Genomic DNA, 576716 nt, shown 5'->3' with positions numbered 1-576716 from the left:
ATACCATTCTTGCTATACATATAATCATTCATCTATTGTTTGACAATATTTGTGGACTGCCAATTCCTAACTCTGTACAGGCTCTGTACCACTGGAAGTGGTACAGAGCCTGTCCACTCCAGAGTCCAATACCAAGTTGAAGTCCCCTCCTATGATGAGTGTGTTATCTGAGTGATCGAAGAGTGAAGTAAAAAGGGAGTGAAAAAAAGAGGGGTTGTCAACATTTGGACCATATATATTAGCAATGTAAAACTTTATATATTGAATATATAAATTAACTATCATAAATCTACCTGCAGAGTCTATAATTGTGCTGTTTTCAGTAAAATGTACTTTCCTGTTAATTAGAATAGCTACACCTATTTGTCTGGAGTTATAACAGGCTGAGTATACATGAGGAAACTGTGCTGTATCGACTAAATCTATAGCTGCCTGTGATGAATGAGTCTCTTGTAATAAGACCATGTCTGCTTGTAGTTCTTTTAATTGAGTGAACATTTTTATTCTCTTCTCCCTGGAAACAGCTCCACGCACGCGTGTTTTGAATTGTGTGCCATGCAAGTCTTTCTAAGTGCTGTGTATGTTTATATTGATATCATGAAAGGCAGCAAAGATGCAGCTAGTTGGGGTGAAATGAAAGGAAAGGAAAAAAAGGTCAGAAAGAATCAAAGAAAGAAAAGAAGACATATAAACCCATAAAAAACATATTGCATCACATGAGTTTACTAGACAGTCAGGGGGTTTTCTTGCTTAAAGCAATACTATGTAACATTTAAAATAACAGCTTGAAAAAAATTGTGCAGCTAGAATGAGTTTTAATATTACGATTGGCCTGTCTCCTATGCCCTTCGGGGGTCTGAGTTGGAAAAACTGCGCTATGTAACTTTGCTGGACCGGCCCGGGAGCGGCCCGGTAGCTGAGCGGAAGTACTTCGACTTGCTTTCTGGCACACCTACCGCAAAAACAAATAGACCCCTCTCACGCTCCCAGGTACATTTGATTACTCTTACCTTCTCGGTCGACATAGCTTGCACCTTCTGACTCCTCGCCGGTTCGTCAACAAACGTGAAACGTGAAAGCGAAAGGGTGTTGTATTTACGACAGTGTAACCGTACATTACCTCCAAGCCTGTAGGGGGAGCTCCATAGTGGGCTTTTTGAGAAATTACATTGTATTGCTTTAACAGTCGTGTTAATGAATTATTCATCACAGATAACAAAAGTAATGTACAGCATCACCTGAGTTTAGAAGTTCCAAGAGACTCTATCATTGCTAAAAAAAATCAATTTAATAAAATCAGCATATTTTCTGCAGCTTTCTAATCCTCCAAACCAGAGCTATAATATGTTCAGTTGTTTAAATACTGAATTACAGTTCTTAGATATAAAACAGTCAACTCAGCATGATCTGTAGATTTTTTTTCCTTTTAATCTTTTCAGGTTGAGAAGAAAGCTTTATACATTATATGCCTGTTTGCTTGGTATCTCGGTGATAACAATCTTGGCAGATCACTACTTTATACACACAAACACCCATCGCACTTCCTGGGATTAACCAGGGAAAATCCCTAAACAAAACTTCATGCAAATCAGCAGCTTGTGACCTATTAGCAGTTTGTTCTTGAGCTAAAACTTCACTAAACAGTAGAAGGCAGTGACCTTCACCCGCTGTCACAATTGTCTGATAACAAGGTTAGACATTGTCCAAATCTAATTTTGTTCTCTCATATCAGTTTATAGCTAAAAGAATTGTGGAACTGTGAAAACAGCTCTAAACAAAACTCAATGTTGGTGACGAGGAAACTATTCATTAAAAAATATGGCACCATGCTTTGGGGTGGTTTTCTTTACAGTTCTCCAATTCGTTTTTCTACATTCCTTTTTTTTTTTTTTTAATCAATATTTTATTCATTTTCAAACAGACACAGAACAGAGAACATACATGACAGCAGAGGCAAGTAAAAATAAAGTGACATAAAGTGAATAACACATGGAAAGAGAGACAAAAGACAAGTAATAATAATAAAAAAATAAAAATAAAATATAGCTGCAAGCAGCGATGTGGGGGTCCTAGCAGAATGGCCCAATAGGGAAGGCTTGGGCCACTCAGGAAGGCGTCGTGAGTCCATGCACCAAGTTTGGCATCGATACATCAATGCATCGCAGAGATACGGCCAAATGTCCCATTTGCGCGTCGGCATGGAGTTTGATTGGCTGCCGCGGTTACACGGAAGTGAAATAAAAAAATCCATGTAATAACTTATGTGCGGCTTGGTCTGAAGATTCTATGTGCCAAGTTTCGTGGAGATTGGACAATCTTAGTTGCCTGAAATGCGTTTTGAAGGTTTTTGATTAAATTCAAAATGGCGGACAATCCAAGATGGCGCAAATGACGTCATTAAGTGTGTTGACCTTGTCTTTATCCAGGGATTCTATTGATACCTCATTTATGAAATTTGGACCAAGGGGTCCCAAAGATATGAGCAAAAATGTTAACCTGTTACCATAGCGTTCATGGGGCTGCCATAGACTTCAATTGCAGCAGAAACGGATTAATAATAATAATAATAGGAAAAGCTACTAACTCAATGGGTTCCTGCAGCTTCGCTGCTAGGACCCCCAAATATAGCTGCAAGCAGCGATGTGGGGGTCCTAGCAGAATGGCACAATAGGGAAGGCTTGGGCTGCTCAGGAAGGCGTCGTGAGTCCATGCACCAAGTTTGGCATCAATACATCAATGCATCGCAGAGATACGGCCATATGTCACATTTGCGCGTCGGCATGGAGTTTGATTGGCTGCCGCGGTTAAACGGAAGTTAAATAAAAAAATCCACATAATAACTTTTGTGCGGCTTGGTCTGAAGATTCTATGTGCCAAGTCTCGTGGAGATTGGACAATCTTAGTGGCCTGAAATGCGTTTTGAAGGTTTTTGATTAAATTCAAAATGGCGGACAATCCAAGATGGCGCACATGACGTCATTAAGTGTGTTGACCTCGTCCGTATCCAGGGATTCTACTGGTACCTCATTTTTGAAATGTGGACCAAGGGGTCCAAAGTTATGAGCAAAAATGCATTTTTGCTACATATAGCGCCACCTATAGGCCGAACGTCACCAAACTTCTTGGGCCTCTTACCTTTGCAGTCTTGAGTCTGTGTCATAAGTTTGACGTCATGATATCAAATGGTTGCCAAGATATGACCTCACTTCCGGTTTGGGGGCGTCAACCTCGAGTTTGATTGGCTTTTATGGAAAAATGGAAGCCTAATTAAAAATTCCACACAATAACTTTTGTGCGGCTTGGTCTTAAGAGTCTATGTGCCAAGTTTCGTGAAAATTGGACAATCTCTGTGACCTGAAATGCTTTTTTAAGCTTTTTGATAAAATTCAAAATGGCGGAAAATCTAAGCATACGCAAATTGACGTCATGGGGTGCGTTGGACTCGTCATGATCCAAGGATTCCAACGATGCCTCATTTGTGAAATTTGGACCAAGTAGTCCAAAGTTATGAGGCTGAATGCACTTTGAACTTTGGCGTGTTGGTGGCGCTAGAGAGTAAGGTCTTGGGATATGAAATTTCTTGACTTTGGCTTTGGCACTTGGCTAATTACGTGTGCCAAATTTCACAACTTTTTACCATAGCGTTCATGGGGCTGCCATAGACTTCAATTGCAGCGGAAAGTAGAAGAAATATAGCTGCAAGCAGCAATGTGGGGGTCCTAGCAGAATGGCACAATAGGGAAGGCTTAGGCTGCTCAGGAAGGCGTCGTGAGTCCATGCACCAAGTTTGGCATCGATACATCAATGCATCGCAGAGATACGGCCAAATGTCCCATTTGCGCGTCGGCATGGAGTTTGATTGGCTGCCGCGGTTACACGGAAGTGAAATAAAAAAATCCACATAATAACTTATGTGCGGCTTGGTCTGAAGATTCTATGTGCCAAGTCTCGTGGAGATTGGACAATCTTAGTGGCCTGAAATGCGTTTTGAAGGTTTTTAATTAAATTCAAAATGGCGGACAATCCAAGATGGCGCAAATGACGTCATTAAGTGTGTTGACCTCGACCTTATCCAAGGATTCTATTGATACCTTATTTATGAAATTTGGACCAAGGGGTCCAAAGATATGAGCAAAAATGCATTTTTGCTACTTATAGCGCCACCTATAGGCCGAACGTCACCAAACTTCTTGGGCCTCTTACCTTAGCAGTCTTGAGTTTGTGTTATAAGTTTGACGTCATAACATCAAATGGTTGCCAAGATATGGCGTCACTTCCGGTTTGGGGGCGTCGACCTCGAGTTTGATTGGGTTTTAAGGAAAATCGGAAGCCTAATTAAAAATTCCCTTGGATAACTTTTGTGCGGCTTGGTCTGAAGAGTCTATATGCCAAGTTTCGTGATAATTTGACAATCTGTGTGACCTGAAATGCTTTTTTAAGCTTTTTGATAAAATTCAAAATGGCGGAAAAGCTAGGCATACGCAAAATGACGTCATAGGGTGCGTTGGACTCGTCATGATCCAAGGATTCCAATGATGTCTTGTTTGTGAAATTTGGGCCAAGTATTCAAATGTTATTAGGCTGAATGCACTTTGAACTTTGGCGTGTTGGTGGCGCTAGAGAGTAAGCTCTTGGGGCATGAAAATTCTTGAGTTTTTGATTGGCACTTGGCTAATTACGTGTGCCAAATTTCACAACTTTTTACCATAGCGTTAATGGGGCTGCCATAGACTTCAATTGCAGCGGAAAGTAGAAGAATAAATATAGCTGCAAGCAGCGATGTGGGGGTCCTAGCAGAATGGCACAATAGGGAAGGCTTGGGCCGCTCAGGAAGGCTTCGTGAGTCCATGCACCAAGTTTGGCATCGATACATCAATGCATCGCAGAGATACGGCCAAATGTCCCATTTGCGCTTCGGCATGGAGTTTGATTGGCTGCCGCGGTTACACGGAAGTGAAATAAAAAAATCCACATGATACCTTATCTGCGGCTTGGTCTGAAAATTCTATTTGCCAAGTTCCGTCGAGATTGGACAATCTCAGTGGCCTGAAATGCGTTTTGAAGGTTTTTGATTAAATTCAAAATGGCGGACATTCCAAGATGGCGCTGATGACGTCATGATGTGCATTGACCGCGGCTTCATCCAGGGATTCCATTGGTACCTCATTTGTGACATTTAGACCAAGTGGTCCAAAGATATGGGCAAAAATGCATTTTGGCTACATATAGCGCCACCTATAGGCCAAACGTCACCAAACTTCTTGGGCCTCTTACCTTAGCAGTCTTGAGTCTGTGTTATAAGTTTGACGTCATAACATTAAATGGTTGCCAAGATATGACCTCACTTCCGGTTTGGGGGCGTCAACCTCGAGTTTGATTGGCTTTTATGGAAAAATGGAAGCCTAATTAAAAATTCCACACGATAACTTTTGTGCGGCTTGGTCTTAAGAGTCTATGTGCCAAGTTTCGTGATAATTGGACAATCTCTGTGACCTGAAATGCTTTTTAAAGCTTTTTGATAAAATTCAAAATGGCGGAAAATCTAGGTATACGCAAATCGACGTCATAGGGTGCGTTGGACTCGTCATGATCCAAGGATTCCAACGATGCCTTGTTTGTGAAATTTGGACCAAGTATTCAAAAGTTATTAGGCTGAATGCACTTTGAACTTTGGCGTGTTGGTGGCGCTAGAGAGTAAGCTCTTGGGCCATGAAAATTCTTGAGTTTGTGATTGGCACTTGGCTGATTAGGTGTGCCAAATTTCACAACTTTTTACCATAGCGTTCATGGGGCTGCCATAGACTTCAATTGCAGCGGAAACGGATTAATAATAATAATAATAATAAATATAGCTGCAAGCAGCGATGTGGGGGTCCTAGCAGAATGGCCCAATAGGGAAGGCTTGGGCCTCTCAGGAAGGCGTCGTGAGTCCATGCACCAAGTTTGGCATCAATACATCAATGCATCACAGAGATACGGCCAAATGTCCCATTTGCGCGTCGGCATGGAGTTTGATTGGCTGCCGTGGTTACACGGAAGTGAAATAAAAAAATCCATGTAATAACTTATGTGCGGCTTGGTCTGAAGATTCTATGTGCCAAGTTTCGTGGAGATTGGACAATCTTAGTTGCCTGAAATGCGTTTTGAAGGTTTTTGATTAAATTCAAAATGGCGGACAATCCAAGATGGCGCAAATAACTTCATTGAGTGTGTTGACCTCGACCTTATCCAGGGATTCTATTGATACCTCATTTATGAAATTTGGACCAAGGGGTCCAAAGATATGAGCAAAAATGCATTTTTGCTACTTATAGCGCCACCTATAGGCCGAACGTCACCAAACTTCTTGGGCCTCTTACCTTAGCAGTCTTGAGTTTGTGTTATAAGTTTGACGTCAAGATATCAAATGGTTGCCAAGATATGACCTCACTTCCGGTTTGGGGGCGTCAACCTCGAGTTTGATTGGCTTTTGTGGAAAAATGGAAGCCTAATTAAAAATTCCCTTGGATAACTTTTGTGCGGCTTGGTCTTAAGAGTCTATGTGCCAAGTTTCGTGAAAATTGGACAATCTCTGTGACCTGAAATGCTTTTTTAAGTTTTTTGATAAAATTCAAAATGGCGGAAAATCTAGGTATACGCAAATTGACGTCATAGGGTGCGTTGGACTCGTCATGATCCAAGGATTCCAATGATGTCTTGTTTGTGAAATTTGGACCAAGTATTCAAAAGTTATTAGGCTGAATGCACTTTGAACTTTGACGTGTTGGTGGCGCTAGAGAGTAGACTCTTGGGCCATGAAAATTCTTGAGTTTGTGATTGGCACTTGGCTAATTACGTGTGCCAAATTTCACAACTTTTTACCATAGCGTTCATGGGGCTGCCATAGACTTACATTGCAGCAGAAATTGAAGAATAATAATAATAGGAAAAGCTACTAACTCAATGGGTTCCTGCAGCTTCGCTGCTAGGACCCCCAATAATAATAGGAAAAGCTACTAACTCAATGGGTTCCTGCAGCTTCGCTGCTAGGACCCCCAAATATAGCTGCAAGCAGCGATGTGGGGGTCCTAGCAGAATGGCACAATAGGCAAGGCTTGGGCTGCTCAGGAAGGCGTCGTGAGTCCATGCACCAAGTTTGGCATCGATACATCAATGCATCGCAGAGATACGGCCAAATGTCCCATTTGCGCGTCGGCGTGGTGTCTGATTGGCTGCCGCGGTTACACGGAAGTTAAATAAAAAAATCCACATGATAACTTATGTGCGGCTTGGTCTGAAGATTCTATTTGCCAAGTTCTGTCGAGATTGGAACCTCTCAGAGGCCTGAAATGCTTTTTGAAGGTTTTCGATTAAATTCAAAATGGCGGACATTCCAAGATGGCGCTGATGACGTCATGATATGCATTGACCTCGGCTGCATCCAGGGATTCCATTGGTACCTCATTTGTGACATTTAGACCAAGTGGTCCAAAGATATGGGCAAAAATGCATTTTGGCTACATATAGCGCCACCTATAGGCCAAACGTCACCAAACTTCTTGGGCCTCTTACCTTTGCAGTCTTGAGTCTGTGTTATAAGTTTGACGTCATAACATCAAATGGTTGCCAAGATATGACCTCACTTCCGGTTTGGGGGCGTCAACCTCGAGTTTGATTGGCTTTTATGGAAAAATGGAAGCCTAATTAAAAATTCCCTTGGATAACTTTTGTGCGGCTTGGTCTTAAGAGTCTATGTGCCAAGTTTCGTGAAAATTGGACAATCTCTGTGACCTGAAATGCTTTTTTAAGCTTTTTGATAAAATTCAAAATGGCGGAAAATTTAAGTATACGCAAATTGACGTCATAGGGTGCGTTGGACTCGTCATGATCCAAGGATTCCAACGATGCCTCATTTGTGAAATTTGGACCAAGTAGTCCAAAGTTATGAGGCTGAATGCACTTTGAACTTTGGCGTGTTGGTGGCGCTAGAGAGTAAGGTCTTGGGTTATGAAATTTCTTGACTTTGGCTTTGGCACTTGGCTGATTACGTGTGCCAAATTTCACAACTTTTTACCATAGCGTTCATGGGGCTGCCATAGACTTCAATTGCAGCGGAAAGTAGAAGAATAAATATAGCTGCAAGCAGCGATGTGGGGGTCCTAGCAGAATGGCACAATAGGGAAGGCTTGGGCCGCTCAGGAAGGCGTCGTGAGTCCATGCACCAAGTTTAGCATCTATATATCAATGCATCGCAGAGATACGGCCAAATGTCCCATTTGCGCGTCGGCATGGAGTTTGATTGGCTGCCGCGGTTACACGGAAGTGAAATAAAAAAATCCACATAATAACTTATTTGCGGCTTGGTCTGAAGATTCTATGTGCCAAGTCTCGTGGAGATTGGACAATTTTAGTGGCCTGAAATGCGTTTTGAAGGTTTTTGATTAAATTCAAAATGGCGGACAATCCAAGATGGCGCAAATGACGTCATTAAGTGTGTTGACCTCGTCCTTATCCAGGGATTCTACTGGTACCTCATTTGTGAAATGTGGACCAAGGGGTCCAAAGATATGAGCAAAAATGCATTTTTGCTACATATAGCGCCACCTATAGGCCGAACGTCACCAAACTTCTTGGGCCTCTTACCTTACCAGTCTTGAGTCTGTGTTATAAGTTTGACGTCATGATATCAAATGGTTGCCAAGATATGACCTCACTTCCGGTTTGGGGGCGTCAACCTCGAGTTTGATTGGCTTTTATGGAAAAATTGAAGCCTAATTAAAAATTCCACACGATAACTTTTGTGCGGCTTGGTCTTAAGAGTCTATGTGCCAAGTTTCGTGATAATTGGACAATCTCTGTGACCTGAAATGCTTTTTTAAGCTTTTTGATAAAATTCAAAATGGCGGAAAATCTAAGTATACGCAAATTGACGTCATAGGGTGCGTTGGACTCGACATGATCCAAGGATTCCAACGATGCCTCATTTGTGAAATTTGGACCAAGTAGTCCAAAGTTATTAGGCTGAATGCACTTTGAACTTTGGCGTGTTGGTGGCGCTAGAGAGTAAGCTCTTGGGGCATGAAAATTCTTGATATTGGCTTTGGCACTTGGCTGATTACGTGTGCCAAATTTCACAACTTTTTACCATAGCGTTCATGGGGCTGCCATAGACTTCAATTGCAGCGGAAACGGATTAATAATAATAATAATAATAATAATAATAGGAAAAGCTACTAACTCAATGGGTTCCTGCAGCTTCGCTGCTAGGACCCCCAATAAATATAGCTGCAAGCAGCAATGTGGGGGTCCTAGCAGAATGGCACAATAGGGAAGGCTTGGAACGCTCAGGAAGGCGTCGTGAGTCCATGCACCAAGTTTGGCATCGATACATCAATGCATCACATAGATACGGCCAAATGTCCCATTTGTGCATCGGCATGGAGTTTGATTGGCTGCCGCAGTTACAGGGAAGTTAAATAAAAAAATCCATATAATAACTTATGTGCGGCATGGTCTGAAGATTATATGTGCCAAGTCCCGTGGAGATTGGACAATCTTAGTGGCCTGAAATGCGTTTTGAAGGTTTTTGATTAAATTCAAAATGGCGGACAATCCAAGATGGCGCAGATGACGTCATTAAGTGTGTTGACCTCGTCCTGATCCAGGGATTCCACTGGTACCTCATTTGTGAAATGTGGACCAAGGGGTCCAAAGATATGAGCAAAAATGCATTTTTGCTACATATAGCGCCACCTATAGGCCAAACGTCACCAAACTTCTTGGGCCTCTTACTTTAGCAGTCTTGAGTGTGTGTTATTAGTTTGACGTCATGATATCAAATGGTTGCCAAGATATGACCTCACTTCCGGTTTGGGGGCGTCAACCTCGAGTTTGATTGGCTTTTATGGAAAAATGGAAGCCTAATTAAAAATTTCACACGATAACTTTTGTGCGGCTTGGTCTTAAGAGTCTATGTGCCAAGTTTCGTGATAATTGGACAATCTCTGTGACCTGAAATGCTTTTTTAAGCTTTTTGATAAAATTCAAAATGGCGGAAAATCTAAGTATACGCAAATTGACGTCATAGGGTGCGTTGGACTCGTCATGATCCAAGGATTCCAACGATGCCTCATTTGTGAAATTTGGACCAAGTAGTCCAAAGTTATTAGGCTTAATGCACGTTGAACTTTGACGTGTTGGTGGCGCTAGAGAGTAAGCTCTTGGGGCATGAATATTCTTGACTTTGGCTTTGGCACTTGGCTGATTACGTGTGCCAAATTTCACAACTTTCTCGCATAGCGTTCATGGGGCTGCCATAGACTTCAATTGCAGCAGAAACGGATCAATAATAATAAGAAAAGCTACTAACACAATGGGTTCCTGCAGCTTCGCTGCTAGGACCCCCAATAAATATAGCTGCAAGCAGCAATGTGGGGGTCCTAGCAGAATGGCACAATAGGGAAGGCTTGGAACGCTCAGGAAGGCGTCGTGAGTCCATGCACCAAGTTTGGCATCGATACATCAATGCATCGCAGAGATACGGCCAAATGTCCCATTTTCGCGTCGGCATGGAGTTTGATTGACTGCCGCGGTTACACGGAAGTTAAATAAAAATATCCACATAATAACTTATATGCGGCTTGGTCTGAAGATTCTATGTGCCAAGTCTCGTTGAGATTGGACAATCTTAGTGGCCTGAAATGCGTTTTGAAGGTTTTTGATTAAATTCAAAATGGCGGACAATCCAAGATGGCGCAAATAACATCATTAAGTGTGTTGACCTCGACGTTATCCAGGGATTCTATTGATACCTCATTTGTGAAATTTGGACCAAGGGGTCCAAAGATATAAGCAAAAATGCATTTTTGCTACTTATAGCGCCACCTATAGGCCGAACGTCACCAAACTTCTTGGGCCTCTTACCTTAGCAGTCTTGAGTTTGTGTTATAAGTTTGACGTCATGATATCAAATGGTTTAAAGATATGACCTCATTTCCGGTTTGGGGGCGTCAACCTCGAGTTTGATTGGCTTTTATTGAAAAATGGAAGCCTAATTGAAAATTCCCTTGTATAACTTTTGTGCGGCTTGGTCTTAAGAGTCTATGTGCCAAGTTTCGTGAAAATTGGACAATCTCTGTGATCTGAAATGCTTTTTTAAGCTTTTTGCTAAAATTCAAAATGGCGGAAAATCTAAGTATACGCAAAGTGACGTCATAGGGTGCGTTGGACTCGTCATGATCCAAGGATTCCAATGATGTCTTGTTTGTAAAATTTGGACCAAGTAGTCCAAAGTTATTAGGCTGAATGCACTTTGAACTTTGGCGTGTTGGTGGCGCTAGAGAGTAAGCTCTTGGGGCATGAAATTTCTTGACTTTGGCTTTGGCACTTGGCTGATTACGTGTGCCAAATTTCACAACTTTTTACCATAGCGTTCATGGGGCTGCCATAGACTTCAATTGCAGCGGAAAGTAGATCAATAATAATAATAGGAAAAGCTACTAACACAATGGGTTCCTGCAGCTTCGCTGCTAGGACCCCCAATAATAATAAGAAAAGCTAGTAACACAATGGGTTCCTGCAGCTTCGCTGCTAGGACCCCCAAATATAGCTGCAAGCAGCGATGTGGGGGTCCTAGCAGAATGGCACAATAGGCAAGCCTTGGGCTGCTCAGGAAGGCGTCATGAGTCCATGCACCAAGTTTGGCATCGATACATCAATGCATCGCAGAGATACGGCCAAATGTCTCAATTGCGTGTCGGCATAGATTTTGATTGGCTGCCGCGGTTAAACGGAAGTGAAATAAAGAAATCCACATAATAACTTATATGCGGCTTGGTCTGAATATTCTATGTGCCAAGTTCCGTGGAGATTGGACAATCTCAGTGGCTTGAAATGCTTTTTGAAGGTTTTCGATTAAATTCAAAATGGCGGACAATCCAAGATGGCGCATATCACATTATTTGTTCCGTTGACCTCGTCTGCATTCAGGGATTCCAACGGTACCTCATTTGTGAAATTTGGCCCAAGGGGTCCAAAGATATGAGCAAAAATGCCTTTTTGCTACATATAGCGCCACCTAATGGCCAAACGTCACCAAACTTCTTGTGCCTCTTACCTTTGCAGTCTTGAGTCTTTGTTATAAGTTTGACGTCATAACATCAAATGTTTGCCAAGATATGAGCTCACTTCCGGTTTGGCGGCGTCAACCTCAAGTTTGATTGGATTTTATGGAAAATTGGAAGCCTAATTAAAAATTCCACACGATAACTTTTGTGCGGCTTGGTCTTAAGAGTCTATATGCCAAGTTTCGTGAAAATTGGACAATCTGTGTGACCTGAAATGCTTTTTTAAGCTTTTTGATAAAATTCAAAATGGCGGAAAATCTAAGTATACGCAAATTGACGTCATAGGGTGCGTTGGACTCGTCATGATCCAAGGATTCCAACGATGTCTCATTTGTGAAATTTGGACCAAGTAGTCAAAAGTTATTAGGCTGAATACACTTTGAACTTTGGTGTGTTGGTGGCGCTAGAGAGTAAGCTCTTGGGGCATGAAAATTCTTGATTTTGGCTTTGGCACTTGGCTGATTACGTGTGCCAAATTTCACAACTTTCTCGCATTGCGTTCATGGGGCTGCCATAGACTTCAATTGCAGCGGAAACGGATGAATAATAATAATAAGAAGAAGAAAAGCTACTAACTCAATGGGTTCCTGCAGCTTCGCTGCTAGGACCCCCAATAATAATAAGAAAAGCTACTAACACAATGGGTTCCTGCAGCTTCGCTGCTAGGACCCCCAATAATAATAATAATAATAATAGGAAAAGCTACTAACTCAATGGGTTCCTGCAGCTTCGCTGCTAGGACCCCCAAATATAGCTGCAATCAGCAATGTGGGGGTCCTAGCAGAATGGCACAATAGGGAAGGCTTGGAACGCTCAGGAAGGCGTCGTGAGTCCATGCACCAAGTTTGGCATCGATACATCAATGCATCGCAGAGATACGGCCAAATGTCCCATTTGCGCGTCGGCATGGAGTTTGATTGACTGCCGCGGTTACACGGAAGTTAAATAAAAATATCCACACAATAACTTATATGCGGCTTGGTCTGAAGATTCTATGTGCCAAGTCTCGTTGAGATTGGACAATCTTAGTGGCCTGAAATGCGTTTTGAAGGTTTTTGATTAAATTCAAAATGGCGGACAATCCAAGATGGCGCAAATAACATCATTAAGTGTGTTGACCTCGACGTTATCCAGGGATTCTATTGATACCTCATTTGTGACATTTGGACCAAGTGGTCCAAAGATATGGGCAAAAATGCATTTTTGCTACATATAGCGCCACCTATAGGCCGAACGTCACCAAACTTCTTGGGCCTCTTACCTTAGCAGTCTTGAGTCTGTGTCATAAGTTTGACGTCATGATATCAAATGGTTGCCAAGATATGACCTCACTTCCGGTTTGGGGGCTTCAATTTTGAGTTTGATTGGCTTTTGTGGAAAATTGGAAGCCTAATTAAAAATTCCACACAATAACTTTTGTGCGGCTTGGTCTTAAGAGTCTATGTACCAAGTTTCGTGAAAATTGGACAATCTCTGTGACCTGAAATGCTTTTTTAAGCTTTTTGATAAAATTCAAAATGGCGGAAAATCTAAGTATACGCAAATTGACGTCATAGGGTGCGTTGGACTCGTCATGATCCAAGGATTCCAATGATGTCTTGTTTGTGAAATTTGGACCAACAAGTCAAAAGTTATTAGGCTGAATGCACTTTGAACTTTGACGTGTTGGTGGTGCTAGAGAGTAGACTCTTGGGCCATGAAAATTCTTGAGTTTGTGATTGGCACTTGGCTGATTACGTGTGCCAAATTTCACAACTTTTTACCATAGCGTTCATGGGGCTGCCATAGACTTCAATTGCAGCAGAAAGTAGATCAAATATAGCTGCAAGCAGCGATGTGGGGGTCCTAGCAGAATGGCACAATAGGCAAGGCTTGGGCTGCTCAGGAAGGCGTCGTGAGTTCATGCACCAAGTTTGGCATCGATACATCAATACATCGCAGAGATACGGCCAAATGTCCCATTTGCGCGTCGGCGTGGAGTTTGATTGGCTGCCGCGGTTACACGGAAGTGAAATAAAAAAATCCACATGATAACTTATGTGCAGCTTGGTCTGAAGATCCTATTTGCCAAGTTCCGTTGAGATTGGAATATCTCAGAGGCCTGAAATGCTTTTTGAAGGTTTTCAGTTAAATTCAAAATGGCGGACAATCCAAGATGGCGCTGATGACGTCATGATGTGCATTGACCTCGGCTTCATCCAGGGATTCCATTGGTACCTCATTTGTGACATTTGGACCAAGTGGTCCAAAGATATGGGCAAAAATGCATTTTGGCTACATATAGTGCCACCTATAGGCCGAACGTCACCAAACTTCTTGGGCCTCTTACCTTAGCCGTCTTGAGTCTGTGTTATAAGTTTGACGTCATAACATCAAATGGTTGCCAAGATATGACCTCACTTCCAGTTTGGGGGCGTCAACCTCAAGTTTGATTGGCTTTTATGGAAAAATGGAAGCCTAATTAAAAATTCCACACGATAACTTTTTTGCGGCTTGGTCTTAAGAGTCTATGTGCCAAGTTTCGTGATAATTGGACAATCTCTGTGACCTGAAATGCTTTTTTAAGCTTTTTGATAAAATTCAAAATGGCGGAAAATCTAAGTATACGCAAATTGACGTCATAGTGTGCGTTGGACTCGTCATGATCCAAGGATTCCAATGATGTCTTGTTTGTGAAATTTGGACCAAGTAGTCAAAAGTTATTAGGCTGAATGCACTTTGAACTTTGACGTGTTGGTGGCGCTAGAGAGTAGACTCTTGGGCCATGAAAATTCTTGAGTTTGTGATTGGCACTTGGCTAATTACGTGTGCCAAATTTCACAACTTTTTACCATAGCGTTCATGGGGCTGCCATAGACTTCAATTGCAGCAGAAAGTAGAGGAATAAATATAGCTGCAAGCAGCAATGTGGGGGTCCTAGCAGAATGGCCCAATAGGCAAGGCTTGGGCTGCTCAGGAAGGCGTCGTGAGTCCATGCACCAAGTTTGGCATCGATACATCAATGCATCGCAGAGATACGGCCAAATGTCCCATTTGCGCGTCGGCATGGAGTTTGATTGGCTGCCGCGGTTACACGGAAGTTAAATAAAAAAATCCACATAATAACTTATGTGCGGCTTGGTCTGAAGATTCTATGTGCCAAGTCTCGTGGAGATTGGACAATCTTAGTGGCCTGAAATGCGTTTTGAAGGTTTTTGATTAAATTCAAAATGGCGGACAATCCAAGATGGCGCAAATGACGTCATTAAGTGTGTTGACCTCGACCTTATCCAGGGATTCTATTGATACCTCATTTGTGAAATTTGGACCAAGGGGTCCAAAGATATGAGCAAAAATGCATTTCTGCTACATATAGCGCCACCTATAGGCCGAACGTCACCAAACTTCTTGGGCCTCTTACCTTAGCAGTCTTGAGTCTGTGTGATAAGTTTGACGTCATGATATCAAATGGTTGCCAAGATATGACCTCACTTCCGGTTTGGGGGCGTCAACCTCAAGTTTGATTGGCTTTTAAGGAAAAATGGAAGCCTAATTAAAAATTCCACACGATAACTTTTGTGCGGCTTGGTCTTAAGAGTCTATGTGCCAAGTTTCGTGATACTTGGACAATCTCTGTGACCTGAAATGCTTTTTTAAGCTTTTTGATAAAATTCAAAATGGCGGAAAATCTAAGTATACGCAAATTGACGTCATAGGGTGCGTTGGACTCGTCATGATCCAAGGATTCCAACGATGCCTCATTTGTGAAATTTGGACCAAGTAGTCCAAAGTTATTAGGCTGAATGCACTTTGAACTTTGGCGTGTTGGTGGCGCTAGAGAGTAAGCTCTTGGGGCATGAAATTTCTTGACTTTGGCTTTGGCACTAGGCTGATTACGTGTGCCAAATTTCACAACTTTTTACCATAGCGTTCATGGGGCTGCCATAGACTTCAATTGCAGCGGAAAGTAGATCAATAATAAATATAGCTGCAAGCAGCAATGTGGGGGTCCTAGCAGAATGGCACAATAGGGAAGGCTTGGAACGCTCAGGAAGGCGTCGTGAGTCCATGCACCAAGTTTGGCATCGATACATCAATGCATCACATAGATACGGCCAAATGTCCCATTTGTGCATCGGCATGGAGTTTGATTGGCTGCCGCAGTTACAGGGAAGTTAAATAAAAAAATCCATATAATAACTTATGTGCGGCATGGTCTGAAGATTATATGTGCCAAGTCCCGTGGAGATTGGACAATCTTAGTGGCCTGAAATGCGTTTTGAAGGTTTTTGATTAAATTCAAAATGGCGGACAATCCAAGATGGCGCAGATGACGTCATTAAGTGTGTTGACCTCGTCCTGATCCAGGGATTCCACTGGTACCTCATTTGTGAAATGTGGACCAAGGGGTCCAAAGATATGAGCAAAAATGCATTTTTGCTACATATAGCGCCACCTATAGGCCAAACGTCACCAAACTTCTTGGGCCTCTTACTTTAGCAGTCTTGAGTGTGTGTTATTAGTTTGACGTCATGATATCAAATGGTTGCCAAGATATGACCTCAATTCCGGTTTGGGGGCGTCAACCTCGAGTTTGATTGGCTTTTATGGAAAAATGGAAGCCTAATTAAAAATTTCACACGATAACTTTTGTGCGGCTTGGTCTTAAGAGTCTATGTGCCAAGTTTCGTGATAATTGGACAATCTCTGTGACCTGAAATGCTTTTTTAAGCTTTTTGATAAAATTCAAAATGGCGGAAAATCTAAGTATACGCAAATTGACGTCATAGGGTGCGTTGGACTCGTCATGATCCAAGGATTCCAACGATGCCTCATTTGTGAAATTTGGACCAAGTAGTCCAAAGTTATTAGGCTTAATGCACTTTGAACTTTGACGTGTTGGTGGCGCTAGAGAGTAAGCTCTTGGGGCATGAATATTCTTGACTTTGGCTTTGGCACTTGGCTGATTACGTGTGCCAAATTTCACAACTTTCTCGCATAGCGTTCATGGGGCTGCCATAGACTTCAATTGCAGCAGAAACGGATCAATAATAATAAGAAAAGCTACTAACACAATGGGTTCCTGCAGCTTCGCTGCTAGGACCCCCAATAATAATAAGAAAAGCTAGTAACACAATGGGTTCCTGCAGCTTCGCTGCTAGGACCCCCAAATATAGCTGCAAGCAGCAATGTGGGGGTCCTAGCAGAATGGCACAATAGGGAAGGCTTGGAACGCTCAGGAAGGCGTCGTGAGTCCATGCACCAAGTTTGGCATCGATACATCAATGCATCGCAGAGATACGGCCAAATGTCCCATTTGCGCGTCGGCATGGAGTTTGATTGACTGCCGCGGTTACACGGAAGTTAAATAAAAATATCCACATAATAACTTATGTGCGGCTTGGTCTGAAGATTCTATGTGCCAAGTCTCGTGGAGATTGGACAATCTTAGTGGCCTGAAATGCGTTTTGAAGGTTTTTGATTAAATTCAAAATGGCGGACAATCCAAGATGGCGCAAATAACGTCATTAAGTGTGTTGACCTCGACGTTATCCAGGGATTCTATTGATACCTCATTTGTGAAATTTGGACCAAGGGGTCCAAAGATATAAGCAAAAATGCATTTTTGCTACTTATAGCGCCACCTATAGGCCGAACGTCACCAAACTTCTTGGGCCTCTTACCTTAGCAGTCTTGAGTTAGTGTTATAAGTTTGACGTCATGATATCAAATGGTTGCCAAGATATGACCTCATTTCCGGTTTGGGGGCGTCAACCTCGAGTTTGATTGGCTTTTATGGAAAAATGGAAGCCTAATTGAAAATTCCCTTGGATAACTTTTGTGCGGCTTGGTCTTAAGAGTCTATGTGCCAAGTTTCGTGAAAATTGGACAATCTCTGTGATCTGAAATGCTTTTTTAAGCTTTTTGCTAAAATTCAAAATGGCGGAAAATCTAAGTATACGCAAAGTGACGTCATAGGGTGCGTTGGACTCGTCATGATCCAAGGATTCCAATGATGTCTTGTTTGTAAAATTTGGACCAAGTAGTCCAAAGTTATTAGGCTGAATGCACTTTGAACTTTGGCGTGTTGGTGGCGCTAGAGAGTAAGCTCTTGGGGCATGAAATTTCTTGACTTTGGCTTTGGCACTTGGCTGATTACGTGTGCCAAATTTCACAACTTTTTACCATAGCGTTCATGGGGCTGCCATAGACTTCAATTGCAGCGGAAAGTAGAAGAATAATAATAATAAGAAAAGCTACTAACACAATGGGTTCCTGCAGCTTCGCTGCTAGGACCCCCAAATATAGCTGCAAGCAGCGATGTGGGGGTCCTAGCAGAATGGCACAATAAGCAAGGATTGGGCTGCTCAGGAATGCGTCATGAGTCCATGAACCAAGTTTGGCATTGATACATCAATGCATGGCAGAGATACGGCCAAATGTCCCGTTTGCATGTCGCCGTAGAGTTTGATTGGCTGCCGCGGTTAAACCGAAGTGAAATAAAAAAATTCACATGATAACTTATGTGCTGCTTGGTCTGAAGATTCTATGTGCCAAGTCCCGTGGAGATTAGACAATCTCAGTGGCCTGAAATGCTTTTTGAAGGTTTTCAATTAAATTCAAAATGGCGGACAATCCAAGATGGCGCAGATGACGTCATGATGTGGGTTGATCTTGACTATATCCAGGGATTCCAACGGTACCTCATTTGTGAAATTTGGACCAATGGGTCCAAAGATATGAGCAAAAATGCATTTTTGCTACATATAGCGCCACCTATAGGCTAAACGTCACCAAACTTCGTTGGCCTCTTACCGGCCTGGATATGAGTCTGTGTTAGAAGTTTGACGTCATAACATCAAATGGTTACCAAGATATGGCCTCACTTCCGGTTTGGCGGCGTCAACCACGAGTTTGCTTGGCTTTTATGGAAAATCGGAAACCTAATTAAAAATTCCACCCAATAACTTTTGTGCGGCTTGGTCTTAAAAGTCTATGTGCCAAGTTTCGTGAAGATTGAACAATCTGCGTGGCCTGAAATGCTTTTTTAAGCTTTTTGATAAAATTCAAAATGGCGGAAAATCTAAGCATACGCAAATTGACGTCATAGGGTGCGTTGGACTCGTCATGATCCAAGGATTCCAACGATGCCTCACTTGTGAAATTTGGACCAAGTAGTCCAAAGTTATTAGGCTGAATGCACTTTGAACTTTGACGTGTTGGTGGCGCTAGAGAGTAAGGTCTTGGGGCATGAAATTTCTTGACTTTGGCTTTGGCACTTGGCTGATTACGTGTGCCAAATTTCACAACTTTTTACCATAGCTTTAATGGGGCTGCCATAGACTTCAATTGCAGCGGAAAGTAGAAGAATAATAAATATAGCTGCAAGCAGCAATGTGGGGGTCCTAGCAGAATGGCACAATAGGGAAGGCTTGGAACGCTCAGGAAGGCGTCGTGAGTCCATGCACCAAGTTTGGCATCGATACATCAATGCATCACATAGATACGGCCAAATGTCCCATTTGTGCATCGGCATGGAGTTTGATTGGCTGCCGCAGTTACAGGGAAGTTAAATAAAAAAATCCATATAATAACTTATGTGCGGCATGGTCTGAAGATTATATGTGCCAAGTCCCGTGGAGATTGGACAATCTTAGTGGCCTGAAATGCGTTTTGAAGGTTTTTGATTAAATTCAAAATGGCGGACAATCCAAGATGGCGCAGATGACGTCATTAAGTGTGTTGACCTCGTCCTGATCCAGGGATTCCACTGGTACCTCATTTGTGAAATGTGGACCAAGGGGTCCAAAGATATGAGCAAAAATGCATTTTTGCTACATATAGCGCCACCTATAGGCCAAACGTCACCAAACTTCTTGGGCCTCTTACTTTAGCAGTCTTGAGTGTGTGTTATTAGTTTGACGTCATGATATCAAATGGTTGCCAAGATATGACCTCACTTCCGGTTTGGGGGCGTCAACCTCGAGTTTGATTGGCTTTTATGGAAAAATGGAAGCCTAATTAAAAATTTCACACGATAACTTTTGTGCGGCTTGGTCTTAAGAGTCTATGTGCCAAGTTTCGTGATAATTGGACAATCTCTGTGACCTGAAATGCTTTTTTAAGCTTTTTGATAAAATTCAAAATGGCGGAAAATCTAAGTATACGCAAATTGACGTCATAGGGTGCGTTGGACTCGTCATGATCCAAGGATTCCAACGATGCCTCATTTGTGAAATTTGGACCAAGTAGTCCAAAGTTATTAGGCTTAATGCACGTTGAACTTTGACGTGTTGGTGGCGCTAGAGAGTAAGCTCTTGGGGCATGAATATTCTTGACTTTGGCTTTGGCACTTGGCTGATTACGTGTGCCAAATTTCACAACTTTCTCGCATAGCGTTCATGGGGCTGCCATAGACTTCAATTGCAGCAGAAACGGATCAATAATAATAAGAAAAGCTACTAACACAATGGGTTCCTGCAGCTTCGCTGCTAGGACCCCCAAATATAGCTGCAAGCAGCAATGTGGGGGTCCTAGCAGAATGGCACAATAGGGAAGGCTTGGGCTGCTCAGGAAGGCGTCGTGAGTCCATGCACCAAGTTTGGCATCGATACACCAATGCATCGCAGAGATACGGCCAAATGTCCCATTTGCGCGTCGGCATCGAGTTTGATTGGCTGCCGCGGTTACACGGAATTTAACTAAAAAAATCCACATAATAACTTATGTGCGGCTTGGTCTGAAGACTCTATGTGCCAAGTCTCGTGGAGATTGGACAATCTTAGTGGCCTGAAATGCGTTTTGAAGGTTTTTGATTAAATTCAAAATGGCGGACAATCCAAGATGGCGCAAATGACGTCATTAAGTGTGTTGACCTCGTCTGTATCCAGGGATTCTACTGGTACCTCATTTGTGAAATGTGGACCAACGGGTCCAAAGATATGAGCAAAAATGCATTTTTGATACATATAGCGCCACCTATAGGCCGAACGTCACCAAACTTCTTGGGCCTCTTACCTTAGCAGTCTTGAGTCTGTGTTATAAGTTTGACGTCATGATATCAAATGGTTGCCAAGATATGACCTCACTTCCGGTTTGGGGGCGTCAACCTTGAGTTTGATTGGCTTTTATGGAAAAATGGAAGCCTAATTAAAAATTCCCTTGGATAACTTTTGTGCGACTTGGTCTTAAGAGTCTATGTGCCAAGTTTCGTGAAAATTGGACAATCTCTGTGACCTGAAATGCTTTTTAAAGCTTTTTGATAAAATTCAAAATGGCGGAAAATCTAGGTATACGCAAATTGACGTCATAGGGTGCGTTGGACTCGTCATGATCCAAGGATTCCAACGATGCCTCATTTGTGAAATTTGGACCAAGTAGTCCAAAGTTATTAGGCTGAATGCACTTTGAACTTTGGCGTGTTGGTGGCGCTAGAGAGTAAGCTCTTGGGGCATGAAATTTCTTGACTTTGGTTTTGGCACTTGGCTGATTAGGTGTGCCAAATTTCACAACTTTTTACCATAGCGTTCATGGGGCTGCCATAGACTTCAATTGCAGCGGAAAGTAGAAGAATAATAGGAAAAGCTACTAACACAATGGGTTCCTGCAGCTTCGCTGCTAGGACCCCCAATAATAGGAAAAGCTACTAACACAATGGGTTCCTGCAGCTTCGCTGCTAGGACCCCCAATAATAAATATAGCTGCAAGCAGCGATGTGGGGGTCCTAGCAGAATGGCACAATAGGCAAGGCTTGGGCTGCTCAGGATGGCGTCGTGAGTTCATGCAACAAGTTTGGCATCGATACATCAATGCATCGCAGAGATACGGCCAAATGTCCCATTTGCGCGTTGGCGTGGAGTTTGATTGGCTGCCGCGGTTACACGGAAGTGAAATAAAAAAATCCACATGATAACTTATGTGCGGCTTGGTCTGAAGATTCTATTTGCCAAGTTCCGTCGAGATTGGACACTCTCAGAGGTCTGAAATGCTTTTTGAAGGTTTTCGATTAAATTCAAAATGGCGGACAATCCAAGATGGCGCTGATGACGTCATGATGTGCATTGACCTCGGCTTCATCCAGGGATTCCATTGGTACCTCATTTGTGACATTTGGACCAAGTGGACCAAAGATATGGGCAAAAATACATTTTTGCTACATATAGCGCCACCTATAGGCCGAACGTCACCAAACTTCTTGGGCCTCTTACCTTAGCAGTCTTGAGTCTGTGTTATAAGTTTGACGTCATGATATCAAATGGTTGCCAAGATATGACCTCACTTCCGGTTTGGGGGCGTCAACCTCAAGTTTGATTGGCTTTTATGGAAAATTGGAAGCCTAATTAAAAATTCCACACGATAACTTTTGTGCGGCTTGGTCTTAAGAGTCTATGTACCAAGTTTCGTGAAAATTGGACAATCTCTGTGACCTGAAATGCTTTTTTAAGCTTTTTGATAAAATTCAAAATGGCGGAAAATCTAAGTATACGCAAATTGACGTCATAGGGTGCGTTGGACTCGTCATGATCCAAGGATTCCAATGATGTCTTGTTTGTGAAATTTGGACCAACAAGTCAAAAGTTATTAGGCTGAATGCACTTTGAACTTTTACGTGTTGGTGGTGCTAGAGAGTAGACTCTTGGGCCATGAAAATTCTTGAGTTTGTGATTGGCACTTGGCTGATTACGTGTGCCAAATTTCACAACTTTTTACCATAGCGTTCATGGGGCTGCCATAGACTTCAATTGCAGCAGAAAGTAGATCAATAATAAATATAGCTGCAAGCAGCGATGTGGGGGTCCTAGCAGGACGCCACAATAGGCAAGGCTTGGGCTGCTCAGGAAAGCGTCGTGAGTTTATGCACCAAGTTTGGCATCGATACATCAATAAATGGCAAAGATATGGCCTAACGTCTTGTTTGCGCGTGGGCGTGGAGTTTCTGCTGCATTTGGCGCCACCTATAGGCCAGACGTCATCAAACTTATTGTGCCTCTTACTGTAGGGGTTGAGTCTGTGTTAGAGGTTTCACATCATAACATCAAATGGTTGCCAAGATATGTCCTCATTTCCGCTTCGGCGGAGTCAACCTCAAGTTTGATTGGATTTTATGGAAAATCGGAAGCCTAATTAAAAATTCCACACGATAACTTTTGTGCGGCTTGGTCTGAAGATTCTATGTGCCAAGTTTCGTGGAGATCGGACAATCTGCGTGTTCTGAAATGCTTTTTTAAGCTTTTTGATTCAATTCAAAATGGCGGACATTGTAGGCATAAGCCAATGGCGTCATAGGGTGCGTTGGTCTCGACATGATCCAAGGATTCCAGCAATACCTCATTTGTGAAATTTGGACCAAGTAGTCCAAAGTTATGCATTTGGATGCACTTTGAACTTTGACGTGATGGTGGCGATAGTGAGTAAGCACTTGGGCCATGAAATTTCCTGTCTTTGGCTTTGGCACTTGGCTGATTACGTGTGCCAAATTTCACTACTTTCTCGCATTGCGTTCATGGGGCTAACATAGAGAGCGCCACCTATAGGCCAAACGTCACCAAACTTCTTGTGCCTCTTACTGTAGGGGTCTTGAGTGTGTGTTAGAAGTTTGACGTTATAACATCAAATGGTTTTCAAGATATGGCCTCACTTCCGCTTTGGCGGCGTTAACCTCGAGTTTGATTGGCTTTTATGGAAAATCGAAATACTAATTAAGAAATTCCACACAATAACTTTTGTGAGGCTTGATCTGAAGATTCTATGTGCCAAGTTTCGTGGAGATCAGACAATCTGCGTGGCCTGAAATGCTTTTTTATGCTTTTTGATTAAATTCAAAATGGCGGAAATTGTAGAAATAGGCCAATGACGTCATAGGGTGCGTTACACTAGTGATGATCGAAGGATTCCAATGATGTCTCATTTGTGAAATTTGGACCAAGTAGTCCAAAGATATGAGCAAAAATGCATTTCTGCTGCTTATAGCGCCACCTAAAGGCCAGACGTCACCAACCTTCTTGTGCCTCTTCCTGTAGTGGTCTTGAGTGTGTGCTCGAAGTTTGACGTCATAACATCAAATGGTTTCCAAGATATGGCCTCACTTCCGCTTTGGCGGCGTTAACCTCGAGTTTGATTGGCTTTTATGGAAAATTGGAAGCCTAATTAAAAATTCCACATGATAACTTTTGTCAGGCTTGGTCTGAAGATTCTATGTGCCAAGTTTCGTGGAGATCGGACAATCTGCGTGGCCTGAAATGCTTTTTTAAGCTTTTTGATTAAATTCAAAATGGCAGACATTGTAGGCATAGGCCAATGACGTCATTGGATGCGTTGGACTTGCCATGATCCAAGGATTCCAGCCATACCTCATTTGTGAAATTTGGACCAAGTAGTCCAAAGTTATGCATTTAGATGCACTTTGAACTTTGACGTGTTGGTGGCGCTAGTGAGTAAGCACTTGGGCCATGAAATTTTTTGACTTTGGCTTTGGTACTTGGTTGATTACGTGTGCCAAATTTCTCATCTTTCTCGCATTGCGTTAATGGGTTGCCATAGATAGCGCCACCTATAGGCCAAACGTCACCAAACTTCTTGTGCCTCTTACAGTAGGGGTCTTGAGTCTGTGTTAGAAGTTTGACGTCATAACACCAAATGGTTGCCAAGATAAGGCCTCACTTCCGCTTTGGCGGCATCAAACTCGAATTTGATTGGCTTTTATGGAAAATCGGAATACTAATTAAGAAATTCCACACAATAACTTTTGTGAGGCTTGATCTGAAGATTCTAAGTGCCAAGTTTCGTGGAGATCAGACAATCTGCGTGGCCTGAAATGCTTTTTTAAGCTTTTTGATTAAATTCAAAATGGCGGACATTGTAGGCATAAGCCAATGACGTCATAGGATGCGTTGGACTCGTCATGATCCAAGGATTCCAAGGATGCCTAATTTGTGAAATTTGGACCAAGTAATCCAAAGTTATGCATTTGGATGCACTTTGAACTTTGATGTGTTGGTGGCGCTAGTGAGTAAGCACTTGGGCCATGAAATTTCTTGACTTTGGCTTTGGTACTTGGCTGATTACGTGTGCCAAATTTCACTACTTTCTCGCATTGCGTTAATGGGGTTACCATAGATAGCGCCACCTATAGGCCAAACGTCACCAAACTTCCTGTTCCTCTTACAGTAGGGGTCTTGAGTCTGTGTTAGAAGTTTGACGTCATAACACCAAATGGTTGTCAAGATAAGGCCTCACTTCCGCTTTGGCGGTATCAAACTCGAATTTGATTGGCTTTTATGGAAAATCGGAATACTAATTAAGAAATTCCACACAATAACTTTTGTGAGGCTTGATCTGAAGATTCTATGTGCCAAGTGTCGTGGAGATCAGACAATCTGCGTGGCCTGAAATGCTTTTTTATGCTTTTTGATTAAATTCAATATGGCGGAAATTGTAGTAATAGGCCAATGACGTCATAGGACGCGTTAGACTAGTCATGATCCAAGGATTCCAAAGATGTCTCATTTGTGAAATTTGGACCAATAAGTTTAAAGATATGAGCAAAAATGCATTTCTGCTGCATATAGCGCCACCTATAGGCCAGACGTCACCAAACTTCTTGGGCCTCTTACAATAGGGCTCTTGAGTCTTTGTTCGAAGTTTGACGTCATAACACCAAATGGTTGCCAAGATATGGCCTCACTTCCGCTTTGGCGGCGTCTACCTTGAGTTTGATTGGCTTTTATGCAAATTCAAAAGCCTAATTAAAAATTCCACATGATAACTTTTGTGCGGCTTGGTCTGAAGATTCTATGTGCCAAGTTTCGTGGAGATCGGACAATCTGTGTGGCCTGAAATGCTTTTTTAAGCTTTTTGATTAAATTCAAAATGGCGGACATTGTAGACATAGGCCAATGACGTCATATGGTGCGTTAGACTCGTCATGATCCAATAATTCCAGCAATACCTCATTTGTGAAATTTGGACCAAGTAGTCCAAAGTTATGCATTTGGATGCACTTTGAACTTTGACGTGTTGGTGGCGCTAGTGAGTAAGCATTTGGGCCATGAAATTTCTTGACTTTGCTTTTGGCACTTGGCTGATTACGTGTGCCAAATTTCACAACTTTCCCGCAATGCGTTAATGGGGCTGCCATAGACTTCAATTGCAGCGGAAAGTAGAAGAATAATAATAGGAATAAATATAGCTGCAAGCAGCGATGTGGGGGTCCTAGCAGAATGGCACAATAGGGAAGGCTTGGGCTGCTCAGGAAGGCGTCGTGAGTCCATGCACCAAGTTTGGCATCAATACATCAATGCATCACAGAGATCCGGCAAAATGTCCCATTTGCGCGTCGGCATGGAGTTTGATTGACTGCCGCGGTTACACGGAAGTTAAATAAAAAAATCCACATAATAACTTATGTGCGGCTTGGTCTGAAGATTATATGTGCCAAGTCCCGTGGAGATTGGACAATCTTAGTGGCCTGAAATGCATTTTGAAGGTTTTTGATTAAATTCAAAATGGCGGCAAATCCATGATGGCGCAGATGACGTCATTAAGTGTGTTGACCTCGTCCTTATCCAGGGATTCTACTGATACCTCATTTGTGACATTTGGACCAAGGGGTCCAAAGATATGAGCAAAAATGCATTTTTGCTACTTATAGCGCCATCTATAGGCCGAACGTCACCAAACTTCTTGGGCCTCTTACCTTAGCAGTCTTGAGTCTGTGTCATAAGTTTGACGTCATGATATCAAATGATTGCCAAGATATGACCTCACTTCCGGTTTGGGGGCGTCAACCTCGAGTTTGATTGGCTTTTATGAAAAAATGGAAGCCTAATTAAAAATTCCCTTGGATAACTTTTGTGCGGCTTGGTCTTAAGAGTCTATGTGCCAAGTTTCGTGAAGATTTGACAATCTGTGTGACCTGAAATGCTTTTTTAAGCTTTTTGATAAAATTCAAAATGGCGGAAAATCTAAGTATACGCAAATTGACGTCATAGGGTGCGTTGGACTCGTCATGATCCAAGGATTCCAATGATGTCTTGTTTGTAAAATTTGGGCCAAGTATTCAAAAGTTATTAGGCTGAATGCACTTTGAACTTTGGCGTGTTGGTGGCGCTAGAGAGTAAGCTCTTGGGCCATGAAAATTCTTGACATTGGCTTTGGCACTTGGCTGATTACATGTGCCAAATTTCACAACTTTTTACCATAGCGTTCATGGGGCTGCCATAGACTTCAATTGCAGCGGAAACGGATCAATAATAACAAGCAGCGATGTGGGGGTCCTAGCAGGACGCCACAATAGGCAAGGCTTGGGCTAATCAGGATTGCGTAGTGAGTTCATGCACCAAGTTTGGCATCGATACATCAATATATGGCAAAGATATGGCCTAATGTCCAGTTTGCGTGTGGGCGTGGAGTTAGATTGGCTGCCACATGCAAATGGAAGTGAAATGAAAAAATCCACATGATAACTTTTGTGCGGATTGGTCTGAATATTCTATGTGTAAAGTCCCGTCGCGATTGGACAATCTGCGTGGCCTGAAATGCTTTTTGTAGGTTTTCAATTAAATTCAAAATGGCGGATTATCCAATATGGCGCAGATTATGTCATGAGATGCGTTGACCTCGTCTGCATCCAGAGATTCCAACGGTACCTGATTTGTGAAATTTGGACCAAGTAGTCCAAAGTTATGCATTTGGATGCACCTTGAACTTTGACGTGTTGGTGGCGCTAGTGAGTAAGCACTTGGGCCATGAAATTTCTTGACTTTGGCTTTGGCACTTGGCTGATTACGTGTGCCAAATTTCACAATTTTCTCGCATTGCGTTCATGGGGCTAACATAGATAGCGCCACCTATAGGCCAAACGTCACCAAACTTCTTGTGCCTCTTACAGTAGGAGTCTTGAGTGTGTGTTAGAAGTTTGACGTCATAACACCAAATGGTTGCCAAGATAAGGCCTCACTTCCGCTTTGGCGGCATAAAACTCGAATTTGATTGGCTTTTATGGAAAATCAGAAGCCTAATTAAAAATTTCACATGATAACTTTTGTGAGGCTTGGTCTGAAGATTCTATGTGCCAAGTTTCGTGGAGATCGGACAATCTGCGTGGCCTGAAATGCTCTTTAAAGCTTTTTGATTAAATTAAAAATGGCGGAGTTTGTAGGCGTAGGCCAATGACATCATATTGTGCGTTGGACTCGTCATAATCCAAGGATCCCAGCAATACCTCATTTGTGAAATTTGAACCAAGTAGTCCAAAGTTATGCATTTGGATGCACTTTGAACTTTGACGTGTTGGTGGCGCTAGTGAGTAAGCACTTTGGCCATGAAATTTCTTGAGTTTGCTTTTGGCACTTGGCTGATTACGTGTGCCAAATTTCACAACTTTCTCGCATTGCGTTCATGGGGCTAACATAGATAGCGCCATCTATAGGCCAAACGTCACGAAACTTCTTGTGCCTCTTACAGTAGGGGTCTTTAGTGTGTGTTAGAAGTTTGATGTCATAACATCAAATGGTTGCCAAGATAAGGCCTCACTTCCGCTTTGGTGGCGTTAACCTCGAGTTTGATTGGCTTTTATGGAAAATCGGAATACTAATTAAGAAATTCCACATGATAACTTTTGTGAGGCTTGATCTGAAGATTCTATGTGCCAAGTTTCGTGGAGATCGGACAATCTGTGTGGCCTGAAATGCTTTTTTAATCTTTTTGATTAAATTCAAAATGGCGGACATTGTAGGCATAGCTCAATGACGTCATAGGGTGCGTTAGACTCGATATGATCCAAGGATTCCAATGATGTATCATTTGTGAAATTTGGACCAAGTAGTCTAAAGATATGAGCAAAAATGCATTTCTGCTGCATATAGCGCCACCTATAGGCCAGACGTCACCAAACTTCTTGGGCCTCTTACAATAGGGGTCTTGAGTGTGTGTTTAAAGTTCGACGTCATAACATCAAATGGTTTCCAAGATATGGCCTCACTTCCGCTTTGGCGGCGTCTACCTTGAGTTTGATTGGCTTTTATGCAAATTCAAAAGCCTAATTAAAAATTCCACATGATAACTTTTGTGCGGCTTGGTCTGAAGATTCTATGTGCCAAGTTTCGTGGAGATCGGACAATCTGCGTGGCCTGAAATGCTTTTTTAAGCTTTTTGATTAAATTCAAAATGGCGGACATTGTAGGCATAGGCTAATGACGTCATTGGGTGCGTTGGACTCGTCATGTTCCAAGGATTCCAGCAATACCTCATTTGTGAATTTTGGACCAAGTAGTCCAAAGTTATGCATTTGGATGCACTTTGAACTTTGACGTGTTGGTGGCGCTAGTGAGTAAGCACTTGGGCCATGAAATTTCTTGACTTTGCTTTTGGCACTTGGCTGATTACGTGTGCCAAATTTCACAACTTTCCCGCAATGCGTTAATGGGGCTGCCATAGACTTCAATTGCAGCGGAAAGTAGATCAATAATAAGAATACCTACTAACACAATGGGGTTCCTGCAGCTTTGCTGCTAGGACCCCCAAATATAGCTGCAAGCAGCAATGTGGGGGTCCTAGCAGAATGGCCCAATAGGCAAGGCTTGGGCTGCTCAGGAAGGCGTCTTGAGTCCATGCAACAAGTTTGGCATCGATACATCAATGCATCGCAGAGATACGGCCAAATGTCCCGTTTACGCATCGGCGTAGAGTTTGATTGGCTGTCGCGGTTACACGGAAGTGAAGTAAAAAAATCCACATGATAACTTATGTGCGGCTTGGTCTGAAGATTGTATTTGCCAAGTTCCGTCGAGATTGGACAATCTCAGTGGCCTGAAATGCTTTTTGAAGGTTTTCGATTAAATTCAAAATGGCGGACAATCCAAGATGGCGCTCATGACGTCATGACGTGCATTGACCTCGGCTGCATCCAGGGATTCCATTGGTACCTCATTTGTGACATTTGGACCAAGGGGTCCAAAGTTATGAGCAAAAATGCATTTTGGCTACATATAGCGCCACCTATAGGCCGAACGTCACCAAACTTCTTGGGCCTCTTACCATCTTGGTCGTAAGTCTGTGTTATAAGTTTGACATCATAACATCAAATGGTTACCAAGATATGGCCTCACTTCCGGTTTGGGGGCGTCAACGTCGAATTTGATTGGCTTTTATGGAAAAATGGAAGCCTAATTAAAAATTCCCTTGGATAACTTTTGTGCGGCTTGGTCTTAAGAGTCTATGTGCCAAGTTTCGTGTAAATTGGACAATCTCTGTGACCTGAAATGCTTTTTTAAGCTTTTTGATAAAATTCAAAATGGCGGAAAATCTAGGCATACGCAAATTGACGTCGTAGGGTGCGTTGGACTCGTCATGATCCAAGGATTCCAACGATGCCTCATTTGTGAAATTTGGACCAAGTAGTCCAAAGTTATTAGGCTTAATGCACTTTGAACTTTGACGTGTTGGTGGCGCTAGAGAGTAAGCTCTTGGGGCATGAAAATTCTTGACTTTGGTTTTGGCACTTGGCTGATTAGGTGTGCCAAATTTCACAACTTTTTACCATAGCGTTCATGGGGCTGCCATAGACTTCAATTGCAGCGGAAACGGATTAATAATAATAATAATAAATATAGCTGCAAGCAGCGATGTGGGGGTCCTAGCAGTATGGCACAATAGGCAAGGCTTGGGCTGCTCAGGAAGGCGTCTTGAGTCCATGCAACAAGTTTGGCATCGATACATCAATGCATCGCAGATATACGGCCAAATGTCCCGTTTACGCATCGGCGTAGAGTTTGATTGGCTGCCGCGGTTACACGGAAGTGAAATAAAAAAATCCACATAATAACTTATGTGCGGCTTGGTCTGAAGATTCTATGTGCCAAGTCTCGTGGAGATTGGACAATCTTAGTGGCCTGAAATGCGTTTTGAAGGTTTTTGATTAGATTCAAAATGGCGGACAATCCAAGATGGCGCAAATGACGTCATTAAGTGTGTTGACCTCGTCCGTATCCAGGGATTCTACTGGTACCTCATTTGTGAAATGTGGACCAAGAGGTCCAAAGATATGAGCAAAAATACATTTTTGCTACATATAGCGCCACCTATAGGCCGAACGTCACCAAACTTCTTGGGCCTCTTACGTTACCAGTCTTGAGTCTGTGTTATAAGTTTGACGTCATGATATCAAATGGTTGCCAAGATATGACCTCACTTCCGGTTTGGGGGCGTCAACCTCGAGTTTGATTGGCTTTTATGGAAAAATGGAAGCCTAATTAAAAATTCCACACGATAACTTTTGTGCGGCTTGGTCTTAAGAGTCTATGTACCAAGTTTCGTGAAAATTGGACAATCTCTGTGACCTGAAATGCTTTTTTAAGCTTTTTGATAAAATTCAAAATGGCGGAAAATCTAAGTATACGCAAATTGACGTCATAGGGTGCGTTGGACTCGTCATGATCCAAGGATTCCAATGATGTCTTGTTTGTGAAATTTGGGCCAAGTATTCAAAAGTTATTAGGCTGAATGCACTTTGAAATTTGGGGTGTTGGTGGCGCTAGAGAGTAAGCTCTTGGGGCATGAAAATTCTTGACTTTGGCTTTGGCACTTGGCTGGTTACGTGTTCCAAATTTCACAACTTTTTACCATAGCGTTCATGGGGCTGCCATAGACTTCAATTGCAGCGGAAAGTAGAGGAATAATAAATATAGCTGCAAGCAGCGATGTGGGGGTCCTAGCAGAATGGCACAATAGGCAAGCCTTGGGCTGCTCAGGAAGGCGTCATGAGGCCATGCACCAAGTTTGGCATCGATACATCAATGCATCGCAGAGATACGGCCAAATGTCTCAATTGCGTGTCGGCATAGATTTTGATTGGCTGCCGCGGTTAAACGGAAGTGAAATAAAGAAATCCACATAATAACTTATATGCGGCTTGGTCTGAATATTCTATGTGCCAAGTTCCGTGGAGATTGGACAATCTCAGTGGCTTGAAATGCTTTTTGAAGGTTTTCGATTAAATTCAAAATGGCGGACAATCCAAGATGGCGCATATGACATTATTTGTTGCGTTGACCTCGTCTGCATTCAGGGATTCCAACGGTACCTCATTTGTGAAATTTGGCCCAAGGGGTCCAAAGATATGAGCAAAAATGCCTTTTTGCTACATATAGCGCCACCTAATGGCCAAACGTCACCAAACTTCTTGTGCCTCTTACCTTTGCAGTCTTGAGTCTGTGTTATAAGTTTGACGTCATAACATCAAATGTTTGCCAAGATATGAGCTCACTTCCGGTTTGGCGGCGTCAACCTCAAGTTTGATTGGATTTTATGGAAAATTGGAAGCCTAATTAAAAATTCCACACGATAACTTTTGTGCGGCTTGGTCTTAAGAGTCTATATGCCAAGTTTCGTGAAAATTGGACAATCTGTGTGACCTGAAATGCTTTTTTAAGCTTTTTGATAAAATTCAAAATGGCGGAAAATCTAAGTATACGCAAATTGACGTCATAGGGTGCGTTGGACTCGGCATGATCCAAGGATTCCAACGATGTCTCATTTGTGAAATTTGGACCAAGTAGTCAAAAGTTATTAGGCTTAATACACTTTGAACTTTGGTGTGTTGGTGGCGCTAGAGAGTAAGCTCTTGGGGCATGAAAATTCTTGATTTTGGCTTTGGCACTTGGCTGATTACGTCTGCCAAATTTCACAACTTTCTCGCATTGCGTTCATGGGGCTGCCATAGACTTCAATTGCAGCGGAAACGGATGAATAATAATAATAAGAAAAGCTACTAACTCAATGGGTTCCTGCAGCTTCGCTGCTAGGACCCCCAAATATAGCTGCAAGCAGCGATGTGGGGGTCCTAGCAGAATGGCACAATAGGGAAGGCTTGGGCTGCTTAGGAAGGCGTCGTGAGTCCATGAACCAAGTTTGGCATCGATACATCAATGCATCGCAGAGATACGGCCAAATGTCCCATTTGCTCGTCGGCATGGAGTTTGATTGGCTCCCGCGGTTACACGGAAGTGAAATAAAAAAATCCACATAATAACTTGTTTGCGGCTTGGTCTGAAGATTCTATGTGCCAAGTCTCGTGGAGATTGGACAATCTCAGTGGCTTGAAATACTTTTTGAAGGTTTTCGATTAAATTCAAAATGGCGGACAATCCAAGATGGCGCATATGACATTATTTGTTGCGTTGACCTCGTCTGCATTCAGGGATTCCAACGGTACCTCATTTGTGAAATTTGGCACAAGGGGTCCAAAGATATGAGCAAATATGCATTTTTGCTACATATTGCGCCACCTATAGGCCAAACGTCACCAAACTTCTTCTGCCTCTTACCTTTGCAGTCTTGAGTCTGTGTTAGACGTTTGACGTCATAACATCAAATGGTTTCCAAGATATGGCCTCACTTCCGGTTTGGGGGCGTCAACCTTGAGTTTGATTGGCTTTTATGGAGAAACGGAAGCCTAATTAAAAATTCCCTTGGATAACTTTTGTGCGGCTTGGTCTTAAGAGTCTATGTGCCAAGTTTCGTGAAGATTTGACAATCTGTGTGACCTGAAATGCTTTTTTAAGCTTTTTGATCAAATTCAAAATGGCGGAAAATCTAAGTATACGCAAATTGACGTCATAGGGTGCGTTGGACTCGTCATGATCCAAGGATTCCAACGATGCCTCATTTGTGAAATTTGGACCATGTAGTCCAAAGTTATTAGGCTGAATGCACTTTGAACTTTGGCGTGTTGGTGGCGCTACAGAGTAAGCTCTTGGGCCATGAAAATTCTTGAGTTTGTGATTGGCACTTGGCTAATTACGTGTGCCAAATTTCACAACTTTTTACCATAGCGTTCATGGGGCTGCCATAGACTTACATTGCAGCAGAAACTGAACAATAATAATAATAATAGGAATAGCTACTAACTCAATGGGTTCCTGCAGCTTCGCTGCTAGGACCCCCAAATATAGCTGCAAGCAGCGATGTGGGGGTCCTAGCAGAATGGCACAATAGGGAAGGCTTGGGCCGCTCAGGAAGGCGTCATGAGTCCATGCACCAAGTTAGGCATCGATATATCAATGCATCGCAGAGATACGGCCAAATGTCCCATTTGCGCGTTTCGGCATGGAGTTTGATTGGCTGCCGCGGTTACACGGAAGCTAAACAAAAAAATCCACATAATAACTTATGTGCGGCTTGGTCTGAAGATTCTATGTGCCAAGTCTCGTGGAGATTGGACAATCTGAGTGGCCTGAAATGCTTTTTGAAGGTTTTTGTTTAAATTCAAAATGGCGGACAATCCAAGATGGAGCAAATGACGTCATGATGTGCTTTGACCTCGTCCTTATCCAGGGATTCTACTGGTACCTCATTTGTGAAATGTGGACCAAGGGGTCCAAAGATATGAGCAAAAATGCATTTTTGCTACATATAGCGCCACCTATAGGCCGAACGTCACCAATCTTCTTGGGCCTCTTACCTTAGCAGTCTTGAGTCTGTGTCATAAGTTTGACGTCATGATATCAAATGGTTGCCAAGATATGACCTCACTTCCGGTTTGGGGGCGTCAACCTCGAGTTTGATTGGCTTTTATGGAAAAATGGAAGCCTAATTAAAAATTCCACACGATAACTTTTGTGCGGCTTGGTCTTAAGAGTCTATATGCCAAGTTTCGTGATAATTGGACAATCTCTGTGACCTGAAATGCTTTTTTAAGCTTTTTGATAAAATTCAAAATGGCGGAAAATCTAAGTATACGCAAATTGACGTCATAGGGTGCGTTGGACTCGTCATGATCCAAGGATTCCAACGATGCCTTGTTTGTGAAATTTGGACCAAGTAGTCCAAAGTTATTAGGCTGAATGCACTTTGAACTTTGGCGTGTTGGTGGCGCTAGAGAGTAAGCTCTTGGTGCATGAAATTTCTTGACTTTGGCTTTGGCACTTAGCTGATTACGTGTGCCAAATTTCACAACTTTTTACCATAGCGTTCATGGGGCTGCCATAGACTTCAATTGCAGCAGAAACGGATCAATAATAAATATAGCTGCAAGCAGCGATGTGGGGGTCCTAGCAGAATGGCACAATAGGGAAGGCTTGGGCTGCTCAGGAAGGCGTCGTGAGTTCATGCACCAAGTTTTGCATCGATACATCAATGCATCGCAGAGATACGGCCAAATGTCCCATTTGCGCGTCGGCATGGAGTTTGATTGGCTGTCGCGGTTACACTGAAGTGAAATAAAAAAATCCACATAATAACTTATGTGCGGCTTGGTCTGAAGATTCTATGTGCCAAGTTCCGTCGAGATTGGACACTCTCAGAGGCCTGAAATGCTTTTTGAAGGTTTTCAATTACATTCAAAATGGCGGACATTCCAAGATGGCGCTGATGACGTCATCATGTGCATTAACCTCGGCTTCATCCAGGGATTCCATTGGTACCTCATTTGTGACATTAGGACCAAGTGGTCCAAAGATATGGGCAAAAATGCGTTTTGGCTACATATAGCGCCACCTATAGGCCGAACGTCACCAAACTTCTTGGGCGTCTTACCGTTGCAGTTTTAAGTCTGTGTTATAAGTTTGACGTCATAATATCAAATGGTTGCCAAGATATGGCCTCACTTCCGGTTTGGGGGCGTCAACCTCGAGTTTGATTGGGTTTTATGGAAAATCGGAAGCCTAATTAAAAATTCCACACGATAACTTTTGTGCGGCTTGGTCTGAAGAGTCTATATGCCAAGTTTCGTGACGATTTGACAATTTGTGTGATCTGAAATGCTTTTTTAAGCTTTTTGATAAAATTCAAAATGGCGGAAAATCTAAGTATACGCAAATTGACGTCATAGGGTGCGTTGGACTCGTCATGATCCAAGGATTCCAACGATGCCTTATTTGTGAAATTTGGACAAAGTAGTCCAAAGTTATTAGGCTGAATGCACTTTGAACTTTGGCATGTTGGTGGCGCTAGAGAGTAAGCTCTTGGGGCATGAAAATTCTTGACTTTGGCTTTGGCACTTGGCTGATTACGTGTGCCAAATTTCACAACTTTCTCGCATAGCGTTCATGGGGCTGCCATAGACTTCAATTGCAGCAGAAACGGATCAATAATAATAAGAAAAGCTACTAACACAATGGGTTCCTGCAGCTTCGCTGCTAGGACCCCCAATAAGAAAAGCTACTAACTCAATGGGTTCCTGCAGCTTCGCTGCTAGGACCCCCAATAAGAAAAGCTAGTAACACAATGGGTTCCTGCAGCTTCGCTGCTAGGACCCCCAATAATAATAGGAAAAGCTACTAACTCAATGGGTTCCTGCAGCTTCGCTGCTAGGACCCCCAATAATAAATATAGCTGCAAGCAGCAATGTGGGGGTCCTAGCAGAATGGCACAATAGGGAAGGCTTGGAACGCTCAGGTAGGCGTCGTGAGTCCATGCACCAAGTTTGGCATCGATACATCAATGCATCGCAGAGATACGGCCAAATGTCCCATTTGCGCGTCGGCATGGAGTTTGATTGACTGCCGCGGTTACACGGAAGTGAAATAAAGATATCCACATAATAACTTATGTGCGGCTTGGTCTGAAGATTCTATGTGCCAAGTCTCGTGGAGATTGGACAATCTTAGTGGCCTGAAATGCGTTTTGAAGGTTTTTGATTAAATTCAAAATGGCGGACAATCCAAGATGGCGCAAATAACGTCATTAAGTGTGTTGACCTCGACGTTATCCAGGGATTCTATTGATACCTCATTTGTGAAATTTGGACCAAGGGGTCCAAAGATATAAGCAAAAATGCATTTTTGCTACTTATAGCGCCACCTATAGGCCGAACGTCACCAAACTTCTTGGGCCTCTTACCTTAGCAGTCTTGAGTTTGTGTTATAAGTTTGACGTCATGATATCAAATGGTTGCCAAGATATGACCTCATTTCCGGTTTAGGGGCGTCAACCTCGAGTTTGATTGGCTTTTATGGAAAAATGGAAGCCTAATTGAAAATTCCCTTGGATAACTTTTGTGCGGCTTGGTCTTAAGAGTCTATGTGCCAAGTTTCGTGAAAATTGGACAATCTCTGTGATCTGAAATGCTTTTTTAAGCTTTTTGCTAAAATTCAAAATGGCGGAAAATCTAAGTATACGCAAAGTGACGTCATAGGGTGCGTTGGACTCGTCATGATCCAAGGATTCCAATGATATCTTGTTTGTAAAATTTGGACCAAGTAGTCCAAAGTTATTAGGCTGAATGCACTTTGAACTTTGGCGTGTTGGTGGCGCTAGAGAGTAAGTTCTTGGGGCATGAAATTTCTTGACTTTGGCTTTGGCACTTGGCTGATTACGTGTGCCAAATTTCACAACTTTTTACCATAGCGTTCATGGGGCTGCCATAGACTTCAATTGCAGCGGAAAGTAGATCAATAATAAATATAGCTGCAAGCAGCAATGTGGGGGTCCTAGCAGAATGGCACAATAGGGAAGGCTTGGGCCGCTCAGGAAGGCGTCGTGAGTCCATGCACCAAGTTTGGCATCGATACATCAATGCATCACAGAGATACGGCCAAATGTCCCATTTGCGCGTCGGCATGGAGTTTGATTGGCTGTTGCGGTTAAACCATTTTGAAGGTTTTTGATCAAATTCAAAATGGCGGAAAATCCAACATGGCGCAGATGACGTTATTGGTTGCATTGACCTCGTCTGCATCCAGGGATTCCATTGGTACCTCATTTGTGAAGATATGAGCAAAACTGCATTTTTGCTACATATAGCACCACCTATAGGCCAAACGTCACCAAACTTCTTGGGCTTCTTACTGTACTGGTCATGAGTCTGTGATAGAGGTTTGACGTCATAAAATCAAACGGTTGCCAAGATATGGCCTCACTTCCACACTCTGAAGCTCTCATGCTACTGCTAGACTTTTACAAAGCCTTTGTCAACCCTTTATTAATGTAATTCAGACACTTTATAATGACATAAACAGCTCTGTAATAGTTAACCATAACACTACCCAAAGATTTAATGTTGAGTGTGGAATAAGGCAAGGGTGTCCTCTCTCTCCCTTTTTATTTTTATGAGTGACAGAGCTTCTTGCTTTAAGTATACTTAAAGAATAAGACCGGGTTAATGTAATTTTGAATTTTAGCCGAATGAATAAATAGGCAGCAGGTCTGTGGGCTGTCTGTGGTAGAAGCACGACGATGACGTCAGTAACACCCACTTTACCTCAAAAATTCAAAATTACAGTAACCAGGATTTTTTTAAGTAAGCGACGCACCTCCACGTTATCAGTGCTAGTGTAGAGTAATTAATAAATTATAAACAGCATAGTTTGTGCCTGTATAACGTTGCCCATAGGAAACCGTTTCATGGCCGAATATCTCAAGAGAGCAGCCAGACGCCTCTCGAATATCTTCGGAACAGCTCCAAATGACCAACAACAAGCAGGGGTGAGTAGAACATCATGTTATAATGTGAAATCAAGGGCCCAATGTAAAAAAAACGGTCTTATCCTTTAATGATCCTGATTTAAAGGGCCTAACCATTTTTGAGAGGGTAATCAAAATATCACAACTGGCTGATGACATGATTTTGTTTTTACAAGATAAAGTACAACTTCCTCATGTGCTGGCTCTTGTAGAGCAATTTTCTAATGCATCAGGTCTCAAGTTGAACATTTCAAAATGTGAAATATTACCCCTACAGGAATGCAATGACACAGTATTGGATAACATCCCAGTAAAGCAAACAGTTAAATATTTAGGAATACAATTAACTAAGGATCCCAAGATTAGAGAGGAACTGAATTTGGCAGGAAAAATAATAAAAGCCAAGAACATCTTTAATTCTTGGTTACAACGAGATCTAAGTATATATGGAAGAACTTTGCTATCTAAAGCAGATGGTCTTTCTCATTTTGTTTATCCCCCTCTCTCCCTATTTCTGAAGGATCAAACAATAAAACAGATCAACAAAATATTTCTGGATTTCATATGGAGAAATAAACCTCATAAATTAAAGAAGGAAGTGCTGACTGATTGTAAAGGTAATGGAGGTCTAGACTTTTTAGACTTCTCTAACACAATTGATTCCTTCAGGACTGGATGGATTCGAAGATGCCTTTTACAACCTAACTCACTGTGTTTTTTTTATCCCTAATCACATATTCAATAAATTAGGTGCTTTCTTTTATTCTTAAGTGCAACTTTGTCCCATCTAAATTGCCTATTAACCTTTTTAATTTCCATAGGCAATGCCTACTTGCTTGGAGAATGTGCTTTGTTCATAACTTCTCCCCCCATAAAGTGTTTATCTGGAACAATTCTGACATCACTGTAAGAAACAAAACTTTATTTTACCCTTAGTGGTTTGAACATTGTATATGTAATATTTTTTCATTGTTTGATAATTCTGGCACTTTGTTGACATATGAGCAGTTTTTGTCACGGTACTACTTTCCTATACCCTTCGGTCAATTTAACACAGTAATCAAAGCAATCCCTCAAGGATTAGCTCTTGTAATTAAAAGTCACTTATCATATCATTTACCTACTCCTTCTCCCTATTCAGAAATAATATTGAATGGCATTAATATATTTGATAAAAAATGTGACAATAAACATGTGCGTCAGTCTCTTCAGCAAAGAAACAGAATTACTCCTAGAGGGAATTTTTTTTGGAATTCTTTAGTTCAAGGTATCATTTGGAAGAAGGCTTGGTTGCTACCTCATAAATATTGTATAACAAATAAAATAAAAGGAAGTCATTTTAAAATTCTCCACAAGATTTACCCTACAAATGTATATATTTCAAAACACACAGACTTAAGTTTTAATTGTTCTTTTTGTGATGAAGAAGGTGAAACTCTTGTACATTTATTTTTTGACTGTAACATAGTGAAACAATTTCTAGCAAACCTCAGTTCTTATCTTTTTGCACAGCATGGCCATTATGTTTTCTCTCTTAAAGATATTTTATTTTACTATGAAAACTCAATAGATCCATCGTTTGAAATTTTAGTTAACTTTTATATTTTGCAAGCTAAGTTTTTTATTCATAAACAAAAATGGCAGAAAAATCAGCCTTTCTTTAATGTTTTTATGTTAGAAATGTCCTTTCTTTTCAAGTCTCTTAAGTTTGTAAATAATAAGAAAAATGAAAGACTTTTGAATGTTCTTTAATGTATTCCTCTAGTTTTGTTTATTGTTGGTTTTTCTTTTAGTTGTTTAATGTAGCCTAACCTAATCTAAATGGTCCTTTACATTGTTATATCCTTGTTTTGCCTTATTGTCATACCATGTCTCTGTCATTGTTCTTTAATTGCAATAAAAAAAATGATAAAAAAAAATAAATTAAAAAAAGGCCTCACTTCCGGTTTGGCGCCATCTCGGAGTTTCATTGGCAAACGGAATTGTAATTAAAAATGCCAATAAGCAAACCATCAATAATCTAGTTTGCATTCTGTATATTGAAACTAAATAATTCATTGTGTTTTTTTTATACCATAACAGGAAGTTGCATCATGACATAAATTGGGATTAAGGGTTAAAAATATATATATTTTTAAAAGGATTTTAGCAATTATTTTAGCAAGACTGATATACTTCTTTTTTATACTAAGTTTTGTATAATTTGATGTTTTTATGTGCACATTCATGCAGGGATTTTAACGTAATTATTGTGAAGGGTTATCACAGGTAAATACCTTTATTTTGATAAGGTTGCGGATGGCTCACTTTGGAGAATCTTCTTCGCCTTGATTCATTACGGCAGGAGCTTGTCACAGGTGAGGTGCTGCTTATTTGCTGAGCTGTAATAACGTTGTTTTATTTTATCTTGTGGTGTCAGCGATAATGTTATTGAGAAAGCCAAAAATAATGTGATGATATAAAACCAAGCAGAGTTTCTCCGTTACTCTTTGTCACCAGTGCAGGACGACTGAATTTAGAATTGCGTTCCAGCACGTGGCAATCATGTAGCTTAGTGAATGGTGAAATGGCCGACGCCAGGTAAGAATTATGTAGCTGGAAAATGGTTTTTGCGTTGTTCCATAGCGTTAGTGAAGAGCATCCGAGGGCTGGTAGTAAGCGTGCATAATTACATGGTAGGTAGCTGTGGTATGTTGACTGAAAGTTGAAGCATTTTCTACTTGAAGTAATTGTTCAGTTAGCTACTTGCTAATAGCATGATTTCAGGTCGGTGGGACTTGACTGGCATGAAATCCCGCGAGGCTTTGTTGTTTTCGTGATATTTAATTGCAACCCAATCTATTTTAAAAAGTTTTAGTTGTGTAAGAAAAATAACTTGTTGTGAATATGTCATAATTGTTGATGATTTAGTGTGCCTTGATTCATTACGGCAGGAGCTTGTCACAGGTGAGGTGCTGCTTATTTGCTGAGCTGTAATAACGTTTTATTTTATCTTGTGGTGTCAGCGATAATGTTATTGAGAAAGCCAAAAATCATGTGATGATATAAAACTAGGCAGAGTTTCTCCGTTACGCTTTGTCACCTGTGCGGGACGGCTGAATTTAGGAATTGCGTTCCAGCACGTGGCAATCATGTAGCTTAGTGAATGGTAAAATGGCCGACGCCAGGTAAGAATTATGTAGCTGGAAAATGGGTTTTGCGTTGTTCCATAGCGTTAGTGAAGAGCATCCGAGGGCTGGTAGTAAGCGTGCATAATTACATGGTAGGTAGCTGTGGTATGTTGACTGAAAGTTGAGGCATTTTCTACTTGAAGTAATTGTTCAGTTAGCTACTTGCTAATAGCATGATTTCAGGTCGGTGGGACTTGAGTGGCATGAAATCCCGCGAGGCTTTGTTGTTTTCATGAATGTGATATTTAATTGCAACCCAATCTATTTTAAAATGTTGTAGTTGTGTAAGAAAAATAACTTGTTGTGAATATGTCATAATTGTTGATGATTTAGTGTGCCTTGGCTTAAGTATAACATCAGGCGAAATTTGTAGTTTGTTTTAGTATGTAATAACTGTTTCCGGCATAACTATAAATCTTGGTGAAATTTAACGCGATAAAAATGATCGTGACTGTTTAACCTAATGTCATCTTGGTGAATTATTGGGATATGTAACAGTCCCCTGCACGAGTGGCGAGCGACTCACGATGAAGGTGTGGCGTGAATGCGTAGCTTGTAATGTCCGCTTCAAAAATGAAACAATAGTGGAAAGTTGTATCAACCGCTGAGAAATAATCGGGGAATAACTTTTTTGTCTGAGTAATAACAGCGTTGTCGATGCTTGCGCTGGTTCTTTTATTATTGTTACGCTGAGTGTCTTTGTCGGTGTGTCTGTGTCATGTGCGCTCTGTCTGTTTCTCTGTCGCTGTGTTGGTCTCTCTGTAATCATCCGACATGAATCAAAATAAAGTACTTTGTTGCACCATTTTTTTGGAGTAAATTGCGAGTCAGACTAGGTTTTAGAAGCTCGTACATTGGGGGGGGAATTAAAAAAAATTAGAAGACCCACACGGGTAGATTATCAGAGTTGAGACATTTCAGGTGGTCTGTGGAGGTTGTATGCTTCGGTGTCTCAGATATTCGTATTGATGATTAAAATGATTATTTTACAGTAGGCTACAGTAGTTATTTGTAAAAAAAAAACAACAACGTTTATACAGTACTTTTATTTGTTAAACAAATTCTTGGGCCTGTAAAAAGGTTTTGTTCTTTGGTTTCAATGCATTATGCAGTATTTCATTGTATAATAATTGTAAAAAAAAAAAAGGTTTCTACTTCACGGATTTCGCCTATCATGGGTTCTTTTTGGAACGTAACCCCCGCGAAAAACATGGGTTCGCTGTATTCTACTTTTGAGCACTATTGCCACCTGCTAGTGTGTCTTTGCTTTGCTGAAGTGTAACTGTAGTCAGAGTATGCAAAAAGCAAGATATGGCAGTTGGCCTAAGTGACAATACAGTGTGTATAATAATATATATGTTATATATTGAATTGTGATGCTCAGGATTTTTATTACACTTTAAGCTCTGCAGTTGCATTTAGAATCAGACCTATCTTTATGACTAGTGGAATGAAGTGTCAAAAAGCGGTTTGTTCCTGCACAGGTGTGATGGTGGAAACAGGAAAGACCCAGCTCTTTAGAGAGCATCTCCTGTCCTATACTTGCAGTGTTTCCCAACCCTGGTCCTCAAGGCACACTGCCCTGCATGTTTTCCATGTTTCCCTGCTCTAGCACACCTGATTCAAATGAATGGGTCGTCCTCAGCCTTCTGGAGAGCTTTAAGACCTGACCCAATTATTTGAATGCTGGAGCAGGGAAACATGGAAAACATGCAGGGCAGTGTGCCTTGAGGACCAGGGTTGGGAAACACTGTCCTATAGCAATGACCCTGTACTTTGATGTTAGCTGTAATGTTATATCCTCATTTCTGAGTCGCTTTGGATAAAAGCGTCTGCTTAATGCAGAAACATAGCATAAACAATGTGGAAATATGGCAGTTAGCCTATGCCTACCTCATCTTTTTGTATCATAAGGAAAGCAAAAGATTTTGTGAATTAAAAAAATGTTTGGGTTTTTGGATATTTATGTTGCATGTTAGGACAAATGTTTTTCTTTATTTTTAAATAACCATTATCAGTATGTGTAATGAGAGTAATTACAATGTAGAGTAAATTGTTGCCAGTGGCCATCTAATGTGCACCAGGTTTGCAATTTCACTTTTGAATGTGTTGCAGAGCTTGGTACTAATTACTTTTTTATGTTTTAGATACTGATACAGCATACCACTGTTTGTAAAGGTGAGTAAAGGTTATGCACTAAAATGTTGATGTGGTAAAATGCGTTTGTCTTAGATTTTTCTTTTCAAGTCTTTTATGAAAAATATATAGAAAATAGTATTCTAACTTGGAGTAGTATTGCCAGGTACTAGCATGTCTTTGCTTTGCTGAAGTGTTATGTGCAGTCAGTATGTAAAGAGCAATGTACACACTTAAGACGATCCAGACTCTTTTCACGTGTTGTTCCGCGATGGTGGAATGACCTGCTGAGCGCTACCAGAACAGGGGCGTCGCTGAATATCTTCAAGAAACTCTGGAAGACCCTCAGAGATCATCTCATGTCCTAGCACTGACCCTGTACTTCCCTCTATGCCTGCACTGTATTTGTACACTATCACCCTGTCCCCTTTGAAAAGTGGTTTCCTTCTATGTAGCTTATTAGCTTTGATGTTAGCTGTAATGTTATATCCTCATTTCTGAGTCGCTTTGGATAAAAGCATCTGCTTAATGCAGAAACATAGCAGAAACAATGTGGAAATATGGCAGTTAGCCTATGCCTACCTCATCTTTTAGTATCATAAGGAAAGCACTAGATTTAATGAATTTAAAAAAAAAAAATGTTTGGGTTTTTGGATATTTATGTTGCATGTTAGGACAAATGTTTTTCTTTATAAAAACCATTATCAGTATGTGTAATGAGAGTAATTACAATGTAGAGTAAATTGTAGCTAGTGGCCATCTAATGTGCACCAGGTTTGCGATTTCACATATAACTCTGACAATGTTTAAATCCAGGCTGAAAACAGTTCTATTTAGCTGTGCATATGACACCTGAAAGTATTTTATCTGCACTCTTCACTTTTAAATTAATTAATGATTATTTTGAATGGGTTTAATTTTTATTATTATTTTTTATTTTTATTATTTTTTATTTCTTTTTAATGATTTTATTGCCTTCTTGTGTAGCTGTGAAGTACTTTGAATTGCCTTGTGTATGAATTGTGCTCTATAAATGAAATTGCCTTGCCTATAATAACCTTTTGAATGTGTTGCAGAGCTTGGTACTAATGACTTTTTTATGTTTTAGATACTGATACAGCATACCACTGTTTGTAAAGGTTATGCACTAAGATGTTGATGTGGTAAAATGCGTTTGTCTTAGATTTTTCTTTTCAAGTCTTTTATGAAAAATATATAGAAAAATAGTATTCTAACTTGGAGTAGTATTGCCAGCTACTAGCATGTCTTTGCTTTGCTGAAGTGTTATGTGCAGTCAGTATGTAAAGAACAATGTACACCACGCTTAAGACGATCCAGACTCTTTTCACGTGTCGTTCCGCGATGGTGGAATGACCTACCGAGCGCTACCAGAACAGGGGCGCCCCTGAATATCTTCAAGAAACTCTGGAAGACCCTCAGAGATCTTCTCATGTCCTAGCACTGACCCTGTACTTCCCTATATGCCTGCACTGTATTTGTACACTATCACCCTGTCCCCTTTGAAAAGTGGTTTCCTTCTATGTAGCTTATTAGCTTTGATGTTAGCTGTAATGTTATATCCTCATTTCTGAGTCGCTTTGGATAAAAGCATCTGCTTAATGCAGAAACATAGCATAAACAATGTGGAAATATGGCAGTTAGCCTATGCCTACCTCATCTTTTAGTATCATAAGGAAAGCACAAGATTTAATGAATTTAAAAAAAAAAATGTTTGGGTTTTTGGATATTTATGTTGCATGTCAGGACAAATGTTTTTCTTTATTTTTAAATAACCATTATCAGTATGTGTAATGAGAGTAATTACAATGTAGAGTAAATTGTAGCTAGTGGCCATCTAATGTGCACCAGGTTTGCGATTTCACATATAACTCTGACAATGTTTAGATCCAGGCTGAAAACAGTTCTATTTAGCTGTGCATATGACACCTGAAAGTATTTTATCTGCACTCTTCACTTTTAAATTAATTAATGATTATTTTGAATGGGTTTAATTTTTATTATTATTTTTTATTTTTATTATTTTTTATTTCTTTTTAATGATTTTATTGCCTTCTTGTGTAGCTGTGAAGTACTTTGAATTGCCTTGTGTATGAATTGTGCTCTATAAATGAAATTGCCTTGCCTATAATAACCTTTTGAATGTGTTGCAGAGCTTGGTACTAATGACTTTTTTATGTTTTAGATACTGATACAGCATACCACTGTTTGTAAAGGTTATGCACTAAGATGTTGATGTGGTAGAATGCGTTTGTCTTAGATTTTTCTTTTCAAGTCTTTTATGAAAAATATATAGAAAAAATAGTATTCTAACTTGGAGTAGTATTGCCAGCTACTAGTATGTCTTTGCTTTGCTGAAGTGTTATGTGCAGTCAGTATGTAAAGAGCAATGTACACCACGCTTAAGACGATCCAGACTCTTTTCACGTGTCGTTCCGCGATGGTGGAATGACCTGCTGAGCGCTACCAGAACAGGGGCGTCCCTGAATATCTTCAAGAAACTCTGGAAGACCCTCAGAGATCATCTCATGTCCTAGCACTGACCCTGTACTTCCCTCTATGCCTGCACTGTATTTGTACACTATCACCCTGTCCCCTTTGAAAAGTGGTTTCCTTCTATGTAGCTTATTAGCTTTGATGTTAGCTGTAATGTTATATCCTCATTTCTGAGTCGCTTTGGATAAAAGCGTCTGCTTAATGCAGAAACATAGCATAAACAATGTGGAAATATGGCAGTTAGCCTATGCCTACCTCATGTTTTAATATCATAAGGAAAGCACAAGATTTTGTGAATTGTTTAAAAAAAAAATGTTTGGGTTTTTGGATATTTATATTGCATGTTAGGACAAATGTTTTTCTTTATTTTTAAATAACCATTATCAGTATGTGTAATGAGAGTAATTACAATGTAGAGTAAATTGTAGCTAGTGGCCATCTAATGTGCACCAGGTTTGCAATTTCACATATAATAACCTTTTGAATGTGTTGCAGAGCTTGGTACTAATTACTTTTGTATGTTTTAGGTACTGATACAGGATACCACTGTTTGTAAAGGTATACACTAAAATGTTGATGTGGTAAAATGCGTTTGTCTTAGATTTTTCTTTTCAAGTCTTTTATGAAAAATATAGAAAAATAGTATTCTAACTTGGAGTCGTATTGCTAGCTACTAGCTTGTCTTTGCTTTGCTGAAGTGTTATGTGCAGTCAGTATGTAAAGAGCAATGTGGAAATATGGCAGTTAGCCTAAGTGACAACACAGTGTGTATATGTATAATAATGTATATATGTTATATATTGAATTGGTACGTACTCCGTGACCGACTAATGGAAGGAAGTGTCAAAAGCGGTTTGTTGTGCATAGGTGTGATGGTGGAGTTTGAATGTATGAAGTACTAATGGTAGGATTGTTACACAAAGTACTTAGAATTCATTATAAGTATTGATGTTTAGCAAAAAAGTATAGTGTAAGCAAAAATATTTCATGTCTTCACCATGAATAAGTGAAATGCCATGGTCACACTGAATAAAGTTATAGACCAGTACATGATATATACATAGTCAAATAATTTGTGGTTGATATTTAAGAAATGTCATTTTTGAGATGCGTGTTGTTGTTTTTTTTGGGAAAAGGGTCAAAGTGTACATTTCCACGTGTGTATTGCAGATGGGACGTTCCAAAAAATCTGCGGCTGCAAAGAAGAGACTGGCTGATCGTGAGCTCTCAGAGGTGGTTTTTCACACGTCTACAATTTACCACTGATTGACAGGGTCTGGTGCAAGGAATAGTTGTGTTAATAGCACTAACTCAAGGAAAACAGGCAGCTATGCAAAATAAGTGATGTCACTTGTAAATTTATTTATTTAATTACATTAAATACATTTACAAGTGACATTGTAATTTTCCCCTTCTTAGGGAATAATGCAATCTCAGTGCTATGCAATCTTTTACTTTTTTTTTTTCTCCTACAAAAAGCAGCACATGCCAGTTGATGTAGTGAGGTGTAAAAACAGTACGTGAGGTTGTGTATTGACTGTAGGAAAATTCAAATGAGATGTCGGAGGGCGTGATGTATTATGTGCTTAAAAACAGCAAGAATGAGGTGTGTTATGTGTAAATAACGCTGTTCAATTTGTGTGTTGCAGGTGTGTTCCACCAAAAGAGCAGCGACTGGCACCCAGGATGACTTATGGTCTCCTGGAAGCAAGGTTGGGCGTCCTTGCACCTGGAAAGCCCAAACATCAAGCTGGCCTGAAAAGGCGCATGACTTTGATGTTCATGACTTTGATGTTCATGACTTTGATGTTCAAGACTTAAATGTTCAATACTTAAATGTTCATGACTTAAATGTTCAATACTTAAACGTTGCAGACTCCCCACTCTCAAACTCTCAAACAAGTGCTGAAAAGTTCTCTAACAAGTCTCAAACAAGTGCTGAAAAGTTCTCTAACAAGTCTCAAACAAGTGCTGAAAAGTTCTCTAACAAGTCTCAAACAAGTGCTGAAAAGTTCTCTACCAACTTGCAAAAAACTTCTTTCCAAACTGAATCTCCAAGCTCTCTCTCTCTTGACTCTGCTATCAAGCTATCCTCAAATAATGCATCTTGCATGAATGAACCTAATGTTACTAATGAGTGTGTTACTTTGACTCAGCCTGATTTTCCAGAGAGGTCTTTCCTGACGGGCTCCTTTCATCAAGGTGATGTGCGTTTTGGTAACGTGGGCAACAAACAGTGTGGTGCCATCAGTCTGACAGCTGTTCTCAAATCCAAGATGAAGAACGTTTGGACCTGGGAAACTGGAGATCTGGATGATGTTTTAATAAAAGGAACTCTGTTGTACAAGTCTATGAGTGCACATGAACAAATAAGAGACCATGTTGAAGGAAGGGGTTACATTGCTGTGTCAGAATTGCCTAGGCAACACAGGGTGTGGAATTGTGATTTTGCATTAAACTTTGGAGATTCTTACACTGGGTTTGTGTGTGTTGACAATTATGATCCTGCTTTATGTGATGTGGCTTTGCCTTTTGATGAAGCACTGCAGCGTGCACTGTTCACTCATGATGCTTGCTTGTTGACTATTTGTGGAAATACTTGTGCCATCGTGAATGGAGAGACCAGATTTGCCTTTGTTAATTCTCATGCAAACACCTGGGTTAATCACAAAGGTCAGAGGGTAAGTTGCGTTTCATACTTTAGCTCTGCACAGTCACTGGTCAGCTTTGTGTATGATTATGCACAATCGTTTGGCGTAAGTACACCACGGTTTGAGGTAACAGGAGTGAGTGCTGCGGTAACCAGAACTGGCAATGAACAGCGATCACAGAACGTCACATCCCGAGGTAAAACGACACATGCAAAGGTACGTCAGCTGTACAGTGATGCGGTAAAAGGACCGAAAGGTTTGCACAAACACCAGACGGCTACAAGTTGCTCAGTAACGTCAACTACAGTTCCAGGTAATGCAAACAACCAAACTGAGTCCACAAAGACTGAATCAAACCCGAATGCCAGACCTTTGTACAGCGATGTTTTGAGACGTGTTGTGAGTCATGTTTCACAAAAGCCTGAATGTGTTCCTGAAACTCTGTTGGGTAAAGATGACACCAAGCTGAAGGCTACAATCGATCGATCAGAGGCTGCACGTAATGGTACTGGACAAAACAAGGTAAATCAAAAAGAGACTTCTGCAAAAAAGACTAAACGTGCTCACACTAAAGGTGATTTTGGACTGCACGAGACAACTTGCAAAACACAAAGCGATGACGTAATTATCACTGACACTAATGTCCCAAAGCAGGCATTTAAACCTTTAACTCGCAGTGATCAGGATACACTTTGCAAAACTGTTGGACTTTCCAACGAAAATGTTGAAGAGTTAAAGGCAACAACCAGTGTTGATGATATGGGCTGTCCTTGTAAGATACAAACCATTAAGCCAGATGGGAATTGCTTTTACCGCAGCCTTGCCTTTAGCATTTGTCATAATGAAGAGAAGCACTTGAAAATTAGACGGGCTGTAACGAAACACCTCCTGAAATACAGTAATAAGTTTGAGACTTATTTGAGAGATGAATATACATCTGTGCAGGACTATGTGACAAAATCAAGGATACACTACTGTGGGACCTGGGCAAAGGAGATCGACATATTTGCTGCTGCCGATTTATTCCAAACTACTATCTTCACCTTAAATGATGGGAGATGGAACATGCACAGACCTACTGTACGTCCATGCATTCAGAACTGTATATATTTAAATCACACCGCCAATCATTATGAGGTTGTAACATGCGTCAAAAACCGAAATACGCAGAGTCCTTGTGCCGGAACATGCCAGTCTATCAGTGATGGAACGTTAAGACCCCAGCGGAAAAGAAAGTTCACCGAGTCAGACACGAAAGCAGAAAAAGAACGTCTACGATGCAGTGACATCAATGTGAAGAAGCGAAAAACTGAGAATGAAAAGAAGCAATATAATGAATATGAGTGCATTAGGAGTGCCAAACGTGAGACTTCTCTTAAACATTTTCATAAGAACAGCAAAAATTCTGAGTTTCGGAAAAAGAAATGTGATGCTTTCAACACAAACTATGGAACTGATGTGCAGTTCAAGGCACATATACTTGCACAGCGTAAACATAAATATGATTCTGATCCAAATTATAAAAAATTAAAGTGTGAATCTTCAAAAGACACTTATCAGACAAACATCATATTTCAACATAAAGTCCGTGATTATAGTCATAAGAAGTATAAGAGCAACGTTGTGTTTCAACATAAAGTCCGTGACTATAGTCATAAGAAGTACAAGAGCAACATTGTGTTTCAAAAGAAGCTCAAAGAGAATAACAAGATGAAATATCATGAATATGATGAAATTCGTGAAAATAAAATTAAGAGTAGCAGTGACAGTTATGCAAATATAAGAAAGAAGCAACAAGACATTGACTTTGTCATCAGTCAGTTTCGTCAAGACGTAAGCCGTGGTCCTGAATACGTATGCTCAGTTTGTCATCGCTTACTTTTCAGGAAACAAGTGATTGAGTGTAAAAGATCTCATTATGAAAGCAAAAGACCAGAGGTTGCTGCGCTGGCTAAGAGGTGTATAACATTGCAATATTTACACGTTTGTGATATTGAATGTGGGCAGGAATGTCATTTGTCTGATAGTCCTTGTAGCAAATTATGGGTTTGCCATTCCTGTCATCAGAAAATGCTTGGAGGAAAACTACCAGAAGAGAGTGTCACCAACAACATGCATTTGGATGAAATTCCACCTGAACTGAAATGTCTGAACTCTTTGGAGGAACATCTCATTGCTCGTCACATTCCCTTCATGAAGCTGCTGTGTTTGCCCCGAGGCCGTCAAAGAGCTTGCCATGGTCCATGTGTCTCTGTACCTGTTGATAACAGTAGCGTGACAAACATTCTGCCAAGGAACGAGTGTGATGACAAAATGATAAGAGTCAAACTCAAACGCAAGTTGACATACAAAGGTCATTATGAGTACATGTATGTTCACACTGATCGTGTAAGGAATGCACTGAGGTATTTGATGGCAAACAATAAGTGGTATGATGATGTCATTTTTAATGATGAATGGGTAAACACTCTGAATGGAAGTGATCAATGCGAGGCAAATGAGGACACCGAACAGCTGCCAGCTAACAGTGATGATGAAAATAACAGTGATGATGAAAGTAAACTTGAGCCAGAACAAGCAGAGGAGGAACTGACCTACATTAAAGACCAGAGTGGCCTCTTGTCCGAGACATCATTGCAACCTGTCAATCTGGGTTCAGAGATCATTGATCAGAATTTTCAGGATATACTGAGCGTGGCACCAGCTGAAGGCAACAGTCCAGTTCGGTTACTATCTGATAAAACCAACGAGGCCAAATGCTTTCCTGCTCTGTTTCCATTGGGTGGACCTACATTCCACGATGAAAGGGAATCAAAAATAACTCTGTCACGTTACCTGAACTGTCGCATTCTCAACGCTGATGGACGTTTTGGTCGCAACACAGACTACATTTTTTATGCACAGTACATATCAGAAGTGCATCAAGTCATATCGGGTGTATCAGTGGCAATGCGTAAAGGTGGCGGCAAATCATCTTTGAAAGAAGCATCAGACATGTTGTTGAACTCAGATTCACTCAGTAAAATATTACGAAATGATGAAGGGTACAAGTTCTTGCGAGGAATTCGTGGAACCCCACCTTATTGGATGGCAGTACAGAAAGATTTGTTCAGTATGATTCGACAACTGTCAATTCCAACGTTTTTCATAAGCATGTCAAGTGCTGATCTGAGATGGCCCGAAATGCTTGCTTCTCTTTTGAGGGTGGAAGGAAAAGAAACACCTGTGGAGGATCTTGACTGGTCTCAAAAATGTGCGCTGATTGGAAGAAATCCAGTTACTGCAGCGAGAATGTTTGACCATCGATGGCATTGTTTTCTTCGTGATGTAATCCTGTCACCAGCTGAACCCATAGGCAAAATAAAGGACTACTTCTATCGAGTTGAATTCCAACAGCGTGGTTCTCCTCATGTTCACTGTTTGTTTTGGGTGGAAGATGCACCAAAGATTGATAAAGACAGTGATGCTGATGTGGTACGTTTCATAGACAGATACATTTCCTGTGATATTCCACCAGAGTCTGATGCAGAGCTTCATGAGGTTGTGAGCAGCGTACAAAGACACAGCACAAAACACTCAAAAACATGCCGTAAGAAAAATACAGTGTGCCGATTCAATTTCCCACGACCTCCATCAAGCCGTACTTTCATTACAAGAAGTGGGAACTCAGAGGACCTGAATGGAAAAGATGAAAATACCAATGCCAATGCAATCATAAAGAAGGTGAAAACAGCGCTGGCCAATCCTGACCTGAGTTATGATACAGCTGATGCTTTTTTTGAGTCTCTTGGGATACATCAAGGCCTGTTTGAGAGAGCATACAGCATATGTTCCAAAAAGAAAAGCATTGTCCATAAGCGGAATCCATCTGATATTTGGGTGAACCAGTACAATAAAGACTTACTGCGTGCTTGGCAAGGAAACATGGACATTCAGTATATCACCGACGCCTATTCTGTTGTGGTCTACATACTGTCATACATCACAAAAGCAGAGCAAGAAATGGGTTTGCTGTTACAGCGTGCACAGAAGGAGGCAATGAATGGCAATCTTGATGCAAAAGCTGCGTTCAAACAGCTCGGCAGCGTCTACCTGCACAACAGAGAAGTTTCAGCTCAAGAAGCAGTGTATCGATTGACACGTATGCGCTTAAAAGAATGTTCTCGTGATGTACAGTATATTCCTATCGGCGAAAATCCTGTTAGGATGAGTTTGCCTTTGCATGTGCTCCAAGCTAAAGCTCAGCTCCAACAGTCTGATGATGACAGTAGCATTTGGATGACTAATGTGGTGGAAAGATACAAGAGCAGACCCAGATCAGCAGAAATGGAGGAGTTATGCCTTGCCAGCTTTTGTTCTCAGTACAGAGTTCTTTCAAAGTCTGAGGTTTCACCACAAAGAGAATCACAGGACATAATACAACTCAACAACAACCGTGGCTTTATCAGAAAAAGGACCAGAACACAGCCTGCTGTTGTGAGGTATCCCAGGTTTTCACACACAAAAAATCCTGAAAAGTACTTCCATTCATTGCTGCAGCTGTTTTTGCCTTATTATGAGGACTTCCACCTCAGACCGCCTCAGTTTGAAACATATGAACAGTTCTACACAAGTGGTGCGGTGAAATGTGGCTCTGACATCCAAAAAGTGCAGTCAATTGTGGACTCCAACAAAGCTTTATTTGAAAAAGAAAGCGATGAGATTGACAAAGCTAAGCAGTTGCTGGATAACGACATTGATTTAGAAGACGCTTGGGCTCAGATATGTCCGGAAACAGAAAGCGAACGTCTCAGTTGTTTGGATATGAAACACAAAGCTGTAGATGATGAAGAAGGCAGTGATGATGTTGGTGATCTTATTCCTGACCTGACAGCAAACCCGCAGACAACGTGCACTCTGGAAACTAATCACATGACAATGCCCCGAGATGCTGCACTAGGTTTATTGCGAACATTGAATGAAGAGCAGGCAGCAATATTTTATGCTGTACGTCGGTGGTGTCTGCAGATACTCTTTGGACAGAATCCTGAACCGTTGCGATTGTTCATTACTGGTGGAGCAGGAACAGGCAAATCCCATTTGATCAAAGCCATCCAGTACGAATCTACACGACTGCTGTCACAGATTGCTGAAAATCCAGATGATGTGACTGTGCTCCTTACAGCGCCCACTGGTGTGGCTGCATACAACATTGGTGCTAAAACCATTCACAATACATTCTCCATTGGTGCAAATGTTAAGCTGCCATATCAACCTCTTGGTGATGAGAAGGTAAATACTTTAAGGATGAAAATGCGAAACTTGCAGATTTTGATCATTGATGAAGTGTCCATGGTTGACCACCGTCTTTTGTCCTACGTTCATGGCAGACTACGTCAAATCAAACAGACTGGTGATTATTCTTTGTTTGCAAATGTTTCCCTGATCTGCGTGGGTGACTTCTTTCAGTTGAGACCTGTCAAAGGCACACCTCTTTTTTCTGACAACACAGGAGCCAACATGTGGGACAACAACTTTGAAGTTGCTGAGCTTACCAAAGTTTTGAGGCAAGAAAATGCAGAATTTGCGCAGATGCTGAATCGCCTCAGAGTTCGTAAAAAGAATGAACATCTCAGTGGGCATGATGTGTTTACATTAAAGCAACGTGAAACTGGTGAAGACTCTACAGACATTCACATATATGCTACAAATGCAGAGGTTGATAAATACAATATCACTAGACTGCAAAAGCATTGCCCAGATGCAATCAGCATAGATGCCCAAGATTTTACCCGGAGTCCCAAAACTGGAAGAATGGAACCAAAATTAGGCTTCCATACAAAGGTTTTCAACTCGTGCTTGCCAAGGTGTGTGTCTTTGGGCATTGGAGCAAAGGTGATGTTGAAGAAAAATATAGACGTGTCTGACGGCCTTGTCAATGGTGTGTGTGGTACGGTTGTGGAAATTATTAATGGTGAAGATAAGGATGACATTCCTATTGCTATCCATGTTGAGTTTGAAAACCCTAATGTTGGAAAGATGCAGAGGTCAAAATCCAAAAGAAGCTCTGAACGCTCTACAATTGTGGAGGTCCAAGAGGATCAAGTATCAAATGCTGGTGGAATACGAAGGCAGTTTCCTCTCACCCTGGCTTGGGCAATGACAGTACATAAGTGCCAAGGGCTTACTGTTGACAGAGCTGTTGTTTCACTCAACAAAATCTTTGCTGCAGGGCAAGCATATGTTGCATTGAGTCGTGTGAGAACTCTTGATGGACTGATTATTAAGGACTTCAAAGACACAGCTATATTTTGTGATGAAAAAGTAGACACAGCCATGAAGAGCTTGCCAAAGTTCAACTTCAAAAGTATTGGTTCACCTGACACTGATCCGGTCTGCACGATTGCACTCCACAATGTACAGAGTTTGAATGCTCACTTTGACGACATGCAATCCCACAAAACCTTAATGAAAGCTGACTGTATTTGTTTAACAGAGACATGGCTCAATGCAGACACCGAAGACCAGCCACAACTACCGGGGTATGTCTTTAATCACAATCCAAGAGGTAACTGTTACGATGACTCTGACACAGTTTTTGCAGCATTGAAACAACAGCAAAGAGGAGGAGTTGGTTTGTATTATTCAGACAACATTGATGTGCAGGTGTCAATTCCAAAGAGATGCAACTTGGAATGTTTGTATTTCCATATGTCTCATGTCAATTTGACTGCTGTTGTTTTGTACAGGCCATCTTCCTATAAGATTGACATGTTTCGACAGCAGTTATCACAGGTTGTCTTTGAACTTGAGAAGCATGCAGGAAGGAAGATGATCATGGGAGACTTCAATGAGGATGTCTTAGTATCGTCTACTGTGGCAAAATTCCTGGAACAACATGGATACACCCAACATGTCCAAGCAGCTACAACAGAAAGAGGTACGTTAATAGATCATGTTTACTGTAAAGATGCAGGAGATGTTGTTGTTGATGTTGTACAGACATACTACAGCTTTCATGATGCAATTCTTATCTCATTGTTGTAATATTTGTGTTTGCACCGTGAGTTATTCACCATTAGATGTTCTGCACATGTTCCGTCCGCTACTTGGGGCTTGGGTGGGTCGCAAGGAGAGAGCTAAATTGAGGACGGCTCCTTGCAGGGAGTGGGAGGGTATGTAAGCCATTTTCCAATATAAGTTTTGTGTTTTGGAGACCACAGCTGTAGGCATGGGCCGGTATGAGATTCTGAAGGTATGATAACCTTAGGAAAAGTTACAAATTTTGACTGATGCACAACTACGCTGCAACCAAAAAACAGACGGGGGGAAAAGTTTGGGGGGCTCGCCTCCTGCAGCCATCATTCAGCCTGCAGGCTTGTCACTCACAGCAAGCGGCGGTGTGCGGAGGGAGGGGCACCACGCTGCAGCTGCACACAGCATGAGGGACCTACACTTTCCCTCACATAATGTCACATAAAAAAGCGACGTCACTATTATCACTTGGCTGCCACAAGCCAGTTATCCCTGTGGTAACTTTTCTGACACCTCCTGCTTAAAACCCAAAAAGTCAGAGGGATCATGAAGCCCCGCTTTCACGGTCTGTATTCATACTGAAAATCAAGATTGAGTGAGCTTTTGCCCTTCTGCTCCACGGGAGGTTTCTGTCCTCCCTGAGCTCTCCTTAGGACACCTGCGTTACCGTTTGACAGGTGTACCGCCTCAGTTAAACTCCCCACCTGCCACTGTCGCCGGGTGAGTGCTGGGCGCTTGACACCATAAGTGAGAGCCCGCTTTGGGCTCGCCTCCCCGTAAGTGAAAAGAACGATAAGAGAATTTTTTTTTTTAAATACTCATACCGCAGGGACGGTATGACAGAAAATTTTAGTGGTTTTGAAACCTTGACTTTTTCATACCTTGAAACTGGTAACCGGCCCATGCCTACAGCTGGTTGGCATGCTTTACAAGTGTGTGGAACCTCAGTCCCGGGGTCTATATGCAATTTGATGTGAAAGTTATGGGACCATTCACTGCATTGTTTGTGTGCGTGAGCGAGTAACACAAGGCTCCACATTTACCTTTACTTTCTTTATCTGTGTTCCATTCAATATGAATTCTTGTTAGGCTTGTTTTGGTTCATTTGTTGTTTTTTATTTAATCACTGCATATGTAATGGACTTAAGTATGACTTAAGGATAACTCTGTGTGTGTGGAGCAGGATGATTTTTGCTATTTGCATCATGAAATGGCAACAAAGTCAATCACTTTCTGACCAAAAGATTCAATGCAAACAAAATATCCAAGTTTTTATTGGATTTGTTTTTCTGAAGGGAAGCATTTCAAATCAGAAAGATGGACAGTTATTTTGCAAATGCCAACTAAGGAATTTTGCCCTCTTTGAGGTGCACAACAAAAGTATGTTTGTAAGCTTCCTGATGTCAAAGGACTGTACAAATCATGTTTTCCCGAAACTTAAAAAGCTGTGTGGACACAACACCTTGCCTATGGACCTGCTCCAATTCCATGGCATACATTGATGATGAGACCTGCAAAGACTTTTGGACATCAGCAACACAAGCTGCAAAAGCAGCTGTGACTCTTCTGCCTTTTGCATCCTTGATGTTTAGCAAAGCTCAAGTGTCTCCATCTGTGCTCTGGAACTTAAGTAAAAAACTACAACTCTTGGGGATATGATTGTTTGAAACAGTCACGAAAAATGATAAGAGATTTTGTGAGTATCTCTACTTTCACAATTTGAAATTCATGTGTCTTTTACAAGATTTATTTAACAGACATTGTTCTCTGTTTGTTGCTCACATTAGGGTTCCACCTGTGGTCCTTGCCCAATTTGTGTATTTCAAACTATGCCCTGTCGTCCAAGACCCATTTGAAGAAAAAAAATGACAGAAGTCTGACTCAATGTTCCTTGATTTAATTTTATTATGTGAGTATCAATTCATGCTTTTGCTTTACATAAATGTATAACCTTTGTATTTTGCCCATGCTGTAACATGTCCATGCTGTAAAGTGCTTTGTTTTATTCATTACTAGATGGATGTCCTACATCTGAAGCCCACAGAGGGATTTTTCCAGCCACAGAACCTGTTGATGGTCATCAACCTTTACTATCCATGGTCCTACCTGAAGACTGCTGTGTTTCACTGTACCCCTTCCGAACTACAAAAGTCTGATTCCCAGAAATTTTCTTCAGTGACAAAACGTGTAAGTATACACACTCTTCCAAGATACATTTTAATTGTTATTGTTCTATGTTGTGCAACACTATGAATGAAGTGTTTTGTTCTTTTAAATAGCCTGCTGAGGAACATGTACCAACCTATCTAGTATGCATGTTTTGTAAATTTTTCCTTACAACACATTGTTCATTGCCAGGCATTGTACGTGCGCCGAGGGTCGTGTTCGTTGTAACAACATCCATCGAACAACATCCATCGAACAACAGGACAGCACTGTGTTATCAGTACCAGCATGGAATATCTTCTCAACTCAATTTGACTGGCCGAAGCCGATTGATGTGATCTGTGGACGTATCAGCACAGCTCTACAGGTTGATGTGGCTGCTTTAACGTCTGCTGCAGAGACTTACCGAGGCTGTCTGGAGCAGTCTCCCATCTCCTCTACTACTTCTGCAGCTATTAATATTCAGGACATCAACTCCTCCATGCCTGCTTTTATGACTTTCATAAATGGTGAAAGTGGTGACTGCTCCTGGAGTCAAATTGACTGTGCATACTGCACAGTCTCTATGTAATAAGATGTTTGTTTGAAATGAGTGTTTCATTTTACCTCAGCTGAAGTTTTTGTTCATCACAGAGTACTTGCTTTGACGTCATAATTACTCCCCCAATTTAGTTCATGCTTTGATTACATCAAGACTAGATTATTGCAACTGATTTTATACAAGTCTCACTCAGATCACCTTAAGTTGGCCTTACACTATATGTTTTTTCAGTCTTAAGACTCTGAGACTTACTTGAGAAATGCCAAGTAATCATGATAGAAACACAACACACTCCTGTTTCCCCCAATCCCACATTTAGCGAATATGACTAGACAATCTCAAACTAGTGCTGAGATGTGAACTCTTGTCTCACAGAAGTCTTCCACAAATCTTATACAAATCTTTTTCACATATTTTGGTGTAAAGCCAGTTTTACCCACTGTACATCTTGTCCAGGATGCAGCTGCCACAAGAACTAAAACAGGGAATACTTCACTCTTGTTCTTATGAAGTTGCACTGGCTGCCAGTGAATAATAGGATACATTTTAAAGTTCTATTATTTAAAAATAAAAAGACATTGAATGGGTCAGCTCCTCAATGTATCACTGACTTATTAAGATCTTATTCTGCTTCTAATTAGGTAATTCTCCCAAAACCTGCTCTTACCCTTATAAAACAGGGGAACTTTCTCTGTGGTTATGCTCATGATCTGGGATTATCTCATTCATATGTTGTACAACTGTAGATAGTTTTGAGACAAACCTGAAAACACATATTTTCCCTTTGGTCCATAATTCCAATTAATTTCATGTTCTCCTTCGAATCTTACTCTGTTTTTATAATCTTTGTTTGTATGTTTCTTTTGTTATTAAAAAATTGTTTAAAATACTCTTGATCATTTCTCTTTCTTCTATCATTATTATTATTATTGCTAAGACAAAGTACATGCCTACGTAAAATACTTACATCTTCCAAAGGTCAAAGATAATGCCAACTCATGCTGTGTCAAACTATTAGCATTGATTGAACTACCAAACAATTCATGGTTTATCCCGCTACTATCAACATTAGACAACTCACAATTATATACTTATACCTACTGGAAAGCCTCAGCTAACTAGTAATGAAGTCATTTCAGTGAGAGTTACAACGGTTTGGCCACAAATCGATTTTCTCTGTCAGGTGGTTTATGCCGTTTCCAGCAGCTTTCTCTCGCTCTACGTAGCATTATTGTCAGTCAGGCAAATTTTCAAGCTAATCTGACACTATGTTAAAATATTCTAGAAGTTCATACAATATTTGAAAAATATTCTACAATTCTCACTTATCAAGTCAAGTCAACTTTGTTATCAATGCATGTCACATATAGCAGTATACACAGCATGATCAGTATAACTATAGGAAATATAGGAAGATTACTCAACTTTTTTCACCTAATCTCACACTTGTTAGAATATTGTACAATTTCATATGAATTGAAAGTACTTGTCTTACCTACAATTCTATTATTTTTTCATGCAAATTGCAACAGATGAATTGGGCATTTCAGCAGAGGGCACCCAGACTGCACTTTCCGCAGGAAATGCAATTTTGTAGTTACAGCATAATATAGTATAGTATATTATGTGTTGTCCCATTAGAAAAATTAGGTATCAGTAAGAATACGTAACATTTCACAGCATGACATTGAATGCTGTCACACATAACATACACACTGTCGTGGTAGGATTAACAAACACACAAGACAGACTCAACATTGACTAAATTACTACCCTGGCAACATTTGTAGCACTGAGTATTGAGTATACATTTTAATTGCCACAGATTGTGACGGATTCCCAGACTGTGCGACACAGACCCTCTTTGGAGTTAAGTGGTGCACGAGATGAAAAGGGGAATGTGCTTTCACAACCTTGCCTGAAGATCAATGACCGTCAAATTAATTGTGTGGTATCAGCAAGAGGTCCTGACTCCAAATGCAAAGTTCAGTTGAACTGGGATGTCTCAGACTATCAGTCAATTCTGGAATTAAGGTTAAAATACAAAGCAATACGAAGATCTGAGAAAAAAAATGCATTTTTGCTACATGTAGCGCCCCCTAAAGGACAAACGTCACCAAACTTATTGGGCCTCTCAAAGACGTGGTCATGAGTATGAGTTAGAAAGTTGACGTCATAACATCAAATGGTTGCCAAGATATGGCCTCACTTCTGGTTTGGAGGCATAAACCTCAAGTTTGATTGGTTGCTACGGTCAAACAAAAGCGTAATTTAAAATTCCATACAATAACTTTGGTGCGGCTTGGTCTGAAGATTCTATGTATCAAGTTCCGTGGAGATGGGACAATCTGTGTGACCTGAAATGCTAGCAGAATGGCCCAATAGGCAAGGCTTGGGCTGCTCAGGAAGGGGTCGTGAGTCCATGCACAAAGTTTGGCATCAATACATCAATGCATCGTAGAGATATGGCCAAATGTCCCGTTTGCGTGTCGGCGTAGAGTTTGATTGGCTGCCACGGTTAAACGGATTTGAAATAAAAAAATCCACATGTTAACTTATGTGCGGATTGGTCTGAAGAGTCTATGTGCCATGTCCCGTGGAGATCGGACAATCTCAGTGGCCTGAAATGCTTTTTGAAGGTTTTCGATTCAATTCAAAATGGCGGCCAATAAAAAATGGCGCAGATGACGTCATGATTTTCTTTGGCCTCGACTACATCCAGGTATTCCATTGGTACCTCATTTGTGAAATTTGGCCAAAGGGGTCCAAAGATATGAGCAAAAATGCATTTTAGCTACATATAGCGCCACCTATAGGCCAATTGTCACCAAACTTCTTGGGCTTCTTAGAGTCATAGGTGTGAGTTTGTGTTATGAGATTGACGTCATAACATCAAATGGTTACCAAGATATGGCCTCACTTCCGGTTTGGCGGCGTCAACCTCGAGTTTGATTGGCTTTTATGGAACAATGGAAGCCTAATTAAAAATTCCACACGATAACTTTTGTGCGGCTTGGTCTTAAGAGTCTATGTGCCAAGTTTCGTGATAATTGGACAATCTCTGTGACCTGAAATGCTTTTTTAAGCTTTTTGATAAAATTCAAAATGGCGGAAAATCTAAGTATACGCAAATTGACGTCATAGGGTGCGTTGGACTCGTCATGATCCAAGGAATCCAACGATGCCTCATTTGTGAAATTTGGACCAAGTAGTCCAAAGTTATTAGGCTGAATGCACTTTGAACTTTGACGTGTTGGTGGCGCTAGAGAGTAAGGTCTTGGGGCATGAAATTTCTTGACATTGGCTTTGGCACTTGGCTGATTACGTGTGCCAAATTTCACAACTTTTTACCATAGCGTTAATGGGGCTGCCATAGACTTCAATTGCAGCGGAAAGTAGAAGAATAAATATAGCTGCAAGCAGCGATATGGGGGCCAAGCAGAATGGCACAATAGGGAAGGCTTGGGCTGCTCAGGAAGGCTTCGTGAGTCCATGCACCAAGTTTGGCATCGATACATCAATGCATTGCAGAGATATGGCCAAATGTCCCGTTTGCGTGTCGGCGTAGAGTTTGATTGGCTGCCGCGGGTAAACGGAAGTGTAATAAAAAAATCCACGTAATAAGTTATGTGCGGCTTGGTCTGAAGATTCTATTTGCCAAGTCCTGTGATGATTAGGCAATCTGCGTGGCCTGAAATGCTTTTTTAAGGTTTTCGATTAAATTCAAAATGGCGGTAAATCCAAGATGGCGCTCATGACGTCATGAGGTGCGTTGACCTCGACTATATCGAGGGATTAAAATGATACCTCATTTGTGACATTTGGACCAAGGGCTCCAAAGATATGAGCAAAAATGCATTTTTGCTGCTTATAGCGCCATCTATTGGCCAAACGTCATCAAACTTCTTGGGCCTCTTACCTTAGTGGTCGTGAGTCTGTGTTAGAAGTTTGACGTCATAATATCAAATGGTTGCCAAGATATGACCTCACTTCCGGTTTGGGGGCGTCAACCTCGAGTTTGATTGGCTTTTATGAAAAAATGGAAGCCTAATTAAAAATTCCACACGATAACTTTTGTGCGGCTTGGTCTTAAGAGTCTATGTGCCAAGTTTCGTGATAATTGGACAATCTCTGTGACCTGAAATGCTTTTTTAAGCTTTTTGATCAAATTCAAAATGGCGGAAAATCTAAGTATACGCAAATTGACGTCATAGGGTGCGTTGGACTCGGCATGATCCAAGGATTCCAACGATGCCTCATTTGTGAAATTTGGACCAAGTAGTCCAAAGTTATTAGGCTGAATGCACTTTGAACTTTGGCGTGTTGGTGGCGCTAGAGAGTAAGCTCTTGGGTCATCAAAATTCTTGACTTTGTCTTTGGCACTTGGCTGATTACGTGTGCAAAATTTCACAACTTTTTACCATAGCGTTCATGGGGCTGCCATAGACTTCAATTGCAGAAGAAAGTAGATCGATAATAATAATAAGAAAAGCTACTAACACAATGGGTCCCTTCGCAGCTTCGCTGCTAGGCCCCCAATAATAAGAAAAGCTACTAACACAATGGGTTCCTGCAGCTTCGCTGCTAGGACCCCCAATAATAATAGGAAAAGCTACTAACACAATGGGTTCCTGCAGCTTCGCTGCTAGGACCCCCAATAATAATAATAAGAAAAGCTACTAACACAATGGGTTCCTGCAGCTTCGCTGCTAGGACCCCCAATAAATATAGCTGCAAGCAGCGATGTGGGGGTCCTAGCAGAATGGCACAATAGGCAAGGCTTGGGCTGCTCAGGAAGGCGTCGTGAGTTCATGCACCAAGTTTGGCATCGATACATCAATACATCGCAGAGATACGGCCAAATGTCCCATTTGCGCGTCGGCGTGGAGTTTGATTGGCTGCCGCGGTTACACGGAAGTGAAATAAAAAAATCCACATGATAACTTATGTGCAGCTTGGTCTGAAGATCCTATTTGCCAAGTTCCGTTGAGATTGGAATATCTCAGAGGCCTGAAATGCTTTTTGAAGGTTTTCAGTTAAATTCAAAATGGCGGACATTCCAAGATGGCGCTGATGACGTCATGATGTGCATTGACCTCGGCTTCATCCAGGGATTCCATTGGTACCTCATTTGTGACATTTGGACCAAGTGGTCCAAAGATATGGGCAAAAATGCATTTTGGCTACATATAGTGCCACCTATAGGCCGAACGTCACCAAACTTCTTGGGCCTCTTACCTTAGCCGTCTTGAGTCTGTGTTATAAGGTTGACGTCATAACATCAAATGGTTGCCAAGATATGACCTCACTTCCAGTTTGGGGGCGTCAACCTCAAGTTTGATTGGCTTTTATGGAAAAATGGAAGCCTAATTAAAAATTCCACACGATAACTTTTGTGCGGCTTGGTCTTAAGAGTCTATATGCCAAGTTTCGTGAAAATTGGACAATCTGTGTGACCTGAAATGCTTTTTTAAGCTTTTTGATAAAATTCAAAATGGCGGAAAATCTAAGTATACGCAAATTGACGTCATAGGGTGCGTTGGACTCGTCATGATCCAAGGATTCCAACGATGTCTCATTTGTGAAATTTGGACCAAGTAGTCAAAAGTTATTAGGCTGAATACACTTTGAACTTTGGTGTGTTGGTGGCGCTAGAGAGTAAGCTCTTGGGGCATGAAAATTCTTGATTTTGGCTTTGGCACTTGGCTGATTACGTGTGCCAAATTTCACAACTTTCTCGCATTGCGTTCATGGGGCTGCCATAGACTTCAATTGCAGCGGAAACGGATGAATAATAATAATAATAATAAGAAAAGCTACTAACTCAATGGGTTCCTGCAGCTTCGCTGCTAGGACCCCCAATAATAATAAGAAAAGCTACTAACACAATGGGTTCCTGCAGCTTCGCTGCTAGGACCCCCAATAATAATAATAATAATAATAGGAAAAGCTACTAACTCAATGGGTTCCTGCAGCTTCGCTGCTAGGACCCCCAAATATAGCTGCAATCAGCAATGTGGGGGTCCTAGCAGAATGGCACAATAGGGAAGGCTTGGAACGCTCAGGAAGGCGTCGTGAGTCCATGCACCAAGTTTGGCATCGATACATCAATGCATCGCAGAGATACGGCCAAATGTCCCATTTGCGCGTCGGCATGGAGTTTGATTGACTGCCGCGGTTACACGGAAGTGAAATAAAAATATCCACATAATAACTTATATGCGGCTTGGTCTGAAGATTCTATGTGCCAAGTCTCGTTGAGATTGGACAATCTTAGTGGCCTGAAATGCGTTTTGAAGGTTTTTGATTAAATTCAAAATGGCGGACAATCCAAGATGGCGCAAATAACATCATTAAGTGTGTTGACCTCGACGTTATCCAGGGATTCTATTGATACCTCATTTGTGACATTTGGACCAAGTGGTCCAAAGATATGGGCAAAAATGCATTTTTGCTACATATAGCGCCACCTATAGGCCGAACGTCACCAAACTTCTTGGGCCTCTTACCTTAGCAGTCTTGAGTCTGTGTCATAAGTTTGACGTCATGATATCAAATGGTTGCCAAGATATGACCTCATTTCCGGTTTGGGGGCTTCAATTTTGAGTTTGATTGGCTTTTATGGAAAAATGGAAGCCTAATTGAAAATTCCCTTGGATAACTTTTGTGCGGCTTGGTCTTAAGAGTCTATGTGCCAAGTTTCGTGAAAATTGGACAATCTCTGTGATCTGAAATGCTTTTTTAAGCTTTTTGATAAAATTCAAAATGGCGGAAAATCTAAGTATACGCAAAGTGACGTCATAGGGTGCGTTGGACTCGTCATGATCCAAGGATTCCAATGATATCTTGTTTGTAAAATTTGGACCAAGTAGTCCAAAGTTATTAGGCTGAATGCACTTTGAACTTTGGCGTGTTGGTGGCGCTAGAGAGTAAGTTCTTGGGGCATGAAATTTCTTGACTTTGGCTTTGGCACTTGGCTGATTACGTGTGCCAAATTTCACAACTTTTTACCATAGCGTTCATGGGGCTGCCATAGACTTCAATTGCAGCGGAAAGTAGATCAATAATAATAATAATAGGAAAAGCTACTAACACAATGGGTTCCTGCAGCTTCGCTGCTAGGACCCCCAATAATAATAATAAGAAAAGCTACTAACACAATGGGTTCCTGCAGCTTCGCTGCTAGGACCCCCAATAAATATAGCTGCAAGCAGCGATGTGGGGGTCCTAGCAGAATGGCACAATAGGCAAGGCTTGGGCTGCTCAGGAAGGCGTCGTGAGTTCATGCACCAAGTTTGGCATCGATACATCAATACATCGCAGAGATACGGCCAAATGTCCCATTTGCGCGTCGGCGTGGAGTTTGATTGGCTGCCGCGGTTACACGGAAGTGAAATAAAAAAATCCACATGATAACTTATGTGCAGCTTGGTCTGAAGATCCTATTTGCCAAGTTCCGTTGAGATTGGAATATCTCAGAGGCCTGAAATGCTTTTTGAAGGTTTTCAGTTAAATTCAAAATGGCGGACAATCCAAGATGGCGCTGATGACGTCATGATGTGCATTGACCTCGGCTTCATCCAGGGATTCCATTGGTACCTCATTTGTGACATTTGGACCAAGTGGTCCAAAGATATGGGCAAAAATGCATTTTGGCTACATATAGTGCCACCTATAGGCCGAACGTCACCAAACTTCTTGGGCCTCTTACCTTAGCCGTCTTGAGTCTGTGTTATAAGTTTGACGTCATAACATCAAATGGTTGCCAAGATATGACCTCACTTCCAGTTTGGGGGCGTCAACCTCAAGTTTGATTGGCTTTTATGGAAAAATGGAAGCCTAATTAAAAATTCCACACGATAACTTTTTTGCGGCTTGGTCTTAAGAGTCTATGTGCCAAGTTTCGTGATAATTGGACAATCTCTGTGACCTGAAATGCTTTTTTAAGCTTTTTGATAAAATTCAAAATGGCGGAAAATCTAAGTATACGCAAATTGACGTCATAGTGTGCGTTGGACTCGTCATGATCCAAGGATTCCAATGATGTCTTGTTTGTGAAATTTGGACCAAGTAGTCAAAAGTTATTAGGCTGAATGCACTTTGAACTTTGACGTGTTGGTGGCGCTAGAGAGTAGACTCTTGGGCCATGAAAATTCTTGAGTTTGTGATTGGCACTTGGCTAATTACGTGTGCCAAATTTCACAACTTTTTACCATAGCGTTCATGGGGCTGCCATAGACTTCAATTGCAGCAGAAAGTAGAGGAATAAATATAGCTGCAAGCAGCAATGTGGGGGTCCTAGCAGAATGGCCCAATAGGCAAGGCTTGGGCTGCTCAGGAAGGCGTCGTGAGTCCATGCACCAAGTTTGGCATCAATACATCAATGCATCGCAGAGATACGGCCAAATGTCCCATTTGCGCGTCGGCATGGAGTTTGATTGGCTGCCGCGGTTACACGGAAGTTAAATAAAAAAATCCACATAATAACTTATGTGCGGCTTGGTCTGAAGATTCTATGTGCCAAGTCTCGTGGAGATTGGACAATCTTAGTGGCCTGAAATGCGTTTTGAAGGTTTTTGATTAAATTCAAAATGGCGGACAATCCAAGATGGCGCAAATGACGTCATTAAGTGTGTTGACCTCGACCTTATCCAGGGATTCTATTGATACCTCATTTGTGAAATTTGGACCAAGGGGTCCAAAGATATGAGCAAAAATGCATTTCTGCTACATATAGCGCCACCTATAGGCCGAACGTCACCAAACTTCTTGGGCCTCTTACCTTAGCAGTCTTGAGTCTGTGTGATAAGTTTGACGTCATGATATCAAATGGTTGCCAAGATATGACCTCACTTCCGGTTTGGGGGCGTCAACCTCAAGTTTGATTGGCTTTTAAGGAAAAATGGAAGCCTAATTAAAAATTCCACACGATAACTTTTGTGCGGCTTGGTCTTAAGAGTCTATGTGCCAAGTTTCGTGATACTTGGACAATCTCTGTGACCTGAAATGCTTTTTTAAGCTTTTTGATAAAATTCAAAATGGCGGAAAATCTAAGTATACGCAAATTGACGTCATAGGGTGCGTTGGACTCGTCATGATCCAAGGATTCCAACGATGCCTCATTTGTGAAATTTGGACCAAGTAGTCCAAAGTTATTAGGCTGAATGCACTTTGAACTTTGGCGTGTTGGTGGCGCTAGAGAGTAAGCTCTTGGGGCATGAAATTTCTTGACTTTGGCTTTGGCACTAGGCTGATTACGTGTGCCAAATTTCACAACTTTTTACCATAGCGTTCATGGGGCTGCCATAGACTTCAATTGCAGCGGAAAGTAGATCAATAATAAATATAGCTGCAAGCAGCAATGTGGGGGTCCTAGCAGAATGGCACAATAGGGAAGGCTTGGGCTGCTCAGGAAGGCGTCGTGAGTCCATGCACCAAGTTTGGCATCGATACACCAATGCATCGCAGAGATACGGCCAAATGTCCCATTTGCGCGTCGGCATCGAGTTTGATTGGCTGCCGCGGTTACACGGAATTTAACTAAAAAAATCCACATAATAACTTATGTGCGGCTTGGTCTGAAGACTCTATGTGCCAAGTCTCGTGGAGATTGGACAATCTTAGTGGCCTGAAATGCGTTTTGAAGGTTTTTGATTAAATTCAAAATGGCGGACAATCCAAGATGGCGCAAATGACGTCATTAAGTGTGTTGACCTCGTCTGTATCCAGGGATTCTACTGGTACCTCATTTGTGAAATGTGGACCAACGGGTCCAAAGATATGAGCAAAAATGCATTTTTGATACATATAGCGCCACCTATAGGCCGAACGTCACCAAACTTCTTGGGCCTCTTACCTTAGCAGTCTTGAGTCTGTGTTATAAGTTTGACGTCATGATATCAAATGGTTGCCAAGATATGACCTCACTTCCGGTTTGGGGGCGTCAACCTTGAGTTTGATTGGCTTTTATGGAAAAATGGAAGCCTAATTAAAAATTCCCTTGGATAACTTTTGTGCGGCTTGGTCTTAAGAGTCTATGTGCCAAGTTTCGTGATAATTGGACAATCTCTGTGACCTGAAATGCTTTTTTAAGCTTTTTGATAAATTTCAAAATGGCGGAAAATCTAGGTATACGCAAATTGACGTCATAGGGTGCGTTGGACTCGTCATGATCCAAGGATTCCAACGATGCCTCATTTGTGAAATTTGGACCATGGAGTCCAAAGTTATTAGGCTTAATGCACTTTGAACTTTGACGTGTTGGTGGCGCTAGAGAGTAAGCTCTTGGTGCATGAAAATTCTTGACTTTGGCTTTGGCACTTGGCTGATTACGTGTGCCAAATTTCACAACTTTTTACCATAGCGTTCATGGGGCTGCCATAGACTTCAATTGCAGCGGAAAGTAGAAGAATAATAAATATAGCTGCAAGCAGCAATGTGGGGGTCCTAGCAGAATGGCACAATAGGGAAGGCTTGGAACGCTCAGGAAGGCGTCGTGAGTCCATGCACCAAGTTTGGCATCGATACATCAATGCATCACATAGATACGGCCAAATGTCCCATTTGTGCATCGGCATGGAGTTTGATTGGCTGCCGCAGTTACAGGGAAGTTAAATAAAAAAATCCATATAATAACTTATGTGCGGCATGGTCTGAAGATTATATGTGCCAAGTCCCGTGGAGATTGGACAATCTTAGTGGCCTGAAATGCGTTTTGAAGGTTTTTGATTAAATTCAAAATGGCGGACAATCCAAGATGGCGCAGATGACGTCATTAAGTGTGTTGACCTCGTCCTGATCCAGGGATTCCACTGGTACCTCATTTGTGAAATGTGGACCAAGGGGTCCAAAGATATGAGCAAAAATGCATTTTTGCTACATATAGCGCCACCTATAGGCCAAACGTCACCAAACTTCTTGGGCCTCTTACTTTAGCAGTCTTGAGTGTGTGTTATTAGTTTGACGTCATGATATCAAATGGTTGCCAAGATATGACCTCAATTCCGGTTTGGGGGCGTCAACCTCGAGTTTGATTGGCTTTTATGGAAAAATGGAAGCCTAATTAAAAATTTCACACGATAACTTTTGTGCGGCTTGGTCTTAAGAGTCTATGTGCCAAGTTTCGTGATAATTGGACAATCTCTGTGACCTGAAATGCTTTTTTAAGCTTTTTGATAAAATTCAAAATGGCGGAAAATCTAAGTATACGCAAATTGACGTCATAGGGTGCGTTGGACTCGTCATGATCCAAGGATTCCAACGATGCCTCATTTGTGAAATTTGGACCAAGTAGTCCAAAGTTATTAGGCTTAATGCACTTTGAACTTTGACGTGTTGGTGGCGCTAGAGAGTAAGCTCTTGGGGCATGAATATTCTTGACTTTGGCTTTGGCACTTGGCTGATTACGTGTGCCAAATTTCACAACTTTCTCGCATAGCGTTCATGGGGCTGCCATAGACTTCAATTGCAGCAGAAACGGATCAATAATAATAAGAAAAGCTACTAACACAATGGGTTCCTGCAGCTTCGCTGCTAGGACCCCCAATAATAATAAGAAAAGCTAGTAACACAATGGGTTCCTGCAGCTTCGCTGCTAGGACCCCCAAATATAGCTGCAAGCAGCAATGTGGGGGTCCTAGCAGAATGGCACAATAGGGAAGGCTTGGAACGCTCAGGAAGGCGTCGTGAGTCCATGCACCAAGTTTGGCATCGATACATCAATGCATCGCAGAGATACGGCCAAATGTCCCATTTGCGCGTCGGCATGGAGTTTGATTGACTGCCGCGGTTACACGGAAGTTAAATAAAAATATCCACATAATAACTTATGTGCGGCTTGGTCTGAAGATTCTATGTGCCAAGTCTCGTGGAGATTGGACAATCTTAGTGGCCTGAAATGCGTTTTGAAGGTTTTTGATTAAATTCAAAATGGCGGACAATCCAAGATGGCGCAAATAACGTCATTAAGTGTGTTGACCTCGACGTTATCCAGGGATTCTATTGATACCTCATTTGTGAAATTTGGACCAAGGGGTCCAAAGATATAAGCAAAAATGCATTTTTGCTACTTATAGCGCCACCTATAGGCCGAACGTCACCAAACTTCTTGGGCCTCTTACCTTAGCAGTCTTGAGTTAGTGTTATAAGTTTGACGTCATGATATCAAATGGTTGCCAAGATATGACCTCATTTCCGGTTTGGGGGCGTCAACCTCGAGTTTGATTGGCTTTTATGGAAAAATGGAAGCCTAATTGAAAATTCCCTTGGATAACTTTTGTGCGGCTTGGTCTTAAGAGTCTATGTGCCAAGTTTCGTGAAAATTGGACAATCTCTGTGATCTGAAATGCTTTTTTAAGCTTTTTGCTAAAATTCAAAATGGCGGAAAATCTAAGTATACGCAAAGTGACGTCATAGGGTGCGTTGGACTCGTCATGATCCAAGGATTCCAATGATGTCTTGTTTGTAAAATTTGGACCAAGTAGTCCAAAGTTATTAGGCTGAATGCACTTTGAACTTTGGCGTGTTGGTGGCGCTAGAGAGTAAGCTCTTGGGGCATGAAATTTCTTGACTTTGGCTTTGGCACTTGGCTGATTACGTGTGCCAAATTTCACAACTTTTTACCATAGCGTTCATGGGGCTGCCATAGACTTCAATTGCAGCGGAAAGTAGAAGAATAAATATAGCTGCAAGCAGCGATGTGGGGGTCCTAGCAGAATGGCACAATAGGCAAGGCTTGGGCTGCTCAGGAAGGCGTCGTGAGTCCATACACCAAGTTTGGCATCGATACATCAATGCATCGCAGAGATACGGCCAAATGTCCCATTTGCACGTCGGCATGGAGTTTGATTGGCTGCCGCGGTTACACGGAAGTTAAATAAAAAAATCCACATAATAACTTATGTGCAGCTTGGTCTGAAGATCCTATTTGCCAAGTTCCGTTGAGATTGGAATATCTCAGAGGCCTGAAATGCTTTTTGAAGGTTTTCAGTTAAATTCAAAATGGCGGACAATCCAAGATGGCGCTGATGACGTCATGATGTGCATTGACCTCGGCTTCATCCAGGGATTCCATTGGTACCTCATTTGTGACATTTGGACCAAGTGGTCCAAAGATATGGGCAAAAATGCATTTTGGCTACATATAGTGCCACCTATAGGCCGAACGTCACCAAACTTCTTGGGCCTCTTACCTTAGCCGTCTTGAGTCTGTGTTATAAGTTTGACGTCATAACATCAAATGGTTGCCAAGATATGACCTCACTTCCAGTTTGGGGGCGTCAACCTCAAGTTTGATTGGCTTTTATGGAAAAATGGAAGCCTAATTAAAAATTCCACACGATAACTTTTTTGCGGCTTGGTCTTAAGAGTCTATGTGCCAAGTTTCGTGATAATTGGACAATCTCTGTGACCTGAAATGCTTTTTTAAGCTTTTTGATAAAATTCAAAATGGCGGAAAATCTAAGTATACGCAAATTGACGTCATAGTGTGCGTTGGACTCGTCATGATCCAAGGATTCCAATGATGTCTTGTTTGTGAAATTTGGACCAAGTAGTCAAAAGTTATTAGGCTGAATGCACTTTGAACTTTGACGTGTTGGTGGCGCTAGAGAGTAGACTCTTGGGCCATGAAAATTCTTGAGTTTGTGATTGGCACTTGGCTAATTACGTGTGCCAAATTTCACAACTTTTTACCATAGCGTTCATGGGGCTGCCATAGACTTCAATTGCAGCAGAAAGTAGAGGAAATATAGCTGCAAGCAGCGATATGGGGGCCTAGCAGAATGGCACAATAGGGAAGGCTTGGGCTGCTCAGGAAGGCTTCGTGAGTCCATGCACCAAGTTTGGCCTCGATACATCAATGCATTGCAGAGATATGGCCAAATGTCCCGTTTGCGTGTCGGCGTAGAGTTTGATTGGCTGCCGCGGGTAAACGGAAGTGTAATAAAAAAATCCACGTAATAATTTATGTGCGGCTTTGTCTGAAGATTCTATGTACCAAGTCCTGTGATGATTAGGCAATCTGCGTGGCCTGAAATGCTTTTTTAAGGTTTTCGATTAAATTCAAAATGGCGGTAAATCCAAGATGGCGCTGATGACGTCATGAGGTGCGTTGACCTCGACTATATCGAGGGATTAAAATGATACCTCATTTGTGACATTTGGACCAAGGGCTCCAAAGATATGAGCAAAAATGCATTTTAGCTGCTTATAGCGCCACCTATTGGCCAAACGTCATCAAACTTCTTGGGCCTCTTACCTCAGTGGTCTTGAGTCTGTGTTAGAAGTTTGACGTCATAATATCAAATGGTTGCCAAGATATGACCTCACTTCCGGTTTGGGGGCGTCAACCTCGAGTTTGATTGGCTTTTATGAAAAAATGGAAGCTTAATTAAAAATTCCACACGATAACTTTTGTGCGGCTTGGTCTTAAGAGTCTATGTGCCAAGTTTCGTGATAATTGGACAATCTCTGTGACCTGAAATGCTTTTTTAAGCTTTTTGATCAAATTCAAAATGGCGGAAAATCTAAGTATACGCAAATTGACGTCATAGGGTGCGTTGGACTCGGCATGATCCAAGGATTCCAACGATGCCTCATTTGTGAAATTTGGACCAAGTAGTCCAAAGTTATTAGGCTGAATGCACTTTGAACTTTGGCGTGTTGGTGGCGCTAGAGAGTAAGCTCTTGGGTCATGAAAATTCTTGACTTTGGCTTTGGCACTTGGCTGATTACGTGTGCGAAATTTCACAACTTTTTACCATAGCGTTCATGGGGCTGCCATAGACTTCAATTGCAGAAGAAAGTAGATCGATAATAATAATAAGAAAAGCTACTAACACAATGGGTGCCTTCGCAGCTTCGCTGCTAGGCCCCCAATAAATATAGCTGCAAGCAGCAATGTGGGGGTCCTAGCAGAATGGCCCAATAGGCAAGGCTTGGGCTGCTCAGGAAGGCGTCGTGAGTCCATGCACCAAGTTTGGCATCAATACATCAATGCATCGCAGAGATACGGCCAAATGTCCCATTTGCGCGTCGGCATGGAGTTTGATTGGCTGCCGCGGTTACACGGAAGTTAAATAAAAAAATCCACATAATAACTTATGTGCGGCTTGGTCTGAAGATTCTATGTGCCAAGTCTCGTGGAGATTGGACAATCTTAGTGGCCTGAAATGCGTTTTGAAGGTTTTTGATTAAATTCAAAATGGCGGACAATCCAAGATGGCGCAAATGACGTCATTAAGTGTGTTGACCTCGACCTTATCCAGGGATTCTATTGATACCTCATTTGTGAAATTTGGACCAAGGGGTCCAAAGATATGAGCAAAAATGCATTTCTGCTACATATAGCGCCACCTATAGGCCGAACGTCACCAAACTTCTTGGGCCTCTTACCTTAGCAGTCTTGAGTCTGTGTGATAAGTTTGACGTCATGATATCAAATGGTTGCCAAGATATGACCTCACTTCCGGTTTGGGGGCGTCAACCTCAAGTTTGATTGGCTTTTAAGGAAAAATGGAAGCCTAATTAAAAATTCCACACGATAACTTTTGTGCGGCTTGGTCTTAAGAGTCTATGTGCCAAGTTTCGTGATACTTGGACAATCTCTGTGACCTGAAATGCTTTTTTAAGCTTTTTGATAAAATTCAAAATGGCGGAAAATCTAAGTATACGCAAATTGACGTCATAGGGTGCGTTGGACTCGTCATGATCCAAGGATTCCAACGATGCCTCATTTGTGAAATTTGGACCAAGTAGTCCAAAGTTATTAGGCTGAATGCACTTTGAACTTTGGCGTGTTGGTGGCGCTAGAGAGTAAGCTCTTGGGGCATGAAATTTCTTGACTTTGGCTTTGGCACTAGGCTGATTACGTGTGCCAAATTTCACAACTTTTTACCATAGCGTTCATGGGGCTGCCATAGACTTCAATTGCAGCGGAAAGTAGATCAATAATAAATATAGCTGCAAGCAGCAATGTGGGGGTCCTAGCAGAATGGCACAATAGGGAAGGCTTGGGCTGCTCAGGAAGGCGTCGTGAGTCCATGCACCAAGTTTGGCATCGATACACCAATGCATCGCAGAGATACGGCCAAATGTCCCATTTGCGCGTCGGCATCGAGTTTGATTGGCTGCCGCGGTTACACGGAATTTAACTAAAAAAATCCACATAATAACTTATGTGCGGCTTGGTCTGAAGACTCTATGTGCCAAGTCTCGTGGAGATTGGACAATCTTAGTGGCCTGAAATGCGTTTTGAAGGTTTTTGATTAAATTCAAAATGGCGGACAATCCAAGATGGCGCAAATGACGTCATTAAGTGTGTTGACCTCGTCTGTATCCAGGGATTCTACTGGTACCTCATTTGTGAAATGTGGACCAACGGGTCCAAAGATATGAGCAAAAATGCATTTTTGATACATATAGCGCCACCTATAGGCCGAACGTCACCAAACTTCTTGGGCCTCTTACCTTAGCAGTCTTGAGTCTGTGTTATAAGTTTGACGTCATGATATCAAATGGTTGCCAAGATATGACCTCACTTCCGGTTTGGGGGCGTCAACCTTGAGTTTGATTGGCTTTTATGGAAAAATGGAAGCCTAATTAAAAATTCCCTTGGATAACTTTTGTGCGGCTTGGTCTTAAGAGTCTATGTGCCAAGTTTCGTGATAATTGGACAATCTCTGTGACCTGAAATGCTTTTTTAAGCTTTTTGATAAATTTCAAAATGGCGGAAAATCTAGGTATACGCAAATTGACGTCATAGGGTGCGTTGGACTCGTCATGATCCAAGGATTCCAACGATGCCTCATTTGTGAAATTTGGACCATGGAGTCCAAAGTTATTAGGCTTAATGCACTTTGAACTTTGACGTGTTGGTGGCGCTAGAGAGTAAGCTCTTGGTGCATGAAAATTCTTGACTTTGGCTTTGGCACTTGGCTGATTACGTGTGCCAAATTTCACAACTTTTTACCATAGCGTTCATGGGGCTGCCATAGACTTCAATTGCAGCGGAAAGTAGAAGAATAATAAATATAGCTGCAAGCAGCAATGTGGGGGTCCTAGCAGAATGGCACAATAGGGAAGGCTTGGAACGCTCAGGAAGGCGTCGTGAGTCCATGCACCAAGTTTGGCATCGATACATCAATGCATCACATAGATACGGCCAAATGTCCCATTTGTGCATCGGCATGGAGTTTGATTGGCTGCCGCAGTTACAGGGAAGTTAAATAAAAAAATCCATATAATAACTTATGTGCGGCATGGTCTGAAGATTATATGTGCCAAGTCCCGTGGAGATTGGACAATCTTAGTGGCCTGAAATGCGTTTTGAAGGTTTTTGATTAAATTCAAAATGGCGGACAATCCAAGATGGCGCAGATGACGTCATTAAGTGTGTTGACCTCGTCCTGATCCAGGGATTCCACTGGTACCTCATTTGTGAAATGTGGACCAAGGGGTCCAAAGATATGAGCAAAAATGCATTTTTGCTACATATAGCGCCACCTATAGGCCAAACGTCACCAAACTTCTTGGGCCTCTTACTTTAGCAGTCTTGAGTGTGTGTTATTAGTTTGACGTCATGATATCAAATGGTTGCCAAGATATGACCTCAATTCCGGTTTGGGGGCGTCAACCTCGAGTTTGATTGGCTTTTATGGAAAAATGGAAGCCTAATTAAAAATTTCACACGATAACTTTTGTGCGGCTTGGTCTTAAGAGTCTATGTGCCAAGTTTCGTGATAATTGGACAATCTCTGTGACCTGAAATGCTTTTTTAAGCTTTTTGATAAAATTCAAAATGGCGGAAAATCTAAGTATACGCAAATTGACGTCATAGGGTGCGTTGGACTCGTCATGATCCAAGGATTCCAACGATGCCTCATTTGTGAAATTTGGACCAAGTAGTCCAAAGTTATTAGGCTTAATGCACTTTGAACTTTGACGTGTTGGTGGCGCTAGAGAGTAAGCTCTTGGGGCATGAATATTCTTGACTTTGGCTTTGGCACTTGGCTGATTACGTGTGCCAAATTTCACAACTTTCTCGCATAGCGTTCATGGGGCTGCCATAGACTTCAATTGCAGCAGAAACGGATCAATAATAATAAGAAAAGCTACTAACACAATGGGTTCCTGCAGCTTCGCTGCTAGGACCCCCAATAATAATAAGAAAAGCTAGTAACACAATGGGTTCCTGCAGCTTCGCTGCTAGGACCCCCAAATATAGCTGCAAGCAGCAATGTGGGGGTCCTAGCAGAATGGCACAATAGGGAAGGCTTGGAACGCTCAGGAAGGCGTCGTGAGTCCATGCACCAAGTTTGGCATCGATACATCAATGCATCGCAGAGATACGGCCAAATGTCCCATTTGCGCGTCGGCATGGAGTTTGATTGACTGCCGCGGTTACACGGAAGTTAAATAAAAATATCCACATAATAACTTATGTGCGGCTTGGTCTGAAGATTCTATGTGCCAAGTCTCGTGGAGATTGGACAATCTTAGTGGCCTGAAATGCGTTTTGAAGGTTTTTGATTAAATTCAAAATGGCGGACAATCCAAGATGGCGCAAATAACGTCATTAAGTGTGTTGACCTCGACGTTATCCAGGGATTCTATTGATACCTCATTTGTGAAATTTGGACCAAGGGGTCCAAAGATATAAGCAAAAATGCATTTTTGCTACTTATAGCGCCACCTATAGGCCGAACGTCACCAAACTTCTTGGGCCTCTTACCTTAGCAGTCTTGAGTTAGTGTTATAAGTTTGACGTCATGATATCAAATGGTTGCCAAGATATGACCTCATTTCCGGTTTGGGGGCGTCAACCTCGAGTTTGATTGGCTTTTATGGAAAAATGGAAGCCTAATTGAAAATTCCCTTGGATAACTTTTGTGCGGCTTGGTCTTAAGAGTCTATGTGCCAAGTTTCGTGAAAATTGGACAATCTCTGTGATCTGAAATGCTTTTTTAAGCTTTTTGCTAAAATTCAAAATGGCGGAAAATCTAAGTATACGCAAAGTGACGTCATAGGGTGCGTTGGACTCGTCATGATCCAAGGATTCCAATGATGTCTTGTTTGTAAAATTTGGACCAAGTAGTCCAAAGTTATTAGGCTGAATGCACTTTGAACTTTGGCGTGTTGGTGGCGCTAGAGAGTAAGCTCTTGGGGCATGAAATTTCTTGACTTTGGCTTTGGCACTTGGCTGATTACGTGTGCCAAATTTCACAACTTTTTACCATAGCGTTCATGGGGCTGCCATAGACTTCAATTGCAGCGGAAAGTAGAAGAATAAATATAGCTGCAAGCAGCGATGTGGGGGTCCTAGCAGAATGGCACAATAGGCAAGGCTTGGGCTGCTCAGGAAGGCGTCGTGAGTCCATACACCAAGTTTGGCATCGATACATCAATGCATCGCAGAGATACGGCCAAATGTCCCATTTGCACGTCGGCATGGAGTTTGATTGGCTGCCGCGGTTACACGGAAGTTAAATAAAAAAATCCACATAATAACTTATGTGCGGCTTGGTCTGAAGATTCTATGTGCCAAGTCTCGTGGAGATTGGACGATCTTAGTGGCCTGAAATGCGTTTTGAAGGTTTGTGATTAAATTCAAAATGGCGGACAATCCAAGATGGCGCAAATGACGTCATTAAGTGTAATGACCTCGTCCTTATCCAGGGATTCTACTGGTACCTCATTTGTGAAATGTGGACCAAGGGGTCCAAAGATATGAGCAAAAATGCATTTTGGCTACATATAGCGCCACCTATAGGCCGAACGTCACCAAACTTCTTGGGCCTCTTACCATCTTGGTCGTAAGTCTGTGTTATAAGTTTGACATCATAACATCAAATGGTTACCAAGATATGGCCTCACTTCCGGTTTGGGGGCGTCAACGTCGAATTTGATTGGCTTTTATGGAAAAATGGAAGCCTAATTAAAAATTCCCTTGGATAACTTTTGTGCGGCTTGGTCTTAAGAGTCTATGTGCCAAGTTTCGTGTAAATTGGACAATCTCTGTGACCTGAAATGCTTTTTTAAGCTTTTTGATAAAATTCAAAATGGCGGAAAATCTAGGTATACGCAAATTGACGTCGTAGGGTGCGTTGGACTCGTCATGATCCAAGGATTCCAACGATGCCTCATTTGTGAAATTTGGACCAAGTAGTCCAAAGTTATTAGGCTTAATGCACTTTGAACTTTGACGTGTTGGTGGCGCTAGAGAGTAAGCTCTTGGGGCATGAAAATTCTTGACTTTGGTTTTGGCACTTGGCTGATTAGGTGTGCCAAATTTCACAACTTTTTACCATAGCGTTCATGGGGCTGCCATAGACTTCAATTGCAGCGGAAACGGATTAATAATAATAATAATAATAATAATAGGAAAAGCTACTAACTCAATGGGTTCCTGCAGCTTCGCTGCTAGGACCCCCAATAAATATAGCTGCAAGCAGCGATGTGGGGGTCCTAGCAGAATGGCACAATAGGGAAGGCTTGGGCCGCTCAGGAAGGCGTCGTGAGTCCATGCACCAAGTTTGGCATCGATACATCAATGCATCGCAGAGATACGGCCAAATGTCCCATTTGGGCGTCGGCATGGAGTTTGATTGGCTGCCGCGGTTACACGGAAGTTAAATAAAAAAATCCACATAATAACTTATGTGCGGCTTGGTCTGAAGATTCTATGTCCCAAGTCTCGTGGAGATTGGACAATCTTAGTGGCCTGAAATGCGTTTTGAAGGTTTTTGATTAAATTCAAAATGGCGGAAAATCCAAGATGGCGCAAATGACGTCATTAAGTGTGTTGACCTCGTCTGTATCCAGGGATTCTACTGGTACCTCATTTGTGAAATATGGACCAACGGGTCAAAAGATATGAGCAAAAATGCATTTTTGCTACATATAGCGCCACCTATAGGCCGAATGTCACCAAACTTCTTGGGCATCTTACCTTAGCCGTCTGGAGTCTGTGTTATAAGTTTGACGTCATGATATCAAATGGTTGCCAAGATATGACCTCACTTCCGGTTTGGGGGCGTCAACCTCGAGTTTGATTGGCTTTTATGGAAAAATTGAAGCCTAATTAAAAATTCCACACGATAACTTTTGTGCGGCTTGGTCTTAAGAGTCTATGTGCCAAGTTTCGTGATACTTGGACAATCTCTGTGACCTGAAATGCTTTTTTAAGCTTTTTGATAAAATTCAAAATGGCGGAAAATCTAAGCATACGCAAATTGACGTCATAGGGTGCGTTGGACTCGTTATGATCCAAGGATTCCAACGATGCCTCATTTGTGAAATTTGGACCAAGTAGTCCAAAGTTATTAGGCTGAATGCACTTTGAACTTTGGCGTGTTGGTGGCGCTAGAGAGTAAGCTCTTGGGGCATGAAAATTCTTGATATTGGCTTTGGCACTTAGCTGATTACGTGTGCCAAATTTCACAACTTTTTACCATTGCGTTCATGGGGCTGCCATAGACTTCAATTGCAGCAGAAACGGATTAATAATAATAGGAAAAGCTACTAACTCAATGGGTTCCTGCAGCTTCGCTGCTAGGACCCCCAATAATAAGAAAAGCTACTAACACAATGGGTTCCTGCAGCTTCGCTGCTAGGACCCCCAAATATAGCTGCAAGCAGCGATGTGGGGGTCCTAGCAGAATGGCACAATAGGCAAGGCTTGGGCTGCTCAGGAAGGCGTCGTGAGTTCATGCACCAAGTTTGGCATCGATACATCAATACATCGCAGAGATACGGCCAAATGTCCCATTTGCGCGTCGGCGTGGAGTTTGATTGGCTGCCGCGGTTACACGGAAGTGAAATAAAAAAATCCACATGATAACTTATGTGCAGCTTGGTCTGAAGATCCTATTTGCCAAGTTCCGTTGAGATTGGAATATCTCAGAGGCCTGAAATGCTTTTTGAAGGTTTTCAGTTAAATTCAAAATGGCGGACATTCCAAGATGGCGCTGATGACGTCATGATGTGCATTGACCTCGGCTTCATCCAGGGATTCCATTGGTACCTCATTTGTGACATTTGGACCAAGTGGTCCAAAGATATGGGCAAAAATGCATTTTGGCTACATATAGTGCCACCTATAGGCCGAACGTCACCAAACTTCTTGGGCCTCTTACCTTAGCCGTCTTGAGTCTGTGTTATAAGATTGACGTCATAACATCAAATGGTTGCCAAGATATGACCTCACTTCCAGTTTGGGGGCGTCAACCTCAAGTTTGATTGGCTTTTATGGAAAAATGGAAGCCTAATTAAAAATTCCACACGATAACTTTTTTGCGGCTTGTTCTTAAGAGTCTATGTGCCAAGTTTCGTGATAATTGGACAATCTCTGTGACCTGAAATGCTTTTTTAAGCTTTTTGATAAAATTCAAAATGGCGGAAAATCTAAGTATACGCAAATTGACGTCATAGTGTGCGTTGGACTCGTCATGATCCAAGGATTCCAATGATGTCTTGTTTGTGAAATTTGGACCAAGTAGTCAAAAGTTATTAGGCTGAATGCACTTTGAACTTTGACGTGTTGGTGGCGCTAGAGAGTAGACTCTTGGGCCATGAAAATTCTTGAGTTTGTGATTGGCACTTGGCTAATTACGTGTGCCAAATTTCACAACTTTTTACCATAGCGTTCATGGGGCTGCCATAGACTTCAATTGCAGCAGAAAGTAGAGGAATAATAATAAATATAGCTGCAAGCAGCGATATGGGGGCCAAGCAGAATGGCACAATAGGGAAGGCTTGGGCTGCTCAGGAAGGCTTCGTGAGTCCATGCACCAAGTTTGGCATCGATACATCAATGCATTGCAGAGATATGGCCAAATGTCCCGTTTGCGTGTCGGCGTAGAGTTTGATTGGCTGCCGCGGGTAAACGGAAGTGTAATAAAAAAATCCACGTAATAAGTTATGTGCGGCTTGGTCTGAAGATTCTATTTGCCAAGTCCTGTGATGATTAGGCAATCTGCGTGGCCTGAAATGCTTTTTTAAGGTTTTCGATTAAATTCAAAATGGCGGTAAATCCAAGATGGCGCTCATGACGTCATGAGGTGCGTTGACCTCGACTATATCGAGGGATTAAAATGATACCTCATTTGTGACATTTGGACCAAGGGCTCCAAAGATATGAGCAAAAATGCATTTTTGCTGCTTATAGCGCCACCTATTGGCCAAACGTCATCAAACTTCTTGGGCCTCTTACCTTAGTGGTCTTGAGTCTGTGTTAGAAGTTTGACGTCATAATATCAAATGGTTGCCAAGATATGACCTCACTTCCGGTTTGGGGGCGTCAACCTCGAGTTTGATTGGCTTTTATGAAAAAATGGAAGCCTAATTAAAAATTCCACACGATAACTTTTGTGCGGCTTGGTCTTAAGAGTCTATGTGCCAAGTTTCGTGATAATTGGACAATCTCTGTGACCTGAAATGCTTTTTTAAGCTTTTTGATCAAATTCAAAATGGCGGAAAATCTAAGTATACGCAAATTGACGTCATAGGGTGCGTTGGACTCGGCATGATCCAAGGATTCCAACGATGCCTCATTTGTGAAATTTGGACCAAGTAGTCCAAAGTTATTAGGCTGAATGCACTTTGAACTTTGGCGTGTTGGTGGCGCTAGAGAGTAAGCTCTTGGGTCATCAAAATTCTTGACTTTGGCTTTGGCACTTGGCTGATTACGTGTGCAAAATTTCACAACTTTTTACCATAGCGTTCATGGGGCTGCCATAGACTTCAATTGCAGAAGAAAGTAGATCGATAATAATAATAAGAAAAGCTACTAACACAATGGGTGCCTTCGCAGCTTCGCTGCTAGGCCCCCAAATATAGCTGCAAGCAGCGATATGGGGGCCTAGCAGAATGGCACAATAGGGAAGGCTTGGGCTGCTCAGGAAGGCTTCGTGAGTCCATGCACCAAGTTTGGCCTCGATACATCAATGCATTGCAGAGATATGGCCAAATGTCCCGTTTGCGTGTCGGCGTAGAGTTTGATTGGCTGCCGCGGGTAAACGGAAGTGTAATAAAAAAATCCACGTAATAATTTATGTGCGGCTTGGTCTGAAGATTCTATGTACCAAGTCCTGTGATGATTAGGCAATCTGCGTGGCCTGAAATGCTTTTTTAAGGTTTTCGATTAAATTCAAAATGGCGGTAAATCCAAGATGGCGCTGATGACGTCATGAGGTGCGTTGACCTCGACTATATCGAGGGATTAAAATGATACCTCATTTGTGACATTTGGACCAAGGGCTCCAAAGATATGAGCAAAAATGCATTTTAGCTGCTTATAGCGCCACCTATTGGCCAAACGTCATCAAACTTCTTGGGCCTCTTACCTCAGTGGTCTTGAGTCTGTGTTAGAAGTTTGACGTCATAATATCAAATGGTTGCCAAGATATGACCTCACTTCCGGTTTGGGGGCGTCAACCTCGAGTTTGATTGGCTTTTATGAAAAAATGGAAGCCTAATTAAAAATTCCACACGATAACTTTTGTGCGGCTTGGTCTTAAGAGTCTATGTGCCAAGTTTCGTGATAATTGGACAATCTCTGTGACCTGAAATGCTTTTTTAAGCTTTTTGATCAAATTCAAAATGGCGGAAAATCTAAGTATACGCAAATTGACGTCATAGGGTGCGTTGGACTCGGCATGATCCAAGGATTCCAACGATGCCTCATTTGTGAAATTTGGACCAAGTAGTCCAAAGTTATTAGGCTGAATGCACTTTGAACTTTGGCGTGTTGGTGGCGCTAGAGAGTAAGCTCTTGGGTCATCAAAATTCTTGACTTTGGCTTTGGCACTTGGCTGATTACGTGTGCGAAATTTCACAACTTTTTACCATAGCGTTCATGGGGCTGCCATAGACTTCAATTGCAGAAGAAAGTAGATCGATAAATATAGCTGCAAGCAGCGATGTGGGGGTCCTAGCAGAATGGCACAATAGGCAAGGCTTGGGCCGCTCAGGAAGGCGTCGTGAGTCCATGCACCAAGTTTGGCATCGATACATCAATGCATCGCAGAGATACGGCTTAATGTCCCATTTGCTCGTCAGCATGGAGTTTGATTGGCTGCCGCGGTTACACGGAAGTTAAATAAAAAAATCCACATAATAACTTATGTGCGGCTTGGTCTGAAGATTCTATGTGCCAAGTCTCGTGGAGATTGGACAATCTTAGTGGCCTGAAATGCGTTTTGAAGGTTTTTGATTAAATTCAAAATGGCGGACAATCCAAGATGGCGCAAATGACGTCATTAAGTGTGTTGACCTCGTCTTTATCCAGGGAATCTACTGGTACCTCATTTGTGAAATGTGGACCAAGGGGTCCAAAGATATGAGCAAAAATGCATTTTTGCTACATATAGCGCCACCTATAGGCCGAACGTCACCAAACTTCTTGGGCCTCTTACCTTAGCAGTCTTGAGTCTGTGTTATAAGTTTGACGTCATGATATCAAATGGTTGCCAAGATATGACCTCACTTCCGGTTTGGGGGCGTCAACCTCGAGTTTGATTGGCTTTTATGGAAAAATGGAAGCCTAATTAAAAATTCCCTTGGATAACTTTTGTGCGGCTTGGTCTTAAGAGTCTATGTGCCAAGTTTCGTGAAAATTTGACAATTTCTGTGACCTGAAATGCTTTTTTAAGCTTTTTGATAAAATTCAAAATGGCGGAAAATCTAGGTATACGCAAATTGACGTCATAGGGTGCGTTGGACTCGTCATGATCCAAGGATTCCAACGATGCCTCATTTGTGAAATTTGGACCAAGTAGTCAAAAGTTATTAGGCTGAATGCACTTTGAACTTTGGCGTGTTGGTGGCGCTAGAGAGTAAGCTCTTGGGGCATGAAAATTCTTGATATTGGCTTTGGCACTTGGCTGATTACGTGTGCCAAATTTCACAACTTTTTACCATAGCGTTAATGGGGCTGCCATAGACTTCAATTGCAGCGGAATCGGATCAATAATAATAATAATAGGAAAAGCTACTAACTCAATGGGTTCCTGCAGCTTCGCTGCTAGGACCCCCAATAATAATAAGAAAAGCTACTAACACAATGGGTGCCTTCGCAGCTTCGCTGCTAGGCCCCCAATAATAATAGGAAAAGCTACTAACTCAATGGGTTCCTGCAGCTTCGCTGCTAGGACCCCCAATAATAAGAGAAAAGCTACTAACACAATGGGTTCCTGCAGCTTCGCTGCTAGGACCCCCAATAATAGGAAAAGCTACTAACACAATGGGTTCCTGCAGCTTCGCTGCTAGGACCCCCAATAATAATAATAATAGGAAAAGCTACTAACACAATGGGTTCCTGCAGCTTCGCTGCTAGGACCCCCAAATATAGCTGCAAGCAGCAATGTGGGGGTCCTAGCAGAATGGCACAATAGGGAAGGCTTGGAACGCTCAGGAAGGCGTCGTGAGTCCATGCACCAAGTTTGGCATCGATACATCAATGCATCGCAGAGATACGGCCAAATGTCCCATTTGCTCGTCAGCATGGAGTTTGATTGGCTGCCGCGGTTACACGGAAGTGAAATAAAAATATCCACATAATAACTTATGTGCGGCTTGGTCTGAAGATTCTATGTGCCAAGTCTCGTGGAGATTGGACAATCTTAGTGGCCTGAAATGCGTTTTGAAGGTTTTTGATTAAATTCAAAATGGCGGACAATCCAAGAAGGCGCAAATGAAGTCATTAAGTGTGTTGACCTCGACCTTATCCAGGGATTCTATTGGTACCTCATTTGTGAAATGTGGACCAAGGGGTCCAAAGATATGAGCAAAAATGCATTTTTGCTACATATAGCGCCACCTATAGACCGAACGTCACCAAACTTCTTGGGCCTCTTACGTTAGCAGTCTTGACTCTGTGTTATAAGTTTGACGTCATGATATCAAATGGTTGCCAAGATATGACCTCACTTCCGGTTTGGGGGCGTCAACCTCGTGTTTGATTGGCTTTTATGGAAGAATGGAAGCCTAATTAAAAATTCCACACGATAACTTTTGTGCGGCTTTGTCTTAAGAGTCGATATGCCAAGTTTCGTGATAATTGGACAATCTCTGTGACCTGAAATGCTTTTTTAAGCTTTTTGATAAATTTCAAAATGGCGGAAAATCTAGGCATACGCAAATTGACGTCATAGGGTGCATTGGACTCGTCATGATCCAAGGATTCCAACGATGCCTCATTTGTGAAATTTGGACCATGGAGTCCAAAGTTATTAGGCTTAATAGACTTTGAACTTTGACGTGTTGGTGGCGCTAGAGAGTAAGCTCTTGGGGCATGAAAATTTTTGACTTTGGCTTTGGCACTTGGCTAATTACGTGTGCCAAATTTCACAACTTTTTACCATAGCGTTCATGGGGCTGCCATAGACTTCAATTGCAGCAGAAAGTAGATCAATAATAAATATAGCTGCAAGCAGCGATGTGGGGGTCCTAGCAGAATGGCACAATAGGGAAGGCTTGGGCCGCTCAGGAAGGCTTCATGAGTCCATGCACCAAGTTTGGCATCGATACATCAATGCATCGCAGAGATACGGCCAAATGTCCCATTTGCGCGTCGGCGTGGAGTTTGATTGGCTGCCGCGGTTACACGGAAGTGAAATAAAAAAATCCACATCATAACTTATGTGCGGCTTGGTCTGAAGATACTATGTGCCAAGTCTCGTGGAGATTGGACAATCTTAGTGGCCTGAAATGCGTTTTGAAGGTTTTCGATTGAATTCAAAATGGCGGACAATCCAAGATGGCGCAAATGACGTCATTAAGTGTGTTGACCTCGACCTTATCCAGGGATTCTATTGGTACCTCATTTGTCAAATGTGGACCAAGGGGTCCAAAGATATGAGCAAATATGCATTTTTGCTACATATAGCGCCACCTATAGGCCGAACGTCACCAAACTTCTTGGGCCTCTTACCTTAGCAGTCTTGAGTCTGTGTTATAAGTTTGACGTCATGATATCAAATGCTTGCCAAGATATGACCTCATTTCCGGTTTGGGGGCGTCAACCTCGAGTTTGATTGGCTTTTATGAAAAAATAGAAGCCTAATTAAAAATTCCCTTGGATAACTTTTGTGCGGCTTGGTCTTAAGAGTCTATGTGCCAAGTCTCGTGAAAATTGGACAATCCCTGTGACCTGAAATGCTTTTTTAAGCTTTTTGATAAAATTCAAAATGGCGGAAAATCTAGGTATACGTAAATTGACGTCATAGGGTGCGTTGGACTCGTCATGATCCAAGGATTCCAACGATGCCTCATTTGTGAAATTTGGACCAAGTAGTCCAAAGTTATTAGGCTGAATGCACTTTGAACTTTGGCGTGTTGGTGGCGCTAGAGAGTAAGCTCTTGGGCCATGAAATTTCTTGAGTTTTAATTTGGCACTTGGCTGATTGCGTGTGCCAAATTTCACAACTTTTTACCATAGCGTTCATGGGGCTGCCATAGACTTCAATTGCAGCGGAAACGGAAAAATAATAATAATAGGAAAAGCTACTAATCCAATGGGTTCCTGCAGCTTCGCTGCTAGGACCCCCAAATATAGCTGCAAGCAGCGATGTGGGGGTCCTAGCAGAATGGCACAATAGGGAAGGCTTGGGCCTCTCAGGAAGGCGTCATGAGTCCATGCACCAAGTTTGGCATCGATATATCAATGCATCGCAGAGATACGGCCAAATGTCCCATTTGCGCGTCGGCATGGAGTTTGATTGGATGCCGCGGTTACACGGAAGTGAAATAAAAAAATCCACATAATAACCTATGTGCGGCTTGGTCTGAAGATTCTATGTGCCAAGTCTCGTGGAGATTGGACAATCTTAGTGGCCTGAAATGCGTTTTGAAGGTTTATTATTAAATTCAAAATGGCGGACAATCCAAGATGGCGCAAATGACGTCATTAAGTGTGTTGACCTCGTCCGTATCCAGGGATTCTACTGGTACCTCATTTGTGAAATGTGGACCAAGGGGTCCAAAGATATGAGCAAAAATGTATTTTTGCTACATATAGCGCCACCTATAGGCCGAACGTCACCAAACTTCTTGGGCCTCTTACCTTACCAGTCTTGAGTCTATGTTATAAGTTTGACGTCATGATATCAAATGGTTGCCAAGATATGACCTCACTTCCGGTTTGGGGGCGTCAACCTCGAGTTTGATTGGCTTTTATTGAAAAATGGAATCCTAATTAAAAATTCCACACGATAACTTTTGTGCGGCTTGGTCTTAAGAGTCTATGTGCCAAGTTTCGTGATTATTGGACAATCTCTGTGACCTGAAATGCTTTTTTAAGCTTTTTTATAAAATTCAAAATGGCGGAAAATCTAAGTATACGCAAATTGACGTCATAGGGTGCGTTGGACTCGTCATGATTCAAGGATTCCAACGATACCTTGTATGTGAAATTTGGACTAAGTAGTCAAAAGTTATTAGGCTGAATGCACTTTGAACTTTGACGTGTTGGTGGCGCTAGAGAGTAAGCTCTTGGGGCATGAAATTTCTTGACTTTGGCTTTGGCACTTGGCTAATTACGTGTGCCAAATTTCACAACTTTCTCGCATTGCGTTCATGGGGCTGCCATAGACTTCAATTGCAGCAGAAACTGAACAATAATAATTGGAAAAGCTACTAACTCAATGGGTTCCTGCAGCTTCGCTGCTAGGACCCCCAAATATAGCTGCAAGCAGCGATGTGGGGGTCCTAGCAGAATGGCACAATAAGCAAGGATTGGGCTGCTCAGGAATGCGTCATGAGTCCATGAACCAAGTTTGGCATTGATACATCAATGCATGGCAGAGATACGGCCAAATGTCCCGTTTGCATGTCGCCGTAGAGTTTGATTGGCTGCCGCGGTTAAACCGAAGTGAAATAAAAAAATTCACATGATAACTTATGTGCTGCTTGGTCTGAAGATTCTATGTGCCAAGTCCCGTGGAGATTAGACAATCTCAGTGGCCTGAAATGCTTTTTGAAGGTTTTCAATTAAATTCAAAATGGCGGACAATCCAAGATGGCGCAGATGACGTCATGATGTGGGTTGATCTTGACTATATCCAGGGATTCCAACGGTACCTCATTTGTGAAATTTGGACCAATGGGTCCAAAGATATGAGCAAAAATGCATTTTTGCTGCTTATAGCGCCACCTATAGGCTAAACGTCACCAAACTTCGTTGGCCTCTTACCGGCCTGGATATGAGTCTGTGTTAGAAGTTTGACGTCATAACATCAAATGGTTACCAAGATATGGCCTCACTTCCGGTTTGGCGGCGTCAACCACGAGTTTGCTTGGCTTTTATGGAAAATCGGAAACCTAATTAAAAATTCCACCCAATAACTTTTGTGCGGCTTGGTCTTAAAAGTCTATGTGCCAAGTTTCGTGAAGATTGAACAATCTGCGTGGCCTGAAATGCTTTTTTAAGCTTTTTGATAAAATTCAAAATGGCGGAAAATCTAAGCATACGCAAATTGACGTCATAGGGTGCGTTGGACTCGTCATGATCCAAGGATTCCAACGATGCCTCACTTGTGAAATTTGGACCAAGTAGTCCAAAGTTATTAGGCTGAATGCACTTTGAACTTTGACGTGTTGGTGGCGCTAGAGAGTAAGGTCTTGGGGCATGAAATTTCTTGACTTTGGCTTTGGCACTTGGCTGATTACGTGTGCCAAATTTCACAACTTTTTACCATAGCTTTAATGGGGCTGCCATAGACTTCAATTGCAGCGGAAAGTAGAAGAATAATAAATATAGCTGCAAGCAGCAATGTGGGGGTCCTAGCAGAATGGCACAATAGGGAAGGCTTGGAACGCTCAGGAAGGCGTCGTGAGTCCATGCACCAAGTTTGGCATCGATACATCAATGCATCACATAGATACGGCCAAATGTCCCATTTGTGCATCGGCATGGAGTTTGATTGGCTGCCGCAGTTACAGGGAAGTTAAATAAAAAAATCCATATAATAACTTATGTGCGGCATGGTCTGAAGATTATATGTGCCAAGTCCCGTGGAGATTGGACAATCTTAGTGGCCTGAAATGCGTTTTGAAGGTTTTTGATTAAATTCAAAATGGCGGACAATCCAAGATGGCGCAGATGACGTCATTAAGTGTGTTGACCTCGTCCTGATCCAGGGATTCCACTGGTACCTCATTTGTGAAATGTGGACCAAGGGGTCCAAAGATATGAGCAAAAATGCATTTTTGCTACATATAGCGCCACCTATAGGCCAAACGTCACCAAACTTCTTGGGCCTCTTACTTTAGCAGTCTTGAGTGTGTGTTATTAGTTTGACGTCATGATATCAAATGGTTGCCAAGATATGACCTCACTTCCGGTTTGGGGGCGTCAACCTCGAGTTTGATTGGCTTTTATGGAAAAATGGAAGCCTAATTAAAAATTTCACACGATAACTTTTGTGCGGCTTGGTCTTAAGAGTCTATGTGCCAAGTTTCGTGATAATTGGACAATCTCTGTGACCTGAAATGCTTTTTTAAGCTTTTTGATAAAATTCAAAATGGCGGAAAATCTAAGTATACGCAAATTGACGTCATAGGGTGCGTTGGACTCGTCATGATCCAAGGATTCCAACGATGCCTCATTTGTGAAATTTGGACCAAGTAGTCCAAAGTTATTAGGCTTAATGCACGTTGAACTTTGACGTGTTGGTGGCGCTAGAGAGTAAGCTCTTGGGGCATGAATATTCTTGACTTTGGCTTTGGCACTTGGCTGATTACGTGTGCCAAATTTCACAACTTTCTCGCATAGCGTTCATGGGGCTGCCATAGACTTCAATTGCAGCAGAAACGGATCAATAATAATAAGAAAAGCTACTAACACAATGGGTTCCTGCAGCTTCGCTGCTAGGACCCCCAAATATAGCTGCAAGCAGCGATGTGGGGGTCCTAGCAGAATGGCACAATAGGCAAGGCTTGGGCTGCTCAGGAAGGCGTCGTGAGTTCATGCACCAAGTTTGGCATCGATACATCAATGCATCACAGAGATACGGCCAAATGTCCCATTTGCGCGTCGGCATGGAGTTTGATTGGCTGCCGCGGTTACACGGAAGTGAAATAAAAAAATCCACATGATAACTTATGTGCGGCTTAGTCTGAAGATTCTATTTGCCAAGTTCCGTTGAGATTGGACACTCTCAGAGGCCTGAAATGCGTTTTGAAGGTTTTTAATTAAATTCAAAATGGCGGACAATCCAAGATGGCGCACATGACGTCATTAAGTGTGTTGACCTCGTCCCTATCCAGGAATTCTACTGATCCCTCATTTGTGAAATGTGGACCAAGGGGTCCAAAGTTATGAGCAAAAATGCATTTTTGCTACATATAGCGCCACCTATAGGCCGAACGTCACCAAACTTCTTGGGCCTCTTACCTTAGCAGTGTTGAGTCTGTGTCATAAGTTTGACGTCATGATATCAAATGGTTGCCAAGATATGACCTCACTTCCGGTTTGGGGGCGTCAACCTCGAGTTTGATTGGCTTTTATGGAAAAATGGAAGCCTAATTATAAATTCCACATGATAACTTTTGTGCGGCTTCGTCTTAAGAGTCTATGTGCCAAGTTTCGTGAAAATTGGACAATCTCTGTGACCTGAAATGCTTTTTTAAGCTTTTTGATAAAATTCAAAATGGCGGAAAATCTAAGTATACGCAAATTGACGTCATAGGGTGCGTTGGACTCGTCATGATCCAAGGATTCCAATGATGTCTTGTTTGTGAAATTTGGACCAAGTAGTCCAAAGTTATGAAGCTGAATGCACTTTGAACTTTGGCGTGTTGGTGGCGCTAGAGAGTAAGGTCTTGGGTTATGAAATTTCTTGACTTTGGCTTTGGCACTTGGCTGATTACGTGTGCCAAATTTCACAACTTTTTACCATAGCGTTCATGGGGCTGCCATAGACTTCAATTGCAGCGGAAAGTAGAAGAATAAATATAGCTGCAAGCAGCGATGTGGGGGTCCTAGCAGAATGGCACAATAGGGAAGGCTTGGGCTGCTCAGGAAGGCGTCGTGAGTCCATGCACCAAGTTTGGCATCGATACATCAATGCATCGCAGAGATATGGCCAAATGTCCCATTTGCGCGTCGGCATGGAGTTTGATTGGCTGCCGCGGTTACACGGAAGTTAAATAAAAAAATCCACATGATAACTTATGTGCGGCTTGGTCTGAAGATTCTATTTGCCAAGTTCCGTCGAGATTGGACAATCTCAGAGGCCTGAAATGCTTTTTGAAGGTTTTTGATTAAATTCAAAATGGCGGACAATCCAAGATGGCGCTGATGACGTCATAATGTGCATTGACCTCGGCTTCATCCAGGGATTCCATGGGTACCTCATTTGTGACATTTGGACCAAGTGGTCCAAAGATATGGGCAAAAATGCATTTTGGCTACATATAGCGCCACCTATAGGCCGAACGTCACCAAACTTCTTGGGCCTCTTACCTTAGCAGTCTTGAGTCTGTGTTATAAGTTTGACGTCATGATATCAAATGGTTGCCAAGATATGACCTCACTTCCGGTTTGGGGGCGTCAACCTCGAGTTTGATTGGCTTTTATGGAAAAATGGAAGCCTAATTAAAAATTCCACATGATAACTTTTGTGCGGCTTGGTCTTAAGAGTCTATGTGCCAAGTTTCGTGATAATTGGACAATCTATGTGACCTGAAATGCTTTTTTAAGCTTTTTGATAAAATTCAAAATGGCGGAAAATCTAAGCATACGCAAATTGACGTCATAGGGTGCGTTGGACTCGTCATGATCCAAGGATTCCAATGATGTCTTGTTTATGAAATTTGGGCCAAGTATTCAAAAGTTATTAAGCTGAATGCACTTTGAACTTTGGCGTGTTGGTGGCGCTAGAGAGTAAGCTCTTGGGGCATGAAAATTCTTGAGTTTTTTATTGGCACTTGGCTGATTACGTGTGCCAAATTTCACAACTTTCTCGCATTGCGTTCATGGGGCTGCCATAGACTTCAATTGCAGCGGAAACGGATGAATAATAATAATAAATATAGCTGCAAGCAGCGATATGGGGGCCAAGCAGAATGGCACAATAGGGAAGGCTTGGGCTGCTCAGGAAGGCTTCGTGAGTCCATGCACCAAGTTTGGCATCGATACATCAATGCATTGCAGAGATATGGCCAAATGTCCCGTTTGCGTGTCGGCGTAGAGTTTGATTGGCTGCCGCGGGTAAACGGAAGTGTAATAAAAAAATCCACGTAATAAGTTATGTGCGGCTTGGTCTGAAGATTCTATTTGCCAAGTCCTGTGATGATTAGGCAATCTGCGTGGCCTGAAATGCTTTTTTAAGGTTTTCGATTAAATTCAAAATGGCGGTAAATCCAAGATGGCGCTCATGACGTCATGAGGTGCGTTGACCTCGACTATATCGAGGGATTAAAATGATACCTCATTTGTGACATTTGGACCAAGGGCTCCAAAGATATGAGCAAAAATGCATTTTTGCTGCTTATAGCGCCACCTATTGGCCAAACGTCATCAAACTTCTTGGGCCTCTTACCTTAGTGGTCTTGAGTCTGTGTTAGAAGTTTGACGTCATAATATCAAATGGTTGCCAAGATATGACCTCACTTCCGGTTTGGGGGCGTCAACCTCGAGTTTGATTGGCTTTTATGAAAAAATGGAAGCCTAATTAAAAATTCCACACGATAACTTTTGTGCGGCTTGGTCTTAAGAGTTTATGTGCCAAGTTTCGTGATAATTGGACAATCTCTGTGACCTGAAATGCTTTTTTAAGCTTTTTGATCAAATTCAAAATGGCGGAAAATCTAAGTATACGCAAATTGACGTCATAGGGTGCGTTGGACTCGGCATGATCCAAGGATTCCAACGATGCCTCATTTGTGAAATTTGGACCAAGTAGTCCAAAGTTATTAGGCTGAATGCACTTTGAACTTTGGCGTGTTGGTGGCGCTAGAGAGTAAGCTCTTGGGTCATCAAAATTCTTGACTTTGGCTTTGGCACTTGGCTGATTACGTGTGCAAAATTTCACAACTTTTTACCATAGCGTTCATGGGGCTGCCATAGACTTCAATTGCAGAAGAAAGTAGATCGATAATAATAATAAGAAAAGCTACTAACACAATGGGTGCCTTCGCAGCTTCGCTGCTAGGCCCCCAATAAGAAAAGCTACTAACTCAATGGGTTCCTGCAGCTTCGCTGCTAGGACCCCCAATAATAATAATAATAAGAAAAGCTACTAACACAATGGGTTCCTGCAGCTTCGCTGCTAGGACCCCCAAATATAGCTGCAAGCAGCAATGTGGGGGTCCTAGCAGAATGGCACAATAGGGAAGGCTTGGGCTGCTCAGGAAGGCATCGTGAGTCCATGCACCAAGTTTGGCATCGATACACCAATGCATCGCAGAGATACGGCCAAATGTCCCATTTGCGCGTCGGCATCGAGTTTGATTGGCTGCCGCGGTTACACGGAATTTAACTAAAAAAATCCACATAATAACTTATGTGCGGCTTGGTCTGAAGACTCTATGTGCCAAGTCTCGTGGAGATTGGACAATCTTAGTGGCCTGAAATGCGTTTTGAAGGTTTTTGATTAAATTCAAAATGGCGGACAATCCAAGATGGCGCAAATGACGTCATTAAGTGTGTTGACCTCGTCTGTATCCAGGGATTCTACTGGTACCTCATTTGTGACATTTGGACCAACGGGTCCAAAGATATGAGCAAAAATGCATTTTTGATACATATAGCGCCACCTATAGGCCGAACGTCACCAAACTTCTTGGGCCTCTTACCTTAGCAGTCTTGAGTCTGTGTTATAAGTTTGACGTCATGATATCAAATGGTTGCCAAGATATGACCTCACTTCCGGTTTGGGGGCGTCAACCTCGAGTTTGATTGGCTTTTATGGAAAAATGGAAGCCTAATTAAAAATTCCCTTGGATAACTTTTGTGCGGCTTGGTCTTAACAGTCTATGTGCCAAGTTTCGTGAAAATTGGACAATCTCTGTGACCTGAAATGCTTTTTTAAGCTTTTTGATAAAATTCAAAATGGCGGAAAATCTAGGTATACGCAAATTGACGTCATAGGGTGCGTTGGACTCGTCATGATCCAAGGATTCCAACGATGCCTCATTTGTGAAATTTGGACCAAGTAGTCCAAAGTTATTAGGCTGAATGCACTTTGAACTTTGGCGTGTTGGTGGCGCTAGAGAGTAAGCTCTTGGGGCATGAAATTTCTTGACTTTGGTTTTGGCACTTGGCTGATTAGGTGTGCCAAATTTCACAACTTTTTACCATAGCGTTCATGGGGCTGCCATAGACTTCAATTGCAGCGGAAAGTAGAAGAAATATAGCTGCAAGCAGCGATATGGGGGCCAAGCAGAATGGCACAATAGGGAAGGCTTGGGCTGCTCAGGAAGGCTTCGTGAGTCCATGCACCAAGTTTGGCATCGATACATCAATGCATTGCAGAGATATGGCCAAATGTCCCGTTTGCGTGTCGGCGTAGAGTTTGATTGGCTGCCGCGGGTAAACGGAAGTGTAATAAAAAAATCCACGTAATAAGTTATGTGCGGCTTGGTCTGAAGATTCTATTTGCCAAGTCCTGTGATGATTAGGCAATCTGCGTGGCCTGAAATGCTTTTTTAAGGTTTTCGATTAAATTCAAAATGGCGGTAAATCCAAGATGGCGCTCATGACGTCATGAGGTGCGTTGACCTCGACTATATCGAGGGATTAAAATGATACCTCATTTGTGACATTTGGACCAAGGGCTCCAAAGATATGAGCAAAAATGCATTTTTGCTGCTTATAGCGCCACCTATTGGCCAAACGTCATCAAACTTCTTGGGCCTCTTACCTTAGTGGTCTTGAGTCTGTGTTAGAAGTTTGACGTCATAATATCAAATGGTTGCCAAGATATGACCTCACTTCCGGTTTGGGGGCGTCAACCTCGAGTTTGATTGGCTTTTATGAAAAAATGGAAGCCTAATTAAAAATTCCACACGATAACTTTTGTGCGGCTTGGTCTTAAGAGTCTATGTGCCAAGTTTCGTGATAATTGGACAATCTCTGTGACCTGAAATGCTTTTTTAAGCTTTTTGATCAAATTCAAAATGGCGGAAAATCTAAGTATACGCAAATTGACGTCATAGGGTGCGTTGGACTCGGCATGATCCAAGGATTCCAACGATGCCTCATTTGTGAAATTTGGACCAAGTAGTCCAAAGTTATTAGGCTGAATGCACTTTGAACTTTGGCGTGTTGGTGGCGCTAGAGAGTAAGCTCTTGGGTCATCAAAATTCTTGACTTTGGCTTTGGCACTTGGCTGATTACGTGTGCAAAATTTCACAACTTTTTACCATAGCGTTCATGGGGCTGCCATAGACTTCAATTGCAGAAGAAAGTAGATCGATAATAATAATAAGAAAAGCTACTAACACAATGGGTGCCTTCGCAGCTTCGCTGCTAGGCCCCCAATAATAGGAAAAGCTACTAACACAATGGGTTCCTGCAGCTTCGCTGCTAGGACCCCCAATAAGAAAAGCTACTAACACAATGGGTTCCTGCAGCTTCGCTGCTAGGACCCCCAATAATAATAGGAAAAGCTACTAACTCAATGGGTTCCTGCAGCTTCGCTGCTAGGACCCCCAATAATAATAATAAGAAAAGCTACTAACACAATGGGTTCCTGCAGCTTCGCTGCTAGGACCCCCAATAATAGGAAAAGCTACTATTCCAATGGGTTCCTGCAGCTTCGCTGCTAGGACCCCCAATAATAGGAAAAGCTACTAACACAATGGGTTCCTGCAGCTTCGCTGCTAGGACCCCCAATAATAATAGGAAAAGCTACTAACTCAATGGGTTCCTGCAGCTTCGCTGCTAGGACCCCCAATAATAATAATAGGAAAAGCTACTAACACAATGGGTTCCTGCAGCTTCGCTGCTAGGACCCCCAATAATAGGAAAAGCTACTAACTCAATGGGTTCCTGCAGCTTCGCTGCTAGGACCCCCAATAATAATAAGAAAAGCTACTAACACAATGGGTGCCTTCGCAGCTTCGCTGCTAGGCCCCCAATAAGAAAAGCTACTAACACAATGGGTTCCTGCAGCTTCGCTGCTAGGACCCCCAATAATAATAATAATAATAATAATAGGAAAAGCTACTAACACAATGGGTTCCTGCAGCTTCGCTGCTAGGACCCCCAATAATAATAATAGGAAAAGCTACTAACTCAATGGGTTCCTGCAGCTTCGCTGCTAGGACCCCCAATAAATAAATACAGAAATAAATAAATAAGCAGAAATAAAACAAGCAAAAATAGCAATACTATAATGGACCTTTCATGGGAAGTTCTAAGAGAGTTTACAATTCAGACATTATACATGGAACAGGGACTGTGCAGCCGTATCAATAAAACAAAATCAGCACATGAGAAAAAACATTAGGGGGACACAGAGGTGCAAAGGGGGCGCCAATAGAATAGAATAGAATAGCTTTATTGTCATTACACCTTACAGCATAACGAAATTTGGTTCCAGTACACCCATCCGGACAGACAAACATGGAAAACAAGGAAAACAGACAGGGGAGACAGGTGACTATGGCCATGCGCTCACTGCAGTGCGCTGCCAGGAGAAGAGGGCACGCAGCTCATTGAAGAGCGCAGCCGCTCATTTGATAAAAGAAAAAAAAAAAGAAACCACATTAGGTGAGAGGAGAAAAAAAAAATCATACTTCACACTTTACCCTTTATCAGGATACAGTTTGAGATCGCAAAAAAAAACCAAAAAAAAAACATTGCAGCGGCCTCTACGTATTAAGTCTGCTACATCACCCGGTAGGCGGTTTAAGAAGGGAGCCCACAGCTTATCAAAATAACTCTAATTACCCTTTAAAACTGAGCTCAGGCGCTCCATTGGCAGAACTTTAAATATCTCTCCATACCACTGGTTAACAGATGGAGGTCTGGGCTTGATCCACTGAAATAAAATGCATCTCCTAGCTAAAAGAAGTAACTTGTATAAAAGTTTTTGTTGGGCACTTGACAAAAAGAGTCCCTCCCCTGAGAGGTTAAGTAGAAATAAACCAGGATCCATTTGTATGTTCATAGCAAAAATTAAGTTGATTTCCTGTGAGACTTTTTTCCAAAATTTAAATATTAGAGGGCAGCGCCAGATGCAATGTATGTAAGACCCAACCTCCTGCTTGCATTTACTACACAGGGGAGAGACTTCAGGATAGAAAGAGTTCAAGGACTGAGGCGTGCGTTGTAATCTATGAAGGATCCTATACTAGCTCTTAGTTAGTCTATTGCACAAAAAGATCTTGCCTATTGATGCTATTGCATCTGACCATGCTTCCTCCCCAAATTCAGTTGCCAAGTCCCTATGCCATAAACCTTTAGTTTTGTCAATATTACATAGGTTGAGGGACTGTAATTTCCAATAGAAATGGGAAATAATTTTCTTGTTATGTTGACATTGTAACAAAAATAAGTCAATAGCTGATGTTATTGGCTGGGCTTTAGTGAGACCTAGGCTATTAATAAAATGTCTGACCTGGAGGTAGCCATAAAAATGTTGAGATGGTACACCGAATTTGGCCCTTATTTGTTCAAAAGACAACAGTTCATCTCTCTCAAACAAATCTTCAACAATTTTAATACCAAAATCGTACCAGCACTGGAATATATTTGTATCAAGTCCTGGGGGAAAGACCTTATTCTGAATAATAAGGTAAAGAGCCGGTGAGGGACATTTACTTTGTGTGGGCTTAACAATCCTCTCCCATGTCCTGATTGTGTTCATCATAATGGGACTGTCCTTCACCTTGACCGGGAGCAAAGACTTCTCATTAACAACAAGGCTAAGTGGAGACAACAAGGGGCAGTGCCAAGCATCGATGTGGGTTTCCTGTGTAGCATCCATAAAATGTTTCAGCCACCCAAACACTGTACGCATATGACATGCCCAATTATAAAGTTTAAAGTCAGGCAATGAAAGACCCCCACTCTCCGTGGGAAGCCACAGCGCTTTCAAACTGAGACGCGGTTTCTTCCCATGCCAGACAAATTTAGAAATAGCTTTATCAATATCAGAGAAAACAGAATTATTTATCTTCAGAGGGAGCATCTGCATTGGGTACAGGATTCTCGGAAGAACATTCATTTTGATTAAACTCACTCTACCCATCCAGGAGAGGGGGAGGTCAAACCACCTGAGTAAGTCACTTTTAGTTGAAGACAAAACAGGGAGAAAATTTAGCTTACACAGGTTGTCTAAGTTGGCAGAAATCTTAACACCTAAATATGTGAAGCCAGAATCGGACCACTTGAAGGGGAAATTGGGAATTGCACCCCTATCCCCAAAGTCACCCAACGGCAGCGCTTCAGATTTGTCGAATTTAATTTTATAACCTGAAAACTCGCAAAATAATTGTATAGTGGAGATGAGGGCTGGAACAGAAGATTCAGGCTGAGTCAAAAAGAGAATAACATCGTCCGCATTAAGTGCTAGTTTGTGAACAGTTCCACAGAGACTGACACCAAAAATGTTATCTGTACACCTTACTGCCTCAGCTAATGGCTCGATGGCCAGAGCAAATAGCAGAGGGGACAGGGGGCAGCCCTGCCCTTGTGCTTCGACCAAGATGAAAGGCCTCAGAGGCGATGCCATTAACCAGAACTCTTGCCATGGGGGCGCTATAGAGCAGCCGAACCCACCCAATAAATACAGGCCCAAGTCCGAGCCTCTGTAGCACTTCAAACAAATATTCAAATTCCACTCTATCAAATGCTTTAGCTGCATCTAAAGCTACACATAAAATTCTCTCTTGAGTGCAGTTTGCATATTGAATCATATTAAGAAGGCACCTAACATTAGTGTATGAAAACCTGTTCCTGATAAAACCTGTCTGATCAGGCCAGGGGTGAAAGTAGTTTTCATTTCTTACCGGTGCTACAATGTCCGGTGTGTCACTCACTGTATTATTTTTTAACTCCGTTTTACCCGGGGGGGGGGGGGGGGGGGGTTGTTCAGAGGCGATTCACACCAATTTCATGACTTTTTAATATTCTTAACTACTTCACATTCTTGTGGGCCTTCCTAAGTGTTCTATGTGAAAAAATGACATTACAAAATATTTCAGTTTGTAAATATTTTACTGTGAGTACTTTATTTTCAGTACATTTGGAACTGGACTGAAAAATGCAAAATGATGGAAAAAAACATAATAGCATAATGTAGCATAATAAACCCTTATCAAATCTTACCGGTGCGCTGCACCGCCCCGAAATCTTTTACAGGAACGCAGCACCGCCTCGCACCGGCTTACTTTCAAGACTGGATCAGGCTTAATGAGAGCTGGAAGCTGAACCTCCAGTCTCCTGGCAAGGAGCTTAGATAGCAACTTACAGTCAACCCCGATCAGGCTTATTGGCCTATATGACGAGCAGCAGTCAGATGGTTTGCCCTTCTTTAGAATAAGCGATATATTGGCCAAATTGAGTGTTGGCGGTAATGTGCCCCGTTCAAAGGACTCTGTATACATTCTGGTAAGAGGCTCCACCACCAACTTGGCCATTTTCTTATAAAATTCTGGACAGAATCCATCGGGACTCGGAGCTTTCCCACCCGGTAAAGATTTAATTGTTTCAGAAACCTCCTCTTTGGTGACCGGACGGCAAAGGCGGTCCCTGCTCTCAGCTGACAGTGTTGGAAGATCTATATGATTCAAAAATCTGACCTGATCCCCAATGTCACTCGAGCTCTCTGGAGAGTACAAATTTTGATAAAAACCTTTCATGATATTAACCAGATGTTTATTTTCAAAAAATGTAACTCCTTTTTCATCTTTCAGTGAAGGAATGACATTAGAATCAGCCCTGCCTCTTGCCAGACGAGCCAGGAGTCTCCCCGGTTTATTAGCAGACTCAAATAATCGGTGCCTAGCATAAAAGATTGCAGTTTCTGATTTTTGTGTGAGAAGGTTGTCAAGGGCAGAGCGGGTTGCATCTAGCCTCAGCCGGGAGGACGCAGAGATGGACTGTTTAAACTCCCTTTCTAGAACAGAAATTTAGGATTCCAGCTCTGATTGTTGTCTGAGCGTTTCTTTCCTTTTAGCTGAGGTGTAAGACATAATAACTCCCCTCATATAGGCTTTTGCTGTCTCCCATAATGTGGATGCAGAGACCTCAGGTGTATCGTTTGTAGAGAAAAAGAACATCAGTTGTTCCTCCAACATAGATACGAAGGTGGGATTACTAAGCAAAGCGGGGTTGAGCCGCCAGTGACGTGCAGCAGGATCATAATAAGGAGGCGTAAGTTCCAGACCAACAAGAGAATGATCAGAAAGTGCCATAGTCTTTATACTACATGTTCTAACTCTATCCAGTGCTTGTCTTGAGGTAAGAAAGTAATCAATCCTAGAAAATGAGTTGCATAGTTAGCATCCAATGTTCCAGTCTCTGGCCACGACTTCTGGTTAGGAAAGGTCCTCCTAGGCGTAGTGTCTTTCACAACCTTCCTAATAAATCCCACAACCGCTTGCGTAAACTGCTTGATATCTCCAACCGTGCTGTGATTGGTTGAATTTTGAATTCAATACACCCTGCCTCTGATTGGTCAGGGTGGAAATAGTCTCATGTAGTTCAGATAGTGGTTAAAGGCAGCGTTCGGTTTTTCATGGGGTGGAATATATACAGAGCTAATGATAACTGTGGGTCAGGTAGTAAGGATGGCATTTAAGTGTTCGGAGCTCCGGGTTAGGTGAACAGGTGAACTTAAGAGTTAAGATTAATTTCCTACAATCACACCAATTGTTATTAATCATTAGACATACTCCATCTTCCCTGATTGACTCACTCATTCTGCCAATGCAATGAACTGTAAGGAACTCTGCTTGTTAAACGGCATGGTTCGGTACGAGGGGAGTCAGCCATGTCTTGATCAGACGGATGATATCGCAGTCCTGTATTTCCCTCTGGAACTTTATCCCGGCCCCGAGTTCATTCATCTTGTTCTGTTGTGTCTGGACATTAGCTAGCAAGATACTAGGCAGACGCGTATGTGTGCTCTTCACCTCAGCCTTTCTCCAACGACAGCCATTTTCCCTCGAGGCTTTCTGTGTGACCAGACACCTTCTTAGTTTGTGTCAGCCCACTGTCGCAGAATATCCTGAGGCCAAGGCGGATCGATAGAAAAAGGTCTTGAAAAACAGTTTGAGCACTGTGTGGAGGGGGCGTGGTGCATCAGAGAGAGGTGTGGAAAGAGCTCAGGGAAGCAGCATCAGGAGAGTGATTAGTACACCAGCAACCAATTGTCTAATCACTCTTCCCTTTTAAAAACAGTAGTGAGCTGGACCTGAGGTGGAGAGGAAGGAGAAGACAAAGGAAAAAGCACATGTCGAGTCGGACGCACCAACCCCGAAAGAAGGCTGGAAGACTCCACATGACAAGTATTGTGTTAATAAAAGCATTTGTGAACCAAACAAAGAAGGCTCGCCGTGTCCATTTGCTGGAAACGAACCCGCAGTGGCTCTGAAACGCCACACACTGTAATCCAATATTTATGATTGTGTCTGTCATAAGTGGTATAACACAGAACAGGTCAGTTTAAAAGTTTAAAATAAAGAAATATAGAAAGTGTTAGAGCAGGTATGATAGTTGCTGACCTCATCAGCGCCGTCTTGAAATTAAAAAGTACATTTATATAGCAAAATCATTTTCCCATCTATTCATCAATTACCCTCAAATATAGTTTATCCACTGGGCTCATGTTCTCTGAGGCTGGTGACATGCAGGTTGATCAGTACAGCTGAAAACAGAACATTTCCAACTGAAGCTGGCTTCATTATAAGAGGTTGAAGGTCAGCTGGCGGGGCTCAAAGGTCAAGTGTGAGCAGTAAAACTGAATCCCACAATGGCATGTTGAGTCACACTTTATCAAATCTACAGGGCCTGAAAGAAAGTGGCGTTCTTGTGTTTTTTTCCTAGTTCTTGTGTAGGTAATGACTTCGAACACCCAAAATATGCTCTCAAGCATGGTAACAAGTGATTTTTCCATATGTCATTTTTAAAACCTCTGTTAGCCTGCTAGACTCAGAACTAGACCGTACTAGGTCTGTCAGAATCTATTGAAAACAGATCCCCTATGTATTTTTCCTCAAACTTGAGTCTACTGCTTCCTGCTTCGTCCTGCAGACGCTTACTCTATCTGCTCTCTGCTTGCTTTGCTTATTTTATTGATTTTATCATGATTTTTTCCACTTTTTTTCCATGTGAGCTTACCTGCGATAGCTTCTGGACACTTATAAATCTCTGGGATTAAAGTTTTTTAACAGAAACAGCAACATTTCTTATAGTTATTTATCTTCAGCGCTCCGTGTGCGTGGCCTACACACAGCTGAAGCCTAATTTACAGTGTCCGGGCACCTAGCACTCAGCTAAAGCTAAATAGCCTGGAAAGGTGCTAACCGTTAGGCTAACTAGCAGCAAGATGCCTCCCTTCTCCACAGATGACTACTACAGCCTCCTGCAGAAGATTGCAGTACTGGAGACAAAAATCCATCGCTTAGAAGTAAATGTGGAGGTAAATGGACTGTGTGGAAATGAAACAACCTTGCCATTGATTCAGAATAGTGGAGACGACCAAGCTAACACACAGCTAAGGAGCACAGATAACGCGACCAAGAAAGCAGACTCTGTGCACCATAATAAATCATCGAATAATAATCCTCCCTGGAACCGTCTCGGTGCAAAACCAAAAAGTAAATCATGTCTCCTGGAAGTGGGAGGACGTATCACAGGCAGGGCACAGCGAGCTGAAATATGTGAAACCGACTGGCCTTCACTTCTCACGAGACAGAGGAGCTCTTCTACCCCTGTACATGGGAGGAAACAGGACTGGACATCCGTGAATGGGAAGGTTAACAACAAACCTCCAAAACAACCGAGTGCACAGATTTGCTCCACTATCGAAGGACTCTGGATCTCTGGATCTCTATTGGATGACCATCCATCCCAAAGCAGCAAGGCAAGAACTGAAAACCTGTCAGAAAGTAAAAGGCCACAGGGAAAGCTAAAGGCTGGGCCTGAAACGCTGATTGTGGGTGACTCTGCCGTAAATGATGTACAAAGGATGTGCGGTAAGAACACTGAAGTCCTCTGCTTTCCTAGGGATATGGTCAACGATATGAAGGAGAGAATTCCTGAAATTGCAGATGAATATCCAACTGTGACAAACATCATTCTGCTTACAGGGTCAAACGATGTGTCCAAGCAACAATCTGAGGTTGTGAAACGGGACTTTATTGGATTATTAAACGCAGTGAGCTCGCTGAATGCAGCTGTATTCATCAGTGGACCTGTACCACCCGTCAGAGGAGGAGAGGAAAGATTCAGCAGTTTGTTGGCACTGAATAAATGGCTTTTATCGGCATGTGCTGACCACTCAGTGCATTTTATTAATAATTTTAACATTTTTTGGGAACGCAGGCATCTTTTTAAGGCAAATGGATTTAATTTTAACAAGTCAGGGGTGAAACTCTTCACCTCCAACTTATTTTACTTCCTACGTCATCCATCTGTGCTCGGTGCCAAGACTGAGATAAACGAGGAGTTATCTCATAGAGAGGAACAAACAAAGCCCAGCAGAAACCCTGAGGAGGAACTCCATCTGCCTCCACCCGAGAAGAGCTTCGGAAAGGAGAGACATCAGAGGCAAGAAGAGGGGTCCTTATTTGCCCCCAACCCTCTCAACAGCACCAATGACCAGGACCTTCCCCAGGCCCCCAAAGCCCTGACAGGTCATCGCTTTCCTCACCCTCCCTTTCTCCCTCTTTCCCTCACCTGAAATTCACTGAGCAGACGCTGGGCTCAGATCTACCCCCCAGCCCAATCCCTTTTTGTCCCCCATAAACCCCCCACCAGAGTGGCCAAAGGTTCGCCACCGAGCCCCTCCCCTAGCAGAGCAGCCGAAGCCACAGCGCCCATTATAACATCTATAAAGAGAAACTTCACTCTTATAATTTACAACTGAGGAATGCAAGAAAGTCCTACTTCTCTGACATAGTCCTAATGCTCGGGCCTTATTTGCTACAGTTGACAGGCTAACAAACCCTCCTGTGTTAGTAGCAACTGAACTTCATTCCACCATGGCTGCAATGACTTTGCCAAATTCTTCACAGACAAAATCCAAAATATTAGACAAGCAGTTGGTACATCAGCAGCAGGTTCAGCATCTGTATCGTGTCCACCGAAAAACTGTTTAAACACCATGACACAGTTCCAACCCATTAACAGCAAAGACCTGAAGGACATCTTACTCCTCCTCTTGCTGCTTAGACGTCCTGCCAACAGCTTTTTTCAAAAGGGTCTCAAAGATTTTGGAGTCAGACCTGTTGAAATACCTTGTTTGAAACTGACACAGTTAACCTGAGTAGCATGGTTTTTACTGATTCATAACTTTGGATTTTTGCTGATTTCTGATATGCTGCTATTGGCTTACTAGTTTTGAATTAATTTGACCATATCTGCATATCTGTTCAATCTTTCACGTTACTTTAGACTCTAAAGTTAGTTAGAGAAACTATTGTGTTTCTCTCGCTGTATTTCTTTGAGTCAGGAAGGTAGCCCAAATTTAACTACAAGGAGATGAATTGCCTAAACATAATACGCATCTCAGTGTTAAGAAAGAAGCCTTGTTTAAATTACATGCCTGTTTGTTCTCATCTCATAAGGCTGCTATGATCACTTGAAGTTATCCTTTGTAAAACCTTCTGTTAAACTTGTTGACCTTTTTTTTTCATAACCTGCATAAGCCTGAAAATTGTGCTAAAAGTGCTAATTTACTTATTTATTCCCATAGTTAGTTTTGGTTGAGAGCAGAAGAGTAGAGGTACATGAATGTTTGTTTTGAGAGCTTGCTGCATTTTTCTTTAGCAGTTATCTTAGTTTGGTAGGGGCTATGTCATTGTCAGTGCAATTCCATTTTTCCGGTCTTCTCATGGCCCATGAGTTTTATGCAAAGATAGTTACAGTTCCTTAGCTGCAGTGTTAAAAGCTTAAACTACTACCCAATCCAAAGAAAACAGCCTTTTCACACCTCTGACAACTCAAAACAGAAGTAGTATATCTGTGGTAGGCTAGAGGGAAATAAGCTCCAGGTTTGTTCGTGTGGCTGACAGAAAGTAAGATCAGTTAGAGGCCTTAAAATGCATCAGGGAAGAAAGAGATGTGTGGTAAAAGAAGGGCAGTGTGGCCGTATCGATCAGTACTTTTTAAGAAGTCAATCGAGTAAGTGGGATGAAGTCCAGCGGCAGGTAGAAAACCACAGTCCACAGGTTTATAAAAGTGCACCTGATATCTTAAAGTTTTTGTGGAGGCAATTAATAATAGTTTGGGCCAAGCAGAGGGAGCACTTAGGGTAAACAGACTCTTGGAAGAAGCATGGAAAAAAATCCAGGATATATTTAAGTGGAGGGTGTGGCCCATGTGAGCCTTTTTAAACCAGGCGGCCATTTTAAGTGAGTTGGCCTGTGTGGCTTTGTTTTTACTGGCATTTTTAGTGATTGAAGGACTGTTTAGGTGAGTTTGTCTGCTGAATCTGCTAGTGTGTTTTGTATTGCCTCCACCTCTTGCACCCTCTTTACTTTCATTACCCCCTACCCAAACCAGGGTTTGAATCCCATTCCTACTTATCTTTACCTCTTCTATGTCTACCCCCTACCTGAACCAGGGTTTGTATCCCCACCTCGCTGTGACTGGTGTGCAGTTGGTGAGAGGCTGGGGTAGCTTGTGGTTGTGGAAGAAAGATGGTTGTTGTGGTGTGAGGAGCAGTGATGGCTGGCATTAGGGGAATGACTCTGGGACGCCAATAATCACTGTCTAGCTTTCTGGAGGTGTCGTTGGCCCAACTAGACAAAACACTGATGAAAGGAGGTTCCCACCTGATGACCCCAATGACATGTTGGTCAGCACTGCTCACTGGTCTATATAGGGATGATATAGAATTATTCACTGAGTCTGGTCCATTTTCTTTTATCACAAGTTTCTTGTGATTACTTCGAATCTAATTGGCTAAAATGTTTAATTTGAATCATAGTGTGACCTCCAATAAATCTGGTTGTTATCATATTTACTCTGGCAAGCTGTTCGGTTATTTTTCAAAATAATGTGGCTCTTTGTGGTAACACAGTAAAAAATGCAGCTCTTCGTCTCTGACTGGTTGGCCACCCCTGTCAGGGTCTGTGTTATCTGTTCATGGTTTATTTTGATAGTCTTGTCTGCTTCCTGTTTTATTTTCCTTCACTTCCTGTTGTGCGTCATTTTAGGTTTCTTGACTCCCGTTGTGTCTGATTGCCCATTGTTTTCACCTGTGTTCTGTTTATTTATACCTTTGCTCCCCAGTGTGTCTTTGTCAGATTGTCTGTGCATTTTGCTAGCTTTCCGGCGTTCTACTTCTCGAGATATTGATTGCATTTCTGGTTGTTCCGACTCCTTGCCCGTTTTCTGGATTACCCCTTTGCCTAGCGATTTTGTACCTTTGCCTTACTGACTGCCTTCCCGTGTACCGACTTGGAATAAACTCCGTTTACGTCTACCTCGTCTGCCTCTGGTCTGCTCTGTGGGTCCACTGTCTGTCAGGTCGTGACAGTACAATCTGACCAGAACCATGGACCCCACAGTACCAGATTCTTTCCGGGAGGCGCTGAAGACCCAAGCCCAGTGGCTCCGCATGCAGGAGGATCAGATGGCCTCCTTAAGGCAGGAGCTAGCCGACTCCAACAAACGCCAAGAAGCGGTGGAATCGCCGGTCAGCCATTTGTAACTCTCTGCCATTATTTGAGAAGACGTTCACTCAGATTTTTCAGACGATTATTCCCGGCCGTGAGGCTGCTAAAGCCCTAGTTTCTTTGCGTCAAGGGGGACGCAGTGTTATGGACTTTGCTATCGAGTTTCGAACATTAGCAGCCGACAGTGGTTGGAATCAGCTCGCGTTGGGGGATGCTTTCTTTAACGGTCTTTCTGACCGCATCAAGGACTCATTAACACCTTTGAGTTACTGAGTTAGACGCTGAGTTAGACGCATTAATTTCTCTGGCTGCTAAAATTGATAAGAGAATGTTGGATCGCGACCGGACCAGGGGTTTCCTCCCGGGCCGGTACCCCGCTGCCCATTCATCCCGGAGCTCTCCACCTCGACATGCATCCGCGTCCGCCAGCAGTGACACGTCGGAGCCTATGCAGATCGGACGCACCCGGCTCTCTCCTGAGGAACGTCTTCGTAGACGCAACGAGGGAAGGTGCATCTACTGTGCTCAGATGGGGCATTTCCTGGCTAACTGCCCCATACGGCGCAGTGGGTCGACTCATCAGGCTTCAGTGAGGGTATGTAGCTCTTCCAGTAGAGAGAGGTCTATCCGACATTTCTCCCAAGTGACTCTCTCCTCTGATACTATAACCATTCCTCAATCTGTTCTCATTGACTCTGGTGCTGATGCTAACCGGATGGATGGTAATTTAGCCAAGAAACTTAATCTCTCGTTTGTTCCTCTAGACTCTCCCGTGCCTGCCACCGCCTTAGATGGGCACGTTATGTACATTGTGACTCACTGCACTTCTCCTGTGACCCTAACCTTCTCTGATTCGCACACGGAGCGGATTACTTTCCATGTTTTTGATGCTCCCCAACACTCACTTGTCTTAGGATTTCCCTGGTTAACCCTTCACAATCCTCATATAGACTGGTCCTCTGGCACGATCCTGTCATGGGCTAACAACTGTGATACGCAGTGTTTTTCGAGTCCAACAGAATCCGACGGGAGGGGAGGTCTCTCTTTACCTGAGGATGCCGACGAGGAGTTTCCGGACCTGTCATCTGTGCCCTCCTGCTACCTGGACCATAAGCAGGTATTCAACAAAACAAGAGCCACTTCCCTTCCTCCTCACCGTCCATATGACTGTTCAATAGAATTGCTTCCTGGCACCTCACCTCCTCGTGGTCGTCTGTACTCCCTGTCGGGACCTGAACGTCAGACCATGGAGGATTACATCGGTTCAGCGCTCAAGTCTGGGATTATCCGGCCGTCGTCTTCACCTGCCGGAGCGGGCTTCTTCTTTGTGGGGAAGAAGGACAAGACTCTACGGCCCTGCATTGATTACCGTGGACTCAACGACATCACAGTTAAAAACAGGTACCCTCTTCCTCTCATCACCTCTGGGTTTGAGCTTCTACAGGGAGCCAAGGTATTTACCAAATTAGATCTGCGTAACGCCTACCATCTTGTTCGCATCAAGGAGGGGGATGAGTGGAAGACTGCTTTTAACACCCCCACAGGACATTACGAATATTTAGTTATGCCTTTTGGACTCACTAATGCTCCTGCTGTGTTTCAGTAATTGGTTAATGATGTTCTTCGGGATTATTTGAACAAGTTTGTTTTTGTGTATCTTGATGATATTTTGATTTTTTTCACCTGATTTAAGTACCCATAAGAGACATGTCAGACAGGTGTTAGAACAGTTACTAAAGAGTCAACTATATGTCAAAGCAGAAAAATGTGAATTTCATGCATCCAGTGGCCCTCATTTATCAAACTTGCGTAAGACGAAAAACGTGCGTAGGTCGTGTGTACGTTCTTTTCTGCGCAAAGGTTGGCATTTATCAAATCCATCGTGAGCGCAGGATAGATGAAATCGCCACGACAGGTCTGAGGCCGGTGTACGCACTTTTCCATTTTGACTTGCGGTGACTGCAATAGCATACATAAACAGCAGCGTCACTAGTGCGTGCCTCATGAGTCGCAACAAATCCCTAGGTTAAAATTACAGACTTATCACTTCAAAGAAGGCCCATGTTTTATTTGACTTCAACATAAATATAAACATAAACGCAAATTAAATAAATTAAACAAGTACAACTCCGTAATTGGAAGAGTGATGGCTCATTATTCAACCGCGCACCCTCACACCGAACAGGAGAGGCGCTTTAACACTGCGCACTGTGGAGAGGTTAGGGCACCTAAAGGGCAGGTGGATCTGTCTCTCGGCTGCGGGGGGAACCCTTCTATATACGCCCGAAAAGGTATGCAATATTATTATTGCATGCGGGGTTCTCCATACATTGCCCAAAAAAATGGAATGCCATTTCCAGATGTACATCCAGAGGACCCCGTACCCAGAGATCCCTACCACCAGCCTGCACAGCCAAGAGCGCTCAGGAGGAGAGAGGAACTTATTCAGCGATTCTGACTTTTGGTAAGCATTCTGTTATTCAAGGAAAAAAGAAAGGAGAACAAGGATTTCTTTCAGCATTTATTCTGTGACTTCAGTGTTTCATTTATGTCTTTCAATGTACTGTCGATAGATTGCATGGTGTGTGTTAAAGCCATCATCCACTTAACGATCTCTGTTTGTCTTTCTAGGACCTCTGTGGTTAACACGGCTGGCCGGTGTGACGCTGCAGACCGGGGGGCAGAGGCAGAGGCAGAGGCAGACGCTTCGGATGTTGACGGGGCCGCGTATTCGTCGCGCGGGTCAGGTTGCCCGGATGCCACTTCGGATTCATCTGTGAATGAAAAATATTAGTTTGATTAGGAACCTCATTTGTGTTGAATATTAAAGCAACTGTTTTATTTAAACGTCTTGGGTGTGCAGTCATTCTTACCATTCTCGAGCTCTAGCATGGGCGCATCAGTGTCAAGTTTCCCTGGCACGCCCGATGAGGACGTAGCTCCGATCAGGACAGCCACCCTCTCCTCCAAGGCACTCAAATCCAAACCTGGATCGGACCCCCCCCCCTCCTGTTTGTGACATGCTGCGTCGGAGAGCTGCGACCTTCTTTTTTGTGGCCAATTTCATATCGGACCACTTCTTCCTGATCTTATTGGAGAAAAAGTAAAACATCGTTCAATTTTAGATTTAATTTATCGGAGTTTATCACATTTTATGTCAACGCTGTTGACAGCCGCGGCGATCTCCAAGTGCGCGTTTTTTGGGTGCTCTTTATGCCAGCTTTCATACTTCCAAACAGCACCAGGCGGTGTTTCTCCACCTGGGCTGTGAGAGTGTCAAGTTTGGCCTCGTTGTAGTTGCGTTTCTTTGCTGCCTTTCGTCTATCCATGTCGCAAATTCTAGAGGTGCGGCCTCTCAGCCCCCTTTTGTAGAAGGCGTGATTAGGATAATTACGATGGATTTCAGCCGATGGATTTATCAACAGCCGCTCGGTCTTACGATGGGATTGGTGTGGTACGCATGTTCTGTAAATCTCACTTGAGCCTCTGCGTACGACGAGTTCTCCGCTCATATATACGATGCTTTCTACGACGGCTTGATAAATGAGGGCCACTGTGTCTTATTTGGGGTTTATTGTTTCTGAGGGGAGGGTTGGCATGGATCCTGAAAAGGTTCGGGCAGTAGGCTACAGGAGTGGCCCTCACCCACTTCCAGAAAGGAGGTCCAACGGTTCCTGGGGTTTGCTAACTTTTATAGAAAGTTTATCCGTAATTTCAGCCGCATTGCTTCCCCTCTGCATGCTCTAACCTCTTCCAAGGTGCAATTCCTCTGGTCTCCACAGGCGGAATCCGCCTTCCTCAAACTCAAGAGTGGCTTTATCTCTGCTCCGGTGTTGACTTTGCCAGACCCCACGCGGCAGTTCGTCGTGGAGGTCGATGCCTCTGACTTAGGAGCAGGGGCAGTGCTTTCCCAGCGGTCGGGGAAGGACGACAAGCTCCACCCGTGTGCCTTCCTATCTCGTTGTTTTTCGTCAGCGGAGAGGAACTATGATGTTGGGGATCGAGAACTTCTGGCCGTCAAGCTGGCCTTGGAGGAGTGGAGGCATTGGCTGGAGGGGGCAGAACAACCATTCCTGGTCTGGACCGACCATAAGAACATTGAATACATCAGGACCGCTAAGAGACTAAACCCTCGTCAGGCCAGGTGGGCTCTTTTCTTCTCCCGTTTTAATTTCACTATTTCTTACCGTCCTGGCTCCAAGAACATTAAGCCTGATGCCCTGTCGAGACTGTTTAAGGGTGAGGGCAACGTTACTGAGCCTGAGACCATTATCCCCGAGAACTATGTTTTGGGTTGCGTTACCTGGGGAATTGAGGAGCGGGTCGAGAGAGCCAATCGGGGAGTTCAGATTCCGACTAAGGTACCACCCAACAAGTTATTTGTCACCCCTGATCTTCGGGGTCCTGTGATTTCCTGGGCTCACTCTTCTCTCATTTCCTGTCATCCTGGTTTCCGCAGAACGCTGTCCCGGGTTCGTGAGAGGTTTTGGTGGCCGTCTATGAGGGATGATGTCTGTGAGTATGTGGCAGCCTGCACAACCTGTGTGCAGAACAAGAGCAAGAGCGTCCCCAGTGCTGGGCTGGACTGCTTCAGCCTCTGCCTGTGCCACAGCGGCCCTGGTCTGACATTTCACTCGACTTTGTGACGGGATTACCACCCTCTGAGGGTAATACTGTTGTACTTACAGTAGTGGACCGTTTCTCCAAGATGGTGCGGTTCATCCCATTGTCACAAATTCCCTCTGCCAAAGAGACGGCAGAGGTGCTCATGTCTCAGGTGTGTCGAGTTTTTGGATTTCCCAGGAATGTCCTGTCTGACCGGGGTCCGCAGTTCGTGGCACAGTTCTGGAGGGCGTTCTGCCAGCTCTTGGGTGCCACCGTTAGTCTGACCTCGGGCCACCATCCTCAAACCAATGGGCAGTCGGAGCGGTTAAACCAGGAGTTGGAGAAGGGGCTCCGTTGCCTTGCTTCCCGGAATCCTGCCTCCTGGAGCAAGTACGTCATGTGGGTGGAGTACGCCCACAACACGCTTCCCTGCTTTTCCCTCGGCATGTCTCCATTCCAGTGTGTGTTTGGATACCAGCCCCCTCTGTTTCCTGCGGTGGAGAGGGAGGTCAGGGTCCCGTCTGCTGGCGCCATGGTCCGTCGTTGCCGGCGCATCTGGGCTCAAGCCCGCCAGAACCTCATCAGGGCTTCCCAGAGCCATAAGAAGTTCGCTGACAGAAGGAGAAGAGCGGCTCCAGCGTATCAAGCCGGCCAACGGGTGTGGTTGTCTACAAAACACTTGCCTCTCAAGGTAGAGTCCCGTAAGTTGGCCCCTCGTTTTGTGGGTCCATTCCCTGTGTCCAAAGTCATTAACCCTGTTTGTGTGAGACTCAACCTCCCCAGGTCCCTTCGAGTAAACCCCTCCTTCCATGTCAGTGAGGTTCTGCCTGTCAAGACCAGCCCATTGGTCCCTCCTACCAGACCCCCTCCTCCCGCCCGGATCATTGGTGGGGGCCCGGTTTACACCGTTCGCAAACTTCTGGCGGTTCGCCCCAGGGGGAAGGGTTTTCAGTATCTTGTGGACTGGGAGGGTTACGGCCCAGAAGAGAGGACTTGGGTTCTCTCTCGGCACATCATGGACCCTGACCTCATTCGGGACTTCCATCGTGACCACCCCGAGGGTCCTGGGCCTTCAGGGGCCGGCCGTTGAGGGGGGGGGGGTACTGTCAGGGTCTGTGTTATCTGTTCATGGTTTATTTTGATAGTCTTGTCTGCTTCCTGTTTTATTTTCCTTCACTTCCTGTTGTGCGTCATTTTAGGTTTCTTGACTCCCGTTGTGTCTGATTGCCCATTGTTTTCACCTGTGTTCTGTTTATTTATACCTTTGCTCCCCAGTGTGTCTTTGTCAGATTGTGTGTGCATTTTGCTAGCTTTCCGGCATTCTACTTCCAAACATCGCATCAGTGACCCGTTCCTGCCGATTCCTCCTCTACAACATCCGGAGGATTCGCCCCTTCCTCACCGACAAGGCAGCACAGGTGCTCATCCAGGCTCTTGTCATCTCCTGCCTGGACTACTGCAACTCCCTCCTTGCTGGCGCCCCGGCTTCTGCCATCAGACCTCTGGAGCTGGTTCAGAAAGCTGCTGCTCGTCTGGTGTTCAACCTCCCCAAGTTCTCCCACACCACTCCCCTTCTCCGCTCTCTACACTGGCTCCCTGTAGCTGCTCGCATCCAGTTTAAGACTCTGGTGCTAGCCTACAGGGCAGTGGAAGGAACAGCTCCTTCATACCTCAAGGCTATGGTCAAGCCCTATACCCCCGCCCGACCACTTCGCTCTGCGGCCACCAGGCGCCTGGCTGCCCCGTCACTCAGGGGTCCCTGCGCACGATCGACACGGTCACGGCTTTTCTCTGTTCTGGCACCCCGATGGTGGAACGATCTCCCGACTGATATCAGGACAGCTGAGTCGCTGCCCATCTTTCGCCGTAGGCTGAAAACCCACCTCTTCAGGAAAAACTACCCTGATCCGCCCTCTTAGGACAGCACCTGCGCCGTCCTAGTTCCTTACGCACTTATTGTTTCCTCCACCACTGGCACCCTCTATATTTTCATTACCCCCTACTCGAACCAGGGTTTGAATCCCATTCCTGCTTTTCTTACCTCTTTTATTTCTTCCCCTACCCGAACCAGGGTTTGTATCCCATTCCTGCTTTTCTTACCTCTTTTATTTCTTCCCCTACCCGAACCAGGGTTTGCATCCCCACCCCGCTGTGACTGGTGTGCAGTTGGTGAGAGGCTGAGGTACCTGACTTATCGCACTTACTGTAGCACTAGTTTTGCATTTAGCTGTTTGGTATTGGAAGGAAATGCACTTATGATTTCTTGTGACCTGAAGTTCTTTTGCCTACCGATGTTGAACGCACTTATTGTAAGTCGCTTTGGTTAAAAGCGTCTGCAAAATGACCGTAATGTAATAATGTAATGTACTTCTCGAGATATTGATTGCATTTCTGGTTGTTCCGACTCCTTGCCCGTTTTCTGGATTACCCCTTTGCCTAGCGATTTTGTACCTTTGCCTTACTGACTGCCTTCCCGTGTACCGACTTGGAATAAACTCCGTTTACGTCTACCTCGTCTGCCTCTGGTCTGCTCTGTGGGTCCACTGTCTGTCAGGTCGTGACAACCCCTGGTCTAGCTAGTGGTGGTTCAATTCAACCTTATTGATAGACAGCAACTTTGGAGCATTCATAGAGAAGGAGATAGGCTCTATTAATCACGAACATCATGACTTCTAAAAACTCCAATCTAGTGACATGGGATGTCCTTAAAGCCTACCTTAAGTATCAGATAATAGCAGACTCAACACCTGTTACATTCACAACATGTTATGAATTGGTGTGTCGCCATACTTTAACACTACTTTATGTCAATTAAACTTCATCACATTATTCTGTGCTGTAAGGTTTGTAAAGATGTATTCCTACTTTTGGAGGGTACTGTAAATACTGTGGTACCACCCCATTTGGAAACGAGTCAAATTTAAAAGATATGATCAAAAGAACTTTTGACGTTGATAAAAGGCACAAAGATTGGGTTGTTACAGTATAACATTTAACAGACACCAATACTTTAGTCTCCAATTATCAAAATTCAATCTCTATTGTATAAATGACACTGGTCCAAAGTTGCATCAAAGTTGCCTTTCAGACTGCATGACGTCTTGTGGTTTACGAGAACGACCAAATTGCACTACGAAGGTGACAAGTTTTTTTGTCAACATCTGCTGCCAGAATCTGCTTGGACATGGTGTCCATGTTCATATTGTCTGCTCACATGTGTCATCTTGTGGTTGTTGGTGCAAACTGCAAGGAATCCCGAATAGACTCTTAATTCTTAATTCTATTGTGCGACTTCAGCCTCCCTAATGATGATGCCTTTTTGGTTACAAGTAGTCTTTATTATTTGAAAGTAGCTCAACAGGAAAGAGAGTTGGGAATGTTTATGTTTATGCATTTGGCAGATGCTTATATCCAAAGCGACTTACAGTCATATCCCAGAGGTCCGTTTCACAAAGGGAGGTAACTCAAACCCGAGAAAGAGAGCATCTGCCTTCTTTCTGTTGGCTCAGTAGAAGTCTGTGTTAGTTTAAATAGGCTTAATTATTTAACAGAACATGATATAGATGAGAAGACATTTATGTGTGTGAAAACAGCATTATGTTGGGGATAAAACAACTGCACAGTCAAATAGCCACTTAATATTTGCTTTACAGTGTAAAACATGATCAAAATGAGGTACCTCCATGCTGAGGTCTCACCTGTTTGAACAATGTTTTTATATTTCATCTTAAACTGCTGCCAAGTGCGCTTCTCCCCCGCGGGATTGCACCTAAATGAAATAAATGAATGGGTTACCATTCAAGCAGTTTCCCCTGTAATATTATTGTGATTGCAAAGGACTACATTTAAACTTACGCACTGACCCGAGAGGCAATGTTCTCTCACGCCGTCTCCCTCTCTTTTGCTGCTGCAGCGGTGTTGCACGTCTTTCTAAAAACGTGTTGAAACTCGCCGTATGAGCGCACTAAAATTTCTAATTCGATGTTTGTGAAATATGTAGCCCGCCTCTTCCCCGTTGCCATTGGGACTCGTCGAATCGGGGCTCCATTGATGCTGGATTTTTCAAAGTGGTGGTGCACGCGCTAAACTCAAAGTGAAACTACTCAGAGTTGATTAAACTCACTCAAATCAGTTTCTGGAACCGAAAACTCAAGATTCAAACCCCAGTCACTCACATGAAAGGTGGCAATCTTACTACTACACGCACCAGTTGGTTGCTGGTTCACTTCACCAAATTGCATCGAGTGATGTCTGTACATCCATCTTATATAATGTTTTAAAATTTTTATTAAAATCACTGAACAATTAAAATCCCCTCTTTTCTTTTTAGAGGTCCGATGACAGAAAATGAACTTGGACATTTACAATAAGTCCACTTGGTTAGTGGGTTAGTTAAGCCAGATTCCCAAAAGATACCCTGGACATGTTGAACCTGCTTCGTTGCAAAGGCCAAATGTTGTGGAGACTGTTTTTACAGATTCAGATTCCAGTGTTCATAACCTGCCTGATTTCTTGTTGCCGACCCTGCCTGCCTCCCGGTGAACTTACCTGCCTTCTGTCCCCGACCCAGACCCGACTGCAGAAACAAATTAGAGGGGGGCATTACATACTTTTTCAACGTACATTTTATCTGCCTCAGTATGGAAAGTGGCTCTGTGACAAATTATTTTCTCTAACTAAAAATGGGCAAAAAAAAAAAATAATAATACAGGTGTGTAGTGCTGTGTCCATTTATTCAGCTCAAAAGTCAAGCATTTATGACAAGGCGAACAGCAACAGGGGCTGGGGCTTACAGAGAGCAGCACCATACAGCTTCACTTTGAAACATAAGCACTGATTTCAAACTGAACACTGGAGAGTTCTGCATGAAAGGTCTTTGGGGCTTTTCTGTACCAAGGTCACTAGGCTGCAATGGCCTGTTGCTGTTCCTCGCAGCTGTAATGTTGTCATGAACCTCGGTACTTGTGTTGTTGTCGTCACTCACATTTATTCCATGCGGATGAGTCACGCTGCTTGGCGCAGCTCCTCGTGCTCCCTAGCTGCCGTGGCTAACCCTCCTAGCATGATTGTTAACTCCAATGTGACTGTTGACTTCGGTGCTTACGTTTCCAGTAGAAGTGGAGCTGTATAGGCTGCTTCCTCCCCGCTCCTGTCCGCAATGTCAGTTGTCCTTGTTTTTTTTGTGGTAATAATTTCGTAGATCTTGAATTTACCGCTCTGGCGACCGGTGACCATAATCCTTTGTAATTGGCTAACACGTTGCCTTCGTTCGTTGGTTGGATTGTATGATTAACAAATCAAGATAGATAGTTTTAATAGAGGATGGCTACTCAGAAGAAAAAAACAAAACCAAAATAAAATTAAATAAACAGAAAACTTTCCTTTTAGTCGTAAGTGGAGGAAAACAAAGCTTCAGATTCGCTATGAGCTGTACAAAGAAAGCCTGCGTAGTTATAACAATGAGCTGTGCAAGGCCAGACAGCTGCATTTATCTGAAATAATTAATAAGAATGTCAACAATTCTCAAACTCTGTTTGCTATGGTTGAAAAACTCACAAATCCTCCTAAACAGTCAAACCCAGACCTCCTCTCCACTGAGAAATGCAACATTTTTAGCCAAAAAATCAAAACAATTAGACAAAACATTCACGCAACACAGACAAACAAGAAAACTAATCTGTGTCTAAATAACTAGAAAACTAGAAATAACTCTGATGTTATGTCACAATTTAATATTGTTTATTTAAAAATCCTAGAGGAAATAGTTTGGCATCTGAAATCAACAACTTGCACTCTGGACATAATACCATCCGACTTTTTAAAAACTGTTTTTACCTCAGTAGAAAGTGATCTCCTACAAATAGTTAACAGCTCACTGGCATCAGGCATTTTTCCCAAGTCACTAAAGACAGCTGCCATTAAGCCACTCCTAAAGAAGAGAACTCTAGACGCCTCTATTAGGCCCTCCAGAAAAACGCGATTTTGAGATCGCTGATTTTATTGCAAAATCAGCAAAATACCGCTGATTATGCGGGGGTCAATATTTTTCAAAAAAGCCGCATATTCACGGCAATAATCACATTTTCCGCGCAAAATATGCAGGACTCGCTTGATTTCACAATCTCCGCATTTTTCTGCATAAAGTTGGGAAGAGAAAAAAATGTCTAAATGAACAAAATTAACTGGTGACTCGTGGCTTGCGACGTCATTGCCACCGACACACATAAGGAAAACAGCACCGTAGCGTGAAGAGAAAATTAACGAGAGACAAAATGAACCAAAGACGAGGTGAGTAGCGTACAAGCTTGAAATTGGCCAAATAAAGAATAAATGAAACAGAATGAGGCCGAGAAGTGTGTGTGTGTGCGCGCGCGTGTGTATGTATTGTGAAACTGCTCAAGTTGTTAAAATATAAAAACCTTATGTGAAGTAACTTGGTTCCAGTATGCTTGTTTATCATAGGTCTTTAAAATGACTCTTTTTAATTCAGTAGCAGCATATTTTGCAACTTTGCATAATTCACAACTTTTTGCATAATTCGCAAGTTTCCGCAACTTTTCGCAATTTCACGGCATAAAATCATTAAAAAACCCGCATATTCAATCGGAAAATCCAGGATTTTAGCCCGCAAGATCAAGGATTTTAGCCCACGTTTTTCTGGAGGGTCTACTCTATGATGAACAACTACAGACCTTTCTCTAATCTCTCTTTTATATCTAAGATTATTGAGAAAGTTGTATTTAACCAGCTCAACGACTTTCTGAATGAAAGTGGAAGTCTTGATAACTTTCAATCAGGCTTCCGACGTCATCACAGCACTGAAACAGCTCTGGTCAAAGTGTTAAACGACATCAGGTTGAATACTGATTCTGGTAATGTTTCAGTCCTGGTTCTGTTGGACCTCAGCGCTGCGTTTGATACTGTAGATCACAGAATCCTGTTGCACAGGCTGGAAAACTGGGTTGGACTTTCTGGAGCGGTCCTTAACTGGTTCAGGTCCTACTTAGAAGGCCGGAGTTATTTTGTTACAATTGGCAGCTATGAATCTGAGCGAGTGGCCATGACTTGTGGAGTCCCCTAGGGGTCAATTCTTGGACCTCTTCTGTTATATGCTCCCTTTGGGTCAGATATTACAGAACTTTAACATCAATTATCACAGTTATGCAGACGATACACAACTTTGTGTGTCTCTGTCACCGGACGACTGCAGCCCAGCAGACGTACTGTGTCAGTGTCTGGAGGAAGTAAACACCTGGATGAGAGAGAATTTTCTACAATTAAATGAAGACAAAACTAAGATCATTCTGTTTGGGAGCAAAGAGAAGAGGGTCAGCGTTGGTAAATATCTTGAGACTCGGGACCTTACAATCACTGACCAAGTTGGTAACCTCGGAGTGTTGATAGACTCAGATCTGACTTTCAGCAGCCACATCAAAGCCGTCACCAAGGCAGCTTTTTACCATCTCAGAAACATCAACAGAATTAAAGGTTTCCTCTCCCAAACAGACCAGGAGAAACTCATCCATGAAATTCATCTCCAGTAGACTCCATTACTGTAACGCTCTTTTAACTGGACTTCCCAAAAAGAGCATTAAACATCTGCAGCTCATCCAGAACGCTGCTGCTGGAGTTTTAACCCGGACTAAGAGATCTGAACACATCACAGCAGCTTTAAAATCTTTACTCTGGCTTCCAGTCAGTCACAGAATAGATTTTAAAAGCCTGCTGATGGTTTACAAATCCCAGAAGGGTTTAGGCCCAAAATACATACATACTGTGATATGTTCAGAGAATATAAACCTATCAGAGCTCTTAGATCCAAGGACTCAGGTCAGCTGGTCCAGTCCAGAGTCCAGACTAAACATGGAGAAGCAGCATTTAGCTGTTATGCTGCAAACAAGTGGAACAAACTGCCAGTGGAGATTAAACTTTCACCAAATGGAGACATTTTTAAATCCAGGTTAAAAACATTTCTGTTCTCATGTGTCTATGCATGAACTCTGCACAATATCTTTGAACTTATCTGGACTGTTGCTTGTTTTTAAATTCATTTAAATTATTTTATTTGTTTCTCTTTATATTATTTGATGTATTTGTAATGCTTCTTCCACTCCCTGCTGCAATGCTTTTATTTTATGTAAAGCACTTTGAATTGTTTTGTACATGAAATGTACTATATAAATAAATTTGACTTTAGTCCAGGGCGGGCACAGCTGACTCCATGGGCGGAGAATGGGCTGGCTTATCCCGATAGGTCTGGCTAATCTAAGAGAGAGTTCCATTCCACCAACGTGGCTTATTTGAATGCCCGCTGAGTAACCATGGTAACTTATGCCGCTGAACTAGCCTGCTCCTGGGCAGGCTACCGTTGAAGCTTAGCTTAGCTGTGTCTCAAAGAATGTCCGTCTGGCTGAAACAGACTCCCGAAACAAATTTACACCTGGTAGAATTCCGTGCTCCCGCAAGTAACGTCTTGTATAAAAAAACAAAACAAAAAAAAATTGCGGTTACCATATAACCACTTTCACTGTCTCGGAAAATCAATATCAATCATTCAGTACAACTAAAGAAATGCAACTATACAAGTAGTGAACATGAAATTAAATAAAAAGAACATGGAATTCACTGAAACTAATTGATACCTTATTACATCTCCGTCCCACATTTCACAAACACCCGACCTACACCCACCCAGGACCAGACTCAGAAAAATGGGGGACAGGTCCTTTCAGGCTGCTGCTCCACATTTACAGTAGCTGAGGCAGCAGCCTCAAAGGACACAGGTCTTGCCCCCCCCCCCTGACATTCGCAATACTGACACTCTCCCTCTGTTCAAGTCCTTACTCAAAACCCATCCGTTCAAGTGTGCTTACCTCCATTGATTGCTCCGTTCTGTGTATTTTTAATATGGTATGATGTTTTAATTCCTGCGTTTTATCTAATATCTTATTTGTACAGTGTCCTTGACTGTTTTGAAAGGAGCTGTCAATAATTTGTATCATTAACATTATTACCTGTCCCCCATTTTTCTGAGTCTGGTCCTACGTGGGTGTAGATCGGATGTTTGTTAGGTATTGATTAGTTTTAATGAATACCATTTTCTCTCATTTAATTTCATGCTCAATACGTGTGTATAGTTGCGTTTCTTTAGTTGCACTGGCACCGACTGATTGATTTTTCGAGACAGTGAAAGTGGTGATATGATAACCACAGTTTTTGTTTCGTTTTTTAGACAAGACATGAGTTGCGGGAGCGCAGAATTCTAGGTGAACATTTCTTTCCGGAGTCTGTTTTAGCCGGTCAGACATTCTTTGAGTTGCAGCTAAGCTAAGCTTCAACTTTAGCCTGCCCGGGACCAGGCTAGTTCAGCAGCATAAATTACCATGGTATATACCAGCGGGCGTTCAAATAAGACACCTTTATGAAACGGAACTCTCGCTAAATTTAGCCAGAAGTAGCAAAATAAGCCAGGTTTTCCACTAAACCAGCTTCTAGGAATACCCCCCTGGCCTGGTGTTATGATGCTTGTTGCCTCTTTCCTGTCCTCTCAACCGCCAGCCGGGCGACTCTATTATTGTTTTTAAAATACATTTGTTGACATTTGTTGTGATTTGGAGCCTTATAAATAAACTGAATTGAATTAACTGAAATTATTTAAGGTTGATGATGATGACATTGATCAGAGAGTCATATTCACTAACATTTTATACAACAACTTCAAACTGACTCAGCTGAGATTAATTCTTTATCACAAGGCTTATATCACCTAAACTATGCTGTCAATCAGTAAGATCCTGCCCATTTTTCTGTTGTCCACAATCATTTCAGATAAAGTAACATCAAACTTCCCCAAAAAAATCTGCTTTTTAATGACAAGAAGCTAAATAAAAATAATAATTCTCTCCGCACACTAACAAATAATGGTAATCTCCTCACGCCACACACAATAGTTTCCACAATTTTGCAGAATTGTCAGACTGTCAACAGAAAAGCTCAAATGCTGGCAAGAGACTTAGCAACTCATCAATCAATCAATCTTTATTTATATAGCGCATTTCATACCACAGGCAACTCAATGTGCAACTTAGCAATTTTTAAATTTGTTTCGTAGACACTGTTGCCCAAAAGGTTGGAATAATTTTGTTGTCACACAAATTCCTCCTTTTATTCCTATATATACATATCATTAATCACCTTTGACCAGGTGCAATGATTATATACTTAGTCCCAGTTACCCAAGTGAAACTTTATTTATCTTTATTCCAACTTTATGGGCAACAGTGTATATAACACAAACTCCTAGTTTGGAAATCAAACTTGAAAACAAAAATTTTAGATAGATATTTGTATACAGACACGCACACAGAGTGCCAACACTCGAGTGCTGTTCTCAGTGCTCAACAACACACTGCGCCCTCCGACCTCACTTCCTCCACATTTCTACTCCATAGATCACACAATTATCTAATGTCATTCTTCAATGATAAAATACTCAGGATTCACCAGCAACTGACCCCTCAGACCCCCTGCATTCCATCCCTTCCGGTTTTCCATGCCCCCTTCTCTCAAGCGTTCTCTAGCTTCCAACTACCCTCTGCTGCTGACATTTCGGACCTCATCAAGAAATCTAAACCAGCTACCTGTCCCCCTGCCTTCTCCCTTAGTCACTGCCTGTCTCCCCTCCTTGTTACCCCTGATAACTGCCATCATTCACTCCTCTCTCACCTCTTGTACTCGGTCCTATCCTGTTCATCATCTATCTCCTTCCCCTTGGTCAGATTTTCCGCTGATTCAACATCCACTTCCATTGTTACGCGGACGACACCCAGTTCTACTTTTCTTTTTTTTTTTTTTTTTTTTACCCCTTGTCCTGTCTAGCATTATGGCAGCAGAATTGTAATCTGAATACCGTTTATGCCAAACACATTTGCTGTGCCAAGGGATGCTTTATGAATGTAAAGCTCCCCCTGATGCCCATCAACTGTTTATTTATTTATTTTTGTTACAATATTTAACATGTGATAGTGTGATAAACAACCAGAAGACTGCAGAGGAAGCCCCCGGACAGAGTCCCCACAAGCATAGGGCAGAGGCCCCCCGGTGACCAGAGGTGACAGCCCACCAGCCCTGCTAGACCCCTGCCACCCAGACATAAACCGTGTGCTGGAACCGGTCTCCACGAGCCTGAGCGCCCCCAAACCCCCCGGCAGAGGGCGCCCCAGACAGCCAAGCGTAGTGGGCCAACGCATGCCCCAGTGCCCCTGGCCAAGCACCCTGGGAGTCAAGACATGCCCACAGGTGGATTAAGCCGCAAGCAGCAAGGAGAGGCAATGCCCACCCCCCATCAGTAACAGCACAAGCAGGCCAGAAGACAGTAAGTCCCAGACCCAGACCCAGTCACCCCATAAATCAGATAAGAAAAATAATAAATCAATAAAAATAAAAAACTAATAATAATAAAAAATAAATAAATAAACACACATCCACACACACTCGCACAGCACACACATCCATCCCCCAATTCCGCTGGGGTGTGGCGCAGCGGGCACATCCGGGGGCCCCAGCCACCACAGACCCTGAACCAGCAGGACAACTCCTCCTCCTGGACCCTCCCACCCCAGGCAGCAACATCCTTTGTCCTGTATAATGTGTTCTGTGAAGGATTTTGTATTGTATGAGCTGCAAATTAGGATTTCAAGTCATTCTGAAGGTGTTCAAACATATTTGTGGCCTGAAGTTATGGTTAGAATTAGAACTGAAAGATAGATCTGCCTCCCATTTAGAGGATGGTACAGAAATTGTGTCATCCATCTTAGCCAGTAATTTATATATTTTTGATAGCAGTTTTGGTGTGCAGATGCTTAAAAATTCTGCTACCCTAATGGGGAGTTGTAAGTCTGGTTGGTGGAGGATACATTTCTTAGTTATTATAGACTTAAGTTGTTTGTATTCTAGAAATGTATTGCTGCCTATCCCATGTTGTGATATGAGCGCATTGAATGAAATAAAATTTCCATTTGATAATATGTTCCAGATGTTTTATTCCTTTGTTCTTCCATCCTGTCATGGTTTTGTTAAGACCTTTGACCCACGTGCAGAAAATATTCAGGTGACCGGAGATCAGACACAGGGTTCTTTATTGTAAGACAAAGGATTAATCTTGTGGTAATCGGGACTGTAGTGGATTCGTGGAAGGACCTGGAGCTCTGAAAGGGAGACAATATGGTGAGGCTGGAATACTGGATGAATCACTGAAGAGAACGAGAGTTATCTTACAGAAGTGGGAGGGGTCCTCCGCCAGGGAGAGGTGAGTTGGATCGGGGCTTGACTGGAGAGGTCTCAGGCGGCGAAGCTGGAGCGGTGCTGGGCGGACAGGTTTGTGCAGATCAGAGAAGCAACAAGGTGGAGGTGAACGAAACCAGTTAGAGTCTGAATCCAGGAAGTCACGGAACAAATGGAACTGAACAAAGGAACTTGGGAAGTCTCCTCAGAAGGAGGTTCTTGGAGATGACCTGGGGAATGAGAAGAGAAAGTAAGGCGCACAGGGGGAAAAACTCTCAGGAGCTCAGAAGGGCGGCTAGACGTTATCATAATGGTTACAATCCGGCAAAGAATGACTGGAAACCACCTCCTCTTGTACTGCTGGGATGATGAGGCTGATGTACTGCACCTGTGAGGAATCAAGCACCTGGGGCTTGATGAAGTTAGTCCAGCACACCCGTACCCTCTGGTGGAGAGACTTGGTCAAAACCCCAATCCCTGACACCATCGAGTAAAGTTTAGCATTTTTTTTGTTTTGCAGGATGTCAGGATTGTTCCAGAAGGGTGTAAGTTTACACGGGAGAAGTGAGGACTTTGTAATTTTAAGAAATTCCCACCAGGCTGTCAGAGAGGTGCTGATGTTAATGCTTTTCAAACATTTGTGATGTTTTACATTTGGACAGGTCCGAGATTTCCATATTATCACATTAAGCTTGTTCTATATTTATCCATGGTTCATCTAGTGGGCTAGATTTAAACCATTTTGATATATATTGTAACCTATTGGCTAAGAAATAGTGCTGAAAATTAGGTAAATATAATCCACCACTGTCCTTGGTCTTCTGTCGAGTTTTTAAACTAATACGTGGTGGTTTGTTTTTCCACAAAAATTTGGAGGTGCATGAATCTAGTGACTTAAACCAAGTAGCGGATGGTTTTTGGTAATACCAAAAGTTAACTACTACCACCTCTACGTAATGGTAGAGACTCTCCCCATAAGTGATATGGGTAATGACTTCAAACGAGTGAGATCATCCTCTATTGTCTTTTTTTTTTTTTGAACATTCTGTTTATTGGATTTTTCCATATTCAAGACAAGTATTTGAATAACTCATTCTGAACATATTTTCAACCCGAGCCCCCCTCCCACTCCCTCCCCCCATTTCCCATTATGGTATGTATGTCTACAGAAATGTACTTAAATACAAATTATAATACAATAGGAACATAACATAAAATAGGCACACAAAAACAAAACAAAAAAGTAAATAAATAATATAATAAAACACATGAAGAGAAGTACATAGTGAAAATACATAGATAAATATATAAAAGAAAAGCCAAATAAAATATAGATAGTTTCTCTAGTCACCAGCTATATCTGGTTTTGGTGTGGCCCCTCAATCAACCATATCCGCTGTGTTCAGATCTCAATCAGATTACCCCATATTCCCTCAAATTTATCTGGTCTTTGTTTTAGATTGTACATTATTTTCTCGTTAGGGATACAAGAGTTCACTAAGCCAAAGAGAGGGTGGGGGTGGTTGTTCACTCTTCCATTTAAGAGCTATGCATTTGTTGGCTATTGTCAAAGCTATCCTTGTGAATCTGATTTCGTTGTCCTTTACAGGCAGCATCAGCGTGTCTCCTAATAGAGTTAGCCTTGGTTCAAGAGGAATATTTGTTTTTGTTATCTTGGATATGGTTCTAAGTATTGTTTCCCAGTAATTGGACAGTTGTGAACAGGACCAGAACATTTGAAAAAGAGAGCCAACTTCAGATTTGCACCTTGGACAGTATTGAGAGATTGTCTGATTTATTTTGTGTAGTCTTTCGGGGGTGTGATAGACTCTATGTATCAGATTATACTGGGTTAATATATGTTTACTATTAAAGGAAAAGCGTTGGGCCTTTTCACATAGCTCAGTCCAATCAGCATCTTCAAAATTATGAAGCAAGTCAGCCTCCCATTTTTCTCTAACCTTAAGCCCCTCTTTTTCTATCCTCTACTGTCTTTAAGAGTTTAACATAATTTAGCTTTGTTAGCTTTGAGAGCCTGGAGGAAATGTTTATGCCCAAGTATCTAATATTTCCTGACTGTAAGGTGATAGCAGGTATATTCTTGAAACTACAGTTGATGGGCAGAACTGTGGTCTTAGACCAGTTGATAGAGTAGTCAGAAAGTGCTGAGAATTTATTTATGAGTGTGATCGTGTGAGAGATGTCTCTGAGTTCTGAAGGAAAAGTAATACATCATCAGCATAAAGACTTATTTTATGTTCAATATTTTTGGGATGGATGCCTTTAATATTTCCATCTTGTCTGATAGCAGCTGCTAAAGGTTCGATGAAGATGGCAAAAAGTGAGGGTGAAAGTGGGCAACCCTGTCTGGTACTACTCTGCAGACTGAAGCTTGGAGAAATTTGATCATTTGTCCTGACACATGCATTTGGGGAGCTGTATAGTATCCTTATCCAGTTAATGAAGTACGACCCAAACCAGAATTTGTTTAATGCTGCAAATAAAAATTTCCAGTTAACTCAATCAAATACTTTTTCAGCATCTAAAGAGACAATTGTGGTTTCCAAGTTGTTGATGGTAGAATAATCTATGAGATTAATTAGTCTGCGTGTGTTAGTGGATGAGTGTCTACCCTTTATAAAACCTGTCTGGTCAGGATGTATTATAAGGGGAGTTATTTTCTCTATTCTTTTGGCGAGGGCTTTGCAAATTATTTTGAGGTCTACATTTATTAGTGATATTGGGCGGTAGCTGGATGGAAGTACAGGGTCTTTTCCTGGTTTCTGTAGCAGAGTTCATGTTAGGGGATAATCTGCCGTTCTCCTTGACTTGTAAAAATATTTTGTGAAATGTAGGTTCCAAAACAGTCCAAAATTCTTTGTAGAACTCAGCTGGAAAACCATCTGGTCCTGGGGCTTTGTTACTAGGCATTTGTTGAAGGGCTTCATGGAGTTCTCCTGTTGAGAGGGGTGAATCCACAGCCGTGGCCTGTTCGAGTTGTAATTTTGGGAGGTTGATGTTACTAAGAAACTGATCTATGTTTCTGTCCGGTGGATCATTTTGTGATGAATATAAGGTTTTATAGAAGTCCCTAAAAGCATTGTTGATTACATCAGGGTCATGGGTGATATTTCCTTCTGAGTCCCTAACAGAAGAGATTGTTGTTTTCTCTTTGTTCATCTTTAATTGATTTGCTAGGAACCTTCCAGATTTATTGCCATGCTCCAAATTCTCCAAGCGAAGTCTTTTTTATCAGGAACTGTGTTTGTTTATCAATAATTTCATTTAGTTCAAGTTTAGCTTTCCTTAATTCATTCAGTATGTGTTCCTCTTCTAAATTTGATATTCTTGAACTTTCCCTCTTTTTCTTATTTGATGAAAAAGAGATTATTTTGACTTTCATAACTGCTTTTCCTTCTTCCCATGGGAAGAAAAAATAAAATCTGTTGTTTTTACGGAATAATACCGGCAGCTGTGGTTGCCAGAATAATCCAGTTACAAATACGGTGAAATGTAAACGCCATTACGGAATAACTTGTATATTTCATGGGGATTCCATGCGCAATTAACGATAAATAAATGTACATTTTTCAATACACAACTGTTCATTTTACGGATATTCAATGTATATTTCACAGAGATTCCATATAAAATGAACAATAACTAAATGTCCAGTAGACAATACATAGCTGTTTATTGTACATTAAATATCCGTAAAATGAACAACAATTTCATTTACATTTCACGGGGATTCAATGTAAACTTATCAGTTTTAGGATGTAATGTTTACATACAATAACTGTATTTCTAACAGGATTATTCTGGCAACCACAGCTGCCGGTTTTTAACTGTATTTCTAACAGGATTATTCTGGCAACCAGAGCTGCCGGTTTTTTGCCGTAAAAACAACAGGATGTTGTACACATGTATTACAATTTTACTTTTTAAATAGGCAGTGCTTCAAATTACTTCTTGATGTTTGTTAAAAGTTGAAGATGGGCTGTAAAAACCACTCATTAGTCAATGTATATGATATAAAAGAATGCAAATTTATTTTGCTCTTAAACCAAACAAGGGAGGCAAACAGTCGAGATAACGTCCCCCTCTCTGTCACCTGGGGAAATAGTGAAGAAGAAACACATACACAGGAATCTCAATTAGTTTCATGTATAAAGCTATAGTCCAAACAATCTAGCGTTTGACAAAACAAATTGCAATAGAAATCATTCCAAGTTTTTTGGAATCCTTAGGTATATCTAAATAACATTAACTCTACTGATATATATTCAGTGAAATATACTTTTATGTTAGATTAGATTACAGAAGTCTCTTTGCAAAATTTACTCCATCAAGGTTTAACTTTTTGGACATAATTCCAAAGGGTATGTTTGGCGCAAAACAGCACCCAAATAACACCATACCTAAAGTGAAATATGGTGGTGGCAGCATTGTGCTTTTGTGCTGTTTTTCTTCAGCTGTAACTGGGGCCTTCATTTAGGAGGAGGGAATTATGAACATTTCCACAGGGGCCATGGTAGTGGCACAAAACCTTCGGCCCCCTGGTAGAAAGGTGAAGATGCAGAGGAACTTAATCTTTCAGAATGACAATTACCCTAAGCACACGCCTAAATCAACAAAATAATGGCTTCACCAGAATAAGACTGTGGTTTTGGAATGGCCCAGACAGAGTTCAGACCTGTAACCCATCGAACATCAGTTGGGTAGTCTGAGGAGGACTGTGCACAGGAGATGCACTCGCAATCTGTCTAATTTGGAGGGCTTTTGCAAAGAGGAATGAACGAATATTGCCACATCAACGTGTGCCATGCTGATAGACTCTTACCCAAAAAAGAGTGTGCGCTCTAATAAAAGCCAAAGGTGCTGCAACACAGTATTAGATTAAGGGTGTGTATATTTATGCAACCATGTTAATTGAAGTTTTTTATTTTCTATTTTTTCCATTCAAAGCTTTAAAATTGTTTCTCAATTGGATTGTACAGGTTAATAGTTTAGATTGAAGGTGGAAAAAGCTGTGAATTTATTTGTCTTTCTGTCATCTTTTTACATCACAAAACCCTGACATTTCAAGAGGGGTGTGTAGACTTTTGAGAGCCACTGTAGGTTACTATGTTCGGCCCCTTTACTGGGAGGAATTTGAAAAAACGGCCCTCAGTTTTAATTGAATACCCCCGTCATAGATCGTCCCAGTGCCAGTCACGAACTTTCCCGGGACAGTGAGGGACTGTGTCTAACTATCAGGACAGTGACTAGCACCCCTGGACAGTGCCTGGCTGCCCCGGGGCTGTCTCATGATTGACAATGCGTAGCATCATGGGACAGTGCCTTGCTGTCTCTGGACAATTGGCAATGTCCAAAGACAGTCAACATCAATAGCAGCAGTACAGTACAGTTATCATTCCCACTGCCTCTCCCATTAATATAATTTGTAGTCAGTTAATCAAAGTCAATAGTTACACTAGCACTAGTACCTTTTTAAATGGCCCGCCATTCGTGGTCCGAGAGCTCCTGGATCAAGGTCAGGACCTTCGGGTTCAGCTGCAAGCGAGTCGTAGTTGTTCGCTCCACTTTTGTCCCCCTCTCTGGGTTTATAGCGAAGAAACATCAAGGAACACAGTGAAGGCAGAGGAAACGCATTACAAGTCAACAAAGGAAAGGATAAAAAAAGGTGAGAATATAAGTTAGTTTTCCTTTATTTAAAGGCGCACTATGTAGGATTGTGGTCAGATTAGGTTTGCAGCTATGTTGCTCATTGAAACTGTGCTGCCTATTGCCAATTGTTATTTTTTTCATGAATATTTACTAACATTTACTAATATGACCAAAGTAGAGTAAGCTTTGCGGCCAAAAATGTCTATTTCTGGAAATTCAAATTGGCAGACATGGAGAAGATCCACCTTTTCACAAGATCACAAGATCACTTTTTTGGGATGACAGCATTTCCCAAACAGAGGTTGCAAAGGGATCCTCAGCTGTGTGCACAGACAGGAATGTTTGTGTACAAGAAATCAATGTAGGAGACAGTAAAGGTATTTGTGTTTTGTCTCCTCAAAAGATAAATAAATGAAAGGTGTGTGTGTGTGTATGAAAGAGGGAGGGAGGGAGGGAGAGAGAGAGAGAGAGAGAGTGTGTGTGTGTGTGTGTGTGTGTGTGCGTGTGTGCGTGCGTGCGTGCGTGCGTGCGTGCGCGCGAGTGAAGGAGAAAAAAAAAAGAGAAAAAAAGTTCCTTGGCTGTCTTCAGCATGCATTCAACAATCTAATCACCTGGTGGAAGAAACTGCTTTGGAGTCTGGTGGTGCAAGCTTTTAAACTTCTATACCGTTTGCCAGACGGTTATAGCTGAAATAGTTCATGGTTGGGGTGGATAGGATCCTTCAAGATTTTTTTGGCCTTCCTAATGCAGCTTGCCTCATATAACTCCAATATGGAGGGTAGATGATAAGGTCTTACTAACATATTACGCAAACACAGACCAATACCCAAATAATGTTCATCTCCCCAGAGAAGCCATTTTGTGTAAGGATAGTCAATGTCAAAATGAATAACACAAGACTGACTTATGATATACGTGTTCTTCATTTTCAGAGAATGAATGTATGATGCTGTAGTGGCCGCTCTGTATGAGGGTGGAGAACCACTTGCCAAGAATAAGAGAATTAGGCCTGGATGGCATGAACATATGGCCTCATGCACTTTTAAGAAACTTAAAGTACAGGTTTATACAACGCCTGGATGATCCTTCCAACAATATCATGGTGGCACTCTCAAATCCGACTGTGAATAACAAGGTATACATCCAGGCTGAGAGAGCGCACTGGATAAAAATGCCTGTATGAATTTTATTATTTTTATTTATTTTTGTGTAGTTTTTGATTGATTGCCCAGGTCTGTTTTATTTTTACCATCTGTCTTGTGTGTATTTGAACAAGTGTGTGGTGAATAAACTGAATTGAATTAATGGTTTGGTTAGTAATCTCCCTGGAGATTGGCCCTGTTCTGCCTTCTATTAGAAGTCTTGCCTTAGTTTACTATGACCCTGTATTTTGCATGATTAATATCACCACCATGTGGACTTTATGCAGTACTGCGCCTTCAGTATATATTTTTTTAACTTCCTGCCTAGTTACTGTATAGCTGATCAGCTGGATGGACAGGGGCCCTTGCTTAGAATGTTCGACTCAGCTACAGATTGTTGTGTTATGGCACAAATTTCACCAATCAGAGATAGTTCCAGGAGAAGGATGTCTAGAGAGAAAGGAGGCGTCACTTCGCCGGGGCAGAAAAAAAAGTACCTCTGTAGAAATTCCAAGGTTGATGCAAGTCCAGCTGGATTATGGATGTTGAAGCAGTAGTAACTGGCAAACATCATGCACAAGGACGAGGTGAAGGAAGAGATGTTCTCGTTCACGATGACATGATCCACACTCAGCATCATCCTTTTGGAGGATTAGCAGGATTGTCCTTGAAAAAAAAAAGTGAAATTAAAAATAATCCAGAAATTAAATTTGCATTTTCACATGTCAGTCACTAACTCATGTGTCAAGTGTGGAAACAAGTATGTATGACAAAACCCACAAACAGAAAAAAAATGTGTGCATTCATTACACCCAAACAGCATCTATGTGTCAGCCTTTCCTCTTCAATTTAGCAGAGGTTAACTTACCACACACAACAATCGTGGGATTCAAGGGAACTTGGTCCATGACCACTTCTCCAGCCAGGCAAGTGTCCTACACATAATGGATCATCACATCATCTCTCTCGTCAAAATAAGCCAGGAGAAGAAGCACCATCTCTGTGACCTGTGTGCTGCCAGAGTGTTCTCCCATCGTCATTTGTAGCTTTGTTGCAGCTTGATAGAATCTTTTGGATTTGTTGACAGCAACGGTCTTCATGAAGTTCAAGAGCCTTTCCCCTTTCTGTTCCACATTTTTCAAGAAGGTTTCCTTCAGGTCAACTGCAGTCAGCTCCTTGAAGTGAACAGTCATGCCAATTTCTTGAAACCAATATGGCCAGTTTTCCAGGAGGTACTTCATGTCTTTCCCTTGGTTCACGTCTTGTCGCTGGCTGTAGAATGTGGACTTCATCAGCATTTTCAAGGGACCTGGGCTTTGTTCATTCTGGCTAAAAAGATTTTCCAGCTCATCTTTCTGTTGCTGCTGACTTTCAGCTGTTTCCCCAAGGGGCAGAAATTTGACATTCCAACGGAGGCATCCATAGGTGTCTTGAATGGCAGCACGTTTTTCAGGGGGGATTTGTCAGGGTCATTTGAATGTCTTTTTTTAATTTTTGGTGTTGATGGCCTTTTCACATTTTCGATTCGGTTTTGAATTTGTTTTACGAGGGAGCCGTATCCTGTGCCAATGACGTCTCCATCAATTACATCTTGCAGTGACTTGGGGTATTTTGCCACCAACTTCCTAGCCACATCAGTGGCATTCCTTTTGCTCAATGACGGGGTCACCTTCACCATCTCTCTGACCACAATTCTGACCATCTCTTTTCTCATTCTTGGTTGTGGGCGTCTTCCTCTCTCCAAGTCCTGTGTCAAAGCCTCAGGGAATTCTCCCCAAGGTATCATGAAGAAGTCCGGAAAACTGCCACTTGGGCTCTGACAGCTGCTGGGTGATGACGTTGAAATTGGCGACATTGACACCATGGATGGGGAAGGTCCTGGTGAGGCAGTAAGGCTTGAAGAACTTTCTTGGGCCGGACCTTTAAACATACACATACACATACACAAAAAACATAAAATGGATGTTTTTACTTTTATATTCCTTTTTTTTTCATTTCATTATGCAGACATAAAATTTATTTATTTTTTTTAATTTTTTCTTTCCCCCATTTTTTTCCCTTCATTTTAATTGAGCTTTATAGCACTGTTAATAACAACTATAGCAATGTTAATAACTGATCACATCATAAACAATCATGTTAGACTTACATTTCTTTTTTTTTTTACATGTTTTTTTTTTCATTTCATTATGCACACAACAGACATAAAATGGATTTTTTTTTTACATTTGTTCTTTTCTCCATTTCTTTTTATTTTAATTGAGCTTTATAACAATGTTAATAACAACTATACCAATGTTAATAACTGATCACATCATAAACAATCATGTTAGACTTACATTTTTTTTTCATGTTTTTTTAACCCCCCCCCATTTCTTTTTTCTTTTTTTTTTCCTTTTTCATTTTAATTGAACTTTATAGCAATGTTAATAACTGATCACATCATAAACAATAATGTCAAGACTTGCATTTCAGACTCCAAGCAGCAACAAGCTTCCTGGCTTGTATGGGCCTTAAGGCTGACAAAAGATCTTCTTCCTTAACAAACTGCAAATCTTCTTGGTTCTCGACCCCTAGACTTTGAAGCGTTTCTTCCAAGATGTCCTTTGTAACATCTGGAAGGTCAGGCAAGGCCTCTGTGATGACGGAGTGTAGAACTGATTCGGACATCTGTACAATTTGCATTGAAGACATAAGGAAATATTATTTACAAAGTGGAGCTGATTTACTACATTTACAGGCATAGGAAAAAGTTTGTACACCCTTTGAAATTTCTTACATTTCTGTCAAAATTGGTCATAAAACATGGTCTGATCTTCCCGGAAATCACAAGAAGGAACAAGCATTGTCTGCTTTAACTAATTCCACCTAAACATTTACATGTCATATTTTTTATTGACCTTAAGATGTAAACATTCTCAAAAGAGGGAGGCATAAGTAAGTACACCCTTGGCTAAGGATCTTTCAAAAGCTAAGAGAGAAGTTCAGACAAACAAGACTACCACACCTTCACCACAAACCCATCTCCACTGTTAAGTGGTGGCGGGAGCATCCTTATATTGGGACTACCTTTGTGCCTTAGGCCCCTCTCAGTTTACTATTATCAGTGGAACAATGAACTTACAAGTTTATCGAGATATTTTAGAGAAAAACACGAGGTAGTCTGTCACACAGTTGAAGCGCACAAGGGGATATGTGCTGAAACAGGACAACAACCCATATTTTAGAAGCAAATCAACTTTATAATGTGCCCATCTGATCTGCAACTACAGGAAACGTCTGGTTAAGGTTATTGCAACTAAAGGAGGGTCAACACCTATTGAATGCAATGGTGTTCTTACTTATGCTTTGCTGTCCTGTGAATGTTTACATCCATTCACAGGACAGCCATGGCCAATAAAAATATGATGACATGCAATTGTTTGGGTGGTATTTGTTTATTCATGCAATTCTGGTGAAGATCAGACCATATTTAATGACCAATTTAAATAAAAATGTGAGAAATTCTAAAGGGTGTACAAACTTATTCCTATGACTGTACTTCAGAATATTGAATTTACACTGCACTCTTACTCAAACTTGTAGGTGCTTCATCAACTCAAACATGGCAAAGATCACTTTGACAAAATACTGGGTTTCAGTGGGATGACTCTGTGCCCATCAATGATGTATGAGGTCAATGGGTAAAAATCTAGTATGTCATTAATGTTATAACACTTCATTTCTGTACTTTGTTGTGTAGTGGCATACATGTGATATTTGGGGAGACTGTCTGATTTGTGTAGATCCATAAGAAAATACACAGCATTATCCTTAATTAAAATGATGACAATTTTCCCAAATTCCATAGAATCATTCAAAACCAAAAAAATCACCCTTCTTGTACGCTGTACCTTTGTACTGAATTTCTGTCGAGACAACTGTATCATTTTCTGAAAATCTGAATTCACTAGCAGCATTTTTGACTGTGTCACTGTAAAGGAAGGGAATAAAAGCACAATCATTTTTAATTTGCAGAAGCTCACTAGATCCTGGTCCTGCTGAGATATATGCTTGAAACATCTGATGCCTTTCGCAAAGAGTTAGGCAAATGTTCTTAACATTTTTCAAATGCCTGGCACATCGCTTGAAATAGCTGTGTTTGCTCGTCCATACTCGCATGAGGGGGCCAAATTTCAGAATTAGTGAGGGATAATGTCTCATTGTTACGGCCAGTGGCCTTGTGGTGTGTGTGTTTCTCTTCTCCCCCCCCCCCTCTTCATCATGCAGCCCCCCTGAGTCATTGGATGCAGCCCTTCCCATCTCTCCTTCCTGGGTGTCGCCCACGGACGTCGTGACTGGCTGGGCAATTGAGTGCTCCACCTATCCCTGAGGAGGACCGGGATATTTAAACCCTCACTTCCTTTTGCTCGCTGCAGCTGTTCCTCTGGTTTGGAACAGTTTGCCCTCTTGTGTGTTGTGACTCTGAGTCTAAGCTTTGTTGCTTGTGTTGTGACTGATTTAAGCTGTGTAGCTTTTGTTAAGCTTGTTAGCCTTTGAGTATCCTTGATTTTGTGTTGCACCTAGATTTTTCTCAGTATTAGTTGGTTTTGTGTTCCAGAGCCATTTTGGCCTCGCTTTTAAGTTGAGTCCGAGTTTTGTTTTGTATGGAGTTTGTTTTTCATTAGTTTTTGTTTCTCATGTGCCACACTCCTGTTTGGAGGAGATTATCTTTATTTTTGGACCAATTTTAATCCAACAAAATAAACCCTTTTTTCTTTTTCAACATCAAACTTGTCTGGGATTATTAATGTTTCATCTCTCACCCGCTGGCCGAGCCGGGATGTAACATTAAATGGGGGCTCGTCCGGGATTTATAATTAACCTAATCCTGATCCCAGAACAAGAAAAGGAGGTTTAATTAATTGTTTGAATTGGTTTTGTGACTCTGTAAGGTTTGCGCTATGTCTCAATTTGATGTTGAGGGCTTTTTGGAGAATCCGTCTCTCGAGCAACTCGCTAGTTGTCACAAAGCTGACCTAGTCCAGATTGCTGGTAACTTATCCATTATCCATCCCAAACAGTTACTTAAGAAGGAGTTAAAGGATCTCGTCCTACACAAATTGGTTGAGTTGGATTTGTTGGCTTTACCTGTAGGGGTTAAAGGCCCATCTATTGTGTCACCCGCTCCTGTCCCTTCTGCAGACTCACCTGCTCCCGGTCCTTCCACAAGAACTGCAGAGAACCTGCCAAAACTAACGTCAGAGGAGGACAACAAGGTAGGTAATGGGATTGGAACTCCTGTTACTCTTCCTAAGTTTGATCCTCACTCAGCCTCAAGTGGAACCGCGGGTTCCCGTGCTGATGCTCGCCTGAAGGTTCGTCTGGCAAGACTGCAGTTGGAGGCCGAGGAACGAGCGCAGCTCCGACAGTATGAGCTTGAGGTCAGGAGAATGGAAATTGAAGCCGATAAGGCTGTGAAACTCCGACGGTTGGAACTGGAATCTCAGGTAAAGGCACAAACCCACAACCCAGTTTTAACTCCTAGTAGTGGTCTTGGTGGAACCTCACACAAAACCTTTGACGTCACAAAACATGTAGTTCTAGTACCTGAGTTCCGAGAATCAGAGATTGATTCTTACTTTTCTGCCTTTGAACGCATAGCGCAAGCGTTACAGTGGCCACCCAATGTTTGGGCTTTACTTTTGCAATGTAAGATTCGGGGTAAAGCACAAGAGGTTGTCGCTGCTTTACCTCTTCAGGACACTCTTAGTTATGAGGCAGTTAAGTCTGCTATTTTGAAGGCTTATGAGTTAGTTCCTGAGGCATACCGACAGAAGTTTAGGACTTCTAAGAAAAGCTCCACCCAAACCTATGTGGAGTTTGCCCGAGAAAAAAGAATTTTGTTTGACCGATGGTGCACATCTGGTCAGGTAACAAATTTTGACTCTCTAAAAGAATTGATTCTGTTGGAAGAGTTTAAAAACTGTCTACCTGTATCGGTGGTAACCCATCTAAATGAACAGAAGGTAGATTTGTTGTCCGCTGCTGCAGTTCTCGCAGATGAGTATGTGTTAACACATAAATCCACCTTTCCGTCTGTTTTTCCCAGAGCTTTGACCGTTAAACCTGTGCCTAAACAACCATTGACTACTCTGACTGGAGAAGACAGGGAATGTTTTTACTGCCATAAACCAGGTCATATCATTGCAAACTGTTTAACTTTGAAAAGGAAAGAACAGAACTCTTCTCTAACCAAACCAAAGGGGGTGGGTTTGATAAAGAAGAAACTTCTAAATTTAGGACAAACTGAAGTTGACTGTGCCCCGGATCCTTGTTTCAAACCATTTCTACTTGATGGTTTTGTTTCCCTCACGGGACTAGCTGCAGATCAGCGTCCTGTTCGCATCCTCCGTGACACAGGAAGTTCACAGTCAGTCATCCTCTCAGATTCCTTACCATTCTCAAGTCAGTCTTCTTGTGGCTACAGTGCGGTACTACGAGGCGTAGAGTTGGGGTATGTTCCCTACCCCATGCATTTAGTTCATTTTCAGTCTGAGTTAATTTCTGGTACATTCCCTGTTGCGGTGAGCCCTGCCTTGCCGATCGAGGGCATTTCATTCCTATTAGGAAATGATATCGCAGGAGGTAAGGTTACACCAGCACTGGAAATATTAGATTCCCCCTCTTTTCCCAAGAAAGAAGAGCCTGTACAACCTGCTGTCACAGCTTCCTGTGTGCTGACACGATCTCAAAGATTAAAGAAAGCCGCAGCCCAAGATGTAGATCTGTCTGACAGTTTGTTTGCGTCTCTTTTTTCAGATGTGGGAAAATCGCACCATAATCCACCATTTCCTGCCATCCGTGACACATAAACTCTCGATGTCCTGTTGGCTGGTGATCTGTTTCCCCCCCACACACGCGTACAGTTTGGTGAGGCACAGAAGACTGATCCAACGCTCCACCAGTGTTTTTCGAGTGCGGTAAGTGCTGAAAAAGCTAAGGACGAACCAGTGGCCTTCTACCTCAGTGATGGAGTACTAATGCGTAAATGGTGCCCTGTTGTTCTTCCTGACGCTGACTGGAATGTAGTTCACCAGATAGTAGTTCCATCTTGTTACCATCAGCACATCCTTGCTCTAGCCCATGAAAATAAGTGGTCGGGTCATTTAGGTGTCACCAAAACATATCAGCTCATTTTGAAACATTTTTATTGGCCTGGATTAAAACGTGATGTTAGTCAGCATTGTCGCAGTTGTCATGTTTGTCAATTGGCTGGTAAACCCAACCAGACAATCCCTCCTGCTCCTCTCCACCCCATACCTGCGGTCGGAGAACCGTTCGAACGGATCATTATGGATTGTGTTGGTCCACTCCCGCAAACTAGAGGAGGAAATCAGTTTCTGTTAACTTTAATTTGTGTTTCCACTCGTTACCCGGAAGCCATTCCGTTACGTACGATCACTTCCAGTTCTGTAGTCAAAGCCATGACAAGATTCTTTTCCACCTTTGGTTTCCCTAAAATAATTCAGACAGATCAGGGCACAAACTTTCAGTCAAAACTTTTTCAACAGGTTCTGAAAGAACTAAACATTCAACATAAAGTCTCGAGCGCCTATCATCCTGAGTCTCAAGGTGCTTTAGAACGTTGGCATCAGACGTTAAAGTCTATGCTGCGAAAATACTGTACTGAGACTGAAAAGAACTGGGACGAGGGTTTGCCTTTCGTGCTGTTTGCAGCACGAGAAGCCGTTCAGGAATCCTTAGGATTCAGTCCGTCTGAGTTAATTTTTGGTCACACCATTCGCAGTCCTCTCAAGATCGTAAAGGAGAAACTTTTGGAAGTAAACGTTTCTCCTCAGGAGAACGTTATGGATTATGTTTCCAAGATCAGAGAGAGACTTCATCAAGCTCGAAAAGTAGCCAGAGAAACTCTGTGCAATTCCCAAAAATCCATGAAGCGGCGCTACGACCGTTCTGCGGTCCGGCGTTCTTTCACTGTTGGTGAGAATGTACTCGCTCTCCTCCCTACACTTAGTTCCTCTCTTTCTGCAAAGTTTTCCGGACCTTACCAGGTTCGCGAAAAGCTAAGCGACACTGATTATGTAATTAGCACTCCGGAAAGGAGAAGGAAAACTCGTGTCTGTCACATCAACATGTTAAAACCCTACCATTTGCGTAACTCAGGGGCAGTTCCTGGTCTTCAGTCCGACCAACCTCCACCTACCGTTGGTACCTCCGCACTCATTGTAACTGATTCTTACCCCATTGAAGAGGAGGGGTTAAGAGCACCTCCTGCTTCTTATCAGAGTCCTCGGTTACCGAATTCAGAGATGTTGAAAGTTTTGCCTACCCATCTTTCACATCTAACGGAGGCACAGAAAATTGAGGTTGTTCACTTAGTCCATCAGTTTTCAGAACTATTTCAGGATGTACCCACTCAGACCACCGTCCTAAAACACGACGGTGCCCCACCGAAGAAACAACATCCGTATAGAATCAACCCGGTAAAAAGAGCAATAATGAAAAAGGAAATGGATTACCTATTAGAGCATGGTTTTGCTAAGCAAAGTAGTAGTCCGTGGAGCTCCCCTTGTTTGTTGGACACCAAGTCCGATGGTTCCGCTCGATTCGTTTCGTGATTTTCGAAAAGTCAATGCTGTCACTATCATGGATTCATATCCACTTCCTCGTATCGAGGACTGTGTTGACACCATTGGTACTGCTAGGTACGTGAGTAAGCTGGACTTATTGAAGGGATACTGGCAGGTCCGACTTACTGACCGAGCGTCCGAAATCTCTGCATTCGTAACCCCAGATTGTTTTCTGCAATATACAGTTATGGCGTTTGGCATGTGTAACGCACCAGCCACATTCCAACGTCTAATCAATACTGTTCTGTCCGAATTAACAAATTGCAACGCGTACCTCGACGACCTGGTTGTGTACACCGCTACTTGGGATGAGCACATGAATGTGTTAAAACAGGTGTTCACACGGTTGGCAGAGGCGTCGCTAACATTGAACTTAGCCAAGTGTGATTTTGGAAAGGCTACTGTCACCTACTTGGGTAGAATAGTAGGACAAGGACAAGTACGCCCTCTGGAGGCAAAAATAACAGCCATCACAGAGTTTCCTATCCCCACCACTAGGAAAGCACTTTGACGTTTCCTTGGAATGGCCGGCTACTATAGGAACTTCTGTAGAAACTTTTCTACAGTTGCCCATCCTCTTACCTCTCTGCTGAGCCCAAAGGTAGTTTTCGTCTGGACCCCCGAAAGTCAGTATGCATTTGAAAGTGTGAAAACACTGCTGTCTCATGCACCTGTCCTTTCCCCTCCAGAGATATCTAAACACTTCAAACTAGAAGTGGACGCTAGTGCTGTAGGAGCTGGAGCCGTGCTGCTTCAAGAAGGTACTGATGGAGCTGATCATCCCATCTGCTATTTTTCCAGGAAGTTCAACAGGGCCCAGCTGAACTACTCCATCATTGAGAAGGAAACCCTGGCCTTGCTTTTGGCCCTTCAGCACTTCGAAATATACTTGGGATCTAGTCCTGTGCCCATCACTGTATAGACTGACCATAATCCCCTCGTTTTTCTGTCACGTATGTACAATCATAACCAACGCCTTATGCGCTGGGCTTTATTAGTTCAGGATTACAATTTGCATATCGTACATAAACGTGGTTCAGTCAACTTCATCGCTGACGCTTTGTCAAGGGTTTAGGTTTTCATTGACACCAATTTAATAGTTTGTTTTCTTTGAGAAACATTTTCCCTAATCCTCTGGTTTGGGGAAAAGTTTTTGTTAAGGGGGGAGGTGTTACGGCCAGTGGCCTTGTGGTGTGTGTGTTTCTCTTCTCCCCCCCCCCCTCTTCATCATGCAGCCCCCCTGAGTCATTGGATGCAGCCCTTCCCATCTCTCCTTCCTGGGTGTCGCCCACGGACGTCATGACTGGCTGGGCAATTGAGTGCTCCACCTATCCCTGAGGAGGACCGGGATTTTTAAACCCTCACTTCTTTTGCTCGCTGCAGCTGTTCCTCTGGTTTGGAACAGTTTGCCCTCTTGTGTGTTGTGACTCTGAGTCTAAGCTTTGTTGCTTGTGTTGTGACTGATTTAAGCTGTGTAGCTTTTGTTAAGCTTGTTAGCCTTTGAGTATCCTTGATTTTGTGTTGCACCTAGATTTTTCTCAGTATTAGTTGGTTTTGTGTTCCAGAGCCATTTTGGCCTCGCTTTTAAGTTGAGTCCGAGTTTTGTTTTGTATGGAGTTTGTTTTTCATTAGTTTTTGTTTCTCATGTGCCACACTCCTGTTTGGAGGAGATTATCTTTATTTTTGGACCAATTTTAATCCAACAAAATAAACCCTTTTTTCTTTTTCAACATCAAACTTGTCTGGGATTATTAATGTTTCATCTCTCACCCGCTGGCCGAGCCGGGATGTAACACTCATGTAATGGTGTTTTGGTTTGACCGTACTATGAGGAAACAAACTTGTCCGTGAATCCAGATACTCCTGGATTAGGAGATAAGAGATAAGATATCTGTGACACTGAAATCTTTTGCGCACAAATGAGATCATGTGAACCATTTCATCGTCTTGATGAAATAATTCAAGTACAAACCGAGGTCATAGGACAAAACGCCCTCAAAAATGTCATGGCCTAAACATTACATTACATTACATTACGGTCATTTTGCAGACGCTTTTAACCAAAGCGACTTACAATAAGTGCGTTCAACATCGGTAGGCAAAAGAACTTCAGGTCACAAGAAATCATAAGTGCATTTCCTTCCAATACCAAACAGCTAAGAGCAAAACTAGTGCTAGAGTAAGTGCGATAAGTCAGATACCTCAGCCTCTCACCAACTGCACACCAGTCACAGCGGGGTGGGGATGCAAACCCTGGTTCGGGAAGGGGAAGAAATAAAAGAGGTAAGAAAAGCAGGAATGGGATTCAAACCCTGGTTCGGGTAGGGGGTAATGAAAATATAGAGGGTGCCAGTGGTGGAGGAAACAATAAGTGCGTAAGGAACTAGGACGGATCAGCGTAGTGTTTCCTGAAGAGGTGGGTTTTCAGCCTGCGGCGAAAGATGGGCAGCGACTCAGCTGTCCTTATATCAGTCGGGAGATCGTTCCACCATCGGGGTGCCAGAACAGAGAAAAGCCGTGACCGTGTCGATCGTGCGCAGGGACCCCTGAGTGACGGGGCAGCCAGGCGCCTGGTGGCCGCAGAGCGAAGTGGTCGGGCGGGGGTGTAGGGCTTGACCATAGCCTGGAGGTATGAAGGAGCTGTTCCTTCCACTGCCCTGTAGGCCAGCACCAGAGTCTTAAACTGGATGCGAGCGGCTACAGGGAGCCAGTGTAGAGAGCGGAGAAGGGGAGTGGTGTGGGAGAACTTGGGGAGGTTGAACACCAGACGAGCAGCAGCTTTCTGAACCAGCTCCAGAGGTCTGATGGCAGAAGCCGGGGCGCCAGCAAGGAGGGAGTTGCAGTAGTCCAGGCGGGAGATGACAAGAGCCTGGATGAGCACCTGTGCTGCCTTGTCGGTGAGGAAGGGGCGAATCCTCCGGATGTTGTAGAGGAGGAATCGGCAGGAACGGGTCACTGATGTGATGTTTGGCGAGAACGACAGTTGGTCGTCCAGGGTCACACCCAGATTCCTCGCGGTCCGGGTTGATGTCACCACAGAGTCATCCATGGTGATGGCCAGGTCTCTGAATGGGCAGCCCTTCCCCGGGAGAAACACCAGCTCAGTCTTGTCCAGGTTGAGCTTAAGGTGGTGCATCGACATCCACCCCGAGATGTCTGCCAGGCACGCAGCAATGCGTGCTTCCACTTGGGTGTCAGAAGGGGGAAAAGACAGAATCAGCTGGGTGTCGTCTGCATAGCAGTGGTAGGAAAAGTTATGGGAGTGGATGACAGAACCAAGAGATGATGTGTAGAGGGAGAAAAGAAGAGGACCCAGGACCGAACCTTGTGGAACCCCGGTGGTGAGCCTACGTGGTTTCGACACAGACCCTCTCAGTGTGACCTGGTAGAAGCGATCTGTCAGGTAGGATGAGAACATGGAGAGTGCAGAGCCAGAAACCCCCATTCCCTCCAGGGTAGAGAGAAGGATGTCGTGGTTCACTGTGTCAAATGCTGCAGACAGGTCCAGGAGAATCAAGACAGAGGAGAGAGAGTTAGCTCAAGCAGTTTGGAGTGACTCAGTTACTGCTAGGAGGGCCGTCTCAGTTGAGTGGCCCATCTTGAACCCGGACTGGTAGGGATCCAAGAGGTTGTTCTGGTGGAGGTAAGAGGACAGTTGTTTAAAGACAGCATGTTCAAGAGTTTTGGACAGAAAGGGTAGAAGGGATACCGGTCTGTAATTCTGGATCTCTGAAGGGTCAAGAGCTGGTTTCTTTAGAAGAGGAGTGACTTTGGCAGTCCTGAAAGCAGAAGGAAAATAGCCTGATGTCAAAGATGTGTTAATGAGGTGGGTCAGGTAAGGAAGAAGATCAGGTGCAGCAGAATGAAGGAGAGGGGAAGGGACTGGGTCAAGGGAACATGTGGTGGGGCGGCTGGATGTTACAAGGTGAAGGACTAGTGATGTGTCGGTTGCGAACGATCCGGCTCTAAGAGCCGGCTCTTTGAAGTGAACGACAGGAACCGGCTCCACAATGGGAGCCGTTTTGGGAGCCGTTTTTTTCTTTTTTTTTTCTGTATCTCGCTGTCTCTCCGCCTCCCTGACGTTGCGCTTGTGCTCTGCAAGTGCCACAGAGCCGACAGTTTTTTTCCCCACATCGTTTTTTTTGTCCTTCGGTGCCTCACTGTCTCTCCCCTCCCCCTCCCCCTCTCCCTCCCCCTCCCCCTCCCCCTCCCCCTCCTTGCGCGTTTTGCTCTGCTTCTGCCAGCGCTAGACGGAGGTTTTTTTTCCTGGTCGGTGCCTTAATGTCTCCACTGCCCTCATGTCAAGCGAGTGCTCCACACATCTGACCAATCACACGCAGCTTTCAATTAATAAGGTGACAGGGCTGCTTTAATACTTTTTCGTACTATGGTGAGTATTTGTATTTAATACAGTGAGTTCTCCATCTCTAGGCCTAGTAGTTCAAAACTGGTGTTGTTCACATGGTCTTTTTTATCCTTCATAGTTTTATACTTTAATTTAATAGCACTGTATTTGATATTTGTATTGTAGCACCTTTTTTGTTATGAAGCTGCTTTAATACTTTTTCGTATTGTGGTGGGTGTTTGTATTGTATCTGTTTAATTTATTTTAAGTTATTTTTGTGGAAGTGGTGCTATTTTTTGATAATTTAATTGGTTATAATAAAACTTTTATTTATAAAGCATTGTTATGCAGCATTTTTACTCATCATAAGTGCTTAACAATGTCAATAATGAAACAAAATGTTATAAAATTAGGTTTAAGCTATTAATTAATTAATAATGTAAAAATATATATGGGGAGCCATTTGGGAGCCGAAAGAGCCGGCTCTCCACAGTAAGAGGAGCATTAGAGCCGCATCTCGAAAAAGAGCCGAAAATCCCATCACTATGAAGGACCTCATTTGCAGAGAGGGGAGAGAAGTGGGACAGAGAGGGAGGTGAGGGAGAAGGAGGTAGGGAGGGAGGAGTGGGAGGGCGACAGGTGTGGGTGGTGTGGACAGCTGGGAGGTGAGGGAAGGAAGATCGGATATCGTTAACCTTCTTGTCAAAGAAGTCGGCGAAATCGTCAGGGAGGAGGGAGGAGGAGGGGAGAGGGGGTGGGGGTTGGAGGAGGGATGAGAAAGTTTGGAAGAGTTTTTTGGGGTTGGAAGCAGAAGTTTGAATTTTGTTACAGAAGAAGGCAGTTTTGCAGCAGAGAGAGAGGAGGAAAAAGTGGAAAGCAAGGACTGGAAGGCAAGAAGGTCTTCAGGAAGTTTACTTTTCCTCCATTTGCGCTCGGCCGCCCTCACGCTCCGCCTCTCAGTACGCTCTGAGTCCGACAGCCAAGGGGCAGGTGGAGCTGAGCGTGCAGGCCTGGAGGTGAGGGGACAGAGTTTGTCCAGAGAGGAGGACAGGGTGGAGAGAAGAAGATCAGTAGAAGTGTCAGGGGAAAGAAGAGAAAAAGATTCAGGGGCAGGCAGAGCAGAGAGAACAGAAGAGGAGAAGTCAGTGGGGGAGAGAGAGCGGAGATTGGGACGAGAAGATACCAAGTGGGTGGGGGGAGGTCGGTCGGGTCCAGGAAGTCCCCAATAGGGCCTGGTGGGCGATAAACTACAGCGATGGTGAGCTTGACTGGGTGAGAGACAGTGACAGCATGAAATTCAAAGGAGGAGGGAGAGAATTGCAAGAGGGAACAAAGAGAGTATTTCCAGTCCTTGGAAATCAGCAGGCCAGTTCCATAGCCCCCCTGCCACCACTTGCTCAACATGAGTAGAGAGAGAAGGGTGGATGAGGTTAGTGGGGTCCCGGCCTCTGGGTCTGACCCTGTATCTGCGTGGGCGCCAAGACCGAGAGGAGAGAACGGGAATGAAGCACATGGTTTCTTGAAAAATGGTACTTTACACTTACAGGGACCGTCCAGATGAAAATCGTCCTTGAGGAAGTTGGACTTGAAAAAGTCAAGTGCCTTTGTACGACAGCCTTCGTTTGGAGACTGACGCTTCCAACAACAGGAGTTGCTTTGTACTGATTCACTAATTGCTGATTGTCTGCAGGAGTGCAGACCCCTCCCACAGATTAAAAGACAAGTGGCCACTCAGGGCTGAAGCTAGTTTCAATGGGGCTGTTATCACACAGTGAAAAACAAGCCTCCAGCAAATTTACTTTTTAGCAGTCAAAAATCTAGCAAAGATTTAGCAAAGATCGAGCAAAAGGCTAAATGGTACACAAGATAAATGTAGCTTACGAATTCTGGATGAATCAAGAAGTCCACAGCTCTTCCAGAAGGTCAAACAGGGTGGGAGACCGGGTTGGCATACATGAAAGTTTGGCACTTCATTAAAAACTGACCTTCGTTTTATTCCTTTGAATTCTCTGGTGTCCTCTGAAAGAGCGGCAACTGCAGTGTTATAGGTATTAGGAGTTCATTGCCGGCCGCAAAGATTGGGGTCTGTCTTAAATGCCTCTCTGGTTACCTCAGAGTACCTGCAAAAGTAACAACAGGAGAAGCTTTCGTTAAAGCCTCCAATGCCATGAGACCCTAAATTATCCCCGGCTATACAGTACAAAGCCCCACGGACTGTTTCCCCTCCTACAGTAACCCCATTTTCTGCTAAATCTTTCAAATCAGATATCATGTCAGCAAATACTTTAGCACATCCAAACTTTTTTAGGTCATTCTCTCCACACAACAAGACTAGGGACATGTGATCTGTGTTGGATCTCACATGAACTGGCAAATTTGCCACAGAAAGATAAACAGCGAGAACTTTGTGTGTCTTCTTTGCTGAGCCAAGAGGGTTCACTATTTCAAACGCATCTTGGTATAAAATAAGCTGCAGGCCTCCTGGGTTTTCGATGAAGAATGGATTGGACTTATAGGCCTGTCCATCACAAGTGTCACTGAGAATGCATGCATCTGTTTCAGTAGTCTGTTGCAACACAGAATTTTTCCAAAATTGTGATTCTAGCAAGTTAGTCAGTGTTTGCTTCACAGGTATGTAATAAGCATTTCTTTGTCTCATATTATCATCATATCCTAATCTTACTACTTTGGGCTCTACATATTTGAACATGCGTTTGAACGTCTGAGCTCTTGAGTAGGTTGTTCTCAGTGGGCCTTTATGAGATGAGGAGAAAAGATCAGAATCCTTAATACAATCAGAGACCTTCCCCATCACATCATCAGTTAGATTTAGCTCATCTTTCATGAGAGAGTGTAATTTGTTCAAAGTGTAATCAAGTCCCAATTCATGAAGATTTTGCATCTCCTCAACAATTATCTGTATCGTTGACGCTGGAAGCAGGAGCTGTCCTTGAAGTTTTAGATAGAACAGGCAAACGCTCCTAAGAAAGGCTTCATCTAAACTCTGTGTTAATTCAGTACTTACTGGTACTTCTGCACCATCCACTGTCTGCAAAACCTCTTCACAAGCCGTGGCAGAGGACTGCGGTGTGATTTCTCTGTAAAGATAATTTATGTTATTCACTGAACAGTGTGGATGTTTCCTAAACAAGTGTGCTGTAAATGATGACTTCAAAGTAAATGTGCTTTGACAACCTGACACTGGACACTTCACGGATCTTCCCTCCAATAAATGTTTTTTTAAGTGTACAAGAAGTTCCTACACGGTCTGAAATCGGTCTGAGCAAAGTGACACGGCGCACACAAAGTTTGACAGTGTCGGCACTAACAGACGACGCTGGGACGTTGTGCTTCCGATAGAAGTGACACTTAAATGATGCGTATGTACAAAATGTCCGCCTGCAATTTGTACTCTAACACCTGAAAACACAGCGCGGTTCGTTTCTATGAATCCTACAATGCAACACATAACCCCTCAACGTGTGCAAGGTTCTCCCGCAAAAGCAACAACGAATCATGGCAAGGGGAGCTCGAAACAGGCGAAACAGCTATCCGTTACATGGGGAACTTGAAACAAGCAAATTAGCTACCTGCTAGCAGCCAACACCAAATACACCAACATAGGTAGTTGTCTAACAATCAACACTTGTAAAATAAAGACACACTGTTTCGTTTCACAACATTGGATTTTTGACTCAACCAGACGATTGAGTATGATTCAATAGTACTCAATTTGACCAGCTCCACCAAAATACCAACAAGAAAAAAGGCGCCTAAAGCTTAGCTGCTAAAACTCTCAGCTATTAGCGGTTTGCAAATGCAGCAACAAAGTTAACAGTTATCACCCATAGAATAATTAAAAACGTTAACACACACCGTTTCTTCCTTTGGCTTAACCTGACGATTGCGAATGATTCAATGATATTCAATTTGACCCCCTCCCACAAAACAGCAATGGGGGGGGGATGCGCGAAAAGCTTAGCTGCTTGCAAATGCAGCAACAATATTAATATTTGGTGACATAAGGTTGACGTACCACCTGGTTTAGATGACGGCTGTTCAACAAAATAGCTGAATAAACGCAAACGGAGGCTAATTGCTCTGACAAAGTTACCTTATAACTTTGACGGCAGCTTAGGTTGACTGTATAACCAACAGGAGCAAACACTCATTGACAAGAGCCCACAAAACTGTTGCACTGACTGACTGCTGCGCAGCTGAGTGATAACTCGCAGTAGAAGTTCATGTGTGTGAGAGAACACTGAATATTAGCAAGAAGTCGCTAGAGGCACAGCGTTGCCTGTGACGTCACAGCGCTCCAGACGACAAGATCTTAAAACATTCTGGTCTAATATTCCTCTGCATCCGAATAACGAGTAGGCTACACTAGTCTTTGTAAAAAATAAATGACCATGCAGGATTCAACAAAAATAGCATGTTTTTCTTACCTTGAAATTGTTGTGGGTTTGTAAATCCATGAGAAATTCCAATATGTAAAAATAAAAGATTAGCCAATATGCTTTCAGAGTAACGTTTACTTTTAGAAAGTTACATACAGCAGAAGAAACAAAAACAAAAGCAAAAGCAAAACAGCAACAACATTTTTTAAACAGGTATAAGCACAACAGGTTGGTCAAAAAAGTCACACAAAATAGTCACAAAAAAAGGTTTTAAATCAAAGTCCAAGTTGAGGCCTTTGGGTGACAGGGTATTGAGGTAAAATATATAAAAAGCCTCTCTTCTTAGAAGAATACTATTGATATCCCCTCCTCTTCTTGAGACTTTTACATGTTCAATCCCAATATATCTCAGCGAGTAGAGATTGTGTTTCATGGAATTAAAGTGCATGGCAATAGGGCTTTTTTCATCATGAGTTCTAATACTGCTCCTATGTTCTGATATCCGTGTTTTTAAACACCGAGTGGTTTTACCTATATATGCCAGACCACAAGGGCATTTGATCATATATATGACATTTTTACTGTTACAGGAGATTGTACCCTTGATATCAATCTTTTTTCCAGAGTGTGGATGGGTGAAGTAATGACATTTAGTAGTAAAATTGCATTGTGCACAAGTGCCACACTTGTAGTTGCCAGATGGAATAGCAGATAAGAAGTGTGAAGGTTGCTCAGGTGGTAGATCGGCTCTAACGATTTGGTCTCTTATGTTTGGAGCGCGTTTGTACACAATGCGTGGGGGGTCGTTGAAAACTGTTTTTAAATTTGGATCAGATTTCAGAATGTGCCAATGCTGTTGAACGATTTCTTTAAATGAGTTTCCCAAGGAGGAGTATTGTATAGCACAAATTGGCCTATGACGATCAGAATTGGTTCTTCTCATTTGAAGGCAATCTTTTTGGTTGACATTTTTGAATCGCTCAACAGCATTTTGCACCCAGTCTTCTTGATATTGTCTGTCTCTAAATCTTTTCACCATGTCATTACTGTGTTTGGCATAGGAGTCTTCTGAGCTACATATACGGCGCATCGGCCGCACCCTATGAAGTTGGCTAATTGGGAGGCTTTTTTTGAGGGTGGTTGGATGGAAGCTTTTGCCGTGCAGGATGGTATTCTATATAGTGTTGCCAGATGGAAAATGCTGAACTGTACCAAAACCTCAAAATTATCATTTGTGGGGACTTTTTGGGAGGAAATCGTACAAGAACCAAATGGTTGTTTCAAGGCAACTAAATGAACTGAATGAAAACGTTGAAATTATTGTACTTCATGTTTTTTTGATCGTACAGAGAACAAAATTATGGTACAAATGCGGTAATTATTGTACATCTGGCAACACTGCTGCCAGGACCTCCTTTTGACCCTAAGTACAACCCCCCACAGCAAAAACCATTTGCTAATATTTCAAATTTCAGATTCACAATAAAAGTTAATACTTTTATTAGCCATATCGTGATTATTGTTACAAACCAATTTATGGAATTAATCATATGTTTCCCCTATTTTTTAGTGAACATTAGTAACCTCCCTCCCAAATCCTCATACAGTATCGGTAGCGCTAAGCTAGTATGGACCTTTAGCCTCCCAAACTAGAGCGTTGACTGGTGGGCAGCAGGTTCGAGCCCTGAGTGTGAAATTAGCTCAGGTGCGATTAAGGTTTAGCGGGGCGAGTGCAACTGATGCCAACTAGGAGAGTTCAGCGTACAATATTATTATACCTTCCTCCCAAAGCCTCATACGCTATCGTAGCACTGAGCTATCAACCTGTCCAAACTGGAGCATTGGCTGGTAGGCCGTGGGTTCGAGCCCAGAGTGGCGAACTAGCGCAGATGACCGCAGTTACACTGGTGCCGTGACCCGGATGAGAGTGAAGTTTAGCGGGGTGAGTGTAACGGATGCCAAGTAGTTCAGTTTGCCTACGTTAGTAAACCTCCCTCCCAAAGCCTCATACAGTATAGAGCTTGCAAGTGGGTGACATCACTTTGTATGCGGCAGATTAGAAATTTTAACAGCATCCTGTCTGTAAGGAAATTTTTAACATGCTGTGCTCCATAGGGATACTCGTTGAACCAAAATATAAGACAGACGTTAACAACCGATATTCGTGTGTCCCCGCATTCTTTCCCCATCAACAAAAGATACAGCACAACCACATGGGTGTGTTTATTAAACAAAACATAACGATAATACAGTAATCTTGCTAGTACTACCCCTAGGCTAATCTGGAAATTTTGAGAACTATCTCTCACATCTCGCGTGAGCTGAAACGAGCTCCTGCTTCAAGGAAAAGTCACGCAAGCAAACTTCAGCTCGATGGTAAGTTTTGAACTTATATTACTAAACCAAGGCAATCGGACTTAATGCAGTTATGGCATTATTTAAGTATCATCAAAATAGTGTTGTCAGGAATGAAAAACAACATGTATCAGGGCTTGTAGAGAAATATTTCCAAAGTCTCGGACGTGCGTGGCGGTTACCGTGATACAAATTTCCCTTGTGTAGTCTGCCAGTTTTCCCGCTTTAGCAAGTTGATAGCAACATCGCATTTATGTTGCCGTTTGACACCAAATGATCAAACCTGTCATTCCCAGTCTATTTAAAAACCTCTGTAGTTTGCGGGGGTTCGCTACTCGCGTGTTGTCACTCACACCTTATTTGAGACTGGTCCGCGAAACACCATTCATTCTCTCATAGAGAGTCGGACCTTAGGAACCACCATGGCGTTAAATGCTAACAAGAAAAACTACATGCTTCCAGGTGACTTGCTGTGATGGAGTGACCATCACTAGGGTTGTGGGTGTGTTCTGACGCCAATGAGCCTGGCTCTTTGGTGTAGTGGTCAGAGCCCCAGTTTAGTACCCAGAAGGCCGGGGTTCGAGTCCCGGCGGCGCAACTCTACTCCCCTTCGCTACAAATGGTGTCAGAAGTGGGATGGCTACCGTGAGGCCATCGGAAGCGTACCCATTGTGTGTAAGCCGTATTTCCATGTGAGGGACCCCCAGGATTGGTGACCCCGGTGCGAGGGACCCCAGTGATGGGTGAAGCATTGATGATGGGGCACACTGGATGGGAGAAGCATGATGGGCCTCTACGTGAGGGACACCATGAGTGTGTGAAGCGCACCGGAGCGCTTCCCGAAGGGGAAGGCAGTGTGATGGAGTGACCATCACTAGGGTTGTGGGTGTGTTCTGACTGTCACGCCAATTAGCCTGGCTCTTTGGTGTAGTGGTGAGAGCCCCAGTTTAGTACCCAGAAGGCCGGGGTTTGAGTCCCCGCGGCGCAACTCTACTCCCCTTCGCTACACTTGCGAACGCTATTGTAGCGCTAAGCTATCGCCTATACACTGATTTTCCGTGTTTATCAACTTTTGGCTGCGCGCGCAGCCAGGAATCACAAAATGCTACTTGGCTAGGTGTTTATCATTGGAAGTCCCATTGGAGCCCTGCACAGTGTATAACAAGAACCTGCTGTCTGGTCGGCGGGCGGTTTTATCCACTTGCTCGGATTTTGTACTCTCGATTACACCGTTTAGGAGAACATATTGTCATGTCGCTCTGAATTCTTTGGTATGCTCCCTAAATAACGCTATATTGTGTAGCAAAGTGGTAGCCACTGCTGACAAGGCAGGGTTTCGCGATCGGAGGTAGCCTCTGATTGTTTGGGAGCTGCTGTCACTCAAACGTTGCCCTCGTGTGTGATTGGAGTGATACAATATAACTTAATTTACAAAGCACATAAATCGATTCTGATGTACTCACGTTAAGATATGTTCTCCCAGAATGGAGTTGGTAGGAGTACAGCCAGGAAGGAGTACAGACAGGAGTACAGACACCACGGAAACCGCTACAACATCCAGCTGACTAGAAAACAGGTTCTAACCACGCACTACACTGGTCCAATGGAACTTCCAATGTTAAATACCTAGCCAGGTAGCATTTTGGGATTCCTGGCTGCGCGTGCAGCCAAAAGTTGATAAACACGGAAAATCAGTGTATAGGTCTGGACCTTTAGCTCCAGTATGGATAGGTTTCCCGTTTACAAACATTCATGTTGTGAGGAGGGGCAAGATGCTAAGCAGCCAACCACGTGAGCTCAGTTTTTGAGTGACAGTAGTTTCCAGCAGCCAGGGGAGCGCAGCCGTGGGTTTTTACAAACGGGAAACCCATGTATTGTGCTGTCCCTCCCATGCCCGAACTGGAGCGTTGACTGTTAGTTTGCAGGTTCGAGCCCCAAATGGGTAATTAGCACAGATGACCTCAGTTACTCTGGAACCGTAGACCCGGAATAGGAATTAAGTATTGGGGAGTGAGTGTAATGCCACCTGCACACTCAGCTCCGGTACACGGATACGGTACTAATGGAAACCATTCAGGCCCTGCTCACATTGTTGCGGCGACGGCGACGTCCATGCAAAGGCTGCTGGGATTGCGGTACAGCAACTAGGACCGTTGACGTCTACATGAATAATTTAATTATGCAAATGGGCAGTTAGCTACTTTTTAAATCTGGAGTGCTGCTTAACCGTGAGACAAGCTTATGGCGGCGGAGCAGAGCTACAGTAATGTTGAAAAACAATGGTTATGTCCCTCAAAAATGCTTAAAAAACTTAACTTCAACTTTAAAAAAGTCGCCAGATTTGCCAAAAAAAAAATCGCCAAAGTCGCTAGATGAGGTTTTTAGTCCTCAGAGATGGCTAAACGTTGCTAAAGCTAGACAAACTCGCTGAATAGAGTTAACAAGTGGGTGACGTCACGTTATGTTGAAAAACAATGGTTTTGTCCCTCAAAACTGCTTAAAAACTGTAACTTAAACTTTAAAAAAAAAGTCGCCAGATTTGCCAAAACATCGCCAAAGTCGCTAGATGAGGTTTTTAATCCTCAGAGACGACCAAACGTCGCTAAAGCTAGACAAAGTCGCTAAATAGAGTTCGCAAGAGCGACCTATGCTACCTGAGTGACGGAAGTCATTATTTCTCTATGGAGGGTCGGCGACTAAAGCGACCAAAACAAATTTCAGCGATTAAAGTCAAGCTAATATTGGTATATATGGTAATGAGCTATGACGCGGTTCGGCAAAAACCAATTGGAATGTTCATATCTCTGAATGTCCCAGGCTGACAGGCCAGAGCCGTTATGTGATTAGCTATAAATCAAACATGTCAATGTCACATCCAGAGCGAATAAAGCGAATTCATGGCGAAACTTCTTCAGCGACCTCAGCGGGTAGTGTAGGTTTACCAACATTTTACCATCAAACTCTGTTAGTTGACATCCGTTACACATGTTTTGAGTCTACAGAATTAAATTGTATTTACTGTTATTTAATATGCATCACATCCCATAGTTAAGCTGCTATAGGCCCAGACTGCTGGGGGGCCTCATCTGTCACACCTTTCCTCACTTTACTCTCTTTTTCCCCTGTTCAATTTCTCAAATGACATTATGTATATGTGACATTATTGTGGTCATTAACTCGTGTTTCCCTGTTCCAACAGGTATCCTTTGAATGGTGTTACAGTGCCCCCCCCCCTTTCTGTCTTCTCAAACCCCAGCTGGTGGAGGCGGATGGCCACTCTTCCTGGTTCTGGTTCTGCCAGAGGTTTCTTCCTGTTCAAAGGGGGTCGTTTCTCTCCACAGTCGCCTCAGGCACGCTCAGGACGGGAGATTGGACCGAAAAAAAACAAAACAAAAAAACCCCAAAGTTTCAGCGCAATCTGTTGGTTTCCTTAGCTAGGAAATTGTTTTTGAATTGGCTCTATATGAACGAATTGGATTATTTTTTGAATAATTGATTTTGGTGTCTGAAATATCACTCATCAAAGAACTGCTAACTAAGAAATAATCTATTCTTGAATATGAGTGGTGTACTGCTGAGAAGAAGGTGTACTCTCTGAGAGTGGGGTGGTGGGAGCGCCAAGCATCACAACGACCAAAATCATTCATACATTGTTTAACAATATTTGTGGACTGCCAGTTCCGCTGACTTCCTGTAGTACTGCACCTGTCCACTCCTGAGTCAGATACCATGTTAAAGTCCCCTCCAGCTCTACCTTTCTACCAAACCCAGCTCCACTTTCCCGCCCTCCTCCCTCTGTTACTGCTTACAAGAAATCAAAACCTGGCTCTCTTCTAATTTTCTGAAACTCAACAGTGATAAAACAGAGGTTCTCTTACTAACCCTCCAAGTTTTACCGTCCCCATCAATAAGTCCTCTGTTTCCCCCTCCCTACAGGTTAAGAGTCTGGGTGTCGTCCCCCCCCGTCTCTGGAACTCCCTCCCCCCAGCATCAGGTACATTGACTCATTCTCCACTTTCAAATCCCATCTGAAAACCCACCTTTTTAAACAGGCCTACTCCCTCTAACTCTCTTTGCTCTTAGTGATTTTAATTATTTTTGTTGTTGTTTTTGTAAGGTGACCTTGAGTGCCATGAAAGGCGCCTGTAAATAAAATGCCTTATTATTATCACTTCTCAATGTTCCTATGTAGGAACATCCCACTCAGAGAATGGAAAATTAATGAATGTTTGTCTTTTTCATTAAATAGTATTTGAATGGAAAACAACAACAAAAAACGATAACAAAGAGTTATCGAAGTGTTAATATAAATGCATACATGTGGAACATCTAAGGTTAAGCAATGAGTGGATTCCATACTGTAGTCAGATATGGACAAGAAAAGGAACAAGGGGTAATTTGAAATCTTTAACAACAAAACTTTATAAGGAATAACATGAGGTCCCTATCTCTGGAATACCATAAATGAGTCAATCCAACCCCTTTGACAGAGAGAGCAATGCTGAAGACATTTGTAATATGTACAAAAACATGAAGTCTGAATAAATCACATAAATTTGCATTCTGAGTTTGTCATCACTTCGATACCAAACACACAACGCTGATATCAAATATTTTCATCACCTTCAAGCAGTGGAATAATTTATTAACATGATCAAATTTGCAACTTGGATTTTTATGACAGGTATGTCTGGCAGCTGCAGCAGTGTATCAAAGTATCCATCAATCTGAGCTGTCTCCAGTGAGAGTTTCTAAAAGTAACAGGAGAAAAATTAGGTGGATGTTAGTGGTAAACCTAAACTCTATCAGTTTAAACTCTATCTGTACAAAATGAGGGTCTACTGACCATAGTAACTTCTAAAACAGTGGTTCTCTAAATGGACTGTACTGTATTTCAAAAGTGCTTTTCTAGTTGATGACTTAACGCAGTTACACTAGAAGCCACATTCACTCCCAAACTTGTATATTCTAATTCTTATTCTAAACAGTGTTACAGGTTTGCCGTGCTTCTTCTCTATCACACACACATATTCACCCATGGATGCATTGGAGGGACTGTTCAACATATAGTTTGAGGAAGCCAGGGATTGAACCAATGACCTTCTGATTGGCAGACAAGCACTCTTTTACCTAGGTACAGCTGTCCCTGTCTCCCTGTAGGTTTACAGGTGTGCTGCCCTCAAACCTCCAAGTTGTGCTGCTGGTGTGTTTCCAGCTCTGGGTTCTATATTTCAGCTCCACTTTTTCTTATAGACAGCCCAAATTCTGCTAATTCTGGCATTCAAGGAAGACACACTTAAATCAAGAGGGCAGAACATTTAGCTACATCTAGTCAGCCTATTTATCTTGTGGGGTTGAATTTGCTTGTGCTTATATACACAACCCCACTGCATTAAGGAATTGTGATTTTAGACCTGCTCTAGAAAATCTTGAGCAAATGACAAACTGTTGACAAACCGTTTAACAGTCCATCTCCACAATTTAGTAAAACACAATTGGTAGTCACATTAAATCACACCTAAAACATGTTTGAAGCACCTACTGTCTAATTTATAAACTATGTTTCCATGTATATTCGCTTTATGCTGCTTTAGAGGCACTATAAGATATAGGACTCAATTGCCGGAGTGTTGATGTATCAGTATTACAATACACAATGTCTCCATTGTCAAGCACGACATGAAGGTTGACTATAAGTTAGTTCATAGTTGGAAGAGCACAAACATCTTTCAATTCTGTTAAAAGGAAACCTACTATTATAAAAATGATGAATGAACTCAAGCATCTGATAAATAAAAGTGACATCGGCCAAAAGAATGAAATGGACATAAAACTATTAATTAACAAGAGTTTTTTTATTTGTGTATAATGTAAACAATAGTGGACCAAAAATAGAGATCTCTGGCAGCACATGTTTAATGAATCTTCACCAAATCCATCCATACTTTTTTTATACCCGCTTAATCCAACTGTCGGGTCGCGGGGGGGGCTGGAGCCTATCCCAGTGGTCATCGGGCGGGAGGCAGGGTTCTTCACCAAATATCATCAGCAAATATAGTTTGGTTTCTCTCTATAAACATTTTATAGATTTCTGTTATTTTATTTATTTAAGTAAGCCAAACAGAGCTGCTTCTAGTGGTCCATACAATTAAAAACCTCAAATTTTCTACAACAATACTTAAAGTAACTAAAGTAACTTTTCATTGAGAGAAATCCAACAGTTCACTTTGAGCAAGCACTTAGGGATGGTGGGAGCAAATAGTCCCTTTCAACGAGAAGAAATCACCGTCAGAGTCTGAATCAGGGAGGGCAGCCATTTGCTTTAAATGGTTGAGGTGGGGGGACAGCTAAAGGAGAGAGAGACACAATGTTAATGACTGACAGTGGCAGGAAAGCATGGACATTGAGAACAAACAAAGTAAAGGAATGGCACATGATGTGTCATGATGTGTGTGGTAGTCCTCCCATGTTGAGTAAATGGTTTTCGGCTTGCGTGTGCAAACCAATTGGGACTGACATGCAGTTCTATTCATACTACCTTATGGTGTCATCTGAGCCAAAGCTTACCATGGATAGGCAGGGTTAGGGTAATCATTTTACAGTTCACTAAAGAGCTGTAGATAATGGAGATTCTCCTGCAAAATCTCACGTAAAAACAAACTGAAATCTCTAGGGACCACAAATAAACCTGCTGTCTGAGAGTGAAGTGCTCTGTTATGAAAATATTATACAACAAGGTATTTAAGAAGCCAAAGAGATTTTTCATTTAGGTTTTGATAGATTATTATAATGCGGAAGATTTTAAAATCTATTCTGGATTTCATGGGTTGCCAATGAAAAGAAAACTGCAGAAACATAATTTCTAATGCTAGCTTCTGGTGTGACTCTTGCTGCAGCATTTTGAATCGTTCTGAGGCTTTTCAAAGAACTACTTGGATATCCCCGGATATCCTTGGATAAATAAATGCAGCAGTCCAGCTTTTACATACAAATGCATGGACTATTTTTTCTGCAACACTTTGCAACACTACATAAGTGAAAAAAATTGTCATATGTATTTAAGTGCACAGTAAATATTGAAATGGAATGAAAAACAATATTTTACCCTGATTGTCACACCAAAAAGTGTTGGAGTATTGTGTGGGGGGGGGGAGACACGATTCAGAGGCGATTCACACCAATTTCATGACTTTTTAATATTCTTAACTACTTCACATTCTTGTGGGCCTTCCTAAGTGTTCTATGTGAAAAAATGACATTACAAAATATTTCAGTTTGTAAATATTTTACTGTGAGTATTTTATTTTCAGTACATTTGGAACTGGACTGAAAAATGCAAAATGATGGAAAAAACAAAAAATTTTAAAAAAAAAAATCAAAGTAGGCCTAATTGTCTTCTTCAGGGTGCTGGTGAGCCATCAGGGAGTGAGAGGGCTCATATGAATACTTTTTAGGGTGTCAGGAAAATGCGTGCTTACTTTACAAAGCATGCTCACATTTAAATCACAAGCTTACGGTCCTGTAGCCCACTAAAGCGGACATTGGCCTACGCTCTATGCTCAGCTGTGCCCCCGTTACAAACAGCGTGAACAGCCTATTTGAAGAAGAGTAATTTATTATTTGTCCGAGTAGAAGACATGTCTCAGTATGCCACCCAATCACAAAAACATGCAGTTTTTGAAAAGCCGATTTAACATTTCGCTGACACAGTTTTAAAGACGAGAGTCGAGACGACTTCATTCATTAGAACTAACTGCGGAGCAAGCGCGGGCGGGAGATGGAAACAAACGGAACGCAAGCTCCAGAAAGGCACCAACAGAAAGACCAAAATATATGGGATATTTGCAGACGTTTTGAAAACTGATTACCATAAGCTACTGGATGGCTTTCCCATTAGTAAAATTTAGTACCATTATTTCCAAATATTTTTTGTTGGGGTCTGAATAGGGGTGGATTTGAAAGCGTCAGTCAATGCAATTGGAAGCTGGCGCACACGCCGGAGATCCTTGGACTATTTTAAGCAAGCCAAGCTGTTATCTTCATCGGAGCTGGTCAAAAATGACATATTGTGGGTAGCCTAGATATGTTTTCTTCTTAAAAGGCGAGCGTTACTGCATTTTTTGTATTTTTTTTTTGTGTATTTTTTATTTTTTGTTTAATTCAGCATAATAAACCCTTATCAAATCTTACCGGTGCGCCGCACCGCCCCAAAATCTTTTACAGGAACGCAGCACCGCCTCGCACCGGCTTACTTTCAAGGCTGCCCATGGTACATCAGATTCCCATACACCACTGTCCAACAAGTACAAATTAAGTACAGAGGGACTTTCATGCCGTGGCTGGACTGCCAAACATAATTGGAGCAACAGACTGTACACATATACGCATCAAAGCACCCGTGAGCTGAAGGCCAGGTGGGTGTGTCTCCATACAGTGGGGGGCAAACTGCTCTATAGCCCAGAGAAGGCATGCCAGATTTGCACAATATTGCAAAAAAAAAGACCCTCCCTCATTAACCGCCCCATTAAAGAACCATCATGATGAGGCAACAACTGATTGACAGTCTTTTTTTTTGTTTTTTAAGCCATTTTCATATCAAACCATTTCTTCTTTATTTCGGTGACATTATGAACTACAGGTGACACGGAATTAACAGCACTCTGTCAGGCTCTGGAGGCTTGGTTGGGTTTGGCTGCTGCTTACAGTTCTGTTCCAGGAGGTGGCGTCTGACTTCAGGAGGCGCCAGCAACAGGTGCAACCTGTTATCCAGTCATCAGGAGAAGCTTAAAAGAACCACCTTGTCTGCAGTTCCTTGTTGGAGTGTTCACACGTATGGTGTTTCTGGAACTTCTCGCTTTTTGGATCAAGCCAAGGAACTCAGTTGAGAGTATTACCCTCATCCAGGAGATCTTCTGCCAACCCTCTGGAAAGCTTATCCTGACCCAATGCTGTTCACCCTCCAACGCAGCCCATCTCCGGATTCTCCAAGAACCTCACTACTCCTCCCTGGCGGATTTCGTTCACTCACCAGTAAGCCGTTATCCTCTTCACCTTCTAGTATCCTTAAACAACTCTCTGCTAATTCCCTCCTCTTGTACAGTGCTCATCCAGTTCCAGGATCTTCAGTTGCCGACCATCCATTCTTACTTGCAATAAACATTTATTATTTATATTGGTCTTGTGTGTGTTCTGCATTTGGGCTAAGCCATGACACACTCGTAATAACTTCCCATTTCTTGGCTTTAGCAGGTCCCGTAATTCCACTGCTAAAAATGACAGATTTTCCTTTCTGGATCTCTGAAAGCAGAACTTCAGTCTCAGAGCCCCTAAAGTTGTTCTTTTTGTGCCTTGATGCCATTCTCATGACTCAACACTTCCTGGCACAGGAGAGCGGAATCACAGCCTTATGTGGTATCATTTTGGGCGTGGAGTATGCAAATCTACTATCCTTGTGCACGTGCACTTAAATACGCACGGGTGGCATTCATCATTTACGCAGGTCGTTTACACACTTTTTCCCAAGTTAAGAGCGTTTGTTGAATCTGACGTGGCGTGTTCGTATGAGACCTTACGAAAAAAGTGAGAGAAATTTAGTATAAAAATACGAAAATGTTCTTGCATGAGGCCCAATGTCTTGAGCATGGCATGTGGAGGGAATGGGAATTCATCCATCAACTTTGCTGACTTCTGATGTGAGACATGACTGAAGTGTACCTAATTGGTTTAATCTGGCTTCACAGAGAGCATAGTGTCACCATCGAACATATGGACCATTTCCTAATGGTATTGCCGAGGGGAAGTAAGGCAAAAAGTTTTTCTCATTTCACAGAACCTACTGCTTATTTGCATGAATGACTCTTTCCTGAAATTAACAAATTATCTAAAAATCTATCTGATAAACCCGATTTATATTAGCATAGTGAGATTTATTTAATCCCAGAGACATATTCCAGTATTTGCAATAAAATGTTCTAATTAATACTATTCAGTGCTGTATTTGAATTTAATTGCGAAGCAAGTAAAATACTTAAAACAAGCATTTAGCTTTGTGCATTATTTGAAACACAATGAAATCATCAAAAAAAGCCCCCCAAAAAAACTCAAAGAAAAAACCATTGATGGGCAGGAGTAAGATGGAGAAACAGGAGAAAGAAGACATACGGACGAGGTCTTCCCTCGATACTGACAAGGAATTTCAGGTCTCTAGCAAACAAAATGAGCGAGCTTAAGGGCTCAGGAGGACACTTCATGGTAAATACATTGCAACATTGGACTTGACTGAAGCTGTGTCCATGTCGTATTTTCTATTTCCCCTTTTACCTGGATGTAACACATGCAGCTGCTCTGCCCTCCCTCCACTAGAGAAATCCGACTACAATCTGGCTCTCCACACCTCCAACTATATACGTATTAATAAGTGACGACTTGTCACCATACAGGATTTCAAATTTTTTTCTTAGGAGGCTGAAGAAGAGCTGCAGGGATGCCTTGAATCCACAGACTGGAATGCACTGTAAGCCACACAGAGATGATATCAGTTCCATGACTGAGTGTGGGACTCATTATACTAACTTCTGTGTTGAGAGTGTTATTCTCTCAAGGACAGCGAGGTGCTTTCCCAATGATAAATCCTGAATCAGCAATGACCTAAAAAAGGGGCTGAACATCAAAAAGAACGTATTCAGGGAGGAAGTCAGGAAGTTATTTAGAACTATTCCAAAACAGTTAAAAAAGAAGATAACAGAGAGCAAGGAGGTATAAAGACCGTCAGAGATGTGTGGTCAAAAATTTAAAAAAATCACAGGCTTTAAAGGTGAGCAACTGTAAAACTCCCCAGCTTCTGATGGAAATGTTCTGTTGTCGGCTGTACTGATGAGCATGGATCTTCCATCTACCAGCAGCCTCAGAGGATATAAGAGCCCAGTGGAGAAACTATTTCTGAGGCTAATGTTAGCTAAAGACTGTGTATTTGCAGCAACCACTCTTCATCTGATTGTTTGAACAACTTGGTCCAGTTCAACGCTGGACTGAAGAAACTGAGCCATAAAAAAGGGATCAGTTCCAACTCTCAGTGCTTGAACTTCAGACGAGGGAAATGTAAGTATCTGAGAAATAACTCCATCCATCCATCCATTTGCTATACCCAATCCAATTTAGGGTCATGGGGGGCTAGAGCCTGTCCCAGCTGTCATTTGGCAGCCAGTTGAGAAATAATTCAACATGGTTAATTTATTAATACACTTTTTTTCCCTTTAGCAGTAGCTAACACTAACAGGTTAGGTAATGAAGATGACGTACACCAACTTATGAGGAGTTATTGCTGTTACTTTTTAAAAGTTTATTATTACGACATTACTTTGCTAACTGAAGCTTTCTAGTTGAACGGTTACGGTCTGTAATTCAGACAACCTGCAGATGTGTGGATAAGATGTGTAGCAGTCTCAGATAGATGATGGGAGGTATCCACCTCCCGTAAGAAACAGACATCACCTTATTTACAGTCACCTTTGTCTTGGGAAGAGGATTTGAGAAACTTTCCCACACAACCATTTCCCTTTTGGTTTTGTGATATAGCTGGGGACGATTAACACTTTTATGCCAACTAACAAGCTGGCCTGGAATAGACAAAAAATCCTCTTTGATACAGAGTGGGGGAGAGCGACCAGACCAAATGTTGATTCCTCCTTATCTAGACTTGCAAATCAAAAGTGAAACCTATCTGCCGTAAACCCAACCGGACAAGAAACAGGCTTGTAAACACTTCCATTCATCACTCCTTGGAAAATAACAATTTTCCTCGGAGCCATCTTCATCAAGCTTCATTTCAATACTTTTCTTAAGGTTGTACGTTGTCCACCAAGAAAGAGGTCAGTGGTACCAAACTGTTAAACTAAGATAATCATGTCATTACAATATGACCAAAGCTGAAATCCGAACTCGGAAGACAGAGGCACCTGAGGACAACGGAGTGGCGCCGCAGAGTACGGGGAGCAGGAGCAATAGGAAACGATGTGCCCAAAAACAGAAGAGAGGAAAGCGGGCGGGCGCGCTGGCCCAACTAAAGGCTAGCAGACTGCAGATTCCAATCATCTTTCTGGCCAACGTCCGCTCACTGGACAACAAAGTGGACTTGTTACGTCTGAGGCTGAATGTTTCTACAGAGATGAGGAACTGGGCTGTTATTTGTCTCACGGAAACCTGGCTCGACAACAACACGCCACCGCGACCGCTTTGCGTGTACGTGAATGAGGGTTGGTGTACAAACTGTGGACTGGTTAAAAGCTACTTCTCTGAGGTGATTAACTTCTGACTTCTGACTGTGAAATGTCGGTTGTACTATCTGCCACGGGAGTTTACCACGGTGTTCTTCACCATTGTTTACATCCCGCTGGGTGCTAATGCTAACAAAGCATTAAAGGAGCTACATGACACCATTAGCTCGCTGCAGACAAAGCACCCGGAGGGATTTTACGTGGTTGCGGGTGACTTTAATCACGTGAAACTGACGGACACTCTGACGGACAGTGTGGGAGAATAATGTCATGACATTCTCTTGACATGTCAGAATTACATCGTGTGCCTTGTTGACATTTCTTTGAAAATGCAGAGCTATATCCAACACTGCCAGGAGCAGTAAACATACAAGGAGATTCTGAAATAAAAGATCACAAAATATCTTATGAACATCCAGAACCACAAATAGCTACATCAAGCAGTCATGGAGCTCCTGAGCCAGACGCCGTCTGTAATTCAGATCAGGCAAGGGGACAGCTCCCACAATACCAAAAATCACCAGAACTGGCACCTCCAGTTCAAAAGGCATCTTCTGAAGAACATAAGAGTCCAACAGCGTCAGCACCGAGTTCGATAGAAATGACGCAGGGACAGTATGTGCCGTGGCAGACGCTCGTCCTAGGGGGGCTGGTTGCTCGATTGCCGGACATTCACACAGGTGCAAGTAGATGGATAAGAGCTTTTGAACAAGAGACTGTGCATAAACTGTTGTCTGTGGGACACATTAAGGCAGTGTGGGCACTGTGTTTTGGAACTTCTACCATGGAGGGCATTTTGAGACACAGTGAGAATTACTGGATGTTAAGCCACCGAGCTGATGGAACTGACTTTAATGCATATCGAGCTGCACTCTGGAGAGCGTTACGAGCTGAGTTTCCTGTGGGAGTGGACCTCGAAGCATTAAAGGGGGAGCCACTGTCAGGAACAGAGAGTCCAGCTGTGTACATTGCACAACAATTGAAGAAATGGAGACAAGAGTCTGAGGGAGAAATCGAGAAGAGCCCAGCTTGGGTGACATTGTTCAGAGTTTCCATCAAAGAGGCTCTGCCTGCCCCAGTTCAGGGGAGGCTGGAGGATGTGGTGGGGTTGAATTCAATGTCACATGGACAATTCCGAGACCACGTGGTTTACATTGACATATAGAGGTAAGAAGTACACTTACAACAGACGTACTCAAAAGGGTTTAAAAACCGCCCTCAGGTGTGTCATTATTACAAAACAAGACAAAACAAATTTTCTAAATTTAAAATATTTGTAAAATCTAAAACAAAACCAAGTTTCGAATTTAAATTTTAGCATTGATAGCCTAAGGTAGAGTATCTATTTACTGATATCTCTCCATCCCATGTGGAGGGAGTAAGTAAAGCGCCATATCCAAAATAAATAAAGGTATTAATAAAATTAAAATACAACAAGTATGATCTTCTTTTGGGAGGATTATGCAATAAAATGCGCTTCCTCTGGAAGGAATCATGAAAAATCCAAAGATCAAAGGTTGAAAGCGCAACTGGAGAGGACAACCGAGGCTAAGTTAGCTTTTGAAAATTTGAAACAAAATTAGCAAAAGTCATCCAAAACGGGCAACATTAGTCTATGAGAAGCCATTTTTCTTATATGTCTCCAATAGACACCATAAGATTTCAGAACTAATAAATCAGAGAAGGTATGTTGTGACTCGGGCAGGATGTTTGCAGGTTGTGCATCTTTTGACACGTCCAGATGTGAGAATACAGAAGTGTACTACATCGGGATCTGCGGATGTCATTCCACCTGAGTTTGAAGGAGAACCACATGAGCGTGTGGCAGAAGCTGTGAGATACATTAAACTGAGACCTGACTTAGAAGCAACTTCACTTGTGCAAGCTGACGTCACTTATGTTGTGTATGGATCATGTTGTGAGGTCAGTTGGGTAATCATGCAGGTTTTGCAGTTGTGAGACAGGAAGGTGAAAACTTTGTGACGGTGAAAGCTGAGAAGTGTGAACAGCCATGTTCGGCACAGTTGGCTGAACTGAAGGCATTAACGGAAGCAGGTTGATTGGTGAAAGGTAAGGTTACGAATGTGTACACAGATTCTGCATGTGCTCATGATATTTGCTATTTGTTTGAAGCAGTTTTGAAGCAGAGAGGGTTCAGGAGGGCAGACGGAAGTCCAGTGCGACAGGAGGTCCAAATGAAGGAGCGGATTGCAGTCATGAAAATTGAAAATTGGCAGTGATAAAGTGTCAAATAATCGTAAAGGTAACAAAGTGGTCAGTAAGGTAATAACGCGCCTGATGAGGCAGCGAAAGTAGCATCAAAGTGCCAGCTTGCTGTTTTGGCACCAATGGTGTTACTGGAGCCAGAGGTCGCGCCACCACAAGGATATTGGTCATACATATCGGATAAATAGTCGTAAAATTTTTTTTGGTAAGGTAATTGATTCATCTGTCGGTCATTCCATCAGAGATTAGCTCAAATAATGGTTAAGTGTTTGTTTAGAAAAGTGCAAGAGGTATTCTGCAGCAGCTGCGAATCAAGCAGCGCTGTGGGGCCGTTTATCATCCACAAAGTCAAGGGATGGTTCAGAGGATCAATGGAACCTGGAAAGTGAAATTGAATTGAATCTGTGCGTCAACTAAACTAAACTAGATGCTTTGCCGCTTGCACTAATGAGCTATCGTATGCAGACTCATAGAGTCACGCACTAACACCGCATAAAATGCTAACGGGTCGACCCATGCCGGCACCTCAGGGAGAGGTCCCTTTAAAGGGCCCCCACTTGAGCAGTTGAGAACAGAGTGGACCAGGGCTGTAGTGGAGGGTAAACGCACGTAAACGCCGTTTACGCACCTCTGGAATTTAGGAAATAGCGTTTACCCACCTCTAAATAGCGTTTACCCACCTCTAAATAGCGTTTACGCAGTTCTTAATGGCAATTACGCACGTCAAAGTTCCCTGCGCCTTGTGATCTGCCGTTGGAATACAGTGAACCCTCGCTATAACGCTGTTCACCTTTCACGGTCTCTCTGCTTCACGGATTTGCATCGTGCATTGTGTTCTGCATTCTGATTGGCTAAACAGTCTCTCCGCTTCTTCTCTACCTGTGTGTCAATAACGTTGTGGTTTAATATGTACACGTACACGTTCATTACAGTTCTCAAACATAATCGATGGTGGCATGTCGGTATATATAAATATTTTTGCCCAGAAGAAAAAAGAGCGACAACAACTACCGATCTATGTTCTTCTCTCGAAAAAAACACACCTGCACCGCGGGCTTTAGAAGAAAAAAACGCTACAGAGCGGAGTCAGGATGCAGCGGCTCAGTCAGAAGAGCAGTGAAATACACGTGAGTCACTATTTGTCCCACTGTACTGTACTTTGTATTTTTTTTCAAAATCATTTTTCATTTTCTCCCGTTCTGATCCAATGACTCGGGTCGCGGTGGGGCAGTGCTGATCTCCACAATTTGAAGCCTTCAGTTCGTATTGATGATGAAAATGATTATTTTACAGTAGGCTACAGTAGTTATTTGTAAAAAAAAAACAAAAAAAACGTTTATACAGTACTTTTATTTGTTAAACAAATGCTTGGGCCTGTAAAACGGCTTTGTTCTTTGGTTTCAATGCATTATGCAGTATTTCATTGTATAATAATTGTAAAAAAAAAAAAAAAAAGGTTTCTACTTCACGGATTTCGCCTATCACGGGTTCTTTTTGGAACGTAACCCCCGCGAAAAACGAGGGTTCACTGTAATCCAAAATAAATTTGGTGTCCTGGAAATGAAGTCCTGGCTGGTGAAGCACAGGGGAGCCATGGACCCCAGAACACGCCCCTGCAAGGCAGAACCTGACGTAGCGGACAAGGAGGCCCTCTGGGCACTACTTTAAAAAGCATGCATACTAACACACACACACACACACACACACACACACACACACACACACACACACACCATATCTACTGTAGATAGTTCTTACTCTACACATACTTTTCTTTACTGTTGAAATTTGAAATTTAATAAACTACAAACTACAAACACATTTGTTGACTGTCATTGATTTAATATGACTTTAACTGATAACGTCATGGAATATGGCCAGGACAGCCATACAGATTCGCGACACCTTGCGTTGCTTTGTGCTGTGTCGCGTCGCGTTGCGTTGCGTCGCGTCGCGTTGCGTCGCGTCGCGTTGCGTCGCGTCGCGTCACGGTCTGTCTGATCAAAAAATTCATAGTTTACCCACCTCTAATTTGACCACTACAGCCCTGGAGTGGACAGTTTACATGAAGCAATTAACTGCAATCCACAGAACAATCTATCTACAGGAGGAGACCAGAGACTCAGGTCTCAAACAGCTGGTTGAGAGGCCAGTGGTGCCAGGCGACCAGGTGCACATCGAAGTGTTCCGAAGGAAGTGGCTTGAGCCAAGACGGAAAGGACCGTACACAATGGTGCGAGCAACGCCAACAGCAGTTCAAATGGAAGGTAGCAACACATGGTACCATTTGAGTCATTGCACTAAGGTTCGAACTAAAGACACAGACGGAGTCGAGTCTGAGGGAAAGGATGAACAAAAGGAAGAGGTTAAGATTTCTGGCACTGTGAGCATCCAGGTGTGGGGGTTGACTGACAGCATGGGCTCAGGAGAACGAGGCCTGGAGATGTTGGACGGGATCCCGCAAACAGGAGAGACTGGAAGGGTCCCGTGATGAAGCTACCCCGCAGGGAAGTAGCCAGCCTGGGTCAGATGAGTATGATGCAACAATACACACCCACTCAGACCATGCCACGCCACGAACTTTGCCAGCAATACACACTAGAGCTGGTCAGGAAGAGGTATCGGTTAAGCGTGAGTAAGTACGTGGGAATAAAGGTTGGTGGAAGTGTGAGGAAGTGTGAGGAAGTGTGAGAATGGTGAGGAAGTGTGGATCATGGGTCTGGAGGAGGAGACGTCCAAATCACCGCCTCCGGACGCCACGACAAAGGGGCAATCTGGTAAGATCATGTTGTCCTCGGGTCAGAAGTAGTTGTTCACAATGGTTGGAAGGATAGAAAGATTTTTCGGGGAAGGTTAGGGGGATTTGATACCATTAGCACTACAGGACAGAATAATCGTGTTAATCCAAGAACAGACGGAGTGTACATGCACAGGTAGAGACAGGAAAACAGTGTAACTGTGGAAGATGGGTTAAGGCAGCACAGAATATGTGGTATAGATGGGCATGGTACACTACAAGAGAACTGACAGCGAAGGAGTGTCTCATATGTGCAGACGCTCCAGGAGCATTGCCTGTTGTTGTTCCAGAGCCACACACCTTCAGGGACTGTGCAGTGGTCCAGCAACGGGAATGCAGAGAAGGTAGGTTCACATCGGAAGAGGATAAATGGTTATGGTTTCCTATGTGTGGTATTAAGTGCAGATTGATGTTTGGGCCAAATAAATTACGGAGTTGTTTTCAAAATAAGGGAGGGCCACTAATTGGAGTCTTCTTGTGCTGAATTTAATCATAATACATCACAGGATGGGCCTCCGACAGATTATAGAGCAGATTACGATGGTGAGTTTGAATGCTTTTGGAACTCATGTAGGTAGTACTACTGTTAAATGAAAACAATATTTATTAGGATTTATTTATTTGGACCAGAAATGTGAAAATATAGAAATGATCATTTTAACTCTATATGTTTTTGGGGATCAGACACACCCGGTAGCTGAGAGTTACTGGATGTGTGGAGATGATGTTTTGTTAAATGTGTTGCCCAACAGGTGGATAGGTCTTTGGGCACTGGTGAGGAGGAAGACATCGGTTGTGTTAGGGTATAACAAGGTAAACGGGATGCTAGGATTTGATGTGGAAGAAGGGAGAGTTAAAAGATCTAGTGATGACTACATCAGGGATAAGCACGTTTACTTGGATGCAATAGGGCAGCCGAGAGGGGTTCCTTTCGAGTTCAAAGCACGCAGTGAGATCGCAGCTGGATTTGAGTCTATTTTGCCGTGGATCATATTTAACAAAATGGGGAATGGACTAATTACATATAATACAACCAACAGGGAATTCTTAACTACACGAGTAAAGGGTTTGCAGGCTTTGGAGAACAACTACATGAGACGAGTATGAGGGCTTGGTAGAACAGACAAGTTTTAGAATGGATATTCGAAGGGAAAAGTGGTGTTTGCCAGATGGTTGGGGAAAAATGTTGTACATTTATACCCGAGAACACTGCAGCTGATGGGACGTTTACAATGGCCGTGAAGAAGTTCAGAGAACGGAGAGAGGAGCTGACGTGTGATGCTGGTGGAGGTGAACGGTGGTGGACTGGTCTGTTTGTGATTTTGGGAGAAGGGGGAGCGATGACAGTTAAAGTGGGAATAGCAATATTGTTGATAGTGAGGATGGTTTCCCTATTGGTGTGTTGCATTATACCCATTCTGAGAAGGTGTTTGCTGCAAGTGATGTTCAAACGAACAGTGGAAGGAATCAGGAGGCAGATGACCATGCGAGACCAGGTCTGAGGACCAACGCATGGGAGAGCGGGTCAACGAATGAAGGTTACCAACGGACGGTTCACATGATTCTTTCCTCGAGTGTGGAACCAAGTATAGCCTGACAGGGAGAAGAGATGCTGAAGATCTCTTTGATTGGGAGTGAGTACTGGTGACCTCTCCTCCCAGAGTTAGCTTAGCAGTTTCAGACCCAGCCGGACGGATGTTCGGCCAGAAGCAGACGACACCAGAGTACGGGAGATGGGACGGGACTGGAAGAGCTGCATTACATTGCATTTTATTACTATTTGTTGTGTGATAATCCATAATTTTGTGTATTGGACTTGGTACAAATTTGTGATTAACTGATTTGATGGTGGTGTATTCATTCTATGTGTATTATCAATCAGAATGGATCACTAATATGTCCATTGCCAGTTGTGTTAGTTGACTGTTCGGAGTGCGACCTTTGGTAGTGGTCGGTCGCCAAGTGGGGTGGGGCCGTAGGTGAGTTTTCCCAAGATAAGAACATGAGTTACGAAAGTAGCAGCCGGTGGGTTTTTCACACCTATGCACTGCGAACAGTGGACAAGTGTGATGGCAATGTAAAACTTGTAGTGTTGTTGAATTCAATATCGTTTAATTTAATTTAATCATTTAATGTGATTCGGGTGCGTATATATAATCGTTTTCAGTTATTCAAAAATGTTCCCGTTGATTGAGATTGTAGGATTATTAGAATAATTTAATGTTGATTATGTTAATTAATTCTTAATTAACTATGTGGGATGATTTTCTTTCATTTTAGATTATTTCTTTATTAAATCACTGATAAGTGATTTCAGGGGGGACTATGTGGGAGAATAATGTCATGACATTCTCTTGACATGTCAGAATTACATCGTGTGCCTGGTTATATGAATATGGGTAAAGGGTAGAATGCGTGTTTATGATTACAGCAGAAGCTCGGCGCTGCCGAGGAAGATTGTGGGCCGGATGACGCATGCATGTTATGATTTAGACCAGTATAAAGTTGGTTCGCAAGATGAACCTGGCGGACATTTTGTACATTCTGTATGCATATTTGCTGTGACAGTTTGTTCAATAAACTCCCCAATGGACGGCTGACCGACGCGTGATTCGTCTCCTATTTTCTCCACAACAACAGTTTTTACCAGAGTTACATGCCAGGCATGTATGTTTGAGTGTGTGTGTTGTGTCTGTGTCTCTCCCCCCTCCCCTGTGTCTTTTAGGTGCTTACAGCAGAAATGCTGTTCACCTGTGCAAGCAGGCTTGGCTGCTCATTGGCTCTCTACCTCCCCAGCTGGCCTATGGTGACAAGGGAGAGGCCTTAAAATGGAGGACATCCCAGACCTTTGGCCCCTTTTTGGTTTTTGCTTGTGCTATCTGCTTGTGGTGTCTCTGACTGGTAATTTGGACTGTATGTGATGGGAGGTTTTGGGTCTAGGTAAGTTAGGGTACCCTTTACATTTGTCCATGCACGTAGGTGAAAATTGTTATCTCACTAGGTTTATTGGTTGTGCCACTCCTGTAATGTTTTGAAATGTTCTTTTGCTCGAGAAGCCAGTTAGCCAATTTTGTTTGCACTTTATTTTCTTCAGAGGTAGTTTAGGTAGGCCTCCTTTTGTTATATTAATTTAATTTGTTTTGGCACAATCTCTTTATCCCATCCTCCCCCACTTCAGTGTGTCTTTTTGTTTTAATAAACCACGTTGTTCACTTTCACTGAGACTTGTTTGATTTCATTGGTTGTCGTGTTATTGTCTGCTGACTGGGTCACCAAGTGGACGTAACACCAGCATGTCACTATTCCTACACGGGGAGACAACACTCTGGGCTGTGTGTACATTAACATTCAAGGTGCATATAGAGCTCTTCCTCGCCCCCATCTTGGCCTCTCTGACCACATTCCCATCCTGCTGGCGCCAGCATACCGCCCCCTGCTGAGACGGACCAGGCCAACAAAGAACTGTGTGGCCCAGGGAGGCAGCCTCTGTGCTCCAGGACTGTTTTCAGTGCACAGACTGGCAGGTCTTCAGAGAGGCAGCTACGTGTGAGGGAGAGCTGGACCTCATCTCCAAGTGTACTGATGATGTCACCACCACCAGGATAGTAACCTGCTACCTGAACCAGAAACCGTGGCTGAATGCTGAGGTGAGAGCTCTGCTGAAAGCTAGGGACGCTGCGTTCAGGGCAGGTGAGGCATCAGCGCTCAGAGAGGTGAGGAAAGGACTGACTGCAGGCATCTTGAGGGCCAAAGCCACATACACCCAGAAAATTCAGGGTCACTTCACCACCAACGACCCCCGGTGCATGTGGAATGGGATCAAGTGCATCACGGACTACAACACCAGAGATGTACAAATGCACCTCAATGCCCAAGGGACCCCTCCTTGCCAAATGCACTTAACAGGTCCTATGCCCGCTTTGAGAATCCTGACTTGCCCCCCCCAGCAGTAGTGGGACACATCACGAACAATGATGAGTCCAAATACAGAGAGGAGGTGGAAACCTAGTGCAGTGGTGCAGAGAAAACAATCTCTGCATCAATGTGAAGAAGACCAAGGAGATGGTGGTGGATTTCAGAAGGGGCAAGAACCCTCTCCCTCCCTCCCTCCCTCCCTCCTCGCACATTGGAGGAGCAGCTGTGGAAGTGGTCTCCAGCTTCAGGTACCTGGGTGTTCAGATATCCAATGACCTCACTTGGAGTGCCAACACTTCCCGCCTTGTCAGGAAGGCCCACCAGCATCTTTACTTCCTCGGGAAGCTGCAGAAAGCTGGATTTGGGAGCTCAGTTCTGAGGAGCTTCTACCACTGTGCGGTGGAGTGTCCTCTGCACCTGCATCACCGTGTGGCACAGTAGCTGCACTACTGCTAAGAGGAAAGGTACTACAGAGGGTGGTAAAGGCTGCACAGAGGACTGTGGGGAGCAGCCTTCCCACCACCTCGGACCTCTACACATCACGAAGCAGCGGGAGGGCCCTTCGCATCATGAAGGACTCCACCTATCCCGCACACAGACTGTTTCAGTGACTCCCCTCAGGCAGGCAGCTGAGAAGCATTCAGAGCAAGCCTCCTCTGCCTCCTCCTCCAGCCTGTGTGTCTCCAGCAGTCAAAGAAGGCTGGCTCTGGTCTGGGGACTGCTCTGGAGCCTCTTGAGCTGACTGTCAAAATAAGAATACTGCACATTGAACAACACTGCCCCATCCTCTTCATAACATTGTATTAAAACAACTGAATGCATTCAGAGGCTTCCACGGCTCTGCTGCTACACAGAACAGTATATGAGGTCATTCTTGCCAACAGCAATAACCATACATAATGACAGCTTATAATGATTGATAATTATAATTTCTCTTTGGGATGAATGATGTATTTCTATAGTTTGCTTTGCAAACATCGAGAATGTAGGACGATGTTCCTTGAGGGAAAAACACTGAGGTTAGCAGGAATATGAATGATGCAGAAATCTTACACCCTGTTATAGTAGGCATGTCTGCAAGTGTGCAACACTTATGCAACAAAAAGCTGCAGCTTTTCTTCCTGGAGTCAGACAAAATAAACACATATTTCCAAAAAGTGTCTTAATTTGTTTATTATAAGTGAACTATAAATTATTTCAAGTGTCTGTTACAACAATATTACAAAAAAATACTAGCAATGAATAAAGTATGCTGTCCCTCAGAAATAACCAGTTTATATTCATATGCATTAAAGTAACGTTTGTCGTATAATTGCAATGCAGCACAGTATGTGCTGCTTGATTCTGCAATATTTCAAGTTTATTTATCATGTCTGTGGAAACACTGGACCATACTTCTGGGCAATAGTCTTTTGCCTGTACTGACTTAAAATGAGCACTCAGGATCCAAGAGTACACGTTGGTGGAGAGAGAAGAGTGGCAGGGAGAGGGAGAGGAGGAGGAAGGAGAGGAAGACCAAGAGCTGTAGTAACTGATGAGATCCGGGCCACGCTTATGGACCATGTGGTGAATCATGGTCTCTCTTTGACAGAGGCAGCTTTAAGGGTGCAGCCAAACTTGCAGCGTTCAACAGTTGCATCAATATTGAGAATTTTCCGGCAAAACAACAGGTGAGACATGCATCCCTCAACTATTGAATTACATTTTAGAGTACACTATGTTCATATTTTACATATACGGAATCTTTTTAAATATTGATTGTTTTGTGCTCCCCGTGTATGCGTGGGTTCTCTCCGGGTACTCCGGCTTCCTCCCACTGTCCAAAAACATGTTGGGTTAATTGGTGTCTCTAAAAAATTGTCCTTAGGAGTGAGTGTGAGCGTGTGTGGTTGTTTGTCTCTGTGTGGCCCTGTGATGGACTGGTGACCTGTCCAGGGTGTACCCTGCCTCTCGCCCATTGACCGCTGGGATAGACTCCAGCCCCCCCGCGACCCGACCGACGGATTCAGCGGGTATAGAAAATGGATGGATTAATGGATTGTTTTGTGTTTTATGTTACTGTATGTAGGATTCAAAGGTTGCCTCCTACAGGAGGGAGAGGCCGATTTTTTTCAGATGCCCAAGAAACTGCTCTTATTTATATGCTCATTGCAAACAATGCCATAAAACTGAGAGAACTCCGGAACAGAATGCTGGCACACAATGTTACTTTTGCCAATGTGAACACGGTCAGCACAACAATTGCCAGAGTCCTTGCAAAACATGAAATAAGGATGAAGCAGTTGTACACCGTGCCATTTGAAAGAAATGGAGAACGTGTGAAAGAACTCCATCATCAATATGTCCAGGTAAGATGTCTGTCCAAAAACCAAACAGAATACCTACATAGCTAAGCATAATGTGCTGTACGGAACTGTAAAACTGTGGATTTGCTTTATTCTAGACAGTAATGGAGATGGAGGCCAGACCAAATGCACATGTATTCATCATTAGCCGCTTTGGGACTGTAGGAACCTTTGGCAGTTCTAATAACCTTTTAATCCGCGGGGCCGTTTTCTCCCGTGTTCGGACATACAGGAACTCGGGGCTTTCTCCCTTAGTTCCTATAACTATTTAGCTCCTTCTCCGAGGTCGGGTCTTTTCATGGTTCTATAGAACGATCTGACGGAGGTGTTTGGTGGTCGGTAGCTACGCCCCATGTCATGCTATCACGGCTGAAATGTTTCCTCATAGACACAGACACAACCGGCGGGTGTTTAATAAGTTAAACTTACACTGGTCTCATTTGTCTGCAGCGCTCTGCTCTCCTTTCTTCCTTCATGAAATGAAAAAGTATCGTCTCCTGACTCTCTCTGTGAGCTTTTCAAGCCTCAATATTAGACGCCTGATGTGATTGTCCATGATTAATATCACCATCATGCAGACCATAAACACGGTGGCCTCCCCGCTCTCCATATTAGCTTCTTGGTGGTGTTTTTGTCTACTCTCCTTACTTTTACCGTTTTGTTTTTTAATGTAGCGCTAAACGGCTAATGGCTAACACGTCACTGAAGCAGACGGCTGCGCGCGATTGGATCAGACATTCTAAAATATTCTTCCCAAGATGCATTGCCAGAGAAGACATCAGATGTGATGTTGATGAGAACATGTGGCCAAATGCAGAATAAAAGGAGTAAATGGTTATACATGAAGTACTGCAAAGCGCTTACGTACTGTAAAATAATTCAAAAACATAAATGAAACTAAAGCAAATTGGTTATTTCTTCTTGTTACAATATACAATCTAGTACACTCAAAGTGCAAAGATCTTATTCTATAATAAAATACTGATTTATTAACAAAAAAAATACCTCAAATGTCTTTTATGTAATGCTCTTTGTTGTTCGTATTTTGGAATACAGTGTGCTATGAGTGACAGTGTTTGCTTCCTGGTGAGACTTGTTGCCAATGTTGTGGATGAATGAGTTTGTTTTGAGACATGTATGATGTGTTTTGTTGCTAAGAAAGTGTTTTGGAGGAGAGCTGAAATGTTTTGCTGAGATGCATGTTAGGAATGCTGACTGTGTGAAGAGTTTTGAAAATGTAGTTTCAATATTGAACAATGCTTGTTAGCAATCGAAGAAAACAGTGTTTCCGATATTTTTCAGTAAAATTGACAGAAAAAAACAGAAAAAAATGGTTTAATAAAAACATAGGCATGCTAATTCAAAAGATAAGTTTTGTTGGTTTTACCACGTTAACATGTTTTTTTTATTCTAACAAATGTAAAATATTAACAAAACAGCTGTTTGGACCAGACCATTTTTTATTCTTTAACAGTGGAAAGGCAAGGCAAATATATATGTATGTAGCAAAAGGACCCCCCACTTAAAAAACTATTTCTACCCAGCTTCAATCAGGCTGCTAAATAGTATAAAGTGATGCTACTTGTTATATGCAATATAAATTATGGGTGTAATACCTCTCCCTTCTTATTCCAGTTCAGTACCAGCGTGTGCAATCCATTTATTTTACTATTCATTTACTGTGCCATTTTATACACAATAGTTTGTTTTTATGTCTTTCTATTTATTACACTGTTTTTATTTGTGTTTTAATATTTAGGCGTGCTTAAAATCTCATTCTGTTGTCATTGATTCTTATGCAGATGTATTTTCTAAAGGGGCTGCACAGTGGTGTGGTGATTCGCTCTGTCACCTTACAGCAGGAAGGTTCCTGCTTCTAATCCAAACTGGTTCTTTCTTTGTGGAATTTGCATGTTCTCCCTGTGCATGTGTGGGTTTTCTCTGGCTTCCTTCAAGTTCAAAAACACCAATGTTAGTTTATTGGTGATCTTATCTATTGATGCTAGGAGTGAGTGTGCATGTTTGTTTGTGTCTGTGTTGGCCCTGTGTTGGCCCTGTGATGGACTGGTGACTTATCCAGGTGGGATCTGCCTGTTAACCTGGAGCAGCTGGGACAGGCTGCAGCCTCCCCCAACAACCCTGATCGAGTGTAGCTTGCTGAAAAATGAATGAATGTTTTCCAGAATAACTAGAAAAACCTAACAGTTGTCGTTATGTCCATGAGCCACTGTGTTATAAAGAGGACGATGTCTGACTTTGTTCTGATCTCAGGATTAATACACGTTTTCTTAATGTGGTTGAGTTCAAGAGTCTTCACAGTACTCCAGTCTTATTACATCCATTGTTGGGATCTGGATGTTTCTGAGCGTCTGCTTATCAATGCACTTTGACATTTGCTTTGAGCTTGACTGAATGAATAAGGAAATGAAATAGTGCGTCATGGTTACCATCAAGGCAGGAATTTCACGAGGGCCACGAGGGCCATGGCCCTCGTGGCCCTCCCACTTTGGCCTTGTGCCCTTGAAAATTATATCTGCCATAAGGCCACAGTGGCCTTGATGCCCTCTCTGACTAAGTTTTGCGGTTAGCAGTCTGCCTCTTTTCTGACACGGCTTCAATGATCAATTAGCATCTGGTGGAGAAAAAAAAAAATCAGCGGTGCGCTTGATTCGAGCCTGGATTTACACCGCTCGGACAGTCTATGATGACAGTTGACATCAGTCTATCTCCGCCCACCCCCTCACGCGTCCGTGTGCGTAGCCAGCTGATTCTCCGCTGGAGGTGAGGTAAGGTTTTGTGATGATCCTGTTTGCCGTTAAGTTTTTCATTTGTCCATCTTTAAGTGTAATTTTATGGATGACATTACTATTTCTTGCTCGTATGGTAATACATAATTATAATATTTTGAAGTGTTTTTGTTACTACTTGGATAAGTTACATTGCAGTTGTGTTCTTTTATTTTTATCTAGTGCTAGGCAGTTAGCTAACAACTAGGCAGTTAGCGCTGTGTTGTTAGCTCTGCGGACTAGGTTCGTTTGCTGCTGTTTATACCAGGGCTCTAAATTAACACCCGCCAAATGCGGGTGAAAGTTATTTTTGGCGTGTATTAAAAAAAACTCACTAGCCGGCTTGGCCGATGATAAATGAGGAACTTTACCATCTATTTCGCGGGACGCGCGAGCGCAGTTTCTATGGGAACGCATCCGCCGAGGCTGCCGTACTAGGGGAGTGGGTCACTCTTGGTTTGGAAATACGATAGACGCCGGTGTTCAGTCGATTTCTCCTACTTGTCGAGAATTACTACTTTGTGCATGCGCCAAGCCGATTGTCTAAGTTTCGTTTTCACGCCCATAATGTTTTGCTACCCTGCGTCTGATTATTTTCTTTTTTGGAAGACATGCAAAGTAATAAAACACTTAATCGTATTAACAAGCAGTTAGCTTAACATGCACAAATGGGGTGTCATTCACCATTTGATTTTTGTATTTGGGACACTTCTGTCTTTATTTAGTTGACTCTGCTCCATCATTGTGAATGAATGCATTGAGAAGGGGGAGCATTATTTGACAGCGTGTTATTGGTTTTCAGTGCAATCTGTTGGTTTTCTTAGCTAGGAAATTGTTTTTGAATTGGCTCTATATGAACGAATTGGATTATTTTATGAATTATGATTATTATTAATTAATTGAATTCCAATTGGCTTGAATTGGACTTTACTATCTAAGTGCCTTGAGATGACATTTGTTGTATTTGGCGCTATATAAATAAAAATGAATTGAATTGAATTGGTACAAATACAGATGCAAACACTAACAAAATGTGGCGATGGTTGGGACAGCCGGCCGTGAAGAGAAAAGATATGCCTGCCAAAGGAGGGGAGGAGGATGATATTTTGAATATATTGAATCTGGCATGGTGACACTTTGTGAGAAAAGGGAAAAAATGGAACTGATTTAGATGGATCCGAAGACAGTTCAGAGAGCTCGGACGATGTTTAAGCATTTCACAGTATCCATAATTCCATAATTAGTCTCTGCACATAGTTTTGTGTTTAATTGTGTGCATTATCTGCACTAAAACATGGTTAGAAAGTTGTTAAATATTTCCATTTTTGTAGATTCAGGGTTCACATGAATATAGATCAGTTTTAAAGTTATTTTTTTATGTACAAAAAATGTGACCCTGAATAGTCAATAATGTGTGAGGGTTGAGGAGTAATGAAATGTTAGAATAAGTTTTGTATGTACATAAGTTTAATTATTGTAATTATTTTAATTGGATATACATTCCCAATTTCACTGTAAAATGAATTTAAAGCTTTAGTTAATAAATTGATCAAATGAATTCAGTGGGTCTCATCTGTCTGTGGCTAGTGGATATAAATTATATCGCCCCATTTTCAAAACGCAATCAAAATACCCATTCACATGTCTTGTGGCATGCCTGAACTGTCCACAAAAAAAATACATTACATCCACTGGCCAGAACTAGCTTAGTTAGCTTAGCATAGCAACTGCCATTCACTTACATTGTAAGTGACGTCCTTTCAACGTAGGCCCACTACCACAGTCTCACAGTGAGCCAAACATGTCTGTGCTATAAGAATCCTGTGTAGTTTTAATAAAAAATTTGTTTAATTGCAATTTGGTGTCCATTGAATGCTTAATAAGTATATATAAAAGTATTGTAAATGCATATACAATCGTAGTCACTTCATATCATATGTTAAATCATTGTTTTAATTTATGGCCTTGGTGCCCTGGCTTTTGGCCTTTGTGCCCTTAAAAAATTGACAACTCAAAAGGCCAAGTGGCCTTGCCCCTAAAATGACGAAATTCCAGGCCTGGTTACCATATTAATACACTTTTTTTATCATGGACGATAACATTTACTGAAATTGAATATCTGGAAAAGACTCACAGATCCTAGATATTTAATCTTGAAAAAAAAAAAAGAAATCATATAGGCTATACAGAGACATTAAAAGTGCATTTTAAAAACTACATATATAAATTAAAACTACAGATATAACTGTAAAGTATCACAACATCCAAAGGTTTGTTACATGCTACACTTTTCCTCCATAACTATTAGGGGTGTGCAAAATAATCGTCATGACGATGCATCGCGATTCTAATTTTCGCGATCTACTGCATCGATTCTGGACGCCAAGTATCGATTATTTAAAAAAAATAAAAATAAAAAATAATTTTTTTTTTTTTTTTTATGCCTTTAATGATAGGACACATGCAATTGATGCATTTCGCTGCAAGGGATGTTTGCAATATATGTATATATTTTTTATAGTTTTATAAAGCCTATGCACTTTTTTTGTCTGTACTGATCATCCCTATTTTGTTATTTTAAGTTTTATAAATCCTATGCACTTTTTGTGATGAGTGTGTCCAGTAATAGTAATATTTGTGTCCAGTAATATTTGTGTTAATAGCAATACCTCCAAAAGTTGTTTCAATAAATACAGTTATGAATTGATTTGCTTTGAGTTATGCATCAATTGAAGACACCATCCAGATCATACACAGCCAGTCAGCCACTGGTAATGGCTGTATTTTTTTTTTAAGTATGTTCAGTGAAAATATCGCAATGCATCGCGATGCATCGCAATAATTCAAGTATCGTGATGCATCGTGATAGAATCGCATCGTGGCATGTGAATCGTGATTCGAATCGAATCGTGACTTCTTTGCCAATACCCACCCCTAATAACTATCTACACTACCTGTTTGTCTTGACTAAAAGCAAAAAAGCACAATGGAGCACTTACTGTGGTCACTGCAGAATCTCAGCCAACTTTTCACAGTAATACTTATAATTCTCATTACAGTCCTCCCACAGGTTCAAAGGTTGGTCCTCTGTCTCCACAAATGTGTCCCAGGTGTAGGAGAAGTCTAAAGGCTTCATTGCCCTTAGCTTACACCCAGCACTATGCAGGGCCTTCAGCGCAGCCTGGATCTCTGCCTCCTCCCACTCAAAGAGCCGAGCAGCAAAGATACTCAACTTTACATTTTTCCTAGCCTTTAAAACATCAGCTATCTTTGAGGCACAAGCAGAGCAGGGACTGGAGGAAACATACCTGAGGGTGACAGAACGAGAAGAACAAAGATGACTGTCAGAGATCAGTAACTTCTTTGCACATCAGCACAACCTAAATCCCTTTGACTCTGAAGTTGTCAGCTAGCTAACTTAGGACTAATGTTACCCTGATCAAATTTCTTGTTTTTCCACCAGTGCTCATTACAAAATCAACTTTTTGGCATGCTGTCCCATCAGAGGATGTGCACATGTGAGAACGTAATGAGGATTACTAAATCATCTTCATTTAAGGCAAAATAAACCAGTACAGTTACAGTTTTAAAGGCATGGTTGGTAATCCTGTTCAGAAACACATTTTGTAATACTGGGTGAAATGGTCCGTCTGTCCTGAGAGAAATCTATACAAGATGTATTTAGAAAAAGGGACGAAAATAATCAGACCTCTGTGGCAGCTGCAGGACTGAGAAAAAGCTGACCAATCCGAGATCAGCGTCCCGTTGATCTCGGATTGGAGCGCCTACAAAAACCAATCAGATGCCTCTGCTTTCTGCCTACGCCCCCCTCTGCCGGCTCCCTGCTCCGTGTGCGCATGCGGTTCTACCGGCTTTGGATGAAGCACTGACGGAATGGGGAGGGGGGGGTGGAGCTTAGAGGAGGGGACACTTTCGAATCTTGCTAGCTCTCTTGCTAGCTCTCTAGGATTACCTACCATAGCTTTAAGCCATTTTGAGCACTTTATCCAAAATCTAAATATTTTTTAAATCTTGAAAACTCATTTTAGTAATAAAATGTAAGCATTTTCAAAGATTTCCAGCAGAAGTGGGAAGTTTAAAGTCTTCTACTCTAGCTTTTTGCATGGCTATTGAATACATTCTCATGTGTTCTCTCAACAGTTAAATAGTTTACTTAAAGCGGCAGTCGGCAGCTTTTTTTTAGTCATATTAGCTTGAACTGTCATGGGATTCTGGAAGTAGAATATTAAATAGGCTGTTTAGGAAAAATAACGAAATCTGTAGCTCCCTCTGAAGCGGAGGAATCCTACCTGTCAATCACAGCTTGTGCACACGCTGCTGAGCGTGAGTCTGCCCCAGCTTGTGTGCGCTCACACTGGTGTGAACTCACGTGCACAACCTCGTCCACAGAGGGGGAGGGGTTTGGGGGGCGATTCGGAGCTTGTTAGAGGTTGGGGGAGGGACCTGAAAGTTGTGTCAGTTCGAATTTTCCGACTTTAGACTCGCAATTTTGAAAACTTGCCGACTGCAGCTTTAAGAAAAAAATGAGCCAATAAGACTCTATTTTACATAATATATAAGTCCTTACTAGAAAATTTGACTTCTCATTGTGGTAATTTGGTAATTACCAAAATTACATCAAAATGGTAATTTTGACTTGTCTTCGTCCCACCAGCTGGTTGTTACGTTACTTAAATGTTACTTTCTACCGAAAGAGGGATCGGTAGAAACACAGATCAGTCTGTGGTTGAACTATAGATAAGGTAAATGTGTTTTTTTTTTTTTTAAACAATTCCTATTAAGTTTTTTTTTCTTTTAATCAGTTTGTTGTGTGTTAATGTAAGCTCTGGAGCTATATTAATTTGTATGAGCACTCATACAGTAACATAATCCTGTGATGGTTGCTGAGTAATATTTGTATCCATTTATCTAAAAAAAGACACATCCTGAAGAGGAAAGGGGGAGAGTAGAGTGGCTAACTCTACTGCTATGAATGGACTGTACAGTGAGGAACCTTGGAGTTATTTTTGACCAGAATCTCCATGCATCTGTTACTTCAGGGTTGGACTGCTGTAACTCTTTATTATTGGGCTGTCCCACATATTCTCTGAAAAGCCTCCAGCTGATCCAAAATGCTGCAGCCAGAGTTCTGATGAGAACTAACAGCAGAGATCATATTTCTCCAGTTTTAGCTTCTCTTCATTGGCTCCCTGTTAAATTCAGAATAGAATTTAAGATTCTTCTCCTCACATATAAAGCTCTTAATGACCGAGCTCCATCATATCTTAAAGATCTCATTGTAAGATATTTTCCTAACAGAGCACTTCGTTCCCAAACTGCAGGTTTACTTGAGGTTCCCAGAGTTTCTAAAAGTAGAATGGGAGGCAGAGCCTTCAGTTATCAGGCCCCTCTCTGTGGAACCAGCTGCCCATTTGGGAGGCAGAGCCTTCAGTTATCAGGCCCCTCTCTGTGGAACCAGCTGCCAGTTTGGGAGCCAGAGCCTTCAGTTATCAGGCCCCTCTCTGTGGAACCAGCTGCCAGTTTGGGAGGCAGAGCCTTCAGTTATCAGGTCCCTCTCTTGTGGAATAAGCTGCCAGTAAATGTCCGGGAAGCAGACACCCTTTCCACTTTCAAGACCAGGCTTAAAACTTTCCTTTCTGATAAAGCTTATAGTTAGGGATGGCTCAGGTGGTCCTGAAACATCCCATAGTTAAGCTGCTATAGGCCCAGCCTGCTGGGGGGCCTCATCTGTCACACCTTTCCTGACTTTACTCTCTTTGTGTATATGTGACATTATTGTGGTCATTAACTCGTGTTTCCCTGTTCCAACAGATATCCTTTGAATGGTGTTACAGTGCCCCCCCCCCTTCCCCCTTTTCTGTCTTCTCAAATCCCAGCTGGTGGAGGCGGATGGCCACCCTTCCTGGTTCTGGTTCTGCCAGAGGTTTCTTCCTGTTCAAAGCGAGTCGTTTCTCTCCACAGTCGCCTCAGGCACGCTCAGGACGGGAGATTGGACCGAAGACAAGTTTCAGTGCAATCTGTTGGTTTCCTTAGCTAGGAAATTGTTTTTGAATTGGCTCTGTATGAATGAATTGGATTATTTTGAAAATAATTATGATTACAATGAATTGAATTCCAATTGGCTTGAATTGGACTTTATTATCTAAGTGCCTTGAGATGACATTTGTTGTATTTGGCGCTATATAAATAAAACTGAATTGAATTGAATTGAATTAAATTCATAGCATAAAAAGGGGCAGTGGTACTGCAACTTTGAAGTACTTTTGGCCAAAGCGTGTCACAGATATTTAATTAAAACCTAAAGAAAGTGTCAACTTGGAGGAAAAGGACAGAATGTGTCTCCCTTAAGGGTAAATGTTTACATTAAGCAAAAGAAAAACATTATCCACAACCATGTAAAGCTGTTTTGTGAACTGACACTGTCTAGGTCGCATTGCAAAATATGTTTCAAGACAGTCATATACCAGGTAACTGTGTATTGAAGTGCAGGGTCAATGTGTTGAAGACACTGTGTGAAGAAGGCTTCTTCAGCATGAGTACCAGCATGCTCATCTTCAAGATAGCCTCTCAGCAGCCCATCAGCTGTGTTCCCTTTAGCCACCAAATAACACAGGAGGGTCTTGTTGCGGCCTGAGGAATACTCCACATTCTTAAACTGGAACTTAAAGACAAAAGGATCTATCCGGTCTCTGTATGAAACAACAAAGGAAAAAGAAACGGTTCCTTAATGTTCACATCCTAACATTCAAAACACAAAATGGCTTTTTTATTTTCTTGTTTTATTAGATTAATCTTGCTAGGGATAGAAATGGTTTAAAAAAATGTCACACAGAGAACAAAGGCAACAGTTAGGAAATGGGAATCTAACCCCACCCCTACTGGAGTTGAGCCCAGCTCTTGGACTCCAAGGTACACCAATGGGGATGTTTTTTTGCTGTCTCCCTGTGTCCAACAGTCCTCCCCAAAAAACTAATTTGAGTTTTTAAAATGTTTTTTGTTTCTATGTGTGTTTTAACTGGTTTAAGCGTTGTTATTTATTAATAAAAATTAAAGAAAAAAGTAGGATTAGCCAGCTGAATTCAAATGTGGATTTCTCAAGTATTGTTGTTAATGAATATATTGATGACTGATGAATTCATAATAGTGAGTCACAGTTAAAAATATATGTTCTTGGGATGTGGGATTATGCTGACACTTTATTGACACAAAACCATACAAGACACTTCTACAACAACAACAAAAAAAGAAAACTGAGCCTGTGTCAGAACAAAGTTCCAGTGCTGTGGAAGACCTCCTGCCTTGTTCTAATACCCAAAAAATTTCACCCATTTGCCCTCAGTAACTACAGACCAGTTGCCCTAACATCCCACATCATAAAAGTCGTGGAGAGACTTACCAAGATAAACAAGTGAAAACCCTTCAAGACCCACTACAGTTTGCTCATCGGCCTGGAGTTGATGTTGAAAATGCCATCATGTACCTGACAAAATGGTAAATAGACTGTACTTGCATAGTGCTTTTATAGTCAATTTGACCACTCATTGTTTTGACATTACATGTAACATTCACCCATTTACTCACACACTCTGCTCCAGAGCTACAGCCGCCCAAAAGCAGGTGGGTGCCTCCACAATCACCTGGATTATTGACCAAGTCAAAGTCAAATTTATTTGTATTGCACATTTAATGTACAAAACAATTCAAAGTCCATCCATCCATCCATCCATTATCTGCGGCTTGTCCGGGGATCGGGTCGCGGGGGCAGCAGCTTGAGCAGAGAAACCCAGACGTCCCTGTCCCCGGCCACTTCCTCCAGCTCTTCTGGGGGGACCCCGAGGCGTTCCCAGGCCAGCCGAGAAACATAGTCTCTCCAACGTGTCCTGGGTCTTCCCCGGGGTCTCCTCCCAGTGGGACAGGCCCGGAACACCTCACCAGGGAGGCGTCCAGGAGGCATCCTAACCAGATGCCCGAGCCACCTCATCTGACTCCTCTGGATGCGGAGGAGCAGCGGTTCTACTCCGAGCCCCTTCCGGATGTCCGAGCTTCTCACCCTATCTCTAAGGGAGAGCCCAGACACCCTGCGGAGGAAACTCATTTCGGCCGCTTGTATTGGCGATCTCGTTCTTTCGGTCACTACCCACAGCTCGTGACCATAGGTGAGGGTAGGAACATAGATTGACCGGTAAATCGAGAGCTTCGCCTTCTGACTCAGCTCCTTCTTCACCACGACGGGCCGGTGCAGAGCCCGCATCACTGCAGACGCCGCACCGATCCATCTGTCAATCTCCTGTTCCATTCGTCCCTCACTCGTGAACAAGACCCCGAGATACTTGAACTCCTCCACTTGGGGAAGGATCTCATTCCGGACCCGGAGAGGGCATTCGATTAAGATTAAGATCCGATTTATTGGTCATGTATACATGCATACACACGAAATTTGTCTTCTGCTTTTAACCCATCCAGGTTGGCACCTGTTGACACACACATGCACAGGGTCACACACTCAGAGACAGATGCCAACCTGGAGCGGTGGGCAGCCATTCAGCGCCCGGGGAGCATGAGGTTACGGTGCCATTCCACCCTTTTCCGGCCGAGGACCATGGTCTCGGATTTGGAGCTGCTGATTCCCATCCCAGCCGCTTTAGACTCAGCTGCGAACCGCTCCAGTGAGAGCTGAAGGTCACGGCCCGACGACGCTAACAGAACCACATCATCCGCAAAGAGCAGAGACCCGATTCTGAGGTCACCAAAACGGACCCCCTCGACGCCCTGGCTGCGCCTAGAAATTCTGTCCATAAAAATTCTGAACAGAATCGGTGACAAAGGGCAGTCCTGATGGAGTCCAACCCTCACAGGAAACATGTCCGACTTACTGCCGGCAATGCGGACCAAACTCTGACACCGGTCATACAGAGACCGAACAGCCCATATCAAGGGGTCTGGCACTCCATACTCCCGGAGCACCCCTCACAAGAGTCCCCGAGGGACACGGTCGAACGCCTTCTCCAAGTCCACAAAACACATGTAGACCGGTTGGGCGAACTCCCATGCACCCTCCAGGATCCTGCCGAGGGTATAGAGCTGGTCTACTGTTCCACGGCCAGGACGAAAACCACACTGCACCTCCTGAATCTGAGATTCGACTATCCGGCGGATCCTCCTCTCCAGTACCCCCGAATAGACCTTACCAGGGAGGCTGAGGAGTGTGATCCCCCTATAGTTGGAACACACCCTCCGGTCCCCCTTTTTAAAGAGGGGGACCACCACCCCAATCTGCCAGTCCAGAGGCACTGCCCCCGATGTCCACGCGATGCTGCAGAGGCGTGTCAACCAAGACAGCCCTACCACATCCAGAGCCTTGAGGAACTCAGGACGCACCTCATCCATCCCCGGGGCCTTGCCACCGAGGAGTTTTTTGACCACCTCGGCAACCTCAGCCCCAGAAATGGGAGGCCCCACGTCCGAGCTCCCCAACTCTGCTTCCTCATCGGAAGGCGTGTCGGTAGGATTGAGGAGGCCCTCGAAGTGTTCCCCCCACCAACTCACAGCGTCCCCAGACACCATATACGGTATTGGCGGTGCACCGCTTCCCCCCCCGAGCCGCCGGATGGTGGACCAGAAACTCTTCGAGGCTGTCCGGAAATCATTCTCCATGGCCTCCCCAAACTCCTCCCAAGCCCAAGTTTTTGCCTCAGCAACCGCCGAGGCCGCGTTCCGCTTGGCCTGTCGGTACCCATCAGCTGCTTCCCACTGGCCAAAAAGGCCCGATAGGACTCAACTCAACTCAACTCAACTCAACTTTTTATTTTACTTATTTATTTAGCCTTTTAACACAGCCGTGGCTGAAACGAAGTGCTGTACAACACAAAATACAAGGCATAAAACATAAGAACAATGCAAAAACAACAACAATATTAAAACAATAAAACAATAGAACAGAAACAGAGTCTCATGCTGGGTTAAAAGCCAGGGAATAAAAATGGGTTTTAAGACGAGTTTTAAAAATGGGCAGTGAAGGGCCTGTCTGATGTGCAATGGGAGGTTGTTCAACAGTTTCGGACCGGCAGCGGAAAAGGCTCTGTCTCCTCTGAGCTTCCGTTTAGCCCTCGGTACCTCCAGGAGCAGCTGATCAGCTGACCTGAGGCACCGGGCAGGAGCATAAGGATGGATCAGCTCAGAGAGGTAAGGCGGGGCGAGTCCATTTAAAGATTTAAAAACAAATAAAAGAATCTTAAAATGGACTCTAAAATGCACAGGCAGCCAGTGGAGGGAGGCTAAAATGGGAGTAATGTGCTCCCTCTTAAGTGTTCCAGTTAGGAGGAGAGCGGCAGCATTTTGGACCAACTGGAGACGTGCGAGGGAGGTAGTGGTGCAACGGATCATCATTGATCCGTGATCCGTTCGGATCAATTATTTCGGTTCGGCACACACATGATCCGCGGATTGCTTTATGAAAAAAAAAAAATTGTGCGCATGTTCAGTCCTCACACAGCCGTTACCATTCCTGCTAGTTTCCAGGGACAGAGCTACTTTCCACGCTCTGGGTAAAAGTCTGCAACAGTTCCCTCTTCAATAAGCAAACAGTCCTATGGCTCGTTTGTGATTTATTGTCCTCAGCGTAAAACATGTAGAACAGTGGGCATGGAAAATAAAAGTAGGCTAGATTTCGGTGCAGACTTTGCAGCGACATCACCCTGGTGTTTCACTGACAGGAGTGAAACCGAAAGCGGGTGAACAACCGCTCATCACCGCGGCATTTAGGCAGCCGCTTCCTTCACAATCTGACCGGGCTAAAGCGATCACAAACGCTATCGGTGTGTTTTTATGTTGCACTTTAAGTTGTTTTTTTTTTTATTATGTTGAAAAGAAGATGTTAATTGTGCACTTTAAGTTGATTTTATATATTTCAATTTAATAATTTAAAAGTGTTAATAAACAAAAAGACAAAACATGTTTATTTGTCTTTTTTTTTTTTTTTTTTTTTTTGCTGATCCGAAAAATGATCCGATCCGTGACTCTGATCCGAGGAACGATCCGAACCGTGAGATTTTTGATCCGTTGCACCCCTAGAGGGAGGACTGGCTGACTCCAAGATAAAGTGCATTGCAGTAATCCAGCCGAGATGTGATGAAGGCGTGGATTACTGTTTCAAAGTGCGTGCGTGCGACTCCTTCTTCAGCTTGACGGCTTCCCTCACCACTGGGGTCCACCAGCGGGTTCGGGGATTGCCGCCACGACAGGCACTGACCACCTTATGGCCACAGCTCCGGTCGGCCGCCTCAACAATGGAGGCACGGAACATGGCCCATTCGGACTCAATGTCCCCCACCTGCCCCGGGACATGGTTGAAGCTCTGCCGGAGGTGGGAGTTGAAACTCCTCCTTACAGGGGATTCCGCCAGACGTTCCCAGCAGACCCTCACAATATGTTTGGGCCTGCCAGGTCTAACCGGCTTCCTCCCCCACCAGCGGAGCCAACTCACCACCAGGTGGTGATCAGTTGACAGCTCCGCCCCTCTCTTCACCCGAGTGTTCAGGACATACGGCCGCAAGACCGACGATACGACTACAAAGTCGATCATCGAGCTGCGGCCCAGGGTGTCCTGGTGCCAAGTGCACATATGGACCCCCTTATGCCTGAACATGGTGTTCGTTATGGACAGTCCGTGACGAGCACAGACGTCCAATAACAAAACACCACTCTGATTCAGATCGGGGGGGCCGTTCCTCCCAATCACCCCTTTTCAGGTCTCACTGTCATTGCCCATGTGAGCATTGAAGTCCCCCAGCAGGACGAGGGAGTCTCCTGGAGGAGCACTCTCCAGTGCCTCCTCTAGGGACTCCAAAAAGTATGGGTACTCTGAACTGCTGTTCGGTGCATAAGCACAAACAACAGGAGGAGGACTCGTCCCCCCACCCTAAGGCGGAGGGAGGCTACCCTCTGGTCCATCGGGGTAAAACCCAATGTACAGGCGCACAGCCGGGGGGCAATATGTATGCCCACACCTGCTCTGCGCCTCTCACCACGAGCAACTCCAGAGTGGAAGAGAGTCCAACCCCTCTCGAGGAGGCTGGTTCCGGAGCCCAAGCCATGCGTCGAGGTGAGTCCGACTATATCTAGCTGGAACCGCTCAGCCTCGCTGCAGAGAGGTGATGTTCCACGTCCCAAGAGCCAGCTTCAGTAGCCGAGGATCAGACCGCCAAGGTCTCCGCCTTTGGCTGCCACCCAGCTCACACTGCACCCGTGTGCACACAATTCAAAGTGCTTTACATAAAATAAAAGCATTCCAGCAGGGAGTGGAAGAAGCATTAAAAATACATAAAAGAATATAAAGAGAAACAAATAAAATAATTTAAATGAATTTAAAAACAAGCAACAGTCCAGATAAGTTCAAAGATAGCGTGCAGATTTCATGCATAGACACATGAGAAAAGAAATGTTTTTAACCTGGATTCAAATATGTCTCCTTTTGGTGAAAGTTTAATCTCCACTGGCAGTTTGTTCCACTTGTTTGCAGCATAACAGCTAAATGCTGCTTCTCCATGTTTAGTCTCCATGTTTTAGGCTCAGGTGACCCTGAAACATCCCATAGTTAAGCTGCTATAGGCCCAGACTGCTGGGGGGCCTCATCTGTCACACCTTTCCTCACTTTACTCTCTTTTTCCCCCGTTTAATTTCTCAAATGATATTATGTACATGTGATATTATTGTGGTCATTAACTCGTGTTTCCACAGTCGCCTCAGGCACGCTCAGGACGGGAGATTGGATTGAAGACAAGTTTCAGTGCAATCTGTTGGTTTCTTTAGCTAGGAAATTGTTTTTGAATTGGCTCCATATGAATGAATTGGATTATTTTGAAATTAATTATGATTACAATGAATTGAACTCCAATTGGCTTCAATTGGACTATACTATTTAAGTGCCTTGAGATGACATTTGTTGTAATTTGGTGCTTTATAAATAAAAATGAATTGAATTGAATATTATCCACAAGTGATTATTCTAATCAAATCAAGGCTGCCCTTCTCTGCTTGCTCACAATTTGTACAAATTTAATTAAAATTCAATTTCACTCATTCACTCATCTTGCATATCGTTTCCTGTGTGGTAATTCGTTTGGCACATTCGCAACTGCATACGTTTCATTCAGTTCAGTTGACATTGTTTCCATAATCCTCCTTCAATCCGCTAATGTAAGCTTCTTGTTTCAGGTCTCTTAAGGGAGTCAAACAATGACTAAGAAACCTGTTATTCAAGATTTCTCAAAATCAAGAAGCGGTTCGGTTCCTCCTTCAAATGATGTCCATGCATTCCCTTTATCTTTGGTCTGTTGTCATCTCTTTTCTACGTCATTGTTCATAGACAAGTCCAAATCAAGGTTATTATCGTTAACGAAAACGAATGAAATAACGAAAACTAAAATTAAAAAAACTATTTCGTTAACTGAAATAAATAAAAACGAAAATTAAAAGACAAAAACGATAACTAACTAAAACTATATTGCGTGTTTCGAAAACTAACTAAAACGAACTTAAATTATAGATATAATTTCCTTCGTTTTCGTCTCTGTCAATTAAATATAAGCTTCTTGGTATGATCAATTTTTTTCTGGCAGTTTAACTCCAACTGGCAGCAGCAGCAGCACCTTAATGCGCCTCACGGTCCATGACGTCACCCTATTACACAGCGCAACTCATCATGGCTGCAGCAAAAGTTGGGAGAAAACGTCAAAGTCCCATATGGGATTTTTTTTTAATATGACGAGGAGAGAGATAAAAGCAAGTGCCTTGTACTGGAAACAGACAAAATATGTGGCTTACTTCTCAAGGGGAAAAAATCCCACAAATCTAAAAGTCCATTTAAGAAGCTCGCATAAAGCGGCTAATCTGGAGTACCTTGACAAGCTAGCATCTGTGAGTAGCCCACCGCCACCCCCCGAAAGAGAAGCAACATTCCGGCCAGGTAGCACGGGGAAGGAGACCACTTTAATGGACTGTTTTCACCGATGATCAAATAGCTGCTGGTTAGTAAATACACAAGAACACCACAAGCGAGAAGATGCATTGGTTAACGTGTTTATTGAGACTGTGATATCGACACGACTGTGTGACTTCAGTGCTTTCAAAGGGTTCTGCACGTTACTCGAACCAAAATTCAAATCCCCCGGTGCTGCAAGAGTGAATAACCTTTTTGGAGCTAAGATGGAAAAGGCAAAGCAAAAATTAAAAGAGATCTTAACGGACATGAGGAAGCTGACCCTCTGTTTGGATGGTTGGAGTAAGAGGGGATTAACAGCATCTTTCATAGGTCAGTCATTGTTAACTTACAGTACCCTCATATTTTAAACTTCTTAAATCTTTTGTTGAATTTTATTATACAATACTCACTCTGACCTTTTTAAATCCTTCACCTGACAAATAACCCAAAGTATGAAAAAACTTAAACTAAAACTAAAACTAATAAAAACTAAACTAAAACTAAGCATTTTTGAAAATATAAAAACTAATAAAAACTAGCAAAACCACACTAAAAACTAATTAAAACTAACTGAATTGGAGGGAAAAAAGTCAAAACGTAATAAAACTAAACTAAAATGAAAAAACTATTATAACCTTGGTCCAAATGAATGTCAGCAACACATAATCAAGGCATTGTAACATAGGATTGGTTGGAGAGCTAGCCACTTGCAGCTAGCTTATCTTAGCCGTGGAAAGTCATGTCGATAGACACGGAGTTGGAGGGTTTCCATGCTGCCACTTTATTCAGCATTACATAATTGACCTTTAAATGCCAGGTCTTCATGGCACTACATTAATTTTCATACATGAGCAATAGAACGTGGGCCATACAGCCAACAGGAGAAGTTACAGGAAGACACAGTCCATCTTTTCATCTACAGCAGTGTACAGTACAACTCAGCAGAAAGGGAAGTGGCTCCATCTTGGTACTATAAACCAAACTTATTGTTATAGCCTCAGCCACCTCCTCATTCAAACTATACACCATGCATTTTGTGCTGCAGTCACATTCATCATAATCAAAGCATTGTCTTTCTTTTCAAATCCAAGCTGTGCATCCCTGCTTGCTCATTATTTGTACAAATTTTGTGAAAATTTGGTATCTGGGCAGAGCCTTCCCAGAATGCAATGTGACACTGTTTGTGAAGTGTTAATTATGTTTGGGTGTGTTCTCAGTTACTAAAAAGTGTTATCCTTTGTACAGTAATCATTATTGTGTTGTTCATACCTGTTTTATTGAATTACTTTTCATTTTATGGAAGTGAATACTTTGACTTCAAGTGTTCATCCAGTTAGTGAGGTCCAGTCTTGTTAAGAGTATTGGGTCAACCTGGGACTGTTATTATCAACTAAAGAAAACATAATTGTTGAAAACAACTCCTAATCACAGAATTTCGATGCAGTATTAAAAAAAAAGATGCTCCTTTTTCACAAAATTAAACCTCCTTCAAGCAATAAGGTTTATTTTTTACTACATCGGCATTCACCGAGAGGTTCACAAGTCAGTGCACAATAATGACGGGCTTGTGTGCTCCAGCTGTTTCTCCCCTCACCATCATTAATCTGTACATCACACATGTGGTGCTACAAGCAACATCACTTTCAAACAATTGTTTTATAATCAAAGAATTGTGCTTCCCTGCCTTCTCACAGTTTGGGCAATTTTAGTCAAAATCTTACCGTCAATTTTTTCATCTCCCATACCACTCTGTCATTTCACCATATCCATCTGTTGCATTCAGTCTAATACAACTAAAATTATTATTTCATTCAGTCTCAGCTCTGTTACCCTGCTTTGATCCTACTTCAGGTTCTGAAGTTTGGTACTCAATAGTGTTAGTCAAAGCCTTCTCAAAAAAGGGTTAGGTTAGATTTCCCTTTGTTGTCCCAAAATGGGGAAATTCAGAAGTTACGCATGTTATTTCATGAGCAAACTATTACTGTGTAGCAAAGATCAAATGTAAATGAGTCATCTTTTGATCATAACTGACTGGATTAGTCTCATGTAAAGCCTAGAATATTGGTTAACTTAAAACTAAACCAGTAGAACTATACAAATTAGTTGTCACATCGTATTCCTCTCAATGCAGTCTGCGAGATAAATTTTTTTTTTCCTTTTTCTGTTATTGAGTTTTAGTTTAACAGAATCTTACTCCCTGTCTGTATTCATCACGACAGTTAGCAAAAACATTTGACATCCCTTTAAAAATGGAATTAGAAAAAAGTTATTAACAAATAAAGTTACTCTTGGTCCATGGTGCTACTTGGCTCGGATTTACCCAATCATTTTATTGGATGTACTGATGATTTTTCTTTCACCCATGTGAAGTCCAAATTTCGATTGTAATCATGGATCAAGGTCTTCATTGTATCTTGTTCATCATTGTTTGGTTGGTTAATATGAGTTTTTTGCCTTTTTCTTAATCTCATCCCTACATCAATTTTATAAGCAATATTTGCGAATTCAGATTTAATGTATTTCATCAGTCCAAAATATTTTATTCCCAATTTTATGGCCTGTTAATCATTCAAACAATAAGCTTAGCCAAACCTGATTCAGCAGTTTTCAGCCATTCATCAAGAGCTGGACAAATACTATTTCATCTCAATATTCAGCCCATTCAGTTAAGGTGCTGCTGCTACAGCAACTATACAGGGTATTTTCCTCTCTCTTCAGTGGCATCATTGTTTTTTTAGAGTCATGTTCTCTAACATTCAAACGAATTCTGTTTTAGTGTTGGCATAAATCTTTCGGTCCTTAAATTGTGCTGATTCTCTCCTCCTAGCTTTAAGGCAGGCTGGTTCTCTCCTCTCTTCTCAACCTTAACACAGGCTGCCTATCCTCTCAGCCTTAATGGATGGCTCAGGTGATCCTGAAACATAGTTATGCTACTGTAGGCCTAGACTGCTGGGGGACCTCCCATGACGCACCTCTCCTCCCTCTGCTCTCTTTACTCTTTACATTTAGTCAATGACAACAATGATGTCACATATACAGTTCTGTCAGAACCACTCTAGTCAAAACGAGACGAGAAACAGAGATAAATTTCAGAAGCTTATTCTGAATGCATACAATTTGTGTTTGGCGGTATGGCTCTGTTCGGAGGAAGTTCCCGACTTTTCCATGAGCTCCATGGAAGCCAAGACAGGGAACAGCAGCATCCTCAGGTGGAGTGCCTTCCATTTGCTGTAAAGGCAACAACCCCCTAGAACAGAGCAAGCAACAATGACAACAGTATGACATTGTTGGCAATGAGAAGTCGGTGGAGCAGGGGAGGTGGTGGGTGCAAGCAGAAAGCAAAAAGAGCAGTGACAGCAACCAAGTTTAAATGAAGCGCCCCAAATGCCAGCATCCAATTGCGAGCAGCAGCTGATTACCCATAAGCGCAGTTGGTTTGTGGACAGCCATGAGGGTTGGGTCGGCGTCAGCCAATAGGCAAAGGGCGCGTTGACTACGTGGTCTGCCAGAACTATCGCGTTGCTACATTTCTATCAGAACCACTCTAGTCAAAACGAGACGAGAAACAGAGATAAATTTCAGAAGCTTATTCTGAATGCATACAATTTGTGTTTGGCGGTATGGCTCTGTTTGGAGGAAGTTCCGGACTTTTCCATGAGCTCCATGGAAGCCAAGACAGGGAACAGCAGCATCCTCAGGTGGAGTGCCTTCCATTTGCTGTAAAGGCAACAACCCCCCAAACAGAAATATTAGCTACCAAACGTGTGTCACCATTATGATTAGTAGTAGTAGTATTACCAAAAATAATTATTAAACCGCGACTAAACTTGACGTTAAAAGGTGGAACTGCCGTAGGCCTACATTACACAGACTTAAATGTGATACGAGTATTTATTTGGGGCAAGCATTGAACTCAACCACTTAGGTACACCATAGAATATATGTCGGTCTCCACAGCAGCGACAGCTCTTTGCGGCAGGGCAAAGCAGAGCAAGATCCGAGCAAAGCAGAGCAAGATCCAAGCAAAGCAGAGCAAGATCCGATCCAAGAACAGCAAAACGATCCAAGCAAAGCAGAGCAAGATCCAAGCCAAGCAGAGCAACATCCAAGCAAAGCAACATCCAAGCAGAGCAACATCCAAGCAGAGCAACATCCAAGCAAAGCAACATCCAAGCAGAGCAAAATCTAAGCAGAGCAGAGCAACATCCAAGCAGAGCAACATCCAAGCAGAGCAGAGCAACATCCAAGCAGAGCAGAGCAACATCCAAGCAAAGCAGAGCAACATCCAAGCAAAGCAACATACAAGCAAAGTAGAGCAACATCCAAGCAAAGCAATGCAACATCCAAGCAAAGCAGAGCAACATCCAAGCAAAGCAGAGCAACATCCAAGCAAAGCAGAACAGGATCCAAGCAAAGCAGAGCAACATCCAAGCAAAGCGGAACAGGATCCAAGCAGCAGAATCCAAGCTCAACAGAACAGACCCAAGTAAAGCAGAACAGAATCCAAGTAAAGCAGCACAAGATCTAAGCAGAGCAGGATCCAAGAACAGAACAGACCCTAGAACAGCAGAACGAGATCCAAGCAAAGCAGCAGTGTTTATCTACGCAGATCAGCTCTTCATTCAGGGCCTATCAAAACGATGAGCCGAATTAATACAAGCAGAACATACCTGAGCAATAATAATCACAGTGGATCTACATGATGAGATTAATTCGATTATAGCTATAGTTGGGTTATGTTCCCTATTTGAGCAAGGGCAATAACCATCCCCGGACACACGGCGGAGAATGAACCGAACCACAGGCACAAGCACTCCACACCCCGGCACGACAGGTGGCGCCGCACCCATCAGGCTGTAATGCAGACATACCAATCAGCAGCGTGTAGCACCTGTTGGCGAGGTGAGGCGCACGCTCCACCTTAGAAGCATCACTGCGAGGACCCAAACGGACCAATTAGGAGGATGGCTTGTAATCCAAATGCGCCGGCATAAGACCCGCGCCACACAGCTACAGTCACGCAAAATCATGTGAAATCGGTGTAAAATAGCCGTGTGTCTAACCGCGGCAGCCCTGCCACATACAGGAGCCCGGCCGCGGCGCGCTGAGGACAGCCCGCCCGGTGTCGCGTCTTGGCTCGCTGGACTTGGGAAGGTTCGGTGTCCTCCACGGCGTCCATCTCAGCCGAATCTTCCGAGTCCTCCGGCAGACTCTCCGACTCCGCCGGCAGCGGGGATCCATGCCGGACGACAGGGTAAGCAGCAGCAGCAATAATAATACTAGCATCGGCGCGTATGCTGATCGGAGCTACGTCTTGCAAGCAGAAAGCAAAACAAAGCAGTGACAGCAACCAAGTTTAAATGAAGCGCTCCAAATGCCAGCATCCAATTGCGAGCAGCAGCTGATTACCTATAAGCGCAGTTGGTTTGTGGACAGCCATGAGGGTTGGGTCGGCGTCAGCCAATAGGCAAAGGGCGCGTTGACTACGTGGTCTGCCAGAACTATCGCGTTGCTACATTTGTGGTCATGGGCACACTCATACACTCATCATGGGTATGAATTAGGGATGCTCCGATCTGATATTTGGATCGGGTATTGATGCCATTATCGAAGAAAATTCAATTAGGGTATCCGTGACAATGGGCCGATCCATTTTCCCTTGGCCTTCTGCCCCCTCTCGTGGTGAAAAAACTTGTTAAGTTGGGACTACCTCTGATTGTTTTTTTCTTAGTTTTATACCAAGCTAGAGAAGCTATTGTTGTGTTCAGATGCTTTTGTAATGGATGTTAAATTCCCATTTGCACTAAACTATATAAAGAGCTGATTGCTATTTATTTTAAAAGTCTACCAACCAAGCCAGTGGCTTTTTTTTCAATTTCAGCTCCTTTATTATTTTTACATTTTGTTTTCCATTGGATTTTGAATCCCTAATTGCACTGACTGAACCAGTTACACTTGTTATATTTTTATGGTTAATATTGTTTTACTGGTGCACAATTATTAAATAAATAAATAATAAATTAAAGTAATTCAGTACATTTATATCTGTTTATTTGTTTTTTAAAAAATAGGAAAGAAATGTTCTAGTCAAGTCTGATGTTACCTTGCACATAGAATGATCCCAGTCTTTTCCACACAATGGGCCTCATGCAAGAACCGTTCATACGCACAGATTTGTTCTTAAATCGTCCGTACGAGTGATTTAAGAGAATTTGCGCATTCACCAATCTTTTCGTATTTTACGTTTTCTTTCAGGTACGAACAGAATTCACGAGTGATCCAGACCTGTCTTAGGAGTTTCATAAGATAGTCCACTGTTATTCCAATCAAGTTTGCTTGACTAATGGATTGTATATTTAATTACTTTGAAGCAAACATAAATAAATATATACATTATACCCCATAATGATAACAAGGTCAATGGGAAGCGTAACTAGCGGCTAATTTTCTACTTTTGGATGCCTTAGCGCGTCAGGCTCTTGGAAGAGAGCGTGTAGAGACAAACGAATGGCTGACATCGCGATTTAGATTGCCAAGGACTGTGCTACTGCAAATATGCAGCTTGCTAGAGCCACAACTCGAGAAAAACACGCCGATCAAACCCAATTCCACCACACGTCCAGGTCCTCACCACCCTTGGATTTTTGGCCACTGGAACCATTCAGAGGGAGATTGGAGACAGATCGGGGGTGTCCCAGTCCTCTGTGAGTCGTGCGCTCCCCTTGGTCATCAAAGCTCTCATCAGTTTATCACCCATGGTACATCAGATTCCCATACACCGCTGTCCAACAAGTACAAATTAAGAGGGACTTTCATGCCGTGGCTGGACTGCCAATCATAATCGGAGCAATGCACACATATACGCATCAAAACACCAGTGCTGTCGTGGAGCACACTGAGCTGAAGGCCAGGTGGGTGTGTCTCGATACAGCGGGGGGCAAACTGCTCTATAGCCCAGAGAAGGCATGCCAGATTTGCGCAATATTGCCATGAACGAGGGTCTCCTACTACCTGAACCAGCCCAGGCATACCAGAAGGTGTGGTGCCAGAAGACCCCCCTCATGGACCGCCCCATCAAAGTGCCATCATGATGAGGCAACAACTGATTGCACGACTTTAGTTGCAGTCATCGAGCGCCTGCCCATGGCGAGACGTTTTTTTTAAAAGCCATTTTCATATCGAACCATTTCTTCTTTATTTCGGTGACATTACGAACTACAGGTGACAGAATTAACAGCACTCGTAATAACTTCCCATTTATTCGCTTCAGCAGATCCCATTATTATTCCACTGCTGACACTGCTAAAATGACAGATTTTCCTTTTTGGATCTCTGGAAGCAGAACTTCAGTCTCAGAGCTCCTAAAGTATGGAGCTAAATTTGTCTCAATAATATTTGTATATACGCAGAAGGGGATCCACAAATATGTCTTGATTTGCATGTGTGTTTTGATATCTACAAATAAAAAAATCATATTTGTAACTCGTATATTGATTTTTACAAATGTAGATGTGCATTTGTAAATAAAATGCCATTTGTAAAACCAAAAAAATCATTTGTGAAATGTGATTCTGCATTTGTGAATCACCAGCACACAGATTTTTCGCTTTCCACAGTTACGTGTTTTTGAGACGTTCTTCGCATGAAAGTCGCACAAATCCACACGTAAATATTTCTTGACTTGCATTCGTGTTTTGATATCCACAAATAAAAAAAAACATATTTGTAACTTGTAAATTGGTTTTCACAATTGTAGATGTGTATTTGTAAATTAAATGGCATTTGTAAAACTGAAAATTGCCTTTGTGATATCTAATTTTGCATTTGTGCATTAACAGCACAATTAGGTTTCGTTTTCGCATTTGTGAATCAGCACGATCAGCGCACGTATTTTTGAGACAATCTTTGCGGCAGAGGGAGCCACCCAGATTCACAAATAGCCTACCTCTACTTTCTAATCCAGTAGATGGCAGTGTTGTTCTATAAAGCTCATAATGGCTATGCTTCACTTGACTTTCATCGAATTTTTCAATTCATTCAAATTCAACCATGGCCGAACAACGTGGGCATGATGAGCAGCTACCGCCAACTTCAGTAAGTACAATTCCCTCGCCCCAAATTATGATAGTTATGATAGTAAAATGTAAATGTAAATGTAAATAGTTCATAGACTCTCTATTTTTCATATGTTTTATTTTTTCTGACAGTATTCAGAGTGAGAGCAATGTGGTAACACGCAATAGATTAAGTATAGCTAGATCTAGTAGAACTAGCAAAGTAGTCCTGGATAGGCTAGAATTCACATAACCCACAAAGAGCTTTAATGACATTACACATATTCATCCTTTGTTGTGGATAGCATTGAAATTAAACCTTATGAGCCAGTGGAATTCAGTGAGTAGTGGAGTGGCATTTGCTATTCTTTTGACCATAGACAACCTTCAGAAATGGCAGCTTCAAAAAAATACCAAGATAAGAGAGAAACCACTGTATACTGTACAGAAAAACGTTGTTCTGACTGGAAATTCAAGTGGATACCACATTGAGGATTTCCTCGGTGAGGGCGGTTTTGGAAAAGTGGCCAAGTGCACAAAGCTGGATACAGGAGAGATTGTGGCAGTGAAAATTGTACGAAAAGACCGTTTCAGAGAAGGCAGAAGAGAGGCCAGAATGCTGAAAAAACTCAGACAGCTTGACCCTGACAAGAACAACTTGGTGAGGTTCAGGGAGCACTTCAAATTTAAAGGTCACTTCTGTCTGGTTTTTGAAAAGCTGGATTTAAGTATTTTTGACCTAATCAAAAGCAAGAATTTCATGCCACTCCTTGTTTCTGATATCAGAGTGATTGCTCAGCAGATGCTGGTGGCTTTGGATGCACTGAAAAGCATCAGCATGGTTCATGGTGACATAAAGCCAGACAATATAATGCCCGTGAACCATCAGTCTCAGTCCTACAAGGTAAAGCTGATTGATTTTGGATTGGCTACAAAGACGTCCAAGCTGTGGTGGGGAGGCACCCTTCAGGCTATTGAGAATGAGGAGTTGTCGTCATAGTACAGAGCCCCGCCCCTATCCGTTATATTGGCAGAATGCTAGCGAGAAAACGCCATTCTCTCCGTTCGTTTACATTGTACGCGTGTGTTTTTAAATCAGTAAGTTTAAACAGTGCGGAATTGCAAGAACATGCCTGGAAATCACTGCTGTGTGAAGAACTGTTCCAGTACCTCACATAATACGTTTGGGAAACATAGGAACAACGAAATACATTTTTTTTTCGGTTTCCTAAATGGATGCAGCATCAGGGAGAGCAGATGTCTGACCTGACGAGGAGACGCCGGATTGCCTGGCTGGCTGGACCTTACTTTCGATTGCACCCCTCCGTCGATGAGAGTGTGTTCTCTGCATTTTCACTCGGGTACGTTCTCTAAAAATCTCTTTATGTTGCTGTCTCTTAAAGCTACGAAGTTACTTTATGTTGTTGCAAACCCTGAAGTGCACCTGACGTTGCTGCCTAGCTAGCTAACTAGCGAACTGTTGCCTCTTCGAAAATGCTCAATTTGCAAACTGTTGCCTCTTCGAAAATTAATGTTAACTACCCCCTAATGTGGCTAATGTGTTAATGTGTACCCCTTCAGCCCTTTTGTCATACCATGAGCAGCGTTACCCTCTCAGTCTGTATCTTTATTTTGCATGTGTTCTGTGATGGGTTTGCCATTGATTGCATAGATTTTTTTCATAAACTATTTATTCTGTTGTAGGTAAGCCATCATATGAGATGTTGGAAAACCACGCTGACTGGACAAATTCAGATTTTTACATTCAACTGTACCTGTGCACATGCTGCTCAAATGTGAGGGTGAAAACCTAATGCCTTTAGATAAGATTGTCACTGTTTGCTGTGCCTTAACGAACATGTGCAAAAGTGTTGTTTGAGTTCATTCTTCATTGTTCATTACTTTTTAATTTGTTTGAAATAAATGCTTGAAACAACTTGATATGGCTTAACAATGTTTATTAACAGAACAGGAAAAAAGAATAAGGGCGCAAGGTGCAGAATGCAATATACGTCTAGGAAAAGTTAACAGTGCAAAAGAACATGTGTGCATTCAGTATAAAAAGTATAAAAATTTCCAGCATGTAAACATTGACAACAAGCAATAATAAAATAATACTGTTACTAGTGCAAAAGAACAAAGAAACACTATTCAGCACAAGAAGAGCAAAACCATGGCGTGTCAGCGGAGGGACTGTCCACAAGCCCCACACAACTGAAGTGATACCACTGGACTGGGTAAGTGGAGGCTCACAGAGTCTCCGTGAATGCAGGACCTGTAAAATAAATAAAGTTAAATAAACTAAACAGTAAAAAGCATTTATTTCAAGTTACAGTCTACACTTTAGACACATTGATAATGGCTGTAATCTAACCAGGACATGTACACCTTGCATTCAAAATGTTAATGGCTTAAATCTAACCAGGAATGTACGCCTTGCAATCACACATAAGTACCCTAGCCAACCCAGAACTGGTTTGTTCACTTTGCAGCCCCCAACACTTATCCTTTGAATGGTGTTACAGTGCCGCCGTCGCCACGGCCCCCTCCCCCCCTTTCTGTCTTCTCAAACCCCAGCTGGTCGAGGCGGATGGCCACCCTTCCTGAGTCTGGTTCTGCCAGAGGTTTCTTCCTGTTAAAAGGGAGTTGTTTCTCTCCACAGTCGCCTCAGGCACGCTCAGGCCGGGAGATTGGACCGAAAAACAAAAAGTTTTCAGTGCAATCTGTTGGTTTTCTTAGCTAGGAAATTGTTTTTGAATTGGCTCTATATGAACGAATTGGATTATTTTATGAATTATGATTATTATTAATTAATTGAATTCCAATTGGCTTGAATTGGACTTACTATCTAAGTGCCTTGAGATGACATTTGTTGTATTTGGCGCTATATAAATAAAAATGAATTGAATTGAACACAATAACCTGCTACAGTATGTGTCGTTGGGCTAAAATCAAATGACAACTAAATACCTAAACATAAGCCTTAGCATACATCAAAACATTGGAAACGTTTGTGTACAAAGCTAGGAGTAGGCCTATTATTTATAATATCCGCTAATTCAGAGCAATATGTAGGGCTAACAGACAAATCCGTATCATAGCAACCGAAACGTGTCATAGCAAAAAAAAAGTCGGCGCTGAAAAAGAAGCAGGTGTCGTGCCAAAAAGTGATTGTCTGCCAGAATCTGATTTGCCGCCGCGGGCAGTCAGTTTTCACCTGCCAAAAACTGATTGAAGACCAAATACAGTTAATGAAAGGTGATTTCTACCTAAATAAAAAACACTAGTGTTTATATCATGAAGCGTTTGAATTAGATCAAGTCCTATTTAGGCAGAAATCTCCTTTCATTAACTGTATTTGGCCTTCAATCAGTTTTTGGCAGGTGAAAACTGATTGATAACTGCAAAACGCATCCAAACATGGGAAGCAAATACTATGAAGGGCCCAGATCAGATAAAAAACAATGCATTTACGAGGATCGTTGCAAAAGTGATCATATCTTTATTGAAAATCCACCAATAACCTAAATCATATTCATTACAGTCTAATTTCCAAAGACAGGGCTCTACAAAGTCATCAGATATACCGAGCACAGATACATGTTTATCACGTAATTGTCTTTACGTGATAAACGTCAAACTTTCAAAGCTATAATTAGGTCTACATTATAATGCAGTTGTGTGTATCTGCATAGTAAGATTGCTTAATCCAGAGAAAAGCAGACGGTTTTGCGCTACCGCTCAACGGGCTGCTGTGCGCGCTCCCGTCACTTTTTGGCACGACACCTGCACTGAAAATACGCCGGCGCTGGGCGCGTTCAGCTTTTCGCCGGCTAATAAAAGCTCAGGTGGACACACGGCCTAAAACATGGTTCTAGAAATTAGTAAAGCACTCGGAGAGCGGAAGGTCGGTGATTCGCCATGTGGTCAATAGAACGCCACCATTATGACCGATCTCAGGCGCAGGAACACGAATCGAAGATACATATTTTTATATTTAACCATATCGAACCATATCGAACTGTGAAGTCTACATGTACAGTATTCAGTTACATTTCTATTCAATGTCCGACCCACCAACATGTTACTGAGTAGAACCCAATAAAGTTTTTATTGCATGAAGCATGAACTAGGCTACATAGGTCAACTTCACTAACATAACTAATGCTACAGTTTAACTGAATGCTAATCGTTCATGAGTATGGCCTGCACAACCATATTTTTTTCCACATATCTGTGATTTACCAAACTAGCAGTAGAAGATGTACCATGACTCAGGGTGGTTAGGTTGGTAGCTAGCTAGACTAGCAAATTGCTAGCGGATTAACGCTAACAATTAGCGAGCACGATAACCTTAGCTGTGTGCACACATGCTTTAGGTTTAATTTCAATGCTATCCACAACAAAGGATGAATATGTGTAATGTCATTAAAGCTCTTTGTGGGTTATGTGAATTCTAGCCTATCCAGTACTACTTTGCTAGTTCTACTAGATCTAGCTATACTTAATCTATTGAGTGTTACCATATTGCTCTCACTCTGAATACTGTCAGAAAAAATAAAACATATGAAAAATAGAGAGTCTCTGAACTATTTACATTTACATTTTACTATCATAACTATCATAATTTGGGGCGAGGGAATTGTACTTACTGAAGTTGGCGGTAGCTGCTCATCATGCCCACGTTGTTCGGCCATGGTTGAATTTGAATGAATTGAAAAATTCGATGAAAGTCAAGTGAAGCATAGCCGTTATGAGCTTTATAGAACAACACTGCCATCTACTGGATTAGAAAGTAGAGGTAGGCTATTTGTGAATCTGGGTTGCTCCCTCTGCCGCAAAGATTGTCTCAAAAATACGTGCGCTGATCGTGCTGATTCACAAATGCGAAAACGAAACCTACGTGTGCTGTTAATGCACAAATGCAAAATTAGATATCACAAAGGCAATTTTCAGTTTTACAAATGCCATTTAATTTACAAATACACATCTACAATTGTGAAGACCAATTTACAAGTTACAAATATGTTTTTTTTTATTTGTGGATATCAAAATACGAATGCAAGTCAAGAAATATTTACGTGTGGATTTGTGCGACTTTCATGCGAAGAACGTCTCAAAAACACGTAACTGTGGAAAGCGAAAAATGTGTGTGTTGGTGATTCACAAATGCAGAATCACATTTCACAAATGATTTTTTTGGTTTTACAAATGGCATTTTATTTACAAATGTACATCTATATTTGTAAAAATCAATATACGAGTTACAAATATGATTTTTATTTGTAGATATCAAAACACACATGCAAATCAAGACATATTTGTGGATCCCCTTCTGCGTATATACAAATATTATTGAGACAAATTTAGCTCCATACTAAAATTGTTCTTTTTGCTCCTTGATGTCATTCTCATGACTCAACACTCAACACTTCCTGGCACAGGAGCGAGGAAGCACTGCCTAATATGGTATCATTTTGGGCGTGGAGTATGCAAATCTACTATCCTCGTGCACGTGAACTTAGATACGCACGAGTGGCATTCATCATTTACGCAGGTCGTTTACACACTTTTTCCGAAGATAAGAGTGTTTGTTGAATCTGACGTGGCGTGTTCTTACGAGACCTTCTTACGAAAAAAGTAAGAGAAATTTAGAATAAAAATACGAAAATGTTCTTGCATGAGGCCCATTGAAACTTACCGTTTGTTACCACAATCCCGCGCTGTTTTTCTGTATCGGTATTGGCTGATACTAAACCTCAGATATCAGTATCGGAGGTGAAAAAGCGGATCGGTGCATCCCTAGTATGAATATCATATTAATTTGGGACTTTTAATGATTTATTTGAACCGTTCTTTTTCCAGGATTTAATGTCAATGCAACATAGAACTTCAATGCCATCTATCAATAGATGTAATGTATGTAAACTTCTGACCACAACTGTATATGTGACATTAAGACAAGGCAAGGCAAGTTTATTTGTAGAGCACAATTCGTACGCAAGGCAATTCAGAGTGCTTTACAGCAAATAAAATCATTCCATAAAACATCAAAATAATCATTAATTAATGAATTAGTCTCAGGGTGACTGATAACACTTTCTCTTTGTTTCTCTGGGCCACAGACAATGATTTCAGTTTTGTCTGAGTTTAGCTGGAGAAAATAGTTTTGCATCCACACACTGATCTGTTCCATGCAGCGACACAGTGTATCTACAGGCCCGTGTTCTCCTGCCGTCAGTGACACGTAGATCTGAGTGTCATCTGCATAGTTGTGGTAGGACACATTATAGCTGCGTATTAGCTGGCCTAATGGAAGCATGTACAAATTGAACACTAGGGGTTCCAGGATTGACCCCTGGGGAACCCCACAGGTCATAGCCATTTGGTCTGAGACACAGTTACCAATTTCAACAAAATATTTCCTGTCCTCCAGATAGGACTTGAACCAGTTTAAAGCACGAGCAGAGATTCCCACCCAGTCTTCTAACCTCTGTAATAAGATCGCATGGTCAACTGTGTCAAAGGCAGCACTCAGGTCCAGCAGAACTAAGACTGTGACTTTACTTGCATCTGTGTTCAGGCGGATGCCATTTGTCACCTTGATCAGAGCTGTCTCAGTGCTATGGTGGGGCCTAAAGCCTGATTGGAAAGTATCAAAAGCATTGCTAGACAGGAGAAAGTCACTAAGCTGCTGGTATACAACTTTTTCTAGGACTGTTAAGCTGGAGTTACAGTTGACGCGTCTGTCACGGCGGTGGCGGACCGTGACGTCAAAATGACGTTTCAGGCCTGGCGCTTGCCTTGAAAAGACGGTGCAGCACGTTGTCGTGCAGTCGATTTTTGTAACTTGGCTGCGCCGAGAACGACAAACCGGATGGACCGTTGTGAGACCAGGCTCAGTCAGGAAGTGCGTTTGTACAGCACCTGTACGACACTGCAGTGAAACAGCACAGGGACCATGTCAACTCCCAAAACTGGTGGACAGAGATTGGCAGAACTTTGGGGAAAGAGGGAGAGTTCTGTAAGAATGTGTGGAAGAAGCTACAGGACAGATACGTGAAGGCAAAGAAGAGGGCAGAGACTCCAAGTGGTGATGCCGGGGGCTTCAGACCTTCACCTCTTTAACTGAATTGAAAAATTAAAACTATCCGAATACTGCAGCAGTATAATTAATGACAGTATTCCTGCTCTTCAATGTTTTCTTCTCCACTTTCGTGGTTGTAGAGTAGCGGTAACTTTCACGTAGCAGCGACACCTCTGTGACGGAGAAAATTGCAACGACTAGCGCATCAATTTGCGCCACTATATATTGCGGGCACGAAATCGTGACGTCATTAACACTGCTCGCTCTAGCAGACGCGGCAACCATGCTAGAGCCTTTACAGGGTAACAAGGCAAGGCAATTTTATTTATAGAGCACAATTCGTACACAAGGCAATTCAAAGTGCTTCACAGCTACACAATATCACAAGAAGGCAATAAAATCATTAAAAAAATGTTTTAAAAAAATTAAAAATAATAATAATAACTAGAAAATTTCTGAAGAAATTTAGAAGGGGCCTGCCAAAGTGTGCGTATCGCTCAACCAATCACGGCTGCTCAGGAATGGTTCGCAAGGCCCAAAGAAGAAGATTTCAAGCCTAAACGGCATCAAAGCCGTTTAAATGTAAAAATTTAAAGCGGTGAACTGTCCCTTTAAAGAGGCGAACTGTCCCTTTAAAGCGATTAATTGTGCTGTTGAAACTTCAAAGGACTGGCTGGGCCACTAATAGCCTTGTTTCTATGGTAATTAATCTCCCTCAATTAACTGACAGTTAAGCTGCCCCAGCTGCTGCTACACTAATTATATGAGACTCAGGCTTCTCAGAGCCAAAAAACCTCTACGAACAGATGCTTCCCATTCGGAAACCGTAAGAGCTATGGAAAAGATTCTCGCAGAATGAGCGAGGGACGCCTTTGGACTTCAATATTCCCGCGTTTCAGATCTGTAGCACATTCACAATGAAAGCACGGATGAGAGAAAGAAGGGCTGCAGGAGCTGCTGAGATTCTGAGAATTGGATGAATTAAAATGGGGATTTGAGGTCTTTGAGCCCCGACATCACTTTGCTCTGAGGGGCTCTGAGAGCAAACGGTCAGCCCTAGATGAAATATGAAAACATTTTATGAATCCCAACATGCGTGCCTATATTATGACAGTAGATAATGGCATTGGAGCGATATTTGTAGGCGTGAGGGCGATTCGAAAATGAATCTGAGGTCAGAACTTTTGCTCTTCCCACACGCTAATGAAATGGCAGTTGTGCTCTAAAAATTCAAATTTTGCAGATTTTGGCCAAAACTTTGGGTCGCTTGGAGGCATGCTGTGGGAAATCCGTAGCAGGTATCGACATGGCGTCTTCACTTCTGAACACAGCACGGACGTATCTACAAACTGACATTTGAATGGCATTTCTAGGTTAATGCATGATGACACAGTAACTGCTCAAAATTTTGTTTTTTTTAATGATTTTTCCAGGTCATCCCCCTGTTTATTCCTAGGGGGGCTTTGGGGGGCTGTTTTTTGCTTATTACGTCGCCATGGTAACTCCAATCTTCAATAAAAGTAATAGCCCGCGAAAACTCATCAAGCCGGTCGTTTTGATATATATATTGTTGGGATGTTGGGATTAATGTGGACGGAAGAATAAATATAGCCTATAAATATATGTATACATAAAGAGACACATTTTCAATGTTAAATCCCATAGACATTTGCCAACGGAATAGTAATAGGTGCCTTGCCATGCAATGCTATGGCAGGCCCCAATAAAAATTTAAAAAAAAATGAAAAAACCCATTAAAAATAATCATTAATTAATTAATTTAAAAGCAAAGAGTGCAGATAAAATACTTTCAGGTGTCATATGCACAGCTAAATAGAACTGTTTTCAGCCTGGATTTAAACATCGTCAGAGTTGAGGCCTGTCTCACATCTTCTGGAAGACCGTTCCAGATTTTAGGAGCATAAAACTGAAACGCAGCCTCACCTTGTTTAGTCCTGACTCTGGGCACCAGCAGGAGACCCCTCCCTGAGATTCTCAGAGCCCGAGTTGGTTCATATGGCTCTAACATGTCAGAGATGTACTTTGGCGCTTGACCATGAAGAGACTTGTACACAAGCAGAGCTGTTTTAAAGTCTATTCTCTGAGCGACAGGAAGCCAGTGCAGAGACCTGAGCACTGGACTTATATGGTCGTATTTCCTGGTTCTGGTCAGGACTCGAGCAGCAGCGTTCTGGATGTACTGCAGCTGTCTTACAGCCCGTTTAGAGAGCCCAGTGAGCAGGCCGTTACAGCAGTCTAACCTGCTGGAGACTAACGCATGGATCAGTCTCTCTAAGTCTGCTTTAGACACTATTCCTTTGATTTGGATGAAGAACTGTTTATATTAAAAGCGATTTTGAAGATTTGAAGAACGTGCTCGATCCAAGATGGCGCGCCACCCAAGGGACCTTGTGTGAACTGTGTGTGAGCCAGGAGCGATATGCCCTCTGCCGGATGTTGCCTAGTTTACATCTGATCTGGTAGGATTTATCTACATTTTCCAACAAAAAACCCAGTGGATTCAGGATAAGAACAGAGGTCCGTTTCACAAAGCAGGTTTAGTGAAAACTCTGAGTTTATTAACCCTGAAATGAGGGAAACTCTGAGTTTTCATAAAGGGAGTTAACTCAACCCAGAGAAAGAGGGGTAACTCTAGCCTGTTTCACAAAGAGAGCTAACTTAAGCTCTCGGTCAGTTACCATAGTAACAGACTCTATGAACCTAACCTGGTCAGGACCAGGTTTTACTCTCTGTCTCCGCCCTATTTCAGCCATTTGATTTCCTCATTCATTCATTCAGCAGAGCGAGTTCTTCTACTTCTATAAGTCCATCAGGCACAGCAGGAGGCGACTTTTTCCACCAACATGTCCTTTTGACAACGATCCCGTGGATGAAGGAGCAGCATTACTGCACAGAGAATTATTAATATAATATTCATCGGGAGATGGTTATCAGACCGCGCATAGATGTTTTAGCATTTCCAGACAATTATCTTTTTGAGCGGCACCATCAGAATTTTGTTGGGATAAAAGAAAAAAAGACAAATAAATATTTGTATGAATAGGCTTAAAAAAGATATATATAGGCCTATTATATTTTATAAAGGCACTTGTGTCTTGGGGGTGGATTCCCTCCAGGGATTCCCTCAGCCACTGGCCTTCCGTCAGAGGTGGCGGTGCTGGGCAGCACCCGTTTTACGGGCATCTGCCTTCTTTCTGTTGGCTCAGTAGAAGTCTGTGTTAGTTTAAATAGGCTTAAGTATTTAACAGAACATGATATAGATGAGAAGACATTTATGTGGGTGAGAACAGCATTATGTTGGGGATAAAACAACTGCACAGTCAAATAGCCACTTAATATTTGCTTTACAGTGTAAAACATGATCAAAATGAGGTACCTCCATGCTGAGGTCTCACCTGTTTGAACAATGTTTTTATATTTCATCTTAAACTGCTGCCAAGTGCGCTTCTCCCCTGTGGGATTGCACCTAAATGAAATAAATGAATGGGCTACCATTCAAGCAGTTTTCCCTGTAATATTATTGTGATTGCAAAGGACTACATTTAAAGTTCCGCTTTTGCAGCTGCAGCGGTGTTGTACGTCTTTCTAAAAACGTATTGAAACTCGCCGTATGTGCGCATTAAGATTTCCAATTCCAGGTTAGTGAAAAACATAGCCCTCCTCTTCCCTGTTGCCATGGCAACTAGTCGAACCGGAGCTCCATTGATGCTGGCTTTTTAAAGTTGTGGTGCACGTGCTGAACTCAAGGTGAAACTACTCAGAGTTGATTAAACTCACTTGAATCAGCGTTTCTGGAACCGGAAACTCAGAGTTTTCTAGCTCAGAGTAGATCAACTCAGAGTTTGTTGAACCTGCTTTGTGTTTTAGACCCAATCCCAACCAGACTGTTCAAGGAGGTTTTCCCATTAATTGACACTTCCATATTGGATTTGATCAATCTGTCTTTGTTGACAGGATATGTACCTCAGACTTTTAAGGTTGCTGTAATTAAACCTTTACTTAAAAAACCTACTCTTGATTCAGAAGTGTTGGCTCATTATAGACCTATATCCAATCTCCCTTTTATGTCTAAAGTTCTTGAAAAAATAGTTGCAGCTCAGCTTTGTGATCACTTACACAGAAATAATCTGTTTGAAGAGTTTCAGTCAGGATTCAGAGTGCATCATAGCACAGAAACTGCACTGCTGAAAGTTACCAATGATCTCCTCTTAGCCTCTGATAGCGGACTTGTGTCTGTGCTTGTCCTGTTGGATCTCAGTGCTGCATTTGATACGGTCGATCACAGTATCTTATTACAGAGACTTGAACATGTTATTGGGATTAAAGGAACTGCATTAGGCTGGTTTAAGTCATATTTATCTGATAGATTTCAGTTTGTTCTTGTAAATGAAGAATCTTCCTCACACACCAGAGTAAGTCATGGAGTTCCCCAGGGTTCTGTGCTTGGACCGATTCTTTTCACTTTATACATGCTTCCATTAGGTAACATTATTAGACAGCATGGCATAAATTTCCATTGCTATGCTGATGATACTCAGCTGTACTTATCTATAAAACCAGATGAACCCAATAGGTTGGTCAGATTACAAGCATGTATTAAAGACATAAAGACCTGGATGACTCAGAACTGTCTGCTTCTAAATTCAGACAAAACTGAAGTCGTTATCTTTGGACCTGAGCGTTTCAGGGAGAAATTGTCTAGCTATATAGTTACTCTAGATGGTATTTCCTTGGCTTCTAGTTCTACAGTGAGGAACCTTGGAGTTATTTTTGACAAGAACTTATCATTTGACTCGCATATAAAACAGGTTTCTAGGACTGCCTTCTTTCATCTTCGTAATATTGTTAAAATCAGGAACATCTTGTCTCAGAGTGATGCAGAAAAACTAGTCCATGCATTTGTTACTTCAAGATTGGATTACTGTAATTCTTTATTATTGGGCTGTCCCACATATTCTCTGAAAAGCCTTCAGTTGATCCAAAATGCTGGAGCCAGAGTTCTGATGAGAACTAACAGGAGAGATCATATTTCTCCAGTTTTAGCTTCTCTTCATTGGCTCCCTGTTAAATTCAGAATAGAATTTAAGATTCTTCTCCTTACATATGAGAATCTTAATGACCGAGCTCCATCATTGTAAGATATTTTCCTAACAGAGCACTTCGTTCCCAAACTGCAGGTTTACTTGAGGTTCCCAGAGTTTCTAAAAGTAGAATGGGAGGCAGAGCCTTCAGTTATCAGGCCCCTCTATTGTGGAATAAGCTGCCAGTAAATGTCCGGGAAGCAGACACCCTTTCCACTTTTAAGACCAGGCTTAAAACTTTCCTTTTTTATAAAGCTTATAGTTAGGTCTGTTGAATCTGATAGTGTGTCTGCTAGTGTGTCTTGTTCTGCCTCCACCTCTGGCACCCTCTATACTTTCATTACCCCCTGCCCGAACCAGGGTTTGAATCCCATTCCCGCTTATCTTACCTCTTTTATTTCTCCCCCTACCCGAACCAGGGTTTGCATCCCCACCCCGCTGTGACTGGTGTGCAGTTGGTGAGAGTGAGTTGTATGGCTTTGTTTTTGCTGGTATTTTTAGTGATTATAGGACTGTTTAGGTGAGTTTGTCTGTTGAATCTGATAGTGTGTCTGCTAGTGTGTCTTGTTCTGCCTCCACCTCTGGCACCCTCTATACTTTCATTACCCCCTACCCGAACCAGGGTTTGAATCCCATTCCCGCTTATCTTACCTCTTTTATTTCTCCCCCTACCCAAACCAGGGTTTGCATCCCCACCCCGCTGTGACTGGTGTGCAGTTGGTGAGAGGCTGAGGTAGCTTGTGGCTGTAAAAAGATGGTTGTTGTGGTGTGAGGAGCAGATCTATATAGGGAGTATAGGGAATTACTCACTGAGTCTGGTCCTTTATTTATTTATTTATTTTTTCGTTAGCACAAGTTTCTTGTGTTTACCTTGAATAGGAATGGCTCAGGTAATCCTGAAACATCCCATAGTTAAGCTGCTATAGGCCTAGACTGCTGGGGGGCCTCATCTGTCACACCTTTCCTCACTTTATTCTCTTTATGTATATGTGACACTATTGTGGTCATTAACTTGTGTTTCCCTGTTCCAACAGATATCCTTTGAATGGTGTTACAGTGCCCCCCCCCCCCCTTTCTGTCTTCTCAAACCCCAGCTGGTCGAGGCGGATGGCCACCCTTCCTGGTTCTGGTTCTGCCAGAGGTTTCTTCCTGTTAAAAGGGAGTCGTTTCTCTCCACAGTCGCCTCAGGCACGCTCAGGCCGGGAGATTGGACCGAAAAACAAAAAGTTTTCAGTGCAATCTGTTGGTTTTCTTAGCTAGGAAATTGTTTTTCAATTGGCTCTATATGAACGAATTGGATTATTTTATGAATTATGATTATCATTAATTAATTGAATTCCAATTGGCTTGAATTGGACTTACTATCTAAGTGCCTTGAGATGACATTTGTTGTATTTGGCGCTATATAAATAAAAAATAAAAAAAGAATTGAAACGGACCCCAGGACTACTAATTCTGGCACAAAGGTTAAGTTGACTCAACAGGAAAATACTTTTATTCTGTGGTTAACGGATTGTTCAGTCTTTTGCTGGATTATTTTGAGCTTTGTATGTTTTTGAAATCTTATTTTTAACAACCATATATGACTATATTCTGAAAGGTATTTTTACAGTACAACTGATTGTTTGTTGTAAAAACAACCAAAGAACAAAGGTATGGTTGAAATTCAAAGGTACCAGTATTAAGAAGAGACCATCTGCAGTCTAAGTTCATCAACGTGCTGCCTTGATGAGTTGCCCACTAGATTCCTAAAGTCTGTGCTGAGCAGTTTGTTACCACAACTTGCTCATCTAGTCAACATCTCACTCCAGACTGGAACATTTCCAAAGGCCTTAAAAACTGCTGTCAATAAGCCTCTTCTAAAGAAGAGCAATCTTGATGCCACAGTACTGAACAACTACCGGCCCATATCAAACCTGCCATTCTTAGGCAAAGTCCTAGAAAAAGTTGTATACCAACAGCTTAGTGACTTTCTCCTGTCTAACAATGCTTTTGATACTTTCCAATCAGGCTTTAGGCCCCACCACAGCACTGAGACAGCTCTGATCAAGGTGACAAATGACATCCGCCTGAACACAGATGCAAGTAAAGTCTCAGTCTTAGTTCTGCTGGACCTGAGTGCTGCCTTTGACACAGTTGACCATGCGACCTTATTACAGAGGTTAGAAGACTGGGTGGGAATCTCTGGTCGTGCTTTAAACTGGTTCAAGTCCTATCTGGAGGACAGGAAATATTTTGTTGAAATTGGTAACTGTGTCTCAGACCAAATGGCTATGACCTGTGGGGTTCCCCAGGGGTCAATCCTGGGATCCGTATTGTTCAATCTGTACATGCTTCCACTAGGCCAGCTAATACGCAGCTATAATGTGTCCTACCACAACTATGCAGATGACACTCAGATCTACGTGTCACTGACGGCAGGAGAACACGGGCCTGTAGATACACTGTGTCGCTGCATGGAACAGATCAGTGTGTGGATGCAAAACAATTTCCTCCAGCTAAACTCAGACAAAACTGAAATCATTGTCTGTGGCCCAAAAGAAAGTGTTATCAGTCACCTTGAGACTCTCTCTCTAAAACCTAACTATCAAGTTAGAAATCTCGGGGTAATATTGGACTCAGACCTGAACTTTAACAGCCACATTAAATCTGTAACATCAGCAGCTTTTTACTATCTAAAAAACATTGGCAGAATCAAAGGAATAGTGTCTAAACCAGACTTAGAGAGACTGATCCATGCGTTTGTCTCCAGCAGGTTAGACTGCTGTAACGGCCTGCTCACTGGGCTCTAAACGGGCTGTAAGACAGCTGCAGTACATCCAGAACGCTGCTGCTCGAGTCCTGACTAGAACCAGGAAATACCACCATATTAGTCCAGTGCTCAGGTCTCTGCACTGGCTTCCTGTCGCTCAGAGAATAGACTTTAAAACAGCTCTGCTTGTGTACAAGTCTCTTCATGGTCAAGCGCCAAAGTACATCTCTGACATGTTAGAGCCATATGAACCAACTGGGACTCTGAGAACCTCAGGGAGGGGTCTCCTGCTGGTGCCCAGAGTCAGGACTAAACAAGGTGAGGCTGCGTTTCAGTTTTATGCCCCTAACATCTGGAACAGTCTTCCAGAAGATGTGAGACAGGCCTCAACTCTGACTATGTTTAAATCCAGGCTGAAAACAGTTCTATTTAGCTGTGCATATGACACCTGAAAGTATTTTATCTGCACTCTTTGCTTTTTAATTAATTACTGATTATTTTAATGGGTTTTCATTTTCTTTATTTTCTTTTTTATTTCTTTTTAATGATTTTATTGCCTTCTTGTGATTTTATGTAGCTGTGAAGCACTTTGAATTGCCCTGTGTATGAATTGTGCTCTATAAATAAAATTGCCTCTCCTTGCCTTAAACTTGAAAAGAACTTGAAATAAGAGAATACTTGAACTTAAACAACAAAATAGAAGTTAACTAACCAATAGTTTAACTAAAACTAAATGAAACTTAAGGTTGCAACCTATTAGGATAAAACGAAATGAACTCCTGTTAAATCTAACTAAAAGGTTTAAACAAATAAGGGGATTTATTGGCGTTGATTGGCGTGTCAGAATCCAATAGAAGTAACCCTCATCATTACTTCTATTGGTCAGACATTTCCTCTTGCTACACCCTCTACAATGGACTAAAAGATTTAGTTTTTTTCCCAAACATTCTATTTTAGTGGATGCAATGGGGTCGTGAGGAGGTTTTCAGACAATATGATAAAAAATGCTCCAGAAAACATCACCCCACCTTTAAGTCGTGCGTACGAGTGATTTAAGAGAATTTGCGCATTCACCAATCTTGTCCTATTTTACGTTTTCTTTCAGGTAAGAATAGAATTTACGAGTGATCCAGACCTGTCGTAGGAGTTTCCTAAAATAGTCCGCTATTATTTCAATCAAGTTTGCTTGACTAATGGATTGTATATTTAATTACTTTGAAGCCTAAACATAAATAAATATATACATTATACCCCATAATGATGCTGACATTATTCTGTTTAACTTAAATTATGCACTAATTGAAGGTTAATTTGACTCTTTATATAACAAGGTCAATGGGAAGCGTAACCAGCGGCTGACTTGCTACTTTTGGATGCCTTAGCGCGTCAGGCTCTTGAAGAGAGCGTGTAGATGTCCATGCGGAGACAGACGAATGGCTGACATCGCGATTAAGATTGCCAAGGACTCTGCTACTGCAAATCTGCAGCTTGCTGGAGCCACAATTCCAGAGAGAAAAACGCCGATCAAACCCAGTTCCACCACACGTCCAGGTCCTCACCACCCTTGGATTTTTGGCCACTGGAACCTTTCAGAGGGAGATTGGAGACAGATCGGGGGTGTCCCAGTCCTCTGTGAGCCGTGCGCTCCCCTTGGTCATCAAAGCTCTCATCAGTTTATCACCCATGGTACATCACATTCCCATCCCATCCAATAGAAAGACATAACCGGCTTCAAGGTGAAAGGCAGACAGACTGTGGGCACCCTGGAGAGGGCCAACGAGCTGAACACCTTCTTCAATAGGTTCAGCTCCCCACCCTCAGCTGTCTCCTCCACTTCACACCTCCCCCCCCCCCCACACACACATCTTGTGGACATCAACCCCCGACTGCTCTCAATGCCTTTGTCCTCCACTCCTCCTCAACCCCCCTGCTGAGTGCATTGGACTTTAACACCTCACCCCCGGTTGCTTTTACCCCACTGAGGCATCAACCCCCCTCCCCACCTGACTGTGAGTACTGGCCAGGTGAAGAGACAGCTGGAGAGACTCCACCTTGGCAAGGCTGCAGGACCTGATGGCATCAGCCCAAGAGTTCTGAGGACCTGTGCCAGCCAGCTGTCTGTGGTGTTCCAGCACCTGTTTAACCTGAGCCTGTACCTAGAGAGGATCCCAGCACTGTGGAAGACGTCCTGTGTGGTTCCTGTCCCGAAGAAGACGACTCCTTCTGGACTCAATGATTACCGATCAGTAGCTCTCACATCTCATGTGATGAAGGTGCTGGAGAGACTGGTCTTGACGCATCTCAGACCGCAGGTGGCTTCTTCCCTTGACCCTCTACAGTTTGCCTCCCAGCCTCACCTGGGGGTGGATGATGCTGTTGTTTACCTGCTGTAGCGTGCTCACTCGTACCTGGATGGATCGGGTTGCACTTTGAGAATCACATTTTTTTATTTTTCGAGTGCATTCAGCACGATCCGGCCAGGTCTACTGAGTGACAAACTGCAGGTCATGGGGGTCGACACATCCATCATCTCCTGTATTGCCAACTACCTGACAGACAGACCACAGTATGTCCGGCTGGGCGGTGTTCTGTCTGATGTGGTGGTTGGCAGTACAGGAGCTCCTCAGGGGACTGTGCTGTCTCCTTTCCTGTTTACCTTGTACACCACAGACTTTAAATACAACTCAGGTGCCGTTTACACATACCCGGGTATTTTGAAAAACGAAGACCTTTCCCTTCGTTTGTGCCTTTCGTTTACACACAAACGGAGTTTTTTCCTCCGAAAACGAAGCTAAAAAAAAACTCCGGCAAAAGTGGAGATTTTTTAAAAACTCCGTTTAGCGTTTGTGTGTAAACTGGTTGAAAGACGAAAACGGAGTTTTCAGAATGGAATGCGGAGTTGTCGTCATAGTACAGAGCCCCGCCCCTATCCACCATAGTGGCAGGATAACGCCATTCATTGTTTATCTGGCAAGCATGGAGGTACTAGCAGCATTTATTTTGTTGAGAGCTATACTCGCTTGTGTGATTTTGAAAATTACACTCCTACAAAGTATTGAACAACAAAGGCGCATTACGGCGCGGAGGGCAACAATTGCGGAGCTTCTGTTGGCAGACAGAGCCCGGCCATACCACCGCCAGCGACGGCGATTCTGGATTAGACCCGGACGGACTGCTTTATGGTGGGAAAATTTTGAAAATGGCTTTGTTGTCCCGGAGGAATGGAGGGAAAATTTCAGGATGTCACGATTTTCACTCCTTTCCCTAGCAGAACTGCTACGCCCGCACATCCAGGGTGAGAGTACTCACATGCGCGCTTCTGTTGATGTTGTGAAGAAAGTTGCCTGTCAGCGGTTCTCTATTAGGCTTCTGATTGGCTTGTGTGGAATTCTCATTGTTCTAACATTGCCACCGTCAGGCTTGGCGTAATTTAACAGCTCCTGATAGCGTATTTCTCCGGATCAATGTAGACGGGGTTTTTTTAAAAAACGGGGCTGTGTGCACGGGTTTTTTTTTGAAAACGAAGGTTAGAAAATATGCGTTTTTCAAAATACCCGGGTATGTGTAAACGGCGCCTCAGAGTCATGCCACTTGCAGAAGTTTTCAGATGACTCTGCAGTTGTTGGGTGTATAAGGGATGGACAGGAGGGGGAGTACAGAGCGCTGGTAGAGGATTTTGTGGATTGGTCTGGCAGAGATCACCTGCTTCTTAATGTGGCAAAGACCAGAGAGATGGTCATTGACTTCAGAAGGAGGAGGACAGCTCCAAAGCCTCTGTGCCTTCTGGGAGAGGACGTTGCAGTGGTGGAGGACTACAAGTACCTGGGAGTGCACCTGGACAACGGACTGAACTGGAGGACCAACACCGATGCTGTCTACAAGAAGGGGATGAGCCGACTCTATTTTCTGAGGAAGCTGAGATCCTTCAACGTGTGCAGCAAGATGTTGGAGATGTTCTATCAGTCTGTTGTTGCCAGTGCACTCTTCTTCGCTGTGGTCTGCTGGGGGAACAGCATCAGAGCCGGTGACACCAGCAGACTTAATAAACTCATTAAGAAGGCTGATTCTGTCATTGGCTGCAAACTGGACTCATTTGAATCTGTGGTGGAGAGGAGGACACTGAACAAACTGTTATCCATCATGGAAACCCCACCCATCCTCTCCACCAGCTGCTGGTTGGACAGCGGAGCTCCTCTTCCAACAGGCTCATCCAGCTCCGCTGTCACAAGGACCGATTCAGGAAATCCTTCCTACCAGCAGCCATCACCATCGTTAACACCTCCCCTCTGGCTGGAAGAGAACTTCAACCTCAATAAGCTTGAAGTCTCTCCTAAAAAACAATAACAATAACAAAAAAAAAATAAAAAATACTGTAGATTTGTACATAGCGAATGTTTATTCACTATTTTTATTTATTTTATTTTATTTTATATTTATTTTATTTATTCTATTCTATTTGCTTGTTTTTACTACTTTAATTGTTTTCATATCTTTACTGTATGCTGCTGCAACAAAACAATTTCCCAAATTGGGATTAATAAAGTATTTATCTATCTATCTATCTATCTATCTATCTATACACCACTGTCCAACAGGTACAAATTAAGAGGAACTTTCATGCTGTGGCTGGACTGCCAAACATAATCGGAGCAATAGACTGCACACATATACGCATCAAAGCACCCGTGCTGTTGTGGAGCGCACTGAGCTGAAGGCCAGGTGGGTGTGTCTCCATACAGCGGGGGGCAAACTGCTCTATAGCCCAGAATCAGAATGCCTTTATTGTCATCATACGTGGTATAACGAAATTCAAAGCCACCAAAAACAGTGCAAAGAGTGCAAATATAAAAAATATAAAATATAAAAATATATAAGTAATGTAAAAAAAGGGAGGATGTAAGGTGCACAGTTTTTTACGGTACTAAAATAAATAGAATCAAATATGGTGTTAGTGGTAACATATGAAATAAAATAAAATAAGGTGTTAGTAGGTTCAAGTATGTGGATGTATTGCACACAACAGAGTCTGGTCATAATTTGAATATTGCACAAGAATTGGGATTGTCCAAGGGATGATCAGTGAGTGTCAGAGTTTAGACTGGTTATGGCTTTGGGGAAAAAGCTGTTTTTAAATCTGCTTGTCCTTGTCCTGATGCACCTGTAGTGCCGCCCTGAGGGCAACAGGTCAAACAGGGCAGAGCCAGGGTGGGAGCTGTCTTTGGAGATTGCCTTGGCCCTGCTGAGGCAGCGGGAGGTGTAAATGTCCATCAGGGAGGGGAGAGGGCAGCCGATGTGGAGCTGCCGAACCATACTGTGATACAGTATGTCAGCAGGCTCTCAATGGATGAGCGGTAGAAGGTCAGCAGCAGGTTGGAGTTGAGGTTGTGCTTCCTGAGAACTCTCAGGAAGTGTAGCCGCTGCCGAGCCTTCTTGATGATGGCTGTGATGTTCTCTGACCAGGAAATGTTGTCAGAGATGAGGACGCAGAGGTACTTGAACGTGTGGACCTGTTCCACGCGCTCGCCGTTGATGTGAAGGGGGGCTGTATCAGTGCTGTGCCTCCTGAAGTCGATGATGACCTCTCTGGTTTTCTTGGTGTTCAGAGAAAGGTTGTTCTCTGAGCACCACTCTGCCAGCATCAGGACCTCCTCCCTGTAAGCAGCCTCATCACCCCTGGAGATGAGACCGATCACCGTAGTATCGTCAGCAAACTTAACGATAAGGTTGTCCTTGTGGGCCGGTCTGCAGTCGTGGGTGTAGAGGCAGTAGAGGAGGGGGCTGAGCACACAGCCCTGTGGGGAGCCAATGCTCAGTGTGCGGGTGGATGAGAGGTGGGGCCCCAGTCGCACAGTCTGGGGTCGGTCAGACAAAAAGTGCTTAATCCAGGCACATGTGAAAGGGGGGAGGCCAAGGGTTTCCAGTTTTGTGGTGAGTCTGTCCGGGATTATAGTGTTAAAGGCAGAACTGTAATCCACAAAGAGCATCCGAACATAGCTCTGCTGCTGCTCCAGGTGGTTTAGTGCAGAGTGGAGAGCTACGGCGATGGCATCCTCTGTGGATCTGTTCGCCTGGTATGCGAACTGATGGGGGTCGAGGTCTGGGGGGAGGTAGTCCGTGATGTGCTGAAGGACCAGTCTCTCGAAGCACTTCATGATTACCGGAGTGAGGGCCACCGGACGGTAATCGTTCAGGCTAGTGATGGGAGACTTCTTCCTTGGATGTCCTTGGATCTAAGAGCTCTGATAGGTTTATATTCTCTGAACAGATCACAGATGTATTTTGGGCCTAAACCCTTCTGGGATTTATAAACCATCAGCAGGCTTTTAAAATCTATTCTGTGACTGACTGACTAAATTGTGTGAAATTATGAAGTCATTAACTAACAGTGACTTATTGGACAGAGATCTAATATTAAGTAAGGCTAGCTTTGTGGAGTTTACACCGGTCTCTGTTGTATTCTGAGTTGTACGTGGTACCGTTAACAGTTAGATAGATTCACCCAGCAGACTGACTGTTTGCGATTCCTTCTTTTACTAACTAATACAGGAATCCTATTGGGTCCCAGCTTGTTCTCAGAACAGCTGTCAGTAGTAGGACTACTATAGCAGGGACCCTGAACACATCAGGGCATGGTATCTTTGTTCTGAACTCTGGATGTTCTGCTGCTCCTTGAACATCCTGCACATCCCCCTGTGCCCTGCTCTGCCAGGACAGATGATGTAAGAGGAGTGAGGGGGTGCCCTGCGTTTCTCGGTTGATGGTGGTCGCTGGAGTCCTGGCTGGGATAGAGACGTCCTTTTGAGACCTTGGGTGATGTGGAGTAAAGGGTCTGGTGAGGGGGGCGGGCTGGGGGTTGTTTGCCTCGCTGCTGTGTCCTTCAGTCTAATCTGTACAGTCATGTTTGGGTTTGCCGTCCCAACAGCATGACGTAAGTGTGCACCAAGTAATCTGCATCCAGTTCGATTGGGATGCACGCCATCAGGTCTGAAACGCTCCTTACAGTTCCAAAAGATATTAAAGTTATCAATGAACTTAATCCCATGGGCGATGCATGCATTTGACAACCATGTGTTTAGGCCAAGAAGTCTGCTGAAAAGTTCAATTCCTTTACCCACAGTAGGAATGGGGCCAGAAATGGAGACCCGGTGTGCTGCATAGTGACACAGTCTCTCAAACAGCAGAGAAAAATCCTTCTTCAGGATCTCAGAGCCAGTCTTCCTTCTCAGAATATCAGAAGACCCTGTGTGGACAATGATCCTCGTGTCATCTGGATGAGTAGACAGAATGGTCGGCAAAATATCTCTCAGTTCCCTGACTGATGTATCAGAAAAAGTTATATTTTCCGTCTTTGCCATTCTGACATGCTGTGTTATAGAGTCCCCGATTAGAATGGTGTCTATTCCTTTTTGTGTGGAGGTGTAGATCGCTTCTGTAGTCCTCACCTTGGTTGTGGGATTTGGGCTTCTCCTGATGATCTGGTTAGCCCTTGGCTGAGGTTTGGGGCCATTTCTCTTGTTTGTCTTCATGTTTGGGTTACATTCATCATCACACATTCTATTTTGAGTCAACGGATTGTATCTATTATGCAATGGAACTTCAGGTGGCGGAGTGAGTGCTGGAGGTTTAGGTTTGGTGCTGGGTTTACCTCTGCGACAGACAACATGAGACCAGATCCTGGCTGGGGTTGATGATTTGGGTTTGGCACCAACACTGTTCCAGTGGGAGATATCAGTCGGACCGTCCGGTTTGGAAGCTTCACCAGATATTCCAGTGTCATTTGGACACATCCAGGGAAGTGTGTCAGCCAGGTCTGCAGTGTGAGATTCCATATCAGCTGTGATCCCGTGTAGAAAGATCTGAGTTAGTCCTTTGGCACATGAAGGCTCCACAGCCTGCACAGGAGCTATAATAGAGTCAATAAATTCCTCGTTGTTACGAATGTCTTGCAGCGTTTCAATCCTCTTCTCGAGCTGTGTTACCTTCGCAAAGAGTAGCTCACACTGTGTGCAGCTCACTGATACTGCAGGGTTAGGAGACATTGTTCTGTCCGATTCTCTTTGTAAACAGGAGGGCTAATACTGTTTACAAATATACAATTAAAAGAAAAAGAATAAAAGAATAAATGATATCCAAGACTTGTGGAAAGAAGTATAATGATTTAAAAGTGAATAAAGCAATAAGCAGCAGGAGGAAGCAGAGACACGTCTGCACTCTTCAGAAGCAGGAAGTATATAATATCAATTTTCCATAGACGCTTTATTCAGGGTCTCTGCATCCACCAAAAAAAAAAAAAAGAGGCAGGGAAAACCCTGGATGGGTTGTTTGCACATTACAGGACCAACGGAGAGACAAATAACTATGCACGCTCACACTCACTCCTAGGCTCCGTTTAGAGTCACCTGTCAACCTAACATGCATGTTTTTGGACTCACTTGATCAGGTTCTGACTTGACCATCTTTGTATTTTCTATCACCGCTTAATCCAACTCAGGGTCACAGGGGGGCTGGAGCCTATCCCACCTATCACTGGACGAGAGGCAGGGTATATCCTGGACAGATCGCCAGTCCATCACAGGGCAACACAGAGACAAACGAGATAAACAACCATGCACTCTTAAATTCACCCCGAGAGTAAATTTAGAGACACCAATCAACCCACCAATTTTGGGCAGTGGGAGGAAGTCGAAGTGCCCAGAGAGAACCTACACATACAAACACTGTGCAGCCCATCCTGACTTCAATGCAGTTCAATAAAAAAATGTTGGTTTGAAATTTGTATGTTTATGTTAGTAATTGAATAGTCCCTCTATTAACACTTCTCAGGGTTTTGTTATTTAACCTCTATCTCATTATAAATACCTTGTCATTGTAATAGAAGATTATTCACCGTTAATGCCTCATATCCAGCAAATAGTACAAAAACTTAATGCAATGTTACATTTCTTTTTTTTTTTTTTTTTTTTTACAATTTTTACATGCATTAGATACAGTCTAACATGGAGCTACAAGGTTTATAACTAATTCTGACTCTAACTCGCCAGTCCTCATTGTGTGCCTTTTTTCTTCCATCTGATGCTCAATTTGACCTTCAGCTGGTCACCTTCATCATACCTACACATCTAACAGCATGGACTTGCTGTGTGTGATGATGAACAGTTGAACAGACACATCACATAAAATGACAAGGGAGAAAGCCAAAGAAGACACAATCCGAGTCCTATACTCTGCATTTCTAAGAAATCAGCTTTTTTGCATTGAGTTGGAGTATAATGTGTTTTAAAATGCTGTTCTGAAGGTAATTTTAATTTTTTCACAGTAAAGAAAAAAGAAACAACATTGAAAAAACCTATGTCTACTTTTTTTTCAGTTTGTAAAAAGATATAATTAGCTAGTATCTGGTTGTTTCTTTTTGTTGTTGTAGTTGTTCTACCTGTTGGTTAGGTGCTGCATGATTCAGTTGGCCTTATTTTCTAAGTTGTTTAAATGGTGGTTTAAAGAAAAAAATGTATGCCAAGTTGTCAAAAGCTGTGCTGTTTTTTAAATACTCTGTTAAACCAAAACAATCTCATTTTAAACTAGCATTTTGCATTGATTAACCTGATATGAATTTGTGTTTTTGCCTTTTTAAGTGTAATGACTAAAACCAGTGTCCACTTGTATGAAGCAACCTTGTCCTTTGATTGTAAAAAAAACAAAACAATGGCACATGAAAGCATCTCCTACCACCTACACAGTTTCAATTAAGCACCCCTGGAATCAAAGAGGCGTTCAATTTAGCTTTGCTTTAAATTGGTTCAGGAGGTTCACTGTTAATCATGTTAATGAGAATGTTAAAGGAGAACATCCGTTGTTGTTGAAGAAAGACAAATAAAGAAAAAACACATAAACATATTTTTAACTGTGTCTCCACCTTGATTTTGATTTTGTGTAGATGTAATTCATTTTGACAAATAAACCTATTATTCGTTTATGTTTAACAGACATTTTACAGGCTGGACTTACATGAGTTACATCTTGATCTTTTATAGGGAAACAGATTGCATGGCTGGAGCCATTAAATCAGTACAAATTGTACATTTTAAGGCAAGGCAAGGCAAGGCAATTTTATTTATAGAGCACAATTCATACACAGGGCAATTCAAAGTGCTTTACAGCTACATAAAATCACAAGAAGGCAATAAAACCATTAAAAAGGAATAAAAAAAATAAAAGAAAGAAATTAAAAAAGAAAGAAATTTAAAACCCATTAAAATAATCATTAATTAATTAAAAAGTGAAGAGTGCAGATAAAATACTTTCAGGTGTCATATGCACAGCTAAATAGAACTGTTTTCAGCCTGGATTTAAACATTGTCAGAGTTGAGGCCTGTCTCACATCTTCTGGAAGACTGTTCCAGATTTTAGGAGCATCAAACTGAAACGCAGCCTCACCTTGTTTAGTCCTGACTCTGGGCACCAGCAGGAGACCCCTCCCTGAGGTTCTCAGAGCCCGAGTTGGTTCATGTGGCTTTAACATGTCAGAGATGTACTTTGGCGCTTGACCGTGAAGAGACTTGTACACAAGCAGAGCTGTTTTAAAGTCTATTCTCTGAGCGACAGGAAGCCAGTGCAGAGACCTGAGCACTGGACTAATATGGTGGTATTTCCTGGTTCTAGTCAGGACTCGAGCAGCAGTGTTCTGGATGTACTGCAGCTGTCTTACAGCTCGTTTAGAGCCCAGAGAGCAGGCCGTTACAGCAGTCTAACCTGCTGGAGACTAACGCATGGATCAGACTCTCTAAGTCTGGTTTAAACACTATTCCTTTGATTCTGGCAATGTTTTTTAGATGGTAAAAAGCTGCTGATGTTACAGATTTAATGTGGCTGTTAAAGTTCAGGTCTGAGTCCAATATTACCCCGAGATTTCTAACTTGATAGTTAGGTTTTAGAGAGAGAGTCTCAAGGTGACTGATAACACTTTCTCTTTGTTTCTGTGGGCCACAGACAATGATTTCAGTTTTGTCTGAGTTTAGCTGGAGGAAATTGTTTTGCATCCACACACTGATCTGTTCCATGCAGCGACACAGTGTATGTACAGGCCCGTGTTCTCCTGCCGTCAGTGACACGTAGATCTGAGTGTCATCTGCATAATTGTGGTAGGACACATTATAGCTGCGTATTAGCTGGCCTAGTGGAAGCATGTACAGATTGAACAATACAGGTCCCAGGATTGACCCCTGGGGAACCCCACTGGTCATAGCCATTTGGTCTGAGACACGGTTACCAATTTCAACAAAATATTTCCTGTCCTCCAGATAGGACTTGAACCAGTTTAAAGCACGACCAGAGATTCCCACCCAGTCTTCTAACCTCTGTAATAAGATCGCATGGTCAACTGTGTCAAAGGCAGCACTCAGGTCTAGCAGAACTAAGACTGTGACTCTACTTGCATCTGTGTTCAGGCGGATGCCATTTGTCACCTTGATCAGAGCTGTCTCAGTGCTGTGGTGGGGCCTAAAGCCTGATTGGAAAGTATCAAAAGCATTGTTAGACAGGAGAAAGTCACTAAGCTGTTGGTATACAACTTTTTCTAGGACTTTGCCTAAGAATGGCAGGTTTGATATGGGCCGGTAGTTGTTCAGTACTGTGGCATCAAGATTGCTCTTCTTTAGAAGAGGCTTAATGACAGCAGTTTTTAAGGCCTTTGGAAATGTTCCAGTCTGGAGTGAGATGTTGACTAGATGAGCAAGTTGTGGTAACAAACTGCTCAGCACAGACTTTAGGAATCTAGTGGGCAACTCATCAAGGCAGCACGTTGATGAACTCAGACTGCAGATGGTCTCTTCGACTGTTTTGTCAGTAACAGGTGTGAAATGTGTCAGCTCTAGGTGTCTAGCTGGCTGCAGAGTAGTTATTTGTGTTGTGGAAATTATTGCATTTTTAATGCCTTGAACTTTGTCATTAAAGAATATTGCAAACTCATTACACTTGGATGTAGAAATGAGTTCTAAAGGCAGTGAAACTGGAGGGTTTGTTAATCTGTTTACTGTAGCAAACAGGACACGAGAGTTGTTACTGCAGTTTTTGATGATTTCAGAAAAATAACTCTCCCTTGTTCTACGCAAAGTCTGGTTGAACACACATAGCTTTTCTTTGTAAGTCTCATAATGAACCTGGAGCTTTTTAAGTTGCAGTTAGTGTCACAATTGTTAGTCCAACATAACATACATACTGTTAGCTTTTTGAAATGGTATTTTTGAGTGAGCTGTTCTAAACTAAAGAGTACTCCACAATGTTTCTGTTATTTTCTTTTTGTTTTACTTAAACTAAGTTTTGAGCATATTATACTGAATCATTTTTAATTCAACGTTAAATCTCTTTTAAGATTAGATTTTTAAAAGCACTTGGTTTGGATGCTTTCTCTAAGTATAGATGATTGTATTTTACAATGTGGGATCATTACCCACTTACTGTCATGACCAGATAAACCTATTCAGAGGAAAGACACGATCTTAAAAAGATAGACTGTGTAAATAAAAAAAACATGTGCTGTCTAATCATAATGACTTCACTGTTATGTACAGCCTTTGCTCTATTCAGCTGTTCCATGAATCTGATGATAGGGACCTACCCTGTGATGATTTCAAATGGAGGAAGTTCGATTGGCTCAACTTGAAAATCGTCATTCTGACCATTAGCCACAGTGCCGTTGGTGGCAGATCCAGCCTCTCCATTATCTCCTGCCTCATCTCCTTCATTCTTCATTTCCTCTGTCACTTCCTCAGCTTCTTTTTGCCTTCTTTTCATGAGTACACGATCTTTGTCAGCCATAAGGAAAAAAGAACTCTAGAGAATTAGTCTTTAAAAAAATCTATTGAATAATTTGAAATGATTAAAAAAAGATAGTGCATAAAGACAGATGTCAAGGACAGCTGATCTGTGGCAGAAATGACTAAACATAAGCAGAAGCATTCAGTGAGGGAAAAGGGATGGCAGAGAGAGCAGGGGTGAGCAGAAGAAGAGCAGCCAATGAGAGAGCAAGTAAAAGGAGAAGAGTTTTTCTTCATGTAATACAGCTAGTAATACAATATTTAGTTAGACGAATCCATAATTGGTCATTAATCTGCTGGATGCTTTATTGGGTAAATCTACCTGGTATGATCAGGGAAATCTTTGTAAAGAAATCATTTTAAAAAAAATCATGCAAATGTTTTGGGGCCACCTAAAGACGGAGGTTGACTTTAAGCACATATTAGCAAATTTGTACATTTTAAAACATATTGTATATGAACTCAGATTAAAATCTTTTCTATCAGCTGTTCGTTCTATAAATATCAATGTTGGCTCCAACCTTTAAAGGTTCATTTGGGTCAAACAGAAGCACACAAACAGCTGCAGTTTACAGATCAGGCAGGTCTATTTAAAGAATCTGAGGGAGACTGTGTCAGGTTGGGGGAGGGGTTGTAGACATTGGTATACTATATGTGATCTGCACTTTGAAAAAGTCTACAAGTGATATTAACTACTACACACAGCCAAAAGGCACAAACTTTATTTGCAAAAAAATTAATGTCCAAAAATGCTAAATATGGCTTGTAAGTGACAAGATACCGGAGTGGATAATGTGGTTAGTACAGGTTCCAGTTGGGCATTACGAGTTTACATTCTGTATTCTCATTAAAAGGATCAGAAGGTAAATTTTTTTCATTAGGCACAACTTATAAACAATAAAGTTTAAAGGGCTACCGTATAGTTTGACTGGTTGAGCAGATGTCCTATTTACAGAGGCTGTAATTCCTCAACGCAACCAGTCCAGGTTAAAGTCCTGGCCAGGGGTGCTTTGCTTCATGTTTTCCTCCACCGTCTCTGGCCACTTTCCCGTCTACCTGTCACGTTGGATGAGATGCGTGGCGTGCATATAGGATACGGATGTAGATATTCCCAAACAAAACTTGATTTATTCCAAAAAATAATTCAACACAAGGCGCGGCTGAGCTGGAATACTAAAACTAAACTTACTATGAAAAAACCTGACAAAACAAAACCTGACTATAACTGTGTAAACAAAAGGACAAACCTGACTTTGACATGAGTTACGTGGCACGGCATGGACTCATGAATGACAGTGACTATCATGGGAGACGGGGAGGATCTGGCACTGGTACATGGGAAACCTGGAAACTAAGTACTGAGGGAGTGATTGGTGAGTGAGTGCAGCTGTGGAGAAAAAACACAGTTTGAGTGAGTGTTGTGAGTGAAGGTGATGGCAGGGCAACAGAAACTATGGGAACATGGAAAAACTAAAGACAAGACCTGAACATGAAAACACAAACATGAGAGAAACCTGAAACATGGCAAAACTAAACAGGAACTAAAAACACGACAAAAACTCACAGACATGGCATTACCCACTGTTGGATAAAGGGCACTAGTATCCAAAAAACCTTGAAAAGAAATAATTTAAAAAAGTAATTTCCATATCAATAAAATTTACAACTAAAACAACAGAGCAATATAAGACAATAAAATATCAAAACTAATGAAAACTATCTACTATTCAGGCTAGAGAGGTATGTTAAGGGAGGATAAACAGACCAGGGGCCTCATGTACAAAGACTTGTGTGGATTTCCTACTGAAACATGGCGTACGGTGGATTGTGGCCCTATACACTGATATTTAAGCATGGTTATTATGTGGGACCACCTATGTGTATTGCATGTTCATGCACACATGCACACACACACACACACACACACACACACACACACACACACACACACACACACATTCATTAGCCCAGTAGCATGCTCACTAATCAGTTGTTGTGTTGTCCTGTGGTTCGAGGTCATCTGTATCCACAGTTGTGTTGTATGTGATTGCTGCTGCTGCTTGTTTGTTTGTGTGTTTGTTCTCTGCTTGTCTGCTTCCAGGTGCTCCTGGTGCCTCTAAGGCTGGATTCCCCACAAAAGCCGTGGATTGTCTTCAGTTTTGTTTTTACAGGTGTAGCAGCTGGTTGTCTGATTTTTCATTGTTTTCTATGTTTGTCTCTTCATATTTCTGTTCCTTTTTTCCCTTCTTCGCTCTCCCTCTCTCTCTGTCCCCCGGTCCGGTTCGGCACCATCACACTATCACATCATGTTAAGTGTTGTAACAAAAATAAATAAATAAAAATAAGGATTTGATGGGCATCAAGGGGAGCTCTACATTCATAAAGCTTCCCTCGGCACAGCAAATGTGTTTGGTATAAACTGTATTCAGAATACAATTCTGCTGCCATAATGCTGGACAGGACAAGAGGTTTAAAAAGAAAAAAAAAAAGTGGTTCCAGCTCCACCCAACTCCAGACCAACCTCCAGTCAGAACACACACACTGGAAAGAACACTGTGATGAACAGGCTTCAACTGAGATACATGGAATACATGGATGGATCCTGAGAGGCCTGGGCAATTCCAGACGGACAGCAGTGGGACTGATAATCTTCAAAATCTTAAAGGGATCAAGATAATGAGGCGACAGCTTGCGAGAATCTGTCTTCAGCGGTATATCTCAAGAAGACAACAAAACTGACTGAACTGCTTGGTACTGAGGAGCAGGAGTCCGATAGCGGTCAGCTGCTTGCTTGGTCCAGGTAGAGGAACGAAGAAGAGATGCGTGGGCCTTTTCCCATACCCTCTGACAGCGCAAAAGATGTTGCTGGATGGATGGTACTGCCAGCGGCTTCTCATGACAGGTTAACAGAGGGGGCTGGTAACCCAGTGAGGCTTCAAATGAAGACCTACCTGTAGCAGATGAGACATGGGAGTTGTGGGCATATTCAATCCAGGGAAGGTATGTGCTCCAGGAAGCTGGGTTGGCCGTCACCATGCAACGGAGGGATGTTTCCAGGTCCTGGTTAGCCCTCTCTGTCTGGCCGTTCGATTGGGGATTGAATCCTAAAGAAAGGCTTGCCATGGCCCCGATGCCCTGACAAAAGGTTTGCCACACCTGCGATACAAACTGAGGTCCCCTGTCAGACACAATGTCCACTGGGATGCCATGTAAACGAATGACATGGTTGGTTAGTAGATCAGTCGTTTCTTTGGTTGATGGCAGTTTGGGTATGGCAATGAAATGTGCTGCTTTTGAAAAACGATCTACCACAGTAAGGATGGCAGAATTACCTTGAGAATCCGGAAGTCCAGTCACAAAGTCCAGAGCTATGTGGGACCACGGCCGACCCAGGATGGGCAGAGGCTGGAGGAGACCAGAAGCTGGCGAACTCGAGGACTTCCCTCTAGCACAGATAGAACAAGCCAAAACATAGGAGTGCGTGTCCTGGTCCATAGTGGGCCACCAGAAGTTGAGTTTCAGAAGGGATAATGTTCTATTGATTCCAGGAGAATTTACTACTATGTATCCATTGAAGCACTTGGGCTCGGGCCGTCTCAGGGACAAACTGCAGGCCAGGAGGACCAGTTCCTGGATCAGGTTGAGTGCGAAGAGCTTCCTGGATACAGGACTCAATCTCCCAGGTGGTGCAGGAGGAAGGGAGAATTGTATTGGGTTTGACAGGGACCTCCTCCTGGCTGAACTGGCAAGACAGGGTGTCAGGTTTTATGTTGTGGGAACCAGGGCGATAGGTAAGAGTAAAGTTAAATCTGCTGAAGAAAAGGGCCCACCTCGCTTGCTGGGGATTTAATCTCTTGGAGGACTGGATATATGCTAGGTTCTTGTGGTCAGTCCAAACCACAAATGGCTGTTCAGTGCCCTCCAGCCGATGTTGCCACTACTCGAAGGCCATCTTCACCGCCAGCAACTCCCTGTCGCCAACATCATAGTTCCGTTCTGCCGGTGACAGCTGTTTAGAGAAGAATGCGCAAGGGTGGAGCTTGTTCCCAGCACCACGGTGCTGAGAGACGACGGCTCCCACTCGTGCCTCCGAAGCATCCACCTCCACAACGAATGGCAGGGATGAATCAGGGTGAACAAGGACCGGGGTTGTGGTGAAGAGCCTCATGACACGGAGAAAAGCAGCATCAACCCCCGGGGACCACTGGAACAGCACTGCAGAAGAGGTTAGGCGGGTGAGAGGTGCAATCACAGTGCTAAAGTTCCTAATGAACCTTCTATAGAAGTTGGAAAAACCAATGAATCTTTGCAACTCCCTTCAGTTGCCAGGAATGGGCCACTTAGTAAATGCTTCCACTTTCTCCGGGACGGTCTTGATCTGTCCCTCATTAATAACCCCCAGAAAACTGACCTTCTTGGCATGAAACTCGCACTTTGCGGCCTTTGCATAGAGTCTGTTTTCCAGAAGATGCTGGAGAACGGCCCGCACATGCTCCTGGTGCTCCTCTAGGGATCGGGAAAAGATCAGGATATCATTGTAGTGGATTTTTTATCAAGGTGAATAAGAAGTTACTCAATAACAAGATAAAATCCAGATTTTGTCTTTCCTTAAGTTTTATTCAAAGGCACATGGCATTTGAATAGTCTCCTGTCTGCACAAGTCAGGACAGAGAGCGAAGAGGAGAAATACACATATCCCTTTTATACCCCAATCAGGTGGGGGCTATCTTTAAAGAACAAAAGAGCCCCCCTTGCTCTGTGCTCTGTTCTAATTCTGAGATAACACAGTTTGCGAGGTAGCCTCTTTACGACCCCCTGAACTAACCTCCCCAAAAAGTGTCAACCATAAACATTTCCCCCGATGGAGTAAAATTCTGTTTTCCCTAACTGACTATACAGAAGGGGTCACAGGTTGAATAGGTCACAGGGAAAGCAACAGACTTTGGATCAAATGAGACAACTAAGAATTTTCCCATCACCTCATCTAAATACACAAAGACAAATCTGTTCAAGAAATCTCGAAGTACATAATTTATTAACGCCTGGAAGACTGCAGGGGCGTTGGTGAGTCCAAAAGGCATCACACGGTACTCAAAATGGCCCAAAGGGGTGTTAAACGCGGTCTTCCATTCATCCCCTTCCCTAATCCGTACCAAGTGATAAGCATTTCGGAGGTCTAACTTAGTGAATATGGTATCTCCGTTGAGTGGAGTAAACGCTGAATCGATGAGGGGCAGAGGATATTTAGTTTTGACTGTGATATTGTTCAACTGCCTGTAATCTATGCAAGGTCTCAATGAAGAGTCTTTTTTGGGCACAAAAAAAGAATCCAGCTCCTGGGGGGGACGAGGAAGGCTGGATGATCCCTGCAGCCAGGAAATCCTGGATGTATTTTTCCATAGCCTAATGCTCGGGTCTGGAGGGATTGAAGAGGCAATTGGAAGGGAGGGGGACGCCAGGGAGCAGGTCAATTGAGCAATCATAGGGCCTATGAGGGGGCAGAGAGAGTGCTTTGAATTTACTAAACACCTGCTGTAGGTCATGATATGCCTCAGGGATACCATACAGGTCTGGTGGTTCAGGAGGGGGCTTCACTCCACCTGCTGGACAGTAGGCAGACCTCAAACAATTCTCAAAGCAAAAGGTGCTCCAACTCTGGACCTTACCACTAGACCAATTTATGTTGGGGTTGTGTAGTCTTAACCAGGGGAGCCCAAGAATGAGTGGCATGCTGGGTATGGAAATGATGTGCAAGCATATGGATTCTCTATGGTTACCAGAAATGACAAGCAAGAGGGGCTGGGTGCGGTGTGTAACCTGAGCCAGGACTCTCCCATCCACAGCAACAGCAGTCCGAGGCTCCTCCAAAGGCTCCAGCGTTAGACCTGCTTGTTCCGCCACCTGTTGGTCGAAGAAATTATTTTTGGCCCCCCGAGTCCTCCAACGACAACTTGGGTAGAGAGAAGGAGTTACAACAGAGAGAGGCAGGCAACTGAAAATCATTTGGCTTCTTTTGGGGGGACTTGGTTTGGCCCACCAGTACCCCCACAGTTACTGGTGAGCTTAGTCTTTTGGCCATACGGGGCAGACGGCACTAAAATGTCCTCTTCTGCCACAATAGAGGCACTCACCTCCCTGGCATCTCCGTAGCCTCTCCTCAGGAGTTAGGTCAGCCCGACCCAGCTGCATAGGCTCCTCCGGGGTCCTGGAAGGTAAGGCAAGAGCTGCAGCAGGAGCCGGGCTGGAGGTCGGTAGTGGCAGAAGAAGCCTTGACCTGGGAGCAGAAGCAGGAGTCTTCTCCCGAAGACGAAAGCGAAGCCAGTTATTAATCTTATTGGTCAAAGAAATCAAGGCATCCAAGTTAGCAGGCTCATCTCTGGAGACCAGCTCATCATTTCTGTTCATTCAATCTCTTCACAAAAGCTGTTCTTAAAGCATCGTCGGTCCAATCCACCTCTTCTGCCAGCGTCCAGAATTCAATGGTGTACACAGACATGGGCCTAGAACCCTGGGATAAATTCATTAATTTCATGGACGCATCATATTGAGAATCTGGATGATCAAAAACTCCCATGAACTCCTCCAAAAAACTCCTAAAAACTCCTCCTACTGAACGGCAGGAGAAACGGGCCTCCGCCCAGGCTTGTGCTTTTCCCCTTAACAAAGTACAGACATATTAAACCTTGGAGAAATCAGAGGCAAGAGATACAGGTCTTAGCTGGAAGACGGGGGAGCACTGGAAGAGGAAACCTCTGCACAGACTTGGCAGGCCAGAGTATGGTTCCGGGTCAAGGGCCTTGGAGTCCCTGGGCTCTGGGCTCTGGGCTCGCAGGAGCAGCTGTAGGGAGAAACGAGGGCTGCATGGTAAGAAGAACAGAAATATGAGAGATTAGTTGGGATACTTGTTGAATTAAACTCTGGTTGTGTTCGTAAAGAGTCCGAATAAACTGTTCATGTTGTCCAAGTTGGATCCCTTGCTGGGAAACTGCATGGCGGAGGGGAGTTGGTTTAGGGTCTGTGTCTGAGGTGTCCATCTTGTGGCCAGATCGTACTGTCACGGCAGTCTGTATGATTGGACACACAAGTTCAGACACAAACCAAGAACTCGGAGGTGGTGGTGATAAACCGGTTTATTGCCAATGACACAGGAAACAGGTGGCAACAGAGGCGCAGGACGATGGAGATGGACCAGAAACCGGTTGCTGGGGTATCCAGGGAAAGCAGGGACAGATCAGCTGTGAGGGAGGCTGGCGGCCTGGTGGAGTAGAAAGAGGATTCCAGGGAGGCCACGGCAGAGGCCTGAGACCAGGAGCTGAAGACAGGGAAATAACAATCAGAAAATGTAATGAAAAACACTGAAGAAGAGACCAGAGCCAAGGCACTATAACACTGTAGGTAAGCAGACGATCTGGCGACGAGTGGAGGACTGAACCAGGACTTTATGGACGAGGTGAGTAGGTGCAGACGAGGCTCTATTGATTGCAGGTGTGCAGGTAAGTGGTTCCAGCTCCGCCCAGCTCCATGTTTTTGTGTAAGTCACAACAAACGTGTGTTCATACAGTAACCTAGTTACTCGTGTAATTGCAGACACATGGGTGTGTTAATTGTTTATCAGTATTAATTGTTCATGTATCTCAAATGTGCACATTACTGTCTGAGGACTAATTGTTTTCACATTTATTTATTATAACAGTTTCCCAACATCACCTCTAGGTGTCGCCAAAAATCAACAGCTGTAGAAAAGTGCGTACACCAGCCCTGAAGTTGACGTGAGGCACCGCACATTTCCACGGTCTTTTCGCTCTACATCTGATTGTTGACGTGAAAAGGTGCGTACGCCACTGTAGCAGCCCTTGGCATCCATGAAAACAGCGTAGAGTTCGACTGGTGCAAAATCTTTATTCCTCTGTTTAGAGCACCGTGAAACTAAAAAACAATATACAAATATAGTTTGCACATATCAAAATCACCACTTAATACACAATACATATAAACAATAAAACACGCCACCAATTGCCACATACCTCGCTTCGCCTACCAAGGGTGCAAAACTCCTCGTGTGTGTGTAGCCTCAGAACAGCAGCAGGTACCCAACGTTGAACCAAACTGCACTCGGTAATAAACAAACACGCTCAAATGAATGTCAAGTTGAATGTAACCACAAACGGCATAAACAACTACAACCTTACTTTGTGCTTATGTGGCTTATGTGCTTTTGTAGCTTTAATAGTCAAGTTTTCAGCTGTTGTGTTTCCTTTTCCTCCACAAATGCAGCAGCTGGTTGTCTGTTTTATGGTTCCATCCTTTATTTTCTCCTCACTTTCCCTCTTTCTTTCATTCCTCCTTCACTTAAAATGTAATTGAAAAAATGTATTGTTTTAAAACTACAACGGTGCTGTAAACTATGATGAGACTACTGGCTCTGTCAGCTTCGGGTTTGCTGATGCCTGTGCCTTTGAGTACAGGAAAAAAAAGAAAAAAAATTAACAGAATCTTCTGGTAGATCCTGAACCAGGAAGGGCGGCCATTTGCCTCAACCAGCTGGGGGTTGAGAGGACAGGAAAGAGGGGACAACAAGCACCGTAACACTAGGCCAGGGATACCTGCTGAGAGAGAGAAACACAAGTTAATGACAACAATAGCCGCTTTCGGACAGAGCCGTTCTAAGAACGGTCCTCCTCGAATTCCGTTGTGATAACTGCCCTTCCCCAGCGGAACTGTTTCAGTCTGCATTCCCACATGAGTTGGGACCAGGTCGGGACTGATGCGGCGCAGCCGTCTGCGACAGCGACGTGTTACTTTAGCGCCACATTCAACAACAAAACAAAACAAAACAAAACCCGGTAAAAATAAGGAGAGAAGAAAAAACACCACCAAGAAGCTAACATGGAGAGCGGGGAGGCCACCGTGTTCATGGTCTGCATGAACACGGTGGCCTCCCGGCAGAGTCAGGGAGTACGGCTTCACAGCCGTACGAGCGGATCGAGACCTGAGTACGAGCGGCGGTAAGTGGAAAGGCGGGGGTGTTCTTTAATCAAAGATGGGTAAACCCCCGCAATGTGACCGTTAAGGAGAGGGTTTGTTGTCCAGACATCAAACTGCTGTCAGTTGGTTTCCGTGCATTCTATGCGCCCAGAGAGTTCCCATACACAGTCGTCATCGTTGTTTACATTCCACCGAGGGCGGCACCTACAACGGCGTGTGACGTCATCCATGACGCCGTTGCTAGGATACAGACCCAGCATCCTGAGGCATTCATTGCAATCACAGGGGATTTCAACCACGTCTCTCTATCCTCCTGCCTGACTGGCTTTGTACAGTATGTGGACTGTCCAACAGGTGGAGAAAAGACATTAGATCTGTTCTATGCTAACGTGAAGGAGGCTTACAGGGCAGTGTCTCTTCCACCACTGGGTAGATCTGATCACAGCATGGTCTATCTACAACCCACATACAGACCGTGTGTACAAAGACTTCCTGTTACTACCAGATCTTTCAGGAAGTGGTCACCAGAGGCGAGCGATGCATTGAGAGACTGCTTTGATGTCACAGACTGGGCTGTACTGCTGGAAGAAGATGAAATGGACATTGACATGGACAGGAGGGTCAGCACCATCACAGACTACATTAACTTCTGTAGGGACACTGTGATTCCAGTCAGGACTGTAAGGTGCTATCCAAATAACAAACCATGGATCACCAGTGACATCAAAGACCTCCTGAACCAGAAAAAGAGGGCGTTCCAGAATGGGGATAGAGAAAGGCGGAGGAGTGTACAACAGGAGCTTAAAAAGACATTACGTCAAGCTAAGGTGGAGTACAAGAAAAAGGTGGAGAGACAGCTGGAGAACAATAACACCAAGGAGGTGTGGAGGGGCATGAGGACCATCACTGGATACAGACTGAAGAACTCTCAGTCTGTAGAAGGTGATGTGGACAGAGCCAATACTTTCAACCATTATTACAACAGGTTTGACAGTGTGGCTTTTCCCTCCTCTGCTGCTGCTCCCTCCACCCCCACCACTACAGCTGCTTCCTCTATACTGCTTCCACTGCCCTGCTGTACTTCCACCTCAATGGCAACCCGCATCGCCAAGCCTCCTACTCCGCCTGACTGTACCTCCACCTCTGCAGCAACTTCCAATGCCTGGTCTCCTGAGCCAAGCCACACCTCCACCTCTGCGGCAGCTTCCACCACCAGGCATCCAGAGCCCAGCTGCATCTCCACATCTGTGGCTGCTCCCACCACTAGCCCTCCTCTGTCCAGCTGCACCCCCACCCCCATCTCTAAGGTTGATAACAACATCACTCCTTTCGCCATCCCTCCGCTACAACCTCTGTGTCTAACTATAGAGGAGGTTGGAGCTGAGCTCAGGAGACTTAAGTCAGGGAGGGCTTCAGGCCCAGATGGAGTCTGTCCAAGGCTTCTGAGGGACTGTGCTGGTCAACTAGCAGTCCCTCTTCAGAGGCTCTTCAATATGAGCATTCAGATGGAAAAAGTCCCGGTGCTGTGGAAAACTTCTTGTCTCATACCAGTGCCCAAATTAGGGCAACTGGTGGAGCTGAATGACTACAGACCGGTGGCTCTGACATCTCATATCATGAAGACCTTGGAGAGACTTCTTGTTCGTTGCATCAGATTGCAGGTTGCTGAGGCTCTTGATCCCCTCCAGTTTGCCTACCAGAAACACATAGGAGTGGAAGACGCGATTCTGTACATGTTGCATCGGGCATATGCTTATCTGGATGTGCCTGGTTCATATGTGAGAGTCATGTTCTTTGACTTCTCCAGTGCCTTCAATACCATGCGGCCTCCCATACTGAAAGACAAGCTGCTCGGTATGGGTGTGGCCCCCTCCCTGACATCATGGATTATAGACCATTTGTCTGCCAGACCACAGTATGTCAGGATGGGGAAATGTGTTTCTGGAACACTGGAATGCAGTACTGGGGCTCCGCAGGGTACTGTTTTGGCTCCTTTTCTTTTCACCCTGTACACATCAGACTTCAGGTACAACTCAGAGTCCTGCCACATTCAGAAGTATTCTGATGATACGGCTGTTGTGGCATGTGTGCACGGTGGACAGGAGAAGGAGTACAGGGACCTTGTGGAGGCCTTTACTGACTGGAGCAAAAATAACTGTTTGCTCCTGAACACCACCAAAACCAAAGAGCTGGTGGTGGACTTCAGGAGATCTAAAACCCCGTACCAGTTAGTCTGCATTGATGGAGGGGAGATAGAGACTGTTCAGACCTGCAAATACCTGGGGGTGGTGCTGGATAATAAACTGGAGTGGTCTGCCAACATCGACGCAGTGTACAGGAGGGGCCAGAGCCGTCTCTTTTTCCTGAGATGGCTCAGGTCCTTCAATGTCTGCAGTGATATGATGAGTATGTTTTATCACACTATCATTGAGAGTGCACTGTTCTATGCTGCTGTCTGCTGGGGGAGTTGCACTACAGACACAAACTGTAGGCGCCTGGACAAACTGGTGAAAAAGGCTGGTTCTGTTGTAGGCAGAAGGCTGGACCCTCTCAGTGCTGTGGTGGAGCAACGGATGAGGAGGAAGTTAGATTCTGTGATGGAGAATAATAAACATCCTTCCCACAGCATCCTGACAGGACAGAGGAGCAGCTGCAGTGAGAGGCTCATCTCTCTTCGCTGCAGGACTGAGAGGTTCAGAAGGTCCTTTGTTCCCACAGCCATAAGGATTTATAACAGTGACTGCTGAGTTCTTCTCAAATTAATTGATTGATTGATTTTTATTTATTTGTTTATTTTGGCATTTAGTCATTTATTATTATTTAGTTAGTAGTAGTATTATTATTGTTGTTAATTCAATCATTGTAAATATTTTAAAAAAATGTTGAGCTACTTGACGAATTTGAAGTTCCCCCATTGGAGGATAAATAAAGTATTTTTCTATTCTATTCTATTCTATTCTATTCTATGATGGTGATATTAATCATGGACGATCACATCAGGCGTCTAACATGGAGGCTGGAAGAGCTCACAGAGAGAGTCAGGAGACGAAGGATGGAGCGCAGGCCATACTTCTTGGTTTCATGAAGGAAGGAGAGCAGAGCGCCACAGACAAAGGAGACCACGTGGAGGTTTAACTTATTAAACACGCCAAGGTTGTGTCCGTGTCGTATGAGGAAACATTTCAGCCTGACAACATGACAAGGGGCGGAGCTACCAACCACTAAACACCTCCGTCAGATGTGTTCCTATAGGCAATTTTACGTGACAAACCCTGGGTGGCGCCGTTACCCTCCACAAATGCACTTAATTTCCGCCGGAAGTAGTTTGCGCAGCGTTTGCCAATGTAAACAGATGATGCTAGCTTTGACAGCCCACTCGCAGATCGTATAGCTAATAATGTCCTTACAATGGGAACAGAGTTTAAATACGTTAACTAGAGATGGAGTTACTATCCCCCACCTGAATTCGGTGCAGGAATGGGAGGATAACGTGACGACGTGGCCCAACATAACAAACAAAACTGAGCACCTAGAAATAGAAGTACCCTACGACCAAGGCTTTGTTCAGGAGCATATCACAAGGCTGCGTACATTTTACTTTTCCCACATGCTCCCGAAAATCGTTGATGATTTTGTTGAGGGAAGGTTACAGTTCTGCAGTAAATATCTCAGCATTTTAAAACCAAAATAAACTGCCCTATGTAGGTGCCCAAGGGTGCCAACAGATGTCTGTTGTTTACTTAATGTAATATAATGTTGAATATATTGTTGTACAAAATTGAAAATAAAGGTTGATGTAATTTCATTTCATGATTGCACTGAACTACGATGATGAGTGCCCTATCTTCCTTAGAGTGTTACAATTTCTTTTAACACAGTTCATTCATAGTAAACTCATACTTTACATTAATAATACTGGATTGATTAATTGTTTTGAGGAAATGAAACAAATGGCTTCAACTAGAAAGATCAGGTATTAAAAAGTGAAATACAAAACGACCCCACACAATTACATCACTATAATAATAATTTACAATATTAACTGTTAAACATATACTATGCACTGAAAAAAAAAGTTCATTTTAATGTGTACATCGGTTCCACACAATCCAATTGTGTAAGGTCAAAGTGATTTCATCCCCTTAATTTTATTGTGTAAGGGTAAAGTGATTTTATCACCTTATACGGAGGTGATGAAATCACTTAAACCTTACATAATGTATGGTGTTCCAGTACCTTAAAATGTGTTGGAATAACATGCCTCTTTTAAATAGTTCCTAAGTATTTTTTCACCTTAATCAGATATGACGAAATCACTTTAACCTTACACAATGCATTGGTGTACCAGTACCTTGAAAATGTTTTGGAACAACATGATTTTTAAAAATAGCCTGAACGTTTTTTTTCCACCTATATCATAGGTGATGAAATCACTTTAATTTTACACAAAAAATTGGTATGCCATTAAACAAAAATGTGCTGGAACAACATGAGTCTTTGACATAGTCTGAAAGTTATTTCATCATCGTAATTGGAGGTGAGGAAATCACTTGAATCATACATACATTTCAGTAACATCATTAATTGAAATTTGCTTTCAAATATTTATGGTACTCATATAAGGTCTATACAAATATGTTGTACATCCTAATTTGATGTTCAAGCATGTGCAAACACAAGACATTTAAAAAAAAAAGGCAGTCAGAATTCCGTAACAATGTGTTTTTAATTTCACACAACTGTATACAAAAAGGTCGATATTTCAACCCTGTTTTGAGAGAGAGAGAGAGAGAGAGAGAGCATTCTTTATCTTTTCATCTTTGACTTTTCATCCCTGCTATTGCTAAGGATCTACAAGCTTTTCATGCAGCAGCATCTAAACTAGCTCGGCCTGCCTTTCTTTTGCGGTTAATTACGCTACAGGAGCCTTTGCTTCAGCGAGAGTGCTCTCTTGGAGAGTCTTCCAGCATCCAGTTTCATAAGCACCTTCTGGATGATTTCAAAGGTGTAGCGCAGCTCTGAGGGATAACTAAGATTAATTGCGTACATGAGGCCAAAAAGCATCGCAACAGCTAAGGCAACATTGTTGAGCCCTTCCACCACCTTGCTACCTTCAATAACAATCACAATGTCCAGGATTGGTTGGGTTGGGATGCCGGATGCTGACTCTTTTACAACTGCAATGCCAATGGTGATACCCTCATGTGCCTCTTCAAGTGCAACTTCATCCATGCCCTATTGCAAACAAAGATAAGTAAACAAACATATTAACCAACCCATTTCAAGAAACAGATGACTCAAAATTAAACTGGGCAGTAGGTTACTGCAAAGTCCAATAGTTCATATCCAGAGCTTGAAGAATTTTGTCTGTTCCACTGTCTAGATTTCCTCAGTTCTAATTCTGATGTGGGACTTAGATTATTTAAAAGTAGTGCAAGGGATTCGCGCACATCCAGTAAAACAGGTACTGGATCAAACAAAGACGCGTAGAAGAAGGAAAAATCTGCACTGTTGCTGCTCACTGATTTATTCAACACAACGTTTCAACCTCAAATGGTCTTTGTCAGGTGTTGAATAAATCGGTGAGCAGCAACAGTGTGCGGATTTTTCCTTCTTCTTCTACTTAGATTATTTAACCTGGTTCTGCCCAGGTGATCAAGTAAGAGAACAATAGAACAATGGAAGACGAAAAAAGTTAACACTGATTCAAGTACATACCACATATTCACGTATGAGGTTTTCTGGATCTTCACCCATGTAGATGCAGAGTCCCTTAATGATGCACTCTCGTCCAGCATCAACATCATCACACTGGAAGACATTTTCTTGATTATTGTCTTTATTGAGCCATAGTACTTTACTTTAAAGCAATACCCCACAATTTATGGAAATAAGCTAATTTTACAACTCCCCATGGGTTAAATGGTCATTATACCTTTCTCCTGTTCTTCCAGCCCCTCTCTTAGTCTAGCGATGTGACTTCCAGTTCAAAACTAGTAATTATCGGACTTCCGGCTTAGCGACTGATGGAGGAAGACGTGCCTGCGGGAGCTCCTGAGAAACTCTTTTAAATGAACATTTAGGGCTTTTTCGTGAACTTTCTCTTATTATATTTTGACTCCACAAGCTCATTGCGACTACATTACGTGCCAAAATGCCAGCAAAACAGAAACATACTACCAACTCGGCGGCTACGCTAAAAAGCCTACCTCTACGGCTGCACCCCCGGGGAGTGATGCGGCCACCCCTCCAGAGGAAGCTACCACCGTTTCGAGCATAACTTCTGCGGACTTCAAGGCTGAACTTCTCGCCGCTCTTCGAGAAGAGATGGTAGGCATTTTTAAGACTGAATTGAAGACGGCATTGACGGCTAACTTTGCTCAGGTGAAGTCCGAGCTGCAGAGTGTGAAGGCAGAGCTAAATGCTAACATGGCGGCTATCCGATCGGAGGTGGATGTACTTAAGGTAACTGTGACTGACATGGAGGGATCGCTGTCGTCATGCACTGACGATGTGGTTTCACTCAAAAGTAAGGTGGACAAACTTTCGGCCCAGGTTGTTGCTCTTGACGGTAGATGTGAAGATTTAGAGGCGAGGTCTCGCCGTAACAACATCAGGATAATAGGATTACCCGAGGAACACGGCACGGTTGACGCGTCCACAGTTTCCACTTTGCTGAAAGACGCTCTCGACTTGGGAAAGGAGCTAGTTGTGGACCGTGCGCATCGATCCCTACAGCCTAAACCGAAACCCGGCGAGCGCCCCAGATCCCATAATAGCACGTTTACATTATTATGCAGACTGTGTCGATATCCTACAACGTGCCAGAACCCAGCGGCAGTTCAAGGTGAAGGACTCAACTAACTCCATTTTCCCAGACTACACCACACGCACAGCCAAAGCCCGTGCAGCCTTCAGTGACATCAGACGCCAGCTCAGGGGCATTCCTGACATAAGGTTTGGGCTGTTACATCCAGCGCGTCTCCGGATCACCAGAGGGGATGTCACAAGGGAATTTACATCGCCTAAGGAAGCCGCAGCTTTTGTGAAAACACTCAAGTAGACCTGGGTTTGTTACTGCACAGTTGTTGAAGCGCAGGTTTGGGTGTAGGTCTCATTGCAGTTAAGGTACTTAAATAAATAAAAAAGTAGTGGTGAAAGGTTTTTTTTTTTGATCAAGGTCTTTTTATTTTGTTTTTACAACTTTTTAACAACAAAAACATTTTTACAACAACAATTTACAATTCAACATAGGTCCAACAAAACAAAAACAGGACAGCGAGTCCCCTCTAACCCCAGCCCACCCCCCCAACCCCTTTCCCCCCCAAATACCAGACTTACAGTGTTATCAGTATAACATCTAGAGTTCACATAGCCAGACATAACAGGAGATTTAAAAAATAAATTAATTAATTAACCAATCAATCAATCAACCAACTAATTAATTAATTAATTAATCAATCAAAAAAAAAAAAAAAATAATAATAATAATAATAAAAAAATAAAAAAAATAAAAATAAATAAAAAAGGAGAGAAATGTCAGAGGGCAGCAGCAGAGGTTTACAATACTATATTATCTGCCTCCATGTCTTCAACAAACATTAAGAAAGGCTGCCAAATATTATAAAATTTCCTAGTAGATCCTCTGATTGTGTATCTGATCTTCTCCAATTTGATATGATACATGATTTCTCTAATCCAATGACTGTATGTTGGAGGTGTTGGGTCCTTCCATTTCAGTAATATCAGCCTCCCAGCTAGCAGAGAGCAGAAAGCTAACATAGTCCTTTCCCACATCTCGAGATGGGAGCCCGTCTGGGCTACACCAAAAAGTGCGATGAATGGAGATGGCGCAAGCCCTTTCCCAAAAATTTTAGAAAAGGTGTCAAAAATGGACTTCCAGAAAGTGCAAAGCCTCGGACGTGTCCAGAACATGTGTAGGAGAGTGGCTGGATCCTGTCCGCATCGGTCACAAGTGGGATCTATGCAGTGTTGTTTTTGACAACCATCTTAGATTTAGTCTTAGTCTTAGTCTTTTGGACTAAAATGCTTATTAGTTTTAGTCACATTTTAGTCACTTCTACATGTGATAGTTTTAGTCCAGTTTTAGTCGACGAAAAGTCAAAAGGGTTTTAGTCTAGTTTTAGTCGACGAAAAGTCAAAAAGGTTTTAGTCTAGTTTTAGTAAAAAAAAAAAGAAAAATAAGTATAGTCTACCGTGTTAAGAAAACAGTATGGTCTTAACTATCAAACAAGCAGAACAAAAATACATAGCTTATTAACTGACCATGTACTAAAGCTTTCTGATTTTTCATTCTGTACTGTGCGTATGTCCCAACTTTACTGTAAGCGCACTAAACGCACAGGTCCTGGTTAGGGCTGCACAACGTCACTTGTGGCTTTTAGGTTAAAGCTAGCAGACTCTACGTAATAATAATAATAATAATAATAATAATAATGACTTGGTTTTATATAGCGCCTTTCAAGTAACCCAAGGTCGCTTTACAAAAAGGAGATGGGGCTAGGGAATAGAATGTTACGTATAACAGTAACTCGACCTGTTTAACATATCAAGTTACGTGCTGACAGAACGTACACACAAAGAGATAACCACACCGTCACTGAATGTAAACATGGCTAAACATGCTGCTAAAGTAACACACACATAATGAATTGACGTTAGCGTAACAAAAGCTAACTTTAGCCTGAAGTTAGCAGCCCATTTGCGCCAGGAGTATGTGGAAAACATACTAATGTATTAGCTTACTATGAAATTTATCGATTATGTTAACAGCATTTGTAACTTACCTTCGAAAAAATATCCGTATGGCGAGCCTTAAGGTGCCGCAGCAGATATTTTTTAGGTTTTAATTGACACACACAATAAGCAGAAATGTCATGCATTTTAAACGTCTGACAGATCACCCACTAACATTTTCGTCCACTCTCGTCTCGTCAACGAAAACTCACACACGTCTCGTCATGTTTTCGTCATCAGAGAGCTATGTTTATCTCGTCAACGTCTCGTTATCGTCATGAAAAAAAGTGGCGTCAACGAAATGATTTCGTCATCGTCATCGTTGACGAAAACAACACTGGATCTATGTCAGCTTTGATCTTGGAAAGTCTAACTTTAGACCAGTGCAGACGGTGTACAACTTTGAACTGAATAACAGCATGTCTAAGACAGATGGAAGAGGAAAAGATTCCCTGTATTATTTTGTGCCAAGTGTCATCTGTGATTGGTTCATTTAAATCTGTCTCCCATTTATTTTTGAGGAGATCCAAAGGCGTCAAGTTATGAGAATACAGTATTTCGTATATTGTGCTAATAGTTCGTTTTCTGACTAGTTTACAATCAAAAATTGAGTCTAACAGACAGGTTGGAGGACATAAGGGAAAACATTTAAAGTTTGAGGATACAAAATTCCTAAGCTGTAGGTATCGATAAAAATATGATTTGGGAATATGATATTTTTGTACCAACTGTTCAAAGGATGCAAAATTGCCATCAATATACAGATCAGACACTGAGACCATACCTTTCCTAGACCACCTGTCAAAAACCTCATCTATTAGTGATGGGATAAATATGTGATTTTTTGCAATTGGTATAGCCTGAGATAAATCTGTAAGTGAGAAGGATCTTCTAAACTGGTTCCAGATCTTGATGGAGTGCAAAACAACTGGGTTAGAAGTAAAGTTAGAAATGGGCTGTGGAAATGGCAACTTAGAACACAGTAAGGCTTTTAAAGAAGTGGAAATTACTGATGCCCCCTCGAGACTTAGCCATTCATTGTCAATGTTATCATTATCATTACCAGTCCAATATAGCAATACTCTAATGTTAACAGCCCAATAGTAGTACAAAAAATTAGGGAGTGCCATCCCTCCCGTTGAGCGAGGTCTCTGAAGTACACTTCTTTTTATCTGGGGTGTTTTTTTGTTCCAAATGAAACTTGATATTTGATTATTTAGTTTGGTAAAAAAATATTTAGTTAAGAAGACAGGAAGGCACTGAAATATATACAAAAACTTAGGCAGTATATTCATTTTAACTATATTAATTCTTCCACCCAAAGAGAGAGGCAGGGGATCCCATCGTTCGATATCCTGATTTAAACTCAATAATAGGGGCTGATAGTTAGCAACATAAAGATCTTTATGTTTATCTGTGATCCATATGCCGAGGTATTTGAATTTTTTAGGGCTAATTTTGAAGGGAAGTGAATTCAGGGATGTCTCACTATTACTAGTGCCAACAGGCATCAGCTCGCTTTTCTGAATATTGACCCTGTAGCCGGAAAATTTGCCAAACTCTGTTAGTAAGACCGTTTGATTAAGAAGACTCGAAAGGGGTTGCGATATATATAGCAGCATGTCGTCCGCATAAAGCGAGACTTTATGCTCCTCTCCTGCTCGTTGAATTCCCTTGATATAATTTTTTTGCCTCAGAGCTAGAGCTAGTGGCTCCATTGCAATCGCAAAAAGAAGCGGTGACATGGGGCAACCCTGTCTTGTGCCACGTTTAAGCTTGAAAAAAGGGGACAGATCATTATTAGTACGAACAGCAGCCATTGGAGACGTATATAAAAGTCTGATCCACGATATAAACCTATGGCCAAATCCAAACCTCTCCAGCGCGCCGAAAAGATAGCCCCACTCCACCCGGTCGAACGCCTTTTCAGCATCAAGTGAGAGGATCACCTCTGGTACGCCTGGTGGAGAGGGGCTATAAAGGATGTTAAAAAGGCGTCTGTATTTATTTTCTTTTTATTCGCACAGTAAGAGATGATCTGGCCCCGTAGATACGCTTTTAGAGATTCCCATATAGTTGAACAGGACATTCCTGGCGTTTGGTTAACATCAAGAAATAATTTTATTTCAGATGAAATGAAATTGGTAAAGGACTCTTCTGATAGGAGAAGAGGATTAAGTCTCTAAGGGCGGTAACCATTCTTTGTGTTAGGAATACGGATTTTCGTGGTTAAGGGGCCATGATCTGAGATGACTATGGCTTCATAATCACACTTGGTTACAGAAGAAAGAAGTCTTTTATCCAGAAAAAAGGTATCTATACGAGAATAGCTCTTATGAACTGGAGAACTGTTCCAGTGAATTTATATTTGCGCAGGTTCGCCGCCATTCACCCAGATGTAGACTTTCACCCAGCTTCGGAAATGTTTTCAAAGCAGGTTGGATAATATTTCAATGTACAATGCGCTTATTAACGTAAAATAAAAGGAAGCTCGACGGGAGCTCAAACAAAACACGTCTTATTCCATCGCCAGCTCAACAGCGCCCCCTGCTGAAAGGTTTTTAACAACATGGTCTACTAAATAGTTTTTTGCTTGCCTGGTTAAATAAAGGTAAATAAATAGTTTTGAACAATAATACCATTACTTTAGACATGTTCAGTTAATTTTGATATAAATGGCACCTTAACCCCTATTGCTCTAATAACCAGTCAACATGTGTATGTATGCACAGATTTCCTAGATGGTTCTGAGTCTTGTGTTGTTCAATACTTAGGCCCTATCTTTAACCATACATTTTTTTTGATTTTCTAAATGTTTCCGGGAGCTCCGATCAAGTCGGAGCAAGGTGACGATGACTCTTTGGTCCAAAGCCGTGAGTTTGTTCTTTTGGTTCATGGCTCCGTGTGGAGTTAGCACTGGTATCCTATCATTTGGGGATGGGATAGTGGTAAGTGGTCTGGGGGGAGGGTGTGGGATTTGGGGTGAGTTCGATAAGTCAGTTTATTTCTGTTTTTTGTTTGTTTTTTCTCTTCCTTTTCTTTTTCCGCTTTATCCCTGGAGTGTGGGGTTGGAAACCTGGTTGCCTCTTATCTTAATTCACATTTCGTATGGCTAATGTCTCAAGTTCAAATGTCTGATTTATCAGCTGGAATATTAAAGGTCTAGGGGGCGCTGTTAAGCGATGTAGGGTGTTCTCCCATTTGAAGCGCTTGAAACCTGACATTGTGTTTTTGCAGGAAACCCACATGAGGAATAAAGATCAAGTCAGACTGAAATGTCCCTGGGTTGCTGAGGTATTCCATTCTAGTTTCAACTCAAAGGCCAGAGGGGTTGCCATCTTGATCGGTAAATCTGTCCCATTCACCCTGACTAATATCATTTCTGACAGAGATGGAAGATATCTGATAATTTCAGGTACTTTGTTTCGTGAGCCTGTCCTATTAGTTAATGTATATGCACCAAATTTTGATAATCCTTGTTTTATGAACAAGTTGTTTAAAAGCCTGCCCTCTCTTTTTTTATTCTTGGAGGGGACATAAACTGTGCTATTAAACAAAAAAACTGTTCAATTAGACCGTTCTAAACCTGGCTCAACCCAATCACTAATGGCCAAGGCTCTTTGCAATTTCATGTCTAGCAATGGCTATGTCGACCCCTGGAGATTTCGTAATCCGAGCAGTAGGCAATACTCTTTTTATTCGCATGTGCACAAGACTTTTTCTCGCATAGACTATTTCTTTATAGACGCTAAACTTATGCCAAAAGTAACAAATGTCGCGTATCACCCAATTATTGTCTCAGATCACTCACCGGTGTCCATAGATATTCAGATCTCTTCCGGACCTCGCTATCCCACCCAGTGGCGATTTAACACTTCACTTCTATCAGATGACAAATTTCATAAGTTTATTACTCGTGCTATAGAGGATTTTACTGCTCTTAACCAATATGATTCGGAACCGATCTCTAAAGCACTACTATGGGAATCCTTAAAAGCATATTTGTGAGGTCAGATAATTTCATACTCTGCACACATAAGGAAATTAAGGACCTCAACTATTCAGAAACTCTCATCTGATTTAGAATCAGTGGACCAACAGCTTGCGACCACCCCATCTGACGATCTTTTAAAGCGTCGCGTGACCTTACAAACTGAGCTAGATCTTATCACAACTAACGAGGCGGAGCGCCTGTTGCTTCATTCCCGTTCCAAATATTATGAACATGGCGACAAGTCTGGTAGGTTGCTAGCTCACCAGTTACGTCGTCAAGCAGCTTCGCGTCTAATACCTCGCATTAAGGATGGATCCGGAGCCTTGCAGGAGGACCCAGATGTTATTAACTCTGTCTTTTCGTCTTTTTATGAATCCTTGTACAAGTCTGAAGTTTCATCAGATTCGGCTGATATGCACAGGTTTTTAGACGAACTTCAGTTTCCTTCCACAAATCCAGAATTGGTTCAACAACTAGACTCTGCTCTGACCATTCAAGAATTAAACTCAGCTTTACAAAGCATGCAAACTAATAAAGCCCCGGGACCCGACGGGTTTCCGGTCGAGTTTTTTAAAGCTTTTCAGGTCAAACTTACTCCATTACTTCACTCTGTTTATTCTGAATCTTTATCACTTGGCTCTCTTCCCCCTACATTGAGACAAGCCTCTATTAATGTTCTCTTAAAAAAGGACAAAGATGCTGATATTTGTACCTCCTATAGGCCAATCTCCTTAATGAACGTCGACACAAAGATTCTTGCAAAGGCCTTGGCCCGGCGACTTGAAAAGGTCCTTCCAACAATAATTTCGAAGGAACAGACTCAATTTATAAAGGGGCAGTTTTCCCCATCTCAATATGCTTTCCTAACAAGTTACACGATTCAAGTGTAATTACACAAAATATTTTGTGTAACAACACTTGGGATTGTGTAACTAGTCACGCAAGCGTATTGAAATAAGGAAACCGTGGAAGAGCTTGCTCACTTTTAACTTCAGCTCCTCAATGATTCTCAGTGCCACACTGAGCTAAGCTAAATGCATACAAACTAGTTCCACGTTCCACACTGACAGCGGGCAGGCACAAACACCAGGGAGTTTGTCATCAACTGATCTCAGATCAGAGAAGAACATCATTTAAGGACCACCGGTGAAAAATGAAAATTCGAGCATAATTAGTGAGGGCAATCCTCTGCTTATGTATTACATTCCAAAATCTACAGCTTTTAACATATTAGTCTTAAAGGTGCACTGTGTAATAATATTTTAGCAGTTTCTTTCCAGAATTCATGCTGCCCATTCACAAGTGTTACCTTTTTCACAAATACTTACCACCAGCATCAAATTGTAAGTATTCATTACGACTGGGAAAATTGCACTTTTCATACATGAAAATGTGTATCTCCTCCATGACTGCCAATTTGAATTTCCAGAAATAGACATTTTCAGCTGCAAAACGTACTGTACTTTGGTCATACTAGTAAATATTAGTTTATTACTTAGTAAATATTCATGAAAAAGTCCAATTTGGGAATAGGCAACACCATTTCAATGAGCAGCATAGTTACACAACACAATCTCTGGCCAACATCCTACACAGTGCACCTTTTTAAATATTGAAATTTCTACTGATAGGGGGCCTTCACCAAAGCATGGCTTAGTCTTCTGTACATCCTACAACCTCTGAAAAAAATATCTTAACTTTACAGGTGGTATGACGATCATTTCATGCTCAGATTTTTTCACTGCAATTTTCCTTATGTATGGACTGTTCCTTTAAATCTCACTGTGCTGTGTATAATGACAATTAAGACTTCATATTTTATTCTAATGGTACAAGTCCCGCTTCTAGCTCAAGAACCATCAAGTAGACAGAAACTTACATCTGCTAATTCAGCTACAATTCCTTTCAGCCTTTCTCCGAGCTGTCCTCCTTTTTTATGGAACAACCTGTAGAGTAGAGTATCATTTATTAATCCCGAGCGAAATTAAGGTGTCCAGTAGCACACATACATAAATACAGAATATACAAGACACCACACACATCATTGCACATACAGTATATTAACCATACAGCACACACTTACATACACTTACGGTGCGTTCACACCAGACGCGGTCGGGCGACGCGATTACATACAAAGTCAATGCAAAGACGTGATTAGACGCGGATTCGAGCCAGCGGCGTTGTGAGGCGGTGGCCGCCGCGCGAGTGAAAATATGCGATTCGCGCGAGTTAAAAAAATCCAACTTTAGCGAAATATTCGCGCCAGACAGCCTATCAGCGTTGAGATTCTGGACGACAGTGACGTGGAGACAGATGGACAGGCGCTCCACAGCTGAAATGGAGTCGTGTCTGTGACATGCAGATGGGACTGCAGATGGAAATTAGCTTCTAAGCTACAATCTGGTGCAGGTCATCTCTTTACTTTGTAATTAATGTACTTTGCACATGGTCCCTGACTAAATAAAATAAAAAAATTAAATCACCGCCTTCTCCAGGAGTTCCGTCTGGATGACGGCCGCCTCCAGCGGCACCCCAGGCCCACCAGGACCCAGCCCGACGACCCGCTCGGGAGGACCGGCGCCGCGATCTCTCGGCAGGACACCAACCACAGGCGCCCCGCAGCTGAAACGGAGCCGCGGCCCAGCTGCGGCGCGCCTGCAGCCGGTGTCCTGCCGAGAGATCACAGCACCGATCCTCCCGTGGCGGGCGCTTCCAGCGGTATTTCGGGCTCGCCGGGACCCAGTTTGGTGGCCTGCTCGGGAGGATCGGTGCCGTGATCTCTCGGCGGGACGCCGGCTGCAGGCGCCGGTCCTTCCGAGCGGGTCGTCGGGCTGGGTCCTGGTGGGCCTGGGGTGCCGCTGGAGGCGGCCGTCATCCAGACGCAACTCCTGGAGAAGGCGATGAAATTATCCGAGCTGAATGCACCACCGGATGATGTCACTGATCCAGACACGACGGCGTGTGCGTTTCAGACGAATCTCGGACTGCCACAGCAGGTACAAGGACGCGATCAGCCATGGATAGCCCCTTGAGCTATTCACTCGTTTTTTACTCGCGCGAAAGAGGCGTTTGAGGCGATGGAATTTAATTTACACCTGCGGCAACGATCGCGCGATGAAGGCGGTGCGATCGCTCGCATCGCGTTTGGTGTGAACGCACCGTTAGTCAAAGGCAGATCAAACACAAACACACACACACAAACACACACACACACACACACACACACACACACACACACACACACCACGACAGGTTGTCAGAGTATGAATCCAGCTGTGAAAGGAACTTCGATTGTAGTGGCATGGTCGTGATCCTTTTGAATTCAGCATTGATCTGAAAACAAATAAAAAGCACAAAGGATTCAGGGGAAAAGCCATCACACATACAGTCAACCAGAACAGTCCAGGAAGGAGATAAAAGAAAATCGAATTCACAAACAGAAAATCCAAGACAAAAATCAGCATTGAACGCCTTACCTCACGGACTTTGAACAAGGCAGGCCATCGCGCCATTAGAGTCTCCACAGATGGTGCATCTCGTACCACTTCGTGGCGCCTATGTGCGAATGTTCGGTCCATCTTCACTCTAACCTCTTCCTGGTTGTTCCTCTTCTTGACATCTAGGAGGAGAGCTGTCCGCATAGCTTCCATACTGTCCGCCGTTTCTGTTGCTGGATAAACTAGGCAAAAGTTCACTTCAGCTCTTTTGGCTTTTTTGATGCCAAAGGCTGCGTCCCAGTTTCCTGAGGCTTGTGCGGGTGTTGGACAGTTTGTATTTTAAACTAGTTTTCCACCCCTCACATCCATTGGGGGATGCCTGGTCTGCTAAGCATGGATGCTTGAGGATGAGAGAAGCGGCAACCTGCTCCATTTCTGAATCAGAAGCGTACACTTTGTACTGTACAATTTCTTGTAATAAACCTTCAAGGATGGTGGACTTCAGCTTGGGATCTGGAAACAGCACAGTGCCATCAGTTTGGTAAGCTAAGTTGGCCCGCTGAAGTTTTATTTCGGCATCAAAGGAAAACTTTGGCATATGAAACACGGCAGGCCACGAGGACCTTGAGCTTCTAGATTTGCTCGATGACAGTACATCTGTGTCCACTGTTGCACCTGACATGGACGATGAGTCGCTGTGGACTGAGGAGGGACTGAGTAATTGGGGGTCTTCATGTTGGGAAGTAGTGGGCCTCAACACGTCAATAATCCTTAACGTTCCTTTGTCTTCCACCTCTGACATTGAGATGAGGTTCAGGAATTCGTTGTCGAATAATGAATCCATGAATTGAAGTTTATAATCCCCCTGAAGTCCACACTGCTTCTTGACTTCAAGCGTGAGATCATCAATGGATTCGGGGAGTCCAATGGGAAGGGTCAACCTCTGCGAGCTGCCATCATGCACGATGATCTTGAGAATCACTGGAGTCCCCATCTTTTGAACGGTTTACTCTGCAAATACACAGAAAACAATAATCAAATTTCATTTTTTAAATTCAGTTGTGAGATTACACCATTTGTGGAAATATGCTCATTGCACACCTCCCCTCAAGCGAAATAATTGAGTTTTACCTTTCCCCTGTCTAAGAGATATAGCTAGCAAATATCATTTAAACATGCTTGCTTGGAGGTCTTTGTTCTGTCCCCAGAGTAAGAGAACTGCCTTAAAGGATAACTGCGGTATTTTCAACATTAAGCCTCTTTTCTGAGTCGTCTGCAATGTTTTAGAACCCCCCTCACCGCTTTTTTGATGATTTGGCAGCTCGTTCATGCTTGAACTATTTTCTTAGCCACCTCACAGCCGTGGATAAACTTCCGCTCAGCAGTTGAATCTGACTTGCTATACTCCACACCACTTGATGGTTTCGGTGACGGAGTAATATCAACGAACATCCAGTCTTCAATAGAACTCAATGGGAAAAAAAAATTACAAAATGTCAAATAAAACACGACAGAAGCAACATTTCGCAACGAAATTTGATATGGATTACCAGTGCACACCAGTAACCACTCCGGTGAGTTGATTATTTTGAAAACGGACGTTTATGGTGCTTTTACGGACCTTTTTGGACATGCGCATGACTTGCCATTCTGAAGCAGGTTGAGAAGAATCAAAATTAGGCAAATACCGGAGACAGCAGTAAACATCAAAAAAGCGGTGAGGGGGGGTTCTGAAACATTGCAGACGACTCAGAAAAGAGGCTTAACGTTGAAAATACCGCAGTTATCCTTTAAGAACATCAGAAAGGTAAAACTGATTTATTCCACTAGAGGGGAGGAGGGAAATTAGCTTACTGCCAGAAATGGTGGAATGACGGTTTAAGTACATCAGGTTAGTTCATCGGGTCTGTCCAATAAGAGACAGACTAAATCTTTTTTTCTAATTCCAACCAGGACCGGAGGCAGGTATTCGTAAGTACAGGTAAGTATTTTTCAAGCTTTCTCTCTGCTGATCAGGAAAATGTGACCACACTCATTTTCTCAGTGGGTAAGTTAAGGATTATATTCAAACTTAAATGAGAATTATAGAAAATTTCAACAGGCAGTTGTATTGCTCACGCTAGCCTTGACTTGACTGTGTACCCAAAGACGCATAATTGTTTTGTTCAGCCCTTTTCAAGATCCTGGCGCTGGGGGCATGGTTTGTTTACATAGTTTGAAACATCCCAATATACTCCAAATGTCCTACCAAAAGTTATGCAACATCAGCAAGCAACTAAAAACACTGCAATAACTTTTGGCATGATAGTCGGAGTATGTTTAGATGTTTTTTTAAATAAACGATTAGAATGGCCAGAATCTTGGAAAGAGCTGAGCAATAAAAAAAATGTTGCGTCGTCGGGCACTGTCAAGTCAAGGATAGTGTGAACAATACAACTGCATGTTGAATTTGGCAGGAATTTTGCTTTAAGAAAGTTTCAATCTCAGAGTTTTAAGTAAAGTAAAACCTATTTTTAGATTTTTTTGCAATGAAATAAGAGTGGTAAAGATCAAAAGTTTGACTATTGGGGCTGATCCGAGTATTTTGGGTTAAGGGCCACGGCACACAAACAAAACTGAAACGTCTTTTCTGCATAGTTCTTAAAGGGATACACCATTTCCAGGTCAAATTGAGTGTATCCCTGCACTCCCAACACTTGAATAAGTGGTTGGAAGCGACTCAGCCATTGTCCGACTCTATTAGCACTGACCATAGCTTAGATTGGCTTAGTAGCTGCAGTCTTGCATCACTATCAAAAGTCATCAAGTGAATGAATTTTCTCTATATTTTTCCCCCAATTACTCCCCTCTACATTCACATTGAGTGCAAACAACGGTACAAATCAACACAGAGGGCTTGACTTGGTCATTTTGGTTTGGGGACCATTTTACTAGTTTTTTCCCCCTGAAGGCATCACAACCTCGTCTTTTTGAAAATATACACTTTACAACCTTTATGCACCTCTCTCACTATTTCATTCTACGCCATGTATATGGGAAAGTTTACCATTGAAACCAGTATGTTCTAGGCAGCGCCCTCTGGTGGTTAAAACCAAGACTAGCGCCAAAAACTATTGGTTTCAATGGTACATTGTTTCCATATATAGGGTGTTAACATACAAATAAGTACAAATAAGTGCAAAAAACTGCTCAAGTGTACATCTAAAAAATGACATTGTGGATCTTTCAGGAGAAAAGTACATTCCAACTAGAGGCCTGCGCGGGACAGAATTTACAGTCCCGCTCCCGCCCGCACCTGTCATATTTTGTCCCGCTCCCGCCTGCAATTTCCGCATGATTCAGACGTTCGCGTTACTTCTCACGGAAGTTCTTGTCATTGTACTGGCTTGAGGAAAGAAACATGATCTTAGCTGCGCACACCACTGTCCGATCCTTCAGGTGGGGCACACGGTGCAGGAGCGCATATGGCAGTGATGGAGCCCCACCCCCTACTTTGAGTGGATTTGAGCATAAATATCTAAGCCTACAGCTCACGTTACATTGATTTAAATGCAAACAAGTATGAAAGAATGAAAACAATATGAATAAAAGGAGAGATGGATCGCGCTTTTGAACTTCTTTTAGTTAGGCTTTATTTCTTCTCAGTTGTTTTCAGCAGCAGGAGATCATTATAGCTTTTATATTAAACACGTTTTTAGTTCGCGGGACTGCAGCTTATCACCGCTCCCGCACTGGGCACTCCCCCTCCCGCCCGCGCCCGCAATGAGCTTTCAAAATGTGTCCCGCGCCACACTGCTTTGCGTTGGGTCCCGCGAGTCCCGCGGGAGTGCAGGGCTCTAATTCCAACTCAACTCAGAACTCAGAAAATGAGACTCAAAATAATGTTGCAGATTTGAGAGGTCTGCTATTCAGGCCATGATAGAATATCCTCTACTTTAATTTTACTTTTGTGAAAGGGAAACTAATCTCAATGAGAAAAAAACAAAAGCCTATGTTGACTACAAATGTCTTCTGAAGGCCTAAACAGAGCCCAACAAAATACTGCAATAAAATGTTTATCAACTATAAGGGACTGCTGTGAAGATCTGGTATCATGTAGTGCTAACCTATTAACACCTATTCACGAACTAGTATGTCATTTGAGCCTTCTGCATTGTGGGAATGATGCTGTATGACCTTAAGAACTATGCAAAAAATAGCAGCTGAAAAAAAATCCCCCCTCCCCCTATAAAACAGTTTGTAACTTGGGAAGGACACAACTTCACTTTTATGCAAATAAGCTGTTGCTGGCCACGCCCCGCCCCGCTCATGAGAAGCCTCCGGCTGCGTGTACAGTTTACCCTGCGCGTTTAATGCGTGAAAATTACTGCAAACAGAGCCGGTATCCAACCACATATGTTTGACCCTGAGTCGGACCCCGATCCCAAACAAGAGGAAGAGGATCCACCTGCACAAACAGCAAGAATGCAGCAAGCGGTTTCTGAATGTTAAATCAACTTTTTAAATATACTTATTTGTTACCATCGCATCTCTCCTTAGTTGTCAGCCTACCATGTTTAGTCTGCCACAACTATGTAGCCTAATAAGGTTATTTTTAGAAACATAATGCCATCTCTTTACTACATTTAGTATTTGCTAGCATTTTAAACTTTACAAAGCTCACAACAATCAAATAGCTTTTTTTAATATCATAGGTGCACTTGTGGAAATTGTGGGGCAATGCCAACTGAGGCTGAGAGTATATGCTGCCAGGAAATTCCACAGGTAATCATTAGCAACATTTATTTAGCCTGATAGCACTCACTTATTTACTTATGCTAGCGACTGTCCCACCATAGCACACTGATATGCTAGCATCCGTGCTGCTAGCATAGCACTCACCGTACATCACAAATAATAGGTCACACGATGTCTGCAGCAGCTGGAGGAAATGCCTCGATGTATCATCGATCATCCCGGTTTACATCCAGTGTGCCTGAATGTATACTCTCTACAAAATGCATTCAACGTCTACAGAGCTGACCATGGGCCATTACGGCTAAGGGGAATAGAACAGTACGTTTTATTTCTTAATTTTTCTTTTTACCAGTATGCATGGTAAATCTATGACAACATACTGCATTTTCAGCAAACAGATTTTAGTCTTGCTTCACTGTGTTCATAGGTCACTAGCCTTACACTCCAAATACAGTAAATATTTGGTAAATGCCCCAATACAATATGATTGCTTTATTTCTTATCTATGTTTGTTATCTGCAAATACAGGTAGTAGCAAACAAACAACAAATTTAGAAATGCCATTACCAAAAAATATTTATTACATGAAGCAAAAATGGAAATAGAAATGAACAAATTTTCAGGCACCATGAAATGTGACAGTTGTACTTTGTCTAACAGAACTATTTAACTTACTAATACAATGTTCAACTTGTAGTTGTTACAGGTATCTTGCCTACAGGAGCTTTGTGAGTAGGTGTTGGGGATTCCTTGGACGCAGAATAAGGGTCGTTATCCCGTCTTGTGTGGTCCTGCGTGTTCGTCGGGAGTTTCCTGACAGCCAATGACAATACGTGGGCTTCAGACGGCCTCCCCTCGATTGAAGCGAGAAACGTAGCTGGTGATCACCTCCTCCTTCTCTGGATGCTCAAACTCTGATGACAGGTCCGGAGGGATGTGCATTTTCAAGATTTCCTCCCTGTATGCTGCTGGGTCCTTAAAGACTGGCCCATCAAGTCTTTCACATATCCTGTGCAATATTTTATAATCACAAACCATTCTCTAACCATGTACATAGTTACACAAATTAGTAAACAATAAAAATTAACAAACAAATTAACAATAAAATCTTGTTTTATTTAGACACTGAAGTGCAACAGTTGTCAAAATGTACAGGTCTTATTGTTGACTAATTAAAAAAAAAAGATAACTTACCAAAAGTTGCCTTGGTTTTGATGGGTTTCACCCTGCACTCTCCCTTTCTGGCCTTTGGGAAATGAATCCTGTACATAGGGTCCCCAGAGAATGAAGTGGCCTGGTCTCGTGCAGCATTCTCGTTGAAATGGAGAGCAGCCAGGTAGAGTCTTGTACAGTAAAGATGAAACCATACATGAAAATAATGGTATGTACTGTACAAATCAACATTTTGTGTAATGAAAGTTTCCCTTACCTGCAAAGCATCCCAAGAAATGGATACACTACCATTTTAGGAGCAAATTGCAAGATGACGCTGTGAAATGACTCCAATGATGAGGTCTGGTGGTGGGGGCTACGTTTAGCAATATCCTTGAGGACCCTTTTGCTACTCAGCACCTTCTCCAGCTCATAGAACGCTGGAGTTCCTAAAACAGATAAAGATAATTACTTATTAAACTGCAAAACAATGATATGACAACAGTTTCAATGGATTAATATGACCAAATTAGTTGAACCCATAGACTGACTATTTTTAATTGGCAACTACAAATGAGTTATACCATGTGTTTGAATCCTATACATGAAAGATACCTGCTGTCAGCCATTTGTTCTTGTCACTGGTTTTTCGAATTGGATGAAGACAAGCTGGGAAAAGGGGGTCCTTGTGGGTGTGGACATCGCGGACATGATTGAGGACACATTTATGCTTTTATTATTTTTCTTAATGCTCTCAAATTTTAATGTAAGGTGACCTTGGGTGACCTGAAAGGCGCCTCGAAAAATAAAATGTATTATTATTATTACAACGGGCTAAACATAAAACAAATTGCAAAAGTAATGATTCACAACTTTTATTGATACTTAATCCCCCCTAAATCACATATGAAAAATCTACCTTCATCACTTTAGTGGAACATACTAAAAAGTATGTTCCACTAAATAGCAAAATGGTGGATTTTTAATGTGTGATGCAAGGGGGTTTAAGGATCACTTAAAAGTAGTGTTAGACCCGATTCTTTATATTGGAAGCCCAAGAACCAGTTGGAGCAGTCGTAAGTTAAACAAAGTATTTATTGGAGGTCACAGGTCAAGTATCAGTGCTGGACTCGGAGAGACAGAGTTCTCGCATGAAATCCGTCTGACCAAGTCCCGAGATCCGGAAACATTTCATATTTATGTTCACCTTTATCACAGAGGTTGTACCTACACTTGACAACGTATCATTGAACACTTACTCATGCTGTGAGCAGGCCATCCACCGTCTTCGTCATGTTCTTTGTGTGGCGTACCGAGCTCAATGGGAACACAAGCTGACAGTTAAAACCCGACAACGCCACCCTGGGAATTTCCCCCAGGGAACGAACTTAAAAATAAATTAAACAAAAATGTGATATGATGCTGCAGTTGCAACCCCAAAATCAAAGACACTCAGGTCCGTTTTACCCAAAGCAGTAGACGTGTTCCAATATGAAAAATATTTTATTAAAACAGATATGGTTTAAAAACAAGTTAAAAACAATGAGGAAATGGCTGTAATAATAATGCTCAGGCTTACCAGTGGGGGAGGCAGGTTAGGAGGAAGACGTCTCAAAAATCACCCCACAGCACACATGTCACACTCTCACTCAATCACAATCACACGGTGGTGCAGCCCAAACCCAAATGTGCGACACATGCAACCACACTAGGGAGACTCTGCCACCAGAAGGACCCTGATCCCCACCACTGGAAGCTCTCCAGCGCCTGAAATAAGAATTAATTAAAAAAAGGAAATTTAAACAATATGTTTACAGTTTTAACACAAGACATAAAATAAACAATGAATCAAAGCATCAGCGGCGTCCTCTGTTATCAAACAACGATACGATACGAATCGATCGGCACCATTTGCGCCGCGCAACCAGAGGCTGCGTAAAATCCAGGTCACAGAAATTAAATTTATAGGCAAAGCAGCAGCGTTCCTGCAGTTTAGGCCACAGCGGCAGTCAGGCAAGCAGTAGTATGTCCCAATTACTCCGGATTTGGAGCCAGTCTAGAATCCTGGGCATAAATAAAACGTATTACTAAACGATGGCAGTAATTGGACGTTCTGGGATGCGGATGTTACATACCGATCAGGCAGGTGTTCCAAGCAAGCGGCAGCGTGAGGCTTATCCACCTTTGGAAACGAGCGCATCTACCTGAGGCAAAACCACCTGCTTAATATACATCCAACCAAGACTGATGACAGGTGAGAATCAAACTTACTGGGAATGTTCCAGACACACGGGAGGTCACAGAGGGAGACGATCTATCAGAGTGACAACAGTATATGGGCGGATGGCACTCAACACCCGAGTTCAATCGTAAAACATGAATCACCATCTAGCGTTTATAACTAGGATGGTGAGACCTGATTGGCCAATAATCTCAACAAGCCTGGAAACTCATGGGCATTTCCTGCCACATTTGGATGTGATAAGCGATGTGCGTGTGTGAGTGTTGTATCTACTGCACCAGACCTATCTGTCCTAAGAGCCGCTTTATCTGACCCAGTTATTTTATCCCGCTACGTCATCTTAAAGTGTTGGACATACATTCGCTTTGTATGAGCAGAGTGTAACGTACACACTAGGAAAATAGATTATCTAGAGAACTACAGAATATGAATACATAAAGTCTAAGAATAAAGCCAATTTATAACATTCCCCCTCTTGGCATGATTTCATCATGTCAACCTTAAAATGAGGTCGGAGTGTCATATTCTGTATTGTGTCACCCCTGTTAGCGGCAGCCAACCTAGCAGGGCCCCAAACTGCAAGTCTGCGGCAGCTTTAAGGTGCAGCACAACCAGAGAGGAGATTTTTCCTCATCATTATGTGAGCGTCTATGTGTAAGCTGTTTCTTCATTGCGTTTATCAGCAGCAAGCAAGTCTTCATTGCACAGGCATGTGGAAATAATAAATATAATAAACAATTCTACTGCGTTAGCAAAAAACTTTTCTATCAGGAGTATTCCATCATTTTGCTCGGAACAGAACCTCTTTCCGAGAGGGTTAAGACCTTCATAACTCACCGATTATAACTCTGCAAATGAGCACATTTCTTAAAAACTATAAGTGTCACGCCTCTACGTGTATGCAAGAACTACATGTATAAATATTTCTTGATATTATTCTGTGTGTATGTGGCCCCGAACCCATCTTCTGTGTGAAAAAATATATGTGGTTTGAGCAGTGTCAAGGCCCTGCTCACCCATAAGTACCATCATAATAATAAATAACGAAGCTACAAAAAATGTCTAACATCTTGAAACTCAAACAGTGCATATGCAATTAACATTACCAGCAGGCTCGTCCACTGTTCGCAGCGAATAGGAGCGAAAACCCGATGGCTGAACCGGGAAAAATTCTCCTATGGCCCCAGTTCCACTTGGCGACTGACCACCTCATTACCTTTCAGTGTCTAAGGTCCCGCTCCGAACAGCCGAGTCACCCCACTGGCAATGGTTATACTAATGATTGGTTGATTTATACCCACAAAATGATTAATCAGCTTAATGATTACATGAAATACAACAGATGAACAAATACATTTTTTTATGATGTCCACGTGACGAGTCGCGTGGTCTCTTGTGGTCCAATCCTGTCATTGCTTGGTGCTCGGTTCTCCTCATGGCTGAACATCAGTTCAGCATTCTGATCCGGACCTAATCTTGGAAGGAGAGGTCACCAGTACGTCACTTCCTAAGGGATCTTCAGCATCCCTTTTCCCTAACTAATCTTGTTTTTAGGACAATTTCAAGAGAGAATTTCCGCTGTGTTCTGTTGACATTGCTTGAAGATTGTGTGCTTGATCAACCATCATCTTGGCATGATGGGCACAGCCTTCCAGAATTTCAGATGGACTCCTTGTCCGTTGCTTAGCTGTGAGTCCTGTAGTGGTTCTGAATCTGTGGATTAATAATTAGTCGGAGAACAAATCATGCAGCACACCAGAGCAATTTTCATTTGCCCTGTATCTCATACTCCGGACATGTCTTTCCTGTCCTCACTAGTGGGCACAGGTTCAGTCCTAGTGCCCAATTCATAATTTTTCTTATGTCCCCCAAACCAAAACAACCAAATAAAATCATAAAATAAAATAAAGTAAAATAAAATAACCCAAAACAAAACAACTGGCCAGTTGATATAACCCTTGTGTGCTCATATAAATGGAGCACCGCGATAGTTCTGGCAGGCCACGTAGTCAACGCGCCCTTTGCCTATTGGCTGATGCCGACCCAACCCTTATGACTGTCCACAAACCAACTGCGCTTATGGGTAATCAGCTGCTGCTCGCAATTGGATGCTGGCATTCGGGGCACTTCATTTAAACTTGGTTTGCTGTCACTGCTCTTTTTGCTTTCTGCTTGCAAGACGTAGCTCCGATTAGCATACGCGCCGATGCTAGTATTATTATTGCTGCTGCTGCTTACCCTGTCGTCCGGCATGGATCCCCGCCTGCCGGCGGAGTCGGAGAGTCTGCCGGAGGACCCGGAAGATTCGGCTGAGATGGACGCCGTGGAGGACACCGAACCTTCCCAAGTCCAGCCGAGCCAAGACGCGACACCGGGCGGGCTGTCCACAGCGCGCCGGGCAGAGTCGAAGTAGGCCGCGGCGGGCTCCTGTACGTGGCAGGACTGCCGCGGTTAGACACGTGGCTTATTTTACACCGATTTCACATGATTTTGCGTGACTGTAGCTGTGTGGCGTGGGTCTTATGCCGGCGCATTTGGATTACAAGCCATCCTCCTAATTGGTCCGTTTGGATCCTCGCGGTGATGCTTCTAGGTGGAGCGCGCGCCTCACCTCCCCAACAGGGCTACACGCTGCTGATTGGTATGTATGCATTACAATCTGATGGGTGCGGCGCCACCTGTCGTGTCGGGGCGTGGAGTGCTTGTGCCCGTGGTTCGGTTCATTCGCCGCCGTGCGTCCGGGGATGGTTATTGCCCTTGCTCGAATGGGGAGCATGACCCAACTGTGGCTGTGGTCAAATTGATCTCATCATGTAGATCCACTGTGATTATATTGCTCATGTATGTTCTGCTTGTATTAATTCGGCTCATCGTTGATAGGCCCTGAAAGGTTTTTGATCCTGAAGAGAAGAACATCAGGATACTACCCTGTTTGATATAGAAATGCACTTCGTTGTATAACAACTTCCAGAGACCTACAGTGAACTTTCACTACTTAGCTGCATTTTTTGATTAACAAAAGCAACAGTAAGAGGCTTGATTAGCTTAGGCTATCGTAAAACAATGGAGCCTAAGTGTACTTGGCTGACTGAACTACCTTTGAATATTTATTCAACTGGTAAATGAGCTCTGGAAATTATAAATTTTTAAACAGTGGAATACATTTTTAGGTGGCTCGGGTTTAAAAAAAAAAAAAAAAAAAGGGACATCGTGCAGCTTGTGCCTCTGTTTAAATAAAACAAGAGCCACTGTTAGGGCTTAACTTTGCATGAAAGATGCTGATTAAAATCGAAAATAAATTTGGGATGAAGTCAATCATTAAAACCGCTCCCGGAATTGATGGCATGAACAGCAATGACAGAGGTCATTTGTGTTATGCTCTATGGCTTGTTTAATCGTGTGGATAGCAAAAATATGCAAGCTCACGGTGACTTTAACTTCCTAGGTGGGTCAGGTGAAGTGTGTTAAAGGCTCTGCTTGCTTGGATGTTGCTCTGCTTTGCTTGGATGTTTTGCTTTGCTTGGATGTTGCTCTGCTTTGCTTGGATCTCGTTTTGCTGTTCTTGGATCGGATCTTGCTCTGCTTTGCTTGGATGTTGCTCTGCTTTGCTTGGATGTTGCTCTGCTTGCTTGGATGTTGCTCTGCTTTGCTTGGATCTTGTTCTGCTTTGCTTGGCTCTCGTTTTGCTGTTCTTGGATCGGATCTCGCTCTGCTTTGCTTGGATCTTGCTCTGCTTTGCTTGGATGTTGCTCTGCTCTGCTTGGATGTTGCTCTGCTCTGCTTGGATGTTGCTCTGCTTGGATGTTGCTTTGCTTGGATCCTGTTCTGCTTGCTTGGATCTTGCTTTGCTTTGCTTGGATCTCGTTTTGCTGTTCTTGGATCGGATCTTGCTTTGCTTGGATCTTGCTCTGCTTTGCCCTGCGCAAAGCGCTGTCGCTGCTGTGGAGACCGACTATATATTTTATGGTGTACCTAGGTGGTTGTTCAATGCTTGCCCCAATTAAATACTCGCATCACATTTCAGTCTGTGTTAATGTAGGCTATGGTAGTTCCACCTTTTAACGTCAAGCTTAGTCGCGGTTTAATAATTATTTTTGTAATACTACTACTACTAATCATAATGGTGACACACGTTGGTAGCTAATAATTCGTTGGGGGGTAGGATACCCTGGTTCCAACTTATCAATTGGCTGGTCTGCGTTCCGGTATGGTCTGTTTGGGGGGTTTGTTGCCTTTACAGCAAATGGAAGGCACTCCACCTGAGGATGCTGCTGTTCCCTGTCTTGGCTTCCATGGAGCTCATGGAAAAGTCGGGAACTTCCTCCGAACAGAGCCATACCGCCAAACATAATTGTAAGCATTCAGAATAAGCTTCTGAAATTCATCTCTGTTTCTCGTCTCATTTTGACGAGAGTGGTTCTGACAGAACTCAATGTTGTGCAGCATTACTGCAGAATTCAGTACCATCAATTTCCTTTTGCTGTGGAAAAAAAAACTTCAAATCATTTAGAGAACACATCACCACAGAGACACAACACAAAACAAAGACAAAAGAAGACAAAAACACACACAGAATTTTGTTGGGAAAACTTGAGAAGCAATTAATTGCCGAACATCTCCACTGCAGTTTCTGCTCCTGTGCTGCTCTCTGCTGCAGGACAGAAATGTTTGTGGTTAGCATTAAGTTTTTTCCGGCTCCAGTTGAATCAGAAACTTTTCCTATTGAGCTTTTCATGTTCGACTCTCCCACCCCAGGCGGAGAATGAAAATGAGCATTGCAGTGATTGTAACCATTGATGTTACTGCCACTGTGGTACTACAGTCTAATCTCCAACGCAGTGTTTTCTTACTGTTTTCATCGTCAGTGGTCTGTTCAGAGTTTTAGTCCCAGTGATGCAGTCTTTGTCAGTAGGTGAGGTTCCTCAGTCAGTGTTCTTTCGGTGGGATCTGGAGCATGAGTACAGCGAGTCTTGTGGATCCAGTTACTCAGTCTGTCTCCTATCAACCATACCTTTACACAATCCAATGTAGCTGCAGCTACCTTGTTTGGTCCCGTCCACAGAGGAGAGGACCAGTCACGTTTGTTGACTTTCTTTAGGACCCAGTTTCCTACCTCAACAGGTGAAGTATGGCGGTCCTGTTCCTTAGTGAGCATTTCTGTAACCTGTTGAGATATACTCATCACCGTGTTATTCAGTTGTTTCACTTATTCACACAAGTTTTCATACTGTCGTAGAACAGGGGGTGAGTCTGTTGGTGCAGTAGTAAATGGACAGAGTTTTTCTCTCCCTGTCCAGGCCTCATGTGGGACAACCTGACAACATTCATGGTGGCATCTGGAGTAAATCTCAGGTTAATTAACATCATAGAGAGAGCTTCAGCCCAAGTTAACTTTGTGTCTGCACAGAGTTTGTTGGGCCTTTTTGATGGTTCTTATTTGCTCTTTCCACTCGTCCTTGTGAAGCTGGGTGATAGACTTCACCGAGCTTATGTCCAATTCCAAACATCTGTTACATTTCTATTAGTTCTTCATAAGAGAAGTGAGGTCCATTGTCTGATCTTATCACTTCTGGTACCCCAAATATTGGAATAATTTCTCTTGTAAGCCATTTAATAACTTATTTCTCTTTTTCATTGTCTTGCCTTCCAGTTGGAGCAGCTGCTTCTTGAGTTGATGTAGGTGTTTAACAGGGCGCCGGCTGAGGTCACAAAATTTTTTCTTATAAACGGATTAATCTTCCTTTTCCAATCAGAGCGGCTCAGACCTCTAATTATTTTAAATGTTCTAAAATTCTCAGTTTGTTACTATGGTTGAGTGGCATCTCTTTAACTGTAAACAGAATTTTATTTCTATTTCACCCATTCTATCCAATGCTATACTGTTTATTTCAATTATCATTTATCTGCAGGGTTAGAAACTGCTAATCGTGTTGATATATTGTTTCTCTTGTACGGCTCTCTGGTCACTGTGGCTGTTTTTGAATACGTCATAAAAACAAACCTTATCTTGTCTTGTTATGAATCAGTCTCACTGCAGCTGTCTTTAAATGTCTTTCAGAGTTTTTCCTCTTTAAGAAAGCTATTGGTGATATCTGCCTGTAGCGCCTTTTGTTGTGTTTTTGTTAATATCCTAATAATCTAACCTATCTTAAACCTCTCTATAAAGCACTTTGCTGCTTTGTTAAGAGAGCATTTTAATTGTTTCATAGATCTGCTGCAGTTAAATAGTTAAATGGTATATGGATATTGATCACTATCAACTCAGAATTGGTGAAAAGAGGCAGAGGAGATCTATTTAGATCAGCTAAATTTTTGGAGTTATGTTAATATGATCTCTAAAATAATAAAGGCTAACCTTTACTGCTTTAAGATGATAACCGGCTGTTTGACATCTGACTGTCTGGCCTTGCTGTTAAATCCTGATTGTTCAACCTATGTCATATGGTCTGACTGTCTGATCTCAGTCCTGCTTCAGGTGGAAATCATAAAGTCTCACTTTGTAGAACATTTGTTTTGTTCCAACAGCTTTTCAATCAAAGGAGGAAATATTCTGAACGCTCTGCTTGTGTAAACCTTATTTCAGCAACAACTTGTATGAATGTCTTGTTTTCCTGGATTTATTTTGGACAGTTTATTGCTTCTTATCTCTTCACTGTGATTCTTGCATTGAAAAGCTGTTTTCAGTTTATCTAAGTACTTAGGTATCTCTCCTAATCATATTCATGTTAAAATAAATAGATGAGGTAATAATAATTGCTCTAGTATAAAACTAAACATCCATTATCATCATAAACTCATCAACTAAATAACTATATGTAGTTCTTGTACTCTTAAAGTACCGGCCAATGATCACTCAGAGTCTGTAGATAAACGTATTGTTTAGACTGTCCTCGCTCTCAGGCTGAATGAGAGAAGAAGAAGCAGGGTTGACATGAGACAATCTTAGGGTGATAGTATTTTATGACACAGAGAACAACTAATAACATTATGGAGCAGCTTGGAGGTTATCAGTTATCTGAAAAAGTTTTTCGAGCTTTTAATCTGTGTGATTCATTATTTAGCCAATCTTTAGTTAGAAACCTCAGGCCAAGCCTCCGACTCTTCTTTTTCTCTTATTTAGGTCTCTTATTAGTGACGTCAAAGTTGATGCTGGGAAAAAAATTAATTTCTGTCAATGAACCTTTGGGGAAAAAAATGTTACTTTGATCCTAGGTTAATTTGGCTTGTTGCTCTTGTGATTGTTAGTTTGGAGTTAGATTAATATTAGTTTTATTGCTAATACCATAAATGCTATTTTATTGTTAATTTAGAGTGACTCAAGCTAAAGGTGTTGCCCCAACTTTTGCCCTGACCAGATGCTTCCAATCGGATCTATTCATAGACAACAATGCACATCACAGCTCTGTAAATTCTAACCAATGAAGTATTAACACACCTCTAAGCACAAGATTTTATTAAGTCCTGGGACGCCCTATTGTAGCATTCGATGGGAGCCAGAGGCCTGATGCCAAGAATTCTGGTTTGGGTAGGGGTGGGGAGGGGCTTGCTGGGGACCCCGTTGTGGAGGAGGGTAACTATCATACTCATATCGTGGAGTCTCTCTTTCTGATTGTTCTAAGTGCTGTCTGTGGCGACAATCATTGGCCCAATGGCCATATCTTCCACATTGATAACACTTATCATTTTTCTTTGAGTGACGGTGTTTATTTTTATCATTTCTTCTGACTGGAGGTCTGCTCTGCTGAGCGGACTGCTGAGAGGACTGTGTCTGACAGGAGAATTTAACTTCACCTAAAAAACACTGACAGTCCGCGAGAAATATTGATGCCTTTTTTTCTTCTCTATCTGCTCTCGCTCTTTGCAGTATGCCTGCCTCTTTTAGCTGTGTTACTGCTTGTTCTTTACTTCCGGAAAGAAGATACTGAACTCACTCAGCTTCGGCAAAGCCCCCTCCCAACATCCTCCAAAAATTCCTCTTTTCTGCATCTCTCTAGTCCAATCTACAAACCTATCAGTCCCCTTTTTTTCTTCTTCTTTTGAGACCTTTTTTTTCCATCTCGTCAAGGTGTCAAATAGTACCGACCCCAAAGAGCCGGGTTCACATGTTTTCCACTCATTGATCATTATTTGTGACATATTTAGATATTATTACACGTGTTAGTCAGAATGGGTGAAGGGCTCAGTGCCCGAGTGGTAGGACCCGTATCAAGAAGCTTCTACACAAGTTCTAAAACTCCTGTGCGCTTGATTCGCTCGGGGTCATTTCCCAGTCCACCACTCGTTTTACTTCACCAATTTCTGAAACACCCTATCTTACTTCCCCCCTTTTTCTATTCCAACCCCAATATGCACAAACCACTTGAGATCTGTATTCTGTTCACAGCAAAAATCTCTTCAAATGGCGAACCACCCCCACAGTTTCATTAAAAATAACAAAAACTCTTTCCCTGTGTCCTTTATGATTTGTCAGTCTGACCACCACTGTGGATAAGTTTACGGACCCTTCCCATGAGGATAACACTTTATTTTTCTAGTCTAACCACCCAACTGCGGACGTTTTTACGGACTCTTCCCATGAGGATAACAATTTAGAAGATAACCTCTCACACGGTTTCTTTTATTTGTTCGAATTAAACTTTTTTTTTTTTGCAGGACACTTATGTTCTTTCCCTATGTGAGACTATGTGTTTTTATACTTTACGTGTGACCACTCAATAAACCAAACAAACAGTAAATTTATGCTTTGATTTTTACTGATCAGGGGACATCTTAATTCAGACAACTTAATTTAGCTTGTCCAATGTGCAGAAATTTCACATATATTCATTTATAAGAGGTTTTTCTGCTCACCTTTTTTCTCGGGCGCCTCGAATTGTCTGAACAAAGTGACCCCCTCAATCAGCTCCGGTAGTCCTTCCTCGGAGTCAGTCCAATTCACGTGGTCACGGCACCAGCTGTTAGCCCGATTCTTTTATTGGAAGCCCAAGAACCAGTTGGAGCAGTCGTAAGTTAAACAAAGTATTTATTGGAGGTCACAGGTCAAGTATCAGCGCTGGAATCAGAGAGACAGAGTTCTCGCATGAAATCCATCCGACCAAGTCCTGCGATCCGGAAACATTTCATATTTATGTTCACCTTTATCACAGAGGTTGTACCTACACTTGACAACGTATCATTGAACACTTACTCATGCTGTGAGCAGGCCATCCACCGTCTTCGTCATGTTCTTTGGATGTGATAAGCGATGTGCGTGTGTGAGTGTTGTATCTACTGCACCAGACCTATCTGTTCTTCGAGACGCTTTGTCTGACCCAGTTATTTTATCCCGCTACGTCATCTTAAAGTGTTGGACATACATTTCCGTTGTATGAGCAGAGTGTACCGTACAAACTAGGAAAATAGATTATCTAGAGAACTACAGAATATGAATACATAAAGTCTAAGAATAAAGCCAATTTATAACAGTAGGAACCATTACTATTGCAATTCGTCCCATGTTTCGGCCTTTTTTGAGCTAGATTGACTGGCCTATAGGTGCAAATAGTAGGCCTACAGCGCTTTAGCCCCTTGAGCCACAGTGCTGAAATGGATTGTGGTGGTACCATTCATGAACAACATAGCATGTCTGAATGGGTAGCTCAAATTCTGTAAATAAACCACTAAAAAATCATACTCCACTTTTAAGAAGAGGAATAAAGGGAGAGAACAAGACAGTGTATACTTTGCATTGCACTGTAATAATCACATGCAAACTTGATGCACCTCAAGAAATAATATTGTGACATGCGTCATCCAATTCCCTCTCGTTCTCTCGCGTTGTGCAAAAAACTAAGGTTACTGGTAATCCACACTTCAGTCTCATCTACATTCACACATGTCGCCTCTAGTCAGCGAGAGAAGTCAATAGAATGCTTGTGTGTTCCAGCGAAGCGAGGCCTGGACAGGCGAGCAGAGTACAAGCGATGATGTGGGCGGATTACGATATATATTATGTACTTCGAGCTATGCCAGTACGCGAGTAGCCAATTGGAATGCAGAGTTCGGATTATTGACAGTTTACTTCTTGCTTTTGCATTGTCAGCGGGAACAAAGAAACTGGATCTCTGGTGGGAACGTAAGCGAACGTTCCATGAGCGAGTGATTAATACGCCAGTAACTATAAGCTGTGTGAATGTCAGGTCGGCTGCTGTTTGCCTTTGTTCGCAAGAATCCTTAGGTTTATCCGGTAAACATCACAAGTTAACATGTAGATGTGCATTTAACAGTTGCGTTCAGTCAGTGTGACAGACATCGCGAAAATAGAACATTTGGCTTCACCAGCACACACGGAAACACATGCAAACCCATGCAACACATGCAACCCATGCAACGTATGCAAACCCATGCAACGTATACACGTGTCTGTGCATGTCCCCCACCCCTCTCCCCCACAGCGAGGACAAGACCCTCCTGCCTTTCCCGCTAAAAAAAAGTCAGGTGTTGCTCTAACACTCATAAAAGGATGGCTAGCTATCGTTGTAGTCATCCTTTATGTACCCTACGTGTATATAGTTTTCTGTCTCATCAAAATGAACAAGGCTACCCTTGTCCTACCCATGTGATAACACGCGCCTGAAATTTGCTAGCATAACGTCAATGCATGGCTAAATACAGTGCGCGGTTAAATGTAATAGTTAAGGGCTTAACTTCATCTTTGGCACAGCTTCCACACAAACAAAAGAGACGAGCAGTGCGATAACGCCACCATAAATAAAATACTTGAAAGACTTACATAATTTCGTGTTAGTCTTCTCACAATGCGAGATTATTTCAGGCGGTCGACAGAGTAAAGAGGAGAGGACAGCTGGTTGAGGAATGGATCTGGCCCAAGCAACTCTCTCTGGCTTCTTCTCTTTTCACCTTGTTACAGAGTTGGGCAGTAGCACCACAGATTCTATAATACTACCAGATTTGCAACTCACGGTGCATTTCCGGTTTCCAACGAGGCGATTTTGGTTGCAGTTCCACCCTCTTTCCACGTGGGGCGCTCAATTTTTGGAGACCAGAATGAATGGAGTCCTATGGAGCTATACGCCCTAGCGTGCCCTTATCTCAAGACATAATTTTTTCTCTAGTAATTTGAATGTTGTGTTCGAAAGAGGATGTTTAGAAAATACCCATGGCTGAGTTTTAGATTTTTAGAGCCACTCATTTGCTTAAAAAAAGGATTTTAAGTGTATATGACGTCATACATAGCTTACAACCGGAGATGCCGCTTTACGGCAACAATCCTGCTTGTTGTTGGTCTCAAAGGCAGCAGCGTTTTCAAGGAAGAGCTGTTGTAAGAGAGAATCTGTGGTAACATAAGCGGAAAAAGTCCATCTTAATTCTGTTGTCGCTTGGTATGGAGCCAGCCGTCAAGCGGTCCCTCTGGTCGTAATTCATTCTTTCGCCGGTCGACCAGCTGTCATTAGCACAATGCTAGCGCGTTGTGGACAACAAGAAGCCAACCTGTAAGAAATCAAAGGGATATATGTACTCGTTCAGTAGAGCGCTCTTGAGGAGACTTAGGTGAAACTGACCATTTGTAGCATCTAGCTCTATTGGGCCCAATTCATTCTGGTCTCCACCGACACGCCCAGTGGAATTCTGGTGGAACTGCAGCCAAAAAGCCGGTACAATGGGGCTTAATAGTAAGTGGCAAGGCTGTTAGATAGATAGGCTGTGGTAGCACCACTTCAGGACTGGAGGCCACCGCAGACACAACTTAATCATGTTCCTTCAAGGCATTAGAAACATGCCCATTCAAACTTCCCCATGAACAAATTATCCTTATTTGATGAAATCACGTTTGCTCAAGGACTGTTAATTCATTGTGTTGCATCTATTTACTTTATATAGGTAAATCCAAAGACCCGGTATTTCCCATTTTTTCAGTGCACAGGGACACAAGGCAAGATTCTAAACCTCATGAGGCATTCTGATCAGTGGACTTCTCAGGTTAACTAGGCCAGCACAGATGGTCAAGATGTTGTCCAGTTTACGTGCCATGATGGGAATGGTCTGGGATAAAATCTTATAGATCTTCAGTCTCTGGATTGCTCTTTCCACATGTATGCGGACATTTGTCAAAGCACTCTCTATCTAACCACTCGTTCAAGTGCTTTCTTGAGTTTGTACAGCCAACTACTGCACATGTCGTTCCCGAACAACTTTTCCTCTTAAGGTTTTCCATCCTTTTTCTCACTGCGTCGATATCGGAGCTAGCTAGCAAAACAAACCGGAGCCCGCCAGAACGGAAGTGGAAAGCATCGACGGGAGGAGTTTAGGAAGTAGAGCGGAAACGGGTCAAAAACTTGCCTATAGAACCCAGAACAGACCCAGCTGAGGAGAAGGAGCTAAAATGGTTCCAGGAACTGAGTCCCTAGTTCCTGTATGTGCGAATGTGGGAGAAAACGGCCCCGTTCCTGAAAAGGTTATTAGAACTGCCAAAGGTTCCTAGAGTCCGAATGCGGCTAATGATGTCACATGTACATGGAGAGGAAAGAGAGCAGAGGGAGGAGAGGTGCATCATGGGAGGATCAGGATCACCTGAGCCATCCCTAACTATAAGCTTTATCAGGAAGGAAAGTTTTAAGCCTGGTCTTAAAAGTAGAGAGGGTGTCTGCTTCCTGAAGCCAAACTGGCAGCTTATTCCACAGAGAGGGGCCTGATAACTGAAGGCTCTGCCTCCCAAACTGGCAGCTGGTTCCACAGAGAGGGGCCTGATAACTGAAGGCTCTGCCTCCCAAACTGGCAGCTGGTTCCACAGAGAGGGGCCTGATAACTGAAGGCTCTGCCTCCCAAACTGGCAGCTGGTTCCACAGAGAGGGGCCTGATAACTGAAGGCTCTGCCTCCCAAACTGGCAGCTGGTTCCACAGAGAGGGGCCTCATCAGCAACAACAATGAGACGGCCTACAGGGAGGAGGTACAGCATCTGGCCGCCTGGTGTTCAAACAACAACCTGCACCTCAACACCAGCAAAACAAAAGAACTCATTGTGGACTTCAGGACAAAAAGAGGGAGCACACACAACCCCATTCACATAAATGGGATGGCTGTTGAACGTGTCTCCAGCTTTAAGTTCCTGGGGACCCACATCTCAGAGGACCTCTCCTGGACCACTAAAGCTGGGCATACACTGTGCAATTTTTTTCAATCGCGGTATTCAGCTGCTGCTCATACTGTACGAGTGAATCGCAAGGGTTAAAACGTCACAGCTCACAATTCCTGTTCTCACACTGTACGATCCGATGGTCTGATGCGATCTGGCTGCTCACACTACACGACACGTCGGACTCGGTCGCCGGTCGCTGCCATGCTGTTCTGTTGTCTTCTTCTTCTTCTGTTGACAATTTTTTCTTCCGTACCTATGTTCGCGCATGAGTAGTGTGACAGGATGAGGTAAATTGGCTCGTGCAACTGCTTCAACTGTGCGAGAGCCTCACGAGCGGCGACCAGGATTTCAAACAAGTTTGATTTTCATCCGATCGATCGGGAGGTGGTCGGGAGGGCTTAATCGTTTGTCGTTACCCCATGCATACTACACGATGCGAGACGCACGATTGAGCCAAAACTCGGCCCGATCTCCAAAATAGTCGCATGAGTGAAAATCTTGTCGACATCGGGCCAAAAATCGCACAGTGTATGCCCAGCTTAACACCTCCAGTCTTGTGAAAAAGGCTCACCAGCGCCTCTTTTTCCTGAGGACACTGAGGCGACACCACCTGTCTTCAGATGTCCTCAGAAACTTCTACAGATGTGTGATAGAGAGCATCCTGACCAACTGTGTTACTGGCCGTTTCTCAATATACGTTCTTGTCCGTACTTGTGTTCTTGTGTTCTTGTGAAACGTCATCAGTCGCAGCCCAAGTACTGTCCCAATACACAAGTTCGCATTTCGCCGAGAACGGTGAAAGTTCCCGGATGTGTTCTCGACACGCCCATTTTACCGAGGATGCATCGGTAGCTAACTTGTGCTAACTTGTCAGTGCAAATATCCCACAATGCACTGCACTCCTACCCGAGCCAAAATCAACAGGCTGAAGCTGATTTCATTTTAGCTCTAAACTCTTTAAATATATCACTTTATCCACGTTTAAAACATTTTGAGGCGAGAAAGTAGCCCTTTAGATCCCGATTTTATCGTTAATTTTTCTTAATACCAGCTATTTACAATTTTGTTCGGAAGAATTCTGCACCTCAAACTTTTCACACACACATTAGAGCGAGAGAGAGCACTTGGATGAAAAAGCCCAGCTGTTTAATCAGAGCAGGCTGCCTCGGGCACGAAGAACGCATCGTCTCAAAACTGAAAACGGAGCATGTGTACTTGTGATCTCCAGAGTTCATTCTTCCGAGGTTGACTAGCAAGAACATTCTCCTCAAGAACACAAGTCTGTTCTTTGCATTCTTGGTATTGAGAAACGGCCACTGTGTGGTATGGTAACTGCTCCGTCACAGACAGGAAATCACTGCAACCGGTGGTGAAAACCGCCCAGCGCATCACCAGGTCTCCACTCCCTGCTATTGAGGACCTCCAGAGGAAACGCTGCCTGCGTCGTGCTCGCAGCATCCTCAAGGACTCCTCCCACCCTGCGCACAAACTGTTTGTCCCCCTGCCCTCCGGTAGGCGCCTTCGAAGCCTCCGGAGCAGAACCAGCAGAATGAAGAACAGCTTCTTCCCCAGAGCTGTCTGCCTTCTGAACTCTGCTCCCCAATCTCTCCTCCAAAATCTGTCAATATAGATGTATATAGATGTATATAATACCACTGCACTTTAATCCGTATATTTATTTGTATTTCATTGCACTATATTTCATTTTTATTCATCTGTAAAAATGCATTATTTATTTATTACTGCTATTTGCACTTCTGGTGAGATGCCAAAACCTACTTTTCATTATGCTACATGTGTAATGACAATAAAGTTGAATCTCATCTCATCTGATAACTGAAGGCTCTGCCTCCCAAACTGGCAGCTGGTTCCACAGAGAGGGGCCTGATAACTGAAGGCTCTGCCTCCCAAACTGGCAGCTGGTTCCACAGAGAGGGGCCTGATAACTGAAGGCTCTGCCTCCCATTCTACTATTATGCATGAAGAACTTAATATTTTTTTCTTGATTTAAAAGTTTTTCTTGATTTAACATAATAGATAATTCTATTCCATTGTTGTTTGCAACACGCTCACTTTTAAAAGACATCAAACTGTTCAAATGACCTCTATTGTCAACCATTACAACGATAGCCCCTCATCATCTATATTTATTCTCTTGCTCAAACAGCTGTTCAGTAAACCAATATATGTATAGAGGACAGCTGTCATTCCGCAGATAGACACAGACAGAGAGAGGGAGCAGAGTGATACAACCACCGAGCAAAAGTTGTATAGGAAGGTTGAAAGGACTCATGAACAGACCCAGCCAACAGGACTACCTTTTTTCAATATTTTGGAATACCACTTCTTGTCAAATATAAAGTTGGCATCAATACTCTCTTGAAGCTACAATGGCTGAGAGCAGCAGCCCCCCAATGTCATCCTTCATCATGGATGAGGAAACTCTGAAGAGAAAACAAAAGGAGAAACTAAAGAAGCTGATGGCTACAGGTGGCAACCCCAGACCTGCACGTTCTCTGCTCTTTTTGACGCTGAAGAATCCTTTCCGGAAGGCATGCATCAGTATTGTGGAATGGAAGTATCCTGCTATAGTACATGGTCACTGGGTAGGGGGATGACATATTAGACACATGTTCTGTAATCTTCAACTTCCGATGGTATTTACATTGTTATTATATATTATTTTTAAAAGTCGCTGCTTATAACACAGCTGTAATCAAATATGTAGATCAAGGTGTTTGTTCATTTGTGTGATGTGCAAACCTAATATGTAAATTGAAATGTTTGTTTTGCAAGTTTCCTATAAATCACTTACAGACCTTTTGAAATCATAATCTTGCTTTCCATCTTTGCCAACTGTGTGGCCCTGGCTGTGTTCTTGCCCATGCCTGAGGAAGATAGCAACAATACCAACAGTAACTTGGTGCGTGAGTACGTTTGTCATTGTGTCATTTTATTTGATGTGGGTTGTGATTTCATCAACTGAACTGGTTAAGACCTTCAGTGCAGACAGTTCAGTTGATTGAATGAAACAAGTCAGCTGTGCTGCTGCTGCAGGGTTGGAACAGAAACCTGGAGCCACACCTCAGTTTGACACCTCTGAATTAAAGGACTTGACATGCCTACCACATTAAAGGAGCTAAATATTTGAATTTGTGAAACAAAGAAGACAAATACTAAAACAAAAAGAGAAGACTTGAGCATGTTTAAGTACACATGCCTCCGAGGTCAATTCTTGTACAAATTTTTTATAGTTTTGCACATCTACTCACTGGGATTTTGTCCATTCCTCAAGATAGAACTGTTCCAGGTCCGGCAAGCTGGATGTTTTCCAGTCTTTAAGTCATATCACACATTCTCAGTTAGATCAAGGTCTTGGCTTTGACTTGAAGCCATATCAAGCCATTTAAAGGTGATAGAGAATGTTTGAATGGGGCATTAATCCTTGTTCTGTGATGTGATATGTAGCCCAAAAAAAATTGGTTGGGTCTGTAATGGCTCAGAACCTCCCTAAAAGGCTCTCTGAAACATCTATGTTACTATGCTGGGTTTAGAATGCGTCGTTTGCCCTTATTGGCGTCGTTTCAGAGCTTATCTGGCAACCTCATTATGAAATGCAGGTAGGTGTTGGCGCTATTCGGTTGCCGATGCTTGATTGGCTGCCTTTGCTCTCACTGAAAACAGAGCTATAGAGTAATGCACTGACTGAAAAGAAAGCTCATTCCCTTTAGATGAACAAGCCAGAGCTAATGTGCAATTCTAACAACAGGAATATGGCACAACACACATTTAAAACAAAATGAAATGTGATACTTACAGGCTGTACTGATTGCTGGGGTAGATTTTGTTCAGAATCAGAATCAGGCTGCAGCCGATCACCTTCTCAGCGGAGCGCACACCTCGCTGCAGTCTGTAGCCCCTTTCACACTGAGACCTGCTACCCTAGCGGGTCCAAATTGCACCTTCGACCTGCGTCGAGCAATGTGAAAGCTTGGCGTGTTAGGTGACCCGTGCCGCCTAAAGCCGAGTTCAGGGGGCGTTGCGTATGGCGTGATCTTTGTGCCACCAGGTTGAGCGCGCAGTGACACTGATTTGAGGGCACAGATCTATCTGAGCTGTCACCTTACCGTGGTGGGGGGGTTTGCGTGCCCCAATGATTCTGGGAGCTATGTTGTCTGGGGCTTTAAGCCCCTGGTAGGGTCACCCATGGCAAACAGATCCTAGATGAGGGACCAGACAAAGAACAGCTCACAAGACCCCTATGATGAGTGATACTTTTGGACGCCGTGTTCCCTTGCCCGGACGCGGGTCACCGGGGCCTCCCCCTGGAGCCAGGCCCAGGGGTGGGGCCCGCCGGCGAGCGCCTGGTGGCCGGGTCTGTGGCCGGGTCTGTGCCCGTGGGGCTCGGTCGGGCACAGCCCGAAGAAACGACACGGGTCCCCCTTCCTACGGGCTCACCACCCGTGGGAGGGGCCATGGTGGTCGGGTGCAATGTGAGCTGGGCGGCAGCCGAAGGCGGGGACCTTGGCGGTCTGATCCTCGGCTACTGAAGCTGGCTCTTGGGACGTGGAACGTCACCTCTCTGCTGGGGAAGGAGCCTGAGCTGGTGCGCGAGGCTGAGCGGTTCCGGCTAGATATAGTCGGACTCACCTCGACGCATGGCTTGGGCTCCGGAATCAGCCTCCTCGAGAGGGGTTGGACTCTCTTCCACTCTGGAGTTGCCCGCGGTGAGAGGCGTAGAGCAGGTGTGGGCATACTTATCGCCCCCCGGCTGTGCGCCTGTACATTGGGGTTCACCATCATCGGACTTGCGGCCGTATGTCCTGGACACTCGGGTGAAGAGAGGGGCGGAGCTGTCAACTGATCACCACCTGGTGGTGAGTTGGCTCCGCTGGTGGGGGAGGAAGCCGGTCAGACCTGGCAGGCCCAAACGTATTGTGAGGGTCTGTTGGGAACGGCTGGCGGAATCCCCTGTAAGGAGAAGTTTCAACTCCCACCTCCGGCAGAGCTTCAACCATGTCCCGGGGGAGGTGGGGGACATTGAGCCCGAATGGGCCATGTTCCGTGCCTCCATTGTTGAGGCGGCCGACCGGAGCTGTGGCCGCAAGGTGGTCGGTGCCTGTCGTGGCGGCAATCCCCGAACCCGCTGGTGGACCCCAGTGGTGAGGGAGGCCGTCAAGCTGAAGAAGGAGTCCTATCGGGCCTTTTTGGCCAGTGGGACTCTGGAAGCAGCTGATGGGTACCGACAGGCCAAGCGGAACGCAGCCTCGGCGGTTGCTGAGGCAAAAACTCGGGCTTGGGAGGAGTTCGGGAAGGCCATGGAGAACGATTTCCGGACGGCCTCGAGGAGATTCTGGTCCACCATCCGGCGGCTCAGGGGGGGGGAGCGATGCACCGTCAACACCGTGTATGGTGAGGGCGGGGCTCTGCTGACTTCAACTAGGAACGTCATGAGTCGGTGGGGGGAATACTTCGAGGGCCTCCTCAATCCTACCGACACGCCTTCCGATGAGGAAGTAGAGTTGGGGAGCTCGGACGTGGGACCTCCCATTTCTGGGGCTGAGGTTGCCGAGGTGGTCAAAAAACTCCTCGGTGGCAAGGCCCCGGGGGTGGATGAGGTCCGTCCTGAGTTCCTCAAGGCTCTGGATGTTGTGGGGCTGTCTTGGTTGACACGCCTCTGCAGCATCGCGTGGACATCGGGGGCAGTGCCTCTGGACTGGCAGATCGGGGTGGTGGTCCCCCTCTTTAAAAAGGGGGACCGGAGGGTGTGTTCCAACTATAGGCGGATCACACTCCTCAGCCTCCCTGGTAAGGTCTTTTCGGGGGTACTGGAGAGGAGGATCCGCCGGATAGTCGAATCTCGGATTCAGGAGGTGCAGTGTGGTTTTCGTCCTGGCCGTGGAACAGTGGACCAGCTCTATACCCTCCGCAGGATCCTGGAGGGAGCATGGGAGTTCGCCCAACCGGTCTACATGTGTTTTGTGGACTTGGAGAAGGCGTTCGACCGTGTCCCTCGGGGACTCTTGTGGGGGGTGCTCCGGGAGTATGGAGTGCCGGACTCCTTGATATGGGCTGTTCGGTCCCTGTATGACCGATGTCAGAGTTTGGTCCGCATTGCCGGCAGTAAGTCGGACATGTTTCCTGTGAGGGTTGGACTCCGTCAGGGCAGCCCTTTGTCACCGATTCTGTTCATAATTTTTATGGACAGAATTTCTAGGCGCAGCCAGGGCGTTGAGGGGGTCCGGTTTGGCGACCTCAGAATCGGGTCTCTGCTTTTTGCGGACGATTTGGTTCTGTTGGCGTCGTCAGGCCGTGACCTCCAGCTCTCACTGGAGCGGTTCGCAGCCGAGTGTGAAGCGGCTGGGATGACCATCAGCACCTCCAAGTCTGAGACCATGGTCTTCGGCCGGAAAAGGGTGGAATGCTCTCTTCGGGTCGGGAATGAGATCCTTCCCCAAGTGGAGGAGTTCAAGTATCTCGGGGTCTCACGAGTGAGGGACGAATGGAACAGGAGATTGACAGACGGATTGGTGCGGCGTCTGCAGTGATGCGGGCTCTGCACCGGCCCGTCGTGGTGAAGAAGGAGCTGAGCCAGAAGGCGAAGCTCTCGATTTACCGGTCAATCTATGTTCCTACCCTCACCTATGGTCACGAGCTGTGGGTAGTGACCGAAAGAACGAGATCGCGAATACAAGCGGCCGAAATGAGTTTCCTCCGCAGGGTGTCTGGGCTCTCCCTTAGAGATAGGGTGAGAAGCTCGGTCATCCGGGAGGGGCTCGGAGTAGAACTGCTGCTCCTCCGCATCGAGAGGAGTCAGATGAGGTGGCTCGGGCATCTGGTGAGAATGCCTCCTGGACGCCTCCCCGGTGAGGTGTTCCGGGCCCGTCCCACTGGGAGGAGGCCCCGGGGAAGACCCAGGACACGTTGGAGAGACTATGTCTCTCGGCTGGCCTGGGAACGCCTCGGGGTCCCCCCAGAAGAGCTGGAGGAAGTGGCCGGGGACAGGGACGTCTGGGTCTCTTTGCTCAAGCTGCTGCCCCCGCGACCCGATCCCCGGACCAGCGGAAGATAATGGATGGATGGATGGATGGAGATCTATCTGAAGGAACAATAATTTTAAGCGTGTGCGTATGAATCTCACACACGCTCGCTCATAGGTGCTCGGACACGCGCTCAACTCTGACAAACTGCTCGCTCGAACGGCTCACTCTGCTCGCGCTCGGCTCTATCTCTCTGCTCGCTCGCGGCTGCATGTATCCCTTTTCCAACCCAGTTTAGACATAGTCAAAAATGTCTCGAACTTGATGTAGGCTAAAACAGAGTGAAACTTGTCCTCACCTGTCGCTGTTGTTCTGAATCAGCTGTCCATTCTGTCTTTTAAACTCCTCATGTCACGTCACGCCCACGTCAATTGCTTTCACACCAAACTCGGCTCGGCAAAAAGACTAGGGTCCGACGCGGGTCGAAAGGCGAGTCGAGTTGACACGGCAGCCCGGGTCGGCAGTGTGAAAGGAACAGCGGACACGCTAAATTCGCGGATTAAACGCGGGTTATTCCTCAGTGTGAAAGGGGCTTGTGTCTGTCCCTGTCGGAACTGACCCTCACTAAGCATTAAATTCCGACTGAAGCCTGCTCGGAAAATAAATAAAAGCCATTGCTCGCGAGCATTGCTTTCTGGGGGAAGAATATGTAAGGATCGTAGTCCGCTTTCACAGCCTTGGAAGGCACACCAGTTCCTGTTTCTCGCCGAAGGGGCGTGTCTGAAACGGGGTGGCTGTGGATTTGGGTGTGGGGGGGGCGATTGCTGAAAAAGTGACATCACTTTTTCACAAAAACGGATTGGCACTTTTTCTGGGGGATATCCAAAAAAGGGGAGTACTTGAAACAGAGGTTCTGACACTTGCTGGCACTTCGTGTGTACTCCCCACAGCGGGGAGACTCAGAACTAACACCAAAAACGTGAAAAAGATGATTTTGATTCTCTATCCCCTTTAAATGTTTCCTCTTGAACCTCTTTAGCTGTATGTCTTGGGTCATTGTCACCCTGAAAGATGAGCCACTGTCCAGTCTTAATTCTATCAAAGGCTGAATCATGCTTTCCTCAAGAACTTGCATTTATTTCGTTTCATCCAACTTTCCTTAATCCTGCCCAGTTTTCTAGACCCTGCTGATGAAGAAATATCCCGACAACATGATGATGCACGCACTATGCATCTCTGCAGGGTTACTATTCTCAGATTGAGGGGCTTGTATCACACTGGGTGTTTTTCACAATGACGAAACGTTTTATTTTCATCAGATAGGAGTACCCTCTGCCACGTGTTTTGGGAGTGTCCATTTGCCTTTTGGTAAAAGTATAATCTTGCTATTTTAGTTAATTTTTTAAAGCTGTATTTAATAATAAAAAAAAATCTAATATTTTTCATTCAGGGTTACCATTACCCTTTTTCTTACTTCTGTAATGAATGTCCTTCTTGCTGGTCTGTGAGTGGCACGCAGTTGGACTAATAATCACAGGGTGAAAAGGTCACTATCTCGGAAGGTGAAATCCCCTCTCCTGGTCAGAAACAACTCTTGCACTGGATGAACGTGAGTATTCATTTAGCTGTGTCTGGGACGGAAAACTTCTGATTCTTGTCTTTGCTGTTAGGAGCGACCCCCCACTGTGATAGGAAGGGTCTGCACTCTTTAAATCAAGTTTTCATCCGAGATACTGCCGAAAAAGCATCTGCCTTTCTCCTTGGCATGATTAGTTTCTGACCTTAAATGGGGACTTTACCTACCAGGATACCGACATTTTGACCCTGCACATGTAACCTCTGAGGGGAAATTAGAGCACCAGATCTTCTGGGATTCAAGAAAAAGAAAAGGATAAATATGTGTATATGCACAGCTTTCAATTATCCCCAGATACAAATATGATGGAACCTAATGGTCTAATTCTCACAAACACCATCCCACAGCCCACAGGGTCTAAAGGTTCTACTGCTGACGGTGCAAGACACAGCAGAACTACAGGTGTTCTTTGCACACACTCTGCATAGTTGCAGCTCATTAGGTGGCAGGAGGAGGGACCTACACAATAATAGACAGGTGGCCATAATGTTATGGGTGATAAATGAAAAGTTCTTATTTAATTTAAAGGGGCTGAATGTTTTTAAAGCTCCTTTAGGGGAGTGATAGTGGATCGGATTCATATGATTAGCTATGACAGACTAACTCACAAACTAACTATTAAACTATGTAATAACTGTAATTACTTAATTTCTTATAACATATTCATTGGCATTAATTAGGCAATATATTGTTGTATTAGTTCACATCTACTATATGTCATCTGTATTCATTTCAGTTTCTCTTCAAACAGATTATTTCTGTGTAAATGATCACAAAGCTGAGCTGCAAGTATTTTTTCAAGAACTTTAGACATAAAAGGGAGATTGGATATAGGTCTATAATGAGCTAACACTTCTGAGTCAAGAGTAGGTTTTTTAACTAAAGGTTTAATTACAGCAACCTTAAAGGCTGAGGTACATATCCTGTCAACAAAGAGATTCATCAAATCCAATATGGAAGTATTGATTAAGGGGAAAACCTCCTTGAACAGTCTGGTTGGGATTGGGTCTAAAACACAAGTTGATGGTTTAAAAGAAGCTATTTTTGTCTAACAGAAAGTGATAGGACGTAAGGACATATTGGAAATCTTAACGTGAAACTGTTTCCACTGTACTTTCCAGGGAGGACCATATCACTGTTACATATTCATAGTATATAAAGTGTCATGACTTTATAGAATCTCAGTCAATGGTCCCATCTGCCTTAGAACTGAAATTGGTAACATATTGGACAGGGATTACGTAATTATATCTCATTCCATTAGAATCAGCTGAATAGATAACTCACACAAGTTTATTTCAAAAAGTTTACGTTCTTAGTACCAGTAAAATTCAAATATTGTTTCTGTTTTTCCAGAAGTAATTACAAGTTAGTTAGAAAAAAAAATGTATCAACACAATACAGCTAAACTTAGTTCAATATTTAATTAAGCTTATAATTTCTATAGTCATGAACTGAGGATCAGAGTACTAAAGTCAAACATTCAACATTCAAACAGATAAGTTAGCACTTTCACCTTTGCTGTCATTCATACATGTCAGCTTCTTACAACTTTGTAATTGACTTAGACAATAGTCCATTTAATTTCAGTTTCCTCTACTTTGATTATAACTACCGACTGATTTTCTGCAGCAGCTAAACAGCACGTAATCAGTTTCATTCAATTTCTAGTTTGGTTCGATTATACAGCAAAATTACCAAAAAAAGTAATTTCATGGAACTTTAAAGAGAACACAAATGGGTTCCTAATTAAGTCAAATTAAGTCCAATCCTGCTCAGTCCAATCCAATGTTATATAATTAAGTGTAAGTGTACTTACAGTATATCAAACACTGATTTGCAAAAGGATTTCTTTAGAAATCAACTGATCGCATCAAATCTTTATTTAGATTCAATCCCTCAACCTAAGCATAAGCAGAGTGGTGGGTGACAGTGGAGGGGAGGATAGCCTTTTAATAAGTCAAGACCTCCAGCAGAACCAGAACCAGAACCAGGACAGGTGGCGCTCTGCAGGGATACAAGGACAACCCGTCACATTCAGTTTAATACTTCTGACAGGCACCATCAGAGTGGTGACATTTCAAAATGGCATTCACTGCATGCCTCTTCTGAGACAAAAGGCCACATAAGATATTATATTGCAGGTAACAGGGGTTAGGGTTAGGATAAGTCTGAATAAGCAGAGGTAAATTTGTGTGACATATAACATAACACTCATTAAGTTGTAAGATACGTGACGAGATGAGGTGCTTGATGAGTGAACAAACAGTGAAACCTTTGAATGAAAAACAGCCCAAAACTTCAGGACAGTAAGTATGTCAGAAAAGTAAAATATTGCATGTTTTTCTGTTTTTCATTAATACCACACACCCATGCACACACACACATATATATATATATATATATATATATATATATATATGAATACACACACACACACACACACACACACACACACACCCATGCACACACAGACACACACACATATATATATATATATGAATACACACACACACAAATTACAATGTATTGGTAGTATAAATGCGTCAAACATATGCTTTAAACAAGACTAGCAGAAGTTATTTAACATTCATTTGAAAATAAAACCAATAAAAAAATTCCATTATTGATGTTTTACAGGAAAGCCTGGAGTACATCTTCCTCATCATCTTCTCCATAGAGTGTTTCCTGAAGATAGTTGCATATGGATTTCTCTTTCATGCAGATGCATACTTACGCAATTGCTGGAACATTCTGGACTTTGTTTGTGTATCTGTTGGGTAAGTAGATACATTTGTGTTGGACCCACATAATTTGTCATATCACAACCCAGTCTCACAGCAAATTGTGTAGTAGCTACGTTGGTCCACAAGGGAAAATGTAGTATTGTCACAATTTGGCTCCCAACATTGTTTCCCTTAGCAAAAAAGAGAAAATGGCCGACTGTCGGCCTATTTTCTGTGAAAAACATAAGATTTTAAGATTTTAAAAATCTGCATTTGTATGCATTTCGATGACATTTCTAGGTAGTACTATGCATAATATTTCCATTTCCAAAACTATATTACTCATGAAATATTTTTTAATGAAATATTTCAAAAATGAATTTGAAACTTTATCAAATTGACTTCATCAAAGCAGCAAAACACTAATTTAAACCAGGCGGGTCACAAAATTAAAACTGAGGCAAAGCAGAAATCAGCAGAAATTCAGCACAGAGAACTGTCAATGCATGGAAGCTGCACTGTCCATGGTCCTAAACTACAAATTATCAATGCAACATTTCAGCAATCAGCATTGAAACATGTGCTATTGTAAATATTTTGCCTACTTACAAATTAGTGAGATACATGTGCCCGTCGGGGGGTGCAGATTTTTTTTAATCATGGTGGCCCTGAGCAGAGGGCCACTCGCAAGTCCTGTTCAACAGAGGGCCGTGACCTCCTGTTGTTCTTCATGTTTAACCAGAGCAGAGAACGCCAGCTCACACAGGCAGGTAGTGGGGAAAGAAGAAGTTGCTTGATCGCGTGGTGCGAGTTGCTTAGGAAGTCTGATGCAGAAGCATTAGCTCACTAGCAGTTAAGTTAGTATTAGCTAACTAGCAGTTAAGTTAGCATTAGCTAACTTCTCCCGACAGGACGCACTCGGGCTGAGGATTGCTGACATCCCCGGTCCAACTGAAGCCATAAGACGGGTAACTTTCATGATACTGTCAGCTGACAGTTTTTTTCCTCTTTTCTTTTGGTGGTGGGTTGTCGGCAGTCTCTGGTGGTTGGTGGTTTGCTCCGCAAAGAAAGCGCTCCATTTTCCCTCTTTCTCTGTTTTAATGTTGTCCTTCAGCCTTTGATGTGTCACGTCTCATAATTCCCACCTGCGCAAGCGTTAACAGAAATATGGGTTCTCTGAGGATTTTATTTTTAAATAATTTTTTTTAGGAATAGAGCTTTCCTCTGTAATGAAATGAGTACCCACAAAATACTGATATAGTAAATTAAAAAAAACAATTATTTTTGTGAAGTTGTATATTGCAATAATAACGTATGGTTGTCACAAAATCCCAGGGCACACCTGGACTTGCCTCATGGCACACAGTTTGGGAGCCACTGCACTAGCCTAACCACACTTATGTTGGGGTAGGTCTCATTTGGGAGGGAAGCATGGTACTCTATGAGACAGCTGGGGTTGAATGCGTCTTTCAGCACATCACAGGTCTGCAACTCAGCCAGTTAAAATTGAAGAGAAGGCAGGGTGTCATTAATGTCAGCAGCAAAAGGGTTCTGGAATACGCAAATTTCTTTAACGTGGTCATGAAGCTCATGGAACCGCACACTGAACTCCGCCCTCAGTGTTTCCAGTGCGTCCTTGCACTTCCCGGTTGGGAACGGGACCGCTGGTTTCTCAGCTGAGAGGCTTCGAGTAGCAGGGAGATTGGTGAAGTCTTGTTTTTGTACTTGTCCAACAAGCAGCGCCAGTTTAACCTCAAATGCTTTGATGTGGGAGTACATGTCACAGATTCATTTCCCCTTGCCCTGCAGCTGTAAATTGAGGACGTTTGAATTTTCTGTCACATCTGTTAAAAAAACGAGGTCCCATTTCCATCCTACATCGATCAGCTCTGGGACAGTTTTTCCCTCAGGAAAGAGGCGTTGATTTCGGGCAGTAAGTCGTAAAACGCTTGAAAACTGCCCTGGCTTAACCATCGGACTTCAGTGTGGTAAAGCACGTCTCCATGGGCAGACTCCAGCTCGGAGAGAAAAGCTTGGAACTGCCTGTGTTTAAGTCCGTTTGCTCTGATGAAGTTTATGCAGGACACAACCACCTTCATGACAGATTCCCACTTCAGGACTTTACAGCACAGTGCTTGCTGGTGAATCAGACAGTGGACTTGTAGTGGGGGGGGTCAGACCTCGTCCCTGCATTTCGCTTTTTATGCGCCCCACTAGCCCCCTCGACGCACCAAACATACTCGGAGCACCGCCTGTTGTGATGCTAGCCAGCGTAGACCAGTCTAAACCCAACTCTTCCATTGTTTGGCGTACTTTACAAAAAATATCCTCTCCTTTCGTAGTATCCGTGAGACTTTGTAGAGCTGCCAGTTCCTTGGACACTTCAAAATTTGAATTAACCTGCACGTCATTGCTCTCATCCATTGCCAATGCAAAACACTCAAAATCTTTAGCTTTTTCTTTTAGCTGGACATGTACATTATGTCCCATTTCTTCCATTCACCTGGTTACTGTAGACTAGTTGGTTACTGGACAGACTAACCGCGTTCAGGGCATCTTTCACCCCCTTAATGCCAGCCATCACTGCTCCTCACACCACAACAACCATCTTTTTTGTTTTTCTACACAACCACAAGTTACCCCAGCCTCTCACCAACTGCACACCAGTCACAGCGTGGTGGGGATACAAACCCTGGTTTGGGTAGGGGGTATAGAAAGTAAAGAGGGTGCCAGAGGTGGAGACATTACAAGACACACTAGCAGATTCAGCAGACAAACTCACCTAAACAGTCCTACAATCACTAAAAATGCCAGAAAAAAACAAGGTCATACAGGCCAACTCACCTAAAATGGCCACCTGGTTTCAAAAGGCTCACATGGACCACACCCTATACTTAAATATATCCTGATTTTCTTCCTCGTCTCTTCCAAGAGTCTGTTTTCCCTAAGTGCTCCCCCTGCCGGGCCCCCAGCTGCTTTTGCTTCTTCTAATCCAAATCCACTGACTGGACTTTACTGCCTCATCTGACACTTCCTTCACTATTTTCCTCACACTCTGTCCACTTACACCCAGCTCCCTCAACAATGACACAACAGACTTTGGAACAAATCCTCTACATACTACTTCCACTGGACAGATTCTAACCTTCCATCCTCGCTGCTCTGCTTCTGCCCCCAACTCCACATACCTAAGCTTTTTCCTTTCATATGTTTCTGCTACTAATTCTATGAAATAGACTCTCCTTCTACTCCTAGACCACAAGACTATATCAGGCCTTAGATTTGAAGAGGCTGGGGAACAACAAGCTTATTTCCTAAATCTACCTGCATCTCCCAATCACAAGCATCCTCCAAGCTGCCTATCCTCCTTATTGTCTTATTAACTTTCTCCCCCTCTTGAACAAACTGAATTGCAACTCTCTTCACCTTAGACCCTCCTAAGTTTACCTGCCTTCGTTTATCTTCAATACCTGCAGCTAAGCTTCTTAATACTTGGTCATGTCGCCATGTATACCGGCCTTGTGACAGATTAACCTTACAACCTGACAAAATATGCCTTAGAGTTGCAGTACCTGAACATAACGAACATAACGGGTCTCCATTTACCCAGAGTTTTAGGTTCTGGGGAGTTGGCAATACATCATATGTTGCCCCTATCAAAAATCTAATACTCCTTTCGTCCATACTCCACAGCTCTTTCCAACTAAGCTTTTTCTTCTCTACACCTTCCCAGTTCAACCACCGTCCCTGCTTAGCCTGAGCCACTGCCTTTGCACCCCTTAACATTTCCTCCTGTCTACGAACCTGCTCAACAACTAGCTTTCTCTTCTCCTTGGGACCTGCTCTACTCCACACCGGTTTTCCTGGGCCAAGCCCCAAGCCTCCCCGGTCTATTTGCACATTACCCACAATCTCTGCATGTCTAAGAGTTGCTTCTGCCTCCTGAGCTGCCAATCTTGGTTTCCACTTCCTCCACTTGGTTGGGTTTGGAACCACCTTACTAACTACCACATCTCTACTCCCAGCTAACAGGAGCTCTGTCCTAACTTTAGTACATTTAAACTCCTCTACTAGACTAGATACTGGGAGCTGGAGTATGCCCTTCCCATACAGTGCCACAGCACTTAAGCATCTAAGAACACCTAGCCACTTCCCAATGTAAAAACTAATGAATCTTTCCATTTTTTTTCTACAACAGATAATGGAATCTCATACACAGACAGTGGCCACATCAACTTAGGAAACAATCCAAACTGCAGACACCACAGCTTCCACTTTCCTGGAAGCTCTGATTTATCTGTTCTATCCAGTCCCTCAGCAACATCTTCCCGAAACTGCACTGCCTACTCTCCATCATTCATGTCTGCCTGGTACCACCTGCCTAAACTCTTTACTGCCTTTTCCCTAATTATTGGAATGTTTTCTTCATCTATTACAAACTTTCTATCACTTAATTTCCCTTTACTTATTGAGATACTTCTAGACTTAGTAGGTTTGATTTTCATACCAGCCCACTTTAGATATTTGTTAAGTCTCTCAAGTATTCTCTTCATACATGGCACTGTTGTAGTCACCAACGTCATATCATCCATGTATGCTCTAATTGGTGTAAGGCGCATGCCATCCTGACGTCTCTCTCCACCTACAACCCACTTGGAAGCTCTAATAATTATCTCCATCACCATTGTAAATGCTAATGGAGAAATCGTACACCCTGCCATAATGCCTATTTCTAGCCTCTGCCAAGCTGTTGTGAAACCTGCTGTACTTAGGCACAGTCTAATATCCTGAAAATATGCTCTCACTAAGTTAACAACTACTACAGGCACTCTAAAATACTCAAACGCTTTCCAAATTAGGCTATGTGGCACTGAACCAAATGCATGCTCAATTTTGGCTGTCTGAATCTGATGCCAAATCATGCTAGTGTGCTCTAAACACCCTGCGAAACCTGGTATTCCTGCCTTCTGCACAGTAGTATCTATTAAGCTATTATTTTCTAAATAACTAGCTAATCTCTGTGCAACTAAACTAAAGAAAATCTTCCCCTCTACATTTAGGAGAGAGATCATCCGGAACTGACTCAGGTCCGAGGACTCTTTCTCCTTTGGAATAAGAACGCCTCCTGCCCTACGCCATGCTCTAGGAATAACCTGTTTCTCCCAAACTATTCTAAATTGCCTCCACAAAAACTTTAGGATATCAGGTGCATTGTTATAAACCCGGTAGGGGACTCCATTTGGCCCTGGGGCCGACGAAGCCTTTGCACGCCTGACTACCTCCTCAACCTCTTTCCACCTAGGTGGTCTAACATCCATCTTATGAGCGATCTCTCCTAATGGTGGCATGTCAGGTGGAAGGCCTACTACTCTACGCTGCTCAAGATCTGAATATGTATTTCTTAGATACTCTTCCACCTCTGACTTTGTTGCCTTAAGCTGCCCTCCCTTTTCCTGATTAAACAATCCTTTAACTCATTCGCTGACAGCCATTTTCAGTGCAGAGACCCATACTGCCAAGTGTTTTACAGTATTTTGACTGATTTTCCAAGACCCACAGAAAAGTGTGTCTTATGACTATGTACACACCGAAATTACCAAAAGAAAGAGTAGACTCTCTTCTAACCCAATACTTTGCCCCCTGATATCAGATCTGCTCCCACAACCACTACTTTTAAATCCAGAATTAAAACACATTTGTACACATTGGCTTTTGCACTGTAGATTGCCTTCTGTATCTTATGTATTTTATTCTTGCTGTTTGTTCTTGCTTTGCTTTTAATCTTATTTTTATGCTTAATTTTAGTCTTTTAGTTTGACACTGTACAGCACTTTGGTCAGTTCTTGCTGTTTAAATGTGCTATATAAATTAAAGTTACTTACTTACTTACTTCTTTCATCAGGAAAAAAAAGTTTGTTTCTACCATTTCAGTCCTTTAGTAATAGACAGTAGAACATAGGTTGGTTTCACCAAAAACAGCTGTTTTTGACCAAAAAATTGAGAAAACAAGCTTTTTGTGCAAAGAAACCTGTCAAGCAGAACAGTGACTTTGATGCTAACATTTTTTGCTTTAGTGACACCTCAAACATCTGAAAAGTGGTTTCCTTCCATAAAACAGCAAAAACAACACTGAGAAGGTATTTTGATGGCAAAACAATAATTTATTCACAGTGAAGTAACAAGTAAATAGTAACACGTAAATAGTTCATACATTATCAAAACTGTACAGTTCATCACATTCAAACCTTTGTGTGTGTGTGTGTGTGTGTGTGTGTCTGTCTGTCTGTCTCCATTCAAACCTTTGTGTGTGTGTGTGTATGTCTCCACCCCTACACAGAATAGTTCCGCTTAGTGTGGTAAGCAGTGAAACACTCTCCTGCGTGCAAGGGGACACAACAGGACTTGCACCACATTTTGGTCTCACTGCGCTGACCCCTGCGAGCACAGAACCTACACCTCCTTGCTGGTTTCCCCTTCTTGCTGGTGGGCATCAGGTTTTCCAGTATATGTTTGCCCATGTCTCCATCTAGCCTGCTCTCAGGGTCAGTGTTGTAAGGAGCTCTAGGAGTACGTCTGCCTTCCTCAAAGTCCCCACCCCCCTCAACCCCCACACCTGCCCCTGCCCCCTCCTCCTCCTCCTCCTCCTCCTCCTCACGCCCCCCCACATGTCGCTTCACTGTCCAGGACTTCACTACCCTGCGAATGAACTCCAAGAGGGTTTTACACTCCCCTGGGTTTCTGGCTCGGTAGAAGACATAAGCATTAAACATACACAGCTGGAAGAGATAGGCAACAAACTTCTTCGACCAGTTCAACGATCTTCGGATGAAGGGATAATAAGCGATGTTTTGGTCCAACCTATCCACCCCATTCATGGAGGAGTTGTACGCAACAACACACTCCGGCTTTAACCCTTTAGGCGCCAAGATTGTTTTTTGAAAATACTGGATTTTGACATTAATATTTCAAAAGCTGGTGGCTGAAAGGGGGTTAAAGATAGATGCCTACTGTACATTAGAAAAATGTTGCCCATGATCCATAGTTTATGTGGGGTATGAAATTATTGATCTAATTTGCATATTATGACGTCCTCAGGTGGCAGCCATTTTGAATCTCATTATGTTCAGGAAATATTGGAATTGAGTGATTATGAACTTGTTTTTTTAAAACTTTTTTTTCTTTTTGTCTATTTATCATCATCTATAATGATCAGGGAACAGGAAAGCAACAATAAAACAGAATAATGTAGTAAAATATTACTATATCATCATTACCATATAGTAGGAAAACACATGCGAAAAGTTGCCTATATTTTTTCAGGAAATGGTGGATATTGACTTGATGTTTGAACTTATTTTCATTTTTCTGTCTTTTACCATCATTCATAAGGAGGAAACCAACAATAAAACAGGAGAAAGTGGTAAAATACTGTCATCATTAGGCTACCATAGGGTAGGAAAACACATGCAAGAAGTGGAAGACATTGAATTGATTTTTTATTTTTTAACCTGTTCAACCTTATTCATAATGATCAGGAATGAGGAATACAATAATAAAACAAGTGGTAAAATGTCAGAATCATTGCGCTGGCGGATAGGCGCACCGCGGCACCGGGGGCTGGATGGAGAGAGCGCATGCTAAAGATACCAGACCCACTTCTCCCACCCCTGATTCCTCGACCAACACCTCTACGGACACTGCGACCGCGTTCCCCACTACCACCCACTCCATTGAGGTTGGATAACGGCACCGAATGAGTTGGGGTGTGTGTGTGTGCTTGGAGAACAGCCTCGCTTCGCATGCCGGCACCATTGCCTTCGGAAGTTTCACCGTGGGAAACATGAGTGCTCGTCCGATCCTCCTCCTCACGAGGTAAAAACTCTCCTTCGGAGTCGGAATCGGCAAATAGCATGCTCAATACTTCCGCACGGTTCAACTTCCTCCAAGCCATGGTGTTAAAAACTCACTAATAGTTCGCTGACAATAAAATTCGACTCGCACGTCTCTACAGAACAGCTCTGAATAACTGCTTCCGTGTCTGAGCTAGCGCGGCTTTTTTGCACTGCCTTATAAAAACACTGTGAACTACAAAATGACGTGAGCTTGGTCTTGTTTGAAAGGGTAACATGTTTGCCAACTAGTGGTAGGAGGACTGAACACCTTAAAGCCCGTTTATTTTATCTACAGACTGTTTTGTTTATGCTGACGTCATGTCGCAATTCTGCGACTTTGGCGGTTAGAGGGTTAACTGAGCAACCTTGTCTCTTTGTCCCCTTGGCCAAACATCAACCCTCTGCATCCTATCTTGATGGCAGGTTGTCACCATCTTGACCAACCGTTTGTCCAGCCACCCTACTACCATCACCCTCTCATTGTGCCACACAACTTCCTCCCTCACCACCAAGTCAGTCTTACTCATCTCACTGATGATCTGAGGTTCCCCCCTATTCTTTCTAAGTGTTCCACAGACATTGGTTTTTGCTTCCAGTAGTTGTTCACACAGTGCTACAGAATTGTAGAAATTGTCCATGAACAACGTGTACCCATGACCTGGGAGACGATCTAACAGAGAGAACACTATCTCTGGCAGAGTACTAGCTTCCCCGACACAAGGTTGCATGTTGAAGCAGTACCCTGTGGCAGAGTCACACAGAATCTAGGACTTGATGCCATACTTCACCGGCTTTTGTGGGTTGTACACCATGAAAGACAGGCGCCCCCGCCACTGCATCATACCCTCATCGATGCAAATGTTTTGCCCAGGTTGGTACATCTCCTTGAATTTTCCCACTACGTAATCTAACACTGGGCGGACTTTAAACAATTTGTCAGTGGCATCCTGCAATGCATTATTATTGAAATGAAGGAACCTCCAAATGATCTGAAATCTGTTCCTTGGCATAGTCTTGCTGAAATAGGGTGTGGCATCTATCTCATCTACACTCCAATACAGTTCAAGGCTTGGCTTTTTCACGTAACCAGTGAGAAAAGAGAGTCCAAAGAAAGATTTCAGTTCTGGGACTGACACTGGCTTCCATGCTTTACCTCTGCTATATGGCAGATTGTCAGGGTGTGCCTCAAAATACTGACATGCATAAAGGTTGGTCTGATCCGCAATGCTTTGGAGCAACTCATCAGTCAAGAAGAGCTCCAGGAAGTCAGCTGGCAGGTCACTATCCAGCTCCGCAGCGGCGTGCCGGGGTCCAGGGGTTGCAGTGAATGGGATCTCGCTTGGTTGCCAGCCGGCTTGATGCCAGTCACAAGCTTGCCCACGACCTCTGCTCGATGTACGACCTGTAAATGATAGAAATATACAATTACCATAAAAATATTTTTTTTTATTTCTGCGGTGTGATGTGGAGAAGAATTTTTTTTTTACCTTTATTCTTCACACTGCCAACAGTGGGAGTGTGAGAACTGCTGGATGCACAACCTGTAAATTATAGAAATATATACAATTACCATAAAAAAAATATATGTTTTATTGCTGCAATGTGATGTGGTGAATACTGTTTTTTTTTTTTTTTACCTTTCTTCTTCTTCGCACTGCTGGGAGTGGGACCTCTGCTGGATGTGGATGGATCTGTAAATTGAAAATTCCCTCACATCAGTAGGCTACTAGCAACAGATGTAGCAATATGAACTCGTGGGCCTAAATGGCGTTCATGTGACATGGGCTGAAGGAGGGGAGTGGAAAATCAAAGCAATAAAAGTGATCTCTTACCTCCCTCAGCGTCTGTAGTGTCTGGGGATGAGGCTCTGCTGCTCCCAGACGGCAACCACTCGTCTGAGGAATCCGGATCCGGGTCAGGTTCATTGTCCGAGTCATCAGAACTGTCTGGTGGTGCGCTCCGCTGAGGCGAAATACGCGCACGCCGACGACTCTCTCCGCTTGGCCCAGGTATCTCGTCGGTGGATAGTAGTGGTACACTACTTCTGCTGCACAGAAGGCTCTGTTCGAGCATCCATCCATCCATCCATTATCTTCCGCTGGTCCGGGGATCGGGTCGCGGGGGCAGCAGCTTGAGCAAAGAGACCCAGACGTCCCTGTCCCCGGCCACTTCCTCCAGCTCTTCTGGGGGGACCCCGAGGCGTTCCCAGGCCAGCCGAGAGACATAGTCTCTCCAACGTGTCCTGGGTCTTCCCCGGGGCCTCCTCCCAGTGGGACGGGCCCGGAACACCTCACCGGGGAGGCGTCCAGGAGGCATTCTCACCAGATGCCCGAGCCACCTCATCTGACTCCTCTCGATGCGGAGGAGCAGCGGTTCTACTCCGAGCCCCTCCCGGATGACCGAGCTTCTCACCCTATCTCTAAGGGAGAGCCCAGACACCCTGCGGAGGAAACTCATTTCGGCCGCTTGTATTCGCGATCTCGTTCTTTCGGTCACTACCCACAGCTCGTGACCATAGGTGAGGGTAGGAACATAGATTGACCGGTAAATCGAGAGCTTCGCCTTCTGGCTCAGCTCCTTCTTCACCACGACGGGCCGGTGCAGAGCCCGCATCACTGCAGACGCCGCACCAATCCGTCTGTCAATCTCCTGTTCCATTCGTCCCTCACTCGTGAACAAGACCCCGAGATACTTGAACTCCTCCACTTGGGGAAGGATCTCATTCCCGACCCGAAGAGAGCATTCCACCCTTTTCCGGCTGAAGACCATGGTCTCAGATTTGGAGGTGCTGATGGTCATCCCAGCCGCTTCACACTCGGCTGCGAACCGCTCCAGTGAGAGCTGAAGGTCACGGCCTGACGACGCCAACAGAACCAAATCGTCCGCAAAAAGCAGAGACCCGATTCTGAGGTCGCCAAACCGGACCCCCTCAACGCCCTGGCTGCGCCTAGAAATTCTGTCCATAAAAATTATGAACAGAATCGGTGACAAAGGGCAGCCCTGACGGAGTCCAACCCTCACAGGAAACATGTCCGACTTACTGCCGGCAATGCGGACCAAACTCTGACACCGGTCATACAGAGACCGAACAGCCCATATCAAGGAGTCCGGCACTCCATACTCCCGGAGCACCCCCCACAAGAGTCCCCGAGGGACACGGTCGAACGCCTTCTCCAAGTCCACAAAACACATGTAGACCGGTTGGGCGAACTCCCATGCACCCTCCAGGATCCTGCGGAGGGTATAGAGCTGGTCCACTGTTCCACGGCCAGGACGAAAACCACACTGCACCTCCTGAATCCGAGATTCGACTATCCGGCGGATCCTCCTCTCCAGTACCCCCGAAAAGACCTTACCAGGGAGGCTGAGGAGTGTGATCCCCCTATAGTTGGAACACACCCTCCGGTCCCCCTTTTTAAAGAGGGGGACCACCACCCCGATCTGCCAGTCCAGAGGCACTGCCCCCGATGTCCACGCGATGCTGCAGAGGCGTGTCAACCAAGACAGCCCCACAACATCCAGAGCCTTGAGGAACTCAGGACGGACCTCATCCACCCCCGGGGCCTTGCCACCGAGGAGTTTTTTGACCACCTCGGCAACCTCAGCCCCAGAAATGGGAGGTCCCACGTCCGAGCTCCCCAACTCTGCTTCCTCATCGGAAGGCGTGTCGGTAGGATTGAGGAGGCCCTCGAAGTACTCCCCCCACCGACTCACGACGTCCCTAGTTGAAGTCAGCAGAGCCCCGCCCTCACCATACACGGTGTTGACGATGCACCGCTTCCCCCCCCTGAGCCGCCGGATGGTGGACCAGAATCTCCTCGAGGCCGTCCGGAAATCGTTCTCCATGGCCTCCCCGAACTCCTCCCAAGCCCGAGTTTTTGCCTCAGCAACCGCCGAGGCTGCGTTCCGCTTGGCCTGTCGGTACCCATCAGCTGCTTCCAGAGTCCCACTGGCCAAAAAGGCCCGATAGGACTCCTTCTTCAGCTTGACGGCCTCCCTCACCACTGGGGTCCACCAGCGGGTTCGGGGATTGCCGCCACGACAGGCACCGACCACCTTGCGGCCACAGCTCCGGTCGGCCGCCTCAACAATGGAGGCACGGAACATGGCCCATTCGGGCTCAATGTCCCCCACCTCCCCCGGGACATGGTTGAAGCTCTGCCGGAGGTGGGAGTTGAAACTCCTCCTTACAGGGGATTCCGCCAGCCGTTCCCAGCAGACCCTCACAATACGTTTGGGCCTGCCAGGTCTGACCGGCTTCCTCCCCCACCAGCGGAGCCAACTCACCACCAGGTGGTGATCAGTTGACAGCTCCGCCCCTCTCTTCACCCGAGTGTCCAGGACATACGGCCGCAAGTCCGATGATACGACTACAAAGTCGATCATCGAGCTGCGGCCTAGGGTGTCCTGGTGCCAAGTGCACATATGGACACCCTTATGCCTGAACATGGTGTTCGTTATGGACAATCCGTGACGAGCACAGAAGTCCAACAACAAAACACCACTCTGATTCAGATCGGGGGGGCCGTTCCTCCCAATCACGCCCCTCCAGGTCTCACTGTCATTGCCCACGTGAGCATTGAAGTCCCCCAGCAGGACGAGGGAGTCTCCCGGAGGAGCACTCTCTAGTGCCTCCTCCAGGGACTCCAAAAAGGGTGGGTACTCTGAACTGCCGTTCGGTGCATAAGCACAAACAACAGTCAGGACCCGTCCCCCCACCCTAAGGCGGAGGGAGGCTACCCTCTCGTCTACCGGGGTAAACCCCAATGTACAGGCGCACAGCTGGGGGGCGATAAGTATGCCCACACCTGCTTTACGCCTCTCACCGCGGGCAACTCCAGAGTGGAAGAGAGTCCAACCCCTCTCGAGGAGGCTGGTTCCGGAGCCCAAGCCATGCGTCGAGGTGAGTCCGACTATATCTAGCCGGAACCGCTCAGCCTCGCGCACCAGCTCAGGCTCCTTCCCCAGCAGAGAGGTGACGTTCCACGTCCCAAGAGCCAGCTTCAGTAGCCGAGGATCAGACCGCCAAGGTCCCTGCCTTCGGCTGCCGCCCAGCTCACATTGCACCCGACCCCCATGGCCCCTCCCACGGGTGGTGAGCCCGTAGGAAGCTGTTCGAGCATTAGCTGCCTAAATTTCGTGTTTCATCTCGCCGGCGACATTTTCTCCTTCTCTGATCTTGGCAATTATAGTTTACAAACATTTTGATTAGTCTCATTGGCTTCAAAGCCGCTTCAGTCTTCTTCTACAATCTATGTGATCTTTACTCATCTCCCATCCAAAGTGGCACTGCTGCCACCTTGTGGGTCAGTTTGCCAGTATATTCTCCGTTTAGTGTTTACAAGCCTAAGATTTAGTGACAAACTCCGCTAGATTGTTCCCCAGCCCGCGCCGTTAAAAAACGCAATTGACGTCTATAGATGTCTTTGGCAGTCAACGGTTGTATTTAAATCAATGGCAGCCAATGAGTTAACAAACTGGAACGGGTCCCTGTAAAATGCAGTCCTTACATATTCTTTCTTCTTTCTCTTTTTCCTAAGATATTCAGCCCTTCTGAGTATTGCTGGCCTGTTTCTCAATTCTTCCTGCAAAACATTAATTCCCTCTCTCTCTTCTTCTGTAGCTCTTTTCCACTGCTTTCTTAAATTTCTTCTTTCCTTAACCAATTTCTCCACCTCTTTTTGCCATCTAGACTTAACTAAATGTACTCTTTCAACTCTCTTTCTATCTTGCACCCCAAATCTTTCTACATCATTGGAGTAAATTATATCTCCCATCTTCTCTAGCCTATCGCTTGCATTTCCTCCTAACCTACCTATTATTATAGACAAATCTTTATTGACTGCCTCCCATTCTTTGTTGCTATTTGCCCTAGGCCACTTAACTCTAGCTTTCTGCTCCATATTTCTCTCTCTAACTGGCCTATTCACCTCAGTATCAGCTGCATCCCTTCTTAGAACCTCCCCCTCCACCTCTGTAGCTGTGTTATTGATATCCTTCGGACTGTGGTTTTCTACCTGCTGCTGGACTGCATCCGACTTACTCGATTGACGTCTTAAAATGTACTGATCGATGCGGCCAACACTGCCCTTCTTTTACCACACATCTCTTTCTTCCCTGATGCATTTTTAAGGCTTCTAACTGATGTTACTTTCTGCCAGCAACAAGGACAAACCTGGACCTAATTTTCCTCTAGCCTATCACTTTTATTTTGTCGAGCTACGCTCTCTTTCCTCTAAGAACTATTCTGCCCAGTTCATGCCCTAGAGAATACTTCCATGGATTGTTAAGTTCTGCACAAGCCTGTTAATGATGTCTTGATCTGAATCAGGTGTGAGAAGCAGGGCAACATCTAAAACCTGCAGGACAGCGGCCCTCGAGGACCGACTTTGGACATCCCTGCTGTAAGGCAACGGTGCTAACCACAGGGGAACCACTAAGCGAATAATGAGGGAAATTAACAACAGGTGGGGCGATTGGCAGCGATTCTATGATTCTTTTTTCACTACATATAATATTTGGGTTTAGTTTTTCCTTGTCTGTTAAATGGTTGAAGTGAAAGCCTTTTCGGCGGTGTGACTGGCGACAGCTAGTTTTACTTTGTTCCCTTGCCAGTTCATTGCGTTCCATTGTTGTATCCAGTGTTTTTGTCGTTTTGTCTGTGCTGCCCTGTAGTTTCAGTCAGTCCATCAGTTTTTCTTTGTTTAGTTCTTGTGACCCACCATTGATAACTTGGCTTGTCCTGCTCTGCAACACTTATAGTTTGTAATAAAGTATTTTTGTAATCTACTGCCTGTCCTACCCTCCTCACTCTGTCCAGCGTTTAAGTCCTAACAACAGTGAACTCAAATCTTGAGTTTAACTAAAACTAATTCATGCATTTGTTACTTCAAGATTGGACTACTGTAATTCTTTATTATTGGGCTGTCCTACATATTCTCTGAAAAGCCTTCAGTTGATCCAAAATGCTGCAGCCAGAGTTTTGACGAGAACTAACAGCAGAGATCATATTTCTCCAGTTTTAGCTTCTCTTCATTGGCTCCCTGTTAAATTCAGAATAGAATTTAAGATTCTTCTCCTCACATATAAAGCTCTTAATGACCGAGCTCCATCATATCTTAAAGATCTCATTGTAAGATATTTTCCTAACAGAGCACTTCGTTCCCAAACTGCAGGTTTACTTGAGGTTCCCAGAGTTTCTAAAAGTAGAATGGGAGGCAGAGCCTTCAGTTATCAGGCCCCTCAATTGTGGAATAAGCTGCCAGTAAATGTCCGGGAAGCAGACACCCTTTCCACTTTTAAGACCAGGCTTAAAACTTTCCTTTTTGATAAAGCTTATAGTTAGGGATGGCTCAGGTGATCCTGAAACATCCCATAGTTAAGCTGCTATAGGCCTAGACTGCTGGGGGGCCTCATCTGACACACCTTTCCTCACTTTACTCTCTTTATGTATATGTAATATTATTGTGGTCATTAACTCGTGTTTCCCTGTTCCAACAGATATCCTTTGAATGGTGTTACAGTGCCGCCGTCGCGGTGGCCCCCTGCCCCCCTCCCCCCCCCTTTTTCTGTCTTCTCAAACCCCAGCTGGTCGAGGCGGATGGCCACCCTTCCTGAGTCTGGTTCTGCCAGAGGTTTCTTCCTGTTAAAAGGGAGTCGTTTCTCTCCACAGTCGCCTCAGGCACGCCGCTCAGGCCGGGAGATTGGACCGAAAAACAAAAAGTTTTCAGTGCAATCTGTTGGTTTTCTTAGCTAGGAAATTGTTTTTGAATTGGCTCTATATGAACGAATTGGATTATTTTATGAATTATGATTATTATTAATTAATTGAATTCCAATTGGCTTGAATTGGACTTACTATCTAAGTGCCTTGAGATGACATTTGTTGTATTTGGCGCTATATAAATAAAAATGAATTGAATTGAATTGAATTGAACCAAACAACTAAAAAGTGACTGAAAAAAAGACTATTTCAGAGTGACAGCTCATTTTTGATAGGTGTAACTGAACTTTATTTCCGCATGTATCCATTTATTTGTCAAGTGAGCAACTACTCACCCCTCTGGTGTTGTCCCAGTGGGAGGGGAGTGCAGTGCCTATGATCCCTCTGGCTGCATTAAATATGCACTGCAGAGTTGTCTTGTAGTGGGTACAGCAGCTTCCATACCACACAGTGATGCAGCCAGTCAGTATGCTTATGATGGTGCCTCATTAGAAAATGCACATGATGGGTGCCAGAGCACTCACTCGCTTCAGCTTCAGAAGGAAGTAAAGGCATTGCTGAGCCCTCGTCGCAACTTAAGCAGTGTTAGTTGTCCAGGACAGATCCTTTGTGATGTTAACTCTGAGATTTTATGATGCTGACCCTCTCAACATTCACGCAGTTGCGAGGCAGCAGGGAGTGTTGGGTGGAATGTCACGACTTGAGACACAGTCCAGATGTATTCAACAGCACGACTCCAGAAATAAATCCAACAAAAGACGCTCTTGAAGAGGATACAAAAAAAAAGAATGAAAGACGCTCTTAAGGAGGATAATGATAATATTTCTAACTTAGCTTGAACATGATATTACCTGAATACGTCTACACTTGATAACTACTTGACTGGGATAGAACAAGACAAACTGACAAAGACAAAGGGAGACGCAGACTATTTAAACACAGGAGTAATGGGGAACAGGTGGAAACAATCAAGAATCAGGGGAAGACAATCAGACCGGTGACACATGCAGGAAGGGCAAGTGACCTGAAAGGAGAGGGAAAAGGTGAATACAAAATCAAACAGGAAGCTGTTGAACATAAAAACACTGAACATAACTAAATTTAGCAAACTTGACGAGACATAACGAGGAGTCTCTTCTGAAGTCATAATCTTCTTTGTTTTCTCTATGTTGATCAATTCAATTCAATTTAGTTTCATTTATATAGCAACAAATCACAACAAATGTCACCTCAAGGCACTTAAAAGACACAGTCCAATTCAAGCCAATTGCAATCCATTTCACTGTAATCCAATCATAATCCAATTCATTACATTCCAAATGAGTCCAATTCATACTGTACTGGTGAAAACAGGTTTTTGGCTTTTCCTGTAGCCCAAGTCCTATCCGTTTTTGACCAGAAATGAGAAGGCAGGTTGGCAGTGTTTGACTCGCACTCTGAATAATCCTATGAGATGGTTTTGTCCGAGAATGTTGCCGTTTTATTACAAATTAAAATAAATATAAACAAAAGGATGCAATGAGATGCAAAAATGGTAAAGTCTATTGAAATCACAACTGCAAGACAATATAGCGCAGGAGCAGCGTGTCTGGGGGTGAGCGAGGTCAATATATTCTGCGGCCTGCTCTCCTCCAGTCATGCGCAGTTGGCAACGCTTTATCCAGTTCAGTTGGTGACACCATTCACCACCTATAGAGGGCGCAAGCTCAAAAGTGCAGAAAACAAGAAAATATAAGTCCAAGCAAAACAAACTTAAATGTGGCTCCTACACACCGGCCCCTAATTGTTCTCCAAGAATCAATTATTTTACAATATACAAAAAGGAGCCAAGTAATGAAGTATCAATTAACTATGTATAACAAAAATGACCCAAAAATAGGGCGATTATCAAGGTAAGTATAAGGTAAGTATGTAAATCAAATCAAAATAACACTACTTTCCTGTTAAGTGTTATCAGGGACATTGGGGGTTGGTCATCAGGATTCGTCGTCAGCTTCGAGGATCGGGCACAGCTTGGTAATAGGCCTCTCAAGAATTGACGTCTTGGTTTTCAACTTCACAGACCTGACCAGGCCACTTGAATCCGATCTGGTCTCCAGGACTCTTCCCAACGGCCAGGACCCTCGTGGAGCGGTGGGATCGACCACCAGGACGATGTCTCCGATGTTGAAGTTCTTCTTCTTGCCTGTCCATTTCTGCCTTTCTTGGAGTAGGAGGAAGTATTCTTTTGTCCATCTGAGCCAGAAGAGATTAGCCATGTACTGGACCTGTTTCCAGCGGCGCTTGGCGTAGATGTCGGACTTCTGGAAGACTCCAGGGGGCAGAGTGGGCATGGTCTTCAACAAAAGGAGATGATTGGGGGTCAGCGGTTCCAGGTCATGGGGGTCTGAGGACACTGTGTAGAGGGGGCGGCTATTCAGGATGGCCTCCACCTCACAGAACAGAGTATGAAGGCCTTCATCGTCAGTGGTTTACTGATGCAGAGTGGAGTTGAGCACCTGCCGGTCGGATCGTATGAGTCTTTCCCAGACTCCGCCATGGTGTGATGCAGCTGGTGGGTTGAAACTCCATTCAACGCCATCAGGAAGCAGGGTGTCTTGAATCTTCTTCTGATTGAGAGTCATCAGGGCCCTCTTCAGCTCTGCATGCGCACCCACCAGGTTCGTCCCATTGTCAGACCTGATGTGCTTGACTTGGCCTCTCCTGCACACAAATCTCTTCAAAGCATGAATGCATGAATCCGTATCCAAAGTGTAAGCAATTTCCAAATGAATAGCTCTACTGGACATACAAGTAAAGATTACTCCATACCTTTTGATGGTGCTTCTCCCTCGCTTCACCTCAATCGGGCCAAAGTAGTCCAGTCCTACATTGGTAAAGGGTTGGAGGTCAGGTAGGATTCTTTCCACCGGCAAGTCTGCCATTTTCTGCTGACCTACTTTGCCTCTCACACGGCGACATGGGACACATTTGGAGAGCACCTTTCTAGCTACAGAGTTGCCCTTTTTGATCCAGTACTTCTTGTGGAGTTCTGAGAGCATGTGGTTTCTGCCACTGTGTCCACTGCGTTCATGAATGTGTCGTAACAACAGCACTGAGATGTGTGAATCTGTAGTCTGCCGCCTACCCTCATGATCCAGTACAGGATCAAGCCTGCAGAGCCTACTGCTGTTGGATACTCTGGGAGGTGTCATCTGCAATGTTGAGAATTCATTAGAGAAAGCTTGTCTCTGACTGTACATGACAACTGCTCTTTCTGCATCTGCCAGTTCTCTCACTGTTAGGTGCTGTTCAACACAGGGCTTTACGTCAACCACCTTTTGGCCTGACTGTGACCTGTCGGAGTGGGTGAGTAGGGCGAGCTCTTTTCCTTTTTTCATTTTCACCATCAAATTTCTCTTCAGCTTGAGGTACCAAGCTACAGCCTTTAAGAGGCTGTTCCAGTTTGAGAAATGTGATATAAGTTGGTCAGTAGGGGTTCTAGATTTCACCATGGTTGTGAACACAGTAGTGGTTCTCCTAACCTCTGGATCTTCTTGAAGCATGGGGCCCAGTGCCTGCACTACTGGCCAACTTTCCTCTGTTTTCCATAGAAACTCCGGAGCATGAATCCATCTCTTCTGCTCCATGAACTTTCTGTCATTCAACCCTCTGGATGAATCATCAGCAGGGTTGTCTTTGCTGCCTACATATTTCCACTGTGACAGCTCTGTGTTGTCTCGTATAAATAAGACCCTGTTTGCCACATAGGTTTTAAACCTGGCTTGGTCGCTGGCAATGTACTTAAGGACTGTTTGGCTATCTGTCCAGAAAACTGAGGGTTCTAAGTCAAGGTGTAACTCCTTTCTCAGCATTCTGTCCACTTTTACTGACAGAGTAGCCGCTGCCAGCTCCAGTCTTGGCACTGTGATGTTCTTCAAGGGTAGCACTCTAGACTTCTCAAGTACAAAGGTGACATGCACTACATCTTTCTGGTTCACCTGTCTGATGTAGCTCACGGAGCTGTAGCCACTTTCACTGGCGTCGGAAAAATGATGCAGTTCGGCACACCTGGTCACTCCGAAGCCCTCTGGTTTCAGACATCGCTGCACACTGAAGCCTTTGATCATCTCCAAGCTGCTGGTCCATTTCATCCATCGCTTTGACACGGTCTGTGGCAAAGGCTCATCCCATCCAAAGCCCGCCTGACAGAGCTCCTGTAGCAGCTGCTTGGCTGGAAGAATGAGAGGGGCAAGAAAGCCGACTGGGTCAAAGATAGAGCTGACAACAGACAGTATGCCTCTGCGTGTGTGTGGCTTTTGGCTTAGGTTGATGTTGAATTGGAAGCTATCTGAGTCTACACACCATTGCAGTCCCAATGCTCTTTCAACTGCCAGGCTGTCTTTGTCAAGATCAAGTGACTTAATGTCTTTGGCTCTGTGCTCTTTGGGAATGGATGACAGCACTGCATGACTATTGCTCACCTACTGAGTTAGCTGGAACCCTCCTTTGCTGCAGAATGCAGTGAGATCGCTTACCAGCTGGATGGCATCGGACTCCTTGGACACTGACCTGGCACAGTCGTCAACATAAAAGTTGTGCCTGATGGTCTCTGCTACCTGAGGGGGAAAACAGCTTTCATAGTCATTTGCGTTTTTTTGTAAAGCAAAGGTTGCGATGCTTGGGGAGGATACGGCACCAAAGATGTGCACAAGCATGCGGTGTTCTGTTGGATTCTGACTGGTGTCACCTTGAGGCCACCAGAGGAATCGCAGGTAGTTCACATCGGACTTTGCCACTCTAACCTGATGGAACATTGATTTGACGTCTGCCATGATTCCAATGGGCTCCCTGCGAAACCTCATGATGACCCCAAGGAGAGAGTTGGTGAGGTCTGGACCCTGTAGCAGTTCAGTGTTGAGTGACACACCTTGGAATGACGCAGCACAATCGAACACTACTCTGAGCTTTTTCTTCTTGGGGTGGTAAACCCCGTGATGTGGCAAAAACCATGTTGTTCCTGGCTGCTGCAGGAGTTCCTCCTGTGGGACTTCCTCAGCATAGTTGTTGTCAAAGATGTCAGTGAGAAATGCTGTGTATTCCTGTTTGAACTGCTCATTCTTTGACATTTTCCTTTTTAGGCTATACAGACGCTGTTCTGCCATTTGCCTATTGCCTGGCATGTGCACATTTGCTTTCCTGAAAGGCAGTCTCAAACTCTGGTGGCCATTCTCCAGTACTGCCTCATTTGCTATGCCTAGGAATGTTTTGTCCTCGACAGACATTTCTGTCTTTTCCTCTGATGGATTTTCCTGGAAGTCCTGGTTGTACTGCGAGATTAGCAGCTTTTCCAGACTTGCAACAGAGATCCTATTGACTGTCACACTTCCTCCAGTACCAGCAGCACTTCTCAATGGCCCATTTACCACCCACCCTAACAGTGTTCTAACTGCGTAGGGACCCCCATTCTGGCTATTTATTACCTCCCACGGTTCTAATAGATGTGGAGCATTCGTGCCAATCAACAGTTCCACCTTTGAACTAATGGAGGGAATTGTGACCTTACCTAAGTACGCCCAATGCGCCAGGTCACTTTGCTTGGGGATGCTGCTTCTGGTTACTGGCATGTCCTTTTGCGTCAAGGTGTTAGGAAGATGGAAGAATGTGTCGCTGTCCAGTGCTGAAACTTCCATTCCTGAGATGACATGCGCTGTGACTGATGTTTCCTGATTCATAGTGCGCAGTAGTATGCGTGTCCTCTTTCCTCTTAGATTGAGACGTGTCATGAGCGCTTCTGAACAGAAGGTGGCAGAAGACCCAGGATCCAACAGAGCGTATGTTTGTATGACATGGCTGCCCTTTGCTGCCTTGACATTAACAGGGACAATGGAAGGAACGCTCTCATGGTCTCCGGCCCCTATATGACCACATGACTCTGCTACACTAACAACAGATGGACTGTCTGTTTCCTTGGTTGCAATGTGGAGGATGGGTTCGTTTGCACACGTTGCAGGTAAGACGCCTACTGCAGTCTTTGCTAATGTGCCCTGGGGTGAGACATCCATAGCAGATGCCCTTGGTTTTCAAAAAGCTTAGCTTGTCTCTATGGGCCTTTTTCCCAAACTTTTGGCATGAGTCTAGTGCATGTTTGGAGCTGCAAAAGAGACATGATAGGTCAGACTTTGCTGCTGTGACAGGTTACACTAGTCGCATAGCTACTGCTAGAGGACTTGGAGGGCCGTGTTTTAACATGAGCTTTTGCATTTCCTTTAACAGCTGACTGGTCTTGGAGATCACCAAACATGGGGTCACCTGCTATGCGAGCCTGTTTTTCCATAAAAGAGACAAGGTCTAAAATTCTTACCCTGCTTTGGCGTTGTTGTTGTAGCTCAAATGCCTTGTTGCGCCATTTCTCCTTGAGCTTGTATGGCAACTTAACAGCAATGCTTTTCATGGTGGATATGGTGTCCAGCTCCTCCATGTATGACATCTCCTCCATTGCATTGCAGCAGCTCCTCAGGAACATGGCATACTCCTGCAGGGACTTGGCATCCTGTGGTTTGATCTGAGGCCATGAGAGGGCCTTTTCCAAGTAGGCACAAGAGATCTTATACTCATTCCCAAAGTTTTCTTTCAATAATTGCAGAACCTTTTGGTATCCTCTATCCGGCGCCATATACTCACAGCTCTTAACTAGCCGCTGGGCTTGGCCCTTTGTGTACTGGATGAGAAATTGCAAACGGTCTCTGTAGTTGTCAGTTTTCCTTTCAATCAGGTTTTCAAATCTGTGAATGAATGACTTATATTCAAGAACATCACCATCAAAAACTGGAATGCTGCCCTGTGGTAAGGTGGATGACAACTGTTGTTTCAAGAGCAGTCTGGTCAGTTCATTTTGATTTTCCAACACATTGATCAAATGACTGTCATGTGGTGAGCTGGGTGTAGAGGGTGTTTGAGCCTGAGGCTGAGGCTGAGACTGTGGCTGAGGTGGCAATTGAAACTGCAGTTGTTGCTGAGGCCATGGTGGGGGCTGAAGCTGCGGCTGCAGTTGAAACTGAGGCTGTGACTGAGGCCACAGTGGGGCCTGAAGCTGAACCTGTGGTGGATGAGGCTGTAGCTGAGGCCATGGTTGAGCCTGCAGCTGTGGCTGCGGTGGCCGAGTCTGAGGCTGAAGGGCCTGCTGTTGTCGAAGCTGAGGCTGCTGGTGAAGCTGAGGTGGTAGCTGAGGCTGCAGTGGCGCTTGAGGCTGAAGTGGTAGCTGTGACTGCAGAGGAGCTTGTAGCAGAGGCGGAGGCAGTGTCTGGGGCTGTGGCTGTCGTTGAGGCAGTGGTGGTTGAGTCGGCAAAGGAGCTTGTAGCTGTGGCAGTGGCTGTGGAGGCGGAGGTTGAGGCTGAAGTGCCTGGTGTTGTCGAAGCTGAGGTGGTAGCTGAGGCTGCAGTGGCTGCCTTGGTCCACTCTGTGGCTTCAACCACAGTGGCTGCAGTGTCATAGGCTGAGGACTTGAGGTCGTCTGAGTGGGGGGCTGTGTAGGCAGAGCATCTTGAGCTGAACTAACAGCTGGCTGAGTAGGACAGGGGAACTATTCGAGTCGCCTCCATAGGGAAGACTATGCAGTGCTGTGAACTGCTGCACCTGGTCACTACTGGTAGGCCTATTGGGTGATGTAGGTCCGCTCTGATCTGGGTTAAGCAGAGGGACATTGACATTAACATGAACAGCACTTGCTTTGGGTTTTACTGAGGGGGTGTCAAGAAACGAAATTGAACTCTCTAGCTCTTCAAAGTGTGCAGTTTGTGATGCTCCTCCTTCCAACACAGACAAATGAGCTGTGTCTAATTCAAACGGAATGGGACCTAAAGTGTTCCTTTCCGCCGCCTTTAAGTAATTAATTTTAGCGTTTTCAGCATCCAATTTGACGCTGAGCTCAAGTGCTTCTCTTTGCTTGCGCAGCAATAACTCCTGCTCCTCAATAGCATGTTTTTGCTGCAGTTTAGATGCCGTGGCCAATAAAGCTTCTCGCTTTGCTTCTGCGCTAATGCGCAAAGACCGAGTCGATGAGTGGGATTTGGCTGATGAAGCGGCGCTAGACCTATGCGATCGCGCATCTGCAAAGTTTAACTCTGCATTGCCAAGCTTTGCCGGGAACAGATGGGGCAGGTTCATGCGCTTCATTGGCTGAGGAAGTCACCTCAGTTGCGCCAGGGGAGCTAGAATGTTCGGCAGACTTAATCCATTCAAACACCTTATCAATAAAAGCAACAATGTGTGCAAGTTTCGGCTGATACCATTCCTCCTCATCTTTGTCGCGTGCGGTTTCATCAAGCATGCCCGCATATAATGCATGCAACACTTTGAATTCTTCAAAAAACTCATTAAACCTCGTCATATTTTGCTTCACTTCTTCAAGGAATTCTTTGTCTGCCATTAAATCATTTACAATGTTGATTCTCCTCGTAATGTGAGACATTTGTCCTTGCCTTGCGCATACGCGTCACTTCGTCCCCCATATTCTCAACAGGTGTCTCGGTCTGAGATTCATTTGAATCGGCCATTGTTCAAAATAAAGTTCCAAAAAGTCACAAAAATAATACTTTTCATTCTTTCAGATATTTCAATGTCCAATAAACTTCAAAACAGTTCCTTTTCCTTTCAAACTTAAATGTGGGGTTTCCTTCCAAAAATAAACTGCGTTTGCCGCTTCCAATTGTTTGGTCGTTAATTAACTACAAAAACAAGGTATCCAAAAAATCTTCACAAAAAACACGAACCAAACTTGCTTCTAAATAATCCAAATATTTTTGTCCAACGAAAAAGTTCTTAATCTTCTGGCATTTTGCCGTACATACCCTCAAACGAGTGGTTCCTTTCTTCCTTTGTCTAACAATTTTCCGCGTGTAATGGCAACAGTTCCTGTTGTCCACTTAGGTGAAGTTAGTTTTACGTTGGATATTCGACAGACATTCGCAAGCAAGCCACTCCAACATTTCAAGTGCACCCGTATTGCAGACTTTACAGTAAACACACGGAGAGGACGACTGAAGCGTGTTCCAACTTCCTGTTTTCAAAATAAAATAAAAATGATAAAATATGATATTTAAAGCAGAGATGAGCTACTGTGTATGAAGTTATTGAAATTTATGGACGGAACTGAATTGTAAAAATAAAAGGTGTATCTCATGTAGCAAGTGTAGTTAAATGACCCCACACTGATTTCGAGTCAATTGATCACATTACCTGGAAGCTATTGAGCAACAATGCTAATATTTACATATAAAAATTAATAAAAAATATGAACAGATCTAAAATGTAAAAATAAAAGGCGTATCTCATGTAGCAAGTGTTGTTACATGACCTCACACTGATTTGGAGTCAATAGATCACATTACCAGGAAGCTATTGAGCAAAAATGCTAATATTTACATATAAACATTAATAAAAAATATGAACAGATCTAAAATGTAAAAATAAAAGGCGTATCTCATGTAGCAAGTGTAGTTACATGATCACACACTGATTTGGAGTCAATAGATCAAATTACCTGGAAGCTATTGAGCAAAAATGCTAATATTTAAATATAAATATTAATAAAAAATATGAACAGATCTAAAATGTAAAAATAAAAGGCGTATCTCATAAAGCCAGTGTAGTTACATGACCTCACACTGATTTGGAGTCAATTGATCACATTACCAGGAAGCTATTGAGCAAAAATGCTAATATTTACATATAAATATTAATAAAAAATATGAACAGATCTAAAATGTAAAAATAAAGGGCGTATCTCATGTAGCAAGTGTAGTCACATCATTCCACACTGATTTGGAGTCAATAGATCACATTACCTGGAAGCTATTGAGCAAAAAGACTAATATTTACATATAAACATTAATAAAAAATATGAACAGATCTAAAATGTAAAAATAAAAGGCGTATCTCATGTAGCAAGTGTAGTTACATGACATCACACTGATTTGGAGTCAATTGATCACATTACCTGGAAGCTATTGAGCAAAAATGCTAATATTTACATATAAATATTAATAAAAAATATGAACAGATCTAAATGTAAAAATAAAAGGCGTATCTCATGCAGCCAGTGTAGTTACATGATCCCATACTGATTTGGAGTCAATTGATCACATTACCTGGAAGCTATTGAGCAAAAAGACTAATATTTACATATAAATATTAATAAAAAATATGAACAGATCTAAAATGTAAAAATAGAAGGCGTATCTCATAAAGCCAGTGTAGTTACATGACCTCACACTGATTTGGAGTCAATAGATCACATTACCAGGAAGCTATTGAGCAAAAAGACTAATATTTACATATTAATATTAATAAAAAATATGAACAGATCTAAAATGTAAAAATAGAAGGCGTATCTCATAAAGCCAGTGTAGTTACATGACCTCACACTGATTTGGAGTCAATAGATCACATTACCAGGAAGCTATTGAGCAAAAAGACTAATATTTACATATAAATATTAATAAAAAATATGAACAGATCTAAAATGTAAAAATAAAAGGCGTATCTCATGTAGCCAGTGTAGTTACATGATCCCATACTGATTTGGAGTCAATTGATCACATTACCTGGAAGCTATTGAGCAAAAAGACTAATATTTACATATAAATATTAATAAAAAATATGAACAGATCTAAAATGTAAAAATAAAAGGCGTATCTCATGTAGCAAGTGTAGTTACATGATCCCATACTGATTTGGAGTCAATTGATCACATTACCTGGAAGCTATTGAGCAAAAAGACTAATATTTACATATAAATATTAATAAAAAATATGAACAGATCTAAAATGTAAAAATAGAAGGCGTATCTCATAAAGCCAGTGTAGTTACATGACCTCACACTGATTTGGAGTCAATAGATCACATTACCTGGAAGCTATTGAGCAAAAAGACTAATATTTACATATAAATATTAATAAAAAATATGAACAGATCTAAAATGTAAAAATAGAAGGCGTATCTCATAAAGCCAGTGTAGTTACATGACCTCACACTGATTTGGAGTCAATTGATCACATTACCAGGAAGCTATTGAGCAAAAATGCTAATATTTACATATAAATATTAATAAAAAATATGAACAGATCTAAAATGTAAAAATAAAGGGCGTATCTCATGTAGCAAGTGTAGTCACATCATTCCACACTGATTTGGAGTCAATAGATCACATTACCTGGAAGCTATTGAGCAAAAATGCTAATATTTACATATAAATATTAATAAAAAATATGAACAGATCTAAAATGTAAAAATAAAAGGCGTATCTCATGTAGCAAGTGTAGTTACATGATCTTACACTGATTTGGAGTCAATTGATCACAAGACCTGGAAGCTATTGAGCAACAATGCTAATATTTACATATAAATATTAATAAAAAATATGAACAGATCTAAAATGTAAAAATAAAAGGCGTATCTCATGTAGCAAGTGTAGTTACATGATCCCATACTGATTTGGAGTCAATTGATCACATTACCTGGAAGCTATTGAGCAAAAAGACTAATATTTACATATAAATATTAATAAAAAATATGAACAGATCTAAAATGTAAAAATAGAAGGCGTATCTCATAAAGCCAGTGTAGTTACATGACCTCACACTGATTTGGAGTCAATTGATCACATTACCAGGAAGCTATTGAGCAAAAATGCTAATATTTACATATAAATATTAATAAAAAATATGAACAGATCTAAAATGTAAAAATAAAGGGCGTATCTCATGTAGCAAGTGTAGTCACATCATTCCACACTGATTTGGAGTCAATAGATCACATTACCTGGAAGCTATTGAGCAAAAAGACTAATATTTACATATAAATATTAATAAAAAATATGAACAGATCTAAAATGTAAAAATAGAAGGCGTATCTCATAAAGCCAGTGTAGTTACATGACCTCACACTGATTTGGAGTCAATAGATCACATTACCTGGAAGCTATTGAGCAAAAATGCTAATATTTACATATAAATTGGGAAAGGAGGTCACTTGCGCTCTAGCCGTTTTGGTGCTCACAGTCTAGGACTGTAGTCAGTAGAGAGCAGGCTGGTCCACTTCAGAGAGACTGGGCCAAAGATGACTGGAGCACACAGGATACGTTTTACTGTTATTTTATTGTGCAAGCATGACTAACGTTTCGACGCCGTGCGTCTTCGTCAGAGTCAAACCATACTGGTATCAAAGCATAGAATATAAAGACATTATTCCCTCCTTCTTTTCACGCATTGGTTAGTAGTGAGGGGTGGGTCTCAAGCAATTGTCCAGTAAGGGCACTCATGAATAGGTAACTTCATCAATTGCAATTTCCATTGTGAATAAAAACCAAAACACCATGAACCAAAGTGCAAAAAACATAATAAAATAAAATAAAATAAAAATATATACATGACAGACTCAGAGAAAACTGGATAGGCATAGTTCCTCATTTAGGCCATGTGGCTCAACAGTATTGAGGGTATAGATCCAAAATGCTTCCCTTTTTAATAGCATCTTGATTAGGTCCCCTCCTCTTTGGGGAGGTATGATTTTTTCGATTCCCCAGAATTTCAAAGATGCGCATGAGCCGTGATTTGCCTGGATGTAGTGGCGCGCTATCGCATAATCCAAGTTTTTGTTGCGTACAGCAGCTTTGTGTTCAGCGATTCTCAACTTGAGAGGGCGTTTGGTTTGGCCCACATATAGTAGTCCACACGGGCATTTCAGAATGTAGACAACGTGTGTGGTGTTGCAATTAATGAAGTTGTTGATATTAAAGCGTTTGCCCGTGTGTGGATGAGAGAAGTGTTTTGTGTCGGAGGAGTTGGAGCAATGTGTACAGCGACCACATCTGTAGAACCCTAAAGGTGGAGTTGACAACCACGTCAGCTGTTTGGGGGTGGTGGTTGATGTCGTGTGTACTAGTCTGTCTCTTAAGGAACGAGGGCGCCTGAATGAGACTAGCGGGGGTTCAGCGCAGATGTCTTTTAAAGCAGGGTCAGACTGTAGGACATGCCAGTGTTTGTGCACGATGCTTTTTACTTCCCCACCCAAATTGGAGAATTCGGTGGAAAAACAGAGCCTTTGTGCAGAGGCGCGCTTCGTTTTTGACAGGAGGCTTGATCTGTCAGTTGTTCTAGCCCTCTGATAGGCTGAGGCAATGTCATTCTCCGCATATCCGCGCTCACGGAAGCGGTGCGTCATTTCCCCTGCTTTCCTGTCAAACTCAGTTTCAGTAGTACAGTTTCTTTTTAGCCGTAGGAATTGTCCAATCGGGATGTTTTTGAGCAGTCTTTTGGGGTGATGGCTATCTGCTCTAAGGAGCGTATTCCTGCTAAGAGGTTTTCTGTAGATGGTACTTTCGAGGTCTCCGTTGGCGGTTTTGAGAATCGTTAAGTCCAGGAAGTGAATCTTGTCGGCTGAATGTTCGCTGGTGAACCTAAGAAAGGGGGTAGTGCTATTGATGTAGTCCATGAAGTTGTTGAGTTGGATTTCATTACCTGTCCACAAGAACAGACAATCATCTATGTACCTTTTGAACAGAGGGATGTAAGGCAGAAATATGTTGTTTTCAGAGTTAAAAATAAATCTCTCTTCCCACAGTCCCATTACCAAACAAGCATACGATGGTGCGAAGCAACTCCCCATACTCACTCCCTGTTCCTGTAAATAATACGCTCCAGCGTATTGGAAGTAATTTTTTGTCAAAATGATTTCAACCAGTGTCAAAAGGAATGAATTGGGGGGTACCGTATTTGGGGATCGGGTGTTAAAGTAGTGTGAAAGAGCATCGATGCCAGCTGTGTGGGGAATGCAAGTGTATAGGCTCTGCACGTCAATGGTTACCAGTCTGTATTCATCCTGGCATTTAAACGAATCCAGAATTCGCAAAACATCGGTCGTGTCACCCAGGTAAGAAGGAAGTTCAGTTACATACTTTTTTAGGAAGAAGTCCAAGTATTGGGAGAGTGGTTCAGTGAGACAGCCAATGCTGGAAACAATAGGTCTTAAGGGGGGGTTTTCCAGAGACTTGTGGATCTTGGGTAGCCCATAGAAGACCGGGCATATAGGGTGTTTCACTGTCAGAAAGTCTTTTTCATTTTCCGTAATCCAACCCCTAGAGTGTGCTGTTGCCACTAGTTGGTCAATCGCGCTTTTGTGCTGGTCCAGTGGATTCGCAGAAAGTCGTGTGTAATGTGTCGCTTCATTCAGCTGTGACATTATCCCTTTGTTGTACTGTTCTTTGGCCATTACTACTATGGAGCCTCCTTTGTCGGCTGGCCTGATGATTATGTCGTCCCTCTTTTCCAACTGATTAAGGCATTTTATTTCCATAGCAGACAAGTTCCCTCTTTGTCGTTGTGTCTTGTTGCAGATTTTGGAAAAGTCCTTTTCAATTAGGTTTCTATAGGCAATAATGGAGGGGTTCTGGTTGGAGTAAGGTGTAAAAGTGGATTTTGCTCTGAATGGTGTAACTTCTCTAGTGATGGCTGCTGGCGCAGACTCAAAATTGCGCATTACTGTAATGGGGTTTGTTAGTGCGTTTGGTTTACTAGAGAAAAAGTGCTTAAGGTGCAGTGAACGAATAAACTTAAATGTGTCCACTTTGAGTTTAAAGGGATTTATAGTGTTAGTGGGACAAAATGATAAGCCCTTACTCAATACTTCAATCTCAGCTTCGTTGATCTCTAGTCCTGAGATGTTGATTACGGTCTGTAATGTTGAGACTGGTACATGGTGCGTGGGGAGCGACGGGATGGCTCTGGTGGGGGCCCTCTTGTTGCCGCCCCGCGAGCCCCTCCTCGTCCTCTTCCTCTTTGACGGGGGGGCTTGGCGTTGGCCAAAAAAGATCTCCTGTCCTGGTTTGTCTCTGCGTCACTCGTGTGCGGGGACTCCCATTCGCTCGCGGAAGTGGAGAGTTGGTCTTTGTTTGGTTGGCGCGTGGCGCGCGGTCTTCGGAACGTCCTCTTTCCTTCTTTTATCCAGTCATATGATGAAGTTACCTATTCATGAGTGCCCTTACTGGACAATTGCTTGAGACCCACCCCTCACTACTAACCAATGCGTGAAAAGAAGGAGGGAATAATGTCTTTATATTCTATGCTTTGATACCAGTATGGTTTGACTCTGACGAAGACGCACGGCGTCGAAACGTTAGTCATGCTTGCACAATAAAATAACAGTAAAACGTATCCTGTGTGCTCCAGTCATCTTTGGCCCAGTCTCTCTGAAGTGGACCAGCCTGCTCTCTACTGACTACAGTCCTAGACTGTGAGCACCAAAACGGCTAGAGCGCAAGTGACCTCCTTTCCCAAGTTGAACTCAGGAGACTACCGAGGACAAGCTCCTTCACGCTGCTGCTCGCGAAAATGGATACCTTTGCAACTATCAATGCAACTACAGTAAACAGATCTGAGACTCTGACATACACAGAAGAACAAGGTGCGGAGATAATACTACCGCACTCAATGTTCCAAGACATCATCAGAACGCCAGAGCCGAATACGCTGTCTCTCACCAGAGAGTTAGAAGAACTCAAGAAAAGAGACATTAGGCAACTTTGGCATTCAATTACGCTCTCTGAATACTGGAGAGTGAAACGAATCCCTCGAGGGCTTCGAATGAAGAAAACGCCATCTTTTGGCCTAGACGACTCGGAATTTATGCAAAAGTGGGAAAAGATTCTGAACAAATGCTCCCTAGACCTGATGCTGTTGCTGATCGAGAAGACAAAAACAGAAAGGGAAAAGACATCTACTTCAATCCACCAAACGGAAATGCAGATGAAGGCACAAACGGACGCGGACACCTTCACCACCATTTCCAACAAGATTAACGCATCCCTAAAAATATTCCAAGCGGAATTGCAAAACTACAAAATCAAGAAATACGAAAGGGACACCAAGGACTACACTGATGGCCATGTTTATGACTGGATAAAAGAAGGAAAGAGGACGTTCCGAAGACCGCGCGCCACGCGCCAACCAAACAAAGACCAACTCTCCACTTCCGCGAGCGAATGGGAGTCCCCGCACACGAGTGACGCAGAGACAAACCAGGACAGGAGATCTTTTTTGGCCAACGCCAAGCCCCCCCGTCAAAGAGGAAGAGGACGAGGAGGGGCTCGCGGGGCGGCAACAAGAGGGCCCCCACCAGAGCCATCCCGTCGCTCCCCACGCACCATGTACCAGTCTCAACATTACAGACCGTAATCAACATCTCAGGACTAGAGATCAACGAAGCTGAGATTGAAGTATTGAGTAAGGGCTTATCATTTTGTCCCACTAACACTATAAATCCCTTTAAACTCAAAGTGGACACATTTAAGTTTATTCGTTCACTGCACCTTAAGCACTTTTTCTCTAGTAAACCAAACGCACTAACAAACCCCATTACAGTAATGCGCAATTTTGAGTCTGCGCCAGCAGCCATCACTAGAGAAGTTACACCATTCAGAGCAAAATCCACTTTTACACCTTACTCCAACCAGAACCCCTCCATTATTGCCTATAGAAACCTAATTGAAAAGGACTTTTCCAAAATCTGCAACAAGACACAACGACAAAGAGGGAACTTGTCTGCTATGGAAATAAAATGCCTTAATCAGTTGGAAAAGAGGGACGACATAATCATCAGGCCAGCCGACAAAGGAGGCTCCATAGTAGTAATGGCCAAAGAACAGTACAACAAAGGGATAATGTCACAGCTGAATGAAGCGACACATTACACACGACTTTCTGCGAATCCACTGGACCAGCACAAAAGCGCGATTGACCAACTAGTGGCAACAGCACACTCTAGGGGTTGGATTACGGAAAATGAAAAAGACTTTCTGACAGTGAAACACCCTATATGCCCGGTCTTCTATGGGCTACCCAAGATCCACAAGTCTCTGGAAAACCCCCCCTTAAGACCTATTGTTTCCAGCATTGGCTGTCTCACTGAACCACTCTCCCAATACTTGGACTTCTTCCTAAAAAAGTATGTAACTGAACTTCCTTCTTACCTGGGTGACACGACCGATGTTTTGCGAATTCTGGATTCGTTTAAATGCCAGGATGAATACAGACTGGTAACCATTGACGTGCAGAGCCTATACACTTGCATTCCCCACACAGCTGGCATCGATGCTCTTTCACACTACTTTAACACCCGATCCCCAAATACGGTACCCCCCAATTCATTCCTTTTGACACTGGTTGAAATCATTTTGACAAAAAATTACTTCCAATACGCTGGAGCGTATTATTTACAGGAACAGGGAGTGAGTATGGGGAGTTGCTTCGCACCATCGTATGCTTGTTTGGTAATGGGACTGTGGGAAGAGAGATTTATTTTTAACTCTGAAAACAACATATTTCTGCCTTACATCCCTCTGTTCAAAAGGTACATAGATGATTGTCTGTTCTTGTGGACAGGTAATGAAATCCAACTCAACAACTTCATGGACTACATCAATAGCACTACCCCCTTTCTTAGGTTCACCAGCGAACATTCAGCCGACAAGATTCACTTCCTGGACTTAACGATTCTCAAAACCGCCAACGGAGACCTCGAAAGTACCATCTACAGAAAACCTCTTAGCAGGAATACGCTCCTTAGAGCAGATAGCCATCACCCCAAAAGACTGCTCAAAAACATCCCGATTGGACAATTCCTACGGCTAAAAAGAAACTGTACTACTGAAACTGAGTTTGACAGGAAAGCAGGGGAAATGACGCACCGCTTCCGTGAGCGCGGATATGCGGAGAATGACATTGCCTCAGCCTATCAGAGGGCTAGAACAACTGACAGATCAAGCCTCCTGTCAAAAACGAAGCGCGCCTCTGCACAAAGGCTCTGTTTTTCCACCGAATTCTCCAATTTGGGTGGGGAAGTAAAAAGCATCGTGCACAAACACTGGCATGTCCTACAGTCTGACCCTGCTTTAAAAGACATCTGCGCTGAACCCCCGCTAGTCTCATTCAGGCGCCCTCGTTCCTTAAGAGACAGACTAGTACACACGACATCAACCACCACCCCCAAACAGCTGACGTGGTTGTCAACTCCACCTTTAGGGTTCTACAGATGTGGTCGCTGTACACATTGCTCCAACTCCTCCGACACAAAACACTTCTCTCATCCACACACGGGCAAACGCTTTAATATCAACAACTTCATTAATTGCAACACCACACACGTTGTCTACATTCTGAAATGCCCGTGTGGACTACTATATGTGGGCCAAACCAAACGCCCTCTCAAGTTGAGAATCGCTGAACACAAAGCTGCTGTACGCAACAAAAACTTGGATTATGCGATAGCGCGCCACTACATCCAGGCAAATCACGGCTCATGCGCATCTTTGAAATTCTGGGGAATCGAAAAAATCATACCTCCCCAAAGAGGAGGGGACCTAATCAAGATGCTATTAAAAAGGGAAGCATTTTGGATCTATACCCTCAATACTGTTGAGCCACATGGCCTAAATGAGGAACTATGCCTATCCAGTTTTCTCTGAGTCTGTCATGTATATATTTTTATTTTATTTTATTTTATTATGTTTTTTGCACTTTGGTTCATGGTGTTTTGGTTTTTATTCACAATGGAAATTGCAATTGATGAAGTTACCTATTCATGAGTGCCCTTACTGGACAATTGCTTGAGACCCACCCCTCACTACTAACCAATGCGTGAAAAGAAGGAGGGAATAATGTCTTTATATTCTATGCTTTGATACCAGTATGGTTTGACTCTGACGAAGACGCACGGCGTCGAAACGTTAGTCATGCTTGCACAATAAAATAACAGTAAAACGTATCCTGTGTGCTCCAGTCATCTTTGGCCCAGTCTCTCTGAAGTGGACCAGCCTGCTCTCTATTTACATATAAATATTAATAAAAAATATGAACAGATCTAAAATGTAAAAATAAAAGGCGTATCTCATGTAGCAAGTGTAGTTACATGATCTTACACTGATTTGGAGTCAATAGATCACATTACCTGGAAGCTATTGAGCAAAAATGCTAATATTTAAATATAAATATTAATAAAAAATATGAACAGATCTAAAATGTAAAAATAAAAGGCGTATCTCATGTAGCAAGTGTAGTTACATGATCCCATACTGATTTGGAGTCAATTGATCACATTACCTGGAAGCTATTGAGCAAAAAGACTAATATTTACATATAAATATTAATAAAAAATATGAACAGATCTAAAATGTAAAAATAAAAGGCGTATCTCATGTAGCAAGTGTAGTTACATGATCCCATACTGATTTGGAGTCAATTGATCACATTACCTGGAAGCTATTGAGCAAAAAGACTAATATTTACATATAAATATTAATAAAAAATATGAACAGATCTAAAATGTAAAAATAGAAGGCGTATCTCATAAAGCCAGTGTAGTTACATGACCTCACACTGATTTGGAGTCAATAGATCACATTACCAGGAAGCTATTGAGCAAAAAGACTAATATTTACATATAAATATTAATAAAAAATATGAACAGATCTAAAATGTAAAAATAAAAGGCGTATCTCATGTAGCCAGTGTAGTTACATGATCCCATACTGATTTGGAGTCAATTGATCACATTACCTGGAAGCTATTGAGCAAAAAGACTAATATTTACATATAAATATTAATAAAAAATATGAACAGATCTAAAATGTAAAAATAAAAGGCGTATCTCATGTAGCCAGTGTAGTTACATGATCCCATACTGATTTGGAGTCAATTGATCACATTACCTGGAAGCTATTGAGCAAAAAGACTAATATTTACATATAAATATTAATAAAAAATATGAACAGATCTAAAATGTAAAAATAAAAGGCGTATCTCATGTAGCAAGTGTAGTTACATGATCCCATACTGATTTGGAGTCAATTGATCACATTACCTGGAAGCTATTGAGCAAAAAGACTAATATTTACATATAAATATTAATAAAAAATATGAACAGATCTAAAATGTAAAAATAGAAGGCGTATCTCATAAAGCCAGTGTAGTTACATGACCTCACACTGATTTGGAGTCAATAGATCACATTACCAGGAAGCTATTGAGCAAAAAGACTAATATTTACATATCTAAAATGTAAAAATAGAAGGCGTATCTCATAAAGCCAGTGTAGTTACATGACCTCACACTGATTTGGAGTCAATAGATCACATTACCAGGAAGCTATTGAGCAAAAAGACTAATATTTACATATAAATATTAATAAAAAATATGAACAGATCTAAAATGTAAAAATAAAAGGCGTATCTCATGTAGCAAGTGTAGTTACATGATCTTACACTGATTTGGAGTCAATAGATCACATTACCTGGAAGCTATTGAGCAAAAATGCTAATATTTACATATAAACATTAATAAAAAATATGAACAGATCTAAAATGTAAAAATAAAAGGCGTATCTCATAAAGCCAGTGTTGTTACATGACCTCACACTGATTTGGAGTCAATAGATCACATTACCAGGAAGCTATTGAGCAAAAAGACTAATATTTACATATAAATATTAATAAAAAATATGAACAGATCTAAAATGTAAAAATAAAAGGCGTATCTCATAAAGCCAGTGTTGTTACATGACCTCACACTGATTTGGAGTCAATTGATCACATGACCAGGAAGCTATTGAGCAAAAAGACTAATATTTACATATAAATATTAATAAAAAATATGAACAGATCTAAAATGTAAAAATGAAAGGCGTATCTCATGTAGCAAGTGTAGTCACATGATCCCGCACTGATTTGGAGTCAATTGATCACAAGACCTGGAAGTTATTGAGCAAAAGTGGGCCGCTCTCTGGTGGCGGTGCAAAGTAGTGGTCTCACTGGGGCCGGTGACCATGACTCCAAGCTCTCCATTGTGCCAGTCAAGGTCAAGTCTAAAAAAAGGTCACAGAATTGTGGAAACGTATGCCTTTTTGGATCAAGGCAGTTCTGGCTCCTTTTATACATCAAACCTGATGAATAAGCTGAATGTGTCAGGAAGAGGAACTAAAATTCTCTTGCGTGCTATGGGCCAGGAAAAGCTTGTGGGAAGTTGCATTGTTTCGGATCTGGAAGTAGCTGGTCTGGAAAGTGACCTCTACTGTGACTTGTCAGATGTCTTTACACAGAAGAAGATGCCTGTGTGCAGGAGCAACATACCACGGGAGCAGGACCTGGTCAGATGGCCATATTTACGAGGCGTACACCTACCTGAAATTGATGCAGACATTGAGCTTTTGATCGGCTTGAATGCACTTAAAGCCCTAGAACCAATAAAGGTGATTCCAAGTGAAAATGATGGGCCATACACTGTTCAGACATTGTTGGGATGGACTGTTAATGGGCCAATGTTTTGATGAATACACTTAAAGGTGCCTTCCTCAGCTACCTTAGCAGGTAGCTGTAGCCTTAGGCCAGGGGCAGATGTCATCAGGTGGTGTCCGACCTTCACTGGGTGTTTCGGCCCTCAACCAAAACACCCTCCAGTTGGTGGGCCCGCAGTGAGTGGCCAGCTCACTGCCCACCTGCCCCCGGCTTCCAGCATTCCTCCTCTCTCTTACTCCAAATCCAGCATGAGGCTCGTTCTGCCTCCTCCCCCATCCAGCGAGCTGCCTTCTTCTTACTCTGCTCATCCATCCCTATGGCAGTGTTAGATTTGGTTCTTTTAGTAGGAGGCTCAAGAACGGACCGAAGTAATTCAAGTGAAAATGAAGTGTTTATTGGTAGTCACACATCAAAGCATATCAGCGCTGGGCTCAGTGGAACAGAGCTCCCGCAGGAAGTCTGTCAGACTGGCCATGATTTCCGGTTATCATGTTTATTTATAGTGTCATAGGTTGGACTCACATTTGACCGAGTATGATTGGACATGAGTAGGTTCAACATGCTTCGTCATATTCTCTGGATCAGCCCAAAACAATGTGTGTGTGTGAATCTGCCCCTGCTTTCCCAGGCTTTTCTAATTGTTATGTCTTTCTACTCCTGGATCACTTTAGGTCATAATGGAATAGTACTGAGACTTATTTCATTCATAATGTCTAAGAACAAAGCCAATTTTAACAGCAGAAAGGAAACTCCATGCAGATCTTGCTGGAAAGCCCCTGCATCCTATCTCCACAGGAAAGACCCACGCCTGCCAGCCTCTGTCTCGGCAGTCTTGGGCCAGCTGTTGGTATTTTGCAGCCTTCCTTTCATGGGCCTCCTCACAGCCCTCCTCCCATGGCACTGTCAGTTCAACCAGGATTATCTTCTGGTCCTTGGTTGACCACAGCACTATGTTAGGTTGGAGGGTTGTTTGCACCACCTCTGGAAACTGTAGCCTCTTCCCAAGATCCACGCTCATTTCCCAGGAGCTTGCGGCATGAAGAATGCTGGGTCTTTTCCTTAGTATGGGCCTAGCTCCTTCCTTAAGGAAGGTGATGGCTCTCTGTGCGGTTGTGTGGGCTGATTTCTTCTTGACCCTCTCCCGCTCTATGGTGTCGGCCAATGAGAGGAGTACTTTGTCGTGGCGCCACCTATACCGCCCCTGGGTTAAAGATGTTTTGCACCCAGACAGTATATGGGCCAAGGTCCCCCTCTGGCTGCACAGCTTACAAAGTGAGTCCTCTCTTAGCCCCCATGTGTGCAGATGTACTGGGGAGGGGAGGGTGTCATAAACAGACCGCAAGAGGAAGGAGATGCGATAGGGCTCCAGACGCCACAGATCCCTCCATGTGACTTTGCGCCTGGGCAAATCCCATTTTGTCCAGGCCCCCTGGGAACCTTGCTGCACTGCTTTGGCTACCCGTTTCTCCTCCTCCCTGCTCCTCACTTCTGCCTGCACCATGCCTCGCCTCGTTCTTATGTTTGCGCCTTCCCAGGTTTGAAATTGTGCAGAGCCGAGGCCTTGTCGGTGGATGCACTGATTGCCAACTATATCCCGCAACTTCAGGGAACTGACTGCCTGGTCCACAGCTGTGGTGGCAGCCCACTTGCGTCCAGACCTGGTTATCATGCCAGCTTGTCTGATGAGGTCGTCGTTGGAATCCCTCAGACTTAGGACAACTCTGCATTTTGCCACCTTGTACTCCTCAACTACTGATGACAGGGGGAATTGCAGTTGACCAGACCTGATATAAAGGCCCACTGATGAGAAGCTTGGGGGAATGCCCAGCCACCTCCGCAGGTATGTTGTTGATCCTCCTCTCAATGGCCTCGATGGTAGTCATGGGAAACTCATAGACCGTGAATAGCCAGAGGAGCCTGGGCAAGAGGCCGTGTTGATACAGCCAGGTCTTGAACTTGCCCGGGAGTAAAGACTTATCAATCTTCCTCAGCCATACCTCGGTCTGCTTCACCGCCTCAGCAATACTGGCACTATCCGTCAGTGACACGTTGAACCACTTTCCCAGGCATTTTATTGGGTTGCCCTCGATGGATGGAATGACCTCACCCTGGACTTGAAGGCTGAACTTGCTGGTGACTTTGCCCTTCTTAATGACCATGCTTCTGGACTTCCTGGCTTTGAACAGCATCCCTGCCCAGGAGGCGACGCTGCCCAATGTTTCCAGCACCCACCTTACTTGGATGTGTGTCACAGTTGTTACTGTGATGTCATCCATGAACGCTCGCAGCGCTGGTTGCACAACACCGGATTCCAATCTAGGGCCACGGGTTATGCCTTCTGCTGCGGATAACAGTAGATTCATTCCAATAATAAACAAGATGGGGGAGATGGTGCACCCTGTTGGGATCCCCTTTTGGAGGTCCAGCCAGCTGGTGGTAAAGAGTGCCGATGTAAACCTGAGCCGAAAACCTGCAAGGTAGTTGGTGATCATGCCTCAGATTGCCACAGGGATGTAATAATGGTCAAGTCCTTCTTGGATGAGATCATGCGGAATTGACCCATAAGCATTGGCAATGTCTAGCCAGATGACTGTTAGGTCGCTCTTCTTCCGTCATGCTTCTTGGATCAGCTGGCTGATCATTGAGGTGTGTTCCAGGCAGCCCGAAAAGCCTGGGATGCCACCTTTCTGGATAGATGGGTTGATATAGTGGTTTTGCGTCAAGTAGGAGGTAATTCTTCGTGCCAGAACAGAGAAGAAAATCTTACACTCTACACTAAGAAGAGAGATTGTTCTGGACTGAGAGATTGCGGAGGACCCCTCCTCTTTTGGAACAAAGCATCCCTCAGCCAACTTCCAACTTGGTGGAATTGTCCCCTTGGCCCAGATCTTCCTCATGTTTTTCCACAGCCTCTTAAGAAGCTTGGGGCACTTCTTGTATACCTTATATGGTATACCGCTTGGGCCTGGGGCAGCCGATGATTTGGCCTTGCGGACGACGTCTTAGATTTCTTGCCATGTGGGTTCCTTCACATTCAACTCAGTTGATGGCTTCTCAGGCCTAGAGATGTTGCAGTTGGCCCCTAGACCCTGACCCCTGTTAGGGTCGGTGTGAGTCTTTTGGACTGACAGCACCGCAGTGCTAAAGTACGTCAAAAATGAAACCTCCAGATACAAAACATTTTTGGCCAATAGGGTCTCAGAGATCCTTGCAGCGTCTTATGCAGCTCAGTGGAGATAAGTGAGCACCTTGTCCAATCCAGCAGATATTGCTTCCAGGGGACTTGGAGTGAAGTCATTCCTTAAGGATAAACAATGGATGTGTGGCCCACAATTTCTGCTAGCAGAGGAGCACTGGCCTACAAACCCAGACGGCTCAGAAGAACTATCGGAGCAAGATGATCCTGAGTTCAGAATGAGCATTTTGGCTAATACTGTTTCAGCCAAAGAAGAACTTGACTCAGTGTCTCAATTGATTGACCGTACAACAAAGAGGAGGAAAGTTACTCTGGAGACACAGCAGCAGAAGGTGGTGACAGTTCAGTGGATGATGAAGGTGCACAAGAAAACATTCTTCCAGGCAAAGAAAAGCCATGGAAAGGGAAAGACAGACGGTATGAAGGACAAAGAGGAGGAGAGTTACTCTGGAGACACAGCAGCAGAAGGTGACAGTTCAGGGGATGACAAAGGTGCACAGGATGAAGAGATTGATTACAGACATTGCAAACCAGGAAGAAAAAAAATCAAAATTTTTATAACAAACAAAAAAAATGGGACGAAATAAATCCAAAACATGACATGAATAAACTCAGATCTCCATGGACAGACACATTATATCATGAATTTTTGAAAGAGAACCCATGTTGCACACTTGTGTTTAAAAACCATCATGTTAAAAAAATAGTCTTAGCCACAAAAAGAAATGCCACTATTTATGAAATACGCCTCTTATTTTTAAATTTTAGATCTGTTCATATTTTTTATTAATATTTATATGTAAATATTAGCATTTTTGCTCAATAGCTTCCAGGTCTTGTGATCAATTGACTCCAAGTCAGTGTAGGATCATGTAACTACACTTGCTACATGAGATACGCCTTTTATTTTTACATTTTAGATCTGTTCATATTTTTTATTAATATTTATATGTAAATATTAGTCTTTTTGCTCAATAACTTCCAGGTAATGTGATCAATTGACTCCAAATCAGTGTGGAATCATGTAACTACACTTGCTACATGAGATACGCCTTTTATTTTTACATTTTAGATCTGTTCATATTTTTTATTAATGTTTATATGTAAATATTAGCATTTTTGCTCAATAGCTTCCAGGTAATGTGATCTATTGACTCCAAATCAGTGTGAGGTCATGTAACTACACTGGTTTTATGAGTTACGCCTTTTATTTTTACATTTTAGATCTGTTCATATTTTTTTATTAATATTTATATGTAAATATTAGTCTTTTTGCTCAATAGCTTCCAGGTCTTGTGATCAATTGACTCCAAATCAGTGTAGGATCATGTAACTACACTTGCTACATGAGATACGCCATTTATTTTTACATTTTAGATCTGTTCATATTTTTTATTAATATTTATATGTAAATATTAGTCTTTTTGCTCAATAGCTTCCAGGTAATGTGATCAATTGACTCCAAATCAGTGCGGGATCATGTAACTACACTTGCTACATGAGATATGCCTTTTATTTTTACATTTTAGATCTGTTCATATTTTTTATTAATTTTTACATGTAAATATTAGCATTTTTGCTCAATAGCTTCCAGGTAATGTGATCTATTGACTCCAAATCAGTGTGAGGTCATGTAACTACACTTGCTACATGAGATACGCCTTTTATTTTTACATTTTAGATCTGTTCATATTTTTTATTAATTTTTATATGTAAATATTAGCATTTTTGCTCAATAGCTTCCAGATCTTGTGATCAATTGACTCCAAATCAGTGTGGAATCATGTAACTACACTTGCTACATGAGATACGCCTTTTATTTTTACATTTTAGATCTGTTCATATTTTTTATTAATATTTATATGTAAATATTAGCATTTTTGCTCAATAGCTTCCAGGTCTTGTGATCAATTGACTCCAAATAAGTGTAGGATCATGTAACTACACTTGCTACATGAGATACGCCTTTTATTTTTACATTTTAGATCTGTTCATATTTTTTATTAATATTTATATTTAAATATTAGTCTTTTTGCTCAATAGCTTCCAGGTAATGTGATCTATTGACTCCAAATCAGTGTGAGGTCATGTAACTACACTGGCTTTATGAGATACGCCTTTTATTTTTACATTTTAGATCTGTTCATATTTTTTTATTAATATTTATATGTAAATATTAGCATTTTTGCTCAATAGCTTCCAGGTCTTGTGATCAATTGACTCCAAATCAGTGTAGGACCATGTAACTACACTTGCTACATGAGATACGCCATTTATTTTTACATTTTAGATCTGTTCATATTTTTTATTAATATTTATATGTAAATATTAGTCTTTTTGCTCAATAGCTTCCAGGTAATGTGATCAATTGACTCCAAATCAGTATGGGATCATGTAACTACACTTGCTACATGAGATACGCCTTTTATTTTTACATTTAGATCTGTTCATATTTTTTATTAATATTTATATGTAAATATTAGCATTTTTGCTCAATAGCTTCCAGGTAATGTGATCTATTGACTCCAAATCAGTGTGGAATCATGTAACTACACTTGCTACATGAGATACGCCCTTTATTTTTACATTTTAGATCTGTTCATATTTTTTATTAATTTTTATATGTAAATATTAGCATTGTTGCTCAATAGCTTCCAGGTCTTGTGATCAATTGACTCCAAATCAGTGTAAGATCATGTAACTACACTTGCTACATGAGATACGCCTTTTATTTTTACATTTTAGATCTGTTCATATTTTTTATTAATATTTATATGTAAATATTAGTCTTTTTGCTCAATAGCTTCCAGGTAATGTGATCAATTGACTCGAAATCAGTGTGGGGTCATTTAACTACACTTGCTACATGAGATACACCTTTTATTTTTACAATTCAGTTCTGTCCATAAATTTCAATAACTTTATACACAGTAGCTCATCTCTGCTTTAAATATCATATTTTTTCATTTTTATTTTATTTTGAAAACAGGAAGTTGGAACACGCTGCAGTCGTCCTCTCCGTTTGTTTACTGTAAAGTCTGCAATACGGGTGCACTACGGGTGCACTTGAAATGTTGGAGTGGCTTGCTTGCGAATGTCTGTCGAATGTCTGTCGAATATCCAACGTAAAACTAACTTCACCTAAGTCTGTTGTCCTCCAGCGCGCAGTGGAAAAGTTTCTCTGTGGTCCAAGTTCCAAAGTTGTCTGTAATCCAAAGTTCCAAAGTTGCAGGAGTTATTGACTAAATGTACTGGTGAAAACAGGTTTTTGGCTTTTCCTGTAGCCCAAGTCCTATCCGTTTTTGACCAGAAATGAGAAGGCAGGTTGGCAGTGTTTGACTCGCACTCTGAATAATCCTATGAGATGGTTTTGTCCGAGAATGTTGCCGTTTTATTACAAATTAAAATAAATATAAACAAAAGGATGCAATGAGATGCAAAAATGGTAAAGTCTATTGAAATCACAACTGCAAGACAATATAGCGCAGGAGCAGCGTGTCTGGGGGTGAGCGAGGTCAATATATTCTGCGGCCTGCTCTCCTCCAGTCATGCGCAGTTGGCAACGCTTTATCCAGTTCAGTTGGTGGCACCATTCACCACCTATAGAGGGCGCAAGCTCAAAAGTGCAGAAAACAAGAAAATATAAGTCCAAGCAAAACAAACTTAAATGTGGCTCCTACACATACAAACCAATTAAAAGAAAAAGTTGCCAAACAAAGGAAATCAACAGCACTGAAATTTCTCTTTGATCCTATTCCCCGTCCAGAGCGTTCACAAGGCGACAGTAAAAATAAAAAACTTCCTTTTAACAGGAAGAAACCTGCATCAGAACCAGAACCAGGAAGGGCGGCCATCTGCCTGGACCAGCTGGGGGCTGAGAGGACAGGAAAGAGGGGACAACAAACACTGTAACACCAGGCCAGGGACACCTGCTGTTAATGACAACAATGATGTCAGATGTACATGGAGAGGAAAGAGAGCAGAGGGAGGAGAGGTGCATCATGGGAGCTCCCCCAGCAGGCTGGGCCTATAGCAGCTTAACTATGGGATGTTTCAGGATCACTTGAGCCATCCCTAACTATAAGATGACATCAGAAGGAAACCCACCTAACACTCATACAGTCTAGTCAAGGATTTCCCAGTGCCCTTCTGCATTTTTGCACGTTTTTTTTGTTGTTTGTTTTTTTGTTTGTTTGTTTGTTTACCACAGACAATGCTTGGCATAAGTAGAGCATTCTAGTTTTTTTTTTTTAATATACCATTGGTATCACATGTATCATAGCAATACTGACAGCCAGTGTTTCTAATTGGCTATGAGTCACAACCAATGAGAAGAGCATTGGCTGTTTGGGGGAATGTGCGACCCATAACAGACGCGGTCAGCAGGAATGTTCCCTTAAATGTCATACAATTTGTGCTAGTACCTGTCATATTTATCCCACAAACATTTGCTCATAATATCACAAAATAAATGCTTCCCTTATCAGTTCAATACAAAATGCATTTTTTGTTTACAATTCTGTATTTTAAGGGTCAGTTGGCAACCCGAGAGGATAATTCACCCATTTACACACTCATCCATACAGCTCTTTTTACTATAATCATGCTGCACTTCGTCATACACACTCATATCGATGAGCATATTGGGGGCAATATCTGGTTAACTGTCTTGCCCAAGGGCACTTCGACATCTGGAAGGCAACGAGGGGGATTGGAAGAAGACCACTATTACTCCTGAGCCACGACCACATTTCAATCAGAGTATTGTGTTTGTATTAAAATCAACTTTTTTATTGTTTATTCAATATTATACAAAAACATATAAGTACGATGAATTTCTTTTTAGGCTGTTTACTGTGGCTGTGGATGCAATAAACCACATCAGTGGAGTGGAAGCTCCAGTTGGAGAAAAAGGTGGTGGCTTTGACATGAAAGCACTGCGGGCATTCCGAGTCCTCCGACCACTCAGACTCGTTTCTGGAGTCCCAAGTAAGTTGCTAGTCTGCTGTTGATTTAGATAGTTTATACAAATGGTTGGGGAATTTCACATTTGCTCATTTTGGTCATTTCACTCTTTATTATATTAGTCACCATCATGTGGCAGACTAAGGCATGTACACCAATTAGCCATAACATTATGACCACATGCCTGATACTGAGTAAGTCATCATCTTGCCACCAAATTGGGGTTGAGGAGGCAGGTTAAAGGGCAAAAATCTTTTTAGATCATCTTAGTGTCCAGTAAGGAGATATTAGTTTTTGATCATTTGGACCCTGTGGGTTGTGGGGTGGAGTCTTTGTGCATTGAGCTTGCTTTCCACAAATGGTATCAGATTGATTAATATTGATATCTGGAGTCTAGGAATGTGAAGGCAGGTTTTTTTTGTTATGTTCTCTACTTGGGGCGGCTGTTAGTAATGAAGAGAGCAGCCGCCTGCCAGTTGGATGGTCTGTGGTTTGATTAAAAATGTTACGGTAGATGGCAAGTGTCAAAGTAGCGTCTGTATAAATGCTAGGATGCAGGTTTTCCCAACTGAGTTTTGCATTGTACAAAGAATCACTCACTCTACCTGTCATTAGATCTAATGTTGTGGCTGATCAGTGAAAGTTATGAGTGACTGTTTGCCTGGAGAAAAGGACGCTATAAAACATGATAAATTGTATTGAATGCAAATCTTAATATGATAAAATCTAAGATGGATCCCATCCCCCCACAGGCCTGCAAGTGGTGATGAACTCCATCTTGAAGTCCATGCTGCCTCTGTTTCACATCACCTTACTGGTCCTTTTCATGGTCACGATTTACTCCATTATGGGACTGGAACTCTTCAAGTGCAAAATGCACAAGACCTGCTTCTACATTGGCACAAGTACAGTATGCAGTGCAAGAGGATGCATGAGCCTGGTAGATTCAAATAAATGTCCAATACTGAGCATATTAACATTTCTTCATTTGGCACATTTTTTAGCCATAAAGGCTTACATGACTTTGACAAAGATGAGCACATCGGAGGAAATATAGATTTCAGGATCTGGCCAAAGGACAATACAATATGTGTCCTGAGGAGCCTCACAGGGTCTTAGGCGACTGGGGATCCACTAAATGAATCTACCAAATCAGGTGACTGGGCTCAGGGTCCACCACTCAAAATGCCATCTCAAGAGACTTAAAAATGAAGTCCAATTCAACCCAATCGTAATTTAATTTATTCTAAGAAAATAATAATCCATTTTACAAAATTCCAAATTGGTCCAATTTAAAAAGCTCCTCGGTGGCAAGGCCCCGGGGGTGGATGAGGTCCGCCCTGAGTTCCTCAAGGCTCTGGATGTGGTAGGCCTGTCTTGGTAGGACACGCCTCTGCAGCATCGCGTGGACATCGGGGACAGTGCCTCTGGACTGGCAGGACGGGGTGGTGGTCCCCCTCTTTAAAAAGGGGGACCGGAGGGTGTGTTCCAACTATAGGGGGATCACACTCCTCAGCCTCCCTGGTAAGGTCTATTCGGGGGTACTGGAGAGGAGGATCCGCCAGATAATCGAATCTCGGATTCAGGAGGTGCAGTGTGGTTTTCGTCCTGGCCGTGGAACAGTGGATCAGCTCAATACCCTCCGCAGGATACTGGAGGGTGCATGGGAGTTCGCCCAACTGGTCTACATGTGTTTTGTGAACTTGGAGAAGGCGTTTGACCGTGTCCCTTGGGGGCTCTTGTGGGGGGTGCTCCGGGAGTATGGAGTGCCGGACTCCTTGATATGGGCTGTTTGGTCTCTGTATGACCGGTGTCAGAGTTTGGTCCGCATTGCCGGCAGTAAGTCGGACATGTTTCCTGTGAGGGTTGGACTCCGTCAGGGCTGCCCTTTGTCACCGATTCTGTTCAGAATTTTTATGGACAGAATTTCTAGGCGCAGCCAGGGTGTTGAGGGGGTCCGTTTTGGCGACCTCAGAATCGGGTCTCTGCTCTTTGCGGACGATGCGGTTCTGTTGGCGTCGTCGGGCCGTGACCTTCAGCTCTCACTGGAGCGGTTCGCAGCCGAGTGTGAAGCGGCTGGGATGACCATCAGCACCTCCAAGTCTGAGACCATGGTCTTCGGCCGGAAAAGGGTGGAATGCTCTCTCCGGGTCGGGAATGAGATCCTTCCCCAAGTGGAGAAGTTGAAGTATCTCGGGGTCTTGTTCACGAGTGAGGGATGAATGGAGCAGGAGATTGACAGACGGATCGGTGCGGCGTCTGCAGTGATGCGGGCTCTGCACCGGCCCGTCGTGGTGAAGAAGGAGCTGAGCCAGAAGGCCAAGCTCTCGATTTACCGGTCAATCTATGTTCCTACCCTCACCTATGGTCACGAGCTGTGGGTAGTGACCGAAAGAACGAGATCGCCAATACAAGCGGCCGAAATGAGTTTCCTCCGCAGGGTGTCTGGGCTCTCCCTTAGAGATAGGGTGAGAAGCTCGGACATCCGGAAGGGGCTCGGAGTAGAACCGCTGCTCCTCCGCATCCAGAGGAGTCAGATGAGGTGGCTCGGGCATCTGGTTAGGATGCCTCCTGGACGCCTCCCTGGTGAGGTGTTCCGGGCCCGTCCCACTGGGAGGAGACCCCGGGGAAGACCCAGGACACGTTGGAGAGACTATGTTTCTCGGCTGGCCTGGGAACGCCTCGGGGTCCCCCCAGAAGAGCTAGAGGAAGTGGCCGGGGACAGGGACATCTGGGTTTCTCTGCTCAAGCTGCTGCCCCCGCGACCCGATCCCCGGAGAAGTGGAAGATGATGGATGGATGGATGGATGGTCCAATTCATACAAAGCCATTTAAAAAAAAAAACAGAATAAGGAAACATACAGATGGCATTGTAAATTCTCTTTGATTCAATGCCCCCTCCTGAGCGTGGAAAGGCAACTGTGGAAAGAAAAAAAACTTGCTTTAACAGGAAGAAACCTCCATCAGAAACCTCCATAAGAACTACAATCGGGCTGGGCGGCCATCTACCTCGACCAGCTGGGGGTTGTGAGGACAGGAAAGAGGGAACAACAGGCACCATAACACCAGCCCAGGGACACTTTCTGAGAAAGAGAAACACAAGTTAATGACAACAATAATGTCATACATACATTGAGAAAAAAAGAGAGCAGAGTGAGGAAAGCTGTATCATGGGAGGTCTCCCTGCAGACTAGGCCTATAGCAGCATAACTACGGGATGTTTGAGGGTCACCTGAGCCATCCATAACTATAATCTTTATCAAAAAGGAAAGTTTTAAGCTTAGTTTTAAATATAGAGAGGGTGTCTGCTTCCCGGACATTTACTGGCAGCTGGTTCCACAGAGAGGGGCCTGATAAATGAAGGCTCTGCCTCCCATTCTACTTTTAGAAACTCTGGGAATCACAAGTAAACCTGCAGTCTGAGAATCAAGTGCTCTGTTAGGAAAATATCCAACAATGAGATCTTTAAGATATGATGGAGCTTGGTCATCGTGAGGAGAAGAATTTTAAATCCATTCTGAATTTAACAGGGAGCCAATGAAGAGAAGCCAAAAATAAATATGATCTCTCCAGTTAGTTTTCATTCAGTTTTCACTCTGGCTGCAGCATTTTGGATCAGCTGGAGGCTTTTAAGAGAATTTTTTGGGAACGCCCAAAAATAAAAAATTACAGCAGTCCAATCTTGAAATAACAAATCCATGGAGCAGTTTTTCTGAGACAGAATGTTCCTAATTTTGACTGGATGAAGGCAGTCCTAGAAACCTGTTTTATATGTGAGTCAAATGATAAATTCTGATCAAAAATAACTCCAAGATTCATAACTGTATTACTGGAAGCCAAGGAAATACCATCTAGAGTAATTTTTATAGCTGAACAGTTTCTTCCTGAAGAGCTCAGGTCCAAAGATAACAACTTCTCGGTCTTTATGTCTTTGAGACATGCTTGTAGTCTGACCAACTGATTGGTGTAATCTGGTTCAATAGTTAAATATAGCTGGGTATCATCAGCATAGTAATGGAAATTTATTCCATGCAATCGAATCGTATTACCTGATAGAAGCATGTATACAGTGAAAAGAATCGGTCCAAGCACAGAACCCTGTGGAACTCCGTGACTAGTCCGGTGCGTGAGGAAGATTATAAGGCTGATTTGAACTGCAAGTCAGCCTTATGCAGTTCCTTTAATCCCTATAACATGTCTCGGTCTCTGTACCAGTGATCCTGGATGTGAGAGGATACTGGCGCGTTTTGGCTGCCGCTTGTCGCTCTGGGAAATCAACTATCAACCTCGCAAAAAAAACACATCCTCGCAGCTCCTCAGACTCAACCACAGCACATATCCCTCACTGGGCATCACTACAACACTGACGCAATACTGTCTTCCCTGTCATCGCCCCTACATCCACAGAGGCTCGCGTCGCAAACTTTTCTACAACTTCACCGCTGAAAACAGCATTCCTTCTCTCTGGTCCGAACAAAGCTCTCACCCTCCTGGACACCGGCACAACAACATCTGCATAAGTCATATGCACACTCGTCACATGACTCTAATCAACCTCCTGTCTGTCCCAACTTCCACCCCAAGGACTTCACAACAAAAGCTTCTCAAGACGGCATTATTCAACACAAGGTCACTCAACAATAAAATTCTGCTCCTCAGTGAATTCATAACCTACAATAAACTGGATCTACTCTGTCTCGTCAAAACCTGGCACAAACCCATGGATTACATAGCTCTCAATCAAACCACCCCACCTTGATACTCTTACATTGACAATCCCAGATTGGAACGATGAGGCAGTCATCCATTGCAGCATAACTCTCCGTCCCATCTCCATATCCTCATTTGAACACCTGGCCTTCGGACTCTCCGGTTCCCAATCACTTGCTGCTGGTGTTATCTACCATCCTCCAAAAAACTGTCCATCATTTCTCTCTGACTTTACTGATTTTGGTAACTCAGCTGTCCTCCGTCTCCCCATCCATTCTGCTCCTTGGTGATTTCAACATCCATATCGACTCCCCTACAGCCACATTAACATCTGACTTTTAAATTGCCTCAACCTCACCTAGCACGTCACCTCATCCACAAATACACGGGCACATCCTGGACCTGGTCTGCTCCTTACCATCCATAACCTGTCATTTACTGACCTCACCATTTCTGACAACCTGGCCATTACCCTGGACACTACTACCCCCATTTCCACTACTAAATACCCACAAAGAATAGCTTTCCATAACCTGAAATTACTCTCTCCCAACTTTTTGTTCTCTTCCTTATCCAATGCCATCATCAGCTCATCCCTCATCCTCAGATTCCACTGCTTCTGACCTTGTCAGTTTCAACAACCACACACTCTCCTCCTGTCTTAGTCGGTTAGCCCCCTTAAAAACAGCCACTATTTCCCCCCCACCTCTGCCCCATGGTAAACCCCAGAACTCCACAATCTCAAGAAGCAACGAAGACAGTTCGAATGCCTCCATTGGAAAACCGGTCTCACAGTCCACACCCAAGCCAACAAGCGCGCCTTCACCAACTTCAACACCGCTTTCAAAACCGTTCGTTCTAATTTCTATTCTCAAATCATCCACTCAAATTCCTCTAACCCTCGCCCCCTATTTTCCATATTTGCAAAACTGACCAAACCCAAGCACGCTATCACCTCCACTTTCACAACTGACAAATGTAACAACTTTCTGTCATCTTTCCATAAAAAATCCAAATCATACACCACTCATTTGCATTCTCTCAACTGCCATCTTGACCCTATTCCATCTCCGATCCTAAAAACCTGTATTTCCACTCTCATCCCTAACACTAACATCATCAACACCTTCCTCTATTCTGGATCTGTCCCATTCCCGCTTAAGCTTGCAACCATCACACCTCTCCTGAAGAGACCTGGCCTCAATCCTGACAATCTGGACAACTTCAGACCCATCTCCAATCTTCTGTTACTCTCAAAAATCCTGGAACGTTCTGTCTTAAATCAACTGCAGCAACATCTTCACTCCTCCCAGCTGTTCGAAACATTTCAATCTGGATTCTGTTCTCATCACAGTACAGTGATGATCAGTCACTAATGATCTGACTCTGGTTCCATTTTCATCCTCCTCCTCCTGGACCATTCTGCTGCATTTGATTAAATCAAATCAAATCAAATTTATTTATATAGCAGATTTCATGTCCAAACAATTGAAAGTGCTTTACATAAAATAAAAGCATTGCAGCAGGGAGTGGAAGAAGCATTAAAAATACATAAAAGAATATAAAGAGAAACTAATAAAATAATTCAAATGAATTTAAAAACAAGCAACAGTCTAAATAAGTTAAAAGATATCGTGCAGATTTCATGCATAGACACGAGAAAATAAACGGTTTTAACCTGGATTTAAAAATGTCTACATTTGGTGAAAGTTTAATCTCCACTGGCAGTTTGTTCCACTTGTTTGTAGCATAACAGCTAAATGCTGCTTCTCCATGTTTAGTCTGGACTCTGGACTGGACCAGGTGACCTGAGTCCTTGGATCTAAGAGCTCTGATAGGTTTATATTCTCTGAACATATCACATATGTATTTTGGGCCTAAACCGTTCTGGGATTTGTAAACCATCAGCAGGCTTTTAAAATCTATTCTGTGACTGACTGGAAGCCAGAGTAAAGATTTTAAAGCTGCTGTGATGTGTTCAGATCTCTTAGTCCGGGTTAAAACTCCAGCAGCAGCGTTCTGGATGAGCTGCAGATGTTTAATGCTCTTTTTGGGAAGTCCAGTTAAAAGAGCATTACAGTAATCGAGTCTACTGATACCATTGATCACACCATCCTCCTCCACCGTCTACAACCAATTGGTATTTCTGCCACAGCACTTCTCTGCTTCACCTCCTACCTCTCCAACCATCACCACTTTGTCTCAGTCAACAACTGCAAATCCAATACTTATCCAGTTACCCAAGGTGTTCCCCAAGGTTCGGTGCTTGGCCCCCTCCTCTACTCAGTGTACATGCTTCCCCTGGGTCATATCATCCGGCACAATGGACACCATTTTCACTGCAACGCCGATGATACCCAACTACTGGGGGGCTATCCCAGCGGTCATCGGGGGGGAGGCGGGGTACACCCTGGAGAGGTCGCCAGTCCATCACAGGGCAGCACAGAGACAAACAAGACAAACAACCACACACGCTCACACTCTCACAATTTTAGAGACACCAGTTAACCTAACATGCATGTTTTTGGACAGTGGGAGGAAGCCAGAGTACCCGGAGAGAACCCACGCATACACGGGGAGAACATGCAAACTCCACACAGAAAGGCCCCAGCCGGAGTTGAACTCGGAACCCTCTCGCTGTGAGGCGACGGTGCTAACCACTCTGCAGCCCCAAACTAGCTTTCCTTTATAGTTTTTTTGCACATCTTAAGCGTCTTTGAATGTCCAAAAAAGAGCTATATAAGTTTGATATTTATTATTATTATTATTATTATTATTATTAATAATAATAATACAATGCTGTGATCGCTTGTATCAAATGCAGCACTGAGATCCAAGAGGACAAGCACAGACACAAGTCCGCTATTAGAGGCTAAGAGGAGATCATTGGTAACTTTCAGCAGTGCAGTTTCTGTGCTATGATGCACTCTGAATCCTGAAACAGATTAACAGATTAGCTGCAGAACAGCTGCAAAAATTTTCTTCAAACACTTCTGAATCAAGAGTAGGTTTTTTAAGTAAAGGTTTAATTACAGCAACCTTAAAAGTCTGAGGTACATGTCCTGTCAACAAAGACAGATTGATCAAATCCAATATGGAAGTGTCAATTAATGGGAAAACCTCCTTGAACAGTCTGGTTGGGATTGGGTCTAAAACACAAGTTGATGGTTTAGAAGAGACTATTGCTGTTGTTAGTTCAGAGAGATCAACTGAACAGAAGCCGTCTAAATACAAATCAGGCTCTAAAGATACTTCTAAAGCTGCTGTACTTGATGATACATCACTGATAATAGTGGGAAGGATTCCATTAATCTTCTCTCTAATAGAAACAATTTTATTGATAAAGAAGCTCATGAAATCATCACTGCTGAGAGTTAAAGGAATAACTGGCTCAGAAGAGCTCGGACTCTTAGTCAGACTGGCTACAGCGCTGAAAAGAAACCTGGGATTGTTCTTATTCTCTTCTATCAATGATGAATAATAAGCAGTTCTAGCTTTACGAAGGGCTTTCTTATACATTATTAAACTATCTTTCCAGACTAATTGAGACTCTTCTAAATTAGAGGAACGCCACTGTCTCTCCAGCTTTCTTGCAGTCTGCTTTATGTTTATGTTTATGCATTTAGCAGACGCTTTTATCCAAAGAGGATATAACATTACAGCTAACAATAAGCTACATAGAAGGAACACAAGTCAGACTCTGTCAGAGGTGACAGGGGTGACAGTGTCGAGATGGAGTGCAGGCATAGAGGGAAGTACAGAAAGAGAAAGTACAGTAGAGGGGATAGTAAAGTACAGGGTAAGTGCTAGGATAGGAGATGCTCTCTGAAGAGCTGGGTCTTCAAGAGTTTTTTGAAGATAGACAGGAATGCCCCTGTTCTGGTAGTACTTGGCAGGTCATTCCACCATCGTGGAACGACACATGAAAAGAGTCTGGATTGTCTTAAGCGTGGTGTAGGCATCGCTAGAGTGTCAAGCAGAATGACCGAGTTGTGACATAAGTTTTTGCGAGAGTAGTGCTGTCAACAAGAGAGTCAAGTGTTGCTGGTGAAAAGTTTAGGAAGTCGTCCTCTGTCATATCTGCACATGGCAGTGAAGAAAAGGATGATGGAATTAACTCTTAAAATCTCTTTAAATCTGGTTACAGCATTCTCTGATAGACACCTTCCATCCATCCATTTTGTATACCCGCTTAATCCATCGGTCGGGTCGCGGGGGGGCTGGAGCCTATCCCAGCAGCAGTGTTGGGAGTAACGGCGTTTAAGTATAACGGCGTTACTAACGGCATTATTTTTCCAGTAACGGAGTAATCTAATTAATTACTTTCCCCATCGTTACAACGCTGTTATCGTTACTGAGAATATAAAGTGGCGCGTTACTACAATTTGGTTGTAGGCTTTCGGCTACACATCAGCTGCCTGGAGAGAGCAGGGGTGGGGATGATGACACCGTTGCAAATGCGATGATGATTTGCTGGGTGGGCGGATGATCTACTCACGCTGTCTCACTGCACGCGCTAAACACACACAAGACAGCGGCGACAAGCCAGGGAAGTTCACAGGTAGCGTTCTCTAACTGGAATTACTGGCACTACTTTGCAACCATGGAGATAAAAGGCAAGAATGTGTATGTAACATGCAAGCTATGCCCAGGGAAAAAAACTTTATCCACGTCTGTAACTAATTACTTTTAAAATGTGGTAACTGAGTTACTAACTCAATTACTTTTTGGGAGCAGTAACTAGTAACTATAACTAATTACTTTTTAAAAGTAACTTGACCAACGTTGCCCAGCAGTCATCGGGCGAGAGGCGGGGTACACCATGGACAGGTCACCAGTCCATCACAGGGCCACACAGAGACAAACCAGATAAACAACCACACACACGCTCACATCCTTCAGATTTTAGAGACACCAATTCACCTAATATGCATGTTTTTGGACAGTGGAAGGAAGCCGGAGTCTGATAGACACCTTCTATATGTCCATTTCTTCTCAGAAGCTGTATAGTCAAGTAATGTAAACTCAAAGGTTATCAGAAAATGGTCAGATAAGACAGGGTTATGAGGGAACACTGTTAACTGTTCACTCTCAATGCCATAAGTCAGCACAAGATCAAGGGTGTGATTAAGGCAGTGAGTCGGTCTGTGAACACTCTGAGAAAATCCAATAGAGTCTAATATAGAATTAAAGTTCATATTCAGGCTGTCATTTTCAACATCTACGTGAATATTAAAGTTATTAGCCACCAATCTAATGATTGCCAGACTTATCAATTGTTTAGTTTCTCAGTTTTCTGTTAAGACAAATGCCCACCAGTGGCCTTCATGGCAAGAGAGAGTAAACTGGTATTGTCTTGGTAATAATTGGTCATAATGCAGAATCAATTAGTCCATTAATTCAGTCCATAAACCCCATGGTACAATAAAGCAATACAAGAGAAGTTTTTAATCTTAAAGGTGATAGAGAATGTTTGAATGGGGCATTAATCCTTGTTCTGTGATGTGATATGTAGCCCAAAAAAAATTGGTTGGGTCTGTAATGGCTCAGAACCTCCCTAAAAGGCTCTCTGAAACAGCTGTTACTATGCTGGGTTTAAGGCGGTAGCATGGTTGCCGCGTCTGTCACGGCGGTGTCGCACCGTGACGTCAAAATGACGTATCAGGCCTGGCGCTTCCCTTGAAAAGACGGCGCAGCACGTTGTCGTGCACCAGTCGATTTTTGTAACTTGGCGGCGCCGAGCACAACGAACCGGATGGACCGATGTGAGACCAGGCTCAGTGAGGAGGTGCGTTTGTACAGACAGCTGTACGAAACTGCAGTGAAACAGCACCGGGAGCACATAAACTCCCCAAACTGATGCACAGAGATGGGCAGAACTTTGGGGAAAGAGGGAGAGTTCTGTAAGAATGTGTGGAAGAAGCTACGGGACAGATACGTGAAGGCAAAGAAGAGGGCAGAGACTCTGTTGATGCCGGGGGCTTCAGACCTTTACCTCTTTTAACTGAATTAAAAAATTAAAATGATCCGAAAACTGCAGCAGTATAATTAATTACAGTATTCTTGCTCTTGACAGCGGCATTGTTTTCTTCTCCACTTTCCTGGTTGTAGAGTAGCGGTAACCTTAACGTAGCAGCGCCACCTCTGTGACGGAGAAAATTGCAACTACTGGCGCGCAACGACTTGCGCCACTATACATGGCGGGCACGAAATCGTGACGTCATCAACACCGCTCGCGCTAGCAGACGCGGCAACCATGCTAGAGCCTTTAGAATGCGTCTTTTTCCCTTATTGGCGTCGTTTCGGAGCTTATCTGGCAACCTCAGGTAGGTGTTGGCGCTATTCGGTTGCCGATGCTTGATTGGCTGCCCTTGCTCTCACTGAAAACAGAGCTATAGAGTAATACACTGACTGAAAAGAAAGCTCATCAGAATCAGAATTCGTTTTATATAGGAATTTGCTGCGGCGTAAGGTGCAAACATGTAACATAGGATATAATAATAAAAAATAAAGAATAAAAATAAATGAATATAAAATGTACAAGGTGTGTACAACAATACACAGTATCCAATATACAGAGCAACAACAGTGCAGCTTCATTAGTGCAATTTTAATGATGGTAAAGTGACTGGGGCAGGTTATGAGGTGATTATGAAGTGTTCATAAGTCCAACTGCAAGGGGGAAAAAACTGTTTTTGTAACGGGAGGTTCTGGTCCGAATGGACCGAAGCCTCCTGCCCGAGGGGAGTGGTGCAAATAGAGAAGGGTCAGCTGTGATCCGACCTGCTCGCCCCATAGTCCTGGAGACGTGCAGGTCATGGATAGATGGGAGGCTGCAGCCGATCAGCTTCTCAGCGGAGCGCACACCTCGCTCCAGTCTGTGTCTGTCCCTGTCGGAACTGACCCTGTACTGAGCATTAAATTCCAACTGAAGCCTGCTCGGAATCGTGCAAGCTTTGTGAAACTGTACTCCGTGAAATGCGCAGAGCAAAGGAAAAGTCGGCGGTTGTATGTAGGCTACTGGGGATGCTGTTAAAAATAAATAAAAGCCATTGATCGCGAGCATTGCTTTCCGGGGGAAGAATATGTAACGATCGTAGTCCGCTTTCACAGCCTTGGAAGGCACACCTGTTCCTGTTTCTCGCCGAAGGGGAGTGTCTGAAACGGGGTGGCTGTGGATTTGGGTGGGTGTGGGGGGTGGGGGGGGGGGGGGGGGCGATTGCTGAAAAAGTGACATCACTTTTTCACAAAAACGGATTGGGGGATATTCAAAAAAGGGGAGTACTTGAAACAGAGGTTCTGACACTTGCTGGCACTTCGTGTGTACTCCCCACAGCGGGGAGACTCAGAACTAACACCAAAAACGTGAAAAAGACGATTTTGATTCTCTATCCCCTTTAAATATATGTGCTTCTGACTTGTCTTGAAGTACACCAACCTTTGTTATCGTCATTTTGGTTTCCTGCCCGGCACTGTTTTACTTCACAGTACGACATAACGCACCAGCAAATAGATAACACATTTTTTCTACATGTGTAAAAAGTCAAAGTAAAAAGATACTGTTGCCTTTACAAATAAATTAAATAAATAAAAAAACAGCATGTGAGACGAAGTGAGGAAGAAGAGATAAAGTCTATAAGGAAGACATAGGACCAGAATCCCCATCAGATTGGATTTTACTGCTGAAGAGAGCTCTGTGAAAAAAACATGATGACAGACATGCTGAGTTAGCTTCATTGCAATCTGTCAGTGATAATGGATCAGCTCTCTGTCTAATTCTGTCCCATTTGTTTGGCTTGGCTCTGCTGGGGAAGTTGTTGATATGCATACACAACAGGAAATACACAACATTACAACATGTTACATGGTGTGTTCATCCCTGTTTTGTTATTTATGAGACTGAAACAGAAGTTATAACCTTATTGTTGTCATCTCAATCTCACGAATGAAATCTCAGCACTTAAGTTCTGTTTAAGACTAACATGGAAATAAGTTGTTATGTTAAAATGTTTTTTGTTCTTTTTTTTTTTCATATTTCAATCCAAAATCTTGTGCTTTGGCAGCCTTTCAAAATGGTGTCTGCTGCCGTAGCCCATCTTCTTCAAGGTTCAACGTGTTGTGCATTTGGAGATGGTATTCTGCATTCCTTGGTTGTCATGAGTGGTTATTTGAGTTTTTGTTGCCTTCCTATCATCTCGAACCAGTCTGCCCATTCTCCTCTGATCTCTCACATCAACAAGGCATTCCCGTCTGGCACCAACAACCATGCCATGTTCAAAATCACTGGACCTCCCTCACACAGAGACGGGATAATCACTTTTATCTTTTTATTCACAAAGCGCTCACTGGACACTTACCACCACATATATCATCCATGCTGGACTGGACCACAGGAACTTACCAAACCCGCTCAGCTGACTTTCCTACGCTTAAAGTCCCACAGGTCCACTCTGAACTAGGAAAATCTGCTTTTCGTTTTTGTGCACCAACCGCATGGAACCATCTTCAAAACATTCTCATGATTGACACTCTCGCTACTCCTGGACATTTTAAGACTTTTCTCTCAAACCACCTTATTTTAGTGTGAGCCTATTTTTTATATTTAAATTTTTTATTTATTCATCTGCATTTTCCTTACAGTCAACATTGTATTACAACACATGCTATTACATTATATATACAGCATAATACACTCGACTGATAGAACTTCATTAGTACAATAACATAGCATGGTTCCCAACCAAGTGTGCATATCTCAGCCAACAGGGCTCTCAAGTCTCACGCAATGAGCGTGAGACACACGCATTTCAACAAGTTCACACGCCACACATGCCATTTCTCACGCTGAGAAATGATCAACTTCGTCGCACAGAAATTCTAATGGCCGATACTATAAACGAGTCAATGGCAGGTTACTGTGCGCTCTACAGCTCAGAACTATAGCTCTGGTACAGCTGTCTTGATTTAGCAACCCATCGGCCAATCACAAAATAGAATTTCTCAGCCAATCAGAAAACAGAATTTCTTGTTGCCGGGTGTGAAATAGCTTTCAGCTGCAAGCACGCGTCCCATGAATGCACAGCGGACATAGCCTATTATGCTCTGAATGCGTGCAGAAGTTGTAGACGAGCTGGCGGTGGAAGAGAACCGTCAGGATCATCAGCAGGTCATATCTTCATTTATTTGAATCTTTTATTAGTTACTATAGTATTCCTACTCTTTGTAAAAGACCAATACCTGCCGATTAAAGTGTTCGTTTGAGTAGTAGGCCTAAACATTCAGCACACACCCTTTGACATGAGCAACTTAATGAAAAATGAAAAATATGTAGGAGTGTAATTAGGCTTCCGTGGTTAATTTTTTTCAAAGGTGACTGGTATAAACAGATTCCCAATAAGGCTATCTACAATTGCCAAACTGGTATTAGTTCTGCCACACTGATGCAGAGAGGGTTTTTTCCATGGTGGGGCTCAATAAAACCAAGACCAGGAACAGTTTGTTTCTGAATGGAACTCTGTCATCCATCATGACTGTGAAAATGGCTGACATTGAGCCACAGTGCTTTAAATGGGAGCCCCCAATATCAGTCATCAAGCATCAAAATCTGCCACACTTACAGCACTCATAAACAAACACACACAGAGAGGGACTGCTCAAGGGGCCCATTTGGGGTTATGTTTGTTTTTCTTAATTTAATTTGTCTGTTTTTTTGTTTGTTAAGACTTTGCATACCTAAAACAATTTATTTTAAAATATAGCAGAATTTAGTGTAAAAGTGAAGATTTGTGATTTTGGTATAAATAAAACAATTTCTTTGTTCTTTAAGTAGCTAGTTTATGGCGATGGGATACTGCAAGGGACCCCCCCCCAAAAAAAACCTGAAAGAAACCCCCCCACGCACACGGCCCGGCCCCTGCCCCGCCCGAATCTCACTCCAAGCAAACTTGAAAACTTGAGAGCCCTGTCAGCCAAAGTGTACTTACAGTCAACATACTACTATAATACAGGCTTTTACATTGTATATATAGTACAAAAAGTGTGCATATCACAGCCCAAACAGCCCTCTGAAAAAAGAAGGACACACATGAACTCCTTGTGTTTTAGCAGTGATCACCTAACTGCAGAGTAAATTGCAATCTAGGCACAATTTTTTATTTATTTTTTATTTTTTTTAGAAATAAAGAAAACTGAACCAGGTGAGTGGAGTGGAGTCAAATAACTAGGGGGTGTTAAACCATTACCCAGTATCTTGCCTAAAAGTTGTAATAAAGTTTATCCATTTCTTCCAGTAACTTTCAAACGTATCTCGTTCAAGCCTAAGAATGAGTGTTAGCCTCTCCATTGTAAAGATATCCTGAACCACTTTGATCCAGTCCTCGACTGTAGGAGAATCTTTTACCAACCATTTCCTTGTGATAGCTTTCTTACTCGCTAGTAATAGGATATTATACATATATATGTTTTCAGACCCCTTCACAGTGTCCGGTCTTAATCCCAAGCATAAGGTCTCAAACTCAGGTGGAATCACTATTTTCATGATTTTCTCCATGGTCAATTTAATTTCTTTCCAATAATTTGAAATGACCGGACAGTCCCAAAACACATGAAAATGTGTTGCCTTCTTCTCTCCACAGAATCTCCAACAGGATGTACTTACTCCAAGAGAGATCCTTTGAGCTGGAACTCTAAAAAATCTAACTATATTCTTCCACCCAAATTCTCTCCAGGACAGGGCAGACGTACTTTTCCACTGTTGTGCAATTATTTTTTCCCATGTTTCCATCTGCATCATGGTGTTACTCTCCTTCTCCCATTTCTCCTTTATATATGCAGTATCTACCCCTTCTACCTCTTGTAACACCTTGTAAATCTTTGATATGTTCCCACGTCCAGGGTCTGACCTGTAAGCGAGTAGAAATATCTTCACTATACACAAATTAGTTTGTTGCAATTCCTCCTTACTTATTATTTTCTCTAGGTAGTGTCTAAGTTGCAAAAATCTATAAAAATCCTGATTGGTTAAACCAAATCGACTTTTTAGATCTTGGAATTGTCGCAACGTGCCCCCCTCGTAGAGGTCACTGTGTTTTATTAACCCTTTATCAGCCCACTGTTTAAATCTGGCATCCATCCTATTTGGTAAAAATTCTGAATCATTTCCTATCCATCTTATGATCCGGTATGGTTCTTTGGCCTTGTTTTCCTTGACTACCCTGTGCCAAATCCTAATTGACATTTCTATCAAAGGGTTTGTGTCTTTTAGACAAGTAACCAACCCGCTGTCCCCAATAATTGCTTGTAATGGGATATCACTAGATATCTGACATTCTATGTCTTTCCACTTCGCTTTATAGGAGGGGTTACAGATACTAACCAACATTTTTATGTGCACTGCTTGATAATAATTTTTAATGTTCGGGAGAGAGAGGCCTCCTTTATCTTTTGCTAATTGAAGAGTCTTATAGCGAATTCTTGGCTTCTTCCCCTGCCAGATGAATCATGATATTAATTTGTCTAATTCTTGAAATTTCTCCTTCGGAAGTTCTACTGGTATGTTTTGGAACAGATATAATAATCTAGGTAACACATTCATTTTTATTGCTTCCACCCTCTGTCCTAGTCCCAAAAAAGGGACTAAATTCCATCTTGTCAGATCAGATTTAATTTTGGAAATTAGGGGGTCATAGTTCTCTGATATAATTGTGGTCAGGTGTTTAGGAATATTCACACCTAAATATTTAATTATCATTGATTCCCTATTCACTTTAAATTCCTCTCTGATGGATTGGCTAGGAGAGTAATTGAATGTCAAAATTTGAGATTTGTGGGTGTTTAGTTTATAACCTGATAATAAACCGTATTCTCTCAGGGTTATGAGCAATTCTGGAAGGGATGTGGCTGGATGCCCCAAGTATATCAAAATATCATCTGCGAACAGAGCAATTTTGTGTTCTTCTTGAGACACCATGATCCCCTTTATCTTCTCATTCTGTGTTATCCACTGACTCAAGGGCTCTATAAAAATAGCAAATAGGAGCGGGGACACAGGGCAACCCTGTCGACATCCTCTTTCTAATTCAAAATTATTTGATAATCCTCCGTTAATCCGAATTTTAGCTGTTGGTTTGTAGTATAAGGCTTGTATTGTCTTAACAAAATCATCATGAATGTGGAATCTCTCTAATAGCTTATATAGGAAAGACCAATCAACAGAATCGAAAGCCTTCTCGGCATCTAACCCTAACAGGACAGCCTCCAAGTTATCCTTATTTATAAGGTTAATTACATGTAATGTCCTCCTAACATTGTCCTGTGTTTGCCTCTGTCTAATGAAACCTGTTTGGTCCGACTGTATAATGTCTGGAAGTATCATTTCTACTCGTTTTGCAAGAATTGATGTGAAGAGTTTATAATCCTGGTTCAACAAACTAATTGGGCGATAATTAGAGCAGTCTGTCCGATCTTTTCCTTCTTTCGGTATCACAGTTATAATCGCTTCCCTCCAAGATGGAGGAATTTCTCCTTTCTTAAGAACCCAATTAAATGTTCTGAGCAACAATGGTGATAAAGAGTCACTAAAAGTCTTATACCATTCCGCTGTAAACCCATCAGAACCTGGAGACTTATTAGGTTTGAGTCTAGAGATTGCCTTTTGGAGTTCTTCTATAGTCACATTGGCCAATAGGACTTTATTCTGGTCTTCTGTAATTGTTGGGAGATTAAGTGATGCAAGTAGAGATTCAGGAGACTTATCTCCCTGACTGGCCATCCATGCATATAGGTTTTTGTAATACTTTTCAAAAGAACTGTGAATATCTTGAAACTCATGTTTCATTTGTTTGGTGTTTGGGTCTTTAATTTTATGAACTACCCTCTCTGCTTGTTGTTTTCTTAATTTATATGCCAGGATTTTAGCTGATTTACTGCCTACTTCATAATACTTCTGTTTCAGAAAGGTTAATTTTTTCTGAATGTCTGCATCATAAATTTCTTTAATCTGATTTTTTATTTCCCTAATTTTCTGACTAATGTCCAATTGGGTATCTTTTTTATGTTTTTTTTCCAGATTCCCCAAGTCCTTTTCTAGTTTATCCAATTTTTCCTGTCTGAGCCTCTTTTGTAGTGCCAGTTTCGCGATGATTTTCCCTCTTAAAACAGCCTTACCTGCATCCCACACCATAAGGGGGGAAACTTCTCCATTATCGTTTTCTGACAGGTAGAACTTAATTTCATCTTGAAGTTATTCCTTCATTTTTTCCTTTAGTACATTTAAATTAAGTCTCCAGGAAAAATTATTTTTGCTGTTTTTTAAATTTAAATCTAGGTATACCGGGCTATGGTCTGATAAGTCCATTATCCCAATTTTACATGACCTTACAAAACCGATGTCTTTACTGTACATAAAAAAATAATCAATCCTCGAGTAAGTATTATGTGGTGAGGAGTAGAAGGTATAGTCTCTCATCATAGGATTGAACTCCCTCCATACATCACAGATACCCATCTCTCTTATCATCTGTCTCACCTTTTTGCCTACAGTATATATTATTATTGCCAGGGGAACGGTACTTGTCTGACTGCATTGTGCCAGGTGTAAAGTTTGGTGGAGGGGGGATTATGGTGTGGGGTTGTTGTTCAGGAGCTGGGCTTGGCCCCTTAGTTCCAGTGAAAGAAACTGAATGCTTCATACCAAGAGATTTTGGACCATTTCATGCTCCCAACTTTGTGGAAACAGTTTGGGGACCCTTCCTGTTCCAACATGACTGCGCACCAGTACACAAAGAAAGATCCATAAAGACATGGATAAGCCAGTTTGCTGTGGAAGAACCTGCCTGGCCTGCACAGAGTCCTGACCTCAACCAGAACACCTTTGGGATGAATCAGAGCAGAGACTGAGAGCCAGGCCTTCTGTCCAACATCAGTGTCTGACCTCACAGATGAGCTTCTGGAAGAATGGTCAAAAACTCCCATAAACACTCCTAAACCTTGTGGAAAGCTTTCCCAGAAGAGTTGAAGCTGTTATAGCTGCAAAGGGTGGGCCGACGTCACATTAAACCCTCTGGAGTAAGAATGGGAGGTCAGGTCATATGCGTGTAGAGACAGATGAGCAAATACTTTTGGCAATATAGTGTAGGTGTGGATATGATTGTTGTTTGTATTTTTCTGTTGTTAGAATGTTTGAATTGTTAGTCACTTCATCTCCACCTCTGTAAGAGCACTGCAGTAAACCAGGTAGTTTCTCTTTGTTGTTCCAGAATCCAGATTTAAACACATATGTAGCGGGTATTTCGCGGTACCTACTATTAGTTATTAATTCATTATTTAACGACCGGTGTTTGGGCTAGAAAAGAAAACAGAAGACCTAAATTCGACTGCGGGAGCTGGTGAGTAGTTAAAAAGGAGGCAGAGGCAGAATGATTACGTTTGGTGTTGGTACCATATATTTAGGTGAAAATATTTACAAAATAAAGAAACAAATAACTACAACAAAAATAATTATAACAATAACCCCCGATATGTACAACTGCAGTATGGCAATGTAGAAATGAGTGGAAAAATAGGTGCACCAGAACTGTACTGGTTCAACGGTTTGGTGGTTGTTGCAACAATTAAATCAAAATACATAAACAAAACAATAATACAAATGATGCGCGGGTGACCAATACTGGTGCTCAGTTCCTGCTAGGAGTGTCCATTGTATAGAAAGTCCAGAGGTTCAAATTGTCCATGGAGCAAAGTGGGTTTTTGGCCATGAGAGCAACCAGTAAAGGATGAGAGAGAGGTGAGGGGACAGGCTGTGTCAGCCTCCTACCGACCCGCAGGGCTGTGGTTCTGGGTTTCTGTGTCTCAGCCCGCCATCAGTACCATCAGGACCTGGCCAACTCGCTGATCAAAGCACACACGATGGCGGCACGGACACTCCACGGCAGGCAGTTAGCTCTGTTCACAGCTGTCAGTGGAGCCGCCCTCACCACATCTGAATGAGGAGTGTGCGCAGACAGAGTGGAGAGGAGCCACGTAGGACTGGATTGGCTAATCGCGATCATGTGACGCAAGGGTGAAAAGGTTAAGAGGGTGACGTTATGTGCACGGAGAAATAAGATATAAATATAATACGAATTACATATATATGTCTCTAAATTGTAGATATTTATATAATAATAAATAGTATTTTAATAATAGTACAAACTGATTTTTAACCTGTGTTACACATAGGTTAATGAGCCTTTGCAGGGGCTGCTACAAATCTGTGGAACAGTTTCCCTTTTTATAAAAACACTGCTCACACTGTAGGTATATTCAAGCTGTTGCTTAACTTTAGCTTGGCTTTTCACAGGAATTGAGTATGAAACCTCAGATGATCTTTGCATTTTAATGGGGTTTTATTTCTATTTACTCTTATTTATTATGCTTTTGTACTCTTTACTACACTTTTGTTTATATCATTCTAATCTTTACTGTCTTGTTGTTTGGGTTAGAATTTACTGGACTATGAAACACTTTCATACATTGTTTGTTGTTTTTAAATGTTCTGTAAAAATACATTTGATTTTAGCCTTCAAACACCCAAATACAAGGTGTCAAGCACAGAAAAGCCCTGTTTTTTAAAAATGTGCCCTCTATGCTTTTTGCAATTAAATGTATTAGATAAAGCAATTAGAGTAGTGTTTGTGAAATTAAATGCACTATACAAATAAACCTTGTCTTAACTTGCCCTACACCCAAGTGAAGTTACCATGGTTACAGTGCATATGGGTAAATGTAACTTGACATGAGCTGTTTTTTTTACAGTAGATCTAACCACTGTTCTCCTCTGACCCTCAGACATCATTGCCACAGTGAAGAATGAAAAACCAGCTCCTTGTGCCCAAGCAGGGAATGGTCGCCGCTGCACCATCAACGGAACAGAGTGTCGAGCTGGATGGCCAGGCCCAAACCATGGAATCACTCACTTTGACAACCTGGGTTTTTCAATGCTAACGGTCTACCAGTGTATTACCACACAAGGGTGGACTGATGTGCTTTACTGGGTAAGTTAGTAATCTAGTGCATAAGCTAACTGACTGGCACCCAAAATAAGGTCTCCAACATCCTATGTGAGTAAATTGTCAATCATCCATATCATGGTGAACTAAAGTAGAGGCCTGCGTGGGACAGAATTTACAGTCCCGCTCCCGCCCGCTCCCACAAAAAGATAGGATTTTTAGTCCCGCTCCCGCCCGCAATTCCCGCATGATTCAGAGTTCGCGTTACTTCTCACGGAAGTTCTTGTCATTGTACTGGCTTAAGGAAAGAAACATGATCTTAGCTGCGCACACCACTGTCCGATCCTTCAGGTGGAGCACACGGTGCAGGAGCGCATATGGCACAAACAGCTGAGGCTTTACAGCAATAAGCCTACCCAACATACCTACCAAAATCTACCGCGAATATTAAGAATAATACATTGTACATATGTTATATGCCACTCCTCACATTTCCATTCTTGGAAGTAAAAGTATATATTTTTAGTTAATATGATTTTAAACACAGCGTGATGGAGCCCCGCCCCCTACTTTGAGTGGATTTGAGCATAAATATCTAAGCCTACAGCTCACATTACATTGATTTAAATGCAAACAAGTGGAATGAAAACAATATGTGTTATTAATTACCCTACCTTTTCTAAACCCAGAATGTTGAAAATGTAACATGTAATCCAATTATTATTTAAGTAGGTTAACCATGCCCTGTCCCTCGTCGTTGTGCAATGCGCATCTCCTGAACAAAAGGAGAGATGGATCGCGCTTTTGAACTTCTTTTAGTTAGGCTTTATTTCTTCTCAGTTGTTTTCAGCAGCAGGAGATCATTATAGCTTTTATATTAAACACGTTTTTAGTTCGCGGGACTGCAGCTTATCACCGCTCCCGCACTGGGCACTCCCCCTCCCGCCCGCGCCCGCAATGAGCTTTCAAAATGTGTCCCGCGCCACACTGCTTTGCGTTGGGTCCCGCGGGAGTGCAGGGCTCTAAACTAAAGTACTTTAATAAAAGATTATCAGACAGACTTTCTTCATTGCATCTGAATGGTTTCTTCTGAACTAACTGGCCGGTGGGGAAGACCAGACTTAAACTATTGTGGTGTTACATTAAGAGTGGATGAGGTCACATGTGTTCCTGATCCACCGAACCATCTTGTGGGTCATTAGGGTTGTTGTCATATATAAGTTGTTTACTGACCTGGCCAACATGTAAGCAACTTCATTCACGTGATTCAAAGTGTGAAAGGTTGTGAAACCACCTATGAAGAAGCATCAAAGTTGTATTGCAAGTGTTCAGTAGATGATCCCTGAGACCACCTCCACTGTTTGGTTGTTTTGTTTTTTTCACTTTAACATAAATTGCTTGTATAACTCGTCTCTAATATAATCTGTCCTCTATGTCCAGAATGTGGAAATTACTACCCCCAGAGTTTCCCTTCTCCTTGACATTGTCATGTCTCTGAGTTTTTGTCTTGTTTTAAGTTCCTGTTTAGTTTTTAGCCTTGCCATGTTTTAGTTTTCTCTCATGTCTTAGGCCCCGTTTACACGATAGGAAGACGCAGATATTTTCCTGCGGTTTGGCCTCTCATTTACACCAAAACCCCGTTTTTATCACAGAAAACGATTATTTCTAAAACCTCCAGCCAAAGTGGAGATTTCTGATAACGCCAGTTATGTGTTGCCGTGTCAACTGGGAGAAACGGCATTTTAGGTTCTTAAACGTCACATTATGCGCCAGAAAATGCTTAACGTCATGCGAGCGCCTTATGTTTACAGTTTGTTTGGCTACTAATCAGGATTATCATGGATATTACGAAAAAAGTTGCCCTCACCCTGTACTATTTGGCTGATGAGGGTAGACTTCGTAAAACGGCCAACGCATTCGGTCTGTCTAGATCGGCTGTTTCAATAATAATCAGAATGGTTTATAGAGCGATTACTGTCCACTTGGGTCCGAAATATATGTGTTATTTGTTGGTGTGGATTCTGAGGATTTTGATTGGCTTGCATGGCTTTATTCCTTTCCCTACACTGCCGCCAATAGGTTTGGCATAGTTATTATGGCGCTTGATGGCATATATATGTGGGTTGATGTAAATTACAAGTTTTTTTAAAACAATTTTGTGTGCACGATGTTATTATTGAAAACGGAGGGGGGGAAATATTAGTTTTTCTAAATACCCGGCTATGTGTAAATGTGGCCTTAGTTTTGTTAGTTTCCAAGTCCAGGTCTAGTCTTCAGTTTTGCCATGTTCCCCATAGTTTCTGTTGCCCTGCCATCACCTTCACTCATGACACCTGTGTTTTTTTCCCCACAGCTGCACTCACTCACCAATCACTCCCTCAGTATTTAGCTTCCAGGTTTCCCCATGTACCAGTGGCAGATCCTCCCCATCACTGTCCCTCATGCTAAGAACACTGTTACCCATGCTAAGGTTACCCATGCTAAGGTTACCCATGCTAAGGTTACCCATGCTGAATCAGGTTTTTCCTTGTCTAGTCATAGTTTCATGTCAGGATTTTTTATTTTTTTTTTTCAAGTCAAGTTTTTTCATTGTCTTAGTTTAGGTTTTTTTGTATTCCGGCTCAGCCGCGCCTTTTGTTTGTTTGGAATAAATCAAGTTTTCATTTTGGGTTTTCTGCATCTGTGTCCTATCTCCATGACACCACAACCCAACGAGACAGATGTAGGTAGATTGTTGAGCTCGGACCTGAGGCTTTGGTTCTCCTGTGCTGTGCCATGTGCGTGTGAAGAGGTTGTTTAGTCTCTCTTTATAAAGCTCTATGCAGTACTTGCTGCTCTGGTCTGTGTTTAAATTTTAGCTAAGCTTGTGTTTAGGTAACTTGTGCTTCTGTTTCTAGCTTGTAAGTACACAGGGATGTAATTGGAGAAAAAAACAATTCTCAGGCACTCCTGCTGTATACGAAATGGCAGGTTTTGTTTTTTTTGGCACGCGTTCTCTTCAATGTTTGATGCTGTGTTGGTTTTTGTTTTTTTTGTTTGTTTTTTACTTTCATTTTTTTTCATACCCAGTTGGGGTATCCACAGATTTGAACTGCTTTCTCAAGGACAATCTGGTTATGTTCTGTATTTGTAGGTCAAAGGTATTACCTAGCACAAAAACACCACCTTCCATTAAACTGAGTTGACATAGTCACATAATTCAGATTGGAATGGCTGCAATGTTTTCTAGTCAGACAAAATTTTCCCCAGAAAATGACCAAACTCCATATGCTGAGCCAATGCTGTTTTCTGGAAACCAGCTTGACAGTTACTGGTTAAATTAAGTCATGGTCAACAAACTATGGAGTTATATATTGATTGTTGCTTATTGTAAAATATGGTTGACTTAGATTAACTTGGAAAAATAACAACTATGTTTTGTCTTTGATAGGTAAACGATGCAATAGGAATGGAATGGCCATGGATCTATTTCACAACTCTCATCCTTGTGGGCTCTTTTTTTGTGCTCAACCTGGTTCTTGGTGTGCTCAGTGGGTAAGAAAACCTTCTTAACCTTCTAAATCAAACACAACCCAACCACTAACCTTCTATTGTATTTTCAACCCAGTTTGCCAAGAATTATGTGGCCATGCAAGGTTTAGAGACCCTAATTATCTATCATATGTACATTTTTAAGATGAAGGAGGTCTGTGTCTTTGTGACCCTGTGATAGTGATGGTTTGTGGAAAAACATGCACATTACCTAAATATTAGGGATGCACAATATTGTTGGCCTGCTGACAAATGCAGACATATAAGAAAAAGCTGAAAATTACGTAACAGTCATTACTGGTGCAAAGTAAGAAAAATACTTCAACTTGCGTTATGTATTACATGTCAAATCTATTCATGACAAGGGTTTTTAAACAAAACAAGTAAGATATTTGCATCCGATCCTACTTAACACAGACTTGGTTATTGTGCTCTGAGACAATCATAATAACACCCACGTGTGTTGGAAATTAACGCTTGAACTCAGGTAAGGCAAGGTCAGAAAAATACCTCCGACTGGGGATCGTATAGTGAGGCTCAACGTTGTTAGAAAATCTAAGGAATCCAATGTTTTCAACAAATAAAAACAGCTGGTTGTCCAGTGCAATACATTCCACTAGTTTTTGAGTGATGCCTTTTGCCCTCGGATGGTCGTGGATGTATTTTCTGACTTTATCTAAGACTTGGAGAAGAGACTGCTGGTGAGGTTTTGTTTCGCTGCCGGTGACCTGTTTCTCGTTTGGCTTCCTTGCTGCCATAAAGTCATAGTAACGGCCGGGATGAAGGTTCTTCTGGTGATTAATTAAGTTTGTAGATTTGAAAGACTTAGTTTTGGCTCCTTCCTGCATCACCAACTCTGAGCAGTCATTGCAAAAAGCAGTTTTGCTATTCTAACTGACACTTTAAAAAATTGCCACACCGCTAACATTTTGAGTTCCTCCTATCTCCTGCCATGGGTCATGCATCAGGAAGGCGCATGTGACATCATAACGCTGTGCTGCAGGCATCATCCTCATGGGGTCATCACAAAAACAGCGCCTGTTATTCTATTGGTTAATTATATCAGTGGAATGATCAATGTCTGAAAATTTTAAAGCCAATATTGGCCGCTATGTGCCGATAATATCATGCATCTCCAACAGATATTCAATATGTCAAACATACCTTTTTACCTAAAGGTTACAGGATATTTTATTTCTCAACTCTAAGCAGATAGGGAATTTTCAGAAACTAAAGTGACTTTGATGTTTATACCAGACATAATGAAAAGTCACACAAAAGTCTAGTATGTCTCAAAATAAACAAATAGATTGAATAAAATAATAATCCATACCACCCTCCACCAAACTTGGATAGTGCTCTCTGTGATTTTTTTTTTTTGTTTTTTTTATAGTAGTATTTTCAGGTTCTTGTAATGGTGTTCAGTCTAATCATTTGTATGACCTTTTTGCACTTTTGAAGATTTCAATGTTCACACTATCAAATCAAATGAAATTTATTTATATAGCACATTTCATGTACAAACAATTCAAAGTGCTTTACATAAAATAAAAGCATTGCAGCAGAGAGAAGCATTAAAATACATAAAAGAATATAAAGATGAACAAATAAAATCATTTGAATGAATTTAAAAACAAGCAACAGTCAAGATAAGTTAAAAGATATCGTGCAGATTTCATGCATAGACACTTTATTTATTTTTGCCAGGAGACAGTGTGACAGTCATCAGACATTTTTAATCTCAGATACTGCTGAAGATGTGCCCGCTTTCATCCAGAGCATGCCTGTTCAGGCAGTATAGGACAGATAACCCTTCGTTAGTAGGGTTAGATGTTAAAGTACAATTCATAATCATGGACTGTAATACAACTAGTTATTCAACACAAGGACAAATGTATTTATTGCACACTTCTGGTTGGACTGGGCTTGTAATAAGGACATTAAGCATCTATTGTTGATACTGTACATAACTGTGGTTTCCTGAAAACAGCATCGCTCTTGCTGAAAGGGCTGTGGTTTTCTCTATTAGTCATGATTTTCTTGTTGCTCTGTCTAGTTCTCTCAAACATCTTTTGCATATTTTCTTTAGATTATGTCTCCAACTGTTCTCTTCTGATGAGATTGCTTGTCTTATTTACCAAAAGTGAGTTCACAAAGGAGCGAGAGAAAGCCAAGTCCCGAGGAGAATTTCAGAAGCTGAGGGAAACCCAGCAACTGGATGAGGACCTCAAGGGCTATATGGAGTGGATCACTCAGGCTGAAGTCATTGATAATGATCAGGAGAGACAAGGTAAGACACAGGACACACACTAGAGAATATGTTTAATATTTGTCTGGGAAAACCCCTGTTTGTACAAGATGATCTTTTTTAACATACTTTTCTAACATTTTTTTTCATTTGGTGGATTTTATGATTTGATGAAGCAGATACAACATGGAACCACTGAATCTTAAATACAGACTTCCACTTTAACCTGATTCATCCATTCAATTTCTTCCTCTTATTCGTGGTTTGAGAATTCATGGTCTGAGAAACAAGGTCCTGGAGGGAAACCCAGCAATAGTCTCCAACTCCTCTTGATGGATCCCGATGTGTTCCCAGGCCAAACATGACCACATTGGTCCAGAGCCAATTTGAACACTATAAGCGGTTGATTACTAAAACCGAATTTGTATTTTATTTTTTTTGCTATTTTATTTTTTACTCCCTTGATTCCTTTCTGGACGTCTGCTTCTGCCCTATGGTTCTGCCCTATGCTTCAGCCTCGCTATCAAATGTAACGAGTTGACACCGGGCAGCAAGCCGAGATGCTGCGGCGAAGCTTGGCATTCCTCAGGCTACCTTGTGTAGTCTAATTAAGCAACGAGAGACAGTCAACGACTGAATGCTAACGACGGAGAAAGAAAACGACGGCCCCCGGTAAAAGTACCTGAGGAATGCCACGCTTCGCCGCAGCATCTCGTTGGCTCGTTTTTGGTAATTTGTCATACGCCTCGAGGAGACTACGTTTTTCATTCAGAGAAAATGACTTCCTTTTTCCAGCCATGATTCGCGCGCTTGCTGCCCGGTGTCAACTCGTTACATTAGCTAGCGAGGCAGAAGCATAGGCAGAAGCATAGGCAGAAGCATAGGCAGAAGCATAGGCAGAAGCATAGGCAGAAGCATAGGCAGAAGCATAGGCAGAAGCATAGGCAGAAGCATAGGCAGAAGCAGACGTCCAGAAAGGAATCAAGGGAGTAAAAAATAAAATAGCTACACGTAGTTTTAAAATGATTTTTGCACATGTTTACATTCATAAAATGAACATTATAAGCGGATTTCTTGATTACTATAAACAAATTATTTAAACAGCATTTGTATAGAAATGATTCTGTCCCAAGCCTTTTGATCTTTTGACTTTGAATATCGATTTTATCCTGCCTTGTTTTTATCCTCCAGCTCCAGTGTTTTTCCTCAAGGGGAGCCCTCCACGCCGGGAGTTGAGCTGGGGGGCTGTCCGGGATGGGCTGTAGGAGCGCTGCACGGTGGCATTACGGCCACGGCGTGGGCTCCTCCGTCCCTCCTGGTCGGGGTGGCCCCTGTGGCGGCGCCCCTTGGGACTGTGACCAGCGAGACTTCCTGGTGTGGATGGGTCTCCAAACTAACACTTTCCTCACCTGGTTCCTCAGTGCCCAGCCATATCGCATTTTAAAGAGACTATGTTTGCTACTGTATGTACATGTCTGAGTGATTGGGGGGTGGGGGATTTGGGGGGGTCGGGTGTTTTAACCTTTCAACCTGTACAGCACTTTGTGTTACATTTTATGTATGAAAGGTGCTATATAAAAAAATAAAGTAAATAAATGGACCCCGCACCTTATGCCCAAACACCAGGTCATTGGGGCTGAATCCTGTATTCTCCTGGACAACCTCCCGAGCAGCCAGTAAAAGCCAGGGCAAGCCCTCCACCCAGTCCCCCCTCATCTGAACACAATACGCACGTAACAGACTTAATGTTTATGCATTTTGCAGACGCTTTTATCCAAAGCGACTTACAGGTAGGCAGGTAAGGTAAGGGGGTCTTGCCTAAGGACCCCTACTGGAGGTACTACCTTTCATGCAGGGGATTTTAACTCAGGTCACCAACACGAAAGGTGGCAATCTTACCACTACACTGTCCAGTACTTAAGTGTCTGATGAAAACGCTCCACGACACCTTGGCTCTGAGCGTGACACGCAGAGGCCTGATTGTGCTGAATGCGTAACTGCTTCAAAATCTGGGAAAACAAACACGAGGAGAAGTTAGACCTTTGGTTGGACTGTACAATTTTGGGAACACCAAAGATGGACATAAACTGGGATAAAACACGCACCACCAACCTAGTGGTGTTCGTGCGCAGGGGTTATGCAGCCGGATATCTTGTTCTGACACATCACCGTTAACAAATAACTAGCCCCTGACCTAGATGGAGGCAAGAGCCCCACACAGTCAATTACCAAATGTTCAAAAAGCTGGCTTATGGCTGGTATTGGAAATAGTGGCACAGATTTCAAACTCTGGTTCGGTTTGCAAGTAAGCTGGCATGTATGGCATGATTTAATGTACGCCAAAACCTACCTTTTCAACTTAGGCCAAAAAAAATACCTTAAGATGTGGTCATACGTTTTCCTGATACCCATGTGTCCAGACTCCTCATGGGAAACCTGCAACACCAAACTATGAAATTTAGATGGCACTACCACTTGATAGACAGGTTCACCAACAAAATCGTCACAGTGCGGCACCCACTTTCTCAGCAACACATCATCCTCAACTAAAATAACACTGAGCATCGTTTTTCACGTCACCAACAGGAAGAGCCATTGGAAGCACTCCCCCAGGGATGCATCAGCCTGCTGCTCCTTCACCAACTCACCGTGGGAAACAGACCAGGGAACATCAGGACACATGACATCATTCTGTTCTGGAGTATCATCTTTTACCATGGGTTTCGACTGCTCACGCGTCTCAGCACATGCAACAAACACATCAGGAAACTCAGCCTTGTTCATGTCAGGGCCACTGCTAACCACTGCTTCTGGTACCACAATAGCAGGAGGTGGAGCATCAGCCCAAACTCGACTCCCACAAATGTCATTACCCAAAATCATCGTGACCCCATCCAAGGGCAGAGCTGGATGCAAACCAACTGTCACTTCCCCCAGAAACAGATCACAAGACAACATTATTTTATGTAGAGGTACATGCAGAACTTGTAACCCCATTCCCAGCACAGGGATGAAAGAACCTGTGTATGTGTCATCTGAGAATGGCAAAATTGATGCTAAAATAAATTAATCAAAAGCAGCAGTAAAGCACACGCATTATCTTTATGTGCACTTTCTCATTGCACCCAATCAATGAAACAAAACCTTCACTAATGAAAGGCTGAAAAAACTTTAGCTCTGTACAGGGCTCTGCCTCATCACTTGACAACTGTTCAGAAGCAGGTGCAACACACATAGACGGCTCGGGCCCGACACTGGGTCCAGCCTGCTTAGACCTGGATCTCAAAGCAAAACAATCACGCTTCCAGTGCCCCCATTTATGACAATGTGCACAAATTTAGTCAGACTGCTACAGCTCACCCTGTCTCCCTGAATGAGCAGACCACTCTGTGGTTGCTGCTGCGAGTAACTGAACCACCCACACCGTCCGCCAGAACAAAGTCGTCAGCCAAAGAAGCGGCCTCAACTGGCGTCTTGACCTTCCGCTCACTGATGAGTTGCTATACGAGAGTTGTATGGAATTTTTTAACTGCTCCAGAATAATTAAATCACGCAGAGTCTCCTGAGAACCAACCCCTGTTGCACTACACCAGCAATCAAAATGCATGGACAAATCACGAGCAAACTCTAAAGGAGATCTGTCACCCTTTTTCCAGCTCCTGAAGTGCTGGAGGTATGCTTGAGGCACCAGCTTGTACTGACGCATATTTTGCAATTTCACCATTACTCAAAGATGAATAAGCCTCCTGGGCCTTGGAGTCAGACCAACCGCGAGCATCAGCCAGCCGCTGAAACATTGCGGAAAACACGTCTGGATCTCGCTCATTAAATTTAGGAACAAATCTCAACTCACCAAAAACGTCATTAGCAGACCTCCCTGAAGTATCTACTGAGGAATCACCAAACACTGAAGCATCAGCTACCATCTTTCCCTCAACAAACAAGTGTAGTTTATACTTCTGTACTTCGAGCCTGGCCAACTCAGTCCCTTGCCTTATATTCTCCATGAAGACAACAACTGCTCTGTCTCCAACTTCATACGTAGCTCCAGCAATTTCTGCTGCTCGAACCAACAAACTCGCACCAGTATCACGAGCAGACGGGCCCTCATCAAACCCCCCCCCCTCAGCAGGAGCTTGCTTACCACTCAATACATTCATCTTAAACAATTGAACTTTCAAATTTGTCTTTACCGTTTCCTTCACACGTCAATCACCAACATCTAGTTCATCCACACATGCCCATCTCCATCAACGGAGCTGAAGTGGAGCACGTGTCAGGCTTCAAGTTCCTTGGCATCGCCGATGATCTCACCTGGTCCATTAACTCCTCCATCCTGGTTCAGAAGGCACAACAGTGCTTCTACTTTCTGCGGAGCCTTAAGGAAGCTCACCTCTGTCCTAGGATCCTGGTGAACTTCTACCACTGTACCTCTGAGAGCATTCTCACTAACTTTATCACAGTATGGTACGGCAACTGCTCCGCATCAGACCGGAAAGCACTCCAGCAGGTGGTGAAAACCGCCCAGAGGATCACTGGCAAACAGCTGGACAGCATCGATCAGATCTACCGTCGACGCTGTTTAGGCAAAACCAGGAGCATTAACTCCCACCCGAACAATAAACTTTTTATCCTCCTCCCATCCGGCAGGCGCTACAGCAGGTTCAGGAAGAGTTTCTTCCACGAGGCGGTGATCCTGCTGAATTCTACCCCATCCCTCCACCCTACTCCAGCCCTCCATCCTACTCCTCCCACCCAATAGCACCATCTTGCACTCCACTGCCATTTGCACAACTTCTGGTTTGCACTAGTTCTGGTTTGCACTGTTGTCTTTCATTTCACTCTGTTTGCACTGTCTATGCACTATTTGTATTTAATTATCTAATTTATTAATCTTCAGATACTTATTTACATAGTATATATAGTGTATATATTTAGTCTGTATATATTCTGTGTATATTATGTACATGTTATTTATTCTGTATATATAAAAGCACACCTTTGCACTTCTGGTTGGATGCTAACTGCATCTCATTGGCTTGTACCTGTACTTGCTCTTTGACAATAAAGTTGAATCTAATATAATCTAAATCTAATAGTAGTCCGCTATTTTGACCAACTGGTCCCTTGTACAGTCATCTAAGACCTGCTCAGATGGTTGATCAACAAACGCCTTTACAAACTTATCCATATTAACAGTTGAATAAAACCAGCAATGCGATATGTTCGATCCGCTAGTGCGCACCGGAGAAATAGGCGGCCTACACACACAGTTTCCCACTATCTGACTACCTAACCAAAGATCTTGCTAACTAACTCCCCCCTAGTCTTCATGGGTGGTCGTGGCTGGTATTTATGCACTATAGCCCGCTGTCTTAAGAGAAGCGACCAGAAAACTGGCAACGACACCCCAACACTACAACCCCCCACTGACGAAATCCAAAGGGGAGACACTGCTAAACCTACCAGGGAAAACCCCAAAAGCTAATGCACACACAGATCAACACTCACCTTCCTCTGCTCCAACTCGAACTCACGGCTGTTCCGAAAAACAGCTTGACCAACAACATTCCTACTTGTGCCAAACTCAGCATCTCCCAGAGCGTGACAATCTCACCATTTAAGGTCATATATGTCGCAGGGAAAACCCCACACTTGACATCAGGTACTCAAGGCAGTTGCTTACCTTAACAAAGGAATTACCACTGTGCGGCCATTAACCCGACCGACACACACGCTGCCCTGCAAACAACGCGCTCAACAAGACTAACTTTAGTCATTAACATACAACGCTAATAACTTACCAAAGATGAGCCCCCACTTTTGTTACGACCGGCTCAAGAGCCGCAACAAAAAGGGAGATGCGCACGCACTGATTAAAAGTTAACAAAACAAATTTTATTAAATCAAATATTTGGAAAAGAATGAAGTGTTAGTGTCAGTATCAGTGGTGTGAGTAAATGTATGGCTGCAATGGTCCATGAAGGATGTGTGTTGTCTGTGCATGGCAAAAGTAATAAACAGGAAAGAAACGGCAAATAAACCGCTACGGTGGAAGCCAAGGAGAGAGCTGGCGTCGGGGAATGCAGACCTAAATAGCCTCTACACCAGCTAGGTGCACCTTATTACTGATCAGCACCTGGAAGGCAGAAAAACACAGCCAGTATGCCGTACAACAACAGGACAGGACCCAAAGCACCCCCCCAAGGCCATAACACACTGAAAAGCAAAAAAGTCTTCCCCGTTCTCACAAGTATACAATTGATAATGGTGTTTATGATACATGCATCATATGCTGTATTTAAATGTTTTGTGATTTTATTTTATTTTTTATTTTTATTCTTTTTTTTTTATAGGTGCTTCTGTGTTTGTTTATGATTGTGAATATACACACACATATATACATATATATATATATATAACATGAGCAGACTGAGTATGTATAATGTTGTGCTATATAAGTCGCCTTGGCATCTACAGAGCAGATTATAGTGAAAAGATTTATGGAGTCTGGGGAGATCTAATCAGGGACAAAAACTGTTGAGCGGTTGTGATCTTTGAGTCCTCATGGTAGCACTGCACCCTCTGCCCATAACAGGTATTCAGTCTAGTTAACTACACTTGGTTTGTGCCAAAGAAATAGCAGAAGACGTATGTACACTCATTAGTAGTATGGGAAAGTATTTACTAAAACTGTATTTACTAAAACCCCTCCTCTCTCTCTCCCCCTCCCCTTTTCTCTATGTTTTCATTAGGCTTGCTAATGATGGAAAATGGAAGCTCAGAAACCGGAAGTGTTGGCAAAATGGACACCATTCAGCTGATCATCCATTACTAGTCAGTCGTCATCGTGCACTTGACATATTTATATTGAGGCTCATTTGAAATGTACTTAACTATATAAAAAACTAAATATACTGTGAGTAATTCAGCTTTTTGGTCTGTAAACATAATTTTCTTGACACTGCTGGTGGTTATTGCCCCTCCAGATGGGGAGCTGTTAGAGACTGAACATACCCTATATTACCAAAAGTATTCACTCACCCATCCTGATAATTAAACTGAGGTGTTCCAGTCACCTCCATGGCCACAGGTGTATAAATTGTAACGGCTAGACATGCAGACTGCTTCTACAAACATCTGTGAAAGAATGGGTCGCGTGATAGGATGCCACCTGTGCGACAAGTCCAGTCGTGAAATTTCCTTGCTATTGATTATTCCACAGTCAGCTGTCAGTGGTATTATAACAAAGTGGAAGAGATTGGGAACGACAGCAGCTCAGCCAGGAAGTGGTGGGCCAGGTAAAATGACAGAGCGGGGTCAGAGGACGCTGAGGCTCATAGTGCTCAGAGGTCACCAACTTTCTGCAGAGTCAGTCGCTACAGACATCCAAACTTCTTGTGGCCTTCAGATTAGCTCAAGAACAATCCGTAGAGAGCTTCATGGAATGGGTTTCCATGGCAGCTGCATCCAAGCCATACATCACCAAGTGCAACGCAAAGCGTCGGATGCAGCGGTGTAAAGCACGCCGCCACTGGACTCTACAGCAGTGGAGACGCCTTCTCTGGAGTGACCAATCACGCTTCTCCATCTGCCATCTGATGGAGGAGTCTGGGTTTGGCGGTTGCCAGGGGAACGGTACTTGTCTGACTGCATTGTGCCAGGTGTAAAGTTTGGTGGAGGGGGGGGGTTATGGTGTGGGGTTGTTGTTCAGGAGCTGGGCTTGGCCCCTTAGTTCCAGTGAAAGGAACTCTGAATGCTTCATACCAAGAGATTTTGGACCATTTCATGCTCCCAACTTTGTGGAAACAGTTTGGGGACGGCCCCTTCCTGTTCCAACATGACTGCGCACCAGTACACAAAGAAAGGTCCATAAAGACATGGATGAGCCAGTTTGCTGTGGAAGAACCTGCCTGGCCTGCACAGAGTCCTGACCTCAACCAGAACACCTTTGGGATGAATCAGAGCAGAGACTGAGAGCCAGGCCTTCTGTCCAACATCAGTGTCTGACCTCACAGATGAGCTTCTGGAAGAATGGTCAAAAACTCCCATAAACACTCCTAAACCTTGTGGAATGGGATGTTACTTAAATTCACGTGTGTAAAGGCAGTGGAAAGATGTCAAAGTGGGAAATATAAGAAGAGTTACAGAAAGGAATGAGAAAACAACATTGACCTTAAATTGTGGATAAGCGCCATCAAAAACTGATTAAAGCAAGGCCCACTGCAATTTTTTTCAGTCTTTTTCACTGTTCTGTATAAAGGTAATAATTAAAATCGCCCATTGTAAATGTAAATCATTGTTTTGAATATTGTAGTTATGCAGAAGTACACATTGCATATGAGTGTGTGCACTGAATGTGCTCTGTGTGGTAGCCAGTGAGGAGATTGCAACGTGGAGGACATATGGTCTCTTTTGCTAGTTCCTGTCAGTAGTCTTGATGTTCTAATTTAAATCAGATGTTGATTTTACAGTTGCTGGTGGTGGAATGTATGCATTTCCAAATGCAGAAAACAGCAGTACGAAGGCTAAAGGATAGTAGAGCTGAAAGTGTGGGAAACAGTTGACTAAACTTGGAAAACAAAATCAAATCAAATTTATTTGTATAGCACATTTCATGTACAAACAATTCAAAGTGCTTTACATAAAATAAAAGCATTGCAGCAGGGAAGCATTAAAAATACATAAAAGAAGATAAAGAGAAACAAATAAAATCATTTAAATTAATTTAAAAACAAGCAACAATCCAGATAAGTTAAAAGATAGCGTGCAGATTTCATGCATAGACACATGAGAAAAGAAATGTTTTTAACCTGGATTTAAAAATGTCTCCCTTTGGTGAAAGTTTAATCTCCACTGGCAGTTTGTTGAATGAACAAACCAGACACGTGAGGAACAGAACTAAAGAGAAGATCAATGATGTCAGTATTGGTGAGGATCTGACAAAGACTAAGATAAACTAAGGAGCATGAATAATACAGGCAACTAATGAGTAATGCTCTAAACTTTCTTATGCCTGAGTAATTCTAACATATTCTGCACAACTAAATGGGAGAGATTACAGTGAAAAACAGCAGATTTCAACAATGTCCTCACTATAAACAAATGTTAATGTGATTGACATTATCTTTGAATCATCATGTTCTCTCAACTTTTAGGAATATATTTAGTTTTAGTGGTGAGGACAGAGCACATATAATGTACATGGAATCTTTGGTGGCATCACTCAGCAGACAGTGAAAACACTGCAGTATCACTCAGTCTCAACGTTCAAATCTTAATGTGTCAGTGGTGAAAGACGTATTCAGAGGCTTTACTGAAGAAAAATTATTCAAACAACACTGTATAAATACTACTTCACAACTCACTGCGACTCTTTCAACAATTACATTTGTATCATTATACTATGCAAAATATGATGTAAATCTAATAAAGAAATATTTTAGTGTTATAATAGGTGTAGGATATCTTCATTGTTATAGTTATGGTACTGCTACTGCTACAACTGTTAGCTTGGAGTGACCTCATCACAATATTTGTTTTGCCCAAACCTCAAACTGGAAAAAAACCAAAATATAGCAGCAAGTCTTGGATCAGGTTTGTTCCTTTATCAATCAATCAGAAAAACAAAGTTACTCACACAAGCAGGTACTGACTATATCTACCAAAGTCCTGTAATCTTTGTTGTGACGGTCGTCATGCTGCTCACTCTGATGTTTGGGATACGATTCTGGCTCAAACACACATACCCATCATGCCCTTCCCTAACCCCTCTGCAAAGCTCTGTGAATTCCGACCAATCAGAAAATATTCTTGTCAAATTTTCTTGGTCTCAGGCGGAGGCTTCCCCAAGAGAAAGATCTCACTTGTTCTGAACTAAATACAAACTATGTGGAGATATGGAGTGAGGAAAACTTTTGGAAAACTCAAAATCATCATGTTAACTTTAAATTGCCCCCACTCTGCTCTGTTTCTCATCTGCTTGTCTCTCTGAGTGGAATAGTTTAGATGCAAACTGGGGTGTTGAGTGGAAGAACTGAGTGGTTACAAATGTTTGAATTTCCCCCATTGGGGGATGAATAAAGTATTTTTCTCTTCTATTCTATTCTGTTACAATTTGGGAAATGGAATATAGGCAAGTCTCACATGATCAACTATGGCAAACCAAATCTTGAATGTGATGATGTCACATAAAGGGGAATTTGGTGGAAATTTGAATTCATCAAAGGAACAACCTCCAATCTCCAATTAAAAGTGTGGCATATAAGGACTGTAGTGAGCTTGGTTCATGAAAATACCAGCAATCAAATATTAAATGACATCAGATATAGCCTTGGTTATGGATTTTTTTTTTTCAGTGACCAAGTTATAATGAAATTAAAATGATTTTGTGATATTATACTACCTTAGCCATCTAAACGATCCAGTCCACATTGCACAGTGGTTTGTGTTAAATTGTGATGTATCTATTATTCCATATTGGTGTATTATGTGAGATGAAATTGTGATTACAGTATTACAGTTTCTAGCATAATAGCACCTGTTGCTGAAATGAAGATGTTGAAGGATGCCACGTCAGCAGGAATTTGAGTCCATCTACTCATTCAAACGTCACTCTGGGAATGTGAGACCCTCCGTTATTACTATCGAGAACTGATTTAAACTGTTTAATCATAGAGAAGAATCCACTGATTCAAAATCTATGTCTTGTAATCCATCTTCAGAATTTTTGATAAATTGTCAAGATAATCAAGAATATTTTCAAATATAATCAAAATAATCAGAATATATAAATCAAGTTGATTGATCTTTTAATTACTTTATTTGAGATGGTCAAAGAAAAAGATGGATAAATACATCTTCAATTACTTTACCTAAGTCCAACTATGTGTCCATATGGCTGGTCCCCAACACCCTCTGAATTCCTCTGGAAGCAGTAAGGGTGGACTTAGGGTTTCACACACTGCTTCTTCTTCTTGTTTAAGGAAGACTAATGGCACAGTGTAATATGTCATGTGTTGCTGTTTATGTGATGTTGTATTTATCTAAAATTTAGGTTTGGTAGAGCACAAAACCTTGGAATCAAAACAGGGTGTATTTTTACACAACTGTAGCCATCAACAACCTCACCTAATTATTCTTAGCCAATTCACAATGAGGGCACTCATTAGTGGTTCAAAAAAACAAAAACAAAAAAAAGAACTGCAAGTTGAAGGTCTTTCCAAAGGCCCTCACAGTCCCATTTAAATATTTAATTTAATTTTGACAGTATAGATGAATTCAAATTTAAAGAGAACATCTTTTACTTAGCTAGATTTTACAGATGCCTCAGGTTTTGCATGCCACTGAGATGGGGTTTCCTGCATTGTGTATCTGTACGAACTCCATTGAACCTCAAGAAATCAGAATTCTGGGCACTCTGGACTGAGGGGCCGTGTTCATTATCGTCACAAACATATTGTTGTTTCCTTCACAGGAGGGCTCACTAGTTTTTTCCTAATTCAACTGTTACTTCCTCCCATTTTGTTTGCAGTAAGTTGGCCCGCAAGTGGAATCGATGGTTGCGCTGTAAATGCAGAGTGTATGTGAAGTCCAAGCTGTTCCACTGGTGGGTGATCGTTCTCGTCTTCCTCAACACACTGGCAATAGCGACGGAACACCACAAGCAGTCTCAGAGACTCACAAACTGGCAAGGTCAGAGCTTCACACATGTTATAGGCATTTTACCTGCTCTTAAATAAACTGACAGTTTGGATTCATCAGCTCCCTTTTTGTGAGGGCAGAAGACACACATCAGCTGTGTAATTTGAAAAGAAGGCTCATAGAAACAGCACAAAATTACTCTCAAACACAAATGAGAAGACTTCAGAAGTTTTTAATTGTCGTACATAGATTCAGGAGGTAGCTATTTAACGTGAATTTTACTGTGAACAAAAAAGTGATTTAAAAAGTTCTAAGACCTATTAAAGGGATCAAATGGGAATTCTGACAATATCAAAACATTATTTCTTGTTAAACAAAAAACAATGTGACAGAACTCAAGATATCAAGATATATTTTATCGTCATCTTGGGGAAATTTGTCTTGGACTCAAAGTGCTGCACTTCACTATTCATTTCCATTAAACTCAATGAGAATGAATTAACTGATGCTTCTAAAAAGCATCCATGGTCCTCTTAAGGACAACATTTCAGTACTATCAGTTAAAATGAAGGCTGCACATAAATATCTTAAAGAACAAAACCAATGAGCATGCTGGCACCTTATTATCTTTCGTTCTGATGAAATCCCACTCATTCAATTAAATTCAGTTTTATTTATATATTCAGTGATAACTGAACTGCCCAAACTGGCAGCTGGTTCCACAGAGAGGGGCCTGATAACTGAAGGCTCTGGCTCCCAAACTGGCAGCTGGTTCCACAGAGAGGGGTCTGATAACTGAAGGCTCTGCCTCCCAAACTGGCAGCTGGTTCCACAGAGAGGGGCCTGATAACTGAAGGCTCTGCCTCCCAAACTGGCAGCTGGTTCCACAGAGAGGGGCCTGATAACTGAAGGCTCTGGCTCCCAAACGGGCAGCTGGTTCCACAGAGAGGGGCCTGATAACTTTGCTCGTTTTCTTCGTTCGTTTCGTTTGCGTCACAGTGTCACTCATACAGTATGACCAGCAGACACTTCTGGATATACGTTCATCACTTGGAAAGGATTATTTTACGAACTTTCACTCAACTTTCCGGAGTGCGAGCTCGGACTGCAGCGGGCTCTTTGTTGTTCCGCCGCTCTGTTTACCTACAAGACGGAGGAGGAAGAAACGAGGCCGACGTGCTGGAGTCCTCGTCCGTACTCGAAAAAGGTACTTCAAACCCACTCTACCAACCATCTTACTTGCCAACGTTCAGTCCATTGACAACAAGATGGATGAACTAAATGCACGGACCAAATTTCAACGGGACATCACAAACTGCTGTGTTTTGGCATTCGTGGAGACGTGGCTCGTCCCGGAGATACCCGACACAGCTGTTACACCGTCGGGATTCAACATATTCCGCCAGGACAGGACTGCTGACTCAGGCAAGTGCAGGGGCGGAGGGGTCTGTGTTATGGTTAACCTTTTATGGGCTAAGGATATAGCAGTACTGGCATCTCACTGCTCTCCGGTCCTTGAGCTGCTAACTGTAAAAATCAGACCCTTCTATCTACCGCGGGAGTTTACTGCAGTCATCATGACGGTGGTCTACATCCCCCCTCAGGTAGATAAGGCTGCTACTTTGGATGAACTGTACGGTATTATCAACGGTCTGGAGAATGTGCACCCAGAGGCAGCCTTCATTGTTGTTGGAGATTTCAACAGAGTTAACATGAAGAAGGTCCTGCCGAAATACCATCAGCACAATGATTTCCCAACACGGGTAGACCAGACCCTTGATCACTGCTATACTGCATTCCGGGGTAGTTATAAACCCCTCCCCCGCCCTGCTTTTGGAAAAGCAGATCACACCTCCATTCTTCTCCACCCTGCATACAGACAAAAGCCTAAAAGTCTATCAATGGTGCGATGAGAGTATGGAGGCTCTCCAAGACTGTTTTGACACCACTGACTGGCTGATGTTTCGGGAGGCAGCAGATGGGGACATTAATGAGTATGCAGACACTGTTACTGGTTACATTCACCACTGCATTGATGACATGGTTCCCAAGAGGGTAGTCCGGTCCTTCCCCAATCAGAAGCCCTGGGTTGATACAGCGGTCCGGGCCAGCCTCAGAGCCAGGTCTGCCGCCTTTAACTCAAGGGATCCTGATCAGTACAGGAAGGCCAGATATGACCTCTCGAGGGCCATTAAATCTGCCAAACGGACCTACAGGTCCAGGGTGGAGTCCAGCTATCATGGCTCTGACCCCAGGCGCATGTGGAGTGGACTACAAGCCATCCCAGAGTACAAATGGAGGGGCTGCAGTGAAACCCAGTTCTCTGCACTACAACCAGACGAGCTGAACGCCTTTTATGCTCGTTTTGAGAAAGAAGGTGACCCCCCTGTAGCGGAACTACCTGATGACCGTGGCAGCAGTATGCCTACTCTGTCTGTAGTGGAGGTGAGGCAGTGCCTCAAAAAGGTCAACCCTCGCAAGGCCCCGGGCCCCGATGGCATCTCAGGTAGGGCCCTCAGGGGGTCTTCAGTGACATTTTCAACCTCTCCCTCAGCCTATCCGTACTCGACACATGCTTCAAGAGGACCACCATCGTCCCTGTGCCTAAGAACACTAAAGCCACCAGCATGAATGACTATCGCCCGATAGCATTGACCTCTGTAATCATGAAGTACTTCGAGCGGCTGGTCAAATCATTCATCTGCTCCTCACTGCCTCCCACCCTGGACCCGATGCAATTTGCATATCGGTCCAACAGGTCTACAGATGACGCCATCGCCCTGACAGTGCACACCGCTCTCTCCCACCTGGAAAAGAGGGATTTGTATGTGAGGATGCTGTTCGTTGATTACAGCTCAGCGTTCAAAACCATCATCCCCTCCAGACTCGTCTCCAAGCGTGTAGACCTGGGACTAAACACCTCCCTCCGCAAATGGATCTACAGCTTCCTGACGGGGAGGCCACAGGTGGTGAGACTCGGTGACCGCACCTCAGCCACAGTGGTCACAAACACTGGCACCCCCCAGGGTTGTGTGCTCAGCCCCCTCCTGTTCTCCCTGTTCACACATGACTGTGTGTCAACGCACAGTTCCAACCTCATCGTGAAGTTTGCTGATACAACCATCGTGGGCCTCATCACTAACAGTGACGAGTCAGCCTACAGAGAGGAGGTGGACACCCTAACAACATGGTGTCAGGAGAACCACCTCTCTCTCAACATCAGCAAAACTAAGGAGATGATCGTGGACTTTAGGAGGCTGCAGGGGGTGGAGCATGCACCCCTCCACATTAATGGATCTGAAGTAGAAAAGGTCAGCTGCTCCAAGTTCCTTGGGATTAATATCAGCCATGATCTCACCTGGTCTGCCCACACAGACAAGGTGGTCAAAGCTGCCCGGAAACGCCTCTTCTTCCTGAGGAGACTCAAGTAGTTTGGCATGAACCCAGTCATCCTCACCAATTTCTATAGGTGCACTATAGAAAGCATCCTGACTGGCAGCATCTCAGGGTGGTTCGGGAGCTGCACAGCCATGGACCGTAAGGCCCTACGTAGTGTGGCCCGATCTGCTGAGTGCATCATTGGTAGGAAACTCCCAACCCTTCAGGACATCTACCACACACGATGTCTCCGTAGAGCTGGCAGAATCCTCAAAGACTGCCACCACCCATCCTTCAGACTGTTCACCATGCTGCCTTCTGGTAGGCGGTACAGAAGCATCTGGTCTCGCACCCGCAGAATGCAGAACAGTTTTTTTCCTAAGGCCATCAGGCTCCTAAATGGACTATAATGCACTCTCATCTCTTTCACACTCAACACTTATACTTACACTTACACTTATACTTTATACTTACACATGCCTACCTCCACTGCTGATTGCACTGCAACCTTAAATATTGCACAACATTGTATTTCTTTTTTTATTTTCCTTATATTATAGTTATTAAATAAAAAGAGTTCTAGAATGCGCTGCTGAGGGTGGCAGCGTGTTGGAGTAGCTCTGTACCTCACATTGAGATTTTTCTTTTTTCTAAATTTCATTCCTGTTATTTCTTGGAAGAAATTGCATTTTTTGGACAACTGTTCCTTCCTGCCTTGGATGCTGTGCAGCTGGATTAATTTTTCCCCAATACTTTTGTATATTTTACTCTTTTGTTATGATGCATAACCATAGCAACAGGGTGGTTTACAACAGGGAGCAGCTGATTAACATTGGAAAAGCAGAAATAATTCGACAACTGAAGCCAGAAATCCCACTGGAATTGAAAAGGAGGCGTCGTGGATGCAGAGCAGGAGCAAAGAGGAGAGAAAGAAAGAAGAAGTTCAAACCATCTCTGCCATCCGTCATCATGGGCAATGTAAGATTGTTAGCTAACAAGTTGGATGAACTTCTAGCCTTGACAAGGACTCAGCAAGAATATCGGGAATGTAGCATTATGTGTTTTACTGAGACATGGCTGCAGGATCATATCCCCGACTCCAGCGTCTCTCTGCCGGGCTTCCTGACTGTACGAGCAGATCGAGATTTAAAGAGTAGCAGGAAAAGGAAAGGGGGTGGATTGGCAGTGCTTGTCAACAACAGATGGTGTCACCCAGGACATGTTACTGTGAAGAGTCGTCTCTGCAGTCCTGACATTGAACTATTGGCAGTAAGTTTTCGTCCATATTATTTGCCAAGAGAGTTCACCAGTGTTGTTTTGGTGGCTGTTTACATTCCACCCTCAGCTGTTGCCGACACTGCATGTGATGTCATCAGTTCCGTTGTTGCTAAGATACAGACACAACACCCCAATTCTTTTGTGGCAATATCTGGTGATTTTAATCATGCCTCACTCTCTGCTACACTGCCAACTTTTCAACAGTTTGTCAGCTGCTCTGCCAGAGAAAACAAGACATTGGATTTGTTTTACACAAATGTCAAAGATTCATACATTTCGAAATCAAGACCTCCCCTGGGTAAATCAGATCACAACCTTGTTTTTCTCTGTTCAGCATATAAACCCCTTGTCCAGAGACTACCTGTCACAAAAAAGACTGTTAGAAAGTGGTCACATGAAGCTGAAGAAGCCTTACAGGGTTGTTTTGATGCAACCGATTGGATTTCTCTTTGTAAGCCACATGGAGAGGACATTAATGCCATGACTGAGTGTGTGACTGACTATATAAACTTCTGTGTGGACAACACCATCCCCACCAGAACAGTGAGATGCTTCCCTAATAACAAACCCTGGATCACCAGTGAGCTAAAGGAACTATTGAACAAGAAAAAAAGAGCCTTTAGGGAGCGAGACAGGGAGTTACTGAGGAGTATACAGAAGCAGCTCAAAGTCAAGATCAGAGAGAGCAAGGAGGTGTATAGAAAGAAGCTTGAGAGTAAACTGCAGAGGAACAATATCAGAGATGTGTGGTCAGGAATGAAGAAGATCACAGGCCTCAAGCAGAGGGAGGATCGGATGGATGGAAGTCTGGACAGAGCAAATGAGCTGAACACATTCTTCAACAGGTTCAGTTCAGGAACAAGCTCACCATCCTCCCCTCCTGTTCCCAGCCAAAGAGACATCCCACCCTCCTCTGACTCACAGCTTTCCTGTAACATCTCCACCTCCACCTCAGTCATGGATTCTTCTGCTTCCACTAGTTTGTCTTCAACCCAATCAGGAGATGCTGCTGTCCCCTTTGCCTCCCCCTCCCACTTTTCTGTTTCTAGAAGTCAGGTGAAGAGGCAGTTGGAGAGACTGAACCGGAACAAGGCTGCAGGTCCAGATGGTGTCAGCCCCCCGAGTCCTGAAGGCCTGTGCAGAGCAGCTCTGTGGGATTCTGCAACACCTTTTCAACCTTAGCTTGACCCAAGAGAAGGTACCACTGTTGTGGAAGACATCCTGTTTGGTTCCGGTACCAAAGAAAACTCACCCTTCAGACATCAATGACTACAGACCTGTTGCCCTGACATCTCACATCATGAAGGTCCTGGAGAGACTCCTGTTGACCCACCTGTGTAAGCAAACCAGCACATATCAGGACCCCCTGCAGTTTGCTTATCGCCATGGAGTTGGAGTTGAAGACGCTATCATACACCTGCTTCAACAAACCCACTGTCATCTGGACAAAGCAGGCAGCACTGTGAGGATCATGTTCTTTGATTTCTCCAGTGCATTTAACACAATCCAGCCTGATCTGCTTCGTCTGAAACTCCAGAAGACTCAGGTGGAGGTCTCAACAATCACCTGGATTAATGACTACCTGACAAACAGACCACAGTTTGTCAGACTGAAGAATTGTGTGTCTAACCAGGTGATCAGCAGCACAGGAGCACCACAGGGGACTGTACTCTCACCATTCCTTTTCACTCTGTACACTTCAGACTTCCAGTACAAGTCAGACTCCTGTCATCTACAGAAATATTCAGATGACTCTGCAGTTGTGTATCAGAGATGGACAAGAAGCTGAGTACAGAGAGCTGGTGGACCGCTTTGTGGCATGGTGTGGGAACAATCATCTCATCTTGAATGTTAACAAAACAAAGGAGATGATTGTAGATTTCAGGAGAAACAGGGTCAGATCAAACCCTGTTTCCATCATGGGAGAAGAAGTGGAGGTGGTTGAGGAATATAAATACCTTGGTGTTCATCTGGACAACAGACTGGACTGGAGACACAACAGTGAAGCAATCTACAAGAAAGGACAGAGCAGACTGTACTTCTTGAGGAAGCTAAGGTCCTTCAAGGTTTGCAACAAGATGTTGCAGATCTTCTACAAGTCTGTTGTTGAGAGCGTCATCTGTTGGGGCAGCAGCATCAGAACCAGGGACCTAAAAAGACTCAACAACCTGATAAGGAAGGCTGGTTCTGTTCTAGGGACGACTGTGGAACCTCTGGAGACAATAATGCAAAGAAGGATTTTGCATAAAATCAAGAGAATTATGGACAACCCTGAACATCCTCTCCATGAGACTGTTATCGGAAAACAGAGTCTCTTCAGTCAAAGGCTTCTTCAGTTTGGATGCAAAACGGACCGCTACAGGAAATCTTTCCTGCCCACAGCCATCAGCATCTATAATAACTCCTTGATTTAATTGAGCTACATCAACATTTAATTTCCCTCTGGGATAAATAAAGTATTTTTGAATTGAATTGAATTATAGGTCTCTGATTAGCATATGCTATTATGTGTATTATATGTACAGTACAGCTCTTGTAATTAGCGTTAAAAATGTATATTGCATATTGTAATATCCACATTGCCTATCTATTCTACTGTCTTGTAAATATTTTAGTAGAGTACTTATGACATGACATGTTATGTCCTGTCTTGTTATGGTAGCTACTGTACGGTGTCCTGTCCCAAGAATTTCAGTGCCCAGTCCGACTCTGTTGTTCTGTGTATCTGACAATAAAAGACTTGACTTGACTTGACTTGTAATAAGATACTGTGATCGACCGTATCAAATGCAGCACTGAGATCCAACAGGACAAGCACAGACACAAGTCCGCTATCAGAGGCTAAGAGGAGATCATTGGTAACTTTCAGCAGTGCAGTTTCTGTGCTATGATGCACTCTGAATCCTGACTGAAACTCTTCAAACAGATTATTTCTGCGTAAGTGATCACAAAGCTGAGCTGCAGCTATTTTTTCAAGAACTTTAGACATAAAAGGGAGATTGGATATAGGTCTATAATGAGCCAACACTTCTGAATCAAGAGTAGGTTTTTTAAGTAAAGGTTTAATTACAGCAACCTTAAAAGGCTGAGGTACATATCCTGTCAACAAAGACAGATTGATCAAATCCAATATGGAAGTGTCAATTAATGGGAAAACCTCCTTGAACAGTCTGGTTGGGATTGGGTCTAAAACACAAGTTGATGGTTTAGAAGAGACTATTGCTGTTGTTAGTTCAGAGAGATCAACTGGGCAGAAGCCGTCTAAATATAAATCAGGTTCTAAAGATACTTCTAAAGCTGCTGTACTTGATGATACATCACTGATAATAGTGGGAAGGACTCCATCAATCTTTTCTCTGATGGAAACAATTTTATTGATAAAGAAGCTCATGAAATCATCACTGCTGAGAGTTAAAGGAATAACTGGCTCAGCAGAGCTCGGACTCTTAGTCAGACTGGCTACAGTGCTGAAAAGAAACCTGGGATTATTCTTATTCTCTTCTATCAATGATGAATAATAAGCAGTTCTAGCTTTACGAAGGGCTTTCTTATACGTTATTAAACTATCTTTCCAGACTAATTGAGACTCTTCTAAATTAGAGGAACGCCACTGTCTCTCCAGCTTTCTTGCAGTCTGCTTTAAAGCACGCAGCTGTGAATTATACCAAGGAGCCAACCTCTTCTGACTGATAACCTTCCTTTTCAGAGGGGCAACATTGTCCAGTGCTGTACGCATTGAAACTATAGTGCTGTCAACAAGAGAGTCAAGTGCTGCTGGAGTAAAGTTTAGGTAGTCGTCCTCTGTCATATCTGCACATGGCAGTGAAGAAAAGGATGATGGAATTAATTCTTTAAATCTGGTTACAGCATTCTCTGATAGACACCTTCTATATGTAAATGTCTTCTCAGAAACTGTAAAGTCAAGTAATGTAAACTCAAAGGTTATCAGAAAATGGTCAGATAAGACAGGGTTATGAGGGAACACTGTTAACTGTTCACTCTCAATGCCATAAGTCAGCACAAGATCAAGGGTGTGATTAAGGCAGTGAGTCGGTCTGTGAACACTCTGAGAAAATCCAATAGAGTCTAATATAGAATTAAAGTTCATATTCAGGCTGTCATTTTCAACATCTACATGAATATTAAAGTCACCCACTACAATGACTTTATCTGTACTCAGCACTAACTGGGATAAAAACTCTGAGAATTCACACAGAAACTCAGAATAAGGGCCAGGTGGACGATACACAACAACAAACACAAGAGGTTTCTGTGATTTCCACTTTGCGTGGGTAAAACTGAGAATCACAGATTCAAAAGAGCTCAAACTAATCTTGGGTCTGGGACTGATTAGTAACCCTGATCTGAAGATAGCTGCCACTCCTCCTCCTCTGCCTGTGGTTCCAGGAACGTGAACATTTAAACAGTCACAGGGAGTTAATTCATTAATGCTAACATGATGCTAACATGATCCTCCTGCTGCAGCCAGGTTTCTGTAAGACTAAATATATCAATATGATGATCACACATCAACTCATTCACTAACAGAGACTTCGAAAGGAGAGATCTGATATTCAGCAAACCACATTTAAAGGGACAGTTCGCCTCTTTTGACATAAAGCTGTATGACATCCCATATCAGCAACATCATTTATGAACATTTTCTTACCCCCTGCTGCGTCCTGTGAGCAGAGTTCCAGCCTCGTTTTGGTGTTGATGAAGGTAGTCCGGCTAGTTGGCTGGGGCCACAAAAATAAAGCGTTTTGCTTCTCAAAACAATATGCGTTCAACAGAGTAATACATTTGCATCACAAAATCGTTCATCCAAAAAAAAAGTCAGACCTCAAGGGGCGGTCGGTGGCGTAGTGGGTACAGCAGCCGCCCCATGTACAGAGGCTACAGTCCTCGCTGCAGCTGGCCCCGGTTCGAGTCCCACACCGAGCGGCCCTTTGCTGCATGTCTCCCCTCTCTCTCTGCCCCTTGCATTCCTGTCTCTCTCCAACCGTCCTATGATTAAAGGCATAAAAAGCCCCAAAAAAAAAAAAAAAAAAAAAAAGTCAGACCTCACATCTCTTGGCCCTATTTTCTCTCCCTTCGTATCACTGCCTGCTGTGTAGACCGTAAAGACCGAAGTGCAGACCTCACCTCCCCTGCTTCCAGTGATAGATGCATATCTGATGAAATGAAGGAACCACTCATGCCTGTTTGTGTCAGGTTGGTGTATAGGGAGGACACGGATGCAGACTTAAAAAGGAAAACTGGATTTATTTCACAAAACAATAAGGCAAACAGAAGGCGCGGCTAAGCCGGATTCAAAAAATGTTACTGAGAAAAACAAAAAGGACTTGGCATGGCAAGAATAAATAAATACTTAGCTTTACGAAAACGACGTGGAACATGGGAACAACGAGAACAACGAGAATAACGGGAAGCATGGGAGGCAGGTCAGGTAGGAATGGCAACAAAGATCCGGCAAACTGAGAGGGGAGACAGGAAACTAAATAGGGAGTGAGAGTGATTGGAGAGTGAGTGCAGCTGAGGGAAAAGACACAGGTGAAGTGAGTGAACTTAATTAACAGAGTGCAGGGAAACTACAATGGCAAAACTAAAAACTCAAAACCAAGACATGAACTGAAAACTAAACATGGACTCAAACTCAAAAACGTGACCTAAAACATGAAACTAAAAACAAGAGTCCATGGGCGTGACAGTTTGAAATATAATTATATCCACCACTAAGCTTTTGAACACTAATATTTCCAAAAAAAAAGAGCTAACCATCACATGGCTTTTTCCAGTTACATTTGGTTATACAGTGTGTTTACATTAGGTATGATTAAAAATGCTTTTTAACTTTTTAAGTTTTAATTGCTTAAAAAACCTCAGATTAAGTACAATAAGCAGTATTCCTCCTCTTTAGCTTTTGCCTAAAAGTGATCCTGAATCCTAATCCTCACTTCTTTTTAACTTAATTTTTCAATTTTCTATTTGAAATAAAGCATAGCATTTAATTAATGGGGCTGCATGGTGGTGTGGTGGTTAGCATTGTTGCCTCATAGCAAGAGGGTCCCTTGTCCCTGGCCAATAGCAGGCCTTTCTGCATGGAGTCTGCATGTTCTCCCCCTGTATGCGTGGGTTCTCTCCAGGTTCCAGCTTCTTCCCACCATCCAAAAACATGAACGTTAGGTTAACTGAAGTCTATAAAGTGACTCTAGGAGTGAATGTGAGTGTACATGATTGTGTGGCCGTGGACTGGCGACCTGCCCAGGGTGTACCCCGCCTCTCACCCAATGACAGCTGGGATAGGCTCCAGCCCCCCTTCGACCCTGAGTTGAATTAAGCGGATATAGAAAATGGATGGATTTAATTAATGAAATACAATTTTAATTGACTACTTTAAGACTGTTCTCAATGTCAATAAGTGATTATTGTTAAAAAGTTCATCAATAACATTGTGCATGCATCTTTGGGATAATTTTGTAACTCCCCTTTTCTTTCTCATTCTTTTTTTTCCCATCCTACTTTCATACTGTTGGCCTTCAACACAAATCATCAAAAGAGACCACCAATAAACTGCTGCTGTCTATGTTTGCCCTGGAGATGTTCATGAAGATGTATGCTCTAGGCTTGCCCCCCTATTTCATGTCTCTCTTCAATCGCTTTGACTGCTTTGTGGTGTCCACTGGCATTATGGAGCTCATCCTCGTCCACATGGGTGTCATGTCAGTAATGGGCATCTCTGTGCTGCGCTGCATAAGACTGCTCCGCCTGCTGAAAGTCACCAGGTAAGATTGCTCTGAACAAGTTGAGCTTAATGCTGATGTAGTTAACAGCAGGGACATAACCTAGTTCATTTTATTTTTCATTTTACACCTAAATACACATAAACTTTGTGTCCAGGATACCTCAGTTCTGCAGTGGTCCAACTGGTCGATTCATAGTCACACAGTCATATACAGGAAATGTTGTGTTGTTGTTGTTTATGCATTTGGCAGACGCTTTTATCCAAAGCGACTTACACTCATATCTCAGGCAGGTAGCGCAGGGGGTTTTGCCTAAGGACCTCTCCTGGAGGTAGTACCTTTCATGCAGGGTGAGGGGGGGGGGGGGGTCCAGGATTTGAATCCCACTCACCCACATGAAAGGAAGCAACAGTTTGTGTGCTCAAGCCACAAATATACTCTAAAAGAACAATCTATAGTTGAACAGTAAACAGGTTCACACTCTTGGATGGAGAAACTGTATTACTTCAGGCATAATTCATCTGTTGAGTCTATTTATCTGATTGAATACAATCTATTAAGTAACAGACTAATTGTTGAATTACTGTGTTTTCTAGATATTGGACATCTCTCAGTAATCTGGTGGCCTCTCTCTTGAACTCCGTCCGTTCCATTGCCTGCTTGTTGCTGCTCCTTTTCCTTTTCATTGTCATTTTCTCCCTGCTGGGGATGCAGGTCTTTGGAGGAAAGTTCAACTTTTCCAACCAACCCAAGCCCCGCAGCACGTTTGACAGCTTCCCTCAGGCCCTTATCACTGTGTTCCAGGTACAAGAAGAGTGTTTTTATACATGTGTTGCTCTGAACATAAACATGCAGCAAAATGCATCATATTGCCAAAAATATTCACTCACCCATCCTAATAATTAAACTCAGGTGTTCCAATCACTCCCATGGCCACAGGTGTACAAAGTCTGCAGACTGCTTCTCCAAACATCTGTGAAAGAATGTTTCGCTCTCAGGAGCTCAGTGAATTCCAGCTTGGTACCATGATAGGATGCCACCTGTGCAACAAGTCCAGTCGTGAAATTTCCTTGCTATTGAATATCCCACAGTCAGCTGTCAGTGGTGTTATAACAAAGTGGAAGGGATTGGGAACGACAGCATCTCAGCCAGGAAGTGGTCGGCCACGTAAAATGACAGAGCGGGGTCAGAGGATGCTGAGGCTCATAGTGCTCAGAGGTCACCAACTTTCTGCAGAATCAGTCGCTCCAGACCTCCAAACTTCATATGGCCTTTAGATTAGCTCAGGAACAGTGTGCAGAGAGCTTCATGGAATGGGTTTCTGTCAGGTTCAAATACCTACAAATTCATAAAGAAGAGAGAGAGAGATGTTTAGGATTTTTTATACTCATGAGGAGAGCTGATGATCTCCTCACGCCTCCTCCATTTTATTCAGAAGTGGGTGTGTACAAAAAGCAAACAAAAGAAGGGAAGGGGGATCCAGTTTCAGGCCACATTCCTAACAGTGGAATTTATGACCTTCACACAAATGAGCAAAGCACAACTTTGCTTAAAGGGGAACTAGGTAGCATTTTCACCTAAAATTATAGCCTTCAGGAGTTTACCAAAGGTTAAACAAGTCAATAGTAAGCGAATGAAGCCTGTCTCGCTCCCAACAGGGGTCTGTATGCTGAAAATCCCATATGTAACTTTGGCAGGAGTGACCCGCTTCTGAAGTCTTGCGATGCGCCGCGCGAGAAGAGTCGTTTGTGTTTACGGCACTTAGCTAGGTACTGTATGCTAGTTGTAGTTGTAGGCTATGTGTTCGCTTGCGTTGAAGAGCCAACACCAAGCGTTTCCTATTCTGCCTTTCACAGACTGAATATGAAACGTTCGATGTTGGCACTTCCCATCTTTGCGAAATTTCTCCAAGCGTGATCTTGTTCATCTACCATAGTGACCTGTGTTTTAGATCGTAAAGAGACAGGTGATGATGGTGCTCTAATTCCTTCTGAGTTCGAGACGTAGCCTAGCTTCAGAAATACACGGACTGACCTGATTAGAATAAGAATAGCGTTTTGATCCGAACAAGAATTGTTATCTACACATGAAAATGGATTCATTTGTTTGGATTATGATTGTAATCGGAATAGTGTAGAGCGACTCTGCGTTTATTGCGGCGTGTATGTTGGTAGTGCCTGCGCGCATCTGTCTAAGATGTAACTTTTTTAAGTGTCTGCTAATACAAAGGAATCATTACATTACATTACATCACATTAGGGTCATTCTGCAGACGCTTTTAACCAAAGCGACTTACAATAAGTGCGTTCAACATCGGTAGGCAAAAGAACTTCAGGTCACAAGAAATCATAAGTGCATTTCCTTCCAATACCAAACAGCTAAATGCAAAACTAGTGCTACAGTAAGTGCGATAAGTCAGGTACCTCAGCCTCTCACCAACTGCACACCAGTCACAGCGGGGTGGGGATGCAAACCCTGGTTCGGGTAGGGGAAGAAATAAAAGAGGTAAGAAAAGCAGGACTGGGATGCAAACCCTGGTTCGGGTAGGGGGTAATGAAAATATAGAGGGTGCCAGTGGTGGAGGAAACAATAAGTGCGTAAGGAACTAGGACGGAGCAGGGTAGCGTTTCCTGAAGAGGTGGGTTTTCAGCCTGCGGCGAAAGATGGGCAGTGACTCAGCTGTCCTGATATCAGTCGGGAGATCGTTCCACCATCGGGGTGCCAGAACAGAGAAAAGCCGTGACCGTGTCGATCGTGCGCAGGGACCCCTGAGTGACGGGGCAGCCAGGCGCCTGGTGGCCGCAGAGCGAAGTGGTCGGGCGGGGGTGTAGGGCTTGACCATAGCCTGGAGGTATGAAGGAGCTGTTCCTTCCACTGCCCTGTAAGCCAGCACCAGAGTCTTGAACTGGATGCGAGCAGCTACAGGGAGCCAGTGTAGAGAGCGGAGAAGGGGAGTGGTGTGGGAGAACTTGGGGAGGTTGAACACCAGACGAGCAGCAGCTTTCTGAACCAGCTCCAGAGGTCTGATGGCAGAAGCCGGGGCGCCAGCAAGGAGCGAGTTGCAGTAGTCCAGGCGGGAGATGACAAGAGCCTGGATGAGCACCTGTGCTGCCTTGGCGGTGAGGAAGGGGCGAATCCTCCGGATGTTGTAGAGGAGGAATCGGCAGGAACGGGTCACTGATGCGATGTTTGGCGAGAACGACAGTTCGTCGTCCAGGGTCACACCCAGATTCCTCGCGGTCCGGGTTGATGTCACCACAGAGTCATCCATGGTGATGGCCAGATCTCGGAACGGGCAGCCCTTCCCCGGGAGAAACACCAGCTCAGTCTTGTCCAGGTTGAGCTTAAGGTGGTGCATCGACATCCACCCCGAGATGTCTGCCAGGCACGCAGCAATGCGTGCTTCCACTTGGGTGTCAGAAGGGGGAAAAGACAGAATCAGCTGGGTGTCGTCTGCATAGCAGTGGTAGGAAAAGTTATGGGCGTGGATGACAGAACCAAGAGATGATGTGTAGAGGGAGAAAAGAAGAGGACCCAGGACCGAACCTTGGGGAACCCCAGTGGTGAGCCTACGTGGCTTCGAGACAGACCCTCTCAGTGTGACCTGGTAGAAGCGATCTATCAGGTAGGATGAGAACATGGAGAGTGCAGAGCCAGAGACACCCATTCCCTCCAGGGTAGAGAGAAGGATGTCGTGGTTCACTGTGTCAAATGCTGCAGACAGGTCCAGGAGAACCAGGACAGAGGAGAGAGAGTTAGCTCGAGCAGTTTGGAGTGACTCAGTTACTGCTAGGAGGGCTGTCTCAGTTGAGTGGCCCATCTTGAACCCGGACTGGTAGGGATCCAAGAGGTTGTTCTGGTGGAGGTAAGAGGACAGTTGTTTAAAGACAGCACGTTCAAGAGTTTTGGACAGAAAGGGTAGAAGGGAGACCGGTCTGTAATTCTGGATCTCTGAAGGGTCAAGAGCTGGTTTCTTTAGAAGAGGAGTGACTCTGGCAGTCCTGAAAGCAGAAGGAAAAGAGCCTGATGTCAAAGATGTGTTAATGAGGTGGGTCAGGTAAGGAAGAAGATCAGGTGCAGCAGAATGAAGGAGAGGGGAAGGGACTGGGTCAAGGGAACATGTGGTGGGGCGGCTGGATGTTACAAGGTGAAGGACCTCATTTGCAGAGAGGGGAGAGAAGTGGGACAGAGAGGGAGGTGAGGGAGAAGGTGGTAGGGAGGGAGGAGTGGGATAGTGACAGGTGTGGGTGGTGTGGACAGCTGGGAGGTGAGGGAAGGAAGATCGGATATCGTTAACCTTCTTGTCAAAGAAGTCGGCGAAATCGTCAGGGAGGAGGGAGGAGGAGGGGAGAGGGGGTGGGGGTTGGAGGAGGGATGAGAAAGTTTGGAAGAGTTTTTTGGGGTTGGAAGCAGAAGTTTGAATTTTGTTACAGAAGAAGGCAGTTTTAGCAGCAGAGAGAGAGGAGGAAAAAATAAAGCAAGGACTGGAAGGCAAGAAGGTCTTCAGGAAGTTTACTTTTCCTCCATTTGCGCTCGGCCACCCTCACGCTCCGCCTCTCAGTACGCACTGAGTCCGACAGCCAAGGGGCAGGTGGAGCTGAGCGTGCAGGCCTGGAGGTGAGGGGACAGAGTTTGTCCAGAGAGGAGGACAGGGTGGAGAGAAGAAGATCAGTAGAAGTCTCAGGGGAGAGAAGAGAAAAAGATTCAGGGGCAGGCAGAGCAGAGAGAACAGAAGAGGAGAAGTCAGTGGGGGAGAGAGAGCGGAGATTGGGACGAGAAGATACCAAGTGGGTGGGGGGAGGTCGGTCGGGAGGGAGGAGAGGAGAGGGAGAGGGTGTAGGACATGAAGTAGTGGTCAGAGAGATGAAGAAGAGTGACAGAGAGGTTGGCGCTAGAACAGTGCCTGGTGAAGATAAGGTCCAGTATGTTGCCAGCCTTGTGGGTAGGAGGAGATGGAGAGAGAGCTAGGTCGAAGGAGGAGAGAAGAGAAACAAGAGGGTGAAGCTTCTCTGTCTGGATGTTGAAATCACCGAGAAGGATAAGGCCGGAGCTATCATCAGGGAAGTGAGAGACAAGAGTGTCCAGCTCCTCCAGGAAGTCCCCAATAGGGCCTGGTGGGCGATAAACTACAGCGATGGTGAGCTTGACTGGGTGAGAGACAGTGACAGCATGAAATTCAAAGGAGGAGGGAGAGAATTGCAAGAGGGAACAAAGAGAGTATTTCCAGTCCTTGGAAATCAGCAGGCCAGTACCACCGCCCCGCCTCGCAGCTCTGGGAGTGTGAGAGAAAGAGTACGCATCAGACAGAGCTGCGGGCGTGGCAGTGTTTTCTGGGGTGATCCAGGTCTCTGTAAGAGCAAGAAAGTTAAGGAAGAGCATGGATGCATAACCTGAGATAAACTTAGCCTTCTGCACAGCAGACTGGCAGTTCCACAGCCCCCCTGCCACCACTTGCTCAACATGAGTAGAGAGAGAAGGGTGGATGAGGTTAGTGGGGTCCCGGCCTCTGGGTCTGACCCTGTATCTGCGTGGTCGCCAAGACCGAGAGGAAAGAACGGGAATGAAGCACATGGTTTCTTGAAAAATGGTATTTTACACTTACAGGGACCGTCCAGACGAAGATCGTCCTTGAGGAAGTCAGACTTGAAAAAGTCAAGTGCCTTTGAACGACAGCCTTCGTTTGAAAGCTGACGCTTCCAACAACAGGAGTTGCTTTGTACTGATTCACTAATTGCTGATTGTCTGCAGGAGTGCAGACCCCTCCCACAGATTAAAAGACAAGTGGCCATTCAGGGCTGAAGCTAGTTTCAATGGGGCTGTTATCACACAGTGAAAAACAAGCCTCCAGCAAATTTACTTTTTAGCAGTCAAAAATCTAGCAAAGATTTAGCAAAAATTTAGCAAAGATTTAGCAAATATCTAGCAAAAAGCTAAATGGTACACAAGATAATTGTAGCTTACGAATTCTGGATGAATCAAGAAGTCCACAGCTCCTCCAGAAGGTCAAACACACTCCACGAATACACCATGATGAGGGAAGAATCCCATTCAAGATCAGCAACAGTCCATCCATCCATCCATTCATCCATCATCTACCGCTTGTCCGGGGATCGGGTCGCGGGGGCAGCAGCTTGAGCAGAGAAACCCAGACGTCCCTGTCCCCGGCCACTTCCTCCAGCAACAGTATTATAGCATATTATCTTGAGTTCTCGCTTTACGTGGACAAGTGTAGACTGCCCACTTACGTGGGCAGTCTACACTTGTGAATCAGATGACCTAACTGCACTGACTAAATAACACAACGGCAGCATTCGCCACGATGTTTAGTTAGGGGATGTGTATAATACAAAGGTGGGCATTTTTACAAGGCAAGGCAAGGCAATTTTATTTATAGAGCACAATTCATACACAGGGCAATTCAAAGTGCTTCACAGCTACATAAAATCACAAGAAGGCAATAAAATCATTAAAAAGAAATAATTAAAAAAAAAAAATATATATATATATATATATATATATATATATATATATATATATATACATATATATATACAGTGAAGAGTGCAGATAAAATACTTTCAGGTGTCATATGCACAGCTAAATAGAACTGTTTTCAGCCTGGATTTAAACATTGTCAGAGTTGAGGCCTGTCTCACATCTTCTGGAAGACTGTTCCAGATTTTAGGAGCATCAAACTGAAACGCAGCCTCACCTTGTTTAGTCCTATCTCTGGGCACCAGCAGGAGACCCCTCCCTGAGGTTCTCAGAGCCCGAGTTGGTTCATATGGCTTTAACATGTCAGAGATGTACTTTGGCGCTTGACCATGAAGAGACTTGTACACAAGCAGGGCTGTTTTAAAGTCTATTCTCTGAGCGACAGGAAGCCAGTGCAGAGACCTGAGCACTGGACTAATATGGTCGTATTTCCTGGTTCTGGTCAGGACTCGAGCAGCAGCGTTTTGGATGTACTGCAGCTGTCTTACAGCCCGTTTAGAGCCCAGTGAGCAGGCCGTTACAGCAGTCTAACCTGCTGGAGACAAACGCATGGATTAGTCTTTCTAAGTCTGGTTTAGACACTATTCCTTCTATTCTGGCAATGTTTTTTAGATGGTAAAAAGCTGCTGATGTTACAGATTTAATGTGGCTGTTAAAGTTCAGGTCTGAGTCCAATATTACCCCCAGATTTCTAACTTGATAGTTAGGTTTTAGAGAGAGAGAGTCTCAAGGTGACTGATAACACTTTCTCTTTGTTTCTGTGGGCCACAGACAATGATTTCAGTTTTGTCTGAGTTTAGCTGGAGGAAATTGTTTTGCATCCACACACTGATCTGTTCCATGCAGCGACACAATGTATCTACAGGCCCGTGTTCTCCTGCCGTCAGTGACACGTAGATCTGAGTGTCATCTGCATAATTGTGGTAGGACACATTATAGCTGCGTATTAGCTGGCCTAGTGGAAGCATGTACAGATTGAACCGCACGGGTCCCAGGATTGACCCCTGGGGAACCCCACAGGTCATAGCCATTTGGTCTGAGACACAGTTACCAATTTCAACAAAATATTTCCTGTCCTCCAGATAGGACTTGAACCAGTTTAAAGCACGAGCAGAGATTCCCACCCAGTCTTCTAACCTCTGTAATAAGATCGCATGGTCAACTGTGTCAAAGGCAGCACTCAGGTCCAGCAGAACTAAGACTGTGACTTTACTTGCATCTGTGTTCAGGCGGATGCCATTTGTCACCTTGATCAGAGCTGTCTCAGTGCTGTGGTGGGGCCTAAAGCCTGATTGGAAAGTATCAAAAGCATTGTTAGACAGGAGAAAGTCACTAAGCTGTTGGTATACAACTTTTTCTAGGACTTTGCCTAAGAATGGCAGGTTTGATATGGGCCGGTAGTTGTTCAGTACTGTGGCATCAAGATTGCTCTTCTTTAGAAGGGGTTTAATGACAGCGGTTTTTAAGGCCTTTGGAAATGTTCCAGTCTGGAGTGAGATGTTGACTAGATGAGCGAGTTGTGGTAACAAACTGCTCAGCACAGACTTTAGGAATCTAGTGGGCAACTCATCAAGGCAGCATGTTGATGAACTCAGACTGCAGATGGTCTCTTCGACTGTTTTGTCAGTAACAGGTGTGAGATATGTCAGCTCTAGGTGTCTAGCTGGCAACAGAGTAGTTATTTGTGTTGTGGAAATTATTGCATTTTTAATGCCTTGAACTTTATCATTAAAGAATGTTGCAAACTCCTTACACTTGGATGTAGAAATGAGTTCTAAAGGCAGTGAAACTGGAGGGTTTGTTAATCTGTTTACTGTAGCAAACAGGACATGAGAGTTGTTACTGCAGTTTTTGATGATTTCAGAAAAATAACTCTCCCTTGTTCTACGCAAAGTCTGGTTGAACACACACACCTTTTCTTTGTAAGTCTCATAATGAACCTGGAGCTTTGACTTGCGCCATTTCCGTTCGGCTCTCCGGCACTCCCTTTTCTGTGCCCTGACCTACTCTTCTTTCCTCCATGGCGCCTTTGCCTACTTTTAACCATTCTAACCTTGACAGGAGCAATGGTATCCAAAACATTTAAGAGACTTGATGTGTAAGAGTTCAACAGATCATCAACATCAGAACACAGGGTGTTCTCAAACCTAATCATTTCCATAAACTGTGTCCCTGTTCTGTCGTTTATGAGTCTTCCCCGAACAACTGCAGACCCAGCTGCTGGTTTGGGTAAAGTAGAAAGAAAACACAGAAATGATCAGATAAAGCAACATCGACAACATTCACGTTTGAAATAACAACACCCCTTGAAATGAGCACATCTAGAGTGTGCCCCCTGCTGTGAGTGGGCTCAGTCACATGCTGAGTTAGACCAAACATTTCAAGGACAGCAGTGAGCTATTTAGCTTGCTTGTTATGGGCTACATCCACATGCACATTCAAGTCCCCTGTTATGACTAAACTGTCAAAAGCAGTGCACACAATTGAAAGTAGTTCAGTAAAATCATCAATAAAACAATTCTGTGGTGGTTTATAAATGGTGATATAAAGTATGGAAGATTGTTTTATCTCCATTTTGAATGACACACACTCAAATGATGAAAAAACCCCAAATGACAACTTGTGGGTGGGTATATTGTCCCTGAACATGGCACAAACACCCCCACCCCTCTGGTTTTCTCGTGTTTCAGACACAAAATTGAAGTCAGGTGGACTAGACTCAATCAGGACTGCATTTGCTGTGTTTTTGTCGAGCCACGTCTCAGTTAAAAACATAAAATCAAGATTGTGAGAGGAAATAAAACTATCAATTAAGAATGATTTGTTACTTAAAGATCTGACATTGAGTACTGCGTGTTTGAGATTAGTTATAGTTGAACTGGATGCTGTGTTCTTGCAAGGGATATGGATAAGATTTCTCTGATTGGACAGTCTGATTGTCCCTCTCTTCACTCCATCCTTGGACCTCTGGCTGAGATGGTGTTTACCAACACAGAGGCCCTTACCGTCCTAGACAACAGCATTGACGCTGTTGGAAATGACAGCTGTGGGCACCGGTGGTGGGGGCCAAGCTGGGGGGGCTTTGGTCGATGGAGTAGGCTGGGGAGGGAGAGGGGCTCGATGCTTCTTTGAGGATAGAATTCTTGATCTTGCCATGTTTGGCGTGAGAGGAACCATTTTAATCCCCGATTTCACCAAGCTTTCAAGGTGATCAGGAAATCTCCTGGGTGACGGTGGAGAAGAGAACGATGGTGAAACATCTCTGGAGGGTGTAGATGCAGCAGGTGGGTCCCAGGCCTGTGGTGAGGGCCGTGGTGAAGGCGATGGTGGAGCTGCTGAATCCTGTGTTCGGGATGCTGGAGGTGCTGCTGTGGCTGCTGTGGCTGAATAGTTTGCTGGGTCCTTGGGTGGCAAGGCAGGAGCTCTTCTCTGGCTCGTCTTCTCTCTCAGCGGCAGCACAGGACCCGGCCCTGGTCCTGGTCCTGGCCCCTTCTCATGCCTCAGAGCGTGGAGAAGATTATCCGTCAGTCGTCTCACCACCTCTGTTCAGGTGTGGGCCTTTTCTTTGAAAGAGATCATCTCTTTGCCAGAAAAGATTAAAGTTCTCGATGAAATGCAGTCCTCTGGACTCACAGACTTTGGACAGCCATGTGTTCAACTGAAGCAGCCGGCTGAATTTGTTGATCCTCCTGTCGATGTTTGGGAGAGGTCCACTTATGAATGTTGGTATTGTCACTTTATCAAGACTCTCAAACAGTTTCTTAAAGTCTTTTTTTAAGATTTCAGACTGATTCTCTCTGATGTCCACTGCACCCACGTGCACAATCAGCTGTTTCACCCCTTGGTGTTTTGCCAGTACCTCTGGTAGTAATCTTGTGATGTCAGAGACAGTGGCACTTGGATAGCTGCATGTAACTATTCTGTTTATGTTTATATTAGATATGGCTCCGTCTCCAAGCACAAGAGTATCTTTGACCTTGACACTCGGCACAGTTTCTCTGTCCATCTGCTGCTTTGTACCGTCTCTCTGTCTGTTACACTCAGTCACATTTGGCTCTGACAGTGGTAAAAATCTGTTTGTTAACTTTATTCCGGGTGATGTTACATATCCTCTGTTGATACCAACAGTTTGACGATTCTTCGGCTTAGCACCAAGTCCATCATACTTGTCTTTACAGAGTCTTGGAAAAGACACAGTATCATTTAACTTTAAGTTGGAGGTAGCAGTTTTTTCACCCTTTCCTTTGGAAGTAAATGTGGACTTCTTACCACTGGATTCCATTGGGAGCGTTTCATGAAGTCCCATTTCAGTTTCCAAGGCAAAAATCCTTACTTGTAGCGCCCAAATTTCTTGTTGATATATCCGACAGCTTTCACAGGGCATGTTGAAAGGATTGTAGTCGCTGGCTCGTCAGATAAGTTGTAAAAAGTATAAAAATGATTTTAAAAAGTCTTGGTTCACTTAAAAGAAAAAGCATAAAATTATATCCAAGACTTGTGGAAAGAAGTAAAATTATTTAAAAGCAAATAAAGTGATAAGCAGCAGAAGGAAGCAGAGACACGTCTGCACTCTTCAGAAGCAGGAAACAGACAGTGTAGAATTTCAGGTTGACCAGTAGAGATCGCTATACTGCCGCTAAACTACCTTGTATCACTTTAAAACTCTTAATCTATACAAAAACAGAGTATATATGGGATAACTAACATAAAATGTATTTACAACTCAACATTTCCCTCCTTTTTATCACATATTACACTCAAATTGTCATTTCAACAACGCAACCTCTTCTTGCGAGATTTTCAGCTACAGGATCATGTTTATGAGCGCATACCTGCTTACACACAGAGAGAAAAGTGATTACTCATAGTCATGTGGATCAGAATACAAATCAAGGAGAAGGAATGATTTCACTTCTCGTTCTTCATCATCATCAGTCTAGTAATCAAGGAGAAGGCACATTTGAGTCAGCTGCTGCTCAGAGGGTGAAATAACAATGGTTATTAAGACAGGGAATACAACAACATCCACACAAGGTCAGATTTGCTGCAAAAACAGCAATAGATACCAACACAGATGAAATTGATGTTCTATACTTCCCAAATGCATCTATCCATGAGTCCCACATTGTAGTGTCGACTCCAGAGTGCTCTTTCATTTCAAAATTCGTAGGCCCCAATGTGATGCTGCCATCCTTTGCCGTATTATTGGGAATAAATGTGCAACATTGCTCGCCAAATATTGCACAAACACCTCCCTGTTCAGCCAGCAACATGTCCAGAGCTATACGATTTTGGAAAGCCATAAGGGAAGATGGAGCCAATTGTTCAGCAATTGCTTGAAACCCATGTTGTGTCATATTACCTAACCTCTGCACGTTGTAATTGTTTCTATCTACATTTTTATTAATCGTACACCACCAACAGAGATGACTCAAAACCTGCTGCCACCTGATCAACCAGTTTGTACTCATCTGGGACTCCTCTAGGAACCCCTATAGCGTCTATATAAGTTGGCTCTTAAACAAGCATTTCTTGTTTAGCTCTCCAAAATTCAGGTAAGACAGTTTTCAACCTAAGAACTAGGTCTGCAGCTGAAATAGGATAAATCGAAACAGGTAACAGTAAAGTAACAATTCCACACACACCATTCACATTATTTGGAAGTCTGTCAAAAACTTGTCATCACCACACCATCACCAGATGTCGCCACGGGAGATTTAGAGGTTTAAATGCAACATTAATAGTTATCATAGTTTGACACCAATTTGTGGACATTTTACCTAATGGATTCTTTCCTGTTGTCATATTTATACAGGTAAAATTTCCTTGAGCTATCTTTTTAGAAAACAAAGTTTTCTTTTTATCTGGAGAGTATTTATCTGTACTCCTAGGCCCTGTAGACGCAGGGTGAATCTTCGCAACCTGCGGCCTCTTTGCCGGGAATCTCGGACGGCAGCTGATGGTGTAGATCCGCCTATCTCTGCCAGGATCGGTCTGATAAATGCTAGGTCGCTGGCAAACAAAACCTTCATCATTAAGGATTTCTTTTCCTCTCAAGGCCTAGATTTCTTATTTATAACGGAATCATGGACAGGTGGTTTGGGTGAGTCCAGCATTTTTTATGAACTTTTACCGCAGAACTGCTGCTACTTTAATTCTCCAAGGATATCGGATTGAGGAGGAGGAATAGTGACTGTTTTTAGAAGTTGTTTTACTTGTAAACAGTTGCCTCCAGCCCCGCTTAGTAGCTTTGAGCTTAGCCTATTTGAACTTGGCAGCTCCTACACTGTGCTGTGTGCGGTGGTTTATCGGCCACCAAAGTACAACAAAAATTTTATAAATGATTTATCTGATTTCTTCGCTGATATCATGCCAAGGTATGACCGAGTTTTAATTGTTGGTGATTTTAATATTCATGTCTGCTGTCCTACTTCACCTATGGCTCAGTCGTTTCTTAATGTTATTGATTCTTTTAATCTTGTGCAGTCTGTGACTGGTGCTACGCATGAGCATGGACACACTCTTGATCTGGTTTTATCTTATGGTCTACCGGTTTTTAACTTAGTGATTGCTGACCCATTATTTTCAGACCACATGCCTGTTTTATTTGAGATAAAGCTGTCCTGTACTAAAGTTAAACCATGCGCTGCAGCTCAGTTCTGTCGTGTTCTTAACCCTTCTACTGCTGGTCAGTTTTCTTTAGTTTTTAATCATAACTGTACCATCCCAGAGACTGTGGGAAATAAAACCGAGGATCTCAGCAACTGGTTTTATTCTACCATTAAAGCAGCTCTGGATTCGGTGGCACCATTAAAAATTAGACTTTCAAATTCCAAACATGAACCCTGGTTAAATGATGACACCCGGGCTGCCAGGAGGAACTGTCGCAAAGCTGAACGCAAATGGAAAAAGAACAAATTGCAGGTGTCGCTCCAAATATTGAAGGAATGCTGGCGCTGTTATCAAAGGATTGTAAAAGAAGGCACCTGTCGGATCTAATTGTATCAAACAGTCACAATCCTTCTGTTTTATTTAAAACTATTGACTCTGTTCTAAATGCCCCACGTGGTGGTTTTGTGGAGACTTCACCCGCTGTATGTGAAAGCTTTTTACACTTTTTTGTTGAGAAAGTCACTTCTATTAGGGCCCAGATCACACCTTCTGTTCATGACCTTCAGTTTTTGTGCCTTGCTCTGCTGTTTTCCACAGCTTTGAATGTGTGACCTTGCAATCTTTGAGGAGGTAGTTAGTCACTTAAGGCCAATTGGTTCTCCGGATGATGCTATTCCACCTCGATTATTCAATGATGTTTTTCTTACTATAGTTCCTTCAGTCCTTGCTCTTGTAAATAGTAGCTTGTCCTCAGGTGTTGTTCCTGAAAATTTGAAACATGCAGTTGTCCAGCCTCTAATTAAGAAACCAGTCTTGGATCCTGCTGTCTTGGCGAACTATAGACCTATCTCTAAACTGCCTTTCGTTTAAAAAATTCTTGAGAAGGTAGTCTGTAATCAGCTAATGGCCAATCTCATTGAACATAATATTTTAGAGGTTTTTCAGTCTGGCTTTAAATCATCTCATAGCACAGAGTCAGCTCTTTTAAAAGTTTTTAATTAAATATTTTTAGCAACTGATTCTGGTGACTGTTGTCTTGGTGTTGTTGGATCTATCAGCTGCTTTTGACACAGTTGATCACAGAATTTTACTTTCCCGTTTGGAACAGTGGGTGGGCATTGGTCATATAGCCCTAGATTGGTTTAAATCTTATTTGGCCAAGCGTACTTTTTGTGTCTGTCTTGATGGCCATAGGTCCTCCTCCCACCTCCCATCCTCCCACAGGGCTCAGTTCTAGGCCCTCTTCTCTTCTTGTTGTACCTCCTTCCTCTTGGTTCTGTTTTTAAGAAATATGGGATTGCTTTTCATTGTTATGCGGATGACACACAGATTTACGTACCATTAAAGAAAGCAGACTCCACCTCTCTTCGGTCTCTGTTCTTATGTCTGGAAGATTTGAAGGCCTGGATGGCTTTAAATTTGATGAGTGATTTTTGGCAGTTCCAATGAAGACTCTCTGTCCGATGCTTGCTCCTTGGCTCAGTATGTCAAGCCGGTTGTTACAAATTTAGGGGTCAAGATGGATGCTGGTCTTAAGCTGGAAGCTCACAGTAGAGCTGTTGTAAAATCCAGCTTTTTTCACAAAAGGCAGCTAGCCAAAGTAAAACCCATTCTTCCTAGACAGCACTTTGAAACAGCAATCCATGCATTTGTAACCTCACGGCTGGATTACTGTAATGCACTTTATATAGGCGTCAGTGATTCATGCATTTCCCAGCTTCAGAGGGTTCAAAATGCTGCTGCACAACTTTTAACAGGTACACGAAAATTTGACCATATTTCCCCTGTTTTAGCTTCTTTACACTGGTTGCCAGTATATTTTAGGATTCATTTTAAAATCCTTTTATTTGCTTTTAAAGCTCTTAATGGCCTTGCCCCTCCTTACCTGTCTGAGCTACTACATTCTTACACACCCTCCCGTTCTCTCAGGTCAGCTGACCAGTTGTTTCTGAGGGTCCTGAAGACAAAGCGCAAGCTCAGAGGGGAATGTGCTTTTTCTGTGGCAGCTCCCAAGCTATGGAATGACCTTCCTTTGGACATAAGATAGGCCTCTGCACTTGTTGTTTTTAAATCCCTTCTTAAAGACATGGTTGGTAATCCTGTTCAGAAACACATTTTGTAATTCTGGGTGAAATGGTCCGTCTATCCTGAGAGAAATCTATACAAGATGTATTTAGAAAAAGGGACGAAAATAATCAGACCTCTGTGGCAGCTGCAGGACTGAGAAAAAGCTGACCAATCCCGCTGATCTCGGATTGGAGCGCCTACAAAAAACCAATCAGATGCCTCTGCTTTCTGCCTACGCCCCCTCTGTCGGCTCCCTGCTCCGTGTGCGCACGGGGTTCTACCGGCTTTGGATGAAGCACTGACGGAATGGGGAGGGGGGGGTGGAGCTTAGAGGAGGGGCCACTTTCGAATCTTGCTAGCTCTCTTGCTAGCTCTCTAGGATTACCTACCATAGCTTTAAGACCCATCTTTTTTCTTTGGCTTTTGGCACAATCTGAGATGTTTGACTTTGTTTTATTGTGTTTACATTTTAATTACTTTAGTACTGCTTTTATATTTGACCCTTCTATTTTATGATTGTATTGTATTTTATGATTGTGTATAGCACTTTGGTCCTGTGGGTGTATAAAGTGCTTTATAAATAAAGTTGGTATGGTATGGTATGGTATGGTATGGAGAGACTAATGGAAAAACGGTGTCCCATGTAGTGCAACTGGCGTTGCTAGGCCTAGTTTTATTCATTACTTCTAGTAAACATTCAGGTGAAATTGGAGCAGGGACTACTTGGAGAATGGGTCTAGGACCCAAACATACCACACAATCTGTTTGTGTTTTATTAGCCATTAAAACCCAGTCACCACTTTGTCCCAAAACTCCGAACCAATCTCATCAGAGCCCTCCCCCAGCACCATTGCAGCCACACCAGCCCCCCCCGTGCTCCCCTGAAGAGCCGGAGGCCCCCACCAGTGCAGTCAAGCTGACACAGGATAATCTCATCCTCTGTGTATAGCTTGGGGGAATAAGGGTGATTTTAGTCAAATTAACAATTAAGATAATCTCATCGGTTTTCTGTTGCATTTTTATGATAGATCTGTAATGTTTAGCATAGTCAATAGTCTTGTAAGCATTCCAATCCTTGCCTGGTGTATCTGTCACCAGGGTGTCCCAAACACGATTATTTATCTCGTTTGTCATATACCAATCTTCACCTCTCTCCACCTTCCCAACTGGAACTTGTAAGTGGCTGAGTTGAAAGATCACCACCGAGATCCTACCTAGAGGTAAATAGACCGAAGGAATTGTAAAGTGCATCTGAGTCCTGTTTACGGTACATTCTAGATTTTCTGTTGCCTGGGCTCCTAGCAGGCCCACAATTAATACACTCCACTTTAACCACATGCTTACTGAATACAGTTTTGGAATTTGGTTGTGAGTGAAATCTAGATAGCACTCATCTCAGTCTTCTGTGAGGAATGAGGGTAAGTTGTCAACTTCGATTTATTGGTCCAGATAAGATAGGGAATGGATTTGTCTCCCCTTCTCTCCAAAAAGGAGTCTTTGTGTATTCAGGCGTTTGCTCTCTCAATCTTATGGCAGTTGTCTCCTCAAGAACCACTCCCAAATGCTTTCACAGGTCTAAGGTTGTAGTAAATTAGAAAATCTCTGTTTAAACTCCTAAGGACTGTCACAGGGCTGTGGTCAATCTTCGCCAGCATTGAGACGACTGTATACTAATTTATACAGTCCCCTTTGAAGTCTGGACTTTCCCTGTGGGTCATGAGTTCAACAGAGACCTGCTATCTACTTATTTTTACTCTTAATGATCTTTTTACAATGAGACAAGTGTATCCATGCGTTTCTTTCAGCTATTTTAACTGCTGTGGGAGTGGTGAGCAAAACCTGGTAATCAGCACCCAGTCTCCCAGTTCAGCCAGCTGTGCTTCCTGCTGAGAGACAGAGAACTATCAGTTTGTTTTTTTACTTCTTGTCTTAATTCTAGCGTTGCTCTCATATTATCAGCTAGATTACTCTCATCATTTAATTCCCATGTATTTTGAAAATTAAGAATTCTATATGGCCTGCCAAACAGAGTTTCATAAAGTGTCAGTCCTGAGGAACTAGTTATGTTTATATACATTTTCACTAGTTCCAAACACTGTGTCCATGGTCTTCCTGTTTCCTCCATACATTTCTTTAGTCTTTTTTTTTAATTGTTCCATTCATCCTTTCTACTAATCCTGCACTTTGTGGATGATACGCCAGTGGTGTTTTAGGTCAATGTGGAACATTTGTCCAATCCTATTCATAATTTGGTTCACAAAATAAGTTCCATTATCACTATATATTCTTTCAGGAATGTTAGTTAGTGCATCTGGATTCTTTGTTGAAAATAATTCTATCCATTTTGAAAATGCATCTATGATGACTAAACAAAACCTTTTTCTCTCACTTCTATTCAATTCAATAAAATCCATATGAATTACTTGGAAGGGGTATTTAGGTTCTGGAAAGCGCCTTAAGCCTGGCCTCAGATTACCCTGAGGCTTATGCTTAGCGCATGTCAAACACACTCTACAAAAGTATTTCATCCATAAGTAGTATAATGTTGATGTACCTATTCTACCATCCCTCCTTTTGAGACATGCATTACGCCATGGCTCAATATTGCAGCCCATCTGTATAGATCTTTTGCTCTAGGATAGGTTTTTTTGTTTGTTTATTTATTCATTTTTTCTCGTCATACATAGACATCATTTTTCAGTGTAGCTTCCTTTTTTATCCAGCCATCTATTTCTGACTGTGGCTTTGCACATATCTCTCAAAACTTCAGCTTGGAGCGGTACCTCTGGAGTTACATTCATTATTTCAATGTGCCCTGCTGCTGCTGCTTTAGCCGTCTCATCAGCGAATGCATCTCCTTTTGAGACAAAATCTGTGCTAGATGTATGCGCAGTGCATTTGCATACTGCTAATTTTTTTTTTTTTTTTTTTAGCATTGTTAATAGTTCTGCATGTGTCACGGGTTTTCCTATAGATGTTACCATTCCTCTATTTTTTTTTTTAAAGTATGTACTGTAGCATATGCATTTTGGCTACGAGTATAGTTACTTTTTTTTGATCTATCATTGGTTTACATGCTTCAGTAAGGGCCACTAATTCCGCTGCTTGCTCTGAATAATAAGATAGTAGCTGCTGTGCTTTTTAAAATTGTGGTGGAACTCACCACAGCATATCCTGTCATCATTTTACCCAACTCATGTTTCCTGGAAGACCCATCTACAAACAATACTTCTCCATCAGCTTATGGCTGATTTTGTAGATTTGCTCTTGTTTTTGCATTTTTCTCTGCTGCTGCTAACAGTCGTGTTTTGTTTGCAGTAGTCTGGTAATGCCAATGCTGTACTGGAGACTAACCCCTTTTTAATTTCACAGAATGCAATCTCTGCTTCTGGTGTCCATTCGAGGACAGAGGACATTTTTAATTTTTTTATTCATACATTAGTCTATTTAATGGTGCTGTTATTTCTGCATTATTTGGAATCCAGGCTCTGCAGTAATTTGTCAGTCCTAAGAATGACATCATTTGTTTCTTTGTCGTTGGCTTGGAGGCCTGGAGAACCACTGTTTTTCTACTTTCTACTATCTACTATGGTTCTCCCTTTTGCAAAGCTGTAGTTTATTTTTACTCGCCTTGTGACCTTCTTCAGCTAAATGTTTCAACAGAGCTAGGGTGTCTATTTTGCATGTTTCCTTCATCTGGTGAAGCCAGCAAAATGTCATCTACATATATCTATCAGGACTTGGCTGCCTTTTGGAGGAACAAACTTTGCCATACTTGCACTCAAAACTTCTCCTCTGAGTGCATTCAGCAAAGCGTGAGGATCTGGAACACAGGGAGCTCTTTGGATCACAGCATGATTTACAGCCTATAGGTCCTGCACATCCCTGTGGATGGGGCCTGTTTTTGTTTTTTTTGTCTCTACTGGGAATATTGGTGTATTACACGGTGAATCATTAAACGAAACTATAACACCTGCTTTTATTAAATCTTCAATTACTGGTTTTATTCCATTTTGAGCGTCCTGTTTTAATGGGTACTGTCTAATACAGGGTCGGTGCTCTGTTTTAGCTATCATCTGAACAGGCAGAGTTCCTGTTATCAATCCAAACAGTGGATAATTTATGAGGGACCCTGCTCAGGCATGCTTCGTCTGAGTCACTAAAGTCCGTGTTCTTAACATCCCATGTGTATTGTGAGTCCAAATGGACTCCTGCATGGACCTGAACAGTCCAGAACAAAGCTTTTCTAGTGAGTCCTGTCTCAGCTCTGTACCTCGAGTTAACTGATGTTTTTTTTATTTTTCATTTTATTTAGTCTGTAGCTATTTCTCCCTGTATCACTATTTTACCCAGATCCTCCCATTTCTGTTTTTTGCTTTGCTTAATGAGACATGCAATCAGTGTTCGAATTACGGGAGGTACCGGGGGGGTCTGACCCCCCCGATTGAGACTTGATACCTCCCAAATGGGACTAAATTACACTTTTGGGGGGTACTGAAAAAATTTATCTATTATTAAAATCAGGTGTTGAAAATGTGTTTTACTTATTATTTTTCAATGTATACTATGAATAACCAAATAAAATGCGTTTTGGAACACCCCTTCAATGGACTGTACCACCAGCGGGCGTTTCGCATGTTCGCAGGCAGCTCGCGCATAGTCCAAAACATCGGCAGCACTGAGATGCAGGGTGTTGATGCCCGTTAAAATGATGTTTGAGATGCGAGCGCGTGGATTTAAGGTGTCAAGGTGGAGGTTTCCCGTGATTTGTTAAATTAAACTAACAAATCAGACTAATATTATTTCAACTTTAAAGCACTGAACTTACAAACACTCAAGACAGGTGACCGCCCTTCCCTTTCTCCCATGAGAAAAAAAGATAATTAGGATTCTGATAATTTACAGCTTGATTCTGTATGCGTCATTGGGTTCACTTTGCTGATTGACATTTCTTGATTGCGTCTCATGGGCACTACATAATGTAGGCTAGTTGCTAGTTTGCTAGTGGGCTTTTGGTAAGCCATACAGCTGTTTGAAGTTGGGTTGTTGCTAGGTTTAATATTTATGTATTATTCTGCATGTGTTGGTTCTGCTGCTGTGCTTGTTGCTAACTGGAAAGTTAGCAACGTCCTGCTGCAGCAACGTGTGTGAGACAAACTTTGGCTAGGTGGTTGAACTTGACAGTGCTGCGTGCAGATTTGAGCTGAATTCACCTGGGCAGCGCGGATTTTGCAGGGTTGCCAGATGATTTCCAAACATGCTCAAACCCCGCCTGGAGGCACTAAATCTAAACTAAACCAGTCTAAACTGAATTCTATTTATTTCTATGGCCATAGAGCCATATACAGATACAGAAAAACTCGCCCAATACCCATTTTTACCCGCAGACGGTCATCCAAAACAGCCCAATCTGGCAACACGGCGTTTACGGAGACGAGTGCTTTGATGTGATCTTCCCGCGAACGTGGTCACTTGATTCATATGAGGCTCTAGCAGGGAGTTTGCAAATGATAACGTATTGTTGTGTTTGCATATCATGATATTATCATGATTTTTTTTTTTTGGCGGGGGGCGTGACGTCATCAATTGATCCGCAAAAAGTCCGACCCCCCCCGAAGCCCGGTGGATAATTCGAACACTGCATGCAATGATCTCCAATCTCTTTTCAATTTATTTATTTTGTCTGGAGTTACTCTTTTTAATTGTTTTCCATAATCTTCATCGGGCCCTGGGGTATTTTTATATCAAAGAGTAACATGCAAGGCTTCTACTAACATATAATCTTGTAATCTGGAAACTACATTCTTCTCTTCAGTTAAAAGGGCTGTGGCTGTACCAGCTGGATCTTTGTCTGGCAGATCTAATGTGTAACAATAATGAAGTGATCCAGCTCCTTTGAGAACAAAGAAATCTCCTGCCTTGATTTCCTTTTTCCTTTTCACAACAATCTGTCCATCATAATCTCTATCATCTATCAGCTGAATTTCTGGTTTTATGTCTCCATTCAGAAACAAATCTTGGTAATTCAACTGAACATCAGGGCCATCTAGTCATGCTATTTAAATTAGTAATGCTATATAATTCCTGTAGAACCCCTGTCTTGACCCCCTGGCCCTATGACCCCCTCCTCCTCTGTATCCTCCTCTGAATCACTTTCTCAGCATGTCGGGCATTGTTAGGACATGCATCAAAAGTTGAAGGAGGAGAAGGAAGAGGAGCTGTGAGGCTCGCTTTCTTTTCTGCTTGAATCAACCAGAAATTTTACATTCTTCAAATTCAATTCAATTCAAAAATACTTTATTTATCCCAGAGGGAAATTAAATGTTGATGTAACTCAATTAAATCAAGGAGTTATTATAGATGCTGATGGCTGTGGGCAGGAAAGATTTCCTGTAGCGGTCCATTTTGCATCCAAACTGAAGAAGCCTTTGACTGCAGAGACTCTGTTTTCCGATAACAGTCTCATGGAGAGGATATTCAGGGTTGTCCATAATTCTCTTGATTTTATGCAAAATCCTTCTTTGCATTATTGTCTCCAGAAGTTCCACAGTCGTCCCCAGAACAGAACCAGCCTTCCTTATCAGGTTGTTGAGTCTTTTTAGGTCCCTGGTTCTGATGCTGCTGCCCCAACAGATGACGCTCTCAACAACAGACTTGTAGAAGATCTGCAACATCTTGTTGCAAACCTTGAAGGACCTTAGCTTCCTCAAGAAATACAGTCTGCTCTGTCCTTTCTTGTAGATGGCTTCACTGTTGTGTCTCCAGTCCAGTCTGTTGTCCAGATGAACACCAAGGTATTTATATTCCTATACCACCTCCACTTCTTCTCCCATGATGGAAACAGGGTTTGATCTGACCCTGTTTCTCCTGAAATCTACAATCATCTCCTTTGTTTTGTTAACATTCAAGATGAGATGATTGTTCCCACACCATGCCACAAAGCAGTCCACCAGCTCTCTGTACTCAGCTTCTTGTCCATCTCTGATACACCCGACAACTGCAGAGTCATCTGAATATTTCTGTAGATGACAGGAGTCTGACTTGTACTGGAAGTCTGAAGTGTACAGAGTGAAAAGGAATGGTGAGAGTACAGTCCCCTGTGGTGCTCCTGTGCTGCTGATCACCTGGTTAGACACACAATTCTTCAGTCTGACAAACTGTGGTCTGTTTGTCAGGTAGTCATTAATCCAGGTGATTGTTGAGGCCTCCACCTGAGTCTTCTGGAGTTTCAGACGAAGCAGATCAGGCTGAATTGTGTTAAATGCACTGGAGAAATCAAAGAACATGATCCTCACAGTGCTGCCTGCTTTGTCCAGATGACAGTGGGTTTGTTGAAGCAGGTGTATGATAGCGTCTTCAACTCCAACTCCATGGCGATAAGCAAACTGCAGGGGGTCCTGATATGTGCTGGTTTGCTTACACAGGTGGGTCAACAGGAGTCTCTCCAGGACCTTCATGATGTGGGATGTCAGGGCAACAGGTCTGTAGTCATTGATGAGTGAAGGGTGAGTTTTCTTTGGTACCGGAACCAGACAGGATGTCTTCCACAACAGTGGTACCTTCTCTTGGGTCAAGCTAAGGTTGAAAAGGTGTTGCAGAATCCCACAGAGCTGCTCTGCACAGGCCTTCAGGACTCGGGGGCTGACACCATCTGGACCTGCAGCCTTGTTCCGGTTCAGTCTCTCCAAATGCCTCTTCACCTGACTTCTAGAAACAGAAAAGTGGGAGTAGGAGGCAAAGGGGACAGCAGCATCTCCTGATTTGGTTGAAGACAAACTAGTGGAAGCAGAAGAATCCATGACTGAGGTGGAGGTGGAGATGTTACAGGAAAGCTGTGGGTCAGAGGAGGATGGGATGTCTCTTTGGCTGGGAACAGGAGGGGAGGATGGTGAGCTTGTTCCTGAACTGAACCTGTTGAAGAATGTGTTCAGCTCATTTGCTCTGTCCAGACTTCCATCCATCCGATCCTCCCTCTGCTTGAGGCCTGTGATCTTCTTCATTCCTGACCACACATCTCTGATATTGTTCCTCTGCAGTTTACTCTCAAGCTTCTTTCTATACACCTCCTTGCTCTCTCTGATCTTGACTTTGAGCTGCTTCTGTATACTCCTCAGTAACTCCCTGTCTCGCTCCCTAAAGGCTCTTTTTTTCTTGTTCAATAGTTCCTTTAGCTCACTGGTGATCCAGGGTTTGTTATTAGGGAAGCATCTCACTGTTCTGGTGGGGATGGTGTTGTCCACACAGAAGTTTATATAGTCAGTCACACACTCAGTCATGGCATTAATGTCCTCTCCATGTGGCTTACAAAGAGAAATCCAATCGGTTGCATCAAAACAACCCTGTAAGGCTTCTTCAGCTTCCTGTGACCACTTTCTAACAGTCCTTTTTGATCTAAGTCCTATTTGATATAAGTATTCTCTATGCCTTCCTTCTCTTCCTCGTTATATCCCTGATAATATATAATTTCATTTGAATTTTAAATCAATAGTTCACTTTGCTAAATTAATTTAATTAATCTCAAAGAACCATGGGCATGGACTGTGTTTTAATTTATTTTATTCAAGCCCCCACAAAAGTTTACATGACCAATCTCAATGTAAATACTTTAGGAATCACTAAAACAGTCCAAAATCTCCTTCCCAAAGCAGAATTTCTTTAAAGTAATTGTCCGTCGGAGTCTGTCCAGTCTTAAAAAGTTATCATTGCCGTCAACGTCAGTCAGATATCATTCAGTGGAGAAGTCAGTTCGTAGTTTCTCTGTCGAGTTTCTAATCAGTTCAGTATTATTTCTGGATTCATTAAGTAAGTCAGTAACATGCACCAACACACTCTAACTTGCCAGTTTTTTACTTATCATTTGGGCAACCTTTTGTCTTTGTTATAATTTCATCCTGCAGCACAACTAATTTTTGTATATTTTAAGCTTCCATTAAATCCATATTTTTACTCTTTTTGGAAGGAATTCAATTTTATCAGGATCCTGCTTTTCTATGAATTTTCAATCTTTGCACAATAGCTGTTCTCTGCGCAATTTATCTTCTTTACTTCTTTATCTTCTTTATATACACTTTCTTTTTGACTGTTTACTTCCCCCGTTTCCCATTTTGAAAATTTAGTCCAGCTTTTCAACACCTAGGGTGTTCTAATAACTGGTTATTTATTCAGCAGGGCAGAGAAAAATCTCCTCTTGTGGTAATCTTCACTTCGACTCTTTCGAGTGGAAGATTCTTGCCTTTGCATCCACAAGAGGCTCTCTGCTTACAGTCCTGCTGTATTTTATGAGGGGAAAAATATGTAAATGATATTTTTCGCTCTCCTTACACACATTCACATTCACACCGTACGGAATTTAAGCGCCTGTTCTCGCAGGACTCCACCGTCCTCAAAAGGTATTTGTTTTGTTACGGAATTTAAGCGTCTTTTTTCGCAGGACTCCGCCGTCCTCACTAATTTGTTTTGTTACGGAATTTAAGCGTCTTTTTTCGCAGGACTCCGCCGTCCTCAACAGGAGGTACCTTAAATCAATTTTTTAATAACCTGTCAGCGCCTAGGATTACAGGGTTTCTTTATGCGCTGAACCCTCGTTCACGCTTCTTTTTTAAATGTAAATACACTCACCTACAACGCTGTCTCTCACCTTTCCACGGAGTTCCGTCAATCCTCACATTCCAGTGGGCAGGCCGATCTCCAGTCCTATTCTTTAGCCGTGCACGGTCTTTCTGGATTCCACCTCGCCCACTGGAATCCTCAGATCTCTTGGAATCCGGCTCGAAGGACCAATTAAATGTCAGGTTCAAATACCTACAAATTCATAAAGAAGAGAGAGAGAGAGAGACGTTTAGGATTTTTTTATACTCATGAGGAGAGCTGATGAGGAGACAGCTTTCACAGCTTCTTCCTGATCACTGTTACCATCTCCTCACGCCTCCTCCATTTTATTCAGAAGTGGGTGTATACAAAAAGCAAACAAAAGAAGGGAAGGGGGATCCAGTTTCAGATTGCATTCCTAACAGTGGAATTTACGACCTTCACACAAATGAGCAAAGCACAACTTTGCTTAAAACTCTTAATCAATACAAAAACAGAGTATATATGGGATAACTAACATAAAATGTATTTACAACTCAACAGTTTCCATGGAAACTGCATCCAAGCCATACCTCACCAGGTGCAATGCAAAGCGTCTGATGCAGTGGTGTAAAGCACACCGCCACTGGACTCTAGAGCGAGCAGTGGAGACGCCTTCTCTGGAGGGACCAATCACGCTTCTCCATCTGGCAACCTGATGGAGGAGTCTGGGTTTGGCGGTTGCCAGGGGAACGGTACTTGTCTGACAGGCCTTCTCGTCCAACATCAGGGCAGAGGAGGAACTGTCCCGATGAGGGCAGAGGAGGAACTGTCCCAATGAGGGCAGAGGAGGAACTGTCCTAATGAGGGCAGAGGAGGAACTGTCCCGATGAGGGCAGAGGAGGAACTGTCCCAATGAGGGCAGAGGAGGAACTGTCCTAATGAGGGCAGAGGAGGAACTGTCCTAATGAGGGCAGAGGAGGAACTGTCCTAATGAGGGCAGAGGAGGAACTGACCTAATGAGGGCAGAGGAGGAACTGACCTAATGAGGGCAGAGGAGGAACTGACCTAATGAGGGCAGAGGAGGAACTGACCTAATGAGGGCAGAGGAGGAACTGTCCCGATGAGGGCAGAGGAGGAACTGACCTAATGAGGGCAGAGGAGGAACTGTCCTAATGAGGGCAGAAGAGGAACTGTCCTAATGAGGGCAGAGGAGGAACTGACCTAATGAGGGCAGAGGAGGAACTGTCCTAATGAGGGCAGAGGAGGAACTGACCTAATGAGGGCAGAGGAGGAACTGTCCTAATGAGGGCAGAGGAGGAACTGTCCTAATGAGGGCAGAGGAGGAACTGTTCTAATGAGGGCAGAGGAGGAACTGTCCTAATGAGGGCAGAGGAGGAACTGTCCCGATGAGGGCAGAGGAGGAACTGTCCCAATGAGGGCAGAGGAGGAACTGTCCTAATGAGGGCAGAGGAGGAACTGTCCTAATGAGGGCAGAGGAGGAACTGACCTAATGAGGGCAGAGGAGGAACTGACCTAATGAGGGCAGAGGAGGAACTGACCTAATGAGGGCAGAGGAGGAACTGACCTAATGAGGGCAGAGGAGGAACTGACCTAATGAGGGCAGAGGAGGAACTGTCCTGATGAGGGCAGAGGAGGAACTGACCTAATGAGGGCAGAGGAGGAACTGTCCTAATGAGGGCAGAGGAGGAACTGACCTAATGAGGGCAGAGGAGGAACTGTCCTAATGAGGGCAGAGGAGGAACTGACCTAATGAGGGCAGAAGAGGAACTGTCCTAATGAGGGCAGAGGAGGAACTGTCCTAATGAGGGCAGAGGAGGAACTGACCTAATGAGGGCAGAGGAGGAACTGACCTAATGAGGGCAGAGGAGGAACTGACCTAATGAGGGCAGAGGAGGAACTGTCCTAATGAGGGCAGAGGAGGAACTGTCCTAATGAGGGCAGAGGAGGAACTGACCTAATGAGGGCAGAGGAGGAACTGACCTAATGAGGGCAGAGGAGGAACTGACCTAATGAGGGCAGAGGAGGAACTGACCTAATGAGGGCAGAGGAGGAACCTTCCTGATGAGGGCAGAGGAGGAACCGTCCCGATGAGGGCAGAGGAGGAACTGACCTAATGAGGGCAGAGGAGGAACCGTCCTAATGAGGGCAGAGGAGGAACTGACCTAATGAGGGCAGAGGAGGAACTGTCCTAATGAGGGCAGAGGAGGAACTGTCCTAATGAGGGCAGAGGAGGAACTGTCCCAATGAGGGCAGAGGAGGAACTGTCCCAATGAGGGCAGAGGAGGAACTGTCCTAATGAGGGCAGAGGAGGAACTGACCTAATGAGGGCAGAGGAGGAACTGACCTAATGAGGGCAGAGGAGGAACTGACCTAATGAGGGCAGAGGAGGAACTGACCTAATGAGGGCAGAGGAGGAACTGACCTAATGAGGGCAGAGGAGGAACTGACCTAATGAGGGCAGAGGAGGAACTGACCTAATGAGGGCAGAGGAGGAACTGACCTAATGAGGGCAGAGGAGGAACTGTCCTGATGAGGGCAGAGGAGGAACTGACCTAATGAGGGCAGAGGAGGAACTGTCCTGATGAGGGCAGAGGAGGAACTGTCCTGATGAGGGCAGAGGAGGAACTGTCCTAATGAGGGCAGACGGAATGAATAAGAGACCAGCCCCCGATGACCTGAGGGCTCTGGGAGGCTCATAAACTAAAAGCAAGTCGGATAAATACTTTGGACTAAAAGCATAAAGAGCTTTAAAATCTAATAAAATAATAATAATAATAATAATAATAATAATAAATAATAAAATAATTTTGAAATCAATCCAGAAACACACAGGAAGTCAATGCAGAGATTTTAGACTGGAGTAATATGAGCTCTCTAGATTTGAAAAAAAAAAAACTCTGAGGTTCTTTACTTCTTCAGGTGGATTCAAATTTCAGTTTTAAAGACAGTTCCTCTCTGTGTGCATCAGGACCGATGACCAAAACCAAAACAAGTTCTAATATCTAAAATACAGTCAAAAAGGTCATCTTTAGGGTGAGTGTCACCAGGAGACACAGCAATATAAAGCTGTGTATCATCAGCCCCCAAGGGCCAGCATGGAGAGATTAAAAAGAATTGGACCTAAAATTGAGCCTTGGGGAACACCGTACATCAGTTTGTATCTCCCAGAAGCCGAATCATCCATGCTAATCTGTCAGATAGTAATCGATAGTAAGATAAGACCTGAACCAATTTAAAACGGAACCAGAGAGGCCAGCTCGGTTCTGAAGTCTGTTTAAAAGTATGGCTGTTTTAAAAGTAAAGGCAGCACTGAAGTCAAGCAGCTTTTAACTTGTCCAGGTTAGTTCTAATATCGTTTACAACTTTGACCCGGCTGTCTCTGGTTCGCCCTGAACCCAGACTGGTAATCCTCAAAGATCCCGCTGCCTTTCAAGAAATCATTTAGTTGATTAAAAAAATTTAACTGATTGTGTCTGACACCATAGAAACACGATGGATTGATCGGTGGTATTGATAATGAACCCTTATGAACCTATAACCCTTTAAGCTCTGAGTGTTGATTAAAAATGACAAATTGGATACAGGTCTATAACTGTTGAGATCAGAGGGGTCTAAATTTTCTCTCTTTAGAGTGGGCTGTTCCAGAGCAGTTTTACATGCAGCTGGAAAAAGTCCAGTCCGAAGAGAATCATTCACAATATTAAAGATATCAGCTTCCAAAGAGTCACAGATGGTCTTAAAAAGAGGTGTGGGATCTAAAAGACAAGTTATTAATCATTTCGGCATCAACCAGGACCAAACTGTCCAGTGTTTTCCCCAATACAGACAGTGAGATTCAGGACTATTAGAATCCACAGAGTGAGGGTTATTAAAACTAGATCTGTCAGGGTGGGGTGGTGAGGTAGGACACGGATGCGGACTTTCAAAAGAAAACTGGGTTCATTTCACAAATCAAAAAACAAAGTTCAAACAAAAGGCGCGGCTGAGCCGGATATAAAAAAACTAAACTTAGGAATAAATACTTGACAAGAAAAAACAAAAGACTTAACATGGCAAGGATAAATACTTAAAGGGATAATCCGGAGTAAAATGCACTTTAGATCAATTTACGGGATGTTGGGAGTACATACGTTGAGTTGACATCAAAATCATATCATTCGGATGTGTTTTGAGAATTTCGATTTGACCGTTTTTAGCCAAAAGTCGTTAGCCTGGAAGTGAATGGGGCAAATCATGTCACCGCTACAAAATGCTATTTTTATACCTCTTCTACAGCTCCAAGGTCTTCATGTGGTCGGATATAGAGTCCAGAATGAATTTAATCAAGCCAGTACCTTTCCGGAAATGTGTCTGCTGCAGCTGCCGCTACAGACCGTGGTGAAGTTGGTTTGATATTGGTTTGAAAAAAAAGACACCGTATTTCCTTATTGTGAATATCTGTCGAATATCCAATATCAAACCAACTTCACCACGGTCTGTAGCAGCAGCTGCAGCAGCAACATTTCCGGAAAGGTACTGGCTTGATTAAATTCATTCTGGACTCTCTATCCGACCACATGAAGACCTCGGGACACTTCGGTTTGGCTTTAGGGACCCTCTACTCACTACCACATAAGTGTTATGTTGTTTGGAGCTGTAGAAGAGGTATAAAAATAGCGTTTTGTAGCGGTGACATGATATGCCCCATTCACTTCCAGGCTAACGACTTTTGGCTAAAAACGGTCAAATCGAAATTCTCAAAACACATCCGAATGACATGATTTTGATGTCAACTCAACGTATGTACTCCCAACATCCCGTAAATTGATCTAAAGTGCATTTTACTCCGGATTATCCCTTTAACTTGAACGTGACTTCGTGGCATGGCATGAGGGGGTGAAACTCAGGAGCAAGGTAGGAAGGTAACATGGGTAAGAGGGTAAGGATCTCCCAAAATGACAGGGGAGACTGGAAACTAAATGGAGGGCTGGGAGTGATAGGAGAGTGAGTGCAGCTGAGGGGAAAAACAAATGGCAAAACCTAACTACACATGAACTCAAAAACCAAGACCTAAAACATGATAACTAAAAACATGTGGAAAAGTCACGTGGGCGTGACAAGATCTAATAGTATGAATCTTATTCATAACCTGGGCTGCAAATTTCTCACATTTAACGTTCGTCAAACTAGCATTTTTAAAAGTAGGGCGAGTTAAAAGGTTGATGCTTTTAAAGAGGGTCTTTGGATCATTGTGGTTATCCGTAATGATCTTGGAGAAATATGTTTGTCTTGCCTGTTTTATTGCTTTATTGTAGATGGTTAGTTGTTGTTTTTTTTAAACATTTGGTCATAGATAGTTAGTTTATTTTTCCTCCACTTTCTTTCAGCTCTTCTGCAGTTTCTTTTTAATTTCCTGATTTCTTCATTGTTCCATGGTGGTTTTTGTTTTGTGTAAGTATTTTTTATTCTTAGGGGAGCAACAGAATCCAGGGTGGATCTGAGTTTACTGTTAAAACCATCAATGATAAAATCACAAGAATCCGGTCAAATGTGATGTAACTGTTCTGTAAATATGACTAAAATGTGCAGCCACTTCAGTAATAGTTAATCTAGGAATATTTGCTGGAATAAAAATGTTTATGGTAAATATGCATGTCTGGTCTGAAAAACCTACATCAATAACAGAAGAGACACAGATATCAAGGCCATGGGTAATTGCCAGAAGTGTAAAGTGTGGCCTCTGCTGTGTGTAGGTTTTGTAATATGCTGTTTAAAATTAAATTTAGAACATTTAAGAGTTCCCTGGCAGATGTGTCTGACGCACATTTTAGATTCTGATTTGTTCTAGTGGTCTCTTTGTTGCTCTTAATTATGATACATAATATTAATAGTAATGAGGGATTGTCCATTTGGTCCGGGTGTGTGGATGCTGACTGCTGATGAAGTAGTGGTCCAGACAGAAGGGGCCAGTGGAGGGGGCTGTGTGATGGCTGTGGTTGCGCAGAAGAAGAAGAAGGCCAGTCGGTCCACAGTCAGATCTGTGGAGCTGATTGAATGCTTTGTTGTAGGTTGGATGCCAGCACATGTGAGCCTAATTGATTTGGGTGCAGACCGTCAGACCTACAAAATGAGGGGGGGTTCCAAAATGAGTTAAAATTTTTGTAGGTGTGTTGGAGCCATGTTTTTAGTCCAAGCAGTCTGCTAAAATGTCCTTCTCCACGGTTTAAAGTGGGCAGCAGGCCACTGATAAAAACAGTTTTCTAAAAGGTTCAAAATAACCTTAAAATCTCTTTTGGTCAGTTCACACTGTTGGCAAGTAGTAGGGTGTAGTCGGTTCACGTTTCCTACCACCCGTTGTACCAAGTGCAGAGACTGAAGCAGGCACGGTGTGTGGTGGCGTTAAACAAATGCATATTTCTTACCACGGAGTCTCCAGCAATGAGGGTCATTGGAGAGAGGAGAGGACGTGGAAGGAAGAGCTGGGTCATCCGGCAACAAGGAGGAACCACAGAGGACACCGCTTCATCGCCTGTAGTAGAGGGTCCGCTGCTGATGGGAGGGCCGGGTATCCATCTCTGACATCTGGGTACCAGCAGGACGAATCAGTGGGGTAGGGCATCTGCAAAAAGCCTCCTTAAATAGTCTCCGATGTGAGGCCGAGGACGAAGACATAGTCCAGCACCTCTGTCCATAATCAGGACCCCTTACCGGCTCGCTCCGTGCACCACTGTACCCTGGTTACTGCAGCCACCAGGGGGCCAAGGCTGCAGCCCCTCTGGCCACAGATCCTTCTGAGCGGGAACCCAGCTGGGGCCTTGTGTACAAAGACTTGAGTGGATTTCCTACTCAAACATGGCGTACGCTCATACCCAAATGCCCTCCAATGCACAAAAATATCCGGATGTATGAATCTGTGGGTACACATGAATCCAAGCACATTTCATCTGTACATTCAGATTCAGATTTTCTTTATTGTCATTGTAACGAGTACAACGAAAAAGTAAGGTGCAAGCCTTTCAGGGCAGACATATAACTATAGGGACAGTATGTACTATATATATAAAAAAAGTATAAATACTAAATAGAAAAACAATATGGCAATGTATTTAAACACAATATTGCACTTGTGAGAAAACCAGTATATTGCACTTCACCGTAAGGAGGCATTTATGACTCTTAACAGCAGTTGGAAAGAAGCTGTCTTTTAGTCTATTTGTCCTGGTTCTGATGGCCCTGTACCGGCTCAAACAGGAAATGTCCCAGGTGGAATGAGTCCTTCAGGATGGTGTTCAATTCAATTCATTTTTATTTATATAGCACCAAATACAACAAATGTCATCTCAAGGCACTTAGATAGTAAGTCCAATTCAAGCCAATTGGAATTCAATTAATTAATAATAATCATAATTCATAAAATAATCCAATTCGTTCATATAGAGCCAATTGAAAAACAATTTCCTAGCTAAGAAAACCAACAGATTGCACTTTTTATTTTTCGGTCCAATCTCCCGTCCTGAGCGTGCCTGAGGCGACTGTGGAGAGAAACGACTCCCTTTTAACAGGAAGAAACCTCTGGCAGAACCAGACTCAGGAAGGGTGGCCATCCGCCTCGACCAGCTGGGGTTTGAGAAGACAGAAAGGGGGGGGGGGGGGGGGGGGGGGGGGACGCGGCGGCACTGTAAGACCATTCAAAGGATATCTGTTGGAACAGGGAAACACGAGTTCATGGCCACAATAATGTCACATATACATAAAGAGAGTAAAGTGAGGAAAGGTGTGTCAGATGAGCTCCCCCAGCAGTCTAGGCCTATAGCAGCTTAACTATGGGATGTTTCAGGATCACCTGAGCCATCCCTAACTATAAGCTTTATCAAAAAGGAAAGTTTTAAGCCTGGTCTTAAAAGTGGAAAGGGTGTCTGCTTCCCGGACATTTACTGGCAGCTGGTTCCACAGAGAGGGGCCTGATAACTGAAGGCTCTGCCTCCCAAACTGGCAGCTGGTTCCACAGAGAGGGGCCTGATTACTGAAGGCTCTGCCTCCCATTCTACTTTTAGAAACTCTGGGAACCTCAAGTAAACCTGCAGTTTGGGAACGAAGTGCTCTGTTAGGAAAATATCTTATAATGAGATTATTAGATTCGGTTCTTTTAGTAGGAGGCTCAAGAACGGACCGCAGTAATTCAAGTGAAAATGAAGTGTTTATTGGTAGTCACACATCAAAGCATATCAGCGCTGGGCTCAGTGGAACAGAGCTCCCGCAGGAAGTCTGTCAGACTGGCCATGATTTCCGGTTATCATGTTTATTTATAGCCTCATAGGTTGGACTCACATTCGACCGAGTATGATTGGACATGAGTAGGTTCAACATGCTTCGTCATATTCTCTGGATCAGCCCAAAACAATGTGTGTGTGTGAATCTGCCCCTGCTTTCCCAGGCTTTCCTAATTGTTTTGTCTTTCTACTCCTGGATCACTTTAGGTCATATGGAAAAGTACTGAGACTTATTTCATTCATAATGTCTAAGAACAAAGCCAATTTTAACAATCCCCCTTTTGAAGTGATTTTATCATTTCAACTAATTCAGTCAAATAACTGAGGTAGGAATGTCATTTTCTGTATTGTGTCACATCTGTATTAGCAGTAGCAAGACTTTAGCAGTCACCCCCCAAACTGCAAGAGCCACTTACCTTTTGAGATGTAGCACAACCAGTTAGGAGACGTCTGTCATCTCCATTTTGAAGTGACTTCATGTGTTATTATGTAAACTTATGTGAAAGCTGTTCATCATTGCAATTAAAAGCAGCAAGCAAATCTTCATTGCACAGGCATGGAAATAGTAAACCTAATTCTAATGCTTAAGCTACACCTTCAAATCCGGACTATTCCATCATTTTACTCGGAACAGAAACTCTTTCCGAGAGGGTTAAGACCTTCATAAGTTACTGATAATAACTCCGCAAATGAGCACATTTCTTAATAGATTATATGTAGAAAATAATATTTTGCTATATGTATTGTGTGTATGTGGCCCCGAACCCATCCTCTGTGTGGACTCTTTGTTCATAATGGCCTAAAATCTTATGTGGTTAGCAAGGCCTTGCTCCCTCATAAGTACCATAACGACACAACACGGATTAATCAAAAAATTTCACATCATTTCTATTCTACTGACACTCAAACATTGCATAAGGCAATTAACATTACCAGCAGGTTCGTCCACCGTTTGCAGCGAATAGGAGCGAAAACCCGATGTATCCGGGAAAAATTCACCTATGGCCCCTTTTCCACTTGGCGACCGACCAACTTATTACCGTTCTAAGTCTAAGGTCCCGCTCCAAACAGCCGAGTCACCCCACTGGCAATTGACATTCTAAAAATGATTCATTATCAGCCTTTAAGAGGAATTAGCTAAACACTTTAAAAATGAAACACAACAAATATAAATTTAACCAAGGCTCGACTATATGAGTATATTAGCCTCTTGAACAATTATGATTAACTTTTCTTTTAAATGATATATCTTTCTTAGATGACCACATGACGAGTCGTGTGGTCTCTTGTGGTCCAATCCTGTCGGTGCTCTGTTTTCCTCTTGGCTGAACGTCTGTTCAGTACTCTGATCAGGACCTAATCTTGGAAGGAGAGGTCCCCAGTACATCGCTTCCTTGAGGGATATTCAGCATCCCTTTCCCTAACTAATTTTCTTTTGTGACAATTTTGTTGTGTAGTTCTCCACCATCATCTTGGCATGATGGGAAAGGCCTCCCAGAACTCAAGCTTATGAGTCCTCCGGCCGTACGTCCTGTAGTGGTTCTGAATCTGTGGAATAATATTAGCAAATCTCGCAGCGCAGTAGTGCAAAATGTTATTTGCACTGTATTTCTATACTTGGGGCATCTCTCTCTTTGATAGGTTCAATTTCAATGCCCAATTCATTCTTTATTTATTTATTTTTCATATGGACCCCAAACAAAACCAAAACCAAAATAAACAAAACAAAACAAAATCAAAGAAATAACAAAATAAACAGAACCCAAAACAAAACAACTGGCCAGTTGGTATAACCTTTGCTTTAAGGAACCAGAATAGTCATCAACCTGCTGTGCAGCCTTAATGAGAAATCCAGTACCATCTCCTTATTTTGCTGTTTAAAAAATTCAAATTATCTAGGGAACACATCCTCACGATCAACATCAACACAGTTGGTATAATCCTTCTTTATAGGACAACACCAGAATTCTCACCAAGTTGCTGTCCAGCATTCATGAGAACTTCTGTATTATCCATTTATTCTGCTGTGGAAAATAATTTAGACAGTTTTGGGATCATGACAACACACAAACAACACTCAACACCAGACAACACAGGTTAGGACAACAGATGACAGACAACAGATGACGAACATATATCGCATTTCTGGGTTTGCTCAAGCAAACTTCCTGTTTCCATTAGGGCCTAAGTATACAAACAGTGGTCTTCATATTATGAGTCTGATTCCATGTGTTCCTCTTCCAGGTCCGGGAAGTCTTAATGCAAAAGAAGACACAAACACACACAGAATTTTTGGGAAAACTTGAGAAGTTTGAATGATTAATTGTTAATAAATTGCCGAACTGCTCCACTGCAGTTTCTCGTCCTGTGTTGTTGTTTGCTGCTGGTAAGAAATATTTGTGGTTAGATCTCATCTTGGGAGCAGCACAGCATCAAGAAAGCAGACATTTCTTTTCAATTAATAACTGATTAACTTGTTTAGGTTAAATATTGTCTGTCCTCTCTGAATTCAGGTCAGATCGTTAAAAATAAAATTTCAGCATAATCTGCTTTATTCTTACTTGTTAGTTAGTAATAATGTTGTTTAATTCTTACCAGTGGCTGTTTCGTGATGCTGAGCCGTACACAGACAGTCCAGGATCAGCATTAAGTTTTTTCCGGTTCTAATTGAATCAGAAACACCTCATGTGGTACCAACGGTGTGACATCAGAGCTGTTCCTAACCTTAACATGTTTCCATAGAGATTTTAAAAGTCTAGGTCAATTTTTATTTCTTTATTTATCCTAATTCATCCTTTATTTTTCTTTGAGGATCACGTTTTGGTCCCTGCTTCCAGTATGTGTGGCGTGTGTGTGTGTGGCGTGTGTGTGTGTGCGTGGCTTTATATGTGAGTGTGCATGTGTCTGTATGTGGCCTCGGGTTTCACTGCTTCGTTCGATCTGAAAGGTCTTTGTTCTATATCTTCTTGGGTTGAGAAGTGCTATATAAACTGCTATATAAATAATGTCTGATTGATCGATTTAGTGTAGTAGATTAAAAACTTTCTGGTCATCTCTAATGGAACGTCTTCCGATGACCCAAAACACCTAATTACAGAACATTTCATTCATCCCATTCATATCCTTTTTCTTTCAACCACAGGCACTGACTCAGCACAGTTTGAATTTCCATCACGCCACCTATTGGCGTCCTTCTCCTTCTCCCTCAGGTAGCCCTTGTCCCCCAAGCCGTTAGTGCCCCCTTTGGGAACTCCCCCTTTGGGAACTCCTCAGCCCCCACTCACCATGGCTGTCGCTTGGCAACCGAACCTTTTTCCCACATTCACACCTGTCCTCATAGTGTCCCAAAAAAGCTATGGACAGGGTATTTTCTCCCCGTCCAGGCCTCATGTGGGACAACCTGAAAACATTCATATATAGGTCATATATTATATATCATATAAAATAGTAGGTTAAATAATGCATAATATAATGCATAGCTTCAGCCAAATTAAGTCTGTGTCTGCATAGATCGTTATTTTGGCTACCCAAGTTGCACTCTGCTCACTGTTTTTACATGCGCCATAAAAACAAACCTTGACTTGTCTTGTTATGGCTCAGTCTTTGCTGCAGCTGTCCTGTTGCTATTCTCCCAATGCCCTAATTTATCCAAACTTCTATGAAGCACTTTGCTGCTTTATTAAGTTAGCATATTAATTGTTTCATAAATCTGTTGCAGTTAAGTAGTTAAATGATTTAGTTAAATAGTCAAATGGTTTAGTTTGAATCTAAATATTGGTGATAACTATTGACTCCGAATTGGTGACAAGAAGCAGGAAATTCCGAGCAGCTAAAATTTTAAAGTCAAGTTAATATCTCCTAATAAGAATAAAGGCTAAACCTCAATAACTTTAATATGTTATCAAATTGTTTGACATCTGACCGTCTGGCCGCGATATTAAATCCTAAATCCTGTTTTTTTCTTTTAACTTATGTCATTTGGTCTGACTGCCTGCTCTCAGTCCTGTTTCAGGTGGAGAACATTTTTTCAGATTGTATTTTAATCAAAGGAGCAAATCTCCTAAACACTCTGCTTGTGTTTATGACTTTAGCTCTTTAAGAGAGCTGTTAAATCCTATTTCAGCAACAATTTGTATGAATGTCTCAAACACTGTTCTTCCTGGATTTATTGTTTCTTATCTCATCTCTGTGATTTTTTCATTGTAAAGCTGTTTTCAGTTTATCTACATACTTTGGTGTCTTTCCTAATCATATGCATTTTAAAATAAATGGATGAATCAATACTATTTGCTCTAATACAAACTTAACCCTCTATTATAAGCAGTATATCATTATAAACTCAGGCCAATGATCACCCAGAGTCTGTTTGGATTGTTCTCACTCTTAGGGCTGAATGAGAGAAAGAAAAGACAATGTTAGGGTGTGCGCATTTATGATAAAGAGAACAACTATAAAATTAACTTGGGAATATTATGGCTCAAAAAGCGTTTGAGGCTTTTCATTATTTATTATTCATTATTCCTGTAATGCTGCTGCACAGCTAATCTTTAGTTAGTAACTTCAGACCTCAGGTCAAGCCTCCAAATCTGTTAATTCTTTCTTACAGGTCTCTTATTAGTGCTTTGATGCTGAAAAACAAAATTATCAACTTTTGTCAACCTTTGGGATCAAATATATCATATATCAACTCTTTCCTTCTGTATCATGCATGTGCTTGATTCTTAGTCTCTCGTTTGATTTGAAAACATTTTGAACACACACACTCAGCCTCAGTGGAGCAAACTCACACACTCTTTTTCTGCATTTCTCCAGTCCAGTTTATCTGTCCCTCGTTTTTCTTCTCACCCCGGGACCATTTCTTCCATCTTTCTAACGTGTCAACCAGCACCGACCCCAGCGAGCCGGATTTGCATTTTTTCCAGTCGTCAATCAATTTTTGTGACATATTCAAAAGTTATACACGTGTTATTCAAAGTATATGGAAGGCCTTAGTTGCCCAAATGCTGAAAGTAGTGAAGAAACTTCTACGCAGAACGCTGTGTTCTGTGCGCTCCACTTATCAAAGCATTTGTTTATTCCAAAACTTTAGGTCACACCATAAAAATACTGATTTCCCCGAACAAAGCGACCCGTATAGCACGCGCAGCCACTTGTTCTCCCCCCTTTTTATCTATGCCAAACCCCAATATTGAACAGAAACCACTCGAGATCTGCTGGCGCAGTCAAATTTCTTCGAGCGGCGAACCCCACCCCACAGTTGCATGAAAATTAAAAAATCTGACCCTGTGTCCTACAGTATAACTTTATTCTTGTCAGACCGACTATGTCTCGGGATTATAGACCGCTTCGCACCCCGGAAGTCTCAATCCCTCGTTCTAACTTCCGTCAGAGGAGAATCTTCCGTGTCGGATTTCTACTAATTTTATTTATTTATTTAGTTGACCCCCTTCAATTTGGGGATTTTATAAACTACTTCGGTCACACTTAGCTATTAGTGCTCGGTAAAACATTTTGAAGACAAGCTCCCCGCATGGGACATTCATTTATAAAATGAATTTATCTTGTCACTTTGTTCGAATTCACTTGTCAGGACACTTATTTACTTTCCCTGCATGTAACTATGTGTAGTTATACTGGACGTGTTACCATTCAATGCAAACAGACAGTACATTAACACTTGGATTTACCATGACTAGAGGACAACTTAATTCAGACAACTTCATTTAGGTTTTTCAATATGCAGAAATTTCACATTTAGTCATTAAGTGGTCTTCTGCTCACCTTTTTTCTTGGCGCCTGATTGTCTGAAAAAAGCTGTCCCTACTATCACCTCGAGGCGTCCTCCCTCGGACGGGGTCGGTCTCACGACACGGTGGTCCTTTAGCCTTCCAACCTCGTGTCACAGCACCATTTATTAGATTCGGTTCTTTTAGTAGGAGGCTTAAGAACGGACCGCAGTAATTCAAGTGAAAATGAAGTCTTTATTGTTATGGCAACAAATGCAGTATTTCAGCGCTGGTCTCAGTGGAACAGAGCTCCCGCAGGAAGTCTGTCAGACTGGCCATGATTTCCGGTTATCATGTTTATTTATAGTGTCATAGGTTGGACTCACATTCGACCGAGTATGATTGGACATGAGTAGGTTCAACATGCTTCGTCATATTCTCTGGATCAGCCCAAAACAATGTGTGTGTGTGAATCTGCCCTTGCTTTCCTAATTGTTTTGTCTTTCTACTCCTGGATCACTTTAGGTCATATGGAAAAGTACTGAGCCCTATTTCATTCATATTGTCTAAGAACAAAGCCAATTTTAACAAGATCTTTAAGATATGATGGAGCTCGGTCATTAAGAGCTTTATATGTAAGGAGAAGAATCTTAAATTTTATTCTGAATTTAACAGGGAGCCAATGAAGAGAAGCTAAAACTGGAGAAATATGATCTCTGCTGTTAGTTCTCATCAGAACTCTGGCTGCAGCATTTTGGATCAACTGAAGGCTTTTCAGAGAATATGTGGTTCAGCCCAATAATAAAGAATTACAGTAATCCAATCTTGAAGTAACAAATGCATGAATTAGTTTTTCTGCATCACTCTGAGACAAGATGTTCCTGATTTTAACAATATTACGAAGGTGAAAGAAGGCAGTCCAAGAAACCTGTTTTATATGTGAGTCAAATGATAAATTCTGGTCAAAAATAACTCCAAGGTTCCTCACCGTAGAACTAGAAGCCAAGGAAATACCATCTAGAGTAACTATATAGCTAGACAATTTCTCCCTGAAACGCTCAGGTCCAAAGATAACGACTTCAGTTTGTCTGAATTTAGAAGCAGACAGTTCTGAGTCATCCAGGTCTTTATGTCTTTATGTCTTTAAGACATGCTTGTAGTCTGACCAACCTATTGGGTTCATCTGGTTTTATAGATAAGTACAGCTGAGTATCATCAGCATAGCAATGGAAATTTATGCCATGCTGTCTAATAATGTTACCTAATGGAAGCATGTATAAAGTGAAAATAATCGGTCCAAGCACAGAACCCTGAGGAACTCCATGACTTACTCTGGTGTGTGAGGAAGATTCTTCATTTACAAGAACAAACTGAAATCTATCAGATAAATATGACTTAAACCAGCCTAATGCAGTTCCTTTAATCCCAATAACATGTTCAAGTCTGTGTAATAAGATACTGTGATGGACCGTATCAAATGCAGCACTGAGATCCAACAGGACAAGCACAGACACAAGTCCGCTATCAGAGGCTAAGAGGAGATCATTGGTAACTTTCAGCAGTGCAATTTCTGTGCTATGATGCACTCTGAATCCTGACTGAAACTCTTCAAACAGATTATTTCTGTGGAAATGATCACAAAGCTGAGCTGCAACTATTTTTTCAAGAACTTTAGACATAAAAGGGAGATTGGATATAGGTCTATAATGAGCCAACACCTCTGAATCAAGAGTAGATTTTTTAAGTAAAGGTTTAATTACAGCAACATTAAAAGTCTGAGGTACATATCCTGTCAACAGACAGATTGATCAAATCCAATATGGAAGTGTTGATTAATGGGAAAACCTCCTTGAACAGTCTGGTTGGGATTGGGTCTAAAACACAAGTTGATGGTTTAGAAGAGACTATTGCTGTTGTTAGTTCAGAGAGATCAACTGGGCAGAAGCCGTCTGAATACAAATCAGGTTCTAAAGATACTTCTAAAGCTGCTGTACTTGATGATACATCACTGATAATAGTGGGAAGGACTCCATCAATCTTCTCTCTGATAGAAACAATTTTATTAATAAAGAAGCTCATGAAATCATCACTGCTGAGAGTTAAAGGAATAACTGGCTCAGCAGAGCTCGGACTCTTTGTTCAGCTACAGTGCTGAAGAGAAACCTGGGATTGTTCTTATTCTCTTCTATCAATGATGAATAATAAGCAGTTCTAGCTTTACGAAGGGCTTTCTTATACGTTATTAAACTATCTTTCCAGACTAATTGAGACTCTTCTAAATTGGTGTTGGCTCTCCTGAAACAGTAAGAGCCATGAAGGTCCTCCAGTGTGGGTCGAGGACACCCAATGACCTTCTCAGCCATTTTGGTGACCCTCTGGAGTTCTTTCCTGTTTGCCACTGTGCAGCTGGCAGTACGTGAGGATGCTCTCCATGGTGGAGCGGTAAAAAGACACAAGCAGTCTCTGACTGATATTGTTCTTCCTGAGGATTCTCAGGAGGTGGAGTCTTTGCTGTGCCTTCTTCACCACCTGTGTGGAGGTCAGTTTCTCCTATATGTGAACTCCCAGGACGCAGAAGTCACTGACCCTTTCCACACAGGTCCCACCAATGAGAATGGGCTGAATGTCTGTTTTGTTTCTTCTGAAGTCAATGATTAGCTCCTTTGTCTTGCATGTGTTCAGGAGCAGGTTATTGTCTCTGTACCTCATCCCGGTAATGGTGATTCATCACTTCCAGTGATGCAACCTACCACTGTGGTGTCGTCCACATGCTTAATGAAGGTGTTGCTGGTGTGGGTGGGGGTGCAGTCTGAGGTGTAGAGGGTGAAAAGCAGGGGGCTCAGCACACAGCCTTGAGGGGAACCGGTGCTGAGTGTGAGGGTTGAGGAGGTGTGGGGGCCAATCCTGACCCTCTGGATGCTCTGACAGAAAGTCTTTAATCCAGAGGCATGTGGAATGAGGCAGTCCGAGGTTCAGCTGTTTCCTCACGAGACCGTGGGGAAGGATGGTGTTGAACGCTGAACTATAGTCCACAAAGAGAAGGCGGGCTTCATTTCCTGCTTTCTCCAGGTGGGTCCGCGCTGTGTGTAGCCCTGTAGGCGAACTGGTATGGGTCCAAACCGGGGGTTACCAAAGTCTTGAGGTGACTCCTGACCAGTTTGTTTTTATTTTAATCTTACTTTATACTTAAATTTATATACATATTCTTATATATTATTCATTATTATCATCATTATTACTATTTTCTTTACTATTACACTACTATTATAACGTTGCATAACATTATTATTATTATCGTTATACGGGTGCTGGTGTTGGGTGTTTTCCACTTTTTTGTCCTTTGTACATTTCTGTATATAACAGTGCTGAGAGTGAGTGAGATGGAGATTTCAATTTCCCTGAAGGAACCTCCCAAAGGGATTAATAAAGCTATCTATCTATCTATCTATCTATCTATCTATCTATCTATCTATCTATCTATCTATAAGAGCGATGTAGAGAGTTAGGGGATGGAGTAAAATATAAGTTGAATAATTCCTCAGAGTAACTGTACCTTATATTAATGAATGTTTTCTGAATCTGTGCACTGTTTCTATTGGACAAAATTACATAAACCTGTAGAAAGGAACAAAAAAAGTTGCATGGCCCATATTGACAACACATGATTCATAAATATGTAAAACCTGTTTCAATCCACAAATGAGTGAATGCCTTTCAGTGGTGAAAGTATTTAGATTTGTTTCACCATTTATCATTTTCATGTGGAATTAAAATAGTTATTTACAGAGCAAATGTTTTTTTGTAAAGTGATCTGTATTTTCATTGAGATTCAATTAAATGCAATTCATTTTTATTTATATTGCGCCAAATACAACAAATGTCATCTCAAGGCACTTAGATAATAAAGTCCAATTCAAGCCAATTGGAATTCAATTAATTGTAATCATAAAATAATCCAATTCGTTCATATAGAGCCAATTCAAAAACAATTTCTGTCAAGGTTTGGGTGAAGGGAAGGACACGGATGCGGACTTCAAAAATAAAGGCTTGGTTTATTAAAGCAAAAAACAAAGTATCAACATAATGTGCGGCTGAGCCGGAATCAAAAACGTAGCTTAAACTAACAAAAGGACATGGCATGGAATAAATAAATAAATACTTAACTTTGGAAAACGATGAACATGGAACAATCGAGGAACATGGTGTAAACGGGTATCATGGCATGGGTGACAAACAAAGATCCAGCGACAAACCGAATGTTTCCCCCCCTCCGTTTATAAAATAATTTGTATCCACATTACCTCGTTTTTCGAAAAAATGACAGACAGGTGAGGGGAATTAACTAATTAGCAGAGTGAAGGGGAAAACCAATGGCAAGACTGAAAACCAAGACATGACTAAAAAACTAAACATGAACTGAAAATCAAAACCTGGACCTAAAACATGAAAACTAAAAGCAATAGTCCCATGGCGTGACAATTTCCTAGCTAAGGAAACCAACAGATTGCACTGAAACTTTTTTTTCTTTTCCGGTCCAATCTCCCGTCCTGAGCGTGCCTGAGACAACTGTGGAGAGAAACGACTCCCTTTAAAAACACACACATGATGCAGGACCACACATTCTGCATGGGAATACTTGTGGACTGTTGCGTATATTTGTGTATAGTCTTGTCGAGGTTGCATTTTTGAAAAACATCTGTGACTTTTGGTGACCTCCTCAAAGGGGCACTGGCCCCAAAATGGGAACCAGTGAACGATCAACTTCTGTATGGATTTAGATTCATTCCTGCATACTGCCTGTGCCTTCTGCTCCATATTAGATTTCTCCGATGATTTCTCCTGTCATTGAGCGTAATAAGTCAGTAAAAAACCAAACCTTCCAGAAAGGACCCCAATAATGATGATGTTGAAATCATTTGTGTATCAGATCCTGACAGGTGAGGACTGGAATGCTGTTATGTATGATGGAATAATGGCTCATGGGGGGCCCACCATGCCTGGAATCCTTGTGAGCATCTACTTCATCATCCTGTTTATGTGTGGAAACTGTATCCTTTTTTACAGAGTATGTGTGTAGCTGTAATATCTTTTACCAACACTTTGATTGTTCATTGCAGTCAGTTATGGTCATTCATTATCTTTGACTTTGTTATCACTCAGTTATTCTTCTAAATGTCTTCCTGGCGATTGCTGTTGATAATTTGGCAGAGGCTGAGTCTTTGACTTTAGCCCAGAAAGAGAAAGCTGAGGAGAAAAAACGAAAGAAAGCAATCAGGTAAGATTTCAGAATTAAAAGTAAAACATATATAAGACTAAAACATATTTTAATGCACTCTCATGCATATCTACTAGTGATAGCGTCTTTTTTTCTGGGAAATCTGGGAACTGTGTAGCTTGTGTAACAGGCTCCCTCATCCAGCTAATCCTCGACGACCCCAAGATATTCCCATGCCAGTTGAGAGATATAATCTCAATTCTTGGGTCTGCCCCAAGGCTGCCTCCCACCAGGACATGTCTGAAACACCTCTATTGGAAGGGGTAAGAAGGCATCTCAAATGTCCACTTCTTATGCAGAGGATCTGTAACTCTTTGAACCCCTCACCTTATCCCTAAGGGTGATCCCAGCCACTCTTGAGAGACAGATCATTACCGCCACTGGTATTTGTGATGTCATTCTTTTAATCACCTCCCACAGGACAATATGTGAGGGATGCAACATAGATTGAGCGGTAAATCGACGGCTTCACCTTTCGGCTCAGTTCTCTCTTAATCAGAACAGACTGGTTCAATGTCCACATTGCTGACTGGCAGAGGAGGATGATGGTATATTATATGTATACATACATATGAATATACATATATATAATTTATTTTAGGGAGTTGTGAGTCAACTTGTATAATATGGCTCATCTGTCAACTGATTTTTTTATCTCTCCTGGCCATCATTCGTGGGGGAATCCCACCAAAAGCAATCCAGGTCATCGCATACCAGGTACTGTAGTGCACTGATGGATTTAACAACCCCATAATGAGACAGCAGAGTAATATTTGCAGAAATAATGAAAGAAATAATGATATTGTCAACCAATAGTATTTACCAAATAGTAAATATTATATTGATGGAAGTTGATTATAATGATAAAGGGAATAAACAGATGGTTGAAATGAATACAAAGGGAAGGGGAAAAAAGGTTTTAAACCATTTTAAACATTTTCTTTGAGTAATGTAAATCCTGCGCATAATTTTATATTGTATAAGCTGAAGGTTTGTATTGTTTTTCATGGAGAATATACTGTTATCGATCTGAAGTCAGAGTTGGGGGAGGGAAAGACAGATCTTTTTCCCTTTGAGTCATTGGTAGTGTTATTGTGGTCTCTGTATTTGATATAAGTTTGTAGATTTGACATTTTCTTTTCACATTTGTTGATGTTTATTATTTCTACAGGTGACATTGAAGGGTGAAGTGGAATTATAGCAATCTTTGATTTTATTATGGATTTTGATTGTTGGTACTCTAAGAATTTTTCTCCCCCAACTCTAAACTTCAGTACAAAAGCATTGAATGACATGACTAGAGTAGTTTTTCAAATCTGAGTTGTATAAGGTGAACAGGAAGGGAGACAGCACAGTACTTTGGGGGGCTTACCACCACATCAAACAGATCACTGCCCAGGTGGACAAACTGTGGCCTGCCTGTTGGGTGGTATGAGCCAACACCCATCACCTGCAGCTTATCACTCAGTAGCGGAGGTGGATGGTGTTGAACGCCCTAGAGATTCTTACAGTATCACCACCACCATCCAGGTGCAGCAGAAAAATGACAGCATCATTCACCCCCACAGCAGGCCAGTAGGAAAGGATGTTTTCCACAGCAGCCTCTCCAAGCTCAGGAGCTCGGGTTAAAAACATCCTGCATATCATACCCTACAGAGGGAACAAATCTTTCATGACTATACTGATTTATTTGCAGAGGGCGATGAGTACCTATTTGGATGCTTTAGGCTACCAAGCACTGTTCTCATGAACCTTTGGAATCATTTGAAGGCAGCACTGTGAAGCCAAACACAATGGTCCAACCCTGTTCCACCACATGTGTTCTTGGGAGGCGAGGCGGGAGTTGGGAGACAGGGTGGGCATGTTACAGCCGTCCATCACCTAGTGACTCCTTAATCTGACAGAACAGTTCCATGGGCATGCACTTCCAACAAGGAGCAGCTGGTGATGCTTGGCTCATTGGTACATGCTTTTTAATGATTAAAATGTTCTGCAACAGCTTCTCCCTCAGTTCACGCTGTACCTGCCTCTGTTTGTCTCTGTCTCTTGACCTGAAGGCCTCCTCCTTATTCAAAAGTACCTTAAGGTCCCTGGTGATCCACAGCTTGTTGTTTGGAAAACAGGAGACAGTCCAGGTTTTTTACAATCTGGAAACAATCTGACAGCGGCTGTCTCTGGCACAGAGTCATCTTGCTTTGGTTATGCTTTTGGTGACTCACTAAGAAAACCAACAGATTACACAGAAACTAGCACTTACTCTGTACTTCCCTACCCCTTCTACTTCCCTCTATGCCTACACTCTAGTTCTACACGGTCACCCCTGCCACCTCTTACAGAGCCTGACAAGTGGTTTCCTTCTATGTAGCTTATTGTTAGCTTTGACGTTATCTATAACGTTATATCCTCATTTGTAAGTAAAGCGTCTGCAAAATACAGAAGCATAACTTCTCTTCGATCCAACCCACCATGCTGAGAACTAGGCGAAGGTGGAAAGAAACCTCCATCAGAACCAGAACCAGGAAGGGTGGCCATCCGCCTCCACCAGCTGGGGGCTGAGAGGACAGCAAAGAGGGGACAACAAACACCGTGACACCAGGCCAGGGATACCTGCTGAGAAAGAGAAACACAAGTTAATGACAACCATGATGTCATATGTTCATGGAGAGGAAAGAGAGCAGAGAGAGGAGAGATGCATCATGGGAGCTCCCCCAGCAGTCTAGGCCTATATCAGCATAACTATGGGATGTTTCAGCCTCCCATTCTACTTTTAGAAACTCTGGGAACCTCAAGTAAACCTGCAGTCTGAGAGCAAAGTGGTCTGTTAGGAAAATATCCAACTGTGAGATCTTTAAGATATGATGGAGCTCGGTCATTAAGAGCTTTATATGTGAGGAGAAGAATCTTAAATTCTATTCTGAATTTAACAGGGAGCCAATGAAGAGAAGCTAAAACTGGAGAAATATGATCTCTGCTGTTAGTTCTCATCAGAACTCTGGCTGCAGCATTTTGGATCAACTGAAGGCTTTTCAGAGAATATGTGGGACAGCCCAATAATAAAGAAGATGGGAATTGTTAGCAAGTGGACTCTATATTAAGTTAAGATGAAATTTTATTGTCATGTACAGATACACAAAATTACTCCTCTGCATTTAACCCATCCAGGTTGGCACCTGTTGGAACACACATGCATAGGGTCACACACTCATAGCGTGGCGGGACAACATGGGGGAGACAACATGGCGAGAACATGGGGACTGAGGGAAAAACAATGTTAAAACTAAAACATGGCAAGACTTAACTAAACATGAACTTAAAAACTAAGACATGAAATAAACTAACACATGATAAAACACAAAACTAAATACATGGGGATAACCCCATGAACGTAACAGTTTCCATGATCTGCTGGAACCACTCTCCCAGTTTGGGCTCACAGCCCGAGTGCTCAGATTACCACTGGTACCACTGGTACCACTGCTACTTTCAGTTCTCACATCTTTTCAACTTCCTCCTTCACTCCTTGGTATTTTTCTATCTTCTTGTGTTCCTTCTTCATGATGTTGCTGTCACTTGGAATTGCTACATCTATCACTACTGCCTTCTTCTGCAGTTTGTTGACCGCCATTTCTGGTTGGTTAGCCATCAACTGTTTTATCAGTCTGGATCTGGAAGTTCCACAGGATCATATGTCTGTCATTCAGCCTGCATCTGGGGTCCTTTTTGGTGTAGTAAACCCCAGTTGGGTAGATGTAACAAAGAGTTGTTCAGTGTTTAGTGTGGGAGAGAGGAATATAGATTATTTCTGTTTAGAAGAGGTCAGAGCTCCTTTGCATATATCCTTTGTATATATACATATATTGTTATATACATATAGTTGTCCAGCGTAAATAGGCAAAACAGTACAGAGGATAGAAGCGACACATTTCTGCCCAACAACCAGCTAAATGAGCCCCTTTGTGTATTCATAGGGCTAACATGTCCGATAAGGTCTCAGAGGAGAAAGCAATGTTGGCAAAGAAATTGGCTGAGCAAAGGGCTAAGGGTGTAGAAGGCATCCCCACTACTGCCAAGGTGAGACATCAAACAGCATGTGTTGCCTTTGTACAAGAGCAGAAATGGCAAAAAACAATCTAATGTCTTCTTCTGCTGTCTTGTCTTTCAATTATTTATTTTCACACCTGCAGCTGAAAATTGATGAGTTTGAATCTAATGTCAATGAGATCAAGGATCCTTTCCCTCCCGCGGACTTTCCAGGTAAGTTCCAATGCCGCCATACTTATTTTTAGTACATCAGACTCAGACCTCAACTAAGACCTGTGCTGTCCGTCTCTCTTTCTGTTGGCTAGGTGATGATGAGGAAGAGGACCCGGAGATTCCAGAAAGTCCAAGACCTCGTCCAATGGCAGATCTGCAGTTGAAGGAGGAAGCAGTGCCAATGCCAGAAGCCAGCTCTTTTTTTATCTTTGGACCTCAGAACAAGTAGGATTCTGGTCATTACTGTAGTGCATAGTAATGACATGTTGTTGTTTTTACAAATCATGCAAGGTTGGGAGCTTCCATTTTAAGATAGAAACACAGTATGTGTGCAGCAGTCCTGATGCCCAGGATATATCATTGATAAAAAACCTGCTCGAACAAAGCACCTGTGAATACAGGTGTATTCTTTATGTTCTGAAATATGAAACCCAGAAGAAAAATGTCTGGACACTTTGGTCATATCCTTGTAAAAATCAATGTAATAACTAGAACAGTAATAATGATATCATTGACACTGAGAAAAATAACACCAGAATCTTAATCGTTTTTTTAATTACTTCATAATTACATAATCAACCAGATAGGGAGAAGAAGGTGGAAATATTCAGAACAGGGAGGTCGTTCAGTCACTCTTAAAAAGAGTGAACTCGTTGACAGATGCATGTGGCATGGAAATAATTCTGTATTATCGAGAGTGCAATGCGACGGGTGTCTGTCAACAAAACCCATTTCAACCATCCATTTAACAATTTGAGTATGAATCTTCCTACACTGTATACACTGTAGCGGTAAAGGTGTATTCAATTCAATTCAATTCAATTCAAATTCAATTCAAATTCAAAAATACTTTATTTATCCCAGAGGGAAATTAAATGTTGATGTAACTCAATTAAATCAAGGAGTTATTATAGATGCTGATGGCTGTGGGCAGGAAAGATTTCCTGTAGCGGTCCGTTTTGCATCCAAACTGAAGAAGAATTATTGCAAGAAATGCAAAATTCATTTCAGAAGGGTCATTGGTGGGGGGTTGTAGATTTTTCCATTTGGTTATGTGTAGAGGTGCGTTTGATGTCGGCCTATGGGTTTAAGGTGTTTCTTTAGATTGATGATTTACATTATCTGTTCAGTAAGCCTTGTTTGAAGACTGTAATAGATTATTGTTTGTATCAATCTTTGAATTAATAATGTATTTTTTTTTTGATACTGAACAAATGGCTTCAGTGTTTCGTGAAAAAGCAATACAAAAAAATGAAAGATTACAAATACTTAACACTTATTAACAAAGCACATGTGTACTTACAATCCCTTAAAACATTCAATCTCTTGATCATAGACACTTAGTAATGGTAAGAGGCATCCACCTTCTAACTGGCTCTTTATCACCTGAGCCACATCTACAGGTTATACCCTGCCATCATGTACCTTATCATTTTAAAGCTTATTGACACAGCCTTGGTAACCCTCGCACATACAGGAAAAACAGATACACGTCATGTGGAAAAAACAATGAGGAAAGTAAACATTATAGCCTTTTCAACATGTTCCATTCCACATGTCAACTCTATTAATGTTAACATTAGGTAATGCATATGTCCGCACATTGCTTCTTGTAATGTCGACACGGTACTTTTAGTATATCATGCTCACACACAATTGGCAGTATGGGTTTCATTGTCTTGTCTAAGGACACTTTTACACGTCAAAGGACTGCTAGGGATCAAACATCCATCTGATTAGTGAGCAACCAATTGATAAGCTGAGCCATGGCTGACCAATAAACTTTTACTGACACCAACTAAAAGTTAAAAAGAGTCGCCATGGTGACTGCTTTCTGAACTGTCCTGAGCCACAGCTTACTATGATGATGTAGCTTCCTCATCCTGAATAACTTTCTGAATTTTATCCCTGTTTTAGAAAGCATGTCACAATTAACTTCATGATTGTTAATTTTATGTAATAAATGTCTTTTCACCATTTTAGGTTCCGGAAGCTCTGCCATCGAATTATTAATGCAACTACTTTCACCAACATCATCCTCCTCTTCATCTTGCTGTCATCTGTTTCTTTAGCTGCTGAGGATCCCATTGACCCCATGTCTTTCAGGAACCAGGTGATAAACTACATACATGTTTAGTCACCCTCTTTCAATTCCAAGGTTGTAGAGACTGCATTGCCAAAGAGGAAAAAAAAGATTAAAAAAAAGGATCCCCACCTGGATTTACCTAGGCAACCCATCTGAGTTTACTTCAGTTGTTCAGGTCTGTTCAGCACCTGGCTATAGTTAATGAATAGGTTTTTCCATTATTATATCTACATTTTTTATCTTATTACACAACACATTCCTAGATGACAATGTGGGCTTCAGGGAACATTAGATATAATTTTTACAAGTGGATTGGTCACCACAGAGTCCAGACCTCAACCTCATTGTGAATCTTTGGGATGTGCTGGAAAAGACTATACACAGGCAACTGTGCATATTCTTTACACAGTGTCTCAATCAGTGCTGAAGGTGGTCCAACAAAATTTCTGGACATATGACTATATTTGCAAGACGACTTATATTAGGACAAAAAAAATAATAATTTGGTCCTTACATCAAATGAGATAAAATAATACATACATACAAAAAATAAAGGGTTCATGCACAGCTCTCTTCAGGCCCCACCATAGCATTTCAACCAGGTTGAGATCTGACAGCAGGGGGTCACGATCCTGTGACTGACAGTTGATAGTTGGTATGAGGTATTGTATTTACGTCATTTTAAAATCTGCTTAGGACCAGATGACTTTTTTTTATAATTGTATACTTTTATATAAAACCTTAGAATTGAAAGAGGATGCATTTACATTTTTCCATTGCTGTATATACTTTATCAGTTGTTAAACTATAAATTATTCTATTTCTTCTGTATTTTGTATATGTTATACACTGTAATACAAATAATATATATTCTGTGACATTTTAGGTGTTGGCGTATGCTGATATTGTGTTCACTTCAGTTTTCACAGCCGAAATTGTACTGAAGGTAATTAAAGGAATCAGAAATAACATTCAGATGGGTGACAAAGTGAAGAAAATCCTGAAGAGGCAAAAGATAAAACTCTAGATCTTTCCATAAAAGTCACGATGACATACTGAATAGAGTTTTATTATTCTTATGATAGGCCGAAAGCAATTGAGCTGATGTTCCCCCCTCATGTACAGACACAGAATTGTATAATCCGTACCAAAAGGCAGTATAAAAGCAATGGAGATGGAGATTAAATTTTTTCAAGTTTCTGTTGGATTTTCTTTTGTTTGTCATTCACACCACTCTCCAACCTAAAACATTTGTAAATGCATGTGATCATAATGAGCTAAATAAATTTAACTTTTTTTCCCCTGCTGTTTGTCCTTGATGAATGAGGAGATTAAAAATGATTCAGGGGCTCACTAATACATTTTAACAACAGCGACATTTGTTTGAATTATCCAGTCTAAGTGTCCTGCATGAACAATTACCACTTTAAAAGTCTAATAATTCGTTTTCTGAGTTGTATCTAAAACCACATGCTGGAGGTATTTAGGAATAAAATGGATGGACGGATGGGTGGGTGGATGGATAGATGGATGGATGAATGGATGGACATAAAAAAACCTCCTTGTGGGTGATACCCTCCCTTCAAGCTTGGGTCCTCTCCCAGAGGCCTGGGAGCTTGAGTGTTCTAGGCAGAATCCTATCTGTTCCTTGAGCTGCACTCTTCTGGACAGAGATTTCTGATAATAATCCCAATCCAATCCATACTCACAGTATGTTTCTGTACACTATTTCTGCCACTTGGTTATGGCATTCCATGTATGCCGTACCTGCCTTCATCTTAAGCCCTATTCGGACGGGACTAGTTTAATGGGGGGACCTGGGGTAAAGTAATAATAACCGGGAAATCTAGTCTCGTCCGAACGCGCCATGTCAGTAAAGATAGCGGAGTATGTCGGTAAACTTTGCCGAGAATTCTCCTGTGAAACGGTCCGGAGTATCTACCATAGGTAATACTAATCCCGTGCGAATGCGACCTTCGGTAATAAGTACGGAATATGTCGTCACATCCTTTTAAAGAGAGAAACAATTAGGTGTGTCTGTTTGCAAACATGGAGGTTCTGGATGAAGCGCTGCTTGCAAGCACCTGCTTCGACCTGGTTGACGCCATGTCTGTTTACAGATGGGGTTTACGGAAGTGAAATGAAGACGTGCATAGCATCCAGGATGTGAAGGTTGTGCGTAACCAACAACTCCTCCCATGTTAGATGAATATTACAGGGATTTCTTGTCCCGTCCGAATTAATTAATTAACCAACATTACCATACGTCCCCCCATTGAACTAGTCCCGTCCGAATAGGGCTTTAGACTCCGCTACTATCTGCTGTCGACTGTCTCATAAGCCTCTTTGCACAGCCAACGCCTAGGATCCTGTCCGATATGGTAGACCAAACCTCCATTGCTCTTGTGCTTAGGGTCTGATCTTGAGCTGCCATTATTAGTGCCTCTTTCAGACCAGATTTTATTATCCACTCACATGACTTCTCAATATCAGCCACTTCTTCCATCTCTCAGTGGTACATATGTGCATTATCTTTCCATGATAGTGCCTCCTCGTCCTTGTCGCCTCCCCCGGGTTTAAGCTGCCTGAGACATTCACTTAGTAGTTTATCACTGGGGGCCATCTTCCTGATATATTCCTGGATCTTTGTTGTTTCATTCCAGATAGTTGCTCTGTCGCTCACTAGTCCGCGGCCTCCCTCTTTCCTCTTAGTGTACAATCTGCGGGTGCTGGACTTGGGGTGAAACCCTCTGTGCAATGTGAGGATCTTTCATGTCTTGATATCAGTGGTATCCTTTAGCTAGGTTATTATGCCAGTGAGGTATCCGATGACTGGCAGGGCTGTAGGTGTTGCTGGCTCGGACTTCTAGTTCTTCTTCTTTTGGACATACAAATTGCAAAGTGTGTTGTGATGCAGCAATCAGAGGCCTAAGGTGTCCTAGGATCAGTCTCTCCACGATCTTCATGACGTGAGAGGTCAGTCCTACAGGCCTGTAGTCATTTAGCACCCCTGACTGGCACTGGGACCAGGCATGGTGTCTTCCACAGCACCGGAACTCTTTGAAGGTGCAGGCTCAGGTTGTAGTACTCCACACAGCTGGCTCGCACAGGTCTTCAACACTCTGGGGCTAATGGGTATTTTGAATTTTGAATTTCCCCCACTGGAGGATGAATGAAGTATTTTTCTATTTTTTTCATTTTTTTATTCTTATGACTTCAGGTGCAGCTGCCTTCCGCTGTCTGAGCTTCTTCAGCTCATTCCTCACCTTGCTGGATGTGATATGTAGACCGGTCTGGCTGGTGGGGGGGTGTTGTTGGGTTTGTGATGTGTGCCAGCAGGAGGGTTGGAGTACCAGTGGTGGCGGGCTCGGCAGGTGTGAATTGAGAGTTTGGTGGGGTGTTGGGGGGTGTGGGGGGGGGGTGTGGAGGTGTCACAGGGACATAGTTCAGTGTGTCAGTGGGAAGGGGACTGCTAGGGGTGCTGGTGATGTTGGTGGTGAGGGGAACTGGAGTCAAACCTGTTAAAGAACTGCTGTAACTCCTTTGCTCTATGCACTCTCCCCGCAGTTGCTCCTCCAGTTTTCCTCTGAAAGCCGGTAAATGGACTGTACTTATAGTGGTTTTCTAGTCAAGCTGACCACTCAAAGGGCTTCTAACACTACATACCACATTCACCCATTCACACACACTCATACAGCACATCTACACACTACGTGCTTTCTAATCATTCCCAGACACATTCATACACCGATGGCTGCATCTGTAGGCAACGTGGGGTTCAGTGTCTTGCCCAAGGACACTTCGGCATGTAGCCCGGGGAACCCGGAGTCAAACCACAGACCTTCCGATCTTCCTCCTGAGCTACAGCCGCCCCAGTGATATATCTGAAACGACTCCACATCCCTGGCTCTGTTTGGCCCAAGTCTCTCCTCCAGCCTCCTCCTGTAGGCATCCTTACTCTCCTGGGCCTGTGCTGTAACTCCCTCTGCACATGTTTTAGTTCTGCATTGTTCCCTGATCTAAAGGTCCTCTTCTTTTGCAGAGTAGGGCCTTCCAGGCGCTTTTTATCCAAGGTTTGTTATTTGGGTAGCAGTGGACCTCTTTTGTGGGAATGGAGTTGTCCATGCAGAACTTGATGTATTCAGAAACACAGTCTGTTAAGCAATCAGTGTCTTCACCATGTTGTCCGTAAAGGGCATTCCAGCCTGTGCCCTCCAATCCCTGCATAGTGACTCCATGGCCTCAGGAGACCACTTCCTCACAGTTCTTACTGTCTGTGGCTGCCACTGAACCACTGGCTTGTATGCTGGTGGTGAGAAAGACAAGGTTGTGTTCTGACCTGCCCAGTGGGGGGAGGGCAGTGGAGCTGTATGCATCCTTCACGTTTGCATACAGCAAATCGAGTGTTCTGTTGTCTCTTGTAGCGCATTTGACGATCTGGTGAAAAGTGGCCAGTGTGGATGCGACAGATGTGTGGTTAAAGTCACCTGTGATGACCATGAAGATGATGTTGTGTTTGCAGATGCGTGGTCACCCAGCTGATGATGTCACACGGTGTATCAGCTTTACCGGAAGGCATGTAAACAATGATGCTGATCACGCTGGTAAACACTCTCTGCAAATGATATGGGCGAAGTCCTACAGCAAGCAGCTCCACATCACTGCTGCAGACGCGCTAACCCTAACCCTCTAACCCTCTAACCCTAACCCTTTGACAGAGACATGACCTGGGTTGCACCACCTACAGTTCACAAACACTGGCAATGCATTCTCATACACCTTTTGACCCAGGGACTATTGTGTTGGTTTTCAGCCTGTGCCTGAACTTAAACTATTTCTTGTCATTTCAACAGCCTATTTGGGGCACACAGTTCTTGGCCAGAAAAACATATTAAATAAATTTGTGCCTATGTGTGTGTGTATATATATATATATGCCATCCATCCATCCATTATCTGCCGCTTCTCCGGGGGTCGGGTCGCGGGGGCAGCAGCTTGAGCAGAGAGACCCAGACGTCCCTGTCCCCGGCCACTTCCTCCAGCTCTTCTGGGGGGACCCCGAGGCGTTCCCAGGCCAGCCGAGATACATAGTCTCTCCAACATGTCCTGGGTCTTCCCCGGGGCCTCCTCCCAGTGGGACGGGCCCGGAACACCTCACCAGGGAGGCGTCCAGGAGGCATCCTAACCAGATGCCCAAGCCACCTCATCAGATTGGGAGGTGCTGATTCTCATCCCAGCCGCTTCACACTCGGCTGCGAACCGCTCCAGTGAGAGCTGAAGGTCACGGCCCGACGACGCCAACAGAACCGCATTGTCCGCAAAAAGCAGAGACACGATTCTGAGGTCGCCAAAACGGACCCCCTCAACGCCCTGGCTGCACCTAGAAATTCTGTCCATAAAAATTATGAACAAAATCGGTGACAAAGGGCAGCCCTGACAGAGTCCAACCCTCACAGGAAACATGTCCAACTTACTGCCGGCAATGCGGACCAAACTCTGACACCGGTCATACAGAGACCGAACAGCCCATATCAAGGAGTCCGGCACTCCATACTCCCGGAGCACCCCCCACAAGAGTCCCCGAGGGACACGGTCGAACGCCTTCTCCAAGTCCACAAAACACATGTAGACCGGTTGGGCAAACTCCCATGCACCCTCCAGGATCCTGCCGAGGGTATAGAGCTGATCCACTGTTCCACGGCCAGGACGAAAACCACACTGCATCTCCTGAATCCGAGATTCGACTATCCGGCGGATCCTCCTCTCCAGTACCCCCGAATAGACTTTACCAGGGAGGCTGAGGAGTGTGATCCCCCTATAGTTGGAACACACCCTCCGGTCCCCCTTTTTAAAGAGGGGGACCACCACCCCGATCTGCCAGTCCAGAGGCACTGCCCCCGATGTCCACGCGATGCTGCAGAGGCGTGTCAACCAAGACAGCCCTACCACATCCAGAGCCCCGAGGAACTCAGGACGGACCTCATCCACCCCCGGGGCCTTGTCACCGAGGAATTTTTTAACCACCTCGGCAACCTCAGCCCCAGAAATGGGAGGCCCCACGTCCGAGCTCCTCAACTCTGCTTCCTCATCGGAAGGCGTGTCGGTAGGATTGAGGAGGCCCTCGAAGTATTCCCCCCACCGACTCACGACGTCCCTAGTTGAGGTCAGCAGAGCCCTGCCCTCACCATACACGGTGTTGACGGTGCACCGCTTCCCTCCTCTGAGCCGCCGGATAGTGGACCAGAAACTCTTCGAGGCCGTCCAGAAGTCGTTCTCCATGGCCTCCCCGAACTCCTCCCAAGCCCGAGTTTTTGCCTCAGCAACCGCCGAGGCCGCGTTCCGCTTGGCCTGTCGGTACCTATCAGCTGCTTCCAGAGTCCCACGGGCCAAAAAGGCCCGATAGGACTACTTCTTCAGCTTGACGGCTTCCCTCACCACTGGGGTCCACCAGCGGGTTCGGGGATTGCCGCCACGACAGGCATCGACCATCTTACGGCCACAGCTCCGGTCGGCCGCCTCAACAATGGAGGCACGGAACATGGCCTATTCGGGCTCAATGTCCCCCACCTCCCCCGGGACATGGTTGAAGCTCTGCCGGAGGTGGGAGTTGAAACTTCTCCTTACAGGGGATTCCGCCAGCCGTTCCCAACAGACCCTCACAATACGTTTGGGCCTGCCAGGTCTGACCGGCTTCCTCCCCCACCAGCGGAGCAAACTCACCACCAGGTGGTGATCAGTTGACAGCTCCGCCCCTCTCTTCACCCGAGTGTCCAGGACGTACGGCCGCAAGTCCGACGATACGACCACAAAGTCGATCATCGAGCTGCGGCCTAGGGTGTCCTGGTGCCAAGTGCACATATGGACACCCTTATGTCTGAACATGGTGTTCGTTATGGACAGTCCGTGACGAGCACAGAAGTCCAACAACAAAACACCACTCTATTCAGATCGTGGGGGCAGTTCCTCCCAATCACGCCCCTCCAGGTCTCACTGTCATTACCCACGTGAGCATTAAAGTCCCCCAGCAGGACGAGGGAGTCTCCCGGAGGAGCACTCTCCAGTGCCTCCTCCAGGGACTCCAAAAAGGGTGGGTACTCTGAACTGCCGTTCGGTGCATAAGCACAAACAACAGTCAGGACCCATCCCCCCACCCTAAGGCGGAGGGAGGCTACCCTCTCATCTACCGGGGTAAACCCCAATGTACAGGCGCACAGCTGGGGGGCAATAAGTATGCCCACACCTGCTCTACGCCTCTCACCGCGGGCAACTCCAGAGTGGAAGAGAGTCCAACCCCTCTCGAGGAGGCTGGTTCCGGAGCCCAAGCCATGCGTCGAGGTGAGTCCAACTATATCTAGCCGGAACCGCTCAGCCTCGCGCACCAGCTCAGGCTCCTTCCCCAGCAGAGAGGTGACGTTCCACGTCCCAAGAGCCAGCTTCAGTAGCCGAGGATCAGACCGCCAAGGTCTCTGCCTTCGGCTGCCGCCCAGCTCACACTGCACCCGACCCCCATGGCCCCTCCCACGGGTGGTGAGCCCGTCAGAAGGGGGACCCGTGTAGTTTCTTCGGGCTGTGCCCGACCGAGCCCCACGGGCACAGACCCGGCCACCAGGCGCTCGCCGGCGGGCCCCACCCCTGGGCCTGGCTCCAGGGGGAGGCCCCGGTGACCCGCGTCCGGGCAAGGGTTCACGGTGTCCAACTATTTTCTTCGTCATAGAGGGTCTTGTGAGCTGTTCTTTGTCTGGTCCTTCATCTGGGATCTGTTTGCCAGACAACATAGCTCCCAGACTCATTGGGGCACGCAAATCCCCCCACCACGGTAAGGTGACAGCTCATGGGGAGGTATATATATATGTACATATGTATATGTATATACTACTCTATACACTACTCACAAAAGGTTAGGGATATTAGGCTTTTGGGTGAAATTGATCAAAAATTTAAAAAGTTCACGCTACAGAACAGTGATATTATATAATGAAAGTAGGGCATTTAAGTAAAAGCATGTACTGGTGATTTTCTCATCTCAAACAATTTATTGAAACAAAAGGCAACAACAGTGGTGAGTATACCACAACAAAAAATGTCAATGTCACAACAACTTGTCATGTGCCCTTGAGCATCAATTTACAGCTTGACAACGACATCTCATGCTGTTCACATGTCGACTAAAGGCTCTAGCATGGTTGCCGCGTCTGCTAGCGCGAGCGGTGTTGATGACGTCACGATTTCGTGCCCGCAATATATAGTGGTGCAAGTCGATGCGCCAGTAGTTGCAATTTTCTCCATCACAGAGGTGGCGCTGCTACGTGAAGGTTACCACTACTCTACAATCACGAAAGTGGAGAAGAAAACAATGCCACTGTCAAGAGCAGGAATACTGTAATTAATGATGCTGCTGCAGTATTTGGATCATTTTAATTTTTTTACTCAGTTAATAGAGGTGAAGGTTTTTTTTTTTTTTTCCAAATCTCTTTATTGAGTTTTTGCAGACAGTATGGAAAGAAAAAAGACATCATTTTCCCATTGCGTCGAAGCGTCTGCTTTAAAATGAAGTACAAAGTAAAAGAAGAAAAAAGAAAGGGAACAGCACAAAAAGAGAACCCCAACATAGCTATCCCTCCCAAAAACCCATGTCAGATGTAGTCACAGAAAACAACTTAGTTAAAGCTGCAGTCTGCAACTCTTTTTCAAGCATAATGCCTGGAACTGTCCGGGGATTCTGAAAGTAGTACATTAAATACCCCAATACAAAAAAAAATGAGTTCTCTAGGTCCTCTATATGTCCCGCTAGGTCCCTCCAAAGCCAGCAGGTTTGTTTACAAAATTGCAGACCGGACCGGTAAAAGGTAACCAATCAGGTTTACGAGCTGGGCTCTGCTGCCTGTCAATCACCGATTGTGCACGCGCGATACAAGGTAGGCTCGTCCCCACGCTTATTTATCTAGACTATTGAACTTCATTACGGGCTAGTCTACTTACTGTGTCTTCCATGATCGCAAATGACAGGTGAGTTGATGAATGAGGAGTCGTGTAAGCGCATCTGGCGTGCACGTCTACGTGCACGAGTTCTCATGTGTTTTGATGGGGCGGGACAGGAAGTTGAATAACTTTTTATTTTTCGGTTAAAAAATAAGCATTTCTTGCATTTTGCGACTACGGAGGTCACCGTTTTCAACTTCAAGCGTTCTGATAGATCATGTAAACTCTTAAAATGCCAAAAAGTAGGACTTTACGTATGACAACAACAAATCCTGCAGACTGCAGCTTTAACTTAGCAATATAAGTGAAAATTTAAAAATGAAAAGAAAGAAAGTAATAATAATAATAATTAAAAGGATAAATGACAGGAGAAGAAAATAAATACATAAAGGGGGGGGGGGGGGATTCTCTCTCTCCAACTGTTAAGAAGCGTCCTCGGCATCGTCAGGAGTAACATCAAGACTATTACTAATATAATCCAGCAGTGGGTCCCAAGTTTTGTGAAATTCTGTCAAAGATCCCTTCTGTGAGAACCTTAACTTCTCTAGCTTTAGACACTGTAAAATTTCCCGTGTCCAATTGTTGTGAGTCGGTGGAGAAACCTGTTTCCATTTGAGGAGAATGCTACGCCTGGCAAGCAGGGTAGTAAAGGCCATGACACGCTGTGCAGAAACGGGGAGATTTTTGGACAGAAGGAGACCAAAGAGGGCAGTCAGGGGGTTTGGTTCCAGATTTGTGTTGAGAGCCTGTTTGAGAGTTTGAAATATATTGGACCAAAATTTGGTTAGCCTCGGGCACGTCCAGAACATGTGTATATGGTCGGCTGGGGATTGTTTACAGCGGTTACAGGCATCACTGTGACTTGGATATATTTTTGCTAATTTAGCGTTCGTGAAATGGGTTCTGTGAAGCACCTTCCACTGTAATAAACCGTGCCTGGCACAAATTGATGAAGAATGAGTCAATTTTAAAATGTCTCTCCACTGAACATCAGTAATGTCTACCCCCAAATCCTCTTCCCACACATTTTTAAGCGACACAGTGGAGGCTGGGATCAGAAGTGCAATCTTTTTATAAATGACAGATATCAGTCGCTTTTGTCGCAGATCGAGAGACAGTAATTGGTCTATTTCGGCTTCAGGAGGGCGGTTTGGGAAATATGGGAACTGCTTTTGAATAAAGTGTCTCATTTGAAGGTACCAAAAAAGTGGCTATTAGGTAGGTTGTATTTATCTGACAAAGATGCAAAGGACGTGAAAACACCGTTTTCATACAGGTCGTTAAGTGTTCTGAGGCCCTTATCTGACCATACACGAAATGTAGGGTCAGAGCGGGATGGGAGAAATGCGTGATTGTTCAAAACTGGGGCAAAAGTCGAGGCCCTATGTAAGCCGTGCTGCTTCCTGAACTGGATCCAGATTTTGATTGTGTTGGTGACGACCGGATTAGGTGAAACACCACGGGCACTTATGGGGAGATGTGAACAGATCGTAGAATGTAGGGAGAAAGAAGAGGATGATGTCTCAATGTGAGCCCAGGGTGGACAGGTGTCTGCACCTTCGCCATGAAGCCAGTATATAAGTTTATTAATGTTACAGGCCCAAAAGTAGTGGCGAAAATTTGGCATTGCTAGTCCCCCTTTGGGTTTAGAAAGTTGAAGAATGTTTTTTTTAATACGGGCTGGTTTATTTGGCCAAATAAAAGTGTTAAGTTGCTGGTCGAGATTAACAAAAAAGGATTTATTAAGGCAAATTGGAATGTGTTGAAAAAGATACAGAAATTTCGGAAGAATGACCATCTTAATGAGATTAACTCGGCCTGCAAGGGACAGGGGGAGGGCAGCCCATCTGGACAAGTCTGACTTGCATTTATCTAATAGCGGCTGAAAGTTCTTCTGAAAGAGTTCCCTGAAGGAGTTGGTAATAAACACCCCCAGATATTTAAATCCCTCTTCAGCTATTTTGAAAGGAAATACGGATCGTGGGATAGATCTCGCCAAATTGTTAACAAAAAATAGCTCACTTTTCTGAATGTTCAATTTATACCCTGATAAGTGTCCGAATTGATCCAGAGTCGACAAAATTGAGGGGAGGGAGGATGTAGGGTTTGAAACAAATAAGAGAAGGTCATCAGCATACAAGGAGAGTTTGTGAAGTAGACCAAAACGAGAAATGCCTTCAAACTCGTTCTGGTGTCTAAGCCAGATAGCTAGTGGCTCGATGGCTATATTGAACAGCAAAGGTGAGAGTGGACAGCCCTGCCGGGTCCCACATTTGAGAGGGAAGTAAGTTGAGTAGACACCATTAGTATTTACAGAAGCAGAGGGGGTGACATACAGAAGTTTAACCCAAGAAATAAAGTTAGAATCAAAGCCAAATTTCTCTAAAATGAGAAATAGAAATCCCCACTCCACCCTATCGAAAGCTTTCTCTGCATCAAGCGCCACTACAATTTCAGGAGTGTCTGACGCGGATGAGAATATGATGTTCAACAGCCTTCTGGTGTTAAAGAATGGATGTCTCCCCAATGTGAAGCCTGTTTGGTCTGATGAGATTGTTGATGACATCACACCTTGGAGGCAGAGGGCGAGAACCTTTGCCAGAATCTTATAATCTAGGTTTAAAAGTGAAATAGGTCTATAGTTTCCACAGGAGGTAGGATCCCTATCTTTCTTCAGAAGCAGTGAAATAGATGCCTCATACAAGGTCATTGGCAACCCGCTTTCAATAAAGGAGTCATTGAACCTTCTCACAAGGATGGGGGCTAGTAACAACATTGTTTTGATTGTTGCAGCTGTCTCTCCACCAAACGTGTCAGTAACAGGTCATGTTCCGAATGTAGCACCTTCTTATAGAGGGTGGGGGATGGAGAGGTGGAGTAGGTCCCCTCGACCTTTAGAAGTTCCTCTGCAATTTCCGCCAGCCTGACCCGTTCAGTCCTTCTCATTTGGGAAATATAAGATATCACCTGTCCACGGATAGTGGCTTTAAGCGCTTCCCACAGAATGCTACTGCTGACATCAGGGGTGTCATTAAACTCTATGTAAGAACGAATTTGAATTGCAACAAAATCTTTAAACTTTTTATCTGACAGCAAGTGCGAACTGAACCTCCATCGTGAACGTGGAGTTGTATCCCGTTGAAAACTAATGTCAACTGTGGTAGGAGCATGGTCAGAAGTAGTTATTGGGTGATACTCACACGCATTCACGCAGTCAAGGAGATTGTTATCAAGCAGAAAAAAATCAATTCGGGAGAATGTGTGGTGTACATGGGAAAAAAAAGAAAAAGCTCTACCATGGGGGTTTTTAAACCTCCAGGGATCAGAGATTCCCAATTGCGATGCATACGTTTTTACTATGTTTGCTGATTTGGTTTGTGTAGGGGAAGATCTGTCAAGGGTCACATCCTGCACCAGATTGAAGTCCCCACCTATGATAATGCGATGACTGTCAGCATTTGGAATTTTTGCAAAGAGCCTCATAAAAAATTGGTCATCGTCCCAGGTCGGCACATAAACTGAAACTAAGACCACTGGTATATTCTGAAGCGTGCCCGAGACCATGACATAGCAGCCGTCAGTATCTAGAATTACATTTGTTGGCTCAAACAGGACCCTTTTATGAATAATGATGGCTGCCCCTCTAACTTTGTCTGTAAATTTTGAATGGAATAAGTGACTCATCCACGCCCTTTTAATACGTGGGGAGTCAGATGTTTTGAGATGCGTTTCTTGCAAGAATATCACGTCCCCTTTAAGGTACTGTAACTGTGTCAGGATCTTACCAATTTTAATCGCGTTGTTCATGCCCTTAGTATTCCAGGAAATCAGACGCACAGCCTTATCTGTCTTCACAACATTAACCAGAGAACCAATAGTGACAAGTTAGAATGAAACTGCATGACCCGTATTCTGTACTGCAATGGAGAGAGAGAGAGTGGGGAGGGAGAATTGAGAAGTAAGGAAGAGGGAAAAAAAGAAAAAAGAAAGAAAAAAAAGAAAGAAAACCCACACAACAACAAAAATATATATATTATAAACCACAACTAAAAGAAAACAATATTTGTGACCACCCTGAGGGCTACCCCATAACAAGAAGCATCATCTGAGCTCTCCAGCTCACAGCTAACAGCTGAACTAAGCTTCCAGGGTCTCTTCCCCTGCATTAACAATAAATGACCCCACAAGTCACATAGAAAAACATCAATAAGCAAATCGAGTACTGTATTCCAGAGCAGATATGCAAACCTTATTGTTTAAAGAAAACCGACTGCAATCTGATACGTGAACAAGTTTCCTTTATGTATCACAAGCGATTGCAGATAAACTGAATTCTCAAAATAGTGTAAACGAGAAGAAAGAAACGTTAAAAGAAGGAATTCAAAAATATTGGAGTACCGTGGATATCAAGTCAACGTGCAGATAATGTCTTAAAATGTCCAGCCAGTGATTTTTGTTCAAAACTGTGCACATTCAGACTACCAGCAATACAGGACTGAGACAACTAATGACGCGGTCTGAAGATCAACTCCAGGCTCGACCGGGGCTGGTCGAGACACAGTTATACAGATGGCAACACAATAACTCACGGTTATCCACTTAGCGTAGCAGTGGTTCAATGCGGTGGGCTTACTGTAGTAGTTGCTGTAGTATCTTCTATGCGGCTGGATGTTATGAAGCCTTTAGCCTCAGAGACCGAGGTTAATCTCTTCCTCTCCCCATCCTTCATCCTGATGACAAGCCTGGCAGGGAATAGCAATGCGGGTTTGAAGCCCAGGCTGTAGAGCTCCGACATCACCCCTCGGTATTTCTGGCGTTGCTCTACTACCTCCGGTGCGTAGTCCTCGTAGATGGAGATGGGGGAACCTCTGTACTGTAGCTTGCCTCTCCTGGCCCGGGCTTCGCGTATGATCCTCTCCTTCACCTGGTACCTGTGCAGCCTGATAATGACGGGCCGTGCTCTCTGTCCCTGCTTCGGCTTCTCGGATAGTGTGCGATGAGCTTGGTCACATTCTGGCGGTGAGTTCAGCACGCCTTCGCCGAGAACTTCCATGAGCAGCTCTGCAAAGAAGGCTGTGGGCTGTGGCCCCTCCACTGACTCAGGTACACCGACCACTCTAATATTGTTCCGCCGACTTCGGGACTCCAAGTCGCTGACTTTAGCTAACAGCTTAGCATTGCTCTCAGTTAGTGCAGCAAAAGATGTCTCCAGTGTCAGCAAGCGCTCGTCTTGTAAAGTAGCATTTGCCTCGAGAGAGACTATCTTTTGAGCGTGGTCTGACACTGTGGTGTAGACATGGTCCAGCTTTGTTTCGAGTGTTGAGATGGAGGCTTTGAAATCAGCGGAGAGGGCTTGTCTGTGTTTTTCCAGAAGATTAACAATGGCTGCCATGCTAAATTCTTCACTTGCCTCGTGTGCGCTACTGACCTTAGCACCCTGGTCTTTTACATTCTGTCTGGTCACATACGTCAACATATTTAGGTGGTGTGAGCAGAATACTACTATTTGTTGTGACTTTCGGGGTTTTAAAACGTGAAATTGACAATAGTTGCTGGAGCGAGACTCAACGTGCGTCTACTCCATCACAGCCAAACCAGAAGCCCCAGAGGTGAAGGTTTGAAGCCCCCGGCATCAACAGAGTCTCTGCCCTCTTCTTTGCCTTCACGTATCTGTCCCGTAGCTGCTTCCACACATTCTTACAGAACTCTCCCTCTTTCCCCAAAGTTCTGCCAATCTCTGTGCACCAGTTTTGGGAGTTTACGTGCTCCTTGTGCTGTTTCACTGCAGTTTCGTACAGCTGCCTGTACAAACGCACCTCCTCACTGAGCCTGGTCTCACATCGGTCCATCCGGTCTGTCGTTGTTGGCGCCGCCAAGTTACAAAAATCGACTGGTGCACGACACCGCGCTGCGCCGTCTTTTCAAGGGAAGCGCCAGGACTGAAACGTCATTTTGACGTCACGGTCCGCCACCGCCGTGACAGACGCGTCAACTATAACTCCGGCTTTATTGTCTGCTGAGGCATGGCATCCCACTCTTCTTGAAGGGCGGCCCTCAGGTCATTGAAGTTCTGGGGTACAGAGTTACGAGCCTCTACACCAGGGGTGGCGAACCTGTGGCTCCTGAGCCGCATGCAACTCTTTGATGGCTCCTTTGCAGCTCTTTCTTTTCATCTCTTTACTATTTTTTATTATTTTTAAATGTGTTCAAATATGATTTAAAAAACAGTTCCCAATAATTAATACAATCAAACAATGCAAATGCAATACAGAAATCTCCCACTCTCGCTGAATGTAGCACAGATGTAAACACAGCCTAGGCTGCTAAACTAGCGCCAACAACGGGATCATCATGGCTGAGTCGGCAAAACGAAAAGCAAAGCGAAAATACGAAGAGAAGAACAGGATATTCACCCGAATGGGAGGAGTCATATTTTTCATAGAAAGAAATGGGAGACCATTTTGCTTACTTTGTCAAACTTCCCTGTCTCACTTCAAAGCCTCAAACCTGGAGCATAATTTTTCCTCTATCCATCCCAATACAGCGAAGGAATTCCCCAAAGACTCGGCAATTCGTAAGCACAAGGTAAACAGCTTGAAAAATCAGGCTGAAAAACAGACATATCTTTTCTGCAAATTTACAAAACACTCAGAGACCGTCACATTGGCATCATATCAGCTGGCAAGAAACATTGCTCGTGCTAAGAGGCCGTACAGTGAAGGGGAATTTGTAAAGACGTGCCTTAAAGATGTTGTTGCTATCCGAGCTCCAGAAAATTGAAACTCGAAGTGTTCTGTCTCCGACCTGCAACTGTCACGGCATACCATGGAGCAGAGAATATCAGACATTAACATGTCATTGGAGGCACAGTTGTACACAGATCTCAAAAAATTTCCATATTTCAGCATTGTTTTGGATGAGTTGACTGACGTTCAAGACAAGCCACAGTTGACGGTATTCATAAGGTCTGTGTCAGAGAACTGCACAATCAAAGAAGAGTTGCTTGACATTGTGCCATTAAAAGAAAGGACCCGGGGTATCGACCTGAAAGAGACACTCACGGCTGTTGTCGAAAAAACAAATTTGCAATTATCCAAATTAACTGCAATAGCTACCGATGGTGCACCATCTAAGTTGGGATCCGCAAATGGCCTTGTAGGGTTGTGTAAAGCTGATGATCGTTTTCCCAGATTTTTGGACATTCCACTGCATCATCCATCAAGAGCACCTTGTATCCCAGAAGCTGAATATGGAGCAAATAATGAAACCTGTGCTAGAAATTGTGAATTTTATTTGCACTCCTGCTAGCTGATCTTGATGAAGACCTTCCCATTGATCCCAGTAAGACAAAGAACTTATGAAAACTGTCCGAGCAAGGGAAGTGTTATTTTACTAATCTGTAAATGACTGTGTAGGAATATGTTGTGTGGCTCTTTACAGTTGATACCGGGTTTTGAGCATTGTTGTCCATGAAGATGAAATTAGGCCTTTCATGTTCATGCAGGGGCACAATGACTGGATGAATGATGTTATTCAGGTAGTATGGGCCTGTCACTGTACCATTCACAAAGTGTAGGGCAGTTCTGTACTGACTAGATACGCATGCCCACACTGTAACACCACCATCACCACCAATGGCTCATCTAGTGATAACAGTGGCTGATGCACAGCGCTCTGCTTGACGTTTCCAACATCGTTGGTGGCCATCATTTCTGCTCAACGTGAATCGACTTTCATCAGAGAACAGCACTGAGTCCCACTGGTCCCTCGCCCAGCGTAAATGCTCCCTGGCCCATGCAAGACGATGAAATCTGTGCCTGGTGGTGTGGTCAGGTACCCTTGCAGGATGTCTAGCATGCAGACCACCCTGATGTAAACGCTTTCGAATGGCCTGACACTTGGGTGCCTCTCACCTCCCTTAAATGTGCCTGGAGTTGAGTGGCATTCATGATCTGGTTCCGCAGGGCAGTGCTCACAATGAAGCAATGAAGTGTCATCAGTGTGGGACGTGGCCAAAGGACATCCGTTTCTTTTTTTCTTTTTTTTTTGGGGGGGCTTTATATGCCTTTAATGGATAGGACGGTCGGAGGAAGCAGGAGGCAGAGAGATGGGGAAGACATGCAGCAAAGGGCCGTCCGGTGCGGGACTGGAACCGGGGCCAGCTGCAGCGAGGACTATAGTCTCTGTACATGGGGTGCCTGCTTAACCCACTACGCCACCGACTGCCCCAGGACGTCCAGTTCTATGCCTTTCTGTGACTCTTCCAGTCTCTCTGTATCTCTGTTGCAACCTGTTGACACTCTGGGACACTCGAAGCTCAGTGGCCACATCCGTCTGAGAACATCCTGTTTGAAGCCTCGCAATGGCGAGGTACTGTTGATCAATTGTTAGGTGTTGTCTTGGTCTCATGATGTCAAAATGTGAACAGCGTGATGAGGAGAACTGTTTAAATACCAATTCTAATTGAGTCAGGAAATGTATTGGTCGGTTCATGGATCACCTGTTGGGAATTTTGCCGTTAAGCTCCTTGTTAGAGAACAGCAACTTGTGCAAAAAGTAAAACATTGAACAGTTGGACATGTGCATTCAAAAGTTTACAGGAGGTCACATTAAGTTCACCCGTGTTTATGTTTATGTATTTGGCAGACGCTTTTAGCCAAAGCAACTTACACTCATATCTCAGATAGGCAGGTAGCATAAAGGGGTCTTGCCTAAGGACCCCTACTGGAAGTAGTACCTTTCATGCATGGGGTGGTTCAAACTCTTGTCACCCAGATGAAGGGCAGAAATCTTACCACTACATTATCTAGTCGCTATTAAGTCGCTGTAAAAGGTTATAATACATCTTAGGTTCATCCTGAAATTTCACCCGAAAGCCGAATATCCTTAACTTTTTGTGAGTAATGTATAGTGTAATGTATATATATATATAGATATATATAGATATATCTATATTTTTATATATATGTCTATACATATATAGATATATCTATATAGCTATATAGATATCTATATTTTTATATATATGTCTTGGTGGTGCTGTACATATCGAATGTCTTCTTCAGTCCAGTTGTGGCGTTCATAGTCAACAACAAGTATTCTTTTTCAGATGACAACATACGGTGCGATTCTTCACGAAGGGTCCTTCTGTCGGAACTCTTTTAACATCTTGGATCTTCTGGTGGTCAGTGTATCTCTTCTCTCCATGGGCATGGAGTAAGTGGATTCTGAAATGATGCTTCATCACTTCTCATTAACTGAACTTCTTGTTCTTTGTCATCTTTGAAGACTGTTCCTCCACTACTTCATGTATTTCACAAAGAGAAAGGGTTCAGTCTTTTATGATTCTCTGCAGCTTCTGCACTGGTGTCTCCCCTCTCAAATATGCCAAATACCCACAAGGACTGTCCCTGTTTCCTGAAATCCTCAGTTAAATCAATGTAAAAATAAACACGAGGAAGAAATGTAGAGAACCTGATAAAAATTAAGACTACAATTCTAAAAGAAGATCAATGATTGGGGATTATTGAAAGTCAGATCTCTCTCATCTGTTCTAAGTTTTTGTTAGTAAAACATTTGAAGCTTATCTTCAGATTGATTTATTTTTTTCTTACAAAAACATCTCATCAACAAACACTTTATCTTGTTGTAATATATGGCATAGAAGGTGGACAAAGAACCCTGTTTTATCTGACCATTTTTATAGTCTTTGAGTCCAGATTGATTTGCTATGAGGAAAATGAAGTAATCAAATTTAAAGAATACGTTTTCTAATTACTGTCTTTAGGTAACTCAATTGAACTAAATAAGAATTAATCACAGAGGGGAAATCATATTGTTACAGAACTAATTACTGATGACAAACAAACAAATTGATAATTAATGAATTAATTGGGTGACACAGTGATGTGGTGGTTAGCACTGCTGTCTCACAACAGGAAGGTTCCTGGTTCTAATCTCAGCTGGTTTTTTTTTTGTGTGGAATTTGCTAGGAGTTCAGTATATGCTCCTGCAGCCATGTCTCGGTGAAACACATCCATCCATCCATCATCTGCCGCTTCTCTGGGGATCGGGTCGCGGGGGCAGCAGCTTGAGCAGAGAAGCCCAGACATGTCCGTCCCCAGCCACTTATGTAAATGTCAAATTTGTATCACATCATTTCTTTTTACATACATCACAATGTATGTAAAAAGAAAAAAACGGTATTTCATTAATTTAATCAAATCTTCACTCCACCTCAGTTCACTGATGTGACAATCCAGGGGGAGTGAATGGCAGGGTAGAGAAGAAGCCCCTTTCAAATGGAAGAAACCTCCAGCAGAACCAGAACCAGGAAGGATGACCATCTACCTCAACATTTGGGGGTTTAGAGAACAGGAGAGAGGGCTTAACAAGCTCCATAACACTAGGCCAGGGATAGATGTTTTGGGGAGGGGGTAATTTATTGCTTTGGTTTTTTTTAAGCTTTAATTATACAGCTTTGAACAAACATAGATACAAAATAAAACATTGTGAAACAAATTCAGTAAAACTGTACAATTGCAGGATGTAAACAAATCCCCTTTCCAAGAAGGTCCAGAATAAAACAAAAAAAACAAATGCATCTATGTTCAGAGTGCATGGAACTGCGTTGGGTTCTCATAGAAGAAAGGCTCTAAACATGTTCAGTGAATGGGGATCAGGTAGCAACAAATCTGTGCTGGGATCTGACCCTTCCATACCTCAACCTTTCAAGTGGCAACATAGACAAAACACTCTTGATCCAGTTCTTAAAGGAGGGAGAGAGAATATCTTTCTAAAGTGGGATCAAGCCAAAAAGGGAAAGTTTCATAAATGTGTTTCCAGAAGTTAAACAAAGAAGGACATGACCCAAACATATAGCCTGCTGTAGCTGGGCTGAGAGGGCATGCTGCTCTTACACCTGAATATATTTTATAGAGTTTATCATTTGTGTAATGTAAATTATGCACAGTCTTACACTGAATGAGACCATGTCAAATGCAGAAGGAAAAAGTGGGAAATATATATCCTATATGCCATATATCCTTGTTGAGTTAAGTCCCAAGATCTTGTTCCCAATTTAATTTGGTTGAGTCCCAAGAGGGCAACTCAGTCGCTTGTATCTTCCTTTATATGTATTCAATTCTACCCTGAGTAGAAGGATTTGTATCCAGAGTGTAATCTATTATGCTCATGGGGCACAGTTTAAAAATGGGAGGTGTTTCTGGGCAAACCTGTGGGCCTGCAAATTCCTAAATAATTTTAGAGGAGTGTGGTGAAAGAAGTCAATGCACCCTCTACAAAAAAGTCCCTAAAGAACATCAGGCCTATTTTTTGCCATTGTTTCAAACCTGTATCCATCTGAGAAGGAACAAAAAAGTGATTATTGATTAAAGGGATAGTTCGCCTCTTTTGACATGAAGCTGTATGACATCCCATATCAGCAACATAATTTATGAACATCTTCTTACCCCCTGCTGCGTCCTGTGAGCCGAGTTCCAGCCTCGTTTTGGCGTTGATGAATGTAGTCCGGCTAGTTGGCTGGGGTTTAAAAAAATAAAGCGTTTTGCTTCTCAAAACAATATGCGTTCAAAAGAGTAATACATTTGCATCACAAAATCGTCCCTCCAGAAAAAGTCAAACTGAAAAAAAATATGCTTGAATTTTACCAAGACTATGGGTAAACCATAAGGCACGACCAGTTAAAGCTATGGTAGGTAATCCTAGAGAGCTAGCAAGAGAGCTAGCAAGATTCGAAAGTGGCCCCTCCTCTAAGCTCCACCCCCCCTCCCCATTCCGTCAGTGCTTCATCCAAAGCCGGTAGAACCGCGTGCGCACACGGAGCAGGGAGCCGACAGAGGGGGGCGTAGGCAGAAAGCAGAGGCATCTGATTGGTTTTTTGTAGGCGCTCCAATCCGAGATCAGCGGGATTGGTCAGCTTTTTCTCAGTCCTGCAGCTGCCACAGAGGTCTGATTATTTTCGTCCCTTTTTCTAAATACATCTTGTATAGATTTCTCTCAGGATAGACGGACCATTTCACCCAGTATTACAAAATGTGTTTCTGAACAGGATTACCAACCATGTCTTTAAGGTGCTGTTTTTTGAAAACACATTCACACACAAGCGGAAATGGAAGCAGGTGGATCATTCCCCATACACATGGAGTATGTCACAGTGTGAAGAGATTACATTGTAACCAGATATTACAGAAATAGTTCTAATCTTTATGCTGTTAAATCCTGGATTTGACAAAATGTGTTTGTATCCACTAGATCCAGCGCCATCTCAGTTGTCAAGATTCTCAGAGTGTTAAGAGTACTCCGGCCTCTGAGGGCTATCAACAGAGCCAAAGGACTCAAAGTATGAGATATCTGTAAATAGACTTTCAGATTTTTTCTTCTAATTGCTGAAACCCATTTTTCCATTGTAATTGCAATATCTTTTTCTTTTTAGCATGTGGTTCAGTGTGTGTTTGTTGCCATCAAGACCATTGGAAATATTGTACTGGTCACCATGCTGCTGGATTTCATGTTTGCCTGCATTGGAGTCCAACTCTTCAAAGTGAGAAGGGAAGGGGAACAAAATGTCCGTTGTCACTTTACTATATCAATATGACATTTACTTATGTTGCCTTCCCAGGGCACGTTTTATGCCTGCACTGATCCAGACAAGATGACTGAGGAAACCTGCAAGTAAGTTTTTTTGTGTGTTTCTTTGTTTTTCAATTTGTTTTACTAAACATTTAAGGGTTTATTTGCCATTTGTGCATAAACCAACAGTGCAGACACATTGGAATTCTTGTGCAGAGGCTCTCTCGTAGTCAACAGTTTAGGTAATAAGGAACTGAAATAAAAAGTATCAAATATAGAAACACAATATACAACGTTAGGAAAATAAGGCACTGTAGTAAGAAAAACATTGAAAAAAAAATAAAATAATACTATATGTATATAAAAGTGTTGTGTTTTTAGAGGAGTCCCATTTCAGATTATCTAAGGGGTGGGTGGGTCAGCTTTTTCCACTCAAATTTTCCTTTTGAATCTGGATGAGTTGCGAACCTAATAAATAAGAATACGCCCCTTTGTTTTTATCAAGTGTCACCCTTAAATCTCCTGACTAGATGTGTAATGGCTATTGAGGTCTTGTATAATGTTCCCTTAATTATGGCCAACGTTTACGCCCCCAATTATGATTATGAGTTCTTTATTTCTTCACTTTTTTACATCCATCTTCTGATCATTTGACTGTGTCCTTAACCCTTAAAGGTTTATCCTCCCAGGTGTACATTCAATATCTGTATGCATTATGCATATTCTCCTTCAGTTCAAGATTTTGCACAGTCTTCATCCATCAAAGGTCAGGCTTAAAACTGGTTGTAGCTCCATCTTTCCTGTTCTTTGTTCCCACTTTGTGGCTCAGAGGTTGGTATATAAAGTACCAGGAAGGAGCTCTTCATGAGATGGAAGTTCATCCGAGGGAATGGATCAACTCTGAACTAAACTTTGACAACATCCTCAATGGCATGCTGGCCCTCTTCACCATATCTACCTTTGAAGGATGGCCAAAGTGAGAAATGATCTGTTCTCTATCAGATATTTGATTGATTCATGAATTGCTATAAAAAAGTTTTAAATTTAGTAATCTGCTGTAGGAAGCATCTCATCATTCACTAGAGTGGAATATATGCATAATCAACATTTTAATATTTTGTGATATCATTAAGGTTTTGATTGAGATTTCATGTGATCTTTTTGTGTAACGTGTTGTCAGTGGGATTTTTTTTTTCATTTGCCTAGGATACTATATAAAGCCATTGACTCAAACTTGGAAGATAAAGGTCCTGTGTACAACAACCGAGTGGCCATATCCATCTTCTTTATCGTGTACCTTATCCTCATTGCCTTCTTCATGATGAATATATTTGTGGGCTTCGTCATCGTCACTTTCCAGGAGCAAGGAGAACAGGAGTATAAGAACTGTGAGCTGGACAAAAATCAGGTATGTTCATAGATAGATTATTTATTTGTCTTTGCAGAAAATTGTTCTGTGCCATTGACAGTGCGTCTGATACAATTAAAGAAAAAACAAAAATACACAATAAACAAGAATGGTAAAAAAGACGCATCATGTCTCGCATCAGGTTGAACAGAGTCGACGACTCTGTTCAACCTTCATCATCATTTTAAGAATTTTTAAGATTTAAGATCCGATTTATTGGTCATGCATACACACGAAATTTGTCCTCTGCTTTTAACCCATCCAGCTTGGCACCTGTTGACACACACATGCACAGGGTCACACACTCAGAGACAGATTCCAACCTGGATCGGTGGGCAGCCATTCACAGCGCCCGGGGAGCATGGGGGGTACGGTGCCTTGCTCAAGGGCACCTCAGCCGTGACAAGGAGGTGGACTGACACCCCTCCAGCTGTCAGTTCCACCAATTTTTGAGTGGCGAGAGTGGGAATCCAACCTACCAACCTTCTGGTTATTGGATGACTGACTCTAACCACTGAGCCACGGCCGCCAAATCAAATGTAATCCAAGTTTGTGCTCCCATCAGCGGCTGCTTGAAATGTTTCAAAGCTTTTTTTGGATGGACCATCATATTCTTAATGATTGTAGCCAGCTTCCAAAGAAGCTTTGCAGTTACAGTAAAACTAATGGCAGGCTGTGCATCACATTGCCATGGAAACCATGCACACAGCTGGTGACGCAGAATAGCCTGTATGTGTTTTTAGATTCAGTTTCAATTTACCAACAGGTGGGCTCGGCACTGATAGTTAGTCTGTATATCAGAGAATAATCAATCAATTTAAAGACTTTTTCTTGATTTCCTCTGAAATTTTACTCATTTCCATGTTAATATGTGACAGTGTCAGAGCTAAATGCACTTGCTGAGGGTGAAGTTAAACATCTACAGCTTTGCGCAGCTCGACACGAACAGCAGGCAGGTGTTAACTCACTACTTTGCACAGCTAACAGTTTTCTGACTGCATAATTCTCTTATTTTATTTGCTGCAACGTTGTTGCCATGTGACTTAAAATGGCCTTTTAATGGAAGCACATTCAGAAAGACAAAGAAAGATCAGAAGTACCATTTAAGTACCCGTTATCTCTGATTCAAGTTTTTAGGTTTGTTGAGCAGCAAAGACGAGGAAAAGCAGGCTGTGTGGAATGTTTGGCCAATGGAAAATTGCCTAAAATGCTTTCCCAGGCCACAATTTCAGTTTCACTAAAAAAAGATAAATACCCTGTACAGTGTAGCTCATACAGGCCAATAAGTCTTCTGTGCTGTGACTATAAAATTTTAACTAAAACGATTAGACCCTGTTATTCCTACCATTATTAATGAGGACCAAACAGGCTTCATTCCTGGACGGCAATCATTTTTTAATATGAGAAGATTATTATGGGTGCCAAATGCCAAAGGCATTAGGCAAACATCTTACTCCTGTGCCAGATTATTGTGAGAATGCATTAAGCATTCTCACTATTAAGTTCCTGTTTCTCTTTATTATTATTATTCCGTATTATTCCGTATTATTATTATTCTTCCGCCGTTTTTCGGCATTCAACTACTTCAGCATACTTTAAGCTATTTCAACAAATTTGGTATCAAAATGTTCAGCTCTTTCAGCTCTTGATGGGAATGTATTTTTGGTGTTTGTAACTTTTCAACTTTTTAAGATATTAAGCTTTTTGTTCAACTTTTTTCCCATTGAAACTAATGTTAAATCTTCAAATCCTTTCAAATCCTTTCAAATCCTTTCAAATCCTTCAAATCTTAACTAGTTCAGCATACTTTCAGCTAGAGACACCATTCAAATTTTAAAATGTTCATAAGACATTCAGCTATTACCAATTGTTTCATCTTTTAAAAATATTCAGCCAATTTTGAAATATGACAGTTTCAAAAATATGAAAATTAAGTTCTTCAAATCCTTATCTTCAAATCCTTTCAAATCCTTCAAATCCTTCAAATCTTTTCAAATCGTAACTGCTTCAGCATACTTTAACCTAGAGACACCATTCAAATTTTAAAATGTTCATAAGACATTCACCTGTTACCAATTGTTTCATCTTTTAAAAATATCCAGCCAATTTTGAAATATGACAGTTTAAAAAATATGAAAATGAAGTTCCTTCTTGGATTTTAGAGTGAGACATTCAGCAGTGCTGATAAGTTTCAACTTTTCAAACAAATTACTATAACTTTCATACAGTTTAACTGAGAGAAACAAATTATACCTTAAAATGTAGGAAAACTTGTCCTCTTTCAGCCAATGTAACTCCTAAAGAGGAGTTACATTGGCTGACATGGACAGATTTTGAACTATGAGCCTTTAAGCTTGAACAACTTCTCAAATTCTGAGGAAATCTGCCATTTTTGAATCAGCTTCAAGTGTTTCAAACTGCTTCGATTTAAATATAGTTGACTCCACAGATGTAAAACTACTTTGCTAAGTTCCTCTAAGCCTTCTGCTTCTAATGGTGTTAAAATTATTTTTCTAGCTGCTCAACTTTTCTCACAAGACGCGTTAGAAGACAGTCTGCGCCTCAGATTTGTCCCGCGGCTGCAGCAGCTGTGCTCTGTGTCTGTCTGTGTAGTCTTTAAGTAGGTTATATGCACTTCCGGTTTAACAGAACAATTGGCTTAATGGTAACACTAACAGCCTTTCGTGCGGGCGGCCTGGGTTCAATCCCCATCATGTCAGACCACACTTTTTAATTTTTTTTTTTTTTTAATTATTTAAGCATACTTTCAGCCATTTCAACTGTTTTTAGCTTAATTTTATCTTCAAATCCTTCAAATCCTTTCAAATCCTTCAAATTCTTCAAATCCTTCAAATCCTTCAGATCATTTCAAATCCTTTCAAATCCTTCAAATTCTTCAAATCCTTCAAATCCTTCAGATCATTTCAAATCCTTCAAATCTTAACTACTTTTGCATACTTTCAGCTAGAGACACCATTCAAATTTTAAAATGTTCAAATCTTTTAGCTTTTTAAGATTTTTCTTTATTAAGGTAATTCAGCTCATGCATTCTCACAGCTGTTTCGCAGGAACAGCTCTTTCTAGTTATTCTCCCGTTTCCGCCCTAAATTTCGGCGCGCTACTAGTCTGGCAGCGAATGTCCGACCGACATAAAAAGCGCACCGTTAGGTGCGCATTGATCGGGAATAGTGTGCAATGACTTTTCTCTCTCATTAGTCAAAAGGAATTCCCGCAAAATGGGAAAACGTCGGAAAATTTAAACAGGGAATCCTCATCTAAAAGTCAAAAACTGCCGATTTGGAACCTTAACGAGCTTGAAAAGGGCATTTTTAGAGGCCTTATAACTCAGCCATACAGCATCGTACAGACCTCATTCAAAGTTTGTAAGTGACACAAGACTCTCGGCTATAACCGAATAGAAGGGCTTGAATATATTCAATACGGCTTGGACACGACGGCAGTTTACGTTTGAGGATGCCAAAATGTCAGATCTGGCGTCTCTCACACTCAACCTCTCACTCTAAAAATCATTAATCACAGATTCGTCAAACAAAACTCTCTCATGTCTGAAATATCTGGCCGATCTGGACAAATTTTATAGCAAAACGTAGGTATTTTTGTCCTCTTTCACACAATGTCACACTCATTGACCTCTGCCACACACATTTATCACAAATTGCCTTTGAGCGCAAAGTTCCGTCCCTAAATCCCATTATAAATGCCTAAAATCCTAAAATCAGTGTTTAAATGTGATTTTAAAATTGCCATTTAAAAGGAGCCCGAGGGGGTAGCCGAATGAAAATCACACCGCTGGATTCGGCCGTCCCTTGTGGCGCTCACGGTACAAAAATGATACGGATTCGAGCTTTACTTTTCGAGCTGTGACCGTTTGTTCGAGAAAGTAGCCGGAAATCAAAAATGCTCCATTTTAAGCAGGGACAAGTCTGTGTCAGTTGGAGAAGCTGGCAGTTGGAGCCTGTGCCATGCTGACGAGCTGTCTCCTAGCAACAAGCTTAACAGCCTGCTCAGGGCTGAAACAGACTGCTTAGGAGGAAAAAGCCAAAATGGAGCACTTAAGCTTATTTAAAATGGCATAAAAACTGTTTTTTACACCAGACCTTGATACAAATGACATGGCTGTGAACAGCAGACATGTCTTAGGAATTTTGGGTCTCGCAGAGACCCAAAATTCAATGGAAAAATTGATTGAAAGGCACTTAACGAGCCAAAAATGCATTTAAAAATGCTAAAAACCCTGTTTTTTTACACCTGGACCTAAATACAAATGACATGGCTGTCTACAGCAGACATGTTTTAGGAATTTTGGGTCTCGCAGAGACCCAAAATTCAATGGAAAAAATTATTGAAAGGCACTTAATGAGCCAAAAATGCCAAAAAATGCCCTGTTTTGGAGGCCTCATAACTCAGTCATACAACATCACAGAGACCTCATTCAAAGTTTATATGGGACAGGAGACTCTAAACTTTAAAGGAATTGTTCCAGGCATATGCATCAGGATTAAAATTCATGGTTATAGGAGAGAAATAAAAGGCACTTTTGCCTAAATGCCAAAAACTGCCCTATTTTGGAGTAGCCATAACTCAGCCTTACGACATCGCAGAGACCTCATTCAAAGTTTATATGTGACAGGAGACTCTCGACTTTAACTAAACTAAAGGGTTTATCGATTGGACGGGCAGTAGATTGGCACCCATCAAAATTTCTTTAGGAATTTTCTAGTTTAATGTGTTATTTTCCCCCCATTCAACAGTACAACCTGAAGTTATTCTAAGCCTTGACGCTGAAAAGGCGTTTGATAGAATCGAATGGACCTATCTTTTCACAGCTTTAGAAAAATTTAGAGTGGGGCCCACCTTTTGTAAGTGGATCAAAGTCCTATATTCAACACCTATGGCTGCAGTCAGGACAAATGGCCTGATCTCAGAATATTTTTCGCTCCACAGAGGTACAAGACAGGGTTGCTGTCTGTCGCCCTTCCTGTTTGACATTGCGATCGAACCACTGCCGATTGCTATTAGATCAGATGACAGGATTAAGAGTATATCCAGGGGAGAAGCAAACCATAAAACTTTGCTTTATGCTGATGATCTGCTTTTGCAAATATCAGACCCAATTGAGAGCATGCCATACCTTCTCCACTGGCTCCAAAAATTCAGTAACATATCAGGGTACAAAATTAATTTGTCAAAATCTTTATTATTTCCTTTGAATAATCTGGCGAAACAGATCACTTATGAAAATTTGCCTTTTAAAATTGAAAATGACAAATTTACTTATTTGGGAATAGAAATAGCAGGTTCAATTAAAGCTATTTTTCAGTATAACTACAGGTCGATTTTGGACCGTACCAAAATTGATTTGGATAGGTGGTCGAAACTTCCACTCTCACTGGCAGGATGGATAAATGCAGTGAAGATGACTGTAATGCCCAGATGGAGAGAGTTAAATCTGATGGTGGTTTGGGTTTACCTAATTTTTTATTTTACTATTGGGCAGCTAATGTTGTCAAGCTGACATACTGGATCACCATGTTCGCAGATAAGGAGGGTCCGGTCTGGGCTGATATGGGCTACACTCCCAGTTTCCCCGATTTCAATCCTAACTGCCCCTCTCTCACTAAATATCAAAGCATCTGAACTGAACTCAAATTTGGTGGTCCAAAATTCGATTAACCCATTTAGGCCTAAAACGCCTGGAAAAGAATGCCTGTAAAACCTATGGGCGATTTCAGAAAGACCCCCTAAAACCTGAAGTTTTTCTGGAAATTCAGAAATTGTGTCTTTCTTTGGAAATTGAGTTTATTTACATACACCTTCACGAAAATAGAAAATGTAAAAAGTAAAGTGCAGGAACAGCACTATTTTCAATAAAAAAAACAGTAATAAAATAAAATAAAAAGTAAAGTGCAGGAACAGCACTATTTTCAATTAGAAAACAGTAATAAAATAAAATAAAATAAAATTTTATATTTAAATTATTTATTTATCTATTTATCTATTTATTTTATTGCCAGTCTCTTCGTACTGGCAGCACAAGGAGTCCCATGCCCATACACATTCCAATAAACGTTTTCATCTCCGGCACAGTTACGTGTGACCACCTTGCCATCTTTGCTCGAGCTGGAGTCTGAAGTACCTGGTCACTGTATCTATTCGTCTCGGAAACGAGATGTGCCCAAAGCTCCTCAGTAAAAATATGATTAACTGCCTGCAACGGTGTGGCATCTGCAGGTAAATCGACTTTCCCCCCTGGTGTGCGGTTGAATTCTCTCCGTCGATTACGGTGGTAATTGTCAGTCTTCCACTCACATTCAAACCCTTCAAAATCATCCTCGTCCTTATCGTCATCCTCAAACATATGTGCTAGCCATTAAGCTCGATCAATTGGGTCAGCACGTTCTTCAGCACCATCAAAGCTAAGAAACTCCTCAAAATCGCTCCCGTCTGAAATGTCTTCCCACTGAAAGTCCTCCATGCTTGTTCGATGTAACTTAACTTCAAAACAATGACACGAGGAACATGACAACACTCTCACATGTCTATTATAATGCATTTAATTGGCGCAGAGGTCAATAATTGGTGCAAAACAACCTTATACAGGAAAAAAGAAGTGTACGCTTTCCCGGCCGTAAAGGTAGAATAACGCAACAGCGCCCCGGGCTTTAAAGGTAGAAATGCGGCAACGCTTTCCAGGCCTCAATGGGTTAAGATATGCTGTCAGTTCAGAAAACATTTTAATTTGACAAATATATGTAACTTCTCTCCAATAATGTTTAATCATCTTTTTGCACCATCTCAAATAGATCAGGCATTTGCAGTTTGGCACAGAAGTGGCTTGGTCTACTTTCAAGATCTCTTCACCGATGATGGCTTTGCATCATTTGAATTTCTATGTGAAGATCATAATTTACCAAAGGCTTATAACTTCAGATATCTTCAGGTTCGGAGTTTTGCCAGGGTATCCATCTCCACCCTCTAAAGACTTACTGTATTCAGGCCTTAAAGGGATAATCCGGAGTAAAATGCACTTTAGATCAATTTACGGGATTGTGGCAGGTTTAGTGCCACCGTGGGTTCTCCCCAACACACACACGGACCACTCGTGGAAGTTTGACCTTTTATTTAAAGACACCCGGCTCACTCGCCGGCACGCAGGGGACGATCCCGTCTTTTCTGTGAGTTGCTTGGGCTCTCCTGTCTGCTGACGTCTCTCTCCAGGTCATCTCACCCTCCTTCCACCCCTCGCCCGGGCCAGCACGCTACTGATAAAGGGGAGAATGATTAGCCGACGATGTGCAGGTGTGCCCATCATCTCCCCTCCCACTGTCCTCTGAGCCCTTTCCACCTCCCCTCTGCACCCGATGCACCACGCCCCCCTCCACATGCCTCCACCGCCCGACTTAGGCCGGGGAGCCGTCCGGCCTAACCTACTCCCCCCCCCTTGTGGGAGCGGGAAAGGAAGTCGGCCACGACCATCTGCGTCCCCGGCCTATGGACCACCTGGAATTTAAAGGGCTGCAAAGCCAGATACCAGCGGGTGATCCGGGCATTCGTGTCCTTCATGCGGTGGAGCCACTGGAGGGGAGCATGGTCCGAACAGAGGGTGAATGGCCGCCCCAACAGGTAGTACCGCAGAGCATCGACCGCCCACCGGATGGCCAGGCACTCCTTCTCCACGGTGCTGTACCTGGCCTCCCTCTCGGACAGCTTCCGGCTGATGTACAGCACCGGGCGGTCGACACCCCGCACCTGCTGGGACAGAACGGCCCCCAGCCCTCTGTTCGATGCATCGGTCTGCAGGATAAACGGAAGGGAGAAGTTAGGAGTGTGGAGAAGAGGCTCCCCACAGAGGGTCTGTTTTACCCTCTCAAGCGACAACTGGCACCGCTCCGTCCACTGGACCGGATCTGAGGCACCCTTTCGGATGAGGTCGGTCAGGGGGCTGGTCAGCTCAGCGAAGTTGGGGATAAACCGCCGGTAGTAACCAGCCAGCCCCAAAAACCGCCTCACCTCCTTTTTCGTCTTGGGCCTCGGGCAGGCTGCAATTGCTGCTGTCTTGTCTACCTGAGGACGCACCTGCCCGCCGCCCAAGTGGTACCCCAGATACCATACCTCCCTCCGTCCAACTGCACACTTCTTCGGGTTGGCCGTGAGCCCCGCCTGCCTCAGGGACTCGAGCACCGCAGCCACCTGCCGCACATGCTCCGCCCAGCTGTTGCTGTGGATGATAACATCAACCAGGTAGGCGGCAGCATATGCGGCATGCGGCCGCAGCACCCGGTCCATGAGGCGTTGGAACGTGGCTGGGGCCCCGAACAACCCGAACGGAAGTGTAACAAACTGGTACAACCCGTACGGAGTGGAGAAGGCCGTTTTTTCCCTGGACTCTGGAGACAAGGGAATCTGCCAGTAGCCTTTGGTCAGATCCAGCGTCGTAAAAAATCGAGCTGTGCCAAGGCGATCCAGGAGCTCGTCGACCCGGGGCATGGGATAGGCGTCAAACAGTGACACATCATTCACCTTGCGATAGTCCACACAGAACCGGATAGACGCATCCTTCTTGACAACAAGAACAATGGGGCTACACCAGGCGCTGTTGGACTCCTCTATTACCCCCATTTCCAGCATAGCTTTCAATTCCGCCTGAACCACTTTTCTCTTGTGCTCAGGTAACCGATAGGGCCGTGAACGCCCGGGTGAGTCTCAACATGGTGTTGAATAAGGCTTGTGCGTCCTGGCAGGGGGGAGAACACATCAGCATACCGCTGTTGCAACTGGGCTATGTCTGCTCCCTGGGACGGTGAGAGGTGGCTTTCACAACGGAGCGAGGCTGGATTGGCCGATTTTGGTACCTCGGGCCCCAACTCATCCCTCTCTGCAATTGTCGTCACCAAGGAAACAGACTCCGCCTCCCTCCATGCCTTAAGGAGGTTGAGGTGGTAAATCTGAGTTGCACCTCCCCTGTCAGATCGCACAAGCTCATAATCAACATCACCCACTCGCCGTGTGACCACAAAGGGCCCTTGCCACTTGGCGAGTAATTTTGAGCTGGAAGTTGGGAGCAACACAAGCACTTTATCTCCCGGTGAAAATTGTCTCAGCCTCGATCCTCTGTTGTACAGCTGCTGCTGATGTTCCTGGGCCCGGAGCAAATTCTCACGTGATAATCGACCCAGTGTGTGGAGTTTTGCTCTCAGGTCCAGGACGTACTGAACTTCGTTTTTGCTGGGGCTTGGACCTTCCTTCCAGCTTTCTTTAACCAGGTCCAAAACCCCCCGTGGTTTCCTGCCAAACAGCAGTTCAAAGGGAGAAAATCCCGTGGAGGCCTGGGGAACCTCGCGCACTGCAAACAGCAGAGGATCTAGCCACCTGTTCCATTTACCACTATCCCCGTGCACAAACTTACAGATCATGGACTTCAAAGTTTTATTCAGGCGCTCGACGAGGCCATCCGTTTGCGGGTGGTACACGCTGGTCCGAACCGGCTTGATGCCCAATAATCCGTAAAGTTCCCTCAGTGTTCGTGACATAAACTGGGTGCCCTGGTCAGTCAGGATCTCTTTCGGGATCCCGACTCGGGAGATAACCTGAAACAGCGCTTGCGCCACACTCTTTGCAGATATGCTGCACAGTGGCACTGCCTCTGGATATCGTGTTGCATAATCCACCAGGACTAACACAAAACGATATCCACGTGTGCTCCGGTGAAATGGCCCGATGAGGTCCATCCCGATCCATTCAAACGGGACCTCCATCAGTGGTAGCGGGCGCAACGGCGCTCTCGGGACAGCCGGCTGATTAACCAACTGGCATTCCGCGCAGGACGCACACCAGCGGCGCACGTCTGCTCTAATGCCAGGCCAATAGAATCGGGCCATTACACGGTTCAGTGTTTTTTCGTACCCCATATGCCCAGCCATCGGGTTGTAGTGAGCCGCCTGGAAAACCATTTCCCGGCGGCTTTTCGGTACCAGCAACTGGGTAACTGTCTCCTCAGTCTGAGTGTCACGACTCACTCGGTACAACCTGTCCTTCTGTAATGAGAAGTGTGGATATGTTAACGCTGCATCAGGGCGCACCATATGACCATCAATTCGTATCACTTGGTCAAAGGCAAAGCGTAGAGTATCATCACGAGACTGTTCGAGTGGAAAATCTTCCATGGAGTCAAAACCGGGAGCTCCCCCTCCCCGTCATCAGTGTCGGACAACCTCGCGTCACCGCTGAGCACAGCGCACATATCCCAACTCTCTGTCAGTCGTGAGCGCACCCCCACACACTGTCCCACCAGTTTATCAAACCCCGGCCAATCAGTACCCAAAATAAGAGGGTGCGCCAGGCGGGAGCTAACCGCAGCCTTTACACTATGCTTTTTCCCCTTATGTCGAATTTCCACTGACGCAACAGGGTATCTGTGAATATCCCCATGCACACACTTAATATCCACCCAGCTCGCCTCTATCAAAGCCCCGGGCCGAATCAGACTCTGGTGTAGCATGGACTGCATGCAGCCCGAGTCCACCATCGCCTGATGTGTACCCCCCTGGATCCTTACCGGAACGCTGTACGTCCCTCCTGGACCGGCGGAGGGTGCCGGAGAGCCGACAACCCAGATCACCTGGCCGACCTCCATGAGGGGGCACTCCCGGCGGAAGTGTCCGGGCCGTCCACACCTCCAGCAGTCCTGCACTGTCGCTTGAGGGACCGTCTGTGGGCTGAGGACCGTGTCCGCAGCGCGCTGGCCCTGTGGCAGGAGGAAAAGAGAAGACTGGTTAGCCCGGGGAAGCGGGGTGGGTCGGGGGGCTGAGTTGACTGGAGGTCCGGGTGCCTGAGGAGGTCTCCTGCGGGATGCCGGTGTGGGACGGCCACCAGGCGCTGGCCGAACCTCCGGCGCTCGGTCCTGTGAGTGGACGGCCAGGTGGTCCTCTGCTAGGGTGATGGCCGTTGCCAGGTCCTCCGGGCGATGGCACCGCACCCAGGCGGAGGTGCCGCTCGGGAGCCCCTCCATGAACTGCTCCACCACCAGTGTCTCCAGCATCCGTTCTTCTCCCGCCGACCCCCCAGGCTGCAGCCACCTGGTTGCTGCATCCTTCAGCTGCTGCACGTACACGAAGGGTCGGTCGTTCAGCTCCATTCTTGTCCCCCGGAACCTCCGCCGATGGTCCTCTTTGGAGCAGGCAGAGCGCCGCCGTCTGCGCCTCTCCTAACAGCAGTGGCAGTAAGCGCACCGCCCACTCCGCCGCGGGCCAGCCACACGCCGTCGCCTCAAACATTTCGAGAAATGATTGTGGGTCATCTCCCGTTGTCATCTTATGTATCGTCATCCCTGCCAGTGAGGGTCCCGATGCGCCTGTGCCTGCGCCTGCCTCCGCCTGTGACAGCATGGCCTCCAGCAGCCGTGTTTGTTTTTCTGCTTGCGTATGCAGAGCCGCCAGATGCTGTCTGTTTGTGGCGGACTGGTCGTGGCTCATCTTAGCCACCTCTCTTAGCATTTCTGCCAAGGTGTTCACCGTCTGGTGTGGATCCGTCATCCTGTGTGTTGGGTCCCCGTTCAGGCGCCAGTTGTGGCAGGTTTAGTGCCACCGTGGGTTCTCCCCAACACACACACGGACCACTCGTGGAAGTTTGACCTTTTATTTAAAGACACCCGGCTCACTCGCCGGCACGCAGGGGACGATCCTGTCTTTTCTGTGAGTTGCTTGGGCTCTCCTGTCTGCTGACGTCTCTCTCCAGGTCATCTCACCCTCCTTCCACCCCTCGCCCGGGCCAGCACGCTACTGATAAAGGGGAGAATGATTAGCCGACGATGTGCAGGTGTGTCCATCATCTCCCCTCCCACTGTCCTCTGAGCCCTTTCCACCTCCCCTCTGCACCCGATGCACCACGCCCCCCTCCACAGGGATGTTGGGAGTACATACGTTGAGTTGACATCAAAATCATGTCATTCGGATGTGTTTTGAGAATTTCGATTTGACCGTTTGTAGCCAAAAGTCGTTAGCCTGGAAGTCAGAGGGGCATATCATGTCACCGCTACAAAACGCTATTTTTATACCTCTTCTACAGCTCCAAACAACATAACACTTACGTGGTAGTGAGTAGAGGGTCCCTAAAGCCAAACCGAAGTGTCCCGAGGTCTTCATGTGGTCGAATATAGAGTCCAGAATGAATTTAATCAAGCCAGTACCTTTCCGGAAATGTTGCTGCTGCAGCTGCTGCTACAGACCGTGGTGAAGTTGGTTTGATATTGGTTTGAAAAAAAAGACTCCTTATTTCCTTATTGTGAATATCTGTCGAATATCCAATATCAAACCAACTTCACCACGTCTTAAGCGACAGCTGCAGCAGCAACATTTCCGGAAAGGTACTGGCTTGATTAAACTAACCCTTTGATAGCTATCTTTGGTGTGGTTAGTGACAAGCTAGAGTTGTCCCGCCTCCACAAAAATGCGATTGCCTTTGCATCGTTGCATGCCCGTTGTCTGATACTATTGAACTGGAAGGGGAAGAACCCTCCTGCCTATGTTCATTGGATTAGAGAGGTGATGTTGGGATTGGCTCTGGAAAACATTAGGTATACAGTACACGGGTTAGAGGACAAATATGACAGAACCTGGTCACAGTTCATAACTCATATCAAGAGCCTGCCTTGTGCCTGACTCCTTGTTTTTATTCATTAATGTATTTCTGTCAGAACCACTCTCGTCAAAACGAGACGAGAAACAGAGATGAATTTCAGAAGCTTATTCTGAATGCATACAATTTGTGTTTGGCGGTATGGCTCTGTTCGGAGGAAGTTCCTGACTTTTCCATGAGCTCCATGGAAGCCAGTAAGGGAACAGCAGCATTCTCAGGTGGAGTGCCTTCCATTTGCTGTAAAGGCAACAAACCCCCTAGAACAGAGCAAGCAACAATGAACAACAGTATGACAGTGTTGGCAATGAAAAATCGGTGGAGCAGGGGAGGTGGTGGGTGCAAGCAGAAAGCAAAAAAAAGCAGTGACAGCAAACCAAGTTTAAATGAAGTGCCCCAAATGCCAGCATCCAATTGCGAGCAGCAGCTGGTTGTGGAGCCATAGGGGTTGGGTCGGCGTCAGCCAATAGGCAAGGGCGCGTTGACTACGTGGTCTGCCAGAACTAACGCGGTGCTCCATTTCTGTCAGAACCACTCTTGTCAAAACGAGACGAGAAACAGAGATGAATTTCAGAAGCTTATTCTGAATGCATACAATTTGTGTTTGGCGGTATGGCTCTGTTCGGAGGAAGTTCCTGACTTTTCCATGAGCTCCATGGAAGCCAGACAGGGAACAGCAGCATCCTCAGGTGGAGTGCCTTCCATTTGCTGTAAAGGCAACAAACCCCCCAACAGACCATACCGGAACGCAGCCAGCCAATTGCGACAGCGCTTTGCGGCAGGGCAAAGCAGAGCAAGATCCAAGCAAAGCAGCAAGATCCAAGCAGAGCAGAGCAAGATCCAAGCAAGCAGAACAGGATCCAAGCAAGCAGAGCAACATCCAAGCAGAGCAGAGCAACATCCAAGCAAAGCAGAGCAAGATCCGATCCAAGACAGCAAAACGAGAGCCAAGCAAAGCCGAACAAGATCCAAGCAAAGCAGAGCAACATCCAAACATAGCAGAGCAAGATCCGATCCAAGAACAGCAAAACGAGATCCAAGCAAAGCAGAGCAACATCCAAGCCGAGCAGAGCAACATCCAAGCAAAGCAGAGCAAGATCCGATCCAAGAACAGCAAAACGAGATCCAAGCAAAGCAGAGCAACATCCAAGCCGAGCAGAGCAACATCCAAGCAAAGCAGAGCAAGATCCGATCCAAGAACAGCAAAACGAGATCCAAGCAAAGCAGAGCAACATCCAAGCAAAGCAAAACATCCAAGCAAAGCAAAGCAACATCCAAGCAAGCAGAGCCTTAACACACTTCACCTGACCACCTAGGAAGTTAAAGTCACCGTGAGCTTGCATATTTGCTATCCACACAATTAAAAGCCATGAAGCATAACACAAATGACCTCTGTCATTGCTGTTCGTGCCATCAATTCCGGGAGCGGTTTTAATGATTTGACTTCATCCCAAATTTATTTTCGATCTTAATCAGCATCTTTCATGCAAAGTTAAGCCCTACCAGTGGCTCTTGTTTTATTTAAACAGAGGCACAGCTGCACGATAAAACAATATATATATATATATATTTTTTTTTACACTCCAGTAGGCAGCTATTCTAAGTGGAAAAAATCTTTCAATGACCCATTGAAAACTACCTTCCCAACAGCACAAACTCCAGCTAGCTGAAACATCAGCTTATAGCAGGTTTAAGTAAAAATAATACTGAAAATCTAGCTGTGCAAGATGACACGTAGCATGGCAACTTGGCATCAACAGGGCATCACAATGGCTTGAGTAAGCAGAGAAACAGGATGCCATTTATTTTCAAACTTCCAAGAAGACCAGCAGCCTCCAAAATGACACAAAATGAGAAGAGGCAAGTGCTTCCTAACACGAGCACATCGCATGCATAAGTCGTATACAAATAGCCAGAAAGCAACACTCAGTATTTGCAAGCAAGAAACTAAAGGGAAGAAAGAAAAGCCTCCAGTGTTTCCTGCAACATATGTTTTCTCAGAGGTTCATCCTGCACCAGTACTTAACTGGACAGTTTGCTCTTTTATCAGTTCACAGCTGAAATCAGCTTTTACAGGCTGCTTCTCAACAGAAGGAAAAAGGACAACGCTCCTCCTGAAGGGATTAGTTGTGACATCAACCGTGGGGACGATGGTTGAAATGTTTTGATGTCATGCAAATTAGCATGCCATTTGCTGTGCAAGAGCCAATCACAAACAGGCTGGTGTTACACGAAGTGGCCGGACGCTTGTACACAAAGCATCCCAACATATGCTGTAGAACTGGCTACAGATGTCAGATCCTTTAAATCATCGAGTGCATCACTGATCTCAAGTGCCATCTTGTGTTTATGCTCAAGCCTTTAAACACAAAAACTGTTGGACGCATTGTGCTTGAAATTGTCCCCTAAATGGCCCCAAAGAAACGAGTGAGGATGGCAGGGATTGTTTGGACGGGAAGCACAAAGCCAAGTTGGCCAGTACGTATGATTCTCTTAGTATACGAGCATCGCAGCTCACACAGCAGTGCTCAGGAGAGCAGTATGTATCCTTATGATATGGTGTTATTTGTAGCTTAGAGGACTGCTTAATAGAGCATAAGACTAGCTCTCTTATTGTCAGTTATAGAGCGTTAAATAAAGGATTCCCGTTAGAGGCAATAGCTGTGTATTACTGGACAAGTCTCTTTAAATCGCTCTATATGAGCGTCTGTAGAGACCTCCACTGTTTAAAATTTTAATTCCCAGAGCTCATTTACCAGTTGAATAAATATTCAAAGGTAGTTCAGTCAGCCAAGTACACTTAGGCTCCATTGTTTAATGATAGCCTAGCTAATCAGCCTCTTACTGTTGCTTTTGTTAATCAAAAATGCAGCTAAGTAAGTGAAGTTCACTGTAGGTCTCTGGAGGTTGTTATACGACGAAGTGCATTTCTATATCAAACAGGGTAGCATCCTGACGTTCTCTCTTCAGGATCAAACCGTTTCAGGGCCTATCAACGATGAGCCGAATTAATACAAGCAGAACATACATGAGCAATAATAATCACAGTGGATCTACATGATGAGATCAATTCGACCACAGCCACAGTTGGGCTTCATTCACAAAATGCTTGTATTCATCCATTGAGCATGGGAGTCCTTTCATGACACCGTGGTCATTTTAGCAGCAGAACAGCTCTGACTTTAGCATTCTCCATGCACAGAATTGATTCTCCCTCCACCGAGTTCACAGTGAAACCCTGAAAACTTGTCAATGAATCTCTGATTTTATTATAAAAAGCACTCACTTCACTTTACCTGGCAGCTTTGCATTCAATACGGTGGGAAAAAATAAAAATAAAATAGACTTGTTTGCTGGTGGATAAACGAGCAATGCTGTAGCTAGCAACTGAGAGGAGGAACTAGTCCAAACAATGTTTCCAACATTGACCGAGGAAAGGCAATAATTGTTAATCCTCTGACTCACATCACCTCCCACTGTATCCACAGGCACAAGCACTCACACCCGACACGTGGCGCCGCACCCATCAGACTGTAATGCATACAATACCAATCAACAGCGTGTAGCGCCAGAGGCGCGCGCTCCACCTTAGAGCATCACCGCGAGGATCCATGGACCAATAGTCACGCAAAATCATGTGAATCGGTGTAAAATAAGCCACGTGTCTAACCGCGGCAAGCCCTGCCACGTACAGGAGCCCGCCGCGGCCTACCTTGACTGGATGTCCTCCACGCGTCCATCTCAGCCGAATCTCCGACTACGCCGGCAGCGGGGATCCATGCCGGACGACAGGGTAAGCAGCACAATAATAATACTAGCATCGGCGCGTATGCTAATCGGAGCTACGTCTTGTAAGCAGAAGCAAAACTTTTTGCCCCTACGCGGGGAGCTGCTGTGGAAGGCTGCAAGCAGAAAGCAAAAAAAAGCAGTGACAGCAAACCAAGTTTAAATGAAGTGCCCCAAATGCCAGCATCCAATTGCGAGCAGGAGCTGATTACCCATTGAGCGCAGCTGGTTGTGGAGCCATAGGGGTTGGGTCGGCGTCAGCCAATAGGCAAGGGCGCGTTGACTACGTGGTCTGCCAGAACTAACGCGATGCTCCATTTATTTTTCTTCCTTTCTCTTTGACTGCCGTCCTAGTCTTCTCGATGCTCATATTCTCACTGTTGGGACTTTTGTCTTTTTTCTTATGCCAGAGGTCCAGAATGTTGGTGTTATGACCATAATGATCAACATGGATTGGTTTGAGTCTTTTCTGTCTATGTCTGTTTTTGTGTATATTTGTTTTCTTCTTTTGGTGCTCTGTTTGCACGTTTGATACGTGAGTGTTTTTGTGGATGTGTTTGTGGTGAAGCCACCTGGATGGGGTGGGGGGTGGGGCGGGTTCACAACTTTTGTAAGAAATGCTTAACTAATGATATCAATGTTTTCAATATGGAAAAATGATAAATAAAGTTGTAAAAAAAAACAAAAAAACACAGGTGCTAATATCGACCCTTGGGGTACACCAAAGTTCAGAGGAGATATACAGGAGGAGTACTGTCCAAGATTTACAGCAAAACTCCTATTAGAGAGACAGGACCGAAACCAATTGAGTGCTGTACCTTTAATGCCAACAAGTGTCTCCAGGCGGATCAGAAGGATACTGTGATCCACACGTCAACAGTTAAAAGAAGGTCATTAAAAACTTTTAAAAAGGCTGCTTCAGTGCTGTGACGCAATTTAAAACCAGACTGAAACTTTTCACCAATTTCATTTAGATCTATATAAGTCTGCAGTTGGATATAAGCAACTTTCTCTAAGACTTTAGACACAAACGGCAGTTTAGAAATAGGTCTAAAGTTAGACAGCACATTTGCATTAAGGTTGCTCTTTTTGATGAGCGGATGGACCATGGCATGATTTAGAGCAGTAGGAAAACAGCCAGACATCAGAGAAGCATTCACCATTTGTACAATGCAGGGACTAATACAATCTTAAACATCTATAAACAAACGACTAGGAATAATGTCTGATGGGCACGAAGAAGGCTTTAACTGTTTAACAATTTTAGTCAGTTCACTTAGAGACACGGGCTCAAAACATTCAAAGGCATTGCGTGCAAACCATGAAAGGAAAACAAAATACAGAGCAGGAAAAGTGGTCATTGACAACAGGGGGAAAAAAGCCATAAAATGGTCTCATGTGCTGCACACACATGGTTTCACGTACACATACATTGCTTGAGTTGTAAAAATGATGCTCGTTAGAAGGGTAATAAAACCCTTGTGAGGCTTCAATTGTGAGGATGTTACTTCAGCTCCTGTCTAAATCCACATTCAGAATGCTCCACGCTGTTATTAAAAGCAGATTTAGAAACTTTTGGTGTGTGTCCCTTGTTACTTACAAGAACCTAGAAGGGGATACACATTATCTTTCATCAACTCAATCATACTCCATTCATCAAGTTATTGGGTAACACCATTAAACACAAGCTAATTATCATGAAAACGGAAGAAATGGTTGAGGAGGGAGTCAAAGGTGGGTGCAAATTTAACTGGTGCAAATGAACAACGTATTTCAAAATAAAAGAAAGCGGCCAAAAGCTGTAAACCAACTTTAAACCATGGGTACTTCCAGGGAACTTTTTACTACCACATTTAAGAGATCCTTGTGGAAAATGATCACATTTGTACACTGTTGTTTTGTTAATGCTTCCAGCGTCAGTGCGTGCAGTATGCTCTTAAGGCCCGGCCACTGAGATGTTACATTCCCAAGAACCCCTACCAGTATCAAGTGTGGTACATCGTCACCTCCTGCTATTTTGAGTACCTCATGTTCCTTCTCATCATGCTCAACACCATGTGTCTTGGAATGCAGGTATGTGTACAGATTGCACAAGAATGTTTCACAGCAGCCTTCTGTTAAATGTTAAATTATCTGGAAGGATTGTACTCCTAAATGAGACCCATCAATAGTCACTTCTTGTTAATAAGTCAACTGAAACCCTTGATGATGCAGTTCATTGGGACACAAACTTTCAAACAGCAGCCTGGTGATAGTAGCCTGCCGTTCGTGTCCCATTTCTTATTGGTGCAGCTAATCTGTAACTATTTACCTCACAGCACTGCAACCAGTCGGATCATGTAACTCACCTGTCCGACATGCTGAATGTAATCTTCACTGTACTCTTCACTGTGGAGATGATCTTGAAACTCATGGCCTTCAAAGCTAAGGTTAGTCAAAGTTCAATAGCACTACCACACATTTCATTAAGTCATATTTTTTATATTTGTCACGTTTGTTTGGTTAGCAAGTTTAGAGAAGAGCGGTTATATGCACAGTCCTGATCCAGCCCTCATTTCTTCCTGTTTCCTTCCAAGCTGCCAGACTTTCTTGTAATCTTTGAAGTGGTCTTGAGCAATAGTTTTCCAGGCTTTTTAAAGGTCTTTCAAAGTTTTTACCTGGACATTGGCTGCTTTTTCGCTCATTTTCAGTACAGTCCTCACCTGACCGTTTTCAGAGAAACTGAAAACTTGGCATATCTCAGCATGGTGATGTCCTTAAAACATTTGAGGAAACTGGACGACAAAAGAAGAAGTGTCAGGCCGTAAACACTATCTACAAACACTATCTACAAACACTATCTACAGCAAATGAACAGGATCTGAAAGGGATGTCCTTAAGAAAGAGGAAAAAATCCAGCAAAGACCTGAGAGATGCATCTGGACCTTCAATTAATTAATATCAGATTTATTGGTCATGCATACATACGGAATTTGTCCTCCACTTTTAACCCATCCAGGTTGGCATCTGTTGAGACACACACACACACACACACACACACACACACACACACACACACACACACACACACACCAAACTGGAGCAGTGGGCAGCCATTCACAGCCTGGTAAGCCATGGTGCCTTGCTCAAGGGCACCTTGGCCGTGACAAGGAGGTGGACTGACACCTGTCAGTTCCACCAATCTTTTTGAGTGGTGAGAGTGGGAATCAAACCTGCCAACCTATCGGTTATTGGACGACCGACTTTAACCACTGAGCCACGGCCGCCCCGATCCATCTGCTGTTGGCCCAAGCCTCATCAGAAATGGGCTCCATGGAAGGGTTCTTAAGGAAGGGAAACAGGGAGAAAAGGCTGAGCTGTGCCAAAGGACACAAGAAGTGGGCTGAAAATCAGTGGCAGCAGGTCTGATGGAAGGATGAATCCTCCACAGAGCCCGGAGCTCAACATTACTGAAGCAGTGTGGGATCATGTTGGCAGAGAACGGAACAAAAGGCAGCCCACATCCAGAGAAGAGCTTTGGGATGTCCTTCAAGAAGCCTGGAGAACTCCTTGGTGACAGTCCAGTTTTGTTAATGTTAATGTGAATGACTTAAATAGACCAATAGATGTTTCAATTAGAGGTGAAAGTTATCACATGCTCAGTGCATGGAACAGTCAGTAATCATTGCCCTCCACCTCAGTCAGATGGGAATTATTTGCTCCTTCAAGCTGCCATGTTGAATTGAGAATAGAACCAGCAAGTGCACACACTACTCACAAGCTTAACAACACTGCTGCCTTTTCACTTTCCATCAATGAAATAACTGCTGCAGGTGATAAATATTCCTCAAAACAGCAGAAATGTTGTATTTAGCAGTGAAGAGCTCAGCTTGTACATGTGATTCCCTCAGTAAGTTAACTTTGAAAAGTTTGCCAAACCACCATGGCATCAGCAAACCTCAGTGTCTTGTCTGGTCATTGAAAGTAGCCCTGTAAGCAATTGGAATACAGTACGACTTGCAATTGGATCCTGAGGAAATCAATTGTACTGTGCAAAACTGAATACATGTCAACACTGGCCTTAGAAGCGGCCGTGGCTCAGTGGTTAGAGTCGGTCGTCCAATAACCGGAAGGTTGGTGGTTTGATTCCCACTCTCGCCACTCAAAAAAGACTGGTGGAACTGATAGCACCTCCTTGTCACGGCTGAGGTGCCCTTGAGCAAGGCACCGTACCCCCATGCTCCCCGGACACTGAATGGCTGCCCACCGCTCCAGGTTGGCATCTGTCTCTGTGAGTGTGTGACCCTGTGCATGTGTGTGTCAGCAGGTGCCAACCTGGATGGGTTAAAAGCGGAGGACAAATTTCGTGTGTATGCATGACCAACAAATGGGATCATAATCTTAATAGGAGAACACCAGAGAAGAAAAGAAAAATACAAAAAAAATGACACAGGCAGCAAGACAGAGATGAATAAAGCAGACAGAAAATGGGAAAAAGTCCTCTTTGTCCAGTCCAGGAGTGGGCTTTAGTCACATGACTTCACTGATTATTAATTAAGATCAATTAAAATATTCACTGTTGTTAATTAAAATCACCAAAATTTGTCAACTCAACCTGAAGTTAAAAAAAGAGCAGGACCTCACTGAGACATTACAACAAGTTAAAAGATTTCAGTTTGATGAATAAGCACCAACAGCCAATCCTGGGTGAGCCTGTCAGTACAGTGCTTATAGCAAACAATAAAACAAAGTTAATAGTAATACTAAAGGCAGAAAAGGCAATGGTGTAGAATGAGGTGAAGTTAAGCATCACTGGGTTTATGGAAGGAGGCAACTGGGTATGACACACATAAACCACGCCTCTCTGTTGCCATGGTTTCACCAGTTTATTTACCAGCTCTTCTGCACATGGTGGGTTGTGGTTTTTATCTGCCGTCATTCACTCGGGGTTCTGTTTATAATGTGGGGAATGATCACTGGGTCCAACAGTAAAGTTCAGCTCGCTGATTGGAGGACGTGTAGGATTTCCCAAGATGCCTTTGTACCTGCTGATTTTGGCCTGTGCTCTTATTTTCTTCTTATTGGTAGGGTTAGGGGTCATTTCACTGTCTCCAAGGCAACTTCTATACTTTCAAGCTGCCATTGTTTTATATGAATGACTTGAAACTAAATTACAGTTCCTCTGATCTGGCTTGGATCAAACTATTTCTTGATCATCATATTGCAGGGCATAATGCTTTAAACTAGTTTTTAATTGTACAATTTTTCAATAACTGACTAATGTTAGCACAAGACATTTGTTTTATGTTATCATCCATAGATCTGTCTGATTATGGAGTGGAGATAATACGTACACAGTGACTGTATGCATGCACACAAGCCTCATGGACAGTAAGAACTCAACATACATATCCATCCATCTTGTTTGATTAAAGGGTTACTTTGGAGACCCCTGGAACGTCTTTGACTTCGTCATCGTCATTGGAAGTGTTGTAGATGTGACGCTGAGTGAAATTGATGTGAGTATTGCCACATGTATACAAACACACACCACACACACACCACACACACACACCATTAAACAGAAACAAACTGAACACACACTCCCCTAACACTATTCAAAAGCACTTCGTTGATGTGCACCCAAACACACTAATTGTGGTCTGTGGTGAATTGAATTCTAAATACTTTTGTCATTTTCAGTTTGAAATGAAAAACTTAGCTTGGTCCATTATATTATGTCCTGAAATTGCAGAGCAACCCACATTGTTGGTATGTTGCCATATTCCATATATAATCATATGGCTGATTATTCACAGCACATAATCTAAACTTATCAGAATAGTCCAACATTTTATACCTAAATATTAGATACAGTGCAGATACAGTTTAGATCAGTAGGGGGCAAAGTGGTAACATGTTGTGGGATTTAACCAGGACTTCAATGTCAACTATGTAGAAATTCAACTGCAGCTATCAACAGAATTTAAAATGAAATTATAGCTGTGATGTGAGATATACATGGCAGAGAAAATTCCTGAGCCACGGCCATCAGAAGACTGTAATGACACATTGATCTTAAGGAATCCTAAATCAATGTTCCTCACAGCAGTGGAGGAAAAGTGGAGAAGTGTGAAGTGGAGTATTTCTTAATCTGGTGATTTGATATTATCAATCACAACATATTAATCAGAAAATTGGAAAGGTATGGGATCAGAGGAATAGTTTTGCACTGGGTGGAAAGTTATTTAAGGAACAAGAGTCAATTTGTGGAGATGGGAGAATCATGCTCAGGCAACCCAGTCTCACAGCAAACTGTGTAATAGCTACGTTGGTCCACAAGGGCAAACGTACAGTTTGGTTTAAACTTCATCCTTCATTCTCTCTGCATATTTGGCTTTGCATCCTTGACATCTCTTTTTTGGCCAGTCTGATTTCGGGGTCTTATTCCAGGCATTTTGGAAAACTCAATCAACTCCAGCATGCAAACAATCTTCCTGTTGCCATAGAAATTGATAGTGCTTTGAATTACCAATAGAAGCCATTTAAACAGCACAATTCAATTCAGTTTTATCAATATAGTCTCAAATCACAACAAACTTCATCTCAAGGCACTTTTCAAAGGCCAATTCAAACAAAGTAGCCAAGCAAAGGAAAGCGACATCCTGAAACTTCTCAATAAGCAGAGAAAGGCACAGTTTGTGCTCCCACTGTAGAAAAAAACACCAACCTCCCAAAACTGTAAGCCATCTGGATAGTATCCTGACACATTATCCGCTTTGGAACGAGTCGTCTTTCTTTTTTGACTACCTTTCTAACAAAATATAGGGCGAACAGGAAAGGAAGAATTCAGAATTCCTCCGGTGAACTTTTCCCTGTCAGTGTGCGACATGTTTACACATATGTACACAGACACACACATGCATAATCACACTCACGTCCCCTTAAATAATAGTACACACACCACATCAATACAACATGAAATAAAGTCTTATGTCTCTAATCTTCTGCTGTCTTGTTTTATTCATTCATCCTTTACATTATTATTCATGTTTTTCTGTTCTTTGTGCATGAGCCCTACATCTGCATTATTAATGTAATATCCATCATCGTCATTGTCACTTGTCAAAGTGTCATTTGGCAAATCACTAAATCTGCATTGCCTTTGAAATGCTCATCAGTATATGATTGTGAACATGTAAGTATATAACAAAGAAGCGCTGTGGGAGCTGAGGTTTTGTGTGAATGAGAAACATTGAATGAAGTGCTATTTTGGAGGTTAAGAGGTACTGTGTCATTATAGACCATTTGTTTCACTCTCTCTTCTGATATGACTGATGGGTTTGTGTTTCCCTCCCACAGGCTGCTCTGGCTTCCTCTGGTGGACTTTACTGTCTCCATGGCTGCACTGTAACTATCGTCTTCCTGCAGTTTTGCATGATATTTCTGACATTTTGGCTGAACAAGACTTTGTATGAAAGAAGGTGTTTACAATCGGAGACTCTTTCTGAGAAAGGCATGATGACGCCAAGAAGATCAGGAAATCAGTTTTCCTAAATAAGGTTGTACTCATTTCTTTCTTTTGCACCAGCTGGTCTCCTCTCTCCTCTGCCTTCCTGCCTGTGATTCAGACTCCAAGGAGGCTGTCTCAGTTTGTCAAAAGAGGAGAGAGGGGGAAGTGGCTTGCTGAAGAAGTTCTGAATATACGGTAAAGGCAAACATGTATACCAGTTCTAGATGCAAACCTTTTCTACATATTAACACATTCAGACTGAGAAACAACTCTGTGTAGTATTGCTAGTTTGACAAAGTGTTGAGTCAAACCAGTTCTAATGAAATATTTTCAATATCACTGTCTCCACTTGTGATTGGCAAGCCGGATGAGAGGATTCAGACATTAACAACAATTGTAAAGAAAAAGACCTTTATGAAATCAATTTTTATTTTTGGCCATGCTAATAGTGTTAAAGGGTTCCTAGATCAGTTTCATAATCTGCAAAGAGTGCTGTAGTTGATGCCCTGAGATGACTTATTGTTGTCAACTGGCACTGAATGGAGTCTTGTAAGAAAGACAAAAGTTTTGCAGACACTTCTTTTATGCAAAGGTTTTCTGTGTGTGAGAACTAAATACCCCCCTAATTCTACAGCTTGTAACGTTTTTTTACCTTTCGCAGCAATAACTTGAAGTAATCTTTTTTTTGTATGACATTAGTCTCACACATCAATAAATTACTTCAGTTTAACAATGTGATGTTTGTGGGCATTCAAATCATGTGCAGCTCTCTTAAGGATTCCACGAGCTCTTTAGCAGATGGCCTCACATTTGACTTTAGAATTCTTTCGTATACAGTCGGGGGTTCATGGTGGACTCAATGACTGCAAGATGCCCAGGTTCTGTGGCTGTAAAATAAGCCCAAATCATCAGCCCTCCACCACCACCAATTTAAATCAATTCAATTCTGTTCAGTTTAATTCAATACTTAATTTGTCATCATAGGAGCAAGAAGGCAAAAAGATCCAAACACAGAACAAATGAGAAAGGTGGAGATGGTTATAAGTTGCTTTATTTAAACTGAACAGAAGGTGCTACTGAAGGGCCAAGGCAGGCACTTGGTCATGGACTGGAGAGGCTGGTGCAGGATCAGGAATTGGATAAACCAGCAATGGAACAGGGGATGGCAAGTCAGTCTCTGGGTCAGGAGTTGGCAAAGACAGTAACCGGAAGAGCGCCCTCACGGGCCCTTGAGAGACAGTAACTGGAGGGGTAATGTTTTCAGACTCTAGTGTAGTCCTGGGTACAGGTGTGAACCACAGTGGGGTCCTGGGCCACAGGAATGGGTTGCAGCAGGGACTTGGGTGCCGGTGTGGGCCACAGCTGAGTCCTGGCTGCAGGCTGAGGCTCTGGACTGGATATTACAATGATTAATGAACACATTTTGAAAATAAATAAATAAATAAAAACACAGAGTTGAAGGTCTCTTTCTTACCACAAATTAAGCATAGGCTACTGGTAAGCCACTCTCGTCAGAGGTAGATGCAAATTAATCTACCCAGGCATCATTAAATGTTCAATTTTCAGATATTTTTATTTTCTTACATTTCTCCATACTTGGCCTACCTGGGGTTGTAAGATGGATCACAGGTGTGCCTACAGGAGTAACACATACTCCAGCATAGGAAAAAGAAAAGGAAAAATACACACCAAGACAACACAACCATGAAACTCACCAATAAACAAAGGGAGCTGAACCAGAATATTAGAAAATATAAAGAATTAAAGAATCTATGATTGTGACATCAATAAACCCCAATGAAAAATTATATTGTTGCTGAATAAATTATCATTCAAAATATACTATTCTAAATAAAGTTCATAGATAACATAAATATAAGCTGACAAACATTTAGAAAGTTCTAGTGTCACAGAGTCAGTTGTAGTAGAAATCTTTACAGATGGATTGGGGTCTTCTTTTTGTGGTTTTGCAGTAACCACAAAATTTCCCAATAATTTCACTCAGTCAGTGAAAATCTAAGTTAAAAAGTACTCAAAAAATGTTGTTTAGTTGTATCAGTGCTAGATGTATAATCAGGAGACAAAGACAAGACAAAAATGATCTTCTGTAGACAGTAATGTGCGAGCAGGGTGCATTTATTTAGCCAACATCAGAAATACAGGCCAAACGTGATGAAACAACTTCGGGCTGACTGACAAGCTTTGCCTTTTATGCTCTATGGGGCTCATCCCCAGTCTCCAACCCCTCCTTATTTTTTGACTGCCTTATACACAGCTGGTGCTGGTTGTTGGGCCAGTGCCAGGCATCTCCACCAGTGCTCTGGATTGCCCCCAAATCCCAGGAGGAACCTTGCAGCCCAGCTAGACTCTGCAACTGGGCTGCACGGTGGTGTGTGGTTAGCAACGTCACCTCACAGCAAGAAGGTTCCAGGTTCAACTCCCAGCTGGGGTGGAGTCTGCATGTTCTCCCCATGTGTGGGTTCTCTCCGGGTACTCCAGCTTCCTCCCACTGTCCAAAAACATGCCTGTTAAGTTAATTAGTGTCTGTAAGCATGTGTGGTTGTTTGTCCCATTTTTCTCTGTGTGGCCCTGTGATGGACTGGCAACCTGTCCAGGCGGTACCCTGCCTCTTGCCCAATAGCAGCTATATACATATATACAGTATATATACATACATATATATATATAAATATATGTATGTGCAATGTGTACATGAAACACATCAAAACTTGAATGTCAACTGCAAAGTGTGTTGATCAAAGCAATTTTTCAGAGTAAAACAACAGAAAACATTTACTTTTCTGGTCTGCAGGAAGTGGATCCCATGCAAGCAATCGCAGTAAGTTTCTCTTACTTCTTTTGAATTTGAGTTGAGTGGAGTTTAGCAGCCGGTTATATGTAATGTTTTATCGTTCCTCTCTCTCTGAAAAAGTCTTCTGAGAACATGAGTGTATCGATCACATTCTTCAGACTGTTTCGCGTTATGCGCCTGGTGAAACTTTTGAATCGCTCTGAGGGGATACGGAATCTTCTTTGGACCTTCATCAAGTCCCTTCAGGTAAGTAAAAACATTCTTCGCCCTTGTGCCTGTAGTTCTCAGTCTGAAAATATACCTGTTCCTGTGTTCCAGGCTCTTCCCTATGTGGCCCTGCTTATTCTCATGCTGTTCTTTATCTATGCAGTTGTTGGAATGCAGGTACACAAGCACACACACACACACAACCACACAAACTGCAATAGCAAAAATAAACATCCATTCCATTGATGTGTTTTTCACAAATTTCAAATCTATGAACTACATATTTAAAAATATGGGTGCCAAATTACCACAAAGACCCTCGTAACTTAGCAATGAATACTCCTCAGAGGATGTCACGCTAAATCTAGTTTACAACAAATGTGGACAATTCATTAAAACGACTAAGGTAACTATGCTACAAATGGGACTGTGATAAAGCACAGATTAAAATTGATGTGCAGAAATGATTGCCTTTTATCCAACTTTAAGTCGTAGAAATTCTGGAAGTGCTGCTTATCATCAAGAAGTGCATTTTTTCCCCATATATCACTCTTTGGCACCTTATTTCTTCAATTCTCAAATACACATGAATGATGCGTAATGGCCTTGCATAATGTTTTTTTTGTTTTGTTTTTTAAACGTGGGTGTCATAATTGATGACCAGCTGACTTTTAAAGATCATGTTTCCTCCGTTGCTCGATAATGCCGCTTCCATTGTGAAACATAAGAAAGATCAGGCCATACCTAACCCAACACGTCTCCCAGCTCCTGGTGCAGGCCATGCTCATCTTGTCACTGTGTGTGACCTTGACTGCTGCAACGCTCTCCTAACTGCTCTCCTAACTGCTCTCCTAACTGCTCTCCCAGCCTGTGCTGTGAAACCTCTGCAGATGGTCCAGAACGCGGCGGCGCGTCTGGTCTTCGATCAGCCTAAAAGAGCACACGTCACCCCTCTGTCCATTGAGCTCCACTGGCTGCCCTTAGCCGCCTGCATCTAATTTAGGTCCCTGATGTTAGCCTACAGAGTCCTTAATGGAATGGCTCCCATCTACTTGAATGCTCTTGTAAAGGCTTATGTCACAACTCGGTCACTCCGGTCGTCACAGGATTGTCGTCTAGCGATGCCTACACCACGCTCAAGACAATCCAGACTCTTTACATGTGTCGTTCCACGATGGTGGAATGACCTGCCGAGCGCTACCAGAACATCCCTGAATATCTTAAAGAAACTCTTGACCCAGCTCTTCAGAGAGCATCTCCTATCCTAGCCCTGAGCCTGTACTTTTCTAAACCCTCTACTGCACTTCTTTTTTTTTAAACACTTTTATTTTGGAATGTTTCATCTTTTAAACAAAAATGATACAGAGCATGTTGTTCAAGCAGTCCCACACCTATAGCATATGGTATGACTAACAATTCTACCAGACTGCCGAGATAAGAGATCTCATATTCCCCCCACCCACCTCCCTTCACAAAGAAGACCAATTAAATAAAAATTACAATTTTTACAATGGCGACCAAAAAAAAAGAAAAGAAAAAAAAAGTGGGTCAAAATAAATCAGATGCAATCAATTAGAATCGGTGCATCCCACGCTACGGCAACACTCAGCTCCAGACACAATCATCCTCAAATTGTTAGATCCAGCCCGCAGTTCTCTACATGTGTGATGAAAGGCTGCAAGGCCCAGACAGGTAAAATCTGTCAGTTGATCCCTTCAAAGTGGACCGTATTTTCTCTAGCAATAGATCTCGAATCTAGTGGTTATGTGTGGGTGGTGCTTCGTCCTTCCATTTTAAGAAGAATTAGCCGGCGAGCAATCAGAGACACAAAAGCAATAGAATCTAATTTATAATTTGGAAGGTGAGCTTCTTCAGTCACTCCAAACAGTGCTGTCAGTGGAGACTGATTGATAGGAATCTCAAATACTGTTGAGAGAGTTTTAAATACATCCTCCCAGTACTTACAAAGCTGGGGACAAGTCCAAAACGTGTGGATAAGAGTCCCCACCTGATTTTTTTTTTTTTTTTACACGTAGCACATAAGGGGCTCACATTAGGATAAAATCTGGCCAATTTCGCTTCAGTATAGTGAAGACGGTGGAGAATTTTAAACTGCAGATAGATGAGGAGTGGACCCTGTGTAGAATTGAATCCCATGTGCCCTCGTCCAGTTGTAACTGCAAGTCCTCTTCCCATTGGTCCTTAATTATAGATAAGGAGGGACAGTCAAGTTGTGAGATTAGAATATATATTTGAGCAACCACACACCTTCCAAGTGGGTTAATATCCAAAATATGGTCTAATATGTCTTTTTTTGGTGTATGAGGGAACTGAACTAGATTAGTTTGAGCGAAGTTTCTAACCTGCAGATATCTAAAGAACTGGTTGTTATGAAGATTATATTTCTGCTTCAGCTGGGTGAATGAGGCAAAAGTGCCATCAATATATAAGTCTCCAAAAGATTTCATACCTTTTGTCTTCCAGATTTTAAAAGCCAAGTCTTGCAGTGATGGGGGAAAGTAATGATTTTGATCAATTGGTGCTGAGAAGGGCATTGATAAAAGTCCAAATCTTTTCCTAAACTGTACCCAGGTCCTAAGGGAATGTCCAAGTGTTGGGTTATTTTTATATGCAGAGAGTTCTACCGGTATGGAGCATGTCAAGAGAGCAGAAAGTGAGGATAATTCACAAAATGAGGCCTCAGTGGCCAACCAGGATGGTTGTTGTTTATCCAACGACGTTTTCCAGAATAGCATGCTACGAATATTGGCAGCCCAGTAGTAATGTTCAAATTTAGGTAAAGGCATTCCTCCTAATTGCTTTGGTCTTTGCAAAAAAGCCTTCTGAATTCTTGCAGATTTATTATTCCAAATAAACTTTGAGATACATTTGTCAAGGGCTACAAAGATTTTTTTCTAATCAGTACTGGCACACATTGAAACAAATAGAGAAATTTTGGTAAAATGTTCATCTTAACAGCATTGATTCGGCCAGCCAGGGACAGGGGTAGTGTACTCCATCTCTGTAAATCTTTCCTGACTGATTCTAAGAGGTTAGTAAAATTCAGGTCAAAGAGTTTGTTATGCAATTGGGGAACTCTGACCCCTAAATAAGTGATATACTCAGAAATTTGTCTCAGACCAAAGTTCTGAAGAGGAAGAATCTTTGCAATAGCATTTATAGGAAGCAGCTCGCTCTTTTGAATATTTCATTTATAGCCTGAGAGTTCTCCGAAGCGGTTTAGTATGCTGAAAACATAGGGTAGCGAGCCCAAAGGGTCGGAAATATAGAGCAGAAGATCATCCACATATAGGGAGGGTTATGCTCCAGATCTGAACACTCCTTTAAAATGTGCCTCTGAGTGGAGTTTAATGGCAAGGGGCTCAATAGCTACTGTGAAGAGGAGGGGAGATAGGGGGCAGCCATGTCTTGTACCGCGGTGAAGTGGGAAATACTTTGATTTATCCTTGTTCGTTTGCACCTGTGCCATTGGGGATGAATACAGTAATTGTATCCATGAAATATAGTGTGCCCCTAATCCAAATTTTGTGAGGGTATAGTACAAATAATCCCATTCTACCCGGTCAAAGGCTTTTTCGGCATCAAGTGATAAAATAATCTCAGGCTGAGGTGAGGAGGGAGTGTATAAGATTTGGAACAATCTGCGTATATTAAAAAATCCGTGCCTTCCCTTAATAAACCCAGTCTGATCCTGAAATATTATTGTTGGTAAACTTTTCTTCAGACGTCCAGCCAGGCATTTAGATCAAATTTTAAAATCAACATTCAATAAGGAGATTGGACGGTATGAAGAAGGTTCTAATGGGTCTTTGTTTGGCTTTAATATTAAGGATATTTTAGCTTCATTTAAGGTTTGAGGCAAAGCATTGGATCTTAAGGATTCATCATACATCTCTTCTAAAACAGGAGTGAGATTTTTGCTAAAGGTTCTATAAAATTCGACTGGGAAGCCATCTGGCCCAGGAGATTTGCCTGTTTGCATAGTTTTAATTGCTTCTTCAATTTCTTCTGCAGTAATTTGTTCGTCAAGCTGTTTCCTAGCCTCTTCATCCATGTTGGGAAAAGTGATGTCTTCAAAAAATGCATCCAGCAGTTGTTCATTTTCACAGGATTCCGATGTATAAAGTTTGTTATAAAAGTCACTAAATGTTTTGTTGATTTCACCAGAAACGTAAGTGAGATGGCCAGAGTCGTTTTTGATTTGATATATTAACCTTGAGTTCTCTGAACGCTTTAATTGGTGGGCTAGAATTTTAGATGCCCTTTCACCCTGCTCATAAACCAACCTTCTTGATTTTAAGATCATCTGCTCAGTCTGTTTAGTAGAGAGCAGATTAAATTCTGTCTGTAAACATAATCTCTGTTTATATAAATCGGGGGATGGAGAAGTAGAATGTTGCTGATCTAAATTTAAAATTCCATCAGTCAGTTCCAGCAGGCGCATCCTTCTTTGTTTGTTTTTGAAGGAGCTATAAGAAATTATTTTTCCACGGATATATGCTTTAAGACTTTCCCAGATAGAGCTCCACTTTACATCTTTGGCAATATTAATTTCTAGGAATATGTCAATTTCTGAAGATATAGATGTTATGAAGGCTTCATCAGATAGTAAGTAAGTGTTAAATCTCCAAGATGGAGAATAGGATGGTTGAGTCCGAAAGCATAGTTCCATGAGTAAAGGACAATGATCAGATATTATTATAGCATTATATGAGCAATTTTTAACCATCAGGAGAAGGCGTTTGTCAATGAAAAAATAGTCAATGCGTGCGTATGATTGATGTACAGGGGAAAAGAAAGAATACTGCCTGGCTGACGGGAAAAGGAAACGCCATACATCTACAGCCCCTAGTGTTTTTAAGTGTGACTGCAGAGCCAATGCACATTTTGGTAACTGCACGGGTCGTGCTTAGGAGCGGTCTAGCTTCGGGTCTAGAGCACAGTTCATATTCAATTCAATTCAATTCATTTTTATTTATATAGCGCCAAATACAACAAATGTCATCTCAAGGCACTTAGATAGTAAGTCCAATTCAAGCCAATTGGAATTCTATATATATATTTATATCTCCTCCAACTATCAATTGGTGCCCCTCAACACCAGGCAAAGTCAAGAAAAGATCATTAAAAAACATATAATCATCCCAGTTAGGGGCGTAGATATTAACAAGCGTTAAGGGTGTGTTATACAGTGAGCCCGATACAATAATATATCAACCATTGCGGTCTTCATTAACTTGAGAGACAATAAAGGGTATAGACTTGTGAATTAGTATTGCAGTGCCTCGAGCTTTACCATCAAACTTGGAATGATACAACTCACCCACCCATTGAGTTTTTAGTTTTGGGTGGGCTGAAATCTTTAAATGTGTCTCCAGGAGGAATGCAATGTTTACCTTAAGGCTCTGAAGATGAGAGAGGACCTTCTTACGTTTTACAGGTTGATTAAGGCCCTTGCAGTTCCAGTTGATAAAGTTGACCTGGCAGCCACCTATCCCAGGGCAGGCAGATGTCATTGAGGATTTCTTACTGAAAGAGTGGACAGCTGAAGTGCAAGCTGGTCATCAACAACCATAACCATTCTTAAAATGGGTATATCCTGACAAATAATTGTTGGTGAGCTTGTGCCATACTTAGGAGCTTTCATAGCCGAAACCATGAGAAAAAAGAGCATGGAAGAGAAAAAATAAAATAAAAGTAAAACCCCTAAAACACATAAGAACACAAACACATATATCAAACACCCCTTCCCCCATTCCCCTACACAAACTGTGTACTTCCCAAAGCTCAACAGGCTTTATACTAACCGCCATAAACGTAAGATCCAACTACTTTTGGTCCTCAGTTAACAGGATTAATTTATTCATCAATTAACTCCTTTTATAATCCCTGTTACATCAGCCATCAGCTGAAAAGAATAAACACAAAACAAGACCCAAAGAAACAAGTGTATGGGTATACAGTAAACAGGTAAAACTTGTAGCCAGAAATCTCAGGGAGGGAATCCCAACAGTTCCCGTGGACGAGACATCTGTTTCAACGTGAAGAGTATGGTAATGAAGAAAGTATTTTCTATGTGTCACTCTTTAACTTCCAGTACATATCTCACGGGATAATTGAACAGAACAGAGCATAGACAGTCATTTATCTCGGCTCTAATAAAGTCACAGGCACTGCAGAGAGCGAGTTCACATCAGGAGAGCCGCTGTTATAGTTAGATAAACAAGGAAAGTGCGACTAAAGAGTGAACAGCTGACTTACATCACCAACGGTTCCATCCAGCTTAAAGATCCTATGGCATGAAAATAAATGGAGGCTTTTATGTATTTTTATAGGCTTTGGTGGTCCCCTAATACTGTATCTGAGTTTTTTTCCCCAAAATTCTGCCTTGGTGCAAAATTACAGCCAGTCCCAAAAATGAGCTTTCCTTAGGATCCTCAGAATGAGCCGTTTAGTGGGGGTGTGGCCTTACTTACGCCCGTGGTACCTTGCGCAAATGTTTTGTGAATCGCTATGGCACGTAGATGGCACGGCAGCCTGATGCCGTAAAACTAGCGAAACCTGTTGAAATGAGCTTACTTTGACAATATGACGAACTAGTTACTGAACAACTCTCCTAACACAGTCAAACATCAAGCAAGTGCTACACAAGACACAGCAAAAAAGGCGTGCGTGAAGGGGAAAGCAGGAGTGAGGATTTTGACATTCTCAGCTGATTGCTCTGGTTTGCAAAGATGCACGTAGCGCGAGTCATTTCAATCAGGGGAAAGGCAGATATCGTGCGCGCCATAACACCAACAGCAGGACGGCTATCAAAACAACAAATAAGTACACAACACTCGCGTTACAGTAAATGAGGTGTCCACTTGCATACCTCATGCTATTTACTGTTACATTAGCGACAGTGACCGAGCTATTAGCTGCAGAGCTAACGACACAGACAGACTGACCGTTTTGACTCTGGAACCATGAATGAATCATTATCCTGATGAAATGCACTGAATTTGCAGATTCATTCTTCTTCAGGAAGCTTGAAGTAGGGGGTTTTGGTCTAAAATGAGCGAGCTAACCATCTCATGGGCATGCAAACACCTCCAACAGCCCAGTTGGCAGAGATAAGAGCTTGCAGATGCTATTAGCTGCATAGCTAACCGTTAGCTAACGTTAGCTGCTAACGATACAAACCCTTCGCCAGTATTGTGTTTGGTTGTTATGGTAACCGCGCGTCACTTCCGGTTGTCGCGTTATAGTAACGACGTCACTTCCGGTTCACTTCCGGTTGCCCCGGATTTTGTAACCGTGTGTCACGTCCGTTCCGGTTCTTGTATATGCACCTGTTCTCACTAAATGGCTGCTGCCGCACTGCTCTATCTGCGTTGTGTGATTTACGGATATCGTCCTCCATTTACTGGCGTGGTGGCAGCGCTCTTCGAACGTACGACCCGAGGATATTAACGACCACTGAAGTCACAGCGGAAACTACCCTGGAAGGGGAATCACAGTGTAGTAACGTCTACAAGTGGACGCAGTGGAGCTAACTTAAGCTAAGTGGGCAGCATGGCTAATTCACACAGGGCACCAAAGCAATGGTGTCTAAGCAGGATTGAAACTGTGAACTCTTTTGAGAACTGGCGCCAAAACCTACTTTACTCTCTGTCACTTGATGGTGAGTTTGCCCCATTTCTGCTCAATGGTGCAAAATGGGAGAAGAAATCCAAAACGTCCCCATTCCGAGGATTTACAGACGACGCCGACCCAATTCCAGTTGCTCAACGTCGCAATAAGGAACGTAAGGCGGCCATGCTCGAGCTCATGCTGGGACAGATCGCCAATTACTGTCCTGTTATCTCTTGTCACAGCATTGTCAGAAACTCCACGTCCATTGACAGCATATGGCAAGTTATTCGCCTACATTACGGCTTTCAGTGCACTGGAGCCCACTTCATTGACTTTGCAGCTATCAAAAGAGAACCTGATGAGAGGCCAGAGGATTTATACCAACGTCTGATGGCCTTTACTGATGACAACCTACTGCGTAGGGATTCTGGCATCAGTCACATGGGAGATGCCGTGACTGAGGATGAGGAGTTGACGCCCTCGCTTGAGAACTTTGTTGTCCTCACATGGCTCCGCCTCATACACGCTGATCTGCCGAAGCTCATCAAACAAAGGTACGGCACTGAACTGCGGTCCCGCACGTTGGCATCCATCAAACCGGAAATATCACAAGCCCTGGATTCCCTACTGGACGAGTTGCAGGCCTCAGAGGACGGCCGAGCTATGCGGGCGGCCGTGTCTGAGCTCCCCAGGTCAAAGCAGACCCTGCCTGCCCGCTGGAAGAGGTCATGTCCGTTATGTAAAAGCGCAGGCAGACCTGACAATCACTTCCTTAGTAAATGCACGTTCCTTCCCCCCCAGGATAGAATGTTCATGGCTAAATCGCGCCAAGTGATGGGTGAGCAGGGTGAGACTGATGATGAGGTGGTTGAGTGCATTAGTGTGGAGACAGCACCAGCGAGTGGCGTAAAACGTGTACTCATCAAACAGTCCCCCTACGTGGATGCATTCCATGATCATTGCCCTGTGCGCCTCACCGTTGACAGTGGAGCTACAGGTAACATAATGAAGGCCTCATGCGCAATCCGGCTGGGTGTTACTGTCACAGGAAGTACACAGTCTGCATTCCAAGCAGATGGCTCATCCCTTTTGAAGGTTGTGGGAGAGACACGGACACACTTCCAGAGAGACGGCCACAGCCTCTACTTTGAGGGTCTCGTCGTTGAAAATCTCGACTCTGACATCCTAGCTGGAATACCCTTCATGGAAAAGAATGACGTCTCCATCAGACCAGCCAAACATCAAATATGGTTAGGTGAGGATATATACAGCTACGACACCCTACGGACACCAATGGACAGGCACGCTGTGCGACGTGCACATGTGCTTCGTGCCCCTGAAAAGTCTACTGTGTGGCCGGGAGAGTACATCGAGCTTGAGCTGCCGTCTGAACTGTAATATGGACTGTGAACTGGCTGTTGAACCACACGTGGAAGTCTCGCGTGATCAGTCAAGCTCACACCAATGGCCTACTCATATACCTACACCTTACTGCGGGATGTATCAGGAAAGATCCGTGTCCCAAATCTCACTGGCGAGCCACAGCTGGTTCAGAAGAGCGACCATCTGTGCCGTGTCCGTTCAACGTATGTCCCTTCACTCAGTGACGCTGCTACGACGGTCGGCTCCCCCAAGCTGGGTGCAACGACCAAATCAACATTGTCCTCTGACTGTATTACTCTGGACCCTGATGACATCATGCCATCTGGCATTAAGAATAAGTTCCGCGCCCTGCACAGAAAGTTCGATAGTGTGTTTGATCCCCACTTTAAAGGATACAACGGCGCTGTGGGCCCATTCCAGGCCAGGGTGAACATGGGAGTTGTTCTACCTCCGCAGCGTAAGGGGAGGATTCCACAGTACTCCGGGGGTCAGCTGCAGGAGCTCCAGGCTCAGTTTGACGTGTTGGAGGACATGGGTGTCTTCAGGAGGCCCGAGGACGTCGACGTGACAGTGGAATATGTCAACCCTTCATTCCTCATTAAGAAGCCTAGTGGTGGTTTTCGCCTTGTCACGGCTTTCGCAGATGTTGGCCGATACAGTAAACCCCAGCCCTCTCTGATGCCTGATGTCGACTCCACCCTGCGCCTCATAGGCCAATGGAAATACATCATTGCTACAGACCTAACCAAAGCCTTTTACCAGATCCCTTTGTCCAGGGACTCATGGAAGTACTGTGGGGTCGTCACGCCCTTTAAAGGTGTCCGTGTCTACGTGCGGAGTGCTATGGGCATGCCGGGGTCAGAGACGGCGCTGGAGGAGTTGACGTGCAGAGTCTTTGGAGACCTCCTTGAACAGGGCCTTGTAGCAAAGGTAGCAGACGACCTGTACTGCGGCGCGGACACTCTTGAGGACTTGCTAGCAGTCTGGAGGCGGATTCTTTCGGCCCTACAACGCTGTGGTCTGAACCTAGCCTCCACCAAGACCATTGTTGCTCCTGTACAGACCTCCATCCTGGGCTGGGTCTGGCGTCAGGGAACAATCCGGGCCAGCTCCCACCGCATCTCGGCTTTGGCTGCATGCCCCCCACCTGTGACGGGCTTGCGTTCATTTATTGGCGCATATAAAGTGCTGGCTCGCGTGATGAAGAACTGCGCCGCGGCACTGGCCCCATTTGACGACGCGGTTGCCGGGCGCGAGTCGAAGGAAGCTATCATGTGGTCAGATGAGCTGCTCAGCACCTTCGCTTCTGCTCAGAAGGCGCTATCCTCAGCGCGTTCTATCACGCTTCCACGGCCTGCTGATCAGCTGTGGATTGTCACTGACGGCGCTGTCAGGGAACCGGGCCTGGGAGCCACGTTGTACATCACCTGCAAGGACACTGTCAGGGTTGCGGGCTACTTCAGCGCAAAGTTGCGCCAGAACCAGAGCTCTTGGCTGCCGTGTGAGGGCGAGGCCTTGTCCATAGCTGCGGCGGTGAAACACTTTGCCCCTTACATAACCCAGTCTTCCCAGAAAGCGTGTGTTTTGACAGACAGCAAGCCATGTGTACAAGCTTTTGAGAAGTTGTGCAGGGGAGAATTTTCCACAAGCCCTCGTGTCACTTCCTTTCTGTCCACCGCTAGTCGGTTCCAAGTACTCATCCGGCATGTGGCGGGAGCAGCTATCCTGCCATCTGATTTCGCCAGCCGGAATGCACCGGAGTGCGACAGCCCCACCTGTCAAGTATGTGCCTTTGTCTGCTCGAAGTCCGACTCCGTTGTGCGCCAGGTTACAGCAGATGATGTTGTGCGCGGGACTGCTAAGTTGCCCTTCACGAACAGGTCGGCATGGCTGGGCCTACAAGCGGAGTGCTCTGACCTCAGACGGACCCGTGCTCATCTTCGTCAGGGCACACGTCCTTCTAAGAAGCTGACTAACATTCGAGATGTGAAACGGTACCTGAACGTTGCCACGGTGGCTAAGGACGGCCTCATAATTGTTCGCCGACACACACCCCTTGCGGCCTCAACAGACTGTATCGTTGTGCCACGGTCCGTCCTCGATGGCCTGCTGACGTCCCTCCATATCAAGCTTGACCACCCCACCGCCTCGCAACTGAAGATTGTTGTGCAACGCTTCTATGCGTTGGATATGGACTCCGCTATACAACGTGTCTCTGGCGGCTGCCACCAGTGTGCAGCGCTGAGGAAAGCCCCTGTGTTTGCGTCTGACCAGTCTACGTGTGAGTCACCGGATGTCGTCGGCGCCTCGTTTGCAGCTGATGTGTTCAGGCGGGACTGCCAATTCATTCTGGTTGTCCGGGAGTGTGTACATCTTTCACACTGTCTTGTCTTATTGACGACGAGCGTAAAGAGACTCTCAGGGACGCCCTGACCCGCTTATGTGTGGGCCTGTGTCCCCTCGATGGCCCATGTGCTGTAGTCAGAACCGACCCTGCCCCTGGTTTTGCTGCGTTGGCTGATGACGAGGGCCTCGCTGCGCACAGATTGGTTGTTGAAGTTGGAAATGCTAAGAATGTCAACAAGAACCCGGTGGCAGAGAAAGCCATTCAAGAAGTCCAGGGGGAAATTCTGCGGCTTGAGCCTAACTATAGAGCTGTTACCCCTCTGTTACTCTCTGTCGCCACAGCCCGTCTTAACAGCCGTGTTAGGTCACGTGGATTATCTGCCCGGGAAATGCTACTTCAGCGTGACCAATTCTCTCATAGGCAGTTACCTGTGGTCGACCGGGACCTCATCTTGAGACAACACTCAGAGCGTGTCGCAAACCACCCGTACAGCGTGAAGTCGAAGGTGCCCTCTGGGCGTGTGGCTATGCCTCCCACTATCCGGCCCGGCGACCTGGTGTACCTGTACTGCGATAGAAACAAGTCGAGAGCACGTGACAGGTACCTTGTCACGAGGGTGGATGGATTGTGGTGCAATATCCAGAAGTTCACGGGATCTCAACTTCATCGCACCTCTTACAGGGCTAGGCTGGGTGACTGTTACAAGGTCGAGGGTCCCAGCGTGGCTTCGGGACCTCTCGATGAGGATCTTGAGTCTGATGAGGATGTGGACAACCCTGCCCCACACTGCCCTGATATCCCTCCGGCTATTGCTGAGCCGCCGCCTGCTCCTGGCTCTCCTTGCATTGATGACATTGATGAGCCCCTGCCTGCACTTTGCCCACGTCACAAAGATGACGGTGTGCCTAGGGACGTTTCCTCGGACGTGGATGTGCCTGCTGGTGGATCTGATGTCGTGCCTCGACGCTCCGGACGTCAGCGTCGTGCGCCGCGGTATCTGGAGGACTTTGAGGTTTCTCTATGAACTGATGTTTTGCCTTGCTGGATCGTTATATGGCCGTGGTTGTTGTGGTGCCTGGTGTTCCCTGGTATTTTTGATGTGCTGTTGGGGTCACGGGTTCTTTATTATATAAAAAAAAAAAAAAAAGAAGAAAGGGGGGTGACGCCAGTATTGTGTTTGGTTGTTATGGTAACCATGGTTATGGTTGCCACGGTTATAGTAACGACGTCACTTCCGGTTCACTTCCGGTTGCCCCGGACATAGTGTATATATATGTAACTATACTGTACATACAGGAAAGCAACACAATAATAGAGCGTTAAATTACTTACTCGGGAATGAGATCCTTCCTCAAGTGAGAGACGAATGGAGCGGTGTCTGCAGTGGTCTCTGCACCGTAGTGAAAAATCAGCTGAGCCAGAAGGCGAAGCTCTCGATTTACCGGTCAATCTATGTTCCTACCCTCACCTATGGTCACGAGCTGTGGGTAGTGACCGAGAGAACGAGATCTCGAATACAAGCGGCTGAAATGAGTTTCCTCTGCAGGGTGTCTGGGCTCTCCCTTGGGCTCGGTATTAGCCCAAGTTCTGGAAACATTCGTCGGTGAAATATTTGGCGCACACACAAATCTCTTCGGTTCTGTCGTCACTTTCCCAGAAAAAAACAAAATCTGTCCACTGGCTCTTTAGAGGTTCTGATGCAGGAGCTCTAAACAGATTTTTTACATCGATAAACAGCGCAATGAGCTGGCCAAAGAGCTGTGGGCGGGGAAAGGCAGTTTATTGGCTCTGGGTGGAAACAACCTCCACGTCATAAGCGGCGGCTTTCCCGATCAGGCCTTCTGCATGGTCACATTTCCAAAGGCGGAGAATAATTTCCAGTGCATGGTTTAGGTCTATCGTCATTTTGAGCCACTGGGGGACCGCAGGCAGGCTAGAGGAACTCATATTAATGTTAAACAACCTTAAAAAGTGAAAATTTCATGCCATGGGACCTTTAAGCGTCCTGAGATTCAGTTTCTGGTGAAACACTGCCCGAATTAGCAGACATTCCGCCACGCAGCACAGACGTTTGCGTCTTCTCGGCGGCGGGCTTTACCTCCGTAGTGTAGAATGTCATTGCCGACTGAGGGGAGCTGAACGTCCTCGTCTCCCCGCCGAAGGCGACCCGAAGCCGTGCGGGGTATAGGAGCCCGTATCTTACGTCCGCTTTGCGAAGCAGAGTCTTCACCTCGTTATATGCCGCTCTGCGTTTGTCCAGATCTGCACTATAATCGGGGAAGATAAAAATGCGGCTGCCACCGTGCGCCAGCCTTCCTTTATGTAGGGAAAGTTTAAGTATTTCCTCCTTCACCTGAAAGAGATGAACCTTGCATATGAAGGAGCGTGGCCTTTCCCCGTCCTTTGGTCGGGAGGCGGGTACGCGATGAGCCCGGTCCAGTAGTGGAGCCTTCTCCAGCCCGCCCGGTCCGCCAAACAACTCGTGAAGCATGTTGGAGATGAAAGTAGAAGGGTTGCCCTGCTCGGCACCTTCTGGTATTCCCACAATACGTAAATTGCACCGCCTCTGTCGTGGAAATTTTGTCTGAACTCCCTATTAAGATTTTGCTTACCTTCCTATTACATCTGATGAGAAGTGAAATATAGACTTTCAATGTTTCTGCCGGCCGGCCACGTGTTTATTTTCTTCTGCAAAAGAGGTCAGTCCTCACCAGTCAGCGTTCATGGTGAAGAAAGACCCAGAACAAGGGGAATCAAAAGCATTTATACAGGAGGAAGGGGCTTTGTTCTTTCAGGTGTGTATTATTCAAACTGTCTCCTTGCCACACCCCCTGGGGGAGAGTCTCGCACTTTGGGGAAGGGTGTAGAATCTGGTAACAATGGTCATTCAAATGATTATTTTCTATGTGTTAATCAAGAGACGAATAGTCTGCAGACATTGGATTTACAACAAGGTGTCATCTAAGAGACAAAAGGTTAGCAGACATCGAATTTACCTTAACACTTGTCCCTTTTGATTATTAATTAATCACTAATAGGAGACAACCTTAAAAAAAGAATAAAATGAAATAATGTAAAACTAAAGGAAAACAATATTGAAATAGAATTTTAAAAAGATAAAAATTAGAAATCATCAACCACTTTCTCTCAATTGAGTAGACCTAATCACTAATAGAAAACAAAACAACCTTAAAGAAAAATAAAAAAAGAATAAAAAAAATGAAAGGGAAACAAAAATAAAAATAGTCATAACTTAAGTATCTGATTACCACTAATTCACACAGATTGAAAAATATATCATCCTGGCGGTTGTCTACAAGAGAGAAAGTAATAATGGGAATATAAAAACAAACAAACAAAACCAAACCAACACAAAGCAAAACAAAGAAAATAAAAAAATAAAAATAAAAATAAACTTTTACAAAATGTTATCAGAGTCTGATTTGGTGGCAGGAATGTGAACAGAGGTTGAATTTTGGTCGGCCTTATTGGCATACATATGAACATACGTGGAGTAGTAAATTATCTTTGTTATGAGCACATCAAACAGCCATTTTAACGCACATGGAATTAAGGTGCAGAGCAAAAAGAAAATTATTATTAAAAACCGTGCTGGCCCTAAGATTTTTGCCTAGAAAGTCATTCACTACTGGTGGGGGTTGAATGGCATCTTGCATATGTTTGATGATGTTGGTAATGTTCTCATATTCATCAGAGTGGTTGTCTTCAGTTCCAGAGGTCCGCTTGACCGTCTTAAAATCTAACAGCATGTTAAGTTGGGAGCCATGTGGGTCGGGTGACCCATTGACTATAACTGAGTTGTTTGTGCATATCCGAGCTTGGATATTTAATTCCACACCAATACGTGCCATGGTGTAGTTTGTTGAAACACGTCTAGTTGGCGTTTATTGAGTTGATTCCTTGCGTCGTCCTCTCTGGCGTCTGTGCGTCCTTGCACCGTTCGTTCCTGATGTCATCCATCTTCCTTGGCGTCTGTGCGTCCTTGCACCATTCGTCCTCGTGTTGTTCATCCTCGGCGTGTGTTCCTCCTTGTCGTTCCGGTTGGCAGCTTGGCTCCTCCGTTGGCTCGGGGATCTTCCTTCAGTGGTTGGCGTGAACCCGCGTCGTTCTCTGCCATCTTCACAGCGGTATGCGTCATCAGAAGGCCCTGGAATGGATCTCGTTACCATTTGGAATGCCGGTGCTTCCTTTTCAGGCCCTTCACCCCCACTCAGTCGTCAGGCTGGAAGTCATGGCGTGAAGTGGAAGCTGGTGGTGATTTTACCTGCTGACACAGATAGACAGAATAAGTTTTGCAATATTGTAACATATTTCCTTGTGTGAGTGGAATGGAGTGGCCTGGTTACAGACTCTGTGTGTAAAAGAATTGCAAAAGGTCTCATGTGTATGTTAGATTTTTTCTTTATTCTAATATGCATAAGGACAATAGGCTTTTGTCCATGGCAGTCCTGTTTCCTCACAACACTACGCTAATTTAATTTTAGAGTGTCATTTTCTGGCAGGGTGTTATAAACAATGTTGTTTGAGGTTAATAGCAAGAAATGTATTAATTTGGGTTATTGCAGAATTGACAAAGTGAGCTGGGAATAATCTTTGTTAGCAGAGCCTCTTTCTGGTATGTTGCTGGGAATACTTCAATTCAGTTCGACCACATGTCGATCTATTACTAAGCAATTATTAAATCTATCATCAGGTGTTTAAATGGTCTGTCTGTGGTGGGTGAGTGGGTGTGATCGTTTTGTTTTACCTGTTATGCGTTGCACAAACCATTCATGATTGACGAAACTTGAAGAATATCTGAAAATCCTTTAGTGAAAACAATGTTGGGTTATGGCATCCATCTTTAATGAAACAGTGTTGGGTTATGGCATTATTCCCCCCTTTTGACACATGGTTCAACCCATGTGTCAGTTATGCAAAGTGAGGAAAGAAATGTTTAGGCAGGAAAGATTTATCGTCAGGTCCACACCACACAGCTTCCTTTTGTGTGGCACTGGAGCGTCTTTTCCTGTGGTGTGGCGAAGGGCTGTGTTGCTGTAAGAAAGTTGGGAATGGTAACAGGAATTGATACAAATCAGTGGCAGTGTGTTGGAATGTCGCTCTGTTTGCAGCCAGCGGCATCCTTGCCTGCATTTCCTAGAGCGAGACAGGATCTGAGTTGTTAGTGTGAGCAAGGCATTTGCAACCTGAAATTTCTGTTATGATGGAAAAATGGGTTTGTCATCAGATTATCTAAAAGCATTGTGTTGTATTGTAGCCATCATGCTGTGAAGAGCTGGGAAGTCTTTTGTTCAAGTGACACAGCATGTGGGACCAGGGGAGTTACATCAGAATAGCCCTGCAAAGTGGGCTGCAAATCTTTAGGTTATCAGCATATTGTAACGAAGTAGTGTCTGGAGAGAAAACAAAGGATTCAAGACTGTCTGAGCGCTTCATTGGCTTTCACAGTATTCTTGAAACAGACGTGTGAATTTATGGCCTCGTGTGCTGTTTGCAGACCCTGAACAACACGCCTCCTGCTGTCTTAAGAGACTCAAAGAATCGATGACTTCTTGTTTAACTGAATTACAAAGTTTAAAGTCTGATTTTGGAGTGATGACAACATTTTCACAAACTTTGAAAAACATCATACTTACCGACAGTCCACAGTGACTTGGAGACCTCCTGTAAGGCTGTTTGAGTACAGTGTTTTCTTTGGACAAACAACAAAAGTTTTTTAGAAGTGCTTTTAGTAACCAGCTGGATTTTTCCTTTGGGTGTGCACACAGATATCACTTTTTCTTCTTTTTTTTTTGTACCACTGCAGTGTAGGTGAGAAAAATGAACCAGATTGATCAGATTTTCTTGCTAATCGGCTGCACGCTTACATGATTTCATAACGGGGCTTAAATCTTCCCAACTATCTGATGTGTGTTTTTCTAGTGGGATGTGTGGGCCTGAATGAGACTAGTGCAGCACATTTATGTTGTGTCCAATAAATGTGTTTCAATGCGAGTTTGTCAAACCTCTCCTTTAACCAGCCTTCCTCATATGATTCATCAGGTGGCACATAAGGAATGCATTCCAGGTCCTCTGGTGTCTTAAAGTCGTTGCTTCTCTTGGCTGAAACAAAACTCAGAAGCATGTTAAAGTTTGCAATTTCCATTGGTTAGCAAAAGTCATGTTCAGGGTGTGGTAGACGAGGTGTGTGAAGGAGTTGGTGCGTTGAGATTAGAATCCAGCCGCCATTGGTTTCAACTCCTTCGCATGTAAATGGAATCTGTATCTGTGTATATCTCTCACCTCGTGTCTCTGCTTCTGTCCTCCACCTTTGTAAACAATCTCTTTGAATTTTGTTCTGTCTTATTATTTCCCGTTCCCTTTTCTTCAGTTTTTCTTCTAACTTTGATATGTCTTTTAAACTAAGGGACCCCCTATTGGGAACCCAAACATTTAGATATTTTAACCTTTTTCCCCCACATTTCTTTCTCATAACGTCAACAAGTGGCCCTCCCCGGAGGCCGCGCTCCCTCAACGGGGACCCTTGCTCCCCACCCCAACTAGGAAGCGTCGTACGACTGATTATTCTCCTGCTTCGTTCTTCTTAAGTTCCCAAGCAGTAAAAAACTACATTACAAACACATTCACTCCGGCTTCGTTTTCTTAAGTTCACAAGCAGCAAAAAACTTTGCCACCTGCTAAGATCATGAGAAATGGAAATGCTAAAACCCAAATTTGAAATAATAATTTAGAAGTCAATATTTCAGTACTCACCAGATGGTTTTTCGCTGAAATATGTCCGTGGGATTTCAGCGGCAACGATTCAGGACAAATACACGGTTAGCCCTCTCGTCTTAAAAACTAAACAGACGTTCGGAGGCTGAATTATATAATCCAGGATGGCCAATCGCTTCCCGTGTCTTGCCCCGAACGATTGCGCGAGTCCTGCCGAGACAACGCCAAAACTGTCGTGGAAATTTTGTCTGAACTCCCTATTAAGATTTTGCTTACCTTCCTATTACATCTGATGAGAAGTGAAATATAGACTTTCAATGTTTCTGCCGGCCGGCCACGTGTTTATTTTCTTCTGCAAAAGAGGTCAATCCTCACCAGTCAGCGTTCATGGTGAAGAAAGACCCAGAACAAGGGGAATCAAAAGCATTTATACAGGAGGAAGGGGCTTTGTTCTTTCAGGTGTGTATTATTCAAACTGTCTCCTTGCCACACCCCCTGGGGGAGAGTCTCGCACTTTGGGGAAGGGTGTAGAATTTGGTAACAATGGTCATTCAAATGATTATTTTCTATGTGTTAATCAAGAGACGAATAGTCTGCAGACATTGGATTTACAACAAGGTGTCATCTAAGAGACAAAAGGTTAGCAGACATCGAATTTACCATAACACCTCCCTCTGTTCTCAAGGTCGTCCGTTTTCATCTGCAGTTTAGCATAGTCTTTGGCTAGCTCAGTGCTGCGGGCTTCCAGAGAGTCAATCCGGGCGGCTAAGGTGTTTAATCCCTCTTCGTGATCCGCGAGTTGCACTTTACAGTCATTCAGCTCCACTCTTACCGGTGCCATTACCAGCTGAATCTCTGTCTTCAGCGAGGAAACTTCATCTTGGATGACCTCCCTCACAATTTCCCGAACATGTTGGATGTTTTCCAACATGTTGCGCTGATCACTAGCTTCTCCGATGTTACTAGTAAGCTAGCAGGTGCCTTGTTCACCTTTGGAGGCATGATTACTGCACTTAAAGTCCGAAAGCAGATATCAAATGCATTCAATCTTAACCTAGGCCAAGTTTTGGTCGAGTTTGAAAAATAAAATTGCAGGATATTTATGAATTTATCAGTAAGAGTTAGGACCTCGTGTTAGACCCGTCTACTCCATTAGACGCCCGTAGCGGTCTCCCCTCTACTGCACTTCTAATTCTGTACTTCCCTCTATGCCTGCTCTCTATCTCTACACTGTCATCCCTGTCACCTCTGACAGAGCGTGACTGTGGTTTTCCTTCTATGTAGCTTATAGTTAGCTTTGACGTTAGTTGTAATGTTATACTGTATCCTCATTTGTAAGTTGCTATGGAGAAAAGTGTCTGCCAAATGCATAAACATAAACATACTTGTGAAAGATGGAAAAATGTGACCCACAGTGGAGACGCAGACAGTAGACACATGAGGTATAACATGAGGTGTGTGTGTTGGGTTAGCAATGGATATTTTATATAGTTGCTTCTCTCTTTGTACTATTTGCCATGTTTATCTGTTCATCTCATATGCACTTACGTAGGGCTTATCAACACACCACACCAAACTATTTCATGGATATCTAGGCCCACTTATAGATAGACAAAGAGCACATGCAATATTTGTTGTCTTGGTTTGGATTTAGAGCTGCCATTAGAACAAACAGTAGACATTTATTTATATATATATATGAATGAGAGGTGGGCAGGGCCGGTTCTAGCCCATTGGCTGCCCTAGGCGAGATTGCGATTTTGCGCCCCCCCCCCCCATTTGAATCCTGTTTGAACGAACCACAACCACATTCTTTTTTTTTTTTTAAGTATCTTTTTATTTCTCAAAAGAAAGCCATTCAGCACACATATATTCAGTCTTACATTTTGCAATTTTTCTTTTGAGCAGCAATCCCACCCCCCACCCTTAAAGGGATAAGCCAACAAAACACACAAATGTAAAAGTACAATTATGAAAATGAAAAAGGGAAAAAGCAAAAGAGAAAATACATGTAATCATTCTGATATAGGTACACTATGTTATATGTATTATGCTGTACATTTATATTTGATACATGAACTACAAGCAAGGTAATGGTCTCAGAACATTTTTATTTTTAGAAACTTTGGAACTTTTACAACCAACTGCTCACAATGAAACACGCCTAGCCTTCCTAATCGCAAATTCATCAATGGTGTCATCGAATGATATCTGGCTTGACACGTCTTGGTTTACACTTATAAGAGCAAGCCCATTGAGACGTTCTTGGCTCACTGTTGACCTCAGGTATGTTTTTATCAACTTTAACTTGGAAAAGCTTCTCTCTGCAGAAGCTACTGTTACTGGAAGGGTAGCAGCAACTCTGAGGGCGACCCACATGTTTGGAAAGATTTCTCCTAATTTCTTCTCGTATAAGAAAGTTAGAAGATCAATAGTGGTCATGCTAGCTTTTGACAAATCAGGGAATTTTACAGTTTTATAGTTTTACAATGACTGGAAGTGTGAGTTCATATTTTGACTGTATTAACATACTCCTATAACAGATGATTATAGCTTTATTATGTATAGCCCACTACTACTAAAACGAATGCTATTACTACCAAAACCTATAATAAATAAACTTACAAGATTCAGAGAGAGGTGAACCTGGGAGATCAGCTGAGCTTTCTTCAGGTGAGGGTCTCCGCAAAAATTTCTGGAGTGCACCTAGACATTTTAAAATATAAAATAATATGAGCATAACACACCACTCACCAACACAATCACATTTATTACAATTGTGTATTCACATGTATCTACTATTTACATGACCGTAGCAGATTCTACATAAGCCATTTTTCCATAAGATTTCCAAGCAAATTAACTCATTTATCTGATTACTTTGAATGTTTACCTAGCTGGAAGGCTCGACAAATGTTAAATGATAAAACAAAAGAAAACTAGCTAGGCTATTTCTTAAAGTAGTTTGGCTTACAAGACTAACTCTAGGTTTTTAGTTTCCTTTAAAAAAACGATTCTGTTGCCTGTGAAAGACAGCTTGTGGATTAAGCTAGCAGGCTAATCGATAGCCCACAAGCTTTCTAGAAATAGCTAATACTAGCGGAGTAATGTTATGCAGTGATAGCTAGCTTCTATAATGAAACGTCAACCATGAACAGTGACAGAAAACACAATTTTGATTAAACTTTAGAACTAATGTCTGAGATGAAAATACATACCTCTATACTGGGCTTTCTTCTCCTCATCTTTTTTTCGTTTTCGCCCCTGTGCACCAGACAGTTTGGTCCTTTTCATGTCGCTAGTTGACCTTCTACGACCGTTAGCGTGATCTAGTTCCAGTGTGGCTGTGACTTGCAACTGCATCGTCATGACGACACCCATGCACATATTTTATGTAATATAATATTACATTTTCATTCGAAATATGGGTTGGGGCATTTTCGTTTGCACGTGTCGGCCACCGTATGAAAGGCATAAAAAGCCCCCCCAAATTTTTTTTTTTTTTAAAATAAAAAAAATAAATAAAAAAAGGGCGGCGCCCCCTGCCAATTTGGCGCCCTAGGCAGCCGCCTTGGTGGCCTGTAGGAAGAACCGGCACTGGAAGTGGGCTACAGGAACAAGGCATTTATAGATCTTGAAAGTCTGATAGAATATCTGAGTGCAGCACTACATACAATACCTCCCGGGACCCTCACAGAAACCGGCAAGCTGCTATAACCAAGTGATTCTAGGGCCAAGTATATCTAGGATCACTAGAGATCATGAGAGATGTTTTGCCACAAGTTGAACAACACAAGGAGCAGTAAGGGACAGTACGCCCCTTTTGAAAGAGGTTGGAGGCCAAGATTATGGCAACACGGAGAAAGAATCGTCAGCTATCAGAGCTTCAGAAAGATGTAATAAAGGAAGAAAAACTGTTCATACCTGAGCTGCTGGAAATTTAAAACAAAGACTCACATCTCTGACTAAAAGAAGGTAACCAAGAGAAGCTAAAACCAGGAGAACAAATACTTCACTGAACTACCCAAAATATACTCTCAGTGGCAGGGTCACAAGGTTATAATAGACTCACCCAGGGCTAAGACTGAACAATAATGGAAATGCTTATGGGAAAAAGAAGCACCACATTAAAGGAATGCTTCATGGCTAGAGGATCTAGCGTTCAGAGTTGACCGCATCAATTTAAAAGAAAAAAAAAACAGTGATCATCAGAGTGGTAGTCATCCAAGATAGAGTCTCAAATATCAGTTGGAGTACACCAGACCCTGGAGCTTCTCCCAGCAGTCATAGGGCAAGAGGCAAGAGACACCAATTAACCTAACATGCATGTTTTTGGGCAGTGGGATGTTGCTTTCACTTGGAATTGCTACATCTATCACTACTGCCTTCTTCTGAAGTTTGTCAGCCACCACAATGTCTGCTTGGCTAGATCCTGAATCATCACCTTGCCTCTTTTATTTATTTTTGTTACAATACTTTACGTGTAATAGAGCCGAACCAGACAGGGGGACAGGGAAAGAGGGAGAGTAAAGAAAAAGAAACGGGAAAGAAATAGAAATAAATGATCAGAGAAAACAATGATAAATCAGACAACCAGCCGCTACACCTGCAGAAACCAAACAGAAGACATCCCAAGGCCTCTGTGGGGAATCCAGGAAGAGAACCACCAGGAGCACCTGAAAGAAAAAAACAAAACAAAACAACAACAAAAAAGTACAAGCAGCAACAATGCCAGCAGCAAGCACATACAACACAACCAAGGATACGGATGGCCCAAAACCACAGGACGACACAGCAAATGCATAGCAAGCATGAGACTGGGCAAATGAATGTGTGTGTGTGCATGCATATACAATACACATGGCACAGGTCCCAAATAACCACTATAGAACATTGCCTAGTGTTGTACACATAGTGCTGTCAACAAGAGAGTCAAGTGCTGCTGGAGTAAAGTTTAGGTAGTCGTCCTCTGTCATATCTGCACATGGTAGCGAAGAAAAGGATGATGGAATTAATTCTTTAAATCTGGTTACAGCATCCTCTGATCGACACCTTCTATATGTACATTTCTTCTCAGAAACTGTATAGTCAAGTAATGTAAACTCAAAGGTTATCAAAAAATGGTCAGATAAGACAGAGTTATGAGGGAACACTGTTAACTGTTCACTCTCAATGCCATAAGTCAGCACAAGATCAAAAATGGATAAAAACTGTGTCAACACCTTGACTATTGATCTTGCAGAAATTGAACGCCAAGGATATACTGCAGAATATCTTGTTGTCTGGCACATCACAGTCAGCGGATAAGAACAAACAGACTTTGAGGTTGGCAAAGGCCCCACACAATGTATAATTAAATGCTTAAATGGTTAACTGACCGCTGGAATGGGACAGAGAGGTCCTGGCTTGATTGACTAACTCGGCTTACTTATAAGTTGACATGTATGACACGATTTTATGTAATTGGAGACATCACGCTTTAACTTTGGCCCGGTCATAAGTTTTCCTCACACCCAAATGACCTGATTCATCATGTGCAGTCTTTAATGCTGTGACACGGAATTTTTCAGGCACAACAATTTGAAACACTGGCTCACCAACAAAGTCACCTTCACAAGGCACCCATTTCCTCACAAGCAACTCATCCTGCAGAAAATAGCCAAGAGCAACATTTCCAAACTCACTCTCGGGCAAAACACTCGTCAACAAACCAGACAGAGATGGATCAACCTGCTGACTTTTAACCCACTCTGCCCAAGAGACAGATGGGGGAAGATCAGGTAGAGGAATCACCACTTTCATCTCCTTTTGTCGATGAAGGCAGTGGTGAATTCCAAGTGATAGCAATATCAAGAAGGAACGTGGTAGAAAAATACCAAGGGCTGAATGAAAAAGTTGAAAAGATGTGGGAAGTGAAGGCAGCAGTGGTACCAGTGGTAATTGGGGGAGTGGAGCCGGGACCCCCATCTGTCCAGATGAGCACAATTCTAAGAACAGCTAAGATTCCGTGGAGAACCCTCAAGCTCCCAGGCCTCTGGTAAAGGAGCTTGGCTTGAAAGAAAGGGTGCCGCTCACAAGGGCAAGTGTGGAGTCTTCATAAATGTGTATATATCTCTCAGTTAGCAGCTGCCATAGTCATTCAGCTGAATCTGATTAAACTCTTGGATGAAAAATGAAAATTGCTTGTACACTTTACTATTGCATTTTATAATAAACATATATTGATGTTTTATTATGCCATGGTATGACAAAACTAGCTTGCTGATTACTTAACTCATTGGCTGCCATTGACGTCTATAGACGTCAATTTAAATTCAACCGTTGACTGCCAAAGACGTCTATAGACGTCAATTGCGTTTTTTAACGGAGCGGATGGGGAACAATCTAGCGGAGTTTGTCACTAAACAGAGAATATACTGGCAAAATTACTTACTTTGGATGGGAGATGAGTAAAGATCACATAGATTGTAGAAGAAGACTGAAGCGGCTTTGAAGCCAATGAGACTAATCAAAATGTTTGTAAATTATAATTGCCAAGATCGGAGAAGGAGAAAATGTCGCCGGCGAGACGAAACACGAAATTTAGGCAGCTAATGCTCGAACAGAGCCTTCTGTGCAGCAGAAGTAGTGTACCACTACTATCCACCGACAAGATACCCGGGCCAAGCGGAGAGAGTCGTCGGCGTGCGCATATTTCACCTCAGCGGAGCGCACCACCAGACAGTTCTGATGACTCGGACAATGCTATGCTATCAAAATACCTTCTCAGTGTTGTTTTTGCTGTTTTATGGAAGGAAACCACTTTTCAGATGTTTGAGGTGTCACTAAAGCAAAAAATGTTAGCATCAAAGTCACTGTTCTGCTTGACAGGTTTCTTTGCACAAAAAGCTTGTTTTCTCCATTTTTTGGTCAAAAACAGCTGTTTTTGGTGAAACCAACCTATGTTCTACTGTCTATTACTAAAGGACTGAAATGGTAGAAACAAACTTTTTTTTCCTGATGAAAGAAGAGAGTCTACTCTTTCTTTTGGTAATTTCGGTGTGTACATAGTCATAAGACACACTTTTCTGTGGGTCTTGGAAAATCAGTCAAAATACTGTAAAACACTTGGCAGTATGGGTCTCTCTGCACTGAAAATGGCTGGCAGCGAATGAGTTAATAAATACAGGGGCTGTGAAGCGCCTAATGTGAAACAGGATACCTTCAGTGGGTATTATCACTCATGTGATCTCATTTCCTCTGCAGATCTTTGGTAAAATTGCACTGGTAGATGGCACATTCATCAGCAGAAACAACAATTTCCAGACATTCCCCCAAGCTGTGCTGCTCTTATTCAGGTTGGTGCTTTTAGTCAGACTCTTTGGTTTTGGCTACACAAAATACATGAAACCCCATTTAACATGCAGCATCTGCTATGTCCATGAATAATAAAATCTAATGTTGACAAGAATTTGTTATTTAATGGTCTAGTCTTGTATACCACTTTTTAAACATTTTCTACGTTTATCAAAACACTTTACATATATTTCTTTTTCACCCATTCAAATACATGGCCAGCTGCTTCACATACTTCTTTTAATATAGCACTACTTTTGATAAAAAGCCTTTTTTTGGGAGCCAGGAAACCCAACAAGTTGAATGGGTTCCCCATATACAGACGCTGCAAGTCTCCGTACATGGGGCATATATATGGGGAATATAGGTATGCAGCACTTTTTTAACAATCACATCCCAATGAACATGTTGGGTCCAAGGATAGACGTGGTAGGAAAGCTGGGGATCAGACAGCCAACCTTTTGCATGAAGGACAATCACTTTATCTGCTGAGCCTTGGCTGACTCAAGATACAGATGTTTAGCGCACATGTGTGTATGTATATTTAAACCTCATCTAGTACAGACTAATCTAATTACATGAATACATGTGTGATGATATGGAGAAAGAAAGTAAAGACAATCAATACTCAAATGAAAACTAATAAAAAATATTGTGTTCAAAACTAAATTTGACTGAGTGCCTTTATAGAAGCAACATGATGGTGGCTTTTCCCTGGAAAAGACAGGAGAAATCCCTTGCTTTGAGTTGTGTTTGATTCTGAGTAGTGTTTCAGCCTAAATGTGTGATCAGATTTTTTTTTTGTCTGTTCTGTAGATGTGCTACAGGAGAGGCCTGGCATGAAGTGATGTTGGCGAGTATGTATGGGAAGAAGTGTGACCCCAAATCAGACTTCCTGCCAGGGGAGGAGTACACCTGTGGATCCAACTTTGCTATCATCTACTTCATGAGCTTTTACATGCTCTGTGCTTTTCTGGTAAAACAATTTACCTATTCATATATTCATAAGGCCACATTTGCATGACTATACTATAAGAATTAAATGAAGGTTCCTATATTCTAGTGGCATAGAAACAAGTGGAAGGACAGCAAATTGCCTGTGTTGGAAAAGTCCGATGAGGCCTGACAGGTCTGACAAAAAATAATATTAAGCAACTACAGTGCTTATTTCTCATCTCAAATCTTTCACAATCTGATTTTAGAAGTCAGTTAAGTGAAGGTTTAGTCCATTTTCAATTAGCTCAGAGTGTATGGCCTGAACAGGGAGGTCTGCAGTGCTGCAGTTGGACCGTATTGGTGTGGTGACTACAGTGACTCAAATGGCCAAACATTTATAACAGTATATCTCCTTAACTGAAGTGGAATTTCCATTTTTTGATCCAAATAGAGATTCAATTTCAATTCAATTCAATTCAGTTTATTTATATAGCGCCAAATTACAACAAATGTCATCTCAAGACACTTAAATGATATAGTCCAATTTAAGCCAATTGGAGTTCAATTCATTGTAATCATAATTCATTTCAAAATAATCCAATTCATTCATATAGAGCCAATTCAAAAACAATTTCCTAGCTAAGGAAACCAACAGATTGCACCGAAACTTCCATCCATCCATCGATCATCTTCCGCTGGTCCGGGGATCGGGTCGCGGGGGCAGCAGCTTGAGCAGAGAGACCCAGACGTCCCTGTCCCCGGCCACTTCCTCTAGCTCTTCTGGGGGGACCCCGAGGCGTTCCCAGGCCAGCCGAAAAACATAGTCTCTCCAACGTGTCCTGGGTCTTCCCCGGGGCCTCCTCCCAGGGGGACGGGCCCGGAACACCTCACCGGGGAGGCGTCCAGGAGAAGAAAACCTTAAACAACATGTTGAACAAGACAAAACAGAAGCAACACAATTCAGATAAAACTGATGCCCGAGCCACCTCATCTGACTCCTCTCGATGCGGAGGAGCAGCGGTTCTACTGAAAACCGAAACCGAAACTTGTCTTCAGTCCAATCTCCCGTCCTGAGCGTGCCTGAGGCGACTGTGGAGAGAAACGACTCCCTTTGAACAGGAAGAAACCTCTGGCAGAATCAGAACCAGGAAGGGTGGCCATCCGCCTCCACCAGCTGGGGTTTGAGAAGACAGAAAGGGGGGGAGGGGGCCGCGGCGGCACTGTAACACCATTCAAAGGATATCTGTTGGAACAGGGAAACACGAGTTAATGGCCACAATAATGTCACATATACATAGAGAGAGTAAAATGAGGAAAGGTGGGACAGATGAAGCCCCCCAGCAGGCTGGGCCTATAGCAGCTTAACTATGGGATGTTTCAGGACCACCTGAGCCATCCCTAACTATAAGCTTTATCAAAAAGGAAAGTTTTAAGCCTGGTCTTAAAAGTGGAAAGGGTGTCTGCTTCCCAGACATTTACTGGCAGCTGGTTCCTCAGAGAGGGGCCTGATAACTGAAGGCTCTGCCTCCCAAACGGGCAGCTGGTTCCACAGAGAGGGGCCTGATAACTGAAGGCTCTGCCTCCCAAACGGGCAGCTGGTTCCACAGAGAGGGGCCTGATAACTGAAGGCTCTGCCTCCCAAACTGGCAGCTGGTTCCTCAGAGAGGGGCCTGATAACTGAAGGCTCCGCCTCCCAAACTGGCAGCTGGTTCCACAGAGAGGGGCCTGATAACTGAAGGCTCTGCCTCCCAAACTGGCAGCTGGTTCCACAGAGAGGGGCCTGATAACTGAAGGCTCTGCCTCCCAAACTGGCAGCTGGTTCCACAGAGAGGGGCCTGATAACTGAAGGCTCTGCCTCCCAAACTGGCAGCTGGTTCCACAGAGAGGGGCCTGATAACTGAAGGCTCCGCCTCCCAAACTGGCAGCTGGTTCCACAGAGAGGGGCCTGATAACTGAAGGCTCTGCCTCCCAAACGGGCAGCTGGTTCCACAGAGAGGGGCCTGATAACTGAAGGCTCTGCCTCCCAAACTGGCAGCTGGTTCCACAGAGAGGGGCCTGATAACTGAAGGCTCTGCCTCCCAAACTGGCAGCTGGTTCCACAGAGAGGGGCCTGATAACTGAAGGCTCTGCCTCCCAAACTGGCAGCTGGTTCCACAGAGAGGGGCCTGATAACTGAAGGCTCTGCCTCCCATTCTACTTTTAGAAACTCTGGGAACCTCAAGTAAACCTGCAGTTTGGGAACGAAGTGCTCTGTTAGGAAAATATCTTACAATGAGATCTTTAAGATATGATGGAGCTCGGTCATTAAGAGCTTTATATGTAAGGAGAAGAATCTTAAATTCTATTCTGAATTTAACAGGGAGCCAATGAAGAGAAGCTAAAACTGGAGAAATATGATCTCTCCTGTTAGTTCTCATCAGAACTCTGGCTGCAGCATTTTGGATCAACTGAAGGCTTTTCAGAGAATATGTGGGACAGCCCAATAATAAAGAATTACAGCAGTCCAATCCTGAAGTAACAAATGCATGGAGCAGTTTTTCTGCATCACTCTGAGACAAGATGTTCCTGATTTTAACAATATTACGAAGATGAAAGAAGGCAGTCCTAGAAACCTGTTTTATATGCGAGTCAAATGATAAGTTCTGGTCAAAAATAACTCCAAGGTTCCTCACTGTAGAACTAGAAGCCAAGGAAATACCATCTAGAGTAACTATATAGCTAGACAATTTCTCCCTGAAACGCTCAGGTCCAAAGATAACGACTTCAGTTTTGTCTGAATTTAGAAGCAGACAGTTCTGAGTCATCCAGGTCTTTATGTCTTTATGTCTTTAAGACATGCTTGTAGTCTGACCAACCTATTGGGTTCATCTGGTTTTATAGATAAGTACAACTGAGTATCATCAGCAAGAGCAACACCCAGGTTTGTTTTGAAAAAAAATTCATGAATAGGAATTGTTTGTGCCACGTGACCATAATCATCCTCATGCAAGTAAAATAAGCAAATATTTTGCCTCTATTTATGCACAGATCATAAACCTATTTGTGGCTGTCATCATGGATAACTTTGACTACTTGACACGTGATTGGTCGATTCTTGGCCCCCAGCACTTGGATGAATTCAAGAAAATCTGGGCAGAATATGATCCTGAGGCCACGTAAGTATTTGTGTTAATGTATATGACTCTAGCTGTACTATTTAAGTATTTTTGTGGCTGGAACTATTACTCTGCTTCTTATGGGGCTCTAGATTGCAACCTGTTACCCAGTTTGCGGTTTTTAGTTTCCTAAATATTCCAGGAATGCTGTTATTTAGGTGCAGTGACGATCCTGGTTTTGATTGTTGTGTGGCTCACTTGGGAAGGTCTTTGGACATCTAAATAACCTTGTTTGTTAACATTCTCTGAACATCTAATGTTGGAACCTGTGCAGAAATTTCCAGTTTGAAATATATACAAGACCCCTTCCATTAAACCTTTGAAAGGTAGTGACCCTTGATGGAAAGGGGGGGTTACTTGAGGGCACAAGGTCAAGAGGTCATGAGGGGGTTGTTTATGTGTCTGTTATTAATTTGTAGTTTGTGTTCTCGCTTTTTTTTAAATGTTTTTTTTATGTGTTCTCACTTTGACATGGTGCTGGCGAGGGAATGGAGGGGTTCTGAGAAAAGAAAGATGTGGTGATGTCAAAAGAGGAAGTGACCCTTGGGGTGAATGAAACACATCCTCACAACCCCAATATGGTTGTGAGGATGATAATTAATAATGATTATTATTAATTAATTGAATTACAATTGGCTTGAATTGGACTTACTATCTAAGTGCCTTGAGATGACATTTGTTGTATTTGGCGCTATATAAATAAAAATTAATTGAATTGAATTGAGAAACATGGGACAGCACTAAGACAAATTTTTGTTGTAATACTTATTTATAAAAATGATTAAAAGTGATTATTTCAAGTACCAATGAATTTGAAATGTGAGAACTAATGGATAGAGGGAGGGTGGGTTCTTTGTAAAGTGTTAAAAAAAGCCTGTGAGAGAGCTCCTGTGCAGAGAATGGTGGCTATGTAAAAGAAACCAGATTCATCACGGTAAGGACCAAAGACACACACTGACAAAAAGAAAAAGAAATAGTGTATAAGAAACCTACTGAGACAGCATCTACTTCTCAGTCTCTCATTTGTGAGACTCCCGTAACAATATATCAAGCTTTGCCCTTCATAATAGATGCTCCCAAGAAAAGTATGTTGTTTCTGTGCAGAAATCCTTCCACTCAAGTCTTTGCACGAAGAATGGTCAGGAGAGAAGGTGGGACTATGTGTTCAAGTATCAGTTGGATAACAAACATGAAAAGTTGGGGGCTCAGACCGTAGCTATACTGACTTCCAATTCCTGGGGAGTGTTGAAACTGGAGTGGAAAGGTGTAGAACAGGGGTCTTCAACGTTTTTCAGGCCAGGGACCCCCAAACTGATGGAGAGTTGGAGCAGGGACCCCCCTACTATTTATATGGCATACAATTGTGTTTTATATTTAACGGGGCCTAGTGCCGTGTATAAACATAGCTACTCTGTTATCGTACATTCAATACTAAGCTATTCAAATAATACACAGGTTAATATATTCATGTTTTTATTTTAAACATGTGCAAGGTACAGGGTGGCCGTGCCACTGCCATTTATAAACAAACATCTTGCATACAACACTGAGCTATTCAAATAATCCACAGATTTTAACTTTAAACGTGCATGTAGATGGGACAATGAATCCTCAAACCATCTGTGGATGGCACACGTTTGCACACAATTTGTGAGAAAAAACTGTTTGAAAAAAAAAAAAAAAAAAAAGTTAAAAATCGTCTAATCAACCAAAGATTTCCCGACCCCCCTGCAGTACCTCCGCGAACCCCCTGTTGAAGACCTCTGGCGTAGAAGAAGAAGATGGACTCCAGCCACCGCCTGCTAAATGTCAGAGTACAATCTCCCTTTAGTGACAGTGAGCTTGCCTAATAAAAGATCATTTTCAGGGGCTTCCGGTTTCCACCCGTCATGGAGTAGCCGCAAGTCTTACACGCTCCGCATATTTGAACTTATTACTTTGAGTAGAACACGACATTCTAACATTTTGGAGGCATAACTCGGTGGCGCATATACTGCTGAACCACTTGTGTGTGTTATGGCAAGTAAAACTCAGAAGAGGTTGACCAAGGCAGCGGCGCAAAGTTTAGCTAGCCCCTCACTCAAGCAAACGCTCATGGCTAACGCTAGCGTTACCACCACCCACCACCCGGATCCCCCATCTCCGACGGAGCAACCCGAGGAGTACGCTCTTTTCCAGCTACTTAAAGCTGAGATGGATACTTCTCGTCATCTACTGGGTGATACGATCAAACAAGAGATGGTGACTTTTCGTGCTGAAATCAAACAAGACCTCGAGGCTCTCCGACAGCACACAAAGGCTGACATCGCCTCTCTAAAAACGGAGTTAAGAGCTGAAATAGCATCCATGCGCTCCACACAGACCGAGACGGCAACTACTGTTCGGGAGATCGAGGGCGCGCTGAACCGTCATGATTCCAGCATCACCAACATGGAGGGCGTCATTTCAGAGTTCAAGCGGGAGATCGGGAAACTAAAAGACCGGAATGATGACCTTGAGAACAGAAGCCGCCGGCAGAATCTAAGAATTATCGGGATCCCCGAGGGCGCAGAAAACGGCAAACCGACGACATTCATGGCCTCATTTTTTACCGAGGTGTTGGGCGAGGAGATGCCGAGCCCTCTGGTGCTCGACCGTGCTCATAGAACCTTAGCTCCAAAACCCAAACCTGGCGACCGACCTAGACCCATGATCGTGCGGCTGCACTACTACTCGGACAAGGAGAAGATCCTGCATCTATCCAGAAACAAGGGCGAACTTAAATTCAGAGAGACGAGGGTCCACATATTCCCGGATATGAGCGCCGAGCTTAGCCGCCGCAGAGCAGCTTTTAACCCGGTCAAGGCGAAGCTCAGACAGGCGGGCATTAAGTATGGCATGTTCCACCCAGCCGAGCTGCGTTTCACCTGTGACGGCGTTTCGCACTCTTTCAAAGAACCCGCAGATGTGGAAGTTTTTCTCGCCAAACGGAGCCATCCCTCCTTGGAGACGTAGGAAAACTTTGCTGGTGTCTCGTCCTATATGCGAATCTCTACTACTGGTACTGTAATCTATCTTGATCTATATTCTTACTATCCTGAGCTGACTTAATTTATTTAATTGTTTTTCTTTTAAAAAGATAGGAAAGATGTTCTTTGACTCGAGTTGAGGCCAGTCCCTTATTTATTTTCTATAGACCTATTTATAATAAGGAAGGCAAAAAGACACTTATTTTTTTATTTTCTGACATGGGTCGTACTTGGATGTACAATTACGCAATTCAAAAGTTAGACTGCATATATTTTCCTTGAGGCCTTTTTCTTCCTATTTTTACTATTATTATTATTATTATTATTATTATTATTATTATTATTATTTTTTTTTTTTTATAGGCTCAGCTGAGACACAGTACCAGTATGTTCATATGTTCATTGGGTTACATTTTTTATATGCAGCTCATAACCTTATGTTATCTGCGTTCCTAGGAGGCCACAATATTGTATTTGTTTATATATTTAGTTTTCTTTTTATCCTGAGTGGCTCTTCATGTTTATACCTGGATTTTAAAGGCAGGGATTTAAATTTTTCCTTAGTTGTTACTACTGAAACATATGACACTTTAAGGAGCAGTGTATGTGTTTTTGTTGCTGTTGTTTTGTGTGTGTTGTTGTTGCTGTTTATTCTATGCGTATGGAAGCGCAACGAAAGAGTACCAAGTGCGTATGGGGCGTCTTACCTCTCGTTTGGGGAGAGGTGATTTGGGGAAGGGGACACAATATTTTTTGTTTTGTTTTGTCTGTATGTGTAATTTGTTATTTTGTATTAATGGATGTGTGGCAGTGTCAGCGATATCCTGTGGATGCTTTAACAGTGGTCAATTACCTGTCTACCTCTGACTATGGTTAATCCAGCGCTGACCGTGAGTGATGATGATGTTACGGTGAACTGTATTAGTTGGAACACCAAGGGAGTTAATCAGATCATCAAACGTAATAGAGTTTTATCCCATTTGAGAAGTCTTGATGTTAATATCGCTTTCCTCCAAGAAACCCACCTTACATTCTCTGATCATAACAGATTACGCAAAAGGTGGGTGGGGCAATTATACCACTCTAATTATCAAAACAAGTCTAGAGGAGCTGCAATTCTTGTTAATAAGAATACTCCTTTTATTATGCAAACTGTTACTGCGGACCACCGAGGGAGATATGTTGTGGTCACAGGGACCCTGTATAATATACCTATAATTCTGGCTAATGTTTATGCTCCAAATGGAGATGATGCACAGTTTCTGAAGACTTTTTTATCCTCACTTCCCAACTTAAACACGCACAGGCTTATTTTGGGGGGTGACTTTAATTGTGTGTTACATCCAGTATTGGACCGCTCCTCCAGCACTCCTTACAATATAACAAGATCAGCGAAGATCATTACTTCCTTTCTTCAAGTTTATAATATGACTGATCCCTGGCGTTTCCTGTACCCTGATCTAAAACATTATTCATTCTTCTCCCCTGTGCATCATTCCTATTCACGTATCGATTATTTTTTTCATCGATAATCAGTTGCTGACCTCGATCAAGGACTGCAGGTATGAAAGTATTGTAATTTCTGATCATGGGCCTGTAGTTTTGCAAATATCCTTTCCAAAGAAGGTTACTCGATGCCCCTGGCGCTTTAACAATACTTCGCTCACTAATGAAGGGTTTGTTAACCATATAAACTCAGAAATAGATTTTTTCATGTCCATGAATAATACACCAGACGTTAGCAAATCCACTCTTTGGGAATCACTTAAAGCTTTTTTAAGAGGAGAGATTATTTCATATACCACCTGGGAGGGCAGGAATAGAAAACAGCGCCTTAAAGATCTCACAGACCAAATTCATCAGTTGGACTGTAAATATTCAACTGCCCCCACCACTAAACTTTTAAGGGAGAGATCAGCTCTGCAGACAGAGTTCGACTTGATGACCACCCATTATACAGAGCAGCTCCTACTTCAATCTCGCTCTAATCTGTATGAACACTCAGATAAGGCAGGCAAGACTCTCGCTCAACAGATTAGGCAGTTCACAGCCTCTACCCTGATCACAAGTATCCGTAAACGTGACGGCCAGATCTCAAATAACGAACAGGAGATAAATAATGAGTTTAAAGTATTTTATTCCTCCCTTTACACCTCTGAGGTGGCCCATGACCCCTCTAGGCTAGAGTCATTTTTACAGAGCATGGACTTGCCTCAAATAAGTGAATCATTTATGGATCAATTAGAAGAACCTCTGTCTCTGGATGAAACAAGATCAGCTCTTTACAGTATGCAGAATGCTAAAGCTCCGGGACCTGATGGATTCACGGTCGAATTCTATAAGAGATTTGGAGAAAAGCTGCTGCCAATTTTACTCACTCTTTTTGAGGAGTCCTTTGTCAGGGGCCAACTTCCACCTACACTCTCTCAGGCTTCTATCTCAGTCATATTGAAAAAGGGTAAGGATCCCCTCAGTTTGGGGTCTTACCGTCCGATATCACTCCTGAACGTGGACTGCAAATTGTTAGCCAAGATCTTAGCTCACCGCCTTGAAACTACCCTACCTTCAATTATCTCTCCAGATCAAACTGGTTTTATAAAAACCGCCTCTCTTTTTTTAATATTCGTCGGGTTTTAAATATCATGCAGAACGCGGATCCCAATCAGCCACTACCCGAAGTAATTATTTCTCTGGATGCTGAGAAAGCGTTCGATAGGGTTGAGTGGGGCTACCTTTTTCAGTGTCTAGAGAGATTTAAATTTGGTCCAAAATTCATTTCATGGTTAAAATTGTTATATAAATCTCCAATGTCGTCAGTACGCACTAATAATAAAGACTCCCAATATTTCCCGTTGCACCGTGGCACAAGGCAGGGATGCCCATTGTCACCTCTTTTATTCGCGATAGCCATTGAGCCTCTTGCAGCATCACTGCGCTCCTCACCTGAGATTCACGGCATTTTAAGGAGTGGAAAAGAACACAAGCTATCATTATATGCTGATGATTTATTGTTATTTATTAGTGACCCCCAGAATACTTTACCACGCGTTATGACTACGCTAGATCATTTTACAGAGCTTTCAGGCTATAAGATCAATGCATCAAAAAGTGAGCTTTTTCCTGTCAACTCTGCTGCACAATCACTCTCTTTTAACTCCTGCCCTTTTAAGGTGACTACTGATAAATTCACATACTTGGGTATAGTTCTAACTCGGAAACTCTCAGATCTCTTTAAACTTAATTTTACTTCTCTTTTAGAGTGCACCAAGATGGCCTTTGACAAATGGTCTTCTCTTCCTATCTCATTAGCTGGCAGAATTAACTTAATAAAAATGAACATATTACCCAAATTCTTATATCTGTTCCAAACTATACCAATCTTTATCAACAAATCGTTTTTTTCACATCTTAACAAGATCATCTCTGACTTCATTTGGAATAAGAAACCACCTCGTATCCGTAAGGAATTTTTACAAAGACCCAAATCAATGGGCGGGATGGCCTTACCTCTTTTCCAATTATACTACTGGGCAAGTAACCTGAGAGCCTTGGCTTACTGGCTTCAAACCTATGCTATCAACGAGGCCCCTGCCTGGGTCCAAATGGAGGCTGATGCGAGCCTCCCATTATCCCTCCCAGCCTTGTTATACTCGGCCATGCCTATTACACCACGCCGAGCATCTATTGCCCCCCTAGTCTACCATTCACTACGAATATGGGCTCAGGTGCGAAAACACTTTGGCTGGCAGGCTGGATCGCTTTGTGCCCCAATCGTGGCAAATCACCAGTTTTCCCCTTCACTTCAACAGGATCCCTTCTTAGTCTGGCGCGAGAAAGGTATTGTCTCATTTAAAGATCTCTACATAGCAGATATTTTTGCCTCATTTGACCAGCTCAGAGCTAAATTTGATTTACCAAAATCACATTTTTTAAGATTTTTACAGGCCCGAGATTGGATTCGTAACCAAACCAGATCATTTCCTGCAATCCCTGAACGACAGCCCATAGATACTCTGTTCCCAACAGATCTATCTCACAAAGGCATAATATCTCTTATGTATATGAAACTCCTCTTTTCAGACGGCATCTCTTGATGCACTGAGAGAAGCGTGGCAGGCTGATCTAAACCTACAAATTACAGATACTGAATGGTCAGATATATTCTCAAGGATACACTCCTCATCAATTTGTGCCAGACATGGCCTACTTCAGTTCAAAGTAGCACACAGACTGCACTTTTCAAAAGCCAGAATCGCAAAGATGTATCCAACAATTGATGATTCATGTAATAGATGCAATTTTTCACCTGCAACCTTGGCTCATACGTTCCGGTCTTGTCCGAGGCTCTCGGGTTATTGGTCCTCTATATTTGATACCCTATCCAAAGTATTTAAAAGAACAATAAACCCAAACCCTCTCACAGCCATTTTTGGTATTCAATGTGAGGATGACCATCTTCCTAGGGCACAATCTGATGGCGTTGCTTTTGTCACTCTCATAGCGAGAAGAATAATTTTACTTAATTGGAAGCAGGCTGCTCCACCCTCCTACAAACATTGGGTTAGAGATACGCTACAACTCTTGAAGTTAGAAAAAATTAGACTGGCTTTACGACGTCCTAATAATAATTTCAGCAGGTTATGGCAACCTTTTATTACATACCTGCTCGGACAGGTATAGCGTTTTGATATGTCATGTATATATGTCATGTATATATTGTCATTCATCATTACTGAAAACCACATGAATGTTCTCTCACACACCTTTATTTTGTGTTAATTTCTTTAATTATTATGTTCTATTATTATTTTTAAATTTTATTTTATTTTATTTATTTTATTTTTTTTTCTATTGTTTGCTTGTCCCCTTGGGGTGGGGGGGTGGGGGGTTTTCTTATATTTCTGTATTTCTGTATGTCTTATGTATCATTTTAAATTGTGAAAACCAATAAATAAAGTGGAAAAAAAAAAAAAAAAGATCATTTTCAGGACTATATAGTTGAAAACAGCAGCTTCTGGTCACTGGTTGTTCTGTGCCAGCCAGCTGACAGAAGAAGAACCCCACAGATCTTTTAACTCCAAATGCGGTGTGTTTCAGATATTGTATTCACTGCTTGGACGTAGAAGATGTATGAAATAGCTGAATGGATTTCATCTATGTTCCACAGTTGCCAAACTGGAATGACATTCTAGTGGTGAAGAAAACACTGGCTTTTAGACTCCACCTCCAATGACACACCTCTAGGCACACTGTATAGAGCAGTGGTCTCAAACGTTTTTAAGCCCAAGATGCCTGACCTCCACCTTGGTGAGAGGCAAGATCTACCTATTGAAGTGTTGAAAGAAAAAGACAGTCCAGATTGTACTTCCAACTTGACGCCTTTTAATCAGGCTAATTGTATTCGAATTACATGAAATACTGTGGTCCAACGTTCTAATTAGTGCAACAAAGAAAACACTGTAACGAGCATATCACACTGGCCATAGTTTCACATAAACTTCAATTGTAAGTTATTCAATTTCATTTCAACACAAAAAGAAAAGGAATGTGGAATTTTACACTTATATGAGGACAAAATTTTATTTATGGTAGACAAGCAGATCATATCAAGTGTTATGTGTATCCACTGAAGTCACATTAATATCAGCATTTTAGAAAATAGAACTGAAATGCTAACAAAATTCTCAATGCAACTATCAAAATAGAACAATAATTGTGTTTTAACAAAATTCTCAGTCAGTGTAAATAAGCTCAGTGCAATTATGTACCATCTTATGCATCATCAGTTTTCACATTGCCATCAGATGTTAAAACTGGCATGTTACTCACCCAGATTAGTGAGATGGCTGTGACTGAATGCTGTCTGTGAGTGCTTTGTAATTTGGCTCATAGCTACTGACAGCTAGCCTGAAACAGTCTGTGAGGTGTTTGTCAGTAAGGCGGCTCCTGGACTTTGATTTAATTATTTTCATCTGTGAAAACGCCATTTCACAGAGGTAAGTGGATCCAAAGTAGGCGCTCATCCTTAAGGCTCTAGCATGGTTGCCGCGTCTGCTAGCGCGAGCGGTGTTGATGACATCACGATTTCGTGCCCGCCATATATAGTGGCGCCAGTCGATGCTCCAGTAGTTGCAATTTTCTCTGTCACAGAGGTGGCGCTACTCTACAACCATGAAAGTGGAGAAGAAAACAATGTCACTGTCAAGAGCAAGAATACTGTAATTAATGATACTGCTGCAGTATCTGGAAGATGAAATGCTTCGTGTGTTTCTGTGTTTCACGAAGTTCGTGAGCCAAGACAATTCAGTCAGTAGAGGTGAAGGTCTGAAGCCCCCGGCATCATCACTTGGAGTCTCTGCCCTCCTCTTTGCCTTCACGTATCTGTCCCGTAGCTTCTTCCACACATTCTTACAGAACTCTCCCTCGTTCCCCAAAGTTCTGCCAATCTCTGTCCACCAGTTTTGGGAGTTTACGTGCTCCCTGTGCTGTTTCACTGCAGTTTCATACAGCTGCCTGTACAAACGCACCTCCTGACTGATGCCGACTGGTGCACGACAACGCGCTGCACCGTCTTTTCAAGGCAAGCGCCATGCCTGAAACGTCATTTTGACGTCACGGGTCGGCTGCGCCTGAGCGACGCGTCAACTGTAACTCCGGCTTTAGTGCACATGAGGTGAGGAGGGGAAACTTCTCCCTGCTGACAATTCCCCAAAAGTTACTGTCCCATTTTGCAAATCAACCATCTCCATGTCAACCCCACTAGGCAGAGCAAATACCTGCTGAAATTTGGCTGCTACCTGTTCCACATCAATGGTCAGGAATGGATTTAAGACGAATGCAGCAACGTCTAATTCACCAAAACGTAGACTGAACTCTGCTGCCACTTTGTCCAGGTGAACACAGTGCTGCTCAGGGTAAAAAGCGTCCTTGTCACCGATGGCCTGTGACATTTTCTCCAGGTTAGGAAAGTGTGTCAGCCTCCTGTTTTTCAGCTGTGTGTTCCAAACACCGAGCTTGGCCTTGAACGCATTCACTGCGCTTATCATGTGGGGCAGGTGTGGGTCTTTTCCCTCAAGCTCGTTGTTCAGCTCGTTCAGTTTTGCCGTCAGGTCTGTCAGAAACCCCAGGTCCAGCAGCCACTGATCATCTGACAGCTCCTCATGCTCCTCGTCTCCAGAAAAGTCTTTATCTCGGGCAGCAAATCAACAAATCGCTGGAGCACTTTGCCGCGACTCAACCACCGGACATCAGCGTAGAGGAGTAGGTCTCCGTATGCGGCATCGAGCTCATCCAATAAAGCCTTGAACAAGCACTTTTGTTCTGATCGAGTTGATCAGTTTGACCACCAGAGTCATAACTTGAGAAAAGTTCAAGACCTTCCCCGCCAAGGCCTGCTGGTGAATTCCACAGCGGTAATTCATTACGGCACAGCGCAATAAATCCAGCGCGCACACCACGCATCGCTTGGGCTCCATCAGTGGTAATTGCCACCAGTTTGTGAATCAGATGTCATTATCTTGGACATATTTTTTAAACGTGTTGTAAATATCCTCACCTCTCGTTCTCTCCTTTAAGTGCAAAAGAGTGAGGAGATCCTCTTTTGTTGTAGAGTCCGGGAACGCCATCCTGACAAATACAACAAGTTGAGCTGTGTGCATTCTTGGCCTGAACACATGGTTGTCAAATGCATGCATCGCCCATGGGATTAAGTTCATTGATAACTTTAATATCTTTTGGAACTGTAAGGAGCGTTTCAGACCTGATGGCGTGCATCCCAATCGAACTGGATGCAGATTACTTGGTGCACACTTACGTCATGCTGTTGGGACGGCAAACCCAAACATGACTGTACAGATTAGACTGAAGGACACAGCAGCGAGGCAAACAACCCCCAGCCCGCCCCCCTCACCAGACCCTTTACTCCACATCACCCAAGGTCTCAAAAGGGCGTCTCTATCCCAGCCAGGACTCCAGCGACCACCATCAACCGAGAAACGCAGGGCACCCCCTCACTCCTCTTACATCATCTGTCCTGGCAGAGCAGGACACAAGGGGATGTGCAGGATGTTCAAGGAGCAGCACAACACCCAGAGTTCAAAACAAAGATACCATGCCCTGATATGATTACAATTAATTGAATTCCAATTGGCTTGAATTGGACTTTATTATCTAAGTGCCTTGAGATGACATTTGTTGTATTTGGCGCTATATAAATAAAAATGAATTGAATTGAATGTGTTCAGGGTCCCTGCTAAAGTAGTCCTACCACTCAAAATCAAATAAAATCACATTTATTTATATTGCACATTTCATGTTCAAAGTGCTTTACATAAAATAAAAGCATTGCAGCAGGGAGTGGAAGAAGCATTAAAAATACATCAAAGAATATAAAGAGAAACAAATAAAATCATTTAAATGAATTTAAAAACAAGCAACAGTCCAGACAAGTTCAAAGATACCGTGCAGATTTCATGCATATCAAATCATATCAAATCAAATCAACTGGACTCTGGACTGGACCAGCTGACCTGAGTCCTTGGATCTAAGAGCTCTGCTGGCTTTATATTCTCTGAACAGATCACAGATGGATTCTGGGCCTAAACCGTTCTGGGATTTGTAAACCATCAGCAGGCTTTTAAAATCTATTCTGTGACTGACTGGAAGCCAGAGTAAAGATTTTAAAGCTGCTGTGATGTGTTCAGATCTCTTAGTCCGGGTTAAAACTCCAGCAGCAGCGTTCTGGATGAGCTGCAGATGTTTAATGCTCTTTTTGGGAAGTCCAGTTAAAAGAGCATTACAGTAATCGAGTCTACTGGAGATGAATGCATGGATGAGTTTCTCCTGGTCTTTTTGGGAGAGGAAACCTTTAATTCTGTTGATGTTTCTGAGATGGTAAAAAGCTGCCTTGGTGACAGCTTTGATGTGGCTGCTGAAAGTCAGATCTGAGTCTATCAACACTCCGAGGTTACCAACTTGGTCAGTGATTGTAAGGTCCCGAGTCTCAAGATATTTACCAACGCTGACCCTCTTCTCTTTGCTACCAAACAGAATGATCTCAGTTTTGTCTTCATTTAATTGTAGAAGATTCTCTCTCATCCAGGTGTTTACTTCCTCCAGACACTGACACAGTACGTCTGCTGGGCTGCAGTCGCCATGGTGACAGAGACACATAAAGTTGTGTATCATCTGCATAACTGTGAATCTGACCCAAAGGGAGCATATACAAGTTAAACAGAAGAGGTCCAAGAATTGACCCCTGGGGGACTCCACAAGTCATGGCCACTCGCTCAGATTCATAGCTGCCAATTGTAACAAAATAACTCCGGCCTACTAAGTAGGACCTGAACCTGTTCTGAGAACAAGCTGGGACCCAATAGGATTCCTGTATTAGTTAGTAAAAGAAGGAATCAAAAACAGTCAGCCTGCTGGGTGAATCTAATCTGTTAACGGTACCACGTACAACTCACAATACAACAGAGACCGGTGTAAACTCCACAAAGCTAGCCTTACTTAATATTAGATCTCTGTCCAATAAGTCACTGTTAGTTAATGACTTCATAATTTCACACAATTTAGATTTTCTTTTTCTGACAGAAACATGGTTAACAGAGAGCACAAGTGCTACTGTTCTTAATGAAGCAGCTCCCCCAAACTTTAGTTTTATGGATAAATTCCGAAATGGGAGGAAAGGTGGGGGAGAAGCTGCCTTATTTAAAGATACATTCCAGTGTAAAGTACGGTGGCCCTTAAGTGCAAATCACAACGGCAAATCAATAAAAAGAACGGGAAAAGAGAAACGACAACGACATTAACCAAACCGGAAAAGGTTGGTACCCTTGGACGACATGAATCATCGCTGATTGGACTGGTCGTCCATTGAACCGGAAGGACTATGGTTTGCATGTTTTCAAAATATGAGCGCTGCTAGTGACAACGTATGCGCTGCTGATAAAGAATATTTTGATGCGAATCCAGGAGACCTCCAGCGATTTTTAAAGAGCACCGGAGTGCCTGAAAGGGTAGTCCAAAAATGTTCCACTTGCAGGGCACGGCTTCAATGTCGAGGTTTGCAGAGCGGGGCACCAAGAACGGAAGGGGGGAAAGCCTGCTTGAGGCACACTGCTGAGAGGCCCATAAAGAGCTGACTGACATGCAAAACCACATACCCAAGGACCCAGACAGTGGAAACGCCGAGAGACTATACCTATTGGCATTGAAATCAGTATTTTACTTTACTACTTGTTTTTGTAGTTGAAGTAAGCTTGTATAATTTGATTTACCAATTCAATTAAATGTTCAACCTGATTCATCTAACTTTTCAAATCAGAGCAGCTCTGACCCTTGGTTATTTTAAAATGACCTTGAACCCACTTCTTGCCATTTGTTATCACTGTTTGCATTAATATTTCAAAGACACATGGCTGCATAACTGTCGCCAGGCTGAAAACAGTTCTATTTAGCTGTGCATATGACACCTGAAAGTATTTTATCTGCACTCTTCACTTTTAAATTAATTAATTAATGATTATTTTTAATGTTTTTTTTAATTTTTATTTTATTATTATTATTAGTAGTAGTAGTATTATTATTATTTTTATTTATTTATTTATTTTTAATGATTTTATTACCTGATCACTGCATAATTCTTGTAACATTTTCCTCTTGTTATATTCTGTAATACCAAATAAAAAATTCTCTGAATGTTAGTTTATGGCTCTTGTTAATGTAACCCCAGGAGAACCTCAGCTGATATTAGATAAATGTGCTGGGTTTGCTGGGTTGTGCTTATATAGTGAGCTAAGGGTTATCCTGCTCGTACCACATGGAAGCTACCTGATTAACAAGTTGGATAGACCAAAAGACAGTAGTGCTCTCACTGCAAAGAGAATATTTTGTCAACATTTTGTGTCCTTTGTTAAAAGCTAAAAATTATATTTATATAAATTATTTGGGGTCCAACATGATATGATCAGGTCATATTTGTAAAACTCTAAAATTGTTTGTTTACTCTTTCTTTCAGAGGGCGTATCAAGCACCTTGACGTAGTGACACTCCTACGGAGAATACCTCCTCCATTGGGCTTTGGCAAGTTCTGCCCTCACAGAATTGCCTGCAAGGTGAGAACATTTTTGTCATCAAAATGTAACATGCTTTTTCTTTCTGGAGTTAAGAGACTGGCAAGTTTTCACTTGTGATATGTTGGAAGTGACTAAGCTGTTGCATGTAATTACATCATCATTCAGCGCTGGACAGAATATAGCTGACCTCCTGCCTCTTCTACCAGAACTGAGCAACCAAGAATATGGTTTATCCTCTCTGGCTAGAGTCTGAAGGGTTTGCTTGGACTGTCCGAGCCTTGTACTTCGAAAGAATTTGAATGTGAATGTGTTAATAAGAAGGAAGATTTCTGTCTCTTGGTCTGGTGTGAACATTTGTATAACATGTAATCTGTTTTGTTTCTGCAGAGGTTGGTGTCGATGAACATGCCTCTCAACAGTGATGGAACTGTCACCTTTAATGCAACTCTGTTTGCTCTGGTTAGAACTGCACTAAAAATAAAGACCGAAGGTTTGTCTTATAGCATCATTTTAAAACTGTAAACTACTCAAGAAATAGTTAGGTAAAGCAACACTAAATATTTGCCATAAGAAGTAGTAAAAGCCACTGACACAATGAGGCAAGTTCACAACAAGAATGTTCAGTTTAGTTTTGTTGCACCACATGTCATCTTCAGGGCGCTTTAAACAGAGAGCTGTCCACTTACACACACTCCAATTAGTTTTCAATTCACTGTAATCCAGATAGATTCCAATTCAACCCCTTTTTTTAACTTAAAATTAAAATTTATAGAAGATAGTTTTGTTAAGGAAGTCAGACTAAATCAAATCATCAATTAATTTCAACAAACATCTAATGTTCAGTAATGTGAAGAACAAAGTAGAAAATCAAAGAATGAATGTACTTGTTTCCTCTTTCGTGTCTATATGTGCACTTTTCCATTTTCCTCCTGTCAGTCTCAAAAATGCTTATTTTAGCTGACAGGGGGCTGGTTGTACAGATATTCCAGTGGTGCATAAAGTTTGTGGGCTCTTTACATCATGGAAGAAATGGATAAATACTGAAAAGTTTACGTGGTTTTCAAGTAGACCAAAACTGAAAAATGTCATAAGTAAGTATATGACAAGTAGAGATACGACTTTGCAGTGGTTATTGAAGGAACTTGTGAATATTGTTGTTTACTGTCTTGAATTGATTGTCCTTCTTTTGTCCCATTATTGCTCTCCCATTACTCAGGTAATTTTGAACAAGCCAATGAGGAGCTGAGAGGAATTATCAAGAAGATCTGGAAGCGTACTAGTATGAAACTGCTGGATCAAGTCATCCCACCTATTGGAGGTCAGCTTTTATCATTATCAGGGAGCCCTCTGATGATAGAAAAAACACTTTTTACAGGTTATGCAAGAAAGTAAGCTGCACTGACACAATAATAACTGTACCTGTACACAGGTAGAAGGATCCAAACAGGAACAATAGTGTAACAGTGAGAAACATCTCTCTACTAAACTTATGTAGATACAAATAAATATATACACTGTTTGGAGATGGCATCTGGTGCTGGCGCTTTGAGTCTTCCTGAGCTTTTCTACTCCAGCTGACCACTCAAAGCACTTTAACATTAAATGCCACATTCACCCACATACAGAACATAGTCTATCTAGTTTTTTCACAGGCTTTTTTACACAGTGCTTTGTTCTAAACATTCATTTTAGATTCACACTCATACACTAATGAACGCATAGGTAGGCAATGTGGGGTTCAGTGTCTTGCCTGAGGACGCTTTGACATTAAGCCTGGGGAAGCAAGGAGTCAAACCACCAACCTTTCAAGTCTTGGCGGGTAACTGCTCTTCCTCCTGAGCTACAGTCGCACCAACTGCTACCAATAGATGGAACATTGTTGCCTCGTGCAACTTAACCTCAAAGCAGACAAAGAGGTGGTTGAGGTCCTATCCCAGATATGCCTCACTGCCAACAGATGAGAGGTTGTTGCATCTGCAGTTGGTACTGTCCTGCACACCTTTCACATCTGCCTTGTGTCATTACTTTAGAAGCAGTCCTAAATCCTTCTCTTGTAAGCAGTCTTGGCCTCCCTGATGACTCTCTTCACGCTTGCTCTGGCAGTACTGGTTAACACCCCATAACCAGATCTGAATGCTGTGTTCCTCTCCTGGAGCTGCCATTAAACTTTTCTTATCATCTTATCATCAACGTTTTTATCCAAAGTGATCTACAAGTGAGGATATAACAGTACAGCTAACAATAAGCTACATAGAAGGAAACCACGAGTCAGGCTCAAGAGATATACTTTAGTGAGGAGAGTGAATACTTTTACAGAACTGCATGTCGCATTCTCATTAGGAGCTGAGCCCCCGAAGGACTGACCCTAAAATTGCCCCTGCTTGGCATTTTATTACTTCACTATTTTCTGAGAAGACTGTACACTTACAGTCTGTGTTTGCATTAACAGATGACGAGGTTACGGTGGGGAAGTTCTATGCCACCTTCCTAATCCAGGATTATTTCCGGAAACTGAAGAAGAGGCAGGAAGAGTACTATGGCTACCGTCCTACCAAGAAAAGTGCTACGAATGAGATCCAGGTATGCAAAAATGGTGTGACGATTAGATTGATCTCGTTTAAATTATTCATTTGATTTCAATCAACTACAAAGATAATGTTTCTACACAGTATTGATTTTTTTTTCATTAGAGGAAACAGATTTTAACTGTTTTTATACTACTGAAAAGCAATGGAATTCTTGATAGCTAATATTTACGAGGTGATTTTTAATCAACCACTTAAATATAGTTAGATGTCTTTTTGGTTACCTATTGTAACAGCAAGAGGGTTCCAGGTTCGAATCCCAGCTGGTTCTTTCCTTCTAAAGATCTCACAGACAGGGTTCTCCATCAGACATTCACTCTTACCAGTTTGCATTTTCAGCTCTGCGATGCACTGCAATCTTACCTGCCACTGGATCAGACTCTACCAGGTGGTGATCAGCTGACAGATCAGCCCCTCTTCACCAAGACATACGGCCTCACGTCTTATGATACAACTACAAAATAGATCATTGACTTTGAGCCAAAGGTGGCCTGGTATCAACTACACTTATAAACCACCTTATGCCCGAACAAAGTGTTTGTTAGGGACAATGCATGATCCACACAGATGTTTAAGTCCAAAAACCAAATACTGAATGAGATCAGATCAGAGAGACTTTGGAAGAACACCAGCAGCATCATGGAGGACACCACACTCTCAGAAATGATTTTTATTTGATCTAACCTGCAAAGGAGATATATCTCACTGTGCAACATGTTGCTCCTGTGTATAGGGAACATGCAGCACATTAGCTCTATATGTAGCATACCTTTATGCTATACCGCTTTCCAGTATTTTATTATCGGCCTGCTTTGAGCAAATACTTTATGTCCACATGTACTGTGAGCCTGAGTGGTTCTTTCCCCTTCTTTCTTGCTTTACATATAACCAGATCCTTTGTGTCTATCAGGCTGGACTGAGGAACATAGTGGAAGAGGCCCCTGCAGAACTCCACAGAGCTATATCTGGAGACTTAGTTGCTGATGAGGACACTGACCAAGCAGCAGAAGGCATCATAAGGGTGGGCACAGAAGTTACAAATAACCATGCCATGTTCTCTGTCTTCCTTCAGTCTGGAGTGAAGGAGGTCTTATGTGAATACAATGATATCATTGTCCTTTACAACATTAGGCAGCACCCACCAATTTCCAGTTTCTTACCATCTTAGTCGCATTTTAAAATTCAACTGGGAAATTATTTAATACATCAACAAACAATGCACACAGATTAGAAGAGGAAGCAGGAAATACAGACACATGAGTAAGGAGGTGGGTAGCAGTCGCCAGGAATGGTCATTTTAAACATCATCCAGGGATTTTCTTATCCTGGTGGGGACATGTGGTGGAATGAAGTATACATACACATGCAAAAGAGTAACATTTGGCTGATTTGTCATGTGACGGCTGATGATTTGGAGGAGTTGAAACAGCGGCAACAAACACACAGGAGAATTCTCAGGACAAATGATAAGATATCCAGAACAATACAAAATCTCTGCATCTGCATCTATCCATCTTGGCTGAGTTTGTATAGCTGTAATCTCTGAAATAAACGCACAGTCCTTCTCTCTGAGCCAGAAGAAGGTTGGACTTAAGAACAGCCTCTTATCACAGCGCTCTTCCAGTGTGCATCAGTCTGATCTGCTGTGGTGGTTGTGGAGATGACCTCTCAGGATCTTTTGCAAATAATTAAACCTCTTAGCTTCTTTTTGTTGCTTGACTTTTTTGCTTAAGCAATTATCTAATATCATTACTTATGAAAAACATACAATGCAAATACAAATATAACTATGGAATGATTTAAGTGCCAGAAAAATACAAGAATGAATCTGCAAAAGATCAAGAAGTCAGGTAATACAAAGACAAATCCTAAAATCTCATTTAAAAACATTTCAGTTTCATTTCATCTGCGTTTGTTTGATTATTTATGTCACGCTGTGTGGTGTCGACGTGGAGATGAGAGGGTTAGGGTTCGGGTCGAATGCAGATATTAAAGTAAAACTGGATTTATTCAAAGAAACTATAACAAAAGGCGCAGCAAAGCCAGAATTCCAAACAGCAAAACAGAGCAAACAAAAACCCGAGGAACAAACAACTTGACTTGAACAGTGAAAAACCTGACTTGGGAACATGGGTGACGGTGAGGATCTGACAGTGAGGGAATGACAACCGGGACACTGAATACTGTTTTAGGGTGATTGTTGAGTGAGTGCAGCTGCTAATGAACACAGGTGAAGGGAGTGGAACTGATGACCAGGCCAGAGGGATCTGAGGGAAAAGGTGAGGACATGGCACAACTAAAGATGAGACACAAACACAGAACATGACAATTTATGCATTTATTATTTTCATTTTTTTAATTAATCTTTTTCTGTGTATTTATTTTTCTATAAAATAGTTGATGAACTTCTCCAACATCCTGCTGCATATTCCAACAGGGTCACTGCTAACAGTGAAACAGTGAAACTTATAGTTAGGGATGGCTCAGGTGATCCTGAAACTTCCCATAATTGTAGTGCATGAGTGTGTGATGGCGCCAGTTTGTTTGGCGATTCGTCTTCCTCGGGCGCTCTGTTTGACGTTTGCTGCAGCCCTGATCATCGCCTTTTTTTCGGATGTGTCTGCTCTACTCCATTACGACCATCAAGCCTTGCTTTACATCCGCGACCAAATTCTCCGTGAGGCTTCAACAGCAAGATCCGAACCAAGAAATTGGATTACACCACCCCCTCCAGTACTGACAGGTATCCCAGCTTACCTGCGTCGTTCGCCCGCAGCCCGACCACGGAAGAAGCGCTCCAGGAGACGTGGTAGGAGAGGAGGCCTGCTGGTGAAACTCAAGATCCATGTACTCCCAGGCCGAACTGCTGCCCGGCGTCTAGAGCGATGGCTCCGTCCTGTCTCGCCTGCTACTCCTGTTGAAGCCTTCCCTGACTGTGATGCTGGTATATTGCCTCGTCCGCTGTTGTTCCCTGCCCCGCAAGCCGTCCCGACAGCGCTGTCTGGACCACATCGTCCTCAAATCCCCACTCGCTGGCGTTCCATGCGTAGGTGCAGCCGTGGCGCAGATCTCTCTAGCCTTCGCCCGCTGAAGCGCACTGGACCGTCGGCTAGCGGCGAGCTAACCCTCCAGATTCAATTCAATTCAATTCATTTTTATTTATATAGCGCCAAATACAACAAATGTCATCTCAAGGCACTTAGATAGTAAGTCCAATTCAAGCCAATTGGAATTCAATTAATTAATAATAATCATAATTCATAAAATAATCCAATTCGTTCATATAGAGCCAATTCAAAAACAATTTCCTAGCTAAGAAAACCAACAGATTGCACTGAAAACTTTTTGTTTTTCGGTCCAATCTCCCGGCCTGAGCGGCGTGCCTGAGGCGACTGTGGAGAGAAACGACTCCCTTTTAACAGGAAGAAACCTCTGGCAGAACCAGACTCAGGAAGGGTGGCCATCCGCCTCGACCAGCTGGGGTTTGAGAAGACAGAAAAAGGGGGGGGGGGGAGGGGGGCAGGGGGCCACCGCGACGGCGGCACTGTAACACCATTCAAAGGATATCTGTTGGAACAGGGAAACACGAGTTAATGACCACAATAATATCACATATACATAAAGAGAGTAAAGTGAGGAAAGGTGTGTCAGATGAGGCCCCCCAGCAGTCTAGGCCTATAGCAGCTTAACTATGGGATGTTTCAGGATCACCTGAGCCATCCCTAACTATAAGCTTTATCAAAAAGGAAAGTTTTAAGCCTGGTCTTAAAAGTGGAAAGGGTGTCTGCTTCCCGGACATTTACTGGCAGCTTATTCCACAATTGAGGGGCCTGATAACTGAAGGCTCTGCCTCCCATTCTACTTTTAGAAACTCTGGGAACCTCAAGTAAACCTGCAGTTTGGGAACGAAGTGCTCTGTTAGGAAAATATCTTACAATGAGATCTTTAAGATATGATGGAGCTCGGTCATTAAGAGCTTTATATGTAAGGAGAAGAATCTTAAATTCTATTCTGAATTTAACAGGGAGCCAATGAAGAGAAGCTAAAACTGGAGAAATATGATCTCTGCTGTTAGTTCTCGTCAAAACTCTGGCTGCAGCATTTTGGATCAACTGAAGGCTTTTCAGAGAATATGTAGGACAGCCCAATAATAAAGAATTACAGTAGTCCAATCTTGAAGTAACAAATGCATGAATTAGTTTTTCTGCATCACTCTGAGACAAGATGTTCCTGATTTTAACAATATTACGAAGGTGAAAGAAGGCAGTCCTAGAAACCTGTTTTATATGCGAGTCAAATGATAAGTTCTGGTCAAAAATAACTCCAAGGTTCCTCACTGTAGAACTAGAAGCCAAGGAAATACCATCTAGAGTAACTATATAGCTAGACAATTTCTCCCTGAAACGCTCAGGTCCAAAGATAACGACTTCAGTTTTGTCTGAATTTAGCAGCAGACAGTTCTGAGTCATCCAGGTCTTTATGTCTTTAAGACATGCTTGTAGTCTGACCAACCTATTGGTTTCATCTGGTTTTATAGATAAGTACAGCTGAGTATCATCAGCATAGCAATGGAAATTTATGCCATGCTGTCTAATAATGTTACCTAATGGAAGCATGTATAAAGTAAAAAGAATCGGTCCAAGCACAGAACCCTGGGGAACTCCATGACTTACTCTGGTGTGTGAGGAAGATTCTTCGTTTACAAGAACAAACTGAAATCTATCAGATAAATATGATTTAAACCAGCCTAATGCAGTTCCTTTAATCCCAATAACATGTTCAAGTCTGTGTAATAAGATACTGTGATCGACCGTATCAAATGCAGCACTGAGATCCAACAGGACAAGCACAGACACAAGTCCGCTATCAGAGGCTAAGAGGAGATCATTGGTAACTTTCAGCAGTGCTGTTTCTGTGCTATGATGCACTCTGAATCCTGACTGAAACTCTTCAAACAGATTATTTCTGTGTAAATGATCACAAAGCTGAGCTGCAACTATTTTTTCAAGAACTTTAGACATAAAAGGGAGATTGGATATAGGTCTATAATGAGCCAACACTTCTGAATCAAGAGTAGGTTTTTTAAGTAAAGGTTTAATTACAGCAACCTTAAAAGTCTGAGGTACATATCCTGTCAACAAAGACAGATTGATCAAATCCAATATGGAAGTGTCAATTAAGGGGAAAACCTCCTTGAACAGTCTGGTTGGGATTGGGTCTAAAACACAAGTTGATGGTTTAGAAGAGACTATTGCTGTTGTTAGTTCAGAGAGATCAACTGGGCAGAAGCCGTCTAAATACAAATCAGGTTCTAAAGATACTTCTAAAGCTGCTGTACTTGATGATACATCACTGATAATAGTGGGAAGGACTCCATCAATCTTCTCTCTGATAGAAACAATTTTATTAATAAAGAAGCTCATGAAATCATCACTGCTGAGAGTTAAAGGAATAACTGGCTCAGCAGAGCTCGGACTCTTAGTCAGACTGGCTACAGTGCTGAAAAGAAACCTGGGATTATTCTTATTCTCTTCTATCAATGATGAATAATAAGCAGTTCTAGCTTTACGAAGGGCTTTCTTATACATTGTTAAACTATCTTTCCAGACTAACTGAGACTCTTCTAAATTAGAGGAACGCCACTGTCTCTCCAGCTTTCTTGCAGTCTGCTTTAAAGCACGCAGCTGTGAATTATACCAAGGAGCCAACCTCTTCTGACTGATTACCTTCCTTTTCAGAGGGGCAACATTGTCCAGTGCTGTACGCATTGAAACTATAGTGCTGTCAACAAGAGAGTCAAATGCTGCTGGAGTAAAGTTTATGTAGTCGTCCTCTGTCATATCTGCACATGGCAGTGAAGAAAAGGATGATGGAATTAATTCTTTAAATCTGGTTACAGCATCCTCTGATAGACACCTTCTATATGTAAATTTCTTCTCAGAAACTGTATAGTCAAGTAATGTAAACTCAAAGGTTATCAGAAAATGGTCAGATAAGACAGGGTTATGAGGGAACACTGTTAACTGTTCACTCTCAATGCCATAAGTCAGAACAAGATCAAGGGTGTGATTAAGGCAGTGAGTCGGTCCGTGAACACTCTGAGAAAATCCAATAGAGTCTAATATAGAATTAAAGTTCATATTCAGGCAGTCATTTTCAACATCTACATGAATATTAAAGTCACCCACTACAATGACTTTATCTGTACTCAGCACTAACTGGGATAAAAACTCTGAGAATTCAGACAGAAACTCAGAATAAGGGCCAGGTGGACGATACACAACAACAAACACAAGAGGTTTCTGGGATTTCCACTTTGCGTGGGAAAAACTGAGAATCAGATATTCAAAAGAGCTCAAACTAATCTTGGGTCTGGGACTGATGAGTAACCCTGATCTGAAAATAGCTGCCACTCCTCCTCCTCTGCCTGTGGTTCGAGGAACGTGAACATTTAAACAGTCACAGGGAGTTGCTTCATTAATGCTAACATGATGCTAACATGATGCTAACATGATCCTCCTGCTGCAGCCAGGTTTCTGTAAGACAAAATATATCAATATGATGATCACAAATCAACTCATTCACTAACAGAGACTTCGAAAGGAGAGATCTGATATTCAGCAAACCACATTTAATAGTTTGATGTTTTTGTTCAGTTAAAGTTTTTGTTTTAATAATTTCTTTTTGCACAAGAGGATTTGCTCCTTTTGTGTTAATTGATTGGGTGGGTAGCAGTAGGTGGGAAGCTGCAGAGAAGTGTGTAAGACTACAACTCTGCATCCTGGTCTGAGCCCTGGGTTGTCATGTTTTAGGGTGGCAAATAAATTCATCCATATTTCTAGAAATGAGAGCTGCTCCTTCCAAAGTGGGATGGATGCCGTCTCTCCTCATCAGACCAGGTTTTCTCCAGAAAGATTGCCAATTATCTATGTAGCCCACGTTGTTTGCTGGACACCATCTAGACAACCAGCGATTGTAAGACGACATGCGGCTAAACATGTCATCACTGGTCAGATTTGGCAGGGGTCCAGAGAAAACTACGGAGTCCGACATTGTTTTGGCAAAATCACACACCGATGCAACATTAATTTTAGTGACCTCCGATTGGCGTAACCGGGTGTCATTAACGCCGACGTGAATAACTATTTTACCATATTTACGTTTATCCTTAGCCAGCAGTTTTAAATAGGATTCTATGTCGCCCGCTCTGGCCCCTGGAATGCATTTGACTATGGCCGCTGGTGCCTCTAATGCCACGTTTCTGACTATAGAGCTGCCAATTACCAGGGTTTTGTCCTCAGCGGGTGTGTCGCTGAGTGGGGAAAATCTGTTAGAAGCGTGGACAGGTCGATGGTGAACAACGGGCTTGACTTTAGAGCTATGCCTCTTCCTGACAGTCACCCAGCCACGATGTAATCCCGGCTGCTCGGGTTCTGCCTGGGGGCGGCTAATGGAGCTAGCTACGCTAGGTGGCTCCACACTGGCAAAAGGGGCCTGGCTCGCTATCGGTTGATTTTCAACAGTGCAGAGCCGAGCTTCCAATTCAGATAACCTCGCCTCCAAAACTACAAAAAGACTACATTTGTTACATGTACCATTATCGCTAAAGGAGGCAGAGGAGTAACTAAACATCTGACACACGGAGCAGGTGAAAGCAGGAGAAGGAGGAAGAGAACCGGTAGCCATGCTACGCTAGAGAACCAGACACACCGCTAAAAAGTGAGAATAAAGATTAAAGATCTGTAGGAGTGTGTTAGAACAGAACGGTAAGCTATAGAGTTTAACTATGCAAAATTGTGTAAGTTATAGATCGAAATAAAGTGATTATCAGTACTCCAAGCGGAGCAAGAAATTCCACAGTGCACGAGCAAGGTAACAGGAAGTGATGCAACACGTCTTACCGCAAAGCGTCACAGCGTCAGCAAAGCCTTCCAGATGGCCCTGTTAAACGTACGGTCCCTGGCGAACAAAACTTTCATGCTCAACGACTTTTTTATCTCTCAGGAACTGGACTTTCTGTGTGAGACCTGGGTCTCTACCGGCGAAAACTTGCCGTTCTCTGAACTCTGTCCACCGGACTGCAACTTCTTCAATTCCCCCCGCACTACTGGACGAGGCGGAGGTGTTTCTTTTTCTTCTTTTTCTTCTTCTTTTTCTTCTTCTTCTTCTTCTTCTATTGGGTTTTACGGCAGCTGGCATCCAGAAAGTTGCATTGCCGCCTCCTACTGGACTAGTGCACTACAAAATTAAATTCTACTATACAGTCCAGTATCATATAAAAAATTAAAGAAGTGGCGCTTTCCCTTCACACTTGTTCCCACATCAAGCACATTTTTCAAGGAGACGTCCTTCATCCCACATCGCTTTAGGCGCCTGATCAATTCTTGCCTATGGGCTTCATACTTCCCACAAAATAACAATACATGTTCAACAGTCTCCCTCTGCTGGCAAGAACACAATCCGTCCTGATGTTTCCCTAAAACACACAGAGTGCTATTTAGACATGTATGGCCTATCCTTAGTCTCGCAATGATAACCTCCTCCTTACGCTTACCACTAGTGCAGGCCGTAACTGAGTCAGAAACACTACTTACTATGGAATAGAGATGCCTGCCCTTTGTGCCTTGTTCCCAAAGCTGCTGCCATTTAATAAGAGAGTTCTGCCATATTATACTCTTGCCTTCTGATTTTGACAGAGTCAGAGGAACATCTATGGCTTCCCTTCGGGTCGCCTCCTTAGCCAACGCATCTGCCTTCTCATTCCATCTGATTCCCACATGGGCAGGTACCCATAAAAATGACACCTTCACTCCCTGTTTACTTACATTATGGATTGCCAACAGTATGTCATATACAATATCCTGCCGCCCCTTGGACATTCCCTTCCCAAGACTCTTGACTGCAGACACAGAGTCACTGCATATTAAAACCCTCTCATCTCGCAATTGATCCGCCCACTGCACAGCCATCAGGATGGCATATAACTCAACTGTGAACACATGTAAAGAATCAGACGTCCTCTTTGAGGCATGGACATTCATTTTCTGAACAAAAAAGGCTGCTCCAGTAACCCCTGACTCCTGATCCTTTGACCCATCAGTAAACACTAAAACACAGTCATGGTATCTTTCTTCTATATGACAGTGAAACCTATACACAAGCTCTACTTCAGGATCTTTTTCCTTGAATTCAAGCAGTGTCAGGTCAATTTCTGGAACACCTAGCTGCCACACAGGAATCACAGGCCATATTTGGTGACGCTGTGACGCTTTGCGGTAAGACGTGTTTGCATCACTTCCTGTTACCTTGCTTGTGCACTGTGGAATTTCTTGCTCCGCTTGGAGTACTGATAATCACTTTATTTCGATCTATAACTTACACAATTTTGCATAGTTAAACTCTATAGCTTACCGTTCTGTTCTAACACACTCCTACAGATCTTTAATCTTTATTCTCACTTTTTAATGGTGTGTCTGGTTCTCTAGCGTAGCATGGCTACCGGTTCTCTCCCTCCTTCTCCTGCTTTCACCTGCTCCGTGTGTCAGATGTTTAGTTACTCCTCTGCCTCCTTTAGCGATAATGGTACATGTAACAAATGTAGTCTTTTTGTAGTTTTGGAGGCGAGGTTATCTGAATTGGAAGCTCGGCTCTGCACTGTTGAAAATCAACCGATAGCGAGCCAGGTCCCTTTTGCCAGTGTGGAGCCACCTAGCGCAGCTAGCTCAATTAGCCTCCCCCTAGCAGAACCTGAGCAGCCAGGATTACAACGTGGCTGGGTGACTGTCAGGAAGAGGCATAGCTCTAAAGTCAAGCCCGTTGTTCTGTCTCCTCATCAAAAGTCACTAGATCGGTGGTGTTTTTGTCCTGATCTGGCTTCTTACGTTTGTTACGTCTCGTGGTCCATTTAAGTAGGTTAATTTGGCCCTGGAGGGCGTTAGCGCGTCGAGAATATAGGTACGCGATTCCGAAGGTGAGGAGGTAGCCTAGGGCAACCATAGTCGCGGTTACTGTGTCGGGGCCTGACCATGAGTAGGATATAGTTGGTCGGGGAGGTTTGTTGCTGGAGGTTATTTCTTTCAGCACGTTCTCTATGGGACTGACGTCAATGGTTTTAAAACCTTCAAATTGGAGTTGAGTGACCGTGTCTGCCTCAAGCTCCAGGGATTGCTTTGAGTAGAAATCGGAGATTTCTATTTCCCCGTCGTATTGGTCAGGATTAAGGTGGTAAAGGGCCAGGTCTCCTATGTGAAGGATTGCGCCTTCAGGAACTGTGACCCACAATGTGCGGTTTGGTAGTTCCATTTTGGTAGACGTGTCGTGTTGATCGTAACTAATAGTGGCGGTCTTCGCTGGAGTGTTAACCAACCAGCGACTTCCCACAGTTTCTGCTTGGGTGTTAGTTACTTGGTATTTTGGTGTGAGAGTTGTTTGGCACTGGGAGTCTTCGGTGAGAAGTTTAAGTCCACAGAGGCCCCCAGTGTCGTCTCTAACGAATGGTTTGCTGGGGCAGAGATAATGAATGTCTCTGGTAAGGGTGCACATTTTTAAATTGGGCGCGAGGTACAGATCTGGAGAACTATCGTGGTACGCTACCACTGTTGGTGTGTGCACTTTAACGTGGGTTTCACCTTTCCAGATTCCTACGTTGATGACGTCTTTTAGTCAGTAGATGTTGTCGAGGGTAACTATGGGAAGATTAATGAGGAAGGCTATTTCGCGGGCTTCGGGATTTACGTGAATGGGGACTGCGCTGCCTAGTGTATAAGCTAGATGTGCTTGTAAGGGGTTAACAATTTCTCTAGTGGCCGTGGACAGAATGTCCTGTACTACGGCTAGCGACACTAGGTACGGAGGGATTTTTCCCATAGCTAGAGTATCAACGGAGGAGCTAACGTCTCTTATCAGGTCAGACATGAGCATAGTTACCAGCTGTGTGTGAGCATAATCAACCTTTAAAACTCCCAGCAGTGTGTCTTCTGCTGCGACTGTCTTCATCAGGGTTTCACTATGGGAGTTCAAAACCAAGACCGTGCCTTCCACAGTTTTGGTCACCGTGCTGAGCTGTCCTCTCTGCAAGTCTAGTTGCTGTTGGATGCCCGGGATTTCACCCTGCAACTCACCCATATGACGCTTTATCGCGGCAATGTTTACGGCATTCACGGCTGACGCCCCCAAACTGAATAGGGAGCCGACGGCGGATGCGGCTGCCAGTAGCCCCCCAATGAAGCGTTTCTCCCTTCTGTTCGCCCCACTCAGTTCTGATTGAGTGATGGTGAACTTCTGGAGTTGTTGCAACATATGGGTGATGTCTACCTCCGCATGAGTGATGACTTCTCTCTTCCATCGAGCGCCGGCCCACGAAGTCAGTTTGGCGGAGCTAGGCACGTTCCTCATGCACAGCACACTAGGACTGAACCGGACATACACCTTCTGGGTGTGTAGCCGGCAGTTGGTGATCAGGAGTCCGGGTTGTTCCGTTAGAACAATTCCGGAGTCTGGTCCGGGTTCAACGATCTCAGTCCAAGTGGGAATAGTTGCCAGTCCCATCGTCGCAAGTATGAGCCAGAGTGTCATCATCCTGGTGAAAAACAGTGATGGATATTAGGGCTTATTTCAAATTGATACACTTTTGGTTGGACGGAGGTTAGAGTTGGCTAGTTCACCCCCACTTGCAGTTAGTGTGTTAGTAGCTTTTATTAGACAGGCAGTCGGATCGGGAGGACGGACTTGAGTTTGCTATTCTGGTTTTGCCTATTTTGATTTTAGTTCCTTGCTAATAATATTGTTTAGGAGGGAGCTCTGTGTTTTTTCTTTTATTTTTTGTTAAGGCTTTTGCTCCCCCCCTTGTGGATCTCGGTTTTATGGGTTTGCTGAGACATGATTGTCCTCAGCGGGTCCCCTAAAGCTTTTATGTGGTCTAATTTGGTTTCTGTGGACCCATTTGGACTTGGCTTCTTTCTGTCCTTGGCTGATTTTTATCTGATACACCACGGGTGACAGTTTTTCGGTGATCAGGTGGGGTCCTGTCCATCGAGGAAGGAACTTTTTGGCCAGCTTTCCAGCCTTGTGACTCGTCTGTTCACCGGTTTTGGTGAAGTTGTAGTACCAGACCTTGTCCCCCACTTGGAGTTCCTCCTGTGAGGCTTTTTGGTCATAATAGCTCTTTCTTCCCTCGACCGATTTTTCCAGGTGTTTCTGAGCGAATGCAAAGGTTACCTGTAGGTGTCTGCTGAGGTCCTTCATGTACTGGTGAGTGGTGTACGCTGTTGCTACACTGGCTTCACCTGGTTGGTAGAGCAGATGCAGTGGCATTGTCATCTGTCTGCCTGTCATCATTTCAAACGGGGAGATTCCCGTTGCTTCGTGTGGTGTTGCTCTGATGGCCATTAAGACCAACGGCAATTTTACATCCCAATCTCGTTGGTTGGATGCAACGTACTTCTTAAGTATGTTCACCACAGTTCGGTTGGCTCGCTCTACTTGACCTGAGGCTCGCGGGTGATAACTGATGTGAAAGTTTGCTTTCACACCCAGAGCTTGCCACAACTGTTGCATGACTTCTGCCGTGAAGTGTGTTCCTCTGTCTGAGTTGGCACGACTTGGAAGGCCGAATCTTGAGAACACATGGTTCATGAGCAGGTAGGCGGTAGTTTCAGCTGTATCGTTTGCAGCTGGTAGGCATTCTACCCATTTGGTGAATGCACATGTAACCGTGAGGAAATATTTGTTGCCTCTGGTTGATTTGGTGAGAGGTCCCACCCAGTCAATTTGGAGGTCTGACCATGGGAATGAGATGCCTCTCCTCTGCAACGGAGCCCGGTGTATCGGGTTTGTCGGCTGAAACTGGCAACACACAAGGCATCCTTTGATGTAGTCGGCTACATCTTTTCTCATTTTTGGCCAGTATGCCACTTGTTTTAACGCGCTGTATGTTGCTTTGACACCTTTGTGTCCAGCCGCGGGAAGGTCGTGTGCGTGCACGAGCATCACCCCCCTTTGGTTTCGAGGGACCACGAACGCAGGTGAAGAGAGTGCGTCGGAAACATGAACTAAGACACCTTTGACCAACCGCAGGGCTGATCGAGTGGCAAAGAGTTTCTTTAAATCAGGGATGTCATTGAGGTCAGACTCAGAGGGTGTGTTTGAGTCGTCGGACACGAACAACACGATTTTATTGATGGCAGGGTCAAGCGATTGAAGGGTGACCAGATCAGTGTCGGTGAACGCTGGTTCCACTGACACTGATCCATCGTTAGATGTCTGGGTGGGAGGGTTCGTTTTGGAACGCGTCACCACACAGATCTGTGGTTCGGAGGAGTCCGCGGTGGCTGCGGTTAGCCACGAGGGATCCAGTGACCAGGGGATGCCATGCATCGCTCCCTGTTTTGCCAAGGAATCAGTTAGATCGTTCAGTTCTTTGTCTTGCCCTGGTACACGTGAGTGGCCTCTGACCTTTTTCCAGTAGATCTGCATGTCGTTGGACTCAATGGCATGGTTACATGCCAGGAACAATTCTTTATTTTTCACAGGTTTTCTGCTGGAAGTCAGGAAACCATTGCGTTTCCACGTGGCAAGGTGGCAAGAGAAACTGAGACGAGCGTAGTTAGAATCAGTACAAATCAATAATTCTTTCACACCTTTTTCTGCAGCGAGTTGTACTGTGATCAGGACACCTGCCACTTCTGCGTATTGGGACGACTGTGAACCAAGCTGGAAGCTTTGAGGTTCATAGGGGTTGTTTTGGAGCCAAACGACGCCTGCACCTGCTCGTGTAACCGTGTCATGATGAAAAGAGCACCCATCTACATACGCAGTAGTCATGTTTTTACACACGTTTTCATCGTAGTAGTGATGGTGGGGGTTTGTTACAGGTGAGGGTTTGTCTGTAATCGCGCAGAGTGGAGGTGTATCTGCAGTGCAGTTCTGACATGCAGCAAGATCGGTGCCGAGAGGGCTTTTTTTGTTTTGCGCGTAGCGAACTTCTAAGTCGAAACTTTGCAGAGCCATTAGCCATGAAGCCACACGGGCATTTGTTACAACTCCATCCCTTATACGTTGGCTGTTAAGGAACGTGGTAGGTTGGTGTTGTGTTTCTACAATGACCTTTTGGCCTCCAAGGTAGTTGGAGAAATGTTTAACTGCCCAAACTGTGGCAAGCAGAGCTTTTTCACAGTCAGAATATTTCAACTCGGGCATAGCTAGCGTTTTACTGGCGTACGCCACTACTCTCTTATCCTGGTCGTATTTCTGATACAGACCAGCGCTTCAACAGTGAGCTGAGAAGCCCACTTCGAGGTGGAATGGTTTGTCGCAGTTAGGGTAGTTTAAACATGGTGCTGTGCACAGTTTTTCTTTTAAGGTGGACATGGCCTTTTGTTGTGGCTCAGCCCAGATAAAAGGTGTGTCCTTTTTAAGTAGTTCAGTTAGAGGTTTTGCTATGTCGGCATAGCTCTCAATGAACTGTCGAGAGTAGTTGCAGACTCCTAAGAAGCTGCGGAGCTCAGAGACGTTTGAGGGAACCTTGATGTTACTGATGCCCTGGATGCGGTTAACTTGTGGCTCGACACCACTTGGTCCTACTAGGAGACCGACGTAGTCTACTTTGGTTTTGCACCACTGACATTTTGAGAGTGATATTTTTGCACCCGCAGTGGTGAGTTGACCCAGGACATGGTCGATTTCCTGAATGTGTGCATCCAGGTTGGGGCTACGGAGAAGGATGTCATCGACGTAGATGAGGTTACCTCGTTCGCCGGCATCAGGACATGCTTTGTTCAGAAATATGTTGAATTCAGCAGGTGAGTTGGCGTAGCCAAAAGGACACCTGGTGAATGTATATTGACGGCTAGCGAACGTGAATGCCAACTTGTGTTGGTCCTCAGCGTGTACTGGAATGGTCCAGAAACCCGACGCCACGTCTAGAGTGGAGAAGTATTTGGCATTTTTAACGCGAGGAAGTTCTTGTTCAAGCTGAGTCATTGGCCACCTCGAGAGAGGGACCTGTTGGTTGAGTTTTCGATAGTCAATCGTGAGTCTCCATTTTCCATTGGGTTTCACGACCGGCCAGAGCGGTGCCGAGTAAGTGCTGTTACAAGGCCGAATGATCCCGTTTTTCAACAGGTCGTCTATTATTTCTTGTATAGGCTCCTGTGATGCTAGAGGAATCTTATACTGACGCACAAAAGTTGGCGGTGCGTCTGGTGGAGTAGGAATGCGCATTGAGTGGATTGTGGTTAACCCACAATCCGAAGAATCAAGTGAGAAAAAGTCCTGATATTTGAGAAGGGTTTGGCGTAGCTTGTCGCGTTCCTCGTCATTAACGAGAGCGTTAGCTTGCGTTACCACTTCTTCGATTCGATCAGCAACATTAGGGGATGGCCCTGTTGTCACTTTTTCCTGTGCGTCGGGAGAGTCTGGGGTTGATGTAACCGCCAAGACGTCAACCGTGTGAAGTGTCATTTGTTCATCATGACTAAGATCAATGCGACTGACTGAGTTCTGGTCGAGAGTCACGACCGAAAAGAGTGCGATCGCCCTTGAAGGTTTTGTGTAGACAACCTGGGTTGTCTGATGTTTTGGGAAGAGTGGAGTTGGGATTGGTCCCAGTATTGGGATGCCCAGCTCAAAGTCATGGAAGTCAGTACTGATAAGCCAGCCCAGTGGCGTGCCTTTTGGGATCAGTATGGCTTCCTCGCCGATGTTGTTGATCAGCAAGAATGTGGTCCTAGAATTTAGGCCCAAAAGAGGAGTTGCTTCCAGGGACAGTCCAAGTTCGAAGAACAGTGGCGAAGGTTGAAACAGAGCTTGTGAGTGGTTAAGACTCTGGCCTGGTTGCATGCATATCCGGAGAGGGACATTCGCCATGCGTGCTGGTATTGTGGCATGTTGGAAGTTAGCTACTTGACATACCTCTGGAATTGTCTGTCCTGACTTCAGGTTGTCTGCGTCAGGCAGATAAGAAGAATCACGCACGGGTGTTAGTGACCACAGAATGTTATTTACTGTGTCAATTTGGACTCCTAGTCTCACCAGTATATCGCCTCCTACGTACACTGAGTGTGGAAGGTCGGGAATAACCAGAAAAGTGTGAACCAACATTCTGTTATTCCACTTTAATGTGAGAGCACAAACACCCATGGCAGTGAGTGTTGTGGTTGGTGTAGGATCTAATGGGAAACGGAAGGTCTTTTTCACCATCCGGAGATTGGCGTTTTCTCGTGCCAGTGACTCATATAGATCTTTACTGATTGCGGATTTATCAGCCCATAAAGCTATAATCACATCATTTATCTGCGACTTTTGCAGTTCAAGACCTCCGAGCACCTGTGGACAGTACTCGTCCTGCGTGGCTGACGGTTGTAATGCACACAGGAAAGTGTCTCGTTGTGTCGCGAGCTGCGTCACCAGGTTATCAGGGTCGGCCTGAGCGGCTGGACTGCCGTGGACAACCTCATCGTGTGTTACGATTTCGGACGGCTCGGGTGAAGTTATCTGTTGGACAAAGTTATGCTTTTCACTTTCAAGGACATAGCAGCTAAAATCTTCATTGTACGGAAAAGTAATCGTCAGAGGTTCTCGCACCTGTGCCCACACTTTCAATCGTTTGAAATCGAGTAAAGGCTCGAAACGGTTCAGAAGATCTTTTCCGACAAGCAAAGGAATGGACTCAAGCGATGACACATACACGGGATGAATCAGAGTCATTGGTCCGATTGACAGTTGTATCAGAGATACCGCTGACAGAGTAGTGTTATTAGAGGCGTACGGGCGCACCTCCAGAGAGCAAGGTTGGAGTTTTAACTCTTTATTGCCGTGGTTTGCTGCCTTACGAAGTCTGTTAAAAAGAGATAGAGACATTAAAGTTATATCCGCGGCGGTGTCGAGGAGAGCTTCATGTCTCAGCACATCTTCCAAGGTTAGTGAGATGTAAAACTTGCGTGTGACTCCCTTTTCAGAGAGGTTGCAAAGAAATTGGTGTACAGGTGGTTCAACTTGTATCAGAGAGGCATCCTGGTCAGAGGAGATCTCTTTTTGATCCAGCTGTACAACCAAGACTGCGCTAGGTGGGAGAGGATCTTTCGCCTCTTCTTCTGTGCTGTTCACAGGAGTTTGTGACTCTGTTTGAGCCTGTTGTGGGTCCAGCTCAGATTCTGGAGTTGGCTCGGCTGCTCGTTCTGGCTGTGAAAGGGAATCAGCTGGCGGAGCCAGGTTCTGTGTCACAGTGGTTATAGACAGAAGATCAGACTTTTTGTTAACTTTCTTTTCTTTCATTTCTTGCAACAAACGTTTAATATTGTCTATTTCATCCTGGCTGAGACCAAAGGCTTCTTTTTCCTTTTCAGATCTCATGCCTGGAGAGTCTTTGTTGCTCCTTTTGTGTGAATCATTCGATTCCTGTTGAGATAATTTGGACCATTCCGTGCGTGGATGTCTGTCCCGAGGCCTATTTTTATAGTCACCCTGATTCTCCCGAGCTGGGTATTTGGGAAACCGGTTTGGGAAGAACTTTCCTCTGTGAGGGTTAAAAGGAGGTTCGTTGTGTTCTGCACGTGAGTAAGATTGCTCTTTACTGGGCCAGTGAGGTTTCGAGTAGCCGTCTCTCGGATGAGACGGTTGAGTCTGTGATGTCTTGTGACTTTCACTAGACCGCTGTGGTCGGGTGTCGTGACCAGGTGCCTTACCCCTTTGGGCTCCTTCGAGCTCCATAGGTGGGTGTTCGGCATTCAGCGTCAGAACAGTGTTATGCTCTGGCTGTTTAGCTTGTCTGTGTTTCTGGAAACCTAAAGTGGCCCACTCACGGAGCTGCACAATTGTGGCTGTTCGCGGATTAGCCATGACCCCCAAGTGGTGACTAGTAACGGGATGGAGATTTTGGATGAAGAGAGTTTTGAAATTTATATCTTCCTCCATTCCCTTGTCGTTGCGTGAGCCAAAATAAGCTTTGAGGAGACGGTAATAGTACTGCTGCGGCAGCTCACTACGTCCCTGCTTAATCATCATGGCGGTACTTAGACCAGACTGAGACAGCTCATCTGAAAATTCCCTCTCCATCGTTTGACAGAGAAGTGCATAATCATTTTGGATGTAATCAAGCTGACGTTCGATGAATCTACTTACTTCACGGCTGGACGTGATTTTAATCAAGTAGATTTTGTCCGTAATGGATGCGTTTGGAAATCGATGCAAATAGAAGTCAATATCATTTAAGTAAGCTCGGGTGTCGTGCGGCCCCCCAGGAGTGGGTTCGAACCTTGGCACGTTGCGAGCGATTTTGTCTAGTTCTCGGTCAGAAGGTCCCAGCGGTGTGTGGTTTCCCAGAGCAAAGACTGACTGATCCAGTCTGGTTGGTTCTGGGGACTCACCGTGGGTTCTGAAAGGATTTGGGGTAGCTGGCCCTGTTGGAGGAAAGAACGACTCCCCCTGGGCTACCTTATAGCTAAAACGGCCTTCCTTTTCTGGTTGAGAGGGATCATGCATTTTCAGTTTGCGTTCAGCCTCCAAGGACTGACGTAAATCTCTTTTGGCATTTATCAACTCTGCTGTTAGGCGTTCGTTTTGCTGATACGCTTCATTGATTTTGTCTTTAGCTTCGCCGAGGTGTTCCTGTAAAAGCTGTATCTGTTTTTGTTTAGCACTGAGATGCGTCTCATAGGATGCGACTTCAGTGTTCAAATCCTGCACTTTCTGCAGGGTATCGTGGAGAGGTTGTTGCGAGTCCTTATGGGCTTTATTAACCTCTTCCAGTTTAGTTTGGTTAGCCAGCAACTCTTGTTGGCACTGCTGGAGCGATTCCCCAAGCTCCCCGTTTATCCCTTTTAGTTGATTCATGTCTCTGTCTGATTGTTCAACCTGGGTTGTTAATTTCTTTATTTGGTCAGCAGCTTGGCTTGCTGTCCTTTCAGAGACTTCTAATTTATGTTGGAGGAATTTCTTTTCCTCCTGTAATTGCGTTATCGTTTGCGACCGAGTTTTGAGTTTTTCAGCGGCTTGCTCCACCACCTTATGTGCATGTTTGAATCGCGCGGAGAAGACGACAGCTAAGCTCCCCAATAACTTTGTTAAAGTTTTGTCTTTGGGCATCTTCGCTTCCACTCCTGCAATAAGTTCTGACACTATTGCCCCGAGCTCGTTGGGGTCAGTGCCTGTTATTTGGTTGACATAACCTGGAATTAGCTCTTCAGTCAAATCCATCAGGGTGTTTTCCATTGCTTCGAATGGATCGTCCTGACTGGACGTGTCAGAAGTCATGTTGATTTGTCGAGAAAAGTTTTGTTAATCTATTTGTTTAGGCGTAACTGTGGTAAGCAGTTAGGCAAGTTATAGACTAAGTTTGGCGTGTCTGGAAGAAGGGAAGGAAAGTAAGAGAAAGAAAAAGAAAAAAAAAGAAATATTAAAAAAAAAAAAAAAAAAAAATTTTTCTTTAAATTTAAAATTAATAAAATATAAAAAAATTAAAATTAAAATTAAAATTAAAATTAATGATCAAAAATAAAAATTAAAAGTTTATCGCTTAAAATTATTTAATTCCAAATTGCTTTTGAAATTAAACTTAAAACAAAAATTAAATAACAACAAGATGGAAATAATCAACCAAAAGAAAATTCAAAAAGAAGTATTCCTTAATAAAATTTATCTTACTTGATTAAGCCAAATTATTGATAAGTTCTTTCCTTCTTCCAAGTGTCGTTCCTTTTCTAATGGTGTTAATTTTGGGGTTGCTGATTGGGGTGTCACAATTTAGGAGTTGTGGATATAATCCACCGTTTTAGGTTGACTCTCTTTTAACCTTAAAAATCAGTTACTGTTGAGTTTTCTGATTTTAAATTTCCTATTTATTTAAGAATCGTTTTTCTGGCGTTCGCCAAGGGGACCCTTTGTCTCCACTGCTGTTTGATATCGCACTGGAGCCGTTGGCACTTGGCATTAGGGGACATCCAGATATAAAAGGCATAAAGTTGGGTGACATTGAGACCCGAGTAACCCTTTACGCGGACGATCTCCTTGTTTGTTTGGCCGACCCAGCAGTTTCTATCCCCATCCTACTGGACTATATAAATTCCTTTGGGAAGATTTCTGGTTACACCATCAATTGGCAAAAGAGCGAATTTATGCCCTTAGTGAATCAATTTACTGAGGACTTCCTGAGTAAGTTGCCTTTCAGCGTAGTGAAGGACTGTTTCTCTTATTTGGGACTAAAACTGACCAAGGACCCAGAGCGTCTTTTCAGATTGAACTTCATAGAAGCATTAGAGAAACTCAGTGTGAATATCGAGTCTTGGAGGACACTGCCCTTATCCATGATTGGACGGGTTAATGCTATTAAAATGGTGAGCCTACCTAGGTTTCTTTATCTTTTTCAAAACCTGCCTGTGTATTTGAATGCATCCTTTTTTAAAAAGCTTGATTCTATTATATTGCCCTTTGTGTGGGGCTACAAATCACACAGGATATCCAAAGCTCACCTACACAAACCTCTCAAGAAAGGTGGCCTTGGTCTACCTATTTTTAAACATTACTATTGGGCAGCTAATTCCAGGGCTCTTATGTACTGGAAAAGTGGGGGTGAACTGATTGACAGGAGCCCTTCGTGGTTACAACTGGAAGCCTCTGCAGTCAAAAATTCTTCACTTCCTGCCCTTCTGTTTTCTGGCTCTGCCCTGGTAGATAAGTCAATTAAACTAAATTTTACCCTAAAGCATTCTTTGCGAATATTGGGTCAGATAAAGGTGGCCTGCCAGAATCCTAGTGTTTCCCTTCATGCTCCAATATGTCAGAATCATTCATTCAAGCCTGGATTGTTGGATGGGGTGTTCACGGTATGGAGAGAGAGGGGTATCAAAACATTTTTAGATCTGTACATTGATGGCAAATTTCCATCTTTTACTCAATTAAGGACTAAATTTAATCTTCCAAATTCACATTTCTTTCGATATCTTCAAGTCAGACATTACACCAAGGAGAATTGCCCACACTTTGAATTCACCCCTACCACACATCCTTTTATTGGAAATCTCTTACTCTCTCCGGACTCAAAGCAGCTGGTGTCAAAATTTGTGAACTGCTTTACCACCATTGTTTCTTCAGATCACATTAGGGATACATGGGCCAGCGACCTGAACTCGGAGATATCAGCAGAGTTCTGGGAAGAGGCAATGTCCCGGGTTCACTCTTGTTCTATTAACTCGCGCTACAGGCTAATTCAGTATAAGGTGATACATAGACTACACTACTCAAAAACAAAATTAAACCGTATCTTTCCTACGGTGTCTCCTGTATGTGACAAGTGTTGTTCAGCTGAGGGATCACTAGCGCATCTATTCTGGTTCTGCCCGACTCTGCATAGTTTTTGGACTGCAATCTTCGAGTGGCTTTCGCTAGCCTATTCAAAAGACATTCAGCCTAACCAGGATCTGGCCATCTTTGGATGCTCTGCATTGTCTTTCGAGCTACCACGCAACGTGCAGATGGCTTGGCAGATAGGAATGGTGGTGGCTAAGAAACTTATTCTTCTATCCTGGAAGTCCACCACTCCACCTTCTTTTGCACACTGGCTGAAAGAAATGCTATCTATTATACAGATGGAAAAACTCCGTCTACACAAACCGAAGACACAAAACAGGTTTGAGAGAACATGGGGGCCTTTTTTGGCAAAGTGTGACATCACCTGATAACCACAGGGACTCTGATTTATCTGGCTATATAACTATGTTGTATAGTGTTGGATTGGATTCACTTATTCATGTAATTTTGCCTCGCTCTGGAGATACTAGCATTGCGACAGCTATGAAAGTATAGATTAGATATCTTGTGAATTGTCTGGCAGCCTTGTTTTTTTTTTCTTTTTTTTTTTTTTTTTTTTATTTGTTTCTTGTTGTTGTTTGTTTTGGTTTTCTCCTGTATGTCCTACTATTGTCTTTGGAAAACTTGTAAACTATAAATAAAGTATTAAAAAAAAAAAAAGAATCGTTTTTCTCTTAAACCCTTAAACAAGTTATGCAAACAGTCATTTTTAGTACAGGAATTAGTTGTGAACCACGTGATTGCTTTTCAATTCAATCACTTCACCACAATTTACAATGGCGCTGTTCAGATTTGTTAGTCAAACACCATTTCCCAGAATTCCTTCACTTTGTTGTAATTAACCAAGCTACCAGCAGATGACGCTAAGGCTCGTTCTTGTGTTATTTGCAGCGGACTTCCGGGGGAAGAGTGAGAAAGTGCTGACGTCAGATGTTGACGACTTTGGCACCTCCCACTCAGGAAGACTCGTTAGCGTGTGGCTTTTAGCCCACAGCAATTTAGCTTTGCAGAATCAACGCCAAGCTTTTAAACATCAACATTCATGTCACAAGCAAAAAGAAACATGGCGGTTTCTAACACAGCTTTTGCAGAAAAGACAGCAGCAGTTGCGAGACACGGCGGTCTCCCTTTTTCCACCTTAACTTTTAAGGGGGCTTCCAGCACGTCAGTTCTTCTACCAACGTGCTGACTCAAATGGGCTCGTGAGCGTTTCTACGATCACCAAGTTAAAACAGGCTTGCCTTTAGGCGCTTCAACTCTTCAAAATTGACTATAACTACCCTCTCTTCGGGAAGTCACAATACACGCCGTAGGCGTCACTTTTGGCCACGGGGGTTTCGCCGTAGGCTTCTCAAATCTCCTGACTGTTTGTAAACAAACCAGTTGCTAGGCTAGTAGCTACATTAGCTTAGCTCGGAGTCCTGAGTTCAGCAGACAATACTGGAGTTTCGCGGATAGTTATCTCTGTTTCTCAGAACGGTTAGATCAACATTGGTTACTCGCAATCATTGATCCCCACTTGGCCATATATTATTGAGCGTTTTACCACGCTCTTGCATGCAAAATTACTTCAGGGGGAAGCACACCCAGGCGGCGCTGGTATGCTCCGTTTCTGTGTTTTTGTAATTCTTTCTTACTACAAAAACATTCAAACAATTAGTCTATGCGTCCATAAATTAATTGTTTGGCTCTATCTTTACTCTCGTTAACTCTCAATTGCAGGAAACAACAGTTTGTAGAACAATGCTCACACACAGACAGTTTTGCTAAGCGCGGCTATTTTGCAAAAACGCCTCGCACGGCGGAACCAAAAATATGTAGCGTTAGCACGTTATTAATTAATATTTACCTCGAAAATAGCAGGGCACCACCTACCTATATTTTAACTTTACGTTACAGTCAGGTAGGAAACTGTTAAAATCTTATGATCCTGGTATGTTAAATTAATAATCAATTAATAATTAATTAATAATTAATTAATAATCAATCTCATTCTGATTCGTACGTTCTGTTTGAAGTGATAGTCGACTTAGTAACTGTCCGTGACGCTCTTAAATGGAGTAATACAAACATTTATTCAACATTGCACAGGTATATAGGTGTATAAACAATTGATAAAGAGACAGAAATTAGAATTATTGGTAATACTCAGAAGGGCATTAAGGGAAGAAAGAAGCAGTTCACTAACAGGGTTACCTATCAAAAATGTGACAAAATCTGGTTCGTAACACGGATATTGTGCCAACTGTCTTCTGCCCGCGGAGGTCTGCTCATTCGTCGCTTTCAGAGAAAGTTTTCATTTTATCCACGGCTTCAAAAGATCTCAAATCAGCACCTTACTTTGTCGTAGTAGCGTAAGAGATCCCGTGGTTCTTTCCTTCTGATGAGTTGGTGTCGAAGGCGGTGTTCCCGTGGTAACCAGCGGGATGACGTAGAATCGACTTCTTCTTTATTCTTCCTCCTTGGATGGAAAGTGGCGGCTTGGCCGGGCTGTATGAGTTGGCACACACTCGCGTGTATTGGACCAGACTTTTATACAAAAGAAAGGGGAAGTCTAAAAAAAATGGTAATTAATAGTTACAGAGAGAGAGGACAAAAGAGTTGCGGAGCGTAAGTGATAAAAGAGAAAAATGATGAGAGACTGATTTCATGCGCGCCTCTCTTTTTAAGCTGGAGATCACATGTCAGCTTTCGTCCAATCAGAGTTCAGCTGGCTTTTGACCCAACGGAAAAAAAGGGGGGTTGACCACGCTGAATTTATGAGGAAAAAGAGGGAGAATTCCTGCTTCTTCCTTATACCGTATTTAACTCATATGACATTGATTTTAGATAATATAATGTTCCTAACAGACAATAATGTTGCATACGAGCAGGCATAAACACACATATGAGCATGGAACAGTTATCAGCATACAATACTTCATATTATCATGATAGAAATGGTATGACAACTTTTGGTTACTGTTAATTAGAATGATCTGCAGCTGTTTGGGCAATACCTGTGGAATTAAACACTATTGGGTTATGCATTGCACATAATGAGAACATTAAACATCCATAGTTGAAATTGTCCATGGTCATTAGGCTGACATAGTGAAAAGTGTCCGTTATCCATGTCCTTTGGGGGGCGCTGTGGCTCCACGAAAGGGATTCTATTAAATCCAATATCCCATAACTTGGTAAATACTTCATGTAAAAGAATGGCGAATGTTTCAAAATGATCTGTAGATTTATGCAGTTCCGATTTCAACAGTTTATGTCAAGAAAAGTGATGATTAGGGTTGATTCTATTCTTCTAAGGAAAAGTGGAGAGTTGAACATTCCTTGTAACAGACCAGGAAAGAAGAGCAAGCCTGGTTTGTTTCTCTGTCAGAGGGTGTCAGTTTGCATAATTTATTATGCGTGGCTGGCGTGGAGGAGAGAATCTCACAAAGGAACTCCAGTAGGTTAGAATTCACATCTGGGTCCTTATCTCCTTTGGGTAATCCGTTGAAAGGGTCATAAACAGTGAAATGTTTTTGATGTCAAGACATTTGAAAAAGGGGGGAAGGTTAATGTAAACATCTCCGTTCTCTGTCTTTCCTGAGAGCACGCTACATCGGGATTAAAGGAACTGCATTAGGCTGGTTTAAGTCATATTTATCTGATAGATTTCAGTTTGTTCTTGTAAATGAAGAATCTTCCTCACACACCAGAGTAAGCCATGGAGTTCCCCAGGGTTCTGTGCTTGGACCGATTCTTTTTACTTTATACATGCTTCCATTAGGTAACATTATTAGACAGCATGGCATAAATTTCCATTGCTATGCTGATGATACTCAGCTGTACTTATCTATAAAACCAGATGAACCCAATAGGTTGGTCAGACTACAAGCATGTCTTAAAGATATAAAGACCTGGATGACTCAGAACTGTCTGCTTCTAAATTCAGACAAAACTGAAGTCGTTATCTTTGGACCTGAGCGCTTCAGGGAGAAATTGTCTAGCTATATAGTTACTCTAGATGGTATTTCCTTGGCTTCTAGTTCTACAGTGAGGAACCTTGGAGTTATTTTTGACCAGAACTTATCATTTGACTCGCATTTAAAACAGGTTTCTAGGACTGCCTTCTTTCACCTTCGTAATATTGTTAAAATCAGGAACATCTTGTCTCAGAGTGATGCAGAAAAACTAATTCATGCATTTGTTACTTCAAGATTGGACTACTGTAATTCTTTATTATTGGGCTGTCCCACATATTCTCTGAAAAGCCTTCAGTTGATCCAAAATGCTGCAGCCAGAGTTTTGATGAGAACTAACAGGAGAGATCATATTTCTCCAGTTTTAGCTTCTCTTCATTGGCTCCCTGTTAAATTCAGAATAGAATTTAAGATTCTTCTCCTTACATATAAAGCTCTTAATGACCGAGCTCCATCATATCTTAAAGATCTCATTATAAGATATTTTCCTAACAGAGCACTTCGTTCCCAAACTGCAGGTTTACTTGAGGTTCCCAGAGTTTCTAAAAGTAGAATGGGAGGCAGAGCCTTCAGTTATCAGGCCCCTCTATTGTGGAATAAGCTGCCAGTAAATGTCCGGGAAGCAGACACCCTTTCCACTTTTAAGACCAGGCTTAAAACTTTCCTTTTTGATAAAGCTTATAGTTAGGGATGGCTCAGGTGATCCTGAAACATCCCATAGTTAAGCTGCTATAGGCCTAGACTGCTGGGGGAGCTCATCTGTCACACCTTTCCTCACTTTACTCTCTTTATGTATATGTGATATTATTGTGGTCATTAACTCGTGTTTCCCTGTTCCAACAGATATCCTTTGAATGGTGTTACAGTGCCGCCGCCGCCGCCGCCGCCGCCCCCTCCCCCCCTCCCCCCTCCCCCCCTTTCTGTCTTCTCAAACCCCAGCTGGTCGAGGCGGATGGCCACCCTTCCTGAGTCTGGTTCTGCCAGAGGTTTCTTCCTGTTAAAAGGGAGTCGTTTCTCTCCACAGTCGCCTCAGGCACGCCCAGGCCGGGAGATTGGACCGAAAAACAAAAAGTTTTCAGTGCAATCTGTTGGTTTTCTTAGCTAGGAAATTGTTTTTGAATTGGCTCTATATGAACGAATTGGATTATATTATGAATTATGATTATTATTAATTAATTGAATTCCAATTGGCTTGAATTGGACTTACTATCTAAGTGCCTTGAGATGACATTTGTTGTATTTGGCGCTATATAAATAAAAATGAATTGAATTGAATTGAATTACTGTTGAGCAAAAGGAACGATGTAAAACATTCATTTCCTGCGCCACAGATTCTCCAGTCCACCCAAAACTCGACAAATCTGCCACCACACTCTCCCAGCTTGGCTCAATAACACGTCTCACAGGATGATCGGGTCGTTGACCCATCAGATTCACCCAATAGTTGGCCTGTAGTTGTCTTCTCCTCAACCCAAGAGGCATTTCTCCAGTAATCACTTGTAAGGCGCAGACAGGAGAGGACCGCACAGCTCCAGTACACAGTCTCAAGGCAGTAGCCTGGACTACATCCAGCTTGGCCAGCACAGTTGCCGCCGCAGAGGCATACACTAAACAACCATAATCGATCCTCGCCCTGATCAAGTATATATAGATCAACTTCAAAGAGGCCAAATCAGCACCCCATTCTTTTCCAGCAAGACATCTCATTAAGTTCAGAACAGTTTTGCACTTGTCTACTACCCTGGAGATATGAACTCTCCACGTAAGCCTAGTGTCAAAGCACACACCCAGGAATTTAAAATAAGACACCCTCTCCACAGGACACTTGTACAGTTGCAATTTCAAACTATCACACATCTTCTTCCTCGTAAAAAACATTGCCTTCGTTTTCTCCACTGAAAATCTAAAACCCTACTTCCTACCCCAGTCCTCCACAATCGTCAGAGCTTCCTGAACCCTCTTCAAAATGTGTTTCACATTCTTCCCCCTTTTCCACAAACTGCCATCATCATTAAAGAGGGACTGTCCAATATCAGGCTGTACTTCAGAAAAAATATCATTTATCATTATATTGAATAGGAGGGGGCTGACCACACTCCCCTGCGGAGTTCCATTTTCAACTAGGCAATGCCTTGATATATCCTTCCCTATCTTAACCTGGATGCTTCGGTTATTCAAAAAGTCCATTACCCAGTTGAAAAGGTTCCCCCCCAACACCTAACATATGCATCTTGATCAAAAGGCCCTCCACCCAAAGCATATCTATGCTTTTTCAACGTCCAGAAATACGGCCACAACAGTTTCTTTATGTATTTGAGCTTTCCTGATTTCATTCTCAAGACACAAAACAGAGTCAATTGTGTTTCGACCCTTCCTGAACCCACTCTGATATCTGGACAGTAACCCCTTTTCTTCAACAAAGTGCATTAATCTTTCATTGACCAGTCTTTCCATCAGCTTACCAAACTGCGAGGTTAAAGCTATCGGCCGGTAATTTACAGGGTTAGTAGCATCTTTCCCAGGTTTTCTGATAGGCACAATTACCGCCTCTTTCCATCCCAGAGGAATGTGTCCCTCCTCCCACACCTTATTATACAAGGTCAAGATCACCATCAATCCCTCATCGCTCAGATGTGACAACATTTTATAACAAATTTCGTCTTGCCCAGGGGCTGAGTTCCTGCACCTCTCCAAAGCATTTTTGAGCTCCAACAATGTAAAGGGAACATTATATTTGTCCTCCAATTTCTCCTTCTTTTGAATAACTTCACCAAACCGTGCCATTGTCTCCTCTCTACCTCTCCTTTCCTGATCTGAGAGGTTGTCTGAACTATGGACCTTACTCAAAGTCCTCACCATCATTTCTGCCTTCTCAACGTCAGACACAGCCAGAAGGTCACCATCTGAAAAAATTGGATAATCCCACCTCCTCCTATTACCCTCCATTTTCTTAATCATGCCCCACACATCGATGATATCCACACTTTTACCTATTGTACTACAGTAATCCCTCCAGTATGACCTCTTTCTTTGCCTGATGACCCTCCTGACTAAAGCCTGTGCCTGTTTATATTCAATCAGATGTTGAAAATTATGTGTCCGTCTCAGCTGTCTAAAAGCTCTTTTCCTGGCTTCCACAGCATTCTCACATTCCTCATTCCACCAAGGGACTGCTTTTCTAACCATCTTCCCTGAACTTTTCGGGATTGACTCCATGGCAGCCATATGAATCCTTCGCCGCAGCTCAAACTCATGCCCCTCCACACTATCTGTACTTGGGACAGACCTAAGAAACAGATCACTAAAATCCCTAAACCTCTCCCAATCCGCCTTTTCAAAGACCCACCTCCCAATCCTCCCTCCTGGCCTAGGGCTGACATCAATATCCATAGTACAGATAACAGGATAATGATCACTCCCTATAATGTCTTCATGAACTTCCCATTCACACCTTGGGGCCAACCCAGTTGATGAGAGAGTGAGATCTAGTGCTGATTCATGCCCTGTTCTAATATCAAACCTTGTGCCCCTACCATCATTTAAGCAAATTAAGTTCCTTTCACTCAACAAATCTTCAATCACCTGACCATTGCCATCAGTGTTATTTCCACCCCATAATGTACTATACGCATTAAAGTCCCCAGTCCATACCACATTCCCTCTGTCCTGTCCTTCAACTTCCTCTAGCTCAGCAAGAGCTAACCGCTTGCAAGGGTCATAATAATTTATGACAACTATTCTCCTTGAATCCACCCATATTTCCACCACCACATATTCCTGCACCTGTCCAAGCCCGAGCACCCTATATGGCATCCCTTGTTTTATAAAGGTAGCACATCCCCCTCCAGTTCCCCCTACCCTATCTCTCCTAACAGTTATATAATCAAACAAAACAAAATCAAATCTAGGTTGAAGCCAAGTTTCCTGAATACATATTACATCTGGTTTCACGGTCATATCTTCCAAAAACTTTTTAAACTCCTGGCCATTTGTAAGCAGACTCCTTGCATTCCATTGTAAAATTAACATAGGCAGAATTTTCATCCTACACTCTCCTGGCTTGGCGGTATCACACAAAGACCGTCCCTCACCACCTCCCACTTTAATCCCACCATACCCAAGTGTTGAACCGCTGCCTTTGTAATAATTTGGATCCTGTCAGTTTTTGACTTTATCTCTGCTGTCGCATTTACCACCCCTGCAATAAATGTCACCAGGTCCATTTTCTCTTTCCAGCCATATTCCTTCATAGAAGGCCTAACCGCTGCACTCCCCGCCTCCCTGTCTCTGACTACAGGCAGGTCTCTTACATTTCTTCCAACATTTCCAGATTGATCTACTCTTTTCACGAGGTGTGGCCTCTGTTTACAAACGGCCTTTTCACTGTTGGCAGATTCCTCACGCTGGCTTTGCTAGCTTTGAGCTGCAGCTGTTTGAAATAATTTTATCTTTCCCCATTTTGTGTGCAGTTGTATATCGCCCTCCTAAATTCAACAAAGACTTCATCCATGACTTTGCGGACTTTCTGTCTGGGCTTATGGTAAAATATGATCACATAACAATATGTGGTGATTTTAATGTTCATGTTTGTTGTGAGTCGCATCCTCTGTCCCGGGACTTTCTGAACCTCCTCGACTCTTTTAGTCTTAACCAAGCTGTCACCGGCCCAACACATGAAAAGGGTCACACTCTGGATCTTGTGCTATCCTATGGTGTTTCTGTCAACATAAGCGAAATCTGTGCAATGTCTTTCTCTGATCATTCCCCAATTCTGTTCACTGTGTCAGTCCCACATTCAGGTATTTCCCCTAGTAGTTCCAAACGGGTCTCGCGCATGCTAAATGCGTCCTCGGCTGGGCAATTTTCAGCCGCCTTTAATGACTCCCCCTTGTGTAGCCCGTCATTGGGCCTTAGAGCTGACCTTACTGCTGATGAGCTCCTCTCCATGTTCTCATCAGCCTGCACTGGCATTCTGGATACCATCGCCCCTCTCAAGCCCAAACGCACAAAAGCACAGCCTACACCTTGGCTCAACGATGAAACACGTGACCTTAGACGCGCGTGTAGACAGGCTGAGCGCAAATGGAAAAAGGACCGCCTCCACGTGTTCCTCCAAATCCTCCGTAGCTGCTTGGCGGATTACCACCAATGCGTCAAAACCGCCAAATCCCAGTACTTCTCCACCCTGGTTTCCAACAGCAGTCACAAACCCCAGGTTCTTTTCAATACTTTAAATTTTCTCATTATTCCCTGTAATGCTTCCCCTGTTGTGCCCTCACCCGCCCTCTGTGATAGCTTTAAAAAATTCTTCATTGACAAGATTGCAGCACTGAGGCCTTCTGACACCTCTACCTCCCCATCAACCCCCCACCCTCCGCCAGCCGTCCTCGAGCAGTTCGAGCCCTCTTCACTGTCCTCCCTCTCTGCTGCAGTCAGACATCTGAAGCCCTCCAACTGCCCCTCTGACTGTCTACCGCCCCGCCTTTTCAAGGATGCCTCCGTTTTTGTCACAGTTGCCCCCTTCCTTCTACTGTTCCTCAACGTCATCCTGTCCTCTGGTTGCGTCCCAGCTGCCTTCAAGCATGCCGTGGTGCAGCCATTACTAAAGAAGCCAAATCTCGACCCCTCTATTCTGCCAAATTTCAGGCCTATCTCAAAACTGCCTTTCCTGTCTAAAGTCCTCGAGCGTGTAGTTTATGTCCAGTTGCAAGCCTTCCTAACCACAAACTCCATCTTCGAGAAATTCCAGTCTGGTTTCAGAACAGCCCACAGCACAGAGACTGCTCTCCTGAGAGTGCTAAATGACCTGCTCCTAGCTGCTGACGCAGGTTGCCCTGTGATACTTGTGCTGCTAGACCTTACAGCTGCCTTTGACACGGTGGATCACAGGATCTTGCTGTCTCGGCTTGAGCACCGTATAGGCATCAAAGGTACAGCCCTGAAACTCTTCCAGTCGTACCTGGCCGACAGGACCTTTTCTGTCCAGCTCGGAGACTTTGTCTCTTCTGTTGCCCCCCTAACCTGCGGGGTCCCTCAAGGCTCCATACTAGGTCCCATCCTGTTTCTGCTATACATCCTACCCTTAGGGGAAATCCTGATCAGACATAACATCTCCTTCCACTGCTTTGCTGATGACGTTCAGCTATATCTCCCCCTAAAGGCTGATGGGCAGGCCGCGATCCATTCTTTAGTTGACTGTCTGGCAGACATTAAGTCATGGATGAGTGCCAACTTCCTCAACCTAAACGAGCAGAAGACTGAGATTATTGTCTTTGGCAATCCTCCCCCGGCTTTCTCCACCGATGCCCTGGGCCCTCTCGCCTCGAACATCAGGCCTTCTGTCAGAAATCTGGGCGTTATTTTCGACAGTGCCTTCAAATTCAATAAACAGGTTAGTGCAGTGGTTAGGAAAAGCTTTTTCCATCTAAGAACCATAGCAAAGATCAAAGCATACCTGCCCCAGAGTGCTCTTGAGAGAACTATCCATGCCTTCATCTCTTCCCAACTGGACTACTGCAATTCCCTTTACACTGGCATTGACAAATCCCAAATCCACCGTCTGCAGCTGGTTCAAAACTCTGCTGCCCGTCTCCTCACCCGCACTAAAAAACGTGAACACATCACCCCGGTCCTTGCATCACTCCACTGGCTCCCTATTCACTTCCGTATCAATTTCAAACTGCTACTCATAGTCCACAAATCCCTCCATGGCTTGGCCCCCTCATATCTGTCCGACCTCCTCCACCGTCACATCCCTCCTAGAGCACTTCGTTCAGCTGACCAACTGCTTCTGGAAGTGCCTAGGTCCAGGCTAAAATCAAAAGGAGACAGAGCCTTTGCCATAGTGGCCCCCACTCTCTGGAACCGTCTCCCCCCTCCACATCCGCGCAGCCGATTCGGTAGATAGTTTTAAATCCCTGATAAAAACCCACCTTTTTAAACTGGCCTTTAGTTAGGGTCCTCCCTTGTTTTTAAACACTTGTATAAAGTGTCCCCTGGTTGCCTTATTAAAGGTTTTTTCTTTTCCTTTTTCATATTTTAAATCTCCACCAGTCACTGTTCTCTAGCTCTTTTTATCTATTATTTGATATTTTCTTTTGTTTCTTTTTCTTTTCCTCCATGCATTTTTTAGCTCTTTTTTTGACTGTAAAGCACTTTGGTGCGGCTCTGCCACTTGTAAATGTGCTATGAAAATAAACATTTACTTACTTACTTACTAGTGCACAAGCATGTGTGTTTGCCAAATGCTCAGTCCAGTTTTTTAGTCCATCAGGATCTGGCCTTTGTCCAAGTCAGTCACCTACCCAAACACAATGACGGACCATCTTCTGTTTCTGCCTCTCAGATATATCACAGACATTGTTTATTTGGCCATTAATCACTTCATGAGAGTGGTCATTATGTTTTGGCTCATTCGTGTGTCTGATGTGTCATATTTGGACATGCTGTATACTGTGAGTCAGCCCCCAGTAACTGTTGTCCTGTCTGAAACAGAGGGATGACAGTCTCTTTGGGAACCACACAGACCCTTTCACTGCAGAGAATGAAGCCGCCGCCACCAGCCAGCGCCCCCTGCAGGTGGCAGACGGTGTGATGAGCAACAGCAACGCAGGTCACAGGTCAGTGTGCTCAAGCTGTTTGACAACAGTTCGTTTCATTCAATCCCCTAGTTTAGAACATTACCTTCATCTTGTATTGTCCAAGTTTTTAGGCCATTTGTACATGGATGTAGCATTGAATCATCATCTTATGGATCAGCTTAGCATTGCTTTTTCTTAGGGTGTTGACAAAGTTTAGTTTTCAAGTAAAAAAGGTACCAATAATAATTAAGCTAATATAGAAATATGTAAGGCAAGCAACAAAATCAACTGTTGATATTGAAAACTCAGGTGCCCCTCACCAGTCCTAATACGAGTTAACATCAGGGGAACACTGCACATTCACAGCTGAACTCGTTTTCAGTCACCTTCAGATACTTGGCTTCATGATTCTTCAGCCAGTCTTTGATAGAATTACGTACATGTTTAGAAGTGATGGCTTGCTTCATCATCCGCTTTCGTCTGAGCTTCATCTTATAGAAAGATATCTTCACATTTTGGTGAGTTCCATAGATAAACTTTGGGCCAAGGATGCGGACACAGTTCTTGCTTTGGTTACATGGGGATCAACTGGACTGTAAAAGCAACTCTGGTATCCCCACAGACTCCCCCCGAGTCTGTCATGGAGGTGTTCATGGTGGAGTGTGAGGTGGAGGACCTAAATACTGCATTATTGCAGGAGGCGAAGACAAGCAGGTAGTCTCAGAAGATTTCAGATCTTAATTAAAGTTTAAATATCTTTGAAATCTTTAAGGTCATAACATGTAAAAATCAAAATGAAGGTGTTGCGATGTAATGCCTCAGCACTGAAGAGGTGCTTTATTAATGTAGGACAGTTCTGTCGAACAAATGTGACATTAAACCTGCCAAAAATAAAATCATTTAAACTGAGTCACTTTGAAATGGATTTGAATTCTGATAGATCAGGTGGAGGAACGGGATGAAACAACAGGGAAATAAAAACAAATGCCTTATATTTATAAGATCAAAATGGTCCCACACGGCGGAAACTTTTCTTTTTGGCTCCATTATGGCCTGTAGATAAGATGTCCGTTTGAAATGATGAATGGTTGTTTTGGCAGAGATGCATCCCGTTGACAGATTGGCTTCCTTTTGAACACAGTTTGGCGCCCGGCGTGTGACAGGCGATACTTCTACTGTATGGGTCACGTGACTTTCTTGAAGCGATACGCGCACTGACACGGGTTTTGCTCTTTGAGCTCGACACATGCGCTGACCCATCACTAATATCAACCTTGTTAAATTACTACACCTTCCTTTTTTTATAACCTTCTCAAAGCCTGGAGCACATCTAAGGGCGAGGACTTCTCATTACATGTGGTAAACATTTGTACCTTCTCCATCTTTCTGGTCATCCATATTCATTCTTTACCCCACTTTCTCATAACCCCTCTAACCCTCTAAAACCATATCAAAGGGAAAACGCATGGCTCACATGTATACTGTCGATCTTTATACATAACCCCTCATAGGGTCAAAGGTCAACATGTGTCAAAATTCTATTGGAGGGTATCCTTTTTTTGTGTCTCAGGTTATCTAAGTGCTTTACTTAGTTCCATATTTACTAGCTTACTTTAGCCCTATTCGGACGGGACTAGTTCAATGGGGGGACGTATGGTAATGTTGGTTAACCAGACGACGCCAGGGAGAAGAAATGACCAATTCGGACGGGACAAGAAATCCCTGTACTATTCATCTAACATGGGAGGAGTTGTTGGTTACGCACAACCCTCACATCCTGGATGCCATGCACGTCTTCATTTCACTTCCGTAAACCCCATCTGTAAACAGACATGGCACCGACCATGCGTGCTTGCAAGCAGCGCTTCATCCAGAACCTCCATGTTTGCAAACAGACACACCTAATTGTTTCTCTCTTTAAAAGGATGTGACGACATATTCCGTACTTATTACCGAAGGTCGCATTCGCACGGGATTAGTATTACCTATGGTAGATACTCCGGACCGTTTCACAGGAGGTAGAATTCTCGGCAAAGTTTACCGACATACTCCGCTATCTTTACTGACATGGTGCGTTCGGACGGGACTAGATTTCCCGGTTATTATTACTTTACCCCAGGTCCCCCCATTAAACTAGTCCCGTCCGAATAGGGCTTTAGTTTCTCACTCATCTACTTACTTATTTACTTTCCTAAAGTGTCTTTATTGTGAATTAATTGCTAACAAAACCGAGGAAAATGCTACAGCACAGAGAGAAACGGTGATGACCAAGGTGAAAGAAAGAGAATGTTCATGAATTGAACTGCGTGCTCTGAGATGACGGCTGTTGTGCTGATGGTCACACATGTGTCCAAATATCAAAATAGATACAAATTTAAAAAAACAATGTTTTCCAGGTAGTTAGAAGAAGAAGCATGATAATAGATATGATTTCTTGTTATTTTTTAATTTGGAGCCGAATTATGGGATATATGGCTACATCGTAAAAACATGTTCCATGTTCATGGTTCCTTAACTGAAAGAAACTGCAATGATAATTCATTTAGTTGGAGCATTGACTGAGAAAGACAACAATAACAGGTTTCTGTGGTTTCTGGAAACATAAAATGTAAACTTTTTATTGTTTACGCTGTTGATTTTATTGTAAAGAAGTAGAATTTGCATGATTGGACTTGTGTAACTGTTTAGTTCTTCTCCATCTTGTTTTATAGCCAATATTAAAAGTAGTTTGGATGAAGGGGCCTTTGATGGCTGATGTCAGTGAGACGACTTCAAAACACCGACCTGTGATGTCACCGGAATGAAGAGGGCAGGAGGTTTCCAACACATGAAAAGATGGACTTTGATGAAAGGGGCTGTGAAGGTCACCAAGCCTCCCGACCACTGTGAAGCAAAAGGATTGTGTCCAGATCAAATTCTGCCAAGACATCTTCAAGAGCAGTTCCAAAACAGTTGGGATGCTGTGCAAATTGTAAATACAAACGGAATGCAAAGATTTGCAATTCTCATGAACAACTAATTCATTTACTGATTTTATTTCCATTTTACACACTGTCCCAACCTTTTAGGAATCAGAGTTCTAATACCAAAATGTGATCTCTCCTCCCATCCACACTGTTTAAGCTTCCTTTTAGTTTTGATTTGATTTAAATGATTTCATATTCTTTTTTTTTTTGTTCCATTTCATGTAATGTTCAGTTTATTAGGCAGGGACAGCACTGGAAAACAATGTTACATATAAACAAATGCAACAATTTCTATGAATACAGTCTTCTTGACATGGAGAATATACAGATATTTTACCTGGTTAATTTTCAAGAAAAATATTGAGAAATGAAGTTACAATATAGAAGAAGTTTAAAGCTTGTTTACATAACAGCATCAGAGGCTTCGAGGCTGATTGGGTTGCTGCACAGGAGAAACAGTTTGATATAATAATAGCATGCATATTTAGCTTAATGATCCAATATACATCCAAATATTTACACAAAGCTCCTTTATCAATTTCCTTCTTGATGTTGATAACAATAAAATCATCTGACACTTTTCATTCTTATTAAGTTAAGTTAAGTTGACTTTATTTATACCCGAAGGTAGATTTGGTCCTCCGCTTTGAACCCATCCAGGTTGGCACCTGCTGACACACACATGCACAGGGTCACACACTCAGAGACAGATGCCAACCTGGAGCGGTGGGCAGCCATGAAGCGCCCGGGGCGCATGGGGGGTACGGTGCCTTGCTCAAGGGCACCTCAGCCGTGACAAGGAGGTGGACTGACACCCCTCCAGCTGTCAGTTCCACCAAGCGAGAGTGGGAATCAAACCGCCAACCTTCCGGTTATTGGATGACCGACTCTAACCACTGAGCCACAGCCGCCCCTATTGATATTCTTATTGATATTTTTACCAATTCAGTGACAAAAAATGTTGAATTACAGTGAAACTCCAGCTATGGAGGTATTTTACTCCCAGATTACTGTGAAACAACAATTCCAGCCATATGATGCTGACATCACTGCCTTTTTGTGGATGTGCTGCTTTTATTTGGATTGTTGGTTTACTGACTTGAGCATATAATCATTCATTACATGGTAAAGCATTGGATAGTCATTTCTGTTTTTATTTTCCATCACAGTGAACTTGAATGATGGCACTTTTTTGGTAGCACCTCAGCAGGAGTTTATGCTCATCTGAACCACTGAGGTGGAACTACTGCAGAGTATCCCAGACAATAATGAGCTGTGGGTGGAAACCAGCTCTCTGCAGAGGTGCACAGAGAAGTTGTGTGTCTTGTCTATGTTTATCATGCAGCTTCACACAGTTGATCTAGTGCTGGGCGGTATGACCAAAAATACACATCACGGTATTTTTTCACGGTATCACAGTATATCACGGTATTTTTTTTTCATGCATAATTAGGTGTTCACAGCATTTTCTACAGATTGAGAACAGAATTACTGCAGTAGATTAACTTAGGATGGTCTATTTTACCGTCATAGAATAACGCCCCACAAAATGATGCTGTTTACACAGAAGTGCTACTCATGATTCCTATGAAGTGAGGAATCGGAATGCAAACACAATTGCAGTCAAAATACAGAACTTTTACTGTGCGTCTTGAAGTGACATTTGGCTGGACTTTTCTTTTGCTTTCCCCGTGTTACCTGCTGATGTGGCGGGTGCTGACCTTAACTTCATGCATTCTTGATATTCTAAGACATGCTTACGGCTAAGGTGATGGAGCAAATTGCTCGTGTTGCCACCTCCAGCGACAACTGTAGCCCGACAACACTTGCATAAAATGGTTGTTTGGTCGACGTCGGATTTTTTGAAACCAAAAAACTTCCAAACTACAGACACGGCTCCTTTTTTTGGCACAAGTTCTTCTGTCAGCATGTTCTACTAGTTCTGCAGCTTCGATTTCGGAACTTTCCATGTCTATCCTATCCACCTTCACCTTCGCGTAACGCAAGTGCTTATTACCACCTGGCACCCATAGACAGTAAACATGCGTGTTTAGAAGCGCAACACTGAAAAGGGTCCCGTCTCAAACAATGTCGCGCGACGCAGTTGTTCCCCCGTTGTGTAATCAAATACGGTATGGCGGTATATTAAAAATTCATATAAATAACGAAGTTATAAACCGGTATTCGGTGTGAACCGGTATACCGCCCAGCACTAAGTTGATCCCACCCATGTCAGGGGGGTACTGCCTGCAGTGAATGGAGTAGGGTGGAGTTATCCCATACTGTGATACACACTACCATGTCATGGGAAATGTCTGGGTGGCTCGTCCTTCTACAACCTTCATGCCTGCCAATGCATCCATCCATGTATGGATGTGTGTGAATGAATAGCACGCAGTTATGTGCTGTGTGAGTGTGGGTGAATGGGTGAATGTGGTGTTAGAAGCGCTTTGAGAGGTCAGTTAGACTCGAAAAGCACTATTTAAGCACAGTCCATTTACCATTTACACAGTATCATCAAAAGATTCAGACAATCTGGACATTTATGGAACATAGCTTATAAATCATTATTGGAGGTGTGCGACCTTCAGGCCCTCAGCCAGCTCTGCATTAAGGCCCGGTCACACATCCCTCCACGGGCATATCGCGGCCGAATCACGGCCAAAAATTTCTGCCCGTGAAGCAGACGCTGTGGAAAATGTGCAAAATTGGCTTACCCGCGGTTTACCTGTGGTATGCCCGCGGAACAGACGCCGGCGACTGTTCCGCGTCCTTATCGCGGGTGAAGCGCGGCGGTACCGCGGCCTACCACGGGTATAATAAAGCAGCCGAACCGGGCTGTAGAAATCATAACCGCTCAAGACACAGTCCCGTGAAGATGGCACCGAAGAAGAAGGCAGCCCAGTGCCAGTGGAGGCACTTGGTTCTGATGCTGCTGGAGCAGCAAGACGAGGTCATTACTGTGACGGGGATCCATGTTCACCCCTTGACGTCTGGAGCACAACTGACGAATGCTCGGCAAATCGCGGAGAAAGGCGTTTGTCCGTGCTTACACGCGGTACACACGCTAATGCACGTGATAACAACGCGGTACAGACGCGGAACAAACGTGTTATGACCGTGCTCCACCCGCGATTACCCGCTGATCCTACCGCGTGTAACGACGTCTTAACCGCGGCCGTAGCACGTCCCAGCACGTTCGTTCCGCGTCTGTACCGCGTCTTTACCGCGTGTGTACAACGTGTACCGCCCGCGATTACCCGCGGTCTAAAGTTTTGGGCAGCCCAAAACTTTTTCGCGCGGCCAACCGCGTGTGAATTTCTTACCGCGTGTAACGACGGGTGAAGTACGGCTGTATCGCGTCTCAATCGCGACCTCAAAGCGTCCAACAGCGTCTGCTTCACGGGCAGACAGTTTTGGCCGTGATTCGGCCGCGATATGCCCGTGGAGGACATGTGTGACCGGGCCTTTAAAAACAGAGCTGATTCTGTCCTGGAAATCCCTGCCTGGGCTCAGGAAGCCTTCAGAATCAGAATCAAAGTTAAAGCACATCCTGCATCTAATCCAGCAGCACGGCTCGGTAGTAGAAGAGTCCGGCTGCTGGACCGAGCTGCCTGCAGTCCAGAGCTGAAAACATTTCAAACACACCAAAGAAGAGCCAGGACTCCTCCGTCAGACAGGAACGGGACAACATTCCTCTGCCAGAGGTCCAGCTGCTGGGCTCCTCAGTTCCAGATGTTTACAGATGTTGTTAAAGAAGGGGATGCTACACAGTGGGAAACATGGAGCTGTCCTAACTTCCCTGAGACGTGTTGCTGCCATCAGATTCAAGATGAGCCCATATTTTTCATGAAATAATAAAATCTTTCAACATTTAATATCTTTTCCATGTTCTATCATGAATAATTATTGGGTTATGAGATTTGTAAATCATTGCACTTTGGTCTTAATTACATTTTTCACAGCTTCCCAACAGTTTTTAAGTTGTTGTGGAAGTTTTTGATGAGAAATGAAACAGGCACTTCTCTTCTTAAGCCTGGTTTATATTCGGTAACGCAAGACGCAAAGCAAGACGCAAGAAGAAACGCAAGCCCTTGCGCGGTTGCAAGCCCCCCTTGCGTGCTTGCGTGTGTCACCTCAATTTTCTAAACTTCACGCAAGACACAAGCGCAAGCCACTGGCTGTGGTCGAAACCGCCTACTACTTGATCGATCTGACAGTATGCAGAGCGTTTACACACAGTGCACTTCACTCCTGCCAGAGTCGAAATCAGCCGGCCTGAAAAGCTGATTTCCCTTAAGCTATAGGCTAAACTCTGTAAATATATAACTTTAGCAACATTTGAAACATTTTCAGGCGAGAAAGTAGTCGTTTAGACCCCCAAGGTGTTGAAAATCTGACAAAACACCGGCTGTTTACAAGAAGAAGAAGAAGCATGAATCTATGGAAGAGAGACTTGCCAAAGAGCTCCTGGCGGTGAATTTCCTTTCATGGTAGTAGGCTTGTCATTGAAAAAACCCGCTACTCCACCTACTGTCCTGGCGGTGAATCGCCACGCAGCACACGCAACCGCCGACAAAGCAAAATGAAGCATAAACGTCTCGAGCCATTAACAGACGCGCAAGACGCAAGCGCAAGGGCAGTTAAAAGAAGTATAACTCAGCCTTAAGTTTTTATTTTCTCTGGTCAGTCCAACACCTTCAGACCCATAACAAAGGGAAGCTAAAACATTTCTACCATCCCCTTATTCCACCCCCCGGGAGGATGTCTCACACTTTGGAGCAGGATGCAGGATGTGGTCTCGATGTAATTAAGGCAAATAGTTCAAATCAATTATTGTGTCTCAGTGAGGCAAATGATAAATGCAGATTGGAAAGCCTGTTGTGGGGGTTCTATTTGTTTCATTATCCATTAACTAAAGAAACGATGAATGATGTTACGATGAGAACATAAGTGGTGAGGTCAGAGGTTATTGATGTAATATTTAAATGTGAGAATAGTGGATATTAATGTACATACTCAGGTACTCGTACTGTAGTTTCCCCAGGTTAATCAAGCTTTTTTGTTTTGTCTTTCAGAAATGATTCAAATAACAATAAACTGAAACTGAATGCCTATTATTCCTGCAGAATCGCTTTGAATCAAACTGGTAGAGCTCACTGAATGCTCACTGTTTGCTGGTTTGGTTGATCCATGTCAGCAACTGACCTGCTGAAGCCAGTTAATCATTTATCATCTTGAAGGGACACTCGGGAAGTAGTGACATCAGCATATCTGTCAGGTTTTTTGGTTGGATTGTTTGTTTCACAGTGAGGACTGAGTTTTAAATTAGAGCAGCAAAATATTTGATACAATATCAGTGAAAGCAAGGAGGCCTTCTCACAAAAAGCAAAAGAAAGAGAAAGAAGTCCAACTATTTCCCTCCACAGCAATCTGTAACATACCCTGTTCTGGATGGAAACATATTGTTCTACTATGAGTGCTATGCTGAAACCTAAATTAATGTATTCATTCATTCTTTATATATGTTAAGGGACACAAGAGAAATACAATGTTTTGCTTGACTGTCCCTTGTATTGTATTTGCAGTTTTCATAACCTTCAGAAATCCATAAAACAATAAATGCTGACTTCTGTATTTCACAAAACGTAGTGACTTTGTTCCTGTGGAATGGTGTTTGATGTTTTATAGTGCAGTTTTTAATGAATGCCACTTCAAAAAAGCCTTTGTATTCTTTTATAAATTCCCTGACACAGAGTGAAGCTCCATGCCTCCAGCCTCAGCAGGGGGGTATTCCAGAGAGGAGCTTCAACAAACTCTGAGTCTATTCCTGAACTCTGAGTTGGCTTCCTCTGAGATGGGAAACTCTGAGTATCCGCTTCCAGAACAGCTGATCTGCGTTAGTTCAATGTTCACCTTGAGTTAAGCGCGTGCACAACTACTATAAAAAGCCATCATCAATGGAGCCCAGATACCACGAGTCACCATGATAACAGAAAATAAAAGAGCAAGTTATTTCACTGCGATGCAGTTGGAGGTCCTTGTGCAGGCCTATGGCGAATATGAGCACGTATTTCACCGCAAATGTAATACAGCTGCAGCATCGCAGGAGACAGGCGGCATGGGAAAATAATGCTGCCAGAGTCTGAATGTAATATTCCATTGGCGTAACATTTAACCGTAAGATCGTAGCATCTAGGCGCGGAAAGGCGCGGCGAAAGAGAAATGTTTTTAACCTGGATTTAAAAGTGCTTACAGTTGTGGCTGTATCTATAGGATATAGTTATGAATATACAGTAAGTAGGAATGAAATCTGATTTTCATTTAGGTGCAATCCAACAGGGGAAAAAAGGACTTGGAAGCAGCTAAAAATGAAATATAAAAACATCGTTCAAAAAGGTAAGGCATATATTGCTAGGCTATGATTGTGCCTCACTTTGATTTTAATTTTATTTTTTCAATTAACTTATCAAAATAAAATCAAATCAAATCAAGTTTATTTGTAGCACATTTCATGTACAAACAATTCAAAGTGCTTTACATAAAATAAAAGCATTGCAGCAGGGAGTGGAAGAAGCATTAAAAATACATAAAAGAAGATAAAGAGAAACAAATAAAATCATTTAAATGAATTTAAAAACAAGCAACAGTCCAGATAAGTTCAAAGATATTGTGCAGATTTCATGCATAGAGACATGAGAACAGAACTGTTTTTAACCTGGATTTAAAAAAGTCTCCATTTGGTGAAAGTTTAAAGACATGGTTGGTAATCCTGTTCAGAAACACATTTTGTAATACTGGGTGAAATGGTCCGTGTATCCTGAGAGAAATCTATACAAGATGTATTTAGAAAAAGGGACGAAAATAATCAGACCTCTGTGGCAGCTGCAGGACTGAGAAAAAGCTGACAAATCCAAGATCAGCGGGGCGCCTACAAAAAACCAATCAGATGCCTCTGCTTTCTGCCTACGCCCCCTCTGTCGGCTCCCTGCTCCGTGTGCGCACGCGGTTCTACCGGCTTTGGATGAAGCACTGACGGAATGGGGAGGGGGGGTGGAGCTTAGAGGAGGGGACACTTTCGAATCTTGCTAGCTCTCTTGCTAGCTCTCTAGGATTACCTACCATAGCTTTAATCTCCACTGGCAGTTTGTTCCACTTGTTTGCAGCATAACAGCTAAATGCTGCTTCTCCATGTTTAGTCTGGACTCTGGACTGGACCAGCTGACCTGAGTCCTTGGATCTAAGAGCTCTGCTGGGTTTATATTCTCTGAACATATCACAGATGTATTTTGGGCCTAAACCGTTCTGGGATTTGTAAACCATCAGCAGGCTTTTAAAATCTATTCTGTGACTGACTGGAAGCCAGAGTAAAGATTTTAAAGCTGCTGTGATGTGTTCAGATCTCTTAGTCCGGGTTAAAACTCCAGCAGCAGCGTTCTGGAGGAGCTGCAGATGTTTAATGCTCTTTTTGGGAAGTCCAGTTAAAAGAGCATTACAGTAATGGAGTCTGCTGGAGATGAATGCATGGATGCCTTAGGCCAGGGGTCTTCAACGTTTTTCAGGCCAGGGACCCCCAAACTGATGGAGAGTTGGAGCAGGGACCCCCTTACTATTTATATGGCATGCAATTGTGTTTTATATTTAACGGGGCCTAGTGCCGTGTATAAACATAGCTACTCTGTTATCGTACATTCAATACTAAGCTATTCAAATAATACACAGGTTAATATATTCATGTTTTTATTTTAAACATGTGCAAGGTACAGGGTGGCCGTGCCACTGCCATTTATAAACAAACATCTTGCATATAACACTGAGCTATTCAAATAATCCACAGATTTTAACTTTAAACATGCATGTAGATGGGACAATGAATCCTCAAACCATCTGTGGATGGCACACGTTTGCACACAATTTGTGAGAAAAAACTGTTTGAAAAAAAAAAAAAGTTAAAATCGTCTAATCAACCAAAGATTTCGTGACCCCCCTGCAGTACCTCCGCGGACCCCCTGGGGTTCGCGGACCCCCTGTTGAAGACCTCTGCCTTAGGCTATTAAATATTAATCCAGTGGTTACTTCAAAGAGTAAATTAAACCCTGAACGGAGTTTCCGGTTCCAGAAACGCTGATTTGAGTGAGTTTAGTCAACTCTGAGTGGTTTCACCTTGAGTTCAGCGCGTGCACCACAACTTTAAAAACCAGCATCAATGGAGCCCCGATTCGACGAAGTTTCAACACGTTTTTAGAAAGAAGTGCAACACCGCTGCAGCTGCAAAAGCGGAAGTTTAATTGTAGTCAGAATCAGAATCAGTTTTATTCCCATTGTTAGTGAACAGTGTTCACTGACTAGGAATTTGCTGCGGCGTAAGGTGCAAACATGTAACATGTAACATATTCAATTCAATTCAAATTCAAATTCAAAAATACTTTATTTATCCCAGAGGGAAATTAAATGTTGATGTAACTCAATTAAATCAAGGAGTTATTATAGATGCTGATGGCTGTGGACAGGAAAGATTTCCTGTAGCGGTCAGTTTTGCATCCAAACTGAAGAAGCCTTTGACTGAAGAGACTCTGTTTTCCGATAACAGTCTCATGGAGAGGATGTTCAGGGTTGTACATAATTCTCTTGATTTTATGCAAAATCCTTCTTTGCATTATTGTCTCTAGAGGTTCCACAGTCGTCCCCAGAACAGAACCAGCCTTCCTTATCAGGTTGTTGAGTCTTTTTAGGTCCCTGGTTCTGATGCTGCTGCCCCAACAGATGACGCCAGAGGAAATGACGCTCTCAACAACAGACTTGTAGAAGATCTGCAACATCTTGTTGCAAACCTTGAAGGACCTTAGCTTCCTCAAGAAGTACAGTCTGCTCTGTCCTTTCTTGTAGATGGCTTCACTGTTGTGTCTCCAGTCCAGTCTGTTGTCCAGATGAACACCAAGGTATTTATATTCCTCAACCACCTCCACTTCTTCTCCCATGATGGAAACAGGGTTTGATCTGACCCTGTTTCTCCTGAAATCTACAATCATCTCCTTTGTTTTGTTAACATTCAAGATGAGATGATTGTTCCCACACCACAAAGCGGTCCACCAGCTCTCTGTACTCAGCTTCTTGTCCATCTCTGATACACCCGACAACTGCAGAGTCATCTGAATATTTCTGTAGATGACAGGAGTCTGACTTGTACTGGAAGTCTGAAGTGTACAGAGTGAAAAGGAATGGTGAGAGTACAGTCCCCTGTGGTGCTCCTGTGCTGCTGATCACCTGGTTAGACACACAATTCTTCAGTCTGACAAACTGTGGTCTGTTTGTCAGGTAGTCATTAATCCAGGTGATTGTTGAGGCCTCCACCTGAGTCTTCTGGAGCTTCAGACGAAGCAGATCAGGCTGAATTGTGTTAAATGCACTGGAGAAATCAAAGAACATGATCCTCACAGTGCTGCCTGCTTTGTCCAGATGACAGTGGGTTTGTTGAAGCAGGTGTATGATAGCGTCTTCAACTCCAACTCCATGGCGATAAGCAAACTGCAGGGGGTCCTGATATGTGCTGGTTTGCTTACACAGGTGGGTCAACAGGAGTCTCTCCAGGACCTTCATGATGTGGGATGTCAGGGCAACAGGTCTGTAGTCATTGATGAGTGAAGGGTGAGTTTTCTTTGGTACTGGAACCAGACAGGATGTCTTCCACAACAGTGGTACCTTCTCTTGGGTCAAGCTAAGGTTGAAAAGGTGTTGCAGAATCCCACAGAGCTGCTCTGCACAGGCCTTCAGGACTCGGGGGCTGACACCATCTGGACCTGCAGCCTTGTTCCGGTTCAGTCTCTCCAACTGCCTCTTCGCCTGACTTTTAGAAACAGAAAAGTGGGAGTAGGAGGCAAAGGGGACAGCAGCATCTCCTGATTTGGTTGAAGACAAACTAGTGGAAGCAGAAGAATCCATGACTGAGGTGGAGGTGGAGATGTTACAGGAAAGCTGTGGGTCAGAGGAGGGTGGGATGTCTCTTTGGCTGGGAACAGGAGGGGAGGATGGTGAGCTTGTTCCTGAACTGAACCTGTTGAAGAATGTGTTCAGCTCATTTGCTCTGTCCAGACTTCCATCCATCCGATCTTCCCTCTGCTTGAGGCCTGTGATCTTCTTCATTCCTGACCACACATCTCTGATATTGTTCCTCTGCAGTTTACTCTCAAGCTTCTTTCTATACACCTCCTTGCTCTCTCTGATCTTGACTTTGAGCTGCTTCTGTATACTCCTCAGTAACTCCCTGTCTCGCTCCCTAAAGGCTCTTTTTTTCTTGTTCAATAGTTCCTTTAGCTCACTGGTGATCCAGGGTTTGTTATTAGGGAAGCATCTCACTGTTCTGGTGGGGATGGTGTTGTCCACACAGAAGTTTATATAGTCAGTCACACACTCAGTCATGGCATTAATGTCCTCTCCATGTGCCTTACAAAGAGAAATCCAATAGGTTGCATCAAAGCAACTCTGTAAGGCTTCTTCAGCTTCCTGTGACCACTTTCTAACAGTCCTTTTTGTGACAGGTAGTCTCTGGACAAGGGGTTTATATGCTGAACAGAGAAAAACAAGGTTGTGATCTGATTTACCCAGGGGAGGTCTTGATTTGGAAATGTATGAATCCTTGACATTTGTGTAAAACAAATCCAATGTCTTGTTTTCTCTGGTAGAGCAGCTGACAAACTGTTGAAAAGTTGGCAGTGTAGCAGAGAGTGAGGCATGATTAAAATCACCAGATATTGCCACAAAAGAATTGGGGTGTTGTGTCTGTATCTTAGCAACAACGGAACTGATGACATCACATGCAGTGTCGGCAACAGCTGAGGGTGGAATGTAAACAGCCACCAAAACAACACTGGTGAACTCTCTTGGCAAATAATATGGATGAAAACTTACTGCCAATAGTTCAATGTCAGGACTGCAGAGACAACTCTTCACAGTAACATGTCCTGGGTGACACCATCTGTTGTTGACAAGCACTGCCAATCCACCCCCTTTCCTTTTCCTGCTACTCTTTAAATCTCGATCTGCTCGTACAGTCAGGAAGCCCGGCAGAGAGACGCTGGAGTCGGGGATATGATCCTGCAGCCATGTCTCAGTAAAACACATAATGCTACATTCCCGATATTCTTGCTGAGTCCTTGTCAAGGCTAGAAGTTCATCCAACTTGTTAGCTAACGATCTTACATTGCCCATGATGACGGATGGCAGAGATGGTTTGAACTTCTTCTTTCTTTCTCTCCTCTTTGCTCCTGCTCTGCATCCACGACGCCTCCTTTTCAATTCCAGTGGGATTTCTGGCTTCAGTTGTCGAATTATTTCTGCTTTTCCAAGGTTAATCAGCTGCTCCCTGTTGTAAACCACCCTGTTGCTATGGTTATGCATCATAACAAAAGAGCAAAATATACAAAAGTATTGTGAAAAATCAATCCAGCTGCACAGCATCCAAGGCAGGAAGGAACAGTTGTCCAAAAAATGCAATTTCTTCCAAGAAAAAAAAATATATATTATATATATTATATATATATATTATATAATGATAAAAATAAAGAATAAAAATATATGAATATAAAATGTACAAGGTGTGTACAACAATACACAGTATATAGTATACAGAGCAACAACAGTGCAGCCTTTCCTAGTCCTTTGCAATCACAATAATATTACAGGGAAAACTGCTTGAATGGTAACCCATTCATTTATTTCATTTAGGTGCAATCCCACGGGGGAGAAGCGCACTTGGCAGCAGTTTAAGATGAAATATAAAAACATTGTTCAAACAGGTGAGACCTCAGCATGGAGGTACCTCATTTTGATCATGTTTTACACTGTAAAGTAAATATTAAGTGGCTATTTGACTGTGCAGTTGTTTTATCCCCAATATAATGCTGTTTTCACACACATGAATGTCTTCTCATCTATATCATGTTCCGTTAAATAATTAAGCCTATTTAAACCAACACAGACTTCTACTGAGCCAACAGAAAGAAGGCAGATGCCCGTAAAACGGGTGGTGCCCAGCACCGCCACCTCTGACGGAAGGCCAGTGGCTGAATCCCTGGAGGGAATCCACCCCCAAGACACAAGTGCCTTTATATAATATAATAGGCCTATATATATCTTTTTTAAGCCTATTCATACAAATATTTATTTGTCTTTTTTTCTTTTGTCCCAACAAAATTCTGATGGTGCCGCTCAAAAAGATAATTGTCTGGAAATGCTAAAACATCTATTCATCTGCCCTGCTATCAGTGTGGTAGGACTGTAGAAAGGATTTCAGCAGACGATTGAACTGAATAAACTCTTATAAAACATTTTATTTTATTTTTGGTGCACCAGATTCAGAAAAATTCAATTGAGTAAAATGTTGTGAAATGTTGTAAACCTTTGCTAATACAATCATTTTGCTATTACCTGACTTTGTGTCCTGGTTACTCATGGTGGCGTCCAATTCAATTAATTACCCCTTGCTGCGAATCTAGAGTAAACTGGTCCAGTGTGCACTTACCTTCTAGGTGGGTTACATATACATTTTTATTTAATTTTTTAAAAATCTTTTTATTGAGAAAAAGAAACAAGAGTAGTGACAATGACTTATCGTTAAGGTTACATAAGATTGATATTTTTCTTTTTTCTTTTTTTAAACACACAGAACACCCCCCACCCTACCACCCACTCACCCCGACTGGACCAAAATAATAATAAGAATGATAAGAAGGTTTTAGTAACAGGTATAAATAGATACACCTGCATAAAATTAAGACACAAAGAAATTAATAGGATTTCAATGAGGGATAGCATGACTACAGAGCTCTGCATGCCGGGCCAAGTGTGCTATAGTGCGGGCTCAAGCCACAACACTCTAAAGACTACTGACATCTTCTAGCTTAGTCTATCAGTGTGTTGGAAGTTCTTGAAGATTACTAAAATATGACAGAAGAAGTTCCCAGACTGACTGACTGAAATTTGTCTGAGCCTCTTATTGCAAATTTAATCTTCTCCAAATGTAAAAATAACATAACATATTTTAGCCATTGTGCTGCAGTGGATGGGATATTTGATTTCCAATTAAGTAATATTAGTCTTCGCTCAAGCAAAGAAACAAATGCTGTGATGTTGAGTTGCTTCTTATGTCCTCATTTGGTACACCGAATAATGCAAGGTTGTAAAGTAACTCCAAGGACATTAGACAGTACGTCAAATATGGCAGACCAGTACCCAGATAGCTTATGGCAAGACCAAAACATATGTGTCAGATCTGCCACACCAGCATGACATCTGATACAACTGCTATCGACATTTGGATAAAAGGAGGATATTTTTGCTCTACTCCAATGTAGGCGATGTACCACCTTAAACTGAATCAGTCTTGCACAGGAGGTGCTAGTATTCATTCTATTCAGAACTGTAGTCCAAAGCTTTTTTGAGATTTCAGTTCCAAGCTCCTTCTCCCGGCCAGATTTGATCCTGTCCATCTTGGCATTACCATTGACATGATCCTTGTGTAAGGAAGTGCTGTAAAACCCTTCAGCCAAAAGGGAACTTCCAAAATTAAATCTGCAAGTGACTTACTGGGAAGGTTAGGAAACTGTGGGCTATGGCTCTTAGCAAAGTGACGGGTTTGAAAGTAGCGAAATAGGTCCTTTTGTTGGAGGTCATATTTGAGACGCAAATCATTGAAGCTTGGAGAGGTTCCATCTACATATAGATCACCAAACTTCATGATCCCTTTACTATGCCATGCTACAAAGGTTTGATCCAATTTGGCCGGTAAGAAGTTGTGATTGTTACACAGCGGATTATGAATCAAAAGAGTTTTCCTCAAGTTGTTCTGCCTCCTAAATTGAGACCATATTTTGAGAGTGGAGATGACCACAGGGTTAGCTGTAAACTGTAAAGTCTTCATAGGAAGATTTGATGAAACCAGAGCATGGAGAGATGATGAAATGCATGACATACCTTCCAGCTCACACCAGTCTGTACCTGGAGATTGAATCCAGTATTATATTTTGTGTACATTTGCTGCCCAGTAATAGCTCCTAAAGTTTGGTAGAGCCAACCCGCCTTTTGCTCTTGGTTGTTGGAGGAACTCTTTGCCAATTCTAGGGTTCTGCCCACTCATTATAAATCCAGATATCATTTTCTCAAGTTGACAGAAAAATGATTTTGGTAAGAAGATGGGAATACATTGGGTTACATATACATGACCTACTTGTTACTAAATATATATCCACCCACCGAACAGTCATGGATGGTGTCATCTGCCTAGTTCAGCCTCTGACTGAAACGATTGTAAACCCTGCAGCTGTAAGTATTCCATAGTCTTGCCTCAGATGCTAGTTCAAAGTATTCTGAAACAGTATCTTCTCCTGCATCACAGCAGGATTATGATGATGAGGAAACGCTGTCTGATGCCACAGGGAGAGATCCGGAGGGGCCTACTGAAGTGTGTCTTAATATTATGTATATCTACTGGCAGTGCTCTACCCATTCACATTCCTTTACATTCTTGAGTGGAATTTGGAGTTTGACAGGTACACTGAAGTGATGAGCATAGATAATGGCTAACTAGCACATTCTTGTCCTTCAACAGAGCATGGTTGGGCATCACCAGGAGGAGGGTCCATCGACGTCCACAGCACAGCTTGACACAGTGAGATTTTCAGCCATGTTAAATCTGTATGTAGTACTGTGGGAATTAAATGTCGTCTATATGTTTCCCAGTTACCGGTAAAGGAGTTGTACAGGGTGCACCTGATGTAGTGTTGTAGTACTTGAGTCCGGTCTTGGACTCGAGACCGTTTTTTTATGGTCTCGGACTTGTCTCGGACTCGCTGGTATTTGACTTGGACTTGTCTTGGTCTCGGCCACTGGTCTTGCCAAATATGGTTCTTGGTCTCGACCGAGTCCAGGCGTCTTTATTTTGTCACAATATTCAAGGGAAAAGTAACCACTTGATAACCAATCACACACCAGTTT

The 576716-nt window shown here is 43.1% G+C and overlaps 2 protein-coding genes and 2 long non-coding RNA genes across 5 annotated transcripts; 2 read left to right on the top strand and 2 right to left on the bottom strand.

Annotated features, from left to right (window-relative positions):
• The first annotated feature begins 46802 nt into the window (after nt 1-46802).
• On the top strand, nt 46803-48071 carry LOC142377972 (uncharacterized). Its single transcript, XR_012769578.1, has 3 exons — nt 46803-46861; nt 47474-47536; nt 47953-48071. It is a non-coding gene; the product is annotated as an uncharacterized LOC142377972 (long non-coding RNA).
• Nucleotides 48072-156736: 108665 nt separating this feature from the next.
• Nucleotides 156737-228339, bottom strand: apobec2a (apolipoprotein B mRNA editing enzyme, catalytic polypeptide-like 2a). Of its 2 annotated transcripts, XM_075461935.1 has the most exons (5): nt 227963-228339; nt 226848-227034; nt 183729-183953; nt 180243-180551; nt 156737-157249 (listed from the first exon to the last, which is right to left on the bottom strand). In XM_075461935.1, the coding sequence occupies exons 2-4, from the start codon at nt 227021-227023 to the stop codon at nt 180248-180250; spliced, it is 705 nt and encodes a 234-aa protein (XP_075318050.1). In that variant the 5' UTR covers nt 227024-227034; nt 227963-228339; the 3' UTR covers nt 156737-157249; nt 180243-180247. The 2 variants fall into 2 exon arrangements, with proteins under 2 accessions (XP_075318050.1, XP_075318049.1); XM_075461934.1 differs by lacking the exon at nt 227963-228339 and having other exon boundaries at nt 226848-227220.
• Nucleotides 228340-257680: 29341 nt separating this feature from the next.
• Nucleotides 257681-258477, bottom strand: LOC142377971 (uncharacterized). Its single transcript, XR_012769577.1, has 3 exons — nt 258389-258477; nt 258154-258302; nt 257681-257968 (listed from the first exon to the last, which is right to left on the bottom strand). It is a non-coding gene; the product is annotated as an uncharacterized LOC142377971 (long non-coding RNA).
• A 17240-nt stretch (nt 258478-275717) lies between these two features.
• On the top strand, nt 275718-564865 carry LOC142377627 (dihydropyridine-sensitive L-type skeletal muscle calcium channel subunit alpha-1-like). Its single transcript, XM_075461932.1, has 42 exons — nt 275718-276067; nt 276307-276412; nt 284746-284885; nt 329808-329950; nt 330679-330831; nt 350462-350667; nt 354053-354156; nt 356298-356443; nt 363157-363238; nt 367935-368095; nt 379260-379485; nt 380040-380247; nt 423111-423231; nt 423344-423458; nt 427427-427529; nt 427643-427712; nt 427805-427937; nt 429696-429825; nt 430685-430744; nt 447886-447992; nt 451050-451137; nt 451231-451338; nt 451417-451469; nt 452197-452343; nt 452574-452775; nt 471127-471285; nt 471531-471641; nt 474627-474710; nt 476554-476601; nt 479517-479543; nt 479637-479762; nt 479835-479900; nt 505072-505163; nt 505978-506137; nt 509125-509252; nt 523281-523377; nt 523726-523828; nt 524555-524656; nt 525788-525918; nt 526834-526944; nt 558677-558801; nt 561474-564865. The coding sequence occupies exons 1-42, from the start codon at nt 275880-275882 to the stop codon at nt 561481-561483; spliced, it is 4980 nt and encodes a 1659-aa protein (XP_075318047.1). The 5' UTR covers nt 275718-275879; the 3' UTR covers nt 561484-564865.
• The last annotated feature ends 11851 nt before the right edge of the window (nt 564866-576716 follow it).

This window comes from Odontesthes bonariensis, chromosome 3 (assembly GCF_027942865.1).
Source record: "Odontesthes bonariensis isolate fOdoBon6 chromosome 3, fOdoBon6.hap1, whole genome shotgun sequence".
Classification (NCBI taxonomy): domain Eukaryota; kingdom Metazoa; phylum Chordata; class Actinopteri; order Atheriniformes; family Atherinopsidae; genus Odontesthes; species Odontesthes bonariensis.
This window is presented reverse-complemented; position numbering and strand designations above follow the sequence as displayed.

Bases quoted from the DNA above. Each gene is read 5' to 3' on its own strand.
- apobec2a (XM_075461934.1), bottom strand. From the start codon at position 227,047: ATGGCTGACAAAGATCGTGTACTCATGAAAAGAAGGCAAAAAGAAGCT. The intron at 183,954-226,847 runs GTAGGTCCCTAT...TGTTTCATACAG, and splicing joins CCATTTGAAATCATCACAGG to AGACCGGATAGATCCTTTTG. The intron at 180,552-183,728 runs GTATATGACTGT...TGTCACCCTCAG, and splicing joins CTTCAATACACAGTTACCTG to GTATGTTTCCTCCAGTCCCT.
- LOC142377627 (XM_075461932.1), top strand. From the start codon at position 275,880: ATGGCTGAGAGCAGCAGCCCCCCAATGTCATCCTTCATCATGGATGAG. The intron at 354,157-356,297 runs GTAAGAAAACCT...ATTTACCAAAAG, and splicing joins GTTCTTGGTGTGCTCAGTGG to TGAGTTCACAAAGGAGCGAG. The intron at 525,919-526,833 runs GTATGCAAAAAT...TGTGTCTATCAG, and splicing joins GTGCTACGAATGAGATCCAG to GCTGGACTGAGGAACATAGT.